The sequence below is a fragment of the Cygnus olor genome, chromosome 11, assembly GCF_009769625.2.
Source record: "Cygnus olor isolate bCygOlo1 chromosome 11, bCygOlo1.pri.v2, whole genome shotgun sequence".
NCBI lineage: Eukaryota > Metazoa > Chordata > Aves > Anseriformes > Anatidae > Cygnus > Cygnus olor.
In genome coordinates, this window is record NC_049179.1 from 21,116,231 (window position 1) to 21,529,669 (window position 413,439).

The window sequence follows — 413,439 nt, forward strand, 5'->3', positions numbered from 1 at the left end:
TTTTTTTTTTCCTTGTTATTATTTTTATTATCCTCTCTGCCTTGGCTGCGGGGCCTCTCCGAGAGAATGGAGTGCCGTGTGGGTGTTACCGGCTGCTGGCGCTTACCCGGCTTCAGAAAGCAATGCCAATTACTAATTTCATGGAGATAAGCCCTTCTGAAGGGGGGGGGGGAATCTTCCAGCTTTGAAATGCGAAAGGCGCCTTTATTTATGTATTTCCATGAGAGCTAGCAGCCGCAGCGATGGCTCCCTGCCGTCCCTGCACAGAGGGATGGGGGCAGCACCAGGGGGGCACCACCAGCACACCCAGCCCAGGGAGCCCCTGTGCCCACTCACTCGCCAAAATGTGTGACCCTGCTGAGGCCTGGCAGCCCCCAGGGAGCCCCTATGGGGCTGGAGCCCCCCCAGGGCCGAAGGGGCCGTGGTTTCAGCCCCCCCGGCTCCCGCCTGCCCCACGCGATGCCCGGGCAGGCTCCTGCCCCCAGCCGGCTCCCACAGCCCTGTGAGCACCCAGGGCATGGGCTGGGGAGGGAAAATCATGGTGCACGGAATTAATCTGGGTGTAGTTTGCATTTTTATTGCTCTAGCCTCAGATTCCAGCCTACAGAAAAGGTTTCAAAAAGGATTAGATGCCATAAAACCTTTAATAATCCTCCCACATCTTACGTTTAATTATTGTTTTTACACATGCGGAGCCAACATGCCTGTAGCGAGCAATCAAGTCTCGCACGCCACTCCTCCTGCATTTCTTCTCCCCTGCGTGGCTCCGGCGGTGCTCAGCCAGCACCCGGTTTTCCACGGCCCCACCGCCCAGCAGGGCTCACCCCTGCGGTGACTCGCAGCCCTCCTCCCTGCCGGCCCCCTCTCCTCCCCAAAACCGCAGCCCTATATAAGCGCATCCCGTGGGAGCGCGCGGGCGCGGGGATGTTGGGGAGACGCTCGCCATCCTCAGCAGAGAGGCTGAAATCACACTTGGCTGGGAATTAAAAATAAAAAATAAAAAATCCTCGTCTCCAATTATAAGCCGCCTGTTTGGAAGGAACATTTTGTCGCTCGTTTGGTGCCATCAGAACTGTTACAGTTTCTTCAGGAAGAAAGAATCAGACCTTTTAATCATTTTTTTTTCACCTCAACAGCTTTTCCTTAAGCCAAACAGGCTTGGGAGGGTTTCATCTGTAAGGAAAGGTTAAGAGTAAAATACATCCCGGTCACATTTTGGGTACCATTTCAGAGGTTCCATTATTCCTTAAAGCATTTTAAAGCAGCCCAGGAGCACCCGCGGCCACACCAAGAGGGAGCTCCTGCTGCTGCCACTGCCGGGGCCACCCGGTTTTGTGCCCTGAGCCATGGGGACGTGGGGACCTTGGACACGGGGAGGCACTAATGGTGTGTGCCTGGTGCTGCACGGGGCTGTGGTGGCCCCAGCTCTGCCCCAGGCACTGGATACAGGGACGGCAGCATTGGAGGGGGCAGGCACCTCCATCAGGCTCCCTGTGAATGGCTTTATTATTATTATTATTATTAATAATAATAATTATCACTATTACCTTAAGTGTTGCTTCCCCAGTTGCCTGCAGCACAGTCTTACTGGGGGAGCGATTTTCTTGGCTGGGGGAACCGGCCAGGGCCAGAGCAGCTCCTCTGCCCCCACGCCTGGCTCTGCCGCTGCTCCCCCAGGGCACGTCGGGTTTTTGGAGCAAAACCCCGTTTCTTTAGCAAGTTTCCCCATTTTGAACACAGACCAGAGGTGAGCTGGGATGGCCCCAGGGCCCCCTTGCAGAGGGGCTGGGTGCGGGCAGCAGCAGCTGATGAGTGAAAGCCCCAACCAGCGCTGCCTGAGCAGGCGTTGAAGATCCCTCTGAGCCCGTGTTGTTTGCACCCAGAGACACATCACACGGGGGGGGATGGGGCAAACTTCCTCAGCTCGCCATGGGATGGATTAAATTAAAAAAGGAAAGGAAAAAGCAACGCCCGGGCTGAGGGGTAGGAAAGACCACCCATCACGGGACAAGCGCTCAGCCTGGTTTTGGGGACCAGTCCCTCCTGGGGGTCACAGCGCCATGTGGCACCACGGTACTTCCATCACACCACCGGGACGTGAGCCCCGAGGTCGGTCTCTTTGTCCCAGGCAGTGGCAGACGCAGTCCAGGCCACCCAGCCCAACAGAGCCCAGCTCAGCTTTCAGCTCAGCCATCCCCAGGGCTCTGGGCACAGCAGGCAGGAGGCTGCTGCCTGAGCCGCTCCGACCCCCTTATCCTCCGAGACATCAGAAACATCAGAAGTTTCAATTATTCTGCCTGTGACTCATTTCTGATGAAGACTTTTTTTTTTTTTTTTTTTTTTTTTTTCAGCAGAAAATAAGTAGGTGGGATGGGCCGGCACCCACAGAGCCGCCGTTCTGTGTGTCGAGGCGGAGATGTGCAGCATCAGCAGAGGCAGCTCGCCTCGGCCTCGCTGGGGAGGAAACACGGCGGCACCGGGCGCACAAGGAGTTAAGGGGCCCGGCTGGGCTGGTGCAGGAGGAAGCCACCCTCTGCGGGGAAGGAAGGGACAGAACAATTAGTCATTTATTTTGGTCGGAGGCAGCATCCCATTAAAATGTTGCTGCCCAAGCTGTGTGCACATGGCAAGAACCAGAGCACCCGGCTAGCAGCGAGACAAAGGCAGCCTGTGCTCCCGAGATGTTTTATTCATGCGCAGCCTGGGAGCACCAACAAGCCCGGCCGGGACAGGGACAGCAGCGAGGGGCTGTGCTTACCACCATGGGCTGGGTCAGCACCAGGATTTGCAGTTTCTTTCCCAATTTTGCCACCTTGTTGTGCTCATTTGCCCGTGCTGTGCAGGAGTCGTGGTCCTGGCACCGCTGCTGGAGCTCCGTGCCCCTGGCGAGGACACGGGGACGGTGCCCGCTCCCACCCCAGCTGCCCGTGGCGAGGAAAGGCCACCTGCAAACAAAGAAATAATGGAGGAGCCGGCCTCAGTCTTACCCTGATCATTTCTAATTGAATATTAATACCATCTTGATCTTGTTTTAATGCTCCATTTAATCTGAATGTTTGTCTTATTTTCGTTTCAGGCGGAGGATTAGCTATCCTGCACACACGTGATGTTGGGCCACTGCTTCTGCAAGCAGAGCTCGAGAGCCTTCCCACCTGGAAGTAATTGCAAATTCAACTGTCGTAAGGATTAGAAATGAAGTTAACACACAGACGCCGACGGCTCCAGGTGCTCGCGGCAGGCAGGGTCTGTGTGCCCACGGTGGCACCACCCCACCCCGGGCAGCGTGGCATGAAGCAGAGCCGCATTTCGGGGCTTGGGCAATTGCCTGTACCCAAGCACATGCCCGAGGGAGGGAACTGTGTGGGTTCAGGACAGAGGTTGCACAGCTCCCAGAGGAAAAGACGCCTCTTCCGTCACGATGAGAGGCGGAGGTGGAGGCTGCACCTTCCCACCCAGCCCAGCCCTGACACTGCGCTGGGTGGGCTGTGAGGGCTGTCGAAGCTGTGAGCGTCCCATCCCGGGGGTGGGTTTCCTCCTGAATTACTGCCGAGAGCACCATTAAATAAAACACTCTTCATGGTGGCCATCCCCAATGCCAGGACACAAGCCGGGAGCCGTGCGAGTGCTCACAAGGGTTTCCATCCCTGCTGGGGCACAGGGGACAGCGTGGGGCTGGCAGCGGGCACGGTGCCCCTGGGGAGCCCAGGGCAGCCTCTGAGGATCCCCTCGGGAAGCTGGAGGGGCTCAGCCAGGCTCCACAAGGCAAATTGGACAAGGGTTGGAGTCACCACCCATCTCCATCCCCATCTCTGTCCCTGTCCCCCGCTGGCACCCAGTCAGGATTGTGTGGGGAGAGACTGTGGCGGTGGGGAAGACCCCACTGGCCACAACACAAAGTAAACCCAGGATCCAAGGGCAGGCCAAAACCGACGCTCCTGTCCACATGCAGCTTCATTTCCCTGCTCTAGCCCTCGTTTGTCAGAACTCACAACACGTTTGGTAAGACTTAGGTAATGGGCCAGCTCAATCCTTTCCAAAATCAAGATAACCCCGCTGAAGGATGTGCCCATCCAGGAACACGTTAGCGTGGAAGGAGTGCAGCAAGCAGTACTGCTGCCAGAAATACCAGAAGAATTAGCAAATTGGGTTGCAGCTCTCAAGTGAAACCATTTATTTAGGATGGACTGTTTCTTCTTGTAATCCTCTGTCATCAGCACTCGCTGCGAAAATTTAACTCTGTCAGACTAAGTCGGTGTGGTAAGCCTCAGGGCTAGCTCTGTGGGCAGAGAGACTCACTGGTTGCCCAACGCTATTTGCAAGTCAAGTGCATTTCTTTCTCCATGTTGTAATAGCTGCAGACTGCAAATGCCTTACTAAGCAGAGAGGCGGCGGGGCCGTCTGGTGCCAAGGGGGCCGAGCATGGCCCTGGCTCTTTCCAACCCCATCCGCTGGCTCCCCTTCTCCAGCGGGCCCTGGGGACGAGGGAGAAACAAGCCTGCTGCCCGCCCTGCCTGGCACCAGGAGGGATGCTTGTTTGTGGGGCTTTAACACAGACTGTGCAGTGCTTAGAGTGTGTAAGGCGTCTGGTGGCACTGCAAGCAGAGATGGAAATTCCTAATGGCCTTTCCAGTGCTCACGAAGGTAACATTTTGACGTGAAAGGGATAAATGAAAAAGCGGGCTGCAACTAATTCCTCCCTTCTGCCCCCACTGAGCTCCCTGTTATTTAGTGGGGAACAAAACTGGCGGAGAAGGAAGCTTAGAAAGAAGACGTAGTAACTCCCAGGTGCATGGTGCTTTGGTCTCCAAACCCAAGAGCTCTACGGGTTCACCCGGGGTTATGTCAGACCTGGTGACACAGAAAGCTTTTCCCTTCAGCGCTCGAGCTTGCGTGCCAAAATATTGCTTTGGCTGCTGAACTGCATCGCATCCCAGCCTTGTCTTCAGGATATCGCCCATCTCTTCCTCTAACCGCTGCTAGATGTGCAGCTCTTTGGAAATTAGTTGCCCTTCTCTTTGGGCTTTTGATGTACCCCAGGAGGAGGGTGCGTGGTAAGCGTTGCTTCACTGCTGTTTGTGCAACCTCGCTGCAGATCCCTCATTATTCACGATGGTATCTTGCCACTTGATATGCATAATAGCTCAAAGGTACCGTTGACTACATTTTTCCAGTGCTTTGATGTGCTAGCGATAACTTGTTTCTGTTTCGCAGCCATTAAGTTAGGTGGAAATCATTACACTACATTAAATGTGGGGTTTGTTCTTTAATCAGTGTTGTTCTGGTTCCAGGCTCAGTGTTGCAATCTGTCATACACGGAAAATATCCTCTTAACCCAGGTAACAATTCTGGAGGAAGTGAGCGCAGCTCAGCAGGGTTTCGCCGAGGTCAGGAGCCGAGGGCCTCGTCCTGGTGGAGCTGAGGGCATCCCACGGCAGCGCCGTGCTGCTGCGCCCTGCAGAGCCCCCGTGGCGCACACCCTGCTCCCCCTGCTGCGGGCACGCGGGTGTGTGCTCAGGGCTCCCGGAGAGACCCTACGCATCCCCGCAGACAGCGTTTGCTCGAAGTGTTGGTGTTGTGTTTGTGAAACCAGATAAGTGGGCCGCTCCGTAGGTCAGGCTCGAACTGTCAGGGGGCGTAATCCTGGGGCCAGCCTGGCGCTGCAGGAGCTGGAAGCTGACACACGTGCACCTCTGCCACCGGCGTGGAGCAGAGCACCCTGCATTTCACCCCGAGAGCACTCTGCTGGTCTGTAACAACCACACACCAATTCTGATGATAATTTTCTCTGGGAAGACTGATCAGAAGCAGAGAATCAGCAGCGGAGTCTGCGGAGCTCACCAACCCCCCCCCCCCCCCCAGGGTCCCACTGGGGGTGCAGGGGCTGCTGCCGCTGGCACCACTGGATTTTAGGAAGCGGCTCCCTGCGATGCTGAGCCTGCCAGGTGGGCGAAGCAGCTGCTTCAGTCCAAACCCTGCTCTGTGTCCTTCTTGGTGGCACTGGCTGGGCACCAGCCGCAGGTTGTTGGAGACACGTGGTGCTTGCCTGCGGGACTGCTGCCGGATCTGCAGGGTCCACCTAAATGCTCCTGGTGTGCAGCTTCTGGTCTAGGAGGCCGTTCTGCTCATCGCCCAGCAGGGACATGATGCTGCAAGGGGTGGGAATATCCCCAGCCACTGCGGGAGCCATAGAAAGGTTATGGGGAGAAGCAGCAGGGCAAAGAGGTGAGGTGGGAACCTGCGCCCTGGGTGTGCGACCCCGGTGAGGGGCAGGGGCAAGGCTCCAGGCAGCAGGCAGGGCGGCACAGATGGTGAAAAGAGGGGAGAATGGGCTCACCCCGGCACAGGGGTGCTGGGAAAGAGGGGAAGAGTGTGGGTGAGGCTCCCCGAAAAAAGAAACCCAGCAGCTGGCCGGGGAGCTTGGTGAGGCACCGGGTGCTGCTGTGCGCAGAGCCCCTCGAAAGCCAGTGCGGTTTTCAAATGAAGGCTATATTTGCTTTGCAAAACCTCAAACCAACCCTCCCAGGAGTGCATGAGAGAGACAAGTGAAAAGGGGAAAATCGCAGCCTGTTAACCCCTTGGAGCCGAGGCTGTGTGGGAAGGGGAGCACCCCACTGAGGACAGGGCCGGCACAGCCCAGCTCCGCCGCCCGCCCGGCAGCGGCCGCCCCGGTTAAATTCGCCCTCCGCTCGCTCGGTGGCTTTGGCAGCGACGGCTCAGTTTCATTTCCTGCTTTCTTGCAGCCTCGGCATGTTTAGCTTGGCCTCCTGCGTTTTGCAACATGAAAGCCTCGGCTATAAATACACGGCCCCGTGTCTCCGAAGCCTTTGTAGCATTTTCCTGCCGGCTCCTCGTCCCCTGGGGAAGGTCGGGTGCGGAAGCCAGGAGGAATGCGGGGCTGGTCCCGGTGATGTCCCGGGGTGGCTCCCCCGGCACACGCTCCCAGCACAAGGCCTCGGTCACGCCACAGCCCCCGGCCTTCCCGAGGAGGCTGAGCCTGCCTCTTTGCATCCCGGGGCCGTCCCCGGGGCCCCCGCCTTGCCCCGCCGATGCTCCCGTGCCGGCCCGGGCAGCACCGAGCGCCCACGCCGGGGCCAGCAGAGTAAACATGTGTACAGTAGCAGCCCAATAATTACAGCCCTAATTCAGCAGAGCATCACCACTTGTAAGGCATCTAAGCATGTGCTTAAAGTTAATTACATGCCTAAAGATCTTTCCTGAATAAGCAAGGATTTAAGGCCCTGTTTGGTATCTCCTGCACTTAGCTGTGATTCAGCTGCACACCTGCCCTACCTCCGCAGTCCTAATAACCCCAAACCTTCACGAAGTGATCTCAGAGCCCAGCTCCAGCACTAGAAACCAAACATCTCTGCACTTCTCTCTGCAGGCTTACTGTAGAGTTAGGAAAATAAATATCCTTTAGATTCTTACTGTTTTGTTTCCCTGCTAGCACTTCCCTCCATGCAAACAAGCTGGCAGATTAAAGTCTGATTAAGAATTGACTCTTCAGAGGCCTCATGAAATGGCTTCTCTGACAGAATCAGACGCTTTGGGGAAAATAAAAAAAGAAAAAAAAGAGAAAAAAGAAAAAAGAGACAGAGAGAGAAAACACCTCGTTAGAAACTGCCCCGCTGCAAGAAGGCAAAACCCAACCGGCCCCTTTGCACAGAGTCAGTTTTTCCATTGCATTTGCATATCTGTTCTGTTTTCACGCAGCCTGCGCCCGGCTGCCTTTTCCTCCGCGCCGTTTCTGTTCAACAGTCGCGTGTGAACCGAAGCCGCGGCTGCCTTGTGGCTTTCTCCCGGCAGAGGTGCACCGCTGCGGCGGGGCCGGTGGCGGCAGCCAGCCCTCTGGCCACCCAGCCCGGCCTCGCCGCTTCCTGGGGCTGTGGCCACGACAGGGACGGGTCCGGGGCCAGCAGCAGGACCCTGTGCTGGAGACCGGGGGGGGTCAGACGCAGCCACCAGCAAAAAAATTACAGGCACAGTCGGTATATGATAAGGCAGGAGGGATGGAACAAGCTGCCCCCCGGACGGCTTCCTCTTTTACCATTATTTCATTAACAAATCAGAGCAAGAGTTTTCAAGAGAAGAGGACTTCGAAGCAGGCGGTTTGGGGGTTTTGCTGCTCAAGTTCCCCAGGGAAACATTCCCCAGGGCTGCGCCTGGACCCAGAAAGCACAGCCCAGGTGTCGGGGTGTTTCGTGGTGAGGGCAGCAGGGCCACAGGCAGCCCCCAGCCCTGGTCACAGAACCACAGGATCACAGGACCACAGGATCACAGGATGGCCAAGGGTGGAAGGGACCTCTGGAGATCACTCAGCCCAACCCCCTTGCCTAGCAGGGTCACCCAGAGCACGTTGCACAGGATGGATTTTGAATATCTCCAGAGAAGGAGGCCCCACAGCCTCCCTGGGCGTCCTGCTCCAGTGCTCTGTCACCCTCCCAGTAAAGAAATGGTTTCTCATAGTCAGCCGGAACCTCCTGTCGCTTTTATTCCGCAATGGAAACTCTTTGAGAGTTTTTTCAGTCGAGTTTCGGGTACAAGAGGCACGTGGCAGTGTGTGTCATTGTAAAGCACGGCTTGGAAATGGCACGCAGCTCGTTAGTGGGGCTCTTTCTGTGCTGGAGGCAGCTCTGGACCAGGGGAGGATGCTGGCAGCCAGGTCCTGCCATCAGTCCTCCGCCTGACGGCGATTCCTCCGTAGCCCACCATCCACCCAGCACCTCTCCATCCGCAGCTGGGAGGTTGCCTTGTGCACGTGGAGGTGTCACATCCCGCTAATTGTGTACTGTGACAATTAGCAGCCGGACGTGTCCCCGTGTCAGCGCCCAGGTGGGCAGGCTGTGCCACGATGCTGCTCCTCCTGGTGCTGAGGAGGAGCCGAATCCAAAGCTGGGGCTGTTTTGTGGTGTCGGTGCTGCTCTCAGGGAAAGCAGCCTGCGAAATGCTGCGGAGGAAGAAGAGGGGCAGCGGGCAGAGCCTGCTGGGGCTGGAGGCAGCGGGGGGCCGACGTGGGTCTGTCATGAGAGCGTGTGCGACACGCACTCACCTGGTGCGAGCGAGCAGGAGCCTCTCAGAGCTGCAGATAAAGTTATCATTAGCATCTATTAGCAATAACAAACAATATCTGCTTCATTCATTGTTGTAGGCTGGATTATTAGTGCTGGAAAAACAGCTCCCCTAACACCCTGGGAGCCAGCCGAGATTCATCTGTGTCTAATTAGCAGTGGCTTCCTTCTTTGTTTGTTCGGTTAAAATTAACTCTCCTCCTGGAAAAAAAAAAAAAAAAAAAAAAAGAGAGAGAGAGGAAAAAAAAAAAAAAAAAACAGAGAAAAAACCCTCATTGATGAAGGCCCTGGGCCCCAAGGAGCTCCTGGGTGGCTCCGGGACCTGCACCCGCTGCCCGCTGCCCGTCCCAGGTGCTGTGCAGTGCTGGGTGCCCGTCCCCACGGCTGAGCACCCTCCTGGTGCTGGCACAGCCCGGCCATGGAGGATGTACCACAGGGCACCAACACCAGGCCAGGGCCCGGGGGACCGAGGTAGGACGGGGCTTTCCTGAGCCGGCTGCAATAACCCAGGGATTTTTGTGTTTGCGTTCACGTCTACTTAACCCCATGGATTGGTTAATGCTTTTGTAAAATTACATCTGTTATTCGTCAGGCTCAACATTTGTATTCGGTTGCCAAAGCCGCTCGGATATTTATAAAACAAGCCGAAAAGAACCCAAAACCCCAGGGCCCAAACATTTCAGGTTTCTTAATCACAAAGAATCAAAAATAACTCGAGGCCGCGGTGGCGGACCTGTGCGGCACCTGCAGCACGGGGACTCTCATGGGGCAGCACGAGCCTTGGGGGGAAACCACGGCCCTGACCCAAGCCCCAACATGTGGCAACATCGCCCGAGCACTGGGCTTGGTGCGGGACAAACCAGCAGGGCCGTGATGAGCTGCCTGGTTTGGGGGGCACCGTGGGTGCCCGCTGGGTGCGTGCCCTCTGCCTGTGACCGCTTCGTCCCCAGCAAGGGGAAAGTGTCGTTAGGTCAGGGCTGAGGAGATGCTGAGCAGGGGGAAAAAAGGTGCTTAACCACTTGATATCATAAGCAAGAGCTTTTCTATGAGAAAAGTGAAAAAAGCTGTACTAAGGAAGATAAGGGAAAAAAAAAAAAAGCCATGCATCGTGGTGCTGGAGCCTGACCCCAGCATCACCGGGGCTGGGTGAGGACGAGACTGATGAGCTCTGGTCAGCTGCGGTTCTGCTGCAAAACCCAAAACTCCTCAACGAAACAGGGCTGATAACCAAACCCACCGAGGCCAGCGAGCGCGGCCCTGCTCAGCCTTCCAGCCGAGTGACAAAAGCAATTGGTCCCGCTGGGAGGTTAAAAACCAGAAAATCATCGCTCTGGGGCAAGGCCGTCCAGCCGGGGGCATGGCTCAGCCAGGTGGAAGGGGCAATGCCCGGGTCGGGACTGGCACCGTTTGGGGCACGGGGGCTTGCAAGGGGCCGGCTGGGGCTCTGAATGGTCCCCACCGTGAGCACAGGGTGACAGAGCTCTGAAGAGAGCCGAAATAAAGCATTTTTCTTTCTGTGCTTGTTGGGAAAGCAGAAGTCCTGGGCAAAAGGGGACAGGCTGCACCGCTTTGCGATATTATTTAGCTCTGCTGGAAATGAAGGATGAAGGTGATAAAGGGTTTATTTTAGCAGGCAGCAGCCACTAACTGCTCCGTAATGCACCGGGGAAGAGCTCAGCTCCACGAGCCCGTTTCCCATTCCAGTCACGTGCCCCCAAAATTGCAAATGGAGATTTGTTACATTTCATTTGTTCCCATCCCTGGGAAGCCATTTGCGATGAGTTCATGTCTCCCAGGAGGCTGTATTCCAATCAAAGTGAAAAGAGAGGAGAAAAAAAGCCACGCTACGCCGAATGACAATGATATCTCACTGCCGATCGCCGGGCCCGGGCCGGCACTACACGTTTTAATAACAGGCAGCCCGTGTGCTGGCGCAGCGCGGGGGCACGGCTCCCAGCTCCCAGCACTGATAAGCGTCCTCCAAGCCCGGGCTGTCGCCTTGCCTCTCCTCCAGCTGCTCGCGAGCTTGAGGTGCTGGCGGCCAAGCCGGGGCCAAAATCCTTCAAGGCTTCGTGTCCCCTGGTCCTCTTCCCCGAGCCAGGGCACGCGGGGAGGACGGGGCTCAGTGCCTGGTGCAGGTCAGGCAGTTTCCTGTTGTGTTCGCCCGTCCTTTGCAAACTCTCCTCAACCAAGAGCACGCACTCACGGAAACTGAAAGTGGAGGTGGCTGGGGAGCACTCGCTCTTTTTTTTTTTTTAGTTCCCCCTTTTAAAAAAAAAAAATTTGTTTTCACTTCAGAGCAGTTCTGTGGGCTGTGGTCCGGCGTTATTGATCCGCGCATGCTATTCTCAAGCAGGAAGCTGTCTGACTTACTGCCTGCCTGTTGCTCAATTGAAATCTCCTAATCTTTTCAATCCTTTTAAGCACTGGCAAATGAAAAGGCAGCACATTGAGGGAAATCTCTGCTCAAGGGGAACCGAGGCAAGGCCTGCCCGAGCGAGAGCCAGAGCTGCCGGGGCTCAGCAGGAGCAGCTTTGCACCATGCAGGGACGTCTCCCTCGGTGGTAGCAGGAGGGTTAAAACTGGGTGCACGAGCACTTCACTCTGGCACCAACACGACCTGGGGGTGCTGCCCCGGCACCCACAATGCTGCCAGTGCTGGGGTCACTCAGCACCAGTGGGTTTGGGGTGGTATCTGAGGTAAACCCTGAGGTGCTGAGCTCTCAGGGCACGAGGCTCCTGGCACCTTCCTGCAGTGCTCCCGTGGGTGCGGTGGCACTACTTGGGTCCCTCTGGTTCCAGGAGATGCAGACAGTGGCACGCTCCTGTCCCTTTTATTGCTTTTAGTCCACAGCTGGGATATTTAGCAATTTTTGCCAGGGCAGATCAATAATTTGAATTTTTACAAATTCGTGCTGGGTTGTTGCTGACTGACAGCCAACTGCACCTTTTGCATCAGGGAGATAAATGCACAGGCACAAAAGGCCAATTTACATTGTGACAGTCTTAGAAGAGCAATGCATCCATAACTTCACAAGAAATTAAGGGCACCACAGAGCTAAAACCTCAAGAAATCTGCGGTTGCTGTCAGCCTGTACGAGGCCGTCCCCATACCCCGCACAGAAGCATTCCCTGCCAGGCAAGGGATGCTCAAAGCTGCCCAAATTTCTGGCCCATGTGTGGCAGGGTGGGGACGGCACCGTGCCCAGGGCGCCTTGGCCCACACGTATTTTTAGAGCGTGATGTTGGGAAAAGGAGACCGTGCTCATTAACCTGCACAGCCAGGAATAACAATTGCCTTCCATCAGGACCTCATGAATAAGTCGCACCATCTGATTTAGTTATTTATATCCTTCCTGCTGGTAAATTAATTAATGTTTCATTTGCAGCACAGGCAGCCCGTAAAACTGCTTCTCCCAGCTCTGGAAGTGGGCACGTTGCAATGTCAGCTCTCCAAGAGGTGCTTTCCCCAGGAGACGGCTGCTGGGCACCGCCGTGGGGTGCGGGTGCAACGCCGAGGGGGCTTCTTGCTCTGCCCGCTGGGTCTTCAGCAACGCTCGGGGGGGATTCCCATGGGCAGGGAGGTGGGAAGGTGCCCGTCCTTCCGTGCTGCTGATGGCACCAGTGTTGTGGCTGTGGAGAGCTCAGCAGCCACAGCAAGGACCCAGGCAGAGGCACGGGACTCCCATGTCCCTTGGGGTGAAGATAAGCAGCTGGGCAAACAAACTGAACCCCAAGGCAGCGGAGGCACTTGGGGATGGTTCCCCCCTCTGCTTCCCAAGCACTGTGCACAATTGTTTGGAGGCTTTATAATGCAGCGTTTAATGCAAAATATTTTTGCCAGATGAACCGGCTGGAACGCCAACATCGCCTCCCCCGTGGCTGCCCCAAGTGGCACGGAGATGTCCCCATCGTCCCCTCTGCATGTGTCACTGCCAGGCCCTGTCCCCGTGCACCCAGGAGCGTGTCCCCGTGCAGGGGGAAGGGCGGGCAGCTGCCTGCAGCCTGCCTCTGCTTTGATTATTTGCTTATGGCATCCTAATACGCCCAATTATTTTTCAATGCAGACAGTTGCGGTTCATTTGCTTCGCCATCAGGCAGGGGCTTGCAGGAAGTATTCTAATGCTGCCCACGTTTTAATTTCCTCAGAGAATGGCACATTTTACGTGTGCTAGGTACAGATGAGCTTGGATCCAGCCCCGGGACCCCAGCAGGTCCCCACCATCCCATGGGAGGAGGTGCCCCAAGGCGGCTCTGCACACCACTGCCCCTTCCAACCTTCCTCAGCACTGTCCCCATCTTACAAATCCCTCTGTAGGTGATCTCAAGCTTCATGTGCTTCCAAAGACAGTTGCAACATGCTGATGTGGGTTGTTTGTTTTATTTTCAGTGATTACCTATGGTTTTTCCATGTCTTATCCGTGGGATTCCCATCCCCAGAAGTGTCACGGCAGGGGCCGTGGGCTTGAAGTGGGGCAGGCTGGATGTCACCAGAAACCCCTTGGCAGAGGAACCTCTCTGAGGGTATGGAGTGGTCGTCACGGATGGTTTTGAAGAGCTGGGAACCTGCTATAATGGCACCAGGAGCACTGGTCCTGCCTCTCGAGGGGAGCCATGAAACCAGCAGCAAACCCGGACCCGAAGGATACAGGTGAGAAGCAGAACTGCAAGTCCCGAGTCTTGATTTTTCTTTTTTTCGCCCCAAGCCCACTTATTTGGGATGCCAAGCCTGAGCCAAGAAGAAGCCCACCCTACAAGCTGGAGCTGTGCTAAGGCAGTGGTGCGAGTCCGCGGTGGGTTTTCCCTTGGCCCTCATTTTTGCGATGCTCCAAAGAAAGTGATGAGCAACATCTATGCCTACTCAATACTTACTCAGTTTAACCAACAAAAAGAAAAGGAAGATATTCCTCCTTAGGCCCCTTTTTCACGCAAACCCTCTCCTTCTGAACCAGGCCGGTCCCAGCCCCTCCCCTCCCAAATCTGGGCACATCCAATTTCGGGTGTTTTCTTGTTTGGACGATGTTGTCCGGGGGTGTCCATGGGCATGGACTTGCACGCCGCAGCTCGCCCTGCTCGTAGCCCCCGTAAACCGTGGTAATAAAGCATGTGCTAGAGAGATGTCACCGGCAGGATTGTTAATGCGTGAGCCTAATGAATATGAATGGTCTCTTCATAAGTGTAGCTTTGTGTCATTAAATTCCTTCACACCTCACTGATCATGGAAAGGTTACTCAGAATTAAATGTAAATCACATATTTACTGGTACGAAACAGATCAGCGTGTCGTTTTTAAAAAACATATAATTTAATAATGGTGCAATCTTCCCCCAGCCAGGCTTGCGTGATGGATTCGTGGCACTCTATCGCTTGGGGTTTTCACTGGAAGGTGATACAGATCTCACATTATGGGCAATTTACACCGTTTTCTTTCCAAAACAGTAGACCTCAGTTCTTAATCATGTCAGTGGCCCAGAAATGAAAGGAGTTATTTCACCCATGTCACTCCATATAATTAAAAGATTAAGGAATGTCTTCCATTGTGCTATAAATTAATGGGCTGGGGGCTGGCGGAGCACGGGGAGAGCTGGGTCGGGGAGAGGAGAAGGGCTGCCGAGCACCGCAGGACCAAGGCATCCCTCCCTGGGTTTTGCTGCAAAAGCACAGGGCTGTGTGCTTGTTCCATGCCGTGCCTGGTCCTACACCTCATGGTGGGGTGGTTTGGGGCATTTCGGGGGCTTTTTGGGGGTGCAGCTGCAGCTCATCCTGCGCCAGCACAGACGGCTCAGCGCAGATCAGGCCAAGCAGGGCATTTTTAAGAAGCTCTAAGGAGCCGTCCCAGCTGCCCACCAGCAAAGCCCCCTAACAGACTGCTTTAAACAGCACTAGCACGTCTTAGCTTGTAAGGGAGAGCTGATTAGTAATTAAATGGCTTTTAAAAATAAAACCATTAAGACTAATCCCATCAAATTTGGCGCTTCATCCAGGCATCTCTTATCAGTTATTGTCCCACCTTGCAATTTCCAAAGGCCGGGCTGCTGGCAGCTGGGGGAGTAAATACACGGATTTTATGCAGGTTTCTCTGCTGGGGCGGGGTCCTGCTGTTCCCTTGTCCATGGTAGCCCAAAGGGGGACAGGTCCCATCCCTCCTGGCACGCACCATGGCAGTGCCACCAGTGCCACATCTGCTGCTCCCACGGGGCCGTGCCACCGGCCGGGGACCAGCACGGGGCAGCCGCAGGCACTGGTGCTGGCGGTGGAGACCCGAGCAGGTTCGGTGAGGGCAGCAGCAGCCGGGCCCTGGCTAATCCTGCTGAAGTCGCCAGCCGCTCCGTAGCAGAGGGAACCGCAGGTTTCAGCCGCAGCACGTCATTATTTCCCTCCAAGTATCAATAATTTCAGGGTTAAAGAAACAAAAGCTTTTTTGCTTGTTTGTATTTTTCCCCTCATCAATACCGGGGCCAGGCAGGCTACTTCCAGACAGTCCCCGGGGCCTACTCAGCTATTAAAGATAGAAATTATATCTTCATAACCCAGGATATTGCTGCTCGCTTATTTATGACTTGCTCCATTTCAAGAATATTTATTCTAGACAGGGAGCCTGATAATTTTCATCCAATCTACTTCTCATAGCTCAGGGCAAAAGAATGGAACAGCTCAATTGAAAGAGCACTTTCCCATTATTGCCAGGTAAGGGCAGAGCAAGCTGATCTCATTTCTGCCCTGAACTCGCTAGCACCACTGGATTCAGCTCCTTTTTTTTTCTTTCTTTTCTCTCTTTTTTTTTTTTTTTATTTTTAATTCATCGAGGAATGGCAGCCCACACAACCACTTAAAGGAAGTACTGCATAAATCCCAGTGCAGTAATTACCCATTTGGAAACATGACGCTTTATAGGAGAAACGGCATCGTGCCAGGATGCTCAGCACGCTACTCCTACTCCAGCTGAAATCCTCCCAGGGCTTGTAGGCAACAGTTAGCGTCTGCAGTCGCAGCCTAATAAAACTAAGCCATTGCAGCTGGGGCAGGAGAGCTGCAGCAGAAAGCTGCCTAGGTGTGGAAAAGCCCTTTACGGTCACGGACCAGAGGAGGAACCGAAGGACCCGCAGCCTTGTGGGGGACACATGGGCTTGGCTCGGCTCAGCTTGGCTTGGTGGCCAACGCCGGCTGCAGCCCCACAGGCACTGCCCGTCCCCGGGACTGCACCAAGACCTGTGTGGGGTTGGGCTGGCTGCGGCCCTGGGTGTGGCATGGGGCCATGGAGAGACAGAGCCAGCCCTGAGTGATGCCCCATAAGGTGGGTCAATACGCCATAAAATCTACCAATGCCCCATAAGTTGGAGTGATGCACCGTAAGACAGATCGATGCCCCGTAAGATGGGTCAATACCCCATAAAATCTGTCAATGCCCCACAAGGTGGATTGATGTGCCATATGACAGATCAATGCCCCATAAGATGGGTTGGTGCCTTGTGATCCCCATAAGGTGGATCGATGTTCCATAAGCCAGCTCAATGCCCTAAAAGATGGGTCAATGCCCCATAAGGTGGATCGATGCCCCATAAGACAACTCAATCCCCTAAAGTTGGGTTGGTGCCCCATACGGTGGATCCATGCCCCATAAGCCAGTAGCTTCAGGCCTTAAGGGGAGCGTTGGATTTGCTCCAGCAGTGAGCCCGTCCCCACATCCCCATGGGGCTGGCGCTGCCCTGGCAGCAGGACCTTCTGCCCGTGTCCCACAGCACCGCGCACCCCCTGCTCCGACAGCACTGCTCACACAGACCCAAAACCTGTCAACCAGGCAGGCAGAGCTAAGAGAGGGGGCAACGAAGCGTTGCAGTTGTGTTTTCCGCCCAGCTGCATGGGGAGCGGGCACCCAGCTGGCACAGGGGCCTGATCCATCCCGGGGGCAGCCCCCACAGCAGCGCCACGAGGCCGGGGAGCGCCATCCCCCTCCTGCCGCGTGCCTTAAATGTCAAAGCCAATGAAGTGTTGAAAAGGCTTTATTGCTTTTTGTGAAGCCGATTAGGAATATCTTCTGCTAGGTAAAGAGTAATATTGCAATATGAAGGATCGGGGAAGTTGGAGGCAGCACTGTGTGAATTCCCTGCAGAAACCTCTGTTCTCGCAGCCAGAACAGTTATCAAAAAGACAATTTAAGCAGCATTGCACTCTAACTAGCTGGAGGACACGGGAGCCGGTCCTGTATAGCAATGTTTCAGCCTGTAGTAAATGAAATTGCAAAAAAAATCAGCTTTCCTTCCTGATCTGCAGGGGGTGAAAGTGCCAGAAGGGCTGGGTTTTTTATAACCATGAGCTCAGCCCGCGCTCCCTGCCAACGTGCAAGCTGCCCCTCGGAAGCCGTGCCGGGCACTGCCCCCCAAGCAAGACGCTCCATTCCTCCCAGCCGTGGTGCATCCCAAGCCCTGCACACCGAGGAGGAGGATGGAGCAAGCCCAGGGCTTTTCAGCTCCCCTTGTGTGCACACAGACAGCTCCTGCCATCCCCAGCCACCAGCAAGGCACCAAAATTAAACGAGATGCAGAATGGAGAACCTCGCTAAACTAAGAGAGCAGGCTCATGCAGTCACTAGACACTAGATGTGATGTCCTGCAGGAGTGATGTCCAGCAGGCTTTGCACAAATTGCTGTGTTTCTATGAGCAGCAGTTTTGGAAAGGCACCAGCCAGCCCGGCAGGACCCCAGCAGCTCCACGGGCAGAGCCCCTTTGCAAATCCCCCCTGCTCGGGGGGAGAAGCGCGGCTGCTCCTGCTGCACCCGGGACCCGGCGGAGCTGTCCCTGCATCGTGAGCCCTGAGCATCGCTGCCAGCCCCGCAGGGCCCTGGTTATCCCTCAGCTTCTTCGGCTGCTCTCCTCGGGGTGCAATCCTGTCTGAAGAGCAGTGCTGGAAAAGCAGCATCAGGTTAATAGCTCTGGCAGCCAGTGAGGACCCGGGGAGGCCTGTGCCAGTCCTCGCTGTCAATGAGCATTATTTACAGAGCACCTTGAGCTCACCCTGTGTTTTGGAACAACACCACGACGGTCAAATCCAGCCCCCGGTGAGGTCTGCGGGAAGCAGAAAGCCATTTCCACTGGCTTTGATGGGAGCTGGACCGAGCCCCAAGGCTCTGATGACACGGATTTACAGCAAACATTGCCATTAGAGAAATGATAGCTTCCCGGCTGGAAATTACTTACAGACACATCGAGGGGAAAACTCCCTCTATTTATTCCCTGGTCAGGCAAAACTGAAAAGTCTGCAGCTGAAGCCCCGTTGGCATCCCTGGGGCACAGCCTGTCAGTGGGTCCCGTGCCCCCCATGCACCTCCTTTTTTTGCAAGGAAAACCCACAGGGAAAGTACAAAGCGGCCGTGGTGATGGACGGGGAGCACATTTTCTTGTTTTTTACAAACTTCCAGCAAATGAAAGCTGTTGTCTCTGTGCCACCGGTGGAGGAAGGGGAAGCGGTCCGTGGGGTTTTGGTGACGTTGCAGGTTCCCAGCCCCTCCTGGGATGACCCATGGCTGCGGGCAGGTGCTGACGGGCTGCTCCTCCTCACCGCGCTGCCGTGGCTGTGCGTGCCTGTGTGCCCGGCTTGTCCCACTGGCTTCCAGGTGTGCTACAGATCCCAGCCCCCAAAACCCAAAGCCTTGCTCATCCCCAAGGTACACCAGCACAGCAGTGACCCTGACAGTGCCAGATGGTCTGCACCAAAGAAAGGATCCTTCCAGTGTCCCAGGAGCAGACAGCTCCTCCAGCTGGAGGAGGTCAGGCTGGAAGCATCCCCTAAAAGCAATGGGGACTGCTTCGCTGGTGCTTCTTTAAGGAAGGCTGGAAGAGGCTGTTTGTTTTCCCAGCAGCAGGCACGAAGCTTTGCCTCTGCTTGCTCCCCGCTCCCGCAGCTTTCGCCTCGCTGGCGCTGCTGGGCAGTTTCGGAGCCCAGTCCGTGGACTCGCTCACACCTCCTCTAAAGGGAAAGCTCATTAAATTGTTGATGCAGGGATGCTTTATCCAGAATCTCAAATTCTTATTAGAGGCGTTAATTAAAACAATGGAAGATCAAAGCACAGCCAATTTCGAGTGATCCCTCCTCCTTTGCTTGGCACAGCCTTTGTTCTCCTGGCTCTGAGGCCATCGCATCGCTCCTTCCCCAGGGGAAAAGGAGCCCACAGGAGCGGCCGATTGCCTCCTCTGGCTGCAGGAGCCTAGCACAAGGGCACCAGGGTGACCTCTTGGTGTGCAGGCAAAGAAAAATCCCAAGATTTCCACCTCCAGGCAGGTGAATTTTTCTCTGAGGCAGCCAGGACCGAGCGGCCTTTTCTCCCCCCTCCAGGCACTCGTGCGGAGACAAACTGCTAAATCTGCTCGCTGCAGCCTGGAGCACAGCGAAGCGCCTCGTCCTGCATGGCCGGTTTAATAACAGCCCTGATAGACTGCGTGTTCGTCCTTGACCAGCAATTAGCAAGTGCCTGGTGCGATGAGCATCTCCGCTGAACTCCTCTCCCTGTTCTTCCAGCTGCTGCGTATTAATGTTTGTGAGCGCAGCTAAAGCAGAGGGCAGCCCGACCCAGGGAAATGGGCAAGCTTTTATTAGCGCTGCAGATAATTACATTTAATAAGGACACCAGCTTTTCCCACACCAGATAGCTGAACCATCAATCTTCCCTTTAATAATAAAACCCTCTCCAACTCATCTGCATTCACTGTTCCTTCTGCAACGCCCCATTACACACGTGTTATCACCCCAGCTCCCTGGGCGCAGCGTGCCCGTCCCGGTGCCCCACGCCCAGGGCTTGCAGCCACCCAGGCACATGTCGTGCACAACTTTGGGGTAACTCGGTGGCTTTGTGGACTCCAGAAGAATTACCCACCGGGTGTTAACTCACACCAGCAGGACTGCATCTTCGTAGGACAGCGTTTGCATGAGGACACAGAGGAATGCTTACCAGCGTGGACTTTTAAGGAAGAGCAGACGGGATTTTTACAAATAGAAATAAACTCGCTGTGTGTGTATATTGGGAAGCACAGGGCCTCTCAGCAGAAAGGAAAAATAATGTATAAATGAATAACAGTGCAGCAAACATTCGTCTTTAAAGCTGAAACCGGGGAGTAAAGCTGAGGTTACTGTAATTCCCTGTAGAAAGGAAGAGGTCGGAGCTGGCACCCGCAGCCCCAGCCTGTGCCCTGTGCTGGGACCACATGGAGCTGCCTTTTGCTGATGCAGCCACCCTTCTGCTGGGCCAAACGCTTCCGTTTTGCAGCCCCACACTGTGGGTTTCTTCTCTTTGTGTAGGAAAGCAGGGGTGCCCCTGTTCTCGCAGGAGGGTTGTGGCCACAAGCCCCGTACACTGTAGCTCTGGGTGCCAGGATGGGTGCTCACACGGCAAGCATCCCTCCCAGATCCCTCCCCGTGGCTGCCCCCAGCTGGCTCTAACCTGTGCGAGGGCAAAACGCCGGTGCTGGGAGCAGGGTGGGCTTTCATCCACCCGGGGCACGGGGAGGCTGCTGCTGGCAGGAGGGCTCAGCGCAGCGGGACCAGCGGCGGTGCGAAAACCACAGTGGTGTGAAAACAAAATGATTAAGAGGTGAGAGACCGGGCTGTGCCGGCCAGGCAGCGGGCTGCTTGCATAACTGAGCCGTGTTTCACAGGCCTCAGGATCAGCCCAGAGAGCCGGCAGCCAGCAGCCAGGCTCAGTGGTGCTCTGCAGCAAGGCAGCACCACGCACAGCCAGCCTGGATGAGAGCTGGGGCCAGCGGGCAGCTGGGGAAATGAGAGTACTGCAGGCCAGCAGGGCTCACACAGAGAGCCAAAGCAGGGATTTTTTTTACTGGGAAGTGATTTTTTTCACCCACATCAGCAAATTGCAACTTTAGAAGTGGATCAGGTTGAAGTTGTGGAGGAAAAAACAAACATTCTTTGCTCTCTTGTTTGCGTTTGGTCGCACCTCCAGCACCAAGCCTTGCTGCGCCCTGCAGGCCCCGCTGCAAGGTCTGGTGCTCTCTGGGCCTGGGGAAAACGAGATTTTCTGCACAGTCATCTGCATGGTGCTCATAAAACTGCCTGTTCCAGCACTGCCTCCTCCCCAAGAGGATAAACCAAACTGAAAGCCTGCCAGGGGGCCCCTCTCCCCAGACTGGCCCCAGCCCCGCAGCCCCGTCTGCGCCTCCTCGCCCACCACCCCACACCACGAATGCCTCCCCAGCCCCTCCACGGCCCAGCTGCCTCACAAGCCCCCCAAAAAGCCCCGTGGAACTCGCTGGGTGCAGGACCCGAGTGCACATCTGCACTTGTCCCCTCGCGAGTTCCCACGCTCGAGCCCCGCGCACATCTGGCGGCGCGCTGCGGGTCCCGGGAAGCCGTCGGTCTTTCCACGCGGCGCAGCGAATGTCATCGGAGGCGTAAGTGTTTCCAGATTCAAAGCTGCAGCACGCAGAATCGGCCTCCCCCTTGTCATGTTTGCAGTCAGGTTTTACATATGGGTATCCACAGCTTTTTTTTTTTTTTTTTTTCCCCTTTCTGAGATGACTTCCAAAGCAAGTGATCGCACCATACGTTTCTAACACTCGTATCGAATCCTGTCCTTTAATGAGAATAAGTGTAGAGCGAGAGGAGTCACATTCTTGTTAGCTTCAGGACACAGGAAAAGCAGAAATTGTCTTGCAATAGCTCCTCTGTAATAAAAAGGAAAAAAAAAAAAAAGCAGAAATCCATATGCTGGAATTCATTTATTTCTTTTTATCTACTGTGAGAAATGATAAAACACAACTTGGCAGAAGTCACCCCTGACACATTATCTCTGCAGTTCTCTACCCGATAATCCCCGCCGAGGCTCCGTGCCACCCCCCGCTCGGGACCCCGCTGGCCGGTCCCAGCACCCCCGAGCACGGCCACGAGCCTTTCTGCTGGCCCCGTGGCCACCAGCTCATAAATATTTGTGCAACAGCTCCTCCCCCAACCCTGCTGACGTTACGGTTTCTGCAGCGTAGCAGGCAACTTTTTTCAAACTTTCTAATTCCGTTCATTAATCATTTAGAGAAATGTGCAATTACTCGAGTCCAATTACAGAAAATGTGCAACTACTTGAGGCCCATTATAAGCCGGGATGAAATGCCAAGAACTTGATTAGAGCGAAACCACCGCCAGCCCCATATACTTTAAAAGAAAATATTGTGTGTTGTCCTGGAGGGTGAAAAGAAATCACAATTTATTTACACACAAATGTGTCTAACCATTGCTGACAATATGGGAAATCTTCCCTATCGGCCCTAACGTGATTTCGGCGTTCCCTTAAGGAAGAGATGTCTCTCCCTTAATTAAAACAATGCCTGAACTTACTGTAACCTCCTGATTTCATAGTGAGAATCTGCTCTGATTTTTCCAGCGGGTTTATAATTACCCCACGAGCCGACGTCTGGCCCGGCTCGGCTCTGCTTGCTTTCCAGCAGCACGTTTTACTGCTCGCCGGGGCCGCGACGCTCGGGCAGGGGCTGCGCCTCCCCTTCCCCGGCCAGGATCTCTCCACGGCTGCAACCTCGGGACCTGATGGACCGCGCTTTGTTTTCAGGCTGCGAGGATGAAAACAGGAATAAGAAATGATGTGTGGTTCTCTTACGGCTCCTGCGGGACCTGGCCTCTCTAATCTTTGCAACCAATTGGCTTTATTCAGTAATCCGTAATTACACAAACTGTCTCCTATGCAAATCATAAATGTCTCAATCAATCAGCGGTAACAGCCCATCAGATGTTAGGGCTGCGCACAAAGGGCGAGCTCGCATGAGGCAGCACGGATTTATGCCACATGTGGCTTCTAAACTCATGTTATTTAGGTCAGCATCTTCCGTGTGTTGTCTGGGGGAGTGAGAGGTATTACTGCTTATTAGGGATTAAGCCAAGATTTACGGGCCCTTCTTAGTGTGTGTGTGTGGATGCTCGGATGCTCCCCACCACAGAAGTCTGAGGTTTTCGAGGAGAATCGTGAGCTAAGGGGCTTAGGGAGGTGAATAAATGCACTGGCCCTCTGTAGCTCATCCAGAATAAAAATCCCTTATAAAAGTATAATTTTCTTCTTGTTATTCATGATTACAAAATAATAAGATTGTTTAAAAATCCAATAGAATGGATGTCAATATTGGCAGGAGATGTAATTGCGAAGCGCGCGCCAGCCTTCCGTGGCTTTTCTTAATTTTAATTAGGATAAAATTTACTAATCTTACAGGGTTTACAGAAGTAGGTTTGCCAAGAGGCCATCAATTGATCTGAATGATATTGGCTTCCTTTTAAGAGCCCCTTGCTAACTGCTATGTAAAGACTAGGCTTTTAGCTCCTTTCTCAGATCATCTCTGCAGCTTTTTTGGCATGTCAAAAGGCCAGATGTTTTTTATTTGAGAGCAAATTGACACGTTAAATTACATTGTGCAAACAGTAAAGCCAGCCATGAGTAAACAGGCGACGAGGATTCATTGAATTTTATGGGTCGCAATAATGTTTATGTAATTTAACAAATTTATGCTTCGTGTCAGCTTTACCACAAGAGTTATTCATTCCAAAAGGAAAAACAACTTACATTACAGCCCCCATATTATTCTGCCTTGGAGCCAATCAAAAGCAAAACAAGCTTTAACATGACAATTGCATAGGGGCATGTGTATGCGTGCACACGATAATGTATATCATGTAAGTTAAACACAGTCTGTGGATATTGCTCGATTTGTGTTTTTTTAATTCTAATTTGATTACTTTTCTATCATCCAGCCAGAATACAAACAATGGGGAGGATTTCTGCCGAGCCAAGTATCGCTCCAGTGTTAGTAATACAGATATATGCTCCGTGCGGTGCTTTCAGAAGGTCATGTTGATTTTTACCATAATGCATTTTCCAGGTCCCTGGGAACCCACAGCAGATTTAGCAGGAATCCTCTATGAATCAGGCTGTCTTCACTCTCCAGTGAAGTGTATACCTAGCCTGAATTTCACTGGCAATGAACCATGCCTTAATATTACAAACTCTTCTGGCTATTTAAATGCAAAATCACATCAGACTTCAGGGCAAGGCAGCGAAGTCAAGCGGGCTGGCTCGGTGCTGGCAGGGTTTATCACATCACTCTCATTAATGCACTTTAACACCTTGTGGGCTCTGGGATGGGCCAGCAGCGGGCGATGCTCCCGGGGGAGCCAGGGCTGCCATGCCCAGCACAGCGCAGGTTAACAGAAGAAAGTTCTCATTTTGGAGCAATGAGGCGTGCTAAGTTAATCAGACCTCTAAACTGGCATCAATAATAAATGGCTTTCCACCAGCACAGAGCAATTATCAATAGCAGCCGCTGCTGGAGGGGCTGGATGCGGCCAGGCTCTCGCGCAGGCGGCAGAGCGCGCAGCGGTGCTCGCTGGCAGCCCCAGGAGAAGCCCCGGGGAGCAATGCAAGGCATCTTCCCACACTCACAGGGCACTCGGCCACGGCCTTGCTGGAGCCCTCCCAGCAGTGAGGGCCACCGGGGAAGGGCTGGGGGCAGCACGAGCCCGGGGGCACCGCTGCCTGCGCCCCTTGGTGATGCAGTCCCTGGCATGGCTGGGGGACGGGGGGCACTCGGGGGGCCGGGGCCAGCAGGTCCTGGAAATGCAAAGCTCGGATTTACCCCGTGGGCTCCTCTAAGCTGAGACCACGAGGAGGTCCAGGGCTCCTCGCCAAGAGGATGGAGAGGTCTCCAGCCCGCCCTGCTCGTAACGCTGCCTTCGGCGCAGCGAAACTGGAGCAAGCCAGCTCTGGGCTAGACTCGGGCCCCATCGGCCAAGCAGGAAAAGCTTCCTCAAAGGCTTTCTCACCCTGCTAAGTACTGACCCACTACTGACTAAAAATGGTGAGAAGCCACCAGCGGGATGGAGGCGCTGCGGGGCAGGGGTCACCTCTCCTGGTGCCCTTCTATGCAGGCAGGACCCGGCTGGACTCCGCGCGCTGCCGGGTCTCTGCCTGGCACAGCGCCTGCGTTTCCCCATGGCGAGGTGGTGGCTCCCAGCCCTCCTCGTTTCACGTCCCCGAGAGGGTCCCAGTGGAAGCACGCGATGGCCCGAGGCTGCCCTCCCTGCTTCCTTCGCATCGACCCGTTAGATGAGGCTGTGGCACACCCAGGGGCACTGAGAGCCACCCCTGTAGCCGGCAGGAGTTACGGGGGAAGGAAGCCAATAAACGGCAACGAGTCATGAAAACATCACCTCTGCCTCCTTGTCAGCACTCGCCAGCTCCTCGCCGCTCCCGGCAGCCTTCGAGCAGCCCAAAACCCCGGGAAGGGGATGCCAAAGGAACCTCACTCTCTGTAGGTTTAACAGCAGAAGCACCAGCCCCCAGGTTGGTGCTCTTCGTGGTGCAGGTTTTCCTGGTCGGTCCCTCTCTGTTTGGGCCCCGGGGACGACGTCGGCAAGGAACTGGGCCAAAACCCATCTCTGTATCTCAATGGCATTCAGTACAGTCTTGAAGGAGAACTGTTATGCAGGATGTGAAGAGGGAACTAAGGGTTATTGCTGTCAATATAATTAATTTCAAGCTAATTTGAGCATCTGATTAAGTTTAGCATTACCATAAAAACTAAACTGCTATTTAAAACCAGAGAAGGGTTTATTAAATAAGTGCTGGAATGCAACAGAAAGCAAGATGAAGGTAATAAAGTCACTTAAAGTAATAAAATTAAGTGAATGCTAGAGATATCCTTTGATGGATCGTTCCTTTACCCTTCCCCAGGAACAGAGATCTTTCTTCCTCAGCTATATTTTCTACACTGACCTCCGAAATTCTTGTGGGTCTTTCCAAATCTTTACATGAACAAAATACGTGGAAAAAAAAAATGGAACCTGGTCGATAGAAAGATTTTCTTCTGAAACAGAGGAGAGGACTCCAGGGAGGAGAGCCACATCACCGAGCTGGGGCTGGGTGCCTGCACAAGGTCACGCACGGCTCCGGGCGCTCCCGGCTCACATCCCCTGGGAACGCCGCCCGTGGCTTGGGGAAGGGACGGCGGTGGGGTCACCCTCAGTCTGCTCTTTTGGGATGCCTCCTGCATCACGCTCCTGTGTGTAATAAAGCATGAGCCCAGTGAGAAAATGGGTGGTGAAAACCCCACGGGGTTTCTACTGCTGCGCCAGAGCTGCCCAAGCCAAGTTACCCTTCTCCTCTAGGTTCGTGTCATCCTGAGGAAAACACTTATTTACTCTGAAGGCCACAGAAGCCTTAAAATGCAAAGCCTGAGATAACGCTGATAGGATCACACAGACATCCAAATTAATTTATACTGCTGTCCTAAGCAGGAGTGACTCACCGATAGCAGAGGAACGCCGTCCCTCGGTTAAACGAGGCCCGTGCCAGGATGCTGAGCGCTGGGTCGCAGCCGAGGGTGAGCCGGTGCTCGCCGGCCCTTCTCAGTCCCTGCTCCTCCTCTGGGAGCCCTGGCACTGCCCCAGGACAGAGGAAAGCGAAGGAGGCGAGTGCCACAGTGCCGGAGAGCAGCCAGGACCCTGGTGGATGCTCTGAGCTGGAGCTGGGAGAGGAGGGTGGGAACTGCTCTGGGAGCGCGGGGGGAAGGTCCCGTGGGTGGCGTCGCGCCCCCAGGGCTTCCTCCTGCATCTGCAGAGGGATCTGCAGCAGGGAGGGTGTCCTGGCAGGCCGGCGGCAGCTCTCTAGCTCAGCAAAGACGTCCTGGATACCTCCCTTCACCCACATCAAGCCCATAAAGGCGTCGGGATGCAGGGCAAATAATGACACGATAATTAATGGTGGGGCTGCGGGCACCCCGACTGCACCGCCCTGCTTTTCGTCAAGGCATCTTGTACGAGACTACTCCGAAGTCCACAAGGTCCAGCAAGGCTTGTCCCATTGTTGCAGCAGGCAGTGGGGCCCCACTGCCCCCCTCTGCCCCACAGCTTTCTCCCCAGGCTCCAGGAGGAGAGCAGACGGAGGAGACTATGCTGACAGCCATCACGATTTTATGTAGTTCAAGCAAATGCTGAATTCCATTTTGAGCCCCAACCTCCCCTCCTAAGGTTTCCATTTGGCACCGGGGTTTGCTGGTAACTTCCATCGCAAGGCTGAGCGCAATTTAGTTTATAAAACATCACTGCGTGCTGTTTCCTTAATTGATTTCTTTTGTTTCATTCTATTCCTCGAAGATTTGTCAACATTAATTTTTATATGTTTAACGCTTTGCAAATACTGGCCAACTTTTTAAAATTAATGAGTTGAGATGGAGATTGAGTACCTTCCCTTCCGCACAACTGCAGCAGGGAACTAACACGGGATGATAGTAAAACATTATCAGCATTTAATTTGTAAAATTGGAGTTATTAAAAAGTGAATCTGCCAGCAGCCATTGGCCGGCGTATTAATGCTGGTGACTGTTATTGTTACGATTATTCTAGATGAGGTCTTCCTGTTTGCATTTCATAAACCGAAAAGCACCACATTTCCCACAATAATGTGATTTCATCTGAAGTTAGAAGATTCGTGGGTTTCCCAGGGTTCAAGTCAACAAACCAGCAACAAATCACATTTGTAGTAAATTCCTGGGAAGAAGTCAGTTTTTAAAGGCTGCGAGCTCCGAGCGGCTGTGCCCTTTAACTGCGTACAGCGTGTCAGCCGTGATAAAGCATCAGTAACTAAAACTAACAGAGCCGGTGCCAAGTCCTAGCGAGAGCCTCCTCCCAAGGAACACGGCATTTTGATGCTGGGAGCATATCGTGTGTTTATAAGACCCGCTCTGAAAATACATTTTTGAGATAGCTTATATTAAAGTGCAATTACAGGTTAAGTAACGAATTGGCTTGCTGCCTAATACAGAGAAACACACTGTGACAATCAGATAATGCTGGAATTAAACAAGATGGCAACAGCTACTGCAAAAGGAAATGCAGCGAGCAGCCCGCTGCTCCGGGTGATGACTTCATCCCGGCAGGGACACGGGGCTCCGGCCGGCGCTGCCGCTGCGCAGCCGCTGCGGCTGGGAACAACGGGGACCTTTGAAAGCGTGCAGCCGGTGACACAGCCTAATTCCCAGAAAAAAAAAAAAAAAAAAAAAAGGCTCCTCTCCACCAGCCAAGCCCCGGCTCTCGTGCAGCGGAGAGATGCCGGCTGTCGCCAAGGAAACCGCAGATTGCTGGAGAGATCTCCAGCGCTGGCTGCCTGCTTCTCCCTCGAGGGAAGGGGATGTTAGCAGTCGAGTGGCACTCCACCGGCCGCCATGCGCGCTCCTTGAGACAGGGACACCACTCCATCCCGGCGCAGGAGGACACTTGCGGAGAGGCTCCTCCGCAGCCGCTTCCCACCTCGGTTTCCACCTCAATTCCGCGCAGCGATGGGGCTCGAGGCGCGGCCACCACGGTGCCGGAGCTCCCCGTGCAGACGTCTCACACCCGGGCGCTGCGTCCTCCCCGGTCCCTCCTGCACCCAGGGCAACTGGAGAAGGTGCAGAGGAGGCGAGGTGGTGCATGGGGGGACAGCAGGCCCCTGGGGTGGCCGAGACAAAAGCCACGGCAGCAACAGGACATCCCGGTGGGAAAGGAAGGATGGAGGGGACATGGGGGAGGGCTGTGAAGCTCTGGGTGCATGGAGGCGGTGAGTGGGGCTCAGCGATTCACCCGTGATGGCACATAGGGACATCCCTCCACATCATCCTGAAGGTTTAATTCTACTTTTCACCCATAAGGTGGAAACTCTTGGAACAGCTGGCACAGGCAGCGCCCGCCGCCGTGCTTCACCTGTTCCTGGGGGTTTGAAGAACGCCGGGACCACCTACCCAAAAATGCAGAGCCGGACAGGTCCCACGGTGGCTTTGCAACCACTGAGGAGCAGCAGCACAGCCCAGTCCAGCCTTGCATGCTACAGGACAAGACCTTCCTGCAGGATTTACCCCCCCATAACACAGAAAACCTCTCGTTTCTCCACTGCCAAAAGTGGTTTGGACAGCTGACGACAGGAGAGGCTCGCGAAGCCTTCGCAGGCTCGGCTCAGGAGGTTTTCTCAGTGCTTCAGTCCCCATCTAGATCAAAATCTGCAGAACAGCTCCTAGCGGGGCTGGCCCAGGCGAGGTGTGAGGAGCAGCTGACGGCTCAGCGCATCCTTCCTCCACCAGCCTGATACCAACGTGCAGCTCCCAACATTCGCTCGTGACATAATTGCATTTATCTGCTTCCATTTTTGAAACAACGGGGAAGTTAGCAAAAGCAGAATACTTAAGCACAGCTAGTTCTCAGCGATATAATTCTCTTTAATCTTTTAAGCATTTGACAGTATTTGCTTGAAAGAAGGAGCAACAAGTACATAATTATTGCACTAATTAAGCTGCCAAAACACAAGCATGCTGCAAGAGCACCTTTGAAACAGTGAGCTCTCGATTCATTAGCATCTGCTGTAAGCTTATTAATCACCTAACAGGCAATTAGCAAGCTGTTACTGTTTGAGACTAGTATGTAAATAAATTCTTGGGTTAATTTCTTCCTCTGATAATAAAGAAAACATTATGAAAATTAGCTAAGCGACAATGTAAATGATCTTGACTGTTAATTATATGATGGTGTTACATATGCGGCGGCCGTACACGAGATAAGGGATGCACCTCTCACTTTGCGTACTGGTTTAAAAATAAAATTGTTGACATAGGTAATAGGAAGGCTTTCTGCATTAGAGTCACAGATGTTTGCCTTTAGCTAACCAAAATGAACTGCCGAACGACTGACACTGCAAAATTAGCAGCCGGGTTTATTTGCAGGCAGCGCCAGCCGGCGCCGCTGCGCAGAGCCCCGGCGTGCAGATCCCTGGTGGTGTCGCAGGGACGGGATTACAGGGGTGCAGGGGGTAAAAGGGGGTGCAGGGGGGTGCAGGGGTGGGTACAGGGGTGGATGCAGGGGTGGATGCAGGGGGTGCATCGTGCACTGGCACTAAGACCACCTTCTGATCAGTGTCTGGGCATCCAGACCTCCACGGGGATGAAATTGAATAAAATTAGTGTGAAATCTGAAGCAGAGCCCTGCCTGCACAATGCCAGCCAGCATTTCAGACCCGAAGAGAACAGACTCTTTTTCTCCCTGGAAAAGCAGGAGGAGGGCGTTGTTTTGTGGCCCGGATGCGATGATTTACCTGCGTAGCCATTGATTATCCCTGCCAACCCAGGCTGATTGCTTTGACCTGTTATTTATTATTTACCCGGGCAACAAACTGTAAGGCTTTCCTGCCATGTGGCACCATGTGCAGTACCGCCGGTGCAGCAGTACTCACTCAGCCACCAAAAAAATACCACATGGCAGGGAGCTGTGAAACGGGGCGATTCCTGAGATGCCGGTGGCACTGCTCAGGCTGGGAGCAGGGGTACCAAACCCAGCCTGCCCCAGGACAGCCCCCAGGATGCAGGGCACAGCCCCGTGCCGATGTCCCACGCCGGTGACCCAGCAGGGCAGGGCTGTCCCTCGCTCTGTGCCAGGGGACGGTCCCCAGGCCACGCTGCCAGCACCGTCTTTGCCCCCGTTGCTGCTCTGCCAGAGACCGAAGCCCCCAGCCACGCCGCGCCGTGAGGGCCGGGGGCATGTCCCTGGCTGTCACCTCCCACTGACAAAAACCTGTCTCATTACGAGCTCAGCTTTGCTGCGTTCTCTCCCCAAAAACCTCCCAGCTCCTTTAAGCATGCTCCAGCGAAGCAGAAAACTAATTACAGTGAGCTGCGCGCCTGCTCGAGTGAGGAATTACCAGCAGCAGAGGTTACTTAATAATCTTATTAATTTAAACTATTTTATCACCATCTTTTGCCCCATAATTATGCATACAAAACGCACACAGAATATTTCACAATTAAAAGCTTGAAACAAAAAATAAAGATTAAGGGCGAGATGAGGTGCTTTCAAGCAGCTCCAGCATCCCTGGGCAGGGCAGTGCCAAGCCCTGGGCAGCCCGGGTGCTTCTGCCTGCTCCCTGCCTGCTCCCTGCCCGCTCACCGGGCTCTGGTACCACCAGGGAGCCATGCACCCACACCCAAATGTGCTTCCCCCTCTGCAAAGAGACTGTGCCTGGCTGCTGTGCCTTGCTGGGCAACAAAAAAAACACGCAATCACAAAAAAATCCTGCAGCCCTCCCCGAGAGGAGGCACTGGGAGCCCCAGGGACAAGGGCAGCGCTGCCGTCAGGGCTCGCAGGCAGGCATTTGCTCCGCCAGGTCTTTGAGCCTTCCACCAGGTCCCAAGCACCCTGAGGCTGCTGCACCTATTGCAAAGGAAACCATTTCTTACTCCCTATGATTATTTTTGTCTGTGGCTGCTGTGAAAGAAGGCAGGATACCCGAGCAGCAGAGCAAACCCCAGCTCTTTTACAGGGAATTGCAGCCCTGACAGAACCGAGCTTCCCCGGACTGGCCCCTGCAAGAGGGAGCATCAGGAGCTGCTGTGTTAAATTGTGGTCATGCATCTGCTGCAGCAGGGGGTGAGGAGACAGCAGAGCCTCGGTGCAAGGCCCAGGGGCTGTTTTACGCCACAGAGCAGGGCCTGGGGATCTGCTCCCGGCACTGTGGTCCAGAGCCTCCCTCTCCATCTCTCACTGCTGGCCCCAAGCCTTTCCTTGGCCAGCCTGCCAGTATTTCTTCAGCAGTTGGATCTTGGAGAAGAAAATAATCCAAATATATTGATTTCCTAGCTTGATTTAACTTGAAAACAAAAGCAATAAGCCGTTTGGTTCCAAAATACCATTTTCCATTTCCAGAAGTGAGCACTGGAGCTTTAGAACAACGGCGTGAAACCAAGAAGACAGGGAGGGAATGGCTTGTAAATGGCTTTTTAGTACAAACAGTGTTTCAGTTTTATGGTCGACGGCTGGAGATCCCTTTAGAGCGATGTGCTAAGAGGTTATTTTGGATCCAGCTTAGAGAATGCAGCCGTTTGGCCCATTAAAAAGTAAATTTTTCATGTCAAGAAACAATCTCTTGCAGATGGAGTGCTCATCTGTGAAAAGGAGAAAAAAAAAAAACTAGGTCAGGAAAGCAGCGCGGCTGCTCGGCGTGTTTGCAGTGCTTCCCCAAAAGAGGTTCCTCATCAGCTGGCTTTGCTCGTCCCTGGTGCCCTCCCATGCCTCCTCCAGTGCCTCCTCCGGTACGGAGGCAAGCGGCTTCGGAGCCGCACGGGGACGAGCTTCGGAGCCAGCCCCCGGCCAGCAGCAGCTCCCGGCAGCCCGGCCGCGGCTCGCAGCCCGCCGCCACTGCAAACCATTTGTGGTTAGTCAGCCTGGAGCATGTGAGGGCCTCGGTCTCCCACCAGCAATTTAGCTAGCTGGATGCTACTTCTGCGTTAGAGACCAGATGTTTGCGAAGGGGCCCGGTGACAGATGTGCCTTCAACTCCGACTGAAACCAAAAAAAGTTGCTGTTTCCCTTCAGAAACCCCGGCCTTCCTGTGATTCGCTCGATTATGCATGCAGCGCCTTGTTTTGATTTGATCTAAGACAGCTCCTCTCCTGCCATTTGTTAGTTTTTCCCTCTGTTCAAACACAGATAATGGCCCCTGTGTGCTCTGAGCAGGGGCTAGCAGGATGCCGCACAGCATCCTTGTACATCACCTCGCTTCTGGATTAAAGAGATAGAGCCCGTGGCAGAAAAAGATGCTTGCTTTGAATTCACCTGAACTGAAATAACACATTTAAATAAAAAAAGCCCTCACAACCCCAGCATTGTGTTTTAAAACCATTGCTAACACTTTGATTCCAGCCAGCACCAGGGAAGAGCCATGCCTGCGGCAGGCGCCGAGGGCTGCAGCACGCCCGGGGATGGTCATGCTCCTGCCAGCACCCAGCGGTGTTCGGGGCTCGGCAGGGTGCTCAAGACCCCAGGCACCTTCTCTGCCTTCACCCAGCTGCAAAACACAGCACAGAAACTGAGAAAATATTCACAGCAAATCAAAAGACTGATGTGTGAGCGGAAAAGAGGAAGTCTTTGGCTGGGACGTGCAGTTCCTGGAGGATGCGTGGAGATCTCGGGAAGGCAAAATTCTCCTGCCAGGGAAAACTCTTTGGGACACACCAAGCCGTCCCAAAGCCTCCGAGGGAGCCCCTGCCATGCCTCCATGGCCTTGGGGTCCCCAGTGCTGAGGTTCCCCCCCACACACACCCGGTGGGCGATGACCCATGTGGGTTTTGTCTGTGCTGGAGACCGAGGGCAGCAAGATGCAGCAGCACGAGGGCAGCCCCAGTCCAGCCCCACGCTGCCACGATGGTTGGGGATGCTCGGACAGAGCGAAATGAAGGCAGGGACGCTTTACTTTCCTCGGGGAACCCAGCGAGCCCTGAGGAAGGGAGAGACGTGCTGCAGAGCGCGGTGACTCAGCAGCACTGGCGAGCTGCGTGCCCTGCTGCTCGGGAGAGAAATGCGTTTTCCAGAATGAGAATTTCTCTTTTGTCTACTTTTTGGAATAAAATCCCCTTTGGTAGCATGCTCCGAAAGGAGTCCAAAGCCGTCAAACAGCCTGGGTGTGATTGTGTTCCTAATGAAGGCTGTAGCACAGCGCAGCTGAGCAGCTGAGCACTTCTGCGGCTGGTGCCTCAGTTGCCGTGCGTTATAAATCAGTCACACAAGGGAACATTCACCATCAAATGCAACTTAAAAGTTCTTCACGTGCGGAACTCGGATTCCAGAAGCTTCAGGGTTCAGTGAATACAAACCCTGGGCCCAAATTTCCACCAGCAACACTACACAAAAAGTCAGGGCCTGTTCTTCTGGCACGTTATCGTCATTTATTATTATTATCTCCTAGTATCTCTTCAGCTTAACTAAATGTGAAGTCAAAGTCACAGTGAAATGTCTTCATTAACCTGAAACGAATTTGAGGGGGACAGAAAATGGCAACGTTTGGAGCTTTGTTTTACAATATTATGAACTGGGTTACATCCAGTGGTGCGTATCTTTGCTTCCTGCCCTGCTCTGACGGACATTCCCCATGTACAGCTTCCCAATGATGCTTCCCACAGGCAGCCACAGTGCTCTGCCGGGAGAACACCAGGCCACCATGGCCCTTTCCACTTTTTTTTCCTCCTGGAGGCATTTTTGTCTCGAACTCTCCAGGGCGCCTGCAGAAAAGCAGACTTTATACGCTCTGAATCAGTCTCTAAACAACCTATTGTAACCAGCGCAAGAGGGTATCGGCGTTACACAACCCCCCTAAACTAAAGAGCCGCGTATCGATGCTCCCGTTAGCTCGCAGCCAGCAGCGCGGCGGCGTTAGCCACGGGGGGATCGATCCGTTAAACACTCTGCTGACGAGTCAGGAGGAGGGCAGCCAAGCCAAAATGCGTGCCCGGCCTGGAGGAGGCATTGCCCTGGCACCACGCCACAGGTGAGCCGAGTTCTTTCATGGCAGCACCGAGGCTTCGCCCCGCGCCCGCTCGACGGCAGCGGGCACCCGGGTCGCCGGCGGGCGGACGGCGCCGTTACTGCCGCCGGCCTTGACCACGGCCGTGCCCGGCGAGACAAAGGCCGGCCCGAGCAAACAGCCCCGGGGCTCGGCTGGGCCCGCAGCCGTCCCCACGAGGGCCCCGGAGCTCCGCGGCCCGGCTCGGCCGCCGCCGAGGCCTCTCCCACCCCCGTGTGGCCGCGCCGGCCGCTGCAGCGGGCCCGGCCCCAGGCCCCGCGGCTTGGCCCTGCCGGGAGGCCGCGGCCCTCGTGGGCACGAAGCCGCCGGTGTGTGACATGGAGGCCGCTGTCCTCCGGCCTCTGAAGGAGCCCCTGCCCATGCCTCCGTGGCCTCGGGGTCCCCGGTGCTGAGGCTCCCCGCACACACACATACACCCGGTGGGCGATGACCCACGCGGGTTTTTTCTGGGCTGGAGACCGAGGGCAGCAAGAGTCTGCAGGGAAACGGCAGCCCCAGTCCAGCCCCACACTGCCACGATGGTTGGGGCCACCGCGGTGTCTTTCTGTCAGCCTCAGCCTCAGCATTGCCCAGGTTTTTGTGGTGCTTCAGATCTGGCTGACTGGCAGTCCAAAACAAGCCTTTGGGGGAGTCTGTGCCATGCCATTTGTAGGACTGGCTTTCTTCCAGCTCTGGGAAAAAGTCAGAAATATCAGGTTAGCTAGATGCTACGTGCTGATACACACACAAGAGCCCACCTTGTTGGCTTTAGAAATCCATCAGTCTTCGGCGAGATAACGAGGACCGGTCTCTGACATTTTTTCCAAGATCTAGTGATATTCTGAGCTGCTCTAACCCTCAGTTTTGATATTTCAGGCAGGCAGCTGAGGACTTCAAAGGCACAAGTCCTCGTCTGTTAGAAAATTTCTCCGAATACCTGAAAGCATTTGGCCTGGCGCGGCAGTGTGGCTGATGAGCCTGGGCTCGGCAGGGTGGGACAGGAGACAGGTCTGTGTCCGTGCTGCGGGACACCTTGTCCCCGTCCCAGCTCAGCACCAGGCAGAGACACGGGGCACATCAGTGGTTTTCGAGAGATGAGACATTAAGTCAGGATTTTAACCACCTTCCCAGGCTGTTACGCTTCCAGGTCTCTCACCAGCGGAGGAGGAGGGTTTGCAGTGATTTCCCAGTTGCTGTGGGTTTTTGCAGCCGGTCTCAAATTCCTGCTGGGCCTTCCCCTGGGCAGAGCGGGTGCTCCCAGCCATGAGACGCTGCGGTGCCGCACTGTGCCTGCCTTGGGAACAGCAAACAGCCATGGTGACCCAAAATATTCTGCAGGGGGACCACAGTGGAGCTGCTATTTGTCAGCATGGTCTCACATCTGCACAAACCTCAGAAGTAGGGGCTCCTCTCCTGTGCTCCCCTGCTCTTCCTGCTCTTTTTTCTCTCCTTACTCTCTGATTGTGACCCCGAGCCTTTGATGCAGCTCCCATGCCCAGGATCACAGCTGAAACACGTCCACGTGGCTCAAAGACAAGCAGGTACATTATGTGCATGAAACTACAGGCAGTGCACAGCCCTTCTGCGAGCAGCACCACACCGAGCCGGAGCCACACCGAGAGCTGTGCTCTGAGCACTGCCCTGCACTGCTCGGGCTTTGTGGCTTCACACGGCGCCTTCTGCGATGTCCTTTGGTCGGGCGGTGCAGGCGACGCAGGCACGAACGCTTCCTGGACAGCTGCTCCCCTGAGTATTTCGGGGTGAAATGTTCTACGACTGCTATAGAAATAAACACTTTGCCCCCTACAAAGAGTGTTTCAACAGAACTGGAGCTCTTCTGAAGCCTACCCTGGGGCGGGGGCACCGGCTCCCATGCACAGAGCCTCTCCGTGCTGCTCGGCATGCTCGTATGTTCTCCAGCACAATGCAAAGAAGAAAGAAAAGCTCTGTCATGCTGGCTCCTCAGAGATTTTACCTCGGATGCCCCAAACGGAGCACGGTTTGCTGATTGAAGCGCTGCATGGAGATGGAGTGCAGGAACACAGATTACGCTACATAACTGGAGAGGGACTGAACGTTTTCAGCAAATTACCTCTGTTATGAGCCTGGCCATAAAAATCACCTCGCAAGTGAATTTAGCTTTTCTTCTCTCCATGCCCAATCAATTAGCACATGAGTAATACCAGGCCCATTAGGGCAAACCGATGCCGGGGGAGTTATGTCATCTGCTATAGAAATGATTGCTTAATATACCAGTTGGCTCAAAGGAACTCTTACCCATCACACAACCCTCTAAAATCGATAGCAACAGTCAAACTATATTGTTTCAAACAAGAATACTGCTGGCTAGCTAAGTAAGCTCAATATCAGTGTTTGTGATCTCAGACACTTACCGGGCTATAAATAATACAGAGGAACAACAACAATGGAGAACATTCCTAACCAGGAGACAGGGCTGGCTCCAGCCATCGCAGGGAGGCAGCGCGTGCCGTGCACGGGGAGCAGGAGGGGAAGGGCTCAGGGCCAGGCTTCCCCACAGCCCCGGCGTCCCTGCGACTGCGCCGCAGCACAGCGAGCCCGGCTGCTGCCCTCAGCCCTGCTGCCACAGAGCTCATGGCCAGGGAGAGGAGCAGCACGGGCACCGTGCGGGCAGCAGGTGCGTGCCCACACATCCATGCACGCAGCCGTGCCTGCACGTGCAGTGCTCCCAAGTACCGGGGGTACCCAGCTCCGTGGGCACTGCTGCGGCTGCAGGGCACGGCTGCAGGGAGCTGCAGGGCCACCGCCGCCGCTCCTCGTCCTCTTGGGAGCTGGAAGGAAACCTTGCAGCAGGGAGGTGCTGCCTTATTTCACCCTGCGATTGCAGTGCTTCTGCTGGAAGAGAAAGACACAATTTCCATTGCTTTCAAATGTACTTAATGAACTAGAAAGGAGCACGCTGCAGTTACTAAATCTGAGCTAGAGCACCTGGACGTGGTGTCAGTGTGGGACCGTTATAGCCAGGCTCTACCTGGTTTCCTTCACCTTTAGAGAAACACCTTGCTACTTGTAGGGAAATGCCCAAAAGCAGGAGGCGAAAAGCTCCTCTGCCTCGCCCTGGGGAAGGGGGTTCACATCATAAGCACAGGACAAAGCACTCTTGATATTAGGTCTGCCAGAGGATTTGAGTAGGATTGGCCTGGGCTAACAAACTGTGATCAAAGCTAATCTCTGATTAGCTATACTGAGGAGATTTAATTTAGTTTAAAGCCTTACCTGAAATGCAGAACTGGGTATTATTGCATATCTGACCGAGACTGCTGTTGTACAGCTGAAGTATTTATAGTAGAATTAAAACCTCTCTGAAAGCAATCATCCAAGAAGCGGCAAAATTGATTGCAGCGTTACTGCTTCCAAACATTTGAAAATCATGAGTCAGTCTCCAAAATGTCACAAGATTTTAAAATGTAATATATTTTGTCTTATTTTTATTTAGTTTGCGAGACTAGTGTTCAGATTTTCGAGGCACAAAGGTCGAAACCTGACTCTCTGCTGAGGAAATGGAGATTTGTGCCCAGCACGATTCCGGGAGCCAGGGGTTTAACAAAAGGCACTGGTCACTGTGCTGGGGGACGAGGTGCAGGGCTGGGAGCAGGGCAGATGCCTGCGACAATCGTCAGGTCTGCCCCCAAAATCCTTCTACCACATGCATCAGTGGGTGAAAGAGAGCGCCGTGTCCCCGAGGAGCCGGCAAGGACACCGAGGTGTCACACCAAGCACCGTTACCTTCCCTTGGAGCGGCTCCACAGCACCGCCACGCTGCCGGCTGCACCGCAGGATGTGTTCCCCTTCACCCACACCTGCACCGACCCTGTGCACCACGGCGTCAGCCTGCACAGGGCTCAGCAGCATCAACAGCTGCAGGTTTGCCTTGGTTTGTAGGCTTGCGGTGTGATCTATGCTCCTGTGCTGCAAGCTCCTGTCTCGCCAGCTGCAATTCGAAGAGGTTCCTGCAGGGCAAAACGGCATCGTGACGGAGCAGGAGCTGGTCTGGTTTGGCACGTGCCAAAACTTCTTCCCATAAGCAGCACCTTTGGGGTCAGCTCATTGAAGGGCTGCCTTCATGGGGAGCACGGTGGGGGGGAGTGGGGTGTCCATGGGGCTGTCCGTGGGGCTGTCTGTGGGGCTGTCTGTGGGTCAGGGGCTGGCACCTGGGTGGAGATGGGGATGGAGGATGGCTGCCGGAGACCCAACCTCCGCAAGCACCAATTCCTTGGGAAATCAGAGTACAGGGGAGGAAAAAAGTAACCTAACTAATTCCTATTAGAAACAAGCTGCTTGCTCTCTCCTCATCTCCTGCGAGTGCTCTTGATTAGCTAATAAATGATTAATCGTGCCAAGAAAAGCCAGCTCCTTCGTCTCCTGCTTTCATCCACCGGCTGCCTCCAGGGGATTTCAAATGTCACAGGCAGACAAAAGGGCCTCGCCGGGCCGCAGGGAGCCCTCCCCACGCCAGGCTGTGTCCCAGAGGGCACGCAGCAGCCCCGCAGCCCCGCAAACGAAGCCTCCCCCTGCCTGCCTTGCTCTGCCCTCGCCGTCTTCCCCCAGCACCAGCCCCGCGGGCAGCCCGCCCACCCCTCTGTGCCTTCATCCTGCACCTGAAAGCACCGTGCTGCCCGCCTCCGAGCACATCCTCTGCCTGCTCTAAATGCTCTGTAATTTACCTAAGAGGAAATCGCATGCATTGATGCCACAGAAAGCAGCAGGCATGTCTCTGGAAGCCATCGCTCCTGACAAGTGCTCTATTTTAATGCTCCTAACAGCAATTTTTATTCTAGCAGTATGTGGAGGCACTTAGATTTCTATGCAGTTTTTACTTTTTAATCTCATATACTTCTTGCTGGTGTCAAAGTGTCACCATTTAATAGTCTTACTGGAAAAAAAGAGTGTTTCAGATCTTGTTCTGTAGTCCACATTGTGAATACATTAGAGAACCACTGAATGATTTAAGAGGAATTTTTATACCTCTGAACACGAAGGCAAGGCTAGCATGCAAGCGAATTAGGGGCCCAGCCTCCTGGCAAGCTGCTAAAGAGCTGGGCAGTGTTTATTTTCTGCTCCAGTCCCTCCCAGAGCAGCAGGAGGGGAGGCACTGCTGAAACCCCTTCCTCCCGAAGTGGCCAGAGCCACCCGCGGTGCCCGCGGCCCCAATCCCCGTGCAGGGTGCAGGACAGTCGCTCCCTCAGCGATTCCTCCCCAGGTGAGTGCTTCATCGTGCGGGCACTCAACACCAGGAAATCCCAGCCCCACGTGTCTGTAGCGATGGGATCGTCCTGACCACCCCTTCCACGTGTACGCGGCTCCACCAGTTCCTCCCAGTTAGCTCCCTAATCCCTGCCCGCCCAGGCACCAACAGCAGGGATGCAGGAACGCCGACCAGGAGCATCGGTCCGGGGGTTGCGGCAGGATAGCAGCAGGGACATTCAGTAATAAATTTAATAATAATAAGAATAATAACAACAACAACAACAACAATAATAATAACAATAATAATAGTAATAATTTGAGGTATCAGTACAGATCATTTGTGGCCTGCCTATTCCCCCGAGCAGGACTTGTGGAAGCCGTGGGTGCCAGGCACGGCGGCGCTGCCGGTGAGGTTTGCAGACCTGGCCCAGGGAAGGAAGAGGCAGCGCAGAGCAGGGTGCTCGCCCTGGGCCTGCAGCACTAATTGTGGAGAGAAAGGGGAGGCGGAATACAGCCCGTTTCTTTAGCCAGGGGATTTACAAGGCATCATTTGCTACAGGTTAGCGTTGGCTGCCATAATGATCCAGCTCCTGAGATTACCTGTCAAGCCTCTGTGAATTTTAAATAAAAGGTAAAAGGGTTTAACTCGAACACGACACCTCTGTGCATACAGAAATAGCTCAGCTGCTGCTTTCCTACAGAGGTAGGTACGCTCCAGACCCTGGATCAACACCGAGCAAAGCTACAAATCAAGGGCCAGACATGATTGCAAACATATTCTTCACTCTTTCCTTTCTTCTGCTACAAAGGAGATTGGAGGCACACATGGGCTTTGCTTACATCTCATTTCAAACAAAATATACAAGCATAAATAACGCTGGCTGACAGCTGGAAGGCTTTCTGATCACGCCGCGGAGGAGGACGACTGATGAGCAGCCCTGCTGCAGCGACAGCCGCTCCGGGGGCACGGCGAGCGCGCAGCCCCCAGCCCCCAGCCGGCCCCGGCGCCCCCGCGGGCGCCCACCCCCAGCTTGGGAGGGGAACTGAAGAGAGGTTTCAGGGACGTTTCCATCTCAAATCCCACTGGGAAACTCTGGGCCTGTGTTTTTACATGCAGCGTGCAGAAATCTGCGGAACCTGCAGCCAAGAGTGCGTGCAAGAAGTCTGGGTAAAAAAGCCGATTATCGTCCGGACGCAGGGAGCGGGCGGTTTGTTGCTCACACTCTTCCATCACCGAAACTTGGCAATTCCACTGAAAACCGGTGGCACTTTCAAAAAAACGCCCAGGCAGGATATCACAGTCAGGTGGTAGCACAACTGACGCAGACGGAAAAATGCTCAACAGCCACTACATGAGAAAACTGCAATAAAAAATCCCAAATGAAGAGCGTGAAGCAGCTGCAGAGTGCGAAGCTGTCCTGGAGCGCTCGGCCAGCCGCGCCTTCACACCGGGGCTGTCCCTGGGGTTTATTTCATCCTCTTCCAGAAGCCGTTGTTATCTCCTCCGTATCTCGGTGGTCTCCAAGTAGGGAAGGCGGGGAGCACAGCTTCCACATCATGGCAGGTTTCGACGGAATTAATTTCTTCTTGGCTAGAATGGCCGAGGGCCCGAGGGGTTTCCACGCCACCAGGACCCGAGGCACGTCCCAGCCGCGCATCCCCTGCAGGAGCTGTCCTGCCAAAAGCTGGGTCTGGAGAGGCTCTGAGGAGCTACCGCAAACACTGATGCTATTTTGCTGTTTTTCAAAGGCAAAGCAAAAGCTTTTTTTTTTTTTTCCTCTAAACACTCTTGAGGAAATGGATATATTATTTCAGCTGGAGTTCCCCAAAAACTTAAACAAGTTCAGCCCAAGGTGAGCTTTCAGCCTACACCGTCCGAATTTGCTGAAACAATAATAAACGGGAGGCAGGGGCTAGCTGGAAAGCGCACAGCAAATCTCTGCATGGGTGCTGCAGCTCCCACCAACAGCAGCCCAGCCCCGGGGCCCTGCCTCAAGCACGAGGCATTACGTTGAGTTTTGCCACGAGAGCCGCTGAACCCCAACCCGCTCATGGCACAGTAATATTTGGGGTAATACAAATATTACCCCAAATGGGGCAGGAGTGAGCTGCCAGGCCCTCTGCAGAGCGATGCTCACGTCGGGGTGGGGAAGCGCATTTGCATTTCCCCGTATTAATGCAGGCATCCAGCTGGAAGATGGAGATGTCTTTTTAATGCACCTACATTTGAAGCCTGAATACATAATCTCCCTATTACATGTATACTTTATATATATGCGGCCATATAGCAGCGGTGATTTATGCGGGCGCGTTACACATGCAGAGGTTTGGGATCCCGGTGCACAGTGGGCAATGATTCTGCTTTTCCGTAGCTATTTATTTGCATAGCAGCGGCTGCGGATGATGAATACAGAGCGCTACGGTCAGGGCGAGACCACTGCTGAAATACAGCCCGGCTTCCCAAAGCCGCCGTGGCATTAATTATTAACTCAGTACAGGAGATTTGCCACTCTCCCAGCACCAGACACTAAAATAGTTTCGTACATAAAAGAGCATTAAGTGAAAGCTCGGGTAAAGCCGATCGCTCTGCAAAGAGACGTCCCGCTTTCAAGACCTATTGCTCGGCAGGAAAATTTACAATCCTTTAATTCCATTTACAACGCGGCAACACAAAAGGGAGCTGGAGACGGAGCCTGCAAGCGGAGAGACCGAAGGGGAAGAATAAAATAAACAGGACTCCGAGGGAGCCAGGATCAGGCCCGCACTCCGACATTCAGCTGCTCGTTAAATTCCAGCCGGGATTAGAGGCGGGAAAGTGCTGGGCACCGACCTCGCCGGTGCACAAAGGGAGGTATATTAAGTTATATGGGTTCCATCTTGTCCCTGTTCACGACTAGCTGTGTTGTATGTATCTGAGCAGCTCCCCGTAATTTGCTTATAAATAATTGACTTCTTCACTATTAAAATCTCTGGAGGGTCTCTCGGTTTATTCACAACAAGCCGCCTCGGCCTGCCGTGCAAATTAGCCCTTTCAAACCCGTCTCATCTCCAACAGAAACGTTATGAAGAGCGATTTTTTTATCCCCTGTAATAACCTTCAACTAACCTTTAAACTGAAGTGAATAATTTAAATCTTATTTTCATATCAATGGGGGAGTCAAGCCAAGCAATTATCTTTTATCTGTATACTCTGTCGTCAGCGAAGGCATAATAAAGTTTTCCCAAGTGGGCAGAGCGAAACAGGGAGAGAAAGAGAGAAAGAGAGAGAGATGGTATCTGAAGGCATTAACGCAACAATGAATTATTCAATGACGAGTACAAGATCTGCCATAACAGCAGCGCTCGCGCCTGCCCGGCGTTGGGTCGCAGCGCCCGGCCGGTGGCAGAGGCAGCGAGGGGTGCGCGGGGCTGGCACTGCCCGCGGGGTGCTGGGGAAAAAAGGGGAGGAAAAAGGAGAAATCCCCAAGCAGGGGGCTGGGGCAAGGGGGAGCAGGGCTGCAATTCCCCGCAGTGCTCATTAACATTCTGCCGAGCACTTTTCTCCCCGAGTCCCGCCGGACTGTCCATGATCTTTTTTATTAATTCATAAAATATCGCACCCGTGATTGAGGCCGCTGATTACAGGAGCAGACAAACACGAGGGCTGGTGACATATCGCGTGTTTCATACCAAGCCTCGCCAAGTAGAAACACGGCCGTTGCGTGAAATATTAATCCCTTCCCTCGGCCGTGGGCAGGGAGGAGAGGCACGGGCAGCCGGCGTCGGCAGAGCGGGGCTGGGGAGAAGCCTCCACCGGGAGAAAAAAACACCACAAAGCTCCTGCATCAGGCGTCCTTGCTAAAGTGCCCGAAGCCAGGGTCCCTCTTCCCATCGCTGAAGGTGGCTCGGAGCATCCTGCTCGGCCTGGGGTGGCTGCATCCCAAACAGCATCCTCAGGATGTGGAGCGGCAGGGGCGAGGGCTTTGCTGCCGCTCGGTTTTGCCACCCGGCACCAGCAGAGGCTGGGAATCCGCCGACTGCCGAGGAAATCCCACCGGGCTGGAGCCCGTTTGTGCTTGCTGCTCCAAACCGGCGAGGAGCTGGAATAATGCAAAGCGATCCAGCAGAGCGCCGGATTAGATGCCGGGGCAGCTCTGCCACCAAGCATTAAATATCTTCTTGTAATCTTTCCACTTAAACCAATGATTAAACAGATTTAGCAGATGATTAAACAAATAAAGATTAATGGAACAAGCAAAGTAATCAAATCTTTATGGGGGAATAAATGCGTGATTCAAAACAATATTAGGACAAATTGTCTAAAACTAACAGTGAATGTGTTGCTTTTGTCTAAACAGCATTTGTTGTGTTCTCACTTAGTTGCAATCAAAATATTTGCTCAAACCAGGACGGAGCTGAAAAACCTAAGATGCTATCACTGATCTAACGGCAAGCAGCAGCTCTGCGGGACGCCCCATCCCAGGGCAAGAACCAGCCCCTGTCCTGGGTGCAGCCGGTGCTCAGCACCCTGCAGCAGCCTCAGGCCACAGGAGGCATGGGACAGCCCCAGGGCATCCAGAACACGGCCAAGGGATGCTCGCAGGGCCCCCAGCCCCGCAGCAGCTCGTGCCAGCTCCCTCCTATGAGCTGTATGGGAACTCATGGATTTGCTTTTATATATAAGCAGCGGCGTTTTAGAGCTGTAAGCCTTTTTCTTTCATCAATTTTGCATATGGAAAGATCGTGTTTGTTCTAAATACTTTTGTTTTTAAAGCCTCTTAAATTTTTGAGATGAAAATAACGAGGGGGGGGGGGGGGGAGACATTTCCAGACAAACTGTCACAAGGCTGCAACCGCCAAGCAAACAGAAGCAAAGCTCCACCACCAGAGCAGTTAATTAAGAGGGGAAGGAAACAAGGTGCCTAACGCAGAGATAATTGCGTATGTTCCACCCCAGCACACGCGTGCCCGCACGCATGCACACCCCCAGGACAGCCAGCACGTTTCCACCCGCGGTCATCAGCGCTCTGCGGGGCCGTGGGGCTGCGGACTTGGGGTTCCCCGCATGCGCTGCCCAGATTTTGCCTTTTTATTCCAATAATGCTCTCAAATAAAGCCATAAACTTGACTCGGCGTCACAGGATGGAGCCAAATTGTTCAGTGCCACCGCCCTGGCACCGCCGCGAGAGCCACGGCGCCGCTGCACGGGGCTGTGCACGGCCAGCTGCACCGGGAGCAGCTCCGGGGCGCAGCCCCCAAACCCGTGCAGAGAAGAAGACAACCCTTCCCTCCAGGCCAAGGAAGCGCAGCAGCAGATTCAAGGCGCGTGCCTCCAGGCCCGGAGAGCTCAGGGTGTGAATGCCATTTTGGAAAGCTTGGGGCCAAAAGCCATTTTTTGCCCCCACCCCCCCGTGGGAGAAGAAGCCACCAGGAGCCCCAGACCCACTTCAGCTCCCACAGCCCCAGGCACAGCTATGTTCGGATGCCCACCTGAAGCAATTGTTCTCCAAGGAGAAGCCCTGGTCCAGGGGGCTGCCAGCCCCTGTCTCCACCTCAACCACTTCGTGCTGCCCTTCCCTGGCCCCTCAGTGTCTCCTCCTTGTTGTGCTCAGCTCCAGTGCAGCCCCCACAGCCCCTGCGTGGCTCCTGCCTTCCCCATCTGGCCCATGCAATGCGCATGGCTCCCCCAAGCTCGTTAGTGCCACCCTTATTAGTGTCAGAGCCTTGCCGGGAGCCGCATTCTGCTGCGAAAAGCCCGGGACTATCACAGCCGTCACGCACACTCCTGGGATGGCGCTGGAAACGAGGCTGCAATAAAGGAGTTTATTATTGCTGTTAAATTGGAAAATAAACATCTCGCCCGGCTCACAACATGTTCTCTTTCTCACGCCTGACGTTAACGGTAACATCAGAGCCACCCACCGCGGCACGGGTGCGAGCAGGGCGCAGCTGGGGGCCGCTCCCGGCTCCCGTCCTCCCCTCGGGGAGGTCTGAGCCTCCGACGGGACGCAGCTGAGCAGAGCCGAGGGGGGACGTGACTTTTCCAGGCTCACAGCGAGAACCGGGGCTCAGCTCAGAGCTTCAGATGCAATCATTATCGAGAGATCAGGAGAGAGCAGCCGGCCATCCACCACGTGTCGGACACGGGCGGTGCCCGCCGGGGCTGCTCCCGGACCGGCGTGTCGGTGCCAGCCAGGGGGCCCCCCACAGCACCCCGGGCATCCCGGGGGTCCCGCTGCAAGGAAGCCACAGCCCAAGGGGTCTCGGCCACGCCGCTGCATGCCTGCCCCTTCCTGACCCCATGGGCACTGTGCTCGTGGAGCACAGCGAGCGTTACTGGTGTGTTGGCAAAGCGCCGGCCTCACCACGCCTGGCCAGAGCCCCGGCTTCTCTTTTATTCCATCTGCAGCTGCAAACCAAGTCAAGAAGCCCCCAAGGGAGCAGAGCTCGCACTCCACAGGCAGTGGCTCCTTGCAGTCACACCAGCAGCAGCCGTCACCTGCCCGGGCCGGGAACACAGGGCTGGAAACGAAGGGCTGGAGCGGGGGGACAGGGGTGGCAGTGGGGCAGCTTGGCCCAGCATAACATGCCACGCATCACATCGTGTCACATCGTGTTGCATCGCGTCGCATTGCATCTCCGGGGCGGCTCCTTCCATCCCCCCAAAAAAAAGCCTGGGCACTGCCTGTGCTGACCACGCTGCGAGCAGCCCCAGCTGCTGCCAGACCCCATCCCCGCTCCCCCGGGGCCCCCCAGCCGGGATGGAGAAATCCCAGCGCAACCTGCTCAGCACCTCCTGCCTGGACCCTTCCAACTCGGGATATTCTATGATTCTATGATTCTGTGATCCCCTACAGCAGGGTGAGGGCAGGACGGGCTGCTGGGCAGCTTCGTTACAGCGGGGACGTAACGAGCTGGGCATCGCGCTGCATCCCTCAGCACCCATCCCCACCACGCGCCCGGTGCCCGCAGCGCTGCGTCGGGGCCGCGCTGCCCTCGCCCCCCCCATCCCGTGCCGCCCTGCCGCGGCACCAAGGGCAGATTTACAACCAGGAGCTGCGGCAGGAGAATCCAGCGAGTCCATGACATGAATTACAAATCTCCCTCCCGCGAGGAGGCCGCTCGGAGCCGGCTCAGCCATTGCTCCTATCTCTCACTCTCCTCTCTCCTCTCGTTTTTTTTTTTTTTTTTTTTTTTTGGAGACTCATTACTATATTGTGGATATTCTCCACTAAAGGGCATCTCTTTGAATGCATTTGCTTTTTTATTAATGTGTGCTAAGACAAGTCAAGCCTGATTATCATGAAGACAATTGCTGAATTCCCTCCTGGAGAAATCTCATCTAGACTGTGTAGGCGTTTTAATTTCAGAGACCCATTAATTGGCACAATTGCTTAAGCAGCTGCTTTCCGTGTCATTTTAGGACCACTTTATGAAAAACAGAGCTTAAAAAAAAAAGAAAAAAGAAGAAGAAAAAAAAAAGTGTGTGACAGGCCAGAGCTTTCTACATGGTAACACAATTAATGCACGGTGCTTCCTGCAGGCGGCCGAGCGACACGGAGCCCCCCCGGGGGCCTTTCTCCCCCTGCGCCCTGGAACTGGGCAGGGTGCTCAGCTCCCGCACCGCACGGATCCCACTGTCCCCGCGCTTCCTGGAAAACAGAAAATAAATAAAAGGGAAGAGGAAACGGCAGCCAGCAGGGTCCTGCCGAGTGCATTTCCCACGGTGCGAAGCCGTGCTCCGAGCACAGCTGGGGATGCTGAGCGGGTGCAGGAGTCCCTGCACGGGCACGGAGCACGGTGCCACGTCCCCCATCCCCACATCCGTGTCCCCCTGCACTGGGGAGGCCCCGGCGTGTCCCCAGCCCATACCGTCCCTGTCCCCACATGCTGACCTCTCCAGCGGCCACGCGAGCGTGCGCCCTGCCTCGCACCCGGCACACACGGGCTTCCCAGAACTAGGTTAATTATTGAATTACTGACGAACAAATCCTTCACTCTGGGAGAGGTGGCCAGAGAGAGCCGTGTGCTGTTCTTTGCTATAGGCAAAAATATACATTCCTGTTTATTAATAAATAAAGCCATATCAATGCCCTAAATTATCAGTGGAATATATTTGCTAACCTGAAGCAATAGTAGGAACAATTACTTATTAATAAAGCAATAGCTAAATCTAATTACATCCCCATCAGATCCTGCAAGTAATAAAACCACAGTTGCCTTGCAGAGCCAGGGGACCTCCTGACCCCAAATCAAAGTTTAAACCATCCATCAGCTTCCAATACATTCCCAGCACATCCAGCAATTACCATCACCTCCGCTCCGCTCCCTGGCAGGGGCAGGGGTCACCCCATGCACTGCATGGCTGTAAGCTAGAACAGAGCCTTAGAAATCTCATTATCCTGTTAACCATACATTTATCTGACAAGATAAAAGAGACTAGGTGACCAAGCTATCATTAAAGATTAATAGAAAGTATAAAAAATTCAGCTGCAACCAGCATTACTGTTTAGTGCCTGTGATAGGCCTGACAGGATTATTAATCAGGCAGCCAAAAAGATTTAGGTCTTTGCTCTTGGTTTTTCATTTTAAGTCTTTAGTTTCCCTCACGCCATAGAAACCACAGGTCAGAGACGACTCTTGCTAATTGGTTCTGCAGGGTTTGAATAGTAACGACTCAGACCAATTATAAAATCACCGGGAGCCGAGGTGACAATGCTGCAAAGGGCCCCGCTGGAGCGGGGACGCTCCGAATTAGGGCTCGAGCTGTTTATCACGGCAGCCCCTCTCCCGGCGCTGGGCTATTAATAAATTGTACAGATCAATGCCAGTATTAATTTTAATAGAGGGCTACAAGGATCACACTAGTCCCAGGGTGATTTTCCCCTCATTCTTAATTCCATTTAAGTTTAACATGAAAGATTCCCAGGTAACACCTACACAGGAAGAAACGAGATTTCCCTGTTTTTAAGTCTTAAGTATTCTTTTTATTCTGCTTTGCTTTTTCCCTTTTGATCATAAATCAATGTCCTTTCACAAGTTTCCCTGGAAGCCACGTTTGCAAGCAGGCTGCGTGGCGCTGCCCTTGATTTTTCCACCCGTGAGAAAGAAAAACCAATAAATTAGGAAAGGCGCTTTCAGCAATCCTGTGCCGGGAAGGAGAGCCCCCCCTTCCCCCGGCACAGGGGTCCCGGAGCCCCCAGCCACGCAGGCTCCGCGCCCGTCCTCGCCCTCGTCCCCATCCCCATCCCACCACCACCACTGGTTTTGCCTTTCCCCCAACAGTTCTTGTGTTCCTCCAAACGCTAACTCATTTTTTAAATAAAAAATATTGCTGAAAACATTTTCAGCCTTTGTTGGGACACTTCCAGAAACCATTCAAATCCTTCTAAAAGGATTTCTCACAAGGAAATATTGCAGCAGGAGCTCAGGATGGCGAAAGCCAGCAGAGGAACACCCATCCTTTTCCAGGAAAATGGAACAAGCCAGAGAGACACACTGTGAGCTTTCCATAAGGAAAATTTGCCTTAAACAAAAAAACATTGCTCGTTTCAAAAAAGTGCAAAACCAATCCGCTAGGGCTCTGTGCGCCCCCCCGGCTGAGCATCACCTCCTGCACGCGGCTTTGCATCCCCGCTTGCTGAACCACGCTCACCCCAGTAGTGCCTTGTGCACCAGGAAAGGACCCGAGCAAGAGGCAAATGCAGCAGGGAAGGACGGAGGTGTCTGAAACACGGCCCAGAGCCCAGGCTGGGAACGCTCTCTGCATAACCACGTTGTTTTACATCCCCAGTATCACGTGTAATCCTCCACGAGGAGTCTTATCTACTGCTAGATCACATTTAAAAGCATTCCCCCCCCCCCCAAATTATCACACTTCCAATCAGTTCCGTGCATTGTTTAAGATCCTTCAGTTGGGTGGTTAATCATCAAACATAATTGGAATTATGCAGCCAACAAGCTGGTGCCGCAGAGATGCTGGCGGGGGTTCGCTGGCGAGGGACGTGGGTGCTGGTGACCCGTGGGGACGGGACCATCCCCTGCACAGAGCTGCGCGTTGCTGCTGGGAGCAGAAACCCTGTGCTGGAGGAAACTTGTCTCCAGAGGGATGTCGGGTGGCCGTGGACATCTCCCCAGCCACCAGAAAGCCAGCGGTGCAGGGGACTGTGCCAGTTTGAATGAAGAAGGACAGGGAGGGAACCCCAGCTGCCCCTGTGACCCCCCTCCCTGCCAAGCTGCAGCTAAGCGGCCCCTCCTGTGCACCCCCTTGCAGCACTGCAGCAAGCTCCCGCTTCTCCAGGGGTGCAGAAACTCTGTAAATTCCTTCTCAACCTTTTAAACGCAAGGAAGGAAGAAGTGATTTTTGCCCTTTCTGAAGCAGGTTGGGAGTAGGGTGAAGGGAAACCCATGGCAGCTGCGGAGGGGCAGGAGCGCATCCTCCAGCAGAGGCAGGGGGAGGCCTGGGGGGCTCCTGGTGCCTCCAGCCCCAGCCGAGTGGCAAAGCAGGGGTACGGTCCCAGGCTCTGAACCACACAGAGCCCAGCGACCTGGCAGAGGACACCACGGAGAAGAGAAGCCGGGACGTGCACGTGCAGCTGCACCCAGCATCTTCCACCCGTTCGTGCTGGTTAAACAGAGCAGGCTTTTGGCCTGAGCCATACGGCTGGGCACCGCACTCCAAATGCACACAGACACCAAAATAATCCCGAGAGAAGCAAAGCAAAGCAGTACGTCCGGCAACGCTGCGATAACGTGAGCAGACGTGTCTCGGTTTTCGTGGTTGAAAATAAATTTAATAGATGCTTCAACACTTCACTGCTGCTATTCTGGGCACGGCGCTTGGAGTCGATGCGCAGCTCGCTAATTGACAGATCGGGCTTGTGATCCAAAAAACAAGAGTGTTGTCGTTGCGTGAAGACACGGGTTTCTCTTGCTTATCTGCCACATCTGGATGGCACAACCATCACGGTGCCGTCCCGTGCTCCCGCAGTAGCCCCTGAGGATGCCCCTGCGGTCCTCTCACCATGCTGGGCAGGGAGGAGCAGCCCCAAGAGGACCCCAGCGCCCCGAGCAGCAGCGCGCTCCAGCCCATCTCCTCCTGCAGGGAGCTCCCCGATGCCAGCCTCGATGGCACGCCAGCGCAGGAGCGCACCAGGGATGTTTTCGGGTGCTTGCTCATGGGGTGGCGCTTGCAAACCGCTCCGCTTCCTGCCTGCAAGAACAGGCCACGTAAGCAAATGGGGAAAACGGCTTTTATTTGCATAAGGTTTTGCTGTCAAAAGCAAAAGATGGTCGCGTTGGCCTTGCAAAGGGTTTCCTAAGAGCCAGCATGCTAAAAAGACTCTGAGGAGCCTGGTTTTGCATCCATCCAGGAACTGTAGTCGTTACTGCTGCAACCAGAATAAATCAATTCCAGTTCTACAGGATGAGCACGGGAAGCACAAGCTGCTTCGTTCCCATCTGCAGCAGGTAGAGCTTGGCTGCATGTTGTCTTTGAAGCCTGCAAGGTTGAGATAAAAAAGAAATGCTAAAACTTCATGAAAGCGAGCAGAACTTGGATGGTGGGAAAGCTGGCTGCGAGGCGAGCGGTGCTGCCCGTGTGCTCCACGTCTGTCTGTCTGTCTGTCTGCCTGACGTCTTCCATGGCCACAGTGAGCAAGCACGAGGTGAAAGCCGAACCTCCAACAAGGGGCACTTCACCTGTGCTTTACCAGGCAAAATAACAAAAGTCTCCCAAAGCCGAGGCCGCATTGGCTCAGCCACATTTGCACAGGTTTCAGAACAATTTGAGGCAAAAAGATGAAAGTCTTTGAAATAAAATTTCACATTTGTAACAGAGCGTGAAGCTGGGCGAGATTCACACGAGCCTGAAGGGTTCAGCAAGGGAATGTCATCCCACAGGAGAAAAGCAAATCCAGATTGATCAAAAGTTCAATTCATCTCAGAGGGGTCCAAACCACAAGGAAACGGATCTAAATTTCAAACATTCCCAGGGTTTTGTGGTATTCCTATCCAGAGGGCTGGGTGGACCCATTACGCAGATGAAAACCAGGTGCAAAAATCTGTCATGAGGTGGGCTTGGACTCTGGGCTCAAAGCCTGTGGGTTTCCAGATTGAGGGTTTCGTTTCAGGGACATCTAATTCTAAGTAAATACACGTGATTCTTGCTTAAAATATTCCACCACATCCTATGGAGCTGGGTTTGCCATTTATCCCTATCTGGATGGGATCGAGATGTTGTGGCTGCCATTAACACATCAACACTTACCATATTATTTTCCCCAGCCTCGCCATGATGTTCTGTAGGTGCACTTGGAAGTCAGCTGCCTTCAATTACAGCAGTAAATTTAGCTGCTGCTGAAGGTGCCATCCAACCCCCAGCTTCTCTGGCCACGGGGGTTTACAGATCATGTTTGGTGCTTTGGGTTTTTTGCCTACGGGACGTTTCGTGAGCTGCCACTAGCCGAGTGTCTGCTTCATGAAGCTCCAGCTTTCTGCAGAGATCACGCAGCTCCCCGGGACCAAGGTGCCTCTGCTCCCTGGCTTCCACCAGCACCGAGAGCTAAAAAAAAGCCATTTTTTGGATAATGCTAAAAAAAAATGGAGCTGCCACTCACTGCGGAGGCTCAGAGCACTTAGCAGAAATTCTTTGCATGGTGGTAACTGGAAACATTTGGAAGGAAAATCCATCCCTTTTCGAGGGAGGAAATGTCCGGAGTAGATAGAAGATAAGGTAGAATTAATTATTTACCTACATTAGCTGATGCAAAGCTTCTCTGGGAGCCCACCGAGACCAGCGGGCTCCGATCTTGTGTCTGTTTAGCAGGCTGGGATGGAAGAGGAGGATGGGGAAAGAAAGAGCTTAATGATAGTGTCTGTTGATCATCAACGCGAGAAAAATGAATCGCTTCCCTGAACCTGAAAAATATGAAACTGCATAAATAAATCTATTTAAATTATTAATAAACGAATTTACATTTGGAGCCTGAGCATGAGAATTAATTTCATTTCTTATGCTAAACTGGTCAGTACGGCTGATGACTCAAGAATTAAAAGATGCAGAAATGAAGAAAAAAAAAAAGGTAGGCCAGTTTCGTAAGAAAATAGATGCAGAGTGGAAATTCTCGGACCCAAACAAAGCTGTAAAACAAAAGTGAGAGGAACAAAAATGGTCTGTGAGCCTGAAGCTGGGCTGAGGACCGTCTCCTCTGCCCACACACCCCCATGGACCTGCCAGCATTTGAAATGATGCCGGCTCCTGGCTGCCTAGGTCGGGATTTTTATGAGGGGCAGTGGATGCTCACAGTTACTAAGAAATCAAACCTAAGTGAACCCCTGAATTGAAATGTCCTTCCCAGAAAACACCAGCACAGAAGGGGTCCGGGCCACATTCTGCACGCCCGCCTGTATGCAGAACCTCATCAGCTGGTTGCTCCCAGGGAAGTTAATTTGAAGGCGCCAGTTTGGGGTAAAGCATCGAGCTACAATGGAGGCAGGGTTGAAGTCCTTGCAATCTGCTGCACTTTTGGGGTATTTATGCTGGATACGATGTCACGAAGCAGGCAGTCGGTGGCTGCCACAGACGGGAGGCTCTGGGTGGAAACACCAGGGTTTGGGGGCACTTCCCGGACCCCCAGCACTGCTGGGACACGGGCAGGTGTCCCTGTCCGTCTGTCCGGATCCCTCCTGCTGCCCTCTTGGGGCAGCCCCGTTCCTTGCCCCCTTCCCCAGCCACGCTCCCAGCCCCTTGCACCCCCCCAGGACCCGGTGTGCCCAGCAGGATCCGTCCCTTTCCCCCGGTGGGGCTCAGGCACATCCCGAACAGCACAGGTCCCTGCGCTTATCCCGATCTGCTGGGATCTGGCGTCAGTGATGGGCGCGTGTAAATCCTCCTCAGAAACAGTCCTCTCCTCAGCTGCCCCCTCACTGGAGCCCGCTTGCAGTCTCTTCTCCAGGATGTATTGTTATTTCATGTGATGAGACATTCCAGAAAATGAAATAAAATAAAAATAGACATTTGGAGGGGTTTTGTTTTGCTTTTTCACAGCTCCCCCCCAGTTTGACTCCTGTGAACACACTTGTCGAGTTGATTTGCTCACGCTGCCTCCTAAGCATGTCCTTGTACCGGAGACACTGCTCTTTTAAATTCAGTTTCTCAGAATTAGAAGAAAAACTTGGCAAAGCAACAATAGGGAAAAAAAAAATGAATAATCTCAGAACAGAAGTTGCATTATGTGATGTGGTTGCCATGTGGTTAAGCCTGAGAGAGGATCATGCGAGCGCGCTGTGGGAAAAACGATAACAGGCTGAACAATCCGGAGGAACGCCGAGGGTTCGGTGATGGGAGGTTATAGCGCACACCCGGAGACACCGCACGGCGGCTCCACGCCAAGAGATTTGTGAGAAGGAGCACGGGGCTGGGCGAGGCGGGGGCACGGGGCCGTGCCCAGCTTGTGGAGGTGGCGACGGCTGCGGCTGCACCCGGCCGGCAGCGCCGTACCCAAAAGGTGCTCGCTCCCGCTCACGGCCGCGGTCCGTTCCCTGAACGCGCCCCAAAATCTCCCTTGGTGTTGGGTAGGTCTGTGCCGCAGACGGAGCTGTGTTGGACGTCTCAGCGGCCACCGAACTGCAGCCGCCAGCCAGAGCCGTGCCCATCCAGCCCCAGTGCCATGTCCGCACACCAGGGCTCTGCGCCCCCAAAGTGGGCTCAGCGCGGCCACGGGGCCGCTGGCCATCACCGTTCACAACCTGCTCCTACCGGGGGTGTCCCCAAAGCATCATCTCTGGGGCACTGGCTGGGGAGAAAAGCCATATTTCTGATAAATTTGGATTCAGATGGTTTGGGGGAAGTATTTGTGAGCTATAAAAAAAGCATATTTTGTTCCCCTCGCCGTGTGAGCTGCGTCGGGGAGCTGCTGTCGGGACCGAACCCAGCCGTCCCCCGCGCGCTCGCGCTGCCTTGCCACGAGCGTTTGAGTGGGAGGGAAGTCAGCGCAGTCAGCTGGGCTCCAGGAAGCTCAGAGAGCGTGGGGAAATGCGTGCATAAAAAAAAAAAAAAAAAAAAAAAAAAAAGGAGGGGGGGGGTAAATTCTGTGAAATCATGTCGGCGATGTGAATTCTGCTCTTTTATTGCGCCGTGGCTGGCTGTCAGCCTGGTCCAGCAGAGCACAGGCGATGCCCACGGCAGATCCCAGCCCCTCTGGGTCCTGTCCCTGCCCACGGCCCCTCGTGAGTGAGGGCAAAGCGCAGAGGGGAGGCGAGGAGAGCAGCAGGGCTGGGGCAGGATGGTGCTGGGGCTGAGGCTCAGGCAGCGAGGCCCTGCGGGACGTGAAACCCGCCGAGAAGAACTGGCAAAGCAGCCCGCGCCCTGGCGCCTCGCTTTGTCTCCGAGTAATTTAGCACACTTTAATGAGAATTCATTCACGTTATACGGTGAATAGCTGCCTTTATGGGAGACGGGAAGGGATGGAGCAGTGGGAGCGGGGACGGCTGGCACAGATGCTGCGTGCCCCCGTGCCAGGACGGCCGCAGGAGTGCTCAAGGGAAACGGAGAGGAGAGGGAGCAGAGGGAAGGGGAACTGCAGGCTCCATGCTGCGGGGGCAAACCCACGCCTGCAGCCTGGGGGAAGGCGGCGTTGTCCCAATGTGCTCACCCTGGGCCACTGCAGGGCTCGGCTCTGCCTGGGGACTGCAGCTCCGCTGGTCCCCCAGGGTGCAGAAGCCCCCAGGTGGGCCCCAGCCCCCTGCAGCACCCATGGGCTCCTGCTGGAGAAGGCTGAAAGCACCCAGGGTGCGGGGATGCCGGGGGCCCCGTTCCCAATGCTGCCAGGGGGCAGAGCCCCGGGACAGGCGTGCTTCAGGAGCTGCCGGGTGCGTGCAATTAGGGAGCGATGCGAGGCAGCGGGACTCAAAATCCTAATTTGGCCTGATTAAAGCTTAATGATTCCAGCTTGATGATTAAAGAAATGCCCCAATTTCCTCGTTCCAAAAAGCCCTTGCTGCCAAAACTCAGGTGGAGAGGACACGCAAGGCTCTGCAGATCTGAGAGACAGCATGAAAAAATTAGGATTTCAATGGCCTGGGCACAGAGAGAAGGATTCATGCAAGCAGATGAGCTGGTTATCTAACGAAAGGGAGGAATTAAAGTGTTTTAATGAGGATTTCAGGATGAACAGCAACCTGGTGGCATCTCCACCAGCACAGAGCTGCTGCCTGCAACAATTTGAAGGGAGGCAAAGTCCAGGCTGAACAAGTTCAGCCCCGATTCCTGCCCCGAGGGTGCCCGCTCACCCTCCTGCCCCACAGCATTGGTCTCCACCAGCCCAGCGCAGAGCCGGAGCACCCACGCTCACCTCCAGGTTTGCTCGACGGGAATCAGGTGTACGGGTGTGGATGTGTGACCCACACCGTGCAGGGAAACGCTCTCTTTCTTTCCAAAAAGCCCTGCGAGGCACCGTCCCCGGAGGAGCACATGCAGAAAATAAAACTCCCCATCTGCGCGCAGCTCTGGACCCCATTAAATCGGCCGTCTGCGGGGGGAGAGGGGGCCGGCCTCAATTCACACAAGGTGCTCTCTTCATGAAAGCATCTTTTGATTATGTTATTGCAGCTATCAAAATATTGCAGAGTTCAGAGCATTCCACAGGGATCCCCGAGCTCTTCAAAGACCAGAGGACCACGGCTGGGGAAAAAGAAGCCTTTAATTATGTTGGCTTCCATGCTTGTTTCTGCAGTGGAGTTCCTTAAAAAAAAAGAAATGTTTTTAATGAGAAGAAACACATATGGCTTCATTGTTCAAACACAGAAAGATGCAGCTGATTTTTTTTTTCCTTTTTAATAGAGGGGCAAGTTTCTTTCAGCCCTGTGGTCTCATCCGTGCGCACACGCAACAGGCTGCAGAGCTGGGCACTGGAGCAGCCCCGCTGCAGAGCTGCGCTCCCCTCCCCACCTGGGGCAGAGCCTTTTCCCCCAAATCCCAGCCCAGGCCAACATGCCCCTGGTTCTCCATCGCTATCACATACTTCAGCACTGTTTTCCTCCTCCTCAGCTACTTCAAGCCATGTGAAGCCGCATGTGATAGGATTTCAATAGGGCAATCTTCCCCGCACACAGTCATTTCATTCAGATGTTCGTCTGAATCCAAATGTAAAGGCTCGTTTTTTCCCCCAGCACAAATAGCAAATAGCGGAGCCGTGTATTGCACGACAGAAAGCATGGGACCACCCTACGCTTTAAAGGACATATTGAGCACATTCTTCTAATGAATTATCCTATCTAGAAAATTTAATTAATGGGCTACAGTGTGTGGTGCAGCCTGCTGAATAAAGTATCTCTATCAGATCTGCAATGCTTTTAGGAGCTTTAAGTATTAATAAAAGAGTGTTTTGTTCGAGAACTCACAGGGAACAATTACAAATAATTGCCAAGAAGGGTGTGTGCCTCATTTAAGTGACTACGCATTAGAAAGGATGAAGGAGGAGTTAAAAAAAATAATAATAATCATAATTATCCACCCCAGTAGCACTGAGTGGCTTTTACACAGTGATTTCTGCCTTTCTCCCCCCCACCCTCCCTGCGGCGGGTGCCCTGCGGGATGGGCTGCCGCCAGCGGGGACGGGTCTGTCCTGCCCAGGGCACGCACTCTGCTACGGCTGGAGCCAGGGATGTGGACACTGACATCCCAACGTCTGTCCTGATGTCTGTCCCCTGCCCAGCACCTGCATTTGTTTGCAGTGAGACGGGAAACCTGCGGAGCCCTGACTCCGCTCTGCAAACAGCAGGAGCAGGCGGCATCGGCCGTTGCTGCAACGTGCACTAAGGAGGAGGCCTCAGTGCTCCAGCCTTCGTGTTGTGTTTACAGCACACGAACAGCGCTGCCGCAGGGAAGAGGTCTTTTTCCTAAAACCGCCAACCGATGGGCACTGCAGAGCAAGGGCTGCTCCCTCCTGGCAAGGCTCGGTGGGGTTGCAGGCTTCCCAGCCCCAGAGCAGCAGCAACTGCTGCTTGAGGCAACGAGTGGGGAAGAGCCAGAGTTGTGTGGCTTCAGGAAAAGGCGCTGCAGAGCCCTTCACCAGGTCTCCTGCTCCGTGCTGATGTCAAACCTGTGCCTAACATTTAATGGAAATGACAGCAGCAGTCTGTGCTGTTAAACTCTGATTTACGGTGCATCCTTTCAGCTTATGCCGTGCACCATCACAGGTGTTCATCCATCGGGCCAGAAAGGCTCGAGCTGCAGGAGATGCACCCCATCGTCTCCCCGTTTGGGTGGTCAAGTGGGGCAGGACAGCCGCCGATGTGCACCCTGGTCCTCAGCCCTCCCAGACCCTCCACGGATCCCACATGGATCAGACAGCAACAGGGATCAGACAGCAGCAGGTCACTGAGCAGAAAACTTGCTCATGATGGAAAAAAGCAAAACAACCACAAAGCAATCCAAACCAAGAAAACCACGTGAAAAATATCTCGCTGTAAAGAGATTTTCCGGGAACGTTTCCCCATTTTTCCACCCCTGAAGTTATAGAGTGGGATTTTCCCCATCTTTTCCTGGGAATCGGGGTCTCTGTGCGGGGTGTGAGATTCGCAGGGATCAGATGGTGCACGGTCACTTCCAAACACACGCAGTGCTGTGGGCTCGGGTGCAGGACCCCCATCCGGAGGTGAACCCAGTGCCCAGGGAAATGCAGGGCAGGGGATGTGCAGCCGCTGGGTGCAGCCACAGAGAACGCCCCTGGTGAGTTCCTCCCCTGGCGTCTGAGCTCTACAAGCAAATGGGAAATGGTTCGCAGCTTGTGTACTGCTTTCACAGCACTCGATATTAATATAGACCCCTTGGTACCCTGCCAGCGCCTGTCTCGGTGCTTTCAAACAGTAAGTACGGTACCAAGTCAAGTAAAAGAAAAACCTCCTTTAAAATGACTTCTCATGGTAGAAGGGCTTACAAAGAGCAACTTCTTGAAATGTTATACGCTGCAGCATTGGCATTTTAGCTGCCAATTTCTTTACACTGCTTGCTTTACACGACAATAGGAGAAAAGGGAAAAAGTGCAGCGATTCCCTTTCACAGTCAGCAGGACACTGGCGCATAATGCCCAAATTAAAGTTCTGTCAATAACCAGCAGCAGAGATCAGAGAGGTAGCCACCGATGCCAAAAAGCGGCACATTTAAAACCACCATAAAAACATAATTTTGCTGTGTTTTCACAAGCAAATAACAAGCCAGGAGAGCAGCATCTCTGGCACGGAGAGCAAAGCAGGGTTCAGAGCGGGCTGCGCCAAGTGCCTGGGCGGTCACGTTTAGCTAGGAAAGCTCAGACCCGCGCCCGTAAGCCTCCACCCTCCGGGCCAGGATCCGACCTCACTGCATGGGGCTGCCCCAGACACGTCCCCCTGGGACACGGTCCCAGTGCTGGGGATGTGGTCCCAATGCCAGGGACCTGATCCCAGCGCCAGGGATGTGGTCCCAGTGCCGGAGTTGTGGTCCCAGTGCCGGGGACGTGCTCCAAGCAGGGACCAGCAACAGGTAGCACGGTGCAAGGCCCCGTGAGCAGGATGCAGCAGCCGGTGCTGCGTGGCCACGAGGACTCCCAGCAGCGTGCTGTCACACTGCGGGACAGACAGCAGCAAATCCCAGCCAGAGGCACGCAGTGCCATGTCCCGTTATTTTCCATCAAATACGCACGCGATGCTTTGGCTGCAAACATCTCGTTTTGATTTCATCGGGAAGGAATGTTGTGAACTCGGGTTTAGAGAACAATTTATTTCTTGCAATTTCTTCCCCTGGTAGAAGCGGCTCGGTTTTCCAAGACATGATCTTCCAAAATAAAATAAGAAGTTAACCATTGAAATGAAATAATCCGCTTCCACGTTGGTTTCCCTATTACTGCTTTTCAGAATTTAGATTAAAAATGGAAAGGGGCACCTTTAAAACTTTAATGCCATTTAAATGTTCCAGTCTCACTACTGCACCAGATCGTTCAGTAAAGTAGCTAATTAAAAAATGGCTGCTGTGATGACAGACTAGATTAATAGTTTTTGAAGAGCAGCCAGTGCACCAACTGCTCCTGTAGCCATGATGAAAGCTAATAATGTAGAAAATTCTGCCAATTCTTTTAATTCATGAATATTTAAGCCTGTGAAAAATCTGTCAGATTATAGCACTTTTCTGGTGATTTTCTGCTTAAGTACATTTATGGGCAAATGCCAGTTGCTCAAGAAACTTCAGCGGAATGCAGAGACTTTTTATTGTCCGCATCACCGGAGCCCTGTTCCTTTGCACTTGGCGTTTTAGCCCTACGCAGGGACACCCGGTCTGTGCAGCCACGAGCCTGCACCAGGCTTCCAGCGTACACACCAGGAAGCCCTGGGTGATTCACATTTAGGGATTTTTTTTTTTTTGTAGGAGCACGAATGCCCTGGATTGTCCCCCGCAAGCGGGGACGGGGACGGGGACGGGGACGGTGCCCAGCAGCGCGGCCGTGGCGTCCCCTCCAGCTGGCTCCTCGGGGCGAGAGGCTGCTGCAGTCGCGAGTGGTTTATTGGCAGCAAACGCGCTGGCAGCTCCTCAGCTCGCTCCTTGCTGGTGGGCTGTGCTCTGCGGCGGAGCCAGGTGACTCATTTTACAGTTATTTAAAAAATAAAAATAAATACGCCCGGTGGAAGTGTAACCAGCTTCTCCTTTCCTCAAAATGCCGAAGGCTGGTGCTCCCCACAAGCGCAGCGGGAGGCTTCTGTGAGGTTTTTCTCCAGACCATCGCAGCGGGGATGCTCTTTTCCATGAAACTTCCAGTATTTTTTCTATAAAAACTGCCTGCTTCTTGGTGTCGGACCATAACCCTTTTATGCCAGCTGGAACCAGGGCAGAAGAAAGCCAGCAGCAGCAGCAGCAGCCAGCCCCTGTCCTCTCGGGACAAGCTTTCTCCATGCAGAAAGTCTGCCCGAGAGAGGACACAACGTGGGCAGAGCTGTGAGCATCGCGGTGGGCCTGGTGTTTTGGTCCTGTGCTCCCCGGCTGGGATGCCCCCACAGCATGGGGGGGCTGGGGGGCGAGGGGCTGCAGACCTGCTGCCCCCATACCCACAGCCCGAAGGCTGCCCCTGCCTCCTGGCGTCCCAGCGATGGAGCAAAGGTGGGGAGGGGACAGCGACAGGGGGAGGAGGTGAAGACGGGGTGCTCAGCTGCACCCTGTGCTGAACCTCGCTTCAGCAAAGTCCCGAAAGCACAAAGTATTCCTGCAAAACACAAATACGAGGAAACCCCAGCAGCATTTGGAGCGTGTTACCAGAGCTGAAGGCGCAGTTCCTCATCCCAACCCGGCTGGTACGGCGGGGAAGGGAAATCCTGCCGTGGAGCCGCATACTGGGGAGGTCCACGCTTTTAAACCTCTACCTCGAGTCTCCTCCGCGCTGCCAGATTACACGAGCCCTTTAAAACGTTACATAAACATCGCTGTGTAATTAAGTGCTTACAGGATTTGCAGGCTATTTGTTTCACGGTTGGGAATGGCTCCTTTAAAGCTCCGAGCTCAGCGCATCAGCCCAACCCGGAGTTCCTTACGCCCAGGAACAACTCGCAGCAGTGCCCTGCTGATGAAGAATCGGGGCGCACCTGGAGGAAAGGCACTTCCAGACCCATCACCGGGCAGGAGGGCACGGGCAGCACGGTGCTGGCAGGGGCTGGGGCTGGGGGCCAGGCTGGAAACGAGCTCAGGGGCCTGGGGGCCTGCCCCGGTGCCGGGGTCCCTGCTCGGAGCAGCAGCCGAGCCGCCCCTTCCTTTCCTCGCCACCTTCAGCCACTTACAATGTCACTTCAGCCGAGCAGTAAGCAATTATGGTTTAATTACTCCAATGCTCTTCAGCGGAATTCTCTGAATAATAGTAGTGGCTTTTATGGCACCTCATTTATCCTGCTCCTCTTCACTTGCATTTGTTCTGCACGGGAGCGAGTCTCGCGGGGCTGCCGCAGCCCCGGGCGCCGCGGCGGTGCTGGGCCGGTCACCTTGTCCTGGGGACCGTCCCTGTCCTCCCTGCACCCCTCCTGGCTGCGGCACAGCCAGCAGCCCAAACGCACCCGCCCTGGAGCCTCCCCGCTCAGGAAGAACGTGACAAGTGCCGCTAATTCATAAATATTTAACACCCAAATCTGCTGCCTCCTGATAGCTCTTTCCAGAGTTTCTATTCTAATACGTATTCCACCCCCTTCTCCTCCCCACCGGCCCTCCTCGTTTTTTTTCCCTTCCTCTTTGCCGGGCACTAATCCAAGTGCTGAGATGACTGTTTCACTTCCCTGCTGTCATCAGTTGTTTTTTATCTTATCTGGGCTGTGGATGCCAGTCAGCAACCCGTTGCGGTCTTTCCAGTTGAGTCCTGACCTCCGCAATCAGCCTCAAGATGTCCTGTAACAAGCAGATACGGTTACTCAACTTGTCCATCAGCACTTCTGGAGGAGGGAAAAAAAAAAAAAAAAAGAAAAAACAGAAAATGCTGGCACGAGGCAGGGCTGACACTCGGGGTGGAGCACGGCCGAGCGCGGCGCTGGGCTGGGGATGGGGCTGGGGCTTGGGGGCTGCCTGGGCTCACAGGGGAGCGGGGGCTCCCCAGGTTCGGATGCTTGCCCACTCCAAGACCCTTCCTCATCTCTGTCCGGCATGGCAAAACCTCTCCAAACTGGAGCCTCAAGCATCGGCTGTGCACTTCCCTGCGGGGCCCGGGGCCGCATCCAGACCCCAGCACTCAGCATCCCACCACAACTGCCCTCAGCCCTGCCCGCCGGCACCTCCTCACACCGGCTTCCACAGTTAATTTATCAGTTTAATAACTGCATCATCAAGAAGGGCGAAGCAAGGCGAGCACTGAACGAGACCGACTTTATATACATACCACCCAGAGTAAAAATGTCATGTAAGATTTACTCGACTTGCATTTTATCAAAGTGCTCGAGCGCTGGAGTAAAAGGGCTTTTAGTTACAGCAGGTTGAAGGGGGGCACATGGGGAAGGAGGGAACGGATGGATTTTGGCTCTGCCAGAAGCTCTTGTTGCTTGTGCATCAACATCTTTATTTTCTAAGAGAGGATTTAAGAACTTGTTGTGTATAAACAACCGAGACTAGAGTAACTTGAACGGTGAGGAACTGTAAAAGGTTGTAATGAAAAATGCTATTAGTCTGCATGAAATAAGATTCTTCCTGGAAACATGACACTGAACATTTAAGGGAGGGGGAGGAATAGCTGTAAAATGGCTACAGAAAAAGGGTTACAAATTAAATATAATAAAAAGAATCCTTTTGAATGAGATCTTAATTTAACCTCAACATCATGATCATATATTTCAGGAAATTAATCCCTCGGCCTGCAATAAATCCAAAGTATAATACAACCACTTATGGTTCAGCAATGAGCCATCAGTATGGGCTACAGATCCTGCAAAACTATTAGACCCATTATTTAGGAATGTGCTGAATTACCCAAGTCTAATGCAGCTCATCAAAGATCGGGGCTGCCGGTTTGCCCACAGCACAGGCAGAGTAAATCACTGCACGGCTGCTGCCAGGGGAGTAAATCCAGGGACAGCTGAGCAGAGCAGAGCGCTCAGCATCCCGGATCAGGTCTGTGTACATCACACCCTACGATGCGCCTCGTAGCACAAGAACCCAGCAAGGACACAAGGAGAAAGTTTTAAAAAGGACACCGAGGAACCCGGTCACGAGAAGCAGCCGTGCAAAGCCCTTTTGTGCGAAGCCTTTGAGCACCTCGGATCTCGGCCAGGGACACACGTATGGAGGTGGAAGAACTGCTAAACGGGCAAGATCTTGTTTGCCTGAAGGAACGAAACCCCAAAGCCACGTCCATCAGCTCTGCCTGGCAAGGGAGCCTCAGGTGAGTTTGTATAAGCCAGAGAGGAAATTAATCTCTCCAACAAAGAGTGCTGTTGGGGAGCTCCAGAGCCAGGCGGAACAACCGCACCCCCGTGCCGCGGGTCTGATGGCTTTCGTCACCCCTTGCTGTGTCCCATTCCACACGGTTTCTGAGCAAGCATCCTGCTTTTGGCTGCAGGTCTTGGGGGGAAGGAAGGCCAGGCATGGTGGGTGTAAGGCTGGGGTACGGCACGTTGCCATCCTGCCAGGGCCACGTGGGGTTCCAAGCCCCTGCTGCGCCAGCCCTGACGCAGGGCACGCCCCGTGCTGCTTTCAAAACAAAATAATTGGGGACAGAAGTGCAAGTGCAAACTTCCTTCAGAGCCTCGCAGAGCCCTCCCTGCTCCACCGCGCACGTTGCCAGCTTGGCATGAGGCTCCTCTACATATGCCCCAAAATGAGAAAAGTAACTTCTAATGAGTCAAGACTGTAACCTTGCTCTGAGAGCAAACATATGCCACCGCAGCTCCCTTGGCAAAAGCACTTGGAGCCGGTTGCTGGCGCTTCAGTAAGAGCTCTTCCCATCCAGGCTGCAGACACTTTGGGGCTCTTGATAAGGAACAAATAGACCAGGTGAAGAGCACTGAAGCTCTGCAAGCTTCAAAGGACCTGCTGGCAAAGCCTGCTGCATCCCTGCTTTATGTCAGCAGCAGCAGGACGTGCGGGCAGCTCGATTCCTCCCAGAGAAACCTCCCTGCACGCCGTTAGGGATGTTGTTGAGCGATTGGCGATTTGGGTGGCAAAAGGCACTGCTACAAACACCAGCCAGCGCCGTGCACCCAGACGAGGCAACGCGATCGGCAGAGCACATGCCGAAGCGGTGAGTGCAGGGCAGAAAAGTGTGATTTTTGCGGGATTGCAAACCCTCAGGCAGGGCCTTCCACCCCAGCAGACCCCTTCCCCGTGGCACAGCACATCCCCGCGCCGGCCAGCCCTCGGGGCTGGCAGGAGCCAGGTGATCACCCCAGGCAGAAAGCTTCCTACGTCTGCGGCCGGCCCTCCTACTTGCGGCACCACGAGAGGCTCCCCACCTGCAAAAAGCGCGTGCCGTTGGAGAAGGAGCGAGGTGGGAACAAGGGGCGCTCCGCTTTCTCATCAGCTGCCCGAGTTCTCGTTTGTCGCACAGCCCTGTTCCCAGATCGCCCGCGCGGTTCGTGCTGAAGCGGATGCTGTGGTTTTCTCGTCTGAAATAAATTGCGCAACAAACCCAGCCCAGCGCTGAGAAGCATTAGCTAAAGCAAAGCAGCTCTAATAGTGCTGGTCCTGTACGTCCCGCTGGGAGACTTTCAATTGATGGAGTTACAGGAGATGAAATATTCAGTAGGATTAAGAATTTGGAGGAGGTGGAAATCAAAGTGAAAAAGAAAACAAGTTAAAACAGCTTAATCTAGCCTTCTAGCACTAATTGTCATTGGGATTCAGGCTAAAACAAACACAACAAAACGAGCTGCCAATTTGAAAGGGGAAGGAAGAGGGTGAACGCGATTCCCACCGCATCGAAAGCAAACTTTTTATCTCTCCTCCACCGCAGACAGCGGCACGTGGGGCCGGGGGCTGGGGCTGCCCCGGCCACAGGAGCAGGATCCGTCCCTCCCGACACCAGGCAGGGCTTTAGCAGAGGTGCCACCAGCTGCGGGCACCGAGGATCCAACGCAGCGCTCGTCCCCATGCCATCGGGGCAGCCCCTTGCCACCGTGGGGAGCCGGGCACAGCGCTGCTGGGGCGAAGGAACCCGCGAGGCAGATTATCTTCCAGCCGGAGCGGAGTTATCCAACACTGCAATTTAAGTTGACAATTACATGGTAACCGACTTGCACACAAAGAGAGGCTCTGGAAGTATTCCCAGAATACAGAAGTCTGACAGTATCCACCCAATTTGTTGCAACAACAAAGAATACTGGAATATGTCCTTTCATTTGGCAGAGTACTGTTTTATTTTTTTAGGCTAGGTGGAGAAATTTAGCCTGCTATTTAAGGAGCTTGTTGTGTCTTGAGAGTGACAAGCCAAGAGTTTCACTAGAAAGCCAAACTCAAACACAAATTGCATCCTGTCACCCATGAAACTAAACTGCATTGAGGAAAGAAATTAGCGGGGCCTCATCTGTTGTTAGGGCCTGCGCTTCACGTCTTACAGAGATAAAACTGTTTTTTTTTATGGCTCCCTTATACATCCCCCTTCTTCGCACTGGCACCAGGAAAAAACACATTTCAGCAGGCATCTTGTATGGGCTTTATTTTTTTTTCGAGCACTGTCCTCAAGGCAAATCCGGATCGTTCACAGGCATTAGTGCCACTGGCACAGACCCAAATCAACGCCGCAGGATGCAGCTGGTCTTACCCACCTGAGGGCTGGGGTCACCACCAGGACCCCTGGCAGCTGGGTCTGCGTGTCCTAGCTGGGGCACAGCCACCTGCTCCAAAAGTGCCCAGAACCGTAACACTCAGCTCGTCTGGGGAGACAGAGAGCCAGGGTGGACAGAAGAAACCACTCGTTAACTTTCTAGTGTTCCCTGGTACTTTTACATCAGCATCTCCTATTAAAATAAAATAAATAAATAAATAAAAGGGGAAGATTTTGTGCATCAGAAGGTGATATTTGCCGAGAGCTGGGTCTCCAAAAGTTTTAATGTTGGCCAGAATTGTGTCTTGGTCACGCAGCCCCGCACTCAGGCATGGGACCGGGGAGCCACCGGGGAAAAAGCACCCAGGCTCTGGATTTGCTCTGCGGCCAGCGGGGAGGAGCAGAGACTGGGTGCCTCCAGCACAGCCATCTCTGGGGACATCGCCTCTCCGACCCGTGCTGCTGGAGCCTCTTTGACCTTAAAAAGATTGGGACAGCAGGCAAGCAGCGAGCCCAAAGACCTGCAGCCCCCCCAGGGTTTGTGCACCAGGCACATCCACGTCATGGAGCCCCTCGGCCTCTTCCAGAAGCCTGTGTCAAAAGGTTAGTGGCACAGCCATTTCTTGGGATTTTTTTTTTTTCTTGCGGCCTCACTTCTGGTGGAAATTAGTCAGCTTTCCAGAGCAGAAACCTCAAGCCATAGCCGCATTTCTGAACCAGCTCATCACTGCCACCATTCCACAAACCACTTCCTGCCCCATTACCGGCAGCCGGTCCCGGTCCTGGGGCGATGAAGGGGCTGGAGCCCGGCCGTGCGCCCACGGGGCCGTGGTGGGCAGTGAGGGGCTGCATCCCCATGGCGCTTGCACGGGGAGCTCCTGCAGGACATGGGCACAGAGCACGTGGGGAAAGCAGTGGTGGGAGAGACATGAGGTGGTGACAACACGGAGCACGGCAAGCAGCAAGGAAGAAATGCTAGCCAAGACACGGTGGTGCCCAGGGAGTTTGGTCACATCAGCCCCTCTCCAGCACGGGTGCAAGCGCAGATCCCACTCCTGCTTCAGAAGCAGCCCTGGCAGAGCGAGCTCACATCTGCCAGCAAGGATGGTGTCAAACTCCAACCGAGGAGGCGACTTTTGGGGCTGGGGATGTGCCTTCAAGGCCTTGCAGAGCCACCTGGGCACAAAGAGAAGAGCCCAGGCCTGCACTGCAGAGAGGGGCAGCCCAGGGGGTCGTGGAGCAGGGGCACAGCCGAGCCAGGCAGTGCCGGGTGTGCAGCATGTGCAGCAGCTCCGACCCCGCGCCGAGCCGCTCGCCGCTGCCTGCTGCCAGCCACGTGCTCCCCGCCAGAGCTGCTGACACCAGCCCAGCACCGCTGCGCTTTCGCTCCTGGTTTTTCCCCCACCAGCTCTGCAGAAGCAAACCCTCTGCTTGCACAAGCAGCAGCTTGAGTGCGGGAAGCGCAGGCGGGTCCGAGGGCCGGCGCCGCCAGGCAGACATTGCAACCAGCAGCAGCGTTTCACAAAAGCTCCCCGGGTGCCTGCAGCACGGCTCCGTGCCGGTGGTTTGCAAGCTGCCGCCGCTGCCGCTCACCTCCCGTCCCTGCCACCCCCGCGCCTTCCCCGCTCTCGCTATGCAAAACCTCCCTACCTGACACAGGCAAAGCAAAACCGCAGCCACTCCGCCACGGGGGCTTCTCCAAAGCTGGAAAATTTGGAGCGGAGAAAGGGAAAAGGGGAAGGACTCGAGGGGAGCAGTGACACGAGCTCTGTGGCAGTGAGGAAGCAGGGAGCCAGGGCAGCGTGCCCCCGCGGTGCCCAGCTCACTGCTCCAGCAGTAACCCATGCTGACAAAACCCTCATCAGTTGGTGCTTTGCACGTGCCAACATGGGCCCGTCTCTTCTGGGCTGGTGTGATTGTGCAGCAAAGCCTTCACAGAGAGACAGGAGGGAAAATGAGACAATTTCACCCCAAAGCAACCACTTCCCACCTTGGGAGCCTGCAGCCACAGCAGTGACAGAGCAGCATCGTCAGTGGCTCCTGCCACAAAGGGCAGGATTTATTCATTTTGGGGCAGGATTTATTCATTTCAGGGCAGGATTTATTCATTTTGGGGCAGGATTTATTCATTTCACCATCGGCAGGAGCGAGGCCCCCGGCGCAGTCCCCAAGGCACAGGGCCGTTTTCGCACCGAGAAGTTTCTCAAATGACTCAACAGAAACCAGCCTTGCTCTGGCGAGCCCTCAGAGAGGCCACAGACCAGGTCCCCTCCCACGCTGTGGTTCCCAGGTCCTGGGGAAACAGGACTGCCATCCCCATCTCCATCCCCATCCTCATCTTCATCCCCATCCCCATCCCATCCCACAGCCCCCTGGCCTGAGCGTGGGGGGGAGGCAGAACCAGGACCTGCTCTTCCCACAGGAGCAGCCCCGACCCGACCGCTTCCACCCCACGCGCGGAGCACCCCCGGGGCTGGGCCAGGCCACAGAGATTTGTTTTCTTTAGAGAAGATCTCAGCTTGAAGGAAAAAAAAAAAAGACCCCCAAAAACAGAAAAGGAAAAGAAACCACGGCCACATCCTGCCTTAAACTGTCGCTCATGATGTGTTGTTTGCCGGTGAGGATGCACGGGGAGCGGCGCTGGGGGTGGGAGCTCTCCTCCACTTGCCAAGTAACACTTCAGCTATGAGTCAATCGGCTGAAGCCACAAATCCATTTGCTTATGAGCACGAAACCACAGCAACCCATGCTGCTTCTCAGGACCATGTGTGCCACCACCTGCCTGCCGCTTCGCCGGCCGCGGCGCTGCCTGGGACGGGGCCATCCCCCTCCTGCACGCATGGAGCCACCGCGGGCAGGCAGGAGGGCGAAGCAGTGCCTGCTGCTGCCCCCCCCACCCACCCTTTTAGCCCCAGGACACCCCCATTTTTCAGGACAGGCTGGGGCCCCCCGTGCCAACCCCCCGAGCCCCGAGGTGCTGCCGTGTGCATCCCGGGGCAGAGCTGGACCATTTACTGCAGGTGCGGGGCTGGGTAGGGTGGAGGCAGCGGCCGGGTAAGGCTCCTGGTATGCAGTGTTTTGAAAGCCCGGTGCTTTTTCCCCTGTGGCTTAATAAACACTCGACGTGGGTGGCTTGTGACTCACGAGCTCCATTTCAGAGTGCTACAGGTGCTGCTAGCGCAGAGAAAGCCAGCAATTAGGCACTGGGAGAGGGAAAGAAAACCCCGAGCAATTAGAGGGCCGTGAGCCGGCTGGGACCCCGCAGGAGGGTGCTGAGCACCAGCTCCCCGTGCTGCGGGCTCCCAGCACGGGGCCTCCCCACTCGCATCCTCCGCGAAACCCTCGTGTGACGGCGAGCGGCCGCAGCATCGCCGCGGGAGGGGGATGCGGGGTGGCAGCGGGGCGCAGGGCTGCGGGGGCTTTGCGAAGAGACCCCTGGGGTGGCCTTTGGGGGTACACGACTGTTTTAACTCAGCATCCAAACCACGTCTGCTGCAACCAGTGCTGCAGCATGGGGAGGCTCAGTTGGGGTCCCCGAGGTGAACCACGTGTTGCTGCCTCTCCAGGAGCTCTCCGTGCAGCTGGATGGATTGGGGTGGCCCCAAGAGGGCTGGGGCAACTTTGGGAGGCTCCTCGCTGAGCTTCCCAGCCTGAGCACTGGCAAAGCCAAGCCCGGCATCCTCTTACGAATGCATGGCGGTTGTTAGAAAGGCCCAGGAGACCACATGAGCACCACACAACCTCCCACCAGACTGCACGAGGCGGGCAGTAAAGCCCCAAGTGCTGCCCAGCGACGCAGTCCCAGAGCCCCTGCACGCCCCTGGTCCTTCCCTGCTCCCTGTAGGGGGAGAGCAGCCCCCCGAAACTGGGCCCTGGCTCCGGGCTCCCACACAGCATCGCGTCGCTGCAAGCAGGGGTTACACTCTGCAGCGCAATTAGGAGGAGAAAAACAATTATGCAGTAGGAAAACACGCGAGAGAAAGAGCAGCACGTTTCTGGGGGGAGATGTTATCTGTGAGGTGAAATTGTGCTCTCAGGAGCTCTGAGAGGTTTTGAATGTTTCGCTGTGGCACTGCACTGCGGGGGGAAAACCCCTGCGGGCAGCACGGCCCCGTTCAGCGACCAGAGGCCTCCTGCCATAAAGGCAGAGGTGCTCTCACCTCCCTCCCCGGCTCCCTGGAAAAAAGGGGCTTCTGGAATCACGGGTTCCAGGACTTGGTGACAAACCACTAACAAAATGGCTGGAGAGCTCCCAGCACGTGCCAGTCTTACAGGTGAAATTCACACGAAGCGGCCCCAAAGCTCCCCCCAGACGGAGCCAAGCGAGCAAGGGCGAAGGGAGGGCTTGGCCCAGCCCGCTCGGTGCTCACGGGGCCATTCCCCAGCCGTGCCTGCGGGTCCCAGAGGTGCCCGACCCTGCTCGGGGGCTCCTCGGGACGCTCACATCCGTCCCAGCCACCCCACGGAGCAGCGATCTCTGCCCAGACCTACAGCGAGCAAACCCCTTTCAAGCAGGCCACCAAACGCCTGCAGGGCAGGAATACTCACCAGCCCTATTTTTATTTTTTCTTATTACAGCAGCACTGCACAGTTTCTGGGAGCAGCCACGTGCACGCCATCCCGGTTCGGTTTTTGCCCTTGGCAGCAGGTAACAACCTGCGCCCCGAGCTGGCTCCGCAGGAGCAGCGCCCGCTTCGAACAGCAGCACTGCCCCGAGCAGGAGTTGCACAGCCTCTTCCCTCCCCTCCGCCTCCCCACCTCTGTGTTAACCTTTTTGGCTCCTTTATTAAAGCAACTGAACAGTTTATACTTTTTTTTTTTTTTTCCTGTGTGGTTCTCGCTGTAATCTGCCTTGAATATTTGATGTGGAATCCCTTGCGAGAGCAAGAAGTGTTTTTATGGGCGCTAGAGGAAAACTCTTGCAAAGAAGAAGTGGTAATGAGTACCCCTGAGTACCCTCTCGGTTTCACAACTGCTTGTGTTTAAAAATGAGCAGAAATTGGGCAAGTGGTTCTCACCCGGGAGCGCAGCCGCCTCTCGCTCCCAGCAATGCTCTGCATTGCAGGAGCCCAGCACGGGTGAGCAACACTTGTTTATTCCAATTGAAGCTGACACCAGAAGCAGTCCAGACCAACCAGATGAGCTCATGTGTGTCCTGCTTTATTTCCAACCCAGATTAACAGCATCTCTTTAATTTCTAATGGCCTATTCTGGGATTTGCAGGCAATGTTCAAACAGCACCGAGGGCTGTGTCTCCGCATGCCCCTCGGCTCGCATATTCCCTCCGTGCCCGACGTCACAGGTTTGCACAAAGCAAGAGCTCTCATCCCAATTACATGGGATGAACTCGCAGGAAGCTTTTCATCACACGCACACACATCTTTTTCGTACCCAGGTCTCTGAATTTAACACAGCAGACACGATCCCTCTCCTTTTCAAAGAGAAAATATTCCTTTTCATTTCCAGCCCCCTCTCCATCATAACCCAGAGCAAACTCGGCGCAGAGCTGCACAGTGGCTGTGGCTCGGCATCTGAATAAACAGCTTGGAGAAGTCCTGCAGGTGTCGGCTCATCCTGAAAGGAGTTTGCCCTGATGCCTGCACCCGCGGGGAGCTCCTGCTGACGGCGGCTGAGCATCGGGGGCTTTTCAAGGCCGCGGCTCATTCACGGCCAGAAAGCAGGAGGAGAACAAACCCACAGGGCAGGCGGGTCCTCACGGGCATCCTGCCCCAGCCCTCTGTGCCCGGGCTGCCTGCGGGACGAGCTGGACCCGGGCCTGGGGCAGGCAGCACCAGCTGCCAGGACCAGCGGGCCGTGCCGGAGGTACAGGGCTGGATTATTTCAGCAAGGCTTAACGAGTGCCATTTGGCAGGGTTGGGGGGGTCTCCCGCAGCTGCCCGGGCTTTGTGTCTGAATATCCCGGGCAATTCCTCCTTCCTTTGCCCCTGGGGGAGCCCATACACAACCCCTCACCCGTGCAGGACCAACAGCCCCAAAACAAGGGCCGCATTATCTGCCTGGTCCCAGCCAGCCCGTCGCTGCCGCCGCACAAAGGCTGCTTGCAGGCTGGCAGGAGGAAGAAGCACCCGCCGAGCCCAGCAGGCTCGCACGTGGTCCCGATGGGTGCTGGGGGCTCAAGGACGGGGAAGAGGCTGCCCTCGGGGCTGCAGGCACAACATCCCGCATCGGCCCGGCTGCAGAAACCTGGGAAACAGATCTGGGTTCCCCCGAGCTTGTGCCCAACCCCACGCTGTTGTGCCGCAGCAGGATCAGAGAACACTATTAAAATAATGTCATGTTACCTATCAATAATAAATGACCAGAATAAATTCACTGCTCTGTGCTTAATAACCCTGCCAGATTTCCATTTAAATATCTGCAAAGAAATGGGCCCTCATTCGACGAGCCTTTCAGATGGATGCAAGTGCTGCATTTGCAGAGAGAGCCCAGGAGGAACTCGCCCAACTTTTACTGGGAAAGTGCTTTTCTCCTGCCGCAGGACCAAACAGCAGCAGGGGGAGGAAGAGAAGCTCGGGAGAGATGAGATAAGCCCAATATCAGCGGTGTGCTCCTGTTTAGATGCAGCTGAGCATCTCCAGCCCCAGCTCTCAATCTGCTACTTGTGCTTCATAATGACCGCTGCTGCAGAGCCCTGGCTCCCTTGCCCAGCAGCATTATCGGCATTTCATGCCCAGGGACAGGACCTGGGGCTGTGGCCAGGAGAAATGCAGCAGAGCAATGGTGAAGCTGTTCTTGGGATGCTCCCAGCTCACAAGAGGCTGTAGCAGAGCCCCCAGGCCAAAGGATGAAATTGTGCCACCAGCCCCCACTCGATGTGCCCAGCACCGGTAGCACCGATGCTGGAGGAGCACAGCCCGTCCCGCTGGGCACCGGCCCCCAGGGAACCTCGCCACGTCCCAGACCACGCTGTCCTTGGGGATGCTCTGCTCTTCCCAGGCATGTTTTACCTCGGCTGGCTCTGGCCTCTGTACTAACCATGCCACAGGCCCACAGTGGCTGGGATTTGCAGGCAGCGGCTCCTGAAAGGCAATAGAGCGTGGTCCCTGGGCTGAAAGGCACATCTCAGCCACAGGAGCTGGCCCTACAGCCCAACAAACCCCACATTTCCTCCTCTGTAAAGTGGGACGGGAGCAGTTCGCCCTGCAGAGCCCTCGGAACCCCTTGCACCAGCCCCACCGCCCCCAGCAGGCAGGGGCTGGAGCCCCCAGGGAGCTGCACTGCTGCAGCGCAGGGGCAGGGCAGGAGGCGCAGCCCCTGGAGGCCCCACAGAGGGCTCCCTGCTGGGGAGGTGTGTGCGCAGGTCAGTGCCGCATCTATTGTTTCAACACTCACATAAAACCAATTCAAAAGTGAGGACAGAAAGCAGAGGGGTTCCGGGGCCAGGAGGCATCAGCCCAAGGAGCCGGGGAAAGGGGGCTGGAGCTTTGCACCTCGGCAGCACCACGCAGCTACCGCAGCGCACGCCCGAGCTCAGAGGTGCGAGGGTGCAGCACCTGAGCGTGCCAGGAGGTGTGGCAGCGCCCGGCCACCCTCCGCCAGCCCCCTTAGTGCAGGGGAAGGCTCCCGCAGGCAGCCAGCAGCCGACCTGAGCCCCTTGCAGGAAATTGGGCCCAGCAGCCTGAGATTAGCCCCAGACAATCAAGCGGGCCCATCGTTTGCAGCGCTTGCTGCTGATGGAAACCCACGTTTGGGAGCAACTTTCTCTCCTTGCTACGTGCCCGAGCGATACAGGAGCACCGCGATCCCTCGGAGAGAATTGTGCTAAGGATGGAGGAGGAGCGCGGCTCCCTCACTGCTCCTCCTTGCATCCTACCCCCTGCCCTTCCGCAGCCCTCTGCTTTCCGTGCCGTTCACCCTCCCCAGCCCTCCCACGCAGCCTGGGCACCCGCGCAGCATCGCTGCCCTGCCCTCTGCCACCGCCCCAGCCCCAGCATCCCAAAAGCCTCGGGCAGGGAAGGCCAGGCTCAGCCCATCCGTCCTGCAATGGGGCAAATGCAGTCCCTGAGGGCAGCAAAGGGGCACATCCAGAGCCCGCGCCCCCAGCACCGCGCCCCAGCACCGCGCACCGGCTCCATCCGGGTGCCCTCCCGGCCGCGCAGCCCGTGCGGACCCGCGTGCCGGTGGCCTCGTTGCGTGCGTTTCGCTTTGCTTTTCAAACGTGCCAAAGCAGACTGCTTCCCTCCCGTCGCTCTCAGATGTGGTTGAATTGTTTTAGCCAAAACTTCCCAAATACAAAGTTTCAACCTAAAGCAGACGCTGCCCACAGAAAGTTTTTCCCCCCAAGCTCAGTGCAAAGCCATAAGCAACAAAAACTGGATTTAATAATGGGAAATATTCATTATTCTTGCACACAGGCCTCTGAAGTAAAACCACCCTTGTAGGGGGAGACATCCTTCCCCAGCAAAGCAGGATGGAGTCTGTGCTGGGTGTTCACTGCTTTTCTGACCAAAGCACAAGAAGACTGGGTTTATTTTCCCTTCATGTGGGTACAGTCCTGTGGCAGTGTTCAAACCTCCTTTCTTTATAGCTTTAAACACTGCCGAGAGGCTGCTTTGCTGCAGCTGCTTTTCAAGAGGTCACCAAGCCAGCCTCCCCCAGAGCCGCCCACCCCAGCTCAGCACCCTACCCGGCACATTGTGGGCACATTTTCAGTCAAACCCAGGATCCAAGACGTACACAGGCACCTTAATGTGGCAGCCAAGCACCGGGAGGCCTTGGGGAGCAGCTCCTGGGCAGCACAGCCCCTCACCATGGTGCACAGGGGATGCTGTGCAGCCTGCGAGGAACTGCCTCCGAAGCCGCCGCATCCCTCCCTGCTCGTGGCCGGAGCGAGCCGCAGGCGCAGGCAGAGCGCATCGTGGCACGGCCAGCCTGCCGTCTCCCCAGCACTTCCCACCCCGAGCAAAGTTTTAATTTCCAGCGGTCCTCAGCGCCTCAGAGCTCTTTGTTCTTCCAATCTGGAAACTAATTAAACCTGACCGAGGAAAGTTTTCAGATTCCTTTTCTGCTTTTATTGGAAATCATGGGAGAAATACCATCGAGCGGAAAAATACAATAGAGCCTCAACAGCAGTGTAAGCGTGGTGAGGCAGGCTTCTCAGGACACGCAGCCTAAGACCTGTACTTAATGATCACAACAGCATTGTTTTGGGCTCCTTAATGCAGAGCTGCCAGCAGAGCCCTCGCTGCACCGAGCCCCGGGAAGCACGGGCAGGAAGCGACGTGCTTGGAGCCCGCGGCTCCTCGGGATGTTTTAGGAGCCGTGGTGATTTGTTACGGGACCCTGTGGGTTTAACCTGGGGTGTGGGTATTCCCAGAGGGCTGCGAGCAGCCCCGTGCAGCCCCAGCTTCCTGCAGCCCTACGGAGGGGGGGGCAGGCAGTGAGCAGGGGGCTCTGTGGGCACCTGGCTGTCCCCTGCCTCTCCGTGCCACCCAGGTGGTGGAGCTGGGTTTGTTTGGGGTTTCACAGCCAGAGGCTTATTGAGGTGTGTGGAAATGGAAAAAAAAAAAAAAAAAAAAAAAAAAAAAAAACCAAGAAGAGAGAGAGGTCCACTTCAATAAAGCGCAGCACGCAGACGGATCTCTCCCAGGATGTAAGAAGACAGGAAAACCCAGCCAGGCTGCAGGTTATTTGCCTTTCCCAGCAGATGAGACAGCAAGAGGAGACCGCATCGCAGCCCCTGCAGTGCTCAGTGCGGCGTTCATGCACCCCACAGATCAGGAGGGAGGCAGGGAGGACACCAGGCCCCCCTCCAGTGGCACAGGACCCCAGCCCACAGGCAGGGTGAGCCCCGAGGTGACCCAGGACGAGTGCCCTGCACGGCTCCTTCAGGGCCACCAGCCTGCCTGCCCGGAGCTGCAGCCAGGGCCGGATCCAGGACACGATAACGGCGGCTGCAAGGGGCGCTGACACCGTGCTGGAGCTGCAGGATGTTTCCCTGTCCCTCCGCTCCCAGCCCAGCTCCATCACAAATTTGGGACTGTATCAGCAGCTCGTCTGGCCCGCTTAGAGCCTCTGCCTCTCTCCCCTGTGCCCGTGGGCCACGGAGCAACGAGACCCAGGTGGGCAGCTGCTGGAGGAGCTGAAGGGGACAGAGGGTGCAGGCCCTTGCCCCGCACACAGCCGGTCAGGGGAGGCATCGCGAGGTGTGAGGCTGAGCCGTGCTGGCACGATGCTGCTCGCAGCCCCACGCTGCAGGAACCTGCCAGGAGCCCCCTGAAGACACCCAGGTTGTGACCCCGGCTCCCAAGAACACGCTCGGCCAAGAACAAGGCAAGAGGTGGGAAGCGCTCAGCCTGGCACAGGGACAACCTCGCACCCTGCTTCCTCCGGGGGGCTGCACGTGCCCAGGAGAGGCGAGGAGGAGCAGGCGTCTGGCGGGGACAGGAAAGAAAATCCGGGAAGCCGCAGCTCCCAGGGACATCTCATCCCTTGTTCACAGCCGCACACGCCGAGCACACACACCCTGCACTGCAGCGACAGGTGCCTGGGGGAAGGTCAGGCTCTGTAGCCTAACATCAAGATACCTCCCAGGCGGGGGAATTTACTATTCTGTCTGATAAGCTGTGATCCCTTAAAGAGACTCCTCTGTATCCTCCCATCTCGCAGAGCTCTGAGATGCTGCCACCAGTTTAGCAGAGGATCACACAGAGCTGGGGCGCACGCGGCTGTTTGGGAGTGACAAGCCTCCCGTTTCCCCAGGAGGTTGTGCAAAGCACGAGCCTCCGAGCAAAGCTCCTCTTCCCAGAAAGGGAAGGGAAGGTAAAGAGCAACGCTTCAAAAATCAGATCTTCCTTTACACGGATTAAAAAGGAAAAACATGCAAAACACCCCGCAAATTCCCATCCCTCTGAGGAGAGGAGGACGGGCACAGCCGCGGCTCGAGGCAGTGCAGCAGAGGCGAGCGCGCAGCCGTCTGACAAGGGCACTGCGCAGCCCCCCGCCATCGTGACACCTCCTCCCCGGAGACGTTAGATCAATTCATTTCAGTACTGGAGACAGAGATCATTTGTCAGCTTTAAGCAGGACGCCGTCTTCACCCGCTGTCAAGCCACAGCGAAGGCAGGCGGCTTCCTTTGACAAGCCGGCGCTGCCCTGGGTTTGCCGGCAGCACGCGGAGCGGGGGCTGCGAGGGGTGGGGACGGGGGGGCCCTGCCCTTCACACAGCACAGAGGGGCTGGGGGGCACGGAACAGGCCCGCACCTCCAGCAGTCCTTGAGCCCATGGCCATGCACTGCCCTGTGCGCAGCTTCCACCCCCGTCACGTCAAGGGTGATTTTAGGGGTGGGCAAAACAGAAGCCAAGCCACGCAGCCCAGCCGCCCGCAGTAACGGGCAGCACATTTTCCCCATCTCAGAGTTACTCATCTGAAGGACTGGACGAATGCACACAGAGAAGGAAAATATTTGTATAAATCAAGAAATCAAGCCAGTGAATAATATATCAATCAATTATCTCTTCTCTAGGACTCAGCAAGCACTATTTGAAGTGCTCAGAAAAACATGATTCATCTCTAGTGTTATTGTTAAAATCCATGCCAATTTGTTTTTAATAGATAGCAAGCTCTCTGATGAACAGCATCAGGAATAAAGTATTTAAAAATATTAATCTGTCTCTCTTTCTAGAGTAAGCTGATTTATTATACTTTAAGCCTGAAAAAAAAAAAAAAAAGATTCAGAAAGCCTTCCACGTCTCTCCCCGTGGGAGGTGCGATATCTCATCGAGCTGCACGAGCGGCTTCTATCGCACGCCGTCGCGCCCTCCCTGCTGGCAGGGCGTCTCCACCCTGGGTGGCCGTTCCCAGCCGAGCCTTCTGTGTCCCCACCTGCGGAGCTGAGCATCTCACCCCGTGAGCTCATTATGGGCACAGCGCTCCTGCGTGAGGCCGGAGCCTGCAGGAGACGCACAGGCACCATCAGCAGGCTGCAATGGCGAGGGGTGGGCTGCCCTGGAGACAGAGCGGGTCCAGGAGGGAGCGCAGCAAGGAGGAGACCCGCCGGGGAGACACACAATCTGCACGTGCCATTAACAATGGTTTTTGCAAGTTCCTGCTCTGCTTAATGGGATGGGACCATCCTCAGAGGCAGAAACAGAGCTGTAGGGGATGGAGTCAGCCACAGGCCTTGGGGATGGTGCAGGTGGTACCTGAGAGGCGCAAGCACGGCGGGGGCGGAAGGCGTGGAGAACTCAATTAACCACCCATATGTACCCTGGGCATCCATTGCCGAAGCTTAATTTAATTGCAGATAGAGCAATAAGCCTTGCTGGCCTTGTAGTGAAGGCATTCAGTTCTCATTACAGTCAGCGCCACCAGCCTGATCGCTGTCCATGCGAAAAGCAAGAAGGAAAACCAGCAAGAAACAGATGACTGGCAGGAAGGCGCGCTCTCGAGCCACCACTAACGAGCTTGCCCGTGACTCCCCGGCAGCCCCGGCGTGCTCTGTTTGTACGGCTCCTCAGCTGCTGACCCCCTGCAGCAGGAGGCTTGCGGGTGCTGAGCTCCCCGTAGTGCCCCGTAAGCAAGTGGGCAATCACCGCGTCGTTACGCACAGGTTGAAGGCTGCGCACCAACATCAGAGAGTTTGTAATTAAAAGGCCCAACAGTTTGGGGAGAACTGAGGTTCAGGTGATGCCAAGGTGACGTACGGAGAGGATGCCAACGCCTCTATTAAAGGCCTACGAGGTGACCAGAACAAACAGACCCAGCCCTGCAGAACGGGGCAGGGCGCAGCGGTGCTCAGCACTGGCAGAAGTGCACCGCGAGCCGATGCCCAGGAGAGCAGTAGGCAAGGTCCCCGAGCACTGCCATGCAAGTCGCTGCTGCTTGTTGCCCAACGTGAGACCAAAAAACGAGCTGAGCTATTACTCACTCATAAGCTCGTGGGCGTAAGGCAAGGCTGAGAGTGCTGACCCTGGTCCTGCTCGCTGACTTCACCTGCAAGAAGCAGTCGAGGGGGAAGCCAGCACCCTCTATCACAATATTTGCCTCCAGGCCACTAATGAGCACACACCAGAACGCCCGTGCCCGATGAACAGGCTCCAGCACTTGCCCCGCTGCGCAAGGCGGGCAAGGAGGGGAAGGAGCCGAGGTTTGCACCCCGAGGGGAAGCGTGCTGCATGTGCTGAGGGCCGGCACGGCACGGCACGGCACGGCACGGCACGGCACGGCACACCAGGACAGAGGATACCCGGGGCCAGGGAGCCAGGCTCCTGAGAACCGTGGGAAGTCTTTATTGACCTCGCCTGTGATCCTCAGGGCATCTGCCAGCAAAACAGCTTGCCCGTGTTTGTGTGCAAAGAGGGACCCTCAGGGCAGAGGCTGCATTTTAGGGCAGCAATCTAGATTTTTGCAATCTTCCCTCCCCTCTTGCTCTCCCTCCTTAAATGGGCAGCACCGAGTGTTAATGCAGATGCCAAAACTGTGTAAAATGCTTGCTGAATTCTGGGGAATTAGGAAATTTCCATTTCAATTCAAATACAAATTAAACTCAAAGTTGTCATCAAAGAAAAGAAGAAGATGAGGATCAAAGTGATGCAACACTCTGGGAAAGGAAAAGATTAAAGAAAGTAAATTGAACAAGATTTTAAAGAGATATTAAAAGGTGTTAATGCAAGCTAATGCAGCTAATGAAGAGAAAGGGAGGCTATTCAATTAACATTTGCAGCAAGGAGAGGAGAGCTTTCTACACCTCCGCTATAACATCAAAGGGTGGATGCTACCTCTTATTAAAAGGGAACATAGAATATTTAAAAGGCAGAATAGATTAAAATAGATTTCAGATAATTATGTCTACCTCCATAATAGCAACAGTTTATCATTATATTCCAAAAACAAATCTAATAATACGTGCCACATACTGCGGTTAGAAACATTCTTTGAAGTGTTGCAGAAAAGCAGCAATTAAACTAAAGTACAGACGGGTCTGTGGTTTGTCTGGGTGAGGGGAAGCTGGGAAGGCCCAGCCGAGGCTGGGAGCTTTGCTCTGCCGCCCTCCCGGGCAGCCCCAGCGGGGCGAAGGGAGGATGCTCCGCGCCGCTGTGCACGGAGCAAGCAGAGATGCAAGACGCGGAGCAGCGACCTCGCCACACCGCTAACACGAGGTGACGGCCGCATGCTGGCAGCCAGAGCGAGCGTGCGCTCCCAGGAGCCTTCGAGTGAGATTACGAGCCGCCTGCTGTGGCCACGAGGTCCAAATGCTCAGCTCCAACCCCGGATCGCCAGCCCCTGCTGTCCCCCGGTGCCCAGGGCTCGCCGCCGCCGTGCTGTCGCGGCAGCGCCTTCCTCAAGCTTTACCGAAAGGGGACGGCGAGGGGAAACCCCAGCAAAGCAGACAGACAGCCAAAGCAGCCTGACAACCCACGGGAGCAGCGGGAGCAGCGTTAACGACAAGCCGAAGGGCTCTCTGTAATCGCCCCTCCAGGGCCCCGCTCCCGCTGCCAGCCTGGATGCTCTGCGCTTTGGCTGAGCCGCGCGCCCAGCACGGCGGGGTTTATGCGCGCGGGGGATGTTGTCTGTTTGGTTTTGAGCAATAATTAAAGATAATTCTAGCATTTGCAAACACCTCAGAACTAAACAACGAGGAGCAAGCACAATAACAGCTCCCTGGATCTCGGTGGATGTTATGCAGATTGATATGTTCTACCAGCAGGGATTGCTTGCGGAGCAATGTGCTGGTGCAGGGATTTCATTGTCACAAGACAAAAGCAGAAAAAGCAGGGGAAACCTGTGCCCTGGGTCGTGGTGCTCCCACTGTGCCAGGGAGCACCCAGGCCCGGTGCAGGTGCCGCCAGGGCAAGGCCGTAAAGCACAGCTGGGAAATGGCATTTTTCTGTGCTTACCGCATTTGTTAGCTCCAAACTGGAATCTCAGAGTGTTTTTGCGCTGAAGGCAGGTGCTGAATGGCCTGAAGCAATGCCCATGCCACAGCTCCTTGTTCCCCACATCCCACCAGGGTCAGGCAGGGCTGGATGGAGGGCTTGGCTCTGGCCAGTTTAGCCCGTGGGAGCACCCCCAGGGCCGGATCCCCTCCAGCTCTCAGGACAGCCTGGAAGAGCTCGGCAGCCTGGTGCCTCCCATTGGCACAGCGCACCCGTCCCTCCAGCACCCTGCCTCGGCGGAGATGCTAACAAGGCTGAAGCAAACACCAAAGCTTTTTAGAAGTTATTTTCTTTCTGGTTGAGGGGGAAAAAGCAGGAACTGTGCTAACCCCTGGGCAAGATGTCTGAGAATTAGAATCAATGCATTTTTAATTTCCTCCCAAGGGACAGAGCACCGCCCCTGGGCCTGGGAGCTGCCAAGCTGCCTGTTTGCGCAGCCCTGGGAGCAGAGATGCCCAAAGCACCCAAACCAGCCTGGATTTGGGTGTTTCGGGAGATTTGGGCAAGTCTGTCAGCTGCTTCTGTGGCTGCTGGAGCCTTTCCTTAGTGCCTTCAGAGACTGGTGGCATTTTCTCAAATTTGTCCGTAAGGAAACGTAGGCAGCAGGGAAGATTCCTCTTTTGTTTTCGGTTTTTGCTCCATTTGACACAGATAACAGAACAGAGACGTCAAAATGGAGGTGTGAGGACAGAGGCCACCTGGAGCTGGTGGTTTTAGGTGCTTTGTCCAGTGTAAATCTTGCTCTCGCGCCAGCTCCCTGCTAACATTCAGCGGCAGTTCTTCTGCTCACGCCAGGAAGCAGCCCCCTGGCAGCGCTGCAGCTGCAGAAGCACATCACTGCATGGAGAGGTTAGATGTGAGGAAGCAAGATGTGGCCTTGTGCCCACGGACCAGTGATGAACCAGCTCATGCTGGTGGCCATCAGCACGGTGCTGTCACATCCTCACCCCTCCCCGCCCCAAGCCGTACCCGGAGCTGCCCGGCCCCGACTCTGCCGGAGGCACCGTGGCTGTCAGTCCGCAGGAGTCCCTTCCCTGAGAGCATCCTCAAACATTTCCAGTTCATCAATCTTGCCACCGAGATGATCTGCTTGCTCAACATCTCCTTTAGCCAGCTTGTGCAGCACTCCTGTCCTGCAGCCTCCGCCTGACTTTGAGCTGCCCCCGTCCAACACAGAGGAGGAAAAGATGGGTTTGTGGTCCAGATGTTGCACCCTCTCGGTGTCTGGCCGCAGACACTGCCCCGAACAAGAGCAAAGCCTGCCCTGTGTCAGGAGGAAGCCTCACCACTAACACAGGTCTGGCGATGCGGGTGAGAAATCCTCTCCAGTGCATTTGATTTTCCGCTCCCGTCTCCCTTCCTCCCCTGGAATGGCCACAGAGGTGCTGCAGGAGGGGTGTTCCTCCTCTGCACAAGTGGGTGCTTCTGCAGATTGGGCTCTCCAGCAAAGCAAACCTTTACTTTGCTGTAATTGAGCGTTTTCTTTGAACAGAATTAGCGAAACCCGCAGGTTTCAGGATGGGCCGCTCAGCCTGATGAGCAGAGGAAAGGCAGGATCTCGCCATTTAAGCAAGGGCATACAAACCACACGGAATTATCAGCGCTCATTATTTCAAGTGCCAGAGGATTTCGCTGAAGAGATGCAGCAGCTTAATAGCACGGCATTAGGCTGGTGACCCGCTCACCTTTGCCAAAGGAGCTCCGAAGCCTCTCCTCCTCCGCTCCGTGCGGCAGCGGCGGCGCGGGTGGTTAACGACACACCGGGGGCCTCCCCTCCTGCCCGCGCTAACGAGCAGAGCATCTGGGCAGCCCGGCGCTGCCTCTTCAAACGCCCAGCGCAGGAAAACCTCCTCACCCCTGCTCGGAGAACCCCCCCCCCCCGTTTTGGGATTCTTTCGCAGGCAAATGTCAGCTCCAATGAAACATCTGAATTTTCCCATGGGAGATGTCTAAACAAAACATTAACATTTTGACTTAAAATGTCATTTCACTCTGGTTCTGCAATTAAAAACAAAATGACATTTCAAGTCAAAACGTCAATTCGAAACTGATTTTTTTTTTGTTTTATTTTAGAAACCAAAATTACATTTCAAGTCGGGAAGACGAGAAGGGCTTGTTCCGGAGTGCTGCTTTCTTGTAGGTTAGATGAGCAAACTGCTCAGGAAACCCAAATTCTGTGAACAGGCATTTCTAAGAAAGATGTTTCATTCAAAACTTCTCTGCCAGGAAAATGCTGGCTCCCAGGAGGTGCCTCGGAGGGCTCGGTGCCTGCTCCCGTGGTCCTGGAAGCTTTTCCTTCCCGACCCTGCCCCAGAGCAGGAGCGTGGCCTGGTGAGCAAGGCAAACAAGACCAGATGGAAAGCTGCAGCCGAGGGGTTCGTGGTCTCTCCGCCAGGTCTGTGCTGCGCAGAGATGCCGTGCAGAAGCAGAGCGCTGTCCCGGGGTGCGATCACGGTGCGGGTGCCGTTCTGGGACGTGTCCCCTTCTCCCCCTGCCCCGCGGGGCCATGGCACGCAGCAGTGCCTGGGCATTTTCAGCTGCGTTCGCTTCTGTTGGAAAACACTGCTTGACAAATCCGAAACCCGTTGCAGGGACGTACTTGTCCGGATGAACCACAGAGGTGGGCTCAGCCTGAGGCCAAAGCTCTGAACAAAAAACATTTAAAACCCCAGACATCCTCTGCCGGACAGGAGCACTGCTTTCCAACAGCCTGCTTGTCTCCAGCCCCCGGCCATGACTCCGCAGGGCTCAGCCCGGCCCTGGGCACGCGGCCACGCAGCCTGCACCCAGTGCCCAGCCCCAGCCCCAGCCCCGGGCTGGATTTCACCCTCGGGCTGCTGGTGACCCTGGGCAGCCTCGGCTCTTTCTCGAGGTGTTTGCTTGGCGCTCAACGCCGCGATCGTGGTCAGAAGATTTCCCCTCCAGTAGAAACAGAGCCGAACAAAAATTCCCTGAGCAATTTGCTGGAGGAATTTAACGTCTTTGCCTTGCCTGTTTTGTTCCATATATATAAAATATTATTTTATACACTACAAAAATACTTTGAAACCGATTTATCCTTAAGCGCTACAAGGCCCTTCTCTTCCAGCTGCAAAAACATCTCGGAACAGGTTGAACTTTTCCCCCGAGAGGGCTGTGGCAGCGCTGCGCTGCACCTCGTGGCAAGCGTATAAAGCAAGAGGAAGATTGCAGGCTGCGTTACGGTGTCGGAGGGAGTATCCCTTGCTGTAATTTAAATACCGAATAAGCAGTTACCAGAACAAGTAACTATATGTTAGAACCTGGTGAAGTGTTCACAATAAACTTAAAAACATACAAAATTCACGGGGTTTTGGCCCTCAGACCAGACGTCGGTCTTCAGGTTATATCCATCCTGGGATGCGCGAGGGCCAGCTGCCGAGCGAGCCCAGGCTGCTGCTTCCTTTGTTGTACGAAGTTCATGGGAAATTTCTCTTTGCAGAGTTTTCACGTGAAATTCAGCCGCTACAAGTGAGTTTGCTCGGGGCTTTGGGCTTGCCAGGAACTGGCAAACCCACAGCTGGGCTCCTGCTCCCCACATCCACTTCGCTGGCCGAGCTCACCTCTGCTCAGCGAGGCCTGGCACCAACGCGGGCTGAGGCTGGTTCTAAAAAATTAGGGGACCGGGGAGGGACTCCAGGAGCACCTCTGGCTCCTGCTGGGCCTCCAACACACGGGGCTCAGACATGCTGGGAACGGCAGGTAATGGACATCGCGGTACCTAGGGACCTCTGCTGCCAGAAGCACACATGCCTAACAGATTTTATGGTCCCCTAGGGTTAGATCACACGTGAGCAAGGCCCTAAGTTTCAGTTCTGGATGCTCACAGAAATAGTAAGGCAGTTTTTAGATGCCTAAGTCATTTTGAGATTGAGAATGTGGCTCCACGCAAGATGAGAGCGTCGCTGTGGGTACACGCAGACATGTTTTTGCTGCAGAGAAATCCCTCATAAGGCAAGGCTGGCAAAAGAGTAGAAAAAGTGTCCTGGAGCTGTGGAGAAATTTGCTGGAGGCCACACGGAACTGGTGCCAGCGCAGAGAACAGCATCCAGGTCTCCAGCTCCCACCCCAGGCCCTCACCAACCCAACCACATCCAACGGCTCCCCGGCGAGGCAGCCAAACCAAACCACAGACCCGGGCAGCGCTCGCAGCTCAGCGGCTGACATGAACTAAAAGATGGTGAAGGGAAAACCCTCTCCCTCCCTTCAGTTGTTCCCCAACCCTTCTGACCAGCAGCAAAGCCGAGCCCAGCACCGTGCCGTCCTCCGGTCGCTGCCTCCAACACCTCTGGAGGCTGCTGGCACCTCATGTCCTGCGTCCCCGCTGGGACCTCCTGCGCTGATCCGACACCGCTGCCGCCCTCGTTCCTGCATCCCTGGCACCGGGCAGAGCGGGCTGCCTGCTTGCAAGGGCACCGGTGGGAGAGGGGCTCGTGTCCCTCCAACACAGCTGGCGAGGCGGCCGAAGGGCAGCCCAGGCTGACAGGTCCACCCAGCATCTCCTCCACCACCCGCTTCCACCACCACCATGGGCGCTGGCACGAGGAGCCATGCAGATTTCCTGCCATTGCACCGTGTTCCTTCCCCGTGGAGCGAAGGAACTGTCACTTTGCTCTAATTAGCCAATTAGGTCCCTAATTAGCTGATGTAATTACTCCGAGGAAGTGATTTCATTTAAGACAAACCTCGCTCCCGGAGCAGGCAGAGCCGGCCCACCGGCGGCAGGAGCAGCGCGGGGACGGCGCGCGGGCTGTGCCGGCCGGGTCGGTGGCAGCGGCGTGGGGAACAAACCCGGCGTCATCCTGCAGCCACATCGGGACCACAGAGAGAGCTTCCCATCAACAATGTGTTCTTTAGAAAGAGATCAGATAATCTAATCAGCGCGGCTCCATCTGTCGAAAGGACGAGGGGAAAAAAAAAATAATACCGCTTATTTACATTTTTTCCCCTTTCTTGGTGTAACTTCGAGATCTAATCAGCACCAAGCTGTGCTTTAATTGGAAATATATAGCAGACGCGCATTTCCCTACAGCTCATTTGTTTCTTTATCAGAAAAAAACGTTGGCCGAGCAGACAGGGTGGCGCTCAGCGTCCTGGGAGGGGCCCTCCTGCCCCTGCCGGGGACAGCCCCGTCCCCACGTGGGCCCTCGCTGTGCCCCTCGGGAGGCAGGAATTGGGGTGAGATGCTGCAGGGACCCGGCTGGGTGGATAACCAGGGGCTGGCACCACGCTCTTCAGACGGTGTCGCCGTGACTTTGAAGCCACCGACGAGCCCCGTGTTTGGGCTTGGAGTCTGCGCGCCCCACGGCAGAGGAAGGAGCCTGAGAGCGAAGCATCCTCCCCAGAACAAGAACAGCTATTTCTGTGTGACGACGGGAATAGCTGCTCTCTGCCGAATGTGACTCGACAAGCACAATATCTTCCCCAGCCCTCCAGCAGCTTTAGCTGTAAAAGTCTATGCAGATATTGTGACCTTTTAAGAAGGCACAGATCTGCGGGGTTTAAATAGCACGCCACAGAGACTCCCAGGCAGAGCCTTACGCCAGGCAACTCTTACACAAAGCACTCGCAGAAACAATTTCCAGGTCAGCAGACACGAAGGAAGAGGGGTGACCCTCCTCTGGGGGTGATGGGGAGCACGGAGGAGCGTGGCAGCCCCGGGCAGATGGCACCCGGGGTGCTGCAGCCTGGGAGCAGCACGTCGAACAGCGAGTCCAGGTTGTCAGCGCCGCACCAACGGGCACTGTGCAGGTTGTTACCAGAGGTTCTGAGCTACAAATTAGCAGCCAGAAGCTGTTAAGTGCTTGAATTCATCCACATTAATGAGAAAGGGAAGGAGGACAGTGACGAGACACCCAGTCTTCTCCCCAAAGCTCCGTATTAAGGCTGTCAATAATGCATGTGCACGAGCCAGGTCATTAGAGGACATCGCTGTCTGCACTCCTTTCCCACAGCCCCGCTGGTGGCTGAGCTTGAAAAATCCCCAAGACGGGCAAATGCTAACACACTAAACTGTGGCTTATGTCACCTAGAGCATTTTGCAAAGTCTCAGTGATCTGCAAATAATTAAAGGAGAAAGCAATCAATCTTGTTGTTCAAAACAGCGATTAGCTTGGGAGAACCCGGCATTGTAATGCTGCAGGCACCCGGGGGGAAGATGCTGCATGCATAATGATAGCTGCCAGTCCTCACCAGTTCAAGGACCACGGGGGTGTTCTCCGGTTGCGATGGGAATTTCTTATCGGTCTCCGAGGCTGTGTCATTCTGTGTTTCACAAGCACTTTGCCAAAGGAACAGAGAAACAGCTTTGCCGCTTGTCAGGCACATCCTGGGCCCGGCTGCCAGGAGTGGAAACGTTTGTAGGCGGCTGCTCCTCGGGGCACAGCCTCGCTGGGAGGCAGGGGCTGGGAGGCACGAGGGTTGGGAGGCACAGGGGCCAGAGCATCGTGAGCCTCTGGCCAGGCACTGCCCAGGATCCGCTGGCCACTGGGGCAAGGCAGCAGCAGCTCTGACCTGGACAGACACGACCCCCAGACAGGCAGCCACCCGGCCTCCAGCCTCGGCCATCCTTCAGCGCTTCCACGTGCAGTGGGAAACCCGGCAGGTCCACGCACCGACACGGCTCTGCTCCTCCCGAATTGCTCTGGGTGATGAAGAGAAAGAAAATCCCTCCACAAGCAGGAGAGACCAGCATACACACATATGTAGGTCTGTGTAGCACTTCCTACCCACCTTCTGTTGTGCATTTGGATGTCAGACTTTGCATCTGTGGCTAAAGCAACCCACAGTGATTTAAAAGTGATTGCACAGCATTTTGTACTGGGTTAGGTGGAGATTTCTATTTAGTGCATCGTTACAGCAAGCAACAGTGGTTTCTCAGGCTTGGATCTAGCCTTACCACAAGGCACAGAGGAAATTGCAATTATTTGTTGATGGTTTTTCAGAGCCCTCATCCAAGCACAACATACACACAGCTCCCCTGACACCACCACCACACAGCCCATAAACTTTCCAAGAGCTGCCAACAGGAGCTCGTTGTCTCTGCTCCGCCACTGCTCACATCACCACCTACCTGCTTCTCCCCGCACGAGGAAACACCCCTGCCAAGCCAAGTCCCAGGGCTGCTGCGGGAAGACTTGGCTTAAAAAAAAAAAGAAAAAAAAATGTATTTCTAAACCAAAAAATAGGAAAAAAGCAGAAAGCTTTTCCCTCAGGTCCCTCCGCAGCCCAGAGCCACTGCGATGGTGAGGCAGCACCGGCCTGGGGGAAGGAGGACTTCCCAGAGGAGACAAAGATTTCCCTGCTAGACCCAACTCCACAGAAATAGGAAGGAATTTCCTCCAGCTTTTCGAGGGCAGACACCGCACTTCCATCCACCCCCAGCTCTCCAACGTGCTGCCCTGGGGACAGGGCACTAGGTGCTACAGGAATACGTGGACAACTGCCCAAGTACAGCGCAACCCAGCTGCCCACCACGTGGATGGGGCTGCTAGCACCGAGCCGCGCAGCATCAGACCCAAAAAATGATGTGGGAAACCTCCGAGAGGGCTCCTGCACCGCTCCCTGTTAGCAGAGACCGTGAGTCAGCCCGAGCTGCGCTGGGAAGCTGCGGCACAGCCGCAGAGCTGCTCAGCGCTCAGCCCTGGCAGGCCTGGATCCAAGCAGGAGTTTGGCTGCAGAGGTAAGGTGCAGGCACCGGTTGTTACCCCACCGCTGCCTCCGGGCGCACGGCGAACTTCTCACCAAAGGCAGGCGCCGCTGCGCAGGCACTTTGCAAACGCTCCCAGCCAGGGCGGGCACCCGCTGCCTCCCGGGAGATGCAGGGAAGGATTTGCATATGTGGCCGAAACTGCTGGGAGCAGCGCTGCTCTTTCGCACGAGGCGATGAGAGGGGCCGGCCCAGCAAGAAGGGCCCAGTCGCAATTAGGAGGACAATTTTCTGTAATGTTTTTATTGGGAGTGTTTCGCATGCCGATGGTCTCGAGAGGCAAAATTCATGCCTGTGAGGTTTTGCTTCTCAGCCCATCCCTTTGTGTGATACTTAGTTTAAGCGGTATCTGAAAGAATCAGCCTCTCTTATTATCAAAGCCACAAGCCATCTGGTTCCACTTTCCGAGGGAAAGGGAATGAGTGGAAATCTGGTTTCACTTGGGTTTTCCTTCCCTGGGTTATGGTTTGCTCTATGTTTAATGTTGTTACTGCAATATGATATTTGGGCAGTGGGTGGCCTGTTTCCCCCATTTGAAACTAATTTACAGCTTTGTCTGGCAAAATTGTTGCTTCCAATCAATTAGCACTGACACAGAAATTAAACCATCCTGGGGTCTTGACACATAAGGAAGCAGGTCCTCGGAAGAAATTCTCTGTTCGGGGGGAAGCTGGTGGCTCACCCTCGCTCTGTGCCAGTCTGGATTTTTGCTTTTAAAGATCCAGAGTGCATTTTTAACAGAGATTTAATAGGCAAGATTGAGATCTATCATGGATCCTATTTTCGTTTTACGGCCATGACCTCGTTAAGGAGATGGACAAACAAAGCCAAAAACAGAACACTAATAAATACAGCCTGAATCCATCAAAAGACAACTACCAGCATCTCGATCGTTTCTTCTCCAAAAGCACGCCGGAGGTTCCCCAGCGCCTTCCTGCACCCCCTCTCCTGCCGCCCAGTTCCCCCCACCCCTGGCACCAGGCACCCAGGCGCATTCCTCGGCCCTGGCTCCGTGCTACCTATGGACAGTCCGACGAGATGCACCCTCCAGAGCATGTGAACGTGCACACTGAAGGGCCCCCAAAAGACGTCTGTCTGTCCCCTGGCAGCAAGGCTCGGCTCACGCGATGTCTCCAGCTCAGGAGAGGTCTGTCCTGCTGCTGCCTCTGCCTCCTCCCTGCTCCTCGTCTTTCTCTCCAGCAGCACAGCAGAGAAGGAGTTAGCGGCTGTGCTAACAGACCCGCATTTCGTGCCACATCCATGCACTGCACTGCAGCAGGTCGGCCTAAGAGAACATTTCAGTCGCTTCCCAGCCGTGCTGTCAGGACTGGGGTCACTGGCTACCCAAACTAACGGGCTCCTCAAGGTCCATCCATGTTCTTGGTGAGAAGGCCTGGAGCTCGCAAGGGGAGAGCAGAAAGACAAAGGAGCAGGGAGCTCGAGGTGCCAGCCGTTTTCTGGCCCCATAAGACCTGGCAGAGGCAGTGAGACACAACAGGAGGCAGATCAAAAGAAGAAGGAGCGGTGCCAGCATCTGGCCTGCCCTGGAGCACAAAGGATGCCCCTGCTAGAAGAAGTGATGAACAGGGGACAAGGCAGAGGTTAAGTCAGGCCCTGGCTACTGACAGCCAGGTAACGTCTACAGATGTCACGGTGCCAACAGCACCTGCCCCATGAGCCCTCAGGAGGTCGCAGATGACACATCCCAGAGCTGGAGAAGGCCTCGTGTCAGAAGTGCTGAGCCAGAGCCCAAGCTTGGCTCAAGCTTGCACTTGGAAGGCTTAGCTTGCTTCAAAGGCAGCAATCACAGCGAAGGAGTTTTGGCTCTAGAGATGGAGGAGGCAGAGTCCCTGGAGAACAAACGCTGCCGAGACAGAGGCGAGGCTCCGCAGCACGCCTGGCATCAGCGAGGTTTGGGCTCGGCCTTGGAAGCAATGAGCCTGGCCTCCTGCAGCGGTGCCACCTCCCAGCGCTCCTGCTGACAGCACCTGGGTTAACGGGCAGCCAGAAACCCAGCGTGCCCGCGGCCCTGCGGGGCACATCAGGAACAAACCAGGCCCAGGGCACTGGACGTGGAACGTGAGCGCCCATCCATCGGGGCTCTGTGCACAGGAGCTGAGCTTGTAGAGTGAGCGCCCAGTGCTGAGCACCTCGGGGATGCATCTCCTGCACGCGTTCAGATAGTTCCTGGCACAACGCCACCCCAATCCAAGGCAGGGCACCACGGGCTATCCCCCTGGTAGTTACAGAGGGTTGATATTTGGAGCTCACACCCTGCTCAGACACATCTCCCACCAAGGCTGCCTTTCTGCCGCAGCTGGGAGATGGCACCAACCACTTGCTGCAGCCCTTTCCTGTGGCAGTGTCAGGGCAGCGGGTGGAGAAAAACTTGGCCCTAAGGGCTCTGCTGAACATCAGCCTTGACTTGAGCCCTCCTGAACCCTCAGCCTTCCCTCCATGCAGGCCAGCACATGAGCTCGTGCACTGCTGCTTTGAGATGCTGCCATATGGCACGGGCCCCGCACAGACAACTCCTGCAAGAGCTCAGCAGCAGCGCCTCTCTCTCCAGACCCAGCAGCTGCTAAAAACTGGAGTTTCTAAACCTACCTTGGACGCTCGGACCCTCAGCAGTGCTGCAGAAGTGTGCATTGTTTAAAACAAAACAAAAAAGTCTAACCTCTCTCCCAACAGGAAGAAAAATATTTTTTAAAGTACTGAAGTTTTTACAGCTGGTGAGAGACAGCAACGGGGAAGGCTGCAGGGCAGTCCCGGTCAGCAAATTCCAGCCAAAGTAAAAGCACAGGAGCCAGATACGAAGAAGGGAGATGAAGAAGCCGAGATAAAAACAAGACAGCTGACAGCCCAGTGCCCATGGAGAAGGGCACCAGAGCCTTGTAGCTGGAGATGCACCAGCTCTAGCTGTGAAAATTCCCTGGCTTTGAAGACCAGGTCTTCCTGGAGACAAACAGCTCTAATCCACACTCCTGAGTAATTCTCTCTTTGGCAACACATCATACCAGCATTGATTCAAACCTCAGGGCAGCTGTACTGGCTTTAATCTAGGTTTTATTTTTGTAAACTACAGTTTCAAGGAGAATGCTTGCAAAGTGGATCTGGGGATGGGTGGCAGGGAGCAGAGCCAGAATCACTAATGTCTGCAGTGGAAACACTTGTGCTTCTTCAAGAACAGGGACCAAATGTGAAAAGCTTTGATCCTAAAAAGCTAACAGCCCTGTCAGAGAGAAAAGGGGTCAACCTCCTCCACTTTTGCTAGGGCAGCTCCCTCTGCTGTCTTTGCTCACCAGCTGTTACCCAAAGACACATGTCAGTTCCAGATGGGCTCGCAGCAGTATTTCATCAACATGTGGTCATTAGTCTCCTCTGTAAAGTTATCACCTATGAAGAAACTAGTCTCCACAGAAACCAAACTTGAAAAGGAAAATGCCATCCATGCTACCCCATTCGGCAACCAGCTGGATAGTCCACAGAACATAAATTACGTCCACAGCCTAGTGCAAAGCCAGATTCAGCCCGTCTCTTACACCACCATCCCTTTCACACGTTGCCTGACCAGCAAGGAGTCAGCAGAGGAATTTGCACAGTGGGTACACGGGGCAGGGCAGCAGCACTGCCAACAAGCACGTTTTGACTAGGAAAGCCAGGTTTGCAGGGGCTGGTTGGGCACCGCCAGTGACCAGCTCACCCAGTGCAGCAGCCATTTGGTCCCCGCATCCTCCAAGGGTGCTGTCCCCGGACATCAATAGGAAGAGACCCTGGTCCTGGGGACACTGGAGGAGGAGGATTCACCTCTTTCAGAAGAGAAAAACATACATTTTGACTACACAGTCAATGAGACCGTGCTTTGCTGAGCAGGTCCACCAGTTCCAGTGAGAACAGAGCTCTCGTACCAGGCTGGTGCTCGAAGCAGACATCTGCTGCGGCAGGATGGACCAGGGACTTCTGTTAGGTCCTGTAGCTGACACCCAGCTCTCACTGACCGCAAGTACTTTCAAACAGGAAAACAAGCAGTCGATCTGAAATCTCTGGAAATTAAGAGACCAAGCATTTCAGCTTTGTGATAGCTATGAACCACGGCAGACACAGCACTGCTCCAGACATCCTTGTTTTCTCAGTGAAACAGTTTTGCGACAGCCTGCTTGACTACTCTTAGCTGCAAACTGAGGCAGCTGATGCTACAAAAGGTGTTAAACATTCTCAGATTGAGAGATTAATGAAAATGCCTTTGAGAATATTCAGAACCAGGGGTCATACTCACGGAACAACTGAAACAACAGACGGGACAGAGCAGCAAGCTGGCATGCAACCTCCGGCACACGAGGCTGATGGTGGACGAGCACCTCCTTTAGGTATCCTTCTTCACAGGGCACTTAGTGAGCAAAGCTTTCTGCTTTCCTGGCATCGTCACCTTTTGTTTTGCAGGAAGGGTCTGGGACCAGGCCCCACCAGTGTTGCAGCAAACAATGCATGAGGACCATGAAGCTATAAGGAATTTGTACAAAGCCAGGGCCTCTTCCACATGTGTCTTGTTTTCAGCGCTTCCCCTGCTTCAAAGTAATATTCTCAACCACCTAAAGCAATAGGTTTCTATAACAATCTTTCCCAAACTACAGAATGCTTTTGGTACAGATTTCCTCTCAATTTCCACCAACTTGCCTGTATTATCTTCCTATTACTTTTGTGCTGCTGAGCACAGTATTTCCCTAAATCAGCGTACGGATGAGAGCTATGCAGCAGCAACCAGCTTGCATTTGGCCACGTCTCTGGCACCATCTGCAGGCTGCGGTGCCATCCACAGCACGGGGCTCCTGCTCCTCCCCTCCCCAGTGGGGCCACAAGCAAAGGGCACATGGGAAGCAGAAAGATCTTGAAAATTGTTATTTGTATAAGCACGGAACAGCACATGCCTGAGAAGTCAAAGCCCAGCCTGCGTGGAAGGATGCTACAATATGCAATGTAACAGTCTCTCCTATTAACATGAGAAACACTCCATGGAGTTCATTCAGGGAAGCCAAATAATAAGAGTATAATACATATATGAGAAGGGCAGCGTGGTGCTTAGATGTCAGCAGAGAGCTCTCTCTTGGCATTAGCCAGCCCCAATTTCTATTACATTCAGCGTTTCACAAGCCTCTAGTGTGTTTATCCTCCCAAGCTCCTGGAGAGGCACACTGCTGCTTTTACCATCAGTGCACAGATGGAAAGCTGAAGCAAAGAGGGATTTGGCGACCAAACCAAAACCTGCCCTCACTGAGTCCCAAAAGTTGAGCCTCTCCCAGCTTCTCCGCTTACCCCAGAGAGGTCCTTTGCCATAAGAGAACCACGACTGTCCCTACAGACCTTTCAGCACGAGGTAAGTAAATATTTTCAAAGCCCATGAGCTTAAGATGACTTCCCAGAGCTTTACAGGGCTGCAGATCTGAACCCCCGGGGCTGTCAGGCACAAGCCCACCTCCCAGCAGGGTTCACAAGCCCACAACAGCACTTACAAGGCAGGGCTGAAAGATACCCCCAGAGGTTCAGCCAGAACCACAAGGATAGAACACACCAACTTATAAAGCATGAAGTCCCCAAGTCAAGACCAGATTTATTTATTTTTTTGGCCCAATACCACTCTCTAGCCTCATGCCTAAATTGCAAGTAAACAGGCTAAGTATTTATACTCAGGATGAAGACGACACCTGGGGGAGCCCATGCCCCCTACAACTCTCCCTTCGCTCAGCACATCGGCCGCACGCCCCACTGTTGAGCCTCCGGGCACAGCACCACCGAGAGCCCCGGGTCCACGCCACGCTCTCCTGGGCCTGGCAGCAGTACCTGCCCCAGTGCAGATGCAAGGCTGAGCACCCCACGTGAGGAGGAGACGAGCCCTCCAGCACCGGCTGGAAGCACGTGTCCCTCCCTCCACAAGCTGCCATTTCGCTCACACCATCGCCTGTCACAGCCCCTGCTGACAAGCCGCTTATCGGCGGTTATCAGGTTTTGGCTGGAGGTAAGGGAGCCTATTTCCCATTCTTTGGAGAAGGAATCAGCTGTGATAGTTATGGGGAAGGAATGGTGGTGAAAAAGGAAGCGCTGGCATGTAGATGAAGAATTCAGGAGGTCAGGAGTGCTAGAAACCGTGGTTTGCTCAAGAGGGGTCGATGCAGCAAGCTGCTCTGATCCAAGGCACCGCCTTGCACAAGCGGTGAAGCAGCCTACGGGTTTCCACATCTGATGGGAAGCGCAGTTCCCAGCTCCCCAGGCTCTGAGCCAAATCCTCTGTGGAAGGCAGATTTTTTATTACAGCAACTTGAACAGGCGTCGGTTCAAGCTCGCACACAACACATTGGGTGGGAGTGGGCAAGGGGAATTCTTCACCGCGCTCTTTGGCATGGCAGCGGCTGGCTTACCTACCAGCTCACTGCCAGTTAAACAGCACCTCCCATAAGACAAAAACAAACAAGCTGACATGCTTCTAAAGAGCTTTGGCTCCGATTTTATGATGGAATGCATTGAAGATTTAACATTGCTAGTTCTGCTTTTTCTGAACACCTGTAAGTGTTCCCTCAAGTACCTATTCAGCATGCCTTAGTACTGAGGAAATTCCACATCTGAGACCTGCACCAAGACATCCCCTTCAGTCGTCCTAGGTCTCCTTCGGAAAAACAAGCTTTAACAACATTTAAGTTACTATTCTGATCCTGGATACCAGCTTTACAAGAGCCAGAGCCCAGGCAAGGAAATGGAAGAGCATTCATTTTACACTGTATCTCCCGGGAGGTTTTGAAAGTAACATTTCCAGCACAATGAGAAACACTGCAGAACTGGCATATTTCCTTCCTGAAGATTTTGCAAAACATACTTTTTCTGCGGAAAATCAAAGCCAGACTCAGCATCAAATGATTAAAGGTTAACTAAGACTTCAAACAAGCATCATGTGATGGGTCATTCTACGGATTATGGAACACAAACTAGTCCTCCATCTTGATATCTGCATTTAATTATGGCCATGTCTGAAGGTGATGAGCAGAAAAATACAGGCTTTGTTACAGATGTGCGTTTCACTCTGGAAAATCTTTGGAAAGAAAAATTTTGCTGCACCTGTTAAGCACAAAATGCTAATGATTTCTCAGCACTATGGGGCCAAGTGTCCTGAGTTTAGGGTGAAATGAATCTGGAGTTATTTTAAAATAAGCAGAAGATTCCACTAAAATGCATGGCCTTTTTATTCTATGGGAAACAAGGTCCACTGGCTTAGGATGTGAGGATGCAAACACAGAACAGCTAGAAGAAAACTTCATAAAGCAGCACTGCAGTTGGGTTTCTCCCATAGCTCCTCAAGAAACTTGGCCAGTAGAAGACACGAGCAACTAACGCAGCACAGGGGAAAGCAGCATTCCTCGCACTGGAAACCAGCATCTGCTTCCAGGCACATCCTCTTCACACATCTCTCCATCCCTCACTAGAGCCTAATCACAGCAGCCTTTTAATTAAAAGAGGTGGCTCAATGCACCTTTTTCCTATTGATCTGGAGTCAACAAGAAACCATAAACCAAGAAATTAAAATAATAATTTATAGCCTTTGGCCTGGCTGCCTGTTAGCTCTGTTCGCCATATTGTACACAATGGTTTCCTGCCTCTGCCAGTATATAAACTTGATACAAGAGCTCCAAAAAGTGGGAAAAAAAAACCAAACCCCCCACACGCAACCCTATAAGGCTTCCTCTAGAAACCAGCTCTGAGGATGGTTTTCAGTTCACCCTTTGTCTGATCTGGGGCCAACCCTTGGTTCCAATCATAACAGAAAACAGAGAAGATGAAAGGCCAAACTTCATTTTTTTCCAGCTTGAGCCAGGTGTACAGCTGGCATCAGCAGCCTCCGATGGTAACATGTTCCAGTGAAGGCATGTTAAAGCAATAAAAAGAAAATGAGTAACATGTGGCTAAAAACATCTATTCATTTCACTTATTTTCTATAAATGAATTTTCCCAGGGCAGTGTTTGGGGGTTTCTTTTAAGAGTGTTCAGTTCCATAGGCATTACAGGGTTTCCAAGACAGTGTGATCCCTCCGAGAGGTTTGAAATGCCAGCAAGCATGTCTCTTATAAACTAATAGCCTATTATTTACAATTGTGAGTGGCTCAAATAGCTGATTTAAAACCTTCAAATGACAAAAATTCCTCTGAGGCAAGATGCCAAAGTTGAGCAAACAATTTGTACGGTATGTTAAGTGTAGGGGGAAGCCATAGAGCTTGTAATGAAGCCATGTCTTGTGTTTCCAATCACAGGCAGGCAGGACTAAATGCATTATGGCAAGCTACTGAGTGAAACAACAAACCACAGGGGGGGCAAGCGGGTGGGAAGAAGAAGGGGGAAGCAAGGTTGGATTAAAATATAATTTTCTGTGGCTTGTTGAACAACGTGACGTAGTTATTCCTTGATGTGCAGAGGATGGGTGCTTGCAAAGAGCACAGAGCCATCTGCTGCTCATCAGATACCAAAGCAATTACAGAATCTGGGTGTTTTGTTGGTTTTTGTGGGAGGTTTTTTCGTTGCCTTTTTTTTTTTTAATCACTTTAATTTGTTGCCCAGTCTACACAGCAAAACCCACAAGTGACAGCATGAGAAAGAGCATTTAAGTTAGGGCAACCCCCACGTGACACTTGGGATCCAGTTTCAAAGAAGGGTTGACGTGATGGAGGTAAATGGGAAGTGGAGTAAAACCTCGCAGAGACCTTCGTCCCCAGCCGACTGCTCAAAGCTACCCCAAGAGGGCTGTCATTTTTGATTGGGATGGGAGTGGGGGGAGGAATTTTTTTTAGGGTTGTTTGTTTTAAAGTCAGAGCACTGATTCCTGCAACAAAGGACAACAGCAAGGCTCAGCTGTGCTTCCAGAGGCCATGCCCTGTGAACAAGCTAGCTTTGATGGAAAGGGCAGGGTAAAGAACTGGCAGGGTAAAGAACCAGTAAGAGAGGAAAGTGCAGGAAGCAGGCATTTAAGTCGCTGTATCAACTCGCTTCTAGCACACACCTGAGTCCTTCATGGATCGATGTGGGGACCGACACAGGTTAACAGAGCGGGCTGTTCAGAGCATGCTCCAGACACTGAGGAGCTGAAGCTGGGTCGCTGCCAACACCCAGGGGGAACAAAGTTTCAGGGGCATGGAGAAGCGTCAGCACCCAGCCAGCATCAGGCCAGATGGTATACTCGAGGGCACAGAGGTATACTGGCAGTAAACATCAACAAGGGAAGGTGTCTGTGTCAAGGGACAGTGTCGGTGGGAGACCAAACAGTCACAAAGCAGGCCGTGAACCAGGGCAGAAGCGATGAGCACCAGGGACGTGCAAGCAGCATGGCTGTGTGGAACAACCTCCTCCCGAGAGGCCGAGGAAGGCACCTGACCTCCTGCTGCCAAGGAGGTCACCACGCTGCCCAAATCCAGCCCCACCAGGAGCCTGCCAAAGCGACTTGCACCGGCAGGCCCGCTAGGAACAGCTCGCGCAGGCGGCCGCCCACAGGCCTCCCCACGCAGGGGAAGGGCCCATGTGAGGCATTCGGGCGAAGCAACGCGTGGAGCAGGCCGGGGAGGCTCCACCAGAGCCTTAAAGAGTTCAGGGAACAAACAGAGCTCGGGCCTGCAGCCTCGAGCTCCTCCCAGCTGCATCGAGGGGCTGCGGGAGGCCAAATCCCAGTCCCGGAGAGCGTGTCAGAGCGTGTACAATTCAGCTGTCAAGTACGTGCCAAATGTTAAAAGCCATGAGTAATCCCAAAGCACTGGGTTTCTCGTAGGCCTGGGCAGCTCTGCTTCTGCTAAGTCGGTGCACAACTACCCCCCCCTTTTTCCATGAAATCCAATCGTATCAGGAAAAGACGAGCTACCTTTAAATTAGAATTATTTGCAATGTTTTCCACTAAGCACGATATTCAAGAGTTTTTTTTCTCCTGAAATTATTTATGGAAATTCTCATTTTAACGGAAGTTTTAGGACTACGTATTTCTTTTGAAAAAACACATCTCCCACTTACCCTCCACCTCTCCTCATGCCACACAACATTTTCACAGCAAACATCGGAAGGTTTGAAAGAAGTGCCCACACAAACGCTCAGAGAAGAAACACCTCTTCACAATACCTTTTGGGCAGCTGTACAGAACATGCCATACAGCAGGCATTTTTCTTCCTATGTAGGAAGCATTTCTTCCTAATGCTTCTGCCCAACAGCATTAATTCATTCATCCTGGGCACTGCTAAGTCAGGACATCTCCCACCTTGTTATCTGTGAATGTTTCAGGCATTAAACTGTTCCAGGAGCATGAATAAGTCACAGTCCTGCAGACAAGCTGCAGCTGGGCCAGATCCTGGTTTACATGGGGAACGATACTAGGCAGAGTGCTATGCAATTCAAAACCCATCAGTTCCCCCAGGGGATTCCACATTCATGCCCATTAATACATCAAGCATCAGCCCACCTAATAATTTAAAGCCCCGGGTCTTGCTGTCCAGCTCCAGACCCTCTGTGGTGTTCATTTCTCCCTCACCTATCCCCCTAGGACACATTCCCAGGACTACGGGACAGCTATGAGAGTCACAAATATATTCTGTCCTGATGAGGCAAGCCAGCTGGCATAGAGCACATACCTTCTGTAGCCCAAGGAAAACCCATCTGCAGCATTTGTACCTCTCACAGGCATCTCTATTTCAACAGAAACACCAGAGCATCCCCAGACCAAGATGGGAATACACCTGATAACACTTACCCAGGAATGTGCTCTTGTATCAAGGTACAGTCAGAAACCTCTTGCCAACCTTCCCTCCGTGTGATGCTTGCTACAGTTTACGGCTTGCTGCGTTAGTGCAGAGTGTATGCTGTCAATTAGGAAATCAGCTGGCACAAAAAAAACTCAGAGCCACAGGGCAGAACATCTCTGCCAGAGCCTACAGGCAGAAGCTCTGTAAGCACATTTCAATTAAATGCATTTGAAACTAACAGGGGAAGTACGCATCTTTCAGAGACAAATGCAGTAAGAACCTTGGCATGGCAGGCAAGTTGCCTTACCTCTCCCACAGCAGCCCAGGGGTCACTGGCTGAAAGAGCAGAAGGTTTGCTAGCCAAGATCTAGAGCCCTTCCTGGTTCCTTGACTTGCCTAGAAAACCACAGAGCCTTCTCCCTCGCTCCCCAGCCTCCTCCTGGTCCCAGGAAGAAGGCTGAGAGACTAGGTTTTGTTACCATAAGAAAGACTCATCTGAATAATCATGTGTCTAAGTAGGCTTTTGTCACATCCTCCAGAAAATACTCAACTCAGCAGCACTTTTTCCATGAGCAGCATCGTGGAATAGCACAGCACACCAAATGCACCTAACGGGAAACATCACCTCCAAATCTCACTCAGCCTTGAGGGATAAGATCCTCTTCTTTCAAGAGAAGAGGAATAAAACCAGCTTGCAACAAAACAGACACTGATGGAGACCCTCACTGGAGACCCTCTTTTAACACTATTTAAGAGAAATAAATAGTTCAGTTGGAAGAGGCCTTCAACGATCATCTAGTCCAACTGCCTGACCACTTCAGGCTAACCAAAAATCAAGCGTGTTACTGAGGGCCTAGTCCAAACGCCTCTTGAGCACTGGCAGGCACGGGGCATCAACCACCTCTCCAGGAAGCCTGTTCCAGTGTTTGACCACCCTCATGGCGAGGAGATTTTTTCCTGACATCCAGTCTGAACCTCCCCTGGTGCAGCTCTGTACTGCTCCTACACATCCTGACATGGGTCACCAGGGAGCAGAGGCCAGCACCCCCTCTCCATTTCCCTCCTCGGGAGGCTGCAGAGAGCAGCGCGGCACCTCTCGGCCTCCCCTTCTCCAGACCAGGCAGCAGGGCTGTCCTCACAGGACATGCCCTCCAGCCCTTTCACCAGCTTTGTTGCCCTCCCCTGTAGGATCACTTTTCAGGTCTGAGGCGTCTGACGCAGGATGAAAACATGCTGTAAGCGTGTAGCCCAGAAGTGCTGACCCAATATAAACTCCCTGAGCCAGTTCAAACACATTCCAGAGGTGCTGGCAGGCACGTTAACTTTGTCCTGACAGGCTCTGTGCCAGATCAGGCAACCTCTGTCCTCAGCCTAGCTTTATCAGATTGCAGGAAAGAGGTTATGGCAGAGCAGGTACCATCTGTTATCCACAGCTGGCACAAAAACCACAAAGCCAGCACGAGCTCAGGACTGCCAGTTCTAGCTAGTCTGACAAATACAATGACAGGATCATGCTCGAGGTAGACAAATTTGTACTGCCAGGTGATCTGATGGAACACAGACAGGTTGTTAATGATCACTAACCCAGCTGAAAGCGCTTGGAACGTGGCCCGCAGTGCAAAGCGATTGCTGTGAGCTCTGCCTAATCCCCAGAGAACATCAATAACACTCACCGAACGGAGGAGCTCTCCGCCCCACAGCGCGGAGCCTGAGAGGATGGTTAGATTGATAAGGGGAAGACAGAGCAGGAGACCAAGTCATCCTGAGCAGAACGACACTCGGAGGCTTCTCCTCCTGCCAGGCTAGCAAAGGGCTAACTGCCGAAAGGAGCAGTGAAGGGACAGTGCCGAGCTTGCTGCCGGCCAGGCACACGGCCATGAGCCCTGTGGACGGCGGCAGCGGTGCCGGCTGCTGCCAGAGCTCACAGTCCGGGGTACAACAGACAGCATTTTGCAGGAGAGTTACTTCTATGTCCTTACCCTTGTGGCTCTCTGAGCAGGCTGGCATAGATTAAGAACAGACATATCCTAAAACACCACCCACACCACTTTTTTTTTTTTTTTTTTTTTTTTTTAAGGTCAACTCAATTAGAATGAATACAAATACCCTTTAAAAAAAACAGCAGCGGTGCCAGTGTTTTCAAAGGCACAAGTGCTATAGAAGCAGATTGGTTTATTTGTTCCATGTAATTTACTTTAAAATGCGTCCCTGGATTCCCCATCAATTGCATCTGAGATACTGCAAAGGTGACCTGGGAAGTTTTTAAATCATACACTCTATAGGATGCCACAAGCAAATCAGCCGGAGTTTAGTGAGTGGACTGGGGGCACGGGGGCTGTGCTGGCGGGTGTTTAGGGGGGCAGTGTTTAAATAACCTCACCTTGGCTGTCCAAGGTCACATTTCTGGCAAGGACAACACCAAATGGCTGCACACAGCCTTGACTGAGCTTCACAGGAAGCATCTATAAAGCAGAACAAGAAAGGCATGCAATCTGAGGCTGGTGATCTGTTGAAGCACCGATAATTTTAAAGCTGTAAATCACTCTTCCTTTATCACCAGCAGAGTTCTTTGCTCTAGAACAGCTCAAGAGAATAAGCAGATTAAACACTCATAACATTTGCTGAGAAATTAATATGCAGCTAAGTGCTCCCATGCAATGTCACATCTTTGTCCTCTCCCCTAGCTCTCCAGTCTGATGCACTGTGACATCCCTTGTGCAGGGGCTCGTGAGCAGCACACAGCTCCCCTCCCTCAGGAGCGAGCCACGGCATGGAGCACCTCACCTCCACGTCACTGGTGAGCCAACACAGCCTCTTCTTGGGATGGCACAGCTTCGATCAGCCATAGCTTAAGAACAGTCCCTTGCTACCAATACCTCCCATAGCGTTTGGTTTTAGTTTTGCTAAGGAACAAGCACGTGAAAGCTCTTCTGCTGCAGATAGAAAGCTCTCAGCCCTTGAGGCATTTCTGAAGCTCCTGGGAAGGGCCAGCTCCTGCACTGCCTGCCAGGACCCTGCCTCTGGCTCCTGTGTCACCCACCTCTTGCCTCTTAAGAGGCAGGCGCTCCGGTCCTGCTCCAAGAAACCAGGAGAAACACAGGCAGGGAAGTCCAGTAGGTCCAAGCAACAAGTCTGCATCCACTCACCCAGGATAAACCTTTTAAAGACTCCGAGTGCAGCAAAGTATTCCTTGTCCCTCTCAGAGGGGTGAGCCTTTGTCCATCCTTCCTCCTGTCAGCAGCCCTCTCATCCTTTCCCCACACGTACCCAGAGGAATGACCAGGGAAGTCTGAGAGCCCTCCCCAGTCTGCAGAGGAATTGTCCCCTCCTCCCCGCTCAGCTCATTTTACACCTTCATTAAGGACCCTTATTAAGAAAAGAGAAAAAAATCTCCTGCCAGGATTCTTCACAGCTGCCCAGATTCATGCATTTTTGTACCTCCCTCACTCTCCCCAAGCAAACCTGAAACCGTAAGAGGACTGTTACCCTTTTAGGGCCCTGCTCCTGCTGCACCCTAACCGCCCGCAGGGTTTTGCTTTTTACCAAAGAGCTCCCTTTATCGCAGTGAGCATTAGTTAAATGCCCCACTGGTTTTCTTTACATTTTAGCAACAGTGGGACATGCCAGACGCTTTAACTACCCAAGGCTGGAGGAAGCTGCTTGAATAGGGTTGCCACATTTCTGCCTCAGATTTCTCGTACAAAAATATGCGCGAGTGCCAGAGGTCCCATATTTTCTGAGTGCATCACGCCCACTCCCTGTATGTGTAGATGGTAACACAGCACCTCCAGAGAAAGTCCAACAGCTTGAGAGTGTCAGACTTAAGAGCTGAGATATGTACACACACTTGTCATTTATTTTTTAATTTTTTTAAAGAAACTTGACAACTCTGAGCTTCAGATCAGAGCAAGCCACTAACAGCCCAAGAAGCCTAAATGACGACAAAGTCAGGTTTTTTTTTTCCTAGGCAGAAGACAACAAATATATCATCACTTGAAAACCCAGGCCCTACTGCAGCCACTGCTGGAACTCCTAGCTCCTGTGAGATCAGCATTTAAGAGCATCTATCAGCTACACTTCAAGTCTGCACTTCCACAGCCAAATTCTTCCTGTCACAACCCACTGAAAAAGCTCCAAGTCTCCTGCTCATCCAGCAGCCACCAACTGCTGTTCTAGATACCTGGTCTCTCCAGGGGCATACAAGAGCAGAAAGCAACACTCTTCATGAGTGCACTTTCCCCCCAGTCCCTTTCAAAGTGGGATGACCTCTTCAAACGTCTCTCTCATTAGAAGCTGAGACACTGCTGCAAGATGCTGCAGACTTGGCCAAAGTGCTCTGTGCTGCTGGCAGAGGGCAGCCCTGTGCTTACCCGGGCACCACAGCCAGTCACAAACATCTCCAAGCAACTCAGCTTGACAGTTCATGCCTCGATCAAGTGCACCGTACTGTTCAGGCTTATTACTTCTGTAGCTGATTGCAATGTGTCAAATGGCAGCATTAGAAAGTACTCATGCATACACCGTTTCAGCAGCCTCCTTGGAGCAGAAGCAGTAATCTGGAGTAATTTTCACTTCATATTTGAAATGTAGGAGGTACAAAGCAGAAGTACTACTTTTGCTGAAAGGGATGGAAGAGTTCGGCATTTCTTCATACGTTACGCTGTGAGACTTCGCTGACAATTTCCACGTTTTCCCAGCTTTACCACGCTAGAAGCAACGCTGCCTTTTCCCCATCAGGCAAGCCAGCACTGCGCCCTGCTCCAAGAGAGGTGGGATGCCAACTTCTTAAACACTGCTTGACAGGTCTACTGATACCTCCCAACCCAAGCACTACCAACAGAAGTCTGCATCTTCACGGGTTCATCTCAGCTGAGACTGCATGGAGGCAGTCAGAGCAGGAAAGGCCTGCTGCCTTTTAATTCATGCTTGAGCTAAAATTAAAGCTTTTCAAAATGTGATATAACTCACAGGAGTCCACCCACAGTCAGCTGCCTTCTCGCTATAGCTTTCAAGCCTAGAGAACAATGTTCTCGCTGCTTTTAGCCCATGAACTGGTCGCTTCAGTATCACACCTCGCCACCTATTCTGCCGTTTCTTGTACATTCCTGTAACAGCTCCCCTGCTAGAACATTCTCCAGTTTCACAATTTTAAGTCAGGCCCATAGTACTTAATGGGTATTTCTCAACCCATTTCTTTTAAAAACCTGTTTGTTGTTCCCACTTGTAGCACCTACCATACTTCTAATTCCTTGGCTTCCTATACAGGCACAGCAGCTTTTCCTGAAGCTCTAGCCATTTTCATATTTGAAAGGGTTTTAATTCTGCTATCCCACAACTGGCATATTTTTCTTAACTTTCCTCTTCCTACTTTTTTCCTAGGGAATTCCTTACCATTGACAAAAAAGATCTAGTTTACTTCTCCCTTCTCTCAAAACAATCCTTTATCACTTCTTTCAGAGGAGCTTTCAAGTTGAAATACATCTGCATGGTCAGAAGATCACCATTTTTCACTAGTGATTTTTAGACTTTTTTTTTCTGAACTCAACAGCATAAGTATTCCTATCTCCAAGTGCTGGAATTTCTTGAAAACTAAGAGTTGTGTGTCAAAGTCCCTCATGACCAGATCATATTATAGATTTACTTGATCTACACTGATTGTTTTTAAGTTTGTCCACTGGTAGTTAGGGCAATGCCTTCCAATTCCTAAACTGCAGCAAGTAGTATGGCAAGACAAGACACCAGCTGAAGTGTCCTTGCACCCAAAATAACTCTTATACCACACTTGACTCTCAACACATGAAGAAACTTCAAGAGATCCTCTCTTACTTTGGAATACTCCCACTAGATTACAAAACCCTGGCTTGATGCCCTGCAGAGAATTTTTGAAGTCATCTCTGTTGTATCCTAAGAGCACATAAGCAGGGAAAAAAAAAAAAAAACAAACAGCATTTAATGAAGTGTAAAACTAATTATGAAATAAAACTATCTGTTCACACTGAAAAGAAGTCATATTTTCATGTTCTATTTTCCCTTCAAATGCATTCCTTTCCTGTCATCTAAGATATCTGGTAAATGTAAAAATAAATATTCTTCACAGTAGAGTGCTGGCTTGAAAGCTGAGTCCAACAGTAAAAAGCTTCGCAATTTAATATCCCTTAATGCTCAGCATCTTTTTCACTTAATGTAAAATCCATCTGATCTAATAGCTGTGATTGAGTTATATGTATGTTTTTTCTATTAAAAGTTAATTTTCTGAGTTGGCAGAGCAATACACGCATTAGATTAAGAAAGCAGTAATCTCTACAAACTTTCCAGGACTCAGACATATTTCCAAGTCAGCTACTTAAAAGTCGTATACCCACTTAAAATAGGGCTGCCGAATAATAGCAACATTGTGCCAACAATGAATTATAAGCAGCATTACCTTATAATATTGCTTTCCTGTTTCACGTAACAGATCACCATACATCTCTTGTGAAGCACCCCTGAAACCTCTTCAATGCATTTCATTTACATCTGACATTTTTGTGACCTCCCATTTTCCCCCTTCATTTATCAGCAATGTTTGTCCATGAAACCATAAAAATTGAAAGCTTCCTTTACTACACAGGCGATTCCTCATGCTTGATTATACCAAACACATGGATTATCACTGCCATGGGAATTTTGCTGATGAGCAAACACAGCCCAGATTTTACCTTCACCTTCATGATTCAATTGAGCCAAAAACCTCATACACTGCACTGCCAAGAGAGTTAGTTGTTCTTTTGGTTTGAGCCCAGAAATCTCCCCATTTGTACAGTATTTAAACAATCCACAGCTAGTAAACCCCAGAACATTAAGCTTAGTTTCTTACATGCTACGACTTTACAGCATCATCAACACCAAGGTAACAAGAGGGTGAGCTAGCAGACTTAGCTAGCAGGCAAAAAAAGTCTCAGCTAGCAGGAATTACATGCTATGTTGAGTTACACTGTTCCCAAGGAAATTGAGATTTAGTTTCTCAGTTCTAGGGCACTCTTTGTCTTGGATTTCCCCCACCCCAAAGTAAGAATTCTTCACAGTTAACCACTGCATTCAAACACAAACCTGCTGTTAAGAACAGCTTCATGCCCAGGGTAACATAACCACAGCCAAGAGCTCCGCAGCTGCCTACTGACGCCACGCTGGCAGAAGCTCTGGGTACCGCTCCTCCAGAAGAAAGCAACTTTCTGATGTGCAACTGAGCTGTTACTACATCATTTTAATTTCAGCTCCACTAACTTTCGATAATGAACCGAGAAAGAAAAAATAATCCATGCCAAGACAGAAATGCTACTAGAGCAAACAAGGCACAGTTCAACACATGAAAGCACTGTTCAAAAAATAAATGTTGAACTCCAGCAGATCAAGTGGGTTTAGCAAGATGGTTTTGAGGAGGAGAAGGAACAGAGTGCTCTGAAACTCTCAGCACACACAACAGCTAGTGTCAGACAAGCACCCAGATTTCTTAGATCCTATATTCAAATGATTACAGTGAGAAGAAACCACTAATAACCTGCACCAAGCCAAAGTATATCTGTAGGAGCGCTATTGCAAGTATTGAGATCAAGATATTCAGGCTTGGCAATTTTTGTTGCGTTTGATTTTGTTTGTTTCCAGACAAGCACCAACTTCTCACCTTTATTTTTCCCCTCTCATAGCAGTATTCCTCTATCTCCAGTTAAAGAAACATTTTTAAACAAACCAGGAAAGCAGGTTCTCTATTCCCAGGTACCAATTCACATTTCATAGAAATACAAAATTTATTTATTCTCTCACATACTTTATGTATACAGTTCCTATATGTACAACAGTGAATTAAGCCAGCAGCCACATTCGGGCTTCTAGTAATGTGATGGGGTTAAAGCTGCTAAATGATCTTGAAGTCATCTAACAGTCAGAAACTTATTTGTGTCACTGCTGGAGCAGCAGTTACAACAATCGAGCCTTCACTCGAGAAGAAACCTGGAAACACTGAGGTCGTACATTTTCAGCATCTGTTCTGGCACAGGTCAAGTTGTGGAAGAACAGTAAGTATTTTCAACTAGCAGCTTACACTCGACAATGTTTTGAGCTGGTGTTTAAGAGGCATGTTGATTGTTTAAAAAGAAATGACAAAAGTAAATTATTTCAGCAGAAGGAAATTACTCTGCTTACTAAAAAAATAAAAGAAGATATGAATACCATTCAAAAATCTTTTAAATAGTTAGCCTTATTCTGCAGTAAAAAAAAAAAAAGGTTGGTGATTACAAGACCCATATAGTACATCTGAGAGTATATAAAGTTATGAGAAAATTATCAGTGTCAATCACTTCAATGGTACCCTGTACGTTAACTGACTCAGTGAAGTTGACAGAATACATCTACTGGCTAAGGGAATATTTAGACACATCAAATCACAGACACATCAAAAAAACAGTTCTACTTAAGTGTAATTTCCTCTTTAGAAGCCCTCAAACGTTTATTCTTTTACACACAGAAGCACACACATACTTAAAGGTCAAAGAATAGACTTACAAGAATCCTGAAGAAAGGATCTGCTTACTGACTCAGAAAACAAGCAACTCCTGTAAAGTCTTCAAAGGTCCAATGAAGAAATCATTGTTCCAGTCACTGTTTAAATACAGTAGAGTTTCACTTACACTGTTCATACCCTAACAACTGACCACCTTACTCATTTTCACGTCCCACGTGCAAGAATAGACACACCAAATAACTAAAAATCAAGTTAATTGTAAAATTAGGGAGCCCCTCACTTTCCTTTCATACCAAATGAGCCAACTTGAATAGTGTGCCAAGGAATTACCCTGCAAAGACTGCTTAGCAAGTCATGAAGTCAGGCAGCAGCGTAACATTACATGAACATGCTTTCATTAAAAGCAGTAGTAAAACTTCACTGCCTCACCCCTAAAACATAGGGACAGGTACAACAGACAGCATGCCCTGTTTGATGTACAGGTGGCCAGGGCAGATTTACTCTGAAGAGCTAACTGGTGAAGCTTCATCTTTGATTCTTGATTAATATCACCAGAATTTTACCAACCACAAATTCTGAAAATAGATGAAAAAAAAAAAAAAAATCCCAAAAACCACCAATCCCAGCAGACATCTAAAAATAAATGTGTTACCTGGTATTTGAGAGCATTCAAATGAGTTCAATATCCTTCACGACCCACTACTTTGCCAAAACTATTTACATTGCTTTACCTTTTACAGAACTGACCACTACAATAAAAAAAGAAGAAAATATTTTTATTAATAATGTAATATGGGAAAAAATTAGAAAAACATACATAGAACTCCCTCAATAAAGAAACATACAATATCAAAATATGCCAGAGTTAGTATATTAAAACAATTTCTCTCTAATAAGAGTTTCAAGTAATGCAACCATAAAAGAATTTGGCTAAAAGTAATGTATATATACTGAGATGCTTTCTGTAATAGTCCTCTAAGAAATTAAAGGAAAGCAGCACTAGATCTGTTGTACTACAGACATATTTAGTAAATATATTAAATGTATTTATATAATAAAAACTGTCCTGCACATTTATCACTTTCTGTATCCCCCTCTATGTGGCAGTCATCTCTTCAATTCTATGACATGACTCTGCCCAAAAAGGGACACAAAAGGAAACAAATATAACATCACTGAAGAAAAGAAAGAGACCTAAGCCTGCAAGAGACAGCTTGTTGGGAAGCCCAATTAACGTGAAGCAAAGAATTCAGCACTCTTTCTTAAGTCTTTATTTTTCTGGAACATGGAAAAGGCAGCTTATCTTCTCTGCATCAGGATGCCAGGTTCCTGCTTGCTAGTTGTAAGCAAATGCTTTCAGCCAAGTAGCTTGAAGTTAACAGGGCTACCAATAGCATTCACGCTGCTTGCACTATTAAAACACCAACATATGTTATTAGGCTCACTTTTGAACTACTTTCTTTGAATAGTCCCAAATTATTTTCTGTCATTAAACTTACTTATGGAAATATCATCCTTCAGTTAAAAATGAAGCCCTGCTTTAATAGGTAGATTCCAAGCAAATAAAAATTCTCATTTCATTAATCTTACTATTTGCATCTTTCCCCATAAATAATCAGATTATAGTACATATTTTACAGTTAGGAGGAAAATACCTTAAAATTCCATGAGATAGTGTTTGAAAATCCAGTAACGAAATTATCTAGTGTACAGCTAAATGAGCTGCGTGGTCTACACCCATATTATGCCTAATGAAGAATGAAATTATACGCAAGTAGAACTATTGCATTTATTTCAAAATGCTGCTCTACCAACTATGACACTCCAGTCCTACTACTTTAGCCTACAGTAATCAATATTACAAAGCATTCATGAAAAATCTCTTGGGTCAGGGGATAAACAAAGTTAGTGTTTTGAAGGAAAATTTGATTTGTGTGTCTTGTAAAAAGCAAAGGCACTACATCTTAAAGTTTATTTAAATAAAGCCTGTAACTTGGCCAGCCAAGTTACAGCGTATACCTAAATACCCTCCATCTAGCTTTGCAGCTGACTTTCTAAACACATTGTAATAAGTGTCGATCAGCTTAAGTTACAAATAAAATAGTCACTTTTTTAATTGAAGGAGTTATACAGCTACAATACTTAGCCAAGCTCATTTGAACATAATTTATTTTCAACCACACCATGAGAGTTCAAGTTATAGGACAAACTGGAATTCCTAGGTATAGGCCTTGTTTTAAGAAGTGGTCAATCAGACATTGAAATAATTTAACTACTATGTCATCATTTTGACAGTCAATTTGCATACCAATTTTAAAATATGTTCTACATCTTTTATTAATCTCTTGAAAGAAGTGTCAGCTCTGAAACTTAGCTCTATTTTACTGTTTGGAAGAAAATATTTCAGTTTTTTAAGTTGTTTCTTATATGAAGTAACTTTCTGGGGTTCTAATTGTAGCTGTGTTATCACAATTACATAAATCGCATGAAGGTTATCACTACCATAATCACAGCATTCCTACAAGCTGCAGCCGCCTTCAAGAACAATGGCACTAAGCACGTCAGCAAACAAGTCCCTGTCTCATTCGAATGATCTGTAGTAAAGCAGCTTGGACATCTTCATCCATGTGACCCTAGAGCAAGCAAACACTTAGTTAAAAAGTAAAATAGAAAAGAGTCCCATAAAATGTCAGCCCTTCATAAGCTCATATTAGGAGATTCTTCAAAATTGCTCAAAAGTCTTAACTCACTGCTGTATTTTTATCATTCTTTAGATATATCTGAAATGCTTTAGGAACTCTGTTACAGTTTTCTCACATGAGAAAGAACGGTCCGCCTTTCTGACCCAGTAGAGTCTTGTACGAAAATATGATTTGGGGGAAAAAAAATAATACTGTTCCTGTTCTCTGGAAGCAACAGCTTGCTGCTGTAGCAGTGGTCCTTCTTTTGTACACTTAAGTATCTGAAGCCACAACACAAGTTAGTTGCTCAGCTCTTCACTCAGTGAGAGCCACTCAACAGGCCTGCATAGAGATTTCCAGCTTCTACTTGACTTCTCTCCTGCATTACCTGGGATAATGCAGAATTGATATGCTCACATCACCAGACATCATCATCCTCAAAGCAGGTTCCTGCTATATATAATCACACTGTAGACAAATGGCCAAGAGAACGCAGCATGGCAAGACTACAGTCGTATTGTGCTTTTTTGTGGGATCAGTCCATTCTCTCAACTTCAAAATTAAAACTCTCAGCTTCAAAACAGGTTGCTAATTTTAAGAGCTAATTAACAGATGCTAATTTCAAGTTTATTTGACGTCTTCTAGCATGACAGGTGGAAATGTTTTAAGAATCTCTACATCCAGATGACACAGTGAAACAATCTGAACTTGGGACTATCATACCTGTACAGCACTAAGAAGATGTGTCCGATAAACTGAAACTACCTCTTGATGCTGCCTTTTAGCATCCTATAAAAGGAAGACAAGAAAAAGAAATGAAGTCATTAAATCAATACCTATTCTTCCCATTTCCAGCTTTGTTGCCTTGGTTCTGCACACTTGTATACTAGCCAAAGAATTTCAAGGTTAAAGTTAGCTATATCCCCTCCACTAATCAGGGAAAGCCACTTTTTCACCGATTATTTGCAGCACAGTAATTTTGCTGAAAGACTGTCAGAGACAGGCTGACCTAGCGTATCAGCCCAGGTGCTAAAACAGAAAAGCTGTTCACCAACAGCATTAACCATCTGCTTAAAAAAACAATTCAAGCATGCTTTGGCTTACCTTACAAGGGCGAACCTTGCAAATACTATTGAAGATGCATCCTATTTCTGATCAGATATACTAATACCTAACTTTGCTCACATATGTAGCTTTAATTATGAGCTTTACTGAAGTCACAGGAGCCAAAAATGCATGCATTTGTGCACAAAACCACAGCACTTACCACAAAGTGTTCCCCTCTATTGTTAGTGCTTAATGGCAAGTAACACATTTCACAACATTTGCAGGCAAGAGAACAGAAAATAACCAAATCCATTAAAAAAGGACCACCTTACTTTCTTTCAGAGTGAGAAAATACACGGTTGGTCCTTTTTTTTTGTAAGAAATATTAACATGGAACTAGCATACAGAAATGGTCTTGGCATGAACTATAGCAGCATCTTTCCATATCTCCTAAGCACAAGTTCTCTATGCCCATTTCATCTGGAAGAGTTCCTAAACGTTGCAACTCTAGCATGCAGAAAGAAGCAAACAGATTTACAGACAGAAGTAGTCAGAGAAAAAAACAAAAGCACATTTATGAATATTCTACTGTTCCTCATAGCCTAAGCACACTGTGCTCTACTGACCACATACTACAGAAGAATCACTGTAAGCAGCGTAATTGTGTGTCGGACAACACCTTGCAGAATTACTTACAGCTAGCTGTTGTTGCAGTGTTTTTACTTGGTTCTGAAGCATTTCAACCTGCTGGTTCTGCCTCTTGGAAGGAATCCCACTGGTGTACGTAAGCTGAGACAAGCCATTAAGAGCTTGTTTTAACCGCTCCACATCATTAAGCAGTTCTGTAATCTTTAAAAGAAGCACATCAAAAAAAAAAACTCATAAGGATGCCTCATTGAAAAAGCGATATTAACTTAAAAAAGTCTGGTGAAGATTGGCAACCACTGAAGAGTTGCTGTCCTGGCATGCCATCATACTGGCTAAGAGATGGGGGGGGGTGGGGTGGTGAGGGGAGAGATCTTTTGTACAGAACGTACCAAAGTATATTAACACTTGGAAACCAAAGACAGGAATATACTTTTTGTATTTAAAAGACAACTGTAAACATTCAAGTCACCAAACTGATGGAAGAATGAGCTTGTACCCGGGATTCTGGAACTCAGGTTGGTAGTTTTATAGGGTTGACCACAACATACGATACCAAAAACTAACAAGGAATTAGAAAAACTTAGCATAATGCTGCCAAAGCCAGGACTTCAGCTTTGCAGATTTGGGCCTCACCTGCATACCTAATGCCCAATACACCGTCATACTTGAACAGCTACATAACTGCATCTGAAATCTAGTTCTTTGCCACTACACTAAAAGTGTTAGGACCGTTAACTATCTGACAGCCTACCTTGTTATCCTTGGCTTCCACCTGCTTTGCCGACTCCTGTATTCTCTTCTGCAAGTCAATAATTGTCATCAGTGATTTATCACACCTTTCTTTCTGGTCTTTAATTTCTTGCTCAATACTGCAACTCCGTAACTGAAGCAATTCCTTTTCATCTTTTAAAGAAAGCTCGTTCTTTTTAGCTTGCAAAGCCTCTTCACATGCTTCCTCATACTTTTTATTTACACAAGACAAATCTTCAGCTATACTATTAATTTGGGCCTCCAGAGTACTTTTCATGGATTTGTACTCTGACATGTCAATCATTTCTTTGCTCTCCAGGTCTGTTAGAGCTTGTCGATTAAGCTGAATCTCAGCCTGCAACTTCAGGATTTCCTCATTTTTAACTTGGTTTTCACCCTCCTTTTCTTTTAAGCTGTTTTTGGTTGCTTTGATTTCTTGTTCTAGCATTTCTTTCATTTGTGTATATTCTACCAAAGATATTGAAGATTTTTTTAGATCCAACAGCTCCTGCTGTAGTTCTCCTACTTTTAGTGTCTCTTTGTCATAACATTCCTTCTTTCTTCTGAGGGCTTCCTTCAGATCCTCTACAGTGTGACCAAGCGCCTTCTTCAAGGCTTCAATTTGTTCCACTGAAAGGTGCTGACCCTCCACAGGAGCCTGCAGAGGTACGGTCTGCTTGGCACCCTCCTGCAGCTCACCTTTCTCTTCTTTGTTGCCTGTATATTTCTGCAGCAATTCTCTCAGTTGCTTATTCAGCTCCTCCATTTTGCTTGCAAACATTTTTTCCAATTCATGGGATTTCTCGGCAAGGATATAGTTCTGTTGCAAGTCATTTTGGATGGACAAAATGCCATTTCTGAGCTTTTCATTCTCCCCTTTGTACTTCATGTTTTCCTCCTCACTTTCTCTGCACTTCTGCGCCTGTTCCTGCAACTGTGCTTTTAATTCTTTCACTGTAGCTTCAAAGCTTTGTTCTCGGTCTTCAAAGGAGGCAACTGGGGCATATCTTGATTTAATGCACTCTTGAATTGTGTCAAGTTCCTTCTTTTGGGCTTCAATTTCTGCATGTAACTGTAAGATTTCTTCTTGACCCCTCTTATATTCAGCCATTATTGCAGCATTGTTTTCCTGAAGTTCCTGCATGCTTTTATTTACAGTAGTCACTTTGGCTTCATGATCTTTTAAGCTTATATACTCAGTTTGTAATTGATTCTGTAAAAGTTTCACCTTATTTTTCAAGGTTCCATTTTCTTCATTTACCCTCACAAATTCTCGCTTTATCTCTTCAGTTTTTTCTTTCAGATCTGACAGCTCCCTATTAGTCTCTTCTAGTGTGTTATTCAAAACTGTTTTAATCTCTTCATGTGTTGTAGCCAAAACATACTGATCCCTGAGAGTTTCTCTTATGACTGTGTTTTCAGACACTAGTTTGCACATTTTTTCTTGTTCATCATCATATTTTTTCTGAAGCTCAGCAAGCTGATTTTCAAGTTCAATACCACTAGATTTTAGAGCTTCCATTTCTTTTTTGTGCTGCTCCGGAGACAGGTACACAGCTTGGAAGTGGCTGATGTTCTCACTTAAGTTGTTCTTCTCCACCAGTAATTTTTCAGCTTCTGCTCTGCTTTCATTGTACTTTTTAGTTATTTCAAAAAGCTTTTTGGTCAGATCACCAACAGTCACATCACTTGTTTTTTTCAATTCTTCGTGAATTTTTAAAGGCACATTCTGGCTTTTTATTTCAGTTTTTAGCACTTGGATTTGTTGCTTAAGCATCTTGTTATCAACCTGAAATCTTTCAAGTTCCTTCTGCAGAGCCTGATTCTTCTGTGATAATTCAGAAATTGTTTTTCCAAGTTCCTCACTTCTTTGCTCAAATCCACTCCTCATTTGTTCATGGTCTTCTGGCTTTATACGCTGAGCAAGTTTAGCTTTCTGACTCTCAGCTTCCTTCTTCAAAAGGCGAATCTCTGCCTGCAGTTTTTCATGCTCTCCTTCCATCTCTGCTAACTTCCTTGCTTTCTCATTCACTTCGTTTGATAACACACTCTTCATGTTTTCAAATTTCTCTGAAGTTACAGAGTGGGCTAACTTTGCTGCTGTTTCTTTGAGCCGTCCTTCTAACTCCAGGACATTTTTCCCCTTTTTATCTCGCTCCATCTCCAACTTAACAAGTTCCTTCTGCAACCTTTTATTCTCTTCTACCAGCCTTCCTTCATCTCTCTTAAATTCTGCCACTAGCAATTCATTCTGCTTAATCTGGTTCCTTAGTTTACCCACTTCAGCGGAGGCTCCTTCATACTTTGTTTTCATTTCTTTCAACTGATCCTTCAGCTCCTCTGTTAGCTTACTGTTTCCCGAAGCAGCTTCGTTAGTCAAGTGATCTTTCAGAGCAAGAAAGTGGGTCTGCATTTGCTTAACTTTGCCTTCCGAGTCAAACATTCTCTTCTGTACATCTTTTAAAGCATCTTCCAGTTGTTTTATCTGTCCGTCGGATTCCTCCTTGGTTCTTTCACATTCTGATGCCAAAGCTTTACATTCAGATACTTTGTGAGACAGTTCTCTCTGCAATTTGCTTATTTCTTCTTTTGCTGCACCATAGCAGGTCCTCATGTTGTCAAGCTCTTTCTTTAAAGTTTCCTTCTCTGAACTGGATGATTGGTTAGGCAGGGACAGCTCCAGGGGTCTCAGCATAGACCTAGACTGAAGATAAATTGGCACAAAAGTAGATACACACTTACAGATTTCACAAGTCATGCACACATGCATTGTCATATCCATAACTACCTTATATCTATGCTGATATGAGCATAAAATTTTCAGAGCTTTTTTTTTTAAATACACTATTCTATTCCTGCCCATACTATAAAACACATTTCAGCTTTCAACAATAAAAATTGATTATAATTCTAGTTATTTTTTCCCAGTCATCAGACACTACTGACATTAAAATGCAGGTACAGTACATTCATTTTATTTTCCCTCATTATTCATATTTAATCATACATCTGCTCAAAGAAATTAAATTTAGTAAGCGTTCCCTCCCTCAAGCAGATGAAAACAACACTGAAAAGGAATCGGAACAGACTGAGTATGTCATGGTTAACAGGACCTCGTCTCAGAAATGATTGAAGAAAACAGTCATTTTATTCCCCAACCAGTAAAGGCTATAAGAACTTTCGCTGTTCTGCTATGAGGTCTTCACTGCCAACCTTCACTTTGCTATCAGGCACTATGGTCATTACATGGCACAGACCTGTTCTGAGGAACTCAGTCGTGCTCCAAGCACTTACTACTTTCAGGTCACTTTCTGACACGACGAGCTTAAAGCCACTTATTTCCTGCTTGGGACAGGGTTTGGGTTTTTGGCTGGGTGATTTCTGAAGGCTGCTAGCTATCAGCAAACAAAATTGCCACGAAATTATTAAGTTGGCAGGAAAATAAAGTCTTATGAATTGTAACTGAATTTAAAGCAGGAGAAAGTTATGGAGATGAAAAACCAATCATATTTGGAAGTGTGAGTGCTAACCCAGCAATATGCTGATTCAGTTTTAAAAATGCCCATTACAAACCATTCAGTATTGGTATCTTCACAGTATTTAAAGCTATTTCACATACATAACTCTAGAGGGCACCAGCTGTTAAAAAAACATAGCAAGGCTAGTATATAAAATTTTGCATTCAGAAACAGTTTAATATACATGCATTTATGACCATATTTAGTATTCTCAAGCATAACTACCTTAGAGTTTCTCTTAGAAAAAATATTTATTACCTGTGACTCCACAGCAAACACTTGACCTTGCTTAAGTAACAAATCTTCTTTTCCTATATTTTCAAAGAAAATAGCATTTAGTCTGTTTAAAAACAGTAACGCAAATCACAAGAGCTATGTTTCTCCTTCCTAATTTTATTCTCTTTAATGCAACTGTGCTATGTAGGTTGGTATTTAAGTATTCGGTATTAAAGTTAAATCACATGGGAAGTCTGGACAAACTCCTCTAAAAGAAAAGATATATCCCTACCATCCCAGGCCAGGTATCATTTTGCAAGACAGTCACGAGAGCCACCTTGAGCTAGCTGCATGGCTGCTAAAGAGAGCAACAGGGAAAAGCATCCCTTTGCACTACAAATAAATGATCCAGGCAGACAAACACTTCTCACAACGGCTCATGTCAGTCTGATGAAGCAACATTTTAAGCTACCTAAAAGCAAGACAGGCCTGTAACCAAGTTAGATGTAAAAGACTTCAGTTTCTGGAAATGGAACCCATTTCTAACAGAAGTGTAGGCTGAGGTACTGCGTTTAAAGTTGTGCTCCAACTTGCCTACAGTAAGCCCTGATGATGACCATAGCTTTCTTGTTCAGCAGAAGCAAATCACAGACATGAGCCAGAGTGCTGTTTATGAAGAATGGAAAGACTCCGTTTGGAGCAGAGACCTTGCTCAGCTTGTTTTTCATGCTACTAGAAGACATGCCATAGTTACAACACAGACTTCATGAGACCACAATCACTTATGAGTAAGAGTGATCAATAATGCCCTAGAACTCAGGTACAAACACAAGTGGGCCCAGCTGCCTGCCTTCTGAGGTCTGCAGTGCGGAAAACCACATTATGTTTGTCTATAGTTAAAACGAAAAGGAAAAAAACACTGTTTTCTAACACTGCATCGTGCATAGCAAATTTAAGAACTATACTTACTATTTCCAAAGTTACTTCCAGATGCCACAAAGTCAACCTAAAAGCAAACAGCAGGAAATATAAAAAATAAAGCTTACGTCAAATTTTTACCATGTTTAAGCTATGGATCAAAGAGCAGAGAAAGGTTTTCAAATTAGATAACAAACAAAATTGTTGAAAGGGTTAAGTGTTTATTACATTAAATATCAAGTATCTCACTACATTTCAAATCAGTTAACGTACTTCATAATATTTGAGTTTAGCTTTCAGAGCTTCGATAGTTCTTAAGCTTTCTTCCTGCTGTTTTTCCTTGGTAGTTAGGATTTTCTTCAATTCATCTTTCTGAAAGAGAATAAAAAGTGCCAAATAGCCAAAGCCACAGGAATAGACAGATTCATAAAATCTCAAGCAACTTTTAAAAAGTAGTTTACGGAGAACTTCAACCAAAATTAGCACTGAAAGAATCCTCGAATCCTTCGCTTTAAAGTTCTTCTACAAAACTGCTCATCTACAAGGACAGTCTCGAAGAAAGAGTCAAGGGAACATGTACAAATATCATGTGCAATCGTTCAGTTTATTCGCATTTATTAGCCTTGCATTGATGAAAGTCACTACTTAAACAGATACTTACAACATTAAGTCTGCTTTAGAGGTGAGATAGGAATTAGAATATATTAGTTGTAGTAATACAAATGCTATACAGCTGTATGAACTGAGAACATATCACTAGATATTTTGTTTAGCATTTATATATAGCTTTTCTTTTCTCTAATTTTAAATACCGTTTCTTAAATGCAATATACATTTCCCCTATTTCACAGTTCTCTTACACTTTAAGGCGATATAATCATACCTCATTTTCAAGATCATCTGCAAACATTTGCTCCTGCAAAAATAACAAAAATCCCCCCACAAATCATTTTTAAAATAATGTTTTCAAGGGGCTTATACACAGTTCATTAGCTGATGAGTCTACCCCAGTTTCTAATACTACATCCTTCTGATACACTGTTCCCCTCACATTTACCACCTAACCTCTGGCAAGAGAAAAAAATAAGGATGTTTGTCAAAACACTGTCTCTTGACATACATACTAAGCAAATAGAATACCTTTTCAGTTATCTAGACCATATGCCATTGAGGTAGAAGAGTAGAGTTCTTCAGTTAAAAATTGCTGGTTTTTGAATGCGAATAGTAAACAGGAGGAACGGGGTTTGGTTGTGGGGGGGGGGGGGGGGTGCATTGTTTGTTGAGGGGGTGGGAGGGGGCCGGTACGAAATGGGAATTCAAATTTCAGAGAGCGATCCCATATTGAAAACCCCTTCCCCACCCACTTTTGCCAACTGAAGAGTTTTTGCTCATTTTCCACTTAAACTAACAATTGGAAAATAAGCAGTGGCTGTAAGTACCTGCACACAACACCTACATTTAAACGGCAGATTAAGTTTACTTTCCAAATTACAATATACCAGAATACCTCATGGTTCCTATTACATTAAGGAGTATAGCTATAAATGCTATTGCTCAACTTTATGAGGATCAGTGGATGAAGCTGTAATATCTCCTCACATGTTGAGTATTACTACAGACTACAGGCCGCTGCAGAACAAAATGACAGCAACACGTACAGAAATATTTTACAGTAAAGCAGTGAATACTGAGTTTACCTCATTTAACTGTAGTTGTAGCCCACTGATTCTATCCAGCAACATCCTTTGCTCCTCTTGTACTTCTCTCATTCTGTCCTTCAAATCTTGATTTTCTAACTCCAATTCCTTAAAAAAAAAAGCAACAAAATAAAGTAATAAATACTCTACTCACGTGGGGAAAACTAATGAATTTGCACCAACAATTTTAACAGCCATTAAAGGACACATCAAGCCTTGCTTAAGTCCCAGTGATACTGAGGCCTCACTTTAGGTCTCCATCATTCTGGAATTTAGAAAAGCACATTTCAAAGTCTTCAAGATTTTTGTTTCTAATAGCTCATTCTGACATAAGTGTACATAAAGGTTTTGGGAGTATGAGCAGGGTAAGACTACTTTCAGTGCTGACAGCACTAAAGAGGCTGCTTACCTACTGTCTGCTAACATGTAAAAGTAACTAGTACTAAAACAGTTCCTGAAACCCAACCACCGCAGCCAAAGGTGTAATGAAAAAACCTCACTGGCATGAAGTGCAGCAATCTTTAAATGGACAAGTGTTCCAGCAACCTCAAGAGTCACCCTGGTAATGCATATGAATCCAACGCATGAAAACTATCGGTCTTGGGCCTTCAGTCAGTCCAGCGTTTACATCCAAACAAAGGCTGTTTAACCACTGCTAGAGAACCACCTGCGGTAACTACTTTAGCTCAAAGCAGACAAGTTTCATTTAGAGATCCTTATTCTTTTAAGAGAAAGGATTTCAAAATGAAAGCCTCAATTTCTCCATGGTTTGTTCCCCATAGCTTAAAGTGTTACTTACCTTTTTGAAAACTGTATTGACACAGTAAGATGACAAGAAAATGAATACCAGTTAATAGAGCAGTTACGATACAAGTTATTTTTAAGTAATACAAACACACATCTCCTGAGAATGTTACAACACCTTTCTTTTTTGTGACACTATGATCTTATTGCAGGTGAAAGCAGTAGACACAAGATTAAGAGTAGGGAAGGGGTGACGTGAAGAGACTCACAAGTATTTATTATATAAACTTTTATTTTCTTGCAGAAGTTTATAGCTTATCTGCATAATTGCCACTTTACATACTCACACAATTAAGTTTTAAGTAAACAGCAATATCTATGACCTTTCTTAATGGAATTGCTAATGCTTATTTACAATCACATCTTGTCTGTAATATGCCTGGTTCATTACGCATACGGGAATATGTAGTTGTAGAAATCCTTCCTGCTTACCTGAGCATTATGTTCCTTCTGATACAGCCTGACATTCACCTCTTCCTGTGCATGCAGCCGATTCCACTTTTGTGGCATATTAGACATCTGTTATTGCAACATTCAAAGCGTTAATTTTTATTCCTGTTGCAGTCTGACAACATCCATTTCTGGGTACAGTAGGCTGCTCTCACAACTTCCATTTCAGCTTCCACTGGGGGGCAATACCACTGAGCGTTCAAACTTTGACAGACCGCTTCTCAATAAGAGCTAGACCACCCACGACCTCGTCCAGACAGAAAACAGGATGCTTGTCAAAGCTCAAACCCCAAATATGCACATAAAATATTTTTCATATATAAGTACAAACACCATCTAATTACAGATGGAATCTTCCATGCTACGTATGAAGTCAACTCAAAAATACTGAATCAGTTTTGCATCACTGTGCAATATTAGCCACTCTCTCAACGCTACCAGCTGTGTGCTGAATTTTGGCAGTCGGGAGTGAACAGCTTACACCTCACCTCTTTTAGTCTCATGCAACTGCAACATGTAGAGAGTACAAATTTCCTAGGGATGGGAAACAAGTACAAATTTCCTAGGGATGGGAAATGGAGAGGGAGGTACTCATCTTTTCTCGCTGGTATGCAGTGACAGGCCTCGTGGTAATGGCTCAAAGCTGTGCTGGGGGAGGTTCAGACTAGACATTAAGAGAAACTTCTTTACCAGGAAAGTAGTTAGACACTGGAACAGGCTTCCTAGAAGTGGTGGCTGATGGCCCACTTGAAGACTGGTCACAATGATACATTTTAATATTGGGTCAGCCCCATCTTACAATTGGATCCTGTGATCTATGTAAATCCTTACCGACTAAAACTATTATATTCAAGTAGGAGTCCCTCCAAAGCATCTCTGGACTGATTTAACAGACCTTACAGTTCCACCTTAGATAAAAAGCTGTATTTCAGTGTAGATTTGTTAAAAGAGGCCAGCACACTCAAAACAAGTACAGGAAGCATTGCTTGACCTGCAGCATACACGTGTAGCATACGTCTGAAGTAAGAGGCCTGCTGAGCAGCATTAGGCATTTACGATTACAAATCCTAAAAATTTTGAAGTATTTTGCCTGATTTGATAGAGGATAATGCAATAATTACACTGATGTTTGGAAAGAAACTACACGTGCATGAGTAGCTTACAAAAGACAGTTTTACTCAATCACCTTTACACGCCAGCGAACAAAGCTGATTATTTCATAGTACCAAAGATTAAAAAAAAATCAGTGAGATTTACACCACAAATCTGCAACCTTTCTGCAATATACACCGAACATTTGAATTAAGAACACCTTGAAAAACGTTGTTGGGTCAGTTAAAAAAACAACTCAATAAGACTTACCTTTTGTTCAGACTGCCCTTTCTTCATGGTATCTCTTCCTAAAAATAAAAAGCAACATGAAATAGGAAGGTTAAAAAAAAATGTATTTTATTCAGGTTCATGCAAGGCATACCTAGTTAATCTACTTATGTTTCTGTCTTGGAAGGACGTTTCAAAAAAGAGTCATTTTCCCCTTCCTTCCCACCCCCCAACCCCACCCTGTTAATCCAAAAAAAAGGAAGCAGTTCACAAGTACAAAGCTTGTCCTGTAAATAAGACTAAATAACTCCTATGATCAATACTGCAATACCAGACTCATCAACACTAATACCCTTTATCTCATGATGTCACAGCATACATGAACTTTAAGTTTTACTAAACACAAGCAAAGAAACATAACCCTCCTTTACCCTCCTATGCAGGCTGGATATCACCTTTTGGTTTAAAGGACTACAGCCATCCTACAGCCACACAAAGACATAACTTTGGGAAGACACACAACCCAAAGGAAAGAGTAATAGCAAGCAGTAACAGCGCGTTCCTCATACCTTTGCCGGAATCCTCAATGGCAGCTTTTATTAAAGTCAAAATGTCAATATTGTCACCGATTCTGGCATAGTAAGCACAGTCATGACCAAGGCCATCAACCAAACTAACATCTGCACCATTTTTGAGCAAAACTTCTACCGCGTCCTTGCAGCCATATTCACAGCCTAACATTAGGGCAGTCCTGAGGATGGGGAGAAAGATTGCATTCAGAGACGCTGGGATCGTATGCTTTCAAAGGAGCACTTACAGATATAATCCTTTGTACGCTTCTCTCTGATCATGGAAAGCTGAGTGAAGGAATCTTTCCTCTCTCAAGAGAGGAGACTATGCTTCTAAAAGTCATTTAGTCAACATTTAAATATTTGTCAGAAAGCAAAACAACACTAACAGCAGCACTTCCCTGAAGCCCAGCATAAGCCTGCTGCCTTTGAGAACACCACCCAGCTGTTTAGAAATCTCGTGCAATTTTTGGCTTACTCTGTTTACATACAAACATCAATAGACACAACACACACAAGACAAAATTTAGACAAAGTTTGAGCGAGTGCTTGGGAGCCCTGGCACTGCCTCCCAAACACACACTTGCCAGCTTCAGGACATGCAATGCAAGCGCCTGTGCTCTGTCTCACAGCAGCCTCATGTCCACTGACCACCAGGCAGCCGTCCTCCAAGAAATAACGGGCAGAAGTAGCTCAGTTAGAAACTCTCTCCCACCCACTCCTCCATGTATATAGAATCAAACAGTTCCGGGCCTTCAGGTCCCTTGGAAGCCCCAGTGGGACTCAAGTACCACTTCTGTCACGACCCATTTTACATATGGATCCCAAAGAGTGCAAGTTGCAGCAGTAGACAGAAATCTTTAAAGCAGCCAACCACCATTTCTCTGCTGGCAGCAGCATGCAATACTTTCCACACAAGCCTACAGGTATTTTAGGTGCAAGAACAAGCAATAAGAAAAGCCAATTTTGTTTGAATTATTGAATTGGAACATTATTTCTGGACTAAGTCCCAGGTCAGAGTTTTTTCCTGATGAATTTAACGTTTTTCTGTAGGCTGAAAGCTAATGGACAGCCTTCTACCTTTTAACTGTAAGCAGGCATTCTGACAACCCTCTGCATGCCTTACCTGTTTTGTTTGTCCCTGGCATTAACGTCTGCTCCTCTGTCTATTAGAAGCTGACAAACTGTGGGACGACACATCTGAGTGGCCAGCACCAGCGGTGTCCTCCCATCCTGAAGAGGGAAAGAGGGAAGGAAATAAGGAATGTGAGGGGAAGCAAAGAAAGCATAAGAACTCCAGCAGGGCTTTTATGGGAGAGAGGTATAAGCAACAACTTACTCCATCTTTTGCATTCACTGAGGCCCCATGATCACACAGGAGCTGTATGCTAGAGGAACAGTCTGACATAGCTTTTGAGAGAAGGAAGAGCAGGTTATATTGCTGAACAGAGCCTTCATGAAACTCTAAATACTTTGTTGTGTGCACTGGCTTCACAAAAATTCATGCAAGTTAAAGCATGAGGCTATGTGACTTGCTCTCTTACAGCAGTCCCAAAAGCACACGTAAACTCAGACACTACTTTAAGACACTGCACAGCATAATGAAGATTCAGAAAATCCACAGAGTTATTAAGTTAACTTACTAACATCATTGCTCTAGAACACTCTTCATGATACTTAAGATTTTACTAGACAATTCACAGGCATCAGAAGAGAATTATAGACCTACATCCTCTAAGTCTGTTAACAAGCTTGTTATTGAGGGCAAGTGTCATTACAACACATAGCAGTGGAAGTTAAAAATAATTAGGCACATCAGAGAATTATTATCATTAAAGACTTCATATTACAGTCACCAGAAAAGCAAAACCTTCTACCTGCATCATGAAGAGCAGTTCTTCCTTGAAGATCCACATTTTCTGTTGGACAATTGTACTGTTAAAATAAGAAACTTGGGTTATCAAATAGGCTTCAGATTGCATTTAGAGTATCTCGATTTCAAACCAGTATATTTAGGAGCACCTTCTCCCACACTCCGCCCAAAGAATAAAAACTGTAACAAAGGACAAGTTATATCTTTCAGTACCTGCAACAGCTTTTGCAGACACAAAGCATGTCCATATTTCGCAGCTAGGTGCAATGCGTTTCTACCTAAAAAGAAATACCAACATCAATTCGGGATCTATTTTGAAAATGCTTTTAGAAATACCACACACACTTGACATGCCTATGTTCTATTACTAATCACATAACACTAATTGATAAGAAATTAACTTGTCCTTCGCTGAAGTTGTTAGGACTGTTTATTTCATCTGAACAAAAGCCTCTGTCTTCTGCCTCCATTATTGATTCCATGTGCCTCATTACTGATCATTATATGCTAGTTAAGACTAGTTCCAGGACAAGAGACAGTTTAGATCAACATCCACATCATTTTAGTTACAGTGATCCCATTTTTTGGGGGGGAGGATGGGGGAAAAATGGCAATCTGTCAATTCTATAACTGTCATCTCTTTTGCATAAACTTCATTATTTGCTCAACAGTGGGTTTTACTTAATTTTTTAAGAGAAACTGCAACCAAGAATTCATGAATAGTGAGAAAGGGTATAAGAGTTTAAAAAAAATAAATCTGTCATATGAAAGGAGGCTAGATTATTTCTGTAATGAAGCTGGAAACAAGAGAATATTCATTTACCAAGTTAAATTATGAGATGAACAATCTGAGGCAAAATTAGCACCCATTTTAACTGCCTATTTCACAACATCTTTGCATAAACTTTCATCTCACATATGCAAACCAAGAAGGTAGCAGAGAGGTGCTCTGAAGTTTTGAGCGCTCAGTACAGGTGCGCAAACACCTACCGTACCATTGAAGTCATATCCTCATTGTGCGTAGTACTTAACAACACTCAGTGAAACACATTTGCTATTTAAATTAACACATTCATTTAAAAACAGTTCTCATACTGTTATTCTCAAGCAGATATAGCTTGCCTGAAATAGACCATACAGTTAAGTATGTTTGTTTTGTTTTGCCAACCACAGGGAACACTAAAGAAAGGAAGGAGATCTACCCTCCAGCTTAGCTTAATCCTAAACCAAAGTGAAAACTGTGCTGAGAACTTCTGCAAGTTGCACTTGAACATTTGATGAGGCATACCTGCAGCATCAGTGGCTATGATATCAACTCCGTGAATAAGGATGGTGTTCAAACAGTCTAGGTTTCCCTTTGACGCTACAACATGGAATCTAAAAACAGAAAAAACTTTAAGCACAACTGTTTCATACACAAAAATCGCGGTATTAACCAGGAAAGTCAAAGCAAATCATTGTATATTCAAAGAATTATACTGTACAAACTCAACTTAGTACAATGTCCAAATCCAGTTCTGCAAATTTCACTTTAAGGAACAATACAACTTTTCTGAGAAGTAGTCAATATTTACCTGGAATCATTCACTCAAGTAGAATACCAATACACTTGCCTTCCATCCCCCATTCAGGTTTGAGTATTTAAATGTATGCTCTTGCCAAAGTAAAGACTCTTTGTGAGAAATTGACATTTGAGCTTTTTTGGCATTCCTTGGTGGCTGGGGATGGGTGCAACACCTCAAAAAAAGCACCTTTCAGAAAATAGCTGTGATGAGAGGGGTCAAACCAAACATTTTCAGAAGCACTGTAATCCAGATGGCTATTGAGCTTTTAAGTAATGAAGTAAAAAGGAAAGTTCATCTTCCTTGTACCCGTCATTGCAATCTTTACCTGTCAGTACTCAGAGTCACTCTTAACTTCAAGAAACAGACAAACGTAACACCAAGCTTTAAAACATTTATTTTATGCCAAGCTATCTCTGGATTTAGAAGAGACAAGAATAGATCCCCAGTGCTGAAAATGCAAATAAGCTAAGTCGTCAGCAGTTTGCAAGACATATGCCACCCTGCCAAGTATTCCTATGTGTGTCATTTCAAAATAACCGTCAGAACATTAAGCATTTTAGCAGCAAAGATGAGAAGAAAGGCAGGTCAGAAGTCAATAGCTTGAGTCTGTTTTACAAAAGCATTAAGGGTAACTAATGTAATATGTTCTAAAGAACCAGGAGCTTGGGAAGGTGAAATTTAGCCTGCCACACAACTCTCATTACATCTGGTAGTTCTAATAACACTTCATTCAAAGCATTTGAACACTACTACAGATCATGGCTGAGTTCATCATCTAGTATATTTATTTATCTTTACTCTTGTCTGTGCTTATTTTAGATATTAATCAAGCTAGTCTGTTAAAGAACACTGCCTACAGTAGCCTTCTTAAATTGAGTTTTAATTGCTCTAAAAATATCAACTACAGATTGGCAAAACTTTGTATTTCAGAATGCTTCAAATAAACAAAGTAGGAGTGCTTGGCGATATTTCTTTCTATTAATTGGGGGCAATCCCTGTTGATTTGCATGAGTAAGTCATCTATGCAGAAAAAGATCAGGAATTTAACCATATACCTCTGCCAAAGATGGCTAGATTACATACTTCAAGTCCATCTTCACTGCTAGACCTTTGTATTCCCAGGATCAACCCTCAGTTCAGATTTCTGTTCAAAAAGGCTTCCTTTTCTCCATTCTCCACTTCAGCATAGGAGCTATGTAATTTTCTTTGTTCAATTCCTGATTAAAAGCTTATGCAAGACTAACCTAGATGAGGCTTGAATCTACTAGTGTGTGTCACATACATTTATATACTTAACAGTTTTCACAGCAGCAGCAAGCCTTGGGAATTGAGCTACTTCCACTAGCTTCCCCACCACCACCACTGCAGAACTGGAAGTTACTTACGCAGACCTCCCTTCGACATCCAGCTTAGTAGGACAGACTCCTTTTTTGGCAAGGATTGATGAAACCTTTTCCACATCGCCCCTTTCAGCTGCTTTCATTAACCTGTCATCGTACTTGTTCCAGTCTGTATTCAGCTGTATAAAAGAGAATTAGAAAAGCAGGTCAGCTTGTGGCACAGCATCGATCTGCTAAAGGAACATTAATAAGAGTCTGAATCTCATATTATCAGTGGGGATGGGGAGGGAATAAGAAAAGATATCTTTGTTTACGTATATGGTTGTGCTTCTTAAGACCTTTAGTTATTTACAGACAATAATACTGCAGCATCTCCATCAGGCTGTTAGCACACTGCTCCGAGCCAGCCTGGTTAAGTCACTCTGACCCTTAAAGGAGAACACTGGGGGATAAAACCACTTTGCTTTTCCTCATCCTGCTGGGTTCCATCTAACAGGTCTAAAACTAATGCCACACACAGTAGCTCCTTATACATTTAAAGCAATTTCAAAGTTTTCAGTTTCTCATATTAAGCAGCTTTTAGACACTTCCTTCCATCCTGTTTTATCTGCTGATAGCCACCAGCTGTTCGCCCTGCGAGGCCCTGCACAGGCCAGCTACCTTTTCACTGCATCTCTGCTTTCCCTTCTCTCCTCGCGGATGCTGCTGTTGCACACCCTTTGGGGAAGACGCATCGCTTCTCTTGTGCCACCAAAGCAATTAACTCCACTGGCTAAAGGAAAACTGGAAGGGTTTCTTGTTCGTCTTTACTGTCAGTCATTTAAGTTGTGATAGTCAAATAAAGCAGCCAACTGTTCCATTTCTGTATAGCTAATACCTGTCTGTGTCTCAGAACTCACAAGTCAATAAACAAGATGCACCATAGAGGAACAGATAAGCCAGGAACTGCAACAGAGCCAGAAATCCTACTGCTAACAGCTTCCAATCTAAGTAACCATCTTCAGTGTAAGCTTCTCAGAATTCACAAAAAATGATTTCATAAGGAAGTGGGCAGATAAAACACAGCTGCTATGATTTTTCCCCCCTCTGTCAACCCTTATATAGTAAAGGTAGCATAGAGAACAACAGACGAGCGTAAACTTTGTGGGACACTTGAATAGAACAACAATTACGACACATAATCAACAGCAGACTTCAGCTTTCACGAATTCAGCAACACGCAAAGCACGCACTAAGTTTAGCCCTCTCTCAACCAAGTTCACATTTACCAAAACCTGCACTGGACAAAAGCGAGCACTGAGCGCTGCCCGTGGGCAACATCCGTGCCCGCTGACACAGGCGCAGAAGTGCCCTCACTGGTGCAACTCACTGCATTTGCCCGTTCTTAAAATCAGATCTCAGCTAGCTCCGCTGTGTCCCAAACAGCTCCCCGACTTTAACACCAAACAGATGCACCAAAAACATGCAAGCGGGCTGAGTGTTCTCTGCCTCCTCTGGGTTGTTCAGAGTCGCAGTTTAGCTCAGCATGTGATGTTCCAGGGATGAACGCCCAGGGGGCTGTGCACGAAAAATTCAAAGTGTACAGCTTCAAGTTGCCTGCAATTCCCCAAGCTATGCAGCGCGCAAAGGAAGTACCAGTCAGTTATAAATAACCACCACACAAACTCAGACATCTGTCACCCCCCACTTATTCCTTGTTTACTTCAAGTTTGGAATTCCAGGCCCCAGGCTAGGATCTGCCCCACAGTGCTGCCTTTGGGCTGCCCCGTACCAAACCAACCCCTCCGATTGCTTTGCGCTTCTCGGGAAAGCCTGTGACAAGCCTCACAGCCAAGCTGGATGCCGAGGACTCAGCTTTGAAAAAGCTTTTGATAGAAGAAAAAGGGACAGAACCACCCCCTCCTTACAACTGTCTTATTAGCAAAAATCAGGATTTTTCAAAGTTTAATGTCACAGAATCTGGAAGATCCACAGCAGGGAGAGCCAGTGCCAGTTGGCCAGGCCTCTCCCCTTGCATCTAAGCCAGGTTCACTAAGTAAAGGAGAAAATATAGATAAAGAACAAAAAAAACAAACAAACAAAAAAACACGGCCACCGCTCTGCATCTGTAGAACGGCTTGTATGATGGAGCTGTAACTGCAGTTATCTTTGTTTCCCGTACTGCAATCACGTTTATGTTCTGGGAAATCATGAAGTCTCAGCAATAATTTATTCAGTACAATACTTGCTAAGTGACATGAAGTAATAAAGATAGACAGCTGCTGAAGTCACACGCCCTGGTGTTTCCTCACCAAAGTGTGCAGTACCGATTGCCAATCGATTCAAACATCCATTAGTTTAAAAGCCAAGCCAGCCTGGCGTAACAAAGTCACCACAGCGGTGACACTGCTGGTCACGGTAAAAGCTGCAGGCACTGCCAGGGTGGAGAACAGTTGTCCTCGGAGGCCTGACAAGTTTTCCTCTATAAGCTACTTTATTATCCAAGTTACATGTTTTATTTAAATACCTTAAACTATACATACGTAGCATCAAGCCGAGTCGCCTATAAATTCAAGCATAGCATATTTCACATCCTTAGAGGAAAGCAATGATGTCTTGCATGTCTACAACTGGGTTTAGATTTCTGAGTTGCAGACTTACAGCTCATGCCCACTAGCACAAGGTCACTCGGATGTATACACAACCCCTTACCATACATTCTTCCTTCCCATTTCATGAGTCTTCTGATTAACCAGACTTTGTGTTTTTTTTTTTTAAATTACTATCACCTCAGTAAAAATACTTTTTCTTTCATTATAACATTTAAATAACATCATAGGATATTGACAAAGTCAAATAGTACCAGCTGGGCATTTTATATTTCAGGAAATTTCCCTGCAGTTAATGTTGTTAAAGATTTAACTCATTAATTAAAAAGGAACGGCTACAAAATTCAGGCTTCTGCATTTCTGCAGCTGTAAGCCACAGCCAACGATATGAAATCTAAGAAACCTACCGTGTCTTTAGCTGCACAAGAAAACCAACAAGTCATCATAGACCTCGCGGCTCCTTGCTGCCAAAAGCAACCGATTTATCTCGCATCGAGTTACAAACCGCCGCAGCTCAAAGCAGCGAGCCAAGCGGGTTCCCACTTTCAGGAACGGATTCTCTCTGCCGCCCCGAGCTCATTTTGTTCCGTCATCCTTCTCTTAGCTTGGATCCCCCAGCATGTTTTCTCCGTCTTCAGGATCCTCCTCAGCCTTCATCCCTCAGGAGGACGCGGGTCCCGCCGCCTGCCAGCAAGCCCGCAGCGCTCCACCGGCCGCCCGGCTCACCAGTAAATACTGCCCGGCTCCGGAATATCTTGTAAGCGATACGTAGACAGTCTCATCAGCCCAGATCTATTTTCTGATAATCCACTACTTGATAGCCGGGTGATAGAAAGCAATCGCTATTAATACATTCTCCGCGTGCTCATGCCGTGAGTAATGTGTTTTGTGTTCAATGTTAACAAACGAGACAAGCATGCACGAAGCTCACTACTGTGTTATGCTTGCAGACACACAAACACTCACTTTAAAATAACAAACACGTTAGTCAAATTAACCATCAACTGACATCAAGGAAGGCCATACTTATCCCCACTAATAACACAGAAGGACTGAAATACTAGCAGGAGTAATTTTTTCCCATTCCACCACAAAGCCAAAACCAGACCCACGATCAGACTTCAGACAGTTACAACTGCAGAGCAGATGGAATGCGTGATCCTATTTTGACAGAAATGCAACCCATTTTAAATTAGAAAACACACATGCCTGTGCTTTAAAGAAAATCTCCTTTTACAGCGATGGAACCATTCTGAACAGGACCTGGTTTCGGCTTACTGCTGCTGCCAGCCTGTCTCCCGACTTGTTAAACGAGAAGAGTCACAGAGGCTGTCAAAACATTAAATAGACAGCATAATGATTAACAGCGGGGAAGATGTAGAGTCTCCTTTCACAAGTTTTAAATTTAAAAGGAGATCTCCCAAGTGCCGTTTTTAGAGGACTAGGTCAACATTACAAGCAACGCACTGTTTAGTCTGCAGGAGACAAACACGGTGCATAGCAAGAAAAACCGCACGCACACACACACCCTGTAGGACACTTGAAAGACTGCAAGCAACTTAAAATAAATGACTCCTCTGAGAAAAGCTGTTACAGGTAAGTCATGTCTATTCATATTTGCACAAATTCACCCCCTCCCAGTAATTTTTAAGCTATTCCATGTTACTTGCTGTGAGCAACAGCCCTTTGCCTTATCGCTCTGATGTGTTTCAAGAGAGCATCCCAAGACTTCTCCGCAATTAATGTCTATGTGACAAAAGTGCTCCAAAACCGTTCAGTGACCATCACAATGGCCACGTCCTCTCACAAGTTGTCTTCTGACCAGAACCAAGTCTGTCTCCTCACCTAAAAGTGGCATCTTGGGGAAAAAAAATACACACACTTTACAACTGACAGCAATAGCAAACAAAAAAAATAAAAAAAATCTGAAATCAGAGTTTGGTGAGAAACCACGCAGAGGCCTGTGCCTCCCAGGCGAACGTGCTTGTTGCAGGCATACCCAAGCCAAAGGTTTCTCTGTCTGCCTGCAGACATTCCTGGTGACCTGAGGGCCGTGCCTATCCTGTGGCCCCTTGATGCTGAAGATCATCCCACCAGGGCCTTGTCCACGCCACCCAGGATTGCTGAAGCACATCCTGCTCCGGGGAAGCACCACTTGCTTCCACAATGCCACCAGCACCGAGCGGGCCCAGCAAACAGCCCGGCTCTGGACCCGCGCCGACGGGATTCTTATCCAGGGCACCTCCAACTCAGAGAACTTGAAGGGCAGAAAATAATGAAAATCCAAGCGTGAGGTCAGAGACTACAAAACCACCACACTTAAAGCTTTTAGTTTTCCTGAAGAATTTTACTGAGCAGGGACTGATTCTCAAAACAGTCGCGAGTTTTGCTTCTTTGCTCATCTTTTATCAATGGCAGTTTGACACAGGAATTTTTTGCTTTTCATTCCTGAAGAGCTTATATAGCAAACAAGCATCTATTACAGTGACAATGCTGCTAATTGTAAAGAAAGACTAAGTCACCTCTGACCACTTAACGAGCACTCACATTGCACTCTGTCAGCGTAACCGACGTGTGGTAAGGCAGACCTGGTTTTGCCCCACGAGACACCGGCAGCGCAGGGCTCCAGAGGTGCTGAGCTGCCCAACGCACCACCGGGGCCTAGCTAAGGGCAGTGCTGCCACTGCACACCTGCTCTTCCCAAGCTCCAAGAGCCTGCCAGGAATCCTTCCCACCCCAGGTCCCTGAAGACAAACCCCACCTGGCTGGGCTCAGCAGCATTTCTTCCCACCGGCTTCTGTCTGGTGTGCCCTCGGTTTGAGGCCTTCACATTGACCCAACTCGTTAGGCGGCAGCATGCACTGTGCATCACACACCAGCAGGCTGGGGAAAAGAGCGAGCACAGAACTTCTCCAAAAGCTCCCCCAGCTTTCAGTCAGTGATTCAGGCTTCCTGGGCTAGACTCTCCTTACCTCATAACTCCCAATTAATTTCTCTATTACTATCTTGTTTTTCCTCAAGTCCAAATCAGCTTTCAGCATCCTCAACACCCTTTGGTAAGGAATTGCACAGCTTCACTGCGTGCTGCATGAACACCCACCGTTCCCTCTGAACCCCAAGCCCCTTATCTCACGGGGCATTCAGCAGCTTGCAAGCCAAGCCACTTTCCCTCTCCGCAGCCCCTGTCCCGCAGTACCTGGACCATCCCACAGCACCACCCTGCACAGCACAATGCAAAGCCCCAGCCCAAACATCGCCTATCTCCATTATTTACTAAACAGAGCATGAGGCACAGCGCAGAGCCAAAGTCTGTGAGGCCGTAAGTCTGTGGCCTTCAGAAACAAGCCCGTCATTACAATTAAGCATTTAAAGATGAGAAAGCAGTGAGAGCCTGAACAACAGCCGCTAGAGGGACTTGCGCTCGGGCACGCCAGGTTCGGTCTGTGCGAAGCCAGGCGGGCCTTCCCGTGCTACCGAGGGCAATGGAAATGGCAAACGGCTGCTGGCAATGAAAACCACCGGGTACTATCAGCAGTGATAGGCTAAAATATATATATTTGTACACTGCTGTCAACCAGCAAAGTTAATATTTAAGATCTGTTAATTGTAATAGAATCTATATTTATTGTTAAACAGCAGAATATTTAGCAAATATGAGCTTACTGCTACTGGACATTTCCCTCTTAAGCAAAAAAAAAAAAAAAAAAAAATAGCAGGAAGAGGCCCCGAAGCATGCTATTACTTCACCCACTGTCACCCAAGCGACCCCACCGAGGAGGAATCTGGAGCAAAGAAATTGTGTCATTAGTGATCCTGATGCACGAGAGGAAAGAGCAATACTGGGCTATGGGAACCAACAGGACAGACGAGCGAAGACGCCAACGCTGTGAGCTGCGGTCCAGAACAGACACTAACCCCCGCTGGAAAGTGAGGCAGATGCAATACTGCCATCTTCCATTTGTGCATAACAGAGCATTACAGTCTTACCACAAAGCTAACAAATGCACGACAAGTTAACTGGCTGCTGAGACAGCAGTACTGCCCAAGAAACTTCCACCTGAAATGGGAATTGCTCATCCAGAGTCGCCTCTGTCTACAGAGCTGCACAAACAGACTACATAAACGCACAGCTCATTTAAATAGAGCACGCAGACTCCTCAGCGGCCACCTAACTCACTTCCAAAATACCAGCTGTAACTCACAAGCCTTCTTAAACCTTTCAGCCTGAAAGCTGACATAAACCTATGAAAGTGAACACAGTTTCTCGTCACCACCGAGCTAGGCAGATAATCCTATTAACGAAAAAAAAAAAAAGGGGGGGGGGGCACATCCTCCTCTAATGCCATTAGTGCTTGACTTAAGCGCATAACACACCAAGGAGCGAAGAGCTCTGGCAAAACACGGCCACCGCTATTTACAGCCAATGGTCACACGTACACGAATGTTCCTATAAGCTCCCTAGAGAAAATACAGAGATCATGCTTTTATATGAATAGTTATAAAACTGAAACTGCAATTTTTGATGTCTTTGAAGACTGTTTAGAAATAGTAATTACTGAAAAAGAAAAGTCTAAGAATGATCAGTTTTAGGGCCCTCTGTCATGAGATAATCACTTCTCCAGCTTAGGCTTTAAGCAGTTTTCCTGCTGGGAAAGGAAGGCGCCCACTGATAAAGGGGAGTTACTCAGAAAATGCACACGCGTCACAGAGCGCAGAGGAGAGAAGAGCAGGCACAGCACGTCTATCAGCTCACACACTTCGTTTTCCTGCTCATTTTACAGAGGTCAGAGTACATTCGTGATTAAAATTAACATTTAAACAGACACACCCTGTGATTTCACATGGCACGAAAGGACTATTGCCTTTGAAGTAATTTGATTTATTTGAAAACCACAGAGCCTAAAAATAGTTTTAATAGCCTAACCTACTCCTCTGCCTTTGACAGGGACGTTCACCAGGTGTAGCTCCCCCCTGCAGCACAGATGCACGTCCGCTACCACCACCCGTCTCGCAGGCTTTGGCTTTGCTGCAGCCTCCCAGAAAAAGCTGCAGACACAAGGTTTGAGAACAGATTAGCTCAAACGGAAAACATGGCACTTTATATTTTATAAGCATATCTTGCTTATCAGCACGTGTGTTTTCATATAAAAGCGTTCTGGAGTTTAAGACTGCAGGAGTAAGATGTGCTGTTTAGTCTGCGTGAGGGAAGGAACAGACCCAGCCTGAACACGGAGCTCTTGTTTCACCCAGCAGGTTCCCACACGCAGCACGTTATGTTATCACCTCGTTTACTGCAATTTCTCCATCTACGGAAAAATTATTGAATGCTACAAAGTGGGTGAGGCTTAGTCTAAATAGTGATCAAACCCAGCAGCACTCCCAGTACCACTTCGTTTGTACGCTTCTCTCAAAATGCTCATGTCGAGAACTTTTATTAACACCTGTGCTGTTGCATGGCTTGTTTAAATAAAACTGCATCCTGTAATTAATATAACGAAGTCACCTAACAAAGCAGCTTAAAGGAAAACAAATAGCAACTATCTAAAACCTTAATGCAAACATTTTACCCAATTCTGAAGGCATTTTCGTTCCTACAAGTTAGCATATCCCAGGTATTAAGCGATTATTTGAACCTACTTCTAGCTAGACATGCAACACGTCAAATAGTCCTCTCAAAAACGCCGTAAGGGCTCTAAAGCTGTGCCAGGTACTAGGTCCCTCTCACAGGGAGCGATGTGTACCTAACAGCAGAACCACCTTCTCTCATTTCCATGAGTCTTCTGCAGTAGGGGGAAAAACCACCAGCATCGAGCACAGCAGCACGCGAGCTGGAGTGGAAGCATCGAAGGACTCTGCACGCAGCTCCAGAAGGATGCTAAGTCTGCTAAAATAACAGTAAAATAAATATATTATTTTTTTTATAATGCAACTTCCTGGTGTCTCTTTGCCCAGGACACATAACATAACTTTGTCAATAAGACACCCTCAGCCTCTCAGCCCCGAGATACAGACCAGCTTGGGCACTGCTAAAAGCAACCAGAACAAGCCAGGGGCTCGGCAGCTGCTTCTTAAAACAGTCTGGTAAGAGCATCTCACAGCACAACAGGGCCCTGCCTCCTGTGCTTACACCCAGGAGCACTGCTCCCCCAGGGCCAAGGAGGGCATCACAGCTGCCCCCAAAAAGGGGATGGGAGCCGGGGAGCCCTGGTGGCTGGGGAGCAGGAGGCTGGGGAGGAGGCTCGTCCCTTCCGAAACAGCAGAGGCCAGGTCAGAGGCCAGCTGGGCAGTGCCTGGCACAGCCCTCCTCGGGACTCGCGGCAAAGCCCTGGTTTGGAAGCACAATCCCACCTGTAGCAAAGCATCAGAGAACACCAGGACGATGAAACACGACAGGGCTGTTACATTCATCCCGCAGGGAAGCGGCCTCCAGCACGTACACGTGGAGAAGGGAAACACCACGTCAGTGACTCGAGCCTGTTCGGTCACCACCCACTGATGGAAGGATGGGATGGTACCGGTCAATCAGGTGCCAGCCTGCTAATAAATATCAATATTTAAATGCTACCGACGAAGCACTGCATAAGCTCTATCTGAGCAGCAGGTCAGATGAACTTGAAATGGATTCATCAAAAGATGACCTCGGCCCTGTCTGCAGAGTTATTTCTGCAAGTCAGCTAAGGACATTCATGCAGGATCTCCCTGAACCTCCAATTTGTAGATTTTCTTTTTAATTGCTACATTCCAAAGTGATAAAGCACTGACAAACACTCCTTTCTAAAGCAGCCTGAAAATTACAATGCACCTGCACGCAGGCTGCAGCACACAGCTTTTGCTGAACCACAAATTGCCATTCCTCCCCCTCCTCGTGTTTCTCCACACCGACCGCAAACATCACAGAGACGAGCACATGGCTCTATTTAACTAAATGCAAATGAAGCACAAAGTTTTTCCAAGGAATGCGCACGTTAGCACGAGCCTTAATAAAGCTTCCCGGAACCCAAACATCCCCTAAAGAATAACCACATTCAGCCTAGGATTTGACATTTGAATATTACAATGCTGTTGATTCTTGGCCGCGTTGCCCGAGGACGGCATTGTAAAGCCGTGCGAGGCTGCACACGGAGGTCAGGGAAGCAGGCGAGCAGGGATGAGTAACTTCGCTCTGGCCAGCAGCGGCCACGCTGGAAAAATTCTGCTGACCGGCCCCAGCACCGCGATCAGCGTGGCTGGCGAGAGCTGCTCCGTCTGTGCACGGGGCAGAGCGGTGACACAAAGCCATCAGAGTCTTGTTCGTTTTCAAGTCAGCGTGTGCCGCCGTCAGCAGCAGCCACCTTTATTTCAGGTAACAAGTTGAACAGAGAAATCATCCTGACTTGGGTTAAAAACTAGGTCCTTTAACACCTCGATTTTTCACGTCATTCCTCCAGTTATTAGTGTGCATTCCACAGCACCTTGGTGCTGCAAGCTGTTGTTAACGAAGTTTTTCTGCTGTACTCACAAAGACAGAGTGCTGCCGGTCAGTTAGGAACTGCGGTGAGCTGTAGTTCCACCACTAGAAGTGCCCAGAGGAGGGCAGGCGGTGGGACCTCACCCCCACGGGGGCTCGCTGCGGGCTCACCCGAGCAGGGACAAGCAGGGTGCCAGCCCTGACACAGAGGACGTCACCCATTTACTTGGCAGCTCCACGGGCACCAAGGCACTGACACAAACAAGTCCAGCTGTCAGTGACTGCGCGAGCTGGTCAGATGTTAATTTACCCATCGGACATCATCACAGCAGGCAAGCGCTCAGATGCCTACCTTGCTTTTTTCCAAAACAGTTTCCACTAATTACACGCTACCTTCAGCTTTTTATGGATATATTCAAAAATAAATAAATAAATAAATCGCTTCTCCTGGAGGAGAAAGGACTGACAGGAGTTTCTGCACGGTTTTACATCTGCTTGTTCTCATCACGTGCAGGGCTCCACGCAGCACTGCTGCTACCCGAGGCACATCCCAGGCACCCATCTCACGCCGTGTCTGAGCGCAGCACTCCCAGGGGAGCTGCTCGTGGTGTGGTTTCAGCTCCGCAGCCACCCGCCCTCCCCAGGCAGCCCAAAAGCCCCTTCCCCAGGGCCAGAAAGGCTGTAAACCCCACGTCAGTCAGGTAGTGCACCTCAAACCTAGCAGAACCCCTCCGTGGCTATTTCCTAAGTGAATTTAAAAAGCTTTAAAGAAAGAAGTAGGCACCCCTCCTCCACAGAGCCCAGCGACGAGAACTCACCAGGGGAAGCTGAGTGGCGAAGGTGTGGGGCAGCAGGAGCTTCCTCGAACAATAAATACGTCCTTCCCCAAGCACCTTCCCCAGGAAACCTCAAGCAGAGCCAGTCTGCAGGCATTTCTAGTGTGCTCCTCGCACACGCAGCTACAGACAGAATCCCTAACAGCAGTGGAGGAACACGTCCCTAACCACAACCTAGCTCACACACACACACACGTACAACATCAGCGCTTCCCTTGGAACCTCAGGACGATTAGCAGCACACGCTGCTTCTTCGGTCACCTCAACGCAATCGAGTACACCAACTGATTTATCCTGTCAGCGCTGGTGAATGTGGCGTCACCCCCGACCACGAGCAAGGACCATGCCCTCAGGCCTTCGTGGGCTTTGTATGGGATCTGCCATAAAGCTCCCGGCCCACAATGTTGCCCGCGACAAGTGGCATCTGTCTCACCACGCAGAGCACTGAAGGTGCTGAGCAGGCTGCTCAGATTACTTCCCAGGCACCATCAGCCGGCTGGAGTTGGCAAAACCAGGTAGTTCCTTTTTCAGACACACCAGCCTGGATAATGGTGGGACCGGCAATTACTCTCTGCTGCTTTTTACGGCTTTCCTCCATCGCGAGACAGGTAGTAAAGCCTTTCCCAAAAGCTCACCATCAGAAAACCAGAGGGCACGTAACTGTTACCTTAACCTGGAATAAAGCGTTCAGAAGCATGATGAAGGGATTAAGCTTCTCTCCACTCCCCAGGAAATAGCCCTGGGTGGGGACAGAGCAGAGGGATGAAGTTCCCAAAATGCGTAACTCTTTCCCCAGAAGTTTCCATCCACCCAGCACCCCTCGGCAGCGCTCCCACACCCACCCCCAGGACCAGCAGCAGGGTCGGGGTCTATCCACGCGCCCCCTCCAGCCTCACCATTCACGCCTGCACACGGGGCAGAATTATTTTCTCATACTGAGTAGCTGGTGGAGCGGTTGTGTAACCAAAATAAGTCACGACTAGATAAGTGAAGTACATCATGGGTACAGAACGCAGCTCCTCAAGGACCTCAGTGAAAGCAGCTTCCCCTCGCACATTTTGGGATAATTTCAGTTCTTAGAGGCGCTGACTGACCAAACCCACTGCTAAAGGAAGGCCTGCTGAGCCCTCACCTGCGACGTGAAACATCTCAACACCTATTCGAGGCAGATGCTGTATCACCCCCGCAGGGTCTGCTGCCATCTAATTCCCGTGGGCTTACTTTGACCTAACCATCAGTCCTGAAGCACCGGGCGACTAACGAGCAGCAGGAACCAGGGGCAGCCCACACATCCCGAATTATCATAACAGACTTCTGAATCACCCCGCGGCACTCAGCGCGGCGAGGCGCCTGGACGCGGAGCTGTCGGAGGAGCCGCCGCCAGGTCACCCCCGAGCACCCACACGCCTCCAAGCGGGCCGGTATTTCCGAGTCCTGCTGCCAGGTCTGAGACAAATGTGCAGCGGCAGCGTTTCAGGGACGGCCAGCACCTTGAGGGAGAACGGGCAGAAGCCAGCACATCACACCAGCCCGGCCCTTACGCTACGTCCCCGGCCAGCGGTGGGCTGGGGACCGGGCCCAGGCAGCAACAACCGGGGGTCCCGGTACCTCGGGGGGTCCCGGTGGGTGAAGGACGACGACGCAGGCACCCCACCACTGAGGTCACCTGCAGGGCTGAGCGAAGTAAAACCAGAGCCACGAGGCCGCCTGACGCCAGCCTGGGTTTGGGGAGGCGCAGACGCACGGAGGGTGCAAGGGACAGCGTGGGGGGTACGGGCTGAGGGTGCCCTGCCCCTGCCCCAGGCATCGCCTTCCTGGAGGGCAAGGCTGGGGGAGGCGAAATAAAATAAAATTAAATGGGGGAAAATGAAATAAAATAGGGGAAAGTAAAAGGAAATAATACGGGGGGGAAAAGGAAATAATACGGGGGGGAAAAGGAAATAATACGGGGGGGAAAAGGAAATAATACGGGGGGGAAAAGGAAATAATACGGGGGGGAAAAGGAAATAACACGGGGGGGAAATGGAAATAACACGGGGGGGAAATGGAAATAACACGGGGGGGAAATGGAAATAACACGGGGGGGAAATGGAAATAACACGGGGGGGGGGGGAAATGAAATAATACAGGGGGAAAATGAAATAAAATAGGGGGAAATCAAAATAAAATCGCTAGCCCCGCCGCAGCAGCACCGATCGCAGCCCGTGCCCCCGTGCCCCGCTGCCGGGCTCGGTGCCCCCGGCGCAGCCCCACGCACCGTGCTGCCCGCGATGACGGCCTCGTGCTTCCTCAGCCGGGACTTGAGGCTCTTCATGGCGCGGCCCCGGCGGGCGGGCGGGCGGCGACCCCCGGCCCCGCTCCGCGCCCCCGGTCCCGGTCCCGGTCCCGGTCCCTGCCCCCCGCCGCCGCGGCCGGGACAGGATCGCGCTCCCCCCGCCCCCTGCCGCACCACCCCTAGCCCGTGGCCCCGCCCCCCGAGGGCGTCGCGGCCAATCGGCGCCCGCCCGCGCGGGCGCTGCGGCCAATGGGCAGGCGGAGAGGGGGGAGGGACTTCCTCGTTTTAAAGACGGACGGAGGGGAGGGAGGGAGGGGGGAGAGGAGGGCGGGGGCGGAGCGGGGCGGAACCGCCCGGCCGCCAGGGGGCGCGCGGCGGGAGGCCCCTGAGGGGGGCCCCTGAGGGGGGCCCCTGAGGGGGGCTGCCCCCGTCCCGCCGCACGCTTCCAGCTCCCTCATCCTGGAAGCAGCTCCCACAGTTTGGTCTGAGCTTTTTCCGGCCCACGCCACGTTTAATGTTTCCTTTTCGTCACCTCGCTCGCAGCCCTGACACACAATGGCACGGCGCTGGGGAGTTTAAGGGTCTTGCGTGTTATTTAATTACAAGTCATGTTGTGTTTAAACCCTAAAACCTTGCTTGTTGCGGCAGGATTGGGAAAATCCAATCAATACACATCTCCCTCTAATAGATGTGCAAGGTAAATGCCGGCGCTCTTTAATCGATTCAGGCAAACCACATACTTAAACACTTCAGTTTCTTTCTAGGTGGCCTGTGTGGAGGGAAAGATGCTCGATGTCTTTAAATACACTCTGGAGAAGCCCAAAGACTACGGGCTGACTTTGCCCCGCTGAGAGCCCCGCAGCCACACGTGCATGTCCGTGTCGCTGGGAGGGACCAGCAGGCCCCTCAGCGAAAACCTTCCCCAGCAAGTCCCCCCCAGCCCAGCCTCACCTAAAAGGTCCAGGTTTAAACTCTTCAAAGAAAAGGTGTCCGTGTCCTGAATGCTATGCAATGCTGTCAGGGCTCTCCACCCTGAAGAGCTGCCCTTTGATGCAACCTCCCTCCTGCCGGGAGCCAACTCCCTTATCTGTGACACCTCCAGCCCCACACATTCGGGACAGACTCAAAGAGCAGCTTCCCCTCAGAGAAATTAACACCTTTGGACAGACACCTCGCTGTCATGCAGCCAGACAGTACTCATCCTACTCTGAGGCTTGCAAGTCCCCTTTGAACCCTGGTTCCCACCAGAGCAGCCAGGCCTTGCCCTCCCGTCCCTGCTAGCACAGGTAATCTGATTCTGCCCGGCACAACTCAAAGCGACGTGACTGGTAAAATGACAACAGCAGCTGGAAGCTGGTGAGATCAGGATTCCCCTGTTGTTCTCTACCCATGGCAATACAAGCAGTGGTTTCCTTCAGTTAGCCAAAAGTACAAAAGCAAATTCCTAGAGGGCACCAAGGCACAGCTCCCCAAAGGGGTGTTTGCATGAGGATTTGAGCAAACATGACCAAGTAACATTCATGTTCACTGACGAATCCAAGCAGAAAGTTAAGCCCCATCACCGGCACCAGTCTAGCCTGGGGCAGATGAACTGGTTTGAGCTCTTCAAATCAGAATCAGTTCTTCAAATCTTCAAATCTGAGTTGTTGCAGAATATGGTTGGTTCATTAAAAAGACGTTTCTATTACCAAAAGACTCAGCTTTCCAAAATATCCGAGTTTTGGGAGCAAACTAACAGCAGTAGCTTTCTCCTCCTTCCACCAACTTTGTGTTGTTTAATGGAAGCTCCTTCTGAATCGCTCCAGTAAGAGGGAAATCAGAATTTTAAAAATAACTCCTTGCTATCATTTCAGTGCCGAGACACTGCACGTAGCAGTTCCAAGTGCCCAGCCGATTCCAAAGCAATTCCCTGTCCACAGATAACCACACACACGCATGAATTTGCACCAACCAGCTGGGTCTCTGCTCTTCTGAAGGCTCAGCAGCTAGGGCATTACGATGGCATCTGCCTTGTCAACCAGCTTCCTCCTGCTGGAGTCAGCCGCGGGTGACGCCTGTCACAGTCACACCGCGTTTCTCGTAGCCAGCTCTGTGCAGGGGAAAGCAGTGAGCCAGAGCAGCCTGAGCAGAGCCTGCCCGTTTTTTTTGACTCCTGTCAAAGCAGAAAGCTCCCCACGCGAACACCATCTTTCAGCCCTAGTGCTGCATGTATCAGCACGGGAACAAGATGTTTCATGTTAAATTACTGGGGGCTGACTTGTGCATTTGACTGGCATCCAGGCTGTACCGATTCAGGAGGGCACCCAGCTGATCTCGCTGTCTCAGCAGCACGTACTGCAGCTCTCACTCTGCCTCGCCAGCCCAAGCAGGGCCCTCGCAGTGCCGATGTCCATGTTTTAGCCCTTCCCCTGGCCACGGTGCCAGCACTTTTCCCAGGTTCCGGCCACGTTGACTACAGCCTTTTTCTCACTTTTCTCCCCAAATGAATTCAAGCTGCTGCTGCTAAGATTCGTGGCAGGTAGTTCCCAGTACATCGCCCCTCTCCACGGCCCATCCGTCTCTGCCTATTAGCGAGATGCATCCTCGCTTGTCCTGCAGTGTGCTCTCACCATCACTGTTACTGGTTCTTGGCTCCTGTCACCTCGTTCCCCACTTGTCTGGCCAGACTTCCTCCCAACTCTCGGCTGTGAGTGAGACAAGCCAACACAAGCCAATCTGCTACAACTTGTATTTGCTTTGCTCGGGCACAAACAGCAGAGCACAACCTGGGGGCGGTGAGATAAGGTCACTTCACTGCTGACAAACGGGGACCAAATGGAAACGTGCAGCTCCTGCTGGGTGTTTGTTCCACTCTCTTCCCAATTCAGTTTCATTTATTTCTTCCTCTAGGACTTCAAACCACAGGTTTCTTTGGAGCAATGGCTGGCGCTGACTGCATGCCTCCTTGTACACCGACGTACAGTTTGGTGGACGTCCTTTAGGTGCTCGTGCATCAGTGATGCTGTGTACACCGCAGCCTTTGTCCATGCCGTGCTGCCAGGGGTGCTCAGCCCTGGGACCGTCAAACTACTGCTGAGCGCGGCAGGACTGCACACACCGATGCACACTTGGTGCCATTTCAGTAACCATGGCTAAAGTTTGACCTCAGCAAGCTGCTTATGTAGCTCAAAAGCGATCACACTCTGTATCTGTTCAAGTGTTTCATTTTTTGTGACAATCTCTGCTTCCTGCAGCACAACAAAGGGTATATTTATTCCAGCAATGTTTGTGTGATACGTACGGGGCTAATGGCACACACAAGTTGCTGGCTGGCCTTCTAACAGGCCTGGAATCTAATTAATCTCTGGCAGGTTCCTGTGAAATAGAAGCAGTGTTGGCCTGCACATCTAGCAGTCAAGACAAACTAATTGGAGCCAAGTTGTACAGTGAGAACGGAGGAAGGAATGGCTTCACCACGGTGGAGGCTTGTCAGGGCTGTACACTGCCAAGGTCTGTTTCTGCTCTATTGGAAGAGCAACGTTTGTGCAATGCTCTCAGCCAGAGTTCAAAGAGAAATATTTGAGTCAGTCGCAAACTAGCACAAAGCTTGGTGGTCACACACTCCACAAACATGGGCGATACTGACTTTGGGCTTATGAGCAGGAGAGACTGCTGAGCAGCAGTCCTGCACATGGACCGGGACTCCCGGGCCCCCGCGTGCACCCAGGGATGTCTCCCCCAGGGAGGACCCTCTAAGCAGACCACTACGTGGCAACGTGTGTCACCAAAAAGCCGCGTCTCAACAAGCTTTGCTTCTCAGGTATTTTATCAGACAGAAAAACGGATCAGTCAGAGTACGTTACGCTCCTGCAGGCATTTGGCTTATCAGTCAGTTTGTTAACGGGACACAAAAATCAAACCCCAACCTGACTGAAAGGGGAACGCACCCCTCACTATTTCTGTTTGGGTCGTTGAAGTACCCAGCCAACACCTGCATCACTTGCTGCCTTAATCACCCAGATAAATTTACCTCCATGCCAAGCACCCGCATGGAGGAGGATATAATTTTATCCTCCTTTGCTCTTGAGCCCATGAGGAGTCACAGTCTTTGCTAGCAGGATACAGCGAGCCCTTGCTCTGCGAGCCCTTCTTACACCCTGCCCGTGCCCAGGCTGGCAGCCAGGACGCAGCGTGCCTGAGAGGGGCCCCCGCTCAGCACCACGCTGCCGCTCCCCTGGGGATGGAGGAGCCACGGCCGCAGAGAAGTGCTGCCAGGCACTGGGAAATCTTGTACAACGCACCGCCAACGTGATGCAGCGTCTGCGCTTTCTGTTTGTTTCACCCTCATTTGGTTTTGGACTCCAAGGTGAAGGGAGGAAGCACGTTTAGGTGGGAACCTCCTTGCAGCCAGGGTTCACACGCTGTGCTCCTGAACCTGCCTGGCACGGTGCCGCGCTTAGGAAAAAAGCAAAATGTTTTAGGAAAAAAACAAAATGTGTGCCAGCCTCTGGGGAGCCCAATTTGACAAAAGCTCGGCCGCCAGCCTGGCTGCTCTCACTGCTTCCTCGTGGCTGTGTCAGAGCACCCGGCTGTCCTGGGAGGCAGCGAGCCCGGCCACGAGGCACAGCACCCAGCCCGGGCATGAGACCGTGCACGTCGCGAGCAGCTCCCAGCGCACACGAGCAGGGCAGCAGTGGGAATGGGAACAGGTGGGAAGCAACTTTCCAAAGCCGTGTATCAGGTCAGAGGTGGGTGTGGAAACTATGCGCTGCCTACCACCTAAACAGCCAAGAGAACAGGATGTCCCGAGTATTCCTTACTGATTCAAGCACACCCCAAAAGGAGATAACGCCCCAAAGGCAGGGAATCTGCTTTGGCAGTGGAGCTGGGTAAAGCTCGGGTTGTGGGGGAAGGCAGGGACCGAAGAGCTCCTCAGCCTTCCCCGCGCACGTGCAGAAAGTGGCTGCAGCTCTCGCGGCTGCGTGGGACTCTGGCTCCTGCTGTAAGGGGAGGATTTTGAAATGCAGCAGGGGAAGGTGAACGTGTAAAGGCATCTCATCGTGGCTGTCCAAGCCTTGCTGAGCACCTCTGCTGCTCAGAGAGAGCAAATGTGTTCTCGGAGAAGTGAAATTGTTGAGATGAGGCAACAGCACCGACAGCCAGCCAGTAAAGCTGGGAAGTTGGTAGCACTGTGGTCCCCGGCATCTATGGTAAATTATATTAATTGGGCAGCACGGGTGTAAGGGAGCTGAACTTCCAAACGAAACTAAGGGCGACGGATGAGGTACAGAGCGCAGCACCTGCCCCGGAAAGCTGTGTCTGAGCGTTGTGACTCGTGCTGTGGTCAGACCCAGGGACGTGGATGCTCCGTAGCCAGAATTAGAAACAGGAGTGGGTGCGAGAGCACACCAGGAGCTTCTCACATTCACACATGCATCAGGAAATTGTAACCATTGGAGTCTTGTTCCCCACGCTGCAACAAAAGGGGCATTTTCAGCTGTGGGAGCAATCAGCAATAGGAGGCAGGAGCTTTGAGCAGCTCACACAATGCCCGCACCGCAGCACTTCTGTCGGGCAGCCTCGTGGGGTGCAAACCGGGAGCCCAGCCTAGTGCCACGAGGTCCAGCGGGCTTGCAAAGACTTTCTGGAATGGCTGTGGAGGTGGACAACATGAAACAAGCCCCTGGTTGCATGGGGACCCTGCACCCCTCCTGTGAGCGCTCCCCGACGAGCAGCGCGTCCCCGGGGGCTTACGGCAGCGAGCCGATGGGGACGGCCGGGAGCCTTCTGCCAGGGGTCCCGTCCCTCTGTGGGACCCCGCACTTGTCGGGCCTCCAGCCCCGGTGCTGGCCCTGGCAGGGAACACCAGGGACCTCCCTGCAGGGACCGGTGCTTTTGGGGCTGCACCAAGCGGAACAGGGCAGCGGCAGGACAAAGCCCGTCACCCGCGGGCTGGTTCAGTCACGCAGATAAAGCGGAGGGCAGACAAATAGAAGGGATAAAGAGAAGTGATAAGGAGACTAAAGGAATGTAACGATCAAAGGGAGCGAACCATAACCCGACCTGAGTGCCTTCACAGGCAAGACAGAACAGGCTGGCTGGGGGGAACCGTGCTCCCGTCCAACGGCTGATTCATTCTCAGTGAAAGAGGGAGAGAAACACGGCTCCGTGCGAACGTACAGCGTGCAAATCCATCTGAACACCGGCAGAGCTGCAGACGAGCTCCAGGGAGCCGGTGCTGTCTGCGGGGAGCGGCAGCACACGGGTGCCAGCCGGGTCTGGAGGAAGCCGTCTCCGGCAGCTGCTTGCAGTTAGCACGTCTGCCTCCATCCTCACGGGCCGGGTTCGCTGGCTGCCTGCACTGGAAACGGGCTCCCAGGCAACGCAGGTCGCAGTTTCCAAAGCTTTAGCGGTGGTGTCGGTAGCAGAAGGAAAGGTCTCCGTGGGGAACAGCGGGTGTCTTATCCCTGTACGCAGGAAGTCTGGGGTTGGACCACTGACAGATCGGAGCCTTGCTTAAGTTCGCATGGACAAACTGAAAGCAGAGCCCCCTGACCTTGAGTAGCTTTACACCGTGTCTCTTGGGGAATCCTGGCAGCACAGGAGAGACCCCGATTCTTTTTTAGGGGAACAAAGCAAGCAGGGTCTCAGGTTGGCATTTGCAATGTGATAATAGTGACTGCAAAGCCTCCCACAATAATCCTCAGCAGCAGACTCTGCTGAAGCCGGAGAAGCAGCGCACACCTCCCCGAGCTCACAGAACAGCTTCATTACCTCTGCCGTATCATCTGTCTGCTCCCCATCTTGTCTGATCAGCCGGAAAACCAGCGGGGTTTGAGATCCTGCCTTCTGCTAAGGGAGCAGCTGAACCTGAAGCAGCAAAACCTGGGGCAGCCTGGGGCTCGCAGGAGGAATCAGAGCAGAGCTGCAGCAGAGGGACGGGGAGGTGGCTGCACGAGCCCTTGCCGTGCACAGACCCCTGGGGGATCTTGCACTGGGAGTGCCTCAGGAGGCCAGCGGGGCTGGCACGCGGCCGTCTGCTCCTGCTGGCCCTGCCCAGGTCCCACGCAGGCCACTTTTGTGGTTCTCCTGCGAAATGCATCTCATCTCCCCCTGCACTCACTGCTCCCTCTTGGACGCTGACTGATGGTAAAATGGGGTATGAAATTCCTGTGAATGGGATTCAGCTCTGGAAAGGAGCTTTGGCTCACAGCAGACAGCGATCTGCACACAAATCCGGGAGCTGGTTCAGCTGCAGAGCGGGGGCCTCAGCCCGTGGAGTGGCCAAGGAAGGAGGCGCAGCGCGTCCTGCTGCCCGCGCCTCCCCGCCTCGCCTCGCCGGGCCAGGCAGCGAGCTGTGGCCTGAAATACCTGCCCGTTTGGTTCTGCAGCCACGAAACACGAGCTTGGAGAGCTATTCAGGGACAGATTTTCTCAGTCTCGTCACCACAAGAGACAAAAAAGCACCCGTGGGTCAAAGCATCCCGGCAGCCTGAGACCTGCGCTGCAGAGAGCCCTTTCTGCTGCCCCTTCCATGTGCTTCTCCACGCTCCAGGTGCCAGGGCGGGCTCAAGGCAGGCACCGGGCAGGTCCCACAGCACGGGGCACCACGTCTCCCTTGGGACAGCACCCCGGAGCATCTGCACCGCTGATGCTTGAGGGGTCTTGAGGGGCGCACATCCCTGCCTGGGACCTGCTGCTCCCAGATCGGTGCCCAAACGCAGGGCTGACACCAGCCGGGGTGACCCCACTGCCTCTGCACCACGCCTGGACGTCCCGGGCAGCCTCGCACCACGTGTGTGAGGCAGGGCAGGAGCACAGGCAAGCCCGCAGTAGCTCCAGTTCTGCTGGGGTCCGGTGAACTCAGCTGCCAGGACGTCCCAGTGCCATATTCTGCACCACAACAGACGGCGCTGCGTCCACACCCACATCCTCCCCGCAGTCCCAGCTTGAAGGAAAGCAGCAGAAGTCTGGCTTGCTTCAGAAGTATTAGCTTCGGAGACCTGGAAAACAAGGGTCGGTATAAAGCAAGCAGTGAAAAGCATTTAAACCGAGGACTGAACAATCTAACACAAAATAAGAGTATTAAACAAAATGAGAAGCTCAGGAGACCGTGTTCTGGTGCAAAACCTTTCCTTTTGCAAACTTTGCCACAACAAACAAGCCCCTCCACCTCAGTGCTTTCCCAGTAAAATTGGCAGGTGTGTACGATGTGCTCCAGCTGCACGTAAGTAGAAAGAGAGGAAGAGTTTTCCCCTATTTTGCATGCTCAATTACTGTTTACAGGGATCAGGCCGGGAGAAAACCTTGGGTACTGTCCGAGCCGCACTCCTCCGTCACAGCCCCGTCCGGCACCAGGTCCCAGTGGGGGCTGCACCGTGCTGGGCCCTGGGCTGCCACACATCACCCCCAGGCTTAGGGCTGCTGCATCGCCTGGGTCTGTCATCCATACCGATGGGGGAAAGAAAATGGGTTGTATTTTGAATGAAAGCTGAAATCCTGGAGCACAAGACCCAGACATCAGGGCAGAGAGCCTGTTGCCAAGCCGCTATAATCCGAGCACTTTCCCCCTCTGTATTTAGCATTCCTGATCATGGAATTTGGACCACGCTAATGCTGATTAACACTTCGTGCTAGTTAGGTCGCACGAGCTTTTCTCCAGCCGTGGCAGAGGCTAGCCACCCACCGTTCATACTTGCTCAGCGTCCGACTGAGCATGCTGCTCTAGCTCCGGCCAGCCAAAGCCACTGGGAATGAAAGGCCCCTTAAATGTTTAACTGATCCCAACATGGCTCAATTCCTAAACACGGGAATGGTGTCCCTTCTCTATAAACCTGTATAACGAGGTCGGGATCACACTAATCCAGGGGTGGGAAAGCTGCAGCTGGCGATTGGTACGAGGCACGGGCGGCAGAAGCGCCGACATGAGTGAGCGCAGCGCTTTTAGTGATGGAGCTCTGGTAACCGCCAGCCCATAAATAATGCATCTAATTTTACACCTGCACTCATTCTTCCATGCTAGGAATTCAGCGCGGATATACTGCAGCCTAAAATTAGAGCAGGTTACAGACATGGTCTTTAACATGTTAAAAGTAGAAACATGCCAATGGACGCAGCGTTCTCAGCCCGTCTCTCCAGCCTGTTTCCACTCGGGGCAGGGAGAACATACCAGACACCGCTCTGGGCATCTCCTGTTCCGCGGGGCTTTTCCATCCCTCCGTGTTTTGTTACAGCGCCGCGGCGGTGAGACAAATCCGGCACCGTGCAGGAGCACGTAACCTGCCTGGTGCCGCGTGCCCTGGCCACAGCCCAGGGCACCCACCCGGGCTGACAGGGTTCGAGGGGTCCCAGGAAGGTGTCTGCAGGACGGGCTCCGAAGGTCGGCCACCTAAGCCTTCAGCCACCTCTGCCTGAGGCACGCGTCGTGACACACCAGTTCTTAATCAGAATTATATCATTCAGCCTCCCAGGATGGGGAAAACACCTCTAGCACGTGTAACTACGTCTGTGTGCAAGTAGCTATTCGGTCACGGGAGCACCTCTGCGGTCCAGAGATCAGAGGAGCGGTTTCGGGAAAGCAGACGGCCCCTCGCGAGCGGCAGGGACAGGACGGAGCTTGAGCTTCGTGGAAGCGCCCGTCCGTCTGCAGCCGGGGGTTTTAGGGCAGGACCAGCGTCGTGTTCGTCCTGGCGTGTGGGCAGCTGAGGTCACAGCAGCCACGCAGGTTCAGCCGGGGCAAGGAGACACATCAGACCAAATTACGGGGAAGGGCTTCTGATGTGAAACTCCCGTGAGAAAGAATGAACGCAAGAAGCAACTCCCCAGCCGCTCCCAAGGGCTAATTGCTGAGAGTAATGAACCAAGAGGCACGCAGGGAAGGCCCGAGCAAGTCATTATCCCTCAGCTGGAAGAGGATCGTGGCCCTCCCTGCAGCTGGGCTCAGGCGGAGCCCCCGGGCTCCCCGTGGGGCAGGGGCTCCTGCTCGGCAGCCCGGGCACACTCGCCTGGGTGCGGCGCCGATACCAGCCCTGGGCAGGGCCGGTGGCAGAAGCAGGATGTCCAGACGGACGAGGGATGCCAGCTGTGGGGTGGAGGCCAAGGTGTGCTCTGCCAGAGGCCCCGTGGCACTGGGACGGCCCCATGCCCCTGGTGTCCCCTGGGACCAGGGGCAGAGGAGGGCACCCGCTGTGCCTTCGGCAGGGTTTGCCCGTGGTGTGGTGTGCGGGGCCTGACTCGGCCTCGTCCCCGAGCACCAGCAAGCAGTGATGCTGGGGCTCGCAGCACGGGGCCCTTTGAACACCCTGGGGTGCACACCTAGGACCCACAAGGGCTGACAAAGGTGCTGTGATCAGGGCCGGCCACGGGGGCCATCGCTCAGCCCGCTCCCACAGGGAGCTCGGCAACAAAGACAGGGCAGATGAGAGAGGGGCGGAAACTTCGTTAGTCCCAACTCAGAGAGCTGGGCCAGGGGACCATAAATCCCTCTTGTTTATACAAAAAAGGGGCCGCAGGGTTTTCCACTCTCCACCCAATTAAAAAACAAAAGCGGTGAGTGGAGCGGCTGATAACGCAGCCCGAGGCCGCCCTGCTTTTACCTCGGGGCTGTCACGGGGCCAGGATCGGCCACGGCCTCGCTGCTGCTCCCAGTTTCAGGTGAGCCCCATCCGTCGCACCAGGACCCGGTGAAGCTGACATGGGGCCGGCGCAGGAGGCAGCTTTGGGGCAGCTTTGGGGCAGGAGCCAGGCGGTCAGGAGCCCAGTGCCAGCTCCACGGTGCTCAGCGTGCTGCGGCCTGAGAGGTGGCGGCTCTGACAGCGACGGGTAGCGACGTCCAGCAATAACAAATGCCACAACGGGAGAAATATTCTTGGAACAACAGCTAGCAGCTCTGCCAGGAACCGTCCCCACTTTGGGACCAGCTGATATTTTGCTTCCAGGGTGCGTGCCGGCAGCGTGGCCGGAGCTCTGTGCTGCTCTGCCTGGCTCCGGTGCGGGCGATCCTCGCCACAGGCCCCACCAGCACCCGTGTCCTCACTGGGCTCGGTCCCTCATCCACACAAGCCCCATCCCCTGCCCCCTGGGCATCGTTCAGCCTGGGGGACGAGCCACCAGGGACACAGGAACGCTTTAAGCCACACGCAGCCTCCCCACGGGGCTTCTCCAGCCTCGTCTGCGCTTTCCTGCCCCGCTGAGGGCTCTGGTGCGGGGGACAGGCGGCTGTGGGCTCTCTGGGTAGCCTCAGCCCCCTGGTTTTATGTCTGCATCGCTGCCAGCCCTGGGGAGGCCCGTGGGGCATCTGCTGCCCCCATCCTCCCAAACACAGACCCAGGCGGGAGCAGAACAGGAGGCAGGGGGCAGGCACCGGAGCCGTCAGGGCCCCAGGCATCGCTCCTGGCTGGCCTGCACCCGGGCAGGGACTGCCCCATAATCCCGGCCCGCGTGTTTCCCAGCCCTGCCCACAGCCCCAAAGCCCAGGGCATTTCCCAGCCCTGCCAGGGCACAAACGCAGCCACAGGGATGCAGCCAGGCGCCGGGCAGTGCCGCCTCTCCTTGTTGTGGACACCGCCGGAGCCACCACGTCACCATCCCCAGCTGAGCCCTCCTGGGCAAGCGGGAGCCACCGCAGGGCTGACAAAGCAGGTTTGGCACAAACAGCACACGGATCAAAATGAGACACAGATGCTGTTCTGAGGGCATGACAGCAGCTCGATCTATTTTTCTCCACTGACTTGTAATAAACATCTCCTTTGGCTCTAGGGGAACCACGGGATTTCCTCAGCCGGGTCTGTGTTTGCCAGCTACGGCTGCAGAGGGAGGGCAGCCCCCTGCTCCATCTCTGGCTTCCCACAGGAAACCTCCACACCCCGAAACCCCGAGATTTGGGTCCCCGAGCCCCCACGGGTCTGGGTCTTTGCCGTCAGCCCTGCGGCTGGCACCTGGCCCCATCCTGAACCCCCCGCCCGGGGCTGGAGAAAGGCCGGGGGGTGGGTGTGGGGGCAGTTGCAGGGACATGGCTGCAAGGCCCGGACCTTGGCATGCCGGGCATGAAACGCTCCCTGCCCACACAAAAGCTCTCGGCACTGTCATAAGGCAAACAAACACAAAAGGTATGCACGGGCATGTCTGGGCACCCAGGCGCTTTTGCAAGCCTTACCAGGCAGCTAAGTGCCCCTGGAAAGGCTGTTGCCGGGCCGCGGAGGGCACCTGAGCATTGTTGTGTGCTGGGGTTGAAGCGAGGCCAGGCTTTCACCGTGGTGGCACGGGGAGAACATTTCAGCTCCCCCATGGGGCCGGCACAGCTGGGTCCCTGCTGGGGCCGCACAAGGGGCCCAGAGCCTGCCCTGCCGTGCTCCCCGAGTCTTGTCCCTCTGTGTGAGCACACGTGTCTTATGGTGAGAGAAATTTTCAGGTGTTTTTCTTTCTTTGTGTGCAAAGTGTTCCATATAAAGAGAAGTCCCTAAAGGGCTGGTGCCTCCTGCCCACCCTGTCCCCTCTGCGCAGGGTGGGCTCCCACAGCCCCCCCTGCCCTGGGGAGAGGGGCACAGGGGGGAGAAAAGAGTGAGAAGAAACCCAACAAAGAACTAAAAATGGCACGGCTGTGTGCTTCATACGAAGAATTTGTTCAAATTCACAGCTTGAGCACAACCTTTACTGCAATTTCTCGCGCTAGTCAGTGACAAGCAGCCCCAAAATCAAGGTGGTTTCTCAGCAGCCTCCTCTCCAAAGCGCTCGCAGCAGGACGTGTTTGTCACGTCCCGCGACGAGGCGGCGCGGTGGTGCGCAGTGCTCACAGCTGCACGTCTGGCAGGCTCGGGAAGCAATCCCACGGCATCATTTACTGCTCATCCTGAAATGAAAGCACTGCGGGGACAGAAGGGATGTTGTTGCCCCCCCGCCTTCATTAGGTGACACCGCGCTCTGTCACGGGCTTTGATCTCCCCAGGCTCTGGGAGATGCGCAGGTGCGTGTTTGTTTTCTCCAGCTCCATTACCTGCCCCGGCGAGGTAATGACATCCCTCCAACCCCAGGAGAAGGAAGCATTTCCAGGCTGATTTAGCTGCTCCTGAAAGACTGCTTTAAATAAACTAATTAGCGAGCAGCCTTCATTTCTAGATTTAGCAACCTTCGGTGCAAATTAAAGGTGATGAGCAGCATCGGAGCTGAGCCGTGCGTGACCCTCACTGCACCGGGTGCTCTCCAGGCTCTGCGAAGGCCGGGTGCCTGCACGGGGCTTTGTGGCACGGGGGTGACGGCTGCAGGGAAGGGCCAGTGCCAGGGGTGTCCCCACGGGCAGGCAGGAGGTGAGCGAGATGTGAAGCTCTTTGGGAGACGAGGCCCAGGCAGGCAGAGCGCGCTGCTCGCAGTGCCGTGCGTTTCGGGCACCTCCTTCGCATACGAGTAAGGGAGGTGCAGAGGCCACGGTGCGCCAAGAGGGGAGCTGGGCTGGTAAAAACTTCGGGTGTTGCAGGCACATCTTGGCCCCTCTCCCTCCCTGTCACACAGCAGCTGGAGAAATCTGATTTACTTGGACAGAAGCCGATTACGGCTGCTTGACACCCAGGAAGGCAGCGGGGCCAGCGGGTCCCGTGCTGGCACACCGGTGGGGGTCGGGGCCAAGCAGGGCTGCGAGCAGGGGGCTCGGGGCGGTGTTTGGCGGGGGGCACCTACACGTCCTTGGAGGGACGGGCTGGGTGCTCGGGGAACACGCTCTGCAGATTGCTCGCCACGTTTTTCCACATTTAGCTCACTAATTCCGCTTTGTGTTAGTGATTAACAGGAGTGACTCGGGCAAGGCTTTGAGTAATCCCCACGTGTGGCATTAGAGCACACGGAAAGCTCAGGGAGAGCCTGCACGGAAAGCCCATCGGAGGTAAGAGGGAGCCACACGCAGACTTAATGGACTTTGGCTCGAGCCCTGCTGGGGCTGCGTGGGGGACCCATTAGCTCTTTACTCCCCGGTGTAAGCGCCTTAGCTCTGGGGTGGGGGGACGCCGCCAGCTCCAGCCCTTGCTGGCGGGCACAGCTCTGCCGCTGCATCCCGGCACAGACCCCAGCACCTGGGCACGCACCAGGGGCACAGCCCGGGGGGACACGGGGCACGTGTTCGGGGGGGAAAACGCTCACCTGTGAAGATGCCACAGCTGAGCACAAAGCCACACAAAGCACGCTGCTGCCTCCCCTCCCATGGGGTGGGAGCAACTGGTGAGGCAGGGCCGGAGGAACTCTGGGATCTCCTTTGACACGAAGCCATTGTGCAGGGCAGACTTCAAATTGCAGCAGGAAAACAAGGAAACCACCCTCAGATTGGAGTGAAGGAAGGAAAAGGGCGGTGTAGAAGAGGGTGGATGGGGTGGGAAAGGTGGTTCTAGTTTGCTTTTAGTTTCTCACTGCGCTAGCTTGTTAATAATAAGTAATCAATTATATTAGTCTCCCCTATACTGAGGGTGTTTTGCCCATGGTGGTAATTGTTGAGTGATCCCCCTGTCCTTATCTCAACCCTTGAGCCCTTTTCACTGTATTTTCTCTCCCTTTTACTTGCGGGGGGAGAGAGGGGCTGCGGTGGAGCTCAGCTGCCCAGCTGGGTAAAATCACCACAAGGGCTTGGGTGCAAATGTCATCCTACAAACAGGAGTAAGAGGTTGCTTTCAGTCTTGGGGTGACTTGGCAAACGATAAACCCATCATTCAAACTCAGAATAAAATCTTGGCTCTTCTTCTGGGTGATAGGCATGGTAAATAAAGAGCAGTAGCTAGTTAACCTCACAAAGCTGCTCGTTAAAGGCTGAGAAAACAAAAGGATTGTAATGATTGTAACAAGGATTGTAACACCACCAGGCAGCAAACGGAGCACCCAGCTCCAGGCCCTCTGCTCCCACCAGCAGGCAGCAGCACCCCAGGACACCAGCGCTAGGCTGGGAGCTGCCTCGGCCCTTACCAGGATGCTGAACCATCCCGCTGGATGCTGATCCATCCTGATCCAGCCCTGCTCCGTCGTCCCAAGGCTGCAGCTGCACCCTAGCACTGCCTCGGGGTTTCCATGGCAACTCCCACCGTAATTGCTCAATATTGTTCTTTTCCATTTAACAAGAGATCCCTGCTGCTCCTTGCAATAGCTCATTATCTCCTGTGCTCCAAGAGACCATCCCCGAAACAGCAGCACTCCGTACGGAATAGGATCAGTTTCGTAAGCCTTTGTGTTTGGGTACAGAAGGGCAGACAGAGGGTGACCTAACCCAGCTGGCTTCCTCTCAAGGCTCCTAACTCAAAGGACAGAGACAGCCCCTGAGAACCTGAGCCTGCTCCCCTGGCCCGGAGCAGCCCGTTCCCATCCCCGCAGGTGCCCAGGTACGGGGCAGTGCCCGGGGAGCCTCCCTCCAGGCGCCCCGAGCAGGAGCAGGAGCAGCAGTGGGGTCCTGCAGGAAGGGCTCGCTCACACCCTGCCCTTGGCAGAGCCCTTCATGGGTCCCCAGGTGCTGTGCTTTCCTGCAATAACATTGCTGATGAAAACCTGGTATTTTGCCTAGAAAAAGCAATTACTTAGGTCATAGACGAGCCGTGCAATGCTATTAACTGTCTTTTTAAGGCCTTGCTCGGTCCTGTACTCACCCCAAGCAGCACTGCTCTCCTGCTGAAAGGGGGGCAGAACACATGCCAAGTGAAATGCAATGCTCGGCTATCCCCATGGGATGAAGCTGTTCATAGGGAAGTTCCAGATCCTATCCCACAGATACAGAATCAAGGTAAGAAAGCCTTTGCCACACAAAACAAAGCTGACGTACCAAGTGGTCGAGGGGCTTCTTTTCTTACTGGTTAGGGAATTAGCTCCTGCCACGAAATAACGCTGTGTGCCTGCACACCATTTACAAACAGCAGTGAGCTACCAGAAAGTTGACCTAGATGAGCCCTTACAGAAGACTTTCTTAATCGGCCTAAGAGTAGAAGGAGATGGAGACAAAACATCCAAGAGAAGATGGCTCGGGGTTCAGCTGAGAAGGCTGGAATGCACGTTCATCACCATGCCCGAGCACATACAAGCTGCCTTGGGAAATGCACAGGAAAGCAAGGAAAAGCAAGGAAAAGAAACATCCAGGCAGAGCACGGTCTTATACAACACAATCACGCAGCTTGGAGTTAATTCTATTAGTGACCAAAAAAGTAAGTCAACTTGCAGGGAACTTGCAATGTTAAGACAGCAGATAAACTTCACGTGCCTGATACTGAGAGATCAAGGCCAAGTACAAGAGAAATCTGCTCATGAAGATAATATACACAAGGCACCTTGCAGTATAAGACCCTCTTTCTTGCCAGCATTAGCTAACGTTTCACATTTCTCTTAGAACCATTTCTTTACCTCTTGCCACAGCTCTGTCTGCAATGGGATTGAGACAAGAGTTAGGACCCATGAGGAAGTTCAACAGCTTCCAGAAAGACATTACAAACAGCAAGTTGACTCAGCTGTGCAATTCACAGTATAACTCTCTTGCGTTCCACTTTACCCCTTAAGATACTACTATGCATGAAGAATTGAACTGGAATACAAAAATGACAGAAGCCAGGCGGAGTGCATGCGCAGGGTCCAGGCTTTACGCTTCCACATCTGTTCTGCTCTTGACCAGCCTTCCACAGGAGAAAGTGTTTGAACCTTGGAGGTGAGGACAAGTGATGCAATATGCTTTTACTAAAATGTTCATCTTAAGACACAGCTACAGAACAGATCAGTGAAGTCACAATAAAACATCCATATTCAGGAAAAGACTTAAAATGTAGCTAGCTCAGAAATAGGACAAGGCCACTACATAAGCCTTTTTTCACTGAGGATGCATCATGTGTTCTGTGTCTGCAACAGGCTACATGGAGTGATGAACTCGATACTTGGTGGTACGCAAAATGGCAAGTATAATAAGGTCATTTAAAATATTATTTCTGTATTGATTTCTGTCTTTTCCAGTGTCATAAAAAGTTAAGAATTCCTACAAAACCAGTTTTATGAAGATAGTATCTCAGAAATACTAGCTGAAAATAATTGGCCTCATTTACAAAGAAGCAAAATGAAAGGAATAGAAAAGGCATAGTTAGATAAGCTCAATACTGACTTTATATTTTCCATGAAAAGCATACACTGAGCATACACAATCAGTTACAGATAACTACGCTTCTTGTTGAGGCTAACAACTTTGTGACAGAAGTACTAAAACTGCATTATCAGTACTTATAAACTCCAAAATGACCCCAGAAAAAAAGAATCCATCTCACTGAAATTGGATGCATTAGCTTTAACTAATAATCCCTACAGTTAAAAAGAAACAAAACATCTCCAAGTCAGTACTGCAGATCTTTATATTCAGAGCAATGCACTTTGATTATACGTGACGTGACATTATCATAAGTGACCAGTCCAAAGAGAAATATCAGAAACAACACTTGAAATTAAAAAAGTTTATTTGAAGATTTGTAAAACAGCTCTGTAAGAGACCAACATTTCCAAGACACTACTATATAATGCATTTTCCTACTGTTAGGATATAAAAAGTCACAGTCCTTCAACTACCTAAACAAAAACATACATTTATGGACCAAACATTTTACTTCCAACACCAAGAAAGAAAATGGGTTTGTGAGTCAGACTAATAGCACCACAACTAGGTGATCACAACCCTCATGGGTCTGAGAGTCTGGATTTGTCATTGCTATGCCGTAAAGCAGATTCGTTAGGCACATCTTAATGTCAACAGACCCATGAGCACAGAAGAGTTCATACAATGAAATATAACTGCATTCTTTTTACATTCCACTGATGCAAACAGTAGCAAGCCAGAAACACCAAAGTTTCCACTAAACTCCAAGCATCCATTTCAGTACAAGAAAGTTTTCAGAACTTAAAAATGCCAGTTCCATATTAAACACACAACTTTATTCACTTTATGTTTACGTAGTCTGTGCAATAGAGACATGTGCAATAGAAGGGTGAAGAACAAGACGTAGAAGTGGACAGTATTACAAGGATCCAATGATCATCTTGTTGCAGAGCAGCACACCATTATACTGCTTTCCGATGATATTCAGGAGGGGCTACTTCATAGTCACTGGCACTAAACAACGCAGAGGAGTTCTTTGCTAAGTACCTATGAAAGATATTAAAAAGATTAAATGATTTTTTCCTAAAATCTGTTTAGCATCACAAGTGAATCAAAAGGCGCTTAACTGAGATCATAATGAATGATTTCAAGAGTATAAATCTAACATTCATCTACTAGAAAGTCAGCTGTCCAAAGCAATTAAGGATCTGACACCTCATGCCAAAAATCAAAGCCAAACAAGCTGGTGTCAAGCAGCTCTGGCTCCAAGTGAGCACAGGGAGGTTAAGATTAACAGGATGAAACGGTTTACATTTGAGGTTCAGTCAGCTGCTGCACCAGAAGTCAAGCTACTGGGGCTAGTACTCAGAGGGGCAGGGGCAAGAGAGAACCGTGTGGTGTCCTATTTGCACAAATACAGAACCTACCTGGGTAAATGAATGATGGCTAGAGAAAAAGGAGCCATGACCATCTAGATGTGTTAACAAAATAAGCATTGTATGCCATTATTTCTCATTTTACAGATTCAAGTATTTCTGGTCAATGCACTGGCTTCATGTTTTTTAACTTATCTGAAATCAGATGTCTACTTATTGTTGATTAATTTACATAATTTAATAGTTCACTATAATTGTAGTGGCTATAAAAAAGCAGATGACAAATGCTTCAACATTTATTTTGAAAAAAGTAGCAAACTTGGACAGTTTAAAATTGCAGACTAACAAATACATAAACATGTTTAACCAGCAATAACCTCAGTATAACTGGAGAGAAGTTAAACTTACTCATGTTACCATACAGCAGCTTGAGAAACTTCACGGCAATATTTGAAGATACCATACGCAGGCCTAATGCATACATATACACACACACACCCCTATTCACTGAAAATAAGCAGACTTTTGTAACGCGACCCAAGTTTTTTCTTGCTAAAAGGCTTTAAAAAAGTACTTACTTTAAGAAGTCATGCAAATAGTTTAACAGCAAAGCCAGACTCTTCTCATCAAGAGGTGTGTAAGCAAGCATAGCTCCGATTCGTACTGTTTCGAAACAAGTAGCACTTCTTGTTAGAGATGTTTAAGTATTTCAATAAGACTAAACCTATACTAGCATATATAAAAAGCCCAGGAAACTGTTTTTATATAGAACCTAACCTGAAATAATTATTTTCCGTTCTAAATCCTTGAATAACTGACCATTAGTCATATGGAGTAAAAAGAAAGAATGAAGCCACAGGTTTCAAAGTTGCCTGTCAAATTTCTGCAATTCACTCCCATTGATACTCAAGATGGAATTATAAGCATTTAATTCTTCTAACCTCTCTTCAGCCTCTAGATGAGATACTTACCAAATAGCCTCAGTAGATGTGGGGCACCATAGACTTGAGACATAGGAGCATCTGGGTGATCTGCTAAAATTTCAGCATATTGGGGCCTCTCAAACTTGTACAGTAGTTGTGTTCCCAGCATGACGTTAAAGTATTCTTTAATTCCAGCCACAACTTCATTGACTGCATATTCCCTGGTAAACAGAGAAAACATTGCAAATCTTGTTCTAATGCCTGGCTGAACACAAGATTGGAGTTGGCTTGGTGAGTCTGTCAAAGTTCTGGAAGTCTTTTACAAGCCTTCAGATTTTTCCAGGAAATTTGTCTGGAGACCTAAAAATGTACAGCTGCGAGGAATGGTGCATTTCAAGACCTCCTTTAAAAACTGACTGTTTTGAAAAAACTTAGTTTTAGTCATGTACTCAAATTAGCTTGCACAGTCCGTTCAAAGCAGCGAACTTCTAAGGACACTTACCAGCTCTTCGTTTTCAACTAAAGTTAATCCTAACTCACAACAGTTTAAAACCGTCTGATTAAAGTAATCAGACTGAACTACTGCTTCATGGAAGGGGACAGCCATCCGACATTTCAGGCAATTGGCTCTTTGTAACTCTCAGTGCCATACTCCTGCAGGCCTTCAGTGCCGTACTCCTGCAGGCCTTCAACTTCACAACCAGTTGAAGAATAACCGTATAGGAATTTATTTTCTGTATAAGCAATCATGCTACACATCTTGAATAGTACAACTGTCACTCCACCCAGCAAAAATTTAAAGCGGCCATTACAACTAGATAAATATATGAAAGCACCCTGACAAGCTAATAATATACTTCCTCTTGAATGGAAGAATAGTTTCACATTTCAGGCTTTTGTCTGTGAAAGCAAAAAGCTTCATTTAAGAATAAACACACCCTGTTTGTTGTCACAGCTGGACTGCTGATGCAACTACAAGAAAGAATCTTCAAAGTACCACCTCAGGAGGATTAGCTTTGCCCATCCGATTCTTTTAAAAGAAGTCATCATCTACCTGCCTGTCCTCCACTCCACCCCTTACCTCAGTGAGAAAGCCTGCCAATACACTAACACTTTTTGCTCATCTGCTATGTGGCCTTTTTGATAGTTTGTTCAGCTTACACACAGCAAGCAACACCTAATTTCTTCACCCAGTGTAGGAAGACTGAGCTAGAACGAAGGGGATGGAGAATGATTGACTTGGCTTCTATCAGCTTCCTTCAGGAAAAAAGCCTGGGGAAGGGCAGGGCATGAAGGAGAAAAAACATCCAGAAAGCAGAACCATGGCTTTGAATTACCTTCTCAGATTTCTTAACTCCTCGATCACCTTGGTCTCAAACATTAACCTGAGCATAGGGCTGGGATACGTTTAACAGCTTTACTAATTTTTCCATGAACTACAAGTGCAACAACAACAGCAGAAGATGTAGTTAAGGTTTGAAACGACTGCTACTTACTTGTTATCAGTATTTCCTCGTGATTTCTTGTAGTTTGCATAATCCTCTAAAATAGAGTCAACATTCTTCTTGGCAGGAAGATAGAAGAGCTGGGAAAGAAACAAAATTGAACAAATACAAGTTGTCTAAATTGCACAGACATTTCTATCTACGTGCTAGCCTTAAACAGACAGACATAAGGATATTTCTAGAATTAACAGGTTAAGGTGTTAATTCTTACCGAAGGAACATCAACTGTTTTAGTTGTGCATACTGAAATACTCCACAGCAACCGCATTCATGTTTCCATTTAACATTTCTGCTGCTCAAAAGCAACCTGAATTGCCAAAGTCAACCCAAGAGCCAACGGTATGCAGCAAAGCACACAAATGCCAGTGCAGACCTGCCTAGCGCAGGTCACACAGCTGTTGCAAAAGCAACGGTGACAGCTTTGATTATTCTTCGTCTGCTTTGCTTCTACAGTTCAGCAACGGATACCACTGTGCGAAGCAAACAATGCCACTAGGCACATGCTGGGAAGTTTCACTGCCTGCACCATCTAACGACTATCACAGCTACATCACAGCTTACGGGACTGAAGACAAATATTTTTAGCTGTGACTGACCAGTGATTATCTTCCATCTTTAACACCATACACAGATCACCTGTACTCAGATACTAGTTCAGTCATACACTGCAAGGCTAAGCATACAGTAAATTCACGGATTTGCTTTGTTTTTTGAGGCATGGGCCCCAGTTCACTTACCATTTTCTTTTCACAAAAGCACTATAGTCTGAAGATATTCAGGTAAAAAAAATCCAGTCTGCAGAACTGGAGTCAGCGTAACGCATACTAGTACTTAAGCACCTTTCCTGCCGGTGCAAGCATAACACTTCTATTCACCACAAGTCAGCCTTATCTACGTAGGACAAGATTTTTGCTCATTGGGAAAACAGTACCTCAGAGCAGCAGTAAAAGTCAAAGCATGCAATTGCAGCCTGTCAAATCAAAAACATACAATTTTCAATGCTATTTTCTATGCTTCTTGCCAATTTAAGTAAGCAGCTCCACATTAGAGTCATGACTTACTAACAAGTTTATGGAAGTATATTATACATTTTAAAATGGAAGACTGTCTTGCCTAGATAAAATTACTGCATCAACAAGCTTTGTATAGATTCTACCTGGCAGAAAAGTTGAGAATCACTGCTCTAAGAGACTGTTTTCTGTCAGAGCTTTAGAACTTGAGATACTTTAAGAACTTGGCAATGAGTGACATGTAAACAAGGCAGGAAGGAACTGAGATGAAACATCTACCACATGCAGTGTTCCTACAGACTAGTTCTCTACCAGCTAAGCAAACTGTTCTTAGCATGTTTGACCTGTTGGCATGCTTTGAGGAACACCACGCTTTGTTTAAAATTACTCGACTTTCAAGCTTATGCCCAGTTAAACTGAATCTATTCCACAAATTTACATTCAGCTCTGCTGCACCATGGTCATAACTCGCAGGTGACCTTTGTTTACACCATCAGGCTTCTGTCAAACTCTACAGGAGATTTAGCTACCCTGCACTTGAAGAGGATATGAAATTCCAGTTTATTGTCCTTGCCTATACACAGATTTTTAAAATTTATTTTTTATTTATTTTTAGAAATTACCTGCTTTTGCCTGGTGATCAAGTCCCAGTCATCTACCAGCCATGGTTTCAGCTCTTCTGGGATTTTCACCTTTACTTCAACTCTGTTCATAAATGTTTCTTCCTGGAAAAAAAAAAAAGCGAAGCGACACTGATTACTTTCAGATAACTGTCCAAGATAAGAGTCACCATATTGCTTGTTTCCACAACTCAAACACATCACTGGACTAAGGAATTGCCAAAGTAGGCTCCAGAGGGAACAGGGAAATAACTCAGATTTTGCAAGGCCACTTGGCAACCCTAGGGTTTTGCAAAATCATAGCATTTCATGCTGCCGTACCACAGAACAAACATTGCTGTCTGAGCAAAGCAACTCTATTTTCTGTTAAAAGCCCTGTAAGAGAATCACAAACACATACGCTTTCCACTGTTGGATCTACTCGAGCCCTCTTCTTCCTAGGAGGCTGAGGAGTCTCACTGGTACTGGTCCCCTCTCCAATTCCAGGAGCTGTACAGAAAAGAGAAATTATGCTGCTTAAGGAGTCTGGTAAGTCAGTAAGAAATACCATTATAAAGAAAATAATTAAAGGATTTAAAAGTAAGAATCAGACTTCAAGTCATCTTTTACTTGCTTTTTGTTTTAATATGACTTTATTTTGAACATCACACATTTGTGACTCTAAACTGCTACATTCATGCCTATCTGAAGATGGAGATTTCTGCATTAAGAACAAACCAGGGCATCAGTATCTGTAAGGTTCTTTGGAAGAACGTTTTTGGAGCCAGTAACTCAGCTTTGTGAATTGTGCCCCATGTCAATAAAAAAACAAATTTGACTTACCAAATTATTTCAGATTCATGTGGATACCACTTTGCTTTTAATTTGCAGGAACTCAAAATCTTGACAAATAGTTTATGTGCAAATCAGCAAGTTATACGTTCCTCCTGCTGAAGGGGAATGGACATTAAGATCCAGGAGGAACACCGCAAGGTGATAGTGTAAGCAAACTTGGTGGGGGCCGATTTAAGATCTTATTCCAGCTAAGAATCCTTCACTAAGGACATCCACTTCCATAAAAAAAAGATATACTTACTTTTCTGTTTGTTCTTTTTTGTTTTCCTGCAAGAAGAACACAAATTATTGCAAATATAAAGACAAGTATTTAAAGAATTGAAAGCCAGAAAAATTGTCCATTAAGCTCAGAACCATGATCAAATACTTAGCCTATGGAGTATTTAGGTAACAGCAAAAGAAAGGAGAAGTGTCAGGTATGATTTATCACTACAGTTATGATGCTTTAAGATTTTTCCAGTACGAGTGGTAGTATTCACATTTGGGGGATTCATTAAACGTAAACCTACAAAAGTCCCGAAGACAGGCCAAGAACAAGTATTTTAGAACAGACCTGACCAACATTTATCAAGTAGCATCTACAGATATTTCATATTTTCCAAATACTTATAGATGTTCTACTTCAGCGTTTCAGGCATCACTTAAAGACAAAATACAGGACAAGGAAACAGAGGTGATGGAAACTATCAGGTAAGTCTCAGCTAGCTGACTTTCCAGAAAAGTATTGAAAAAACAAACAATTTTACCACTACAGCAGTGTAAGAAAGTTTGAATATCACTATCAGAATTAATTATATGCATGAAGTTGCATGATGATGCAATCATAGGCAGTCCAAAGTTTAATGGAGATCGTGATTATACTTACTGGAAACATTTGGAACAACATTGAAAAGTGTTGTTCCTAATTTTTATCATCTTCCAGATGCTGCTCTCTTAACACTTAAACACTTCAGACTTGTCTAAATTCTCTCTCCTTAATCCTTATTTTTATTCCAACAGTTATGCTGAGAAGCTAACTTCCAAGAATTTTAAAAACACTATATGCAAATATTCAGATATGTCAAGATATGCTAATGACAAAAATTAAACTACTAAATTATTAAAACTAACTAAAATTAAACTTAAACTTTGTACATTTACTAACCTTTTCTAGAACATTTGAATTAAGAGTCTATTAGCCACGTTTCCATTTGCTCACTGTTGATAGGAATCCAGTTAAACCTCTCTCAAAAAAACAGAAATCAGTGGCCTAGATTCCAGATTGTGAGGATAAAACTCTTTACCAGTACAAGATTATTTCTTTGTTAATTCATCACAACGTCAAAAGACATTTGTATTCAGTCTTTGAACTGGGATTATCTCAGTCAGGAAGTAGTCAGTCTCAGAAAGGTCTGAAGACAGGAAAAGCAACACTTTTTTCAAGCTTCAAGTCACAAGCAATCATGAGGCTTAAAAAGAACTGTGGGCAGAATAAAAATCCCCTCTCCAGGAAGAGGTAACAACTGCCAAGTGAAGTCACTGATAATGGACTTGTGTATTGAAGAGAATGCCTTTTCTTCCAAACCTAGAGTAAACAAGTAGAAACAGGGAGTTCTTTTGAGAATTAATGTCACAAGATAAAAATAAAATCAGAACATCAGTCTAGAAGCAGAGTTAGAAAACTGGAGCAGACAGTACTTTAAGAACTGTCTTAATTGCAGTAGAAAACCACACCTAACGTTACTGATGCACAAAGCCTAGCATAAACCCATTGAGGGCAGTTGCTTGTGCTCTCCAGCCTCATTCTGTATTTCTTGATTCCTTACATTTCAAGTTATTACATCTGTGCTTCAAGTCAAAGCAGCCGTCTGTTCACAAAGTCTAAGACAAATCTGATTTAGGGAACAAAGATCTCAGGATAGAGACAAAGCATTGCCACTCGGCACATTTTCGATGCCTGTACAGCAGAGTGGCTGGAATAATACTCTTCACTAGGTTAAGACAGCTGTGCAAGATGAAACGCTTCTGTTGTGTAGAGTACCGTAAGCATGCAGCGTACTCAATATCCAGGAGAGAGATGCAGCATTTGTATCAGAGGTTGTAGACAGCCTTATCGAGAGAAGCTGGAGCCCGCGATAAGCAACACATCTTAGCTCACCAGAGCACTTTAGGCAGACCCAGCAGGCTCATTTGAGACATACAGCTGAAGAACATCACGCATGTTCCTCACAGTGGCAGGTAACTTACTGCAAAGGAATTCAAGTCCCGAAGTGACACAAAAAGATGAAACATCTAGGAACGGTTGAAACACATCCTTCTGTGCCATTTTAGACCTACGTTACGAACAGCAAGCCTCGGAACAGAGAGCAGCATTAAGTGTCTTTCTCCTGACAATTCTCTAGACGTGACCCTGAAAACAAGAGTAGCTTAGTGAAGAATTCAACACACAAATAACATCAGGAGAAAAAGCAAGACATGGGAAGGTTTGCTTACTCTACAACTGTTAGGAGTCTGTGACCATCTAGATCAAATACCTGCTATTATCCACAGAATTCTTACTTTCCCTAAATTCTTGAGCCTTTTAACAAGACTTAGAAATCTTTCAGAACCTCCCTACGTCAGCTGGTTAGGATGCAAGCAGCGGAATGAAGGTGGGCTACCACTTGGGGCTCTGGGATTTGAGGTTAAGACTCTTGTAAACGCCAAAGAGGGAGATCAGCAAGGTGCCAGTTTACTGACAATACAACAGCACGGATGCAAGTAAGCTGTCCAACATCTTGAAGTCTCTCCTAACACAAGGTGTCCAGTAACAAAAGCTTACATGAAAATATTGAAGTGTGAAAAGCAAGTACGTTGAATGGTCGTCGCCAGCCCTCTACTGCTCTAGCAGCTTGGTTACTAAATCAGCTGCAAAGAGCAGCATTCCTATCAACATTCAGTTACAGCATCCAACGCTATTAGCAAAGGATAAATAGCGAAGTCAGAACTATACACATCTCCTGCACGGTCAGGCAACCTGACCTTACATGGCACACCAAAGTAGAAGAGGTAATGAGAGCAGGAACAGTCAGTAGTGCAGAGCAGCTCAATACCAGGAGTAAACAGTGGGTGGGAAGAGGGGAAATTGTAGAGAGATCATTAGAGATAAAGGGTGAAGATGGACCAATTAATCCTTCCTCAAGACGGAAGAAAAAGACCAAAAACCCAAGCAGAAAGCATTAAAAAAGACAGGAGTCATCATCCTCCTTCCCCTTCTCAGCACAGTACCGAATTAAAATGAGGAACACGCTGCCACAGGATGCCGTGGAGGCCAGAGGCCCAAATGGTTCAGAATTTATTAGGTAAGTGTAAAACAGTCCTACAAAGGACTATTAAACCCATCACATGGATATAGCCTCCAACTCAGAAGCCCCTTGCTGACAGGCTGCTAGGAGCAGAGGATATTTTTGGTAGAAAAGCATCGCAGACTTGACTCACTTGAGGACCGTCCCCAGGTACGTGTTACAAGTGACCACCAGACAGCACAGCGGGTTAGGGAAGTCTCCAGCTGGAGCCAGAACAGCCCTTCCAGTGTTGTTACAGCCCCAGGCAGCTGGCATGCAGGCAGTGTGTGTATGCTGCCTGACATTTGGAGGACTGAGCAGCTCGCATGAGAGCTACTAGCTACGCCAAAGGTAGTAGGGGACGCCCCAGAGGACACGCAGCAGGAGCACGTGCTTTTGAGTAACGTGTTCAGATGAAGAACAGGACTTCTGTTAGAAAAAGTAACAATAACTCATGTTTAAGTTGAGATACTGCTTTGAGAGCATCTCTGGTGACACTGCTTGCAAATACATCAAAAACACATATCTTCTCAAACCTGTTACTCAGTGCCGTACCTTCACTCTAGTACTCTAGGTTGCCCTTCTTCCTTTCCAAGCACAGGCTGACTCAGGTTACTGATTTTAACACGATAATCACATTAGGCCCATCAAAGGTAGCATCAATTCTTAGAAACTGGAATTCAGCAGTACCATATATAAGACAGTCTGGAAAAGCCAGTATCTGTAGGGTTGTATTTTACCTTTTGTAACCCACTGTAAACATACAAGTGTTTTCTATCAGAGTTTTTCTAGTTACCATATGATGATTAATTTCAAAAGAACTGTGTACAATTTGCATTTCATGCATATTTCTATTTGATAAAATACCGCTTATAAATAGCTTTAAAAACCCTTTTGTACTAGTTGTTGCAATTTACAGAACAGTTACTCTGAGCAGACTCACGCCATGACAAAAATACAGTAGATTACAGAGCAAGATCAATCCTCACAATTTGTACCACCATCTACCGCAGCAGCCGAGCTCTCAGACTTACAGAGCACAGTGCCGTTTATTACTGATTTCCATGGAAAGAGAACTCCAGGCTACAGTAAACATGCAGACCAACTGTAATCTTCTAGAACAATCCAGTTTCAAAACCCTGAAGTCAGTTGTCTTCCACCTTTTAAACAGCAGGCACCGAATGCATTTAGGTGCTCAGAACATACCCTTCTCCCAACTGAAAATGTATGCATTCCAGAGAAACTAAGTACTGTTAGTCCACGCCAGCTTTAAAAAAAAAAAACAAACACAATATTCTGCAGCACTTTGAATTGTTAACTGAATTGCTACCAGAGCTTACATCATTACAGCTGACGACTTTAAGAGTCGCTAAAGGAAATCTATGAAAGCAAGGAGATTTGGATTTCAGGATGAAAATCCTGGTTTGACAATCCATCCTTAACTCACCGCGTCGATATTGTAGGGGTCTCCAAACAGCAAACAGTATGCGCTCCATCTCGTCTGAAAAATCTAGGCACAATGGGGGTTGAGTTAAGGAAAGAATGTCAGACCTAGTGCTCAGCCTTTAAGAGAATCTATTTAAGATTCAGAAATTTACCTTTTTAGCGGTGTTTTACAATCTTATCGAACATTCCTGGAGGATATATGTTTCTTAGACTTATTTCCTTTGCATTCTTGTTTGGCTATCCGAGGAATAAGTTTCTAAAGATAAGTTTGAACAGTTCCCTCTGTTCAATCCTCCAAGAATGCTACAAAAGGTAAATTTTGAGGCCTAAATAGGTTGACAGCGTTACCCTTTTAGAATAGTTGATCCGTTTCTCCCCCTCCCCACCAACGGTACGTTATGTACCTGCAGCAACCTTAGATTTATAACAACAGAACAATCCCGAAGCGTGAGCTGTATTCCCAGATTTGTCAGAAGCCACCTTGACTTCAGGTGTAAGCAGGATGTGAGCAGCAGCAGTTGAGTCAATAATGTACAGCATCGCAACCCTGCATCACTGCTAAGTTCAGTCAAAGCACTTCCTCCCCTCAGCCTCCAGGTAGGGAAGAAGACAGGGAGACTTTGTTGGAAGAACCAGGGGTCTAATTTAGAAGGATGCTGGTAATGGCTAGAGACTAGGAGCAAGATCAGTGCAACAAGCATATGGGACCCTGCGATAGATACCTTTCACATCGCAAGACTGCTGTTTTAATGACAGGTTTTCCTCCTTCCCCTTTACTACTCTGATCTTCCACCTTCAAGGAATTAAATTTTCATGGTGGCTGGAAAGCTTTCAGAAAATTAGTTTCCTGTATGTTCTGCTACACCAGAAATGATCGCTAATGCTTACTATTGTGATGACAGCGAAAAGCAAAACCACTCCCTCTGCCCAACTGGTTTTAACTGAGAGTGAAGACAGACCCGGTAACATGCTTTTGAGCTTTGAATTGAAACAGAAGCTTAAGATGAAGTCCTTTTTGCTGCGTCAGTCTACCTTGGATGCAACGTTATTACATGTGGTGGAGAGGATTAAGCCGACTGAGTTCTACTGCTTTTCAAGTGGAGGTTAACATTTAGCATTTTCTCAGCCCCAGAGAGCAAGTCACCACCCCACTGCAATCAGCCTGAGCTCCCAAGATGCCTGAAGCTGACAGTACGGGGATCCTACTCCTGAAGTTACTATTAGGATGTTCTCTGTAATGCAATTTGTAGTCATCAAAACATTTACAATTGAGTCATCACCACCTATGTCAAAATTATACATTAAATTAATTCTGCTCCTACTGAATAAAACACAAGCAGACTCAAGTGCAACAACCCCTCAAGCAGTCCCATTAGTAATTACCACAATTTAGATATTTTAATTAGTTCTTAATGACTTTCATCAGGAACTGTCTGAGCAGGCTTTTTTCCCCACCCCCTCCAAATGAAGACAGACTGACTACGTCCCTGTCAGAAGCCCATCCCAAGCTGAGAAAGCACACAAAACCAGAGTGCTTAAGGCACTTCGGAATCTGTAGCAACAGACCAAAGGAATATGCACGTAGCATTATGACCAGATCCATCTGACTCCCCATTTCGAAGAGCAAAAGACAATTTACAGCCTTGGGTAGGCTTTGGCCAGCTGCAAAGTGAAATCTGCATTCAGGATCTAGAGCAAAAAAGCCTTTATCCACTGCCACTGCACTTCTCAAGCCAACGATACTTATTCTGTAATGCAAAGTTACCCATAAGTGAGGCATGAAATGCGAGGCTGCTGCCAAATGCTCTTAGCTGCTGAAATGACATCCCTTCCTTCCTCACGAAGACTAGAATCATAAAAGGAGTCAGCAGTTGAAAACATCTACAACATCACATTAGAAATGAGTATATTCATGATTAAAAAACTGAAGTACTACCCCAAACAGAAGAGTTTCATGGCACATGAGCAAAGCAAAAGAGCTATGAGAATCTAAGCGTAAGGCCACACAAGCCTATTCTGAAAAACAAAAAAGATGGAATGGAAGAAGTCTGACAATTACATTCTGATTTTTTTTCTTCTAATAAACATCTGAGCTTGCTTCTGGTCTCTTGAGATGCAAAACCATTTTAATAGCATGTGTTTAGATTTGGAAAAGACAGGAAAACACCAAAGGCTTCCTAAACACAGTTTTAACAACTGTACAGTAAGAAGGCAAGGTATTTTAAGGATTTTCTTCCCCCCACGTAAGTGCTTGTGCAGCCTGGAAGAGCTGCAAAGTTCTGCACAGAAACCAATTTCACTAAGATACACAAGTCTTATGAGGACATGTCATAACTGAGTTTCAGGCAACTAACTTGAGAGGAATAGTATGCAAAAGAACTATGAAGTGTTAACGTTTAACCTACTCAGTACCTTGATCCGAGATTAAACATCATTCAATCTTGGAAGACAGTTTTAATAAAGTAATTCAACAAAAGCCTTTCAGATACCTCAAAAGTAAATTGTCTGCATGGGTCATGTCAGGAGTAAAAGAATGGTTCTTTAGGCTAAACTATAAGAAGAAAACTATTTAAAGATCAGTAGTAGAACTTACAAGCAAAAGTTTGAGTTTTTTTGTTGTTTGTTTTTGTTTTTAAATAAAAAGCTTCTTACACTTCAACATTTTTCTGCTGCAGACCAGATGTCTTCTTGCCCGGAGCAGCACCTCTCATCTTCCCCTCTGCATATTGCTCCCTTTAAAAAGAATACATTTGGCAATAAGACTAACAGGAAAAGAACCTTGTTCTCCCCTCAAAAGAGAATAGGTTATACAGAATATTCACAAAACTTCTAGTAACTGATTTCAAGTCTTATTTGGGATAAGGAGGAACAAATTCAACTCAATAGCAAAAAGAGGACTTTAAAGGTTGAACTAGATGCAACTAGTCAGCAACACACTAACTGCTTCTGAAAAATAGGGCATTCTAGATAAACGCACTTTTGTTACACAAAAAAAGAATTAAAAGACTAGCGCTCATAAAAATCAAAGTATTTGTATGCATCTTGAAGCTGTCTGAGAAGATAACAGAATGGTTTAGGTCGGAAGGGACCTCTGGAGTTCATCTGGTCCAACCTCTCTGCTCAGTCAGGGCCACCTAGAAAAGGTTGCCTAGGAACATGTCCAGACAGCTTTTAAATATCCCCTAGGAGAGGTATCCTTTGCAGTTAACAATGTATTTTAGGGATACTGCATGAGGATCATTTTTTGTCACCTAATTTCTGTGTTATAGAACGTACTTGCAGTTAGTCAGGTTGCCTCTGCACTTCATCAACCTACTCCTCATTGAAACCTGAAATAAGTTTTAAAACTAAGTAAAACTCTCAAATTTCTGGAGCACGGAGATCAGAATACTTCTGTAGGCCAAAGCACCGCAAAGAACAGAGACATGCTTCTTGAAGGCGTTTGTTGTGGTTTTTCTTTTTTGTTTGTTTTGAACTTACTGCCCTCCTTTGATATATAGCTGTTGCATTGAAGCCCTATAGAGAAAAATATTCTGCTGACGAGGACTAACAGAAATACTTACTGATTGGCCTTTTGAAGTTCTTTTTGTTTCTGCAAATTGGTATCCACGTATTTGAGCACTCTGCTTTCCGGAACCCATTCATCCCAGCTGGAAAAAAAAATAAAAATCAAACAATCGTTCAAAAACACCACAGAATTGCATTCTACATAAAATAGGATCAATTAAAAGCTTTGCAGAATTTGAGACTGAACTTTGCTTTTGTGACAAGTCATGGACTGGCACAACTGAGTGTAAGTTACTAAATGCATTCCCCACTGTCTGAAGCTGTAACAGCTTCTCTAGGGAACTGTAACCCTCAGTCATTTCTGGAAGTTTCCCAAACTTGAAGGATAAGCAATTTGGGAGGGAGGGGACTGTCTTAATATAGAAGAATCTCAGGAAAAAAAAAAAATCTACACTTACTAAATTGTGGGGCATCTGTAGCCATAACTATATTATGAAGCGAGTTTCCTTTATCTATTCCAACATTTTATAGGTTAACAAATTCAGCAATAAGATCTTACTGTAAGAAGAAGAGCTCTGATTTCTGTCTGTGAAGGAAACCAAGATGGCATGAATATTTGAAGAATCTGAAGTGAATGATTTAAGAGAACAGGTGTTGGGGAAATTGCCATTATGAGCAAGAATTCCACTTTGACAAAGAGTGGATAATCCGAGCAATCTGACAAATTATTTCAAATAAAAGCACATTAAAAGTGGCCAAGCTATTCTGAAACATGCAAGTTAAAGCTCTTTATATGAGTTCTGTGTCATTCTCACTACATGGCAATAGCTGCCACCCTTGGAACACCAAAGTGACAAAAACCAATGCCACTGCAGGAATATAAAGTTTCCAAGATCAAGACAAGCCAAGCTTTGCATCCAAATGTTAGAGAAACAGATACACAGCTGTACGTATTCTAAGGTTACATTTTTAGGATAGTGCTTTGGTCAGATAGGTAAACTCCTTATCTTACTCCTGTCTGTACAGCTGTGAGACCTCCAAAGAAGTGTTATACGACTGCCGTACACCTTATGTTGTATGATGAAGAAACTTCCTATCTTGTTGGTATTTGCAGAAAAAAAAAAATAAGCCGAGCAATTAACAAGTAACAAAGGACCGTAATTACAGAACCCAAAGTTAAAGAATCACATTGTCCCAGTTGTCTAGATCTTGCAGCAAAGCCACTTTTAATGTAGCTAACTGGAAGCTTGGAGGCAAAAAACCCTCAAATAATGCAAGCACGAAAAGAAAAGCAGGAGTCACATCATTTATGGCACCTTTCACCACTGGAGATAAACTAGGAAATGAGGTATCATATTTATGCTGCCTCATTGATACAGAGCAGCCAGCTTAATAATCAGTTACACTCCCTGCAACTATCAGCATTTACAATAAAACATTTTTCTGCCCGTTGGCAGGAGGGGGCAGGGGGTGGGCAGGCAGATGCATTTAAAGAAAGCAGTAGGCATTAAAACATGACGTTCAGCTTTTATTCAAGTCAGCGAGATCAAGATATTAGCAACAGAATCTTCACTCAAGGGTCTGCAGCATTGAAATGAAACAAATCAGAAAGCCTTCTGGAGTCTGAACAGCTAAAGCTTCTATTCACTAAAACCCTCCTTTTCTTAAATTCGAAACTGAGTAACACAACAGAACTCAAATTAAAGAGAAACTACACAAATGTAACAATCTCATGACAAAATTAACCTTTAGTGAGCTGAACATTATATCATGACGATATCTTTATTCTTTAGAAGTATCTTACCAAGAATTTTATTATTTTTGCAGAAGGGAAAAGTATCTCTAATGGCACCTTTGCATGAAAGGCCAGAACCAAAACACAGGCTAAAACTGCTCCTGTGAAACACTATAATAGATAGCTCTTCCCATTCTGAAGGCAGCCTTCACAAAGGCATGTTTTTCCAAATCTTTGCTGCCAGAAGCGATTTAAGAGTGAAACACACTGTGAGCAGAGCACTTTGATCCACTGCACCAAGGATTACATCTCATACCAGCACGCAATAAGAAAGTTTTTGCACTAAATATTTCTGCCAGGGAGGAATTACAATAACTGTTGTCAAACTTCAGAGTACTACAAAGCCTTCCCATTCATTAGTCTGCTGACACCCCAAGCTAGGTTGTCTAGATAACCAAGGTCTGCAGGAAACAGCTAGTTAGGCAATGTTTTCTTTGTGTTACTATCAATCATTGACTCAGCTATGCAAAAATAGTCAGGTCAATTTTATAGAGCCTTCTAAAGACACAGAGGGCAGAGCTTGTCCATCAAGACAGTATTCAAACTGATGAGAAGAGACAATGAAGGTCTGCTTCCATTTTATGGAAATACTTACTTTTTATTCCAACCACTGTAATGGATAAAGTATTTCACTTGCTTGTCCTTTATGGCAACCTTTACACACTGAAACAGAGAAAAGCTTGGTCAGTACCAAAGAGAACAAAAAGATCTCTGAATGAGTTTTGCTTTGTAAGCTTCCAGAGACTCTAAACATGCGGAGATTTCATGCAAGCAACTGAAATACCTGGCAGCAAATTCACAGCAGCAAGGAAGTTCTCTAACACAAGTTACTGCCTATTTGCAGATTTGGAAGGGCTAGGCAAAGAACTCTGCTCAGCTATCCAAAGGGCCACCTTCATTGACAAAAAGGATCGGAAACCCCTGAGGATGACCAGAAGAGCAAAGAAGCAGTCACTTAACTACCCCAAGGTTAGCCAAAAGCCATTCACTAAAGAGTTTGTTCACATGCAGGCCCCTACCTCGCAGACAGGTAAGCTGGCTGAAGTAGAGGAGTCTTCAAAAGTAAAAAATAAATAATACGGATCTCTGCAGTCACAGAGAGTGCATTATATTCAGTAGAAAGGGTTGCAGTAAAGGCTTTTTCTAGATTAAGAATGTACAAAGGATGTAAGTGAAAACAGTTATTTCTGTTAAAGACTGGCCTATGAAGACAGCAACTTCCTCACTCACCAAGATTAAGGTAAGACCATTCAAAAAGGTGACACAGAAGAAGGTTGCTCCAACTAGCCCACAACACCTCTCCGAAGCATCCCTCCCTGAAACTCTTCTGTCTGAAAGTTCCGCATGGCCCTACTGGCAGCCTGCAGGACATCGCCTCAGCTCCGCCAGAGGAAGACAACGAGATGAGCCGGAACAAGCACGCACACGGCTCAGTAACTGAACTTTCTCCTGCACCCTGACAGGTAAGAGCTCAAGCTACCACATCTGTATAAAAGGAAAACACAGCCGGAGACATGCCTCTTCCTGCAAAAACACAACCCAGAAGACAGACTACGTAACCCTGCCTAGTCTTATCTTTGTGCGGGTCCATGTTCCCGAAGTCCTAGCTACACCAAATTAAATCCGTCAGCTTCGTCTTGGATAAGGCACTTCATCCAGAAAGGTGAAGTTTTGCTCTGGAGATGCTGGGATACAGGTGCCACTGTACCACTTCACAACATCCTCAAGTTACTTCACTGTTGAAACATGAAAGCACACCCTCTTTGGCTCTGACTTCTAATCCCTTTTCTCTTGCCATGCTGATCGAGTCACCTTTAAGTACTTCTGAGAATCCAGAGCCTTCTGCCGCACAGCATTTTCTCAAGACCACTGTCATAACTCCTTCCCGTACCTTCTCCGGTTTAAAAAAGCATTAATACTTAGGTGTCAACATAGAGCAGAACATCGTATTTCACTGCTGAACTCAACACCATCGTGCATGGAACAAACTCCGTGTCACCCAGACTTGCAACGAGGAGTAAGGACATCCTAACCCTGTCTGCTACACCGCTGCGCTGGTTGCTCATTTTGACTCGCTAGCTCACTGCAGACCTGGACATAAAGCCAAAGACAGACCGTAGGCTAAAAAAGTCTCTTTGTTTTGAAGAATATAAGTGAGCACAAAGTAAAAAATTCAAATATATTCCTATACCAAAATATTTTCCTTCCCGGCCGCATCTATTTTAGGAAGCGGAGAATTAACGTGTAACCAGCACTTCCAGTCGGCTTAGAGCAGTTAAAAGGTAACAGCTTTCAGCTGGAAGGGTCTTAAGTAAACCCCATTTAATTTTGCATTGCACAAACAGATCTACACGTCGACTGACCAGTCGTAACTTTCGATACTATTCTAATGCAAACACAAGTGCTTCTCTGATCATCTTGCTGTGGGAGGCTCAGGATACGGTCACCACAAAACGAGGAACTTGCACATCGAGAATCACTGAGCAAGATTAGATCAAAGGAAGAGCAGAAAGCTAAGGTTGTTCTCCATTATAAACCATTCAAGTATCTCCGTAAAAATCAAAACCCAGTTCTTCCTGCCACTTCAGGAGCCTGGAAGGATCCAGATCCTCAGTGTAAATAGCCAGCCGAAAGCTCTCCCTACCACCACGTCTCTTGTGATACCAGGTAACATTTACTGACACCAAAACCCACCGGAAGCAAGTCTTAGTTTAAAGCATCCCACAAATTTCTGCAAGTCTTCTCATCCGCACAGCTACAAAAGCCCCATCGGCAGTTTCAGAGGAAGCAGGGGTAGGCAGCCAAGTCAGGAGCTACACCTCCGATAGAACGGATGGCGTGGCAGCGGCATCTGCTTAAGGCCCGGAAGAAAACAGCGTAACTGGAAGCGTTGCACCACAGAGCTGCAGCTGAAGCAGTCAGGATACTTCTCCAAGCCACAAGTCTGTAACTCGCAGCTTCTGAGGCTAAAGGGACAGAACTGAGAATGCCAACTCCTCTGTCCAGTTAACGCAGCGGCACCTTCCTCAGTGCTGTCCCACGTGAAGACCACTGAGTGTACTCAGCCATCCGCACCTCTGAGGGGGCTCAGACTGCACTCTACCAGGTCATGCATTAGCTCCAGCGCCAAGTTTTACAGACACAAATGCTTTCCAGTGGTTTCTTTTTTTTCCTAGGAACATGCGTATTATAGAAGTTGAACACAAGATCTAGCCTTTAGTAATTTACCAGCACAGCTGCGTGGTACCATTGTGGTGTGGTTTTTTTTTTTTTTAAATTAAGCTTTTCTATAAAATAGAACTACAGGGTTTAAAACTAATTAATTGCATACATTACCAGGTTTTCCTTCATTTTAGCTTCTGGCCTCAGGCCAACAATGTAAGGCATAGCAGGTAAATGTACACAACTCTTTACTTTCCCGGGCAGCAGCCAGAACCGCCTGCAGCAGTAAGCAGCCACACGTACCTTCGCTTCATAAAGGAGAGGTCCATGAAAACAAAGCACTCGCTCACCTGAAAGAAAGTTGCAGATAAGCATCTTAGAATAATCCTCATATATCATTTCTGCAAAATATATGTTATCAAGCGCAGCACAGAACGAATCCCAGGTCAACCGAGCAAGAAACTCAAAGGCAGAGTCTGATCTGAGAAGCAGGCCGGTGTCTGGAACGTCAATTTACTCTCGTACAAGAGGATCAAAGCCGATTATTTAAGCCGTGAAGGAAAGACTCCCGAGGACTTCCCCGAAGAGCACGCATGCCAGGACAGCCGCACGCAAGCCACGTCCGAGCCTGCCCACAGCTCTGCAGAAGGGCTGGTTACTTCGGCAAACGACTGGCCCCAAGCCCTGCGCTCCTGCCCACGCTTCTGGCCGCTGCCAGTCCAAGCCACAGGCACCCCTCCGTCCTGTCGCAAGGCTGGCACGCAGACCTCCTCCCAAAGCCCTGAGTTTCAGATGCAGAAATGAAAACACCGGTTTGCTACACGTGGGCTACTCCAGCAGGTAAAGCCATTTTGCTGTGAGGGATTCCTAAGTCCTCACAACGTTGCATGTTCACTCAGAGCAGGGAATCAGCTCTCCAGACGAGATGTCACCCCTGTACCTTACGCTGCCGGCACAAAGGAAAGCCACGTTACCTGTCCTCCTCTGGCAGGAGGCAGAATACCTGGGATTTCTAGTACAAGGAAGTCAGGAAAAGAGAGACCCCCACACTTTTCCCCACCCCACTCGTGGGACAGAAGAGCGCCAGGTTCGTGCAGCAGCAAGAAAAGCGCTCGCTTTGTGCTTCGAAGTGGGAAGAAATTGTTCTTCAGGTCCGTCCGCCCGCCCCTTCCCAAATGGGGAGAGCTCATTGTGCAGGGCTATTGCAGGAATTTGGGCGTGCTTAACAAAGGATATCTGGGGACAGATGTTTCCTTCTTCAGAGCCGCGGTACCTCACATTTTCAGAGAGGCTGCATAACGTGCTCCAGGGTGCGGCACACATCCAGCTCTTGCCACGACTTCCAGGCCGTGCAGGGCAGAAGTGCAACAGTCACAGCTCTAACAGCGTGGATCCGCGGACAGGGGGCTGGGAAAGCGGCCCCCAGGAGCAGGAGGCCCCATCAGGGACACATTCTGAGCTCCTTGCGAGCAGCTCAGCAGTGACTAAGGTGGGAACGACCAGAGCACGGGCTGCAGGTTTAGAGGTGCCCTCTACTGTAAATTTTACTCTGCTCTTCAAAACCCACCTCTGCGTACTGAAGGGATAAATTACAGCCAATGGCACGTGGTGCCATGAGCTCCGACCCCTCTTCCAACCTGTACCTTTCTGGCTCGATTTTGACCCCACGGACACGTAACTAACTCAACGTTAACGTAGCTTTTAACCAGCTGGACTCCGGAAGGACGATCAGTGTACAAACCGCTGCAGAAATTGAACATCGCCGCATCCCAAGGCCTTTCGGTGAGGTGGCGGAGCAGCTCTTGCACGCATTCCCAACGTCCACGTCTGGCAAGGTCAGCGAAGCTTTTCTGATGCTGCTTGAAGCAGATGAGGGAAGATGCAGGCACCACTTCACCAGCAAGACCGGGAGACGAGCAGACACAGCAACAGTCTGTCCCACCAGCATAACTACACTCGGATGTCATCTCGCACATCCAGACTTGGAAATACCCAGCTGTGAGCTTACCACCGCGTTCCTACTTTGAGTAGGAAGAACAGCGTACCTCGCCCATGGGGTCACACTGTCCACAGAGCCGAAACAAGTACTCGCTGTGAGGTCTGTGAACACAGAACTGTGCCATAGATGTATTTCAACCTGTAAAACGCTTTTGTACGTCTAGAAAACTATTTAGAGAGTTGTTAGTGGAAGTGCCCATTTCGGCACGTTCAGTGCTTTGTCGTAAAGTCAGAACTTCTTTACAGTCACGGCTAACGACCACGGACTGCAGCACCCTCATCCTTCACACAGTCCGTGAGCACTGCTGGAAGCCACACCTCTCCTGCAGTCGTTACGCAAAGTCTTTCTAGGCGAGATGTCCACATTTGCTATGGGCAAGGACACGAACCTCGGCATTGCAGGAAGGTTACCACGAGCGCGGAGGAACACCAACAGGCTCTTCCTCCTCCTCAGCTTACTGCAGACAGGCACAAGGCTTCTCCCCGACACCCACAGACCGCTTCTCTCCCGCACCGCAGAGACACCCACACCTATTTATTATCCCAGAGACGGGGTTTGTAAGAGAACAGTTCTTCAGCTAGAATAGCTGGCAGAAGCTAGCTGAAGATGCTCTGTAACACTCGAGAACGCCACGCGACACAGAACATCCCTGCTGCACCAACGGCTTGCACCCAGGCAAGAGCGGGCAGCTCTCCTGGCCCCGCTGTCGACACCTTCAGGTGAGAAGAGCTCGGGGAAGGCAGAGCTCAACTGCCCACTCCTTCAACTGTTCTACATGCAGAGCATTTATAGAAACAAGAAGTTCCACGTTCACATCAAAGGGAAGGCTTGTGTCACGGCCCTGATATACAATTTGGTAACCAGCATCTTGAGAACAGACAAAAAACAAATCGCATCAGCATCATCAGGAAGAAAAACCTGCTTTTAGCCTCTCAGAAGTTGAGCTCGACATCTGAGGAAGACTCCCAATCCATTTTCCATTTGCTTTTAAAAAACAGTCAGTGACAAGATTAACACCCGAGATACCAGCAGCCATTAACTCACACTGGACCAGACTCCGATCTCCTTTCTGACGCCAACATCAACGCACAGCCCTTTCGTTTCACAGGGTACTCACGCTTCCCGTTTGACATTCAGATTTTCCCAGCTTTCATACATTTTCACAACAAATGCAGTCTCCTCCTCGCTCATTGCTTTGTAAAGAGCGCCAATACAGACAACTTCTAAGCGCACCTATCATTTTCCTTGAAAAATCTACAATTAAAATAATTTTACTTTCAGGTTGTGAATGCCCACAATAAAGCACTTAAGCCTTACGCCTGCAGGAAGCTTTATTCATGGGACATTTCTCCACTCCAATGCTAATGTTGAGATTACAAACATCTATATTTAGGGAAGAAAGTCCAAATTTGAACGTCTGTTATAAATTTACGCTGCACGTATTCCTACGGCTATGAACCGTTTCTGTCTGGAATTCTACTCAACCTTTAGCTTCCGCAGCTCATTCCATTTCGCATTAACTCGGTTATTACAACGTGAATCGCGCGCCAAAATCCCGTGTATTTCTGCACGTTAACAACACTGGTGTCGGCACGTGGCACGGGATGCCGAAGCAGAGCCGAGCACGTTCTGCCACCAGCTGCCCCGATGCACACCCGAGCACCGCGGTGAGGGACGCAGAGCAGCCAGCTTCCAGCCCTTCTTCTGCGAGCTGCGTTTTTAGAGACAGAGCCACGGCGAGGGACGGGGAAATGAGTTTTCATTTACCTGCATTAGTACCAACCACAGCCACTACCTAAAAATCAAGACGCATGCAAAGCAAGCCTCATAGGAAGCATAACCTTACCCGTTACTGTCCTAAAACGGCGGGTGCGTTGATGGAAGCGGGGATCCTGTGAGCCCACCCCAACCGCTGCGTGGCCCCAGCACGGCGCCACCGCCGCTCCTGCACGAGGGCCCCCACCGGAGCTCCCCCTCAAGCAGGGCGAGTGACGAGCACACCTCAAAGCTGAGAGGACCAAAGTCCCGACGCGGCCAGGAGATTTCAGCAGTTTTAATGCCCACGCTTGCAAGAAAATTGAGCGTATTGTGAATGAGGGGAGAAGGGCGGTCTCAGGCCTTATGGGCAGGAAAGCCGAGAAGAGGAAGAGACGAGGACCGGAGGGACTCCAGCCCTTCCAGAACAGTCTCTCTGGCTGAGGTGCAGGGAACCGACGCCTCCCCCAGACTCCCGGAGCGCTGGGGCTGAGAAACGCAGGCTAAAACCCAGCGCGCCCCCGGGGGAGAGGAGGCCCCAGGGGCCCAGCAGCGGGTGTCGGAGCCCCCCCGCCCGCTCCCTTTGTCCCTTCCCTTCCCGGCCCGGCCCCGAGGCCCCCCCCCGGTCGCCCCCCGCTCACCCTCCTGGAACTTGGGCTTGGGGTCCTGCTTGGGCGCCATTTAGGAGCGCCTCGCGCGCCGCCCGCCCCCTCCCCCGGCGGCCTCACCGCCGCCGCCGCCGCATCACGCGCGGCCGGCCCCAGCCCCCGCCGCGCCGCGCGTGCGCCGCGCGTGCGCCGCGCCGCGAGGCACGCTGGGGGTTGTAGTTCGCCCCGTCAGGAGTGTGTGTGTGTGTGTGTGTGTGTGTGTGTCCCCTCCGCGCCCCGGGTCGCGGCTGCGCGGCTCTGCCCGTGCGGCTGCGGGGGGCTGGGGAGCGGCGCCGCTGATGCGAGGCTGCACGAAAAAAAAAATAAAGCGAAGAGGGACACAAAAGAGCCGTGCGCCCAACGTGGGGCTCGAACCCACGACCCTGGGATTAAGAGTCCCATGCTCTACCGACTGAGCTAGCCGGGCGCTGTGGCGACGTTTTGCCTCCGCTCTACTCGGCAGCGCCGCCCGCAGCCGCGGCCCGCCCGGCCCGGAACGGGGCCCTCAGGGGGCGGCCGCCCCCCGCCACAGCCCCCAGAGCCCGCGGGAGCCGAGCCGCGGGGCAGGCGCCCACCGTCGGGGGCTGCGGCCGGAGCTGCCCGCAGCAGCTTCCCTGGCGCCTCCTGCCCTCATTTCTGCAAGGTTAAAGCTCTGCGTGTGGGCAAACCCCTCGTATTCGAGCAACTGCGCTGTTTGTACGTACAGCCGAATGTTTACTGTTTTTTTCTGTCAGAATGCTTCCTGTGATTATTCTGCCGTATCTCTGCTTTCATATTTTAACGTTATCACTTCAAAAAAAAAAAAAAAGAAAAATGCTGGCCAGGCAGACAGAAGTGGAGCAGCACTAGACGTAAACGTCTGGGAAAGCTACAGGATATTTCAGCGTAGTCTGACAGCACCAGAGAGTCTTCAAACCGTCATGTTGTTTTTTTTGAAGAGATAAGGAAATAAATATTTTGCAATTCCACATACGCTTCCTGTACAGACTGCACTCGATGCGGTGTGGGGTTAGGAGGGCACCAGAGCCTCATTACGCGGTTTGTCTCCTCAGCGTTTCATCGCGCTGTACGCTCGTGTTTCACAAACGTCGTTGTTGTGGTTTTCCACCAGGCGGCCCACGCTCGGGGCAAAGGATGGCACCTTCGGCTGGCAGCGGCACCCACGGCAGGACCTTACACCCAGAGGAGCAGGGAGAGCCACCTGAGTGAGCAGAAGGCACAGGCCGAGGGGCCAGGAGCCCTCCACGTCCCCAGCCCTGGCTGCAGGGGCCCAGAGGCGAGGCCTGGCTCAGTCCGGCCTGGACGCGGGAGCCGGAGCACAGCCACACAGCGCGGCCGCCACATGGAGCCCTCACAGCCCCGGCTGCCTCGGGCGAGGGGCATCGGGCACTGGGCCCAGACGAGCCCTGGGCAGAGGCCGTATCCTTCCCAGCGCGGGAATGTAAGTGCTGTGGGTCAGTGCCCCCTCTCTGGAGATATTTAGCAAGTAGGAGGCAGAAGTGGCCAGACTCTGTTTCCCTTTGGCAAAACCACCGTGAATGCAGTAGCACGGCAGTCACTGGGTGAGAGCGTTGCCTTGCAGGAAGTTGCCCAGAGCCATTCAAGAGCAATTGGTTTTTAAATGGCAGGATGCTTTCAAAATTGACCTCGTTCTTCTCTGTTGCTTACAGAGGACACAAAATGCCTGATTTTGATGGGTCAGACATGAAAATAATGGCACATCGAGTGCGCTGCACATTATGTGTGCAGATCCAAACTGTCAAACACAGTTTGACACATCCAGCAGACCCAAACTGTCAGACACGCTGACCTGGGCTTCATCCTATATAAAATACATTTTATCATGTCTCATAGCTAAATTACGCTTACAAATGCAGACTTCTGAGCATGAACTGCTCCGTTTAAAAAATGTCAGAGAGCTCCCCATAACCAAACCTGGAACACCCTATCCTCATAAACACATTAGACCTCACCCACAAGTAATCTTTCCAAATGTACGTATCAGAGACTAAACACTCAGTTTGGCTATTCTTTAAACATTTTAGACTTCCGGCTTAAATAGGTAGAGCTAGGTAGTGAGATCCTGACATGCAGAGAGAACAAGCAGGGAAAACGATACAAATAATATGCTCAGTTAGTAACAGTCATGTATTTCATGAGGAAGGGACTATAATTTCCTGCAGTCTTCATGTCCTGCCAAGGAGTTACTTAAATAGAAAAAAGAAAAAGAAAAGATGCAAAAAGGGAAAGCCCCTGACCTTATACCGTAGGTATAAGTACCGGGGAAAACGGCAGCCCAAATAAAGCATCAAAGAGGTGTCGTTTTTCGTTGACATTTGTGCAGATCCGCAGTGAGATGGGAGGGAGGTGGCAGGCTCATGGAGGACCCAAACCCACACACTTGCCAGGTAGGAAGAGATGGTTTTGAGCAAATCTGCAGATCTTCCCGAGACCCAGCGCTCGCCACAGAGAGCATTTAATGGCTTTGCGCCGTGCCCTTATTAAGTAAAGCGCACGCAGCGGGCGGAGACGGCTGCGGTCTCCCCTCAGCTTGTGCTACCCCGGCGTTTGATGAGCCTCGAGGCTCTGCGTGTTTCTTGCACCCGGGGGCTGCCAGGGCCCCCCGGGCCGGGCACAGGGCGGCTCCGTGGCGCTCCCCAGCCGGGCCCCCGGCCCCGTGGGCTCCTCGCCGCCCCCCTTCCGCGGCGGCACCGGGGCCCCTCGCGCCAGGCACCGGCAGGCTCCCGGCGGTCAGACCGGGGTGCGGAGGGCCCCGGGTGCGGCGGGCACCCCCCGCCGGGCCCCTCTCGGCCGGGCCGCCCCGCGCGCAGCGGCCGCCGGGGGGCAGCCCCGGGCCGTGGCGGCCGCCGGGGGGGCAGCGGCGGGGCCGGGACGGCGGCGGGGCGGCCCCGCGGGCCGGGACGCGATCGCTGCCCGGCCCTGCCCGGCCCGGCCCGGCCCGGGGCTGCCCCCGCTTCGGCTCCGAGCTCCGCCCGCCGCGGCCCCGCCGCCGGGCGCCGAGCCGCCGGTGCCGCCGCCCGCACCCATGCCGGGCCCCGGGGGGCTCCTGCTGCTCGCCGCCGCGCTCGCCGCGGGCACCCGGCCGAGAGGCAGCGCCCGGCAGCCAGGTCGGGGTAGGGGATGTGCAGGGGGTGTGCAGGGGGTGTGCAGGGGGTGTGCATGGGGATGTGCTGGGGGTGTGCTGGGGATGTGCTGGGGGTGTGCATGGGGTGTGCATGGGGTGTGCATGGGGTGTGCATGGGGATGTGCTGGGGATGTGCTGGGGATGTGCATGGGGTGTGCATGGGGTGTGCATGGGGTGTGCATGGGGTGTGCATGGGGATGTGCATGGGGTGTGCATGGGGTGTGCATGGGGTGTGCATGGGGTGTGCATGGGGTGTGCATGGGGATGTGCTGGGGATGTGCATGGGGATGTGCTGGGGGTGTGCAGGGGGTGTGCATGGGGTGTGCATGGGGTGTGCATGGGGATGTGCTGGGGGTGTGCTGGGGGTGTGCTGGGGGTGTGCTGGGGATGTGCATGGGGTGTGCATGGGGTGTGCATGGGGATGTGCTGGGGGTGTGCTGGGGATGTGCATGGGGTGTGCATGGGGTGTGCATGGGGTGTGCATGGGGATGTGCTGGGGATGTGCATGGGATGTGCACTGGGTGTGCATGGGATGTGCAGGGGGATGTGCATGGGGTGTGCATGGGGTGTGCATGGGGTGTGCATGGGGTGTGCATGGGGTGTGCATGGGGATGTGCTGGGGGTGTGCTGGGGATGTGCAGGGGGTGTGCATGGGGTGTGCATGGGGTGTGCATGGGGATGTGCTGGGGGTGTGCAGGGGGTGTGCATGGGGTGTGCATGGGGATGTGCTGGGGATGTGCATGGGGTGTGCACTGGGTGTGCATGGGATGTGCAGGGGGATGTGCATGGGGTGTGCTGGGGGGGTGCATGGGGTGTGCATGGGGTGTGCATGGGAATGTGCAGGGGGTGTGCTGGGGATGTGCAGGGGGTGTGCTGGGGACGCCCGGGGGTGCGGAGCCGCTCGGGGGCTGCGCGGAGGGAGCCGCGGTTGGTCCCGTGCTGCCGGCGCGGGTCCCGCCGGTCCCGGGCTGCCCCCGGCCCCCCTCCGGGCTCTCCCGCGGTCCCCGGCCCCGGAGCGCCGCGGCAGGCAGCGATGGGGGCACTCGGACGGCCCGGACCCGGGGAGGTGTTCTGCCACCAGGGATCTGCTGCAGGGTCTCCAAGCCTCTGTTTCAAAAGCGGGATCTTTTTCTTTTTCTTTCTTTCCCTTTCCCTTTCCCTTTCCCTTTCCCTTTCCCTTTCCCTTTCCCTTTCCCTTTCCCTTTCCCTTTTCCTTTTCCTTTTCCTTTTCCTTTTCCTTTTCCTTTTCCTTTTCCTTTTCCTTTTCCTTTTCCTTTTCCTTTTCCTTTTCTTTTTCCTTCTTTCTCTCTCTCTCTCTTTTAATCTTTTTTTTTCCCTGTAGTTGTTAAACAGCAGGACTGTGTGCATTGAAACCAGGACTGGCCCCAGCTGTGCTGTCGTGGTCTCTGGTCAGAGCAGAGCCCTGGAGCTACATGCCCCCCTGCCTTACAGACCCCCAGCCCTCCCTGCCCAGACCCCACAGCCGTGGTGTTCCTGCCTTTCCCTGCTCCCTGCCCTGCCTTCCTCCCTGCTCCCATACCTGCCCCAGCACACGGATACCCCTCTGTTAGTCGGGCTCCAGTCTTGCTGGGAACCAACCCCGCAACTAACACCACAAAAAACAGGATTCGTTTTTGGTAGGACCGGCTGCGAGCAGCAGTCGGTGGGAAGAGGTGGAGATGCATTGCCAGAGGGCAGAGAAGAGAGTGAATGTGTGGACAGTGCACTTAGCTTCCAGGCACTGGAACTGGCAGCAGCAGCGGACACAACTTACAGATCCAACAGATATTCGGGTGCCTGACCCCACTGAGCTGCCTTGGGAGTTAAGCATCCAGCTCAGGGAGTAGGAGGAAAGATGATTAACCCTAAAGCTAACCACGAAAACCCTTTCTTTGCAGACCCTGCTCTGTGGTCATCAAGCAGCGACATCGTTCATCCGATCAAGGTTGACGAGAGTGGGTCCTTCCTGTCCTACGACTTGTCCCACCGAGTACTCCACAGAAGGTCTCTTTCCACCAAGAGCAAGTTCCTCACCTTCTATGAAATGCATTACAAAGGACAACCCCTGAAATTCAACCTGAGCCTCAACAACAATCTCCTCGCGCCCGGGTTCGTCAGTGAGAGACGATACGGGGGAATCGCTGACGCCAAGATCCAGTCTCACACTTACAACTCCTGCCATATGATTGGGGAGGTTCAGAGCCGGACCCTGAAGGGAGGCCTGGCCGCGCTCAGCACATGTGATGGCCTGGTAAGTACTGAGGTTCCTCACCCGCAAGGAGATAGGAGAAGCTGTGTGAAATCCTTTTTTTATTTTGAAAGTAATGGCAAAAGTCCTCCTGACAGCAGCAGAGGCAAGATCTCATTGTGTAGGTCTGGTGCTGCTGTGGATGAGCTGACTGTAAATTTCCCATGGATTCCAGCGGTTTGGGAACTCTTGGGACTGTGTTTACTTGTGTTTGTGTCCAAATTCCCAAAGACAGCAGTTCTCATATCGCATCTGTCTTCCAGTATATGTAGGATTGTGACAAACACATTGAAAACGAGGTTGTTCAAAGCCTGGAGCCTGGTTGTTCTCAGCAGGATAGTGCGGTTCGTGTGTAGTGAAACTTCTTTACGTTTTGCGGATGTCGGCAGTCTTATTCAATTGTCAATATTTTCAAAGGCAGTTGTGGCATGTTAAGAGGGGAAATTCTGCTGAAAGCCACTGTCACTAATAGGAGGTGGCGTGGAGGCACTCAGCAAGGCACATTCACGCCGTGTCTGCAGGAGCTTGCACCTGGCCGGCACAGGTGTCGGGTCCCCACGGGGTTTAAAATCTCATAGAGATTTGCAGAAGCGTTGGTGCCAGTGGAGCAGCTGTGGGAGGAATGGTCAGTGTGCGCGGTGGTCCGGAAGCGTTGGCTCTGGCAGGATGGCATGGCAAGGCCGTGCGACGTGCTGGGCGCATCCTGCAAGGTGTCGAGGTTGTTCTCTTCCCACCAAATTTAACAGCGTCTGAGTGATCAGCACCCCGCGCTTCACAGCTCCCTGAGCAGTTGGGTCTGGTTGTTCCGTCTGCACTCTCACCCTCAGTTTGGCAGCTGGGGTTCTGCCAACGAGGGCGTGGGGTCTGGAGGAAGCCTGCCAAAGGGAGGGAGCGGAGCTCAAGAAGGGGCAAGCAGCTCAGCCCGGAGCTGGGAAGCACAGTCTGAGCTCCGTGCCTGTCTTCGCCTTGAGTTCCTCCGCGACTTTGGGCAGTTCTTCTGCCTGAGAAGCTGGGACTGGAGTGACTCCCGTCTTCAGGGGGATAAATGCTGCAGGAAACAGCCAGGCCTTTCATTCCGATACAAAATGGACTCACGCGTCTGGGAGGAACCCACGACCTTTCAATTCACTTCTCTGTGAATGTTTGGATGAGAGAAATGCTGGTGGCTGTAATGTGCACAGGAATAGATGTCGTAAAGCTCCCTCGAGTGTGTTTGCATGTACCTTACATACACGTGCTCCTAACATACGACGGCTCTGGAAACGTTTGGCTTTTTGTCAGACAGACGCCAAACCACGGAGAACCACGCTAACAATATGCTGTGTGTCTCACAGAATTATTCAGCAACGTAAAGCGTGTCCCTGGGCTTCTGCTTCGTTCCCGCGCGTTACCGACGTGCCGCTTGCGTCGTGCTAGGTATTCCGGGCTGTAAACAAGGGACACGCTGCTGCTGCCGGGAGGCGCAGTGCCGTGGGCTGCAGAAGCGTACTGCCTTGGCCCACGGTAGGGGTGTGTGGTATTTCACGCCCAGCCTCGCTTTACTGGAAGCACTCCGCAGCTCTTAGCCGTGGAGCCCAGACGGGCTGTCCCAGAATTCCTGCTCGCGGCAGCCTCAAGTGTTGAAATAAATCGCGTTAGCGCCTCGAAGGGCCAAGTTCCACCCTTACCATCGCTGGTGCAGCAGCTGGTCCAGCATTCGTTACGTGCGTAGCACAGGGTAATCGTACCTTCTTTAACACCCGTCCCCACCTTTGAGATCTGTTTCTCTGAGAGGCTTCACCTTTCTGGGAATGCTGCTTCAAGACTTTAAACTCCTCCTGTCGAGGATTCCGGAATACAGTGTAGCGCTGAGCTGGATTCTGCTCCCTCGCGCCCAGCTTCGCCAGAGCATTTCATCTTCTCCAGGGCTGTTTGCTGCTCTCGTTACAGCCTGTCGTGAGCGAGCGTCAGGGAGGCAGGAGGCAGCGGTGTCAGCGCCGTGTGCTCCGAAGGACCGTGCCAAACGAGGTGCAGGAAGGCTAACAGGCATGTTTTACGCAGAGCAAACCAGACGTTCCCATGGACAGCAACCCGCTCAGTGCTTCTGCAGAGCCTCCCCGGGGCAAGGCGCAGCCCTTGCAGGGCATCCCCGGCAGGTTTACACGGGGCTGCTCCGGCTGCAGACCCCTGCCCAGGAACTCCTGGTGTCTGGGTGTGAAGCCGCCCGTTCAGAGAGCTTCTCGTGCAGCAAAGGCAAGTGCTTGCAGATGCGTTTGTTCTGGAGAAGCAGTTTGGGGCTCTGGGGTCCCGGGTGAGTCCATAACAACGTATTTCAGTTGGACCCGGGTCAGGGAACTGTAATTAGCCAAAGAAAGTTTTAGGGTGTCGCTTCCTGCTGTAGGAGAGATCCCAGTGACACATCCTTTCCTTATTGCATGGGGACGCGAGGCTCCTCGTCCTGAGACTGACTTTCCATGACTTGAGTTCCTGCTGTGATCAAGAGCTCCTGCGGGTTCCTCCTCTTCTTCCCCAGAGGTTTGTTGGTGCTCGTCCGCAGGAAGTCTGCAACCTGAGGGTTCAGTTTACAGCGACGGGGCTTAGGGCAAAAGGCCAGAAGCAACTGACTTCATCTCCTGAGGATTTCGTTGTGAAAACATCTCCGCTGGTGCAACAGTTGCTCAAAACACTGGCGCTGCACTGTCCTCAAAGCCGCACTGTGGGCTGTGCCCCTGGGCCTCGCAAAGCTTCTCCAGGAAGGTCAGGGCGAGGTGGTGTGAGCATGGAGGAGGAAGCCCAGCATACACACATTCCTGGTGTGCTCTGCTTCTGGTTCTCTGGCGAAGGCATTCCTCTGCCTCAGCAGCCCTGCAGTCCCCGAGCTCCTCAGCGCAGCCACCCGTTCAGCTCGCCACCCCCTGCGCTTTGTGGCTGGGATCTCTTTAGCTTTCTGTCTCCTTAATGATCAGTCCCCGCTTGCTTGTTCTCCTTTGTCTGGGGTTTTAGAGCTCACAATATCCTTAAAAGTCTCTTCAGAGGAGACCTGTTTCTTCCCGGAATATTTTGCAAACCCAGGTTCTTTGGTGTGAGTCTGTGCTCAATGCAGGTGGCTTCACGGTGACGTCTCTGTCTCTCCCCGCTAGAAAGGCGTGTTTCGGCTCATGAACGAGGACTATTTCATCGAACCAGTGGCCGCCAGCTTTCCCGAGGACAGGACGGCACAGCCCCACAGGATATACAAACGCCACGCTCCTGAGCACCGGGGAGAGCAAGGCGAGAGGCAGCCAGCGGCGTGGGCAGCCTGCGGCGTGCAAGGTACTGTCTCCTTTCTCTTGCCTCTCCCCATGGGCCAGAGGCAGCCGGGTCCTGGGGTTCACGATTTGAGTTCTGCAGTTTGAAGCGCACGGCGACAAGGTAAAGGAAGCAGTGCCGACCCCTAGTCCCCTAAGGTGCCTCAGCAGACGTGCTTATCTTAAAACCCAGCGTTAAGCTCCTGTGATAAGCTCCCGGTAGCCAGCTTTTACCCATAAAGGACACTGATCTGGCCGGGAAGGAAACCCTTCTGTGTCTCGGAGCACTGAGGCACAACTGCCCCATGTGCTGCGAGGGGATGGGCCCTGGGTTTTGCGGTGGTTTCTGTGGGCGGGGGGCAGCACGGGGCTGCTCGGTAGGTGTCTGTCCGAGCGGGGGGCTCCTCGCTGCAGGACGGCCAACTTTCCAAAAGCGTCGGCACACAGCAATTTCCAGGAGCGTTTTTGTTGTGGGAAGGCTGACCACCGCTTCAAAACGCGGGTCAGGAAAATTTTCTTGCTTAGCAGCAGGCAGAGGTTTTGTGGCATTCATGACTGGAGCCCACAGGTCACAGGAATTATTGCAGGGTTTTTTTCTCCTGCCGGTTTTCCTGTATTTGCTTATGTTTCTCACATACGTGACTCCAGTGCATGCTGAACCTCAGGCCTCTCGCTCTCATCTTTTTCTTCCGGCCCTGCTGCAAGCGTCCCGTGGTGTGGAGACAGTGTTTGTTTTCGTCCACATGCAAGCGTCAGGTTTTGACCTTTCAGAGTAAAACTTGGCTCCCATGAGCTGGATTCCAGAATTCCCATTTAGTCCAGCGATCCAGGTTGTCTCCTTGATCCTTCTGCCCTGTAGTGTTACTGCGGTGCAGATTAAACTCGTGTCCGTGGCACCTTGCTTGCAGTAGAGTCTAGGAACTAACTTGATTTCCGCGACGGCAGCTCCCCCTCCTGCTTTCTGGTGGGGTAGAAAACCAACGTTTTTTCCTCAGCGGGCCACCCGCTCCCACTGGACGTTTGCGCGGGCCGCCTGCGGGGCTGGCCCCCGCTAAACAACCGTCCTGGGAAAGGCCGGTGGTGGCGGTGGCTCAGATGGGCAGCGCTGGCACCTGAGAGCAGGTCCGGGAGGGACTGCAGCCTGTGCCTCCGGCAGGGCTTTGACTTCTGCTGGAGCAGAGCTCAGAGGCTCCATGGCACAAGCACAGGAGCGCAGGCTGGGGCTCTGGTGCTGGGAGGGAGAGCGTACAACGCTTGGAGAAGGGCGTTCGAAGTCCTTTCCACGATGAAGTCCCAGGGCTAGGCATAAATCGGTCGCCGCTGTTCCCAGTGAAGGGGAACAATCGGTGCTTCGGGCAGCCGAACCCCTGGAGCACAACCCCACGTCCCCGGGGGCTGGTGCAGCTGCACTGGGGTCTGTGTTGCCCTTGTGATTTCGGAGCTGTTTTAACTCGGCTGAGATGGATGAAAGTCGGATGTCTGCCTGCAGCAAAATCGTGTAGTGGAGAGGTGCTTGCCTTAGGTGGAAATCCTGGAGGTGAGGGAGGCAGCAGGGGTACGTTTCTAGCCAGCAGTCTAGGGCAGGTTTTAAACGTGAGGGCACTCGCTCGCCTGGGAAGCCGGGCAGCATCCCCGCACCCCGGCGGTGCCAGCCCAGGGGCCTGGCCTCCCGAGCAGAGAGCTGCCGGCTCTGGCCAAGGGGCCTCTGCAGCTCTCGGTGCAGAGCCGTTGCAAAGCCTGGATGCCTCACTGGTCTGGGTCTTTGAAGCCGCATCTTCCAGACAACGCATCGCGATTTGCTCGTTTCCTAGAGCTCTCTGCTTTCAGAAACCTTGTTTTTTTCTACATTCAGGTTACCTTTAGGCATTCTTCTGTTAATCTAAATGAATACGGGGATAATGGTTAGAATGGCTCCTTCCGGACTTTGAAGCCTCTCAAATCCGTTTGTAAATGGATTTCGCTGGTCGTAATATGGCCAGTGTGCAGCGCACCCGGATCTCTTCTGGAACACAGACCAGCGACGTGGCCATGATGCATGTGCCCTGGAAAGGAGACTGGAAGTCTGCAGGATTTGTATGACTTCGGGTCTTCTATCTTGTACTGATGTATTGGTGGCTTTCTTTGCAAAGCGCCACGCTGCCAGATGGTGTTAGACCGACCTGGTATTCAGCTTCTGTCAATCCCCTGTGCTGCACAGCGTGAGCCTCTGTGTACGGCTGGGCAGGCGTGTGAGCGGGATCCCCAGGGGCAACGCCGCTCGGAGCCGCCTTGGTAGCCAGGGAGCCGCCGGCAACGAGCTTGCTGAAGTACCTCCACGTCCCGCACGGAAGCTCCGCAGCAAAGGACGCAATGAAAACAAGCTCCAAGGAAGCCGTTGTGATTAAACTGTCACAGCGGTATTAGCAATTCATCAAATTATCCAGATAGTTGGGATTTTTCAGTCTGGGGGATAAAACGCTCTTTCACAGCTCAAGTACAGTATAGTCCGTAAAATGTGAAAGTCCATTGTTAACAAAGTGAGGCAGAGCCCTTAGAAACCGGTCATAAAAGCAATTCCCACTGTGTGCAGTGTGGTTTGTAAAGCCTTCACCCAGCTTGGGGCTGACCCTGACCTTGATCTTGGAGCAGCGTCACAGGAAAAGTCTCGGCTTGAGAATTCCCAGTTGCTGGTGTGCGGTAGGAGCAGCAAAGCTCTCCTCTGGCGTCGTGTGTCCTTTCAGCCCAGTGAATGTCCCTGTTGTTTCTCCGGGGACCAGCGGCGCAGCAACCCAAGGTTCTGTCTCCATGTGGCCAAGGAAATCTCCGTGCACCCCGCGGGTATTTCAGTCTTGCCCAGGACAGGGATCTTTGGGATTTGGCTCAAGACATCAGTCCAACTTCAAGGACACAGAGTTTATCCTTTTGGGAAACTCTTTCCCAGCAAAACAGAAATGTGGGGTGATACTCACAAATGCCGAGCCACTGGTGTTTCTCAGCGGTGCGTGCTCAAGCATCTCTCCGTGGTTGCCTGTATTCATGTGTCAATACAAACCGTAAGCGCTCCTCTGCCCTGGAGGCTGCACGTTAGTCACGAAATATTCAAACTCTGTTTCAAAGGATTTACTTCAAAAGCCTTTTTTTCTCTTCTTTTTTTTTTTTTCCCTGTCATGCTAATGCTGCTGTGCAACACAATGAGATCAGAGTCTTCAAAGCCCAGTGATTTTTTGGAGCGTACACCACAGCAAAATCGCGAGTAGGTTATGGGTGTTGAGCGTGGGGCTTCCTTGTCGACACCAGAAAGTTCTCTCCTTTATTTCAAAAAAAAAAAAGGGGCCTTGATGATATTTTACCAATGCTGCTGGCATTTAAAAAAATAATTTAAAAATGTCTCTTTTTCCCACTTTAACTCCTCAGAATCTCGGGAAAATCTGGAGAGGTCTGAGAAGCGGAGGGAGAGATGGGAACAGAAACAATACAGGAAGAGAAGAATAAAGCAGCGCTCCATCAGCAAGGAGAAGTGGGTGGAAACGCTGGTGGTGGCAGACACCAAGATGATAGAATACCACGGGAGTGAGAACATCGAGAAGTACGTGCTGACCGTGATGAACATGGTGAGTCCTGGTTTTCTGAACCGCAGAGCTGCCCGGTCCCTGGAGATGCAGCTATGAGACATAAGGGCCACTGGGCCTGCCAGGGCTCAGCCCCGGTGGGACCTCAGCAAATCTCTCAACAAACAGTCCGATCCAGCCCGCACGTTGGCTTTTCTGCACTGCTTGGTGCTCCATCTGCCTCTGGAGGATAAGGAAACCTCCTCGCAGGAGGAAGGACCCACAGGGACGTGGGAGCTTTGGCTCGGGCTCCCTTGAACTCAGCACTGGCGGTGCCAATGAGAGGCACCCGTGAAGGGAGCGCTGCAGGGCAGCTGCCCTCGTGTTTCTCACCTCAACCCCAAATGCTGGTGGTGGGTGGGAACACGGGCCTGGTTAGTGGGAGAGCTGTGAGTGGCTTTCCTGGTAAAGTGCCCCTGAGGACAGCCAAGGGAAGGGGCTGAGCCCAGAACCAGACTGTAGCTGAGCTGTTTTGCTGGCACCAAACCATGGGAGCATTAAATGTAAAACCTGTAGTCAGGCTTTAAAAGCCAATTGTGATAATTTCATTGAAATTCCTCAACAGCTCATGCTGCTGCTTAAACTCAAGCTTCTCTGGAGACATCCACTCATAACTAGATGGTCCGGTGTGTTAACGAACTAATCCTGCACGTCCGGGGTGCCACTGTTAGCTTTGCCTGGAGTCATGGAATCAGCCTGGCTGAGGTGGGAAGGGACCTCTGGAGGTCGCCTCGTACGACCCCAGGCCACCTTGAGCAGGTTACCCAGGGCCATGTCCAGAGTCAAAACATGAAGAGAACCTGGTGGTCTTGAAAATCCAGGAGGTTTCGCTAACGCCATAAAACAAGCAGATAATTCAGCGTGAGTTGGTATAGTCTGTCTGCTCTTGTGCTGCTGTGGCAGCGGCCATTTGCATTTCAGAGGAGGGCTTGGTCGTTGGCCAGAAAAGAGGGTGGGAGTGGGTAGAGGACCTCAAAATAACATCCCTGGGTTTCTCCTGGTTGGTGAAGGCACTGCAAGAGCACCGGGATTTGAGATGTTACACACGTCTGTTAGGGAGTGAAAGCAGAGGTTGTCCCCAGGCATTTCTGGTTGAGTTTCAGTGTGCTACACAGACTACAGCAGTTTCCGATGGATGTCGTCACACTATGACCGCTTTAGTCCAGGTCTGCATCTGGTCTTGTCTTTTATTTTTGGGAACTACCCGAGATGTTGTCAACAACCTTCAGTAGCTTCCCTTGGAGCTCATGTTGCCTTGCAGATGTATTTATTTATTTACCAGGAGAACTGTCCCAGGGCAAGGTCTTTCTTTTGAGCTTTGTATATTTGGCCGTTGTGTTTTCCAGGTGGCAGGGCTGTTCCACCATGCCAGCATCGGGAACCCTATCAACATCGCCATAGTGCGACTCATCCTGCTGGAGACCGAAGAGGTAAAAAGAAAACAAAGTGACTCACACTTCCATCCTGGCAGCCAGACTGGGATACACAGAGAGCTGGCCTTGAAAGCCTGTAAGGTCAATCTTGCGCTGTTTGCCTGGATGAATTTGTGTAAGATAAATGCAGATTCCCATGCCTTACTTCCTTGTCTTCTGCAAGGGCTGCAGCCCTGGTAAAGTTAGGATGTTTGCATGGTAAGAGGAGCTGTGGAGTCTAATTCTTATAATAATTTCTAACTTAGCCACTTGTTCTTCTGCGACAGCATCTTCCCTCCCATCCTGTGACCAGTGGGACATTACCTGATGCCACTGGTGCTGTTTGCCCTTAGCAGCATCCCTCCAAACCTGGAGCAGCGGTGGCCCCCAGGCAGCTCTGGGGCCGGGGCCGGGCGGCAGCGGAGCGGCTGGAGCTCGCTGCGTCCCCGAGGAGCGTCCCGCCGGTAGCGCTGGGGGAGGCTGCGAGTCGGCGGTTGTTTGTGCTCCCCAGCTGCAGCGGCTGCTCTCAGGGAGCCTGACGCCGCTCGGGCTGGCTGCCCAGCTGCATCCTTCTCTAAAGTACCTCAGCCAGGATGGAATATTTTCCTGCAGTGTTACTTAACCCCCGGTATTGGATGACTTAATGTTTCAGTTGAATCACAGAGGAAAAGAAAGTAGAAAAGGGCTGTATTCCCACCCTACCTATATCTTATAAAATACGAAGCTGTTCCTTCTATATGGCAGTTACTCCTGACCTCGCTCTGATGTGTCAGAGATCAGACCCCTTACCACTGCACCCTGAAAAGCAAACGGGTCTGTCAGCAGGATGACAGCAGACTTTTAATTGTTTTGACAGGAGGATCTGAAAATCTCCCACCATGCGGACAACACCTTGAAAAGCTTTTGCAAGTGGCAGAAGAGCATCAACGTGAAAGGAGATTCCCATCCCTTACATCACGATGTTGCAGTCCTGCTCACAAGGTATTGTGCCTGTGGGCTAATTTTATGCTTTAGGTGCTCCTCTGCCAGCTGGAAATTCCTCCAGTGGCTGCAGGCAGGAGGGACACAGGCAGCCAGGGGCACGTCTCAGTGGCAGCTGAGATACCCTGTGTAAAATCTCACTCTCTGTACCTGAGCCCTGTCTGGAAGCCTGCACATACAGTACAACATATAACAAGAAACCTGAAGGTGACCTGACCCTGATGGCAGGAACTGGTCTCAAACCTCAGGTTTAAACCCGGAGACAGCTCCCACTTGACTGGAAGCTGGGGTTTCCAATCCAGGTTTTCACCATAGCCCTATTGGCAAGCACCAGAGTGGGTGGATCCTTGCAGCAGATGCACACAGGGATTAGCTCTCCTTTTTCCCTTGCAGATGAATGCAGGGATTTGCAAAGGAGCCTCAGAGCAGGCCCCTAACCTCCCATGAAGCTGGGTGGAATTCATGCCTCTGGCCAAGTTTATGTACCTTGCAGTCAAAATGTAGTTTGATGGTTTCAGGCTGCAGCAGCTTGGATGTTGGCAGTATCGTGGTTGTTTGCGCAGTGATTCACAACCCACAACAGAATTATCTTCTTTAGGAGATTTCCTTTGTAGCAGAAATAAGGCACTTAAGGCCGTGCACTTCGATGGAGCTGTTCATCCTGGGTGGCTGGAGGTCCCCTGCCCTGGACCACAGCACCCCCGGGATGTAATTCCCCGAGAACTGTAGTAATTGCTTAATTATTCCCAGCATCAGCTTTATTTATACAATGGAACAAACGTAGCCGGCCTGGCTTGCAGTTCACATTAATCAGTCTTTCTAATAAGCTGGGGATACCGAGAGAGTAAAGGGGAAAGGAAAGGTCATAAATCTTTCTGCTGCAGAAAGACGTTTGGATGTCTCCGTTCCGGCTTCTGTTTGGCCACCATCTGCTGGGCTCAGACGCATCCCCTTAGACCGGGACGGGGAGGCAGCGGGGGCTTGCTCCGAGGCGGCTGCCTTGGGCTGGCTCTGCGCACGTAGCGCCCTGCCCGCGCTCGGTCTCGTGTCGTCCTTTGGTTCCTGCCGTCTTCAACCCCTCTTTGCTGTGTGTGTGTTGTTGTTTCCAATCGCCCAAGGAAGGACATCTGCGCAGCGATGAACAGGCCCTGCGAGACCCTGGGTCTGTCCCACGTGGCGGGGATGTGCCAGCCCCACAGGAGCTGCAACATCAATGAGGACACGGGGCTGCCCCTGGCCTTCACCGTGGCCCATGAGCTAGGACACAGGTACCCCCGCTTTCCTTCTTCTGCTTTCTGACCCCTGTCCTCTGCATGGTTTAGTCAGGACTTGACGAGGGACAAATAGAAGTTGGAAGGATGTTGCCACGCAATTTCCTGAATCTGGGGGAATTTACCCTGGGAACGTCATTCCAGAGTTAAGTTTTTGGTTGCCCCAGGTTCAATGAAAATCATGTCCAAGAAAACAGACAAATTACACATGTAAGTTATCCTGTGTTGCTGATGCTAAAGGTTGTGGAGAAGAGGGTTGCTCATTACAAAGTTTTAAAATAGAGTCCATGTGTATAGCATCAGTGACAGAACTGGGCTTGTCCTGATTTCAGTTAAACTTGGGAAGGTCATTTGAACATCGTAGTCCATAACAGATATCTTTGTACAGTAAAAGTCTGTAACCAGTAAGTTTAATTAAACTGACTTGGTTTAATATTCTCATTGCTTTTTTCTTGGCTGAGTTGTCAGTAAGAAAGCTAAAGTAAAAGTCTCGTGTAAAATACGGACATTGGGAAAAGTTCCATGTAATAATTATACATCATATTAAATTTTGGGTTTAATATAGATCTATTCAGCGAAACGATTGCTTTGCATGCTCTCTGCATGAAGCACAGTCCGTTGGCTTTGTCACTTGAAAACAGCAAAAATATCCCTGGTTTACTCCAGCGCAAGGCGACACAAGCTCCTGGGGCTGTTCCCCTTGCTCGCAGTGTCGCAGGACACAGGGACTGGGCACAGCCCTGAGCACGGCCAAGTTTCCCCAGCTTACCAAGCAGCCTCCTGTTTGCGCTGCTGGCCACGGCAGCTCATCCAGGGCATGCTCTTGGCATCCTCTTAATTGCAAGGTAAAACAACCCCGCTGGAGCCTGCCCCCTACCACATGGGACAGAGCTTGTGGGAGTGTCCCTGGTCCCATTTCCCAGACAGCCAAGTGCTCTACTCCCTGTTCATTAGCAAGTGCCCACGAAGCTGTGAATGTTTTTAATGTCCGGCGTAGCGTCTCGGAAAGCAGAGAAGCTGCGTGGTTGTAGCGGGCATGCGGCTCACCTCTCCTTTGTGGGACTGTGCTCTTACACAGTTTTGGGATTCAGCATGATGGAAGCAGCAATGACTGTGAGCCAGTTGGGAAAAGACCTTTCATCATGTCTCCACAGCTCCTGTATGACACGTCCCCACTCACCTGGTCCCGCTGCAGCCGGGAGTACATCACACGATTCCTCGAGTAAGTCCTTGCTTCCTCTTCTCTTCCGTTTGTGTCTGTACTCGGGGCCGAGCTGGCTGCCACAAGTCGGGGCTGGGTTGGGCTTTGGGGTCTGCGAAAGACTTTCTGGTCTCAGAAGTCAACCCCAGGGCACTCAGGGGTATTTCTAACTTGCTCGGTTGCCTTGGTCCTTGCTGGGAAGGATGAGTATTCGAATGCAAAGGCAACAGAGCGTTTGTGCAGCGGCACAGTGATTGTTGCTTGAACAAATAAAGCCAGAGCACTTTTCTTCGCTGACTTAGCAGTCAGGATTCCCAAAGCATGGTTGCCCCAGCAGCAAAATTCTGGTGCTGGCTCTGCTCCTCTGTGCCCCCGTGTCAGCGACGGGTCGCTTGCACCAGCCTAGCAGAGGGGTGGCCGTCTGGAAGCACGTCTGCACATCCAAGCCGCCGAGCAGAAGGAGCAGTTTCCCATAGCGCTTGGGGTTTGTAGCACTCAGTGCACCCCAGAGAGCCTGATCTTGCTTTCTGCTCGTCCCAGGAGCAAGGCTGTGCTTGGGGTGAATGTGTGATGTTTGCCTATCGGCAGCAGGCACCACGTGAGGAGATGAGACCAGGCCAGATTCTTTCCTGCGTTTGTTTATTTTTAGTGCCCTGTGGCTGCTTTTGCAGTCTGTTGTTATTAAATTCTTAGGAACATGGCCCAAGTTTTACATTTGTCAGCCAGTGTCTTGCACTGGAGGGACATTTTTCTTCCTCGTCACGGGAAGGCTGGAAAACAGCGAGAGCATCTGCCAGAAGCAGCGGCAGAAAAGCTCTGGCTGTGGCTGGTGTGCTCACAAGGGGCTGCGAGCTGCGTGGTAGGAAGGCTGCCTGGTGCTGAGCGCCCATTTCTAAATCCAGCCAATGGCCCGAGGTAGGGTGAGTTATTGTTGATTTTTGGCTTGCAGTGGAATGGGGCTTTCTTGCATCCACGGAGTTCTTGGCCCTTTGTCTTTAACCTTCGCTTTTAGATGAAGCATTTCCTGCTGGCAATAACCGTGGGTTGCCGTTAGCTGCAGCAGGGAAGAAGCAGACCATCTGTCTGCTTGTCCAGTGGGGTTTTGATCTCTTTGCTCCCCTCCCAGAAGGGGCAGCTCTTCCTTCAAGAGTGGAGCAGAGTTCAGCAGGCGTCTCTCAGCGTCTGTGACATCCCCGAGGCGAAGGAGAGGCCTGCTGCGAGCACAGACATGAGCTCGTTTTAATACAGTGTTGGCAGGAGAATGGGAAGGAGTGAGCCAAAAAATGAGACCCTGCTGACCTGGGGTTGCTAGATGTGCTTGGAACAGACCTCGCGTTAGGAAAAAAAGCACTCTCAGATGACGGTGAGTGTTTTACAAAAGAGGGTGAGCACTGCTGAACAGTTAACATTGGAAAATGGTTCGTGCCTTCGATGGCAGCACGGCCCTGCTGCTGCTGCTGCGAGTTGGGCAGGGGGCTCCGCGACCCTCTGTGAGCACGCAGTGGCATGGAGAAGGCTCCCTTTGTCTCACAGCAGCTGACTGTCACGTCTCCCTTCAGTCTTTCCTCCCCTGGACCAGACAACCAGTTTTTCAACCTCCTCTTGCCGTGCTGAAGGTCTTCGTCCAGCCTCCTCCCATGGGCTCCTCCTGGCTGACCCGCGCCGTCCCCGTGCCTGGCTCGGCTGCAGCACCCGCTGCTGCCCCTGCTCAGCTGCGAGCACCCAGCCCTTCCTGCAGCAGTGCTCCTCTCCAGCCATTCCAGCTCCTCTGTTTGTGCAGCTGATTCTTCCCAAGTTTAAATCCTTGCCTTTGTTTTTACTGAATTCGGTCCTGTCTTCTTGGGCCGTTCTTTGAGTTCTCCAAGAGCTTTTGGAATTTTAATCCCGCTCGCGAATGTACTTGCGGATCCTCCCAGCCTACTTGCGTATGGGGATTTAATCACGCTACCATCCATCCTATCATATAGCTCATTAAGGAACAGGCTGAAAGAGGCAGATGCAGTGCAGACCCCTGTGATTTTTTACTGCAGACTGGGTTTCTGTATGTCCCTTCAAAGCCAGATTAAACTCATGCCAATTGTTGCTGGCTCAGTAAAGCTTTTTGGCAAAAGGTGGAGGCCAGTTGAAGGCACCGTAGGATAATTGTAAAATATTTAATGAAGAAATAGATTCTGTTCATACCTCTGGGAAGTCAACAACGAATCTAAACCATTCCCCACGCTGGGGCTGCAGAGCTCTCCTGCAAGCTGAGGCAGTGTCGGGCTGTTCCCAGCCAAGCGAGGGGCTCGCAGGTGCCTGGCGGGGGCCCCGCAGGTGCAGGAGGGGACAGGGGCAGCGGGTGCCTGCTGTGCCGGCTGTCGCCCTGCCAGCACCCCACAAAGCGGGTGCTCGCCGTGGCTGCCGACCTCCTGCCAGCCCCGCTCCCTGCTGCTCCCGGGCTGGGCCGTGTTGCCGGCTTGGGTTAGAAAGGAATCCTGTTGCACGTTAATTTAGACCTGTTTCCAATCACAACAGGCTGAAGTAATCTAATCTGCTCAGAAACCCACGCTGGAGACTTTGGGTTGCTGGAAACAAGTTTGTTTAAATCAACACTGTAAGCTAAACTAGTGACAATTCCTTGCGTGTTTGGGAAGTATCATAGCAAAACCACTCGCGGCAGAGCAAGCCGGCCAGGAGCAGCCACTCAGGCTCCCAGGCAGCCTGGCAGGGGGCCACAAGCCGCCTTGGCAGCGCTTCGGGCTCCGTTTTAATATCTCTTTTCTAAAAACATACTGTCCAGCACAGGCTGAGCACTGTTTGTAGCGGCAGATATGAGGGTGAGTGAGTTTTGCTGCTGACAATCCATTTTATTTTTATTACCAGGGCATTGACACTAGAGCCAGAGCATCCGTAGGGACGTTTCGGGAGCCAGCCTGGTGTATGAACGCGAGGACAACATCTGCTTCTCAGCAGTGCAATGTCTGCTCAGCGAAACCCTTCACCTTGAGTGGTGAAACTGAGGTCCAGGCCCCCGGCTGAGGACTTTGCTAATGAGCTGGTTGCAAATCTAAGGAGCAGGGAATTATTCCCAGGCAAAGCTTTCCAATGGGGAGCACCAGGACATGCTGGGGGGTCAGTGGGTGTCTCAGGACTGGCAAGAGGGAGCGGGGAGGGAGGCTGGCTGGATTTTGAGGCGAGCGCGGTGCCTGGCCCAAGCCTGGTGTGTTTTCTAGTGCTGCTGGATCCACAAACAGCATTCAGTGCGATCGGGACATTGGTCTCGCGGGTGAAGGGTGGGGAAATCAGGGAGGGGAAGTGTGCGAGGCACCTTCCCAAGAGCTGCCCAGAGAAGCTGGTGCTGCCTTTGCACCTTGGCTTCCTGATAACAATCCTTGGTGCCATGGGTGCAGACACCGGCGTGCCCAACTCAGAAAGTGCACGTACAGATCCACGTGCTGGAGCAGGCCCGGGATTTGTTGGAGAGTCACGGTCATATCAGCTACAAAATGAACGTCAGGATGTTAGGAAGAGACTCTAACGAGACGTTCGGTTCCCCTGCCAGCAGCTGCCGGGGCCGTGCCCAGGGCCCGCCTGCAGCGGGCAGGCAGTGACGCTGCCCTGATGTCTCTCTTTCAGCCGGGGCTGGGGGCTGTGCCTGGACGACCCCCCTGCCCGCGAGGTGCTGGACTTCCCCCTGGTGCCCCCGGGCGTCCTCTACGACGTGGGCCATCAGTGTCGCCTGCAGTACGGTGCCTACTCCACCTTCTGTGACGACATGGACGTAAGCTGTGGTCTCTCCCAGTGTCGCACGAACTCGTGCAGCTCCAAGGGGGTTTTGGTGGCGGGGGCTTTGCACGGGGCGACCCTGTCCCTGTGAGTTAAATCCGTACCGGTGAGTTAGTCTGTGCAGTAACCGCGTCCTGTGCCAATGTGTTTTCTGCAGAGCGTCTGCAACACGCTGTGGTGCACAGTGGGGACCACGTGCCATTCCAAGCTGGACGCTGCCGTTGATGGCACAGCATGTGGGGAGAACAAGGTAACTGGGAACACTCCTGTCCAGAGATGGAGAGCCTGCTTGTCCTGCATGCAGGGGAGGCTCTTTGCCAGAAAAGTGTAAAACCTGGAGTTTTGCAGACTGCAGCGCATGGGGAGGGGCTCACCTCGCTGCCCTCACTCTAGCAAAAATACTGCCAGGGAGGGTGAAGCAGAGGGGTCCTTAACAACGTAAACGTGCAGTTTGCATGGAAGCACAAGCCTTGCTCTGCTCTCGCAGGCGCTGCTGGTGCAGGTGCTGCTCTGGGACCTGGCCAATGCTGCCATTGCCCAGTGGAGGGGCTGGCAACCTGCAGGGACGTGGTGGGTACCCAGAGGCCCTGCTCTGCCATCGGCCCCGGCTGCTACAGGGGCTTCTTGACCAAGGTAGCATAATGCTGTGGAGTTATAAAAATACCCGCACGTGCCTCTGCTCAGCAAGTTAAGGGTCAGTGCTGGGGGTCTGTTGCCTCACTGGACTCTTCAGCCAGCCTGACATCCCTGAATTTCCCATAGCACAGAGGGGAACTTGGCTCTGGCAGATCTTGGCTGACATCCAGGCACCCTGGAGTGAGCGAAGCATGGGTTTGCACAGGGTGCTGGGCTTCAGTGCTCCCCCAGGGTAGGGCTCTCTAACTCAAGGACCAACGTCGCATCATTTACCTGGGTTCTCTTCTTCTGGACTGTCCCTTTGCAGTGGTGCTTCAACGGCGAGTGCGTGCCAGTGGGTTACCGTCCCGATGCCATCGACGGCAGCTGGGGGCCCTGGAGCTCGTGGGCTGCCTGCTCACGGAGCTGCGGCGCGGGCGTGCAGAGCGCCGAGAGGCAGTGCAGCAGCCCCACGTAAGTGAGCGCGGGCTCCCGGGGTCACTCGGCTCCTCCAGGCAGGAGAGGAGGCCCAAGAGGCCGCGTAAAGCTGGGACTGTCACCTGCCTGGCCTGGTCCTACCCACGTCTGCACTGCACAGCAGAGGAGTGGTGCCAGGATGTGGTTATCTTGCTGAACAAAGTGCTTCTGAAACACCACAGGCGATTCATTTCACGGGGCTATCCGGCCGTCTGGGCGGCAGAAGCCTCTGGAGGGGCAGAGCCGGCTCCGTCTGCTCTCACATGCAGCAGCTCCTGCGCTGCGCACGCAGAGCGTGCTGGAATGTGATTCCAACAAAGAGCAAAGACTCGATGCCTGTAGATGTAAAACACATCCGGTGTCTTTTAATGGCAGAAAAGAAAACCAGGCATTCTCTCATCGTGATTCACCATCATTTTGAAAACTCCCACTGCTGCTTATCAACCTTTTTCTCCCCGTGAATGATTTCTGAGCGTGCTGCGTGAGCTGCAGCGCTGGGGACGCTCCCTGCTCCCTGGCTGGCAGGGCAGCAGCCGGCTCCAGCCCAAGGGCCGACCCAGGAGCAGCACTGTCCATGCCGCGACCGCCGCTGACCCAGCTGCTCCCCAGATGTCTCCCTCCTGCCCAACCCCTATTGTATTGAATTTGCACAAAGGCCTCTGGCTCGCCCAGGTGTCAGAGTGCCCTGGAACAGGGAGAGAAAAGGGCTTTGTGAGCAATTTTCCAGTGGCAGTCAGTTTTCAATGGCTTAAGGAGGTTTGAAAACAAAGAATCTCTCTAATGAGCCCAGATGTGCTTTCTGCCTGACTTCTTCCTTGGGTGCATTGTTTTTAGCGCATGCTATCGAACTGTTTAAAGAATCACTGTGTAATCTCAGTCCTAGGTCAAGAGCTAGGTTTGTGTTTGACATGAGTTTTGTGACAAAAGTGCAATTGTAGTTTACGGAGTGTTTTAAACACAGCTGCAGGCATGTAGGAGAGCAAACACTGTAAAAGCAGCAGAATTTCCCTGGGCAGTTGTTTGCTTTGGCCACTGTAGGTAAATCGTCAGCTTTGCCTTTTGGATGAAGTGAACAGATGTGTGCATTGGGTAGTCCTTCCTGCCGCAGGCATTTCCTTAGGGAAGGGTACGTAAACAACTGTAAAATATTAATTAATTTTACTCCCTTCAGCAAAGGGTGCCCAGTCTTAACTGACTGGGGAAAAAGTAATTTTCATAAGGTCGTGGGGATGTGGGCCACTGAAACTGCGGTCACCAAACCAACCTTGTGAAAAGGCAAGCATCAAAAACTGGTGGCAGCATTTTGAGAGTCTGTTGGCATGTAAGAAAAGCCTATTATTGCCTCGTAAGGCCCTCCCACTGTTGGAAAGAATGATATATTTTTAAAACTACTTTCTGAAGTATCCTTGAAAGTAAGTGAGAATTTATAGCCTCATGTGTTTCTGGCTGTTTCTGTCATTTAGGAATCATAAGCGTGAAAAACCTAAAGCCTGAAGAAGCGTGTTTCCTCTCAATAGATGTGTTTTGAGATTTCTCCGTTCTGGCCATGTGTTCATGCTGGACCCGTCTGTCAGCCCTGCGGTTCTTGCCGGGCTGTGTTGCAGTGCAGAAACACTTCTGAGGTCGTCCAGCACGGAAAGCAAACGGGGTGGGCCAGGGGCGCTTTGTCAGGGGGCCTGGAGCCGTGGCCACTCGCCACTTGGTCGGGAGCTCCCTCCTGCTGGCCATCCAGCCCTGCCAGCCCTGCTTGGATCACCGGCAAAGTCACAACCAGTCGGAGTTGTGGCGAGCAGAGCGGGTGCGGCGCTTGGTCCCCAGGGTGTCACAGTGCCCGGCAGCAGGAGGAGGAGGGATTTGTACATGAACGCTACTGGTTACGCCTGTCTTTACTAACTGTTTTTATAGCTTCATAAACCAGGCCTATAAAATTGGCTATATTTGCAACATTAAGGAAGGATTGTCAGGAGGGACAAGACGCAAAAAGTAGCAGTATCTTCCCAGGGGACTCGCAAAAATGGCTGCTTCGCACGTCCCTTTTTCGGTCCGGTTGATCCTTCCGTGAGGCAAATAGGTGCCTGGGTACCAACAAATCCAACCCCTCTCCTGCAACGCCGCAGCCTGGGCGCTGCAGTGCTGTGCTAACTGCTGAGAGCAAGAAAGCAAACCTGCTCAGAAGCAACCCCCGAGTGAATTAGGCACCTTCCCTCGTCCAAGGGAACAGAAACGGGAAACAAACAGCAGCCGGAGCAAAGTCAGCTGGGCTTGGAATTCTCTGTCACCCTCCAGAGCCCGGGGATCTGCTACCACCGTATCTCTGTTGTGTGGTGCACCCCTATCTCTGCCGCAGTGACCAAGGACTTTGTGCAGAGCATCAGTGTCCTCTGCCCAGGAGGGACCAGGAGAACAAGGACATGGGCGATGCTTTCTGCGCATTTAAAAATTTGCTCTCTGCGTTAGGGATTACTGTTATTGTAAGGGAGTTTCCCCTCGTGTGCACTGTGTGTTTATTCCTGCTTTTCCCTCCCGCGAACAGGCCGAAGTACGGGGGCAGGTACTGCCTGGGAGAACGGAAGAGGTTCCGGATCTGCAACATCAGGCCGTGTCCCCCCGACAAGCCGTCCTTCCGCCAGGTCCAGTGCAGCCAGTTCAACCCCATGCTCTACAAGGGGAAGCTCTACAAATGGACGCCAGTGCCCAACAACAGTGAGTGCGCACAGCCTGCTGCCAGGCTTCTCCCGAAGCCCTAGCAGAGAGCCTTAGACAGATTCTTGCAATGGCTTGATCTTGCTGGAGCTGCCTGTAAAAGATTTGCCTTCCTTTTCCACCGGTCTTGCAGTGTATTTATGCCGTATTTTAAATTATGGCTGGGTTTGCAGGATTAATTTGTGTTGTCGGAGATGGTTACGTGGAGAGAAGGTGGCACCTGTCCGTGTGAGCCCAGGGCAACGCTGCTGCAGAAAGCAGGCGAATGAAGGCGTGCAGACCCCGGCTCCTCGGGTTCAGTTTCTGTCTGTTCGGCTCCCCAGTTAACCCCTGCGAGCTGCACTGCCGTCCAGAGGACGAATACTTCGCAGAAAAGCTGCGGGACGCTGTCATCGATGGGACTCCGTGCTACGAAATGAACGCCAGCCGGGACATGTGCATCAACGGCATCTGCAAGGTACGTCCCGCACCACGGTGGGCCGGGGGGGGCCAGCAGCACCCCCGTGCACCAGGAGCTGAGGAAGGGCTGGTGATCGGGGCTCTGCCCGCTGTCCCCACGCAGACGTTCCCTGACCTGTTTTGTTACCGTTTTTCTGTACAGAAACGAGGGTGAGCTCTCGATATTCACAAGATATTTGGTGCGGTGGTATTTAAGCCTCTTTGCTGCCTTCAAGGCAATAGAGCACAAAACCAAGGAAATCCACGAAGTACAGTTCACTTGAAAATAAGGCAGGGGAGATAGAAAGGGCAGACACTGGCAGACACCGCTCTGACCCACGGCCTGCAGCAATGGAGGTGGCTTCCCCAGCCCCAGCACCTCTCCCAGCGCTGGGGTTTGTTCTTCCTCCCGGGCTGTTGTTGTTCTTTCTTGGAAGCTCCGTACAAGCTGCAGCATGTGGCAGAGCTGCCTGGCTGCCGGCTGGGGAGGGCATCCCCAGCTCGGGAGGGACAGGACAAGGCTCAGAGAGAGCTGCGAGGAGGAGAAGGCAAGTCCTCATCTCCTTGTCACTTCCATGGAATTCTGGGTGCTGTCGAGGGCTGTCATGCAATGGACGGCGCAAAGAGCAGCAGGGAAAGTAATCAGTAAGCAAGTTTCAGCCTGTTACATAAAAACCATTGGTGGAAACTTCCTCCTCTTCCTGGCTGCGGTGCCAGTGGCACCAGGCAGAGGCTGATGGCAATCGCTCTGCACAGCAGGAGACTCAGAGAAGGTCACATTTCCTCCTTTAACTGTCTATAAGTTACTTCAAAGGCTGCAGCGCACAGATGCACAGGCGCGGGCTCGGGGGAGAGCTCAGGGGTCATGGTTTTTACTTGGCACATACAAAAGAGTGGGAGCCAGCAGCTCTCCTCAGCTGACGGCACACTCACTCAGAGCTGACTGCACACGTACAGTTGTCACTGACTGCACGCCTGCTGCTGGCTTCAACACCAGAATTAAACCTGGCTCAGTACAGAGCACTGCAGTAGCTAAAATAGTGTTCCTTCCAGCACGTGTGTGCAACTGGCTCCCAGGACACATCCTCATGGAGCTCAGACTAAAGGCTTCTCGGTGGCACGGGGCCCAGCTGGGCCCTTGGGGAATTGGCTGCAGTTTTTATTGTGCGGAGTCAGATGGAGGCTCCATTTGATCGAGCAATTTGGCAGCTGCCTAGGTCCGAGGTGTGGAGAGCTCCAGCAGAACGTAGGAAAGGTTTTTGGGAAGCGTTTTGAAACAGGATTGGCAGGGCCAAGGACCAGGAGGCTGGCCCAGCTAGGCACAGCTCTTAGCACGTGCCGACGGGCTCTGGGGACTCAGGGCTGCAGAGCAGGGCAGGGGGAGGTGCCGAGATGTGCCTCTGGCTTCTCAGAGCTGTGTGAACAGGATAGGGGGCTGCAGGCAAACGCTGGAGTAAGAAACCCGCATTGCAGCCACCCTGGGTGCGCCACCCATCTTGCAAAAAGACTCCAGCTCGCTCCACTCTGCAATCTATCTTCCTTTTTTCCTGCCGTCTCTCTGCTGAGGCTGGTCCTCATAACCGCGGTTGTTTCCCACATTTGGCTGCTGGTGCCAATTCCAGCGAATTCCTGGGGGGGCGCGGGCGCGGGGCCAGTGCTGATGGGGCTGTGTTGCAGAACGTGGGCTGTGACTACGAGATCGACTCCAACGCGGTGGAGGACCGGTGCGGCGTCTGCCACGGGGACGGCTCCACCTGCCACACCGTCAAGAAGATGTTCGAGGACAGCGAGGGGCTGGGTAAGGGTGCTCGGCACTGTCCCCACAGCAGGACTCCCCCGAGGGATAAAGACAAGCAGCACGCGCCGAGCTTTCGGCAGCCGCAGCCTCCCCAGGGACCAAATGTTTTGGTGGAAAGCGGTGGGGTGAGCAGAGCGGGCTTAGGGCAAACACACAGCTCCCAGCCACCGGAGAGCAGAAAAATGCGTTGTTGTTTTAAATGGTTTCCTTAAAACGACCCCCCCGGTCTGCAGAGCTCATTTTTCCCTTGATCAGCAGTGCACGGGGAGGGGGTGGTTTGCAAACAAAACCCCAGCGCTGCAGGGACGCCCTGGGAGGCAGCACCCCGGGAGGAGGGATGGCTCTGCAAGCACCGTCAGTGCCCCAGGCTGCAGGAACCCAAGGGACACGGGACTTCGTTTCTGTGTGTTCAGCTAGACCGGCACCAAGAGCCAGGCTCCCTCGTGCTGCTCATTTGCAGTGTTTCCTGAACCCAGGCTTGTTGATTTTGATGAGATAAGGTCCAAGCAGTAGCACAGGGAGGAGGGGAGTTGCCTTTCCACTTCTTGCCCCTCAGAAGAAAAATATTTCCTTACTGCTATTTGTATTTAATGACCTCAGAACAAATCTCTGCACCCTAAAGCTCCTTTGGAAAGGCTTAGGATGATTTTGTGGGTTGACAAGGACATGATGAAAGTGTGGTAAAGCCCTTGCCAGCACTCAGGTAGGAAACGTGTTTCTCTGATGTCTCCGAGAGACACCAGCACCCTGTCCCAAGGGGCACTTAGCTACCTACCCCAGGGAGCAGATCGTGTTCTTGATTCCCCCGGGGCAAATGTTTGGTTGCATCCCCAGGTTACGTTGATATTGGGATTATCCCCGTCGGAGCCCGAGAGATCCGCATCGAAGAAGTCGCAGAAGCCGGCAATTTTCTGGCACTGCGCAGTGAGGACCCAGAGAAGTATTTCCTGAACGGCGGCTGGACCATCCAGTGGAACGGGGATTACAGGGTGGCAGGCACCACCTTCACCTATGAGAGGACAGGGAACTGGGAGAACCTCACGTCCCCGGGGCCCACTGCGGAGCCCGTGTGGATCCAGGTACGGGCTGGGCTCTGCCTGCAGTCAGGGCCTGCAGCTGGGGGGGATGCGGGGGCAGAGCCGGGGGCTCTGCAGCCTTCCTGCGTGGGGCTGCGGTGAAGGGGTCTGTCGCGGCACTTCGTGGCCACCTCCGGGAAGGGGCCGCGTCCCCTCCCCAGTGCGTTTCTCCAGGAGCCGATGCCACCAGCAGCCGAACACACGCTGCTGGCCCAGGGAGCGCGTTTCTGAGCGCGGGGTGGGTCCGGTCCGCACTGCTTCCAGCTGAGCCTCGTCCAGCTTGCAGCATTCCTCAAAATATTTACACAGGAGAGAGAGTATGAAAAGAAATAGCTGGTTTCCGGAGGCTTTTTCCATATCTTATCAAGAGCAAGGGAAGAGCCCGTGGTGTTTCTGGCAGGACCGGAGCAGCCTGTGGGTCCAAGCGGGCTGCAGCGGTGGTGGAGGCACCAGGGAGCTGGGAGCTGTCACAGCATCACCCCTTGGCAGTGCCATGTCCCTGCCAGCATCGGGCCCCCGGCACTGCCCGGGGTCTGGGCAAGGGTTCACGCTCCTCGGGGGTGCTCAGGCAGGTCCAACGCCCGGGTGGTGCCTTTGTGGTTGTCGCCGGTCGGGCTCTGCTGGCTCACAACACTGCTGGAGGCAGAAAGTAAAAATCCAAGAGGATCACTTGAAATCCTCCGAAACAACAAGAATTTTCAAGTTTTACTCATTTTTCCACATGGGAATTCCAACTCCCCTAAAGTGAGTCGTGAGACCCCCGCGGCCCTGAGGAGGCGAGCCCGTCGTGGGGCAATGCTGCGTATGGCCAGGCAGGAGAGGTTATGGTTACACGCATAGTCCTAAAAAAAGCAGCACATTCCAAACAAATTGTGTTGCACAAGCGTGTTTCCAGCATGGTGGAAGTGCCGGGGAGGAGAGCATCTGCTGGTCCCCGGGGGCTGCTCCCCGTGGATCCTTATCCCCAATTCACCTGATGTGTCCTGGGGATGCTTTTAGTAAGAGCAACCTCGCCAGGCACCGCACCCCTCCTCGGCTGCAGCAGTGGCAGCTCCGGCTCTTAGCTTAAAATTGCCTGCTTTTGCTAACCAGTCCCACTCCATTAATTTTCACCTTGTTTCCATAGAAAAGAGTTGCCCAAGGGATTGCTTTTCGGCATAGCTTTATATTATATGGGCTTTGCACAGCTGTGCACAGGTTGTAACGCCCTGCGCCGAGGACGGCTGAAAGGCAGCGCGGGACCTGAGGATCCGGGGCCGTTGCTGCTAGGCAGCTTTCTGGGAAGCCGCTCGCTGCTGACGTGTGTTTGTGCACAGATCCTTGCCCCAGCGAAGTGCTCTGGGCTGGGTCAGTGGTGAGGGGTCCGCCAGGTCATGCAAAGCTTTCGAGAGCTGACGTCCCTGTCCCCAGAGGCCAAGTTTTCCTCTGGAGCAACCAGTGGGAACTGTCCCCCTGACTGTGGTCCAGCTGCTGTCAGGCTGAAGTTTCGGTTGGTGCAAAGCCGGCTCAGGTTTGACCGCCACAGTTAAAATCCGAGCAGTGTCCTGAAGGGTTGTGCACCGTGGAATGTGAAGATGCCTCCTCGAAATCACACCACGCGGGATATAGGAATGAGTCATGCTTGCGCCCTAGAGGTGCGCTTCATGGTTGTGGTTTAACCTTGTTTTTTCCCTTTTAACCACCCCCTGAGAAATGAAGAAAGAGATTGTCTCTCCTTGGGTGTGCTGCCTTCGTTAGCACAGCGGCAGGAGGAAACGGGGGGGTCCCCGCCGTGCGCTGCAGCCCGGGCTCGCGGAGCTGGGCGGGGAGGAGGATCAGGTCTGCGGGGAGCCTGGGGCTTGGGGCTTTGCGGAGCCCAGGTCTGATTCCTTTTGTGTGTGCGTTCCCGGCCTCGGTGCCCTGCTTGGTGCAGAGACGGGGTGGGCAGGGAGCTGTGTCCCTCCGACCCCAGCTCGCCGAGCAGCCCGAGCCAGCCAAAGGCTTGGGTTCGTGTTTTTGCAGAGGTTCAGTGTGAGAGGGACCCTCGGCTCCTCTGCCTCCAAGCCTTGCTTTCCCCTGCTAATAAGGACACTGGCGTGCTCAGCACCAGCAAATGGCTGGGATGCTTTCTGGGCTTCATAACCTAATTAAAACCTTTTGACAAAAATGTTTCAATATTCATGAAGAGGTTTTGGAAAGACGCCTTTGCTCCCGCAAAAGCTCCAAGAACAACAAAGCTTTGGCAATAATGGGAGCGCTTAGGCTAAAAAAAACACATTTAAACTCACAGCCTTTTGTGAGCGCTGACTGGTGCTGGGGGCGCTTTGGGCAGCAGTGACGTTAGCCATAGGAGCTGCCGCGCTCGTTTTGAGAGCAGCAAGAGCCACATTTCAAGCGGGGAGAACTTAATGGCATTCCTTCCAGCGCGTGTTACCAGCCAGCCACTGCGCGGGTGTTTGCTGCCGGGGGGCTCCTTGCTGAGCGTGGTGGCACACACAAAACGTCCTCACCCAGCGCTGCCTGGGGCAGGGACATCGGGGCCCTTCGCGGGGAAGGACCCAGCCGTGCCGAACCTCGAGGAGCTCCTCGGATTGAGCTGCATTTGGCAGCGGGACCGGAGGGAATTAACAAGGAAATCCTGCCAGGCTCTTTGGCAGAGCAGACATAAAACCAAAGTCCTGGAAGCTCTCGGTGCTCTTGCTGCTGTTTTTTGTTATTACCTGACGTTTCCACAAGCCCAGCGCTCTCAGCAGGGCCAGCTGGGGCGCTTCTGCTCTCACACTGCTTTGAGCGCTTGTCGAGTGCGTTTTCCGACACGGTCGTGTGCTGCTGCTGGGGTACAGCAGCCAGACCAGCACCGTCCCTGGCCAACAGTGAGAGAGGGAGGACAAACGCTGCTCTGGTACGGAGCTGGGCAGAGAGTGACGTCTGTATGGCCGTGCTGGGTGGGTTGTTATCTCCTGGAAACCTCTGCAATGCAATGTCCATCCCGACTGCCCCGCGCTGACCACGTCTCTCACCACCTGCCGTCTCCCCACAGCTGCTGTTCCAGGAGACCAACCCCGGCGTGCGCTACCAGTACACCATCCAGCGGCCGGCCGACAGCGAGAACGAGATCGAGCAGGCCGAGTTCCTCTGGCGCTTCGGCTCCTGGACCACGTGCACCGCCACGTGCGGCACCGGTGAGTCCAGCAGAGCGTCCCTGCGCCACGGGGCACGCAAAGGGCCGGAGGCAACGCTCAGCCCAGCAAACATCACTTCTCCTCCATTAGTCCCCGGTCTCTTTCTCACTCTAGGCAATGTAAATGCTGATGGGACTTTGTGGTGCAGGGAGGCAGCAGGACCTGTGCTGTCCCTGTGCTGCACCATGCGCCACAGCAGGCACCGGAGAGGCGGCTGGTGGCAAGAGCTGCACATCCTCCGTGCCACGCTCCCCATCGCAGCCGGATCAGAGCACTCCGCTGGCATTTGGCTTAGAAATTCCTGGGGCTTTGGTTTCAGTAGGTCTTGAGGATGACAAAAAAAGGCAGCATGTGCTGAGGTCGTAACTCCCTAGCGGCCCCTGCCATGCTCAGCCACAGGGGCCCGCGCTTTATCAGCTCCTCAGTTTGGTGTCCTGTTACCGCGCCGGGTGTCCCTGGGCCATCAGGCTGATCGAGACAAAAAGCTTTAGCGAAATCAGAGAGGGTCAAATGGCCGGTCTGCGGCCTGGCCGGGCCGCTGGAGGGGAGGTCATTTCAGGAGCTTGGCGGGGGCAGAACATCACAGTCCTGTGCGCGCACTGTGTCCTGTCTTCCCCTCCTCTTCGCTGTGTCCCAGGCGCCCTGGGCTCCAAGGGATGGGAAGCTTTCGAGGGATGTGTGTGTGAGCATGTGTGGCCGTTCGGTCTCACAGCACTCCGCGGAGCTGACAGCAGTGAGTGTTTTCGCTTTACTCCATAAACAGACGTCAGAAGGATCAGATCTCTCTCTCTTTCTCTCTCTCTCTCTCTCGGCTTTTTGGCTTTCTCCCCAGCTGAACGTTCCCCAGCAGCAGGGCAGGGCTGAGCATGGCGCTGGGCTGCGCTCAGACTACGGCTGCGGGCACCCACGGGCAGGGAGCAGATCCTGCACGTGGCATGGGGCGAGGCTGGGGGCAGAGAGTGCTTCCTTGAGAGCAGCCATGCATTGGCTCCGGGTAAAAGTTAAAGGGAAGAAAGAAGGATCCCTCTGTGTGAAAAGCAAAGGGAGTTCGCTGACACCTGTCCTTTTTAGGCAGCATGGAAGGCCAGGAGACGTTTCCTGCCTGCTCCTGGTAGGTGTGGGTCGATTCCTGCCTTGAAGCAGGAGGGATGTGGTGCTGCATGAGTTTGCTGAGCTTTTTACCTATTCTTGCTATGAGCTCTTTGCTGTGGATTTGCGTGGGTGCCCATGACACACTGCACTGCGGCACGTGCAGTCAAACAGGACGGGAAGCAAGCTCTCTTGCTTTTATTTAAAACCAACTTTCCATCGCATCGTTGGGTTGACAGCTTCCAGAACAGAAGGGAAATGTAGGAGCACATCAGGCACGAGCTGGCCAGTGAGATTGGTCACCCCACGGTTGTTCCCAGAGCTGAGATATTTGGGATTCGGGAGAGCTGGGCACAGGGGCCCCATCTCTGCCAGCTTCGTGCTCAGAAACCTCGGAGCGCCAGGGCCGCAGCGCCCGGGAGCTCTCCCCAGCAGAGCTCAGCAGCTCCGGGCCCGTCCGCGCTCAGCTGGCCGGCGTTATTTACAGCTCTCCCGAGTCACGGGTCAAGTATGTGTTGCAAAAAGCAGGACAAAAGCCGACAGCGAGGCAGTGTGTTGGAAGTGAGGTCATCCTGAAAAATGTCACCCCTGAGTGCTGCGCAACGGGGGCAGGAGGCTTCGGGGTGATTTATCCACGAGCTGCAGCAGGGCAGGAGGCTGCCGAAAGGAGCTGTGCTGCTGCCAGTTCGCTTCTTGTCGGAAAGCCCCCCCTGCGCGGCTGGGTGTGAGCGTGCACACGCAGGCACGTGCACACACGCGCAGCGGCCGTCCCCAGGCACGCTCCTGCACCTGGTTTTGGCAGCCCCCAAAGCCCAGTGCCCACGATGACAGGTTTTACTCAGGAGCTCTTCGCTCAGCCGTTGTCCCAGCCTAACTTGCCCAGAGATGCCCCGCTGCGTGTCCGGGGCTGCAAAGGGCTCAGCCACCAGGACCGGGCTGGGATTGCTGTGGAAATTCAGCAGTGGGAAGCGGCAGGAGGGTGAGTGTCTGTGCTTTTAGCCTCTCTTGTCCCTGAGAAGTGCTTGTTGGTAAAGAGACCAGGAGGAGGAGTGGGGAAGACCCGTGGAAATTCTTGGCATTTCTTAGGTGTTTCCCGACAGCCCTAAGCCCTGAAAGAGCAGGTAGGATCTGACACCTTTTTTTTTTTTTAAGGGAGTACAAGATTTGCCAAATCTTTCTGCGTTCTGTTTCTAGCTTTCTGCTTGAGCAGCCCTGGCCCCCATCCCGGGGCAGGATCCGTGGTTTGCCTCATGCTGGGCACCCCAGGGAGGTGCTTCGGCTGTCACCCACTACTGGCACCCCAGGGCCACTGCCTAGGCTGCACCAGTGGCAGTTACACCCCAGCCCAGGCTGTCCCCACCTGTGGAGCTGGGTGCGCAGGGTCGTTTCCCAGCACAGTTACATTCCCCGGCTCTAACCACAGAGGGATCATACCACATTTCGGGTGTCCAGCTCTTCTTTTCCCACCTGGGTACGATGGGAGTGTTGGTGCCATTGGCAGCATGCGACGGGCACGTGCAGTGGCACCAGAGCTCAGCAGAGGTGGGCCCTCAGGTTTCAGTTTCAGTTTCGGTGAAGGTTTCAGTTTCTTTCTTCTGGTTTTGGTATCTGAGGGTTACGGCAAGGCCTCCTGCTGCTTGCTGACAGGATGCTCAGTGATCTGCTTGGGGTTGCGTGTAGAGCCAAGCCTTGTCTGTGTCCCCAGGGGTGCAGAGGCAGATCGTGCACTGCGTGGAAAAGCTGGCCGGCATTGTGGAGGAGCGATACTGCGACGCGCTGACCCGGCCCGACGACCAGCAAAGGACGTGCAACGAGGAGCCCTGCCCCGCCAGGTCTGCTGTCTTCTCCTTTGCTCCTTCTCAGCACAACTTCGATGCCCGAACCACCCCAGCAGGGGCAGCAGGGGCCTGGGGCTGGCACAGGGCAGGTGCTGGCTGCAGCACACACGTTTTCCCTGCTCATCTTCCCCCAGGTGGTGGGTCGGCGAGTGGCAAAAGTGCTCGGCCACGTGCGGGACATCGGGGCTGATGAAGAGGACGGTGCTCTGCATCCAGAGCGTGGGGCTGGACGAGCAGAGGGCCTTGCAGCAAGCGGACTGCCAGCACCTCTCCAAGCCAGAGTCCACCGCTCCCTGCCATCGGGATGTCCCCTGTCCCTCTCAGTGGGCCGTGGGGAACTGGTCAGAGGTGAGACAGAGAGCTGGGGTGGTCGCGGTTCCCTGCAAAGGTGGCCAGAGCACGGACGAGGTGCCACCAAGATGTCCTCAGCCCGGAGCAGGCAAGAGCTCTCCTGGCTACTGAAGTGAATCTGGGGCTTGCGTTATAGTACCAGATCGCACAGAAAGGAATTTCGTGGCACAGAGAGGTCTCGGGAAGGAACAAGCACCGGTATTTTTACCATTTTCTCTTCCTCTCCGAGTTTTGCTGCTTTCTCAATCGGGCAAGGCCGTGCTCCGTGCTCGATGCAGAGGGGGCAGAAACAGGACGTGTTAAAGCCTTCAATGTGTTTTCCAGCCCCGCAAGTCTTTCCCCTTTGTTCTGGCAGAAACCTTACGACTATTTCCTGCTTGCAGAGGCAAGGTGCTGCGGGCCAGCCAGGGTCTAGCTGTGCTGTGCACGTGCGTGGCGGCGGGTGGGCGTCTGCTCTGCACCCGCACGAGCTGGCACGGGGCTGCGCCGCCTTGCTGCTGCTGCCAGGAATGGGGCTTGTCCCAGTCTCGTAACTCCTAATTTGAGCAGTGGTTTCAGAAAGTGTTCAGCGCGAAGAAAAGTACCAGGAGACAAATCAGAGCCCGGGAGCAGAGCTCGTTGCTAAGAAACAAAGAGAATAAAAATGTGAACAGAAAATTCGAAGGCTAAATGAGAGCTAGTTGGAAATATTTTTCTAGGGGCCCACAAAAGCCACAATTGCACGGTTGAGAAAGAAGGCTGCCGTAGTTTAAAGGAAAAGCCCTGAATCCCAAGTTGCCCCGGGGTCCGTGCTCCGCATGGAGCCAGCGCGCGCTGTCACAGTGCTCCTCTTTGGCTTTGCCATCTCCACGTCTGTGAAACCATGAAAAACGCGCCTGAGATTTTAAGATGTCTGTGACTTTTCTGTTCTTCCTTCACTTAAAGTGAGAGTCCTCTTTCTTCTCCATTGCCACCACCACCAATAAGTGGAGAAGCTTGAGGGGCTGAGAAGCTTTCCGGAAACGTGGTCCATCTACCCAGTGCCAATAAGAGGGGTCCTTTGCTTTTGTGTACTTGCAGCCCCTCGGGCAGGGCAGCACGTGTGTCTCATGGGGAGCCCACCGGAGCTGAAGGGGGGATTTGCAAGTCTGCTGAGCCTGGGTGTTTAAGCACTTCGGTGGGCCCGGGAGGTGGTGCCTTCAGAAAGACCCCGCAGCAATGCTCATCCAGCTTTACCGGCTCCCTGGAGAAGCTGCGATGCTCTCGGACGCGCTGGTTGTTGGCTGCTAACACACGAGGGTCTGCCTGCGGAGCATCTGTCTCCTGCTCCCAGAGGCACGTCCCGCTGTGCAGCTTGGCACAGCGATGCCTCCTGCAGCGATGCCTCCTGCAGTCCCGTGCGTGGTGCTGAACTCCCCCCGCCAGCGCTGCTCCTTCCTCCTGTGAAGCTTCTAACGGCAGCGGTTTCTTATCTGTGCCTTGGGGGCTCTCCTGATAACCGAGGCTTGGCAAATAACCTCCTCCTGTGAGAGCCGTGCTACCTGGAGCTTATCTCCTGGATGGAGCTGGAGCCATTTGCTAAGAAGTTTTGGCTGCGTGGTGGAAGCTGAGCTCTGAGCTTCCCCCTGATCCGGCAGCACCGTCCTGGTGGGGCGAGGCAGCTTGCTGGCACCTCGCTGCAGAGGCGGATAAATGGAGATGTTGGATTTCAGTGGCGTTGCGTGGTGGGTGGAAATGCCCAGCCGTGATGTTCTGAACCCTGCCTGGTGCCAGACACATTTCTGGGGGTCGCTTCCACTCATCATTTCCCAGGAGACTCGGAGCCAGGAGATTGCAGCTGGCATGGGGGCGGCACCTCGCTGGGCAGCCCGGGGACGGCCCCTGCCTGGGGACACGTGTCCCACAGTGGGGGGCACGTCCCGCAGAGGGGGGCCTGCTGGGAACCCCCGGGGACCAGTGCAGGATGTGCTGCGGGTCCCATCCAGGCACTGGGCCCTTGCAAGGACTGAGCAAAACCAAGAAAGGCTCAAAGGACACGAGTCTGGATTGTTTGAGGACCACATCTCCAGGCCAGCCCAGCGCAGAGGCGCTGCAGACACCCCGAGGGCTCTGTCTGCCCACCTTACGCTCTTACCTTCCAGCGCTGGTGGCCGCGCACCAAACCCCTGCCCCAGCCCATCCGTTTTCATCCAGAGAACAGCGATTTTTGCAGAAACCCCCTCTGCTGGGTTTGTTTGACTTGGTGATTATTTATTCTTGCTGGCTGGGCTGTGTGAGCGTGTTGCTGTACGTGACTAATGCTCTGCGCAGCTGCCACAGCAAACTGCAGCAGCCCGTGGCTTCTGCAACCCACATGTGGTGGTCGTAGCGCCACGGTTTACTTATCTTGAAGAAAACGTTGCCGTCCCTCGCTGCAGTTTGTGGGTTTCTTCTCTACTGAGCAACCTCAAAGAGACCGTTATGGTGGAGGGGAGGGTGTCTGCCACAAAGCCACTCATTGATCCTCGCTTTTTTCCTTTGCTTGCTAGGACAACACCCCCGTTATTATCTCCTTCTTTAAAACATTCTCTTCCAGAAGAAGAGATGTAATTCATGGAGATAGGTCACTTAGAGAAGACCTATTAGATCATCTTATCCAAAGCCCTTTACAATGCTCATCTCCCGGGAAAATCACTTCTGGCTGCAGTGCCGGTCAGGGATCACCCTGAGCAAAACGCCCTGCAGTACGTACCCCCTGCTGAGGCGGTCCTTAAGGGGGAGACGGCCCCGGAGCTCAGCAGGCACGCCGACTGCCCCGCACCACGACGGGACCTGCACAGCCCAGGGACCCGGGTGGGTGGTGGCAGAGGCAGAGCCACGGGAAGCCCCTCGCCCGCTGCCCAGACCAACGCTTCCGCCTGGCATCCTACATCTCCCGTGCTCTCCTCTCTGAAATGTTCGTTTCTCTTCCTTCCCTAGTGCTCAGCAACGTGTGGCAATGGAACACAAAGGCGCCCTGTGTACTGCAGCAATAATACCCAAGCGACTTGTGACCCTGAACAAAGACCCAGCTCGGAAACTATTTGCTCCTTGCCACAGTGCCAGATGAAATTGGACAACGCCAACGCCGACTGGTCTGGCAGTGGCTCTTCCAGCAGAGAAATGTTTAATGAGATAGACTACATCGCCAATAACCATATCACTGAATTTAACCCCCTAATTCCAAACATCCCAGAGTCCAGTGATGTCAATATCATAACTGAGGAGGACTTCTCATCCAGAAAAGGAAACGTCTTCGTTGATGATTTTTACTACGATTATAATTTTATCAACTTCCATGAGGATCTGTCGTATTACCCCTTCACTGAGAAAGAAACCAAAAGCGAGGGCCCTAAGCCCGAGCTGAGCAGCAACGATGTGGAGGAGCCTCCTGAGCTGCCCGCAGATGTCCTGCACGCCGTGGAGCCAGGAGGAGGAGCAAATGGGGACGAGCTGGTGAAGCAAAGCGAAGCAAATGTTTCTGCTCCTGTGCACAGCGAAGGGGAGGCAGAGTCGGGGGGTTTAGTCGTCAGTGACCTCCTTGGCATGGCCCCTGAGCACAGGGGAACCAGCACAACCGCTCCCAGCACGGCCACAGCTGCTCCCACAAGTGATGAGGGGGGAGCAGTGCTCGTGCCCCGCTCCGAGGAGCTGCTGCCCACCCAGCCTGCGGCAAGTCGTGGCTCTCCCAGCAGCCTGGGTAACCTGCTCCCCGATCAGCCCGCAGGTGCCGTGCTGGCAGGCACTGTTCCTGCGTGGGATGCTGCAGCCCGCAGCCTCGCTCCCTGGGCTCCGGCTGCTCCCTCCGCGCCGCTGCCTGTTGACAGGGGCAGTGCTGGTGCAGACAGCACGTCCCACAGCCTGCAGCGCGTGGGAGAGCCTGGGAACAGAGGCCGTGCAAGCACGGCGGCTCCTGACAACGCTGCCAGCGCTGGGAAGGGCCGGGAAAACTCATGGGAAACGGGTTTTGTCATCACCAGTGATGATAACGGTGCTGCCTCCAAGACCGAAGAGCAGGAAGAGCTGGCAGAAATACCAGCACCAGAGGGGACTGCGCACATGCACGCGACAGAAGAGGGGACACGCAATGTGGCAGAGGGGACCCGTCCGACCTTCCCCACCGCCCACAGACCGCAGCAGGAGGTGGGCAGGCACGCTGAAGGCGCTGGTCCCGTTGCAAGCCCCCATCCTGCAGGTGCTACGAGGAGCCCCCCGTGGGAGGCATGGCCGCAGGCGGGGCACCGCACCCCCCCGTCCCTCACCTCGGCCCCCTTCGTGGCCACAACCGCCCTGCCAGCACCCGTGTCCGTGTCCCCCGCCACGCCTGGGTCGCCCACCCGGCTCGCCTCCAGCGGCCTCACCCCGAGAGCTGCCCTGGCGCCAGCCCCCCCGGCGTCCCCAGCTCGCAGCCCTCCCGCAGGAACATCGCCCCCTGAGCCCCCACCGGCGGCGTGGACCGAGGGGAGGCTGGGGGAGACGCGGGTGCTGCACCACCCGGAGCCAGCCGCCCCCCACGCCCCCCAGACCTCCAGCGTGGCCCAGATCGGCAGCACCGCTCCGGGGCGGCGCTCCCCATCGGCAGCCCCGGGGACATTTGCTTACGGTGACGGGGACCAGGAGGGATCCCAGCCCGCTCCCACCCCCCCGGGGCTCTGGGGGCAGGACGAGGCTTTGCTGCTGCCATCCACTGCTGAAACAGCCACTGCGACGCCCAGCTGGGAGGTCGGCAGCTGGAGCGAGGTAGGTGTTGTGCCCCATTATTGTGTCCCATCAGAGGTGTAACGGGGCTGGGTTGGAGGTAGCAGACCTGTCCCTTCCCCAGGACCACTCTGTGGGGCGCTGCTCTCTGCGCGCAGCTAACGCAGGCGTTTTTGCATTTGCGTCAAATGCTGACAGCACCAAGTGCCATGGGGTGAAGGCAGCGTGAGCCGGGTGCCTGCGGCCCTCTCTGCGGCCAGAACTCTGTCGGGCACCGGCCGTGGCAGCTCCTCGCCCTCTGCGGTGGCGCTGCCGGCTCAGGAGGAGCTGAGAGCACTGAGCCCCTGCTCCGTGGCTGGGCACATGGCGAGAGCAGAGTCTGGCCCGGGAGCAAACTGCTGTCATGTTATAGGCGAGAGTGGTTTAAAATACGCCACAAAATGGCAGAAGTTTAAATGTCAAGGCTAAGGTGCATTAAGGCTGCAAATTACCGCAGGGAAGGGGCTGTGCTTAACGTAGTGAATGGGGGATTATCTGTAATTATCGGCTATCACTTGACTGCATAGCTGTCCCGTGGCTGCTCTTGCAGTGACAGACAAATGGCTTCTGCAATCCGTGGTAATGGGCTTTTATCAGAAAGCACAAAAATAAGAAGCCTTCTGTGCCGCAAACCGCTGGAGACCGAGCACCGGGGAACTCTTTTAAGGAGGTTGCACAAAGGAGCCAGTAACTGGGAGGACAATAGTTGGTGTCAGTAAAATACGGTCACACCTGTGGGCTTTGTGAAAGGGCACCGAGCGTCTCCGAGTGCTCCCCACGGAGCCGGCGGGACGTCGGCAGCGTTGGAGGGAGCCCTGCTCTCGGTTTCAGCACCGGGGCAGGGCCTGGCACGGGGTTACGCCGGTCTCACTAAGCCAGTCTGTTCTGAAAGCCCTGCGCAGGCTTTTGAGGTGGAAAGGCTGCTACAAAATAATTCAGAGCAGTCTAGAAAGTGAGGGGTGAATCCAAAAGAGGAGATGTCGGCACTGCCTGTCAAGAGGGAATGAACCGGAGAGGAAAATTCACTCGAGCTTGGAGCAGTCAGGAAGCAGAGGACAGGCAGCGCTTGGGGAAGGCAGGCGGGCACAAAGGGTGTGAAAGAGATCGTTGTAAGAACAGCAAACCCCTGGAGCCGTTAGTGCTAGCTAGTGGAGATCGAGCAATGAAGAAACCTAAAGCCACCCCCACCACCCGGAGATCCCCCCGCAAGGAAAGGACGTCTCAGACTAGGAGCACCTGCACAGCTCTGCAGGAGAAGGTTTTCCTCCTTCACCCCCCCAGAAGGGGCCGCCTGCCTCTCACAGCGGGGTTTTAGCCCAGGCAGGGCGAGGCGCAGGCTCTGGCGAAGCTCCTTCATCCCCCGGCCGTGCCTCACCGCGGCCCGGTCCCGTTCCTCCGGCACCCTCCTGATCCCCGGGGGGAGGCCGTGAGCCGAGCACCCGCTGCGGCCCCCGGGTGCGTTAGGGGCTGCCTTGTTTTCGCAGTGCTCGGCCACCTGCGGCGTGGGCGCGATCTGGCGGAGCGTGCGCTGCAGCACCGGCACCGAGCGGCACTGCGCTGCTGCCAGCAAGCCCGTCCCCGCTCGGAGGTGCTCCCTGAGGCCGTGCTCGTCCTGGCGCGTGGGGAACTGGAGTAAGGTAAGCAGGCGTGCACCCGGGCCCTGCCTCTCCTTCCACAGCATTTCCCTTCGTTACACACAGAGACAGGGAAGCAGCAGGTGCCTGCCATGCGGGCGGTTACTTGCTGTCAGTCTGTGCTCTTGCCCCATGGATTGCAAAGGCGGGGGATCAGGTTTTGCACTTGCCACTGAGTTTAAACTGCTTTATCCCACAATAACGGGGTGGTTTAAAAGCCAGCACTGCAGAAGCTAATTGAAGGAAGCTTTGAAAGTCTCTGAAAAGAGCTGTTGAGAATCCACAGGAGCAGGATGTGTTTGCAGTTAGGTTGGAGGAGTCTGCTGGGTTAAACAGCGGTGAACAGCCCTTGTTATTCTGCGTGGCCTCGATCTCCGAGATACGTGGATGGGAGATCAGCAGCTGTCTGATGCAAAAAGACTTTGTTCTGTTACAGCTGGGAGCTCCACAGACTTTTAGGTGTAAAGAGGCTGAGCATTATCCCAAGCCAACCCAAGGCAGAGCGTGTCAGTACGTTATTTTATTCCACGGGTCACGTCCCAGAGGGACTCCCCTGCCCCAGCCCCTTGCTGCAGCGTGACGTGCCTCTCCTTTGCCCAGTGCTCCAGGAACTGCGGTGGAGGGGTGAAGGTTCGGGACGTGCACTGCATCGACACCAGAGACCAGAGGCTCCTGCGGCCCTTCCACTGCCAGGCTGTCCTCTACAAACCGCCGACGCAGATGCCCTGCCAGAGCGCGCCGTGCCTGGACTGGTACACGTCCTCCTGGAGAGAGGTAGGAGCTGCTGGCCAGGGCTGAGCAGTGCCCGCGCACCCCAGCGCCTCGCGGCAGGGCGTTGTGCCTGGCTTGGCCATGGTGCATGAGGAGGTGTGTCAGCTGGGTTTTTTCAAAAGTTTTGAGAGCTCTTTGTAGATAAATGCAAGAGGAGGCAGTTGTTTGTTGTCTTTTACCAAAAAGTGAGCTGTAAGGTCATGGTGAGCAGTGAGGCCGTCTCAGAAGCAGTCTACAGCATGTGTGCTTGTGATGCGATGTTTCACACATGCAGTTATTTTTTGTATCTCCCCCTGGAAGCGTGCTGGGCTGGCACCTCGTGTTTGCCCACAGCACGAGGCACAGGGCAGCTGCTGCAGGGGAGGTGTGCGGCCGGGAGGGGTGAGCATCGCCTGAGCCCGGGCCATTGTCCTGGGCAGGGAGGCAGAGGGCTGAGGCTGACTGTTAAATGTAGGAGCAGATGCTTGCAGCATGTCTCCTGTATCTGCCTGCCTCTGGAAAACTTGAAGCTAGTTTAGAGCACCCATCTCCAAAAAGGAGACCACACGCTGATAGCAGCTGGAGCTGCGAAGTTGGTATTTGACCCTGGAAGCAGTTTGTGTTTGCTTATGTGTCGGTAGGGGCATTTTTCATATTTTTCTCCTTAAGAGTCCAATGCACGGAGTGTGTCTGCTGTTCCGTTACACTGTCGGCTTCCCCTTTTGACGAGTTTTGTCTCTGCAGTGCTCAGAGCCCTGCGGCGGGGGGGAGCAGGAGCGCCTGGTGACGTGCCCGGAGCTGAGCCGCTGCGATGAGGCACTACGGCCCAACAACACCCGGCCCTGCAACACCCACCCCTGCACCAGCTGGGTGGTGGGCTCCTGGGGACAGGTGAGCAGATGCGAGCGGCGAGGCACAGTTCTCCCATGAGCTCTGCGCTGGATCAGCATCCTCCTCGCCGTGCTGGTGCAGCTCCTCCACGGAGCTCTGGGTTGAGAGGTGCTGTGTGCCCCTCCCGTGGTTTCTTTACAAAAGCAATAGATAAAGATGTCCCTGGTGCTGTCATTGCCATGGCTGCTGAAGTCAATAAGCTTGGTCAGCGCCATCTGCCCCACGCCCGAGTTGGCCGGGCACCCTCGTCTGCAGCACGTGGCAGCGGCAGAATGGGAACAGCTCTCTTGCACAAATGCAAGGAGCAGGGGTAAAAAAACAGCCTTCCAAACCAAACCGGGGAGCGGTGCAATAACAGCATAAAAACTCCCCAGGGCCCGGTGCTGCCGGCCCAGCTGACGGCTCTGCCTGCTCCCGCAGTGCTCGGCGCCCTGCGGCGGGGGCGTCCAGCGGCGCCAGGTGAAGTGCATCAACACGCAGACGGGGCAGGTGGAGGAGGACAGCAGCCTCTGCGACCACGAGCCCTGGCCCGAGAGCACGCAGAAGTGCAACCCGCAGGACTGCGAAGGCACCGAGGCGGGTGAGTGAGTGATGCCCCCTGGGCCGTTCTACTCCTGATGACTAAACATTCTCTCTTTAATGTGATCGTGCTCCCCAAGAGCTTGTGTGAGCTGGTTGGTATCACCCCTTCCCAGGCAGCACACACAGCCGGTGCCACTCTGCCATTCAGGCAGTTGCCAACAGACAGCCCCGCTTGGTTTCGAGGAGATGGGCGTAAACGTGTGTCTGGGTCGTGCTGCAGTGCCTGGATGTTCGGGGTTGAGGTTGGGGTTGATGTTTTACTTTACATAAGGTTGGCAGAAGTCATAATGGAGAAAGGCAAGAGGTACAGGAGATTACGCGCTGTCGCTGGGCGTGAAAACTTCAAGCTTCACGCAAGGGAGCTGCACTTCCAGTGCGAGCACAGAGTGCTCCCGAGCACCCATGCAGGTGTGACCACACATGCAGTGCTTTGCCCTCCATCATCCTCTGTGGTGGTTGGAGACACTACCTCTGTCCAGCACCATGGATGTGTTTTCTAGCCAGGCTCAGAGCCGTTCTTTATTTTTCTCCTCCCCGTCTCTCACTTGTCAGCCCCCCGGGCTGTGCAGTTGTGTGGTTGGGGGCTGGGTGCGGGACCCGAGAGCTGGGCGGCGTACCAAGAGCAGCGCTGATCTCCAGGGCTGGCGCGTGCTGGTGGCACTGCTGCTGCTGCTGAGCAGGAGGGAAAATCAGAGCGAGGGTCAGCCTGCCGAAAATCAGCGTGGCTGTGAGAGGATGAGCTGGATGGGGCCACTCGGGGGATGCCGAAACCTGGAAAGCAGGACAGGGGGAGGGACCTGGGTGTGAACACAGGAGGGTTGGCAGCAGCTGGCGGGCAGGGGGACGGGAAGGAAGGGAGGTCTGTGCTCGTGCCGGAGTGGGGTGAGCGGAGGGGCAGCACGCCGAAGGGCAGGCTTTGTCCTGGGATCAGCGACGCTGCACGGTTGGAAGGAGTTCTAAAAAAGCACTCGACGTTAATTGCAAGCTGGAGGGAGGGTTTCATACGTTACTTGTATAAGGCTAGTTTGGCTAACCAGTAATTAAGTGGGAATATTCAAACCGTCTATAAATGTCCAGAGCATTCAGCTGTCAAGGGGCTGGGGGTGTTTGTAGGGCCGTGAGTGGGAGCTGGGATTTACGTGCCCGGGGCAGCAGCGCCACCCAGCCAAGGGACCGCCAGCGCCCACCCGAGTGAGCAACTGGGCTGCTGTGGAGGGACCTGGGGCAGAAGTGATGTGTTCCTCGGAAAGAGGAAGCCAGAACTAAAGACCAAGAGGTGAAGCTTTCTGACCATTATAAAACTTTTGAGACCAGCATGGGCTCACCATGAGAAAAATCAGGTAAGACCAGGTCTCTGGCGCCTGTGGATACGTCCTGGTGAGCTCGTCCCATCGGGGTGATGCTGTCTGCCACCTTGGTTTGCCTGCTCGGGCTGCAGACGCAGCGCTCAGCTGTGCGGCAGGCACTCGGTTTGCTTCTTCACTTCCCCATTCACTCAGAGAAACGTGTCCCGTGGCAGCGGGCAGGTCCCTGTTAGCCAGAAATGTGCACGCCGCAGGGGTTAAGAGCTCTTAAGAGGAAAAGCAATATAATGGGGGATTAGATGTCACTCACTAATTGTTAATCAGCCTTATCTTTTCAATGTGTCTGGGGAAGAAAGCTTCTTGTCTGCCCGGCAAGAAACATTTCACCCACGGGAGCTGGCCCTGGCCGTAAGGAAGAGCCGGGGGGGCTGGAGCTGGCCCCGCAGGAGGGGCACCCCGCAGCCCCGTACCCGCCCGTGCCGCCGCGTGTCCGTGGTGCAGGCAGCCCTGCTCCTCCCGCAGCCCGCGCTGCTTCCCCGGTTCGGCGTGGAGGTGGCGGCCAGTCGGGCTTCTCCAGGAGGTGCCGCGCGGTTCCGGCTGTTTTTGTCGGGGGAAAATTCCCATCAGCACGGGCTGGCGATGAGAGCCGCGTGGATGCTCGGCACGGCCAAGGTTGTACCAGAATAACCGTTGGGATGTGTAGGAAGCACACAAATGTTACAGTTCTGGATTAGAAATGACATAAATGCTCTGGCCGCGGCCCAGGGCAGGAAACGCCTCTTGGAAATACAAACATTTCCTGCCAAACTACGAGGAGGAACAAAACTTTCACATGGCAGGAAATCACAGATGTGTAAATCCACAGGCAGAGGCTCCCAGAAAAGGCATGAACGTAAACTCTAGCCCTTTCCTGTGTTTTAAAGGATCTTTATTGCACAAGATTAATGAAGGCTGTGGGGATTCAGCGTTTACGTTAGGAGGACAAGGAGTCTCTATCTCCCGTAACACGAAGCGCACTGGTACCAGCCAGCTCGTGTGTTGGTCTTGGGGAGCAATTATGTGCTCGTCGGACACAAAAATGCGAGTAACCTCAGCAGAGTTTAAATGTTAAAACATAATCAGATGGATTTTTAAAGGAGATGGAACAGAGCAAACACAAACAAACATCTCACCGGCAATTGGCCCTCTCCAATTAAAGGAGGTTGGAATTAATTAAAACCAGAATCCTGTTCTGTCGCTAGGTTATAAATTAATTGATGATTACACAGAAGTTATTTTTAAACGCGCCTGTAGTTTTACGGCTGAATCCAGCTGTGAGTGGAGCAGATAAGGTTGGCTGTGTCCTCAGATGGCTCCCAGGCAGCACCCGAGCCCACCAGGCACTCAGATGTGTCCTCGTGGCGCCCCAGCAAGGCCAGGGACAGTTTTCTTACCCCATATGAAGACAAGGGAGTAAAACCACCACGACCCCATGGTGAGAGAATCCGCGTTGGGGCCGGGCGCAGGGTGGCATGGACCTGGAGGAGGACCCAAAGCCTGTGGCTGGTCGCCCCACGCCCAGGAGAAGCTCAGAACAAGGCCACCCATGGAGGAGCCATTGGTGGGTGCGCGGGGACGGACGCTGCCCTGCTCAGCTGTCCCCAGGTGAAGCTCCTGGCCCCAGCGCAGGTCCCAGGGGCTGTGCGGGGTCTCCCGGTGCTGTGCCAGGAAAGCCCTGCTGCTGCTTGCTCCGGAGGGGCGCGAGGGACGCCTCTGCTCTTGGCAGCCCTTCCTAGGTGATAAGAGTGGGAGCGGATTTGCTGGACTGCGGACACGCTGCCAGAGAGATAAGAGCAGCCTTCGTCTCAGGAAGGCTTGTTGTGCTGATCCCAGCCGTGCCTGCGCCCGGAGCCCAAGCGGAGCTTTTACGCCCACATCAGCCACGCCTGTCCCCAGATCATTCCTCGTAGCTCAGAAAATTGGGGAAAAAAAAAAAACAACAAAGTATGTTGATTTGTGCATTTAAATGTTACATTTAGTTTTATGTCCACCTTGGAGAGGAGCTGAGGGCAGCTTTCCTGTGAGAGCTCAGACACAGGCACCTTTTATCTAGCAGGCAGAGGAGTTTTGGAGCACCGAGGCGGCAGCTGCTGGATGCCGGAGCAGAAGGCTGGGGCGGCGGTGAAGCAGCCCCGCCGTGGACGCCCCGCTGGCAGTGCCTGCCTTTGCAGAGAGACCCGGAGGGAAGGCCGGCAGGTGCCTGGGACCTCCGAGCGCTGCTGCCCTGCTCGAGCCCGTGAACGTGCTGGGGAGCGAGGAGCAGCACGCACAGCACGCCGATAACGTGCCTGTCCGTCGGGGCATCGCTGAACCCAAACCCCTGCTCCCCGGCTGGGCGCTGCCAGGGCCGCCCCCTCTGACCCCACCAAACGGAGCCGAGGCCGGGGCTGTGCTGCGGGATGCGTTAGCAGACGGTCGTTGCCCATCAGGAGCTCAGCCTTCAGATACCAGAGAGGGAAAGGAATTAAAGAGTACAGCTGGCCCCAGAACAAGCGTGTACAAACGGGCCATAGATGTGGTTTCTCTAGGAATTAGACAGATGTTCCTAGCCAGCGGGAAGGGGGGGCTCAGCCTCGTGTCCCGGGAGCAGCGCCAAGGTCGGCTGGTTTGGGGAGCCTGGGCGAGGGGCAGACCCCGGGCTCCTCTCCTCCTCCCGCCCGCGCGTTCGGCTCCGCACCCAGTGTCTGGCTGTGTTTCCAGCCACCTCGAGATTAATTGGCAATTAGACATTGTATTCCTTCTTGCTTTCAGTAGGGAAATGAGATTATTCATGGTTCTGCATACAGCTAAGTTTGTCCACGAGGGATACCCGCTAGAAATAATTGCAGCGAATTCCAATTTACTCTCATCTGAGCATGTAAGTCTTCATCCTCATGGCAAGACAGGGAGGCACTGCTGGCCGAGTCATTAAGTGCCCTTCACTTACTGCTAATTAACAGCAGCAGTCAATAGAGAGCGGGAGCTTGGGAAAGGATTTTTGTGGCTTTTATGCAATGTAGGCGCAATGGCTGTTGCGCATTTTGGCCTTACCTACCACCGTGCCTTCCGTGCCGTGGCCCGGCAGAGGCCGTGCGACATCCCCGGCCAGCGCCGCTCTCCTCCAGCCGGGGCAGGACCCGGCAGCAGCCCGCAGGGCCCAGCTCCTGTGCCCCAGCCCCAGCCCTGGGGCCGTGCAGCCCCAGCCCGGCGCAGCTCCCGCTGAAACCTGCGCACCGCAAGAGAAAACACAGCAATTGTCATACGGATGGAAGAGGAACGGCACGTTTCCTCTCCCAGCTGAGAACAGCGGGGTTTTGCTTAGTGCAATGCCCGCACGCTTTATGTGAATGACCTTGGGTTGAGTAACGGCAGGGAAGACGCTTCTCTCCCCTCCTTGGCGATCTGTAGATTTAGGTTTCTGAAAGCGTAAATTGTGATGGGCTTCAGTGTCCAGTGCGAACAGTTAGGGTGAAAAAATCGGCTCACCTCCCGCGCTGGGTGCTGGGTGCACGGCATGGGGCACCCTGTGTGGGCACGGGGCAGCCGGCTCAGGCTGTAAGTGCTAAAAACAAAGAAAGCAAGGGCAAAACTGACGAAGGAGAGCTCTCCCCACGGCCCGCAGGGTCAGCGCCCTCAGCCGCGTGTTAACGCTCGTTTGCAGTCGCTCCCTGCGCTCGCCCCCAGGCTCTGGAAGCAGAGGGCTCGGGGCTGCTGCCCAGCACCGTTACCCTGCCCGATCTTGTACAAAAATAGAAGTGAAGGAATCAGGGAGCCCATCGACACGAAACGGCTGCGTGCTGCGGCCTCCGTGCCCGTCGCAGGGTGCCCGCGGGCGCTGCGGGACGCTCTGGGCACGGCGCGTTGGAAGTGGTTTCCAGTTCTGGAGAGGAAGCTCGGGGTCATGTTCAGAGGCTTGTTTCAGCAGAGTTGGCTTTTTCTACTCCTCCCTTTATTCATAAGAATGAAGTGGAAGACAGCACAGTTGTTTTTCATGAGTGCAGGGAAAATCCTCCAGTTCTGGCTCTGCATCAGCTCTTCGGAAATGAGAATTTCTCTGTTGGATCCAGACTCCGACAAACGGCTGATCCCTGCTCGCCTCCTGAGAGCGCTGCCGTTGCCCCCTTCTGTCTGCGATCCCCCGGGCGGGGTGCTGGTCGCCCTTCCTCAGTGATGCGTGGAGCCACAGGGCTCAGCCTGAGCAGCAGAGCCTGAAAAATGGGTGCTTTCTGCTTTTCCCTCTTGTTTTCCAGGCTTTCAGAATTTTACAGGCTTTGGCGTGCGCAGCACGAGCCGGACGGGAGTGCTGGGTGCTCGGTGACGGCAGCACGGCTTTGCTTTGCAGTGCCCGGGGGAGCCGAGGCCGGGCGCATCGCGCAGCACCAGGGATGTTCACACTGCGTGTGGTGCACGAAGAAATGACTCGCTGGCCTGGCGCCGGGGCACTTCCCGGCGCTGCAGGAGCACGGTGCCGCCAGCGGGGCTCTGAGGGCAGGGACTGCGCCGTGCCAGCGCCGCGGCCGGGGAAATGAGCTGGAAATGAGCTGCGGGGGTGAGACGAACAAACGGCATCCGAGCACACATCGCTCGCGTGCTCACCAGTGGCTGGTCTCTAACGCTGGCTACGACGAAGCTGCTCAATGCGGTGCCTCCTCCAGCGCTCCGTCCCAGCGCAGGGCACCGCAGGCCCAGCAGCAGCAGCCGGGGCCAACGCTGGTTAAACTGGGAGCTGGCTCCGAGAGCGCCCCGCAGGCCAGAGGTCAGCGGCTCAATGCTCTCGTCTTGCTGGCTCCGCTCTCAGCCCAACCTTTCCTTGTTTTTACAAAACCTGTACCAGGAAGTTTATTTTTCCCCAGCATGACAGTAAATGCTTAGGCAGAAGCTTAAATGAAATTTAAAACGACTTCCGCACCAACTTAAAAAAAAAAACAACCACAGAAGTGTGGGTTTTCAGTTTCTAATGTGCTGACTTAGCCTGGATTTGGGAAGCCCTGCTTTAAGCCGTTTCTGCAGAGTGAAGTTTGGCACCAGCTCGAAGATTGGAGCGTGTGCTCAGATGAAGTGTTAGGATTATAAAAAAAAAATTGCTAATAGAAAAAATAACAATAAAAGGATTACATGAAAACTGGGTCAAACCTATGGGGACCTTCTGTGAAGAGCTGAAAAATGAAGTGCTTATTACAGCTTCCTCTGCCCAAGCCCAAGTTCCAGGGAGGAACCGTGGGCGCAGCCAAGATTTTCCGCGCCGAGTCTGACCCCGCGTGCATCCACCCCAAGGCTCTGCGCTGGGCCTGGGTCCGGCCGCCCTGGGAAGCCCCCGGCGGTCAGCAGCTCCCGGTGACTTCATTTTATAAAAATGCTTTTGAGAAGCGGAGCCCTGCCCCGGGCTGCGACGTGGGGCCAGTGAAGGAGCGGCGGCCACCTCCGGCGCAGGGGCGGGCGGCTCTTCCCCACCCTCCCAGCCCGTCCCGGCTTTTATTCCGCAGCAGGGGCACCTCGGCTGTTAGCGTGGCACGCAGAGGGAGCTCTCGCTGGCGGGGCAGACGGGCTTCTGCCTGCGTGCGGTGCCTGGCGATGCAGCTATGGGGATTTCCATTCCAGCGCCAGGGCGCTGACCCGTTGGAAAGGGATCAGACGAGAGCCCAACCGTCCGCTCCAGCCCACGGAGGTTGCCCTGCAGTGAGAGGCTCCAGCAGCAAAACCCCCACAGCTCTTGCAAGGGAGGGCAGGAGGCAGCTTGGGCGCGATCCATGAATAACTTTCTAGGAAGGCCGGCTGGGTAAGCGCGAGCTTTTTGCTTGTGCGCAGCGCCAAGCACAGCAAGGTGCGCGGCTCCCTGCTAAAATATCTCAGCGTGCTCTGCGGGGCCATCCCAGCACGGCACGGCTCCCGCAGCAGTGCTGAGCCTCCGAAATGCCGCTGGCGTTCCCAGCGCCCCAGGCGGCGGTGCTGAGTTCTTCTGAGCCCCCGAGTTTTTACACGCAGTGCGGGGCTGGCTCCGGTGCTCGCTCCCGGTCGGCTGTGGCCACAGCAGAGTTGGTGTGAGGTGATTTCTTCAGGGCACAGAGACACTTGGGCTTCGCAGAAGTAGCTGTTGTTAGCAAGGAAGAGAGGAAATACCTCGACCGAAATAGAAAATTAATTTTAGAACAGGATAGTGACCTCCGTGCTGACGGGGTGGGGGTGCAGAGGGCTGCGATTGAACTCCAGAGAGGGAGGAAAGGTCTCTGTTCTGCATCTGCTGCTCCCTTGTGCTCACCACTGAGGACCAGATTGTCCTTCATGGGAACGGGGGCATCAGCTTTTCCCTAAACAAAGCCCTTTGTTCACCGAAAGGAGACGGCGTGGGGCAGTGCTCGGCGAGAGCTCCCTGGTTCCCTCCCCACCGCTGGTGTTTCCCCAGCCCAAAAGCGCCCTGAAAAGGGGAAAAGCCTTTTGTGGAGCCGTCCCGTGGGGGCTGTTTCGTGGGGGGCCACAGGGATGCCAGCTGCAGGAGCAGCCGCTTTGCCCTTTTCCACAGAGAAGCTGTCACGTTAGTTAATCACTTCTACAGGAGGTGAAATTGGACAGAAGTGACGTAATTTAAATGTTTTGCACAGCTGTGTGGGACTCGGTGAGGCACATGCCTGCTTTTGTGTAAACTGAAAACGGAGGAAATGAAGAATCCAAGCAAACCAACAATGTGTGCCTGCAAACAAGGCGTGCTTGGCGCGGGGGCTGTGCCGCGCTGCAGCCCCTTCGAGCCCGGCCAGGCTCTGGTGGAGCGAGCAGCTGGGCAGATCGGGGCAGGGGGAGCGGGGCCGATTCCTGCAGCCTCTGCTGATGGTGGGGGCGAGGCTGCTCCCTCCTCACCACGTCCCACGGGATGCTCAGCACCAGGGTTTGTACCTGGCAACGAGGGAGGGCGTTCTGTGGGGGGCAGGGTCTCTTCGGGCAGCACCCAAGGAGGTGGACGAAGTGCCTGAGTGGCACTGCCAGTCCCGGAGAGGGCTCCTGCAGCTGCTGGGTGCTTGCAGAGGAAGCAGCAGCTGCAGGCGCTTTGCTCAGATGAGGGTGGGCTCTGCATTTTCTGAGGTCTCTGCCAGCTGCGCTGTCAAATGCCTGATAACTGTACCGGTGCCGCGGCAGTAACACTGTCCTTGTCCTCTCGCATCTCCTCCAGGCTTCGTCTGCGAGCGCGACCGCTTGACGTTCGGCTTCTGCCAGACCCTGCGGGTGCTGGGAAGGTGCCACCTCCCGACGGTCCACGTCCAGTGCTGCCAGAGCTGCCGCCAGCACGGGCACCACGCGCCCGGCCGGGACCGCGGGGACGAGCGGGCCTCCAGGAGGTGACAGGACCGTCCCCGAGGGCAGAAAGCACCAGGACCCGCGGCGGCTCCGGGAGCAGCCCTGCGGCACGGCAGGGAGCTGGGGACCAGCCGGGTGTGCTGCTCTGTCGCCACACGGTGCTCTTGCAAAACACAGGGAAGGCTTGATTTGTTGTATTTGTGCTCCACGTAACGGTGCTCAATCCTTCAGTCTGAAAAACAGCGTCTGGCTCGGGCTGGGTGCGTGGGTCCCACGGGGAATGTGCCGGGGCGGGCGCAGCTCTCCGTCGGGGTTGCAGCCAGCACTGAGCGATCAAAGAGAAAGCGTTTTAGGGAAGGGAAACTTAAAGCAGCAATAATTTGGGGGAGACTTCTCAGAAATGCTTATGGTGCTATCATTTGACATTTTAAGCCTCTTGATGGTGTTGGCAGGCCAGCACGAAACTCTTGACTTTTATTGTTATTTTTATATATGTAAGTGAGTATCTGTCATTCCACCACTACAGCTGACCATTTGGAGTCATTTTTTTTTTCCCTTAAGGGACTGGAAGCTGGCAACCCATTTCTGTAATTTTCATTGAATTGTTTACGCACTGAAGCTAAATAACCATAATTTAAGAAATGGAGAGAGATCAGAGGCAGAAAGCTTTCGGCTTCAGTTCCCACCGAAAGTCCCAGGCTCACAGTGCACGCAAGGGCTCTGCCCTCTTCATCCCACTGCCGGCTTCTGCTGCAAAGCCATTGCCCACGCTCGTGGGCGGTGTGGAGGCACTGGTTAGGGACATCAAGGCATGAATGACATGAGTCTTGCTCTGGAGTCGGACAGCGTAGGCCCTTGCATGTACTGATGACAGAGATGGGAAGCGGCTCTGGCCCCAGCTGTGAGCCTCTGCCCGGCAAACACCGCGCTCTTACCTTGGCTGCGTGGTTCCTCGCGGAAGCCCGACTGGCAAAGTGAATTGTACTCACACAACTGGATTTCTGTATGCAGTTACGGCATAGAAGTGTAATGGTTGGTTAAGGTGTTTTTCTGTGCTCTTGCCAAGCTAAAACCCTTCTTTCTGCTTATATAGAGTCACTTCTGTTAAGGTTAGTCGATTCTTTTATCTAGAGTATCTGCTATTGTACGAGCGGCACCTCGGCTTGCGCAGCCCTCGCAGCCGGTGCTCGTGTGTTAATCCTCGGTGGCCTGGGGAGGTTTTGCTCTTAGGTTGGTTCCTGGAGGGCGTCAGGCGCGTCTCGGTGGCACGTCCTTTCTGTGTTACTCTTCAGCCTATAGATGAAACTGGGGAGACCGTGAACACAACCCTGCTGGCGCTAAACTGAACGGAAAAAGGACTGAGCCCGGCATGAGCTGCACTGTATTGAGCAATGCGGTCACAGAGTCCAGGATGGATTTTTTTCTTAATTTGTACTGTCTGGGACAACGTGCAGTACTGCCGCGTAACAAGGGAAATTCCTGTGTGTAACTTGTATGTAAAACACAAGCCCAGACTTCACTGTTTGTGTTGTACTCCTTTCCAATGTGGTGTAAATTTGTATGTTTAAAGAGCCTGCGTTCATTCCTGTTTTCCTTTGCGTCGGCACCATCCGTCCTCTGCTTCTGTCGGTGCTCCTAGGTTTTGCTGAGGAACAGCCTCTAAATGTGTTGGGTTTTAATGGCTATAGCTCATAAGTGTGTTAAATTAAACAGTTACTGAAGGAAATGGAAGGGTTTCATATTTTCTCTTCCCCTTGGGGAATTTTAAAGGGCTTTTCATTGAAAACTCAGTTAAGTGGAGGCTCTTTAGGTACTGACAACAGCAGGGGTTTGATTACTCTCATCTTAGCTGCAGCCGAATGGAGCAATCAGTTTGCATCTGAAAATCATTTACGGCAGCCGATTGAAACTGGGATTTGTGTGATTGCAATCTGAGCTCTATAGAGTTGGGGTAAAGTAGTGGCACTCACAAATCTAAAGGCTTCAGCTTCTGGATTGCGGTGCTGCTGACTCCAGGTTTGCAAATCAATTCATTTCAGTGCTAACTGTAACGATGAAGCAGCCCGAGTCAAAACGCTGATGCTCCATGTGTGGCACCACAGCCAGTGCAGGCAGCTCACATTGAAATGCAGACGTTCATCGAAAGATTTAAATTCGCCCTGATTTATCTGCACCTTGATACATTAGAGGTGAGACACCTCTGAGAGCGGGACCTGCTCTAAACCAGAGGGTGCGCAGGGGGGTGCAGAGCTCATCGCTTCCTCTCACAGCAAATCCAGACGTAGCCCAGGAGCAGACCGGGATATTTCCTTGCTCTGTTTTGTCAATATTGGTGTTTGGACCTGCTGCTTGTAACCAAGGAGCTAAACAGAAATGCCTTTTTTATATAAAAAAAAAAAAACAGTTTCATTAATGTGTCAATACTAGAAGGTCATTACCTTAGAAATAACCACAGCAGGAGTCTGCACATGAATGCAGAAAAGTGATTATAAATCAGATGTTTGGATTAGAAACTGCTTTTCTCTGCAGTATCTAAGGGCGTGGTTTACCAGGAAAGCAAGTTTATCCTTTTTGCTACATTAATTAGAGCAGAGTATGAAAGAGAAAAGCAAGAACACGTCAGGTTCCGGCTTCTGGACATTTTTTAAAAAAAAAGAAAACTGAATTTCATTCTGCCGAGCAGATCCTACACACAGCAGCGGAGCAGGGGGCCGCTGGCTGTCCGTCTCCCCCAGCGCTGCACCAGGCCGGGCATCTGGGGGCTGCAGCTGCACCGGGCGTCATTTCTTCCCAGAACTCACCCCGGCTCTCCATAGTCACTATTCCGTTTTCTCCTTAGCGCGTCTTACAAGGCTTACTCATTTTCCTGGCGCTGTTCGTGCTCCGCTGTCACCAGGAAAGGTGCGGTCTGCTTGCTCTTCAGAGGCCATGGCCGCGGTCCCCGAGCTTGGTGGCCTCGCACGCTGCCCACTCCCACGCTGCCCACTGCGCGCCAGGACGGTGCCGCACACCCTGGGCCCTGGGGCATTCCCCTCCCAGCCCTCGCTGGCAATAGCCCGTGCAGAAGAAAAGCCCAAAGCAATGCTTTTCATCGCAGATACAGGATATGTGGCTGCCGGGATGCATTCAATTTGTCATTATAAGATACTTTTGGTTCATTACTTCAGAAAGACCCCATTGAAGACCAACTGTGCAAAACACGTATGCTTCATTTGCCACACAGCAAAGGCGGGTTTTCCCACTAATTGTGAACCTTCGCAGCGCGGGACTCGGAGTCTCTCTGACCTTTGTCCGCTCGGTTTTACTTGGCCTGTTTGAAAAACATTTGGTTTCCCTGCTAAGCTGCCGGGAACGTTGTTCTTGCAGCCAGTTCGCCTCCCTGTGCCGTCCGGATGCGGTGCGCTGGATCAATTTAACGGGCATTGTGGGCTGGGTTTTAGGGCAGGAATGCACGTTTAAACAAATCTAGGCGAGCTCAACCACAGCAGCCACTGATAGCGGAGCAAGGCAAGGCCAGAAAATGTCTCCCGTTTCAAATGAGTTGGTCTTAAAATGTTGTGTCATCAGAGACTTCTGTGTGTGTGGCACAGACTGCGCCGTCCCCTGCCCGCAGCACGGACACTGTGGGCTGCTGGCGTCTGCGCATGCCGAGCTGCTCACAGCTGGGTACGTATGTCATTACGTACAGGCATATATTCAACAGGACCCCGCGCTGTGCCACCGCTGCACTAAGTCGGGGGAAGCACACGCGTGGTGTAATGGAACTGATGTTGTGCAAGGTTTTGCAGGGCACTCTTTCTGATGTTTTAAACAAAACCCGAGGCAGCAAAGCTCCCCCTGCGTAGCCTCCAGCTGCCGACGGCTACAACAAGGTGCTGGGGGGGCGGCAGTCGGGCACAGCGCAGCAGCAGCGCCCCTTTGAGTGGAAGAACACAAGCCCGGATGGGCAAAAATGGAGAGAGCTGTGCCGGTGCTTTTGGCTGAGGCTTTCCTGACACTGGGCATCGGGGCCTCACCAAGAGCTGCGGCAACGCGCAGCGTTTGTGCCTGGACACCTCGCCCAGGGAGCGGCACTGCCGGGTGGGGGCCGCGCTGCTCCTCAGCCCCCGGCCTCCCCCAGCCCCTGACCTCTGGCCGCCCCAGCGCACCCGACGTGGGCTCAGAGCAGATGCTCACAAGTAGTTTTTTCCTGTATTTTCCACAAAGGAAATAGAGCAAACAATATGTTTTTTGAAGAGGCTTTCGGTTAAGTTTCCTGACATCTATTGTAGACTTCAGCTGCTAATTACAGAGCAGGGAAAGATTTGCTCACAGGTTTCACTTGCCGTTTTTCAGCGTAACACGTCACCAACCCGCAGACGGCGGATCTGGCACGAGGGAAAACCATCACATCATGCAGCTCCGTTCTTGACAAGCTGTTGACGAAACAAATTTGAAAAATGATTTGACCCTGAAGGCAGTCTGCCCCGAAGTGCAGCTTTGAAGTGATTTGCTCAGGTGTGGTGTGGGAGCAGGAGCTGGCTGGGCAGCGCGGGGTGCGCCGGGGCTGCACGGGCAGCTCAGGCCCCGACAGGAGTTAAAGTTCATCTGACGCTCAGTGCCAACACCGGGGGAACTAAGCCCTTAGCCAGGCCACTTCTCCCACTCACTGTTAAACCTTGCCTGCTGTTTTCATTATGGTTACAGAAATACTGACTTAAATTACTTCTCCTCCCAGATTTTGCTACTTCCCATCCAGCCTGCAGCTGCAGCCCCTCTTTAAACTGTCCTGACACCCACGACACCGAACGTCCCTAATGCCAAAGGACTTGGCTTGTCTTTTTTCAGGGCCGGTTGTAAATACAAAACCTGTTTCTCCACGGGCTTTCCATTTACGTCTATGAAGACTTTCAAGTATAAACAGATGATTTCACTGCAGTGCCACCAGTGCCACCAAGGCCAGGACACCATCGCAGCTGGCATTCCCTCGTGTCGAGGAGGTGGCAGCTCCCAGCAGTGCTGGCGTGGGCGCAGGGCATGTCCCGAGGTCACTGTGAACCCCCAAAACCTCCACTGCCTCTCCTTCCAGCCTCCTCTTAACATCCTCCCTCACACTGCAGACAGGATTAGATCCACTGTCCCCACATGGCCTCCAGCTCTCTGAAGACAGGAGGCAGGCACGATTTAAGAAAAAATGTTGAAAAATGCAAGAACTCTCTTTTAGGGGACAGTGACCGATATGGGAAAGAACAGGGCGAGGATCTGGTGGCAAGATTGTGAAGAGGGCTCGTGGCTTAGAAGGCGGCCAGAGCTGGTGCTGCCAAACCCCCGGCAGGTAGGGGCAGGGAAAGGAGGGCAGCCGGGCTGAAGCCCTGCCCTGCCCCTGCAGGTTACACCTGTACTGGCCCGGTGATCTGAGCTGCTTGGGCAAAGCTCGTCCCCATGTGATGATGGTGGGACAGGGGACAGGAATGACTTAGGAAGGTGGGTGCCAAGCAGAAGTATCAGACGTTACCAAAGTAGTGAGGTTTCTAGAAGGAGCCAAGCCCGAGGTCTTGTCTTTGTCACAGCTCCATCAAAGGAAGCAGCTCGTGGGCGTCCATCAGCGAAAGCTCAGCCAACTCTGCTGGGGAGGTTTCCCCAGCAAGGAAGAACCTGGAAAACGAACAGAGACATGGAGCTGGTGAGACGAAGCTCTGGGGACGAGCAGATAAGCCCAGGGGCTTCTGCCCAGGGGAAGGATGGCGGGGAGAAGCTGCCCAGCTGGTGGCATCAGCTGTGCGGGTCTGCCCTGCTGGGCTCTGCAGCCAGGGGGAAGGGAGGACGGAGCTTTTTACAGAGCCACCTCCGCGGGGCGCGGGGAGATGGGTGGCTGAGGCTGCGCCCCCGCAGCGTGCTGCAGGGTGGAGATGGCCAGCACTTTGAGACTCCTCCTGATGGCAGCTTCACAGGACAACCTCCAAAAGGAAGGCACCGGGGCACAACCCGTAACCTGTGTTTTGTTGCTGCTTCTATTTATTTGTCGGGATCTCCTGAAGGCTCTCTGAGAAGAACCAGAGGTTTTTGGCTTCGGATTAGACGTCAGACCTTGTGTTCCCCCCTGGTTACCTCCAGACATTTCCAGAGCTGGAGACAGGAAGGAACCGAGAGCTCATTAATTGGGAAGCAACAGGAATTTTATGGAGCAGGTTCTTTGTCACTTATTAACAATAACACTTAAAACACTTCCGTATCTCAAGAAGCCGTCGGATTGCCCTGTCAGAGCACCTGTGTTCTGCAGACTGTCAGATCCACCCCCCAAGTGCTTCTGTCCAGACCAGACAAACTCGGACGGAGTATTTTAACCCCCAAAGGGCCACGGAGGTCACCAGTCCTCCAGCCCAGCACCAGCTGCCCAGACAGCAAGGGATCCCCTCCCGCAGGTGCCTGAGCACGCGAGGAGGCCAAGCGGGAGGCAGCGAAGCACAGAGCAGGAATAGCTCGCAGCCAGCCCCTGGCGGCAGCGCTGTCCTCTCCACGGTTTGCTTTTATCCAGGGAACTACTGCATTTTTGGCACTAGCTTTAGGCAGCAGTGCTGATGTGGTCCTGCTGCAGGCACTGTGCCTGGAGACCCCCTGGGTGCAGGGGGGCTCATAAATCTGTAATCTGTTGGCCACAGATTTTATTCACGTTTGTGATCCCACCAAATAACCCCTTAGAAGTCGCTAATGGAGGTTCACAAGTTGATTTTTAAGGACTCAAGGAGTGATTTTAGCCCATACAGGATCTCTGTCGTTGTAGTATTTTTCCAGTATTTTTACTCGTGGGCCTCACCAAGAAGGCTCTCCTTGAAGTTACTTCACCGTGGGAAAATTCCCAAAGCTGCAGGAGGCTCAGCATGGGGCGCTCCTCCTGCAGGGGATGCTCTGCCCTGTTCCAGGCCTGAAGCTGCAGCGGGCAGGGCCACGCGCCTCAGCAAAGGGAAGATCCTTCTGGAGGAATGGGAGAAGAGGAACAGCCTACCTCTGTGCTGAGGCCGTGGTGTGATGCTGCGCTGGGAGCCCGGGCAGGGTGCTGGGAACGGGGCCACAGCAGGCGGGGGCTCACGGCTTCGTGTGGCTCCATGGCTTCTGGTGCCCTCTGCAGTTGTTCCTCCTCACTGTAAATGCGAAAAATTGATTTGCTTGATCATCTGTCAAGCAAAATATAATTATGAAAAATCCACTTTAGTCATTTTAGTAATTTGACAGAGACCTGCTCTTCTTTAGGTGCCGACCAAGCTGCAGACATCCCGCTTTTCTCTTTACCCGGGTGTCGTTAACACCTACAAACTCCCTTGCATAAGGCTTTGGAAACAACCGGCTCTTCAGCTCTGAAGAGCTCCTCCAGGCAGGAGTTCTGTCCTACAAAAGTAAAGGTGTTTTTAAAAACCCAGCTCACAAACTCCATCAATCACCGTGACTACACGCAAGTAAGCAATTGCAACTGAAACGCCAGGTGGTTCCCGCTTCTGTGCATAACTCTCTAAAACCAGTAAAACTTCCTCGGGGAAGAAGCAGCAGGGCTTTGCTGGGCTCGTCCGGAGGCAAACGCCAGCGGGGCAGGCAGCGCACTGCATTTTAAAATATTTCAGCCTTCGCCGGCCTGTTCCCGTTAGCAGCACGGAGGCTGCGGGCTGCAGCTGGGTGCCAAGCACCCATGTGCAGGGAGTAAAGCATCACCTGCTGCCCTCGGCACTTTAATGCCATTTATGTGCAAACCCCACACTCGCTTATCTGATTACAGTCCAGAAGCTTTACTTTAAATTAAAGGCTTTCTGAAACAGGCTGGGACTCTGAAGGCATGACTTGGAGCATTTTTGTGTTGAATCAGGAAATGAAATAAGATAGCTCTTTGGGGATTACATCTCTGGAGGAATAAAGCAAGCCAGTGCCATTTCCCTCCCCAAGAAAAGCCTTTTCCTCTTCCCAGGGTACTTTGGGCCTTTCCCATGGTGTTTTGAAGGATACACTTACATTTAAATCCGCACAGAGCTGGTGTAACTTGAGCAAAATTACTCTCCCAAAGTCTGCTGACTTTTGCAGGAGGCTTTGCTTGCAGCTGGTAGCCCACAACACACGCAGTAATTCTGAGATGCACACTGCGCTGGGTGCAGGCAGAGCTCTCCCTCCTACAAACACTTTCACCCCCTGAAAACTTGTTTAGCAGAGGCTTCCTCTGGGACACATCATTCAAATCCAAACTGATCTATCAAACAGCTCTCTCTGGACTGTGGCAAAATTCAGTACGGAACAGGAAAAGCAGGTGGACATTTCAGGGCTGCGATTAATCCCTTCCCAGAAATTAATAACCCAACAACAGGCTCCGCCATCAGGCAATGTCTTTACGGCTTTCCCTCTGACATTAAGACACTGTTTCCCTTTGCTGCATGATTTAGGTTCTCAAGGGACTGGTCAGGGACCTGCTGATGATTTTGCAGGGAAATCCTAAGATGGGCCTTTACAGACAGCAGTGAGATGGCCCTGGTACAAAGCTGGGATGGGACAGAGCCCCCGTGCCTGCTGCAGTCGCAGCCCCGTGCACGTGCAGGCTGCGTGTGGTGCTGTTCTCCCGCACCACAACACAGCATGAACATCAGCACACCACAACATCAGCATGAAAGATCAAATGCAGGAGATTCGGAATGGCAACAAAGAGGGAAAATGCGTGTAAGTGCTATTTTGGGATGTGTGGTAGCAACAAGCAAGTTTTTTCACGGGATGGGGGTTTTCCAAGAAAGTTTCTGCTTTAAAGGCAGAAAACGTAAAATGTGGAATTAGAAGATAAAGTGACGGCTCTGAGGGACAACTCCCCGGTCTCTAATGGTGGCTTTAAACCAGTGTAACCTGGAACTCGATAAAGAAAATTATCTTTGCCCCATAGACTTACATCTGGGACCATTACTAAGCAGCCCAGGAAAGCCAGGACAAACAGCAAATAACGGCAGCCCTCGAGCTGTGGTTGGCCCCGCGCTCACCAGCTGCCTGCGTGCTCTCAGCCAGCGCTGGGGCACGAGTTGGACTCGATGATCCTTGCGGGTCCCTTCCAACTCGGGATATTCTGTGATTCTGCGGGACACAGCCCCAGCTTCGGCTGCCGGTGGCTGGGCTGGGCTTCCCTTCGAGGCGAGAAGAACTGCTTTTAAGGAACAGGGGAGGGAAAATAAAAACCAGAGGGAACACAAGCACAGGTTTTGAAAAGCTCCCGATCACGGAGGTCTTTTCTCAATGCTCCCCCTGGTGGGGAAAATGCTTCCAGAACATTTTTCTCTGCATGATTCCTACTCTCCAGGAACTATTAAAAGTTTAAAAAATAATCCTTTGCTTTTGTTTTTCTCCTTATGAAAAGGAGCAAAGTGACAGGTTGCTTCTATTAAGCAAAACAAAGTCAGCCTAGCTTTAATTTTAAAATGGAAATAAAGACTCTTCTGTATGAAGTGTTACGCTCCTTTAAACTGACTTTGTGGAGACTTGCAGATACTGCCTCAAAGCCATTTCGGATATGATGCATGACAGCAAGTCTTACGGAGCAAGAAACGAAAACAGAAGTTGCAAGAAACAGTACAAGCGCCACAGTACGTCACAGTTTAGCAATTCAGAAATTTCAGGAAGAAGTGTTGCATTAGTTAATTGTCATCGTCAGCCTACATTTCTGAACAGAGCAAGTCCTTTATATTTATTAAAGACTATTATTTGGCCTCAAAAATATAAAGAACACTTTCCATTTGTGTTACACGTTTTATGGATTTACTGTGCCATTGTGCTGCTCATTCTTCTTCTTAGAGCATCCTTAATAGAGTTTTGAAACAACAGATTGCCCCCTACTGTTTTTTTCTTGATAGGTTAGAAAAACAGAGCCCCAGTCTAGCTGGAGCCTTCAGGCTCCATCATACTAAATTAACAAACTTCCTTTGTTGCCAACTGTTACTGGAAATTCTCAGAGCAAGGTGACTACTTGCCACTGAATTTCACAGCTTTCAGAACAATCTCAGAAACTCTTAATGAGTTCATTATAGGTTATTGTTCATTCTCTTCTAAGACTGCTATAAGAGTTGAATTGATTAAATCTAAAATTGTGACATCCTGGAAACAAATTCCCAGCGAAGGAATGCATAATTTTCAAAAACTGTTCCAGATGAAATAAAATATATTGTCATGGCATCAAAGTATTTGCAGAACTTAATGCCTTTTCTTTATTGTTATTTGGTGACGATGCATTTCAACATCTAACCACATAAGTTCATCAGAGGAAACCCCAGACCCTCCAAGAGAATCACAGCGAATACTGAAAATGTAATTCTTTCACAGCTAACATTGCCAAACAAGTGGCCAGCTACAAAGCGTAATGTAGTAGTTTTAAGTGACCCCTTGTAAAAAACACCACAGTACTCCCACGTTAGGGGTGACTGAGGCTGCAAAGAGCAAAGAATTTGCTTCAGAGCCACCAGTAAACAGATTCATTACTGATAGAAAAAGTTAGCCATACACAGTATCAAAACTTACTGTGTTTAAACTACACGTGTTATTATTTATCCTCCATTGTACAAAGCTGGGGAAGCAACGGGACTGACCCACTACCTGCATGTACTGAAACTGCAATTTGCAACTGCATCTAACTCATTTTATTAAAGAATAAACCATGGGGAGGAAAAACATTGGTCTTGTTCTATACCTCTCTTCTAACAGCATGGCACAGCAAAACCGAGCACCTTATCACAGGAAAATATCTCCCTCTGCTTTTCATAGAGAAGAAGTTACTTTATAGAAGTAGTTGTCATTTAGCAAGCCTGTTGAAAAAAGCAGCACCACAAAACCTCACAAAATGCTTCTGTTAGGATACTTTGTGATAAACTATCCCAGCAGGAGTAGATCGTTGGTTTTGACCAAAATCGGACGTTAATAATAAAATGTCCACAGGTTATTCATTTTGGAAACACCACCACAATTTTAGTTTGCCATGTAAATACCAAGCAGGTAGTTCCCTTCACATCCTGATGAATACCTGAAGTAATGGACATAGCACTGTCCCACATTTAAGGTTACATCTAATTACACTTCACAGAAGCATCTGTACAAAGTTCTGCCTGTGGACATACACACTTCCCTCAAGCTAAACTCAATGTGAGCATTGAGGATACAAAGGCTTTTGAACTATAGATCAAATTTAACTTTGGGGATCCAGCTTCAATTAAGACAGTAATTTCACAGATACTTTCTCGTCCCACCCCCTAGCTGGAACTGCCAGCTCTGCAGACATGAAGTAACCCATAGAAGAAAGGAGATTGTTGTCCACCCTTTCCCCTCTCATTTTTTATTTATTTTTTTTTATAAATAACTTGGACACCGACCGTAAGGAGATTACAAGCGCTTATTGGCACAGCTGTGACATTTGTCATCATACAGCTTCACAAAAGGAAAATTTCCCCTGCCGTTTATAATGCGCAACCTAGCTGGAACCCATTCAATCATTTCATGCCTTCAGGAAAGCTTTATGGGGCTTACTGTTAAAATGGTTACAAATCCCTGAAATCTCAACAGATGTTTGCATGGAACTCCAGGGATTTTTTCAGTGTTTAACCAAATACAAACTCACTACGGTAATCACTGTTTCAGTGAGGAACGGCTGCCTACATCTCATACAAACCACTGCAGGGGATAACTGTTATGCATAGACCAGGTAACATCCCCTGAGATACCGGAATAGCTTGTCAGGTGCTATGGGGCACGCGGGGATGGCAGTAGCCTCTCTTACCACAGACATGCCCACCACTGAGGCCCTCCTGTGGCTGTACAGCAGACACTGAACGTCACTTCCATTGCGAGGACAGCCGAGTGAGAAATACCTGCTTAATTCTTCAGGCAAAGTAAATTGCATGGTCGAATCCACAGCTGCAGTAGGAATCTAGCCCTAGGGAACGTCTTCAGAGAGAAAAACATATGACAGCTGTCAACATTACAGACGCCCCAGATAAGATCAGTGAGGGAGCAGCAAAAAGAAACAGGACAGTGGCAACCACTGGCTGTGGGATTCTCTCACTTTCCATGCTGCCGTTCAGTTGTAAGGAAGAGCGGGATCAAATTGGCAACACATTGCCCAAAGGAAAACTTTGCCTTCAAGATAATTGTAAAGCAAAGCTTCCAGAATCAGAAACGTGTATTTACAGGGAAAACAAAATATTTAGCAGGAATAGCATCCTAGTAAAGATCTACCTTGCTGCAGTCCAATCGCTTGTTTCCAAATTCTTTTTCTGAATTCATTTCAATTTTAATGTGTTCATCAGCAACGAAGTAGTTGAATGACATGTTTATTTCTCTAACAGAAATCTAAACCTAGGCTTAAAGAAAAAAAGAAAAAAGTTTCTGAACTCAGAAAGCAACATTTCAGTATAAGAATCTGTTTTATTTTTACGGTTCAGTGATTGAAACAATATAGAAATTTAACCTGCAAAACTGAATTTATATCACAATGTCTATCAGAAGGCAGGACATACGGTGCTGTTTCATTTTTTAATCAGATAAAATATTTCTCTGGACACCAGGTATTACAAATTCTTAACACTATACACTTCACTTTATTTCACAGACTAATTCGTCATAATTTAAATCTATCTTATAAACAATTTCTTTTAAAAAAACATATGGAAGATAAAAAGAACTCAAGTATTAAACTCAAGGCCTTGATTATTTTCTTTTTTTTTAAACAAAGATATTTTAAGAAATGTATCAAAATGATAACTCTGTGGGTATTATAGCTACTAGTCAGGCTCTGTAACACACTGCTCCACAATTTCTCGCAAGTTTGGATTCTCCATCGCAGCTGCTACTCTCTCTTTATCGTTGATTTGCTTGTTGACTGCAAAACATCATATGAAAAGTAAAGTCAGAAACAGTTTTCAGTGGTACTGTATAATGTGTACCTTATCAGTAACATGACAAATGTAAGACACCATATTGCAGTGAAGTTTCTCCAAACCTAGTTAACGGCCAGCTCAAAGGAGGAGAAAATGCTGTGTACAGTAACAGCACATTGCAGCAACTTTCACTGCAAATTGCTATTTAGGCAGAGGATTGAAATTTGCATAATAACCAAAATTGAAATTTGCACAATAGCTGATAAAGTACTGTACAGGCAGACATTTAAGGTATATAGCCTAGAAAAAAAAGGCAGGCCAGACATAATAGAGGGGTCACAAAACAGGAAAAACATGAAGGTGCTCAAAAGCAAAGAGCAAAAGGAGAGGACATTAACAGGAAATTGGGAACAAAAGCAAATGAAAGCTCAGTCACAAAAAAAAAACCATCCAACAGAAACCAAGCTTTTTTTTTTTACTTTTCTTGTTATAATGAAGAATATAAGGTGTGCTGATTGCAAGCGTGAAGCTTGTGACAAATGAGGAGTCCAAGCTCTCCAGGTTCAACTTCTAGCCCATTTAATCAAAAGAACTGATTTTCCCCTGTACAAAGATTTCCAGTGCTTAACAATAAAAAAGCCAGGGACATTGCCCTAAGGAAGGCTTTAACAGTCATTTAAGACAGTGATTGACTAAAGCTTTGAAAGAATTTCAGTGTCCTACAAGTTTTATTTTAAACACTGATGGAGAAACATATTTTTGTTATCATGATTTTAAGATAGCAAGATCAATCAGTCTGGAAGTTCACGTTAATAATCCAGCGGCACAGTAGCAACTTATTTTGTTATAAGCACAACTCAACACCTGCAAGAAACTGGTTTTTGTTTGTTTGTTTTAAAACAACAAGAAGCATATATTTGCAATACCAATATAGCTTTTGAAATAGCCTCAATTACATGTTTCATTTTAAAGCTTTAAGAAAGTATTTGTTTCTCAAAAGGATAGTAATATAGGGGAAGAAAAGCACTTCTCAAAGAACAGTCTAAAGCTGCTCTCATTTATAAGCTGTACTTACTGTCTTCTTCAGTGGAATGTGTACCTTCAGATATGTAGATTTCCAGCTAGAAGGGAGATTATTAATGTTAGATTCATACTTTCATAGTGAAATATATTCATTACTGGAAGAAAAAAATTGTACCATACACACACAATGCATGTAATCCGTACCTTTAAAAATATTCACAGACAATGGAAGGGCATCAATGACAATAACTGATCTTAGACTTCATTACCGTATAATCAGAAGACAATCTCCACCACTTTTCCAAGAGGCACCAATAATTCTTCTTCAAAATTGTGGAGGCATTCATTCCTCTCTAATATTAATGGCTCATGTGAAAACGTAATTGCAGTTAGGCTACTGGAAACATAAGAGAGAATTGGCTCTACCTTTCTACCAAGTTCTCTGCTGGTCACAATTCAGGGACAATTTGTCTGAAAGCCACTAGAATTGCAAGTGTCACTTTCACAAGCTAAGAACTCTTGAAAAGACATGAAAGCTTTGCTCAGTGAGAATGAACTGTATGACTAAACTATATGACTAAAAACTAAATAGACACAAATCACCTTCATGAATTTAATTTAACAGGCCTAGGAGGAAAAAAAAAAGAAAAAAACACGTCAAACCACAACTGATGTACTAAAGGAAAAGCAAGTAAACAAGTCCAATGCCTTTTATCTTATCTCACTGAAGCTAAACTTACTTGTTATCACGTGTCCAGCATAACAAATCACCATCTACCTAATTATCTAGAAATGCAAGTCTTGCTTTACACCATTTAACTGGAATGATGAAGCTAGCAACTATTAAAAAATAAATAAGAATCAACACCATAAATTCTAAGCTAAAGAATTTATACTTTATATTATTTTGGGCAAGTTTCTAAAGGTCTATAAAGATTTCATGTTTGTCACTAAAGGTCTGCTCTTAGATCCTGCTAAAACCTAAATAGCTTTCTCTACGGTTATATTAACCCCCTTTTCCTCCAGACTCTTACGTTCCGGCAGCACAGCCAGGGCTGGCCCCTTTTAAGGCGGTATAATGACCAGGGTCAGGCCCATATATCATCTATACAACAGTTCCTACGACAGGTCATAAAGAGATTTCCTCAGCCCAGCTCCAGTTCTGAATTCTGCAGTCCTTCTGAACCCTAATAAACCTATTCTGAAGTTTTTCCTTCACAGATGATGCTTGGTAGAACTCCCCTGAACTGATTTCTAACTGACAGTAGTTATCTTGCTTTCAGGGCTGCTCGCTCACATAGGGTCCACTGGAGACAGCTATCAGGTATCCCAAATGGTACAGTAGATTTAGCAACTACTAACATTTTATTTTTACGATGCTTTGATATGTAGACATATCACAGAAGGCTAAATTCATTTTCCCCCAAGGCAAGAGCCTGACTTAGATTCATTGTAATATTGGCTTTGAAAATACCCTCTCCTCCACCTGAACGTCAGCTGGCCAGAAAAGCCCTTGAAATGCGGTGTATTTCAGAAGGTCAGTGACAAACTGTATTTTGTAAAGGAAAGGAACAACCACAGTTATTCAGAGATCCTTTCAGGTACTGCACTGACAGTACCTCGACCCTATAGAGGCAAATGACAAGCTTTTAGGAAAAAAACATCCTCTATCACAGTTCGCAAATTACTTGATCCAGCAGCATTCCCTTTTTTAAAGAGAAGTTGGCATACATTCATTCAGGTAGTTTAAAGCAAGTTCCAGAACAGATAGCTTACCTTATGTCTAAAAGGCAAACATCTCTGAAGTTTTATTCTTAAACAAAGGCCTGTTTGAAGAAAACAAGAGAATTTCTTGTCAAATTCAAGGTTTGAGGCGCATTTTTAGAGCACGACCACTAGCCAGCTGCAGTTTGCTCACAAGATCTGACTTCGCGGTGAGCTACACGTGGGCAAACGCAGCCAAACTGCAGCCCCGGTTTGTCCTCAGGCTGAGCCAGCCGTAACAGCAGTAGCAAATGCACCCCAAAAGAAACAGCAGCTTAGAGCAATCTGTGCAGCTGAGGAAGTTTGGAGAAGGAAATAAAATAAAGAAGCTGTTTATTGCCTACGTTTTTACCCACACTAACCAACTATTTAAAGCAGCTGCCATAACCCTTTCCCGTACCAGAACGAGGAACTGCGCTTCAAAGGTCACACACCGCTGAAGGATTGCACAATCTCTGATGAACAAAGACCTGGCCGACATTAAGTGCCGAGGACATGATTAACGCCGAGTTTAAGATGACACGTACGTAATTGATCCTCAGGTCTCAGCGTTAACCCACTGACACTCCTAACAGGGTCAAACTATAAATTATTAGCGTTCGGCATGCTAATGCTTACTATCTGCACTTCAATTTCTACATAAAGCAGCAAGGTCTATTTCAGCACAAATACATAACCGTAGTTAAATCAAAGGTTTATTTTCTTTTAAATTTTAAAACAGACTGTGAAACCTTAGTATTGATATGCAATGGTAAGATTTGCTGATCTTGGTACATTTGAAGAAATTATTTCAGAGAGCAGATGTGATCTCAAATAAGAAAAAAAGCAAAATAAGCGAGTGTAGATTCTCATTCAATGTAACTGCTTTCAAATTCCTAACAGTTCGTAACTTTTTTTTTGATTGCACATAATTTATTTTTTTTACATGCACTGGCACAGGGAACAACCCAAAAGGGAAGGGAGAATATAATTTGGAGAACATAAAGAAAGAAGTCTGTACCACTTCTGAGTAGATTTTTGAGAGCTGCTCTTTGAAGAGTCTCCCTAACTTGAAAAAAACACAAGACCTTGAATGACTCCACATTTCTTCTATTTCTTGTTTGTTTGTATGGGAATTTCATCTTGAGAACCCTCCTAGCCAAACTCCTGGCAAAGCAACACTGCCTTTAAACTAAGTAACATGTTATTCAGAAAACCTAAAATTAACTCTACATTCATTGCTACGGATTTAATGAAACGAAAATCTTACCAATGAGAGTCGCCAAAGAGCAATGAGGTACTGTTGGTGTAAACCTGATGATAACCAGATACTCATCTTCACCGATCTCATTTACTTCAACGCAGCTTTCCGTTACCACTTCCAGTTCTTCTAAAGTATTAGGTTTCTCCGGGTCCCGGATAGTACGGATTATATCTAAAGCAGGAGACAACCCACCAACAATAAAGTTGCTTTTCTAAATTTAATACAAGATACTTTTTATTAGAAGCAGTCTTCCCAGCACTGTTGATATTGATCCTGTTCAGAAAAGGCAGAGCTGTAACTATCAGTGATGTATTATCTCAGGAGTTGCTTCAGAGCTGGGCACGTTAAGGCATTTCTTGTTCACTGTGCACATACTTTTCACACTCTGGTTCTAAACTTGTTACTGTTTTTACAATCCCGTTTTAATAAATAGGAATCAAAACATGCCTATTAAAGGATAAATATTACCTTCAGAACTACAGGTGACTTAAAATTAGCCTACCCAAAAGATAAGCACAGATGCAATATTTCAGCTAGACTTTGAAGAACCTGAAAGGCAAGCAAACCGAACCTTTTACCAAGACAGGTCAATTTTCCTTCCCATCTTTTTCGCCTCCACTCCCCAGCCAGGGCCTCACAGATAAGATTTTGAAGCCATCTTAAGGAAAGCCAGTACAGAAATAATGCACTAATCCATATTTATCTGTATCAGTGGCCATCTCCTTAGCTTGTAAAATGTGGGGATCAAATAGGTTTAATAAACCTGTACAGAAAATAACAGAGTTGCTTTTCATATAGGTAACGTGTTCTGGATTAGCTTATGGAAGTTTCATCACACGATGAAACAGGATTAGCCTTAGCCAACCACAGAAGCCTAGCCAAACAAGGAATTACTTCGTATATACGTAGAACAGAATTATCTTCACATTGACATTTCCTTGTAACTTCTGATACATTCTTCCCTCTATCTTTAAATTGCATCCTCCTCCTGTGTGAAAGTCTGACTTATACAAGAGCATTATCAGTTACTTTGCCAAGCAGCAGGAGGAACACTAGAGCAGACTCTGTTGAACAGTACTTCATGGATGCCGGTCTTTTAAACTGAAATACTACAGAGAGATGTTTTAGTTCTGCAAAGATCGTGCACAAGCACAAGAATATGGACGAACTGAAATCAGCAGGACTACTTACGTGCTTAAGGTTCATAACCTAAGTCACTAGAACTGCTGGTGTTTTCACGTACCTCTATTTAAACATCACTCAGGTTTCAAAGATGAGTTTGACAACGTTTCCTCTTTTGTTTTTTTTAAAGTCTTTTCTGTGTACAGCATTGCATAAAATCCTCACACTGCCTCTAACTGCCTACACAACAGCAGTGCCTTCGAGCACAGCGTTTGGAATACTGCAGGATCCTACGAGGAGCGTTTCCAGAGGTGAAACCTCTCCGTATCTCACAGACTGACCACCAAGAAGCCAGTCGCTCGGGAACCGAAACCCCCGTTTCGCTGGACTCCCCCGCAGCCCTTTCTGGAATTACTGGCCCTTCCAGGTGCGCCCAGTCCCTGCTAACCCCAGGTGATGAAACACGGAGGTAACTCCCGCAGCGCTCGGCCAGGCAGGCCCGCAGCTGCCCCATTCCCTTCCCACAGCCGGGAGCAGCGGTTCCGTTACCGCCCCGCCGACCGAGCCCACGCAGGACCGGGTCCCTCAGCGCACCCCTGGCTCCGTGACCACCCCACGCACCCCACCCAGGTCGCGGCGCCCACCAGTCCCCAGGCAGCCCGGGGACAGCGAGGAGGTGCCCGGGGCAGGCCCCGGCCCCTCACAGGGCTGCAGGCACCCAGGGAGCCGCGCCCGGCCTGCCCCACAGCCCTTCTCTCTCCCCCACAGGGGGACCCCCCGCGCCTCCTGCACCCTGACAAGGGCCCGGGACCACGGCCCCCCCAGACCCTCATAGGCCCCTCACAGACCACCCCAAGGCCCCTCACAGGCCCCCACAGGACCCCCCAGACCCTCACAGGACCCCCCCGGACCTTCACAGACCCCCCCACAGGCCCCTCACGGCCCCCCCCCGACCTCCACAGGCCCCTCACGCCTCCCCCCAGGCCCTCACAGGCCTCTCACGGTCCCTCACAGACCCCCCACAGACCCCTGACGACCCCTCACAGATCGCCCCCAGGCCCCTCGCGGCCGCCCCAGACCCCCACAGGCCCCTCACAGGCCCCCCGCTCAGGCATCCCCCAAGCCCTCACAGACCCCTCACGGCCCCCCCCAGGCCCCTCACGGCCCCTCACAGACCCGCCCCCCCAGGCCCCTCACAGGCCCCAGCCCCTCCCGGTCCCCCCCCCCCCCAACCCTCGCCGCTCCCCGGCAGTCACCGTAGACCTCGAGCGCCTTGTCCTGCTCCATGGCCCGGCCCCGGGGCGCATGGCCGGCCCTAGGCGGCGCGGAGTACCGCAGCGCCCTGCCCAGCGCCTGCGCCAGCAGCCCCAGCACCAGCGACATGGTCCCGCGGCGCCATGGGCAGCGCGGAGCGGCCCCGCGCGGCCACCGTCCGCCAGCCCCGGGGGGGGGAGCTCCGGGGGCGGGGCGTCGGTATCTGGGACACGCCCCCCCCGGAGGGAGGGGCGGGGCGGGGAGGGGCGGGGCTTGGCTCGTGCTCCGCCCACGGGGCGTGGCCACCCGTCCCCTGAGAGAACCGTGAGGGGGATGTTGCGCGCCGTGCCCTTGGTTCCCTGGTTTTGGCAGCTGTGGAGGCTGGGAGCAGCGTTCGGTGGCACGTCTTCCGCTGCCCGTGGAAATAGCGAGCTATTTAATAATATGTATTTAATACATTTAATAATAATCTCGGTCTCACCCGCCCACCGCAGCCGGCGCTGACTGACGGAGACTACAGCTCCCAGCGCGCAACGCGGCTCCCCCCACCGCCCCTCAGGCGGTGCCGGGCAGCGGTGCCTGCTGGGAGTTGTAGTCGCGGCACGGGGCAGCGCTCTCAGCTGACCGGAAGGGGGGCAGCCCCGCAAGATGGCGGCGGGGCGGGCGGCGGGAGGCGCCCCCTGAGGAGGAGCCGCGGCCGCGGGAGGATGGCGGCGGGCGGCGGGCGGGAGCTGCGGGTGCTGCTGGCGCCCCTCTCGGGGCAGGCGTGGGGCTCCCCGCGGGACGCGGCCCGGGTGCGGCTGAGCAGGGGCCAGGACGCCCTGGGCGCCCTCCTGGCCCCCGGCGGCATCCACCTGGAGGCCCTGGCGCCGGGCGGGGGCGGCCGGGCCCGGGGCTGCGCCCTCCCGGGAGCCTGGGCTGAGTAAGTGCGGGGCGGGCAGGGGGGGAGAGGGCCGGCCCCGGGGGGGGGGGTGCCGAAAGCCGTAGGAGAGTGAGGGGGGGTTCAAAACCCTGCCCTGAAATGCCCTTCGCTCTGTTTAAATCCCTGTGCCTCGGGGTGTTGAGCGGCATTTCTGAAAGGGCTGTTAGGCATGGGGATGGGCTGCCCGGGGAAGTGGTTGAGTCACCGTCCCTGGAGGTCTTTAAAAGTCGTTTAGATGTAGAGCTTGGTGATGTGGTTTAGTGGGGGACTTGTTAGTGTGAGGTCAGAGGTTGGACTCGGTGATCTTGGAGGTCTCTTCCAACCTAGGTGATTCTGTGGTTACAAAGATTTAAAACATAAAAGGTGGGGAGGGAGGTCGCCCGGCCTCGTGGATTTGCGGGTGTAGAACTGAGGGCTTGACTTCCTTGCCTGGTGGCCGGGGCGAGCGCTCGCGCGTGACTTGGAGCAGTCACAAGACGTCTTCAGGCTGCTGTGGTGGCTTCCAGTGCTGAGGCAACCCCACGGGCACGCGGCGGGTCCCAGCAAGTGCGGCGCTGAGCGATGGCAACGCCTGTGGGTGCTCTGGCCCATCCTCTGTGCCCACCCTCTGTGGCCCTGTAGCTGTTTCCTCATTGCCTGCTCCCATGTGAGAGCAGGTACGGGTGGAAACAGGCACCTGGAGAGTTTGTCAGCCCAAGCAGCAGGGGGGCAAAACGGGTGTTACGGTCTCTTCTCCCTAACAATGCTGCTCCTCCTAAAAGAAGTCCTAAAGCAGAGTGCAATGTGGCGTGGGTGACTAAAGAAAAGAAACACAAAGACAGAGGAATCTGTTCTCTTTAGAAGAGAAGCAGGGATTCCTCAAGCACTGTCTTGCATTGCAGTCTCCTATAGGAAACAAACATGTTATGGTGCGGGAAGGGGCAGCGGCAGAATCTTTACTTCAGAAGATTAAAATTAAACTGCGCATCGTTAGCATGCTTCCATGACTGTTCAATGTATGAAATGTGGAAAGTAAGGTCAATAAACACGCTGAATATTGTATCTTCAGCTTCATGTGGGAGAATACAGAAGATTATGATCTACAAACAGACAAGCCAAAAATACTGGCTCTTAGTAAAAATCACGAACTGTTCGTCTATGAATTCACTACGGAAGATGGAAAATATGACCCGATTTCCCTGCACAGTTGTAAGGAAGACATGCTTAAAAAGCTCCTCGAAGTTAAAAATATTAGTGAGTAAATCTCAACGTGTATTCCATATTTGTAATTGTTACAGGTCCAATTCTGCTTCATTAGGTGAAACAGATAGAGACAGAACACAAGGGAAGCGTGAAATATTTTTGCACTGATTTAGCGTGATCAGAAGCAGTATTCATGAACTTGAAAAATAACTGACATTTCTGTAATCAAAGGTGATATTGTTAAAAGGAATTAACCTGTTGAGGGTAAGACGTTTGGATGACGCAAAGTCAAAAATAAGTATGTTCATGCAGCTGTGCTATCTCAAATTTTCACTGTCAGATTAGAACAGATGGGGCTCTTCACTGATCTTGCAAAGACTAATTATGTGTTGAACCTTGTGCTCCGTGATTGGCAAATGTAGTGTACAGTCACAGTGCAGTCTTTGCAGGACCTAGGGCTTTGATGTTTTACATATTATTTAAAAGTTTCCATTGCTAAAATATCTTTATTTCCAAAGATGGTAGCTTTCAGTGCTGACTGAAAAATGGTTTTCTGATTATTTTGCATTCTTCAAAGTAGTGTCCAATTAAAAAGCTTGTACTGTTGGACACTGTTCTACAGGTAACACTCCTGACAAAATATGAGATTTAAACAAATACAAGCCCCAAATCACAACTTTTATCAATATAGCAGCTGAGGCAATGTATTTGAGCTGTGATTTCGTTGAGATACCTGTACAGTCAGAAGTACCAGATTGCCATAATCATAAGATATCTTTAAATTTACAGGTCTTTCTTCAATATTGTCTTTGAGGATACTGTCTTTTAAAGACAACAGATGCCTACTTCTGCTCAATAACTTAATTGTTGTGCATCTTACCTTTCCTGGAGAAGATTCGTCATTAGAGACATGTGATTGCGTTAACCTTGATTTGCCACCGCAAGTTTTGGAAAGAATAACAGATATAAACTTCTGCAGGGGAATTCTGTTTTTTTTAGACAGTTCTGGCTGGATTTGTATCCTTTGCAGTAGACGTTAGCTTGCAGTGTAAATGATCTGGAAGAACAAGGTCAGTTTTCTGTCAGGATTACGCACAAGTTTCTTTTAACAGTCTTTTTTTTTTGAAGGTGCTTTCAGCAGAGGGGTTGTGTAGCGAAGTGCTGGTCATTTCATAAAAAATGTCTGAGTCATGGGTCAAGTCTAGGTTCTCAGCATATTAGTGGAAATTTGTTCCACACTGGAGTGTTGGTTTTCAGCACTTTTGGTATGTAGATCTGTGTATAATGTGCTTAAGTTTACTGTCCCTAAGCTTTCTTTTCTTAATTAGATGCTTTAGAAATAGTCTACCTAGGTTGAAAACGCTGTTGTAAAACAAGCAGTTCTGAGTGTTTTGCTGTGCCAAGATTGACTTGGGCTAGAAAATTAACAGCAATTCACGGTCTTCCTCTTCTGTGTAATTTCTTGTTCGTTGGACTATCTGAATCCTGGCATTTTCTTTGACGCCTTTTAAAGACATATTTGATTCTTTTGATGGTGCAAATCTAGCAAACATTGATGTAGCACTCTGCCAGGGAGGTGTGCAGGATGGGAACAGGAGTTCAGCCATGACACCACCACTCACTGCAGTAAAAGTGTCATATGATCTCAGTGTTGCTGTGATCATCAATTCTTCCAACAGTGCCATTTCTGTGGATCTAAACAAGTACTTCAGGTATGTTTGCAGTAGAATTGCTATATGAAAGTTAAGTGCAACTAACATTAAAAGTGCCTAATCTTAGTCCTGTAACAGCTGAGATGCTGTCAGCTTTTTATTCTGAGTAGTGGCTATAGGGTAGAGCAGAAATTTCACATTTGTTTAAAGATTGCCCATTAATATTTGCTCTACTTTATGCCCTGTCACTTAAAGAAGTAGAAATGTTTTATACTGGATTTTTTTTTTCTAGGAAAATAGGGATATGTGCTCTCAGTTACTGCCAGTGGAGGTTGACAACACCTTTCAGAAGAACTGCAGATTATATAGGATTGTTAAACTTTTCTGATACGGCCTTACTGATTTTGCTTGATAAATTAGGACAAAGTTGTAATTTAAAGGCATTGTCTATTTCAGAGAAAATAGCATCAGGTTTTGATGGCTTACCTAGATACATTTATGTAGATACTGTTAATCAGAGAGAAAACTGCTTCTCTGATAGCTCCCATTTTTTCTGATTTTACTCCTGATGGAGTTAAATATGATGGGAAAAAATAAATAATCTATCATGGAGGTAAAAATTAATTCTAATAATGATTTCTTTTCAGACAATTCCCTGGGCATTTGATCTGTAAAAGAGATTCTGAAAGTCTTCCAGTGAAGCCACCTGAAGGTCTTGATGAGGATGACCTTGCTAGTTCTGACTACAGTATGGAGCTTATGTCACCGTCTTTCCGTGTGGACAGGTACATAATGAAAATACTAATTTGTAAACCAAAAAGCATATTGTTTGACTGAGGAAATGTTAAAAGTTGATTTATCTGCGTTGTTCCTTCTGTAATATGTGGTATTATGGATAACTTCTTTCTTCATCCCAGGTCCTGGAAGGCACACTTATCCTCACTACGCAATACAATCAGGAAGAGAAGACCACGTTCTCCAAATTTGGCGTATGACACGAATTTACCTTGGTTTCAGTATTTTACCCATCTTGAAGATCATGATCCCTTAATCTATGAAACTGCTGAGAAGGTGCTGGCTGTTGTTCCAAAGGCTGTTTGGTGTGTCCCTTCCAAACCCTTACAAAGCAGTGGTACAAATCTCAGTGATTCAAGGCAGCACTGGAAACAAATCTGTGTAGAAGTACCACAAGAAGTGGTGAAACTGGAGTGTAAATCTGTAACTGGAGCTAAAGCACTGTTTGTAATATTAACAAATGATGAAAGATTGACTCTTGCTCTCTGGGATTTCGAGTCACAAGATGTGACTTATTACCACTTCAGCAAAGATACTGTTTATGTGGATTGTAACGAAGACGTGCCGTTATGTCTGCTTCTGACAGGTGAAGGGCTTTTTTTATGTAATTGTTCTGCTACAGGCTTCGGGTAAAGAGGCTTATTGTTTGTAGTCTTCTTCTTTCCTGCCTGTCTGGCTGCTGTTGGCTAATTATTAATGTGTTCTTGCTGAGGTGAAATCCAAATGGAGCCACTACAACTTTGTGTTATTATTTGCTATGTAGCAACTTGCTTATGTGTTTCTGATTACGATTTGATTCTTTTATTTAGAGCATGGTCTTTCCTTAATTCTGTTTGGTTTAACTCAAGAAGAGTTTTTGAATAGATTGATGATCTATGGCAGTGCTGGAGTCGTAGATTCTGTTTGTCATCTCAATGGATGGGGACGATGTTCGATTCCAATACATGCGCTAGAGGTAAGTAAGTCCAATTCATGTCCTACAGCTCTAATTTCTTCTTTTGAGAGAAACCTTCTTTAAAAAACACTAGTAATCCAGAAGTCTGGGACTGTGCAACAATCTGTCCACACTGTAACTCTGTACAGTGTCAGTGTATGTTCAGTCATGTTTGGAGGGAGGGAGCTTAGATGTAGACGTGTAGTAGGGTTCTTTTAATTTGTTTGAAGGGTGTGATAGAAAGTGAACTGATAGGGAAGGTTTGCAGCCATTTCCAATTGCTGTAAGCTTATTCAAAGTCCTGATTCTCACAATGTTTTTTTTATATCCCCCATCAAACTCTAATAAATTGCTTAACTAACATTTTATCTCTAAAGATACTGGGGCAGAGTTTCTGCAAAACCAATTAAAAGAGCATGGCAGGTACTCAGTAGGTCATCTTGTTACTCTGGGTTACAGGTGTTGCACATGTAGTTTAAATTTCTTCTTTTCTTCTGCATGCATACCTTGTTACTGTGTATGAAGTAAAAGTGCTAGCGATAAGTGTACCCTATATTTTTAGAATACATGCATAACGGTGCTACTGTGTGTCTGCCTAGGCTGGTTTGGAAAATCGTCAACTAGACACGGTAGACTTGTTTTTAAAAAGCAAAGAAAGTCTTTTTAATCTTTCTGCACCCTGCTCTGGACCTGAACAGTCTACTGATAGTGCGTCTCAGTCTTTTCTGAGAAGTGAGTAAAATACTTTAATACTTCAATACACTGAGGTTGAGATTGAATTGCCTTTCAGTTTATGGTTTTGCATTTGTAAACCTACATCAAATTGCCTATTCTTTTGTATGTTGGGATGTTGCTATATCGCAGCTTCTTTACTTCTGGAAAACGGAGAGAATTGCTGTATAAAATGTGGCTTTTTGATTGAGTTCTAGCAATGACTTGTTTTAAGCATTTTGATGTGAAAGCAAAGCATGTTACGTAAGTTGTTTGACACGCTTTAGAAGATTTTAGTAGCATACCTTTATTCTAATTTATATTTTATGTGATCACTCATGATAGAATGCAGATGTAACTTTTTATGTAAATGTTGCAGATTTGGAAGAGCTTAGGCCAGCTTTAAACTTACTTGGCTCAGCAATCAGAGAAAATGATATGGAGCCTCAGAGTAAACACTTTTCTGAGCAGCTGCTAAACCTCACGTTGACTTTCCTTAGCAAGCAACTTGAAGAAATTTTTGTCCACACAGAGGGTAAGATTACTCGTTTTGAATCTTGCATAGTAATATGTGATTGTTTAGATAAATAAGAAGAACTCAATTTTTGAATTAGAAGCCTAAATTTACTTAGAATTAACAAAAAAAGGCTTGCACTAGAGTTAAGTGAAAGGTATTATTTAAGGGGAAGCCTGAGAAATTAGTATGAATACAGTATAAGCATGAACAACTACGATCAGGCTGTCACATCAGGCAGGGTACAGTCAGCTGGATCATATTGGGACGTCAGGACGTGTAAGAATGGCAGAATCAGACTTTAAAATGATGCTGGATACTTGATGGTAGTGCAGTTAAATGGCTTGACTGTAGTCTTCCGCTGCTCATCCTTTTCTCAGAGCCACCACCTGGAATACGCTGGCACAAATATTTCTGTGGCTGTGGAATGGAGCAGACTAGTTTAAGAAACGAGTTCAGCTGAAAAATAGCCTACCAGGGTATTTCTTGTCAGGAGCACTTCCAGCTTGATTTACTGTGTGGCAACAGTCATACATCCCAGTATAACCCAGGGGCTGGTACAGGTAAAAGAACGGGTGTCTGATGGGGGTGCAGGCTGTTTGTAGGAGTGCATGGCTGCTTAAGGTGGCACTGTTGCTGTAATGTTGCTCTTTGAACTACAGCCTAAAAGGTATAAGAATCAAGTAATAGCTGGTATATGCTATGTTAAAATGTTCCTGCATTTAAAACAGGGCTTATCTGACTAATATTTGGTTAAAAATTTTAGTTGTCATTTACTTGTCCCTGAAGGGCAAACACATCCATCAATGAAGTCAGGAGGACCTCTCTGGAGCAGTGGTAGGATTGTGAGTGTAGCTGGATAGTGACAGTCAGTATCAGTACCCGTACAGGTCAAATAGCAATATAGAGATGATGTGCTCTTTCCTCTGAGGTGTGTTTTATTTAGTGAAGTCAGGAGAATGCATTCAACAATGATAAGCACTAAAAATGTTGTATGGTTAATTTCATTTAACTTATATCTTGGATGTTCTTGACAGAACCTGATGAATACTTGCAGAAGGCTGCAGATACTTTAACTGATTACATTATTGAACTTAGGACATTTATGAAAAATTACCCTCGGCCACAAATAAATATTGCAGATGTAGGAAGTGATCTTGATGAAGAGCTACCTGCAGTAGAAGAAAGCCAAATGTGGGAAAAACTGACACCAGAGGTAAAAATGAATAATCAGTTTTTGAGTATTCAACACAGGAATCACAGAGGTGATAACATTGAAGTTTAATGGCACTAGTTTGTTCCAGATTTTTTTCTTCCCTTTCAGGAAGTCATTGCTGAGGCCATCTTAAGCAACAAAATGCCAGAGGCCCAGACCTTCTTCCGAATGCATCAGCATCCTGCTCAAAGCCTTCAGGAATTTATTCAGACAGGTTTGAATCTGGTCTATGACCGTCTTCTGAAGAACGATACCAGAGAGGCCTCGGAACTTTTAAGAAATATGGTGAGAGGTGTTCAGTAAGCATACTGATAAACACTTCTTTATGACTAATGAAACAAATTAGTGGTAAGAGTACGGGCGGGGGGCTAAGCTTTCATGTGGATGTAATTATTCTACGACATTAAATCATAGAATAGAATCATAGAATGGTTTTCATTGGAAGGGACCTTAGAGACCATCTAATACCAACTCCCCCCTGCCATGGGCAGGGACACCTACCCCTAGACCAGGTTGCTCAAAGCCCCATCTAACATACCTTTCATGCAATTAAAATTACCATGTTTTAAAGTACTGCTTTGATCACTAATGTACATTCAGAATGCTGAGGGAGCGTTATTCATGAAAGCGTATTGATTAACGTCATGCTCGGGGAAGTGTAAAGGTGATCCTGAAAGGAGTAGGTGGTAAAGGTACAAATCTTCTGTGCAAACATGCTAGAGAGATCGCACAGATCACCGGGTTATTACAACATCTCAGTAGCTGGTGAAGTGAATATCACGAGCATGCTTGTAAAAGGTTGTGTGCTTTGGAAAGAAAGCTGGTGCGTTTATTCTGTCAATGTACAGCTGCATCCATACAGTTTGCATACAATGAATATCTTCTTTTTTGTTAGGGCTTTGATGTGAAGCGGCAATTGCATAAGATATGTTTCTACACAGTTGATAAACATGTACGAGATTTGTTGGTAAGTGTAGAAAAGGCTTTTTTTTTTGGGTCTAGCTGATGTCCTCAGCTCTAAAGACTGATACTTACTTATACTGAGAGAAAGCATTGTATTGAACACACTTTCAGAATGGGAACTGTTTCTGTTCCTGCATCCTTGCAACGTGGTTGCTGAAACATTTCACCAAAATATTTATGTTCTTTGGTATTTGCAGTTAAAGTAAAAATTGGCTAAAATATAATTTCTTTGTTCTGGGTCTGATCTAGTGCTCATCTTTTTGCACACAGTATGAAGTCATGTCTCTCTTGAAATTTGGGTAAAAGTATATTTACCTCGGTGCAGCTAGCATTTTTTCCTACAGCTGGCTAACTCTCTACACTTGCAGGATCATTTGCAGCTTAGATGTATTATAAGTAGAGAAAATATATAATTGGAGGTAATACTTTAATTTGAATTAAAGGTGAAAGTTTTACAAGAAGAAAATTATTTTTCTGAAAAAGAGAAGAAAATGATAGACTTTGTGCATCAGGTTGAAAGCTTTTACTCGGAGTCCTTCCAGGAAAATAAAGAGATTCAGTCTCTTTCCAGGTAATGTGGGTTATCAGTTTTAATTAGTAATTAATAATGTTAATAGTATTTTAAATATGCTGGCTTCTACATCACATGTGATTTACTGCACTAACAAATATGATCTTCTGTCATCACCATAAATGAAGTATATAGTCATAGAATCATTAAGGTTGGAAAAGCCCTCCAGGATCATCTGGCCCAACCATCCCCCTACCACCAATGTCACCCACTAAACCACGTCCCCAAGCACCACGTCCAACCTTTCCTTGAACACACCAGGGACGGTGACTCCTCCACCTCCCTGGGCAACCCATTCCAATGCCTGACCACTCTTTCTGAGAAGAAATGTCTCCTCATTTCCAACCTGAACCTCTCCTGGCACAACTTGAGCCCATTTCTTCTTGTCCTATTGTTAGTTGTCTGCCGGAAGAGGCCAACCCCCAGTTGTACGAGTTTTTTAATAATGAAGGATATTACTGGAGTTATTAATCAAGCAAAACATGTTCAGATGGAATGTTTGTTATATTTTTATATATCTATAATATTACAAACAAAATAACCCAGAAAAATAATTTTAGAATTAAATAGTTGTAAAAATGTTACATATTATTTGCTATGTCAGTTTTGGAAAAATGAGTTAATTCTTTGCCTGTTGGTCTCCTATGCGCTCTCAAACTTTTAGCTAAATAAGTCCTGATATGACTTTTAGCACTGTCATCAAAAATTAAATAGTAAAATTCATTAATTCTCATCTTTCATCTTTTCATCATCTCCTGTTTGTTAGGTTGTGTACTGTTATTGTTTTTTTTTTTTTAAGTACTAGAAAATGTACTAATGCAAAACTTAATTGCAGTTTAAAGAATTGGAGAAAGGAGCAAGACTTTTCCAGACATACAGCCGCTCTAGACTTGTTGAATTGTGAAGGACATCGGGTTCACAATAGGGAAGTCAGAGTGATGTTTAACTGGGCTCAGTGGTGGGATGAGCCCATTCAGGAAATGATTCTTCTACCTAAAAAAGCACGCCAAGGCAAGTATCCTGGTATTGAGATTTAGAAGAAATTTTGAATTAAAAATCTGACTGTCTTTGAAGTAGCGTATTGCAATTGTGTAGGAGTAGCATTGATACAACCAAAGCTGCGTGCTACCACAGTAGGTCACTTACTTTTTTGACAATTGAAATTCTGTTGGGATCTGTGTTGTTGTGTTATGACAGGTATCCTGTAGAGAAAAATTTGGAACTATCTGAAAGGGAATTGTCTGATGAATTGCCAGTTGCCATAAATGTCATACTCTGCTATGGTCTGCAAAGCCTATTACACCATAGTATTTTATTTGGCTTTTCCGACATAAAGCTCTAATGAGGTGCAACAGTATATTTATCTCAGCATTGTGCTTGTACAAGAGGATACCTGTTCATTAAAAATACATAAATGTATAAAGAAATGTCAGTATTTCGCTAAAATACTTTTTTCTGTTGGCTTCATCATTTTGCTTTTTTCCAATACAGAACTTCCCGCCTGTAATCCTGAGGTTCTTTGGATGCACTTGACAGCCCAGCATGACTGGCTTAATATTTGTTCATGGATTGAAGAATCTGAGCCCAACGAGACTTTGTGTGGACAGGCTAACTGGCCCACTCTGACTGCAGACATTGTTGACCGAAATATGTTGTGTAGTGGCTACATGAGAAATGATATATTAAACAAGCTGGCTAGGTATGTGCCTTTAACGTCTCATACTTGCTTTCTATCTTATGTGAAGCCAAAATGAGATAGTTATAGAAGTACACATTAATAAAATCTTCGATACATATTCATTTTATATTGTTTGGTGCCCTTGTTTAAAACGGCACAAATCCATTAGTAAATTTATTTTTAGTCTTGTACTTGCACTTTTCAGTACTCTGAAAACAGGAAGAAACATGGGAGCAACAGAAATCCTCTGCCAGCGTTTTGATCTTTCAGAAAGATTATATACCTGCTGTCCATTTTACTGCAAGAGAAAAAATTCTGAATGTAGTATTTCGCTCCTTATGTCTCATTCTCTGCAATGAATTGTAACTAAGATATTGTTAAAGCACTATCAGAGGTATTTTGTCAGGTTGTGTTTGCTTCAGTAGTGAAGTAACTTCTTAGAAGGAAAGTTCTGTTTTGTAAGTTTGAAAATAGCCTCCAGAACTTTTTAAAGGGACTAATCAGTGTGTATGTATGTTTTCTTCTCTCTCTCTCTCTCTTTTTAAGAAACGGCATTTTTGTCCTTTCTGAGTTGGAAGATTTTGAGCTTCTGCTCCAAAGACTGGTTTACTTAGGGGGCGTACTGCAAAATCCTCACCCTGTTCCGAAATACTGTGCTGCAAGTGGTTTGGACTTCCACGCTCATTTTGTCCTTCACTGTTTAGAACATAATTTGCAGTATATGTTGTACACTTACCTAGATTACTACAGGTATGAATGCTTTTTTCATCCATTGGATTACATGCAGATTTAAATAATTGAAGACAACTTTAACTGTTGGCAGCAAGAGTTTTCTTATGCTCTTGCTGTTTGTCCAGTAAGACTTCTTGGGTCACAGTAGTGTCATTTAATGAAAAACTGTGAGGCAGTGTGTTAGGTTTCATTCTGTATTGTGAAGCTTTATCCAGGTTATGTTGTCATGATTATTTATGTGTCAGCCAGTGAAGAAAATGGGTATGGTTGTAATTAGTGTAATATTATAAGCAGTGCAATCTTAAATGAGCCAAGGCAACTTGTTCTTCAGAAACTGTCACCTGAGCACAGGTATGAGTTCATTCTGTATACATTGACAAATAAATTGCTGGTTTCCATCAAAATTAGTATTAGATGGGATTTGAAAGAGAAAGAAATATTAATTATTGGAACTATACAAATAACTTCCAGTTAGTGACTACTTTGCTATTAAAATTCTTTAGCTACAACTCCAATCTAACCGTGTAGTTAGTAAGAAGGTAGAAGTGGAGTAGAGAAAAGCCAACAAAACTCTTTTTTTTTTCAGTGTGTAATCAATTTTAATTTCATAAAATATTCAGACTATGGAGAATAATGTTTGCGAATCAAGTCTCCTCTTTGGAAAATGTTTGGGGTTGTCAGTTCTGGAAGCTATTACTTTGATTGACCGCAGCAAGCAAGCACAGAAGTGTAAACTTAAACTGCCAGAGACACCTTATCAGCTAAAGATGTACATCTTGTAGTGATGAGTGGTATGATTCAACTCTGTCATGATAATGGATGAAATAAGTCACTGTAACACAAAGTCAGATGCTCTTAACTTTTAATGCAGTTTTATGTTGGGGCAGAGGATGCTTACAAATACTGTATTTTCACTGTGCTGCTACTATTCTCTTTTCCAGTTTGACCCCTTCAAATTGCCCTATTTTGGATAACAAGGAATTGCATGAAGCACATCCCTGGTTTGAATTTCTCGTGCAGTGTCGAGGGGTTGCCAGTAACCCACGAGGTAGGAGTCTGGTCTTGCTCAGCAGGTGGTCTGAGGTTTAAGTTGCTAGCCAAGTATTTGGGACATCTGGGTTTAATTCTCTGCTCTGCTGTAGACTTTTTTTTCATCATGGCAAATCATTTATATGTGCATCGATCAGTTCCATATCTCTAAAATACAGATCATAATTTCTATTTAAAATGTGCATAAAGATCTGGAGATATATCAGAATTGGTTTGTGTATGATCATCATTGCATCCAATTTGACTTTATTCCTAAAAGGTTGAGCAGAAGGAGAATAGACACAAAAATGCATGTACCGTTAATATTAAAGCTTCACATAGTTCTTGTGCTGCATTATGACTTCTCTGTCCCTTGAGCTCTGTGTTTGCTTGGACCAAGACATTTTGTTAGTTATTGTCATTGAAAATCCATGGAGTTTGTGTGGTTACTTCATTTCACCTTTTTTTTTTTTAAACCTTTCATCTTTTTTAGAGGCATACATTAACAAATGATAAAAATGTTCAAGTGATGCATGCTTTTTTTTTTTTTAGAAAAGTTTTAGCAGTGTGTAAGATAAAGAATTGAACTAATAAAATGGAAAAATGCAGGACTATCTAAACCAATCTGTGCAAGTAAAATTGTGGCATAAAATTAGGGAAGGTTTAGTGAAAATGGGAAGGTCTTACCTGTATTTCTAAGTTATGAAAAAGTCACTATTAACGAGAAAAAAATAAAAAAATATATATTTTTATATTTGTAGAAGAGTTATAATGCACAATTTATTAATTTAATACTGTTTTGTTTTCATAGTAAATTACATCTCACTTTTTTTCCCTTTCTAGATCCAAAGATGATTTTTCAAGCTAGTCTTGCAAATGCTCAGATCTTGATTCCTAGTAATCAAGCCAGTGTGAGCAGCATGCTACTGGAAGGACGTACACTATTAGCACTTGCTACCACAATGTATGCACCCGGAGGTATTGATCAGGTACCGTGTGGAACAAATTATTGACAGGTTTTTGAAGAAATTCTCGCATGGTATTGAAAATTCAAAGGAATAAATTGATAGAAATAAACACGCTAACAACAACAAACACTGTCTTCCTATATGAAAATCTGGTTTTGGTATTGCATGTTTCAATTTCTTGACCAAATGTTAACTCAAGGGTAGAGCATTTGATCTTATGTGACTTAGAAATAGCAAGAGACAGTGGCTGTGACTTGGAATCTTTAGCTTCTTCGTAAGAGTTACAGCTGAGAGTGTTTATAGACACTTGTGTTCCTAAAATAGTTCAAGTTTGAAAAAAAAATCAATAAATTTTTAAAATGCTGAGCATACATAGAGTAACTTAAAACATTATGTGTCTAATATAGCTTACAAGATTTTTTCGGGGAAAAATGATGCTCTTTGTGTTGTTACTATTTGTCAAATTTCCTCGAATGAGAGTTTTATTATAATCTTAATGCAATTTCTTCTTCCTAATTCAATAATTTTGCTTCCCTTTCGATTTAGGTTCTTCGGAATGAAGATATGGAAAAACCTCTAAAGAAAGTTGATCCACAGCTCTTAAAAATGGCGTTAAGTCCTTACCCCAAGCTCAAAGCTGCTCTCTTTCCCCCATGTACTTCTCGTGGAATTTTGCCACCTGACATCTCTCTTTACCATCTTGTTCAGGTGTGCAAAATGTTTCTCAATAGAGTTGTTTGTTAGAACAAAGAAGTTTATTTTCAGCTAAAGCCTGGCACATAGGGATCGTATCTTGTGTTCTCGGAATCCTTAATTTGGACCTAAAGTTTATAGCTTCATTAAAAACACGTTTTAAATGGTAGCTAAATATTGGTCATATTGAATCTGGCTGATTTTTTTTTAAACATCTGCAGTGTTTAACTTCAGCAGAGGTGGTGTGTGGCAGTTCTAGAATGTCAGAGAAGTAATATTCTTGCTGTATTCAGTAGACAGGTTGTTTAGTATTACAAAAAGTAAAATGTTTTAAATTGTCTAAGGGAAATTGAAGTTTAGAATTAAAGAATAATGTCTCATGGAGTGTTATGACATGTTTCTGGGCAAATGTCTTTTACTGTATGAAATAAACTGCAAGTTGGAAGAAATGACAGAAATTACTCATTATCAGGAAAGTGGTAACTTTGCTAAAATGAGAGCTTAGCAGAATGCTTAAACATGTTCTTTCCCTGTTCTGTTAGACTAAAATCTAAGCATTTTCTTGCATTTGTTTGCATTCTGATCCTACAGAGTAGATAAATATGTACCTTTGAGAGAGGCCTGCACCAGATAAATCCCTGATTGATAGCAGCATAGGCAGTTCTTGACAACCTGCTACTATAGGTCCCTAAAATATTCTCTAGACTGGTCAGATGTGAAAAGCTTAAGCTGTCTTAATATGTTTTGTGTCTAATCTTTCAGACATTAGTGCCTTTTGATCCAACTAAATTATTTGGCTGGCAGTCAACAAATACTCTTGCTCTATCAGGTAAGTTAATTTCAAGATTTATGTGCTTTTTTAGACAGATCCTAGGATGAAATAGCTTCCACTGGAGTGATCTGAAGGATAAATATAAAAGGAATGGCCTTTTACAAAAAAAAAAAAAAGTGTATTTTACTAAAATTTTGTTTTGAAATTAAATTATGGTTAGATAGGTTATCTTTTTTTCCACTAAGCTCTTTACAGATACAATTTTTTTCTAAATGTATTATGAAGTAGAAAAGTAGTATTTTGTTTTTCAACCAAGTTGAGGGTCTATGATTTGCCCATGGCTATTAGAAAAAGTTACTGCTAGAGTTCTGATTTTACAACAAAAATCGGAATTTCAGTGGGATTTGGGTATGCTGAAATTTAAATTAGAACAAGCGTTAGAGGTATTTGATTGTCATCTCATGTTTAGTAGCTGAAAGCCATTTTCTATGTTTAATTCAATTGTTTATCAGCTTATAAAAATGATAATATTCTTTCTAGATACATCAAGTGACTTTCCTCATTTTTCATCCCCTGAACTGGTGAACAAATATGCCATAATGGAACGACTGGATTTTTTGTACTATTTGCAGCACGGACGTCCAGCATTTGCTTTTGGTACATTTTTGGTCCAGCAGTTAGTAAAGAGCAAATCCCCCAAACAGCTGTAAGTTTTCTCTGAAATGTTAGTTGGATGGTTCTGTGGGAGTTACAATCTAGCACATAGAGTAGCTTTAATACTTCCCAACAGTGTGGAAAAAAGTGGTGTTCACTTAAAATTTTAGGTGTCCTGGGAATCCATTCAGTTTAACATCAGGTAGGATGGAAATAAAATAATCACCTAAAAGGTGGTGAGCTTTATTATTAAATCTTCATTTTAAATCTGAATAAAATTTGTATAATGAAAGCAAGGAATAAAGAATGTTCCAGTCATATCGAACACAGGTAGCTTTTTCTTCTAGGGAGCTTAGCCTCTAGATCACTTTGTAGAAAAAAGATGCCCCTTTGCTTTGACAGTTCCTAAAGATGACACTTCTTCGGTTAAATAAGAAAAATAATATATTAGAGATTGAAGGAGTTAACTTTTCTGTCTGAAGCTTCAAAATCATGTGCTCAAAAGAATGCAGTCAGATTATGCATACTTCATAAATACATTAAATTTACAATTCATATTCAGTAGTGATATCAGGGGAAATCACTAATTGTTTCTAGAAGGTCTTGTTTGTGTATTAGTCGCTATTTGTTTCCTTTCATGATTTTGATATATATGATATACAAATCAGTTTCTCGTATCTGAACAGCTAAGATTTGGGCAAAAAGGAAAGCATACCTTAATGAAGGCTGAAGTGCTTGATACTTTAGAAAGTCGATTTAATATAAGACCTGAGCGTGGATGAATTTTTCAGTTACCATTATGGAAAAATTTCAGACATCTGGTGAGCCAACCACTGTTGAAGCCTTTAGGTTGTCTTTTTCACTTAGCACAGTCTGCAAATCAGGTTCTTGATGCTGCAATGCTTGGATTGTAAATTCTACAATGGGACAGTTTATAATTAAAAAAAAGAAAACTGCTCTCAAGCATTTTTTATTAATTTTAATATCGATTGTGTTGCCTTCAGTTTTTTAAAAGTTTATTAAATTGTAAACTCTGCTTGTCTTTTGATCATTTATTATATATGGGACTTTGTTTTTATAACTACATTTTTCTAAATGTGCAACTTGGTTTGTAAATATTTCCCGTGCTAATAAAGTCTTCATGTTTAGTAAACCATACATAGGGAATATTTGTGTTTGAAAATTGGTTAAAAATCATGCATATTGACTTCTTTTTTGTTTCAGGATTCAACAAGCAGGAAATGAAGCCTATATTTTAGGCCTTTCTTTCTTCAACATACCTTCAGTAGGAGCAGCCTGTGTTTGTTTTCTGGAACTGCTTGGTCTCAACAGCCTCAAACTGAGAGTCGACATTAAAGTTGCAAACATGATATTCAGTTACAAAACCAGAAATGAAGAATCTCGGCACAATGAAATAAGGGAATCTTTGGGTAAGCGTGTCTTTTGTTTGCTTTAAAACAGGGTACTTACTATATATTTATTAGGAAGAGATAGAGAGAGATTAAAAGATGGTGCTTAACTTCTTAGGAATGCAATGAGAGCATTTCTGTCCTTTGAAGAGTTAAGACTTCTGCTGTTCTTATCTTGCTTCTTACTAATTCTGGAGGTGCATTTTGAACCTGGCATGCTAACTAAGGCAGGAAGACTAATGCACATTTTTAAACAGCTGCCTGAGGCTCAATTTAATTGCTTAGTAAGGTTCCACCTAATGTTGTAATACAACTAGATTAAACAAAGGGACATTACCAAATCTCTTTTGTACTTGAAAACTGTCTTACAGCTACAGTACAATCAGATGTTCAAAGCTGTAAGGAAATTAAATTTATCCTAGGAATAATTTTAGAAAGTTGGATTACTAAGGAGACATCTGCAGGTGTCTTTTTGTCCAAACTGCTGGCAGTTATTGAAGCATTTACATTAATAGGATTTGTGCTTCTTGTTAATTCCGGTACTTTTGAAAATATTACCCTTATTCTAATCTCAGAAATAATAATATATTCTTTTAAACAGTTGAAAAGTTAACAAAGTTGGCTGATGGTGAAAAAGCAGCAACAGAGGAAGTTCTTATCTCCTTAGAAGAAGCCTTCTGGGATGAAATTGAACATCAAGGAATAAAGAAGTAAGGAAAATATAATTTAAAGGATTATGCTGACAAATTGAAATTGAGCGTCGAGTTTTACCATCTGTGTATTTAGACATTATGAAAGAGATCTGAGTCTTATTACAGTAAAATGAACATCAATATTTGAGTTTAGCATACAGTCTTGGTATTTCAAATAGCAGGGGTAGTAGATGTATATTGGCAAGAGTAGGGAAGTTCTGTCAGCATGTTTGGCTAACAGCTCCTCAGGGCATGCTTAAGAGAAAAGATTGTTGAATTATTTTGCTGGTAGAAATATCAGTTTATTACAGTTGAGGCTTAAAATTTTGTTCTTATGTATTTTTCCTTTTTTGTTATTTTTGTTGTTTGTTTTTGTTGTTTTGTTTGGTTTGTTTCTGCTTTTAGATACAGTACTCAGAGGCAAAATTAGAAACGCTGATTTAATGTTATCTTTAAATTGGATGCAGGACGTCTAGTGACTCTAGAAGGCAGTGGTCTTTGGTAATGCAGTTCTGCAAACTGCATAACACGAGACTGAGTACATCGTACCTAAAGGAATGTGCTAAATCCAACGACTGGCTGCAGTTCATCATCCAAACCCAGCTGTACAGCTACAAGCCAGATGAGGTAAGCTATCTGTGTATGGGTTTAAATGAAGATGAGATTTTCAAGAATGCTCATTGTGAAGCACTAAAAAAAAATAATTCAAAATTTGGAAAATAAAAAAGTAGAAGGAAAAAGGGATCCTTTTAACAAGAGAATATTACATTGTGTAGACAGAAAAAAATTGAAGCCTCATCAGTTTCCAGGGAGTTAGAATTTGTCTCAGGATGCTCAATAATCCTCTGTTTATGATAGCCCTTCCTTTACAGCTGGATTTCCTGACTTTTTTTTACTTTTCTCTGCCTCTTGGTATGTGAAAAGCTAACACAAGATAAAGGAAATTGACTCCAGTAGGAACTGAATCTTCAGCAGATATAATAATGTGCTTCCAAGGGCATGAAAGCTAACTATTAAAGGAGAAGATTAGGAAGAAACTTCCTGTTTCAGTAATGGAGAAAACATTTTTCAGAGAGAAGTGATTTGAGTGTCTCTTTTGAAGTGGATTGGGCATAAGAGTATTTGCCAAAAAAGAGACTTCACTTTCTTGTTAAATTTAGTTGAAATTATGACACATTCATACAGCTTAATTTGTTGGTTTTTTTTAATCATTTATTAACGGTTGTTTTTTTAATTGTAGAGATGGTTACCATATGTTCAATTTAAGTTTTAATAAAGCTACTCATCTTTCCTTTCAAAAGTTACATTGTTTTCATGTAAATATATTTTAACTTTTGAGACTCCAGCTCTTCCATTTTTGTTTTTAAGCATAATTTAAGCTAAATAAAATATTACTGGTAGTTAAAAATTGTATGCAATTTAGGAAGGGTAATAGGAGGAAGCTAACTGGAAAATTGCAGCTTAGGTGATACTTAGCAGGTCTGTTGGTTTTTTTTTTTTAACTTGGATCTTTTCATTACTTTCACAAAATTACATAATTACACAAAAGCATCTAACTAGACATGAGTTCTTTTTCATCATATGAGATAAGAAAAATGAGTTTCTTCAAAAGGCATTTTAGATTCAAGTAAGAGGAGTTTCAATATTTTATTAGAATAATTCACACCTACAGAACATGCTTTCTTCTATAGCTATCCAGAAATGTTCTAAAAAATCAAATTTGAAGAATGTTTTGCTTGTCTTTTCTGCATATTTAAAGCTTCAGTCATCCTTCCCTCATTCTCTTTGGATCTTGCTCTGTATAGATGCTCTTGGTTTTGTTTTCCTAGGTCATTTCTATCCTTCACGGATTCACTCCCATTTTACAAGATCACTTGATGTTGGCATTGGAGAAGTTACCGTTTTCATGTGCTGATGCAGGGGGTCCTGAAAACAGTGCTGCCAGTATGTTCAAGAGCAAAAATGTGGGTAGTCTCTTTCAAATCCTTTTTCGATGTCAGGAGAACTCCAACCCTTCACGTTACCTTTTGACTGAAGGATTGAGAGAGCATGCTCCCATTCTGAGTGTTTTAGCAGCATGTTTCCAAGTAAGTATTGATCAAGTTACTTATCTTTTAGAGGAATAAATTATAAACAATTAAGACATTTTTATTGTGCGTAGCTACTTTAAATACTAGATATGCAGGTTGCATTCATCAGTTTTTTCTCAGTTGTTGTAGTAATTGTTGTGATTAGTATGACAGATTTAGCCAACTTCTACGCAATGAAGTGACACGTGTCACCTGGTTTTTATAAAAAGCATCATTTTTATTTGACAGGATGCCAACATTATTCATTGTCTTTGTGTCTGGATAATTACTACTGTGGATAATGTTACCAGATCTGAAGCAACAAACCATATTCAGACATCAGTAGAAAATCACATATGGGATCTCCATGACCTATCACTTATCTGGAAAGTGTTTTTAAGGAATCAAAAAAGTAAAACACTTATAAAGGGCTTCCAGCTATTTTTAAAGGTAAGGTCATATAATTTTTAGTGATTGTAGATATTTGAGTGTATCTCAAATGTTCTTGGAGAGGAGAACACATATAGATTCCCTTTCCGTCTTGGTATTTGTGGCCTAGATAGCCTGGGTGTAATGTACTGAAAATCCCGTCCAAGGAAGAATATCGTTGAAAGGAAGTTCTTCCAACAGTTACAAACTTGCAGGTCATATCTCAAGCTTGAAAGCAATTTTAATAAATGTGAACTTTATTGTTCTGGTACTGAGGAACACAAATTTTTCCTTTGTTGAGGTACTTATAGGAAAGAGTTATAATTTATTTTTGTGTCTTAAAGGATTCCCCTTTACTGCATATACTGGAGATGTATGAACTGTGTATGAACTGTAAAAAATACAATGAAGCTAAAAGCAAACTGGACAAGTTTCAGGAACAGCTCACAGAAGTAAGATTTAATTTTCTGTAAAACTCTTTGCATATGGTTTTCTCCCTATTACAATGTGATAGCCATCTAATGTCATATATGAAAATAATGAAAAAGACGCTTAGAATAATCATAGAATTGTTTGGGATGGAAGAGACCTTAAAGATCATCTAGTTTCAACCCCCCTGCCAATGGCAGGGACAAAGGGGTCTAGGAGCTGACTTGTGAAGTAACAGGTTTCAGCAGATTCTTTTCACTGCTGGTAGTTGATGGAGAATTGTTTTGGATAATTTGTTCAAAACCTGCAGTGCATTTTTCTAAATCATTTTGTTCTAAGTTGATACGGGCAGATTGAAATACAATTGCAACTTCCTTGAATGAACAGTTTGCTGTTTGAGAGTTGGCATTTACTAAGGTAGAATCACTATTGGTAAATTGAATTATTTGTGTTGAGTAAACGTACGATATTCTTTATTGTGCTGATAAACCAGTGACTAGGGAATACCTATACAAGAAAGAAAGCTATTTTTAAATATGTTACAAGGTTTCTGAAAGAATCTGTGATAGTGCTTTAGCTCTAGCGGTTGTTGGAAATTGTATGGACTTTTCTTTGAAAATGACTCAGTGAACTGAATTACTGTTCTACAGTCCATTTAGAACACTAATTTAGCAGTCAGTTTTAAGAGGACCAAAGTGGTTTTGTTCTGTATCCTTGGTTGTCACATACAGATATTTTCGCAAATTATTTCAGTTCTTTCCTTTCTGTCATGATTTTCTAGTTCCACGAATATCTTGGTGACTAACATTGTACGCCATTAGCAATTGGTTGTTTTCCTTCCTGCAATTCAAGCTCAGGCTAGATCAGTTTCCTTTTCCTATGTACTGCTTGCAGAGTGGGTATGCTTATAAAGTGTACAGCTGTATGACAGGAGCCATTAAGCTAACAATTTATTTTATCTACCCATGAAACCTTCTCGCACCTTTTATCTCCTCCATGGTTATCAGGAGCAATTGCTGGTCACCCTGTAATAAAATTTACTATCTTCAAATCAAATTCAAGCATATATTGGCAATGGAGCAAGTGCCCACTTGGGGAAGGCAGTTCATCGTTTCCTAAAGAAGGAGTTAGATCTGGCACACCTCTGATAACCAGTGTGATTCCCAACAAAATACAGAATATACTTGCCAAAAAAAAAAAAAAAAAACACTTACAATTCTTTTTGTATACACAGCTTAAAACTTCAGACGAACCAGCAGCTTCAGAATTACCTGTGCAATGGCTGGAATCACAAGCATTGTTTCTTCTTGAATTGATGATGCAGCAATGTAGAACAGAATATGAATTAGGAAAGCTCTTACAGCTGTTTGCTGCAACAGATAATCTACTCGATGGTAAATACAGCTTCTTCTGTCAGGTGATAGTACTGCTTTAACCTAAAGACCACGCAGAATGTTTTCTGAGTGAGTGAAAATGTTTACCTGAAGTGTATTCATATTTCATTTTTGTATAAGAATTTATGTAACCAGAATTGGTTCTTATGGTGAACTGCAGCAATGAAAATGTAATTCTATGCAGGTCTGTTTGGGAGCATGATTAAGTGCAAGTGTATGTTGATGAGGAGTACACAAATGACCTACAGAAGTATTTTAGTTATGGGTTCAGAATATATTTTTGGCTCCATGAAAACTTTAGAGTGTAAGATCTGTTCTCCTTCTCCAGCAGGGTCACATGCTGGAATAAGCAGCAGAACTTCCTCACGTTTAAAAACCAACTGCCTTTAATTGTTTATACTCCTTTGAAACAGGCCCTTATGTGAAGAAACTCTGCGCACTCATTGAAACCCTGAAGGATTCCTCCGTATCAATTAATCGCTCCATCCTAACCAGTTACGATACAGAGACATATCAGAATGAGTGCAGATCAATTTTGGAGCAGCTACAAGAGAAAGGAATGTTCTCACTGGCTCGGGAGGTAGCAGAATTAGCTGAATTGCCTGTGGATCATGTAGTTACCCAAGAGGTATAACATAGTTAAATAATGATAGTCACCTCTTAATAATTCTGTTATTGGCAGTACTGAGAACGTAGCTTCTCAGCCTTCCTGAAACTGTTTCTTATTGAAATCACTTTCTATTTTAAATGCAAGTACACTGAACAAGTTGGCTACAAGTGCTATGCTGAAAAGGACAGCACATCTTTTCTTATTCTGTTATTATTTTTACTGCTATATAATCAGTTTCACTGGTTCTTTTTAGATGGATTTTTTTCTTGTATATTGAGACATGTAATCTTAATTCAGTTTTTCAGTATTCTGGCTTTGCGGTGTGTTGTGGTTTTTTTTTTTCTTTTGAAAGACAGCTGTTTAAAACCTTTCTGAATTTTTGCAGGTTCTAAGAGATCTACATCTTTTAAGAGACATTGGAGAGTGGCAACTAAAACAGACAAGAATTAAATTCTGGAAAAAATGTAATGACAACTTCATGAAAAATTCAATCTCCAGCAAAGCTGCATCTGATTTTTTTTTGAATCAGGCAAACACGGTGTATGAATCATCAGTTCATGAGAAGATAAATAGCATTATGGAGAGACATCTGTTGCTTACCTTAGCTGGCCATTGGCTAGCCAAGAATGAGTCAGTGTCACTGGACAAATTAGAAGAAATAGAGAAGCAGATCTGGATTTGTCGCATCACACAACAAACGTTATCCGCAGGTGAAGGGTCAGGCAAGTCAAGACTTTCCTTCCATGGCATAGTGAATATGGATCTTACCTTTGATAACTTAGCTAAGGAGTTTTCTTTTTCAAAGCTACCTGCTCTGAACACACCAAACTACTTAAAACCAGAGGGTCTTGAATTCAGAGAGTCTGAACAGACCTTGACTAATGATGAGAAAGAATCACTCAAGTTTTTGATTGGATGCCTTCTTGATGAAGGAAGTGTACATGAAGCCAGCCGTGTTTGTCGATATTTCCATTTCTACGACAGAGATGTTTCACTGGTATTGCATTGCAGAGCTCTGGCCTCAGGGGAGATTGGTCTAGACAAATTACACGCAGATATTCAGACTCTCCTTGTAGCGATAGAGAAGATGTATGAAAACAGTGCATCGCAGCAAACCAGAATCCCAAGCAGTAAGTAACACTAACCAATTCAGCCACTTGACAAGTAATACCATTGTTGGAGTTCTACTGGACGTGTCTTCTTTTGTTTTTGTGTTTCCCCAAGAATTTCTGCAGGAAATAAGGTCTTCGTGACAGTGTCTTATTTATTTGGTTCCTAAATCCTCTGTTGAAAGGAATTTGAAGTCTTATAATATACATTGATTGTATGTGCTTCAAGCAGAGTCGCTTAACCATTCACTTTTTATAGTTCGCAATTCAGTTCAGGTAAAGTAGCACTGAACATTATCTATGTTCCTGCTTTTGCAACACACGCTCCAGTAAATTTTGAGTGTGTTTCTGGAGCTGAAGCAAGGAAACACTTTCATCATGTCTCTCTCTGAATACTTTGTACACTATAATGGGTTTAATGTCTTAGTAGTAGTAAGGCTAAGGACAATAGTGTTTATATATAAAGTATTGTGTGCATGTTTAAGATACATGAAAGAAAAAGCTGTCAGCTGGAAAATTACTTTCTAATGCTAACATGTATAAAGCTTAATAGGAATGCAATAGGACAGAATAGAAGAGAACAAGTGAGGACTAAGCCATCAGGAAGATTGCTGAACCTGTTTCTGTGCTCTCTTATGCTTACAGATTTTACATCTGAGATAGTGTGAATGTTTTGGATCGTTTGTGTCCTGCTGTATTGTTTGTATACTGATTTAAAAAAAAAAAAATCACTGGTATCAAGAGTTCAGTTTTCAAAGCCTGAGAAAGTATTTCTATATATAAATACAGCAATCTATAAATACAGCAAGTTGTATTTGCTAAAGATTTCTGAAGTCTTGCTCCAAGTGTAAGGCTTGTTGTTGTCTGTCTTTATGAGAAAGGAATTCAGAGGGTTTTTGTTTCCAGCATCAAGCTTAGAAGACTGGACACACATTGTTGCTCCATCTCCAGATGATCAGGTTGTTGTCAGTCTGAAGGCTCTCATAGACGAATGTGTTCATGGGAGAAACTACTGCAGACAGGTTCTCTGCTTATATGAACTTTCTAAGGTATGTATCTAATAATATTATTGAAGAAATATATGGTTTGTATTAAGTTGTGCTATGGAAGTTTATATGGAGAAAAGCATAAGGAGTTTTGAAAGTACTCATTAGGTGCCTGAAACAAGCTTCAGAGAGGGAAATTACCAGTCCTTTTTGTGGAAAAATGGCCAGATGTTTCTTAGACATGACGTGTTGAAGTGAACTCAACTCCTAGACTCCCCCTACCTTACTCCAGTAAGCTATATTTCAGCCTGTGTCTCTTTTGATGTGCCTTTTTTTGTAGTCTTTCAAGCATATGTCGTTCATCTGGCACTTTGCTTTAGGCCTTTGTTGTGGCATGCCTTCGTAATCACCACCGACCCAGAAGCAGACAAACAGATAGCAGCTGCGTTAGAAGTTCTAGCACAGAAATGCTCTGCGGGCTCCACACAGCAGCAGCTCTTACCCAGAGGCTGCTCAAAGGAGTTGCTAGTAAGTTCCAAGTGATTTGACCTAGGCAGTGATAGGAGAAGTAGCAGACTGTGTTGGTAGCTGCCTCTCTGCTCCTCAGCCTTCGTGACTGCCAGCAGCCCACCTCTGCTTTTTGCCAGAGGCTGCTGCTGAACACTTCTTTCAGAGTACCTCTAGAGGGTACAGACCCCTTTGCATAGTACTTGGTCCGTAGTTTTGGAATGTAGCATTAATTTACTCTGAATAGAACCAGCAGTATGTGTGCCGAAAATATTAGTGTCATCTTTGTCGTAGAGGTTCTTAGTTTTTTTCTACAGAATTTTTCATGTCTCGAACATTCGGGGTGAATGCTTTAGGTTTGAGCTAGGGAAGAAGTAGTCATATGACTGGCTTCTTCCCTTTTCTACCATCTGTGTTGCCTGAAGCTGGATGTCCATACTTTTGAATAGGTCACTGAGATGATCATTGTGGCAATGAGTTACATATTTAGATTAATTTCTGAAGTTGTAACATGTTACAGCTGACTCTAAAGAGCCTCATGGGCTCCTCTTTCAAATGTAGCAAGTGCAAAAACTGGGGTATCTTTTGCACTGAGGGTCTGTGGTGTATAGAGATGAGGAAAAGTAACCCCATAAGTAAAACTGTTATGCATTTTAAAAAAAAAAAAATCATGGTCTGGGAGGATACGTAGATTCCTCTCTTTATTTTAGCAATTTTCAGTATTAAGATTTGTATTTGCTTCAGGAATGCATCTCTGTTCATTGGCACCAGCTCTGTGAGTGTAAAACTTCAAACACAAAGTATTTACTTGCTCTCCTGATCTGGAGAAACATTAATACTGAAGATACACAGATGAAGACACTGTTAACTGATAAAAGGACAGGTTATGTTTATGTGTTTTGAAGCTGGGTTTTATCTTCTTCAGCACTTCCCTCTTGCATCAGCTAATTAGGATGATGTGCTGCAGGTCAATATATGTCCTGTGACTGGATTTTTTGCTGTGTACCTTCTTCTAAGTGTATGTGTATTTCTTAGGAATTGAACTGCTCCTACAGTGAAATGTCAGCCCATGACCCTGAAGAAGTGCTTCGAGCAATTCTGTCATCCCACCAGCCGGACAGATGCAGGAAAGCTCAGGCATTCATCACCACGCAGGGTCTCCAGCCTGAAATTGTGGCAGAGTTAGTGGCTGAAGAAATCACACAAGAATTATTGGCATCTTCTGAAGGCAAAGGTAGTAAAGGGGCCAGTCTTGGTTTTTAGCTTGCATTTTTGGTTTGTAAATATTGTATTTTTACATCTGAAAAACAATCCTTGGTCTCAAGATACTTGAGTGCTAATAACAGTCAGGAATGTTTAGGTGGCTCTGAAAGGTTTTATACAGATATTAAATTTAGTTGCCTGTTTTGTGTCCAGTGTGGTGTTGCAATACTTAAAGTTTTTTTGATATATTTTTTATGGATGTAAATTTCATGGTTAAAAAAAAAAAGGCATAAAGTTTTTTAATCATAATCTTTGAAGCCCCACATCATCTGACTTGGAAAGACTTGTGTTAATTTTTTTGTGAAAAGCATGGCCAGGTCCTTTTTTTTTTTTTTTTTTTTTTTTTTTTTTTTTTTTTTTTTTTTTTTACCCCTTTGAGAAATGAGAGATGTTCCTTGAAACAGAATTTGTCTGGAGGGCTTTTGTATTTGAGGAACTTTTACTTTGCCACAGCATTAACAACAAAGTTACATAAGAAACAGTGATGGAGATTTGAGAGTCCAGGTGTGCTTTCCTCTGTCCCTACTTTCTTCCACTCTGCTGCCCCTCCGTTGCAGACTTGCACCCTTACTGCTCCCCTTGTATCAGTTCACTTGGATTAGCTCGGATGATTTGTTTCACATCCTTTGGAAGAGTCAACTTACTAGCCCAGCAGAAAACAAAAATAAAGAAGAGTTTTCTGTTGAGTTTGTGAGTTGAACTGGTTTGTGGAAGAGTATGAGTCGGGGTCACTGCCAGTCGCTTGTTGGATTTGTGAAATTCTAGGTTTCATTACAGTAGCAGTATGGGTGTTCTGTAGGATTTCAGTGGATCAAACTGGCAAAGTAGAACTATCTGATATTTCAGCAGTAAGATCAAAACCATCTTTAGAATTGTAGTTTCAAGTCATAGGTCAGTGTGGATGAGGTTATTTTATTTTTATTGTTTTTCTATTAATGCAGCCAATCTCTCCTGAACAGGTAGCACTTTTGGCATAACTCACTCTCTCTCTGCATACAGGACAGAAACAAGCTTTGAACCCCGCAGCTGAGAGTCAGGCATTCCTACAGCTTGCTAAGCTCTGCCAGGATCACACACTGGTTGGCATGAAGTTACTGGATAAAATTTCCTCTGTACCACATGGGGAACTGTCATGCAGTAAGTAGATGGCAAAAAATACTTGATAGTAACTAGTGCATCACTAAGCATTGCATTACTTAGTTTAAAGTCACATCACAAAGAATAAAAACAATGCTGATGGAAACATCTATTACTGGTCTCAAATTTGATGTTAATAGATCTGAATATATGCACAACAAATAAACATATTGCTTAAGTATCACCTGAATTTACTTTCCAAACAAATCCATTTTTTTTATACTGATAGCTGGGAAATACAGTCAGTGAATTACCTGAACTTCTGTAGTTACATTTTACAGAAGATGGTTATGGTGGCTTTCTTCCTATTAGTCACAATTAGAAATAGCTTTTTCTTTTTCTTTTTCTTTTTTTTTTTTTTTTTAGTCTATTTGTTAAAGTGACTTTTTGATCTTTTGTTACTGGAATTATTTTTATACTTTGTGGCTTTATGGAGATCTTGTCATTGAGTTTATAAAAAAAAAAAAAAAAAAAAGGTGCTTTGGCAGCTAACCAGCAGAGGCAAATTGAGATCTCCTACTTACATACTTAGACTGTTTTTGTTTAATTTGTTATGGGCAGTTCATCTCTGAGGAAAACGAGAGAGGATATGGTTGTAGTGTGAGTTGTCTCATGAGTATTAGCATTAGCAGAACTGGAGAACTTCCAACAATATTTTGTCCAAATTGGTGAGGATAGAGTGTCTTCTAGAACACTTCTGCAGAAAGCGAAGCAGGGTTGAAGTTGGTGCTGATTTTGTTCCATTAGAATCCATCTGTAATACTGGAAATTTGGAATACCTTTGTGAGAAAACAGATAATTAAAAGTACCACGTTCCATGTAGCCTTTATGTCCCTAACACCTTAGTCCTATTGTCAGATCTTAACTTATTCCTTGATTTGTCTGGTTAAGTAGCATAGGGGTGAATATTAGTGTTTTTATGTATGACTGACTAAAAGTGAGGAAAAGACTAAGAGGAGACAATGTTGGGAATCACCAAATTGTGCTGGAGCACTATACCTCTCTTAGAATGAAGCCTCTGCTAGAGTACAACGTTTTTACAGATGGAGCTGTAATTAGTTTCAAAATATGTTGTATAGGTTTATGACATTAGCTATATTCTTTTCCAAAATCTGCATTTTTATGGAATTGATGAATGACTTTTCAAACCTAGATGCAAAAGTTGTGGCTTTCTTTTTTCAAATGGAGAGCTGATTGCCAAAAGTGGGATGCTGATACATTCATTGTATGTTTGTCAATCAGCTTTTGTTGGAGGAGGTTGGAAATTTTGTATTTGGAGAAAATAGCATTTCAGAAAATGATCTAAAACCCCAGACTTTAGCACAGGCTGGGAAGCCAAACTGAGTGCATATTGCTGCAGGAACTATAACTTAAAGTTGCATAGGCCAGAGCCATAGTAGCTCAACTTTCTAATCCAACTCTGCTGTTTATAACAGGAAAGGTTGTGTATCCTCTGCAGAGATGGTATCAGTTTTGTAGACACACATTGTTATCCCCAGGTTGAGACTACAACATAAGAATTAATTTCCTCAGTTTATGAACCAAAGTACCAGAGTTTTTGTATTCTTCAGTTACAGAATTGCTGATTTTGGCCCATAATTGCTTTAGTTTGACTTGCCACATGGAAGGAATCACTAGAGTCCTCCAAGCAGCACGGCTTCTCACAGATGAACATTTAGCACCTAATGATGAGTATGGACTTGTGGTATGTATCCTTGATGCCATGTGTGTATCTAGAGGCTGTATGAACATTTTCTTGCGTATGTCAGCAAATAACTTTGCTCTGAGCAGTGCGTGGGGAGCAGGTGGGTAGCAGAATGGAATACAGTCTTTCACTTCTGGTTGACTGGTCTTGTCCTGCCTGTCTCTGGAAGCTAGAGGTGAAAGCTAAAGCTGGGTTTTTGGTCTGAAGTGTGTATGTCCTAATGGACAGATTTTTTTGTCACAGAATCTATTAGAAGACTTCACTGGAAAAATAGAAGTGGAAGAGTGAGATGGCAACAGTGTAGTACATCAAACAGAATTTCAAAGTGATTCAACTACTAGTGAAATGTGACTGTTTTTATTACCATGCTGTCACACATCTTTTAAACCCGTCTTGAAAAGAATTCTGGATTCTGAGCCATGCTCAATATAGTGGTGTTACTGCAGGAGGGAATGTACTGAGGAGCCTAGAAAGTCCACTGCATATTTATATTTGGTAAAATGATACCCTTTCACCTTACAATAAAAAAGGTGCAGTGGGTTAGATTAAAAATAAAACCTCTTAGCTCTAAGGGAATGTCGGCCTGCCTAATGCAATGCAACTAGCTTTACCATGTAGCGGTATCAGCTGGTACAGCACTCTTGCCTCGTGCGGCCTTTTTCCTGCCACAGCACTAACAGCTTTGTGAGAAAGGACTTTTCTGCTTTACTTTGAGCTGCATACTTACACTGTTATTTCCACAGGTTCGTCTTCTTACTGGAATTGGCAGATACAATGAAATGACCTACATATTTGAACTGCTGCATGAGAAACATTACTTTGAAGTGCTCATGAGAAAGAAATTAGACCCAGTAGGTGGAGGGGAATAAAGCTGGGAAAAGAGAACTGTGTGTCTATGTCAGAAACTGATATTTATACAGCAAGGTGGAATTATTACTGGAGTCTAGGAAGTGTTTTTCTAGTTCACCAGTGATAAATTAATTCTGGGTTTTATCTGGATTTTAGTTGAACAAGTTTGTTCTAATTAGTTCAGTGCTGCAACGAGAACAGCATTGAACCTTCAAGCTTGGGAATGTCACTTAGAGTTTTTGTGTCATGTTTTGTTTTTTCTTCATGCTGTTTCATGAGTTCTTAGAAATCATAAAATAGTAAATATTTATAGCTTTATTGTAAAATAAATAATTCAGTTTTAACATTTATTTATAAATAGGTGCATAGCTACTGGATTTTCTTGCCTGACATAGCCCAAGTGTGAATATTCCCATTATGTCTTAAAATATTGTGGAGAAACCTCGAAGACTGTTCTGATACAATTTTCCAAAAAGTGATCATTATAGATTTGTTTGTGAGTACTAAAATGTGAATGAAAAAATAAGCTCTTCAAATCTTAATCTGTTATTCCTTCATTTGACCAGAGTGGGACACTGAAGACAGCTCTGCTGGATTACATCAAGCGTTGCCGCCCAGGGGACAGTGAAAAGCACAACATGATCGCCCTTTGCTTCAGTATGTGTCGAGAAATTGGAGAGAATCATGAGGCTGCTGCTGGCATACAGCTTAAACTCATTGAATCGCAGCCATGGGGTGAGTGGAAACTGCAAAAACAAGAAATATGAGTTTGCATATACTTCAGTACATCAGGTTGCTGCTGTCTGCACCAGGCAACTGACTGAAGGTGGAATACTTCTGAAGAGTTAAAATGTACTTTAATGTTGCATATACTATTACTGTTTTAGAAGGAAGACATGGTGGGCAATTGTAGTTTGGATTGCCTGTGTTGTTCTGGTAACATCCATTAAAATTCCACTGGCTGGAAGGAAGGCACTATTCTTGCACTCAGTGCTTTATCTGGCCACTCTGTTACTTTTCAAAGAGTTGAGATTTTGGGCTCTTACTGTAAGGTAATCTTCCAGTACTGCTGTGCATGGGAGGAGGAGGTAAGGACACATGCATGTTTTCTTCACCTTACTAGATGTGATACAATGTAGGTTTTAACAAAAAGTGTATATATAAAGTGTTGACTTTTTGTGCAAAGTAACTCGTTTACATCTGACCTTAGTGAGTTCTGTACAGCTGGGAGAGTGCTGTGGAGCATACAGAGATCTTGGTGCAGAGCAGTTAGTCAGTACGGTAACAGCAACTAAAATAGAAGCTATGTCAAATGCTTTTCTGAATTTATCTGATAATAGTTAGTGGTTGTATCTACCACAAATGTATGATTTGGATTTCTTTTTGGTCTTCAATCACATGACTAGGTTCCTGCAATGCCTTTGGCTCATAGTCAAACAGATATCACTACTCCTTTGCAATTTTTCAACTTTTTTTTTTTTAATATAAGAAATCTTTTTTGCTGCTTTCTGAAACAATAGGAGACGCAGACTTGGTATCAGGAGGTATTTTATAGCTTATTTTGTCACCTGTGTAAATAATTTTTTGCATTTTTTTCCCCATTTCAGAGGAGTCTCTTCAAGATGTTGCAAATTTAAAGAAACTGCTGATGAAAGCTCTGACTCTCTTTATTGATGCAGCAGAAAGTTACTCTAAGGTAAAACAACATGAAATTGCATGACTTCTGTACAGCACATAAGGAGTGAGCTGAACTGAGAGAACAAAGAAAGCTGCTCTAGGAAGGATGTGCAGAATCCCATCCCAGCAAAAATTAAGCAAAAAAAATCTCTTGCTCTGTCATTTCAGCAGTATCCCAGCAGTCTCAGTAACACTCTTGTATCAGAGTCGTATAGTGTTTCCTTTTAAGTCTTCTAAGAGCAGGGATTACGATTAGATTCCCAGTTTTAGAGGAGTGACCATGAGCTTAACTGCTTTACTCTAAGGACAAGTGAGAATAGAACAATATAAAGAGTGTTTAAGAACTGTTGTAGTTAGGATGATGAAAGAAATATTTGCAGTGAGTGAAGCTTTATTTAAAACTAATGGAATATGATAAAACTGCAGTGATCTACAAGAGAAAATACTAGACAACTCTGAACACGTTGTTTCTGTCAGCATTGTTTGTGGTTTTCCTCCAGAAACATACTTCAGCAGCTTGTGTTTGTTTTTACTACGTAGGACTCCTGTGTCCGACAGTCCTTGCGCTGTAGTCGGCTAACAAAGCTGATAACCCTCCAGCTGCATTTTCTGAACACCGGTCAGAGCACTATGCTGATTAACCTGAACAGGCAGAACCTGATGGAATGCATCATGTCCTTGCCTAGATTCTATCAAGTAAGCTTTCTCATCTGTTTGGTTTTTTTTGGAAAATGATTGCTTTAAACAGCAGGTGCCTAAGCACTCTGCTCCTGTGAGCGTAATGCTCAGAGGTAGGTCAAACTGAAGATGTAGAATATTTAAAGTATAGGAATGTTTCTGTACAAAAGTAAACTCTTCCGGCTTAGTAATTCCAGCATCTGTTCTCCCTGAAGGCAGCTATTGTGGCCGAGGCTTACGAGTTTGTTCCAGACTGGGCTGAAGTTCTGTATCAACAAGTGATCACCAAGGGAGACTTCAATTACTTAGAAGAATTTAAACAGCAAAAACTACTGAAGCCTAGCATATTTGAGGAGATTGCTAAGAAGTAAGTAGTTCTGTGGTCAAACTGGGAACTTTCTTTTCCACAGACTAGAAGAACAAGTTGCGTGTTTAATGGAATGCAAGTCATAGTATTGTTAAAAACTTTTCTGTGACAAAGTATAGCATACAGGGAGCTGAGATCTATGTTCAGTTTCTTAAACATATTGTGGAAATAGCACTGGATCTATCATCACTGGCAGCCTTTTCAGTAGTTAAAGGGGGCTTATAAAATGATGGAGAGTGACTTTTTGCTCGGGCAGATAATGACAGGACAAGAAGGGAGGGTTTTAAACTAAAAGAGGGGAGATTTAGATGAGATGTTAGGAGGAAATTCTTCACTCAGAGGGTGGTGAGGCACTGGAACAGGCTGCCCAGAGAGGTTGTGGATGCCCCATCCCTGGAGGTGTTCAAGGCCAGGCTAGATGAGGCCCTGGGCAATGTGATCTAGCAGGTGGTGTCCCTGCCCACGGCAGGGGGTTGGAACTGGGTGAATTTCAAAGTCCTTTCCAACCCAAGCCATTCTATGATAATTTTTATTCAGCAGGATAAGTACGGTACCTTAAGGCTGGTCGTACTGGATCTTTATAAAATAAATCAGAGCAAAATAAACAGCCAAGAGAATCTAATGTATGTGTTGAGCCTCTTAAGAAATACAGTTCTTGTAGCAATGACTATAAGGCTTTCTCCTATTTCAATTTTATGTAAAATTATTTTCAGGGTTAAACAACACCCACCGACTGATGCTGCTCTGAAAAATCTGAAGAAATTGCTTGCTTACTGTGAAGACATCTACATGCACTACAGACTGGCTTATGATAACAAGTTCTATGATGTGGTAAACATGCTCCTGAAAGATGCACAGACTGGATGTTGTCTTAACGACATGCTATCAAACTAGAATCCATCCATCCTCCATGAGGTAGAGACTGACTCTGACAGTACCAGTGCCACAACTTGCATGGTTAGTACCAATTCTTTAACAGATATTTTATCAATTACCTGCTTGTAATGATATGCCGCTATGTGAAAGTAACTCCAGAAAACTGGTGGTGGTTGTAAATATTTAAAATGCTGATACTGTATTAACCTAAAAGCATTTTGTATAATAAATCCTACTGTTTACAAAATACTCGACTAATGGCAAATACAGGCTGGAACAGTCGATGATGAACCTCAGAGATCCAGCAGCCCTTTAGTTTAGGGGCGTGGATGATGGATCGCCATAGGAAATAAGTAGAATTAGCAGGCTCCTTTGAAAGTTTAGGTGCATGCTAAATAACCTATTGTTTTGTGTGTTCTCTGATTCCACTCTCATTAGCCTGTTTTTGTTTTCTAGCTTAAGTGATAAGCTGAAAGTCTCGTACAACAGCATGTACTTAACGTAGTTGCTACTGTATTGGCATGCTTAGACAGGCCTACTGGGCAGACAGTTGGTATTGAGGCCTTAACAAGAGCTAGCAACCCAAGTATTCTGCCACTTAGATCTCTGGGGTAAGTTTAGAAGACCAGGGACATGTAACGGGATAATACCTGAACAGTGCTTCACACAGCCGTCAGAGTCTATCTAATCCAAAGACTTTATCTCCTGCACAAAAGGGGTGGGAGGGACTGTAGCATAAAAACAGCTTCGAAGTAACATTAGTCACATTAAGCAATGATACTGTACTATCGCTAAATATTAAACATTATCCTGGCAACAAGGTTGCTATGGCAATTGTATTTTTAATTAGCAAAGGCATGCTAAGTTGGATTTCTAAGTCAGATTTGTATCTTAACAAGCTCCCTTTGGTTGCTGAACAGTCACGCTAGCAACCTTTGCATATGACATATTACTTGCATACGGGTATATAAAGTACAAGTCATAGCGCCTTTGATACACCTTTAATAAAAGATTAAGTAGCAAAGATTATGCCTGAACAGAACACTGTATTTAAAATTCCAGTTCTAGTCAGTCTCATAAGACTAAATTAGAATAATCACAGCCAGCTCAGTCTAAGTTAAATAATGACTAGCAGCTTTTAAAGTTCAATTTAAAAGTTTCTAGCATGAAAAGAGAACCTCCTTCTGCAAATCCCCAGTCCTGATTAAAAATTTGGGACCGCTAATACTGGGAAGCAGAACTCCTGCCTTGTAGAAGCACACATGTATCCTATCCATATTAGGAACAAACACGTGAGTAAGCCATAAGTAAGTTGTAAATGCAAGACTGACTTCTTATAATAAGTGTCAACTGCCAGCTGAAATAGAGCTGCGCTGTTAAGGAGGCTGCCCTGAAATGTTTCTAAGGTGAGTACAAGCTACTGACCTCAGCACTTCCAGCAACACGGATGTTTAAGTTCACTATGGAAATGCAAAAGTATTTTGTTTATCAGCAGCAGCTGTACATCTTAATTTAAGGAAAGCTGTTTTACAGGAATGAAATCTTGCACCTCTAACACCAGAGAAGCGGCAAGTCAGAGCAAAGTCTAGACTTAGTAACAAGCAGCCAGCAGTATTCACCTCATTTTTGCAACTCTCTTCAAGTACTGACATTGTAATACACTGAAAGAACAGGTCCAAAGACAGCTATAGTGAAGTCCTCACAATAGTGATTTTTATTAAATTAGTTGCTTTATAAAACATTGCAGATGTCATAATTGTTAACGTAACAATTTGCCCAACTGTAGTAACTGTTGCAGTTTGCTAAGCAAGTTTTTTTTAAATGAAAGAAAATGGCTGAGTCGTGAAAGATTTACCACAGCCCATGAGAGACCAAAAGGAAGTCTTGTTTTTTACACTTAAACCAGGCAATTAACTGTTAAAGAATACCCAACCCATACAGCTGCATTAGTAGAAATTTAGATAAATGGAAACTAAACTTCATACTCATCTTTTTTTATTTTTTCAAATAAGGAACTCTTTCCTTGTTCTGACCCAGACAAGTGTTCTGTTTAAATGTCAAGCTTTGAAGTAGTGGGTATCTCAAGTGATGCATTCCATGTGCAGTATCCTTACTCTGAAGTTAGCAGTTTCCCTTCACAATATACTGAAAACCTCAAGCTCTAACTTAAGACAAAGCAATTGTAATACTAAGTGCACACCATGCCCTTGCTGCAAACTGCTTTTGTTCATCAAACAATTCATTCAAGGAGCTACAGTTAAGGCCATGTCATTGAACTGTGCTGGTAATAATACTTTGCCTTGTTGAAATTCATTTCCAATTTAGTGGCTGTTACTATAAAAATCAAATAGCAACAATACCGTTATCAGAATGCTGTGTAGTAGTTGTTTTTTTAAAATTTTATTTTACTGTAATTTATACAGTTTTTAAATTTCTTCATTCTAACCCCTTGAGCACAAAACAGGAATCCCAGTGCCTTCGCACTGGCCTGACAAGAGTTAAACCACCAGCACAGAGATACTGCAATTTTGATTGTAGCATTTGGCAGAATTTAAAGAAAGAGAAGTTGTGCTACATGTTTAAGGGATTACGGGCAACAGAAAGACGATAGAAGGGGAGATAAATGTCACATGAAGTCTTCAAAGTCTTGTACGTATTCTCCATCATATCCTCCATAATCAGCCAGGTCATCTTTCATAGTAGCCTTTAAACCACCTCCAGGCACAACACCTTTTTTCTTCTTTTTGGCTTTACTTTGCTTAAAGAGGAAGAAGAGCATGTTTACTTAAAAATCCACAGTAATTTGTCATTATTTAAATTTGAGTAACGCCTCATTTTTGAGGTATGAACACTTGCATCATGTACTCATGGTGAATGCACTATTGCAATGATTTCTGCAGCAGCATTTCATCCACAACGCAATCTATTCATAGTAAAGCTATATTCCTGAGTGTTCCACAGCTCCCTACATCACATATTTTACTGTTTTGTCATTCATCCTGTTTCACCTAGACTCTAACCAAGTAGACTAACTATGCGTCCTGTTAATTTTACAAAACTAAACAAGTATAAAACTCTGCCTTACTGGACTGGTATAGTTGCAGGTTTCAGTAGTTAGCCAAACTAATTTAGAGGAAAAGGAGAGAGCATAAGAATAGAAAATATACATACTTTTAAACTTTTTTGGTTCAGTAAGTCACAGGCTTCTCTCCAAAGTGCAGTACATATTAAAGAAAGAGTTCATTATGTTTACCAAACTCTAGACTTAATGCAGTAACACTACATAAAATTTGTTTGTATTCTAGTGCTTCAGTCATTCCTGCAGAGGTCCTGTAGAACTGGTATAATAGAATAACACCTGCCACTGAAACACGTTGTATTTAAGAGTCCCATTTTGCATTTACAAGCTACCACTTACAATAATAATGCACTGCCATTTGTTTTCTATCAATCCTCCAGTTTGATTTAAAACATATTGAGAAAATTGTATTGCCAGTGATGTTTTCTGTTTAATTTTATTGCTTTCTAATGATTCAACTAATACTTCAATTCCAACTGACCTGGGATTTTAAATTTATAGTATAAAACACAATGTTATAATTTGCATCAGTTAAACTATCATATCACCTCTAAAAACTTATTTTTCCTTGCCTATGCAATTACTGTTCCTTCAGTTTGCATGACACTGCAAAAATCCCAGCTATCTGCTACTCAAAATGACAAACTTTGGCAAAGAGTTAAAGTTACTTCCCTGTATTGGTATTATATTGACATTTAACTGTAACTGAGGCTGGCTTCCCTTTCCAGGGTATTGGCATAAGTCATTTTAACTCCACGGCAGCGCAGTGTAAAATGGAACAAGGTTATCATGCAGGTAAGATGCATGTAAATTAAGGGATGTTTTGCCTGTGGTCTCTAGATTCAGTAAACTGATTATCTCACACATCTAAGAGTATTTATTTAGTTCTAAAACAGTATCCAAGACTATCATTTCATCTACTACTACATGTAACAAAATCAGCAGCTCAATTCAGCATTAGACCTATTTCCATTTTCCAGGAGATCATCGTCTTTAGCAGATAATGTTATGGTTACAGAAAAGCATAGAAGCCTTACCTTTTCTTGTTTTTGTTTTTCACTGCATAGTACTGTCAAAGAATTTGTGATCTTTTTCAAATCATCAATTTCCACTGCATTAGGGAAAAAAAAGAACAGATTCCTTATCACTATTGATTTTAGAAGGCAGTTAAATAATTTATCATAAAAATTCTATCAAAAAACTATGGAGGTGAGCATCAATGAGTAGTAACTACTGGCAATTACTTGATATAAAACAGCAAAATACATACTGGGTAATTCTGAGCCTTTTGATGACAACTGCTACTCACATGGTCCCTAGTAAGCAGCTTGAACGTTGGGGAAGGTAAGATTTTGCAAATTCAGAGTTAGCGAACACATGAGCCTTAGTAAGGAGATATTTGAAAAAAATCTAGTACTATGATGTAATACAGTAAAATACAGACTGTTTTAGGCACACACATGAAACGAAGCAGTGGAATATTAATAATAAATTATCCAAGAGATGGCAAGTCCTTCACTTTAGAAGACCTGGAACCCATTTGAAATGTATGTTACTAGCTTCAGGCAGCCAACGATCCCTGTATTTATGCAGCGCTAAATAGTATCAAGTTACCACTTTGCTGAAGGACAACATGTGTACGGTACAGGAAAAGATCTCAAACAATGAATTCACCAAATACTTCAGCCTACCAGAACAGTGGAAAAAAATTAGTTCAGTTTATCTGTGTATAGTTACATGTTGAATTCCAGAACAATTTATTTTGCAGTCCCTGAATTACATTATCTCAATTTTATAATAGTTTCCTTCCAAATTGCTACTTGAGTTTTCCGGCTCAGAGAATCATTTATTTTCCAGAAGCTGCTTCAGGGGAAACATGCGACATTTATATCAGCAAAACAACTTACACTTTTAAAGTGACTGTATTTAACTGACTTGCAGAATGGCTGTAACAGTACAAGCATGTGATCCATAATAAAGTTTGTTGGGATGGAAATTGGATACTAGGTCAGTGAAACAGACTAGACTAGACTTTATTTAGTATAAACGGCATAGATTAATCTCGATTTAAATTTTACTCACAGCATGTTTTCAAATTCAACCCCATTACAATTTTGGCAGTACATTCTAGAAGTCTTTCACTTAACTTACATGAAATACATACGTCTCGAACTAATGCTTCCAAAAAACTGGCATAATGTAACGATTTTTCATATTGTGTAATTTTTTCTTTTAGTAGTTTGCCAAATTCCGTAAAGTCATCTTTTGAAGAGGGATTCATGGCATCTATTCCACAAGTGTTATTTACACCTGCAAGGAAAAACGCAGGTTTTAAAGAAAACATCAGCTGTAGGCCCCTAAAAGATGACACCAACAGAAAACAAGTAACCCCATTCACATTCAGTTCTTCACTTCTGCTGAACCTTTGCAAAACTAAATCTGAGGTTTTCTCGCTCCCCACTGGCTTCTGCCAAACAAAAACTACCAGCCTGAGTCACTAACCTGGACCTGAAGAGACTTCGCTCTAAAGCTTAGTCATTCGAACCAGCTATTTCTGAAGCGCTTTGCTACATGTAGCACTTCTCCCCTTCCAGGGGGTCAGTGCAAAATTTAATTGGTTCTTTGCAACTGTTTTAAAGCAACCCCTCCTCCCCATGGCACTGCACTCTTTCAGAAGATACGCAGCAGAATTTTCACTGAGTAATAAGCTGAATAACCCACTTTAAGCAAAGAAGCAAGCTTTCGTGTTTGAAGAATGCTGCTATAAATCAGCGCCTTTGCCAGCTGCGTCAAAGCACAGAGCCAGAACAAGCTGCATTAAGTCTATTTCCAGCTACCCAAGGAAACAAGCTCCCTCCAGTAACCTAGCTGGCTTTCTCAACATCTAGCTTACTACACAGACTGCCTGAAGTAAAGCATGCATGCGTTATGCTGCGCCACACTCGCCCAAAGCCTCATCAGCCTGAAGCCCGCATTGTAAAGCAGCTAAGAACATCAGACAGCACTTTCTTTCTTCACATGCTTGTCTTCTTATCAGAAGCGTAACTTGGTTGGGAAATTCAGTCAGCCATCTTTTTCCTATACCGTTCTACCAAGACATGGTAAGGAAAAGCACCTTACATCCCAACGCTGTTTCTGCAGTTCTTGCAGTGAGTCCTCAGTACCAGGATATGCTTCCAGTAGCCTGGCTTTAAAACCCACGTTTATTCTCAGTAACGCAACCTGCACGTGCTCTAACAGTCAAATCCTGATCAACTCTATTTGCAGGATCCCCGCACAAAACTGAAAGCTTCATTTAGGGGTGCGGTACTTCTGTCATGTTACAATTACATTGAGTGGGGTACAACACACTTACCGAATGTTTCTTTTGCTAACTCAAGGTCTGACTCCTCTTGCAATTTCTTTAGCCGTAGTTTGTCTGCTAACTGTTCTTCTGGTGTAAGTTCTCTATGTTCCTCTGGTGCCTCTAACTGAATTTAAAAAAATGTATATAGGGGAACATTATATTGAGCTGAGGTATTACAGGAAATCATTTTTTTCCAGCGCCACTCGAATAGCTTCTGCCTGAAGTCAATACACCTCATGTGCAAACCTGAAAACCATCCCAATTAATCATAACAATGCCTATTATTTACTTCAATAAATTGTTCATTTTAACTAAGGTGTGCCTTCCCCCTTCTCATATAAGTTTTACAACTGCATGTTTTACCATGAGGTGCATGCAAAAGAAATGGAGATAAGCATTATTTCCATAACCCAATTAAATTTTAGAGAAATTAAAGCTGTCATCCCCCAGATGTTAAGTACAAGACTCAAGTTTGTTTTATCAGACTGCTCAAGGCCTTCATAGGTCTTGTGGAACCTCAAAAAAAAAAAAAAAAAGAAAAATCAGAACAAACCCACCCTTTAAATTTATGAGACCAAGAAGAAAAAGTAATTACCCTTTTTTTAAGCTCCTCTTGCTTTTTCTTTTGTTGTTTTTCTTTTTCTTTTATTTTTTCTGCTATTTTCTTTTTTTCTGAAACTTTGGGTTCTGTAAAACATTGAACAATATGACACTCGAGGTTTACTTTTTTTTTTTTCCCAACAACCAGAAAACCACTAATCAGAGAGAAAGCGACAGAGCTCAGTTAGCACAATCTGTTCGCAGGGAGGGTTAAAAGACACGCTTTCTCAAAACCAAAGTTCATCCTATTTGGAAAGTGGTTTTGATACTTCAGATACACTCAGGACAAAACCAGCGTCTTTTCTGATGCTGCACACAGTGAAATGTATTCCTTTTAAGTCTCACCTTGTTTTATCTCTGTCTCCTTTACTTCCTCCTCTTCCTCCTCATCATCCCAGTTATCCTACAAAGTAAGTTTTAATTAAGATGAATCTTCACAGGATTCTTCTACAGATAATTTCTACTTTTTTAGATAAACACAAAGAACGGTAGTTTACATATAGCCTCTCTAAATGCTCACGCATCCATTAATCTGATGTATTTGAATTAAGAAGCAGGGGTAAGTCATTAGAGCTGTACAATAAGGACGCTACTTTTGGGAGCAGACCACAATGTTTCAGGAGCTACGAAGACGGCGGCTTTTATTCAAAGAACTGCAAAGTTCCTGTCAACAGAGTTAGAAAAGCAAGGTCACAAACAGTCAGATCAACATTGCACAGTAAAACACGACTTCACTATAGCTCCTGTTACGAAACACTGCACGATTCCGGGACGCCACCTGAGGCGTTCACGCAGCACAGCCACCGCTGGAACCAGACACGCGGCTGCAACCACCTGAAGCAGGACGCTGCGCCACCACCACGGGGCCTCCTCCCCAAGGTGCCCGCTGCCTGCAGCTCGCGGCCACCGGTGCCCCTTCCACCGTGATGGAAGCGTCCGTGCGGCTGCTGCACGAGGGCGAAAACCACCCGGGAACCCGCTGGCCACGGGGCTGTGCTGTGAGCAGGAGAGCGGCTGTAGGCAGATGGGCGATGCGCGGGGGCATCCTGATGCAGGAGCACCAACGCGCAGCGGCCCTCAGACCACGAGCCCGTGGCTTTTTCCTGAAGAGAAGGAGCTGTCAGAACACTTCCCACAAACACATCGCTGGAACGTTCTCGATCACATCCTCGAGTGTGTTTTCAGACCGCCCCAGCTGTGGTGTCTGCAGAGGTTCTCTCCTTTCAGTTTCCACCGTGGGCACGCTCCTCGCGGCCGCGCTCCTGTGCCCGGACAGGCGACCCCAGCTCAAAGCACGACGCGGTTCAGGTGAATAGCGAGGAAGCACTTCTCTAGAAGCGACCTGTTTCTGTCACCTGCAGACTTTGCAGCAGTAATCCCGCAGTTCCTCCTGACAGCCATCTGCGTAGGGTTTATGGGAAGACATTTTTTCCTAACGCCACTCCAGATTCTGCTGGATGGCCTGACCTCCATATGGGAATCAGTGCTCTAAAACTGATCTGAAGTTACATGCCGAGCACCACAAGGCACACACACCAGAAGTTGGAGCCAGGAAACCTCACGGGCGTCTAATTTTAGTTCCCTGTTTCAACTGAACTTGCAAGCTTAAAAGATTACGTTTGACAAGGCGCAGCTCACGCGAACATCGCACAGCCCGTCAGGACATCCCTGTAAGTAAACTCACAAACTGAGTCCTGGACTTGGTCATTTCCACCTCACAACAGTGATGCAAGCGGTCATCCAAACTACTCATTTCAGGGGCTGGCATTGGCGTGACACAGAAAAAGACGGAGACGGAAGAACGCAGCATGCGCTGCAATGTGCTGATCCAAGCAAGGAAGACACCCAGCCACCAGCTCACTCGAGTTAATTGGCACTTGTAAGAGCTCCAGCTTCCCTTCCACATTCCAAGAACCTGACTTGAATTTGCAGCAGCATTAGTTTAGCTCATATCTAATTAAGAGTTTGTTACACCCATGTCCATTACTGCTGTACAAAGCCTGCTGCCTTATCCCCTGCCCTCTCCTTCACAGACGGGGGTTTTAACATCAAGTGTTCCCTAGTGCAAAACCCTGCGAGGCTGAAGGCAGCCTACCCGCTACGCAAAGGTAGCGGTGGGCCCGAAAGAAACGACAGCATTTCATTCCTGCACGTGGGTGACTTCTCCAGGGCCTTTCGCACCAAGACAGGCGCGCTCACTGCGGGCTGGCCGTGCTCTGGGCCGGCACGCGGTGCTGGGTTCGGCTCGCGAAGCTCTGCTGATGAAGCAACACAGAAACGGCAAAAACCAGAGGGCAGCGTGACCACCTCTCCTCCGGCACGACCTCCCCCTCGGCTCTCAGGTGGGATTTTCAGGCGTCAACTTTTCAGGTCTCAACTTGAGCTGAAGAAACCTCCAACTGTCGGGAGCCGACCCGCAGCGGAGGGATCGCGCCCCAGCGCCGCCAGCAGGCTCCTGGCCGGGCAGCGTCCAGACATCGGCCACCCGAGGACTCACTTCTCAGCCCGGTGCGCCAACACCAGCGGCCTTCCAGCTGGGCTAACGCCATCTCGCTTCTTCAAGCTGTTTTTATTTAAGCAACAGAACATGATTAATATATTGGAGATGATTTTGCTTTCTTTGCTTTTTTTGTTTTTGTTTTTAACTGGCAGCGGGGTGGAGTCCCAGTTACACCTATTCCTGTGTTTTATAAATTTCTGTGAACTCTTGGAGGAAAAGAAAATTAGTACTGAATCTTCGCGCTGAATACTAAGTAATTCAAAAGAGGACACTTTTATTGCACAATATATCCACTAAAGTAGGATAAAACTTCGAAGTATTTCAACAATGCTCATTTACACGTACGTAACTGAACTAAGGACACTGAAATCATCTTCCTTTTCATGTAAATAAACCTGTGATGAGAACAGCTCTCACAATTTCATATGCACCTTGAACACATGAAAATGCACATTCTCCCCCCCAAAACCAGAAGACATGATTTGAGAACAACAGGGACTCCAGTATTCCGATTCCCAGTTGTACCTGGGCACTCTCCTTCACCAAGGCTGTTGCCTGTGTAACAAGCAAATTTCCCAGTTTTGGCTTTGTTGAGCAAAGAATTGCCCAAGAGTAAATAGATGAACATTCCCTGGCAGGAGGCCCGTCTTCTGGGAAACTTGTGTTCTGGTAACATTTGAGAGTAGTTTTATTACTTATGAAGATGCTAATTTTAAACCTGGGGAAGTCAAGATTTCCTGAACTTTAAGTTACTTTAGGTTCGTTACCAAAACAACTTCAGAATAAACTCCAGAATCTGAATATATAAAAAGCATTCCAAAACGTGGAATGCCCGTGTTAAGACAAACTACACGGAAAACACCTTGTGCTTATATTTTAGACCACGTAATTTTTCTTCTGCAGGAACTTCTCCAGGGCTGACCCTGGCAAACGAGGTATCCAAACAAACCTACGCTACCTCCCTAGCTCAGCTCTGAGATCTTGAGCATTTGTAAGTAAGAGCCAACTAAAACAAAACAGGACAGCTTCATCTGCTGGATGGGTCCTTCTCTCCAGATGCAGCTCCAGTACTAAAACTGTAATCCTTCAGAAAGGGGGAAGTAGTTGCATTCTTGGTACGTGGGGGAAAACCTTGTTCTTTTATTAGAACAGCCATAGAAAGCACAGGTGTCGTTAGGGGAATGACAGCTCGCAGTCCAGTTCGCTTGGACCCATTCCATCACAGCAGGAAAGCTTCTCACTTTCAAAGAAAGGAGGAACAGCAAACTTCACAAAGACAGTAGGTCTGATATATTCGTACGTGTGCACAAATATATAAAGATTAAATACGAATTTCCGTACACACGCATAGTCCCACTCTAACCACACTTTTTACAAATGACTGCAGCCACTGCATACAGAGATACCTCCACTTACTTTGCCTGCTCTAATGTGACATCTGTGATAAATACAGGGTGTGGGCATCACTAAACTCACAAAGTAAAATGGACAGCCTGTAACTTACAAAAAATACATATTTTTTTTAACAGATGAACTACTCTTTTCACACTACCTATAAAAACAAATACCCACCCTGAACTCCAAGGACAACTGAGTCAGTGTTTTTAAGAGATTCTGCTAACGCAAGCGCAGGCTGAATAACAGAAGGAACAAGTCCTCACCTAGTAAGCAGCAATTCTCTAGTTAGAAAGCTTCATACCTGTGACCGTAACGGAGCAAGCAGGTCGCCTGGTGAACCACCAGGAGATTGCCTAGTATCTCAGAAGCTTGATTTGAAACAAAAAGGTGTTTTGCAGTCTACCTATTTCCATTCCTCCCCCTCTTCAACCACCTTCCTTGTACATTTCCTGACATTATTTTGCTCCCTGTCTGCACGTACGCTAGGCACACTGAGGTTTCTGTGTCATCCACCACCCAGAAACCTGGCTCGCTAGGGGACAGCTGGAACTACATGGAAGAAAACAAACTTTTAAGGAAAGTCAGCTTTCATAGGTATGAGAAATGAACATCCACACGCTTTGACACCAATTCCACGCTAACATTGCTCCTCAAACGCACCAAAATTCAGTTCCAAACAGCGCCTTAAGCAAACATATGTTAAGCGACCTGCTGAACGTGACACGACGCAGTAACACCGCCGTACTTTCCAGCCGCGGCCGGGGCCTGGGAGTGGGAAAAGGGGTGGCAGAGACACGCTGCCACAACCCAAGCTTCCAGTCGTTACAAGCAGCACTGTTACGGTGCAGCTCTCGCTGAACCCAGCCCACCGGGATGCCACGCTCAGGGCTAAGATGACCCAAAGCGAGGAGCCACCAGCAGCCAGCCGCCCGCGGAGCAGCGCCCGGAGCCGGGCAGCAGCGGGGGGGTTCCCGGGTCCCCCCTCGCGGCCGGGCCCCCCCTCACGGCCTTGCTGCGGCCCGGGGACCGACCCGCCCCGCGGGAGGGCCGCGGGCAGCGCGGCCTCGGCTTCCCCCGGCCCCCGCCCGCCCAGCGCCGCCTCCCGGCCCGAGGGGCCGCGGGGACCCCCCCGGAGCCCCGGGGCGCCCGATCCCGGCCCCGGCCCCCCCCGGGCCCCTCACCGCCGCCCGCCCCGGGCCGGGCCGCGCCGCCTGGTCCCGCGGCCCCCTCAGGAGCGGCACCGGACGGCAGCGGCACGGCCCCGGCCCGCGGCCCCCAGCCCTCAGCCCCAGCCCCGGCACCTTCACGTCGTCCTCCTCATCCTCTCCGGCCCAGCGGTCGCCGGCCGCCACCCCCGGCACCAGCCGCTTCGCCACCGGCTCCACCACCTCGAAGCTGTCGGCGTCTGTAGGGGAGAGGAGAGCGGGTGAGCGGCGGCGGCGGCCGGGGGGGGGGGGGGATGCCCGGCGGGGCCCGGCGGGGCCCGGCGGGGCGCTGGGCCGCCACCTACCCCACGAGTCCGCCTCCGCCGCCATCTTCCTGCCGCGGCCGCTCCGCAGGCGCCGTGAGTCAGCCGCACCAGAGCGGCCCCAGCCAGCGCCGCGCGGGGCACGCCGGGACGGCGGCGGGATGCCCGCCCTGCGCCCCGCCCGCCGGCGGCGAGCGCGACCCGCCGGGCCCCGCCCAGCGCGGCGGAGGGACGCCATGATGGGAGGGTAAGGGAGAGGGGCTGGGAGGAGCCGCCCCGCCGCCATGATGGGAGGGACAGGGCTGTGAGGAGGGACCCGGCCGCCACGATGAGGGGAGGGGAAGGCGCGGCCCGTGGCTCCCTCGCGGTCGGGGCCCGGCCGCCGAGCAGCCCCCGGCCGCCCCCGGGGCCCCGAGCGAGCTCCGAGCCCTGCCCCGGGGGCTTCCACCGCGGCCCGGCCTCGCTGTGCTCGGGCGGGCTCCGGCCGCGACGTCCCGCGCCCGGCGCGCACCGCGTGAGGAGCCCCGGCCCTCGCAGTCCCCTCACAACCCTTCCGTAAGGGGTTACAAAAAAGGCAAAAACCAAGATTTTTACGAAGGAGAAAAAGCTATTGTATGTACCAAGGAATTAATCTAGGAGTTGCCCTCACATGTGGGCTGAATTTATTCCCTTGGCTCTGCTGCAGTGAAAAAGCCCACGCCTTTTGAAGTTCCTTCACACATTAAAAATATTAATGGCACAAGTCAGTCAGAGCAAGATGAAAGAATGAGAAAACACCCCACGTGTTGACTGCTAAGGGTCTTCAGCTCTGCAGGCTGTCAGGATGCCCAAGCACCAAGCGTGGCTGAACTGGTGCTTACTGGGGCGAAAGGCGCTCCTTCCCGTTCCCTTCAGCGGCGTGGGGGCCGCCGAGGTGGCGCAGCCTGCGGCCCTGCCTCCTGCAGCCCTGCCTCGGTCCTGGCTAAGCAGGATCTCTGCTCTCTGATCGCGTTTAACAGTAACGACACGACGACTAGTGCCACACTGAGGTACCTCAGCAGCATCCCTCTTATCCTGCTGAGAGACCCCCAGCACCAGCCGGGGAGCACCACTGTGCTAGCTTTGATGCGGTCTTCCTACAAGAACCCGGCTTCTGGTGCAACATAGAAATAATGTTTAGTTTACAGGTAGATTCGAGATTAGAAGAGGATCAAGAGCCACAAAAACTAGAAGTTCAAACCTAGCGATGAGCCCTTGGGTTACTGTGATGACACACGTTTTTTCCACTTTTCTTCTTTAGAAAGGCCAGAATTCCACCACCCCTACCCCCAAAAAAGTAATAAAACCCAATCTTTTTACGGTTATCAATACAATTGGTTAAAGACTCACCAGTGCCAGAATTAGGATGCTATAGTAAACCAAATTCAGTTTCAGTTCAGTCAACTCATGCCAGGGGATTATACAATTTGGTTTATCGTAGGCTTGCAAACAACAGTTTGATAATTTTAAATAGCTGCGTGTAATTAATGAATTATTCACAGAGTTTTCGTAAGATTTCCTTCAGCAATGGAACCACTTTGTTTTCTAATAGGTTTTCTCAGTATTAAAACTTCTGTGTTTCAAACATTATGCTCCCCAGCCGGGAAAAAATGCACACGATGCTGTGATCCCAGGAACGAGGAGGGGCCTTCGCAGGCCTCTCAACGATTATAATTGAACGCAACGATTATAACTGAAAGCTCACTGGATGTGAACAAATTGCTATGGCTAATAACTGCTTTCTACCCTCAAAAGAGCAGAAAGTATTCACAGGAATTGAGTGACTTTCTGCTCCTGCCACTCCACCTCATGGAGACAACAGAGACACAACTGTCAGGACAAAGACAACTTAGCTTAAGTCACAGCCTGAATGGGCAGCCTTATTCTGAAAGAAATAGGTCTTACTAATGAGGTGTGTGTTCCAGATTCATCTGGAACACAGATGAATGTTCCTCTAGCAAGAAGAAGATCCTCTCGTGTTAGCTAGAAAAAAATATGACTTCCAAATTTATCATCCGTTTTTTGTTGTTACCCATTTACCAGGCACTAGAAATAACATTAGAGACATAATTATAGATCAAGTAGTGTAGTAAGTTATATCCTCACCGAGTCTAAACAGTTTCATAAGCTCAAGTGTGCTGTGAGGATAATTATGAAACTACTAGGAACTGTGAGATGACTGGGAGCATATTAATGGTAAAAATATTATATATTTACCCAGCACGTTTAAATTTAAGCATTTGGATTAAAACAAATAAGTATTACTCCCATTGTATAGACAAGGAAATTAAGGCACAGCTCTCTGAGTCAAAGGAAGTGCTACCTCCTAGGAAACCAGGCAGTTCTCATTTTGAAAAAGTCTAAAGGTTTCTGCTTAGGAGGAGAAACAAATGCAAAGGAGACGGATCAGGCCTTGTGGTAATTTTACAAGATATTCACTGCATTACATATTGAAAATCGGGTTCAAAGCAAGACCATCTTAACCATCTGTAACAATTTCAGTCCATAACCCACTTCTATTCTTTTCTTGGTCTCCAGTATCCTTAGCTTTTAAAAAAGCATAAACACCACTTGTTTTTAAAACCTTTGGTTTTAAAGGCTGAAAACTGATATGAGAAATGTCTTGCTTTACAGAAAACTGAGTCTTCAATGAAGTCTGATATCAGCTAAAAATCATAAAAACAGTAACTAGAGCATAAATATTTAATATAAATCTTTATGGTTGTATATACTAGAAATGATGGCAAAAGAAACACAAATTTGTAGAACATTGGTTCTCTTCCAATTGTATTTTACAAGATTCAACCTATCAGTACAATGACATTTTTGCAAGTATCAAAAAAATAAAGCAAAACAGTATTACATTACACGGTCAAGACAACCAAAATAGTGATGTGCTTAACAGAATCTATACAAGTTAATCTTTAGTAGGTCATCCTTGCTTGCTTCCAAACAAAAAGTTGCAGTCATTTTTTTTTTTACACTTTTATATTTTTTTTACAAAATTATGACCAACTAAGAAAATGATGCATCTATGCTACTTCTCACCAGCCATTTATCAGCTTGTTTAGGATTTTATTTAAGCATCAAGAATCTATGACGCAAAGCTGAAATTACATGGTTTTGTTGTAATCAAATCTTTGAGAGTAGTTCTTTAATGTCTTAAGAACTTTGTTCTTCAGCTGAATGACTTTAATGTGACAATTATATTTCCAGAAAAAGCGTCTTCCCATGAACCTTCCTTTAGCTTCCACTCCACAGCAGCTTTAACTGATCTTCATTATTCTAGCATGCTGTTTGCAGCAGGATCAGCTCCCTGCACAGCTGCGTGCCCCAGTGCAGGCAGAAGGAAGCGGCTAACACGTTACCTGGGGAGAGGAGAGGGAAGAGGGAAAAGCCTCCCAGAGCCAGCTCAGCCTGAGCTGTTGTGGAACTACACCCTGCTGCTGTAATTCTAGGCTTTCCTTTCAGTCTTCACATTTCAAATTCATACTATTCACAGAGCGGATTTTAAAGTCCCTTTTTAGGGACTCAGAAATGAAACACCTTTGATGGATCAGTTCTCCCAGAAACAGGAATTTGTCCTCTAGAATCGGAAGACGTTTACCTCGTCTCAGGAGGTGAAGGCCATGAACAATGAGCCATGCGCTGCTGACACTCATTGTATTGCCCAGGTGCCACACGCCTATGATTTCTTTATTTCATCTTTGTATCAGTCTTTGATAATGAGTTTAGAGAAGCTTAATGGAGCTGACTGATTGAATCAGCATGACTGCAGATCAGATCAGAGGTACCACCTGCCTGCTTTGCCACATAGATCCATACAAGTCCTTTCACCAGAAAAATACTGAATATTTAACTTGAAATTCTACTTACAGTGGAAGACTTAATACAATAGCGATTAGTTTCTCTTTGTACCTGTCAGAACAAACTTGTCAAACTGTGCTGATACCATACTAGTAAGTAGAGTTGTGTGGTGGTTTTTGTTTTTTTTTTTTAATTGGCAATATGTTGTGAATGTTTACTTTCTGGCCTTGACTTTCTGAAACGCATTACATTATAATTTAGCTATCTGTACTAGATTAATCTCAACTATGTAAATATTAATTTTACACTGAAATGTTAGCTTTGTAAAGGTGTGCTCTCCAAGTCCTTCAGATGGAACATAATGGGAGCACAGTGTGGGGAGGGGATGAAGAAGGCACAGATAACTTTTCTAATTCCCCAAATCTAGGTGTACTCAGTGCTGATCCAGTCCTTGGCCAGAAGAGAGGAATGACAGCATGGGACACCCACGGAGTTCAGCAGCCACAATTCACTGTGATATAAGCATCTCACCACAGACGGGGGCCTGCCTTAGTTTTAGTATCAATTGTGAAGTTATCAATCTCATCCTCTACTTTAATATACTAACAGGATGCAGTTGCTTTTGGCAAAGAATAAAAGGTATGATTTGCAATGCAATGCTATATGGAAGTCAGAACCAGAAGGAAAAAATAAAGGAATGCGGGTATTCCCTCAGTATACTAACAGTATTTTTGTGCTCCTGGAACAGCTTTCCTCACCAAATGACCAAGCTCTACTATTAACGGCTGCTCCAGACCGCAAGCCTGCATTACTACACTGCTGGTGGAAGATAGATTAGTGAGATTTCCACCCACTCCACCCATTTCCTCAGCCACTCATTCCTGGTCCCTCTCCTTATTCAGGGCCCGATGCTTTTTCAGTCGTGCCAATCCAACCAGCACCTAAATCAGATGTCTGAGAGTCTGGGGAGGGGAGATGTGGCATGAGGACGCTTGCTTCTAACAGTGAGTGAGAGCAAACAGTTCTGCTGCCCATGGCTCGCTGCCTCCGCAAGGCATTTCAGCCAGCACTTCCTTCTATTCTCATTCAGCACAGCACTTGCATATCTGATTATTTTTAATAACGCATTTAAGTGCTTTGTTTAAAGAAGACATGCCTCCTTAGCATGCATTCGGTTGCTATAACTCTTGCTTTGGGAGATGTTTGATCAGGTCTTGAAACATTCAGGCTTTCAGATACATTTCAATAATAATGAAAAAATATCTTCCTACAGAGATGGAACGTGCAATGAATCAAAGGTGGAAAAGAAGCCAATAATACCATGGTGAACGCTATTCTATCTATATAACAATTTAAGGAAATATATATTAAAAAAAGAGATTGAACATATATTGTCAGTATAAGTATGAAATATTGTTTTGCTGTCAGAACTAAGAATGCTCAAACCTAGAACAGAATACATATGGATGTGTAAAATTAACACACAATTGCCATGATCAATCCAAAGACCACAAATGAAATCATTAAAAACTTTGGAAATAGAATGTTGTGTTTTTTAAACATACATAAAATTTGAATAAATGATACAGCTACAAGATTAACTGCTTAAGTAGCACAGTTCTACATTCAAGACTCGAGTAATACACACAGCTGAGACTCCCCCGGTTATCAGTGTCAATTTTGGTATGCACAATTTGATCCAGACTAATGTCGGAGAAACAGTTAAGCCTTACCCTCGAGACTAACGAGACGAGAATAAAACCTGATGGAATATAACTTTGCTTCATGCAAAGACTGTTTATGCCAGAAGTGTTTGACATTTTTAGGAACTTAGATTTTGAAGAAGGTAGACTCATTCTGCAAAGAAAGTTCAGATTGATAAATACCAGACTTGCAGCACATTAAAATATTAATATTTAATGTTTACTAAGCAGTCTCTGTTATTGTTGTTGTGCATCTATGTAGAACTAAATCCTCCAATTTACATTTTGATTTCCCTCACTGATCTGATAATCACAACACAGATACAGCTGTAAAGTGCAATGTATGCTTTGGTTTCCTTAACTAAAGAAAGCACTTTCATAATGGTTTTAGCCAAAGATAGGACGCACATGTTTAAGGACATTATTTGAACAGATGATAATCTCTTTTTACAGTCAGAGAAAAGCTATGAACTACTTAACAAAAATGGTTTCATTCTGGTAGACTAGTGAATTTTAAAGCAGTCCTATTATGTAAATTACTCTAAGAAATTTGGAAGAATTCCACATTAGACAAGGATTCACTGTTAAACTAATTAAAAATCTCAGATTTAGATTTACATTTTAACGAACAACTAAAAAATTGTTGGCAAACCATGTAGCAATTCAAATACAAGCTGACCATTTTCAAAATCTATAAATATTTCCAGAACCATCTTATCAACATAAAAACAGGAAGGAACGGGGATGGTTACAGGGTTCACACGTCTGCGCAAAAGCATATATAAAGGTAATGTTATGTACATTTTATTTCAATAAAGACATAAGACAAACAGCGTAAAGATGCCCAGATGCCCTAAAGATAAATACATTTAAAAGATTCTCATTAAAATGAATCTGTAGTATTTCTTTCCTGCAAGCAAAATACCTTTCTTTAAATACAAAAAAAATCAGTATTCTGAATTGCAAATGTTTCACTTTTTTGCAGAAAATCTGCCATGATGTTTTTGTTTTTTTTAATGAATAAGGATTTTCCACAAAACAGGCTTGCTCTACATGCTAATTTTTTAAACAGTTCAGTGACACAATGTGCTAGCTACATACACAACAGATAATATAGTAAGAAAACACTCAACCTGATGAAAAGTTAAAATCTTCATTAATACACTGGAAAAAGTTGACATAACTCATGCCTTTTAAAATCAAAAATACAAAAATTAAATGTTTTCCTAAAAAGATTTTCCTTATTTTAAGGACTCATTTGAAAATGAAGCTGCATGTAATTTGTACAATAAAATTGTACAAGTAAACAGGTAATATACATAAAAAATTAATTGACATACTTCTCAATTATCAGTTGTCCACCTTTAATTTCCAATACTGTACTTTCTTAACAAGCATACAAAATATCAAACTTCTCTTTAGAAAAAGTGCCGTTCTGTGACATCTTTTACACAAAAACAGTCTGAGCCTATGGCATGTTAATGCAGTCGAGAGGCAAAGCATCCTAACTTTTACAAATTATACCTTCCATAAAAAGCCTCCTGAAAAGGAGATTACACACCATTATAAAAATATCAACCTCTTGTAGCAGCTGCATTAGAGAACCAAGGCTTGAAGACTATTTCCATATAGCATAGAAAACCACTATGATAGCAGACTGACTGCTTTGGTGGCATGGGAGTGTACTGTACCACAGGATTATGCATAGTTACTGGTAGGTACCCTCGCTGTCACACACTTTAAAACTGATTGTAACGAAGAGCAGTGTAACAGAGGTACCATCAGCCCATGCAAAACATCTTAAAATACTGAGCCACTGTGCAGAATACTTCATTCCTGGAGGAAACAGAAGGCAGCAGTAACTGAATTGCATCAAACCTAACAGGTGACCAAACTAATTCTCCTTTAAGGATTTGCATGCACAGTATAGTCTGAGGTATTCCTTGTCCATCAGTTGTTTGTGCCACTGCAAGATATCGTCTGTCCAGAGTACATGCCATCACAATGGTTTAAAATATTCTGAATATTAGTAATTCTTATATTCTTCTTATCTAGCCAGTCTCTTGATTTTTGAAAAGATTTCAACTACAGTAGAATATTACAGAAACAAAATATAAATGCAGGGTTTTTCTTTCTAAATGAAACTTACATGGGCTAAAACTAGAGAATATTTTTAAACAAATATACAGTATGCAGGCAGACGAAGCAGGAAAACGGCCATTCAACTGTATAATAAAAAACTAAGAAAATTTGGCTATTTCCAGAAAAACTATGAAGCGCCTCAACTAAAAGGAATGCATAATGAAATTCTAATCTAATACAGGTCAAAAGTGTAAAAAGGTTATAAACCTTAACAGGAAAAATAAAACAACTTTTACTGGCCATTCCTGTTGAAATGAGAATCTTAAAGTAACAGAAAAGTGGCTACAAACCCACTTAGAGCACCGAACAGAGAGAAAATAAGAGTCCATTTTCAATCTCTGTTATATCATAAAATCCTGTGTTTCTACAGGTCAAACTGCTGGTGGCAGAAACAGAATTCTTTATAAACTGCAGATGTCCTGTACATAAAAAAATTCATCGGAGTTGCACTAGTTCTAAAGACTTTTCTGTTCTAGCCTACCTACTGTGTTGTACTGTATTGTACTGTATGTATTCAATCTCAGATATATAAAGTCTCTTTCTGTAACCCTTGATTATTGTTGGGCACCAAAGATAAGAAAAGCAAGACGGGGTACAAAAATGCAAAATTTCAACAGTAATGGCAATGTTTTGTTTTAGTCCAAAAGGGTCCTGCATTTTCTCCCCCTTCAGTAAGTAGACAAAAGGCTTTAATCTGGGGGTAGCAAGTCATGCAAGCGAAATCTGTCTCTGATGTGAGGTCGGACATCTTCATTCTGTAGGCAAAAAAAAAAGCACAGGTTTTAGAAGAATAAACACATCTATAAATCAGATTTCAATACGGGCAAATTTCTAACACCAGTATATTAATATGACAAAATAGAAGGCATGAATATTCGTAATCACAATGTTCTTAAAAAAATTATATAACATTCACAACAGTTTTTGAATAAGATTATTTCCATTTTAAGAATAAAGGCACACAACACAGCCAACAGAAGGCTGTACTTAACCTAAATTTCTAAAGATTCTCAATTTCATTATAACTGATGTCACAATTCTCCGGGTTTTCATTAAAAGCACAGCTATAAACGATAGCATTCCTGTCCTTTGCTATATAAATAAGTCCTTGTACAAACTTTGAATTACTGCCCAGAGAACGCTTTCCAAGAGACATATATGACTTTTAGCAGTCAAAATCTCAGTGACTCAAAATCTGAAAGTGAGTGATGCTGCTTAGAAGAGCTAACTAATGTTCTGGGGGGAGAGAGGGGAAGCCAAATGAAGGAAAGACTTACCAGCTCTACAAGTTTCTCCAGAAATGGAATCAATTTTAGGAGTTCATTGTCATTTTTATCCATGAACCAGCTTTCTATAGGAATTCCATTTGAAAGCTAAAGTAAAAAAATCATCAACAAATGACATACTTAATTTATCTAATGATACGATTTGTGAAATAGCATTTTGGGGAAAAATGTTTCCAAGATGCAGTGTATTAATATGTATTTTTCCTCTAAAGTTTGTATTAAAATTCACTTCTGAAATAACTCCTTCCTTTGCATAAATCATTGCAAAAACTTCCGCATCAAAGCTGAAATAAACCTAGCTGTAGAAGATCTGCTGAACTGAAAAGCATTGGTATTTTGAGAAAATTTTATGTTAAAACAACACATGGATACTAACCGTGTCCTGGCTGCAGTTTGTGCAAATGAGGCTAAGTCAAACATGTGGGGTTTTTTTGTTCTTTAATGTAGATGAGACATTAGAGATCACTCTCTGAACTCCTTTATCTATACAATAGGACCAACTGGAATAGTTACATACCATACTTCTGGAAAAATCTAAATCACAGAGCATAACTTTATAACATTTAAGTACAAATAATTTTCACAGCTGTGTGTGTCAGTTCAACCAGTGATCTGTTCTTAATGATTTCACTAGCATTAAAAAACTAGGTCTGCAACAAAGTACAGGGGACAGTCTTAGCGGACCTGGAGGCTTCTTTAGAAAAAACGAACAAGAAATAAAACTGACTGGTTACATAGTTTGTTCATAAAATAAGTCACTCACTTTACACATGACTGGCTCTTCACAAGAGAAAAGCAAGCAAACCAGAGCAATTTGTTAAAGTATGTTTTATAAATTTAAATACAAAGTTAACTGCAAACAATGTAGTCTTAAACTCAAATACTGTCGTCTTTTTCACTGTATTCCTTTGGGAAGTTTTTTGCCATGTCTGAGAAGTTTACTGATGGCAGCATACTTACCTGATAGGCAAAGGCTTGCGGTGAATTGTCAATTATGATCGTTTTTGAAAGATCTCTACCAAGAATGTTTAAATCCTTTATGTAATTGCCTTGTACGCAAACACAATGCTCACGGAAAAGTCGATGTCTGTGATTAAATTAAAATACTAATTAATGAGAAAAATGCAACATCACATGGCATAAAGAAAAAGTTAACAATACCAAATGTTCTCCTTTTTTTTTTCTCCTCTTCTGATCTACTTAGCTCATTTTTAAGAACCTGTTCCATACTTTCCATTCTTCTTTGACCTTTTTACTGGTAAAATTGCTAGCTAAGGTAATTTTATGTTTATCTAGTTCTGCAGGCAATTGTTTGCATTTACACAGAAAAAGCTCAGCTCAGATGTAACAAATATTTGTCAACAGGGTCTTGCTTTCTAATCATTTTTGCAGATGGATTGACAGAGGGACCCAAGATACTGAAATTATTTTGCAAGGCCCCAAAATCAGAGATTATGTCTGCACTGGAATCAATTTATTGAGTTTGTTCTTTTTATTTTGCTCCAGTCGCTACAGTACACAGCCTCCACATGCCACTGTTAGAAGAAATATTTTCCTTCTTATGCTCCCTCTGTTCACAACTAACCTATTTCAGTTTTTAGAGCCTGAAAAAAGCCTTGAGGTCAAAACATTCCATCAACTTCTTCCTACCCAATTCTCTTTTAATTTATTATAGAAGAAATACTTAGTAAATGGATGGATGCGTAGAATAAGAGGACTCAAGTAAAAAAAAAAACACAACAGGAGTAAAACTGAAATTTCATAAAATATCAGCATGACTGTAATTCAAAAGTAAGTTATATACTAGACAGATTTCAAGTTTTACATAGCTGTATTACAATGCAGTTTCTTTAAAGCTGTTATATTTTTAAGTGAAGTTTTTAGAAGCTGTACAAAGCGTGCTTTATTTCATAAAGGGGTTGAGTTCCTAATGTTGCTATGGAAGAAAATAAGCTGATGCCTCAGCAGCGAATGAATTTATATATAGATTCTGAGTCACATGTGTGGAGTGCCTGACAAATCTACCTTTAGGCTAATGTCAAAACTCATCATGCCTTGATGTCAGGTTTTCAGTGGCACATGAATCACATCTAAATTCATGTATCATATGAATTTCACAGAAATTCTGTAAATTTTTAGAACACAGCCAAGCAAGTATATTTTTTACACTTTTCCTGTTAACAACAAAATTAAAACTGTAGTCCTCAATCATAAATATTAGATACTTGGAGAAAAAGAATCAACACTATGGACACACACAGACACATTTTCTGTATGTGCAAATATCTTACTTGTTCATACACCCTGCTTGGCTGTGTGTGCAGGTAGGCTCAGATATTCCAATGATTGTGCATTTCTAACTTCAAAAGTCCAGTTTTGGTTGCTCATTCAAAATGCAGTAGCGAGTAAATTTACCAAGATAACATGATGCAGAGAAATGCTTTGCCAAAGACATTCTCGGGACAGAATTTACACAGTCCTGACTATAATCAAGTATAGTTGCTACTTTCCTTACTTGGGATACCCTATTTAGGATGAATTCCTGAGAAACCCCCTCTTCAGTTTCAACTTTCCCACATTAACAGTCCACCTTCCAGATGAGAATAACAGAAAGAATCTCATCTGATAGAATTTGTCTTAAGGCACTGTTCTTGAGAAATGCTAATCTCTTCCAAACAAATCTATGTATTAACAGAAGAAATGAAAAAACATAACAACTTTACTACAAAACCCACAAATTAGTTTGTGACTGAATAAGAAATAACGTTTGTAAAGATAACTATGTAAATCATTATTTATAAATAATAAATCAAATACAAGTAGCTTAAATGTAGTCTAATGGTTGGAGTTTCCAGCAATCTGTTCGTTTTCTTTATTCATTATATATATTCAAGAGCAGCTAAAACACATTTTTGATACCTAGGAGGTTATTTTCAGCAAGGAATTCTATTATGCCACAGAGAACGAATGGCTAAGTTTTTTGGCCACAAGAGTGCAAAGTAAAGATGTCTGGGTTTATCTCATCACCAAGGCAGTAATTCAACCACTTCATTTTTCTCTCACCCTTAGACAAGCTGAGCATAAGCACAAAGAATCAGTTTAGTAAGACACAGTGCAATAAAGAAAATGTCAGAATCACTTTCTTCATCACATCTGTTAGGAAATAAGTTTGTTTGCCTACAAGAGGTATAATCACGATTTTTTATTTTTACCTGACCAGTTGCTTTTTAGGGTCTAGTATGTTCAGTAACTTGTCTGCGTACACCTTCTTAGAAGCAGTAAAGAGAATGATCTACGGATTAAATGGAAAAAAAATATTTTAGATATAAATATGCAAATATAATTTAAAAATAAAATTCAAAAGATAACATCTAATTATTTTTACCTCATAAATCTGAGACATACGTTCCAGGAATTCTCGGAAGAATGGCCTTAACCGGACATAAACCTGAAGCAGAGATGCACTTTATTAAAAGATTCAAAATATTGCAGATACTGCCTGCATGGCTAAGTATCAGTTTGTAAAGATTAGGTCAAAATGAGCATTATGAATACAGTAATCATTAAATACTAACTTCCAACAGAATAATAACTTGATTAAAACAAAATTAAGTTAGCTTGAAGCCTAAGCAGCTATAAATTAAAGCATAATATGATAAAATTAGGCTTAACAATTTTACTGGAGAACTTGATGCAATTAGAAATTATTTAAATTATATTATTTAAAAATAAATACAATTATTTAAAATATAAAAGGTAGACAATCTCTCAAGAAAAATGCAACCAGTTCCTTTGACTAAACATTTTGAATCAGCTTTCACCAGCTGGGCAGCATCAGTTCGGTTACTAGATAATTTATGCCAGCATATAAATAATCTTCCTAATAACTTTATTCCACTAAGAATTACACATTGAATACGGGGGTGTCAGAAGTGATAAAAAAAAAAAAAAAAAAAAGGCTTCATCTATTTCCAAAGCTCCATTACTTCACACACTGCCAGCACAGAACTGCATACACATACAAATTATTTCCGGTAAAAAAAAAGTAGACTCCAGAGAACAGATACCAAGCTAGGAGGATTCTGCATCTCTCTCGCCGATTTAACTCAAAGTACAAGACCTAGGCTCCTACGAAGGCACCTATATAAATCTATACCTCCCTTCCAAAGGCCCAACACCACAGCAGATGCGAGGGCACATGTTGAGCACTGTTCTGTTCCTGTGGTACTTGTATTTGGAAGATGGCCCAGTGTGGTTTTTGGCACACATTTGGACTTGACCTTAACCAACAGTGAGGACATATTCTGAGAGGTGAAACGGTGGCCGCCTTCTCTGCTTACTTTTTTTTTTTTTTTTTTGATTCAGAGATTGTCCACGTACAGAATAACATGGTTTTAAGAAAAGTTTTGATAAAATAGAAAAGGGAGCATACTGAACTTCTATCTAAACCAAGTTATTTTCAACTTTATCCATTTTTTAAGAGCCAGTTGGGAATAGGCTTAAATTTACTTTCAAATCAAAGTAAATCTCCACAAAGGATCTGTATTACTTTAACTGAATTGTATCAAATTTATATGTAGACACAATCAAATGACCAAAAGGAAAGAAAAAAGGAATGGGTTAAGTAAATTTCACATCATTAGCACATGCTGTGATAGATTTTAGTCCTTTAAAGGAAGTACTTATTTCTAAAGCAATGAAAATATAATTATTTAGCTTAAAATCGAGTAAGGCTTTTATTGCATTTTTTGAGTGACTTTTATTGAGTGACCAGGTACTACAGTAACACCTAATTTTTCATTTTTTTCTATACTAGGAGCAGTAATCAAAATCCTGCAATCTCATCACGTCTGGGAAGAGCACCCCTGCTGCTAGCACACAAAGATACATCCACTGGCTGTGCAACCAAGGTCTGCTTCCCTTCTCATTCTGGGTAACTCACCTTGTGAGGCAGTACGTAACCTGGCTATCGGGAATGGTTTGGAGAGACCACAGCCTGCGCTTGATGGGTTTTTGGACTCCATTTAGCCAAGATGGCACGGAGAAGCCAACTTTCTAAATACAGAGTTGACAGGCGTGACTTCACGCCATATGTCTCCTGACGGCACTAAAATCTCTGCGAAAATGACTTATCACTTAGCCATAATAAAGTAGTGAGGTTTTGCTCAAAGGCTAGATAAGGTATTTATCTTACCACAAAGACAAATGTAATGAATTAACTTGGAGCCTCGCGGTGACCCAATGCTAAATAACATCCAACTTGTCTGTGATTGTAAATTCAGTGCAAATTGTTCTTTCTATATACAGCAAGCACATAGCACTGCCAGCATCCTCTTTAGTTGTAACCTTGAGTTTAAGGGAAACTAGGTTTTTCTTTGCAAATGCAAAGGGATTATTCTGCTCACATGAAGCCTGTTCTCTGTTACAGAAGAAACACAGATGTCATTTCAGAAAGTCTCTTAAACATCTCTTCTACAAACTCTCTTGGCAACCAAAGTACTAAACTAAGGTATCTGTTGGTATTTCAACGGCTAGTATAAAAACATTTGGTATACAATTTATTGTGTGGTGTTTTTTTGTTGTTGTTGTTGTTTTTAAGGCTGGATTGAATTAAATTGCTCACAACAGCCAGCTATACGATTTTAAAAATAACTCAATTGTATCAGAGAAAAGTTATGGTTGCTTGGGTTCCTCACTTCTGCATGCTTTTTCAGTTTGTTTAGGCTGTGGATAATTGCAGCATCTTTGTAATGTGTTCTATTTTAGATTACTGATATGTACTTACACGTGCGTATCTATCTTAATATAATATGTCTTAATATCTAAGAAGTTTATATATAAACGCAAACAAGAAGTCCAGGGAAAATTATTTCTTTTTAGATTATGTATTTCTAATTACAACTTATACACACACACACACAGGTAATGACATTGATGGCAGATTCACTGGACTTTTTTTAGTGTTTTGTGGCACTCTGGCACAGCATAAGGCAATGGCACCACTACACCCAGCTAAGATGAGCTGATGCAGAACTCTAGGTAGCCAGAGTAGAACAATTAAGTGACCAGAGCAGAACAAAACACATCCAACATCTTCCATTTTCTCCCTCTCCCTCAGCATCTTCCCCACATCTTCCTCCTTTTCTTCTTCACTGTTATGCCAACGCTGCACTTCCTTCTCCAGTCCAAAATTCACCGTAATTCTGGCAAATAAACACCTTGTCTCTTTCCATCTTCAGCCTTATTTAACTCTTCCTACTTTTTTACTGCCTGATTCCCCTGTGCACACAACATCTAACTTCCCTCCATTTCTGATTCCTGCTCTCTGATGAGTAGACCTACCATGAAATCTAAGTTTTGAAAATACATATAGAAGCCTGGTAATATTTTTCACCATTTTTAATGACTGAACATTTATGTGTCCACTGAGATGCATGATATCACCTACTAGAATGTGACTCACAGGCATAAATGCATAACCTGTATGAAAAGCCTCCTCAAAGGTTGTTTTTTTTGTTTTTTTTTTGTTTTTTTTCCAAAACAATCATCACATCCCATTATTTCAATGGCAACAAAAGTGACTCAAGGTGAGGACCGTCCCAAAACCAGACAGATCTGCCTGAACTGTGGCTGGCTACGGCTCTTCAAGGGGCGAAGTATGACTCCAGAGGTTCTCCTGAGCTAGAGAAGTCTTCCTGACCTAAGACCGGATTTCTTTGTGTGTGCTGCCCAAGACACACTGAAGGCTTTCAGACCCAAAGCTTGACGGCTCTGCTGTTATTTCAGAGAAACAGACAGAGTGGAGTTCATTAGAAAGGAGAGCCAGAACTCAAAAGCATTGTTTGCCTCATTCCACTGCAGTAACAAAGTAAAGCACCTAGGTAGTCTTTGGCGACAGTAAGATGGAATATATGTAACACTATATTCAATAACCTGCATATGACCTATGTAGTTCCAGAACATCTTTCAAGGATCAAAGATTGAAGTGAATTATTCTCTGAAAGATCAGTAAAGATGTATTTCAGCTGAAGAACTGAGTGAAAACATCTGCCTTTTGTCGAAGGCCTGCTAGTGCATGGAAGGTACCCTTTGAACGAACAGAGCGTGAGGGGATCTCACCCACCCAAAACAAAATACAGTGAAAACCTCTTTACCAAAGGAAAAAAAAAAATCTTAAGATAAGCCACTTAATATAAAGTGCTACAATAATACAAACAGTATAAAATCTAAGTCTACAGTTGAAAAGCCAAACATTTATTTTTATAGTCAGATGTAAGAGAGTGCTTAACAGACACAGCATTTAAGAAAACTTCAGCTTTGCAAACACTGTATTTTTACTGAGTCCAAAACTTAAACACTGGTAAAACTTAAGAGATTTTTCATCAAAGGAAACATAAACAAACAGATTCATCATCTCAAAAGCCTGAAGCAAGCACAATTATATCCATTTTAGAGATTAATTTTTTCTTTTTAAGCAGAAATCAGTGACTTCAAGTGACTCACCCAAAGGTTTATAAAACCCTTTATGCCAGTGCTGGAATTGCATAATTTTTTTTTTTTACTCATATATTACGTTTTCTGCACACCTCATGGTAAGTTGTAAGACATAACTTAAAAACAACCAAGCCCTTATTTTTAGAAACTTTTCTTAAAAACAGTCCACCACTTAAAATCACTGAAGTAAACAGCGAAAGAGCTGAGTTCCTGGACCTGAAACTTGTTGCTTGATGTGCAGACCAATGGAGTTTAGATATATGTTCTAACAGGCCTTCCGAAACCTAAGACAATCCAATTTTTACTGTTGAACTCGTAAACTTGTACTGTTTTACTCTTTTTTACACCCTACAATTGCAAGTTCTGAAGCTTATTTTTGAGAAAGTACCTGGTTTATCATCACACTGTTAATGCAAGAGCACTGGCTTGATGCCTTTGGATGGGCAAGAAAACTGAAATGCTATGAACTCACGTTCATGTTTGCAGTACTAGTCAATCTTACTGAGAGAAAAATAAGACATTCAGTCAGAAAATGAGCACAGACTTAAGTTTTACTCTTAAAAAACAGTTAATAGATAAATAATTGTCTTTCTGGAAAACCTACACGAAAGTGGTAGACGTTTTGATACTAATGGAAAGTATCTTCAGAAATGTATCTTTCACATCAAGTATTGTTTTCATCTGGTTTATATATAGTAACTTGCTGACTTCTACTTTGCTCAGACAGCTTAGTGTCTGCTTCTCTGTTACCAGCTGGAATGACTTCCAAAATGAAATATGGAGATACGAAATTAATACAGTACTATACCCGAGATGATCGTAAGCAAAAGAAACACATTGTAAAAGCTGATAAATAGCTAACTGTTGACTAAAAACCCTAAATAGAGTAAAATTAGAGTAAAAACCCTAAATAGAGTATGTAACATCAACTAATTTCTACTTTTATTTCAGGATATTATTTGTCTTTTTGTGTACTATACCCTATTTAAGCATGAATTTAATTGTATCTTTAAAATGTCTGTCTTGCTTATTACCTGTTACCTAGTAAGAGGTGAATGTTTTGTGAGTTGTCTAGTGTAATGTAAAACCAGATGAACAGAATGTAACGATCAGGAGAGTGTGCTCACAGACAGTGGCCAACTTTCTCAAACCTGCAAAAAACTAATGCTCCTTGGCAATTGCAGGCTAGACTCTACAGAGAGCTAAGACAAAACTTATCTAGGACCCGCTTAGTAATTTTACTGTATCAAAGGCTACACAGGCATGTGTACAATGCTGTTAAATAAGAATTTAGAAATACTGTAACTCACTCTTTCCATTGACTTCAATTTCCTAAAGGCAAAATTCTGGTTAAAGCTCAGCTACTCTCATTTAGACATACAATCACTAAAAGGACGACAGTTTAGACAGAAAATACTCAAAATCATACTGAGATCCCTTAAGAGAAGGAAGGAAAAAAAAGAAGCTTTAGTCTTCCTAATGCTGTTAGAAATGTCAAGAACCTCCAAAGAATTAATTCTAAGGCTCTTTCCAAGTTCAGCCTGGAGGAAACTGAGCATGGCCGTCACCAAATAAGAGATAAGAAACCCACGTTTAAAAATTATTTCAGCTTTTCAGATTCCAAGGGCTTTTATATGCAACAGTGAAGAAAAACATTTTTAAAATCAGGAAAAATACCTGGACAAGTGTCCTTTTAAGGTGCCTGATGACTGGCTCATTCTCCAAAGATACTACAGTGGGATCCAATATCGTGCGAACTACATGGTGGGGAAGCTGTTGCTACTCCCAGGTACATCACACAAAAGGACCTGAGAACAACAGCCTGGGTCAGTGCAGCATCTTTTGGTAGTTGCTGGAAGAGAGTTCCTCTTTCCCATGCTTGTTCTTCAATGGTACGCCAATGTAAAACACACATAACTAACAGTACCTCCTAAAGCAGAACAAAAAACTAAATCTAGCAGTCTCCACAAGACAATCAAAATCACTCCAAGCACCAAGCAGACTCTCTCTGGGAGTAAAGAGGTAGAACTGGCACTGGTGGAGGGTACAGCAAGACTAATGATCTAGACAGAAGCTAGTTAACAGCAGGCTCAGAAGATGTCTTCTGTACAGAAAGAAATGATCAACCAATGTGAATTGGTTTTCCATATGAAGGGAAGGAAGTTAACAGTCCATGAGAAGCTGCACTCGGAAATAATACTGACTAAACTTTCAGTGTTCCTGCCTCCACCTGCTGGCAAGGAGAAATGCTGCTGCTGAAGATTGCTGCTACGAAGATCATTTACACTTTCTTAGCAATGAATGCTTACAGTTTGAATCAGTGTCCGACATTACCACATTGTGGCAATAAACAGTGCTCCACAGTATTTCTAATGCAGGATAATCCACCTTGCAGTTTATAACCCAGATAGTTGTTAAATGCCAGGCAGTTATTTATCTCTTTAGACAAGATCATAACAAATATATATGGGAAGAATTCATATGTTAAACAAAATAAAAAGGTACATATTCTTCTACGCATGCTAATTACCTGGTAAATGACATCTTGAAAAAGAACTGGAAAAGTGAGTGCAGCATCTTCTAATTCATTTAGACTACAGTGCACTAACGTTTCATCCTATTAAAAATTAAAAGATGGTATAAAAGTAAGAAAAAATGTGAAAAGAATGCTGAAAAGAGAAGTAGTTGTCTAGATTTTTATGTTCCTTTTAAGGTGGGTTTATTTAGTCTGGAAAATTTAGTTTTGTGCAAGCACTGTCAAAATTGAATAAGAGTTTTTGGAAGTAATTATACATTTCTTTATTCTTGCAGTTTTTGAAAAATTTCAATTAGAATTGTGCTCTAGGGGCATAATTGTAAGGAGACGTTTTAATTTTGTAGGCTATACTGTCTTTCAGTTCAAATCTGCATCTATCAATTTGAATCATCTATCCATTTTATATGACCACCAGAGGACCCGCCAACTGATATCGCTCATGGTAAAACAATGTTCCTGACATCATTAGCAGTGTCTGAAACCACTTTCAGAACAGAGTGACTTGATGAAATTATTCTAAACATAAATATATTTTCTATGAATATTTCAGAAAGTGGATTTGTGGCCTCTGAAGAAGAACGCTACAAGAATTAAAAGATTCATTCCTGGTCAATTTTGATGCAAGACATATGAAGCTAAATTTTCCTACTTAGTACATCTTGTTTCTCTCCATTGGTTCTGGAAAACTTTATGGGGACAGATAACTCTCTGTTCAAGATGATAAAAAATTTAATGCTTTTTTTGGGGAAACAATGTTAAGAATTCAAAAAATACAGCAAGTATTCTATTCTTGCCACTATTAAATTTACTTTTATGCAGACCATCTTTAAATAAAAGTATTAGGAAAATTGTGTAACCTTCAGCGAGGTATTTTTATTTAGAGCACACATTACTAATTTCAGCAACAGACAAAACAAATCAAATGCTACATAGCTCTCCCCCTGATTTTGCTATGTATTTATAAAAGTACTTACCAAGTCTAGAACTAATGAGAATTCTGGTGTGCTTCTTGTTTTCAGTGGAAGAGCTGGCTTCCTGTTAAGTTGTTCTTCTGTTAACGGCGGAACATGTTTGATGAAATAGTATCTGGAAAAAAAATCAGATTTTGTTTTAGGAATGTGTTTGAATTATGCGACTGGCAATGTGGTAGCCCAACTAAATAATTAAAAATGCATATTGTGTGTAAAGCCACACAAGAAATAAATAATTTAAACTGAAAAACAAACACTTCAATATATACTTATTTTTTAATTTAAGAGATTTTGGAATTCATTACTGTAATATAAAAAACATAGCAACTCAAATAACAATTCCTTAATCCAATACCCAACATGATCAATTCATATTTTAAGTACAAATATTACCACTTACGGATCAAAGACTTCCCAGTCTTCTTCATAGGTGGCTTCTGCATGAGCTGATGAGTAGCCACTGTCCGGAGATACTGGTGCTAAAATTCAATGAAAATAACCAAAACAAAAATGAAACAAACAAAACAAAACAACAACAATAAATAAATAAAAACAACACAAGAGCTAGTCTTATTAGTGCAGTTTTTAAAAGTGAAAATTTGCATTTTATACACAAGTGCCTCAAACAACAGTGAAAAACAGCAGGACTCTGCTAGTCCTCGTATTTCACCTGAAATACCCCGCATGGCTTCTCACAAATTTTCCTGAGGGCTCAATGTCACATCATCCTACAGAACTTCTTGATCTAGCCAAATGAAAGTGCCCGTGTTACAGAGCAAGGCACCCATACAACATTTGGTGATATGAACTACCTGGATGCACATTCCAGACACACAACCAGCTCCTACCCATCATTTGCTAGGGTATTTGTGTCAAAGGAGAAACACCTATGTATGTATGAGGATTTAGGTAACTGTAAAAAATTTGATGCAGGCCCTCCACAGAGAGTTGATCGTGAATTTTATAGATACGGAATATCCATATATATGGAATTTTTGTCCAAAACTGTGTATGTTGAGTTTTTCCAACGAAAATGGGGAAAATTAATATAGGATGTTTATGTTCTTATTCATCTCAACATGTTATTTTAGTATACGATAATAAAATGCTGCAAATTTCTCTATTGTGATCAGCAAGTCTAGGGGATGCATTTTTAATGTGTGTGTGGGGGGTTAAACAGTAATAAAAATGCCTTTCTTCTTCGATGTCTGTCTTCATTTGAAGAAATGTCATGAAGTCAACTATGTTACAACGGAAATAAATGAGACTTGCAAAAGCTGTGTCTCTGGTGCATAAAAAAGTTTTGCTCGTTGATATAAAAATCAGTATAAATACTGTTTGCATGTTTCAAGCAAACTTGAAACATTAATTTATACAAAATGAGGGTGCTAGAGTTTCCCTAGGAGTAGTAACTATCTACAGCTTCAGGACTTGAGTAAAAGGCAAGCACACATTTCTTACCTGTAAGTGGTGGCAGGTCACGATCGTTTGTTTCCTCTACTTCTTCTAAACCATTGTTAACAGCAGATCTGACCTGCACTGCTTGGCTAGTATAAGCTGCTCCATTGGTTGATGTTGCAGTACTTGTAGTAATCTCATCTACCTGTTCCATATCAAGCTGTTTGACTATTTCTTCAGCTTCAACAGCTTGTCCTGGAGAATCTGATCCTGACGTTCCTGAATCAAGATTTCAGTACACTAGTAGTCATTATCTTTAGACTGAGGTACCTAACAGAATACTGACAGTCATCATTAAACTCCAAAAAATACGTTACAGAATTACCAAAGGAGGCTGTATCTGAATCATGTTACAAAAATAAGAACCAAAAGAATAATAATGCTTACCATTTTTATTTGCTGGTGAAAAAAAATTGAAGACAGGAGAAAATATGGTCCCCAGTAACGTAGTTCGTGGGGGACTGCCAGTGGTAGGATTATCTTCTAATTTCCCATTTTGCTTTACATGCTGGTTTGTCATTTCGTAACTTCCAGCTTCTGTAAAAGAAAAGTTATGATGTATAATACCATGCTTCTGTTTTTCACAGTAGACCCTCTCTTTTATTGTTATTATTTTCACTGTAGGAAAGATCCCTCCTGCTCCCTGACTTTCCTTAGTTGGCAAAAGCAATTAGCTTAAATAGCTCCTTAGAAAGTAAGATCAGGTAGCAATTTAGCAACAATATAAAAATGAAATGCCAACTTTCAACACCATCTTAAGCTTCAGAATTTCATATTAGGAAGCAATAATTGCTTATAAGAAATATGCAATAGATTAACAGATAATAGAAGTTTTAATCCCTTAAATGTGCTTGATGACAGAAGACAAAGATGCTGCGCATCCTTCACAACAAATAGATGTCAGTGTCAGTGGGACTCCACTAGATGGAAACAAGAGAAAGTGTCAGTGGAACTCCAGTGGCTGAATCTCTGAACTTCACAAGATCAAGTCCATGCTTCACTATACTCCCCGTATACATATATGTATACACACAAACACACACTCATAAATACAATTAGGAAGTAAAATAATTCTTAGTTGTTATCACAGATAACAAAGAACACTGAATTAAGTAAATCTTAGTATTACAACAACATACCACATAACAATTAAAGGTTTTCTATAAATGTGCATCTAAAGTATATCCTAAAACTAAAAACTGCTATCTCGTGGGTGAGATCCAAGACATAATTCTGAGACTGAAATGAAAGAAGTTATTTACTTTACAGTAACAAGTCTTTGAGCTGTCTGTCCATATGGAAGTAAGCAAATGCATTTTGTGCACATGAGCTGAGAACCTTTTTGTCAGCTGAGCCTGATGGAGCTGCACAAGTACTTCACACTTCCTGTCGCTTTTACATAAAACGTAGGGTGTGCCAGCTGCAACTTAGTGCTTTCACTAATACCGAATGTCTTCACTAAGAACTTGATATTGCTGTAACAGTAAAATGTGTTCAGTATGCTCTATGTGCACACCTCAGACAACTTTATTCAGGTAAATAGTTTCCTTTCATCTTTAAGTATTGTCTGCATGCATCACACTCAGTCAGTGCATACCTATTATCTCTCCAGGACACAAAAAAAACTAACAGTAGCAAATACTCCTAAAATCATCTTACGCAGACATCTGGCAACAACCAAACAGGTAATTCTCTCACATTGTAAACCTTCCATCATTGAAGTCCCTCATTTGGAGCTCCATCCTGTACTTAGCTACTGATTTTAAAAACCTTGTCGGAATATGAAATCTTTCAGACCTCTGCCTTGCTGACAAACTTGGCAGAAATCAGACAACGGATTCGAAAGTTATTGGGAGAAAGAAGGAACACTGACAGGCAGCACAAACACATGAAGTCTCGTTTCCTTAGGAAAAGGAGTCTAAAAGCGTGTTTTTTTAAGTCAGATCTGGAACCACAGCTGACACTTTAAGTTTCATTGAATATTTTATCTAACAGGATGTATCTCTCAGTGTGTCACTATTAGAGATACTGAAAAAAAAACAATTTTCACAATGAGGTGGTCAAACATTGGAACAGGGGCCCACAGAGGTTGTAGAATCTCCATCCTTTGAGATATTCGGAACTTGACTGGACAAGCCTCTGAGCAGCCTGATCCAACTTCAAAAGTCAGATTTCTCTTCAAGCTGGATTCACCTTGCTGGGAGAGGAACAGGAGGACTGCCCAGATGGCTTATAGAGGTCCCTGCCGACCTAATTTTTTCCATGATTCTATGTCAGAACCCTGTCTATATGTTTGACAAGTGCTTTCGATATCTAAGGAACCCAGGTTAGCTCCACAAATGTCATGAATTGGGAAGTCATATTTCACTTCTTGTGAGAAAATGGGAGAAGAACTAAATCAAATTCTCATTACTGGCTCTTCTTTTCTTTTGGAAAAAAATACTTAAATTAGTTCCAAAATAGCTGGTCATTATCACATAATGAAATTGTTCTTGCTAAGATAAAACATTCTCTCTCAGACACATCCATTGTAACTTGTGCTTACAGTCCTGGAAATCTTATTTCAATGCTATTAGTTCAGCCTTGCTAACACTGAAGTCAATCACAAAACTCTTAATAACCTCCACCTGGAGAAATGTCCTTTATTAGTTAACAGCTGGAAGACTACTGAATCACCATTCAACTGTAATAGCGTATGATTAGAATATTTACAAACCTCCATTCACTTGACTTTTCCGTCTTACTCGAGAGATCTGTTTATTAGGCTTTTCTCCTGTTTGAGGTGTGGATGTAATCAAGTTGTTATCTATATCACGTTCAATTCTACTTCTTTTTGCAGGATTTTCTCTTTCTTCCTTAAAACAGAAAAAGGGGGAAAAAGAAACATACTGAGTAGTGCCTCTTTTCTCCACTGAATGCCACCAGAAAATGTTAGCTGTTAGGGAAAGTTCCCCAGAAGGTCCATTTATTGTTCCACTTCCGGATGCAGAATATACAACACGTATCTGGCCAGTTGGAATTCTAAACTCATCCAAACCGACACAACCCAAGGTAAACAGCTAAGTACTGGGAAAGAAAGCTGTGCTTGGAATTTCTGTTGTAGAAAAACCGTCTTTAAATACTATTTTACCGGATAGTCAATTTGTAATTAAGTGCTGTGACATTAAGGAAATGTAGAAACAACTAAAATGATGAGAAACTTCATTTCTCTGCTTGTTAAAATATACAGAAACTGCATAATAATATCCAATATAAAATTCTCCACCATGATCCTTACATAAAGTGGCTCGTTAAATTGTTTATAAATACATACTGTGGTAGTACTCAATTCATATCAGATAGTATATGGCAAAACTTAGCTGTTAAAAATATTATATGCAAGGGTTGTAACCCAGTGATTCTTCCTACCTTTAAGAAAATTACTCTTCTCCTCTGTGGCAGTTACATGAATGGGAAAGAACCAAGCATTTTTGCATATTTTTTCTGAGCATGTGTGTATGTGTAGCACAGATATTTAAGACAGGTTTCTTCCCCTTTTGTCCCAAAGCACCTATTACATCTGAATAAAATGGCAATCTAAAATACAGCCATATAGAGTACACTGAAACGTAAGATGTGAGACAAAGCAAAATAAATGGAATTAAATATTTTTAAAAAGGCCACAAAGCATATTAAAGTGAATTAAAATTTCTACTTTAGACTTACAATATTACCTTTCTGGGAGCAGCAGTTTCACATCTTTAAAAAGAAAAAAGTTTGCATGCTCCAAAAAAAGGTAAATTGATCCTTTAGAAAAATTAATTTAAGGCCCATGCTAAGAGTACAGTACCTAAAAGAAATACTGGCAAACATGGAAATGCATGGACAGCCATATCAGAAGACAAAGTATGTGACCACCACTGATCCCCAAAGCTTCCTACTGGCAGTTTCTTCTTGACCAACAACCTTGGTGAGAACAATCAAATTACTACCACGAGCAACTAATGATAATGTATATACCGTAAAATCATATATGAGAGAAAACAGATGGCTCACTGATAAAAAGAACAGCAAGGCACCTTATCTTTTAGGTCATTCGTTCAAATTCAACATGGGAAAAAACAAGAGAAATTAATTAACTTCTAAAAGCTATGCATAAAATTGGCCTTCAGAAATGACTCGTGCTTTATGGAGAACAAGTGCAGGAACATTACAGAAAAACACAATGAAAACAGGAAATCTGTCTAATAGTATCAGCAGAGGCACAAAGGATTCAGTAAATCTAGAAACCGCTCTCCCTCTCCCGAACAGGAGCTATCACGATGTTGTGGGAAAGCTCACAGTGCTCTGCCCGTGTTGCATTGGTCCTGTGAAAAAAGGACTTTGGGTTCCAGGATGGCCAGCCTTGTACCTCTGGGTGTTTTGCATTCATGTAAAAAGCCACAAACCAAACTGCAGAAATAATTTATTTTCCTGAAACAAAAATAAAATTCTACCACTTCTAAAAATTCTTTGGCAAAAAAAGGGGGAAAAGAGTGCAATGGACCTCACTGGAAGGAAAAAAAAAACAACAGCCAACAACAAGCCCTGAAGCAATAACAAACACGGATGTAAAATGAACATAAATCAGCAGACAAGAAGAGGTGTGACAATACCACAAACAACAAGATCAGAGTTCAAGCAGTTCGTTAATAGAATTTAAAGATGAAATTACACACAAGGTTGCAATTCTCCTTGATTTATACTGTGGAAATCTTATTGCACAGATATATAAATATACCTATTATATATATTTACAATATTATACATATATGAATCATATGATCATATGATTCATTCAACTCAAAATAGCCAATTATTATCAATAACTGTGCCATAAGGAAGATGGCAATGCCACACTGTCATAAGCAATTTATTTACTCTTGGTATGTTTTCAGAAACCTTGTGTGGACTAATGAATGGCCTAAACTGGGACCAAGAGTAATGACAACACACTCAAAGCCAATGCAATGTATGACAGTACTGGAACCCCACCTACCAAACAAGTTTAGTGTAACCTAATATGGCAAATTCTACAATATTTGATTCTAAAATTTTAAAATGTTAGTAGTACTTCCTGTATGCATACACATATCAGTTTTTCTGGTAGATCAGACTTGTCGTTTTGTAAATAATAAATACTCTTTTGTATTCCGTAACTATCCATGACTTGCACAGGGGCTCTGAGTTGGAAAAGACCTCGAGATCAGACCCATCACCATCCACATTCCTACAGCCACGCGTTAGGCTCTAGTTTCTCTAACTAAATAGCTATAATGTTTTTTTAGGTTCTGATTGTTTAAAGAATATTTCCAATAAGCCACCTTTACAATACCAGATGAGTTATGACTACCATCAAAATTGTCAAGATACACTAGCTATGAAGACATTTATTGTCATAAATCCATATAATCGCTGTGGTGACTTAGATTTCAACGTACCCATAAATGAACTACTACGCAAGTTGTACACATACACTATCTCACAGAGTTATAACGTTTCCATGGCAGCCACAAGACTACTTTGTTAAGTCATTAGCGCTTTGGAAGATAGCCCGGCAGTATCAATATCATGCCATGCTAATGCCACTGGAGCCACTCCAAGTCCTGCTACAGACACAGGAGAGGACATGAAAGGGAACAGAAGAAAAACGTGGACATTTTATATTTTTAAAAAACTGTCAAGAAAAAAAAAGAGAATGAAATGTAATTCAAAGATTTGGGAGAGAGGAGGAGAAGAGAGAAAATTAACAAAACCTTAAAGAGACAGAAAAAAAAAAAGAATAAACAGATATATTTCTCTTATCTTAAAATTCCTACGTAAAACGTTTTGCTTGGATTTCAGCTTTTTGTTGCAGAATTTTTGCAGCCAAAATGTTGCACTGTCGTGCCAGATAGATGCTGAATGTAAAATGGCTTAATTGTCCTACTTCAATGAAAATGTAAGTGGTTTTAACCATTTTCTTTTTACTGAAGTGTTTCTTTGTCAGTACCTCAATGCTTTTATAAGTAGTCAACATATTAAAGATTAAATTTCATTATATTTTGACAATTTAAGACTATATTGTTACTTTAATTAAAATTATTTCAACTTCACCTTGTTACAAAGTCATCTTTTCAACACTTAGTTCAGAAAACAGAAAATTATTCTGAATTTGAATCACTTTTTTTTAAACCGTATAGTTCATAACCAGTGTTATGACTTCCTGGGTACTCTTTAAAATTTACAGCTAAGTAATATCGATATTTGCATTGCTGGGACTGAATGAAGACTTTTTTTTTTTTGATTGGCCTTTCTCTTTGCAGAAAAAACTGAGGTTTTGGAAGCAATTGCAAGGTCGCATTCAGCCTATCAAAGCCATACACATCATTCTCCCTTAAAACCTACATTCGACATGTTTTAACATGTGAAAATTAGTAAATTCAGGTTTCTGTTTGTATCAAGATAGATGAGTTTTAGTGGTTTAGCCCCAACTTTCCATTTACATATTTTTATTTATTAATAGTAGTATTTTAAAATCAAAATTAATTGAATATGACCCAAACAAAAAACAAAAGAAGAAACCCACTGACACTGTACCTTCGGTGTGCTTCCTTTAATAAACTTTTTGATTGAAGACAATAAGCCAGTTTCATTTTTCTGTGGTTTTCCTCCGCCAACAGGTAAGCTCTCTTCCACCTCCGAATGTTTCCTCTTTGCCCTCAAAGCACGTTGCGTGTGAATTTGATTCGATTGCTGAGAAGCCTTCCGCGTTCTCAGCCTCATTTTCATGTGTACCACATGTAAAGCTATAAAGGGAAAAAACAAGTATACTTAGTCATTGAAGAAACGTATTAAGCTTCAGATCAGGAACTGAAAAAATTATATAACACTGACAGTGTTCTGATGCACTGAGCTTTTATATCCATACACACACACACACACACACACACATATATATGGCTAAACTTAAGTGAAAGAGAAGAGCTATTTAAGCTAAAGCATAACACTGGCAGAAGAACAAATGAATATCATCTGGCCACGAATACATCTAACTATTAGATCAATGAGGTTTTTGCATAACCCTCCAGCCCAAGTAGCGGGAACAAAAAATCTAACTGTTTTTAAGACGGAAAGGATTTTATGGTGCCTGGTGTCTTCAGCATCCGATGACTAGACTCAATGACCTAGGCAGCGCTTTCCAGCCCTGTGTTCCTTACAATATATCATTTTAAGACTCTACATTAAATTTGAGATGAAGCATAAATCTAAATTCATGTCAAGTGCTCACAGAAGAAGAAGAAATAAATGAGACTATGCATTAAATATGGGTGAGGATATAGCAGTTCAACAAAGGAACCTAAGATTGATCTCCAATACAACTGTGTTTGGGAATACGATTAGACCACAGGAAGACTCATGCAAAGGCAATATTTATTAGAGCAGAGTAAAAGGCCATTTCAGAAAACGTGTCACATCTATCTCCAGCCTTCAATTGGACCGCTGGTATAGTTAAATTTGTGCATATATATAACTGCTTTTCTGGATTGTGGCATATGCCTTCTCCAGTTGACTGAAGCTCATACTTGGGTTGATTTGAATGGGACTACTCAAGTGCTTAAAATTATGCATGTGCTGGAACAGGAGCAGAGAAAAGTAGCAAGAAATCCATCTGAGTCGTAACGCCCAGAAATACAGGTAGGAGCAATACGCACGTCCTAGCTGAAGACACGACAAAAGACAATTTATTTATTGATTGATTTTTCAAGAAAAGGGTATTCTTTTCACAATAGGAATCAGAATCTGATTTTCTGAAATTCGTTTAACACATACCGCATTGCTGATAGGGGTAACTTAAAATATGGGTAAGGTAGCAACAGCTACTTTCTTGTTAGGAAAAGGCAATGGCAGCGTGATTCGCAGACAGAAATACTGTGATATTGTTCAGAAACTGTCTGGTTAGCAGTTAGGTACATCTCAATCCTAAATGAAAGGTGTTCCAGCTAACGAAGAATAACATTGCTACCAACATCTTCTTGAGAAGGCTAAGCAAAAGTAGTATGGAATTGGTACGGTCAGGAGTTACGCACTTCAGTTACAAACAACGACTGCTTTAACTGCTGACAAACACAGGATTTCATTTTGCATCCATAATGTCCAGCATTTTCCACCATCACTTAATACAACGGCTGTTACAGAAAGGGGAAGTCAGGACAGTTAAATGACTGAAGTAACTATGGCAAAAGTGGACTGATATTTGGGGTTTAAAGAAAGAAAACAGAAACCATGTGTCTAAATTTATAAAAAATTGATTACTTACAATTTTGAGCCTTCTAGTAAAAGAAGCATTAAAACTCAGACTCCATATGAGTATACTTTCACCATTAATATTTGCAATAAAACTCGCATTTAGTTTGATAGAATCTACTGTACACAGAAAAAAAGTAATGTTGGGGAAAACTGAAAAACATCCCCAAGGATTTAAATCCAGTTTGCTGTTCCTACTCTGTGCCACTAGAAAAATAAAAAGTTAAAAATAACGTTCTTATGCAAGGATGTAAAATAAATGTGTTATCAAAACCTGCATCTTGACCTTTCTTTCTTACAAGTTCCTGCTAGATTAATTTTTTTTGTGTATGATTTACAGTGGGAAGAATCCAGCTCAACAGACGTATGGTCCTGTTATACTTCTGCACAAATCAGGAGGACCCAATTATAAAATTGAAGAAACCATCAAACATCAATAGACAGAATGATCCAAAGATACCTTAAAACATATAATGTATTTTTTACTTTGGAAATATTCAGGAAAATGTTATTTTTAGTCAACTTCTTGTTAATTAAGTGATTAGGTTCTGTTAATAAAATAATTTTATCATGTGTGGCTGAAAAAAGAACACCTGAGTTAAGGTTTCTCAGTGTTCCTGTATGTGGGAGAAGAAGGAATTCACAGCTCTATCGGAAATAAAGCCCAAGACAGAAAACAGCCATTAAACTTTTAAACCAAATAGTTTAAATATATCAATATTTCAAGCTAAATAGTTAGCAATTTGTTGGAATGAAGTTAGAGAAAAACAACGCCGTTTTGCCGTGTTGGAAATGTTCTCAGAACTCCCCGAGGAGCCCGAGTCCTTCCATGCGTTGAGAAGGGAATTTCATTTGCTGCATTACCAACCTGCTTAGGGATTTATTTATTTTTTGCTCTTTCCTCTAATTTGCCTAAGTTATAACCCTCTGAAATTCTTCGATCTGTATGGTCCAAGGAGAGAGATCAGATCTCAGACAGCCATCCCTAGGACAGAGAAGCGAGCGGAGAAGGAGCGCAGCCAGCGGGGTCAAACACCCAACCACCCCAGCTCCGAGAGGTTTCAAACGGGTCCAAAGCCCCAGCGTGCCGGACTCCTTCACGTCTCCTACAGGGCAGACAGCCCTGCGCCACCGAGAAGGATTAACCATGCTTTTTTTTGCATTCCTCGGGGTTTTTGTGTGCAGTCCGTCCTGCCAGGAAGCCCTGGGAGCCAGGCGCAGGACTGGAGCAGCGGGGCAGCTTACACCACCATGGTCCCTTGGGAACGGGAACCGTGCTCACGCTGAGAAGCGGTGGCAAAGGGCTCAAAGGGGAAGAAAACCAGAAGGATGTTGGAAGAAAGGTGCAAGAATATGTAAGGAGCAGAGCAAGCTTCTCAAAGGTGCTTTAAAGTCGGGTATGGTAGGATGACAGGAGGGAACCTAGGGGCTTGCCCCTGCTCCCTCCTCATTTCTTCCCCACGCTACTTCCAGAGTTGTCTGCCTCCTCAGAGACCAGGCCAGCTCACCAAGCTAACAGCAAAATAAATATATATCCGATTTCATTTTTACACAGTTTAATCGGTTTATAAAGGGAACCAATGGGCACCAGAGCAGTGCTACGGAGCAGACCAGCACATCCCTGGAACGACGCAGCCAGACGCCACGCAGCCTCCCGAGCGCGGGTATTTTGGAAAGCAGAACAGAGCTGCAGACCCTCCATGGGTGGCACGAGGCCGGGAGGCTGGCGGCTCCGTCCCCAGCGCACGCAGAGCGACACAGCGCAGGTAGGCAGCACGCACCAGCCGGGCAGGCTGCATGCACCGCTCCAGGAGCTCACATCGGCCACCGCCAGCCTCCGGCACAACGAGTGGGCACCCTAACTTCTGCCCACCTAAATACCTGCGTTTGGGCCTGAGTGCAGCTGTTCTCGAGTCTCTTCTGTACTGCTCAGAGACAAATTTTTGATCACTAGTGCTGTGAGCTCTCTGGAAAGGGCGCATTGCACGGACTTCAAACAGCCAGGACTCCCTGAAATATCCATGTGTGTATATTTACACACATGGACATAACATAGGCTTACACACAATATATACACTTATACATACACTTATACACAGCGTAAACATTGCTTACAATTGAAAAGTGAGATCCCCAAGTCTCATTTACAGAGTTTAAAAAACTCTGGACGGTAAGAAGAGAGTAACAGTGAACTAATTCAAGTGGCTGATCCACCATGGATAACCACTCACAGTGGTGAATTGGGAATTAAGTAAATGAACACTAAAATATAATGAAATGCAGTACATTCAAAGACGTAAACCACATTTATTAAAATGTTACTTACACATTTTGAAGAACTGGCAAACATCCTGCCGTGTGACTCTGTACAACAGCAGCCTTAAAATATTTTGGTGAGGAATCTAAGATGCCTGCCATTTCACGGGTAGGAATTACGCAAGGCTATACTAAAAGCAAATGTGTAAAAAGAATTAGACAAATAATTGTGAAGCACTGAAGGAAGATTGACATTAGTCAATCTCCAATTTGGAAATGAAAATACTGCTTAAACCGTGCTATTCTGCAAGTTGCCTGATTTTTCTAGAGCTGAAACAAATACTAGGCAGACAAAGCCCAAACCAATTTAACGTTTGTCAGTCTGCGTATGCATTTATCCAGCAAGAAACCATTCAACTCATCTGCGTGCTATTGCCAGAGAGTTCTTTGGCTCACTTCACATCCTGGGTATCAAGCCTCAGGTTATAAATATCTCTAATGGACTTAGCAACAGTTACCTACAATCCCCGCAGTGCCAGAAGTTTGCTCTCCCAACGCGCGATGCGTTTGGCAGCGTGCAGTTTCTACTTTAATTATCTTTGTGTTTCTTTTCTGAAACGAGCATAAACCAAACTACGCCACTCAGCACGCTCTCTCAGTCAAAACAAACCAAGCCCAAACATGCCCGTGAATTTCCTTCCTCAGCCACGTACGACTTTTGCCTGTCACCCCGGCGTGCCGGCCAGCCAGGGCCGGGCTGAGTGACGGCGGGTGCGAACGCCTCGTGTCGCCGCCGGCGTCCGTGCCGCGGAGCCAGAGGACCCGGGAGCTCACTGCCGGGGGATCGCGCTCAGCAGCCCTGGCTAACTGCTGCCCTTCGATTCTCTTTCCAGCAGGTTGCCTTTCGGGAGCCTGCAGCTCGGAATTCTCCCCGTACAACGGTGCAGCTCCTTCACATCGGGAGCAGCTGGCACCGAAGTATCACCGTAACGTGGACCTGAAGCCAGGAGGCCCATCCACAGCAAGCATGCGGAACATTTAACGGCTCAAGATGTTTTCCTGCATTACATACGTGTCTTGGTTTAAATCCTTCCCAAGCCCTTTCCTGCTGGAATTCCTTCCCCATCTATTAAAACAAACAATCAAAACACAAAAGAAAGTGGGGGGGGGTAAAAAGAAATAAATAGATATTCTTCAAACGAGAAACGCATGGCAAAGAGGGACTAAATGGAACTCTCACTAAACAATTGAGAGACAGGGAGGTAAGTAACGAAGGAGCTATCGGGAGCAGCAGCCGGAGACGCTGCAGCCGCACACGCTCCGTGTCCTGCAGCTGCCGGGCTCACCGGGGCACGCACGGCGTTGCTCCAGGCGCAGGCACCGCGCACCTACGGGACAGGAATTCCTGCGAATGACCCACAGATCGAAGTAACAGCGCACCTCCGTGATTCCTTCAGGTGGGGATGACTGACTTTCCCCCCGCAGGCGGTACTACGGTCTTATCTATTTTTCCCCAAAACTACTGAAAGAAAATTAGGTACAGCACATGTAATTACAGGGTTTAAGGTTTTTTTGATACAGGAAAGGGTTTAAGACGGTAAAAGAACAATAGCAATCAACAATAGGAAGATACGACTGACAGGAAAATTCAGAATTATAGCGTTGAACGACTCCTACGTTTAATTTGGCACTCGGCAAGCCCGCTGAGCTGCCCCCACCGAAAGCTGCATATTCCCAGCCTGGCTGCCGGAAGGGCTCCGGAGGATTAGGACAGCCAGGCACGCGTCGGGAACGCAGCTCGGTGAGTGACAGGCACACGTTAGGTGAAGGGCTTCTCTATTAGTTACTCCACTTATCCTACCCCATGGGCTCCCGCGGCGCTGGGAGGTGAGGCCTGGCCCCCAGCCGCTGCCTGCTGCACCTCGCAGCCCAGCAGCAGCAAGGGACGAGGCAGGGACGAAGCTCCTGCCATTGGGATCCGAAACAATTTTTACACAACGGAGCGTCTGCTGCTACAGATTGGATTAGCTCCTGGTGTGGACGCAGCGTATGTTGGCAGAATCGAGCACAACCACAATCCAAGAGACAAGAGGAAGCCAAAAAAAAGAAGTTCCCTTCTCTCCATGTAACTGCCCATACATTCGTTTTTGCCAGCATGGAGATGATGACCACAGAGCACGAAAAATTCGCGCAGCAAAACAAAGCACACTGAAAAATGTTGGGGGATGTGTTTGATTGCAACAACCACAGCACTCGTCCTGCATTACTTCCACCCATCCCTTGAAAGATTTCACCCAAAGCCAAGAAGGCAGCACCACCTCTTCACACTTTTAGGTTTTAAGCAAGAATCCAGCCCATGCTGCATCCGTCACAGGTAGACGCACACAAAGCTGCGACCTGTCACCAAATTTAACAGCTTTCTGCGACGCCCCATGCCTGGGCTGGCGGTTGTGACCTGCCCGCGGACGGTTCAGTGCCAGCAGCTCAGCTAACCCAGACCTCTCTGCTGAGCAAACGTCTCAGTTTCATTCACATGCTTCTGGACACACAGGCTGGATCACAGCAGGCAGGTCCACAGAAAGGAACCAAGAACAACCGTTTTCTCCAATTTCCTTGTAAACATCCAATACCAGTCGCGTTTCATCAGCGCACTTCATCACTGTGATGTGACCCAGGTTTCAAGAACGATCCCAAGGAGAAGACGCGTTCACTGAGCTGGCCGAGGTCCATTCGCGTGGGACTAGCGATGCTCTCCAGAAATGCGAGATCCTAGGACACCCTGCAAAGACGCCTGAGCCACGAGGGTAGGGAAGCAGGGAAACAGAGAAGGCACGCAGCCTGTGAGCGAGAAACGGGACAAACGACAACCCGCGTGTCACGCACACCTGTCTGGACTCGCAGCAAAGTCGAGCAGAACGACTTACAGAGTCCTTCACCCAGACAGGCCCCAGAGCGCTTTGCAAACCTGAAGGAAATGCTCTTTGTTAGCTCAAAGGTGCTGAGACTTTTCCCCCCTCAACAACTCGTGGCCTTTCTTTAACCAACTTATCCTCCTTCCCTAGGAAATCACAGCGATTTCATCGTGTTCCAGCTGATGTACTTCGTATTTTACAACATCCTGTGTTGCATTGTCACTCTTCACAAATCTTCAAGCGTTTTTCCACCACCGCCTCCTGGAGAGACAGCCACCAACTAGGAAGCCGCGGCTGAAGAAGGCTGGATGGTGCTAGGACAGTGCAGGTAGGAGCAAAGTAAGACAAGTGGTCTATAAAACCAGCAACACACACAATATGTACTATCCAAATGTTGGAGCGTGGCTATGAAGTCTGGATAAACGTGCAAAGAAACCACCAGTTCCACCAAGATCACAGTCAGCAATTACAACTACCAAAGGCACAATGCAGACGGTGCCCCTCAGTTTTCCCTGTTCTCCAAACCCGCCTTTACTTCTCCCCTGTATCTCAGAACAAAACGCCTTCATAACCTGAACAAAACCACACTTGAAATCCCCGGGTTTCAGTCCCCTTGCTTTAACCGTGATCCCCCAGTACGTCCGCCTGGGGCTCACGTACGGAGCTCTGCTCTCCCAAGGCTTAAGCGCCTCCCCTAGAAGAAACATTTTCTTATAAAGATGTTGCCAAACAAGATGAGGAAGGCTTTTCGTAATTGGCCCTAACAGAAAATAAATTTTCTGTTACTTTATTTTTCTGCTGTAGCAATCATACTTCCAGGCACCATTGTTTTGCCATCGCTCTGCTAGCGAGGCTTTGTTTTGATTACGCTATGTGCATTTGGAACTGAAAGTTTATTCCCTCCTGGCCAAGATATTTTTCTCTTTGTGACTGAGGGTACACACTTGTAATTAATTCAGCCTTTTCAGTTTGGGTCAGACTCTTAACCAACAAAGAAAAATGGAGAGCTGGGTTAACCGTAGAACAGCTGAGCTCAGAACAGAGCCCAAGATCTGTTGCAGCAGAAAGATACTACTTAGGATCTCTGATGCTGCCAAGACAAGAATTTTACATCAGTCGCCTTTAGGTACTGCGGAGCTCAGCAACAGCTGACAAGTTTTGAAAGAAAAGTGTGCAGTGCTTGAGCGTTAAACAAGTGGCAAACAGATCCCACTAGAACCAGCACTGTTCCTGCTGAGGTTCGGGAACGGACCAGCTGTCTTGGGACAAATCAGGCTCCCCAGACATTTAATCCACGCTGCCAGGCTCACGGGGAGACTATTTTTGGAAGTCGTCTCCCTCTTGTTCCAAGCCCTGGTACGGACAGGTTGCTGAACGCTTCCTGAGCAGACCTGCCAGGATGTTGTGACAAGCTCTGACCACAAAAAAATCTTCATGGGTTGCCTTTTTTTTTTTTTTTTTTTAAAATCATTCATCTTATATTAGTTGGCTTTCTTAATTAAAAAAAAAAAAAAAAGGAAGAAACAACAAACGAGCAAACACCACCAACTCCAGAAGATTAATAAGCCTAAGCAAGTCTGTGTCGGACTGTGGAAGCCACGGAGTAACTCCTGCATTTGTTACGAGAAGCTGATAGTTTTTGTAAGGTGTGCAGAGATGAATTTTGTTAACTGCACCTGAAAACCTAAACTTGCTCTGCTTCCCCTTAACCTTTCTGTGGGATCAGCACCGCAATCGCGTATTCCACAGGGCTTTGTCAGGTTGCTATCTTTTAAAAGGCTAGATGAAGTTTTTGGCTGCTCCTTTGGCCTTAAAAACAGCAGGCTATTTCAGACTCTTTGTATTGGAGGATAAAAACTCTTTAAATGATGATATGATTCTTATTTCCCTGGAAAACATCTTCCTTGGTGCACTATAAATTCAAAACCTTTCCAAATAGTTTAAATCCTGCTCTCTACCTTGCAAGGAGCTGCTATTATGCTCTTTTTGCACTTGGCTTTCCTGATGAAAAAAATAAAAATAAAAAAATCCAACAACGTTGTTACAAATGGGGAAAATGCCATCACAATCGAGTTTTTTTGACCAGTTACTGCCCGTGCAGATCTAAAACTAAACGCTCTCCATTACATAAACATGCTGATTTAAATCTGATTTTTTCATAGCCCACTGCCCTATTCCTAAACGGAAAACTTTATTCTTACACATTTCAATCAGTGAGATTCATTTGCTCATTTATACATGTACCTAGATTAAAATTAATAGGAAAATAAGAGCTTTACTAATCCTCGAGTGACATTATGTTTAACTTTAAAAACACGCAACAGAGACATTATGAGCTTGAATCTCATTCACTTCCACAAACTTTCTTGAGATCAGTTTCAGGGACCTGTCTGACCCCGTGACAGTGAGGCTATTTTACATTTACTATTTTCTTTCATTTAAATGTGTTTTGGTTTTTTTTTCCTATTTTGTTCTGGGTGAAAAATCCACAAGAGAAAAATCACTGGCTATTCAGTGGAAAGTTAAATGAGGTTTCTGAACAACGTGCCAATAATGCAAAGCATAATAACCACAATTTAGCACAACAACAGAAGTTTTGTAAGCAAAGATTGATCTTCGAGCACACTGTAACGTTTCCATTCTTCCTTGGTTCTACCCCGAATTTCACTTATTTATTTCACAATCTAACTCCCTCCCTTTTGGTCTAACGTATCTCTGCCACTTTGAAATGCGTGAGACGTAATGAAATAATAACTTTATGGCTGCAAAGTAGCAGGTACGGCTCTGCAAACAAACAGAGAATCGCTCCGCTGAGAGAGAAGATCCTGTTTGTCTAGCGCCTCACTTTGCAAAGTTTATGTCTGCAAACAAAAGGTAGGAGCTGCGGAACTACTAAGGCTGCTGCTGTGATTCTGTACAGTACGGGCTTGCCTTCTGAAGAATAAGCATGCACAATCGGCTAACATTTAGGACGCCTGGCAGCCTGAAAGTCAGAGAAAAGGGAAGCTGCACATCTTTAACGCAGGGCGCAGATTCACGCGCTACACTAGGAAATGTGAACGAGTAGAGGCAGCTGAAGTCGGCTAATCTCGCCCCTTCTTCCAGAAATCCGCACCTATGTATTTTAAAATAGAGAAATCTGCGAAAAGCGCCGGTATCAACTCTGAGCTTAAATGGCTGTTGGATCTTCTTCCAATCGTCCCGCGGCACTGGGAGTAAATCCAGCCCCTCGTCGGAACCCAGCAGAGTAAGAGATGCCCCCGTCCCCTTCCCGAGCAATGCCACCCTCCTGGGCACGGGTTGGTTCACAGTATTACAGAGCAGTTACATTACAGCAGAATTTGGGAGAACTTCCAGATACTAAGGAGAGCTAATTTAATACCAAATTTAATGTAAATTAAGGTGTGCCTTCTATACTTATAACAAAGCGCACGTTACTTCTCACCTGAAGAAACAACTTAGCGAAATCACGGACGAATATTCTTGCTATTTATAAACGTTTTAATGAAAACAAAAGGCGTACTTCCTCGTTTCCACACCTCCTCCCTCCACATCCCTTCCAGCCCGGCAGGTACGTTTTCACTGCGCATTGCGACCAAAGCGGGGTGAGGAGAAGAGGCAGGCCGTGTCTCGGGGCCGTTTCCTCCAGCAGCAAGGCCAGGCGAAGGAAGGGGCGATGTTGCCCGCGCTGTTCATCCCCCCGCTGCCCGTTGCCCTTCAGCGGGCAGTCTCCAGCCCCAAGTTTTTGCAGAGCAGCCAGCACAGGGAGCTGCAGCCTCCCTTCTGCCGGCCCAGCTCGCTCCCACCCACGTGCCACACTTTGCTGCAGCCCCACGCCAGCCGCAGCCGACCTCCTCGCCGTCACGCTCCCGCGCCCTCCCCGGGCACTCAGCGAACCCTCCCTTTAGCCGAATTTTGAGGCCGGCTTGCTAAACTGAAAGGCTTCGACACGGAACCACACCAACAGGGGATGGAATACAAACATACGGCTCCAGGCAGGGGAAAGGACAGCCACGGCAGTAAACCAGCAAGCCCCGGGGTTAAAGCAGCGCTCCATGATCACCCACCTACAACCATCGAACACCCGGCTGCTTAGCTGTCGGCGTGCCCTGGCACAGCCACGGAGGGTGCCAAGGCACGGCTCTGCCCCGGTGGTGCTCGGAGCAGCTCGGAGCAGGGCACAGGCGAGGCTGCTCCCAACACGGAGGCCACCCTGTTTCGGAGGAAGGGAGCTGAGCTGGGAGGATGCGACCGGTGCCACTCCGCTTGCTCACAAGACCACAGGACCCGTCCTGGCCCACTCCGCTCACTGGCGTACCCCCGGCCAGCAGCACTGGAGAGACCGCTGTATGTTGTAGGCTGCTGGGGAACCGCAGCCCCGGCCGCTCCAGCACTGACTGCGGGGCTGTTTCCTTGATGCGATTCCTTCAATGATTCAGGTTTAAAATTGTCCTTTTATTTTATGGCAAGTTATTGGAACAGACACCATTCGGCTGCAAATTTTTAAAGCACCAGTGTTTTATGCCAGGGTTTCATTTGCTTATTGTACTCTCTGAAGGGCTGCATTCTGCAGCATAAACGCCGGGAAGCTTTTTTCTAATATGCCTGTAGATCTTTTTACAGCCTGGTTTCCAGGGAAAATAAAGCTTATCCAATCGCGTGTCCGTCAGCCCTCCCCTGGTAACCCGCTCACCACCCTCGACGTGATTTGACAGAGAGGGGGAAATTTCAGACAGGCCAAGTTCCTACAAGTCTTCTGAATACCTGAAGCCCTGTGGGTAAGCCAGACCCTTCTAGCAGTGAGCGAAAGCGAGCCGCAGCCCAGCCCTTACCCCCGTCCATCCCGGCCGCACACACACAGCCTTGCCGGCCTCCCCAGCCTGCCTCTGACCAAAAGGATTCAGCAGGGACACCGCAAACCCCGCCGCAGAGGGAGCGCTGAGGACGCCTGGAGCGCTGTGGGTGCAGGGTCTGGAGGTGAGACGGGAGCTGCGAGGCTTGAAAGGATGCACGGCTACGGGAAAGCAGACCTCTTGCATCCTGCTGGTCAAGTAACAACCACCGACCAGATGGATTATTTTAGCTCGTGCTTGTGATTACCCTTTTCAGGAAGGATCCTCATTTGTTGCACTTACAATACGGCAACAGAACTCAGAAATAATTTAAAGAATATATACATAAAAAAGCAGGCACTCTATTCATGCAAATGGTCAGCATCTTTTGTCCCTGAACACTACAGTGGACTAAAAACTCTCACAGAGCAGTATTTTAAAAACTGGGCTTCTAAGTAGAAATAAATACATAGTCTTCTCCTCATCCTTACCACTCATATATTTCATAAAACAGAATTTAGCTTCTTAAACTCCCTTTGGACACAGCGGATAAGCAAGACCAGCCAGATGAGTTTAAACAACCACCTGTCGCGAGCCCAGTTCACTCGGCAGCCTTTGCACAGAAGCAGCTGAGCGGTGTCGGTGTAGCCACGGGGAAAAGCGCGGAGCCAGGCTACGGAAGCCAGGCACAGGGTGAAAAGGCACCTGCCAGCCGCCCAGGACACTTCGTTCAGATTTTACTCCATTTGCTTCTATTCCGTGACGGCTCGCTGAAGGCTCTCACCCTCGTCCCTTTACGGACTTTTTGCTTCAGATTTGTCCCTTCTTCCACGGACGCCTGCACACCAAGGGCTCAGCATCAACAAATTCCCTCCACGGGTCTGTTGCTGCTGCTCCACGCCGTCTGACTGCCCGAACGAAGGCTGACAACGCTGAGTAAGCTGAAACAACGGCAGCGGGTTTGTCAGCACGGTCACTCTATTTTAAAAATAAAACTAAACCCTCAAAGAAAGGGCCCTGTACCCCAGAAATTCTGACAAAACATCGTCTGCCTGCAAATGCGGGCACAGAGCTTCTCGAGCTGCCAGCGACAAAGCGAAGAGCGTGCGGAAAGCTGCGCACACTTCTCTAACCTCACAGCACCCAAAATGCAGAAAAAGGGGAACAGAAAATACATAGAGAGGAGACAGAGCAGAGAGCAACCTTCGTCAAATAACTTTTTAACTTTGAAAGCACGGATCACTGATGACAAATGTTTATCTTCTGCTCTTGAACTACTTTATGGGTTGGAACCCTACTATGTTAATTGCCTCAGGACGTTTTTATATTAACTATTAATCTTTGAGAGCGAACATTATCAAACATTTTCCAGATATATAATAAACCAACCTACTATCACCAGAAAGTTATCTTCAAATAAATCCAACAGGATAATTAAGCACACCAATTAAGCATGGCACCTCTTCACCTGAACCATACCCACACAGCTCACTTCTCCAGCTGAGCTCTCCAAGACCTTTTCTTACGAGCGCTCCCGAGCTTTCTGGCCCCTGGGCATCACAAAAGTAAGGAGCTCCAAAGACAGTGACTACAGTTGTTTAAGAATATCACTCCAGCTACACTCGAGTCTCCAAAATCTGTATTTTTAAGAACATATAAATTAAAAAGTATCGTGCTTCCACTAACTTGCTTGTTTTCTTCTTTAATGTTCATAGATTCTGCCTTGATAAGCAAAATAAACAAGCTCTTCCAACCTTCCTTAAATTGATTTAATTACAACTGCTTGCTCTTGACAAGTTTAAGAAGGTGTCAAACAAACTGGGCTAGGTAACTCAATCAAATACACCGTATTTAAATCCAGCACACACAAAGCCTGCAAGTTCCTGTTCTCAGCTCTCTCTGCTATTTACAAGTTACCTCCTTCTTGTGGACTTTTTGTCCTCAGAAGACAAACCTCAACATTTCAGGCGTGCTATACTTTGGCAGAGACGGAAGCAGCGCTAACTGCTGCCCGTGTAACTACTACCAGCACTCGGCCTTCTCTCACCCCCCTCTATCTCCAAATCCAGCAGATCCTCATTAACGCCGCCAGGCCCACCCCGGACAGGCAGCAGCCCCCCAGGCCCTGGGCTCCGGAGCTGCCGTACCTGGACGAGCTCCCCCGGGAAACGAGAGGGTCCTGGAAAGCGGGGACAGACGCTGGGTTAGCTTGTGTGAAAAGGGCACGGAAAACGCAGAGAAGGCAAAAGAAAACACAGAACGCAGCTCTGCCGCCTCAAGTCAGCCCACTCCTTCCTGAAATAGCAAATACTTCAAAAACACGCGCCCTGAGAGGTACGCTACAGAAGGGGAAGCCTAGAGGCAGCGGTGGTGGACGAGGCAGGGTCCCACGGGGCAGCACCGCGGCCGCCCGCCGGGCAGGAGGCACCGCACGCCCCTCGAGCCAAGGAAATCCGCGCTGGTGGTGCCTAACCAACCACTGGCTGGTGTCTGCCAGGGCGGCGAGGCTGTCGGAAATGTGAGAGCTTACCCTGAAGTTACACCGATGCAGTATTTTGAGGGGGAAATACTCATCTTGTGTCATCAAATCCAGCTAAAGCACGGCGAGCGCAGTGCGACTCGTGCTGGCACAGGGAACCCCTTTGTGCAGGGGTTTTACCACTAACGAGGCTGCTGTCGCCGCGCCAGGGAAGTCCTTGTGGTATAGGCTAATCCTGAGATTGAATTACCTACCTGCCTCTAATTAGCACCTCCTAAAATACAGGATGAATCAAAGCAATCATAATTTAGAATGGCCTAAAGTAAACCGAGTTATGATTTGGACTGAATCAGTACAGCAAAAGCTGAACTGCTGAGGACAACCGCTCGGATTTGATGCGAGTTCCCGTTCATTTACTAACTTAAATCACCTATTCTTAAACGTACCCTAAATAAGGGCAGGTCCCTTTTCTCTCACGTGAGGCTTCCAGAATGCTCACGTGCCCTACAGTCTCACTCTCTTAGCCTTACTCTGCTGATAACGACACGCTTGCTGTGCTGTCACCGCACGTGTTTGCGCATACAGGTAAATCCCAGTCCAAATGTTTTAGCTGTGTATTTTTTCGCTGCTCCTCACACTTTGTATGCCGGCAACAAATAGCAGGATATATACTTCAGCGCTGTGCTACTTTAAGCAAGTATACAGAGCTTACTTTCCAGATGCTCTGGAGTTAGCAGCTCCTTTTAGGTAAAGCTATTTTCACCATAATGCTTACCTTGAAGTTACATCGACGCAGTATTTTTATACGCGAAACTATGAAGTGTTTTATGCCTTCTAACCCGATTCCTCACCCAACAAATAGAAATTCTGGATTCAGAAGGGTGTCTGGACTACTAGGGGTAACTTCAGTTCCTGTCGTCTCTTACAAGCACCTTCAGCATCACACCACTCAGCGGACAGAGGACCCTCCTTAGACCTAAGGTAACAGACAGGCGGCTTCCCAGTGCTGCCTTTAGGGTTCTGCCAGCTCGATGCATACAAACCCAACAGAAGGGGCTCAACTCTCATAAAGCTTTCCCCGTGGGGAGCTGTGTCTTTTTGTCACCCTACAGCAGAGATCGATGTGGCTGCCGCGTTAATTCTGCCCACCAGCAGCTGCGCATCTGCTTCCCATCGGGCTGTCCGCAGGGCCCAGCACCATAAATACTAAAGCATCAGGTAGGGAAACTGAGGCAACAAAGGACATGTGTCGGAGCACGCACCCGGCAGAGGTGCAAATACACTTCAGCTTTCCTGATACTCAACTCGGTGTTTTCCTACACCAGACTGTCCTGACAAGCGTTTCCCTGGATCATGAGGAAAGATGAAAAAACTTCTTATTCTCCATAGCTAAGAGGACTTTAATCAAAGTAATTATTGGAACTGATCTGATTAGGAAGTAATCTATTTCAAAAATGTTAAGACTGCCAACTGGGAAACTACTACCCAGCCTCTGACTGCTTTAGGTGTGGACGATTTCAGAGTTGATTTTTCAAGTATTATTGAATATGTCTTCATCTGTGAATGTAAAATATTTTTCTAAAACAATAAATAATCGCTATCTAGGCAACTCACCATGTGAACAGCACGTTAGGCTGGCGCACTGACAAGTAGCTGTGTGCGAAGTTCTCCTCCGAGCAGTCAGAGGCGATGCACTGCACTGCAACTGACACCGCACTTGAGCAACTTAACCTGTGGTTAAAGCACTCCGTAGGGCTGACACTGTCAAAACCGACGTGAATTAGATGGCTACCCCTCTTAAACCAGCTTGTAAAGAGCTTACTGCTCCTTTGTAGGATCAGAGCAGCATGATTCAATTCATACACTCTGCCCCTAAAAACTGTAAGTCATTATGAATTTGATTAATCAATTCTGCGCTTATGGTGCACGTTTGCTTTTTCTGAAGACCTAACTGGGATGAATAAACATCAGATGAGCTCTTCACATGCAATAGATGAAAACAATCTTCCGCTAAAAATTTACAAGAGATTGGTGCCAACGTTGTAGCGGTAATGCCAGCTGCTAGCAAAAGGAAAGAATTTCGTTCAGACTTGGTCCTTTACTTCCTGGGCTAAAAAGAGCAAGAAGCATCGTATCTGACCCACTCAGGGCGATGAATCAGAAGGGAAAGGAGGATTGCTGAGAGGAATGCTCCTGAGAAAGTGGGGAATAAGGATGGAGCTGGGGGGGAACATGGGGGGGGCAGCCTGTGGCTGTGGGGTACTCCTGGGCTGACGCTAGCAAGGTCCAAAAGCTGCAGTCCCTAGGAATTGGCTCCCCTAGGGAGACCAGGCTGAAAACGCACGGATGGATAAGAGCTTGTACAGGGTTTGAATAGGGAAGAGCCAGGACCCCAGATACTGGAAAAGGCAGCTTCAGAGTTAAACAGCTACACTGACTCCAGCTCTTCGGTTGTGAACTTGAATCCATCCTGAAGATGTTCTGGAACTTCCAGTTATCCCTTCTAAAGGACAAGAAGTCTCGAGCTTCTGTCAGAGAATACAGATGTCTAGAAACGCACATTAATTTTAAATTTCTGCCAAATTCCAATCCTACTCGATGCATGCTGTTTTGCCTTCTCTTGAGAGCTCTTGCCAAAATAGTTTGACTTCCAGTATTAGTTCCTAACAAAAATGTGCAGGAACTCCGAGCTATTACTCCACTTACACCTATGAAAAAGTTTCCTCCATGGGAATGAGATATTTGCATAGAAAACTGTCAGAAGAGGAAAAAGTGATTGTTAGTCTTCTGGAAATAGTATTTTTGTTGGTGTCAACCTCACTAGCATTACAAGTGATCAAAGACAACAAATGCCAATACGGTATGGAAAAACTCTGTAAGATGGAGACTAACTTTCCTTTTGGATTCGGTAGCAGTTTTAATCACTTGATGCTATTCAGCCTGCAGCAGTGTCATGTCAGTCTGCCGGGGAATCAACACCGGGGAAGGAAGTTACCAAGGCTCGCAGTGGAAGTCTGGAGATGGAAAATTACCTTTAAATTATGAAAATGCATGTGCAGCTCCAGCATATGTGGAATGTTTACATCGCTAGAAGAAAATGATCTAACTCTAACGTTAAATCTGCGGGACAGAATGACAGCAGAATTTTTTCTTTAATGAAGGAACTTTCTCCGATGAAACAGGAATGTCAGCTTCAGCGCATACTCCGCTGACTGGAACAGGATCAAGTCTTAACTAAGTTCCACACAATGTTTTCAGGGGAAAAGTGGAGAATGTTTTATGGAATTCAAGCCTGGATTTGGCTTGCATCCTAGAACATATATCTTGTTATGAAAACTGCTGAAACACTTTTAAGTGGGCAAGCCACAAGTGTCCTTGGAGCTATCCACTCGACTGGAAGTCACACAGGCGAAACTGAGGTAGAAAAGCTCGGGTTTGGGGTGGTGGTGGGGGAACGGAGGGAGGGGAAATCATCTTGGAAGCGTATCTGTTACACAGAACTGTTCACTTGTGCCTACAGCGTGAAGTAGTTACAACTTGTTTTCTGTTATTGTCACAGATCCAATACATTACTCCAGCTAAATCATAATCTCTTCCTGCCTCGGTTCATCCATGTGTAAACCTGATTCACTAACTCTTACCTTAATGTGTCATGGGGCTTAATTAATAACACTTAGGTCTTTTAAGCCCTCTACAAACATTAACTACTTCTTGTAACAACTCTCCGAGGTATTATTATCCCCATTTTACCGATGGAGAAATGGCAAAAGAGGCTGCGACTCGCCCAAGGCGACGGAGCAATAGCTACACGCAGAGATCTTTGCGGACCATCGCGTTGTAACGGCGGAAACTTATCGCGAGCGGCCGGGTCGATCCACACCACCTCGGAACCGCTTCCCGAAGCGCCCCACGCGCAGAAGGAGCACCGGGAGCAGCGCTGCCAGGAAACAACGGGCTCGGAGCGAGCGCGACGACCGCGGCGGCGCCGGGCAGCCCCGGGACGGGACGCAGCGGGGGGACACCGCCACCGGCCCCCAGCGCCGCAGCCCGAGCTCCACAACCCGGGCGCGGGGCGGCACAGGGCGCGCTGCCCCCCGGAGCTCCGAGTTACCGCCGGGAGCCCGGCACCCGCCCCCGGCCCGGCCCGGGACGAGCCCCGCGGCGGCCGGGCGGGGCGGGCACCCCGCAGGCCTCGGCCTGGAAGGGGCGGGGGGGGCGCGGCGCGGGGCTGACAGCCGCCCCCCGACCGCCCCCCGAGCGCGGCGGCCGGGCCGGGCCGGCTGAGCCCCGGCTGCGGGGCTGGCCTCGGCCGCCGGGCAGGGACGGGCGGAGGGGAGGGGGCGCGGGGGGACGCGGCCGGGCGGGGAGCGGGGGACGCGGGGGGCCCGGGGGGCGCGGGGGGCTCCCCCCCGGTGGCCGCACCCCGCTTCCCCCCCCCACCCTCGTCCCGGGCTGGGACCCCGCGCTGCCGGAGCCGCCGCCTCGCTTACCTGCGGGCGCGGGGTGCCGGGGAGGCGGGCCCCCGGTGGCCGGGCCCCCGGCGGCCGGACGGGCCGTGCCGGGCCGGGCCGCGGCGTGCCGAGCCGGGCCGGGCCGTGCGGGCGCCGCTGTGTTTACACCGCCGCCGGGGCTCGGCGCTCCGCAGCCGCTCAGCAGCCAGTCGCCATTTCCCGCCTACCGACCTGCTGCACCGCACCGAGGGACCCGGATGGCAGCGGGGCCGCCGCGCACGCGCAGCCCGGCCGGGGGAGGGGGCCGGGGGCCGGCGGCGCCGGGCAGGCCGGGAAGGAGGGGAGCGGGCGGCGGCGGCGGCGGCGGGGACGGGCTCGGCTGCCTGATCCCGAGGGCTGCTGCCGCCGAGGGCCGGGCAGGTTGCGGCGAGGGCCGGGGGCGCCTCACGGGGCGGCTCTGGGCCGGGCCGGGCTGCGGGACCGGCGGCCGCCGCGCCCTGAGGTGAGGTGGGGGGGCTCTGAGGGAGCCGTGAGGGGAGCGAGGTGGGGGGGTCTCTGAGGGAACGGGGGGCCGTGAGGGGAGCGGCCCCGCCCGCAGCTGCGGCTCCCTGAGGCGCGGGGCCCGGGGAGGGGGCAGCGGCCGCGGGGCGCCCGAGGGGGCTGAGGGGAACGGCCCCGGCCCGGCCCGGTCTCTGGGCGGCGGGGTGCGGAGCTGGCGGCCTCGCTCCCCCCGGAGCCTCTCCCACAGCGGGTCTGGCAGCCGCCGGCCTTCCCGGGAGGCCGCTGGAGACCGGCCCGGCGGGGGGCGAAGCGCCCGGCCACTCCGACGCTCCGGCCGGCCCTCCCCTCGGGACGGCCCGGGTTGTGCGCTGCTGCCTTCCGCAGCAGCAGGCAGGGCTGCGTTGGTGCTTTAAGACGCCTGTGGAGCCTAGCGTGGGGCTTTATTCCCACTTTCTTTATTATTTTCAACTTTTAGGCAGCCTCTCTTGAGGTGCTGGGGGTGCTGCCTGCTGGAGCAGTTGCGTGCGTTAGAGAAGCAGCCCGAGCACCCTGTGCAGGACAGCAGGGAGGTGGCAGGGCTGGGTTGGTAATTTACAACCTACTAAACTCGTATATCTGATTTTTCTTTCTGTCGGAGATGGCTTTTATCCACCGAGCCTTGTAAACAGAAGTCTTCGGTTCTCAGATTAATATGGTTTATGACCTTAGGACAGCTTCTGAAGTTAGTGCTGAAAGTAGCATGTTTCTACAAAAGCAGCTTTTGTGTGCGCGCTCTCACATAGCAGTCGGCAGAAACCCACAGGTATCGTGCGTTTTCTTTTTCTAATGCCTGTTGACTCCCATTTTAGCTTTTAGACCCCCATCATATTATAAAAGTCCCAGCTCCCTAGTCACTTATATTATTTATTGGCTTGTTAAACTGATCCACATCTGCTGCTGTGAAGCCAAAATTTGTTTTAAAATTTTATCACAGCACTCGTTCTTTAGCAGAAGACACTGTAAAAATAATTTTACCTTAGTTTCTGAAGAAAAAAAGTCATAAAAAGGCAGCAGGAACAGTGTAGTCCTTATTCAGAACAGGCCTTATTCCTTTAGAGCATTCAAGTATTCCTAAGCACAATCATTAAGCATTGTACTTGAATATTTTTTGTATGATCAGCTGTGAAAAAGGTTAGCTTGGACATGTTAAAACTTAATTAAACTGTTTGTCAGTCCATTAAGAGGAACTAGTATGGCAAGATAACTTTGTGATGTCTCATCGTACAAGCCCAAAAGGACATCAACGATACTCAGAAAGTGGGAGTTTTGAAAAATGGTAGGTGGAAATACTTCTTCAAGCTATGTAGTTAAAGTGGAACTAGCTGCCAGAGGAAATCATTTGGCAGGATTCGAAGCAAGCAGATATTTGTACGAATACCAAAACCATCTAGTGCGTTTATAACAAAAGCCAAAAAAACAACATTTAGAAGAGATACTAAAGGATATGACTCAGGGTTCAAACTAATCTTTATGGGAACGAGAGGTGTAGTTCTCAGTACTATGGAATATTTAAGTATGTCTTCCGCAGTGCTTTGTGCCATCCTCAGATTATCAGGGAGGGGGTGTTGGAGGGTATTGGTGTTGGAGGGCTTGGTCCCGTGTCGGGTGGGACTATAACAAGTCGTGTTGTTAATTGGCATTGCTGTGAAGGCAAAAGTTCAAAGGTCCTCCTGCTGAAACTTGTTCCCCGTGTTAATAACGTATAACGTGCAAGGAGTATTAGCTCTGCCTGTGTGTAAAATGGAAAAACACTAAATAGTGCTGTGGCTGCGTGTACGCACGTGAAGCGTTACAAGCTTGGAACGTGTGCTTGCTTCAGAGAAGGCTCGTGTATTGGCAACGGCAGGTTTTTCCCTTGACAGTAGATTTCAAGGACTGTCAGACTGCGATATTCTAGGTGCATGTTTTCTTCACTTTACAGAGAAACTGAAGGGAAAAAAATGCATAGTTGCTAGCAGCGTTGCACATTCTTGAAACGTTATACTCTGTGAATGCTCATTTGAAAGGCCGTTCTTCATGTTTTATGATTTCCTCCCGAATTCACCGTCCTGCAGCCCCAAAGTCTTGCTGATCTATTAGGTTGTTGTTTACACACTGATCATGCTCATTGAAAATGATTTGCTTTGGAGTGACTTTCCTATTCGTTACGGAGATTCAGCATGGGTGAGCCCACCAGTTTCTCCTGGGAAGCTGTTTCATATGTCTGCATTTAGGGATTGTATTTTGTTACAGGTTTGAATGTAACTTCCAGCTATTGCGTCCAGCACTTCTCAGCAAGACTCAGAAGTTGTACGCTGCTGTAGTTGTTCTTCCCTGCGTCAGGACCCGCACGCAAGGATCAGGTCACGCCTGGAATTCTGTTTCATAAGCTGAAGACGGTGCATTCCTAAATCTTGCCTGAGGGGCTTTGTTTTTTTTTCTGTGGAAAAGGGTTTTATTCCCTGGATAATGTGGGGGCCCTTTAAGTTCTCCAGCGTTTCAACATCTTTCTTTATTTGTAGGTCCCAGTCGCTACTCTGAGCACAGTCGTTCAATGTAGTTTATTCTGCCAAAGTGAAAATAACTGTGATGCGACTATGAGAGGTAGTTGTATAAACAAAACAATTCTTGTTTGGGTTTAATTTTTTAAAATCACCTATTTCCAGTATTTGTTGTTTCTCTTGCTTGTCTGAAGGGAATAAATTTTGTTTAATAGGGAAACAGAACCATGCACTTGACTTAAATGAGAAGCAGCTACCAGGCTCTGCTTGCTCCTTTGTGCCTAGACGTCTGTGATCCAATCTGGCTGTCCAGGAACAGCCCCAGACGTGGTGTTCTGACTGCTTACACTTCAGCTGACGGGAATCAGCATTCAGATGGTACTCTGCGCCTGTTCAGAAACAAAGGCAAGCACAAATTTAAACCAACTTAAATGTATGTTTGATCTAGCACAGAACGTCTTTGAAGTGTCTACAGTCAAGAAACAATCCTCTGGGGATGAAAATACACATCTGCAAGTGGTCAAGCCCAGTCTGGGGAAGTTAAACTGTAGTGTCCGTACTAGCAACCCCATCGGTGCTACGTGGGAAGAGATTGATACAGGTCTAGGGATTGAGCATGCTGGTTTCTGTGTCGGCATGAAGTTCTTGCATCAGTATCGTAACCCTTTCTGTCTGTCTTGAAAATTCCAGTGTAATCTACTAAATAGGTATATATGCCCCGCTTTTTTTTGTTTTTTTTTTCTATTTTCTTTAAACCAGTGCTGTACTAGAGAAACACAGTATCCTTGGTGCTGGAGTCTTTAAAAAGTTCTAGCTATTGCAGAACTCTGCACTGTTTCCCCACAGCAATGCAGACTATTGGAAGCACCCAATCTCACTTTTCCTAATTTCTTCCAGAAAAGATCCTATTAAAAATTCTGGTCCTTCTCTTCAAAGAAAGGTCTGAGGTTACTTAAAGTTTAACTTGAAAGTTGAAATACTTGGGTGAGAGGCTGTTTAAGGTTCTGCATATACCCTGAAGCAAGGACTGCAGTTACGATTTCTAGTGAAGTTCTCCATAATACGGACGAAGCTGAAAGTTGTCGGTTACTGAATTTCTTGAAGGGCTGGTGCTGAAAAGTGAAATAGATTCTGCTAACAATTAGGGACCTCAGGAACCTCGCTTCAGGTGAAACAGCATTTTCCCAGAGCCACCGCGTGGCTGAGGCTGGAGGCACCTCTGGGTCCCTCTGGCCCAACGCCCCCCAGCAGGGCCACCCCCAGCTGGTGCCCAGCCCACGTCCAGGTGGCTGCTGGAGCTCTCCAGGAGGGCCCCCAGCACCTCTCGGCACAGCCTGTGCCGGGGCTGCAGCGCTGCGGGCACAGAACATAAAGCAAACCTATGATAGGAAGACACTCCATTGCGTATGTTTCTTTGCCGTGGGAGAATGTAAGAACGCTTTGACAGGTGTTAATCACTTTTGTTAATTCACCGTTTGGAGGAAACGCAAAGCTGATAATTCACAGCATGTTTTGAGCAAGCTTGATAATAGACTGCTGGCACTGTTTTACTGTTGCTACTACCTGAGAAACGGGGGTTTAGGGAAATGCGATGTCATGAATTCAAATAAAATTTGATCTTTTCTTGTGTCGTGGAAGTTGAAGCAATCGCTGTTCTGTGGTGTGTTTGGCTGTGTGCAAGCATGGAAATGCTTCAGTTGCTCTAAGACACGTGGGAAGCAGTGAGTTTGTGGCGGTGAATTCTCCACGTACCACAGGTGCACACGCGTTTGTTCAGGCAAATTGCCGAGAGTCCGAGGGGAGCAGTACGTGGTTGTGTGCGCAGGGAGGTCGGGGGAGTGCCACATTGCCGTAGCTGTGCCATGAAGGTAAGGACCTGGCTCCTCTTCCTCCTCCACTCGAGGCTTGGCCTCTGGCGGGTCGAACAGTGCAGCGCGTGTGTGGGGGTGGGGGGGTTCACGCAGCCTGTTATAAAACTGGGTGTTTCTGCAGAGGGTCTGTGGCATGTGTCAATGCTCCACTGAAGCAGAAGTGCGTGACAGCCTCAGGTCCAGTCACCCTGGTGTATTTCCCAGGCAAATCATGCTGTGAATCCCTGAAAACGTGTAATTTTGTACTGCAAAATGCTTACAAGAGTTCTTTTGCTCTGCAGACTTTGTTTTTCACTGGTTATGATTTTGTCCATATGAAAATGTAAAATAATATTTAATAAAATACATATATCATCAGTTGTTTAGTGTCTGTTTTCATCTTGCCATTTGTCACTTTAGTCTTAAAGAAATGTAAGCAGAATCCTCTTTGCAGCTGTTAAATTTCTGAAAAAAATGGTTATTTTTCATCTGCTTAATACAGAGCTAATTTTTCCCTTTTGGTGAGATACTACCCATCAGCTTGGTTTTCCTAATTTTAAACTAAATTAGGTTCACCAAGGAGTTTTAGCTCTTGTGGGATCTGTGTAACTTTGAGAAAGCTTTGGGAAAACCTGTCTACTGAAAACCCACAAAATTGGATAGTGGGACGAACTAGAACAAATTATTTCTTCAACTGTTTGTTGTAGGTGCTTGGATTTCTAATACGTGGCATTGAAATCATCCTTCACTCTTGCTAGCAAAGTCTTCAGCTTGCTATTAATTGTTTTCCATCTGTTCATTACAGAGGTACCTGGAATTCATGTGGTCGTTGCTGTGCTGAGGCTTTTCCCGCTAAGCAGGATAAACATCCCTCTAATTTGAAGACTGAATTAAATCATCCTGAGAGGAAAATGTAGTCTCCTCTCCAACCCTTTCTGTGGGGGGGAGAGGAGGAGAGGAAAATGGAAGTAAGGAGGAGGGGAGGGAGGAAAATAGCGGCAGGGAGAACATTGACTGAACTCTGGTTGTTTTTTCCCCTGTTCTTCTTAACACGCTAAACTTCTACCAGCTTCAAATTCCATTTATGTCTCTGAGGTATAAGAGAGTACTCATATTTTAAACTGAAACAAAGATTTTTTCCTCTGATTTTTAACAATGTAATTGATTTGAGCGTCTGTAATGGAGTAGCAGTTGCATAAGCTTTGAAAGTTCATATCCCATTTGTATGCTAATGTCTCCTCAAGTCAGATTTCTCTTCAGGGCTGGGCAAAAAAACAAAGTACTGCAATCACTTGCTGATCAAAAATGACTTGGGAATATGTATTTTCTCAGTTTGACCTTGAGCAAAATATTTTTGGCATCCGAACATTTAATTTACATGGACTTATAAGTGCTTTTAAAGTATAGCCTTTTATAATTGGGGTTTTTAAAGTCTGATTATTTATGCAAAGTGTATAGGTGTTCTGTTCTTTTGTAATTTTGCATTTGAAATCTTTAGGAAATGGGACAATTGCAAGAATTTTCTTGGCCTTTGATATGGTATCAGCTCTAAGTGTTTGAGGAATTTAGTATTTTCCTAAACTTCCTCACGCAGTTGTTATATGTTAATTAGTTTACGTTTGTACTGTGCTTTGAAGCTGTAAGGTGGTATTATTCTTTAATTAAGAGGTCGGTAGAGATCTCCATATTTAAGTGGGTGCAGATAGTTCACAATACGTTGAAAGCAATTCTTTCAATAACCCTGCTGCCACAGCCTGCATTATATTTTTAATTACCCCATTATTCTACTGGATGCCAAAATCTGGGGTTTGCATCCTGTCCCTAAAGAATGAAGGCATCCAAATGTCTGCTGTTTGGCCAGCTGCCATTATTCCTTTACACCAAGGACTACGTGTAACAGTTGTTTATTTAGCCTGTGCAGCTTTTAGAGTTCAAGTAAGTTTTGGAGACTGAGATAGGAGAAGTATTGCAGGCATTTCTGAACACTGGCTTCACCCACCCTAAGACTTCTTGGCTGACATCAGAACAACTTCAGACAGCACGGCAATGCGGTAGTTTTTTACTCCGTTTACTCTTTCTGTGACCTGGCAGTCGTGGTAGTTACTACACTTGGCTTTTGAAATGGCAAGAGGAAAGTAGAAAAGGGTTGAATTATGTGGAAAGCTTCCAAAGAAGTGCACACGTTCAGAACATACTTATTTCTTGTTCCTTTTTTTTTTTTTTTGTAGGATGGATAGATTTCTTTGATGGGGATTTGTGGGATGCCTTTGCTCAGGATATGTTGAATTGGTCCCATGAAAATGATCTTATAAGGCAAGATCCGAATGTGTTGGATCAGTCACTTCACCGGATTGATCCCTCCTGGCGTCAGGCACTCTGCCTGTCTGTCTCGGTCAGGAGCGAGGGGCTCCAGTACTCCATGGAAGACGGGAGAGAGCCGAATCTCCATCGGGAGGAGCCTGTTCCTTGCCATGAACTAAAAGGAAACCCAGAACAATTATACACTTCTCAAATTATCTTTGCTGAGTGCCTGAAGTTGAGCAGCATGAATCAAAGCCTTGTGCCAGGAATGAGCTTAGTGCTGCTAACAGAGTTACTGCGGGTGTGTGCCTGTCCTCTGCTCTGCGAACAACGGGGTTTCCATTTCATTACCGCCCCAGGATGAGTTTTATTAGTAGATTGAAAAATCAAGTGTAGGGAATGAAAGTGGAAATAAAGTCTCCAGGCTACCCCGTAACAAACTTTTGGAATGTTATGATCTATTGCAAAATGGTTTGGAGAATTCAGACTACGTGTGTAGTCACTGCTAGCCCTGATAGCGATTCAGATCGCTTGCAGTTACTTGCAAAAGTAGTTCCTTATGTTTTAATTTTTTTTTTCTTTTTTATTTTTTGATGAAGAATTGGAGGCAGAGGGATAAATCAAGTTTTATCAGCTAAGGCATTTTTTTTCTCTAAATGTGGTACCATGGGAAAATTAAACGTTTTTCAATTTTTTTAAATAGGGGATGAAAGAATGAAGCTGTGGTCAGCAGTGTCTCACAAGTTAATGCAGGTTGTTCAGATATACACTAGGGCAAAATAAGAGAAAATAGATTTTTTTCTTATTGCATATGGATTTGCTTTTTCTTTTTCCCTTAGATCTCGAATCGGTAGGAAGCCAATTTTTTCAATAAATACTCTTAACTCAGTCTGGTGTGTTTGCAGCGGTATGCTGGGGTGGAGCCGTTACTCTTTAGCTACCTAAGTGAGGGTAGGGAAAAGAACGAACTAATAAGAAATCATTGTAGAAAAAAAAAATGAAAAGCAAATTATTTTTGTTTTCTAGTAAAGTCAAAATAATGTAAGCTCCACGCCTTTTATTAGCTGATGTGTTTATCTATTTATCAGTTTAAAGGACTGCATTTAAAATTTAGTGTAAATATATTTTCAGCTAACATGACCCCTAGAAGGGCAGTGTGCCTGGCTGGCTGAAGAGATTGCTGATAAAGAAAAGCAGTCAGGATTCTGCTTCGAATACCGGCCTCTTCACACCACCGTGGCTACAAGCCAGGCTCTGATGAAGGGTAGGTGCTCATCCTCACCACACTGCCTCACTTCAAAAATTTTCCTAATAGTGACAGTGCTGAGTGCTCAGCGATGCGAAGTTGTAAGGTGAAGCGAAACACTTGGAATTATGTATGAAAATGTATGTATGAAAACTGGGTGTGAGTTTATGGAAAGATAGGAGAAGATCTGTTGGTCCTGTTAGCTGCTTTTTTCAAGAGATTACTCCTTAGATGCATTGCCATATAGATGAAAAGTTATTTACGCATGAGCCTTAAAACAAGAATTCAGCGCACTGCGTGCTGCTGTCGCTATCTGGACATATTGTTTAAACAAAAGGATCTGGGCTAGGCCATCGTTTAAAGATGCTGTTTGATTTTTCTTGTAAACCAGCTCCACCAAATGTGAGAGCCAGTTTTATTTTAAAGTCTAGCTGGTGGTATTGGAGAAGCAGATGTTTAAGTAGCGCTCGCTCACTCTCAAATATGTCAACGTTTTGTATGCTGCCATTTCCATGGAAACAGGTACTGGCTCAGCCAAAATGGCACAGGGATTTCAAAATTAGGTTTTAAAAAATAAAATCAAGATAGGTTAGTCATTCATGTTTTTACTCATACATGCTGATAGTGGTGGTGCTGACAGAATGTCTCTCTTGAATATATTAGGTACAGTCATGCGAACGGCAGGTCAGTGATTCATATTTTTAATTAATGTGTTTAAAAAGTGGGCTTGTGTTTGATGGAACTTTATTAGAAAAGGATGCATTTATTGCATTTCGTTCAGCATCTTCTCTTCCATGTGTTTGAGAACAGTCACATTTTCATCACTTCTTTAGGCCTTCACCTTCCTGAAAAAAAGATAAAATATGTTTTGGATGAGAACTGCGGATTCAAGCTAGTTGGCAAACTTTACACTTTGTTGGGTTTTTTTTGTTTGTTTTTAAATGTAAAGTGGCTCAGGAAACAACAAAACGATCGTTTGTGAATTTGGAATCTTTAGAAGCCTGTAAAAATGAGGCAGGCCCCACTTCTTCGGGCTATTTGCCTTTGGGGACGTTTGCTTTAGGAACAGCCTACTTAGAGCCAAGGCAGTTATCCCCGTTCAGCATTGCTGCAGCATTAAAAAATTGGAGTAAACCAGTGGGACCCGCCGCTTCCCAGGATGGTGTGCAAAGAGCAAATCTCATAGGAAGCTGAGGACAACAAGCTCCAGGAATTCGTGAAAAACGAAGACACCTCTAATTGTCGTCTTGTGCCTTCAGCTTGATCATTCAGACATCTGAATGTATTTTCTAGCTCAAGCCACGGCTCAGTGTCTTTCTGCAGTATGAACCGAGTGTCCCACGTCCCCGGAGCAGTGGTTCCCGGCTGTCAGGACAGACGGGAGCGGGAGGTCGGCGCTGCAGGTGTAAAGCAATTGGAAAGGCCTGGTGCAAGGAAGGGGGAGGGAAAGGCAGCGCCAAGAGATAGCTGGGGCACTTCGCTAGGAGCCTGGAGCCTGAGCTGCGAGGCACGGACCCAGCATTGGCGTAGCCCAGAGGAGACGGCAGGCGCTGTGGGGAGGGCAGGAAGGCAGAACTGGCCTGAAGGAGCACAGGGAACGAAGGCGCTGCAGGGCTCAGCTAGTGGGGTGGAGGAAGCAGCAGCCGCCACATGGCTGTGCGAGGAGATGGCGTAGAAAACAGCTGTAATGGAGCCACCAAAAAAAGAAAAAAAAATAGGAACATTGCTCTAAAAACATTGGCAGTTTCCCAGAAGAACACAGACTTTTTTTTTCTTCTTCACCAAAGTGGAATTTGTTTGACAGAACAATTCCCCTTAGAAATAAAATTCTTTAAACATTGGATCACTAAATAATGAAGGGTAAAGTGCTTAGCGACCTAAATTAGATTCCTTAAAAGGATACCCACTAGGATCAAACTGTGTTTCGGTATGGGCTCTGCTGAAGTGAAATATTTTCCCAAAACATAGGGGCAAAACAAACCTACAATTCATGCGTACAGCTTGCTGTCCAAGTCTGCTGGCACTTTCCAAATAGCAAAAGGGAATTGGTAGCATTTGCCTCGTGTCAAAACTTTGCTGAGCGCTAGCGGTGCATCAGCAGCGGTGCTCCTGCTCCTGCCAAGGAGCCACCAACCAAGCCAGAAATGAAACTTTCATCCAGGACAGGCTCTCACGGCTCCCTTTCATGACTTTGTTGCATTTTTTTTCCCTTCTGTGTTAAGGATTCCCTCAGCGATTATGAAAGAAGCCATGAAACTGAATATCAGTTTCTCACAGACTAGGATAGAAAAATGCAAGAAATAAGTGTACTGGATGAGGCCAAATGGCCATCTGGGCTGGCATCTTACCAGCTCACTAAAATAGAATGAAGAATTTTTCTTCCTCTTGCCTGATCAATTTCAACCTGTAAGTAGTGTGGTTGCAGACACAGGGTGTTTCTGGGATGGGGAAAAGCAGAGCGGAGTTCTTTGTTATGCTTCACTCACTGGAATAGTCATATGACAAATAATTTGTTGCAGACGTACGCTTAGTGCTGCCCTACAAACTAAGCCTTGCTCGAACACGCCTGCAACGCTGGTGTGGGTTGTTAGGTAGTGTGGTCTGCTCCAGACCAATTGATGGCAGAAGTGAGGTGTGGTAATAAAAGGGCAATGGTGCAGCAAGGCATCGAAAGCTGGCGTGAGTAGTGGTTTTATTTTGCTATCAGAAGATCTAAAGAATCTTAACGCGAGACCTGTGGCATACAAGAAAACAAAGAAGTTAATATGCAGTAATAAATTGATTATGCATATAATAGTTTTAGCAGGGCTATAATTATCAAATTAATCTATTTTTAAACATCAGTTATTTAACAATTTTGCTTAAAAGTACTGGATAATGTAATTCTGTACTATATATAAGTAGTCAGGTTTCATGGAAAATCAGAATGAACAGAAAAAAAAAACATTAAAGAATCCTGCATGTCATTCTGGAGGTCAGTCACAGCAGTGAACACCCTAAGATGATCCCTGAGCATTAGCAGAGCATTCCCCTTTTTGATAGAGAAGGGGTATTTGGTCAGTGTTTTCAAAAGCACCACGCTCATGCAGAGTCAGAGAAATAAGCTGGAAGGTTCAACATTCTAGAAGATGGCTAAAAAATAAAATTCTGATAATGTAGCTCCCCATCATGTTACAGGGAAAGAAAGCTACTTACCGTCCTAAGAGAGTCAGGGTATGACCACAGAATCTACCCGAAAACGGTCCAGGTGTCCACATAAGCACCTGCCTCTCAGCATACATTCCTCATGGGAAATCAGATTAATTTAATTCATAATACCAGAAGGCTACTGACTTTGGTGCGCACGTGGCCAGTTATCAAAGGCCAGCGCGATTGTTGTACACTTACCCACGTACACCCTCACAGTAACCTGTTTGTTTGACCAACAGTCCCATGGTTCAGGGGATGCAAACATGTGGCACCGGAGTGACCTGCGTAGGACTGGCCAAAGAAGTTTTTATTCAGTGCCAGAGGTTCTGCAATTGTAGTCACTGCACGTGAAGCTCATTCTTGGGTTAAAAAGTTCCAGGGAATGTATGCTTGTACTGCCTTCCAAGCTTATTTTTTTGTCACATTCAGGGCACGTAGTGACTTCTCTATCTCATGCCCCGTCCCAGAAGTTGGCCTTTATCAAACAGCTGTAACCACTGCTGATGTGCCAGAATACCTCAGCTTCGGTGAAGGCCTCAATTAATCCAACTCTCAAAAGTCAAAATCACCTTGATTTACACTTTTGCTGCAAAAGAAAAAAGCCAGAAAGCCTCACAAACTTTGAACAACTTAATTTATTAGAACCCATATATGTTGCTTTCATTAGAAGAATCAAGTTAACACCTAATTCAGGGCGAAATTACATTAAGACAAACAAAAAGTTGCAGTGCTTAAATACAGTACTTACTGAAGACTGCTATTCTTAGAATCCTGGTACAGGTTTATACTTACTGTGTGGTATTAGTACGGTGTCTAATTCGGAGGAGGTTCAGCATTTTATTTTTAACTGAAAGGATATCACACCATGCAAAGGGCTATTCCCCCCATCTGCCTCCCACGAGTACGATGTAATGAAGAGCTCAAGCCTTAAACAACACAACAAAACCCTTGAGATGCATCACCAGAATTTGAAATTTTTATTTCTTGTATACTGAAGATTCATTAGAAGAATATCCCTACAGCTAAAAAAAAAAAAGTACAACTTTTGAAATTTAATAGGTCCACTGAAATGACATCAAGCAAACCTTAACTGTTATTTGAAATTGGAACCTGAGTGCAGAGATAAAGTACAATCACCCAAGTCAAAGGTCCTATAATTTCTTTTCACAGTAGCCCTTTTGGAGAAGCAGGTTGGGTTAATAACCTTAATTTCCTCTACTGTACATCAATTGAATCATTTCCATAAAATTCAGAAAGTGCTTAAACACATAATACAAAAAGTATCTAACTTACAAACTCATCTGAGATAGAAACGCAAAACAAGGAACGTGGCAGATGTCAAGAGAGATCTGTATCAAAGTATTAAATTGTAAATTAACTCAAGTGAGTGTGACGCAGGATGGAGGCTCTTGAAACAGTAAAACAGTGGATACAACATATTTACTGAGGGGAGGGGTTGTTCCTTCCAATAAGGTTCCTACAAAGCTGATGTAAACTTGTCTTTGTTTCTCACTATAACACTTGCTCTTTTTTAACACGTACACAAAAATTTCCTACGAGCTGCGTTGAATTATCTATATTACCTTCTAAAATAAGATATTAACTTTTTTCAGGATGTATCAAATTACTGAAATTCTACTATCACTGATTTCCAGCTGTAGCTATGACTTTTGGTCACTGGATATTAGACTTAAAACGGTACTTGCTTCTGAGGACTACTTCGCTGTTGTATCTTTCCTCAGTTACATTAAGGAAGGAGCAACTTTTTTAAACATTCAGTTTTCATTCTCAACTGATAGCTCACCTGCAAAATACAAAAACACAGCACTCATGAAAAAAGCGGAGTATTTTTGCTCATACAGGTATTACTGTAGAAAAGGAGTCCTTTGGCTGTACATTGTTTCCACAGTGTATTTGTTACATGAGATACAAACTGTACAAGTTCTCCAGTTTACAAAGTTTTCTAATTTGCAGAAACAGCTCAGCTCATATTTATAATATTGGTTTCAGATGAAAAGATTCTTACAGATAAGGTACAGTCTAAGTAATTGGCTCAATGTAACAACAAAAATGTAGTTTTAATACAATTTGCAATAGTACAACTATGTACATATGTACACAACTGCTTCCTTCTGTTACTTCACTAACTTCGAGTATACTTATCGGGTTTATTATCAGTTTCTTTTAAAGTATGAAACACTGAAGTAAAAATGGTTCAGTTTGCAGCACTTCAAGTTCTTCAGTTGAGATCTCTTCTCATCTACATTTCCTGTTTCATTCAAGCTTTAAAGAACACCATCACCGAAACGTGGCTTGCCGTAATCGACGAGGTCATTCTGTAGATCTCTTTCTTCATCATCTGCAATTGAAATATTCAGACCAAATCTGATGTGATACTACTGAAACAGATATTTAAACGTGCTTTCTACATCCACATTGAATTGGCTCTGTCTGGTTATGGGAATGAAGTCATCAGAGGAAATATGGAGGAGGCATATGGGCCTGCAATTACAAGTCCAGCTGTCAGCACTTTGGGAGTTGTCCCCTCTGAAAAACTGTGACTTCACACTATTTAATATCCTTGGCTTTATTACAACTGTGTTTCACAGATTTATTGACTTAAGAGATTGTAGAACTTGTTAAACTTACTACTGTAATTTGAGAATGTTCCTTTAAATGTTTCAAACTCTCCCACTAAAACCCAACCACAAAGTCAACTACTTTGAAAAGTTATATCACCAACTTTTAACCCATTCTAGAGTTAAAACATTGTAAGATTTTACAAAACATTGGGTACCTCATGCAACTTGCATAGAGAAGTCATTATGTCTCTCCCCCAGGTCTCTGAACAGATTGCAAAGGAGTAAGGTAAGGCTTTTCCCACCTGCTTGCCAGGTTTGAAAAATGGTATCCTCCAATTTCTATCACACGGCACCTTTCTCAGGGAAAGCTTTTTTTTTTTTAACCAATGCTCAAATTGACTTTGCCATCAACATTTTTACATACTGCTATCTTGCATCTCAGACTTCAGTGTAAAATTTGAAGACAGACTTTAAAACGTAAAAAGCAGCCCTCTACCTTTTCAAACCTCTTATCAATGGAAATCTGTGATCTCTCAGCCTTGCTGAGGAATCAGCAATACATTCCTCACCACCACTCTTCCCAGCTGAAAGAAATCCATCTTGTCAGGCTACCACAGGATGAATACACAGCCCACCAGCCAAGACATATACTCTTGAATGTGTAGTTCAGCCAGGAAACACACAGCAGCAGAGATGAGAGCACAGCAGGGGCAATGCATGGTAAGCAGTCCTGCAATTGATGCAAAGTGGCCAATTTGGGAGTTCCACATCTTTTCCAGCTGCGTTTGGTTCACCATTACAGCAGCGTTTTTACTTTGTCCTTGACTGGAAGAATGGAGATGTTCCATCTCATCTTTCAGATCCTGAATGACTGTCTCTCTCTACCACTCTATTCTGTGCTACTTCTTGACTTCTCTTCCTGGGGTTTTAAGCCTCCGGGAAAATCATAAAATTAAAAACAAAACCCCAAACTTGTGCATCCTCAGTATAACCATTTACTGTAGCACATGCACAGACACACGCACACAAACAAAATCAGTCAAGGAAATACACTTCAATACAATTCAATTTAAAAACAAAAATGTTTTTAAATATATTATTCTAGCTGCCATAATGGAGGTATCTCTGTTGGTCCTCAGCCTTCTTCACTCAATAAATCAGAAAGTCCTGAAAGTTCAGTTGGTTTTAATTAATCTTTTGCTGCATTTCAAAGCTCACGATGTCTCTTTATATTCAGGAAATATGCTAGTTCACAGGAATGGAAAGCAAAGCTCAAGTCATTGGCATCAGTTGCATCTCTCAACAAGTTCAGCAAGTCTTTTACTTGAGGACAAGCTGTCTGAAGCTCTAAAACACTTTCACAACAGTTGCAAGTGAGGTAGGTGCCCAATAGTAACCTACTCCCACCAGCAGAAGTCTTGTTAATCTACACGACATGCTTTTGTTTGGTAAGAAACTACTAATAAAGCACATGGCTATCACTTGATTTGTATAATCTTTCACCATCCAGCCACCACAAAAAAAAAAAACACTTTTACTATAGTAGAAGCCAACAACTTAGGTATCACTTTGCATTTCAAACGGGTGAACTGAAATAAGTGATGCCAGACTGGATACTGACATGAGCACACCTCCCAGATTTGTGTATTTTTCTCTGATAATTTCAATATAAGGCCCACACATTTCTAGTGGCAACAGAAAAACATGTTTAACCAAACTGCCTTGTTTGCACATGCCAGATGCTTTGTTCTACCCTAATGCAAAACCATGTGATGTTTTCCTAATAGTTTTTACAGCAGAAATTCATTTTTTTCCCTCCCTGACCAATTATAACAACCCTTCCTCCAAAACCCCACAATTCTACCTTCTCCTCCTCTACAAACAAATTAAGTGTACAGACTAATGCAGACTTTTTCTAAAACTCTGCTCCTGGCAGTACCACTTTCCGTGCTGCTCGACTTGCACAGGAACAAGTCGTTAGGAAACAAGATAAGAAAGTTTTGGAAAATTAAGTCTGAGGTTGTAACGTATGCTGCTCAGACTATTCTTCAGGAAAAGGCTTCCTGAGGCCACTCTTCAATCTTTACTACAAGATACAAAATCTATTACATCTACATGGATATAAAGAGGGGTTGGTCAGAACAAGTCCAAATTTGAAGCCACCAGAGCAGTGAGCTGAGAGGTGTCACATCAAAACGTGAAAGTTTTGAGACCACTTTCAATTGGAGCTCTTTTTTTAAACTTCCCTTGCATAGCAAGCTACATAACCACAACCTCTGTGGTTTTGAACGATTTTCTACCCTTTAATACTCTATCAGACCCACCCATTTGTAAGAGGCACGCAGGGTGCCCTTCAGGGTCCTGGTAACAGTTTACCACATGCACGATATTCGCTCTCGCTACCTACAGCCCCCGGTTCCCCTGCGAATGCCGCGGCGGCAGCGTGTGCGTGCTGATAAGCAAAGCGGCGCTGGGCTGGGAGGCAGCAGGAGAGGAACAGCAGCGCCACGAGGGCAGCGGCTGCCCGGAGGCTGGAGGGGGCAGGCGGCACGGGACAGCGCTGAGACGCAGTCGGGTTGCGTGGCCTGGGTTAAAACTTCGAGAGTTGTGTTTTGAAGTCCGGGTTGGGACTAAGGTGGCGAGCAGCCGGGCATCTCCTGCTGTGTGCTAGAGGGAACTGAACTAACAAACAGTAACAAAAAAACAAGTGTCCACAGGACTGCTCGGATTCGCAGAGCACAGCGTAGACACAGACATGCACAACATACCCCGCTTTCCTTTCCAGTACAAAATTGTAATCGTTAGCAGCAAGTCTCCTACTTCCATGGCACATCGTCAACAAGAGGCCACATGTACTTCTGTACGTTCATTTGGAAGCTAGCTTTAACAAGCAATTTAAAACCTCATAATAACCCATCCAGAGGAACAGACATGAGTAATCAAGAGCGACTAAAATCCCCTGCTACAGCTTTGAGCAAGAAGTGTAACAAAACAGACCACGTCATCTGGAGCACAGTTTTCATTTTCATCAGTAAGTTAATTAATTGCCCAGGGTTCTGATCCATACTTTTCTTTTGCTTGTTCATGAGTTTCAAACAACCAGCCTAGCCAACAAATGCTTACACCGCATAGCTAGATGCATGCCCACAGAAGTTAGTTTCTTTTTATCAGCTTTTTCCATTAATTATGCCTAAGACGGTAATGAAAAAAACGTCTGAGAAACTACCAGTTAAAAAGCTTGCATTACAAGGATCAAAATCAGGGGACACGTAGAACTTTAAGAGTTACTTCCCCCCCCCCCTCTATTTTGCATTATTTCCTTAATCAGAAATACTATAAATGTTTGCTTAAACATTTCCACCCTGCAGACATGCAAGCCTTTCACGAGGTATTACCGAACAGCTACATGGAGAACGATAGACAACGTGGCAGATACCCGGCAGACAAGCAATGGAGATGATACGCTGAAGTGCATGCAGAACGAGGTGGTGAACATGCATATACAGGTGTTAGGCTAGCACCAGATGAGTTCTGAGGTTTGGTTAACAAGGAAAACCAGAAGTCTGTTGAATCTGTGTACAATGCACAAAAAATTACACTTCGAATTGATAACTGAGGCTCCATCGTGTGCCACCTCAAGGCAGGTGTGACAAAATAAGCAATAGTCAAAAAGCCACGCTTTTCTACTTGAAAATTGCTTTAGTAATGTCAAAGACTATGTTCCAATTAGCTATGCACCAGATTCTGGTGCTTAGAAAATCAAGATATTTCAAATTTCAGAAATGATTTTCCTAGCAGGAACTGTACACAATTCAAGTAAGCTATTGAAGTACTCTGAGAACTGCTGTAATGTTGCTTTCAAATGGAAAGCAAGACCAAATTTTAAAAATTGCCTAAAGTTTATTTATTCCATATTAGAAATTGTTGATCAGCGAGTAGTGAGGCTTTACACAAATTCAACAAGAAAACTCAGCGTGGATTTTATTACAATGGGATGGAGACAAGGCCCAAGCTCACCTTGGACGTCTTCTTCTCCACCATCACCATCCTCTTCCTCATTGTAAGCCAGCTCAGCCTGTTTGTCTGCCTCATACTCACCCACGTTCCCATCATCCCCATTATAATCTGCCAGTTTAGAACCCTGCTGCGGATCAACAGGGGATTCATTCTCATCAAAGAATCGGCCTGTGAAGTAGGCAAAGGATTAAGTCAGAAGCAGAGAGGAAAGAAATAGAAAGTTTCCAAATGAAAGCAGACTGCAGGTTAGGATTATCGGCTGTCTGTAGTAGTTCTGATTGGAGGAAAAGGGGTAGAAGGGAGAGTGTGCGGGCAGGAGGGAGAACAACGCTGTTTATGGAACACCTCTGTGGAAAAAGGATGTACTCGACCACTTGGAATTGGGTCTTGTGAAATCTTCATTGTTATAAGCTTCAGTCTTTTAAATGCTGAAGAGCACACAGTGAAAGTTTTGTACTTAGACTTTTTCCTGAGGAGGACTGGAATTTTTCCATACAAAAACAGAGCAATATGTTGAGCAATATATTTCTGACTTTGTATACGGAAAATAATTTTACTGAGTGTGTATCATACTATCAAGGGTAAAAATCTAACAAAGATCTGCCTTGCATCTCTGATTTTTTTTTTTAACCACCTAACGAACAAGTTTCCTGTTGAACTTTAGAAGTTTTTGAAGTGCCCTGAATCCCGTATTTCTGTCTCACACCAAAGAATTGAGAACTGGTCCAGACAGTGGTGCAATAAACTAGAAAAATGCTGGAACTCTAATTAGCTGGAACTATGAAATGCCCAGATAGCCAACCAAGTACACAATGAAAGACTAATGGTATAACATCAAGTTCAGATCTGTGTTTAATGGGATATTAAGGAGATATGCTCAAGATGCTCAAGTCCACAGCAATTCAGTCTGCTTGTCCATTGCTTAAAGAAAGTGACACTAAACCAAGACCACAGAGGATTCAAGTCTGGAGGATTACGTGTAAATGAAAAAAAATAGGATTACAGTGAGATACAATCTGGACAGACTGGAAACAAACTGAGAAAAGAGTCTGCCAAGGCAGATGTTAAGGGACTCGTGTTGGAAACAAACACAGAAGTTGAAGAACACGATTTCAGCATTAGGATTGAAACACAGGTTGAGGTTACAATGAACAGATGTGAAAATGAACTTATGTCTTAAAACAGTGATAACTGTTGGTTGTGGCAGTGTATAAAACTCAGGGCAGAAAAGATGACATACTGCTGCTGTGGTTTAACCCGGCAGACAGCTCAGCACCGCACGGCTGTTCGCTCACTGCCCTCTTCCCCATGTGGTATGGGGAGAGAATCAGAAGAGAAGGTAAAACTCACGGGTTGAGATAAAGACAGTTCAGTAAGACAGAAAAGGAATGGATAATAATTCTAAAATACACAAAGCAAGTGATGCACAGTGCGGTTGCTCACCACTCACCGATCGATGCCCAGCCCAAGCAGCAGCAGCGCCACCCCCAGCCAACCCCCCCCCAGCTTTACTGTTTTTTACCCCAGCTTTACAGCTTTTTATGGTACAGGACATCCCTTCGGCCAGCTGGGGTCAGCTGTCCTGGCTCTGTCCCCTCCCAGCTCCTCGTGCACCTCCAGCCTCCCTCCTCGCTGGCAGGGCAGCACGAGAAGCTGAAAAGTCCTCGACTCTGTGTGCGCACTGCTCTGCAGCAACTAACCCATAGGTGTGTTATCAGCACTACTCTCATCCTAAATCCAGCACACGGCACCGTACCAGCAACTAAGAAGAAAACCAACGCTATCCCAGATGAAGCCAGGACAAGTGCTTATCCGGATGAGGAAGAAAGGCAGAAGAATCACATCTAATGCACCTCAAATGTAGAGAAACAGAAGTTTTGGTCATTTTCACAGAATAAGCAAGAAGAGGCTTGATCTGTTCATAAGTGAGAAGTGGTACATTATTCATTCTCTCTTCATCTCTGGAACTAACCAACACTTGCTAATATTGCTTGTAATTTTGGACACTGCCTTATACGAACAGGCAGAATTGTACAATTCACCCGTTAAATATAAAATGAGCTATGGGAAAAGAGCTGAACGTGCTTATAAAAAAACCAAGCCTGTAGATATACAGGAATACTATGACAAGAAAGTACTGATTAAGTTTAAGCTGATAGAAGGAAAGGCTGAAATATTGGAAGGATCCCAGGAAATGCAGCAAACCAACACAGGCCTGCTGTGCTGGAGCCCGCGCGAGCACCTCGGCGCGCAGGACAGCCCTGGCAAGCTCGGGTTCCTGCACAGCTTCAGGACGCGGCTGCTCCTTCACTACAGCACCTGCCTCCTGCTTTAAGGGTTTGGCATTTTTGCCAAACCCCAGCCATGCAACTGTCCACAATGACGTGTGTGCTGGAGCTGGTCTCCTCTGTACCAGAGGGATGAGTTTAGCACCAGTGGACCTCTCCAAATGGCCACTGTTGATCAATCAGGAAATAAATCTTCTAGAAACCTGGACTAGTTAATTTCTCTCTGTGACAGAGCGAAATCCTCTCCTTCACTGTATCATTACGATGCAAGTTATTGCAAGTAAGAGTTATCGCAAAGAGAAAGGGAAAATACTGATCAGTGATAACTACTGACTCTCGGGTATTCACAGCCTTCAACAGAGACATTTCATTCACTGTTCCTGCCTCAAAGCTAGCCCCCCCCCCCCCCCCCCCCCCGTGTCATTTAATCCATTACTAAGGATGACAGAAATCCATTTAAAAATGTCAACAACCGAAGTACAAAGGTCCATCCTTTCAGCTGTGGTCACTCACACAAGTGCAGGATCTTCTCAAGAAGCTCATTCAATAAACTAAACAGTCTTGCAAATCTCAGGACACACATAGTGGAAGAAAAACTGAGCAAATTGCACTTTAACTTTGTACATTATTTACTGAATCACATTAATTTATTGAATTATTCGAATACCCCCACTTTACCAGAAAGATCCGTGAGTGATATTAAAACAACTCAAGTCTGCCCTAATGAACTTTTTCCAGGAACAGCAGATTGATATCCAGCCCCCACCTATTCCACCCTGGCCTTTTAGATGTTCCCCTCCACCTCCATATAAATTATAGGAGTATAGTACTTCTACTGAGCTCATAAGAAAACAGTTTGAAAATAATTTTCCTATTACAGGAACAACAACAGAAAGATGCTACATTAAATGCTCTAGGGAATAACAGTATCCCAGAGTTATGGTGTTAGCTGCAAGGCAGAGATGCATCTCAGAAACAACAGCACAAAGACAACCACAGACCCGTGCAAATTCTTACCTGCTGTCCGTCCTATTAAGCCCCAGCAGTATTGCTACCAGAATACACAATAAGCAAATACATGATTTGCTCCTGCCTGAAGAATTCTTCCTTGGGCAGACATGATGGAAGAGAAGGGTGTTGGAAGGTTTCCTCATGCAGAACAAACTTCTGGCCAATACACATATACTACAAAGTCAAAGTCCCCCTGTGTAAGGACTGAATTCTTACAATACTGTCCAAAACATCGTAGGTAAGTCAAGTAACCATGTGAATGTAAGTCACTCTATCATGCATGTACCAAAATTCTTAAATTAACAATCTATTTGAAGTGGAGTAGTTTCCTAAAACGTTTTAAATTCCAATAAGCAAACATGGGTTTTGTACTGATTGGATACATATGAAAGATGACACATTATGGCATGCCTTCCCTTGTTTGTTTTAAAAACATCCTAATGTTACATTTCTTTTCAGGCTTACTCTCCAGAAGGCCACCTGCTCTTATGGTTCCTATTTTCCAAACAGGCTGTAATAGAACAGATAGAAAATAAAACAAAGTATATGACATGGACCAACTTACTTTGCTTCATCTTTTGCAAGTCGCCAACTTTGCTCTTTGGAAGTTTTATATGGTCAGCTTCAATTTTGTGTTCTTTCTGACCTCCCATATTTTCTCCAAAACTTAAATGCTGAGGAGAATTTGGAGGTATCTCTTTCACAGTATCAACATTTCCGTCATTGCCACCATGCAAACCTACAGAATAAGGAAATGTGTTTAGAGTTTACGTGGTTCCAAAAGATGGTTATAACGCTACTGCAAAAGATAATTCATCACAATTTAATAAATAATCAATATTCAGTTGTTAGCTTCAGATCTGATTTTCAGTAAGCATTTAAGTGTTTGATGAAGCCTCGAATAATGCACTTATATATTGTTTTTTCCTCCTGCTGATTCTGCTTTCATATCCAAAAATCTAGCAAGCAACATAAAGTGTTTCAAGAGCTACGATCTGAGCAGAAGGTTGTGGCAGTAGGTCACAAAAGTTACGTTAAAATAAAAAGCAGAATTACAGGACTACACAGCCAAGGAATACAGAAAACCCTGGTCTCCTTGACATTTGTGGTAACTTTCTCTTGAGAAACTCTTCCTAAATTCAACAAAACCAGCATTTCACTTGCCATATTCACATTTTCTCATTAATAAAACTCAAAATGAGAGCTTCCTCAAAACAACAAAAAGAAATATTTAAAAGCCTTGGCATTTAGAATATTAAACATTAAACGCATATAAAACCTTGAGCTCACTGATGTCGGTATTCTAATCTGTTTATCTATCCACTACAGAAAGCAAGAAATTAAGAAATACTTCTGCTGGCTTCTTTTCAAAAGAACCAGTAATGGGCATAACTTATAAAAAAACTTCCAGTTGTTTGGTCATGTCACTAACACACAACACATATGTTATAGTTCTGTTTTTTAGCAGGACAGCATTTGAACATGCCACCTGAAGCACAGAGCAGACATAACTTAATGTTCTCTTTGACATTAAAACAAAGTCACTTGATCCACAAGGAGTAATTTAAAACATATTTTCTATGGATTTGTGTCTTTTCTAACTGCAATTCTTCCAAACCCTTTCTCTGCAGTACTTCTAGTTCTCTCACATCCTAGACCTCCCACACATCACCCTAAAGTTAGCTGTTAACAGAAACAGGAGGCCACTGAGCAAGTGGTAGTACCACTGCTTAATCTCCAAGCAGACCTTCAATCAACTCCTGACGATATGCTGCAACTCTAACTAGTACCCTAAGCAGGCGTACTAATTTCTATTACTCTCTTCTGTGCAGTGGAGGAATCTTGAAGCACTTACCTTTGAAATTTCTAGCTGTCAAATTTGGCTGAAGGTGGTCAAAATGCTCCGAAATTGTGGTGTGTGTGTAGAGAAAGAAATCAGGTAACCAGCCACCTCAGGAGGCCAAGACTAAGACTAGTCTGTAGTAACCTTGTATACAACGGGTATCAATAGCTGTTTTTTCTTTTTGTAACAATATCAAACAAGAATAAAAGGCTGCCCATGTGCACCTAGCGTTCATGATATCGTAGCAGATATTAATTGAAAATTTTGCCACAAAATGCTGACACATCTGCTAATAAGAATTTTACCTGGTGCCAGATTTGGAGCATGGGGCTGTTCAGTTGGAAGATTTATAACAGGTTGATGACCATCACTTCTAGGAGCTGAAATAAGTGGCTTCTTTAAAGCTAAAACAAAACACATTGACAAAAGCCTTAACATGAAACATGAATATAATATCAGCTCTTCCTCTGACAATCTTGTAAATATATTGTTTTTTTTGTTTTCAAATCACAGATGAAAATATGAAATACAAGGTTTCCTGGAAAAATTATTAGAAGCGCTGAGGCGCTCAGTTTTGAGAATTCAAATCTGTAACAAACAGTAAAAAATAAAAACAAAACAAAACAAAAAAAAAAAACAGATTTTACACCACACTTGAACTTTACTATCATAGGCAAATTTTAAAACTTTGCATTCACTATGAAACATACAGTATTTATGCAGAATATATAACATCAAAAACCCAAATGTGAAAGCATTAGAATATTTCTCCTAACCTGTGGGAGTATCTTCAGCCTTAGCAGGGTCATTATCTTCTATTTCAGGCATGCCTGCATCTCCTCCTGTTTTGATTTTTTCTGTAAGACAAGAATAGGATGTTCTGCCTTATTAACCTTTAAGTTTTAAGGCTGAATTTCCCTCTTGTGGAAGGCTCCTAGACCAGAAGAAAAATCTTTCATGCGCAGAAAACATCCCGCATTGCTAATGCAACTACAAGACTTCTTACGCTGTTTTGCAAACTCCCTCAAGACTGCTTTGGAGCGCTGATCCCAAAGTCAGTGCAATCTTCAGAAAAGGATGGGAAACAGATGCACTGCTCTAGTTTGCTTCAAGAAGCTTGCTGGAACAAGCACTGAACTGATACAAAAAGGTGTGGATTCAGCAGTACAAGAAGTAGAAGCAAGGAGAACCCATATACTTCTTGGAATGGACTAGCAGCAGGAAACCATTATAGTAATTACTTGCTGGGTCTCCTGCACAGCTCATAACCAAAGGTTTCCCACTGCTCCTGGTCAGTTACCCAGCTGGAGATTTCTCATAGTTCAATGCTCCTCACCTTGAACCACCTTTTCTGTGCATATTCCTGTTCTGCAGCAAGCCCCTTCCCTAGTAGCTTACCCCAAGACAAATTTCACAGTGAGTGGAGTGGCAATCCCCAGTTCACAACTGGCCACATGAGGAAGGGAGATGCCAAACAAACTATGAAAATGAACACAAAACTGTGCAAGAAACGACTTTCACAAAAGGACCCAGAAAAAGGACATGACAATCCTTGGATACCTGTAAACTCTAACTTAGTACAGTGACATGGAGCTAAAATCAAGTTACCTGAGTCAAGTAACACATTGCTCTACTTCAGATAAACACATGATTCTGTACGACAGCAAAGGACGCAACACATTTGGCTCATTATCTATCAGAACTGACAAAAAAAGGAAATACCTTTGCCGTTTACAACATGATCTGAAGGCTGCTCATTCTTTTCTGCATTTTTATCTTCTGTCTCTGTAACAGTCTTAGATATTGCCTGGTCATCACTATTGGGATTTACTTCAGTATCTTTACTGGCTTGAATTTTCTGTGCGGCCTGTTAGAACAAATTAATAAGAAAACAACATGAAGCATATCCCCGAAAATTCAAAAACAAACTCTCAAATTTAAGATTACTTTGGGCAAGCAAAATCACATTTATAAATTAGATGATCATCTAAACAAACAACAGAAGTCCTCTACATATGAACTTCAGTCTGGAGGGTAGGAGGTGAGATTCTGGACACATAAAATGTAAAATATTGCACGGTTGTATAACATTTACACTGGCATATGTACAACAGCTGAACCATTCATAATTTGTGAGTAACAGAGTTATCCCAAAAGAATGGAAAGAAAACCTTTACCGTTCCGCAACACATTAGTTTTAATTGCAATAGAACAGATATAGAACCTTGGAAAGTTATTTTCATAGGTGCTACATTTGCTAGCGTTCTGCCTCTAGCAGGCAGCTACCATTTGTAATCTATAAATAAACAAAACTATATGGGCACACAGAGAAAATTACTATGGTAAAAAGGAGTGAAGGCCAACTCAGCTCTTAAACACATCACAGACTGGTAAAGACATCATATCGGCCTTAAACCTAAGGTCACATACTTAAAGACAACTCTAGCTTTAAGGGAAGATCTGACTGAAATCTACTTGAAGTCTGCCTTATTATTTGAAATGCTTGTAAACAGAGACTAAACAAGGAACAGAAGTCTTCAGAAAAATAGATTATTTCATCTGTTTGTAGGAAAGAGACTAATATTCTACTGACAGCTTGCACCATATAATTACACACTTGACACCATTTAAACACTATTGATATCTGCACCACATTAGCATTGGACGCCTCAGAGCTCAAGCTCCCCTTTGCAATAACCTGTACAAGAACACAGATCCTACCCTGCAGAGCTAAAGTAATATCCATTTTACAGAGAAGAAACTAAAATCCTGAGTGATGGTGTCATGCAAGAAGGCTGTAGCAGGCCAAAGAATTAAGCCTCATCTTCAAGGCTCAGTTCAATGACAGCAAAACACGCAGATGGCCTTACACTGATATCCACCTAGGGCTGCTCAGTACAATGTTTAACCAAAAGAGGAGAAAGGTGCAAGCCCTCCAACATATCTGAACTACTGAGTTAGTAACCAGCAGACTTTGGGCTCTTCTAATTCAAAGAAACGTAATCGTGCATTACCTTTTGTTCCCGTACAATTTGGTCCATTAATTTCTTTATGTTTTCTTCATGTTGCAGTCTCATTTCCTTGATCTGCTGCCCACACTGGAGACTTAATTAGAAACACGTTATCAGTCATATTTCATTTGTTTCATATTATATTTGTTATATTTGCTCTCCCACAAATAAAATAGGGGGAAAAATGAAGTGGAACAAAAACCTAAACCTGAGATATAACTAGAATAGTCTGTCCAAAAACCTTCGCTGTGGAATAAGGCGTGTGGAATGGAAATGGACTGAATACAGGGAAAAAAAAAAAAAAAAAACAGAACTGGAAAAAAATAGGGACAAAGCAGAAAAACAGCAAGATAACAAACATGCCTTGAAGACATTTCCTCCGAAACCTGGAAAGCAACCGAAAATTCAAGCTTCACAGTTAATCTGTCATCAGGACATATTTATTCCACTTGGAAAGCAATACATCTTCCATGGCTGTCAACACAGAAGATGCACAACTACTACTATCACTTACTGCTACCAACTCAAATAACAAGATCTGAATGACACAGCTAGATGTTCCAACTTCTCTAACAAGCCACAGAGAGATCCACACAATTCACAAAATTCTCATCTCCCACAAACCTGCAAATACTCTGCATAGCACACACAGAAACAGGTACGTACTTTTTTTTGGCGAAAGTTTCAAACACTTTCTGTGTTAATCTTCTGCATTCCCTAGGGCTTCAGGAGTAATTTTTCTCCTTGCTTCTTTAACATACTTGAAATTCCAATTATACGCAATGCTTTCAACTTCAGTTCAATAAATTACACTTTTAGGAAGACAGCAATTAACAACCCTAGTGGCTTCCAGAACACCGTCGATTAAACTCTTCCACGTATTTGTTAACTAAGATCTCAACATCAACAATAGAACTTCAAAACCAAACAATTAGCTGAGTCAGTCACATCACTGAATGGGTACGCTCAAGTTTGAGGATTAAGAGAAATACGATTAACTTGTGCTTTTTAATAGACCTGTATCACATACACACAAATCTACCATTACTAACATTCCTGAAGACATACCTATCGTATTCCAGTCTCCTTGTAAGGTAAGTATTGTTCTTCTTGTACTCATGAAGCTGATCTTCCTGACGAATGAATTCCTGGCGTAACTCCGCAAGTTGTTCTATACCAAAAAACAAAAACCAACATGAATGTACAGCTATAATAAAAAAATGCCCCGTGGCAGATACAACTTTTAATATTGCTATGTAAGTTAAAAACTTGCTCGAGTTTTGTTTTTCCTTCTACATAAAGATCCTTAAACTAATTTGAAAAAAATGCCAACTTGCTTATGCCAGATGTCACTACAGATTACAGAACAACTCTTCTGATACTACGACTTAAACTAAAAAAAAATGAATTGTTCTTTACCTTTCCATTCAGAAAACTTACACAACACTATTTCACCTATCTGTTGAAAATCTCCCCAATTTTCTGAAAAAAATCTGTTATTCTGAATAACACAAAATTTCCATTATGTTATTGTTTTTCCGCAATAAATGTAAAAAAGAGGTACATTCACACCATCCATGGAAATTGTACATTTCCTGCCTTCACAAGGAGCTGTTCTAAAGGTTCTTCCCCCTGCTTTTAAGGATACAAATAATTGTTTAAACTCCCTACTATTTTAAGCTGCAACTCTAAAGCTAGAGGCAGAAGTGTCAAGTATGCTGTCTGCAGGCACGTACAAAGTTTGGCAGTAGCTGTTCTAGGTTTCTCCAAAACCAACACAGTCAGATACACAGACGTGATTACAATGTCCGTAATAACAGCCTAAAAAGATGCTTTCTGGCCCTCTTCTAACCCAGCATCAGTATCATAGCATTGCTGATCCAACTATACTGCACTGTGTAGCTGGTCACGAAAGCGACTGTAGTGTCTTGGGAGCAAGCAGTGCCAGGACACACCATCTTTCTGCAGACAGTGGAGCAAAGTCTACGAGGGCCAACCCCACACTTATATCCAAGACTAGAAAACCAATGAGCATTATGAAATTTCAGATTATGCAATCTCCCAAGCATCATTCAATCTTTCATTTAAGCTGCATTCTGCAGTACCTCAACAATTACAAAACATGCAGCTTCGTAGTCTGCAAAAACAGTTTGGCCTTAAATTCCTTACCCTTTAAACGATGTATGTCTGCCATTTGATATGATATATTGTTCTGCAGCTTAATCTGAAAGGAAGAAACAGTTATATAAATACAGGCAATCTTTGGCAAGGTAGAGAGGGTTTAGACCGTAAAGATTGAGGTACAATTGAACTCATTCTTTTTTCATTGTGAAGATGTGTAAAGAATCATTGGAATGACATATAAAAAGTTCTTGCAAATATAAATAACGTATATTTAGTTATCTGTAAGTGATAACATCAACTTAAACGATATATTTAGGCTTTGCTAGAAAGGATTTGGATCAATTTATTTCCAAACATATTTCTATTTAAAAAAGCAGATTTTGCCAGGGCTAAAATTAACACACTGAATTCTGATACTGCAAAGGGGCCAGCGAATTTCCAACGTCAAAGCCTAAGTATAGAAAAAGTATATAAAAATAGACAAGCAGCATCATAAGCAAAAACAATGTTTCACCTAATGTATGCTTAAAGTAAATATTTAATGTGATGCTAGATAAAATTTGTAACACAAATTATTCTTTTAAGAGAGAATCTGACACCAGTGGACTTCCACAACAGCTTTTAATTTGGTATTCTTAGTAAGGAAAAAAATAGCAGTTCAGTAAGTAAGAAATGCACGTACACGAAGTCATCAAGTAAAGATGTTTCCTCTTGCTCTTACACAAAGACAAAAATAACAGAGATTAAGAGGAAAAACGCAGATACAGAGAGCACACTGAGAACGGGTGAAAAAATATCTATGACCACCATCAGGCAACACTGACTCTGTCATCATTTCTCTTGTAGTTTCTTGATTGAGGTAAAGGGTGACTCTAACAGGGTGCTGAAACAGGGCTGTCATTCCTGGGTTACAAGGCCAGGATTACCTCTTGGAATAGCAAAGACTGCATGCAGTTAACTAAAAAGAGGCAAAGCAAGCAAGCAAACAAAAACAACAGAAAGCTTGGCCATTGGTATTTTCACACACAGCTGTGGTGCCATTTCAAATCCAGTTGTCTTTGCTCTTGAGAAGCTCCCTTTCCTACTCCAAAGCAGGGTGTAAGCACGCAGCCCTGGAGGGGACGCGCACACAGGCTGTTCCCGCTCCCGCGCGGGCTCTGAAGCTCGATGCCGAGTCGGTTACCTGCCTTTCCTGTCAGAACAAACACAGACGAATGCCCTTCCTTTCTCAGGGCTTCCTCCACCCACCTCCGGCTTCCCTTTTTTCAAACCTTTTGTTTCTTTAACACCGTGTCAGTGACTGCGCTTGCCTTTTTTTTTTCTGTTCTCTACATACGAGAGGCACTCCAGCTCTGATCGCCCCGTTCCTTCTCTCCCGTCCGGTTCAGGCAGGCGGTTACAACTTCAGGAGCTACAGCCATGCGAGACCTGCTGAAATGGGGATTTTCCGCAGGACACCCCGCAGGAAGGCGCGGAGTGATGGGTGGGTGGGGAACGTGTGGCATAACGGGGCTGCTCCCCCGAAACTGAACGGGGGGCAGGGACACCTGACCTGTAAAGGGGGAACTGTCTCTGTTACCAGGGATGATCTGTAGATAGATAGCATCGGTTTTATCACACAATCCTTCATTTTGACAATTTTGAGTTTCAGAGAAAAGCGACAGGATTTACAGCCAAAACAGCTTAGCCGACAGCAAATGTCCCTAATCAGAGGGACAGAAACAGAAGCAGCTTTTTATGATTCATGGGATCTGTCCCACCTACACATGCAGAAAACCCACTCCACAACCGTGGCATAAGTCCAGTTCTTTCAGATCTGTGTCCTCCTGGAATCCAGACCCCCTTGTATCATCCATATTTCTCAGTGGCTTCTCAGATCCTTTCCAAAGCAGTTGGGAAATGTAAAAGAAATTGCTGGAGCTAATTACATGCAAAGGCAACCCTTCCAGTGCCGTCCAAATTGTAACAGTCTCTTCATAAAAAGAAAGACAACGTAAGAAAAGAAAGTTATAGACACACCGGAGCTTACATCTACGCATTTATTGCAGGACTGAACACAGGTGGTAACCGCTTCCCGATGAAATAAGCACACATCCACCCATATTTCCCTATGAGTCAATCCTTTCTCTAGGGCAAACGCCCTCCGAACCGCCTGCCGAAGCAGCACAGGAGGTGTCCGTACCGCTCTGCCTCGCTTCAGGCCCCTGGGCATTCCCGATGCATCGCTGCGGCACACGCTGGAGCAGCACACCACAGCTCTTTGAAAGACTGACAGCACAAGGGTCTGCGTTCCGCAGCTCCGTGATCTCTCTACTAGTAACTGCCCAGTGCCTTTTTCAGAACAGCCAGCGCTACCATCAGGCAATTACCACAGCCTTGGAGGTGCGGTATTTGTCACGCTAATGATCAGGAACACGCGGTAAGGTAGAAAGACGTGCTCAACATCACTGCTGCAAAGCTACACCTTTGCGAACTGAGGAGCTACCAAGGGGCTTTGGCAAAAAGGAACAGAGCCAGCTGCTTTCAAGGACGTTTCACTCAACAGTTTCATCCCATGAAGCAGCACTTCTAGGCATCGGCTAAAGGGCAAGGATGTGTTACACACCCAGCACAGCCAGCGACAGCTTTGGGACGAACAAGACGTGCTCCTAAGAGCTGCAATAGCAAATACAGAGATACGAACCCCTACACGCTGGATGGCTGCCATCTGGAAGCTCTCCACCACAAATTCCTGCCATTCAATCATTTTATTGAGCTGACGGCAAAGGGATGTGTAAAGCTATGAAAAATGCATCCTCACGGTGCGCTGCAAACAAGCATGAAAGGCTCAGGACTCCCAAACGCTGTGAGCCACTGCAGCCGCCTGCCTCCCCAAGAGGAGTTCTCTCCGCTTTGTGCCAGGGCCCAGCGACCATCACGAGCTCACCAAGATGAGCACAGGGTGACAGGAAAAGAGAGTTCCCAAGAAGCCAGGTCTCGTTAGTAGAAAGAGGGTGATTTATAGTTGCCGCTTCCACCACGGATGTTACCAATCGCTGTTCAAAATCTGAGCTTCTGATCACTGCCACGTTCTGTCACAGCTGCTTTTCTTTACCATTTCTTCTTTGGCGAAGAGGAAAGCTTACATTTTCATGTAAGTAGTTCCCATTCCCAGAAAGGCTCTTTTCCAAATTCTAGCTATAGATACCCCATTTATTGTTTTTTCCTTCAGAAGATCTCTCTTTGCAAGCGGCACCTCTCAAGGTGTTCTACAATACCTTTGTGAGATTTGCAAGGCAGTAGCTCTGGAAGGCCTAAATACACTGGGTAAAGAACAGCTCGAACTAGATTTACAATCATTTGTTCTCCAGCTTCCAGTGCGTCGAAATAAAACGTTCAGCTGCATTTCAAGGGGTCATCTTCATGGCAGCCTCAAGAGACATTTAGTAGTTTCCTCCTTTGCCTCTCAGCTTCCACACCGTGCGAGCAGCAGGTGCTGCCTTACCGCGGTTCAAACTTTGAGTGTGAGCCAGGTTTGTGGGGGTGTGGTTTTATTTTATTTTTTTAAAAACAAGACACGAGGCCACTTTATCATCTTTTCTTCTTGTTCTTACGACAGATCTACATTCTGGTGCAGTGTGGCTGGCTTGTTATGTGTGCAGAGGGAGGGAGGAGAGAGGCGAGGGTTTGGGCTTGGCTGTAGATATCACTGACCTAGGAGGAAGCTGACGGAAGAAATTCAGGTTGCCTCAGCACTGGAAAATGCACGGTTGATTTGTGTGACCACCAAAGAACCTCTTACAAAGACGAAGGAGCACAAAGCAGGACTGACGCTGTGACAGGCACCAGAGTGGCATCTTTCAAATGAGTTTGCTATGAAACAAACCTAAATCTGTTGTAATCTCCTGACAGCCCAGGAGTTACCAGTGTTGGTGCTTTATTATAGCGCCCATATTCCACAAATGGGCTGGGATCACTGGAATAGCTTGTTCAAAGAACATCTTTGCCAAATTCTATTCCAAGAAAAAAAGAGTTATCAGTCAAGTCTTTTGGTCAGGTTTTTTATACCTACTCTGCACTTTTTTTCGGTAACAGATCTCTTGACTGTTTCACTCTCTGAACTAGAGTCACTTAACGGTTTTTCATCTTTTTGGTTAGTTGATTGGCTTTAAATTAGGATATAAGCCACTGAGAACATGATAGTAGTTCAAAGAGGAGGAAAAGAGAAATGGTCAGTGACTGGTTACCAAAAAAAAAAAAACAACCATACTGCTATTCTCACCTATTAAGGCACATTGACCATTTTGAGCACAAGCAAAGAAATTATGATATTCAAAGGCTACTAGCTCGTGTGATCTAAAATAGCAGCTTCTGGAACAAAGAAAGAAGATACAGGTCATATATCACAATATACATGATATTAACAATAAAAAATAACTGTGAGGTTCATTAGTCTCATCTCTTTTGCTGCCCTCCTGCTCTGCCCTGCAAGACACCAGCCTGAAAGCATTCACAGAGCAGCCAGGTTCACAGAGAACAACAAAGCGGTCAGCGCACACATAGCTCAGCAGCACCTCCAGTTGTATGCTGCACCAGAGGGCTTCCAGTGATTCTCATGAGGCACCCTGACCTTCACTGGCATTTTGCCTCCTGGTGTCCTGCAGCAAAGTGCTAGCTATGAATTCTTACCATTTTAGTATCCACGAGAGCCCAAGGAAGGGAGTTCCAGCATGTAATTAGGTGCTGTGATGGACACCCCCGGTGTTTTCAACCCACTACCATTTGTGGATGCTTGCTTTTATTGAAGAGGCCAACGAACAACTAAACCTACCTGCCCTCACTATTTGTATATTAATGCTCAATTAAAAACAAACAAACTCAGAACACATCAGTTCAGAAGACTGTAACCAGCTCTCTGTCTTTTACAAGGGTAATCATCTTTGTTACCAACCTAACCGCTTTAATTCCAGCGCAACAGTTCAGCTTCTTTTACTTGTCACAGACTAATACTTTCATGCCTGTGTAAAACAGTTCTTCATAGATTAAAGTAGATTTTATGGCGTCACAATATTTTCGTCGCAATGCGTTTAATTTGTATTTATTTCCGATGGAGAGCACTGCTATCTACCATTACATACCTCATCAGGGTTTTTATCCCAATCTCTCAGGAATCCAATCAGAAAAAAATAAATTAAAAAGAAATCACGTTTGTTGAACACACAATGGCTTAGTGTGAATGGCTAGTAGGAAAAAAAAACATAACTTTGATACAAACTAAAACAACTTGAAAGAGTTGGTAGTTCTCCCAACTTACTTCCTGATAATTAGATTAAGACGTGTAAGCATTTACTTTCTGTGACAAAGAAATGTATTTTCTTATCCTGCTCATTAAAAGTACGATACTAAATGGCCAGAAAAACAAACTCAGCCAGTGATAAGCCTGACAGGGTGGTATTTCCATAAATCCTAATGTGATAAAGCATTCAATCAGACAGTAGAATTATGAACCGTATGCAAATGAAGCACACGCTGCCATGCACATGGCTGAGTAAAAGAGAACTTGTCTGCTGTCTACCGCAGGCTTAACTCCTCTTAACTCACGACATTTGTTATGAGAGCAGGCCAAGGAAAGTTGATGCACTCACTCATTCTCCTTTCCATAAGGAAAGGAATTCCCAGGCCACGTCCACATAAAAGGGCAAGCTGAATTTCCTGTTGGCGTGGCGTGGCTAAGAGAAGTGACACGTTATGACAGCAGCACGATTTTTTTCCCCAAGTACACGCTGGCTGCATCAGAACCAGCGCGTGGCAGGCAAGATGTTCTGAGATGCAGCGACAAGCTGCAGGTGCTGCACCCGGACAGACACCCGGTCCACAGCACACCCGGTCCAGCGCCCTCGCAGACGAGCGAGCTGTGGCTCTGGTTTTAAGGTTGCGCACAGCTCCCTGACCGATCACCAAAGACTGAAGAAACTGAGGAGGAAATTAACAAAGAAATTAACGAGAGACGTCTGGAAAAGGGAGTTCGGGGAGCTCTCAGCGCCAACGCACCCGCAGCCCCCGCTAATTCCGGCTCTGCTTCTGGAACAGACCCGGGCCGGCAGCAGCCCCGCCTGGCCCCGGGCCGGGCCCCCCGCCCCCGGCCGTACCTTGCTGTCCTCGCACTGCTTCACCTGCCCGTCGCGGGCCTGCAGCTGGCTGCTGAGGTGGCTGTAGTCGGCCTCCTTCTGCTCCAGCTGCTTCCTGTGCGAGTCCACCTTGCCCAGCAGGTCCGAGTTCCGCCTCTCCAGCCGCCCGCGGGCCACCTCGGTGCGCTGGGCCTGGCTCTGCAGCTCGGCCAGCTCCTCCTGCAGCAGCGCCTGGCGGGACGAGGCGCTCCAGCAGTTGAAGGCGAGGACGGCGATGACGGCCAGCAGCGCCACGAAGACGAAGGAGGGCAGCCGGCCGCCCCTGCGGTTGGCCCCGAAGCCCACCATGGGGGAGGCCGCGGGGCGGGGGCGTCACCGCTCGCCGCCTCCGCCTGAGGGGAACCGGGGCCGGGGCCGGGGCCGCTCTGCCCCCGCTGCCGGGGCTCCCAGGCGCCGCTCCGGCCGGGCCGGGGCCGGGACGCTGACGGGGACGGGGCCGGGCCAGGCCGCGGAGCCGCGCTGGCGGCGCGCCGCCCACCCCTCCCCTCCGCCCCTCCCCGCCGGCCGGCCGGCCGCGGCCCCGCCGCTTCCGCCGCCCGCCTCTCTCGCGAGACGACAGAGCTGTCGCGACAGCGCCGCCGCCTGCTCGGGCGGGAAGGGGGCGGTGCGCGTGCGCTCGGCGGCTGACGGGGGGGGAGCGAGGGGTGCCCGAGGAGGGGCCGCGACCGCCGTTTTGTAATAAAAGCTGGAACAAAGCGCCCGGCCCCGGCCCCGGCCCCGCCGCCGCGTTGCCCTCTTGTGCCGCCGTGGCCGAGGGAGGGGGAACGCGGCCCGAGCTCGGAGCCCGTCCTGCCCTCGGGGCCGCGGCCTCAGCGTGGGGACAGGCGAGTCACGGGGAAGCCACGCGCAGCTTCAAGCCCCGGAGCATCCCTTTGTGTAATGGGATTAAAGTAGTGGTTGTGCTGCGCCCCTCCAGCAGCCAAGCACCTCAGGCAGGAGGCCGGGCCCTGAGCAAACTCCTGTGGCCGCGCTTTACGATTGGTACCACGGAGATGTTAGAAGTGCCAAGAAAATGGAGGAAAACAGGATGGGGTCCCTGGGTCAACTAGGAGGAGGAAAAAGAAAGAATGACGCTGAAGAAATAAAGTATAAAACCAAATATTTCCCATAGATACAGCATACGTGGCACAGGATCTGTCAGCTGCGATAACAGTGTTCGGGCACACACACCACTTTGTCTTTCCATCAGGTTCCGTACCCAGCTCCTATCTCACACGCCAGTATTTGCGTCTTGGCACTCTTAATTGCTGCCGCGTGGGGAGCCAATTAATCTCAATTTGCCAAGCTGCTTTCTGCAGATGGCGGTGTAGATTCACGTTCTGTATCTGGTGTTGCAAATTTTACGTCGTTATGAAGCTAGTCACAGGTTTCTGAGTCTGTTCTGTTAAGCTTGTTCTTTCTGGTACACTAATTCTATGCAAACCTGGACGCTGTGAGAAGGGAAGTGCTCGTCTAAATGACGTAAATACAATATGAAACACCAGTTTGAGCCCGGAACTATGTCTGGGTTTCACACCCATTGATTCTCACCGACCTGTAGAAGTCTGCTCAGAAATGTTACCTCCTCGCGTACCACTCAGCACTATTTCCCCTCTCTGGTGTGAGCTCTGCTGCGGAGCTGGCAGCGAGCGATCTCCCTGGCAACAGGGAGCTTTGTGAGCCTGGGGGGAGCTGCCTGTGCACGTTTTTTGTGGTTGCCTTTGCATATCTGAGAGGTGAGGCAATAGCAAGCGGTTTTCCGATTAATTTGCATTTCATTTCAGGCCCCGTGATCCAGTCCTAGTCTGTTCTGTTCCTTGCTGGAATGGCTGTGTTCTTGCCCAGCCTTCCTGAGCTTTGGTCTAGCGTTTGACCATGATTTTACACCGAGTGTTGGAATAATCTCTTGGCATCTTCAGCTCAACCTCTGCCCAGGAGCTTGGCTAGTCCTTCAGAAAGGTTTATCTTGGCTTCTTTGACCTCACCATAATACAGTGGTAATGGAAGGATCCATTGCCTGTTATACACTTCATAGCTGTCATTGTGAGACACAACGCAAGCACAACTAAGCTTTAAACACCATACCTGCCTTGGAGGAACTGAAGGATGCAAGAAAGAAAAATTGTTCGTGATTGATTTAAAACCTTACATGCTCCTATATCTTTCTATTTAAGAACTGCTCTGTAAGAGTAGTCATAAGGTATTCAAATTTAGCATCCTTGTAGAAACAAAAAAATCAAAATACACAGTAGTAATGCTTAACTTTGGACAGGGGAGATATGCAAATTGAGGTTTGTCAAAAGAAAAGTGTTTAGGGGGATATGGCATTCCTATGTAATGTAGAGTTTCTTTCAAGACAGAGTATTAGAAGCCCAGCCCAGGGATAGGTCACTTAGCAAAAACACTGGAAGGATCTCAGAAATGTGTACTTTAAAAGAGTTGGAGAGGCTATTTTAAGTTTTAAGCTATCTTCCTAAGAAACAGAAGTTGTGTCCAAACAAAGAAAATAGAAAAAGCAATCTGTCGAGTTAAATGTAGAAATACTGTGTGGCAGACCAAAATGATCTTGAAGAGAAACTTTCCAAAGGCATGGAAAACATTCACGTGTATTAGAAAGTGTCAAAAGAAGCAGCCGAGTTGAAATATGTCTGTAACAGAAAAGATTCCGTATTTCTGTTCACTACAGAAGATTCTCCTCAGAGACTTTAGCTGGGGTGGAGGTGTATGTCGGGGGAACGGCAAACATCAGTGGAGCTAGAGCACTGAGGTGACTGGCAGCAGATATTCAGGACCAGACCACAAGATTTTAGAGGAACTCAGATGTGACACCGCTTAGCAATGCATTGGCCAGGACACCAGCGTAACTGCTCCTCTCCACGAGTGAGCTGAAGAACTCGAGAGAAGCCTTGCCAGACAAGCTGACTGAAGCTACGTGTACTAGGAGTAGATCTGTAGATAAATGTGATATATTTGGAAGGAGTAAGCACGCCTCTTTCAGAGAAGGGTCAGTTTTCTAGATCTTCTTGGAGATTTCTGAAGGAGTCAAAAAGCAAATGCTTATGGTTGATTCAATCATCACAATGCACTTGAATTTAAGAAAGTTTTCTTGAGGTTCCTTGTGAAGTTTTCCTAAATTAAACTATTAAGCTATAAAGAGGACAAGTTTGCTCCTGGATTAGTAATTAGTGAAAAGATAGGAAGAATGGAGTTAGGAGTTTATTTACTAGTGACACAACAGTTTGTGACCTTTTTCCACCTATTCATAAGGGATCTGAGGGGGAAAAAGCAATGAATAACAGGGCAATACAATTTGTGGAAGTTAAGCATCGTTTTTCAGAGTAATCAAAAATGAAGCTGACTAGAAAGGGTTACTGAATTTCATGACACTGAGTAACTGAATAAATAGAACAGCAGAGGAATTCAATTTTGATAAATGTCAAGTAATGCGTGCAGGAGAAAAAAAACAATTGCAACACCGCATACACAGTGGGCTCTTAGCAATCTCTGTTAACGTCTCCTTTATCCTCGTGGGTATTAAAAAAAGGTGGGGAAAGTGGAATAAAGAGTATTGTTAGGACAGAAATTAAGAATAAGATGGAAGGTATTGTCAGTGTATGAATTTGCACTAATAAAATGGAAGGTATTGTTGATGTATGAATTTTCTCTGTGCTTCTGCTTCCTGAACACTGCGGTTCTCATCAGAGGCTTGTGAGAAGGTTATGAAATGGGGGGTGATCAAAGGTGTGTGGAGTGACTTTGGTACAGGGAGACAGCAAGGGAGTTCGGAAAAGATGACAGGGAGAAGGACCATGATAAAGGTATTTAAAGCGATGAATGATATGGAGAAGATTATTAAGTGCTTCTTCTGCCCGTACAACTAGCAAACACCGGGTGAAATTTCTGGGCAGTAGGATTAAATAGAAGGGCGTACTTCCTCCACACATTGCACGGTTTGGTCATGCACCACCACTGCTGTGTTGTGGAGGTCAGTAATACAACGACATCCAGAAAGGTGTTACGGAAATTGGTAGAGAAGCAGGTCCTCAAAGATTGCTGAGCACACTTGAGATTCAAACTGCGTGCCTAAGCTAGACTAGTGGGAGGGTACCCGAGGCAAAGGGGCTCTGTATACTTCTGCCCCTAGGCATTTCTTCCTCACTGCTCGGGGAACGGAGGGACCTCCTATGTGACACTGTGTGGCCTTCGTCACAGGAACATACTTCTGGAGAATGAGGGCCAAAGCATAAAGCTATGGAAACCTCCCCAGGACGTGGTCCTCTTGGGGATAAATGACGTTCTAGGGAGTGCAGAGTCTGGGAGAGACAATGAAGCATGAAGAGCGCTGGCAGTGACCGGCAGAGCTCACAGCAAGGCACTGCAACACTGTCCTTGGCCGTGTCCCTGCAGTGGCAGGTGTGGCTCCCGGTAAATGCTGCAGCAGCCACAGCATCCCTGTTCGGATCAGCCTTTCCTTGCCAAGCTGTGTGACTGGAGCGGAGAGGGGAACTGCACAGGAAAGTTGCATTTGCTTGTAATTCAGAACGTACCCTGGAGCTTGTCTTCAGACAAGGCTTGATATTTGCTGAGCTTACGTAGACCAATTGTCTGCTGCTGATAATATTAGTATATATAAGTGTTATTTAACAGAAGAATAGTAATAAAATAGCAAACTCCTACAGCAAATTCATTAAGATAATCAAAAAATCCTAATTCAGCTGTATTTGTGGATTTTTTTGTTTTGTTTTGTTTTTTAATTACAGAGAAGAAGAATGATTTAATTGAATTAATTTTCTATTAACATGAGTAGGATGCCATAAAAATAGGGAGAAATTTAATAATATAAAATCATAGTTTTTCAGGAAGGTGCTGACATTTTCCAAGACAGAATGATTAGAACCGAGTGGCAACTGCAGAGAAGTATAAACTGTAGTGTGTGAGATGCTGAACATGAAGAAATCATTTAAAGTAACCTAATAGGCTACAGAACTGCTCTTTCGATCTATGTGCTGTTACTACCTTGAATAATGTATTCTTTGTGCCCTTCATTTCATAATCAAGACCTCACCCCCAGTAACCTGAAAATGCATCCTCTCCCCTGAGCTATTGATCAGTACTGTGGTGAGCAGAAAACATATTTAGAGATATTTCAGAAGTAAAGTCACTCTCAGCTGAGGGCCTGCAGTGCTAGAAATGATCATGCACTGGAAAAATGCTTACAGTGGTACTAGGGGCAAGTGAGAAATCAAATGCCTTTGGAAGCTCTGGCTACAAGACTAGACAGGTCAAGGGGAAAAAGACATTTTATCATTTCTTTGTATGGATCTAGGGCGTATATAGTGATGAACAGATAGGCAGTGAAGTTCCTAAAAGGCTTATTGTCTTTCAAGAATATGCATACTGACTTACAAGTACCTGAAATTCCCCAGGCAGTTGCCTGGCACAGCCCTCTGTGTCGCATGCAAAGAGCTTTTCCAAAGCTTCCCAGGCATCATTTTCTTCCAGAGCATTTGCAGGCAGGTCACAGACATTCTCCTCGGTTGGTTTCACTGAGTAGGGTGGTTTTGCTGATGAAATGCATATTACGCTTGACTTTTGTTTTACTTTACTTCAGATATTCTACTTTATAAAGGGTATTCTGGTTATTATTTACTTCCCTTCATTTTCTATTGTAAAGTCTAAGAGCCCCACATAATGGTGTTTTTATAACTATAGTATTACAGGGTAATAATATAATAATATATATATAATAATATAATTAATAATATAATATAATAATATAATATATATAATAATATAATAATAATAATTGACAAGACATTTTGTCACTTAAACCAACAAATTAGAAAAAGTCTGAATTGTTCTACTAGTCAAGTATGTTGATCCCTTCAGAATCTGAAACAGGTTTTTAAATGAAAAATGGGTTTTGATGTATTTAAATGGCTTAAATGGAGCTCCCGGCCCATGAGGAGGATGTGGGAAGGGTCCCAGGTGAGGCTGCGCAGGGCAGTTAAAGGCAATTTAAAGCACCGGGGACAAGACAGATATCTGGTTTGCTAGGAAGGTCAGGTGGATTTTGATGGAAGTAGTTTTAGTGAAGTATACAGCAGAATGGGCTTTGGCATCCTGAGCTTGGGAGGATGGGGATCCCCAGCCAACCTGAGTGGGGGGCTGCAGAAGGGGGGCGGCAGGGGAAGGATGCAGAAGATCCCCAGGAGAGCCTCTGCTCACAGCCCCCTGCTGACTTCGGTGGCTGTTTCTGCCAGCTCTGGGACCGACCAGGTATGGCTATGGCCAGAGGTGGGAGCTGTGCTTGTTTATGGGAGTTATTCGTCTGCCAGTAAGGTGGGCCTTAGGGAAACATGTTTGGGCTGAGCGCCCCTCTGCGACTTTGTTTTGTGTTTCTTGCCTGGGGTGTTGCTCTGGCTCACACCAAGATTTTCTTCCTCTTCTTAACTGGTGGAAATGCAGCTGTGGAGTTGAAAATTTTGTATATAATCAGGTGTAAAATTGTGAATACTGCATATGAGAGCATACTGATTTTATAAGCTATTCAGCATTACAGAAAGCTAGTGATTTTAAAAGTAAATACTTAAATATTCTAAGATGCTGTTTTCCAGCTTCAGCAGAATGAAGCTTTTTTTGCTTTTTTTTTTTTCACGTATCAGGAATTTGTATTTTTTGCAATCATTCTGCATAGAGAACTTAAATTAGCCCAGGCTTCTAGCTTATACTTTAAAAACTGATTAACATACTCCATCTGTTGGTAAGCTGCGCAACTGTCAAAATGAGCAGCATAGCCTACTAACATTTCCATGTAGATTTGTAAGGCTACAGTCAGAGTACGAGTTATTAATACCAAAATAGCACTGTAGCAGGGAATATTTTTTTCAATATAATTGTTTCAGCTGGTGGATGAGATAAATGCGTAAAGTATAGTTGTCTTGCAAACTGGCTTCAAAAATACCGTCTGCTTATCTTAGAGCTGTATCTATTAATAGTTTTGTTTGCCCATTCGCAATAATAGCAGTTAATAAAAATAATTACTTTCAATATCAGCACATGTTATGAGTACTTCTGAGGGGTCATTCTGGAGCGTGCTTTGTAATCTTTTCAAGGCTGGGTTTTCGTACTGTGCACTCGTAGGCTGGATTTCTGTTGGCTTGAGAAGGACACCTATCACTGAAATGGGATTCTTTGAAACCCCTTGATTACTGCTTCTGCGTTGAGCAGTGGCTGGTATTCAAATTACCTCCCTCTGGCTGGTTTGGGTTTGTAAGCAACATCTATAGCTTGTTCACATAGCTTTAAGGTGGGGCACAGGTCAACTATGTGCTGCAGGTAAACTCAGCTGCAGTCTATCCCCAAACAAACACTGTAAATATTAACTGAAATGAGCACATCTAGCACTGTGCGCTTACACTACACTCAGCAAAAAGACATTTCCTCCTCTTGAAGCAAAAGGACAAAGCATAAAGATGAAGAAGTAGTGGCATAGTGATTTATCGCAGGCATACTTCTGTCGACAACAGTTTGCTCGTACTCTTTACCTTTTGATGCTGTGTTAGAATAGTTGTATGCTACCCTGACAACTCTTCCTTCATCTGAGGTTTTATCAAAGCTCATTACAAGAACAAGGCAGATTAAACAATGTGTTGAGCTTTATTAACAACATCTGTCTTGGGAGAGATTTTGTGTCTTTTAAGGGTGAGATGATCTGTCATCACAAGTGGCTCCCGTTCTTCCACGTCTTCCAGAAGGTGCCTTGCCTTGTATTCATCCAGAGGCAGCTTGGACGAGCGGGCTGAGGCTGTTAGAAAGAATGTACAAAGAGGCAAGTGAAAAAAGCTGCCGATACTCAGATCTTCAAAGCTGTGCACGTGGGCGTGCCTGCACATGTACGTGCACCTTACAATGTACTTTTTAAGAAAGCAATGCATATTAGCTAGTCATATTTCTATGCTGCTGCTTTTCCCCCTTATTTCTAGCTATTTTTTGCTATATTTACACAACTGCCTAAGTATTACTCTTATGCATCAAAAGCATCTTTCATCCTTAGAGTAGCTGACAAGAGGGGGAACTACCGAGTGTGAGGTCAGACAGGCCACCCATCCGTTCAGGCTTCTCTTTTTAGCACATCCTTGGGCAGATCTACTCAGCAAGGTACCATTTTATAGGGACGGAGAGCAGTAGTAAGATTAAAGCTATGCAGAATCAATAATAAAAATAATAATAAAGAAGAGTGGAAAGAGAACTGAAGCAGGGAAAAAGAAAGAGTAAATGGCTGTGATACCTAGGTTAGGGTAAGGAATATTGTGGAAGAGGGCCAGGAGGCACAGACCCACTTTTCTCATTCTGATTCATAAACATCTCAGCAACAGGTTTCCCATCTCTGAAGGAAAATGTGACTTTGGATGAAAAAGACAATTAAGGCATGTTGATTACAAAGGAAAATGCTTGCTTTTGTTTCTTAAGGTTAAAGACCGCACTTGGAACAGCTTGAAAAGAACTGGTACTCCTTGTGAGTTTGTGTGTTTTTTTTGTTGTTTTCTTTAACTGAAATGCTAATAAGTTTGTTTATGGGCACCTGAAATTTGGAAATATTTCTGAGACTAAGTTATTTGGAGCGTGTATCAGAAACAATCTCTTAGAACTTACTGTGTAATGAAAACAGCTGAGTAACGTCTGGGATTGACTCGTGGCAGCACTTCTGAATTAAAACTGATTAGAAGAGTACACCTGTGTCTGGGGAGAAGTGCTGGGATGGGAGTCCTGTCCCCCCAGGCCCAGGAACCCATCTCTTTGGGAGGTTCAGTGCAGACTTTGGCATTTGGGGGGGGGGAGGGGATGTGGGGGGAAAGCTTTCTCTAAATAATATTTGTAAATGGATAATTTTTTTTTTCTTTTTAATAGAAGCAGTCACAGCTATGTATGCAGCTCTAAGGTGCCCATGAAATCCCTTTAATGACAAATTAAAACAAATTTGTTTGGGGGGAAAACAAAACCCCAAACCTATATATCCCTATAGAAGTTCAGCTGTGGCCTCTGACCACGTGCAGAGAGCTTTAGGGGATCTCCTGCTTCCAGAGGGAAAAGGTCGGGTGCACCACAGAGAAGCTGTGGCTCAGCAAAGTGAGGACAAGCGTTTTAATGTGGTGGTGGTGGCGAGTTTTGTTTGCCTCAGTGTGGTTGTGGCTTCTCAAAGCATTCATATTCAATTACTGTTTTAGTTTGTTGCTGGAGAATACACACAAAGAAGGAAAATAATAATTTAAACTTTGCTAAATATAAATGAGATTCCGTGGGACAAAAAAAGACTTCTGTGGCTTGAGGGGGTTTTGCTAGGCCAGATTTCAAAGGCCCTTTTGCAGCCAATAAAATTACTGGAGCATCTTTATGGGGTGGGGAAAAAAAAAAGACAGTGTAAGTGCAATCATTACCTCCAGGAGAGTTTGTGATTGTGCTTGAAATCACATGCAAGTACGTGCACGTGTTGCTATGCACGCTCTGTTTTATGACCTAATATATGATATGTCTTTCTGGTGGACAACGGAATATGTATTAGAATTAATTTCTCATGAATTATCTAACACCAAATAATGTGAACGTAAATAAAGCAGGATCTGAGAATGCAGAGATCGCTGTGATCTCAGAGCGCCTTTTCCCTTCCCTTTATCTGGTGGGCTGAGGGAGAACCACAGAGGTAAAGGGCGAGAACTCAGGGCTCGAGGCCAGGACAGCGTACTAGGTAAGGCAATGCAAACCGGAATTTGCTTGCTACTTCCCTGCAGCAGGCAGGTGGGCAGCCCCTTCCAGGAAAGCAGGGCTCGTCATGCATAACAGCCGCTTGGGAAGACGAACGTCACCACTCCAGGCATTCCCCCCTTCCTCCCCAGCTTTTATTGCCAAGTGTGATGCCATATAGTATGGGATGTCCCTTTGGTCACTCGGGGTCAGCTCCCCTGGTGTCCCCAGCTCTGCTGGGCAGCCACAGAGCTGCCACAAGCAGTGTTCAGCGGTTACGGCACAAGTCCCAGGCTGAGATAAAATCAGCAATTAAGGCCAAATGCTTATCAAGTATTAAGAGTTTCAATGGGAGCTTGCTGGGCCATGAGGAACAGTACTGGAGCCTGGCTAATTCTTTCACTCTTCCCAACTTGCACGCAAGCGGCTGCTGCTGTTTAGCATGCATGCTCTGGAGGACGATTGGAAATGACAATCCCAGGGAAGAGCTCTAAAATTTGGAGTAATTTGTTGCCAGCAGGTGATCAGGATTTGTGTGCCTGAGTGCAGGAGTACTGCTATCTCAGTACACCAATTCCTTGCGCTGTTTGTGCACCTCATTTTAGCTTGCAGTCGATTCCTAGGATAGGGTGGTGTTTTCTTGTTTTCCTCCCATTATAGACTAAGAAAGCCACAAATTGAGCATCATAGATTGTTGCTCCATGTGTCAAACCATGACCTGAATTTGAAACATGCTGTTTACCTCTCTTTGTCCTAAGCAAAAAGGAAAATGATTTCTTACAACATATGGATTGGAAAGCACTCTTTAACATAGTTGAGAATTTTGTGTATGTATTTCTTCCTTCACAGTAGAAAATTCAGGATTTTAAAGATAAACTACTAATTAGGATTTTGGCAGATTTTCTTTATTGCTCTAAGCGGAATTGGCATTTCAGTATAGGAAAAGCAACAGTTTATTGATCTGAGGACTAGAAGAGCTGTCCATATGCATTAACATGTTTTCAATTATATGAAATGTGTGCATCTCTAATTTAATTTGTGTGCCAATAAAGTAGCAGCCATTGCAACAGTTGATACTTACTGCCTCTCCCGCACAGAGCTGTAGTCAACCCTAGTCCTGTTATAATCGTCACACAATGCAGGGGTCATCTTCCCTATGACTGCTGGCCTGGGAAGCTTCCAGTGAATGGTGAACAATGCAGACAGCCTGTGTAGGGAAGGGAAAGAAGGGGAGAGAGGAAATTACTGGCATCAATCTTCTGGCTCATTATGGGGGGCGTCCTCAGATGCTGTTGTAAGGACACGCATAGCATCAGGCTCTGTGGTGGGAGAGGAAAAAGGACGACAGGTGGACATGGGGAAATATCTCGAATGCCAAATGTGCTTTCCTTGTCTGGGAGGGTGTGTGAGGTTTCCATGTGCCCTCCTGCCTCTGCAGAGCCCCAGGAGCAGCGCAGCACTCACTGAGCAGGAGAGGCGGGGGGGGTCTCGCCAGGGCTCAGCCTCTCATTCCCCAGAGGGGAGCAGGGGCTGCCCTGGGGGGGGAGTGGGACCCGTGTTGGCTTGGAGGGTCGAGTGATGGAGCTTTTCACAGCAGTTGCTTTACTTTCCTGTCTTCTAACTCTATTTTCCAAGGGACCGCAGTTGGGGTCACAAGTACTCCTTGGGAACAGAGATCAGGATGAAAAATGGCTTCAGGTCTGCTTCAGGAAGGGCCTAATTTAATGGCAGGGCTGTGACCCAGGTTGGAGGTTGAGTTGTAGAGTGATGCAAATGAGAGAAGAGAAGACAGGTCATGTAAATAACATCATCCAGTGTTTACTGTGAGCAAGCAGAATGTGAGCAGGGGAGAAATCTGTCTTTGTCAGGGGCTCCTGCTGATCCATTTCTCCATGGATCAGCCGCAAGTAAAGTTAATCTGCTTATGCAGCAGCTGAGAAACTAAGATGCCCTCAATGCCCTCTTCTCATCTCTGCAAATAGCTCGAGTCTCAGAATGCCAGGGGAGCACAACTTCCATCAACTTCTGGGGTGGGACCATCCTGCGTGCCCTTGGTGGGGCAGGCTGGGGGCAGCTGGGAGGGTGGCACTGGTAGCCTCAGGGCTGACGGAGCCGTGCCACCAGGGCTCTGGGGCCTGTCCCCAGCCTAACGGAGGTGCATGCTGCCTGGGCTGTCCTTTGCTGAGCGGTTCAGAACGCGGTGTCTGGGGCAATCCGGTTCGGCCAGCACTGGTGTGTGCCCCAGTGTGTAACCTCAGGAGCTCTCATGCCAGGATGAGAAAAAGAAAACCTCTATTGTTGTCCTAATTTTAAAATCAGCTAAAGTGTGTAGGTTGTTAAATTCGGTATCATGTTTGTAAGCATTAGTAAGGAACGTGTAATCTGCTTCCTTTTTCCTTTCTTTCACTTAGGGTATCATTTAGAACATTTCATCCTTAATAATAAGATTGATAATAACATTGCAAGGGGCAATCAGAACTAATCCCTGATGCTTCCCTCCAATTCACTGTTGATTTCTAGGCAGAGACTCTGGGACATGATTTGGGCTAAATAAAGGTATTAGTTAGCAGGGAGTTGGCCAAGATGACCTCCAGAGGTTCCTCCAACCCAAACCATTCTGTGCCTCTGCATTATTTACCCTGCACCAGATGCTGACCTATGCTCCTTACCACCTCGCCTGTGAGGCAGGTACAGCTGCCTTCCGTTTGTAATCTGGTGCTGCCTTCAGGTCCACATGAGGTGATACAATGGCTGTCCAATTCACAGTGAGCTGACCAAGGCCTGTATTCTTGCAAGGGCTTGCAAGGTCGTCGCTATGTGAATGATTCCCATTAAGCTCCCGGGGACCTGCTACCTGTTCTTGCAGAGCTCTGCAGCGTCAGGCTCTGCGTTGGGCCAGTTCCAGTTTCAGTCTGACGCGTCTGCGCTAAACAGCTGATGGTCGGGACACTGCATGCTGCATCACTGCAAAGCAGGGAAACCTCTGAAGGGTCCCTGCAACAGACAGAGAGAACACTGCTTCTGTGGCAAAGCCTTTGCTGTTGGGAAATGTGGGTGGCAGTCTGCACGCGTGTGCACATCCCGGGCTTCCCTGCTGCGGCGTTTTCTGTGCTCTCGGTCCCACGCACCCCTTTTGTGCAGCTTTGCTGGCTGCAGGAGGACCTTAGCTGGTGCCTTCTGAAAATGCTTCTTCCTGGCTGCTTCATCCTTCCAGCCCCACTTTAACAGAGCAGCACGTCAGCCAGCAGGACCCCCCTGACATTGACTGCCGTCTCCTAAGACGGAGATTGTTTTACTCAGCCCCCCTCACAACCCTAGACATTTTCTCCTTGGTTAGCACTGTGTACATCAATCACCAGTTTTCATCACCTGAACTCCTTCAGCAGATTCTCAGTCTCAAAAAGTTAATTAGATTAAAGTGTTTAAAAATCATTTTCACAGGGAGACATGAGCAGAAAGCAAGATGCTTCTCTTCATTTGGGAAAGCAAGAGCCATGTATTATATCAGTTAATTGGTTCAACTAAAACTTGGATAATTCACTTCAGAGTGACTGGGATTTAATAGTAAAACTCTTCAGTTTAATAGCATCAGAGTGCTCAGGATGCACAAAGATGTGCAGAGGGCTGCTCTGAGCAGCAGTGACTGGTGCTGAAGGTGTCCAGCAGAAGAGCACCAAGGGCATGATCCTGCTCTGGGTAAAAGGAGGAGCAAGCAGCAGGCGGCCAGAGAGGAGTAACTGTTCCTGGGGACCTCTGCCAGAAAGATGGTCTTAGGACAGCTTCTTCAGCCTGTTCCTTGAGACTGTTTCCGTTACAGTGATCTACTCTTGTAGCCCAGTTTCTCCAGGAGGTGAAGCTTTACGGCCTCACCATCCATCCGTCGGCAAGGCCCCTCTGGGCACATTTGTGCCCCTTGCCCAGGGCAGGAGCATGGAGCTCTGCAGCATCTTGTGCTCCTCGGTGCTGAGGGCATTGATAGCTGCTGCCAGGAGGGCACGGAGAGGTTCTCCCCTTGAGGGTTAAATTGCAGAGCGCCCTCAGGCACCAACTGCAGTGGCTCTAATCTCACTGTGCTTGCTGAAAATGAGCTTCCAGCGCCCCAGCAGCCGGTGCTGCAGGGAGCCTGCTCATCGGCTGGTTGAAGCAATGCTGGCTGTTTTGCTTTCCTCACCCTGCAACGTTTTTATTCTGAGCATGCCATGGTGTTGATATGCAATGTCTTTGTGCTGAATTTGATCTTGGAGGCCCCTCTTTAATTTGGGCCAGATGTTCAAATTGTTGGTAGAAGTTCTGAGATGGCACTCACTAACCTATCTGTGTGCTTTGGATTTATGTGTGATTTCAAAGTAAAGGTCAATTGCTCCACAGTGCTTGGTAGGACCGTGTATTCAGATATTTAAAAAAAAAAGATAATAATTTCTAGCATTACACAAGAAATGTCTTTTTCACCAGCCTTCTATGGAGAAGAAATGCGTCCCTCCCTCCCCAAGTCCTCTTCTGTTGCATTAACCCAATATCCAGCATCTGTAAGATTGCAAAATGCTTTGAAATAGTGTGTTTTTTCATAAGTCTACTTGCTTTTGTTGTACTTTAATATTTTTCAAAAGCTAACACTATTGAAGTCTACTTTAAAAAACATTTACCACGAAGGCAGTGGGGGAGTAGGACAGAACAGGAATAGGATACCCACACCTGTGGTATCAAGTGTATGAGGTTATACTGGGAAGCATCGTGATTTCTCACGGGGCACTGTTGTGTACTTTTTGTTATAGTCACAATGTAGTTGTATTCTTCTAAAAACCTAATCACCGCTGTCAGCTTCCACCTGTGGAGTAGCTATAGCATTGTAATTCCTGGGCACAGACATCAGCAAGGCTACCTGAGCTCTGGCCTGCAGAGGTCGGTTGTGCCCTCTTGCCTGCTTTGTCCTGGTTCTGGCCAGGCTGAGGAAGGTGCTCTGAGGGCTCTGTGATACTGAGGGTCCATAGCAGCAGAACCTTGCACTGGCTGAGCAGCTGGCAAGATAAAGACACATTCAGGTTTCCCACGCTCAGACAACTTTATGTCCTTCTCATCTCATACATAACTTATGGCTGTATTCTGAAAGCAGTTTTATAGCCAGCCACTCGTGAATCCATGTGAAATGCGTCCACTCCGGTTTCTTTCTGCATCTTGTTGAACAGAAGGGTTAAGTTCTTTGTCTGGTAAAGGACATGCTAGAAACTGCTGGTTCAAAAAGATTAGCCATAGTCATTAAAGCATAATTGCTATTAATAGTTGTCTTCCTAATCAGACTTATCTCTATTGCTTCTTACCTCAGAGGAATTTTTATCTTTGTATTTTTCTGGAAATGTAGTTGTTATGGATGAAACTGAAGCAAAACCATGCTCACAAAGTAAATATTTGTAATTAAATGTGCCCAGCCCACGCGGTGACTTGGGTCCCTCAGCAGAGCTCTCTGTGGACAGATCTGCTTTCAGCTTCTGGTGACAGTGCCGTCAGGAAGGAGCACTGGAAGCACAGAACTGCCCCAGAGCTGTAGCTCTTTGCCCTGTCTGAGCATGGCCGCGTGCTCCTGCCTGCAGGCACCATCCCTTCCCACTGCCCTGCTCGGCCCCAGCACCGGCCTCCTGGGCTGTGGTTAATAAACGTGTCTGGAAGACCAGAGGAAAAGGAAAAAAAAAAAAAAGTATCTTACTTTTTAATTCCTCCACAACCTTGCTTTTAATTAGTGCACGTGCTCGTGTAATTTTTATCTTGGTAGCTGTGTCATTTACTGAAATGTTAGTGGGGAGCTGGCTGCTCAGAGGCACTTTGTGCTCTTCGGGGTTTGGGCAGGGGCCCCCCATGGCAGGGCAGCGCAGGTGCCACCTACTTCTGCAAGCAGCAGGCTGAGGAAGGCTGCCTGCGACCCGCCAATTCCAGCACTCAGCGCAGCGTTTGTGGGGACTTGCTTTAAACTTACAGTGCGGTACAACCCAACTGCACTTCTCTCTGAACGCCTGTGCTAGCTGAGCTGGCACTGCCAGCTGTGTTCTGCTCCTTCCTGACTTTCTCTGTTGCTTTGTGCAAAGGGAACAGTTCTTTCTTCAAGTCTTGTTTTTATTCTCTCCTGCACAGTCCATCGTGCTCCCTGCTCTTCCTCATTTTCAGTTGTCCCCCAGTTTCTACTCACTTTTCTCTTTTTTTTCCCGATATTCATATTCCCCTCTAGTACAGCTGTGCACCGACAGGAGAAATCCCTGAACGATCTGCCAGCCCTTTGAAGAACGGTTGTGTTCTTCCATGTCAGCTTAATGACTGCGGCCCGCTGGGGACGTGGCAGCCTGCGGGGCGGGGGGGGAGAGGAGGTGTCTCTGGGTGCACTGGGGGCTGCCCTGTGGGACCGCCGTCCCCGGGGGGCTGCCTGCTGTCCTGTGCCTTACTGCGGTGTGCTCAGTGGGGCTGGGCCCCCGTGGGCCTGTCCTGCATGTGCTGAGCCCTCCAGCTGCGGTCAGGAGAAGCACTTCGCTGCTGTGTCACAGTACGTTTATGAAGTCTGGAAGTACTGCGTGGCGCGTGGGTTTGGTGTGGGTGGCAGTGAGCCCATGCAGCAGGCTCTGCCCTACCCTGCAGACCTGCTTTTTCCCAGCCTCCCGGGCTTTGTGTGCTTTCTTATCTTTGGTATCACAATAAACAACCCTGGGTGGTGCCGAGACAAAGTCAGGGCTTAAACTGGGCCTCAGTTTTCCTCTGGCATAGACATGGAAACGAAGTCACGGTGTTTGACGGCTTCCGAACGCGAAGGAGGGCGTTTAGCAGTCAGCACCTCCTCAGATGGCTGCTTGAAAGTCTGCAGGAATACAAAACTCCTGCTGGGTTTCAGCAAATCTATCACAAAATCACCACCAGAGCCTGGGTTTCACCATCCCCGTGCCCAGGGAGGCTCAGGTCTGCTCAGCAGGACCCTCGTCCCCCCGAGCCCCCCAGCGGGCAGGGACCTGCACCCCCACCGGAGCTGCGTGCCTGCGCACAGCTGCAGCAGAAGCACGTTGCTGTCAGCCTCCCCAGTGGGAAGCCAGCTGGGTTTCCCAGTCTCCAGTGAAAAAGGAGAACAAAAATACTTCCCAATTTGCAGCTCTCTTACGTTTTTTTTCATGGCCTTTTAATGCTGGCAAAAGGTGTTAGGAAAATCAGAGCGTGAATTAAATCAGCTCTGGTAAATGCTTTCTTTTATTTTCTGAGGAAAAAATGACCAGAGCAGACATCACCCACTGACTGTTCCTGTTAGTTTTTTGCTACTGCTCCGAGGCACAAGTTCTTCCTGAACCCTCTCTAAGGCTACATCTGGAGTTATGGGGTGTACGTCGGTGTGTCCCATGTATCCTCCCCTGGCGACAGCCCCTTGGGCAGGATGAGACTCACTGGCACAAGCCACCTTCGTTGAGGGCAAGTTAGTCCATGAGAAGACACCAAGGGTGCTCTATTGCTTTGTGGCATGTCAGACCTGTTAGCCCTCTTAAAAATGGGGAAAAGTGATCACAACCCTTTACAAAGAGCTCTCCCATGGAAAAAAAATACACAACAGAAAGAGGGCATCCAAGGCTTTCCACTGGTCATGCGCGCTTCCAGCCATCAAAGCATATGGTGAGTGATGAGAAATGACATGTTGGAGCTTGGTTACGTCTCGTGTCATAGGAGGCAGTCTTTAAGGGTTTTTTACTCATAAAACTGAATTAACAAAAGCTTTTCTCATTGTGGAAGTTAAACCAGCCTGCAGAGCCTTGGGAAATGGTTTCCAGTGGTGATCCCTTGAGCCCTCTCCTAGGCTATCAGATGGATTTCCACCTCATCAGATCTCATCACAGCAAGCACAGTGTGAGCTAATGGCTCAAGCTGGCAGTGACAATGCGCTGTGACCAGTGCTGTGGGTCTGCTGCCAACAGAGGGTTACCTTTTGGTGGGCAGGGCAGGAGCAGAACATCTTACCAGACTTCACAGTTCATTCTTTGGCTCAAGAAGGAATTGACGTGGTGGACAGAGATGGATTAAGTGAGGACAGGGAGCAACACACTGAGCCTGGCAGGCTGCAGGAACGAGGGCTGGTCTAACTCTACCTGTGAGCCACTGCAGCACGGCCCATTTCTGCACGGGGCAGAAGATGGTCTCGTTCAGGTTTTTGGTGAACTCACAGGATGCATGGTTTGGGTCTGCTCCAGAGCATGTAGGGAGCTCTTGACCGGGTTAGGGCACAGGGCTGTACAGAGAAGCTGACAGAGGCAGGAGCTGGGTTTCTGGGCGGCTGGCTGTCAGCATTTGGATGCGCTTGGGTCGATGTCATTTGGATGGAGAGCTGCTCTCTCTGTTGTACACCACAAAGATCTTCACGCTTAGCAGGTCCTTTGGCTGGCTATTCACTGTGACCGTCTTCTCTAACGTTTCACTTTGTGAGTCTAAAATAATGGCGGGGAATGCAAAGCGGTTCAACTCTGAAGACGGAAAGTAGTAAAAATAGGCAAAAATCTAACCTTGTGCTTTGTGATGGGTTGCTCAGCTGAAGACAGTCTTGAAAATGCACAAGAAGTGTGAGGCTCAGCTGACACCCTGTGTCAACACCTTCCTGGCCCCTCACAAGCCGGGGAGGCCGGGTGCCCCTGTTCCTGTGCCCAGGCTGTGCTGAGCAGAGGTCCGGGGGCCCTGAGGCGCTGCCCCCCACATCCCGCTGCCTTTTGGAGTGACAGATGTAACCTACTTGTTGGGTGCCTGGAGGGCATTGGGAAAAGGTCAGTGATTAGAATACAGATGACATACTTTAAAAATGGATTAAAATAGCACAATTCATCAGATTTAAACTATGAGGAAGCAGAATGCTTGGCGTTAAGGTGGGGTTGCTTTTATAACCCCCTTTGAGTTTTGTGGCCCATTTTTGTGGAGCTATTTGGAATGCAGGTAGTTCTGCATGCTTTTTTATTTTTTTCTTCTTGTTACAAAATATTCCCACTGTAGTTCCAGGGAACTGAAGTCAGGACTTCTGAGCCCTCTCCTGTGACCAACACGCCGTGCACTGCCTGCACAGCACCAGACCCTGCCTGTGCTGCTGACCCGAGTAGCCCCCCTGCGCCGTGCCACCAGCGAGAAGAAAAACCTCGCGCTGCTGCGGGGCCTGGGAGCATCTGGCACCGTGTCTGCGTGTGGCTCCACAGCTCCCTGGGGGCCAGCTCACAGGGGGGATGCCGGCAGTGCTGCCCGTGGGTGCTTCTGTGGGGCTGCAACAGACCCTGGGGGTATGTCCACAGCTGGAGCTAAGTGCCGGGACTGGCAGCAAAGGCAAGCAAATGGCTAATTTTACCCATTAAAGTGTAACAGTAGGGTCAGGACAGATATTGTGTATTGTGTCAGTACTTTGCTCCACTATTTTAAAATAGTGATACTTCCCCAGAAGTCCCTGTGCTATGCATTAGCTGCCTTCAGTGCGTTCTCTGGCTGGAATAGTGCCTGCCCCTTGTGTGCAGAGGTGAAACCTGAGGGGCTACCCAAAGGCCTCATCTTTGGGGTTAGAAAATGCAAGTGGAAAAACGCCTGACCTGATAAGTCAGGAACAGGTTGTACAGAGGCTTTTGTAACTCTGAATTTTCCACTAGAATATTCTGGAGTTACAAAAATCTCCATACAACAGCTGCTGTTTCACAAACGCTTATTCCCTTTTGACAAGGTTTCTGTCGCTTCTACCCCGTGCAGAGACAATGCGACATCTTCGAATCTTTTTGAGCAGCTACTGGGGCGGAAACAGATAGGTTGAGACAGATACCTTGAGACAGAAGGTAGCTCCCAAGGAGAGGCATCAGCCTAATGGGGACTCGAGTCTGGTAAGAGAGATGGAGAAGACCTCCACTGAGGTAAACTTGTTCTCTGCATTGTGTGCTCCAGAGTGCTACTGAACCAGTTGGTGTTGCTTTGTTCCGTACCTAATTCCTATGCAGGAAACTACCCTGTTACTTGGTCTGGGTCCTCACTTTCTTGGTCCCATTCAACTGAATCCGCTGCAGCAAACCGATGGATGTCTCAGCTGGGAGGACCGCTCTCGTTTTCCCCGTTTTGTTATGCAGCAGCATATTAGGGCTGTGAGATCACCTTGCTTTTCTGAGGGCCGGCACTGCCCTTTTAGGCTGATGATGATGATGTGGCCTCGTGAACTGTCTCTGGTTCTTCCCGAAGGCAGCGACAAGCTGCCTGGCTGCAGGTGGGGTGGGCAGCGGTCGCTGTGGGGCTGCTCAGTGCCTCTGCCTGGACAACCCCCGGTGGTTCTGCACAGAGCCTCGTAGTCACGGCAAGCAGCACAAATGTTGTCTTAAAACACTCACAGCAGTTCAGCAGCTCCTTGCTCTGGGTTTTATCAGCATCCTACCAGCAATGGATGGGCAGCAGTGGAGCTGGAAGGGGCAGGAGAGGCTTTACCTGTACTCCCCTTTATTACAAGGGAAGAGGGAAGAGGCCGAGAGTGCTTTTTGGGGTGGCTGTGAGGCTCTTGGCATGCAGATGCCCCTGGAGCCCTGTGCCGTGGGGGAGCAGGGGGTGCCCATGCCCGTCCCCGGTGCTTATTTTAGGTGCAGCTTCCCGAGGCATCGATAAACCCGCTGCCGTCACTTGGCAGTCACCACGCGGCACAGTCTTAGGAAAGCAGGCTGGGGAGGAGGGTGGCAGCGAGGCACAGCTGATGTAGAAAATAGGCTCTGCGGCATTTCGGAATGTGCCTGCACGGAGCTGCCTGCCTCTGATTTGGGCTCGGCCATGTGTGGCTGCTGCAGGTGGCCCTGCTATCACTCGAAGGGCACTGACTGGGGCACAGAAAAAGCACAGAAGAGAGTTGGAAATACTCCTAAATGCTCTGAGAGAGCAAGTACCTAAAAATATTTGTTTTCACACGTAACGTGAAAGAAAGTAGCTGTGTGGAATGCCCTGTCGTTCACGGCCCTGGCAGGGCAGGAGGAGCTGGGATCACACTGGTGTGCACAGGACTGAACCTGGGTGCCACGCGTTGGTGAATGGCCCCGAACGTATGGGGCTGGGGCTGGGGCACCAGCAGCACTTGGTGTTGGGGCAGTACCAACACGTCCAGCTTCACGTGGTTCACAGAATCATAGGGTCATGGAGTGGTTTGGGCTGGAAGGGACCTTAAAACCCACCCAGTTCCAGCCCCCTGCCATGGCAGGGACACCTCCCACCCGCCCTGGCTGCCCCCAGCCCCATCCAGCCTGGCCTTGGGCACTGCCAGGGATGGGGCAGCCACAGCTCTGGGCAGCCTGTGTCTGAGCTTGAGGATGCTGTTTGCTTTCAGCCTGTCTCCAGGGAGGAGGCAGTGTCTGCCTGACTGTGCTGTGAGTCCTAAAGAAGAAATTTAGTCACTCGGTTTTCCTTTGCCCTTTGTGCGGAGCTCTTCTCTGCTCACTGGGGAATCCGATGCAGCCTTTTTTGGTGTCTGGATTTTCACTGTGGGAGCCCGTGGGTCCTGCACACAACCCTTCCTGCGGGCAGCACCACAGCCTGCTGCCCGAATCGCTCCCTGATCACAGAACTGGCACTTCTTGTGTTCCTAACTGGTGAGGTTAATAATTCCTTATTTTTGTGTGTTCTGTCAGAAACATTTGGCAATTTCTTTTTGTTTCTCTTCCTTCCTTTTAGATGCTTTCTGGGTGTTTGCAAACCCTCTTCTGCTCCCTTAACCTCCTTTCCTCGGCTATGGATTAGAGTGAGCAGAAACTACCTGTCTGCTTCTCCCTCACCGACTTCTCGTCTTCGCTGTGCAAAAACCATTATTGGTTTTTAAATGGTGAGGCTGTAAGTGCTGTGCAGCCAGGATTGCAGCTCCTCTTCAGGTTCGTTAAGGAGCAGCCGTGTCCGGGGCATTGCTGTGCCGTTTGCTGCAGGAGTGAGTGTCCAGTGTCAGCATCTCCATTGAGTCACCATCCACTTCCATGGCTTTTTGATCTGACAGGAAGATAAACATCTCTCTGAGCTAAAAATCTTCCCATCTGAAACTCTAGAATACTCAATTACCATGCGGCAAATATATTTTATATAGCCATTACAAATAATTTAGCCACCGCAATATGGCAGTTTAATTTCTGTTATTAATCTCAATCATTTTGCATGAGAGAGAGAAGTGCCTCAGCGTGATCTCAAGGGGACGCTTCATCTCCTTCTGTGTGGCTACAGGTGAAGCCTGCACAATACTTTTCTGTGTCAAAATGAGTTTTGCAGGCAGCTGGCCTGAATTAAAGCACCAAAGCGGATACACGGAAACTTTGCTTGCATTTTGTGTATGAACTTAATGTGTCCTAATGCGAATTACTTTTAAAGTATCTTACCTTCAAGCACAGAAGAGGGGAAAAGGAAATAAACCCACCCACCCATGTCCGTGCAGTCCTGCTGAGCTCATACTTTGCTGCTTCTTTCCTTTTTTAGTTTATAAATGTCAGCACTTTCCGTTCCCATGGGAACCTTGTCTTTTCCCTTGCCATTCGCTGCATTGGAGATGCTGGGACCAGGGGCTGGGGCTGGGGCTGCTCTGTGCTGCCCGGCGCTGGCTGCTGCCTCAGCTGTCACCGCCTGTCCCCAGCTCTGCCCACCCTGAGCACAGCAAGAGCACGGCTCAGCTGTGGCCGGCACAGGGGATAACCTTGGGAAGGGGCTGAGGAGCTGGTCTCAAACCAGTATGGGACCCATCAGCTCTCCTTAAAGTTCCCAACGACCTTGTAGGAGAGTTCAGGATCCCCCCAGAATGGAGGGAAACGTGGCGGATATGTGAGCACTATGGTGAAATGTCTTTCTGGTGATGGGACTCAGTCTCTTGGATTAAAAACCTTTTTGCTGCTGTTACAAACCTCCCGAACGTGCCTGAAACCATCTTAGGAGGAACTATTTGCTATTGAAGTAGTCTGTAACATGACAAAATACCAGCAGTAGACTTTGTGAGTTCAGCTGGTCAGTACTTCTCGGGGTTTAGGTCCTGTAATATGTTGAGTTAGCATCAGCCACCAAACAAGTGCTGAGTTTGCTGGGTGTACTTGTGTCAAGAGGGGCTAAAAGACACACAGAGCCAGCAGTGACACTGGGCTCGGCCCTGCCACCGCACTGAGATGTGCCCGGAGCAGGGTTCCCAGCTGACCTCACCCCACAGCCTGCGGCCAGAGCCCTGCAGGGGACACAGGCAGCTCCCCCTGCCCGCAGCACATGTCGGGAAACCCTCACCTTGTGGGCTCGGCTCGCGTGCTGCCTCCATTCCCTTTGCTTCTTGAGAGACCCTGCTGGTGGTGACTGGGCAGCTTGCTCCCGTTTCAGAGGCGCTGCTCTCAGGGAGGGTGCCACCAGCTGCACCTGCCCCTGTGTCTTTGCTCTCTGGTGAATTCTTGCTGCCGGCTTGGCAGGTGCCAAAATGCAATTGCAGCTTGTCAGAGCTGCCTCTGCGTCAGCACTGGGAATGGCAGAGCCTGGGTCAGTGTCCTTGGTGCCAAAGGGAACAGCTCCGAGCTGCGTCATGCCCCAGTCCCCACGGCCATCCCTGCCCTTGCATGGCTGTGCTAGCCTCCAGCCCCACCAGTGCTGCTCCTGCTGCATCCCCTCCCTGCGCCCTGGCTCCTCCTGACCTTCTGGGCACGGGTCCTGGCTCTCAGAACCTGCCCACATTTGCTGCGGCAGCAGCCATGGTCGATTTCTGCTCTGCCACGACGCTGAAGTTCTCTCGATGCTCGGTGCTGTGCAGGTTTCTTCAGAGGCACAGAAATAGTTTTATTGTGCAAGGCTACGATACAGGTGCATGCAGAGATGTCATTCCCAGGAGCGGTTCACCCACACTTCAGGGCAGGAGAAGGCTCCCTGGGTGTGCTCTGTCCCTGCTGGCCTCACATGGCCGGGCAGCAGCAGGGCTGGGGCTGAGCAGCGTGGGCACGAAACCTCCCCCTGCATCGCCCCATGGTCATGGTGGCGGCCTGCAGACCGCTGTGCCTGTAATTTGTTCCCAGTGCCACCTCAGAGCATCGTGGACATTGCAGTGACATTTTCCCCTCCTTCCAATATGCCCCCGCGGTGCCAGCGGCCGCAGCAGAGCTGGCAGTGCGGCGACCAAGCTGTCACGGCCGGGCTGTCCCTGCTGCTGCACGGGGCTGAGCGGGTGCGGGATGCACGGTGCTCTGTGAAGGGATTTGGCTGCGCTCTGGGAAGCCGGATTTTCAAAGCAGGGAGGTTAAATGCTACCTGCTTTCAAGGCCTTCACCTCATTTTTAACTCCTCATTCTTTCATGTTCCCTTCCTGCTTTTTGAAGAAGAGCGTTTGCAAATCTCTGCAAGGGCCCAAAGCAGCCTCAGGGCAGGGCTGGGGACAAGCAGGGGTGCCCCATCCTGAGCTGCCGTTGCCCCGCCTGGGGAAGCTGGTGTCCCAGCAAGATGGTCTGGTGGAAATGGGGCTGGGGGCGCTGAGAGGCAGCGAGGCCCTGCTGGGGCCGCACATCCCAAGGGAACAGCACGGTTGGGCACACCGCAGGCCTCGGCTCCTGCACTGTTCTGGTTTGGCTCCTGGCCACTGGCACATTCCCTGTCTTTTTTCCATGTCTTTCTGTGTTAGAGGACAGAACCTCTAGCCCCCAGGTGTTTTCCTTACCATAACCATATCTATACACCTTAATAAAGTCAGCTCTCAGTATCCTTCATGAGCTAAGCAGACGGAGCTCTTTGGGTATTTTTGCCAGCCTTTCAGCGATTTCTCTCATTCTCGCCTGCGCTGCCTGCACGTTTCTGTACAGAATTCAAATGCCAGAACTGAATGCAGATTTCCAGCACCGGCCTAAACCCCGGGTAATTGAATTTTCCATGGGCAGAGCACCCTCCTGCTCTTTGTGTGCCCGAGGGGCTGCGTGCCCGGTGTGCCCCGTGCTCGGAGCAGCCCCGCTGTGCCAGGCCCGAGCGCTCAGAGCTCCATGTGCCTCAGCTGCTCCTCCCTGTGAGTGACTGTCCTGCCAGGCTGTTAATCATCCGCGTGTTTTATCAGCAGTGATCTCGCATTTGCTAACACTTTGCAGATCAGAAAACACAGCTCCTGGTCCCGCGGAGCCCCCCTGTGTGCCCGGCAGAGAGGCTGCACAGTGCCGGCACCCCTCGTGCCAGAGCAAGCGCGTGGCACATCCCACATCACCACACGTCCGCACTGTTCACGTCGTTGAAGTCTTATCGAGGGACACGATCGTGTTTATGTGACAGAATCTGTTGTCTGTAAAACTGTGTTGGCAATAATTACATTTGCATCCCTTGATTATGTCTCGTTTTTTCCGTTAGTTTTCCTCTATAGAAATCTGCCAGTCTGCTTGAATGTCAGGAAGGCATCAGCACTTTCCTATCTGCTGGATTTTTCACAGTATTCAAAGGTGTATTCAAAATCAACAGCATTGGGTCAACAGACTCTTTTCAGATTCAGGTGTTCCCGATTGCTGCTGCTTAACATCTTCCATGGCCGCGGATTTGTTCTTTGTTCTCCTGGGCTGGTCGCTGCCCTCCGCCCCTCATACCTTGGATGACTTTTAATTGACCAGCTAATGCCTGCTCCCCCATTTCTCATTTTCCAGGTATTGGTTTTTCATTTCTGACTACAGACTCAGAACAAGAAGACGTTTTTACTCAAAAATACTTCACTATTGATTGCAGAGTGGCAGTTATTGACTGCCTGCTGAGCTCCTCACAGAGAAGCGTTAGCTTTCAGTCATATTTTCCTATCTGTGTTTTCTTCTCAATCTCTTTGTTCGTAATTCAATTGATTAGAAGCATCAAGTATATATAAAAATATTCCTGCAGTTAATGACTTTAATAAACTTATTTAATAGGTGTATATAATACCATATTATGTACAACTGTGTAAATGTAATGCACTTTCATTTTTGTAGCGGTTTGGCTTGGTGCAGAATGACATTCTGATTGCAGGGAGACGTTGGCTGTGTCTGGACACTGGGCACACCTGTCTGTCCATATACATGTCCTGGGCTGGACCATCCTCTTCTGCTCACACTAAATGCAATCAGGCCGTGATTGCTGATCCCTAGGCAACCACGCACAGCCTGCCCGCTGATCATTTCTTCTCTATTCCTCCTAATAAAGGCCAAAAAAGAGCTGCAGCCTTTGGGGTGTACTTCAGGTGTCCCCGTGCTGCTACTGTTGTTCCCTGAGCTGCCGGCCCGTGGTGCAAGGCGAAGGCTGGAGCCAGGATGTGGCCCCGGCTGGCTGGGCTGGGACAGGGCAGCGAGGGGGCAGACGATGGGGAGAGCAGAGCGTGGTGTGTCGATGGGGAGAACCGAGCGTGGTGTATCGTAAAGCTGGAAGAGACAGGAGATGCTGGGTGGGGGGGTGTGCAGCATCAGCAGTGAAGGGGCTCGAGGCGTATAGGAAATTAAAGGAGGGGATTTTACCACGGTTCATCTGGATGAGCACAGCCACGGTCCCTCGAAGCCGGTGTCCCTGCAGCCTGCAGGAGCAGCCAGGCTGGTGGGGCCATGCTCCAGCTACCCCCAGCTTGCAGAGCCATGAGCGTTAAATGGTTTGGAAACTGGTTAATATAGATGCCAAATGCTTTCCTAAATATTCTTCCACTTGGGTATTTTTTCTTACGGGAAAGACTTATTTTTCCTATGCACAATACCTACTCTTTAATTTCTTTTCTGCGGCTAAGCACAATCTCTGAATCCCAGACAGCAGTCAGAAATCTGGAGGGACAAGGGGATTTCATATTGACTCTAAATAAAAGGATAACTATACACAAAGAAAAAAAAAACTACAAAAGCAGAAGCAAAAACCCAAGGGTTTCCTAAAGTGGAAGGGAAAGTTTAATTTGCTACCCAGCACCACCACTGCAGCACCAGAGAATGGTCCTGCTGTGGCTCCAAGAGCTGCGCAGCTCTCACCCTCCCCCAGCCCCTCCGGTGGCTAAAATCCCCTGAAATGCATCTTTTTCCTTGTAATTCATTAACCTCTAAACAGGATCTGTTTTCTGGAGAAAAGGCTATTTACCTAATAACCAGTGTGCATCATCACTGCATTGATTTTCCAGAGCCTTATCAATAGAAACAGCATTAAGCGGCTCTGGCAGACTCAAGGTTGGGGAATAACACACTGGATTCACCTCGTTAGACTCGAACAACGCCAGCTCTGTGGATGGTGCATTTGCAAGAGGAGAAAACAAAGAAAACCAAAATGGAGGAAGAACTGGCCGGTGGCACCGCCCCTGGCCTCAGCTTCAGCAGCTGCCTTGCCCAGCCCGACTTTATTCTCTCTGCTCGCTGTGCAGCCTGAGGTGGTCAAATGTGGTCGTGCCACCAAAATGCTGGAATGTTTGAAGATAATTCCTAGGAGCAGCAGTGCCTGAAAAAGTGCGTTTGCTGCCTCTCAAGGTGGGCCCCTAAATAGCCTTCACAACCCTCCTTATCTCTTTCCACCCGAAATATGCAGTAAATGCACAGGCCTCGGAAATGTGAGGGATTATCCACTCCCTGTTGACAACCTAATGACATGGTTGTAAACACAAATTATCTTTGCAGTACTCTTGCAGCTGAAATGGCCAAAAAATCTGTATATTAAATGATGATGATGAGCAGTAAATATTCAACCCAGGCTGTTGAATTTTTAGATGCAGAAGCACCCCAGGAATCCATTTACTTCAAACAAAAGGGTTCTACTAGAAGTGCTTTGAAGGAAATAATTTTAAACATATTTAAGAGAAAAATAAAAGCAGGCTAAAAAAAAAAGCGATGCCCATTGCCTGAAACACTCTCATCATACAAATGCGTTTTCCTTACACCATGCCCTAGCGCTGGTCATTTTAGCAAGGCCTCTGACTCACTTCCTTCATGCTCCTTACACAGTAAATGTTGGTTTGAAGTGCATTGGACCTGTGCAGAGCGCCTTCCGACACGTGGGGGCTGCAGGCTGCAGGTTGCAGGGTGCGGAATGTGGGGTGCAGGATGCGGGATGTGGGTTGTGGGATGTGGGAGCTGCCGCAGCACCCCCAGCCCCACCGCTGCAGGAACCAGGCAGAGCCCAGTGCAGCCATGCCTCAAGTCGTTGAGATTGAATCTAAATTAAATCCAGCGCTTGTCAAACCCTATGAAGTTACCGCGAGTGGATGGAGCAGCATTTGGCTAGTTGCTGTTAATAGGGTCAGGCTGCAGCTGAACAGACTTGCTCTGCCTTTGGGCAGCTTTTCCTCCCTGCTGACCTCAAGAGAGATTTTGGGAGGGCTCCCGCAGGCTCGTACCCTACCGTCCTCTCACGGGGCTGAGGAGCAACCTTGAATTAATGCTGCGGGATGTGTCATGTTTTTTCCTGTAGAAAAGCATGGGCTTGACCGCACTGTGCAGCAGCTCTCTGAGCCTGCTAAAACCTGGTGGAGCGTGGTCCTGGGGGGACAGGAGCCTCGCACAGATCAGGATCCCCGCGGGCACCAAAAGGATGGGGCTTAATAGAGTTTTGGTGCCCAGATCCTGCTGAATTCTGTCTCTGGGTCCCTTGAGCTTCCCTGAAAATCCCTTCCTGATGTATTTACTTATGCTTGAATTCTTAAATGTTGGTGGTAGCATTAGCAAATCCAAGACCTCATGCCTGAAAATCAGGACCCAGGGGTGTGAACCATGGGACGGAGAGCGAAAATCCCCAGGGCTGCATTTCCCTGCTGTCTTATTTCTGACCCCCTGCTGAGCACACTCTGCTGTGTATGCCTCACATTTTCAAGCATTCTTTCTCAATCAAGAGAGAGAAATATATATATATATATTGACAGAGACTGTGATTACTTCTTAGTCATGGAGAGCAAGAAGCAGGACTTTCAGAAAAAATACCACTAAATATGACAATCATAAAAGCAATCACAAGCACTGGCCAGGATGCATGGCCTGGTGGTGGGGCACAGGAAACTTTCACTGGGCATGTTGGTGGGGATGCAGCTTTTCACCGTGCCCAGTGCCAGCACCCATGGACACGCACACCTTTAATGCATTTCTGAGAAAGCCCATTTCACAACCCCGCTTCTGCACAGCTGTGCACGGCTCTTCTGCAGAGCTCTGGTCTTAGAGCTGCTACTCTGCAAGGAGAACAATGCAAGAGAAAGTTAAACGTGTGCTGCATGCTTCCAAGGGAGGGCCTGGGCTTCATTGTCCCCTGCCCTTCATCTCGATCTCTCTCCCCTCTGCAGTGTGCCCAGCGCCGAGCTGAGTCCTGCCTGCACGTGCAGTGCTCCCAGGGAGCAGAGAGGCCTCCTACCTGCTGGCAACAATGCTGACAGAAGCAGCCAGTAAACAGAATTATAGGAATATTTTAAATGGATTGCTGGGCTGGATTCGGAACTATTCCCCAGTTGTATTCTCTAGATATAAAACAGAGTGTACCTTGCTAGCACAAAACCAACAAGAGCATTTTTTTGTGTTACCTCCGTAAGTACCCAAGGAGACTGAGAGTTGTATTTGCACTTTTAAGGATTAGTGATGTAAATGTCTGCCAAAGCAGTGACTCAGAAAGAGGATAAATCCTGCATGCCCCATCCAGCCAGTCACAAGAACAGTGCCTCCAATCTGGAGTCTCTGCTGCGAGCACATGGAGCAAAGCTTTTTGTGACAGACTTATCATTAGCTCTGCAAGCAGACAAAAAAAGTCAAAGCAATTGTTTGCTGTGAATTGCCGGCTTGAGCAGTCACACTTCTGTGCTGTCTCTCTCCTTCACAAGTGAAGTGAAGAAATCCATGCATAGAGAGCCTAAAAATGATCTCTAGGACCAAAAAAAGGCTGGTGGCTTGGAGCCCACAGGGAACCTTGCAGGCTCTGCCACAAGAAGGGAGGGAACTGTTTTTCAAGAAGCCCCGAGCCCTGCTGGATACGATCAGGAGTGAAGGTGGGGAGATGTCTGGCAGCCTACACACTGCCCGAGGATGGCGGGGCCCCCAGGACGGGAAGGAGAGCTCAGTGACGCTGCACCATGAGGCGCTGGCCTGCAGACACAGTGGGAGGCAGAAGGAGCAAGGTGCTGCAGTGACCAGTGGCACAAACCGCATCTCCTGCAAGAGCCCAGCATCCCGGGCAGGCATCCCCCCGGATGAAATGCTGCCTGCTTCTGCTGATTGCTGGGCAGTGCGGTACCTAACGCCCTCTGGAGAGATGCTCCTGCTCCGGGTGACAGATCGTGCCCAAGAAGCAGGGTGTTATACGGGGTGGCATCAGGCTGAGGCTTGTAAACGCTGCTAGCACAGAAATTGCACTGCTGTAACCCAGGTTGTTTATGGAGGCTCGTTGCTGGTTCCTGCCGAGCAGAGGCTGTTTGGTACCAAATCACACCGCTCACAACCGAGGCTGGAGCACGCCGTCCCCTGCACTGCACCCGTGATGGGGTCCCCAAGCACAGGACCCCCCATCCCCTCTTTCTTCACCGTCATTGCAACGGGTGACCACAGGGAGGACCTGCCCTGTGCCCGCCCTGCGTGGGGCTGCAGGGAGGGTGCCTGAGCTTGGTGCTGCTGCCCCGGCCCTTCCCAGCTCCTTCCCCACGCCGTGAGCTGCTCCAGCATCCCTGCAGCGCCAGGAGGCGTGGAAGGGTCTCAGGGGCCGACTGCTGTGACCTGTCTGACAGCACAGCTCCGTAATTACTCCCTGAAATACCCGCCTCAAGCCAAAAACTTTGTGCTAGGACTGAAGGAGACCTCAGCCTAATGAGCCTGTCCCCGTATGTCAGCAGTAATTAATCTGCATCGCCCTGCAGGTTCCCACCTCCTCCTAACAGGCTGAAATGCTATCTTCTGGTTATAATTGCAAATTATGGCTAAAATTTTACATGCCTGCAATTTGGGAAGCTCGATGCTACAGCCCATTCCCCCCGGGTACTTGCGGGGTGGTTGCTGGGATGGTTCCAGCCCCGTTTTCACTTCTGGCCCTCTTACACCTGAATCTGTCCTCGCTGCCCTGCTCTCCTCTGTCATCCCCTGTTCTTCCCTTTCTCCCACTTTCAGCCTGCTCTTCTCCTCACCTTCCCTTGCCCTCTGTCTTTTCTCCCTGGCTCAGCAGGAAACTCACCCTGCAGGAGCGTGGTGGGAGATGCAGGTCCCTCGTGGCACACGGAGCCCCGCCGAGCGCAGCAGCCCTTCCCCATCAGATGCTGCTGCTAGAAATGGTATCAGGACATACAGACCTAACAAAGGGACCCCACGTCTGCTAGCGGGGTCACGCCAGCACACGACAGGCAGCGATTCAGTGCAATCGGTCACCTACCTGGGGACGATGTATTCCCCGGCCAGCACTTGGGAGAAGGACCAGACTGCCATTGCTGCCCCGTGTATCAAATATAATTCATTCCAAGCTTAATTTACCTTGCCTGTAAGTCACTGTTAGAGCATTTTCTCAGTTGCAGCTCAGGCAGACACTGTATCTTTGCACAAAGACGCATTTTGAGGAGGTTGGGAACAGAGAGCACCCTTTGCCAGCCACCGTCCCCCAGCCCCGGTGCAGGGCTGAGCCCATCCTCATGGGCTGCGTGCGGTCTGGGGGACATCAGATATGCCTGAATGAGTACAGCTTGCTGGCCCAAACCTGCTGGAGGAGGCAGTGTGGTTGCTGGCCCCAATGTTTCCTATGGCTGTTGGTGTTCAGCTGAGGACGGAGACGTGCAGACACGTGCTGAGGGGCTCCTGTGCTCTGCGAAGACCAACCGGCAGCACAACGCTCCCCAGCTGCACCCCTGGCAAAGTGTCCCGGCTGTAGCCAATGTGCAGTCCTAAGGTACTGGCCTGGAGCCAGTGATGGGCCCCTTGTTGGTTACTGCAGTGTTTGTAACTGCTCGTTATTCTAGAAAAATACTGTAAAATAGTACAAGGAATAATCCAGTATTTATTCCAGATTCAGACCAGGTCAATGTAAGGGGACTCAGACATGAGAGTGAGCTGGTTGCAATAGATGCAGGGGAGGGAGCCTCTTTCTGGAAGAGGTTAAGTCTTACCTTCCAAAACTGTTCATCAACAAGAAGTAATTAAAGGATAGCAGAGATTTTAGTCTTCGGTTTCTATCCCTTCTCAGTGTACAGACACTGAGAGCAAGTGTGAGTCGATGCCTGCTTCACGCTGCAGATAGCCTGGGAGAACAGGCCAGGGACTGTGAATTCAGCTGATTTGGAAGTATAATGACAGTGATGACGGTACTGTTGGCTATTTAAATGATGAGCAAACCCTGTGAGCTGGGCCACGTTTTGACGTCTCATCTGGATGGCACTGGGTTCATGTTGGAGCTAAGATAATAAGGACCATTGCTTTTCTGTAATTTCAGATGGGGGTGCCTGCTGAAAAGCAAAGCAAAGCTGACAGCCTCGTTTTTCAGCTCCGGATGAAGAAAATGCAGAAAGTATCTAAACAGAACAGGTTGCAGTTAAACAAGAAATGCCAGCGAAAGCAGAGGTCTGTATTTCGGTCATCCAAAGCCCAAGAAGCAGCTCTTACTGCCAAACTCTGGCGTACCTTAAGACGAGCAGTTGTCGGTGGAGGCTGTGCCAAGCTGGTTGTTTGTTACGGGTGATAAATACGATGTGTGACATTTTCTACTGAAATACCTGAGACAGGCAAAGAGTAAGGCATGGCTTTGAATTTAAGGCAGTTTTGGGGTCTTTGGCCTCGGTAACATTCAACAGTCGGACAGCTGAGCACTTCTGCCCCTGTGGGGAGTTCTGCTCCTGCCCTCCGTGCAGCGAAGGCAGCCACGCTGTCTCCTCCCCTGGGTTTTAAGGCTGAGCTCTCAGTGAAATCTAACTGACCAGAAAACAAATGCATCTCAGATTTTGCTTTAAATATCCATTTGGAAATCTGCCTTTTGGATTTTTGAGCTCAAAAGTGCAAGTCACGGGGAATCCAAGTATGGAGAATTGGTAGGATTTACTGTGTTAATTATTAAAAAGGGGAAAAAATGACATTACTCATCCGAACTGCATTCTTGTCGATCAAAGCTGGGGAACAGAGAACGCTGTTATAAAGGCATCTCCCAGTCTCTGATATGCTCTGCGGAAACCTTTTAGGTAGGTTGAGAGAGAAGAGCAAAGCTCCCCTCAGGTGTCTGACTGTCGCCAGCGCTGCTCCCTGTTCAGAGACGAGTCCGAGGCAGCAGAGGGGGACGAACACGGCCAACAGGCTCCTGCTCGCCCCAGCGATGAGCTCTAAAAAAATACAGTTTCTCTGTCGAAAACTGGAATCTCAGCAAAACTGTTCATTTGGTTGAGGAACAAAGTTAATAGCCGAGCTGTGGCATGGGTGAGAGGCTCCCTGACAAAGCCGTGGCTGCTGTGGCATGAATGCCGCTCTTCATTAAGCCGCTCAACTGGCTCAGAGGCTTCTGTTCTTTATGAAAGCAGCACCTGCTAATGCTGAGGATCCCATTCTTCATTAACAGTTCAGCTGGTTCAGAGGGGGAGCTCTAAGGCAGATGAACAATTTATGCAGAGTGGGATACATGACAAAGTAGCAGCTACTTTAGTGAATACAAGCATCTTTGTAAAAGTGCCCAGATAGTTCAGGAGCAAGTCCCATTCTCTGTGAAAAGCGCCGTTGTTGTTCTGGGCTCTGCATCACGCCTCCCAACAACACGCCGGGTACAGCTCACCTTCCCGGGGGGCTGCAAAGCTCGGGGTCCCGACAGGCAGCCCATGGAGGCCAAGCCTCTGGGTTTGCCTTGAGTTCTTCCAGCAGAATAAATTCCTCTCCACAATGCTGCCCAGTCTGTGTCTTATTGCTGCAGTACAACCACCTGC

At 48.1% G+C, this 413,439-nt stretch overlaps 8 protein-coding genes, 2 long non-coding RNA genes and 1 other non-coding gene across 20 annotated transcripts; 3 read left to right on the forward strand and 8 right to left on the reverse strand.

Annotated features, from left to right (window-relative positions):
• Positions 1-108,499: 108,499 nt before the first annotated feature.
• On the reverse strand, positions 108,500-140,399 carry UACA (uveal autoantigen with coiled-coil domains and ankyrin repeats). 3 transcript variants are annotated; one of them, XM_040570053.1, is made up of 19 exons: positions 140,261-140,399; positions 127,178-127,311; positions 125,516-125,604; positions 124,441-124,505; positions 124,232-124,289; positions 123,694-123,764; positions 123,481-123,587; positions 122,355-122,536; positions 121,828-121,865; positions 120,448-120,534; positions 119,212-119,319; positions 118,398-118,430; positions 117,788-117,886; positions 117,566-117,602; positions 116,639-116,691; positions 112,864-115,566; positions 112,161-112,313; positions 111,141-111,206; positions 108,500-110,369 (listed from the first exon to the last, which is right to left on the reverse strand). In XM_040570053.1, the coding sequence occupies exons 1-19, from the start codon at positions 140,315-140,317 to the stop codon at positions 110,298-110,300; spliced, it is 4,212 nt and encodes a 1,403-aa protein (XP_040425987.1). In that variant the 5' UTR covers positions 140,318-140,399; the 3' UTR covers positions 108,500-110,297. The 3 variants fall into 3 exon arrangements, with proteins under 3 accessions (XP_040425987.1, XP_040425990.1, XP_040425989.1); XM_040570056.1 differs by lacking the exon at positions 140,261-140,399 and adding an exon at positions 130,128-130,729; XM_040570055.1 differs by lacking the exon at positions 118,398-118,430.
• Positions 140,400-152,854: 12,455 nt separating this feature from the next.
• LOC121076066 lies at positions 152,855-156,197 on the reverse strand. Its single transcript, XR_005823311.1, has 3 exons — positions 155,192-156,197; positions 154,382-154,521; positions 152,855-153,118 (listed from the first exon to the last, which is right to left on the reverse strand). It is a non-coding gene; the product is annotated as an uncharacterized LOC121076066 (long non-coding RNA).
• Positions 156,198-157,677: 1,480 nt separating this feature from the next.
• On the reverse strand, positions 157,678-181,344 carry MORF4L1 (mortality factor 4 like 1). Of its 4 annotated transcripts, XM_040569919.1 has the most exons (14): positions 181,207-181,344; positions 177,115-177,161; positions 174,245-174,312; positions 172,414-172,479; positions 171,911-171,997; positions 171,000-171,080; positions 168,349-168,411; positions 163,841-163,866; positions 163,166-163,254; positions 162,769-162,870; positions 161,127-161,215; positions 159,679-159,851; positions 159,286-159,370; positions 157,678-158,378 (listed from the first exon to the last, which is right to left on the reverse strand). In XM_040569919.1, the coding sequence occupies exons 1-14, from the start codon at positions 181,244-181,246 to the stop codon at positions 158,294-158,296; spliced, it is 1,101 nt and encodes a 366-aa protein (XP_040425853.1). In that variant the 5' UTR covers positions 181,247-181,344; the 3' UTR covers positions 157,678-158,293. The 4 variants fall into 4 exon arrangements, with proteins under 4 accessions (XP_040425853.1, XP_040425855.1, XP_040425854.1 ...); XM_040569921.1 differs by lacking the exon at positions 172,414-172,479; XM_040569920.1 differs by lacking the exon at positions 168,349-168,411.
• Positions 181,345-181,566: 222 nt separating this feature from the next.
• TRNAK-CUU lies at positions 181,567-181,639 on the reverse strand. The gene has a single exon. It is a non-coding gene; the product is annotated as a tRNA-Lys (tRNA).
• A 2,580-nt stretch (positions 181,640-184,219) lies between these two features.
• On the forward strand, positions 184,220-234,403 carry ADAMTS7 (ADAM metallopeptidase with thrombospondin type 1 motif 7). Its single transcript, XM_040570046.1, has 24 exons — positions 184,220-184,340; positions 186,256-186,608; positions 189,725-189,896; positions 193,265-193,461; positions 194,805-194,888; positions 195,727-195,851; positions 196,970-197,119; positions 198,201-198,344; positions 201,939-202,083; positions 202,246-202,338; positions 203,032-203,177; positions 205,714-205,883; positions 206,207-206,340; positions 207,999-208,119; positions 208,954-209,198; positions 212,215-212,356; positions 215,151-215,277; positions 215,418-215,631; positions 218,572-220,371; positions 221,853-222,005; positions 222,603-222,776; positions 223,497-223,643; positions 224,064-224,223; positions 232,707-234,403. The coding sequence occupies exons 1-24, from the start codon at positions 184,259-184,261 to the stop codon at positions 232,874-232,876; spliced, it is 5,448 nt and encodes a 1,815-aa protein (XP_040425980.1). The 5' UTR covers positions 184,220-184,258; the 3' UTR covers positions 232,877-234,403.
• Positions 234,404-245,212: 10,809 nt separating this feature from the next.
• On the reverse strand, positions 245,213-252,284 carry CIAO2A (cytosolic iron-sulfur assembly component 2A). The gene is made up of 5 exons (XM_040570052.1): positions 252,088-252,284; positions 249,716-249,880; positions 248,479-248,528; positions 246,755-246,800; positions 245,213-245,681 (listed from the first exon to the last, which is right to left on the reverse strand). Exons 1-5 carry the CDS (start codon positions 252,212-252,214, stop codon positions 245,584-245,586), a joined length of 486 nt encoding a protein of 161 aa, XP_040425986.1. The 5' UTR covers positions 252,215-252,284; the 3' UTR covers positions 245,213-245,583.
• A 586-nt stretch (positions 252,285-252,870) lies between these two features.
• SPG11 (SPG11 vesicle trafficking associated, spatacsin) lies at positions 252,871-288,647 on the forward strand. 3 transcript variants are annotated; one of them, XM_040570045.1, is made up of 39 exons: positions 252,871-253,007; positions 254,979-255,206; positions 255,703-255,901; positions 256,489-256,626; positions 256,759-257,222; positions 257,446-257,591; positions 258,170-258,302; positions 258,661-258,816; positions 259,833-260,011; positions 260,120-260,296; positions 260,907-260,978; positions 261,418-261,545; positions 262,381-262,556; positions 263,037-263,244; positions 263,770-263,973; positions 264,897-265,003; positions 265,828-265,973; positions 266,499-266,660; positions 267,408-267,474; positions 267,958-268,123; positions 269,296-269,501; positions 270,082-270,190; positions 270,640-270,799; positions 272,002-272,259; positions 272,491-272,691; positions 273,015-273,122; positions 274,334-274,493; positions 274,907-275,121; positions 275,489-276,233; positions 277,119-277,261; positions 278,741-278,939; positions 279,968-280,105; positions 281,677-281,810; positions 282,554-282,661; positions 283,226-283,394; positions 284,267-284,355; positions 284,877-285,032; positions 285,230-285,381; positions 286,095-288,647. In XM_040570045.1, exons 3-39 carry the CDS (start codon positions 255,795-255,797, stop codon positions 286,273-286,275), a joined length of 6,567 nt encoding a protein of 2,188 aa, XP_040425979.1. In that variant the 5' UTR covers positions 252,871-253,007; positions 254,979-255,206; positions 255,703-255,794; the 3' UTR covers positions 286,276-288,647. The 3 variants fall into 3 exon arrangements, 2 of the variants coding, with proteins under 2 accessions (XP_040425979.1, XP_040425978.1); XM_040570044.1 differs by lacking the exon at positions 252,871-253,007 and adding an exon at positions 253,106-254,240; XR_005823309.1 differs by lacking the exons at positions 252,871-253,007; positions 282,554-282,661; positions 283,226-283,394; ... (2 more) ...; positions 285,230-285,381; positions 286,095-288,647 and adding an exon at positions 253,103-254,240 and having other exon boundaries at positions 279,928-280,105.
• EIF3J (eukaryotic translation initiation factor 3 subunit J) lies at positions 287,949-298,846 on the reverse strand. Its single transcript, XM_040570051.1, has 8 exons — positions 298,691-298,846; positions 298,482-298,585; positions 293,628-293,685; positions 293,278-293,369; positions 292,692-292,806; positions 291,488-291,646; positions 290,374-290,447; positions 287,949-289,015 (listed from the first exon to the last, which is right to left on the reverse strand). Exons 1-8 carry the CDS (start codon positions 298,713-298,715, stop codon positions 288,884-288,886), a joined length of 759 nt encoding a protein of 252 aa, XP_040425985.1. The 5' UTR covers positions 298,716-298,846; the 3' UTR covers positions 287,949-288,883.
• Positions 298,847-301,461: 2,615 nt separating this feature from the next.
• Positions 301,462-345,545, reverse strand: CTDSPL2 (CTD small phosphatase like 2). 2 transcript variants are annotated; one of them, XM_040570047.1, is made up of 13 exons: positions 345,337-345,545; positions 326,661-326,869; positions 322,780-322,918; positions 320,451-320,600; positions 320,067-320,282; positions 319,006-319,084; positions 318,609-318,720; positions 317,629-317,715; positions 310,990-311,052; positions 310,817-310,896; positions 308,565-308,691; positions 307,596-307,691; positions 301,462-307,073 (listed from the first exon to the last, which is right to left on the reverse strand). In XM_040570047.1, the coding sequence occupies exons 2-13, from the start codon at positions 326,850-326,852 to the stop codon at positions 307,008-307,010; spliced, it is 1,407 nt and encodes a 468-aa protein (XP_040425981.1). In that variant the 5' UTR covers positions 326,853-326,869; positions 345,337-345,545; the 3' UTR covers positions 301,462-307,007. The 2 variants fall into 2 exon arrangements, with proteins under 2 accessions (XP_040425981.1, XP_040425982.1); XM_040570048.1 differs by lacking the exons at positions 326,661-326,869; positions 345,337-345,545 and adding an exon at positions 325,523-325,570.
• Positions 345,546-357,520: 11,975 nt separating this feature from the next.
• GOLM2 (golgi membrane protein 2) lies at positions 357,521-380,396 on the reverse strand. 2 transcript variants are annotated; one of them, XM_040570049.1, is made up of 10 exons: positions 379,908-380,396; positions 373,825-373,879; positions 372,724-372,826; positions 371,659-371,749; positions 370,367-370,511; positions 369,421-369,501; positions 368,950-369,048; positions 367,367-367,540; positions 363,503-363,670; positions 357,521-359,262 (listed from the first exon to the last, which is right to left on the reverse strand). In XM_040570049.1, exons 1-10 carry the CDS (start codon positions 380,232-380,234, stop codon positions 359,189-359,191), a joined length of 1,317 nt encoding a protein of 438 aa, XP_040425983.1. In that variant the 5' UTR covers positions 380,235-380,396; the 3' UTR covers positions 357,521-359,188. The 2 variants fall into 2 exon arrangements, with proteins under 2 accessions (XP_040425983.1, XP_040425984.1); XM_040570050.1 differs by lacking the exon at positions 363,503-363,670 and having other exon boundaries at positions 379,908-380,394.
• A 5,519-nt stretch (positions 380,397-385,915) lies between these two features.
• On the forward strand, positions 385,916-402,525 carry LOC121076253. The gene is made up of 2 exons (XR_005823420.1): positions 385,916-386,204; positions 401,325-402,525. It is a non-coding gene; the product is annotated as an uncharacterized LOC121076253 (long non-coding RNA).
• Positions 402,526-413,439: the final 10,914 nt, after the last annotated feature.

What these genes read in the sequence shown, in the direction of transcription:
- UACA (XM_040570053.1), bottom strand. Translation starts at nt 140,317, where the DNA reads ATGAAGAGCCTCAAGTCCCGGCTGAGGAAGCACGAGGCCGTCATCGCG. An exon ending in CATAGCCACTGATGCTGCAG is followed by an intron (nt 124,506 to 125,515) that starts GTATGCCTCATC and finishes ATTTCTTTTTAG; the next exon opens with GTAGAAACGCATTGCACCTA. An exon ending in AGAAGGAACATAATGCTCAG is followed by an intron (nt 119,320 to 120,447) that starts GTAAGCAGGAAG and finishes TTTTTTTTTAAG; the next exon opens with GAATTGGAGTTAGAAAATCA.
- MORF4L1 (XM_040569919.1), bottom strand. Translation starts at nt 181,246, where the DNA reads ATGGCGCCCAAGCAGGACCCCAAGCCCAAGTTCCAGGAGG. An exon ending in TAGATCCAACAGTGGAAAGC is followed by an intron (nt 162,871 to 163,165) that starts GTATGTGTTTGT and finishes TTTTTTTTCCAG; the next exon opens with GAAGAAACATTTATGAACAG. An exon ending in CGAGGAAATACTGATAACAA is followed by an intron (nt 159,852 to 161,126) that starts GTAAGTAGCAGT and finishes TCTGTTTACCAG; the next exon opens with GGAATATGCAGTCAATGAAG.
- ADAMTS7 (XM_040570046.1), top strand. Translation starts at nt 184,259, where the DNA reads ATGCCGGGCCCCGGGGGGCTCCTGCTGCTCGCCGCCGCGCTCGCCGCG. An exon ending in TCCTGCTGGAGACCGAAGAG is followed by an intron (nt 194,889 to 195,726) that starts GTAAAAAGAAAA and finishes TTGTTTTGACAG; the next exon opens with GAGGATCTGAAAATCTCCCA. An exon ending in CCTTCTGTGACGACATGGAC is followed by an intron (nt 202,084 to 202,245) that starts GTAAGCTGTGGT and finishes TGTTTTCTGCAG; the next exon opens with AGCGTCTGCAACACGCTGTG.
- CIAO2A (XM_040570052.1), bottom strand. Translation starts at nt 252,214, where the DNA reads ATGTCGCTGGTGCTGGGGCTGCTGGCGCAGGCGCTGGGCAGGGCGCTG. An exon ending in CAAGGCGCTCGAGGTCTACG is followed by an intron (nt 249,881 to 252,087) that starts GTGACTGCCGGG and finishes CTCCTGCTTTAG; the next exon opens with ATATAATCCGTACTATCCGG. An exon ending in CTCTTTGGCGACTCTCATTG is followed by an intron (nt 248,529 to 249,715) that starts GTAAGATTTTCG and finishes TTCTTCAAACAG; the next exon opens with GCCTTTGTTTAAGAATAAAA.
- SPG11 (XM_040570044.1), top strand. Translation starts at nt 254,060, where the DNA reads ATGTGGGAGAATACAGAAGATTATGATCTACAAACAGACAAGCCAAAA. An exon ending in GATCTAAACAAGTACTTCAG is followed by an intron (nt 255,902 to 256,488) that starts GTATGTTTGCAG and finishes ATTTCTTTTCAG; the next exon opens with ACAATTCCCTGGGCATTTGA. An exon ending in GAACATCAAGGAATAAAGAA is followed by an intron (nt 270,191 to 270,639) that starts GTAAGGAAAATA and finishes AATTGGATGCAG; the next exon opens with GACGTCTAGTGACTCTAGAA.
- EIF3J (XM_040570051.1), bottom strand. Translation starts at nt 298,715, where the DNA reads ATGGCGGCGGAGGCGGACTCGTGGG. An exon ending in GGAGACAGAGATAAAACAAG is followed by an intron (nt 293,370 to 293,627) that starts GTGAGACTTAAA and finishes AATGTTTTACAG; the next exon opens with AACCCAAAGTTTCAGAAAAA. An exon ending in TCGAGACGTATGTATTTCAT is followed by an intron (nt 290,448 to 291,487) that starts GTAAGTTAAGTG and finishes TCCCTAATGCAG; the next exon opens with TGGAAATTGATGATTTGAAA.
- CTDSPL2 (XM_040570047.1), bottom strand. Translation starts at nt 326,852, where the DNA reads ATGAAAATGAGGCTGAGAACGCGGAAGGCTTCTCAGCAATCGAATCAA. An exon ending in TTCACCAGCAAATAAAAATG is followed by an intron (nt 320,283 to 320,450) that starts GTAAGCATTATT and finishes ATCTTGATTCAG; the next exon opens with GAACGTCAGGATCAGATTCT. An exon ending in TGGAGAAACTTGTAGAGCTG is followed by an intron (nt 307,074 to 307,595) that starts GTAAGTCTTTCC and finishes TTTTGCCTACAG; the next exon opens with AATGAAGATGTCCGACCTCA.
- GOLM2 (XM_040570049.1), bottom strand. Translation starts at nt 380,234, where the DNA reads ATGGTGGGCTTCGGGGCCAACCGCAGGGGCGGCCGGCTGCCCTCCTTC. An exon ending in AGCAGTGCGAGGACAGCAAG is followed by an intron (nt 373,880 to 379,907) that starts GTACGGCCGGGG and finishes TCTTCCTTTCAG; the next exon opens with ATTAAGCTGCAGAACAATAT. An exon ending in CTTGCAAAAGATGAAGCAAA is followed by an intron (nt 363,671 to 367,366) that starts GTAAGTTGGTCC and finishes CCTACTTCACAG; the next exon opens with GCCGATTCTTTGATGAGAAT.